At 41.1% G+C, this 569,643-nt stretch overlaps 8 protein-coding genes and 3 non-coding genes across 20 annotated transcripts; 6 read left to right on the top strand and 5 right to left on the bottom strand.

The window, feature by feature from the left end:
• Nucleotides 1-22,968: 22,968 nt before the first annotated feature.
• Nucleotides 22,969-67,457, bottom strand: MSH2 (mutS homolog 2). 3 transcript variants are annotated; one of them, XM_062489362.1, is made up of 16 exons: nt 67,238-67,457; nt 65,050-65,204; nt 64,378-64,656; nt 63,913-64,059; nt 62,751-62,900; nt 60,430-60,563; nt 43,299-43,498; nt 38,192-38,301; nt 36,065-36,188; nt 34,890-35,040; nt 32,547-32,644; nt 31,281-31,526; nt 29,614-29,818; nt 28,972-29,219; nt 25,421-25,593; nt 22,969-23,375 (listed from the first exon to the last, which is right to left on the bottom strand). In XM_062489362.1, the coding sequence occupies exons 1-16, from the start codon at nt 67,455-67,457 to the stop codon at nt 23,205-23,207; spliced, it is 2,811 nt and encodes a 936-aa protein (XP_062345346.1). In that variant the 3' UTR covers nt 22,969-23,204. The 3 variants fall into 3 exon arrangements, with proteins under 3 accessions (XP_062345346.1, XP_062345347.1, XP_062345348.1); XM_062489363.1 differs by lacking the exon at nt 62,751-62,900; XM_062489364.1 differs by lacking the exons at nt 22,969-23,375; nt 25,421-25,593; nt 28,972-29,219; nt 29,614-29,818; nt 32,547-32,644 and having other exon boundaries at nt 31,496-31,526.
• Nucleotides 67,458-74,381: 6,924 nt separating this feature from the next.
• On the bottom strand, nt 74,382-79,100 carry EPCAM (epithelial cell adhesion molecule). Its single transcript, XM_062489361.1, has 9 exons — nt 79,034-79,100; nt 78,647-78,751; nt 77,821-78,061; nt 77,480-77,545; nt 76,332-76,395; nt 75,876-75,977; nt 75,511-75,708; nt 75,075-75,116; nt 74,382-74,423 (listed from the first exon to the last, which is right to left on the bottom strand). Exons 1-9 carry the CDS (start codon nt 79,098-79,100, stop codon nt 74,382-74,384), a joined length of 927 nt encoding a protein of 308 aa, XP_062345345.1.
• Nucleotides 79,101-90,993: 11,893 nt separating this feature from the next.
• Nucleotides 90,994-96,983, top strand: SPDYA (speedy/RINGO cell cycle regulator family member A). Its single transcript, XM_062489360.1, has 6 exons — nt 90,994-91,222; nt 92,234-92,292; nt 92,545-92,630; nt 94,227-94,398; nt 95,259-95,547; nt 96,895-96,983. The coding sequence occupies exons 1-6, from the start codon at nt 90,994-90,996 to the stop codon at nt 96,981-96,983; spliced, it is 924 nt and encodes a 307-aa protein (XP_062345344.1).
• Nucleotides 96,984-97,201: 218 nt separating this feature from the next.
• Nucleotides 97,202-103,527, bottom strand: TRMT61B (tRNA methyltransferase 61B). 4 transcript variants are annotated; one of them, XM_062489356.1, is made up of 7 exons: nt 102,974-103,527; nt 102,782-102,884; nt 100,098-100,288; nt 98,807-98,898; nt 98,167-98,402; nt 97,467-97,547; nt 97,202-97,287 (listed from the first exon to the last, which is right to left on the bottom strand). In XM_062489356.1, the coding sequence occupies exons 1-7, from the start codon at nt 103,520-103,522 to the stop codon at nt 97,244-97,246; spliced, it is 1,296 nt and encodes a 431-aa protein (XP_062345340.1). In that variant the 5' UTR covers nt 103,523-103,527; the 3' UTR covers nt 97,202-97,243. The 4 variants fall into 4 exon arrangements, with proteins under 4 accessions (XP_062345340.1, XP_062345339.1, XP_062345343.1 ...); XM_062489359.1 differs by lacking the exon at nt 97,202-97,287 and having other exon boundaries at nt 97,508-97,605; XM_062489355.1 differs by lacking the exon at nt 97,202-97,287 and having other exon boundaries at nt 97,494-98,402.
• A 185-nt stretch (nt 103,528-103,712) lies between these two features.
• Nucleotides 103,713-127,904, top strand: WDR43 (WD repeat domain 43). Of its 5 annotated transcripts, XM_062490503.1 has the most exons (19): nt 106,633-106,652; nt 107,574-108,049; nt 108,192-108,326; nt 110,759-110,880; nt 114,721-114,841; nt 116,000-116,139; nt 116,587-116,689; nt 117,735-117,799; nt 118,166-118,337; nt 118,847-118,933; nt 120,698-120,829; nt 121,290-121,427; nt 122,256-122,342; nt 123,589-123,620; nt 124,444-124,507; nt 125,403-125,516; nt 125,959-126,028; nt 126,658-126,713; nt 126,810-127,904. In XM_062490503.1, exons 2-19 carry the CDS (start codon nt 107,990-107,992, stop codon nt 126,927-126,929), a joined length of 1,818 nt encoding a protein of 605 aa, XP_062346487.1. In that variant the 5' UTR covers nt 106,633-106,652; nt 107,574-107,989; the 3' UTR covers nt 126,930-127,904. The 5 variants fall into 5 exon arrangements, with proteins under 5 accessions (XP_062346486.1, XP_062346487.1, XP_062346488.1 ...); XM_062490502.1 differs by lacking the exons at nt 106,633-106,652; nt 107,574-108,049 and adding an exon at nt 103,713-103,907; XM_062490504.1 differs by lacking the exons at nt 106,633-106,652; nt 118,847-118,933 and having other exon boundaries at nt 107,164-108,049.
• On the top strand, nt 111,274-111,351 carry LOC134042844 (small nucleolar RNA SNORD53/SNORD92). The gene has a single exon (XR_009933109.1). It is a non-coding gene; the product is annotated as a small nucleolar RNA SNORD53/SNORD92 (small nucleolar RNA).
• Nucleotides 116,208-116,291, top strand: LOC134042843 (small nucleolar RNA SNORD53/SNORD92). The gene has a single exon (XR_009933108.1). It is a non-coding gene; the product is annotated as a small nucleolar RNA SNORD53/SNORD92 (small nucleolar RNA).
• On the top strand, nt 119,712-119,790 carry LOC134042842 (small nucleolar RNA SNORD53/SNORD92). Its single transcript, XR_009933107.1, has one exon. It is a non-coding gene; the product is annotated as a small nucleolar RNA SNORD53/SNORD92 (small nucleolar RNA).
• A 25,866-nt stretch (nt 127,905-153,770) lies between the features above and the next one.
• PCARE (photoreceptor cilium actin regulator) lies at nt 153,771-161,727 on the bottom strand. Its single transcript, XM_062489354.1, has 2 exons — nt 157,988-161,727; nt 153,771-153,900 (listed from the first exon to the last, which is right to left on the bottom strand). The coding sequence occupies exons 1-2, from the start codon at nt 161,725-161,727 to the stop codon at nt 153,771-153,773; spliced, it is 3,870 nt and encodes a 1,289-aa protein (XP_062345338.1).
• Nucleotides 161,728-172,308: 10,581 nt separating this feature from the next.
• Nucleotides 172,309-200,862, top strand: CLIP4 (CAP-Gly domain containing linker protein family member 4). The gene is made up of 16 exons (XM_062489353.1): nt 172,309-172,370; nt 172,935-173,081; nt 175,996-176,135; nt 176,978-177,071; nt 177,938-178,099; nt 181,160-181,278; nt 183,524-183,760; nt 186,985-187,120; nt 187,839-187,979; nt 190,553-190,636; nt 192,955-193,095; nt 193,501-193,629; nt 195,817-195,940; nt 196,707-196,771; nt 197,407-197,479; nt 198,941-200,862. Exons 2-16 carry the CDS (start codon nt 172,949-172,951, stop codon nt 199,260-199,262), a joined length of 2,100 nt encoding a protein of 699 aa, XP_062345337.1. The 5' UTR covers nt 172,309-172,370; nt 172,935-172,948; the 3' UTR covers nt 199,263-200,862.
• A 6,556-nt stretch (nt 200,863-207,418) lies between these two features.
• On the bottom strand, nt 207,419-514,358 carry ALK (ALK receptor tyrosine kinase). The gene is made up of 29 exons (XM_062490501.1): nt 514,259-514,358; nt 431,998-432,117; nt 420,555-420,719; nt 372,809-373,010; nt 310,711-310,838; nt 284,493-284,624; nt 277,003-277,134; nt 275,967-276,067; nt 265,814-265,983; nt 252,340-252,434; nt 250,786-250,929; nt 238,781-238,943; nt 234,435-234,585; nt 232,004-232,135; nt 231,021-231,165; nt 230,077-230,259; nt 228,513-228,611; nt 227,672-227,824; nt 226,373-226,471; nt 224,475-224,661; nt 222,207-222,297; nt 221,222-221,286; nt 220,199-220,328; nt 214,374-214,471; nt 213,215-213,307; nt 211,434-211,535; nt 210,109-210,243; nt 209,440-209,530; nt 207,419-208,123 (listed from the first exon to the last, which is right to left on the bottom strand). The coding sequence occupies exons 1-29, from the start codon at nt 514,356-514,358 to the stop codon at nt 207,419-207,421; spliced, it is 4,311 nt and encodes a 1,436-aa protein (XP_062346485.1).
• Between the last annotated feature and the right edge of the window lie 55,285 nt (nt 514,359-569,643).

Here is a 569,643-nt window from a genome sequence, read left to right as displayed (position 1 = left end):
TCCTCTTTTATTGTGCATGGTCCGACTCAGATTCACCAGGGTAACTTCCTCCATTCATGAATTAACCCCTAAACGTGCACCAGTTGCACCAAGTGCAATTCCTCCTGGTATTTCATTTTCACAGACAAAGCAGATACCAGCAATACCTGGACACAGACTGAAGCACAAGAAATCAGAAGGAAACAGGAGGAACAGAGTGAGAAAGTGAAAGCACACTGCACTAGATTGCACTTTCTTTTCAGGTAACTTGGGAGTTGTATTACATCCTTGAAATGGGTTGGTTTTTTTCAAATTTAATTATGGATAGCCTCCAAAGAATACAGTTGACTTAGGTTTTAAAAGTTCAGCTTCCCTGATACATCCTCCTCTGCACCACCCTGTAGAACAGCAGAAGTAACTCTTCACTGACACAGACCAAGCCATCCTGCTGCCTGCTGAGCCTACAGGCAGCACAGACCTGAGCTCAGACCCTGTCCCCCAGATTGGTCTTTTGCTGCCTGAGCCAAGGGAAGAGCATTCAGGAGCAGCAGAAAGCTGCAGGAATTAGGACTTCTCTGTGAGCTGGCCCCTAGTGAGAACAGCAGTGGCATGGGTGTGAGCTGCTTGGACAAAGGAGATACCACTTTTGCCTGGCAGTAATACCTTGCAGATAAAAATTAAAACTTAGGTGAAAACTAATGAGCTACAATGACCAAACTCAGGTGACATCTTCTCTTAACCCCAGAGGTCAGCACAGAACAGTCACAGGGAATAATTCCTTGTGAGACCTGTGGCATTTGGCAAATCACTACATTGACCTCTCAGGGTCTGTCTTCCCTGTGTGTGTCTTGGACAACGTTTGGAGTCACACCAAGATGTCATCTGGTTTTCATTGGTTTCTTCCCATCTGCAAACACAGTTCTCATTTTGAAAGCGTTGAAATGGCTTTTGGTTTCCTTGCAGTGCAGAGGATGTCCATCAGACCTCGTGGATGTTCAGAGCAATCTCCATGACCTCCACCACAGATGGCAGTGTCTGAGGGACAAGGCTGTGCTTTGGCACCCTGCAGAAGCAGCATTGCACAGCAATGCATACAAAGGTTCCTTAGGCAGTTACCAGCTCTGATTGCAACCAGAATTACTGGTGGAAGACAGGAGCCCCACTGGGATTCTCTGGTGGAGAGCTCTCTGGGAGTGCCCTGTGCTGTGCTCAGGTTATCCAGAAATGGCCCTGTTGGTGTAGTGCTGCTGTCCCAGCACAGCATCAGCCCTGGCCCTCAGTCTTTTCTCCTCCCCAGGTTTCTGGGTGAAAATTTGAGTATACTATGACCATTTACCCATATTTCAGTCATGCCTTGCTGCTGAAAGATTTTAGCAGCAGTGGAGGTCATTTAGCCAGGCTTAGTAGAAACCTGATTGCCTGTGTGGGATGAATTTATGACTATATGGAAATTAGCTGTAGCAATGAGACCATTCTCACATTTTAGTATTTTTCTAGCCTTTAACTTGAAAAATATTCAGTGGCAAATCATTGCAGTGAATGTTCAGAGCTAATCTCAACAAAATCGTACTTTGCTGATTGATAGCCTAGCAAATCTGTGGGTATGGCTGCTGCTCTAATTGGATTACTAATGTGCCTTTCCAAACCAACACGTCTGCAGTGTTACATTTAAATAATACAATAAATGCTGTGTTGCATAATAAATTCAATTAGGAAAAATTACTACTTGACTCACACAAAATAACTAATGAAGGGTGCGTTGCACATTGTACAACAAATACGCAATTTTTGGGGGGGATATGTCCATATTTGAGCTCAAATTATGCTTTCATGAGTGCTAGGGAAGGAGGAGGAGAACATTGTGGAAAATAAAGGAAATTATGGAAAATTCCACTGATGTTTGACACAGAGGCTATGCATGTTAGCACATACACAGTAAGTGGTTGTTATGCATTATAAATGCATTGTGTAGCAATGGCACCAAGGAAGGACTACTTCTGTTTACATGGCCACAGTCTGAATACATCTTCCAATAAAGGCACACACCTTTTTTCTTTCTCTCTTTGTTTGCTAAATGGGTGACATCCACCCTCTAATTAAAATATCTCTTTAAACCTTCAAAAAGGAAATGCAATTGCCCTGCATTTTGCATAGGCAAAAAGAGGTTTAAGGTCAAATCCAAACGTTCAACTCTTAAGGATCCAGAGTGGTGTAGTTCAGCTTTGAAGTGGGGCTGCAGATGTGCAGCCTTCAAATATATTGTGTTTCATCCTCCCATGGGGGAAAAAAAAAAAAAAAGAAAAAGAAAAAAAAAGAAAGTAAGTACAGATACAGTTTATTGCAGATTACCCAAAAATGTCTGGTGATTTAGTGTGAGGGGGAAAAAAATACAGCAAGTGTGCTGTTATAGAGGAATGAAAAGCGTGGGGAAAGGGAGAATCCTAGAAGTGTTCTCCAACAAATCCATCAGAAAACCAAAGACTTGCTTTGCATTCGCTCGTGCATTTATTCCTCGTCACACAACGCTGTGACACTGTCAACCCCCAAGGAGCTCCTGTGGCCTCGTGGACTCAGCTACCTCGTCTGGATCGTGGAGAGAGGTATTTTGTGAGACACGGGGGGGAAAGGCACCACACACAGTCACCATCTTCATTCAGTGCTGATTTTGGGAAATCAATTGCCCAGCTTTTACTGGGAAAGCAGCAATCCTGCACCCTTGCAGTGATGACAAGTATTTTGGGTGAATCACAGGTGCAGATTCCCATGCCTCCAAGTCCTCCTAGTCCCAGGGCCATGTCGTGCCCAGGTGTGTCCCAGCCAGCTCCCAAGCCCAGACTTGGCATGAGGATTTAGCTGGGTTTGAAAGTGTGTAATATCCCAACATCCCATCATCAACATCCCAAGTGTTTTCAGGATCAGACCTTTAGCAGGTGATGCTTTTTCAAACCTAAGGAACACAAAGATGTCCCTATATTCCTTTTGTACTTTGCAGGCTGTAAGAATACTTTTAAAAAGCCAGTGAGTCAATGCAAAATTAGTGCTTTTTAAATAACGTACTTACACAATGTGAAAAAATTACTAGTATTTCTGACAATGTGCAAATCAAACACCAGGTTTTCTCAATGGGTATAATTTCCTATTCCATGAAAGTAAAATTATGTACAGGAAATTTTTGCTCACAGTAACATCCAGGGGCTGCACAGGCAGTGCAAGAATTCAGTTCTGGTTTTATTGTAAAACCTCAGTATCTGAAAGCACAAAATCTAGAAATGGTTTGGGGATTGTTTGGGGGGGTGGGGTTTGTGTGTGTAAACATCGTTTATTTACAATAATAAAAATGTTATAGTTCTACATATATAAATCCATTTTTAGCTCACTATAATACTACTTTGTTGGATACACCCAGCAAAAATATTCATTCCAAATTTCCAGCCAATTAAATTACTCAAGTTTTGAGATAACCTGTTGAAAAGTATTCCTGTTTATTTTGTTTCTTTTTGAAAGGGCACAGCTTGGTAGATACCTTTAGCCAAGCTGGCATTGCTATCTCGTACTGTAAACCTCAAAATTTTACTTCTGCAGCTAATTCCCCCAGTTCTGGTATTTGCTTATTTCTGCATTGAATTCTAGAAGGAACGACCAGCTCTGTGCTGTTTTCTGGTTGGTATCACTTTATTTTTTGCATTGATTGCATATAGCTGAAATATTAACACCAGCAAATGTTCCCAGACACACCAAAATTAGTCAATTTCCTGAATGTTTTTCTTCTTAAAATTATTTTGTAAAATCTAAGATCTGATTGTAAATTACATCATGGTTGGAACTAGCAAACTGAATATTTTTTCTACCAACAGAATTGCTTGACATTAATTCTGTGAAGAATGCTAATTGATTCCATTTCGTGTAAAATGACCTGCCTATTTCATTTGCCCATTTTATCTAATTTCTTTCAAATTCTAAAAGTCAGAAGTATGTACGTTCCATTTGGAAAATGCCTTATTCTGTACATTTGTTCCTATGAATAGAGCTTGTGAAGGGATTGAAACCGAGCCTGCCTGATTGCTGCAAACAGAATTGCATGTATAAATCTTCCAAACCTGAGTATTTGTACCTGTTTGGCCATTGCAAACCAAGGGCATGCTAATACAATTCCAATTCAAGCAAAGAAACATAAATCACAAGGCTCAACTGGCTGCTGACCACTTTTATCAAAAAGGCCACACAGCTACAAGGTCAAAGGTGATGGATGGACTCTTGATACACAACGATGTTATTTTGGAGGTTGGTTTGGTGGCTGGGAGTTGGCACTGGGGTGGTTAAAGCAGCTTGGCTGGGTGGATCCAGGCACTTCCCTTTGCTGAGCCTCAGGAGGTGTTTGCCAGTACCAAAAAAGAAAAAAAGATAATGGACATAGCATCGAGCCTCTTTTGAGAAGCACAGCAAGGTGCTGTAGCCTGTGCTAGGCAGTTTCTGGCCACCTTTGAACCCTTGATGGTTCCTGAAACTGGAATTTTTGGGACACAGGTGCAGCTGTTGACACAGTTTACTCTTTGCAGCGCCTCTTGCACTGGCGAAGCAGCGATCCTACTGTGATCCTTCTCATAAAATGGATAAGAGAGATTTGTTTAGGCTTTCCATAGGATGACAGCATATATAAATATTACAAGATGAATCAATTAATGAGTCTGGCTATATTTGCTAAGAGATCTTTGTCAGGAAAAACAAGAAAAATCTTCTTACCAGCACAGTGAATCAACAATAGTAAATGGTGTTCTGAACAGAAAGGAAGGTGCTAAAATAGACATTTGGACCCCAAAGCTCAGGCATGTGTCACATAATTCTCATTCTTTTCCAATGCTCAATGCACCTGGATCTTTTTGGGAAAAACCTTGATTTCTGCCAGCACCAGGGCATGCAAGGCTTTTATTTTCTTTATCTGTAAGAAAGCAAAATGTATCTGAGGACATGGCTTGGTCTTCACAGCATTCAGGGGTAGACTTGCCTCTATCCCTGAATTTAAGCATGTCCGTGGACCATGAATACTGCTCCCAGCAGAAAATGGACAAAATGGCCCTGCCTTGGGGTGTCTGTGGTTTTTGGAGAGTAGTTGAATGTCACAGCAAACCACAGCTGTCTCCTCCAGCCAAGCCCCCACCAGGTTGGGATCCATCCCACTGCCAGCCCCTGGTCTGCGGCCAGGGATTGTACTGCCAGGAGAGTGGTGCAAATCATCAGCAATGTGCTCTTATCCCTGCCTTCTTAATGGGCTAAAACCAGTGGAAAACAGAAAGATAATTTTCTATTTTAATGATCACAAGGGTGTTGCCCATTATTCACAGCCTACACACAAGATATTATCACTTTCAATTTTCCTGCACTGATCATTCAGTCCATTTGGCAGCTGACCTTCAAGTGGTCATGGCTTTTCCAAAAAAATTGAGAGGAAAAAAACCCGAAACAGAAAACTCAAACACCCATTATCAGCATTTCAGGCAAGCAAAATAGTAGGAGTGAGGCGATAAGGATCTCACATGCAAAAGCTGTGAGCAGAGCTGCTTCTGTTTGCAGCAGCTAGGTGTTTTCTTGGCAGTGGGAGAAGTTTGGGCTCAGGAGAGCATCAGCTGGATGTTTGGGGTGCTGCTGGACATTGCCCTGCAAACAGCTGCAGCACCAAAATGGCATTTCTGGAACAAACTTCTGCAGCTGTTTCTATGCTGTTAGGGACATTTCACATCCCTGGTACTGAAATCAGAGGATGGCAGCAAGAGTTACACAAGCAATTTACTGTCATTAGTACATATGGGTATTAGCCAGGGACATTTTTAACTACCAGGAGAAATTTCAGGTGAGTGTTGGTCAGAAAAAAAAAAGACGTTCTGCCACCCAGAAACAGCTGCAGCAGGTCCCAGTGCCTCACATCGCTCAACACCCTCCCAAAGAGTCAAAGAGAGACACAGAGACTACTTAAATAAGCCAAAAGAGATTAGAGGGTCTAAGAAGCAAGTGTTCCTGTGGCTTGAATCTGGAGTAATTGCAGGTAGTAAATAGCCTAATTAAATAGATGTAATGACTTAAATGCCTGCAGAAGTCAAAAAGAGATGCATGTATTTTTCCATCACAATTTTGGTTGTGTTAACCAAATTAAGAGGTGAAATGAAGAAACATAATTTCCTGACAATTGTCGATTGGAACACATTGATTTTTACTCTCTTTCAGATAATGCTTCCTTGCAAAACATTAAACTGGAATAAATTTCAAGACTGAAATATGTTTAAACAAGTGGCAGTTTTTAAAATGCTTTATTTCTGGGTTGATAGGAGCTTAGCCTCCAACTCATACCATAATCGTGAGTGCTCTTAATGAATCAATCCCACTTTTGATATCAGCTCAGGATTTTCCCACTCTAAGATCTTTGAATGAAGAGAACTAAAAGCCATATACAAAGCCTATGAAACACGGATCACGTTTCTACTGGTTCGTTATATACAGTTTGCAAACAACAATGGGTATTCTGGGCTTGGTATTTTGGGCTTCATTCACAGAACATGGTTATGGATCCAGGAGGCAGAGACAGCTGGGGTTCAGCTGCTTTTCAGAGTGGTGCAGAGGCATTGGCAGAGGATTTGTAGAGCTGGTGGTTAAGGAGACTGTCGAAGAACCCACTGGTGGTGTCCAGGGAACATTCCTGTGTGTTTTTAATGCCATGAAACATGATCCATAAGTATGAATTCTCTACATATGAGAGGATGTCAAATTCCAGGTGACATTTGGAATGTTGCAATTAAGCTACTACAAGGACTTTTAAAATAAACAGGAGAAAGAATGTTGTCTGGGATGTATGTGCAAGTACTCTTGTCTTTTCTTCTGAGCATGGGGAGTGGAGGTGAGGCAGAAGCACCTCCTGGGTGAGAGACCCCCTTGGAAATGTATGGAGGCCTCAGAGCCATATGTGGAGACCCCACAACTCCCCAGATGCTGGGTAAACTGTGTATGGTCGAGCAGAAGCAGGTGGGATAACAACTGGTGGGATGTCCTTCCCATGTACCCGATGATCATCTCTTAAATTCTGCAGATGAGTGATCCTTTGCAGTAAAATAGGGAGCAGATGGAAACTGTTTGCTCTGTAAACAGTTACAAGGAACTCCCCATATATCCCCTCTCCACAACTTCCATTCAAATCAATAGAAGCCATCTGTCCAAGGTATTAAGATAAGTCTTGGAAATTTTGATATTGACTAGAAAGGTACTTAAAAGATCAATCACACTGCAAACAGAGAAATGTCCCTGCCTCCACCAAATGTGGAAGCTTGCTAAACTCTCTAGATATCGTGGACCCAGAGGGCAAGACTTTCTGATTTATAAACCCAGGCAAAGCTCCTGTTGCTGTCCCCATCTCCTCAGCTGAATAAAACAAGCCCCAGCAAGAGCTGGTGCTGGGCATAGGCTGTGGATGGCACCTGCTGCTGCGGTGTCCAGCCAGACACAAAACCTGTGAGGGCTGGTGTGGCAGCCCCTGCCTGCCAAAACACACACTACTCATTTTACTGGCAGAAAGGATAAGGGTGGAAGAGTTGCAGCCAGCAAAAGTTATTCTGGGCCCAGCAGTGAAGGGGACAAGGAAATTTTTTTGCTGTTTAGCACTCACTTAATTGATGTTGGGTGTCCCCAGGGTTGCTATGCTGGGAGTCCAATTCCACTGGGATTTATTCAGGGTCTCCCATGCTCCCAGAAGTTAAGATTTTCAGACTGTTTCAAATTCTTCACAATTCCAGCCATAAAATGCTCCATCATAGAGTGTGGTGGGGAAATCCTACTAATCTGGTAGATACTAATAATTACAGAAAATCAGAAAATACCTTACTTTGTTTTCAATAATTACCCTTTTTATACTGCTATATCTTGCTGTTACTGTTCAAGTGCCTTCCTGATTTGCAAATATATCCCATCTACCTTAGCTCACTTTCTAATGGGAAAAAAATTCACTGAGCTCTGCTCTCCAAGAAGGCAACAAAGCAAATGAGTGGAAGAGAAAACCCACCTGGATGAGCAGTACCAGCAGCTCCTGCAGCTGCTCCTGTGTTCTCCCAAGTGGCTTGTCCTGGTGTAGGCAGAAGGCCCCTGTGAAAGCATCTGGTCTTGGTTCATACCAGGACATGGAAGAAGGCAGCGAGTCCAGTGGGAGATGATTTCCCTTGTTTCTGCTGCTGGTGGGAAGCTCATCCATGCTGCCCTCGGGTTGGCTTGCTCAGACATTTGGTGACCTCCCTAGGCGTGGATACAGGGCTGCCAGTATCCAGCCATGACATGCATCTGTCTCCAGGCCCCCAAAGCCCTCTCCAGAGGCAGGAATGTAAAAATGGCTCTTAATCAAATTTATTACATCAGGATCCAGCCCTCACATAAGGGCAGCATTTACATTTACATTACTGGGATGATGAGGCTGCCTCGAGTTCCCAAATGTGTCGCTGGGATTTTATCCCATGCTCGTACCAGTACCAGTTTGGTGTCCAGGCTGCCTGCTGCCATGTCACTGCTGTGCCACACTGGCTTCCCTCCTTTCTAGCATCCCCCACACTGGGCACATGTGCAATTCTGACACTCCCATCCTGTTCCCAGCTCGCTGAGACATGGAAGAAGACACAGCCTTAATTTTGAGACAAGTGAATGTGACAGGCAGAGCCCTGCATAGGGCTGGTGTTTAAGGGATGAGGCAATTGCAGGTGATTCAGTAGACCTTGTGCACTGAGATTTGGGGGTTTATTGTGTATTGGGATTTTCAGTGGTTCCAGACACCAAGCTGCAACTTTATCAGGTTGAGAGGACTGCTGTTGGTTTTTCCTGGGACTGGATTTCATTGTCCTTCCATCTCCAGTGGGCATCTGATCACACACACCCAGAAACACTGACACCTTCAGGGTGCTGGAATGGATCCAGAGAATGAAGCTGGTGAAGGGTCTAGAGGGTAAATCCCATGAGGAGTGACTGGGGGAGCTGAGGGTGTTTAGCCTGGATAAGAGGAAGCTCGGGGTGATCTTATCACTCTCTACAACTCCCTGGAAGGAGGTTGTGGCCAGGTGTGGGTTGATCTCCCAGCCTCAAGCTGTGCTGGGGAGGTTCATGTTGGACATAGGGAAGAATTTCTTCATGGAAGGGTTTGTCAGACACTGGAATGGGCTGCCCAGGGAGGTGCTGGAGTCACCATCCCTGGAGGAGTTCAAGGCACTCAGTGCCATGGCCAAGTTGACATGGTAGTGTTTGGTCAAAGGTTGGACTGGATGATCTCAGAGGTCTTTACCAACCTGGCTGATTCTGAGATTCCCTCTACACCCTATCCAAAAATTACATTTTGTGCAACTGTTGCATTTATACAGGAAAATTATATAAAGGTTAAAATCCACCTTACCCTAGTCATGTAACCAGTTATTTTGGTGGAAATGACACTATTTGAATGAGTGTTCCAAAAAAGGTTTCACCTGAAATACCCTTGAAATGTACTGTACAAGTTGTTAAAGCCCTCACCATGCCCACTGTTTTTCTCTTCACTTTTATCCACTTTAATTGATCTCTTACCCTATTTATTCCTCTGCCTGCTTCCAAGTCCTCTGTCTCCTTCCAACTGCTTTATTCTCCCAAACTAATACAAGAGCTGTGTGTGACCCTGTGACCTGCTGAAATCAGTGCCAAAACCTCCATGGTTGAGCTGATCGCCACACCAGCACTAAAAATGAATCACACCCTTGCATTTGCACTAAATGTCCTCGTTCCCCTTCACACCCCAAGTGATTCCTTCAAAGGACAAAATTCTGTCACTGAGGGTAATTAAAAACAGTTCATATCCTGCTAGGATTACAGGTATAAAAAGCTGCGTGCCAGGGAATCAAGGCGTTTGCTGTTTTTGGAGGAAACTAACTCCCACAAGAAATATATAACTTAATTTTGCTGTCAGATGTTCCCACAGACTCCTCTTGAAAGTCAACCAAAGCTGTATATATGTGCCTGAAGTCAGTTTTTAAAAAGAAATCACATTTATATTTAGATTGTCACCCTCTAGTCATTCAAAACGGTTCATGTGGGAAGTTTATAATGCTATGATCAAACCCTTTCTTTTGGAATTTATTGACATTTGAGTGTCACAGATCTTCTGCATGAAAACTGATCATCTTTAACACACACATCATGTTGACACTAAGAGAGCTGGACCTGAGTGATCCACCCCTGGAACAGTGGCAAACAACTGGGAACACTTTTCCTTTGGGCATATTGGCAGAACTGGGAGAAGGAGCCCCCTTCCCTCACCCCAACAGCTGCAGGTGGATGCCTGTTGGGCAAAGTTTTATGTCCATATGTCCATTACCACCTAAATATCAATCAGTTGGCAAAATACTGCATGTATGGCTCCCTTAGCCAAGGAAACTATTCTGACCTTGTCATGCTCCTGGTGTTCCAGAGAAAGGAATAAAAGAATTCTTGGTGGGGAGGATCCAGTGCAGCCATAGCTGGTGTGCCTGGGTTTGCTGTGCTAAGAGTAGCCATCTGATGGCACCTCTCTGCTTTCAGAATGGTTTGGTCTTCTGCCATGCATTAAACCAAGGGCAGGCCTGTGCACTGGAGGCACGTGGATACTGACAGATGAGTTTTGTGCTGTTCCTCAGATCTTCTGTCTCCCAAAAGAGATAAATCCTCCATCCTCGCTGAGCTGTGGGCCAGTGGCCATCCCTGCTCCTTCCTCGGAAAATGATATGGGGCAAGTGACTCCCAGTCTCTGCTCTTTTAGTAGGAAACATGGGAATTTGAGTGTCTTTCAAGTAAGGCATTTCTGCTAACCTGTAATGTCCAGGGAAGGAAAACTATTCAGCCTGACACACTACTGCAACTTAATGACATGGAAAAAATAAGTGGTAAAATCAATGGAGGGACCAAACCAGAAGGATTCCTCTGGGGTAAGATGAAGGAGTACCTTTGCTTTATCCAAGTGCTTCAGGCTCTCCCCAGCTCTCCCCAGCTCCTGCCTGGTCAGATAGGGTCAGAATTCTTCTGCACTCCTGGCCAGAGCTGTGTGCATGCCAGGAGCTGCAACAGCCCATGTCTCATTACATTAACTGCATTTGCAATGCAAAATCAAACCAATTCATCTGTACTGGGCAGGGAGAGAAACACTCATCCCTGAAATTTCTCAAATCAGGTAAAAACCATCGGTAGTGGGAAAGGAAAAAGCCAATATGGACAAGATTATTCATACCCATATAATCATGTTGACTATCTCTCATCTTCAAAAATGTAGGTATAATTAAGCAACCTCTCATGAGCATAGTGTGTGCTAGTACTGAAGAAGTGAAATATTCCTATGTAGATCTAATAGCTGATGGTAAATGTTAGCACATCCTTGAGATCTGCGAGATCATTAAAGCAGAAATTTCCTCATATTAAAAATGATTATAGGCAGTTACAGGCTGTATCCACAGCCCTTTAGAGAAAAAGAAATGAAACATCGAGGATAATTTTTTAGTCATTGTTTCCATCTGAAGTGCAATTACCTTTTTTCTAGCCCCTCAGAGCATTTTCAATAATGAGAAGCCTGTGGGTGAATCAGATACTCCATCTTGGCTCCCTTCTGTTGCTGGTGATTTCCAAGCATCTCATGACCAGCTGTAAGCTTCTCCACAAGCCTCTGAATGAGACATTTTTGGCATCCTCATTTCATATACATTATTTGACAGTCTCGTGAGTCTTTTCCAACCTGAATGATTCTGTGAGTCTATACATAGAAAGATACCAGAGTCAAGGACTTGTCCACCACAACATGGGAGACCTGTGAAAGAATTAACAGCAAATCCTTGAGGCCCAGACCAGTGTTGTGGGCAGCACATTTTTCTCCTGAAGATGATCAGAGTCCTGACCCTACAAATCTTGAGCACCTTGTCTCCAGCAGAAACACGGAGTATTCAGCAGTTTCTGAATTTTTCACCAGACCAACTCCCTTGTGCACACAAAGTTGGTAAAAGTGGACACCAGACCACTGAGAGTATTATTATTAAAGGCATTTGAAAGAGCTGAAAGCAGATGTTGCCACATAAAAAGCTGGTGGGGGACAAATCCTCCCATCGCGCAGGTATCAGATTTAGGAAGCAGGAATCGGAAAGCAGCTCAGCTCAGTGGGATTGTAACAAAACATCCATTTATCAAAGTAGTCTAAAAAAAGCATAGCTCTGGGTTTTGAAACTGCCAGTGAAAAGACAGCTGCATCTCAGCAATTTTTAAAGCTGTTCTAAAAATGACTTCATTTTTGCTTTGTACCCAGGCACTGAAAAGTCAACAAGCTAACTTTTTATGGTATCATATCCCAACCTAAATGCATTTTGATCCACACGGCAATGCTGTAAAAAAATTATATCAAAAGTGCACATGAAAACAATTGTGAGGGATTGTTCACTCTTTTTGATTGGTTTCACCTACAAAGAGCAGAGACTACAGAGAAACCCAAGACAGGGTCTGCTGGAAAGTCCCCAGAAATATTACAGCTCTTTCTTGCTAGAGCACATCATTTTATTTTCCAAAGCAAATGGAAACATAACCAGTGCAAAATCCCGCTTCATGTCATGGGTGCTATTGCTTGCTTTTCCACAGATGTGGTGAAGATGGGTACAGCCAGCACATACCATCACAGAGGGCTCATAGACCCTCTGAGCATCTCCACAGCAGAAAATACAACTTAACCCAGGCAGAGGCAGCAGCCAGTGCAAGCAGGGATAACTCCCTGTGCACTGCCATGCGTGGGATCAGGTGCCCAAAGCCCTAAACCCAAATATGGGGAGACCTGGGTGGCTTTGGGGCAATTTGGGCTTCATTTGGGGGCTGTCCAGCAGCCATCTCAGCAGATGCTTCTCCCAGGGCTATTCCTGCACAACTGAGAGGGATGGAGACACCATGGGGGTCTCAGCACATCAGCTGGGGTGTTTTAGCCATTTCTCACCTTCCTGCCTCTCATTTGGTCAGACTTGGTCTCATTTGGTCAGGATCCCAGGTCTGAGCAGGGGAATGGGTGCCACCATTGTTCCCATGTCTCCTTGGCAAGGCGGCTCTTGGGCACCTGCATCAGCTGCAGTGCCACAGGTCCCCAGGCATGGCAACAGCTGTGCTGACAGTGTGACACCCAGCTCTCTTGTCAGCCTGGGGCAGCATCCATCCTATTTGCAAGCAGAGGATGGTTTGGCACTGGGGTCCGTAGAAGTGCTCCTGGATGCCCTTCAAGCAAATAAATACATAACAACTCCAGCAGAGAAGATTCAAAGGCCATTTTTAAAGGAATATCATTTTATTAAAAGGTTTTAAAGAAATTGTCTTTGCCCAACAGAAGCAGAGGAAGGCTAGTGGGTTGGCAGGAGCCTGGTGTTCAGGGTGACACTGCTGCTCACAGGAGGACTTTCAGAGAATCATAGAATTACAGAATCATTAAGGCTGGGAGATTTGCAAGGCCTGTAAGATCACTGAGTTCAATCATTAACCCAGCACTGCCAAGCCCACCACTAAACCATGTTCCTGAGTGCCACATCCACATAATTTTTAAATACCTTCAGGGATAGTGGCTCCACCACTTCCCTGGGCAGCCTGTTCCAGTAGTTGACAACCTTTTCCATTAAAAATAATTCCTTCATATCCAATCTAACAATTTTCTCTCATCCTGTTTATCTGGCACATTTCCTCTCTGCCCATCAGCCCTTTGGCTCAGCAGTGGCACCATTCCCACATCTTCCACTCCTGATGAAAATGTGGTGCTGACATGGAGGGCCTGCACAATCTGCCAGGAGAGAAACAACCCCCATAAAGAAAATAATTCCACGACACTGCTGGTACCCACAGACGCCCAGGGCTGAGGGGTAGGTTTCTCAGGGCAAGAGATGATCTTGATATGCTCAAGTCAGCACCAGTAGCACCCCATATAGACAGGAGGGGATGCATTCACTGTATCATTCAACACTGTCAGTCATGTCTGCTCTACAATCTCTTAAAACTTCAGAAACTGCATCTGGGTGTTATTAGCATCACTCCCATACCCTCCAGTATTTTTCTAGCACCCCGTTAGTGTTTAATACTCCATCCTGGCAGCTCTGGGAGTCTGGGAGCATCACCCTTCAGAGAGCTTGTTCCTGCTTGGTTCAGTGCTTTCTTGTACAGGCAGGAAATTTGTTGTGGATGGTATTAAGCACGGTGGATGCAAGGTGGATGTTGAGACCATGAGGAGAGCTCTGAGTAGGCAATATTTGCCTTGTGAGTGGTGTGGTGTTCAGTTCAAACTGCAAAGGTTTTCTCTGGCATGATGAGGTACCACAAGCTGTGGAGACACTCCAGGGAGAGAGAAGTGACAGGTCTTCACATGGATTTTCTTCTCCTGCTGCTGAACAAATTTAGTCATTCAAATCCCAGTATATTATCACCAGACGTTTCTATCTGGACAGGCTATAGAGTTGCAAGCCACTAAAAATATGGGTTAGAATAAATGCTTCTGTCCCCAGAGAGGGGCTGAGTGGAGAGGCAAGGGTGACACCCAAATGGTTTTACTTCGGGTCCTGCTTCAGGGGGGAAGCAAAGAGTCTGTCTCCTTTCAGGACATCATGAGGATCCCTATCCATGTGCTTTTCCACTCTGAACTGCACAAAGACCAATACCTTTCTATATAGTTTTTCCAGCAACCATTTTTGGCCACTCAGTCCATTTTAAGACAGGAACTGCTGACTTTCAGGGTACATTGAAGCTGAGAACTGATTTCTGCTAGGCTGGTTTCTAGCAGCTCCCTCTGAAACTGCTACAAGCAGAGCCCAAGCCAGGGTTTTTTCCACAGCTCACACTCTGACATAGAGACTCACACCCTACCCATCATAGCTTTGTCCACTCTCATGCATGTTTTTAACATGGCCTGACAGAGGGTGCAGGACAGTGGGAAAAAGCATCTCCAGAAAGGTGACTTTTCAGCAGACACAAGACAACCTGATGGCATCACGCTTTCTGCCATCCAAATCCTGGAGCTGCTCTGCCTGCACACATCCAGGAGCACCAATCTTTGCAGCCACTTTCCTCCTCAGCTGGAATTGAAAGACTTTGCTTGTGTACACATTTTTAAAAATAATTCCCTTTTAAAAGAAGAAATGGGACTATTTTCCGAGTGCAAACAGCTTTTGTTGGTTTGTTTGTGTGTCTTTTTTAGAGCAGCATGTGAAGGACACCCAAAAATTACAGCGTCTCCCACCTGCCCCACACTTCAACCTTCAGGTTCAGGACCCCATTCAGTTTCAAAAGGGTCAGGGATTTTTTTACTACCTTAGGAAGTGAGAGTTGAAATACCACACACAGATTCATGGTGACCTCATCCTGTTCTATTCAAATTAGTGGAAATTTTGTCACTAACACATAGAAGAGAAAAATCAAGTGGTCTGTGGTACGTGAAGTAAAATTCCTGTGGTTCATACCACTTCAGTTTAAGCTCATGCTCCTCATGGCTGGGCTCCTCCTCTCCTCCCTGTTTGTCTATCCAAATCCACAGCACTAAAACCAGAGGAATTCACACCGAGCATCTGCACTGTGCTGGCTACAGTGCAAAGCAGGGCTGTGTTTGGGGATAAACTGCAGGAGAGGCAGAGAGGAGCATCCCTCCTTCAACAACCAAAGGTGTCTAGCACCATCCTAAAGGTGTACAAGGCACTTGACCACTACAGACATGGGAAGGTTTCCCAAAACCCTCCTGACTGATGGTTATGGAGGTTTCTTCGTGTTCCCTGTGAAATGCATTATTGGCTGCCTGCTCCCTATGGACCAGATGCATTGCAATCTTTCCTAGACTGAATTTCCCCATTTGGAAAAAGACTGTACTTGGGCAGGCCTCATAAAGGGACTGGCTCAAAGCAGGCACAGCAGCTCAGGATTTCATAGCAGACATCCCTCCCATGCTACTGAGTCCTCCTGGAAGGGCCAAAGAGCAAGTTTTCAGGCATTATCTGCAAATGTCAGATTACTGCCCTGGTTACCATACTTCCCCAAAAAACTCCTTGTTCACATTAAACACCTTCAAGAAGCCTGATGCCTTGCATGATACCCTTTGATAAGGGTAATAGCAAAAAAAAATCCCAAGTGTATGTGTGAGGGTATGTGGGAGGTACAGCAAAGCCTTGGATGGTTTGATTTCCTCTCACATGCACAGGATAAATAAGCATCTAGTCACTGATAGAGATCAGTTCTCATTCTTAAAAAAAAAAAAAAACAATAAAACTGAACTTTGAAAGCTGATGAGTATCTTACCCATTAGTATTACAAAGTTTTCCAGTAAGAAAATTACACTTTTTTCTAGAAACTACACTCCAGAGAGAAATTAAACCATTGAGAACTACTGAGAGCACAACAGCATTAGCGCGGATTCATGGGCCAAATCAACAACCATCTAATCTCAGGGTAAAAAAAAAGCATTTACTTCATGCAGCTTCTCTGATTCACACTGAATGAGCACATCTCTTACAAGAGAGATTACAGAGTTAATCCTGTGTGTCTCTACAGCAGAAAGATAAACAGCACTTCAGTTTCTCATAACCTGTGTTGTATCATATTACATCATGCTTGAAATCCAGCCACAGCAGCACAGAAAGAGGGGCTTCTGCAAGGTTTCCCTTTCAGAAATTGATTTTCTTCCCAGAGTCAAAAAAAAGTCCCCCTCCCCCCCCCCCCAAAAAAAAAAAAAAAAAAAAAAAAAAACCACCAAAGAAAAAGAAAAAAAAAAAAAGCCATTAAATGGCTGCTGTAGAGAAAAATTTACATCAGATGACCAGGACTATGATAATATGATTCAGGTCTGTTAGAGCCAGGTTAGCTCTGCTCCAGGACTGTGTCATTGCACTGCAAGGACAGGTCCAAGCTGGGGTCTCACAGGAGCTTCCCCCATAGAATATCAAATATTTTAAGCAGGCCACCCAGCCATGCAAGTGCTTCATAGTGCTGGTGGTTCACTGCCTGCTCAGCAAGTGCTCTTCATTTCCTGGCCCAACCTCATATGGATAGTTTTGGTCTCAGATTAATTTCTTTAAGTTAAAGGCAGCAATATTCACCTTCCAGAACACTTCTGGAGAAAGGCCAGCCTGTGCTGGGGGCCAGGGCTCCTACAGCAACCTGGGTGCCCCTAAACTGGACCAAAGGAGACCATGCTGTGGTCTCTGCACCATCAGAGCTACCCCAGGTGGCTGCTCCCAGCTGGTACAGTCACTCTTGTCTGCTCAGGCTTTTGTGCCAGAATGGAGAAGCACATCTTTTAAACCCTAAGGGCTACTTGAGTTTCACTGGGGATGTACATCCACAGAGAGAGGGAGCATCTCACAGGGCTCACATGCACCCTCCTGATTTCATGCCAGCCTTGGCCACTACAGTACACATCCTTCAGCAGGCACAAAGTAAACAGGCTTCTTTTTTTTACCTTTTAATGTCATTTACTGCCACCAAGGTGAAAGTGAATTGCTACAGTGCATCCTGGTGTCCCTGAATTGAATGATAAATGCCATAGCAGGATGCAGATATGAAAGATGACGTCCTGCAAGCTGAAAGGGAGTGTGAGCTTGAAAAATCTATTCTTGTCCAAGGTGAAAAGAGTCAGTAGATACAGAAACCAAAACTCCTATGCTGCCCTCCCAGGTCATAGCAAAAAAAGACTGCACCCAGAGCATCTGCACTAAAATGAGCATCAGAATAATCTTGCTGGTAATTTGGGTGTTGAACATCAATATGAAGCTTAGTTTTTATTTTACCCTCTTCATTAGCATATGAAAGCATAAGGAAACTACTTGCCATTATGTTGAAAACCAAGAAAGGGACACTCAGACCAGCAACAACCTCCAGCAGAAAGACATGAGGAAGAATTACTGCAAATATCCAGGCAGAAGGGAATTGTTTCTGCACGGCATTTCCCCAATCACCTAAACCCATGAGGCTTCCACCATGGTAACACATGCTGTCATTCCTTGCAAGGCTTGGGACCACGTTCTGACAGCTACATTTCTGATCCTTTGTAGAGTATTTTTTGTTGAACCACAGGCCCTGGGGAAGTGGTGCAGCACATGGCATGGTTTGCTGGCTCTCTCTGTCCCCCTACAGTGCCACTCTGGCTGCACCTTCAGAGGGAGAGCAAGTCCCCAGGCAGCTCTGGATGGGGTCAGGCGGGTGCAGAGAAGTTTAAAAGCTTGGACTGCCTGCTGTCAGAGGCATCTGGGAGCAGCCACACAAGGGAAACCAGCAGGCATGCTGAAAAGACTGACAGTCTCTGGTCTGAATCCCACAGTGATGGGTGATTTCCTGAAGTTTTGTGCGCAAAAGGGGCAGGACAGAAGACACTTCAAAACCTAAGTATGAAAAAAAAATCATGTTTGTCAGGATATAAAGCAGCATCATCAGGCAGGCACAGACACTTTTAGGAGTGCTGCCCAGCTTCCTGCCTCCCCCACCGTGCAGTCCAGTGAGCTGGAGATGGGACCACACTGCCAGAGTGATGTGCAGCAGCCCTCCCTGTGCAGGTCTGCTCTTTGCCATGGCAGCTGGGCCCATTGCCAGTCCACAGCAACTCACAGGGGAACCAGTGCCTAGTTTTTGGAGAAAAAGCAAGCATACTGAAGCCACCCCCTGTGCAAGCGCATCGCCCTGACGAGCAATGGCTTTGCAGCAGGACGGGTGGATAAGCAAGGAAAATGTTCTTATAGGCACAGGCTATTTATTCTCAGCTCTTCCCTGGCTCTTGTTGTTTAGCACAGCTGTTTTCAGTTTCCCAACTGTCCCCACAAAGACAGAACTATTATTACATCCTTAAGGAAACTGCCACAGAAATCCAGCAGCTCAAACTACGTGCCAAGGCACCTTTTCCCCACAAAGGCAGAAAAGCAAAAACGTTTTCTCACCTCTAAGAAAGCACTACTCGCTGCAGCTGCAGGAGCAAACACAACCTGTCATCTGCTTTACACAACTGTTTCCCTCAGCTACAGGCACTGCTGCTGGGTCAGGTGACAGGGGACACCAAGTCAGGAGGGTAAGTCCCAGCTGCCACAAAAAGGACCAGAAATTGTCACTTCCCTCTTTAACAGCAGAGGTTGGTCCATCTCAATTTGACTGGCAAAGCAGCAAAAAGTGCAGGGATGTATCTACCCCTGTCCTACCCTATGCAAATAAAAAGCTCTGCTGGCAGTTGAGACACACATACATAAAAGAAGCACTGCAAGATGCTCCCCTGCGTACAGGAACAGTGCAGGAGCTTGGCAGGAATAGAGAGGAAAGGCAACAGGCTGGGAAAGGCAGCTGCAAGGCTGGGAGAGGAACAGGAATATCTGAGAGACAACAGCTAACAGGGCTTTTTCAGCAAACAGCATCAAGAGCCAAGTTATACTTGCAAGGGTTGCAGCCATCTCAGGAAGATGACAGCACCTCTCCCCTGTATTTTAAGGCTTCAGGCTCCTGAGGCCCCCTTTTTTTTCTTCCCAGGTCAGCAAGAGTCAAAGAATTCAATGCCCACCTCACACTACTTCAGATGCAGAGCAGCAAATGCTATCCCTTAAATTTTCAAATAAATGTGCCCCACAGCAGAATAGCAAGACCAATTGTCTCACTGCTTCGAAGCCAAAGAAACTGCTCAGCCTGTGCAGTGATTGGGTGTTCCAAAACTCATTAAATTAATTCCATGAAAAACAGTTTAAACCATTATCACAATCTCCCACCAAACCAGGCAAAACTGCTCACACAATCCCAGACTTCAGCAATGAGCTCTCCCTCAGGCTTCCCTGTATCTGGAGAAGTTGGACCACGAGCACTCCCAGTCACTCACAGAGCAGTTGTCAGCCCAGAACAGCTACATGCACTAAGAGCTAATGCAAAGTTGTTATGTCTGCAAAGCCAGGACACCGAGGGGCTGGTTGTCACCAGCAGGGATCCGAAGCTCTCCAAGGATTAAAAGTCTCATCAAGGCAGTGTCAGTGCAGCTGCCAGTGGGCAAGGACTCACCTCAGTCCTGTTCTGCCATTTCTGATTCCAAAACCACCTCAGCTCCAGCAGAGGAAAGAGACACAGAGCCACTTGGTGACTGCATTATTATTTGAGATGAACAGGCACAGCTTCAAGTCCAGATCTGGCAGGCAGCGTTCCCTGGATTTGTGAGCTTGATCCTGACTGGAGCCTTTGATCACAACCCAAGAGGTAAACCCAACACTTTCTCATCAGGCTTGCTTCCATGTGCTCCTGATCAGAAGGGAAGTGAAATCATCAAAGGAAAATTAATTCCTCAGTGTTTGCTCATGTCCCCTCTTTTGTTTTACCGTATCTTATGCAGTTTTCCTCATCAAGGGCCTTCTGGATGAACAGTAACAGCTGAGACAAAAAAGATCACTTGCCTGCAGCAGTTAGTTTCCTACCTACCTACCTGCCCCATAGGTACATTTCTGAACAAAAAGCTAAATTGGAACTAGCAAAAATAGCCACCCCGCCTGCTCACATGAAATCACAGTACCTGTAACCCAGTTTGCAAGCAGCGCTGACATATGGAGACTTAACCCTACCTGATCTTCTCTTGCCTATATCCAGCAGCAGAGGGAGGGGGAAGTGCAGTGTAGAGAGAAAAACAGTTCAAAAGATTAGTTTTAAAATCTTGTTAACTTGCACGCTTCTTCCTTGTGAGTGTTGAAGGGCATGAGAAAAACTGAATCTTCTTGGTTGCAGATAACATGGGATACTGTCTGAAGCACACAGAAAGCACTGCCCAAAGCTGGTCCATCACTCCTCAGTAACACACAAGCACCTTTCACTCTCAGACAGGCAAATCTGGCCACAAAGGAACACCTCTATCAGCCTCCAACTGCAATATAAAAATAAAAGCAGCCTGTCCTCAGCACACTGCAGACACAAAGCATTGACGCACCACACCAGAAAGGAGAGAGGGGACACAAAGAACATAAAGAGGACTGAGGGAAGCACAGAAGTGGCCCCTCTTGCTGGTGGCAGCTCACTGAGGAACTCCTTGAATAAGCAGACACTTAAAATGCATACACGGTCAAAGGGAAAATAGAGAAATTCCTGGAAGAGATGACCTCTCATGGTTTTATGCCTGTTCTCTTGGTTAGATGGACACATTGAACAAGGGACATCTTTGCTCAGACTACAGGGATCTGAGCACACACAGGAACAGACTGTCAGTACCAGCTATTCCAGCCCCACAGGAACTGCTGCCCATTTCCAGCAATACCTAAAGCAGTTTGAGCCAACATTTTTGGATACTTTGATGGTTAAAACAATCAAAATTACAAAAACATACATTGCTACTTTATGCAACAGATTTTTTTCATTCACGCGCTTTTCCAACCATGCATCAACTGTGCTGTTTATAAATGCAAATGTTTTGTCTTTGTAAGCAGAATGCATTTTAAAGGCCAGAAAGGTGTTATGCAGCACCCCAACCTCTCAAGTAAGCCTTTAAGGCTTCTGTTAAGCAGCTCTAGTATGTCCCAGTCCTGGTCTAAGCATTATCCAGCAGCAAACTGAACATCACAGCTCTTTTACGACTACCTAAATGTTTAAATGCAGACCTCTGCAATGCATTAATCCCTGACACAGGGCTATAGCACAGCTTTAACAGCAGCACAGTTGTCCCCAGCACACACCCCTGATGCAACCTCTGAACACAGCAAGAGTTTGCCAATAACATCTGCAGCATGATTTTATTTCTATCATCTCCTGTGAGAAACACCTTTTCCCATTAGTCTTTCAACATTGACAGTTTTAAATATAGGTAGTATTCTTCAATTACAATTTAAAACACTAAATTTCAAGGAGAAAATAAACTTGTACCAGCATGCTTTCAAATTGTCTCAACGAGAGAAACACATCAGATAAAAATCAATCTATTCTTACTTTGCAGACAGCCTTCACTAATCATGGCCAGCTCAGATGTTCCAGTTAAAATATAACTTCACCCCAGCCTCTGCTTACATTACAAAACCACAACTCAGGCAGGAAGAGTGTAGAATATTTGACTCAAGCATTACCATTCACAAAGCAAACAAAAAAAAATCCCTTGCACCTACCCACTTCACCCCCCCTCCCCTCCGAGCCCTGTGCAGGTACACATGCAAAAACATTCTGACAAACCACAGAAATATCTGGTTAGAAAAGACCGAAGACTATGGAGTCCAATCATTTACCCAGCACAGCCAAGGCCACCACTGCACCGTGTTCCCTGAGTGCCACATCTACAAGTATTGCCAACACCTCCAGGGTGGTGATTCTGAAACTTCTCTGGGTGACTCGTTCCATGGTTCGACAACCCTTTTGGTGAAGAAATTTTTCCTAATACCCAATCTAAAACTCCTCTGTTGCAATTTGAGGCTGTTTCTTCTTGTCCTATCACTTGTTATTTGGAAGAAGAGACCAATCCCCACCTGGCTACACCCTCCTTCCAGGGAGCTGAAGAGAGTGATAAGGTCTCCTCTAAACCTCCTTTGGTCCAGGCTGGGAGCCTGGACCCAGCTCCCTCAGCTGCTCCTCAGACTTGTGCCCCAGAGCCTTCCCCAGCTCCACTGCCCTTCTCTGGAGACTCTCCAGCACCTCAATGCCTTTCCTATAGTGAGGTCCCCAGAACTGGACACAGCACTTGAGGTGTGGCCTCACCAGTGCCAAGTACATAGGGACAATCACAGCCCTGGATCTGCTGGCCCCACAGGCTAATACAGACCAGGATACCATTTGCCTTCTTTGGCTAACTGGACACACTTAGATGTTTCTTTTTCTAGTGGAGCACTAACACAGCATTACTAAATCTTCAGTGAATTAATTAATGTAATTGCATCACACAAAAAAGTATCATGGTCTAGGACAAAGATTCACTGTACACACCGCTGCTTTCCAAAGCTCTGGAACTGTCTGACACCTCAACTATTAGACTTTCTAGCACACTTCTAGTTAAGTATTACACATTTTGTTTGTGCAGTCAGTAACTCTCAATATAAAAAAACATTTTATTGGAAACTTCTAAAAGGATAAAACGATCCCAACTAAAGCAGGAAACTGACACATAATGTGCTCAGAATTTTTTACAAAATAATTACAATCCAAGAAAAAATGCCTACATAAATCAGTACAAGTATAATAAAGTATAAAAGCTACAAGACAAGAAAATTATAGTTCTTTCGATACAAAATATGCCTCAAGACTGTATCCTGTTCTTGTGCATTTCACAATGCAACTTTCGTTCGAGAAATTATTTCATTCACAAAACTGTTGTTCTTTGCCAGAACATCATTTCTCAGCTGTTTCAACTTGACTTTGATGTCTTCTTCTGACATATCTGTCAGGGGCAATGCTTTCACTTGACAAAGAAAATCCTGAATTATCTTTTCACCTTCCTGAAATGGAGAGAAGGAAAAGTAAACAGAAAAGATGTTTAGATTGCAAGCAGGAATTTTCCAAATTCCCTACAGATACAAAATATTGTTCATCAGCAGAAACTCGGTGCAGGCAAAAATCATGGTTATTTTTGTCCTTGCTATCAAGTTCTGAACACCAGAACAAACCACTTATGCCAGTACCAGAAGTTCATTTTCAATGCATGAGCAAAAAGCACCAGTTGATCAGCATAAATACAGTATTTAACATTATGATCTCCTGTAAGTTTCACATTTAATTCCAGTGTGCAGCCACATGAGGTGAGGACTGCTAGCAGTAACAGCACCACAATGGTCGTATTACCCAAACTAGTTACTTTTAGAAGGGACTGTCAATCAAAAGCAATATTTCAATATGCAAAAAGAAAGGACAAATTGTAACCAAGCAACTGCAGACTGGCCGTCACCAAGGAGAACAGATGATAATTAAGCTTTATGCATATGCTTTTACACAAACAGGCGAAGTGGAGCTTCTAAACAATCTGACTTAAATAGCAAGAACAAACATTGCAATGAAAAGTATTCAGAATCCCTGTATTGGAAACAATTGGCCCAGAATGCAGAAGTTGTCTAGTCCTCTGCACTGTAGAATTCCACTGAAAAGTTTACTTAGTTTTCCTCTTATCCTTTAAGACTTTTAAGAGTAGTTTTCAGTGCAGAAGTTTCCAAAAAGCAATAGCACCCTTTTCCCTCTACACATGATGTTAAGAAAGGCAGACAAATTTTCTGGGTGAGACATCTAAAGCTCTGCCTTTCTATTGCCTGAAGGGTTTATGGAATATTATGTATTACTGAAACACCCAAGAATAAAACATGATGCTGTATTTGTCATATGTCTTTGCTGTGTCAATTTAATTTACACCTACTTAGTACCATGCAGCCAGGTCCAACTAATCTAAAAATTCCTTCCACATGATACCTGACAGGAAAGGTAATAGTGGGGCAACTGAGGTAGCTGGAGGTTAAAGCCCTCTGGCAGTAAAAAGCAGAACAAACCAGAGATTGTTCATCTAAAGCATCAGGTCTGATTCCTGAGCCAGGAACAACAAATGCAGTTGACCTCTGAAACTGAAAATAAAGTATCAGGTAACAGCCTTTGTCTAGAGCAAAGGCTTTTAAAATGTAGGAAGTATTTTGGATGTGGACTAACATTTCAAGGCCTCTGAACACTGGAGTAGTACTGAGGTTGCCAGAAGGCAATGCATGTGGTACAAGGCTGACTGGTACTGACGTGTACACTGGTACATGTGGAGTTTCAGGCTGACTGCTGGGACACAGAACTAAGCTCTGGAAGCAGGTTTGTATGCACGCAGCAAGGAAGACCCAGCTACTGACAAAAACCAACACAAGCCACAAAGCAGCAGCATGTGGATTTCCCAGGAGACTGCCAAAGATGCCACTGTCAGGACTCTTAAATCCAGCAACAAGACAACACAGGACGTTCTGTAAAAGCTTCCTGCAGCCATTGTTTTCCTTCACACTGCCTGCTAATGAAGCTTCTTTAAAGCAAGCTTGTTTTATGACACCTGTAAATCAGACATTCCAGGTACCTGACTGCTGTGTTCTTTGATATGACCAGCTTCTGAGATGTGACAGTTCTGATGGGGCATGGAAGGGCACAAAGGCTGGGTATTGGTATCACCTTTTCTCTGGTGTGAACAGATCAGATCACACTGGGCTCTAAGAACTCAATACCAATAAACACTCAAATAAGGGGGAGCAAAACCAGGTGTGACCCAACTGCAGAGCCAAGAATATCCTACACAAGCTGTATCTTAAATCTATGTTTTTAGATAAAATTCTTGCCTACATTAACTTGAAATTCGCCTAAATAAAACCCACTCCCCTGAACATCTCTTCAGCTCCTAATGAACATCGTAGCCAAGCCATTTCATTATGGAAAAATACATTACAGCATAATTATCTTCATGCTTTGGGGAAATCGGAATCCTTAAATGATTTTGCTTCAGCTATTCAAATTTTTAGAATTATTTCTGATAGCAAACCTCTCTTTCTCTGTATAATTTCTTGGCTGGTGGTTCTCCTTCAGATTCCTTGGACCTGCCAATGTTTTGAAACTCTTCCAGCTCCAAAGCTTTCTCTCTTGCACTTTCTATCACATGTTTTGGGAAAGCTGCCAACTCTGCTACATGTATTCCAAAACTCTGGTCACAAACACCTGGATGCAGAGAAAAAAACCCAACAGTTAAGAATTCTCAGAGGATAATATGGCTACACACAGATTATATGGACATGCTTGTAATATTTGTCTGTTCTGAAGAATTAAGTATGTGACATTATTTGGTTCTCCTCAGCACTTTCTGATTTACCTTTTCTTCTAAAAATGATAACACAATAAAAAATATACTCTTATTTAATTAAGGTGCATTAGAGCAGTAATTGCAGAGGTCCAAAGTGCTTCAAGAAGAAATGAAAACTCTTCAGGCAGTGAGAACTTCCCTCTAGAATGAATTTGTACAATGATTTTTATTAAAGTATTTTGGCACAGTCTGTAGAATATAATAATTTGCATGTTTTTAATAGGTATCTCTGACATTTACTCTGTATCTATATAAATACATATATGTGTGTGTATAGATAAGTATTAAAAATGTTGTAGTCTCAATCATCCTTCTCTTCCTTTGCATCTCTACCACATAATTCCTCAGTCTCCAGTAGTCATCTTTAATTCTATCAAAATCTTTCAACTCTAACTTCACACTCACTTTAATCAATACACTGTTTATAATGTGTTTGAGAAAAGTCCTCATAATTGCTCAGAATACATAAATCATACACAGTCACATTAAACAATGTTCACTTCAGTATCAAAAGCCCTTTGATATAATCTATCAACTCTTATTTGTTTACATTATCATAATTCCATTTTGTCCTCCCACAGATATTACTACATCATTTTAATTGTGGTCTCCAGCAAGGAGTTCAGAATTAATTAATTATACTTGCAAAATGACAGTTGTTTTTTGTTTTTTTTTTTAATTACTCATCTATTAAATAGCGGGTAACCAAAGAATAGGTGAAGAAAAACTTAGCATTTAGACTTTTTCTAATTTATTAACCCTGTAATCTCTCAGGTTCATTAGAGGAAATTAACACATTTAGGCATAAATGAGTCTTCTTGATTTTGCATTAAAAAGACACCTCCCCAGACCCAGATATAACTCAGTTCTCAGCTCAGAGAATCCTGAGCAGAAGCCTGGAGAACAGTACTTCATGTGTCTCCTCTTCTGGTGATTTTGTCACTCTTGAGGCATGAAGACATGGTTGAAAACACTGCATAAAAGTTCCTAGCCAAGCTTTTCAGGTTTAGTTATACATTTCAAATGACACTGAGCTGCCTATACACACATCCTTGATGGAGCAATATAACAATTCCAAAAGGGAAAGGGCACAACACTAAATGCAAAAACTTAAATGGAAGATGAATACCTGATTGGAGACCAGATATTTAAAGATGAAAATTCCATAGTGTTGGATCTCCTCTGACAGAGGTTTAAGCAGATAGATAAAAAATATTGTGCCTCCATGCTCAATAGCACTTCCAAGAAAACGGATGGAACGAAAAAAGACATTGCATGTACAAAGAAAAGATGTGTATGACTAAAAATGGCAAAATTGATTGAAGAAAAATATTAAACTGGGCTTCTATCGTGAATGGCTGAAAAAAATATGGGCTTTAAAAACAAAAGGAGTGGGTTGAAGAAAGAGAACTCGCCCAACTGTCTGGGGAATATTCGGGGGGTTTATTGTATGAGCAGCTGTTCCAAGGGATGTAGAAGGTAAAAGGTTTTGATATAGTATATATTGATTCCCTCCTCAACAAACATGATCAAAATAAGGCACCTAAAGATGGCTTGTTTGCAGATTCTGTACATCACCATCTCCTGCTGCACCAAAACCACTTGGTTTCCATGTACACTTGCAGCAGTTTATGACTATTTTTCTTCAGTTCCAATGTCACACTAAATCACCTTTTAAGCACCAACTTGAGCAACGCATTCAGAGGAACCTTCACTTTGTGGAAGGAGCTCAACATGTGCTGGAAAAGATGGGAAACAGCAGACTAGGAAAGAACAACAGACATCCCCTCTCCACTGGGACTGGCTGGGAACCAGGGCCACAGCAATTTGGAATAACATTCAAGCAAAAACTGGGCATTCCCTAGGAAAGTGCTCCCACAGAACCCATTTCTAAGGAATAAAGATCCCAAAAGACACAGAGTTTAAAGGTACGGGGCTGTGACAGAGCTAATCCACCCAGTTTTGAGTAGACTCCCAGCAAAGCCAGAAGAGAGCAGTACTTCTGCTCCTGCTGTGATTCCTCTTGCTCAGAGCAGTCTCCCAAGCTTTACGGAAAAGTACCCAAAACCTAACTGCAAGATTATAGCCCGAGGGGAACACAAAATCAGAAGTGGTCACACATGTAATCTAATGGCAAGAAATGAAGAAATTCCATGGATTTAAAACCAGAACAGATGAGTAAGAAACAGGCAATTAGTAATGTCACAGGAGTAAAACCAGCAAGGTATTAGATCCAGGATAGCCAGAGTGGTCTACAGTAGCCCTTTTTCTACCCATTCAAGAGCTCTCTTACTCATTCTTTTGTTGCGGAACTCAGAAGAGTTAAATTAAGAGGTATACAGAGCAAGAAGGAATACTCTGCCCACATTTTAAATCAAAATCTCAGCCCAGAAGCTGCCAACCAGACTGAAATGCTCTAGTGAGAACAATCCAAAGTCACTGTAGAATTCAGAACTAAATTAGAATGCCATAAATGGGCACACCTTGCCAGCCACGGTTTTAGCAACAAATACAGGCTCCTACCGAAGGAAGCAAAAACAAATGATGGAGGATATAGAAAAGCAGGAGGAATAGATGAAATTCATGGCTAATTAAAAATTGTTTAATTTAATAATGAAAGGAATAACTGGATCCACTGAAAGACTTTAAATACACCTAACTGATCTTATACTAACAAAACAGTTGTTTCACTGTGCTGCCATTTGCTAAAAATTACCAATATGATTTTTCTTACACCAAAGTACTGGATAAATTAGGCAATGTGTAAGTTTTATTACAATGAAATAGACATTATTAAAAACTGCCAGCACATAAAAGGTGCACTTATTTCTTTTAAAAGAACAGTTCAAGAAATGTAAGTCTCTTCCACCAGAGCAGGTTTAAATGGCTGCTTTAGGAAAACAGAAAACAACCTTCTGGAACTCTTCTCTCTGTCTTTAATAAATAAAAAATAGAGCAACTCAAAAACATCAACTTAACTTGAGTGGCCCAAAATAGCCTAGAAAGCTTGAGAAATAATCAACATCATCTACTGTGTTCACACATGGACAGAGCTGCTCTCACATACACTATGTTCAGAGAAGAATATACATATGTGTATATATATATATATATATATAAAAAATAAACCCCCCAAGCCTGAAGCATGACATGAATTTGGGGGGGGGGGGGGGGAGATTTTTTTCCATGAAGATTTTTCTCTCTCAAGGCAAAATGAAGTTGAGACACAGTCTTACCTTCCTTGACACGATAAAGCATTGTCAGTGTGTCATCACTGGTCAGAGCAGTGACATGGAGGTTATTTACTGTTGGCACTTGTTCAGCAAGAGCTGTGAGTTCATGGAAGTGTGTAGCAAACATGGCAAACCCACAGATTTTGCTGGCAATGTATTCTGAGATAGCCCACGCTAAGCCAAAACCATCGTAGGTAGAAGTTCCTCTTCCCAGCTCATCGATGATTATCAGGGAGTTTTCAGTTGCTGTCCTAAAAACACAAGAACATTTGTTATGAATTGTTCATGCTGCTTGATGGCAGCATGAACTCTGGATATTGGAGTAACACAAGTTATGCTGTGGATGCAGAGCATGGAAGAGGCAAAAGACCCTTTGTGTTTACAAATACAGAGCACATACAGCATCACACAGATCATTCCAAATTAGATTCCTTGTCCCACTTAGACTTTGGCCTCTTGGTAGCAACCCTGTACTGACCACTGGAATAAACAGAATACTTCAAGAACTTATGTACCAGCTAGAAATAACTTGAGAGTCTCCACTAAGATTCCCCACAAAAGAAAAATCTTAAATGCATCTCCCTCACAGTGCCTCCTTCTCCACCAACCCCAAACAACACAATTAAACAAAAGTGCAAGACTTGCCTAAGGATTGAAGCAGTTTCCAGCATTTCAGCCATGAAAGTAGACACTCCTTTCAGCTGGCTGTCTCCTGCTCCCACCCGAGCCAGGATACAATCCACAATGGTTATTTCTGCAGACTCACACGGCACAAAACACCCAATTTGGGCCATGAGAACAATCACGCCTGTCTGTCGGATGTATGTTGATTTTCCCCCCATGTTAGGGCCTAAAGAAGAATTTGTCCGAAAATTACTTTTAAAAGCATCACCTTTTCACAACACAGCAGTTATTTTAAAGGAGAACAGGCTCTAAATTAAAACAAAGAGGGTTTAAACTTATTACTCTCTTGCTTGTTTGTCTTACTGAATGCTCCTCTTTCAAAAGAAATGTGATTACAGAACATTAAGGACTTTCATAAATTTTGGGACTTTTTTCAAAAGTATAAGCAGTCATCTAAAATGTGGTGATACCTAAAACTAATAAGCTTTAAATTAAAAATAATCAGTATTTATTTCTGCTTAACAATTGCCATAATTTGTTTTCACCTCAAACAACTATAAAAAAAGTCTCTGTAAAAATGAAACAGCTTAGTTGCAGACTGGGAACAACCCAATGGGTGACTCAGAATCAGCAAACCCAGATATTAAGCAGTTAATTGTAACTGAAACACAAATGAAAAAAAAAGTATTATCCAGAAAACTGATCATTAAAACCAATTTTACGCTTTCGCTAACCAGAAAAAGAAGCATATTACCATGCATTTATTCAGATTTTCACTTTTTCTTTTTGATTATGTTAGAAGCACTCATTAATCATTCTCTAATTCCAGATCTTTGCTACTCAGAACGTATGTTACGGACATCTGGATGGAAATTAAGATTCAATTAAATCTATAAACACTAAAAATGTTTTCGTGTGTAGTAAAATTATCTTAATTACACCAGAGAAAAGGGTAAAAAAATGGTACAGTCATTGAAACATGTTTTGCATGCAAAATCAACTTTAATACTCTACAAAGAAAACACTAACAAAGAGGCTGCTTAAAATCATGCCTACAAAAATGTGGCTACAGTACAACTGATGCCTAGAGGAATTTTCCGAATCACTTTAGCAGAGTCAGGCTTTCCAGCTCCTGAGGTTGCCTGGCTCGTGGAGTTACATTCACTAAGACCTTACTTTAAGGAAGGACTCATTTCTTATTTTCTACTGTCCTAGCAGCCTCTCTTTTCTTCACAAATGACTCTGTAAATTAGTGATCACCTTCTCCAAACAGTGCACTACAACTAAAATCACAATAACCAATTATATTACTATTAGTTTGGATGATGAGAAATATGCCTGTATGTACAGAAATATGTAGAATATTCACAGTCAAAGGTAACATTTCATGTGAACATTATGGACACTTTTTTAAAAAAATATAATCAATAACAGCAGTAAGTAATAGCTTACAAGTACCCTTCCCTCTTTTCCAGAATTAAATCTGGAAAGATGAGAATTCAGAAATATGAGTAACTCAGTAGCTACTCACCCTCGATGAGAGAAATTGTTTTGACAGAATTTTATTATGTTGCTGATTTGTTTCGCTTCTTGTTGTTTTTTGTTTTTTTTTAAAGACATCATTATTGGAAATACTCGAGACATTTATAAAGTAAATAACAAACAAGAAAGAGAAAAGAAATATTTACCAGTAATAATGTGGAACATCTGCTTGCCCTTCTCAAATGTAATGTCATTGGGGATGAAGGCCACCTCATCCTGCACTTCGATGCAGGGATGCCTGGCACCTTTCAGGACAATCCTGCCTTGTCCCTTCTCCAGAATGACAGGCCGGACGTAAGGCACCGGGGCTCCATTTGACACGTGGGCAAAGCTGACAATGGCATCCAGCTGAGCTATCACATCATTCATGGTCTGAATGGGCTCTGCATAACCTGGGTTACATTCATGAGATACAAATTCACTGCCATTAGCTATTCTGCTGAAAGCCTGAAGCCTATACTGAGTCCATCAAGTTAATTCATCTGTAGTAACAATTTTCTTCAAGAGTAAAGTCACCTCCTGGGAGAGTCTAGGATGCAATCCTGAAGTTTCCATGCCTTGAATACCAAGGACACTTCCTCAGACTAGGAAAAGGAGGAGGTGAGGCAATTTTGATTATTTTCCCTCATGTGGAAATCCAGCATGTTTCTTTCCTGAATAATACGCTGCATTCTGATGCTCATGCAAGCAAAAACACCAGAGACAACACAGCACAGATAGATCAGACACAGCAGCCATCTATGTTTGTGTGAATGATGGGAGGGAGAGGTCTGTCAGATACAGTGCCTGTGACACCAGGCTACATGGCCCAACATCTCCAGTACCAGCTCTTTAAGTTTTGGTTTTCTTCAGTGAAAGGGATGAGGGACTGGAGTCTACAGTCCTAATTCCCCAGTGTCTCTTCTGCTTTTGGTGAAGGATAGTAAAGAATACCCTGTAAACAGGCAGTCTTGGAGCAAAATATATGGAATTAACTTAGGAAACCAAGAATTGTTATTGCCATATAAGTAATGCCTGCTTGATCTTATATCGCGTATCAATGCTTTTAGACCTCAGGTCCCACTCCTTCAGCTCTCTGCTGTCCTTGACCTCTTCTGCAGTTTGGGTGAAGATGCCCAGAGTCAGGGAGGTAGGTAAAGGATAGACATAGCCTTTATGGCCTTATTTTTATTCCAATTATGGGATCAGCATTTCCACACACCTCATCACTGCACATCTGCAGCAATGCCAGGAAAGGGTCTGGGGAGAGAAGACAATATTTCAAACTTTCAACAGCTGTCTGAAAGCCACACCTCACTTTTCACACTAATTTTTTGGGCAATACTACAGTTGGTCTCTGTAAAAGACCCTCAAAGAAACAGCAAGTCCTCCCAGCACTCCAGACTGTGACACATCAACAGTGGCATATTCACCTGAAGCAATATTAATGATTTCCTTAACAATTGCATCTTGAGCCTCTTCATACTCTTCCCTGTTCCTTATATATTCATCATTGATGGCGCTCAGTTTGCTGTGAACAAAACAAGAGTATTTAGAAGCTGTGATGTTCTGCCTTCACCTACAATGCCAAACTTTTGGCCTCCTCATCTGAGTCAATACCAAGTGTCCCCAACTGTTTTAAGAGCAAGCTTCAGCACAAAGACCACAAAGCAACTGACCTACAATTCATCCACACCAAGACAGCCTCAAAATTAATTCCAAGGTTAAGATCACCCGTAAGGGCCAAACCAGAAATTCTAGCATCAACACATGACTCTCCAAAACATCTGTGTTTGTTATAGAGCTGCTATGTGATAAGGACTAGCTCTTAAAACTGAATTTCTGGCTATTCTGCTACATTTTGCTGCTAAGCAACCGTGTAATTAGCCCAGAGTAATACAACAGACTTATCAGATCTGAAGGCATTAACTTCTTTCATTTAGTAAAAACCTAAGTTAATTACCATCACTATGAACACGTTCTGGTCTTCAAACAAAGGTAAGCTGAAATAAACTCAAACTCAAGAGTTTAAACAAGTTTTTATTCTTAAGCTTGTCTCCTGAACAAAGAACAAGAGTCTGCAAGACTGAATATGAAACACACCCAAGTAGTGTGCCCACACCATAGGCAGAAGTCAGTCTTGTGCTTCTAGTACCACCTACAGAAATAACTATAACTTAACTAAGCACAGAGAAGTCTTTTTTATTAGTGATGCATTGGCTGCTTCACTAAGGGAAACTAACAGATGACACAGTGCAGGTTCTAAGTACATCATCTCAGTTACAGAAAAGCCTAACTTCATCATACATTTAGATTCACAACATATTTAGAACCAGAAAAAGATGTTTAACATTTCAGGGAAGTTTTTAAAAAATATCCTCAGTAAATTTTAAAACAAACTGCAAATACAGTTTACACTTTGTTCATTTAAGTAAATTGGTGCAAAATACACCAACATATTGGCTGGTGTGAACCAATATGCTTGCCCTCCTTTTCAAAGATAAGGATTTATAACTATGGAAGTGAGTGATTAACAGAATCCATCACCATCACACCCAGTGGACAAGAAGTTGAACACAAGCCAGCAGTGTGCCCCTGAGGCAGAGAAGGCCAAGCCCATGCTGGCTGCACTAGCTAGAGTGGACCCACAGCATGCTGAAGGAAGTCATTCTTCCCCTCTATTCAGCACTCCCTGAGATGACATCTCTGGTTCTGGGTTTTGTCTTCCCAACACTGAACCTGGAGCAGATGGTCACCAGAAAGAGTTGGGAGCACATGGCACACAAGGACAAGGCTGAGAGAATCTGAGTCAGCCTGGAAGGAAGAGGAAACACTCTCCTTGGAGGTGCAAAGCAAAAGAATGAGATCCCAAGTTTCTGCTAGGAAAGTTCTCATTAGAGCTGATTAGAAAAGTTTTCATAAATAGTAATTCAGCACTGGAACTTGTACCCCACAAGGCTGTGAAGGATACTTAGAGGATGGGCACTTGGACAAAGCCTTGGGCTGCTCCCTCTAAGCTTGAGACAGGATCTAATTTCCAAGGTGCATCTGCTTTGAGTGAGGAAAAAGAAGTAGCCTTCAACCTAAGTTATTACCCAGTTCTGCATATGCAACTTTCTACTTCATTTGCTCTGTGTAAAAACACTGAAGGACAGAGAAGTATCTGATGACTGATGCAACCCTTGCTCCTGCTAAAATGCTCTAAAAGAACTAAAATCCAAAAAAAAAATTACAGACTTTTCAGCTGATCTGTGTCAGAACTGCTGTCCAGACAAGGACACACTGAAACAGCCTCAATGCAACTAGCCTGAAGACCTAAATTTTTTAACAGCTCAAGCAAAAGAGCCATAGAATTGAAGTTCAATATACAGGAATAACAGAAATTAGATAGGATTTGGAACAAAGGGGGGAAAAAAAAGGTAATCACCAAGAAAATTCTGCATGTCACATTTGGTGATTATAAACATAAATAGCTCCTTCCCTATTGCAGCTTGTGTCTGTATAAACACTCACAGTAAAAGCAATTATGATACTTGCTGCAGCTAAAACAGAGAAATTAGCCCAAGTCACAGGACCAAAAATAGATACCAGTTGGCAGCATAAATGGGGAATGCAGCTTTTAACAAACTCTATGCCAGTCCTGTTCAATATTTCAATCTGTGAGCCAATTAAAAAGGTGAAAATTTGTAGGGAATCCAGTTTATCAGCATAATTATAAAGGCACAATTCTATTACTTTCAGAACAGACTTAAAAAATTATCAGTATCATCTCATACCTGTTAGTAAATTTCACACCATTCTTCTGTGTATCAATGATTCCATATTTCGAATTGTTACGGAGAGCTTTTTCCTCCTTACAAGTTACCCTGAAGTGATGTCCAAACTGCGAATTTGTCTCCAGTTTGATACTTTTGCCAGCTTCCAGACCTTTCAGATGAAAAGAAAGAAAAAGAAACCAGCTGTATTATCACAAATTCTGCAGCCTGTGCTACTCCTGCTCACTAACCCTCAACTCCCATGATCTAACTGGATAGACTTGAGTAGACTTATTTCATTCTGTACAGATATGAGAAATACCCAGACAAAACACAAATATATGGATTCATTCTCTTCTTTTACTTTAAGATGCTCTCAACTGCATATTCTAATCAGGCTCACAATTACTGTATTGCTATGAATTCTCCAGGAAGATGAAAAACACAAAAGACACTCTGCATTGCTGCTGTTAGCTCAGCACCTGTACTCTTGTGACCCTTCTACTAACACACAGTTCTGTCACAAGATTTCTCATTCCATCCCTACACAATCTTGGTTTTCCTTCTTCTCATCCAAGGTATCATCTTTATGCTTAAAAAAAAAAAAAATCGAGACAAAAAAAGCAAGCTCTTAAAGGTGTAACCCAAAATAAGTATAGTGTTGCCAATTTTCCTTGCTATATTTGCATTACAAGTTGGTGGCTTTTTCTTAAAGTTGCTCTTTCAATGCCTGATTCATCAGCTGCACATGGAATTTTATGCATAGGATAATCAACCCTTCAGATGTCTCATTTGCTTACAAATTATATTTTGCAAGGAACATCAAGAGAAAACTGAATGGACACTCAGGATAATGCACAGAGGGGGGGAAAGTCTCAGTGCAGGTCCTCAAAGAATGTAAAACAGAATTAGATTTAGCCAAGAGCTTGATGAGTTACAGTTCTGCAAAATGGATTCTGCAACATATGAGATAATTTCTGAAATATTTTGGAATGCTGGTAAAAAAAAATAATAAAGGCCAAGTTACAAACCAAAAAGCCCTGTTTTCAACAGCTTGTACTGTGACAATCAAAGTCCCTCCAACTCAGTAATAAAATGATGCAAACATCCTTTAACTCCTCTATACCAGTTTTCATCACCTGATTGCAAAACATTTTGCAAAGGAGACATGAACCAAAGGCAGTTCTAAACCCTACCTAGTTCTTTGGCTGCATTCTTTAATAAGGATTGCATTTTTTCTTCCAGTTCATTCATCTTCTCTCTTAATTCTGTTAAATTAGGATCAAAAGAAGCCTTGACAAGAAATTCATGATTCTCCACCTAGTGAAAAATAACAAGAAAAAATTTATATGAATATAGGCAATTTAAAAAAAATCATCTCCCTGATCGCACACAGTGAAATTAATTTACTTAATAATTCACTCAATTTTTATATATATGTTGTCATGCAATGTTGTTTGACAGTTGGTGTCTAATTCAACTGCAAAACAAATACATCTCCAATACTTGTTTTCTCAAATAATATACTTCATACAAGTAAAATATACCAATTTAACAGACTCCTTTCTCCTGAAATGGAGATGTCTGCACATTTATTTGCAAACAAATAACTGAGCAGTAGGCAGGGCAAAAAGGGAAGTGAGAGGTAATTAAACTGTCATGTAATCTGTTTGTTCCCCTGGATTTAGGTAGCTAATCAAAACAGAGTGCAAAAGCATGGTGTGTTTCAAAAAAAGAAGCCTTTGGAAACTGAAGTATTTGAAACAGTAATTTCTGCCCCAAAAGAGACTCTAGAGATTTAGGAAGGAACCTACACAGTGTCACTGAAAATCCTACCAATTTCAACCCAGCTCTTGAGTTGAAAAGCAGATATGGTTCCTTCTAAGCTTAACATTTTCAGAGGCAAGGATGAAGCATGTTGTATTTAATCTTTTTTTCTCCCTCTTCCCTGTGCTTACACTGCCAGGTGGCTATGTACCAAAACACCACCAAACTTTGAAGCTGCCCTGACTTGAGGAGGAGGTTGGAGTAGCTGGTTTTTCAAAGGCCCCTTATGATTCTGTGATAAATAGGAATGGAAGTGACAGTTTCTCAACTTTTATTACAGCTAGGTAAATGAATAACCATATCCCACGCTTTTTGAACTTACATGTTTCTTTTTATATTAGAATGGATTATTGACATAATTCAGTTGCTATGACGACCTATCCTTCAATTGCACTCAGAATAGAACTGCGTATTTTATTTGAACTCCCTCAAAATCCAAGAGGAATTTCAAGTCAAAGTTCAAACTCTAGTATTCATAGGGACAAGGTTCATTCTCCTGGTAAAACCAGTGTTGGCTTATCTATAGGCATTTTCCAGTACCTTGAAGGCAGGGAAAAAACCAAATCCAACACGCCAGATTCTATGGGATTTGACTAAAAATAACTGACTTGTTTTTCTGTTTAGAAGGAGAACAAAACATTTTTGAAGTAGAACCTGAAAAGAAATTTGAAGAGCTGGACTCTGAAGGGTGAAGGCTTAAACAGCTGTTAGTTTTAAAGAAAACAGTCCCAGGGCACACAAACTGCATCAACAGATGGTCTGTAACTGGTACAAAGCTATAAATTTCTTCATTACCATACATCACAAATTACAGCAACATGTCAATCAAACAAGTCTTTCCATAAACAGTAAAATGCAGTTGATGGATGCACAACACAATACAAAGAAAGAAAACAGTACTCCTGACTTTGGAGAAAAGTATGCATGTTCAAAATTTTAAATCCACCGCAGTTTTCACAAGTTCCACAAACTGCCCTTACTAAGACATCTGGCACATGTTTAGGTAGTTCTCTTATTTCTACAGTCAGCTGAAACCTTCACTTAGGATAGTCCTAATGCCTGGTTATTAAAAACAAACAAACAAACAAACAACAACAAAAAAGAAACTGAAATACTCCCCAGGTAATAAACACACCCTGGCTACACTCTAGATTTGAGATGCATCGTTGTAACTTTAAAAATACAAAGAAATAGAGAAATGACAGAATTACTTCTCCATTTTTAATACTGATAAGATCTTCAAAAAATAGTTTCAGGTCCACAGCATCAACACACTCAAAGCATTTTCTCACTGGCTAGATAATTTGAGATAGCAGGTGAATGTTCTGTTGAGTACCCTGATATACTAGTAACAGTCTTCATATATTTCACAGCTAAATTATCACCACCTAATTAATATAAATGATCAATTAAATGTAGTGCATATAGAGCAGATTGCAAAGCTCAGTAAGAGACTTTAATTGCTGTGTAAACCCCGCCCACACAATAATTAATACCTTTTCCATGTCCAATGTTGTTTCTATCATCTCCAAAAACTTTGAGAAGTCAGAGGAGATATCAGTAAGAGGTGTTATAAATACAGCCAACAACAACATCTGGTGAGCTCCTGTTATGAACAAAGAAGAAAAATTATCATTCACAAAGCCCCACAAATTTACCAGAATTCACTTGTCTTGGATAAATAACTGTTTAGCTGGTTAATTTTTACCAAGATGGGTTATGACTATTTCACTGAAAAACATGTACCTTTTTCTAAAATTGGCATTATCTCATCTGCATTCTGATTAAGCTTGTACCTATTCTGTCATCTTTGTTCATAACTCAGGGTATTAATTACCTTCCAGTATGAGTAAAACTATAAACAGTATAAAAGCAAACCTGCTATCTGAATGTTACCAATTATTGCACATGAAAAGTTGACATGCCTTCTGCAAAAAATGTAGGTCTTATCATCCACACTCACAGTTTTTAATTCTTCTTAATAAAATATTACCTAATACCAGGAATATTTGGTAATTACAATATGGACATACCAACTGAAGTGTATGTTATCTTCTTTTATTTTCCACAGAAAAAGACCACATATTATAACCAGACCTTTACAGTCACTTCTTTCCATTAGATAGGAAGGCACCAAAATTAACAGAGATACTCTGCAGCACCAAGTCAAACTGCACAGAACATGTATTGGCTGGAACACCAAAAAGCATTGAACAGCAAGAGCAGTTATACAGATATTGCCAAAAATCTTTGTGAAAGAAGTATTTTCTTCAGGTACACATAAGCTACAAATAAGCACCTATATCCAGCAGCCAGCTGTGGAAACATTCTGTCAGTAAATGCATGTTTACATCTTTGCAGCCACTTCAAGTTATGATTTAACCACAGAAAGATTAGCATTATAGACTATATGATTTACAAAAAATGGCTCAAAATGAATCCAATAGTATGAGCTTATACTCACTGAATTATGTACAGAATTATGTTTCTTGCCTCTAATGTTTACAGGCAAGGCTTTGCATACTAACAGAGAAATACAGAATTAAGCTCTGGCTATTCCAGAGCCTCTCAGTTTCTTACCAGGCTAAGAAAAAGTCCTAGTCTTTCCTAAGAAAAAGTGACATAGATATTTATAGAAAAATTGCCACAGAAATTGATAGAAGTCACACAGTGAGGACACAATTACCCAAGTGAATCTCTCCTCTCTCAACATTGTAGTTGAAGAAGGAAGAAAAAGTTTAGTTTGATGCCTTTTTCTCCTGTGCCTTTTTGCTTCCCCAACCCCACAGCCTTTTAAAGTAAAAGCTCTAAACTGACTAATATCTATTAATAGAGAAAAAAATTACATATTGTTGAAAGATTACTGAACTTGCAAAAATGGAGTTTTCTGCCTACTAAAAAATCTTCAAAACCAAGAGATATAGAAAAAAGGTTGTTTTCAAGTCCAAATTTCTTGCTTGGTCTCTTAGTATCTTGGTTCCCTGCTCTAAGAAGTCACATCTAAACCAACCTATAAAATAAAAGTGGTCAATGAAGAAGGAAGAGACTGAAGAGCAGAAAAGGTTTCATGTCCATTCTCAGACTGGGTTTAGCAGTTCCCAGAGCTGCAGCTAATGGAATACAAGGCACACACAATGAAACGATCTTCAGTATTCTTGAATCAATGAAAAATTGTTGTGCTTGGACTTAAAGTAACAATTTTAATTTCTTTTTTTGAAAGGACTAAGTAGGGAAATATGATGCCGTTTCATTATTTAAGCTTGAAGGGTACATCTCAGACAGCATAGGAAGATGCCATAAAAGTTAGAATCCATTGATTTATTAAGTAAATAAAATATGAATGTCAGGTCAAACTAATACACTGCAAAATCTATTTGCACTTTTAATCCAACTTTAAACTCAGTATGCAGCACTTGAAGGAGGTAAAACAGTGGAGTCAGCAAATAATGAGGATTTACAAAAGTTATATGCATATATTTTTCTTAAAACACTTGGCATTACAAGAATATGAGCAAGAAACATCACTGAAAATTCTAAATCAAATTCCAACATGTCTTGCACCTGTATTCATAAACCCATAGAAAAAATACATAGTAAAAAAAAAAAAAAACCTCTTTTGCACCTACTCAACATTATTAGGATGGGAACTAACCACTGAGAGAAAGACTAACAGAGCTATGTACTATCAAAAGAGATGCATATTGATCACAAAGCCCATCTATGGCCCAGTGCAATTTTTAATTTAAACCGTAATTTACTTTCTGAAGCACAGACAAGTGTTTATTACACATGTTAAAGACTTGACTATTAATATGGTTTAAAAATGTTTCCTGGCAATTAAAATAAAACATTAATCTTCAGACTTGAAAGACACAGTTAGTTTGGCAGCAAAATGACACTGCTCTATCCAAGCAAAACAGAAAATCCAGATGACTAAGTGCACCAGTCATTTTGATAGTGCAATGGAAAGTGCAATACAAGGAAAAGAATAATAGAAACTGGGATAAAATATAGTATAGGTTTACTACAGGCAGATAATTTCCATATAGTGCAACATTTCAGTCTGAAATACTGAATGCCTTAGGAAAGGGGACTCTGCAGACCTAATCTGGGCTGTTCTAAAGCATTCAGCATGGTGTCACAGGAGGTGCCAAGGAGCAAGATCTAGGATTTATAGCATGACCAGAGTGCAGATAAAGAAGACATCACCCTCTTGCAAAAGATGAACAGGCTGAAAGGATATCAGTTCCTCCAGGGCTCACAGAAGCATTAATCTTTTTAAGATGTGCGAATTCATATTAATGCACTAAAGAAAGCTGCTTATAAATGTCACTAAAATATACAATATGGAAGATATCAGTAGATTATTGGAATAAGATAAGTCAGAGAAAGAGCAACACCTTGAAAACCCGGCTAATAGAAATGAAGTAAAATGTAACACTGAGTAAGACAACATGTTTATAAATAAATGTGTTTCCACTATGAGTAAGGGAATAATCAGCTGGATATGACAAAGAATGGGAAACAGCCAAGTTTGATCACAACACAGCTGTAACACACCAGTGCAACAGTCTGGGAAAGAACAGGACTGAAACAAGCAGTAAGGGGTATTCAAATCACTGCATACAGTATAGTAAAAATACACCTGAAACCCAGCACACAATTCTTGTATCCTGCATATCTACAGACTTAAAAGAGCGTCTGTTTGAGATGGCAAGGGAAGATGCTTCAGCAGCTTCTTCAAGACAGAAATCTTGTAAGCACCCAAATTTTATGCCCCAGCAGTCTGAGTAATGAACAACTGCTCCCTTTTGCCAGCTGGAGCAAAATGATTTGATGACTCAGTCCTTTCCCATCTTATGGCTAAACCAGAAAAAAAGCCATCTTCACTCATCACCCCCCTCATCAGGTTTCACCATCCATAAAAACAAGGATTAAAAAAAAATAATGCTTCATACTGAGGGAAAGGCAGACACAGCTGATGACTTTGTGGTTGTTCTATATCCCCATAGGTGCTCTATATCCCCACAGCCATTCACAGGCAAGGGAGTTCTGAAACTGGCACATACTCAGAGTTGTCAAAAATCTTCCTTTCCATCCCTTGATGAGCTAAAACATTCTGTACAGTCAGAAACAGAAAAATTACCAGATCCAGTCTGAATCACTCATGTACATTGAAAATTACCAGACCATTCGTGTATTTTGAACAGGTGGTACAAGCACAAAGAAAAAGAAAAATAACACGCCAACTATTTTAAACTATCTTTAATATACTGCTGGTGATTGCCCTACTAAGTCCAACTGATTCATGTGTAGAACAGGAAGAACCTTTTGCAGTCTATTAACTTTTCCATATGGTGAGCTTAGCAGTTTGCCTTACACAGCTTGCTCTTCGAAAAGTCTAAAAATGGCATTGTTTTCCTAACCCAATGGTATGACAGAGCAACTCTGTTGATCCAAATGGCAACAAATATAAAAAGAAGTAAAGACAGGAAGCCAGCATTCTGAACTAACACCCCAGTATAGGATGGGAATCCAAGAGCCCCATGCCAAGGCTAAAAGTAGCAGAGTCTGTTTGGAAAAGCCAAATGGACATGACTGAGGCACCTAAAGAGTAGCACAGCTCTTTAAGAACAAAAACGAGCAAAAGAGTTACATCTATCAGTTCCTTCAGAGTTTCAGATCTTAACTGCTCTTGAAAATAATGCAGACAGTAAAAAAAAAAACTGACTTAAGATGAATAATGTAGAAGTTTCATTACTTGAAGCTGTAATACAGCTACAGCTGTAGTTCAAGAAAATGCAAGACGTTGGGTAGCTTTATTTTCTACTCAAATAGAGGAAAGAATTTTTTGTAACCATACCATTTCAAACAACATTTGTTTTTAAGGCTTTGGTCCTTGCTTTACACAAAGGGAATTTCTAACAAACTTATGGGCTTCTACAAAAATGAGCTTTCTGGTAGGTTAGAGCTGCTAATGCTAAACTGAATCACCCCCTTGTTGTGCTGATTTTATTCTGCATTTTCTTGGTAACACACAGAAAAGGAAAAAAAATAGCAGCTTTTGTACTTTCTAGACTTGCTTATCACAGCATTGTGCTCCCTACTAATGAGGACTGGAAGAAATCCTGCCATGTTCTTGTATCAAATACAGGAGCATGCTGATTAAAAAAACCAAACCATCTAAGTTATACTACTAAAACTGGGGGGATTCTGTGTTTAATTACAACCCGAAGTGGATGATAACACTATTTTATGAATGATATCTTGTTTGCAAGATCACATCACGTGCACGGCTGGTCAGGAATTCCTAGAGACAAGTCTCTGTGTAAGATTCCCACACCATCACCCAACAGTTCAAGCATCCCAGCTACAAACTAATTGGAACACTAATTTTCCTGCAAAGATTTGGCTATGAATATTTTTAAGTATCTGACTGGCATTTTGGAATTTCAGGTCATTTAAAATTCAAATGTGTTTAAGCTTTATTCCTGCAACAAAAGCACACAGGAAGAAAGTAATCTTAGGAAATCTAAGCTCTATTTCTTTGCATCACCAGTATACTACAAGACACTGAGAATAGATGGGGGTAGCATTACTTACCTTCATGCTTTTCTAGTGCTTGTACAACATTAGGCAGTTGATTGATAGCCTGGTACATTCGGTAACAGTCTTGTAAGTTTGCTGCTTGTCTCTGAAATTTCTTTGCCAACCGGTTGAGGTCTGGAAAGCGACGTAACAGATCTTCTTGAAGGCACTGGCGTAACTCTGGATCCATTACAAAAGCTTCAACCAAATTCAATCTACATAAGGAATTCATAACCATGATTAGCATGACATGATCTGTAATTCTTTTATGTCCCCAGTTATCTGAAAGTTTCTATCTGTACCTTCTCTATGGCTGTATCCACTGGCTAACTCCCCTAATAAAAAAACCCAAATGAAAATAGGAGAACACAGGAGCTGAGAAAGCAAGGAGAATTAACCTATGTCAAGCTTCTGTAGTTTTGAACAGTCAGGGTTTCTAATGAACAGCATTGGAGTGCAATCGTTCCAAGTGCAAATACCAACATCTATCCTGTAGGTAAAGCTGACTCAGAATTGAGTTTGAGATTAATCCTTTCCCCACACTATCAAAAAAAGTCTTCAAGAAGTCTATGGAAGAATAGGTATTAGGCAGGAAAAAAACCCCACTGTTGGCAGAGTTTAGCTCCCTGTGGTCAAGGCCAACACGGACACTGCATCTGTGCAAGCCTGGACCTCAGGATGGGAATCCTCGCGGTTGGAAGGCACCTCTGCGCACTGACTGCTCCAACCTCTGCTCAGAGCAGGATCACAGCTAAAGCCAGCTGCCCAGCATGGTGTCCAGGCACATTCTGGGCATCCCCAAGGATGACCAGCCCTAGTGACTGACCTCCATAGGGACTTCACGTCCCTGAGCCTGGCAGCTGAGTGAGTTTTCAGTCTACCACACTGTACTGATCTAGTCCTTACTTTGTGAGATGTAACAGGAGACAGTGACAGCTCGAGTCACAATGAGCATTTATATATACAAAAAAACATTTCCTTCTCTTCCCTTATCCAACAGCCTAGTCTATTTATTGTACAAGGTTATTGGGTTAGCCAGCCATAATTTTCCCTCTGTAAATCAGTGCCAAGTACTTTCAAACTACTGTTTGCCTCGTGGATGGCACTGGGGGACTGCACTTTTATCAATGAGGGTACTGTCTGCCAGCCTTCTCACCACTGACTCCCAGCTTGCCTTCCCTTGCTGTTGCTCCCTGACGTTTTGGTTTGGTATTTTGTTGGGGTTTTTTTCTGCTTTTTTTTTTTTCTTTAATTTTAGGCATGGGTGTAAATAAATAAATAAATAAATAAATATTCTTTAAGTGCTGAAAGCAAGAATAAATATCAAAAAAATGACAGAGCAGTAAACTGTATTTCTCCACTGGAATGTGAACAAATTTTCACTCATTTGTATAAGTTTCTGCAATTTGTTTCAGGTTTTTGCATCAGGTAATATTGCCATCTCTACACATTTGGCACTTGCAGTTGAAAAAAGAAGTTGGATATTGTTAATTTTGGAATGCTGGGGAGGTCAGTGTTTTTTGATCACACTTTCAGAATACCAAAGAAGAGCTCTGCCTCCTTCAGAGACCTCCACATATTACATACTGTGTTGATTTCTGGTTAGTAATATCTATCAATATCTTTGCTTCAGCAGAGAAGTTAATTTATCTACAGATATGCAAGCAAAGAAAGGACATCTTTCACCACATTATTCCTGCTGGTTTGCTTACTGGCAGAAAAATGCATTTCTTTCAATTACAGTAACATCTGCATTTGCAAACTGCACTGGAAATGACAATTTTTTTGTCATTCTGACAGCAGTAATCTCTACATTACACACTGCAGTGGTCCGCAGAGTGCCAGACACTGGCAACAGTACACAGGGGTTACCATAGTCCAGATAATTAGCAAAGACAGTCAGGAAACAAAGGCATTGGCAAAGCAACACAAGAGGTAGAGGGCCCTGGACCAGTAGTGGTACATTTCTATATAGAAAATATTCCAAAGGAATGTCCTTCTGTTTCAAATAGTATTCTACCCCCACACTCCAGTGAATCTTCTGCATTATACAAAAAAAACCAAACAAACAAACAAAAAAAAAATCAACTAAATAGATGAGAGAAGGATCCTACCTCTCTACACTTATCCATTCAGCTACAGCCTTAAGACATAAATTTGGAGACTGACATTACTGACACATAAGGCTGCTTTAGTTCCAAAAGAAACATTAAAGTTTCAGCATGCACACAGAGCTTGTCAGAAGTAGACAGGAATATCCTGAAGATATCTACTGCGAGAACACAGAACAAGATTTGTATAAGAAACATAATAAAAGCCAAGCAATTTTTCATTCTGATCCCTGTTGGTGTTTCTGAGCACGATTTCTAACTTTCAGACTTCTGTCAAATGGTTTGGAGGAGCATAAAGAATTACATGAGCTTGTCACAGCAGATACATTGCCATATTTATTACAAATCCCTTCAAATCACCGAGCAGACCTCACTTAGGACTCGCATCACAAACTGTTCTCTCAGAAGTGCCAGCAGCAACCTGGCTTTTAAAGACCAGATATTGTTTAAATATTAAGGAAAAAAGGCAATAAAAACTGAACCAAATGAAAGACACCTGATACAACTGCTTAACAGCCTAAAGATGACCTCACTAACCTTCCTTCTCCCCCCTTCTCCCCTAAAGGATTAGAGAAAGGACCAACATGAACCTCCCCACAAGAACCAAGCAACTCAGTCAATCTTAGTCCTGTAATATGAAAACAATTCCTTTGGCAAAAACAAAACAGGATTTACTGTAAACTTCTCCATTTAGCATACCCATGTATTCCTACTGTCACCTTCCTTGTTCTTTAGCAGTTATAGTCATGGCAAACACACAAGAAGTTGTATTATCCTGATGTTACGTCCTCTCACTTCCCAGGTATTATGCAAGATTTGTAAACTTATTATTTCTCCATTATCAAAATACCACCACATCATCAGCCTGTAAAGAGGAACTAGTTACAAATACCTTCAAGTTTTATTAAGAGGAAAACTGCATTAACTTCTTGTTTAAAACCACCTTAGTTCACTTAAAAAAATCCCAGTATTTCTTCAATTAAAAAAAGCACCAAGAAGAAAGCAAGACACATTTAGAATGCTTATCCATTATCAAAGTGAATTTTAATCCAGAAAAATACTATTCCTGCCTGCAGCAGGAAAGAAGAGTTTTCTGGGTTTATCCAACCTGCTTAAACTACTGACTACTCCATGATTCCAACTTCTAAATTTCAAGTATAAAAAAACACTCTTTTTTTCTTGTTTTGATGACGAATTTCACACATGCAAGAATGTGCAAAATTCAAGTTCACCATCAACATCAGATCCTATCTTGCCCTCTCCTGGCTTATGTTTAAAGTCAGAGAACTTAGATTTTCTTCCAAGAGGTCCTTAGAAAATCAGTAATCCTAGCATATGGATATATGCACAGAATAACTTCTGAAAACTTACTAAATTTTGCACAGCTGCTGTAAGTCATTCAAGAACATCTCAAGCATGGCTTCTGTAGTCTTGAGCTTATCTTTACCAGGATCTAGATTTTTTTTTTTTCCCCGCTTGTGCCTTTTGCACAAACAAACCCTTCACTTTCATCCCACTACTCCCTCAGCTTGTTCTACAGCCTCTTGGATAAGACCTGTCAAAGGTGTTTCAAAAGCTCTAATTTATTTTTTTCCACTCCTCTTTTGTCCACAATAACAAGTTCAAAGAGTTCTCAGATCAGCACAAGCAATTTTTCTCTGCCAATGCCATGATAATTAGACTAACATTTCATGACCTTCCTGGTACTGTTCTATCTTCCCCCCTACATTCGCCAACCACAAAAGATACATCTGACAGGTTTGTGTTCATGCCACATTTTGCATAACAATTTCCCATTGGTAAGAATACATACAAGATTGCTGAATAGAAAGGCAATGCAACCATAAGCCATGAATAACGCTCACAAGTAATAATGAAATCAAATGACAGGTTGTTGTTCTTTATATAAAGTTCAGCTGAGAGAAAAAAAAAGGAAATATGAAAAGAAACAAATTTTAAAAATCCAAGAAACTAATTAAACAACAGATGACAACACTAGATAACTCGTTTCTGCCACACAGCCAAAAGGAAAGGAAAATAGGGCAAAAATTTCCACCACAGATCTGAGGGCAGCACAGTCAAGATAACAGAAACAATTATAAGTAGTAGTAAAACCACACTAGACCAAAAAGGAAATCCCTGTTTCAAGACAGTTATTTAAACTTGCAAATAAAACCACAATAACAGCAAACAAGACTACAGCTAATGTAACTGAAAATCAACACAAGCTCTTTTCTTGAATTTGGAAACAGTAACCACCTTTTATTCTTGCTATGCATAACCACGGCTGTTTACTAGCTTTGAATTCTGTGCACTAACAAGAATCATTAGGCTTAGCATGCTCTGGGAGACAGAGAGGAAAAAACCAAACCCACTCATCTCCAAGTTTCTGCTGGATACTCTGGAATCCAACTCAAAACATTCCATCTTTTCCCCAGTTTTACTGTTAATAGGAGGCATATTTTGAACCAACTACTCACAAAAGGCCAACGTACCACACATGGAGAAAAAGACAAGAAAAGTCTGCTCTCCATCTATGTCACCCACTTTCCCAAGCCTCGACACACTGCTTCCATTCCATTGATGTCTGCAGCACATTTGACATCAGAAGAGATTGCTTCTTCCCTTGCCACACCTATGCATTTTTCATCACCATTTTAAGGTGCCTCAACACAGATGGTGTCAGGAGGGTTTAATCATATTTCTAGTTTTTTACACAGCTAAATATCAAAGTTTAAGATAATAGGAAAACATTAACCATGCCAGATTTGTATACAGTTTCTATGAAAAAATAAAATAATAGAATATTTATAATGCCTGAGAAGGATTTGCCAGCACCACTAAAATAGTCCCAAAAATCCAAACAAAAAAACAAACGAAAAACCCCCAGCAACAGCAACCAAAAAGCACTAAAAAAAACCCAGTGTGCAATAAGATTAGTTATAAAACACTAAGGTTTTTATCTCTCCTCCACCAACATCCTACAAAATCCTGGACAGCTCTGCACCTCTCTGTGAATATAGGAAAGAAAACACTTTCCTCAAGCACCTCTGCTCAGAAAAAGGACTCTGAGGGCTTTTTAATCATTTCATGGAACTGGGATCCATATACAAACAAATATATGCTTAATAATGAGCTATATATATTTAGGTATTACTTCAGGATAGTGACTAACTTCCAATTACTCAGAGGTGTTTTCAGAAAAAAAAACTGTATTAACTAAAAATTCTACACAACCCAAGGAAACAAGTGTCAACGCTGAAATAAATTACCAATTCACTCTCTCACAGGAGAAGTTGACTTAAGAAGACTTTAAAGTTTGCAACTCCCCTTGACTATCTAACAGAGGAGTCTTGTGAAGAGCATACATTTGTATTCCCTGCCTGCTAAAGGATTTCTTTGACTTCAGATTAAGATCAACTTTCCTGTCCAACTGTTCTACTTGATTATGCAGGAGTTTAATCAAGAAATACCACTCACAAAAGCAGCATGTTCAGGACTGCTTTAAAATATACTGAGACTTTCATCTCAGCACAAGTTTCAGAATATACACAGCTGTATCAGTTTAATTCCATGTTTTCTTTATACAAAGGAAAGTGAAAAAATACCTCACATACCACTGTTTTGTTTCCCACAGGTTTCTTTCAAATTCAGATCTCCTCTTAATCCAGTGTAGACAAAGCAAATCCTCCCTGGACATACTTAACCTAGACACATAAAATGATACCCACCACCTTACCTGTCCTAATTGGGTTGTCTTTTTCACACAAGGCACGTGGTATTTTAATACCCTGGGGGAAGCCCAGACTACAGCAAGTTGCTGCTGCTGATAAATACTGGCTTTCTTTTTTCCAACCAGAAATAGGCAAGGCACTGTCCTAAGATCCCTTGATAAACTTCTGGTGACCAAGTTGTTCCCTAGACAATCATCTCTCTCACAAAAATCAGCCACAATCCAGTTTGCTACCTCAGGTAAGCAGTAGAGACCTTAAATTTGCAGAGCTCTCTTCATGCCAAAGGACTTCAGTGTGCTTTACAGCCTTTGAAGACAGGCTAAGACAGCCTTAGGCAGACACCTAAGATTGGCACATGGGAGCCTAAATACAAAAACCTGAAGCCTGACACTGAGAATTACTTTAGTAATTCAACACACAGTAGCATAAAAATCACACTGACCATCCCAGGTCATTTTGCCTCAGACAATCAGAGCCCTTGCATGCATTTACACAAATAACATCCACAGTTTCTCAGACAAGCACAAAGAAATAACAATGCAAAATAGCTAGGCAACCCACGCACGCTTTTGGAAGTGCTTAGTTATGCAAAGACTTTTTTAATGAAACTAGAGTGATCTTTGCAAACAATTAGAAATAAATGTAACACAAACCCTGAGAAATAAAGAACCAGCAACTTCAGAGAGACTAATACCATCAGAAGCTATTTTATTTTAGTCATACAGCATAGGCTTAGGATCACTGATCTCAATCCCTGCTCAACTCATATTGGAGCCTTTGCACAGCCAGAAGTTGCTCTGGCTTCTGGCAGACTCTCCAGCTGATGGCAACATTTACCCAAGCCACAGGAATAGCCTTGGAAAGGGCTCACCACAAGCACCAGTTCTTCCAGTACTTTGAAGACACTCAAGAATTTGAATCCAGATTTTTGATTCACCAAGAACTCAGAATGTTGGTTTCTGGCTGAGTTGTACACACACCTCTCCAGCACTTCTTACATATGAGACAGAATATCCCAATCAAGGTGTCAAAACCTTGCTGCTGTTTTAAGGAAATTGTACTAATTTGGCCATACAATGTCATTCAGGGTCCAAAATCTGGTGTTTGAGTATCACAAGCTGTTCACCTGAGCAAGCTCTTCTCCAGCTCTCCCAGACTGACATGGATGCACAAGGGTCTATAATTCAGAAGTGGACAACCCAGGCAATCCCAAACTGCCCAGATGAGAGGCTTGTGCCCAGGTAGACAAGACTCCTTCCTACTCTCTACCAAAAAAAAGAGTAGCCTGCACCTTCAAAGGGATTCCCCTCCATGCTAAATGGCTCAAGATCTCTTTCCCACCCACCCTTCCCCAAACAGTGCAACCTTGTCATTGTTTCCTCCTGCCATTCACAAAGTTGGTTTTGTTTCCTCAGTTAATGTGCAGCGAATGTTTCTGTATTATAAAATTACTTCACAGCTTCCCTCCCTGAAAACAACTGCCATGATCTAAGCACCCCCAAAAAGCTAAACTAAAAGACAGTTGCTCACAAATCAAAACTTTGAAGACAACAATGAAGAAATACAACAGTGAATATTCTTCCTCGATTCAGCATTTGAAGTGCATTACTGTTTTACATGAGGCATGTGAAATTACAGGCTTTTAACAAATGAGAAGATATTTTATAATACAGAAGATTAACAGAAACAGCAAACCAGGAACAAAGAGCCCCAGAGGGATGTACTTCACAGTTCACCTGTAACATCTGTGTTCATACAATGACAATGCTGTCACCCCAGTAAGATTACAGCATTCCCTGGTTCTGATCATCTCCCTAGCTTCTTAAAAGATTTTGCAATCATTCACAGTTCTAGACCCAGACAGAGTTTCAAAACTTCCCCTCAGCCAAAACAGTTGGAAAGCTGTCCTGCTCTTTGCAGAGACAAGCCACGAAGCATGGAGGAACAACACCTGGCAGTCTGGGAAACTGGTGCCCCAGCTTGACACTGAGGGTGATGCTCCCAGTTTCAGCCCCCTCCTTAAACACACACACCTTCATTTGCTGTGGCTGTTTGCTTTTCACCTCTGGCTCCCCTGAACCACCTCACCCTGCCAGCTGTGGACAAGCCCAGCTGTGTCCTGATGATGGCCTACACTGGCTAGGGAATTTTGCCCTCAAGCCCCAGTCCCAGCAACACTTCCAAGCTGGCAGAAAGAAGCACTGCCACCACAAGAAGCGTGAAGTAGGGCTGCTACCCACTGCTCTTCTACCTGCCATACCCTGTCCCTCAAGTTTTAAATGAACTAAACCTAGGGATCTGCAGGTTCATATCTGAAACCCTCAGAATGTATTTAGCTCTAACAGCTGACAGTCATCCCATCATAACAGTACAGCTCTTTGGAACCCACTGCTATTGTCTTTTAATCTTAAATGTAACTTGAAGAGACCATGAATACCCTGTTTTTCACAGCCCTGTTGAAGTATAATCCCTTGTAATACAGAGTGCCATGCTTGAAGAGCAGCTTTAGACCCCAGGAGAGCCACAGAAATCAAACTGCACACACTTTCCAGAGCTCTGGGTACAGAGTGTGCTATTAAGCAGCTGAACAGATCAGACTTCCTGCTGTTAAACCTGTAATACTAAGTAACGTAAGAGAAAGCCAAATTCAAATACCAGACTCGTGCCTTTTCTAGTTTTCCTTATCAGTCCCTAAATCATCCTGCCATGGTAACAATAATAGATATTTCTAACTTCAGGACAGTCCATTAACAGGTAAATTTGGTAATTCAAATAAATACAGTCTTCCAAATAAACAGAGTTCACACTCCTCTATATATATATCAGTTGTATAACATAAAATTAATATGGATCAGAGAAGCAACAGACTCTCTACCACCCAACATGAATTTCTGAATATACTATTTGAATATACTATTACGTCAAAGGCTAGAGAGCAAATTAAAGCCCTGGGATTCTATCAAGGGTATCAGGCACAAAATTACCTTTTTTTAAATAAAAATCAAGCAAGTATTTGAAAGCTGTATGTATTGACTATGAGGAAAGGTAATGAGATCAGAATAAAAACCAAAACAGGATTATCAGGAAAAGCAGTTAAAATAACACTGTTTTTTTTCCTCCCAAGATACTTATCCAAGTCTGATGTTACCAATAATTCATTATTTTTGCACAAGTGCTTATGAACTTTCTGACCTCAGCAGATCAAGCAAAGTAAAGAAGGAAACAATTCTTCAGCAGAAAAATGAAATATTTGGTCTTAATTCTTGTCAGCAAAGTACCACTTGATGCAATTAAGACTTTGCTCCTGAAGCAGACTGCTGTAACAGCAATATTTTTAGACCTTGAGGGAAGGGATTGCCTGGCATCATGCTGAAGAACATGCAAATAAAGCAGCACCACACCAGCAGAGTTCTGCATGGCTTCCTCTAGCCAGAACTAAAGAGGAAGTGCAGGACTGTGAGGCAGGCACAGAAACTCCCTAACACAAAAAGAGAAGAAAAGGAACCATCTCCCTTCCCACGGCCAGGAGCTGCAGGCTGTGAGCTGTGCTTCACAGGAGTACAGAGGGGGACCTGCAGGAGCATTTCTACAGGCAGGACGTGACCAGAGCTTGCCAGGGCTCCCCGTTTGTCTCCAGGTAAGACTAAGGCCACCTCTGCCCTGCAGCAGGGACACAGAGACATCTCCCTCTCCCCACCTCCTGCTGAGGGCTCACCTCACAGCTGGGACTACAAAACTCAGCTCCTGAAAATATCAGAACATTTAAAACAAGAAATATTGCTCCTGTCTAGATTCTAGAGAAACCTTCATACACCTGTTCATCCAAACTATACCTACACAGACACCCCAATCACAGTTCAAACAAGAACCAGATGTCTTTTATTTCCCATTCCTCAGCCTGGGTATATTATGTACAGTAACAGTCCCTAACCAAATGATAGACAAGGAAAATAAACCATTACTTTCTTTTCCCAAAGGCTGTATTTCCCAAATAAGAACAAAGTACTTTTCAATTATTACCAAGAACTGCCACTCAAACTAGCTTTATGTAACAGCACTATTTAGATTTGATTCCCCTCTCCTCCTCTTTCACAGTAAAGGAATAACAAAATTATTATCCTTAATGAATTAAACAGCTCCACAGAAGAGAAAGTGGCATAAAAAGGAGAAATTCTCACCTTATAATAACACATTACTCCACAGAATGATAAACAGTGTTCCCAACTTTTAAACATGCATGTTTATGGAAGAAAACAAAAAAAAGTATCTACCAGCAAGGCTGAATTTTGAATATTCAACACAGCAAACCCTTTCTCACCTGAAACCCAATCACAATCTTGCTGGACTAAGCAGTCTCTTACCCTCAAGGGACTGTACAGACAAAAATGTGATATGAGGACAGCTCATAAAACAAGAAGTATCTCCCAAAATCTTTGTCAGAGACATATTTTATCTTGTCTTCCCAATGTTTATTTCCATGCATATAGTCTTTTTCATAAAATTTTCATCATCTGTTTTCTGTAGGAGCTAAATATATTCAAATAGCATCTTCACAGCAAATTTGTCAGGAAAGCAGCAGGTTTATTGAACAACAGTAGTGCACAGCTCCATTTCACAGATTAACTCTTCCAATCCAAGGACAGGCAGATATCCATTCTATCCTCCTGCAGCAAGTTTGACAATCTAACTCACAACATATATCAACTGGTGTAATCCCTAAAACAGTCAAAGTATCAACAGAAAGCAAATCCAAGTCAGATAATTAAATCTGAACAAATCCTGGCTTCTGGTACTTGCTGACCTGCATTTAGGATGATCATCACAATAGCAGCTCAGAGACCAGCTGCAGAGGAGCAAAAGGATTAATTTTTTATTACAATTTTCCTCACTTTTTCATGGACTAGTGTTCATCAGATGAACAAGCCAAATCAAACTGATCTTTAGCTATGGGACCCAAAAAAAAAAAAAAAATAGGAGATATGGAGCGCCCCTTTTGGCAACTGCTGAGTTTTTCTGGATTATTTGCTATCCAACATGACACCCTTGATTGTTTAAGCAAGATAAACTCCCCACCAAAAGATGAATGAATAAGCTATAGGAACACCAATGCCAATTACAAGGGAACAGGTGGCAGTCCACAGTTCCACAGTCAGGGAAGCATGAATGAACTTTCTGATTTAAAGTGGTTGCAAACAGTGTGAGCCATCCATGAAACAGCTCAGGGCCACAGGCTGTTGCATGGTGCACAAGAGTCAAAAACAAATGAAAAACTTTCACATTAAATCATGATGACCAAAGAAACCCTACATACAGAACAGATAATGCGAGCAAGTGTCAAGGACATGAAGGCAAAACCATCCTAATTTGCATAAAGACAAGAACAACACAGGATTCAAGGCATTTATTTAAAACAACAACTGCCCATCTTTTAAGAATTGTTAATAAACCTCCACTTCTTATATCGTAACAAAGAACAATGAAGAGGATGGATCAAGAACTCACCAAATACTACTCAGTTATATTACCCCACACAAGTGAAACTGCTCCACCCAAAACCTTCCAGAGAAACCCAAGATGGAAAGCAGCAGAGGCTGTTTCTCAGCTTAATGCCTTAAACCATGCAGGTTTTCTGCCTGTCTTGCTTTATTAATTAAATATGGCATTTTGGGATCCAGTGATAAAACTCTATTACTGCATGGTCTTCAAAGACTAGAGTCAACTGAGGAAAGGTAATTTCATTATTATTTTTTGTGCTTTATTCCCTACAAGTTTCCATACATTATTAAAATTAAGAGGTTACATTTATTACACCACTCCATCATTAATACCCTTTTAAATTGCTAACCTGTGCATTTCTTTAATCTTGTGCAAACTAAGAGCATACTGAACAACTTCTATTTCTTAGCAGTCGAAAAACAAATATTTCTTCATCTGCATTAATTCCGTATGGAAGAAACTCAAAACAGTATGTCAACAAAACATTAAAGACTCTTACAAATCCTCATACATGGTAAATGAAATTAAATTACAAGTCAAGACAAAATTTTCTTGCCAAGTGCTTCCACTGCAGTGTCCTAACATGCCACCTAATGTTTTTGGACATAAATTAAACAAAGCAGAAACAATGTGGTGACTGTTCTTTCACAGAGAATACACCATATTCCTGTATCCAGTGTTCAAAACGGTGACTACCAAGGACACTGTTACAAACCTGAGAGCTTTGTACCTCTGCATAGTTAAGTCTCCATACAGTCCTGAATACTAAAACTTAGATTCTAAGCAAAATTTAACTATGGCAGTAAGTGCCGTCCACCTCATTTTGGCAGGATGAGAACCAGAGAACAGTATGGCAGCTACAGATTCACATCTCCCCTAAATAAATAGCAGCTTCATCGTGTCTTACAAGTCTGAAAACTAATCTGACATTTCAATCAAATCTTTTCCATCGAGCCTCAAAATCCAGACACAAAAGAAATGACTGAAAGCTTAATCTATTAGTTTTACACCAAGTGAGGACTTGTCAGGAAGAAGTGGGTGAGCTGGAAGTATCAGCTAGGAGATACTATGACTACCTGCTCCAGTGCTGCACCACTCAATGCCACCTATAATTTACAGATTTGCAGCACTGATTGCTGATCCCTGACCCAGAAGACAAATGATCTGGATAACGTGCAGAATACAAACACCAACATTGTCTTTCCCACACCTGAAGGTGTCATGAAAGAAGTCTTTTTTTCAGCTCTTCAGACAAGAAAATTAAAATAAATATCTTGCAACGCAACAGTCTAAACCTTTCAATAGGTTTTGAGTGCCTGGAATTTTGATGGCAATTCCTTCCTAGAGACATGGCCTGTGTGACATGTGCTTGACTAGCAGAGTTCTTGTTAAATGTCTCTAGACAGCACTCAATGTCAACCTCAGTTTTACAAGGAAATCCAAATGAAAATAGAGGTAAATTAGTAGTTTTGAAAACAGTAAACATAGGGAAGAGGCTTCAAGCTCCAAACATTTCTCTGGGGAACGTAGTGATGGTAACTTTAGGAATGACAAAGGTGACGTTTTTCTAACATTTCTAGAGGCTTACTGGAAGCCCACATCATTTTCATGTCACTGGAATGACAACTTTTTCCATGGGAAATATTTATTACATCATGATCTCCATGACAATAAGAAATCACTTTTCTGTCTTCAAATCTGTTCAGATTCAATCTGTATTTCAGAAGCTACCCTAGAGGTATTAGGAGCACCCCCAGTGCCTAAAATGCATTTTGAAGAGCCCATTTAGACAAACCTCCAAGCTGGTCTTATCTTCCCCTCCCTTAATGAGGGCACTGGCCACCACACACTCCTAATTCAGCTGCCTGGAATCAGACTGTGGCTGTGGAGAGGTCCTGCCTGACCTATACTCAGAGAAGCACTGAAGGTCTGCAGAATGACAAAACCAACAAAGCCTATCTGCAGTGCTTTGCAGGGACAGCTGCAGGTTAGAAAAGAACACAAAAGCAGTGAAAACTTACTGCAGAACAATTCACACTGGAACTTCAGGCCTCTGGTTACAGCCCTTCCTCAAAACAAGGCTAAATTCAGACAAACACTGAGCAAGAACAGAGATCCCTCCACCTCTCTGAGCACACATTCCAGCTTCTGAACCATCCTCATGCCTCACCCAACATGCCCCAAGAGAGACAGGGCCTTTGCTTATGTTTCTTCTTCTTAGGGTTGGGTTTTCTTTATTTTTTAAACATACTGTTACTTTAATAATCACGACGCATGAATATGTTCTACAAACTTGGAAGTTTTACACTTCAAGCCATTTATTTACCTCGAGCTTCCCAAAACTGTTACTTCCTCACTCTGCCAGACACAGGATTTGTTTCTACAATGTGGCCTCCATGCACCATGATATTTAGAAACACAGGAGGAAAGCCAAAAATAGGCTTGGATCAAAGGAAGTGATGTTTGAGTACAGCCTTTAATTCTTCTGAGACCCCTGCATCTCTTCCACCATGGGACACAGGCACGTAAGAGGATCAACCACAGTATACATAAAGGACTAAAAAGGTGAGCTGGAATCTTTTATTTATGGTGTGTATAAATGTCAGACAGTGTTTATCCCAAATACAGAAAAAAAATTAAATATATTCAGTATGAACTCTCTTCTCAGGACATAACAGAACAAGCACTATTTTATACTACGCCATATTTCTCAGACTTCCCAGCACCTGAAGAATAAACATGACAACATATTGAAGCTGCCTGCTGTATTGCAGTCAATTTGGTTATGCAATTAATATTTGAATTTGCACATGCTGGTAGCTCTGCGACTACATTTTAATTTCAAATATGCTGACTGTGAGACAAGGAGCAAGAACCTAATGTGCTTGCTTTCTGAACATACCACACTGGAGAAATAAGGCTGTACTGTGTATACTTATGACTGATAATTACTTTTTTAATCAAGAAATCCAGCCACATACTGGCAGAACCCCAAGTCTTACAAGGCAGGCAGCTATCAGAAGCCTCTGTTTTCTCAGATTTCATCAGGAGCTGCTCCTGTCAGTACTAATATAATTTTATCTGAAGCACATGCATCATGTACTTTAATTTGTGCTGCTACTGTATCAATAGTTAATATGGACTGCTGATGCAACTCTCTGTTCCGTTTATCCATACAGCTTAACAACATGCTGCAGATCACAAACTACTGAAAGAAGTGGATTCCTTTATCTCCAAAAGATGACTTGCACCATCTGCAGGTCTTAGCAGAGGGTTACAACAGTCTAACAAGGAAAAAAAAGAAAAGTAAAACTTTCAGATACTAATTTTATGGTACTGGGACAACAGTTAAGTCAAATACCTCCTGCATAAGCAAAACAAGAGGCTTCCTTCAAAACAGCCACTGAACATCAGTCCAGCTTGGGCAGTTCTGCTTGGCTTGAGGAGTTTTGCACTGATCCGTGCTAAATGGGGTCCTTCAGCTAATGGGGCACAGCTCAAGCTAAGAAACAATCAGTAGCTCCCCTTAAAAACAAAGGGGACAGATGTAAAGGAACAACAGTCCAGGTATTTCCTTCTAAAGTCACCTTATGTTCTAAACTGTGGTTTGCAAGCCTTAAAACAGCCACAGTATACTGTAAAGTCTTCAGAAAGCAACTTGGCGACTGCCTATCTTTCAAAAGATATTTGAATCTGTCAGTACATCTCACCAGCCCCACTAACAGCTTCTCTTATCATACTTGTTCTGTGAGATTAGAAAAAGAACAGTCCTACACCCTTTGAAAAGCATGAAGTTTGGGAGGATTAAGCTTACAAGTAAATTACATTGCTTTTTATCTCAGAGAATTTAATTCATCCAAGTAGTAGTGAAAGCAAGATGCATTCAGACAGAACACAGCAGAATAAAGTGAAAAGGTGTCTCCATGGTATTTCAGTGCCCATTAGTCGAGGTTAAAGCAAAGTACTTCTAACAAATTGCAGCTCCAAGAACTCTGCAGCTGGGCAAGATACAGGAAGTTATCAGTGGGCTTCTTCCAAATCCATAACACTTGGACATACGGACCTTTACAAGCTTCACTAAGATATTAACTCCATTTAATTACTCCCCTCCTCCTTTAAATATATCTTTTCCTATATACAGCCAACATTAGCCACACAGAATCGCAACACAAAACACAGAAGTGATAGTTACCCTACAAAACAGGTCAAGTTACATTTTCTGCCTACAGCTCAACCCCAGTTTTGTAAAGAAAACACTGCCTCTTCCAAACTTGGAAGCTTTCTGTACAGCAATAAGCAAACATGTCACACAGAAGTTAGAATTTCTAATGTTTACTTTGACATAAAAAAATTACAAGATGGGAGTTCTAACTTCCAAGATGATAAAAACAACACAATCATAAAATTAAATTTGGCTCAAATCCTAGGATCCAAAACTGACAGATAGAGATGATCGAGGGTACTTAGTCAAGAACTAACAATGAAAGCCTTTGTAGCACATGCAAGAGTAAGATACAGCGTTCAATAAACCTGGGAACAAACTTTTCAGTGTCGTATTAACAACATTTCTAAGTAGGCTCTGATCAAGTTACTACACACTATTCTGCAAATGATTAGGAAAAGTAGAAAAGCTTGTTGAAGAGAAACAGAATAATTCTGTCTCCAGAAATCGAGAGAGAAAACTATTATCCTGGTTTTGGCTGGGATAGAGTTTATTTTTTCTCAGTAGCTGTGTTTTGGATTTTGTCTCTCCTCCCCATTCCATTAGGGAGGTGAGCAGGCAGTTCTGTGCTTAGCTGCCAGCTGGACTTAAACCACAACAACTACTCTTTGCATAACTTATTTAAATATCAGCATGTCCAAGCCAAGATTTCTTTTTTTGGTAGGTAGTAGGGATCTGTGCCCAACAGCATAAAGACACACCTGCAATGCCTGACCTGAAATATGAGCCTCAGAGAATCTATCAAAATTAAATTCAATTTTCCACCCTCTTTAGCTTTGTCAAGATACACTTTAATAGACATTTTGTAATGCATTAACCTGCTGATTGCCACAGTTGCATAGAATTTTTAGATCATAAGAATACAGCTATATTTAGAAGTGGTTTAAAAAAATGTGTAACTTTTATTTGCATGGTGAACAAACAAACACAGTAGGAAAACAGCCTTTGCAGTTTTCCTTTCTGAAGGACTGAGAATTATCTGTACGTTCTCAGCACAGATTTACCAGATTCTCTAAGGCTTCTTATCAACTGATACTGTTATCTGCTGGCAGGGCAGCCACACAGTGACAGAGGGGAGGATCAAAGGGCAAGAAAGAAAAAGCTCCCACAATATCTAGGCATGATTAGACTGACCTACTGCAACCAAAAGTAGCTTTCTTCTGGGAACAGGAAGATGTCACATCTGCTTAATTGTTTGGGTTTTTTATTGAAGTTATTTTTTAAAACTGGTGAACATCAAAATACTATTATACAGACTGAGCATTTGTATATGAATGACAGTCAGTAAGTGGCTGCTGTGCTGCCTTTGCCTGTAGCACAGCATCATTAAGATCATCTAAACACAATGTACCTCCTCTTTAAAATGTGTAACTGTAAAAAGCACTTAATTTAACAGTAACCTGTCAATTTGCATCTCAAGGAAAAATATATTCTGCTCTAACTGCAATGCACTACAGGGTAGCACGCAAAAGACTACAACTACTACTATTTCTTGGTTGCAGTATTCTGTGCTTAGAAGGAAAGGGCCTTATATAAAATAGTTACTAACATGTTTAAGTCTATTAAACACATAATATTGTTACCTTTCCTCAATTCTGGTCTTGTCCATAAGTGGTTGTTTGATCCACTGATTAACAAGTCTTTGTCCTTGAGGGGTTCTGCATTTATTCAGTAAACCAGCTAGAGATTGTGCAGTATTTGCATTTTCCACAGAACTCTGAAAAGAATGAAAAAAAAAAAAATCGATGAAGGAAAGAAAAATAAGAAAAAAAAATAGTTTGTGAAGTTTACTTACACCCACTAAATGACACACAACTATTTAGGAAGAGAACATGTTTTTTTTTTCTATTAAACTTGGCACCCACCAAAAATGGTAAATGAAAGAATGAAGTATTAAAATACACTCTGGTCCCTGGAACATGGCAAGCAAGGAATAGGTTTGTAAATTTTGGAACCAATCCTGACTGAACAGCAAAGTTAAAAGAGTACCTAGTCATGGGGCAGTTTGCACTTTGAGTAGCAAAAGTGGAAATACACCTACATATTTGCTAGTTTGCTCTTCTTACAGTCAAAAAATAGGGGTCCTGTCCTCACCAAAAAAAAAAACCCCAAACAAACAAACAAAACCAAAAACACAGGAAGAAACAGAACTAGAGTTTAAGTGGTTTAGTTTGAGAACTTTGGGGCCTTCTGGGGAGGGAACAAGACAACAGAATCAGGCAATGGAGAAGAACAGTTACTTGAATTCTCTCAAGCTACCCCAGATCATCTCTTAAGTTATATAAACACCTCTAAACTTAGCTCTGTTCAAATTATAGTTCATTACCTATAACTCAGGTTTAGTATTAGATGACTCCAGACAGTCTGTTGGGCATTTTTGTTGCAGTCTGATTTGTTTTTTGCACAAACTGCTACGAAGCAAAACTTTTGGTTAATATTAAACAAACAAGCTTGTTTCAACTCTTGACTTTGAAATTAAAATCTCAACCCTCTCTACATAAGAAATTAAAACAGCATGAAAGCATTCAACTACAGCAGGTCTGGATGCTCCTGTATGCAGAACTAGAATCACAAGAGGAAATCAATGCCATGAGAAGGTATACTGACACATTCAGCCCCTGGAACATCTAGTACCTGAAGTGTAATGGGCCTATTTTCAGTGTTCTGGACAGTATTACATACTAAAAACTTGTGAATGTAGCAAAGTGTCACAGAATACATACATGTATTATACACAAATTACCTACTTCAGCACATCCAATGTTTAAGGTACAATACATTCCATTTAATCAACTGCATCTGCTGCACCGTATGAACTTTACTTACACGCTTCACAGAGCAACTCAAATTACAAAACAGTTTGACTTTGCTTTATTGCTGTATAAAAACCTCTACAAACACATCCCACCACATAGGCAGCTTCCTGCTACATGGAAAATCCTTTGTTCCAAGGCTCACAACAGCCCCTGAAGACAGACACAGCAGCGTATTTCCTATCACAAAACACGTAACACCTGCAAGGACTTGTGAATGAAGGTAGCTAAAACAGAACTTCCTAGAACACCCTCCATAAAGCTTGAGAAGAAATGCAATTTTTTCTTCATTCCCTAGAGAGATGCACAGCAGCAGGAAATAAAAAAAAATTAAAACTTAGAACATGTCTTCAGGGCTAACCAGCTCAGATGCTGAATATATGCTCTGTTTACCTGCAGAAATTCCTCCAAAGTAAACAGGGTCATAACCTGTGATTTCTTCCTATAAATCTAAAATGCATGCAGATTAGATCCTAGCAAAGATCATTAAGCAGGGCTTGCTAATGTGAAAACAGAGGAGAACAGCTGATACAACACACTTTGAGTCCACATTTTCCTCTAACTACAAAAATGGGCAAAGCAGAAAAACAGACTTGGCAGGAGATATGAAGGTGTCTGTAAACCTGTCTGGATTTGAAGAAAATGTGTGCAAAAAGGTAAAATTGATATCAAAACATGACAGCATGACATGGTGTATTCAGAATGTTCTCAAGTACTATCCTGTTCACTGCCAGCCCTCCCTTCCTGACACCACTGGCACTGCTCCTGCCATCTGTTACACGGTCCACTAACACCATCTAACTCAGGTTTGTATTCTTTTCCCAGTACAGCACTACTGTGGTCACTTCCTACCTCCTTGATGATCTTCCCTCCTGTTCTACATTTAAAATAAACTAACAAGAAACAAAAACTACAAAGGTGGTAAGAGTATCTCAATGTTTAGAACACACACTGCAGGGGAGTACCTGAGAATGAAGCTAAAATGTAGAAGTTGCCATTAATCAGGATCTGGGCAGTCAGGCTCATTGTCAAGCAGCTAAGTAATTAAGCATATTGTAAACCAGTTACTAACTCAAGTATGTATTTCTTACCTGGAAAAGGTTGAGGGCTTGAACAGCTGCATTGTCTAGAACCATGTATTGACTAAGATCAAAAGCAGTCAGTTCAAATTGTCCAAAATTAGACTCGTCTGACAGCAACTCTAAAAACTTGATAACGGCTGACAAAGACGAAACAGCAACCTGAAGTTTTTTTTTTAGAAAAAAACACATCACAGTCTAGTTAGAAACACTCCTGAATCCAAGAGGGTTTGATAAAAGCTCCTAGAAAATTATACCTGGGGAAGACTTTTAAGCCATGTAAATTCTGGCAGGGCTATGAGAGATTCATCCTGTTTGACAAGATTTCATTTCCATAGGGGCATTCTATTGTACTGCAGCATCTTTCTAGGCAGGTGCAAGAACAACACACAAGCCATCTGCATAAACTGATAAACAAAATGTGAAACTGCACACCTTGCCAGCTTTCCAAAGCTGTTATCAGGATGTTTCCAGCTCAGGAACACAAACAAGTTATACTGCATATAAATGAGATATGCTGGATCATCTCAGGACATGGTTTCAGGGTTAGTTTTCAGCCAGAACAAGCATCTGATCTGACTCACTGCATGGCATTGCTAGGTGCCAACACAAAAGAGAGGCAGCAGCACGACGGACTTGTTCAGCTGCAACACACTTCAAACAACTCTCATCTGTTATGAAATGACACATTAAGGGAGGCTAATTCTGAACCTTACACCTGCAGTGAGCATCAGCAGTGAAGGGCATTTTAAAACTTGTTTATCTCAACAAACTGCCTCTTGTTTGCAGCCAAGAACAAACATGCAGGCACTAAATCATATACTTAAGCCATAACACAACACAAAAATATTATCATAAACATTAGTCTGTTTTCAAATACCAATTTTCCTGTCATGCAAAATAACCAGGGTATTGTACTTCAATCCTTAGGCTAGATAGATTATGAACAGGAGGCACCTCTTCTGCAGACTATCTGCTTAACAGGGCTTCTGCTTCAAAGAGAAAAGTGAATGGTTTTCTCCATTTCTTTCAGGATCCCTGGTACTCAGCTCTGACACAGACCCAAGCTGAGCAGAACTGCTGAACGCTTCAGTAAGAATGTAGAGATCAGCACACATCAGGTGTACACACCACTCCACTTTTTAGAAAGAGAGGCACACTGAACATTGCTCACCTGCTTTTCCATCTCTGGCAGTGTTGCACTATTCAGCTGCTCTTCTTTTTTTGATTTCAACAAGCGATTGAGATCCTGAACAATATCTTTTGTTGTGAAATCTGCCTTCTTCCTGTCTGTAATCAGGATTCCTCCCCTCTGAATGACCTGTTGTTCATAAACACACAGAGTTATCAATTAATTTCAATATTTAAGGGACAGACGTTCACCACACAGAAGCAAAACCTGAAGTGGTATTTATTTACTGCTAGGGTGCAAGCAGAGGAATGACAGAAAAGATTTTAGAACTTCTGTTGATTAAAGGATAAATAAATGAACAATTAATATATTTTCAAATAAATCAAAACTTTTTTGAATTAAGGTATTGGTCCTTGGTTTTTCCACAAATCAGAGCCTGGCTGAAAAAAAAAAAAAAAAACTGAGCTTTTTAGAGGTTTTGTCTGTCAGCTACAGTGCTTCCCTTACTTGTCTCAGTTTTCCCATCTCTCCTGCAGTGTCTCCTCCTGGCAGCACACACTCCTTTGGGCCCAGCTGAACCAGTAGAGCTTCAAGATTTGAGAACTGATCGTTATCTGGGAACTCACAAACACTCAATTTTCTCAGTGTAGTGTCCACATAGCCCACTCCTACCACTCTCTGTCCATCAGCAGCAGACAGCTTAACCCCCACAACCCCGATGGCTGTGGACATATCATTGTTGGCAAAGAGAACTTCCTCAAACTGGGCAAGATTTCCTGGAGAACCCTATCAGAAAAAGAAAAATAATTTTTAAAAGGAGTGTACACACACACTTTCTTTATTTCTTTCTAAAAAACAACTGATAAAACTAAGTACTGAACAGTCCATTCATATAAAAATACAGCTATTTTTTTAACCATTTGAATTTTACGTTTCACCTACACAGAGGAAAGCACTTCAGGTTTATTTCCCAACTTATGGCAAAGACACAGAGCAAGCTCTTTTAGTCTTAGAGCACTAGAAAATACAGTGATATGTGTAACAGCTATATAACCAACATATAACAATCAGGTGTGATTCTTCATCATCAGTCCCTTAAAATCCCAGAACTTCAAGCAGGAAAAAAACAAGGGGTTTTTCTTTCATCTCACAGCTATAAAGAAAGGTTGAAAATTGTACCTTGTAAGCCAAATACCAGTCGTTTTCTTTGACAGATTTGCTCCCTGCTTTGTTCTTGTAAACTTCAACTCTGTAATGACGAACCAGAAGCAGGTCCCTCACAAAAGATTCAAAGTTCATTTTACTAAGCACAACACTCTCAAGCTTCTGAGTTCCTAAAAAAAAAAAATAATTATGAGATACCTGAATTTGTTCATAAAGCTTATTTTCTGTAATCAAAACCCCCAAGAACAGCCTTCAGAAGACATTGTCTTAGTATCAAAGAAGCAAATACGTAGAATCCATGAAACAACACAAATCCACAACATTCAACTGGCTAATACTAATGAAGAAAGCATACTCCCTCCCCAAATAAAAACAATGTAAAATTCCTAATTTCAATTAAACAGTATGTTAATATATACAAAGGAGTATGTTCCTCTCACCCTGCCCCTCCCACAATATTCTTGACTTGGTTTACTAACTAATATTTCACACATTTTGATCTAAAGAGCGTTAGAAGTCTGCTACAGGTTCTGCTGCTGGACAACATCTTTCCTGGATAAGCAGCTTCTGTTGACAGAAAAGACTGCCATTCACACTCACACAACACATGTGCCAAGACATTTCCCTTTTATCATAATTTGTCCAGTAAAAACAACATATCAACGAAAAACAAATTAAATTTACATCAAAACCTAACTTAGAAAGCACCTAATTGACAAATTTCTTGCTTCTGCTCCTGCATGTGCAAGCAGATGATGCAGCTGAACAAATTTAATTCCAAGTAGCTGCCCAGAGGAGCAACATCACTTTCACCTCCCCATCTCCACCAGCAGCCTACACACAGAGCAAGGTGATTCCACTACTGAGCAAACTAGGAGTTCAGGCAAGTACATTAAGCTTTCTGCCAGGTTGGGAAGTGGAACTAAATCAGACTGGTGTCAAGACATCTAACACTGGAGTTAAAGGACACACCAAATTAGCAATAGCAACCAGGAATATCATATCCCTCTTTTAGCAGAATGCCCTAATCACATTTGAGGCTCTTTCTCCTTTTACATGAAAGATGTTAAACAGCAAACTTCCACTTCCATAGGAACTTACAGGTGTATTTTAAACAGAATTATTGCATTTTCTTTCCTCAAACATGTAGTGAGATTTTTCTAAACAGGTAAAAAACCCTAATTCTACATAATTATATTCACTTTCCCAGTGTAGAACAGTTGCAACAAAACACAATTTTTTCTTATTTTTTTCAGTTGAGACAATACAGTACACTAGCAGAGGGTGGGGAGCAGCTGAAGTTCATGCGTACTTTGAAATCATCCTGAAAGCAACAAGTGCAGTTTCATGCTTATAGTTGGATATGTTAGATCACACTTTAGAGGGTTTAAAATTGGAGCTGGTAGTTACATGATTACACCTGCAAAATAACTTCTAAATTGAATACAACAATAATACTGACATGTTTCCAGTCAGGAAGAAACATCCAGCTTTATGAAGAGCTGGGATTTTTATTCTATTTTTTTTTACATGAGCTCATTGCTCACAATAGAAAGTGAAAAGCATGAGAATGTATTGCTCTTTTTAATGCTGTCGTTCACACAAAAAAAAATCATTCAAAGAAGTTTACTTTTTTTAAAATCGGAGCCAATAACTCAGCAACTTCGTGTTGTTCCTCGAGATTAAGGCTAATACAAGATAATTTATCTTGATGCTCTTAGACCCACCATCAGCAAGCCTTATACCAAGCGATTAACGAAAAGCAGCACGAGGTGGGACGGAAAAGAAAATCTTACGAAACACACAGAAACACTTCAAAGTAAAGAACTTCGTTCAGCGATTCCCGGCCTCGACGAACCAGGGCGGGCACGGACACCTCTGAGCATCTCCCTCCCTTCCCTCCTCCATCCGCGCCGGGAGCCGCAGCACCGCCCTGCCCGGCCCCAGCCACCCACGATACACCACCCCGAGGCCGATCCCTGTGGCACCCGCAGGCCTCGGCCTCGGCAACGCGGCTGCCAGGGCCTCCCAGGGGGTTCCAGGGCCTACCCGGGGCATCCAGGGACAGCCCACACCACCGCCACCTCCCTCCTCCGTTCGCCCCCGGTCACTCGAGGCCGGCCGCAGCCACGCCTTGGGCAAGCGGCCACCCTCGCTCGCCCGCCCGCCCGCCGCCGTCCCTCAGCGCCGCGCCCCCACCCACCCGGTGCCCCCGCCAGCTGGCGGATGACGGCGCGGGTGCGGAAGAGCTCGCGGGCGGCCAGCCGCGCGTCCGCGCCGTGCACCGTGTAGTAGTCGCCGCGCTCGAAGAAGCGCACGGTTGTGTCGGGCTTCTCGGGCAGCGAGAGTACGGCGCGCACGAAGCCCGCCTCGGCCCCCGCGCCCTCGGGCCACACGGCGTCCCGCGGCGGCTCCACCGCCATCTTGAGCCGCCGCTGCCGCCGCCTCCCGCCGAGCACGCCGCGCGCGCGCCAGCGCGCCAGCAGCGGCGGCCAATCGCCGCGCGGTCCGCGCCTTACGTCACGGCCGCTCCGCCCAGCTCAGTCGCTGCAGGGCCCGCTCGCGCGCCGAGGCCGCCCCGCCCCTGAGCCTCCCGCCTTGCGGGAGCGCGCCGCCGCCATGGCAACGCCCTGCCGCGCGGCCCGGCCTGCGCGCCGCCTTCGTCTCGGGACTGCGGGATCCCTTTGGTTGGAAAACAGATCGGAGATCATCGAGTCCGACCTGCGACCGGACGCCGCCGTGTCGACCAGACCGTGGCGCTGAGTGCCACGCGGAGCCTTTCCTTCACCACCTGCAGGGACGGTGACTCCGTCACCACCTCCCTGGGCAGAATTCCTCCCACTGGCCAAGCTAGTGCTGGACAGCCGGTGTGGCCCTGGCGGCTGTGCCGCGGTGGTCACTGCCTTTACTCCGTGAGGAGAAGGGTGTCCCGTATGGGCTGCCGGGAGGCGAGTGCTGGAGCACGTCCCGGGAGCGGGAATGTCACCCGGGTCAGTCCCAGTGCCGGGGGCTCTGGGTGATGGGCTCTCCTGTGCTTACAGCAGGAATGGTGTCCAGAGACCACGTGTGCTCCCTCCAGCAAAGAGAGAGAGCAGCTCTTGCCCTGCTTCCAGAGGCATCGCTTCTTCCAGGCAGCACAAGGAACAAGGCAAATAGCCCAAAAAATCCAAGGCTTGACCCCCATTTACATACAGGGATTACCGAGCCCAGGAACAGAAAGGACAAGGACTGGCCTGTGGCACTCAGAGGTATCCCGAGCCCTGGCTACAAGGTGGTCCTCGTGCCCAGAGTACTTTAGATTTTTTGATTTTTCATGGTCTTTTCTTTGTACTGTCCTAAGCATTTTTCTTTTTTGTTTTGTTTGCCTGTTTTATCTTGTACTGTAAAGGTACAAAGGAGTAGAAACAGTGTAGGTCAAAAACTTTATTTTGGTGATTATTGTCTTAAGAATAATGAGAAATGCCATATTTCATCAGCTAAGTCAAGTCTTCTTGGAAACTTCTCTTGCACTACTTTTCATCTTTCCAATCAGAAACCATTTTACTCCAATTCCCAAATTCTTCTATCCCAATCCAGCTGCCTGCACACCTATCAACAAAACACATCTTCTATTTTACATGCCTCAGTATTTCTTGCATAAATGTTATGTTCTGGTTTGTGTACCTTGTACAGAACATCCCCTTGTTTGCCCACCATTGCTTTCTCTCTCATTTCTTCCCTATGTTAGTCAGCTTCTTGAAAGTCATCTCCCATGTGTCCTTCCATCCCCCCTCCCTCCCATCTGTTTCCAGATAAGGAATGCTTTTGGGACCTCTGTTCCTAGATTTTTCTCACCTGGCTTCTCTCATCTTTGCAATTGGTGAATCAATGTGCTCATCTTTAATATTTCTTGGTGTCAATCTTTTCCAAAAGGCCCGCAGATGCCCACTTAAGAACTACTTCAGGTTTTCACACTAAACTAACTTTTTACTGGGCCACCCTGGTCTGAAGATGTTGCCATGTGCTGCCTGTTCCACCCCAGGGAATGTTTTGGTGTCCCCTCCTCTGCCCCATTCCTGCCTGGTGTCACTTTTGGCTTCCCATCCACACTTCAGCCTTCCCCTCCTAAACCCCAGTGCTGTACCCCCAAGGGAACACAGCTTTTCTAGCAAAGGCCTTCAAAGCCTTTCTGTAAATGTATTTGCTGAAGGATCACCTGTGGTTCTTGTGATGAAGTCCAATCTGCCTTAAATTGACTTAAAAAGGAAGTAGGCAGGCAGGTCCCTAGAGCTTTGACTGCTTTGTGGTACCCTGAAATCTTCGTCTTATCTCCATAACAGTTTTAAGAATGACACTGCTCTGGCAAGCCAACTGTATTTCTTTTCAGTATGAATAAGTGTACTTTTCCTAACCTTCTTTACAGAGGCAGCCAAACTATCTGGTCTGATACTTTCCTCCACCAAAAGTACTTGCTTGCAGCAATACTCACATAGTAAATTCAACATAAACAGCTGAATTCAGCTGTCATTTAGCAAGTACATTACCTTGGGAATGTATTCACTGTGTCACCTCGCCAAGCATCAATAATACCAGGTCAGCCCAGAACACACATTTTGAATACCTGGGAGAGCTTGTCTGTGTACACGCTGATGGTTAGAGATAAGGCAGGAGACAGGACAGGGAGAAAAGGTGTGTCCCATATACACACCTGGAGACAGGATGGGCTCCATGGACCTCATTGTCATCTTCAGAAGTGGTAAAATAATGTCTGCTAATGTCTGAGTGTTTCAGCGTTTCCCTCTCTCTGCCCTGAGCTGGCTGCACCCCCTGGTCCAGCACTTTGCTCAAGGCAGCTCCGCAGGCTCCCATTCGCAGCGAGCCTCCCCCCAAACTGGCCGCTAATGCCCTGAGCGTGGTGACCACAGCCCGTGAACAAGATTTTGTGTCGTGGCATCCCTTGCACAGAGCAGCTCAGCGCTGATCGCCTTCCCTTGGAGCCTCTGCCATTTCCCGTATCCCACTGTTCTATCCGGGCAGCTCCAGCAGGGACCGGCTGATGCGCACAGGTCGGCTTTGAGTGGGGACCATTTCCCTGTCGTCGGGCCGGCTTCTTTCACTGTGCTGTAACACAACACTCCCTGTTTTTCCCCGGCCTACCAGCAACGACTGGAATTGTTATGGCCATGGCAGGTGGAAAACTGCTGTTATCTAGACCTTAGTTAATTTTTATTTTTTTTTTGCCTTAATCTTAGGTGTAAGAAATGTATAGAGAAAAGTTATAGTGAGTTTTCAGTTAGGAACATCGATGTCCTTTAACCACTTTGCAGGAGAAAAAAAGAGAAAAAATTAAATTCTTTTTCGCCAGTGGTTAATTAGAAGACAGTTGTGATCAGTTGCAGCTCTAATGCTTTTGATCTGGTGGGGATATCACCAGAAAATCTGGTATCAGACTGATGGGTATCTGTGTGTGCACACGCGTTGTGCAGCAGAGGCTTAATATTAACAGGATAAGAATATTTAGATAATGTAACTTTGAAAACAGAAAATATGACTGTTGCCTTGCAGAGAACCTTTTAACTTTCTTTTGTTTATTTTTTCACTAACATTTGGCACAGCCATGCTCTACTTGGCAGGCAAGTGTAAGAATTCTGCAGTGCATTTAGAGGATAGTAGAGAAAAAAACCCACACCCCTTACCTGTGTGAGGTTTTCACACACTACAAACTAGTCAGTGTTTCCTCTATCATCACACACCGCTTCTTTTTTGTGCATGTCTGAATATACAAGGTACCCTTGAGTGTGCCTGACTGCCTGCATGCCCTGAGATGGACTTTTAACAGATTGCAGCCTCTCCTGGGAACTGCTAGTATTCCCTAACTAGCACTTGTAAAGTTGGAGCAGCAGAGCTGCTTGCATTTTTAGCTTCGTTTTAGAATAGAAATAGAAATTTAGTTTTAGAATATTTTTCTGGCTATTTCATGTCATCCAAAGTCACTGCATTCTGGTGATCAAAGCCCAGCAGGTGAGGATATAAATAAACATTGTTCACAAACAGTGTTATTTCTCTCACCAAACTACTCTGACTGTTCAGGAGGGTAATGGGTACAGTACTGTCAACAGACCCCACAGATGCAACACTGACCTTTCATTTTCTAGCTGTGGAAACTGTGCTTTGGCATTACTTAGGTCTTGGAAGAAAGTTGTGTAGACTCTAAAGTCATGTTTCCTCAAATATATTGTTAGCATGCCCTCTTCTAAAAAGTCTGTAATTCTCTTTACATAAACATATATTTAATTTTACTTAATAATAGTAATATATATTTACTAGTGTAATAATTAATGAGGAAGTAATCGATTTGCGCTTGCCTATGCAAACACTATTTTCCAATGTTGTACATAGGGACAAAGATAGGTATTATTGCTAGGGTTTCCTGTAGTTTGTGTCTATCCTTCTCTGTAACACAAAAATCTAATTTATCCAGTCTTAATACATTTTCAATCTGCCCTTCAAATGCTTTCTAATTGACATTATCTGAAAAGATAGAGGAAACATGGTATCTCAAATTCCTGTAGATATTTAGATTTTAAAAATATGATTCTTCACGTAAGGAAGTTAATGAATAAGGTGAATGGAAGCATCAAAATATTAACCTAGTTAAAAATTGATGCAGTGACTACTAGTCCTTTATTAAGTTCTATTAGTCTGTTTCTTTTACAGATAACTCTCTTTTTAGCTCTGCTGAATGTTTTTCCAATAGCATTAAAAGTAGTATCCAAGTATCAAAATAGTGACCATTTAATATTTTGCTATTTAATACCATATTATTTTTCAGTAGCAATCATTTTTTGCCATATTGCTCTCTATATGAGAACTATCACATGCATATGTGGAGAGTTGACACAATCTGATAATGGCTTTTATTTTTTCTTTAAATTTCATCACATTAGTTTCGTCTCAATATGAAGATCCATAAAACACAGTAAGCTGCAGGATACCAATATACTAATTTCCCCCTCATCTTTTTCCATTTCCTTACAAATACATACTTTAATGCAGCTGAACAAGTGCAGTGTTTAATAAATAAAACAACACAGGCCAATATATCAATGCAACTATTTATGACAGGAAACTAATGAAAAAACTATTGCTGATCACCATTTTGAGAGCTGAGCTGTGCCATGTTAGTACCATAGTAACTGAATTTAGAAACAGCATCTTCCTTACAGTTGTGGATTTTGTTAAACTGTGGGGTTTTTTTAAGAATTTCTGTAAACTTTCTGGTTTTCTAATCCCCTGACTAGTTTCAGGCAAATTTGACAAGGAAGAAGACCATAATAAAGCACTAAGCTTCATATCCAACACAAAAGGCTCCACTGGGAAAAAACAAAAAACAACAAACAACAACAACAACAACAAAAAAGGAAACCTGTCTGAATGCTTCCCTGTAGTGTGGGAAAAGCAGAGAGATGATGTTCAAACAAACCAATTGGGACAAGGTCCAGGCCACACAGCAGATACATACCAGCCTGTCCAGTCAAGTCTGCACATGTGCAGCTCCAGCCCAGCCACAGCACACAACACCTCTTTCCATCCCACAGGCCAGAAACATGCTGTGAAATGGGGAGGGAAGGAGGAGGAGAGAAAACAACAGCATTAGAATACTGGGGAGAAGAGACAAATGGCAAGAATACCATATTGCAGATGTTTAAGGAAGCAGAGGAGATCGAGACTGAAGCACTGGGGAAGACAATAATACACACAACACAGCACAAGACCACCTTACTGAAAACTTGGCTTTATTTGGTTAACAGCTTACAGAATTGTACAAAATTCATCACACCTCGGCAGATTGCCCACATACCTAGGGAGAAAGGGAATGGCACAGGTCAGCACAGGGAGAGTCTACCCTGCAGATTCTATCACTGACAAAGCTGCCTGAAAAGGCTGCAAAACATTCCAGTAACTTCTCTACTTCAGGATTTTTGTGCAATATCTAAACACAGCAATGCACACAGGTGAAGTACCACCCTGTTGAAGGGCAGAAGGGATACTGGTGAACTGTGACAGTGATGATACCATGACCACAGTTCAGCAACTGCCCTGTGATATCTAGCAAGCACGTTGATGGGCCATGCTTCACATTTAATTTCATGAACTGTACATAGGATATCCTCTCAGTAGTTTATCCTACTGTTCCTGTTTTAGCCAGGGTGGGTCAAAACACACACCACTTTAGTAACAAGGTTTGTCATTCAGTTCCTTATCTTGCATCTCATCATTTCTTTGGCAACAGGAGTTACAGCACTTCCTTTATAAATCAGACACACTGGAGGGATTGCTAGCCAACATCCATTGCACAGGTTACTGACAACCAAAGGAAGCTCTTGTGTACTGCAAGGCTGAGAGCCTGTGTAAGCCTGGTCAGCATCTATGGCAGAGAATAACAGCAGAAATAGCTCCTTGCCTTGCAACAGCTTTGCCACAGGCAAAATCACAGTAATGGGGTAAATTGCTCTCCCCCAGCTCCACCAGTAGAAGCCAAGCCTGCACATCCCCCTCAACCATGCATCAGAGATGTTCTAGGTTGGAGGTTTATTTTAAATACTTCAATAGCATTGGAAAGATCAGTCATTTCAGGAATGCATAGACTGCATTCTCAGGCTGTTGGCTTTTTTATTCGACAATCTGTATATAATCATTTCACTCTTGTTGCATACTTTTCACAGCTTTAAGAAAAAATATCATGCTATTGAGATACTAGATGGCTACTAAAAACTGCTAATTGGAGTTCTAGAATGTTTTCAACTACGCTGAGGTTCTTTTTTTTAAGGAATCAAACAACAAATTTGCAAGCATGATAACTTACTGATTATTATTTCACCATGGACGAATTGGAAGCCTGTTTCAAAGTTTTATTAGTTCAAGTCATAAAAAAGTTACAGCAACTTCAAATATGTACAAACTGCCATAAAAACGTTGTATTCAGTTATACAGGAGAATCTCATTATAACATGGCTACAAAAGCATTACTTTCAACAGAACTCCCATAAGGGTAAAATAACCATTTTAGGCATGTATGCTCCAAAACCCTAGTAACAGCAGTTGTCAACTTGTTTCATCATCATAAAAAAATAAAATCAGGGAGCAATAGTTAAGTATTACTTGAGTAAGATGATGCATTTAACTCTCAACAAATAATAAAAGTATAGTTGAATAGTTACCAGTCTTGGTTGTTAAAGAGTTTTAACAATCATTAAATGAACACAATTGCCTCCCTTTCAGGGGGAAACTTTTAAAAGTTAAGATTCAGCCTCCAATTTTTTTTGTCCTCTTCTTGCTTGAATGTGGCTTGTCTTCAGTTGATTTAGTTAAGCATTCAGTCCTCTATGCATTTCATTCATTTCCTTCACCTGGAGAGGAGGAGGTAGAGGGAGATCAACATCTGTACTACTTCTAAATTTTAAAACTCCATAAATCACTAGAACTTAACAGCCCAGATTTTCATTAGCAAATCTATTTGATGCAACACTAACAGAACCAACCATGACACCACCAGACTTGGAAAAAAAAAGCCCACTACTTAGGGTACATGCAGGAAGCAGACAATACTATTTAGCTACAACATTGTTTGGATTCCTTCACAAAAGGCTCCACACTCTGCGTGAAGCACCATTTGCTATTCCATTGGAAAGTAGCTCTTCAATGGCAACTGCAAGATCCATGCAAATACCTCAGTAAAGGTATTTGTTCATCACAGAACAAGACTATCAGCACATCCTGTGGATTGCACAGCCCTTGGCTATACATATGTAAAACAAAATTTGCAGTGAAACAGAACCCTGCCCCCTCAGCCCTGGGAAAAGCAGCAGATCATCAGTTGCCTTTGAAACTAGTGCAGAATTACAGAGGTGAAAACTAGCTACAGAATTCCAATACTTTCAGTCTCCTTAAACAGATCTGAAGCACCCAAAGCAAGCTTTTAACCTACAGCAAACTTAGGAGTTTCTGGGTTCCTAGTCAACCTCCTCCCCACACATGCACCACAAAGAGAAATTAATTACCTCAGCTTTGACGTACTTCCCTTTCCTCCTCCTTGTGAGGACCTGTAAGAGACAGGTGCAATATTTTTTAAGTCTTGACACACAAGTAACTAATCTGGTTTTGACTTTAAAAACACAAAACTTGAAGCTTGTCCGTTCCCCATCCTTCCAAAGTGAGGTATGTACAAACAAGGTTGTTTGTCACACTCAACTACTTTAAACCAGGAAGCACTTTGTTCACCTCTGTGAATTGTTCCCAGTACTTGTTTTCCGGGTGACACCCTTCAGCTGTAACCTGAAACAGTGACAGCATGCTCATCACCTATTTCCCACCTCCAAGTCTGAAGAAGCAAGCCAATTTACAAAGGAAGACTTTCCATCAGAGTCCACATATGTATGCTGTTACTTCCCACATTATACCAGCACCATTCTGCTTGGCAGCTTTGTTAGAACTTACCAGAACAACAATTGCAGCCACTATTGCTATTAGTACCACTACAATGACAGCAATAAGACCGGGAGTCAGGGATTTCATGGAAAACTCTGGTGCTATTTCATCAACGTAGTAGACCACTGTCTCCTCAAGCTTCACTGGTTCGTTGTCAATGCTGACATTTAGCCCAGCATTATTATAAAAGATGGATTGACCTTTCACCTAAACAGATAGGAAAAGAGAGACTTGCTAGTTCACATTGTAGTAGGCATTTATCTTGTCACAAGAATAATTCACCTTGCTTTATTAGCCAGTACACAGCCAGACTCCCGAGTGCAGTGCAAGACACACACCTAGCCTCTGGCAGACTTTACCCGTGACACACTTACATCTTTTTCAAAGTAGTAGGCCACATCAGCTATATCCACATCTCCAGATAATTTGTCTGAGGAATTTTGCTTCAAATCAATAGTAATGTAAGGTTTTTCATACTGCAGAAAATAAAAAATATAGTATGGTATTTAGAAGGAGGTACTTTAAATCCAGCTATCAAATATTCACCAAAACATTATGATCCAGTTTGTGAACTTGCATCCTGGATCAAGTTTATGGTTCTTGAACTCAAGCCAACTGCTTACAGTAGGATTCAAATTCCACTTTTTAAGTGAAGCAAAGAAGTTATCTACAGACTAAGGAGAGCAGAGTAGCTTCTCAGCATTTCTGATCAGCTATCTGCCAACTGCTCACTAGCTTTAGAGCTTCTACTAGAATTCCTGCTGCATTGCATTAGTCAAATACAACAAAATGATGTTCTGATACTTCACTAAACTTTATGTGCCTCTTACCAGGACACTGGCTATATGTCGGCCATTCAGCTGATAACGACTGGTAATGGTATCCGTGAAAAACCTGCAAGAATATAAAAGCCATGGCTATAAAAATAGTATTATTTCACATAAAGCATTTGAGAAGTAGAGAAGAAAGGTGTAATTGTTTTCTTCTGCAGTCTATGTGGTGAGTGGACCTCATCTAGCAGCTAAACCTAGTCTCTCACTCACTCCCCCCTAGCATGATTGGGAAAAGAATTGCAAGGGCAAAAACAAAGAAAAAAACAATAACCCTCATCAGTTGAAATAAGACAGTCTGGGAAGTGAAAGGGCTGGGTGGGGGAAATATAAAACCTCAAGTGATGTAATTGCAATCAGTCATCACTGACAGATCAATGTCCAGCCAACCTCTGAGCAATAGCTATTTGGCAAAAAAAACTTACCCCCAGATTTACTGCTGAACATGACATTATACATTATACAATACACACTGTCTGTTTGGTCAGTTCAGGTCAGCCCTAGCCCCTTCCCAACCTATTCGGTGGGGCAGCAGAGTCTGAGAAGACCTTGACATTATGTAAGCACTGCTCCACAGCAGCTGAAACACTGGTGGATTTACCAATGCCTTCTTGGTCACTGGTCTAAAAATGCAGCACCACACCAACTGCTACCAAGAAAATTAACTCTGCCCCAACCAAACCCAGTGCACTCACTTCATACTGGAGTACTAGAACTTAATTAATTCCTAACAGTGAAGATGCACTTACTATAAAATAAACACCAGTGCTAGATAAAAGGGCTTTACCAGTTTGAAGAGCTCAGAGGAAGAGCTAGAGGGCAGCAGCTTTTGTTCTGGAAAGGAAGTGATCTAATAACTACAAGTAGTCCTCCTGCCATTTTTGTCAGTTTACTTTCCATTTCTTTTAGCATATTGATTTGAGGGGGGAAAAAACCTAGCAATCCATTTTAAATAGAAGGGAATCTCTAGCAGTTAATTTGTTTCCACTACAAATTAAAGCAATTCTGGGAAGGATCAGCAGCTCACTTCTAAGGCGTATTACAAATGAGTTCACAGGTCTGACAATGCTTTTAGCAACAGTTTAGAAATACACTAGATATCTAGCAGGACATGCATACACTACCATGACATTACTATCATCACTTACTTCTTTAAAGATTCAGCATTCAGAGGAGCATCTCTCTCAGCGTGTTTCATTTCAATAATGATCCACCTGAAGTACAATGAATATTCCTGAAGCACAGGCATATAAGACATACCAAAACAAACTAACCCCAGGCTATAAAAAAGAACAATGAGACAAAACCAAGGCAACCAAAGTCTATTCCAAACCCATTCAATGGCTCCTTGTTTACGAAGAAAAAAAACCCAGCAGTAACTAAGTGTTGATTGCTCCATCTTCATTCGTCCCCAGTGCATCATTCACACAAGGCAGAGCCTCAGACAGGAATGTTTTCATGTCACAGCACACCCTTTTGAAAGACTTACATCGTTCTGACTAATTTATTGCACTTCAAGTCTGCATCATGTTTGTCAGTTCTTCTAACTCCAGCTGTATTCACACACCAACAGGTGCTTCCATTGCACTGCTTTGCCTTGAAATCACCGCTGTTTTCACACTCAGGATCATAGAGGCCATCCGTATCTTCAAATGCATCTTTTGGTTTCTCACGACGACCCGATTTTGAGCCCATCACTTCTGCTTTCATTAGCAGGCATTTTGAAGTCACTAAAAATAACCAGAAAGTCACGTTAAGCAGCATCAGACCACGCATGTCCAAAACAGACCTCTGAGTCCGTACAAACAAAAGGTTACATCAGCAGCAACTAGATTCGAAGCCATTACACGGAAGAACAGACGTCTAATATGTAGGTGGTGCATAAAATCAATACAACTGGGGTATATCAGCCTCCCGAGGCAAAGGCCTAACAGGTCCAGCCTTAGGACTTACAGCTTCCATTTCTCACAGCTAGAGGCTTGCTCACAGCTTATCTGAGCTTGAACCCAGAGTGAGGTCTTGTCACAAGGCTCTTTCCTCTTTAGATTTGCAGAAAAAGCGAGGATATGTGCGAGCAAGGAAGCTAAACATCTTCAAGAAATTCTTGCCACTGGAGAACAAATATTGAGTAGACACGAGCCTACAGCAGTACAAGCAGAGAAACCCTGAACGCTTGTTTTCCAACACCGGTTGACCTGGAAGACCAGGAAGAATTTCTTCCTTGCCTCCATTATTTGCCGGGAACTCAAATTCTCACATACTGCCCGGCGCTCTGCTTTTCCGCGCCACCCACACGGCCCTGCCTTTTTACTCACGGGTGGTGCAGTCCACGGTGACACCGGAGCCGATGGCCTGGCAGCGGCATTGGCCATTTTCCACCCTGCAGTTGCTAACGCGCTTGTTCTTCTCGCAGATGCACGCTGCAAGAGAAGCGCGGCCGTGAGCCGGGCGCGCCGGGGCAGCTCAGGCCAGCGAGCCGGGCAGGACGGACAAAGCCGCTCCTCGCCGGCCGGGCGGGGAGTGCCCGCACCCCCCGCTTCCCCCCCGGCCCCCTGCCCGCCCTCCCTTCCCGGGCAGCGCCGGGGCTCCCCCCGGGGGCGCTACTGGAGCCGGGGCCTCCTACGCCCTCCGCCACCCCGGCGGGAGAATGGTGTCGCCGCTCAGTGGAGCGGAGGGGAGCCCGGAGCGGGACGGACACTCACAGTTCTGAGCAGAGGCGACGGCGCAGAGCAGCAGCAACAGGAGCGCAGCCCCGCAGAGCGGCTTCATGGCTGGGGCGGGTGGCGGGAAGGCGCTGGGGGGCGCGGGCACAGAGGGACACCGGTGCGTGCGCGGCAGCGGCGGCGGAGCGGTGTGAGCCGCCCGACAGGTTCCGCAGGTGCTGGTGGGTGAGCCGCGCCCTCCCGGCTCCGGTTACACCTGGGACGCGCGGGGGGAGCGGCGGTGGCGGCGGCTCCTCCCCCGGGCCCGCCGGGTGCGCTCTTAAACCACTGCCGCGCCCGCCTCCCCCCGCACCTAGGCGAAACTGGATGGGGCAGGGTGGGACCCGCGCCCGGTCCGGCCCCGACAGTGCCTGTCCTGTGGAATGGGGAGGGGGAGCGGCCGTGCGAGGGGCGTTCTGGGGCGCGGCCGTGCCCGCTTTTTTACCGGGGCTGTGAAACCACCCCGCCTGTAAAACCACCCCGCCTGGGCGGCGGGCCGGGGAGCCGGGGGACAGCCACCCCCGCTGTCGAGGGGAAAGTGTTAGTCATCAGCGGGAGCTCCCGGGCGTGTTTGCCCTGTGACACACGGGCAGAAGGAGCGGAGCTCCCGTCCCTCCCGGCTCCGGGCTTCCCGTGCCTGCCGCTGACCTTCGGAGCACCGGGGCAGCCCTGCGGTCTTTGCCCTGGTCTGGTGGCCCCGGGCTCTTCCCTCGGGACAGACGGGGGGTGTTCCCACTCCCCTCTTGGCGAGCTGGGAGCAAGTAGGGAATACTCGCACTTTATAGTGAGCTTTGTTCGCATACGGGGGTGCCGTGTGAACTACTCCGCGCTTGACATAAATTCTGATAATTCCTCAGGAAATTTGAAAAGTAAACGCTTTTCTGTGTAGAATGAACGCTTTCATAAGGATCTTTACTGATTATGCGTTGTAGCTTTGTTTTCGGTTTTGGTTTCTTTCTAGAATACATAGTAGGTGTCTCTACCTGAATGGTTGCTCTGAAGATACGCTCCTGGTGCTGCAGTTTCCTCATTTCTTCGCTCAGGAAAATGTAGTTCTGAGTGCTTTGTCTCTGAGCAGCGCAGCTCTGTGGGAACCTACAAAATGGGAGGTAGTGCCAGAGCTCCCTCAGCTTTCTGAGGAGGAAACACGGGAAAGCCGGGTGCGGGTTTTAAGATGGCTTTTCAAAGTGTAAAAGCAATGCCAAAATGGAAGACAAAAGATAGGTATGTTGCACCAGCAATGCTTTGTGAACCTTGAGTTTATTTATTCAGTTAAAAAATACGCCTAGATCTTTCCAAAAGATAGCACCCTAGAAAAACAAGTTATTTTAGGATAAGGATAAAACCAGAATAACGTTCTGCCCAAAAACTTGAAGCTTCTTCCTCTAGCCAGTTTAGTGTACAATAAAAACATGTCTCTGCTTTTGCCCACGTAGACATCAGTAAGTGAAACTGTATGAAAATGTTGCATGTTTGAAGTGTAACTGCTGGTGACCTACCTTAGTGTCTGTGTGCAACTGTGTTTGTGTTGTACTTGATTTTGTACCTTGTTTTTGTCTTCAGTGCCCTGCTGCTGTCTCAGATGGGTCCACGTTAAAGGACTGCTCTATGGATTTGTTCCTGGTACGGCCTGAATCAGGGTTTTGCAGTATTTATCTCGATCCTTTTTTTGTGGTTGTGCGTGCTTTCTGATTGATAAGTATTCTTCTGCTGATTCTTCTGCTGCACTTATCAAAGATTCAGCAGGAAAGCTTGGCCTAGCAATATGAAAACTTGGGAAGACTAAAGTCTCAGATACGGACTTCTTGCATTGCTTTCATTGAGTGATAGCATTTTCCAGATGAGTACGATCAATAAACTCAGAAATGCCTGCCTTAATATAAACCTCTTATTCCATGGTTAAGTACTGGTTTGTTTGAGAGTGATAAGAGCTGTCTTGTCATTATCAAATTGCCTAGCTGACCTATGTAAGTCTTGATAATAAGGATCAATAAATTTTATGATAGGATTTTGCCTTTGTTTTATTTGTTTTTTTAATACGTAAATGTCGAAGAACAGAACAGCCTGGGTACAGCTAGTTCTCTTTCTTCTCCTGATCCTTGTTATGTGTAGGTAGACCTCTGTGCCTAGTTTCACAAATCCAAGCAGTCTTGAATTCTTGGAGTGATGACTGCTGAAAAGTTGCCCTGCTTCTTTCTACGACCACCTTCAAATACCACATGGGTATCTTTATTGTAAAAAAAATAGCTATAACCTTTAGTATCTAGTGGCTGAATGGTCTTAGGGTATTTGTGTGGACTAGAGCCTCTCACAGTGTATTTTGGCACTCTTGTGTTGTGACAGGTAGCAAAATGTGAGTTTAGCACCTGTAGAAAGTACTACGGTAACTCTGCTACAAACATAGGCTGTATATGCTTCTTTCTGTAGTTTAGCATTTAATTTGGCTCCAGTTTGCAGGGGCTAATAAGGACCTTGCTAACTGTGGTCTCGCCAGATTTCTAAATGTGAAGAAATTATTGTTTAGATGTTGCTTGGTATTTTTGAAGGAGAGTTGCTCTACATGAGGTCATTCACTAGCAAGGTAATGGAAATGAAGGACCATTCACAGCAGAGTTAATCTTATCCTCTTTCCAGGTTATTTTGAAGGCAGCTTGTCAATAGAAACGAAGTCAGTGGAGCAGACACAAGGCTGAACAGGTACAAGGGCCTGAGTGTTGAAGTTTATTACACAGGTACCTTGGTGTCTGGGGGATTGGGAGGCAGTGTCATTTTTGTACCTTTTGTGGTCTTTGTACCTCTTTGTGCTGAAATACATGACCATATTCAATGGCTATTCTATATTAACTTTTCTCAGGACACAGCTCTAAAGGTAAGGCCTTGCATACTGGTTATAAACAGGATGATTTTATCACCTGTTGGAGATACCTGCTCTTATCAAATAGCTGACTGCTGATTAGGCAGTGCAGTATAGGCTAGTTGTGGTTTACTCTTATTTAAGCATAATTACAGCTCAGACAAATTATAATTTAAATGCTACGAGCACATTACTGGCTCTACTATATAGTAAAAAGAAATAAGCTTTGGTCACCAAACTCTGCATACACAAAGTATGTACACTTACATTATGAAAACTCATGTGATCTGTATTTTTCTACTTTTGCTCTGTAATTTACATCCGATCCAGATCTGTTTGGAGGATAAAGTATTAGTTTACTAAAATACTCAAGAGGCACTGATTCTGGGGGGAGATTTTCTATTGACTTGAGCGAATTGTGAATCAGATGCAAGGACACAAATCCAGTTCTTTCTGAAGCCAGTAAGAATTAGTGTGATACCTGGATATGATGTGAGGTAATTTTACAGTCTTCACTAGAAATCAGGTAAGTGGGCTTTGTGAAACTCCCCAGGCACAGAAAAGCCACAGAAGCTGCTTTCAGGGAAAGTCTCAAAGATGTGTGAGTCACTTCTGAAGTATCAGGAAACGATGCAAGGTGGGGCTGTGACATGCACTGTGGTCAGCAGATCAGAAAGATGAGAGGAGGGAGCGTGATCAATGCCACTGGGGTGTTTGGCAATCTCGGTCTAATTGAGATTCTTCGGAGCCTGCAAGCCTGATTGCTTTTGGGTGTACCCTCCTAAAGATAACCAGAGTCTCATCCCTAGAAAATAGGTCGTGTATGATACCAAATTGTGAAGCGTAGTCCTATTAGTTTTTTTCTAACAAAATTAATGGCTTTTGAAAATTCATTAGTTGTAACTGGTTAAGGCTGACATAAAAACAATCAGAAACACTGATGCTCAAAAGTGCCAACAGTTTGGACAGCAGGTATTGCTACGTATATCATTATATTATAGACTTACTCAGGAACTTTTTATTAGGACAGCTTGAGAATGTTTCCTTTAATTTTTTTACAAGCTTCATCTGCATAGAATGAAAACTTGAAAGAACTGTAGTAAGAGGACAATATTGAGAAATTATGTACAGTACCTTGTCCATTATGTTTCAGAAGATTCCATGTTGTCACAAATCGACACATGCTGCTGCTCAAAGGACTGTAATAAAACTGGTGCTTCTGTGTATTTTATTTTTCCTGCCTGCTTGAAAACTACCAGAAAACAGGTAAGTCTTGTTACACCGATTTCAATAAGGAGAACATTTGGAGTCCTGGAGAACTTAAATGTCTTGGCCGTATTGAGGTGGTCAAATATAGAGCCAATAAGGAAATAAATGAGCAGTCATGCCTTTCTGCTAGACTAACTGCTGTAAGAAACACTGTAAAAAAACAGGAAAAACAAAGCTATTTTACATGTTTGGGTCTTTTTGGTCTGTTTCTAGATCATGACTTGTTTTTTTTTTTTAAATAATAACACAATGTTTGTGCATTTTGACAAAACTGTCATGCACACTAAAGACAGAAATTAGTTCAGAGGCAGTGGCAACCCACACTAAGCTGTCTTTGGCTTCAGAAGCCCACAGCTTGGGTCTCTACCAGGTTGGAGACCTTTGAAAGTAAGAGTAGCTACTAAGAAGTACATGGCTGTTGGTTCCAAGGTCCATAAAACTAGACAGGGTGTATCCACAGGAGAGAAATGCTCATGCAATTAATGCATGTTCTATTTTTGTCTTTGAGGATTATAGAAACCAACCTGTCTGATACGTTGTGGCATCCTCACCTCTCTGCCATGGCTTAGTCTTAACTCCAGAGGGTGGGGCCAGTAACAGGTTTGTCACCCCCATCTCTATGTACCTGAAAATGCATCTCCATGGCTCTCACACTGACAGCATTTTTAGAACATCTGCTGTCAGCATTCAAAGCTGACCAAATAAAAGCAAAAATAAACAGCATTAGATGTAAAAACTGTAATAACTCCTCATCCAGACTACTGCTCAGCAGTGAGGCAAACCTTCTAATTTCATACTGTGACCAATCCCTCGAGTTTGTAGCGTTTGGAAAGGGCTCAGAGGAAAACACGAGATCATAAGTCGTAGTAAAAGCAGCCCTGTTTACATTAAAATTGTTTCTGTTTTAGCATTTAAGATAGTTTATCCCTCCCCCCACCCCACTTTTAGCCATTCTCTGTGAAAGAGGATACAGATGGGACTTTGTCAAAACACTTGTTGAAAACTGTTTGAGAGCCCTAAGTAGTTTTTAGCAGGCTTGATTGCATGACAACCTCTCTGGGCTGTACGCAGATGGTTAGACAGAGTCGTGCTGTCTCTTAGTGTGGTGTTATCAGAAGGCACATTAGTACTTCTGCCATAAAACCTGCCATTGAATTTGCTTGTGCTGGACTTGTGCAGGTTGCTACGGGGCTAGTGAGCAGTGTGGATTTACAGTTTGTAACCCGCAGTAGTACAAAGCCATGGACACAGCTGTACCTGGCAGTGAGCAGAAGCCATATATTCCTCAACGAAAACAGGGTCACAGCATGCACACAGCATGCAGTTTCCAGGGAGCAGTTAACATGCTGTAAATCCCCACCCACTCTTGCCTCACTCTAATTTGTGTGCACAGTCATACCCCAAGCGAAGGTGAATAAATACACCCATGAGCTGGGCAGAGAATCTCATCCCATGAACACTGACACAAAGGACAGCAGAGAATGGGGTTAAAAGAGCTGGGTCTGCCATTAGCGTTTTGCTTTTTTTGTCCCTCGCTGAAATATTTTTTTTTTTTTTTTTTTGTGTTGTGACTACTTTCATGGTTCATGAGTTTCCCTTATTTTTTCCAGTTAGCAATAGCTGTTACCAAAGTTCATCTGTTTCTCTTTGTACTTTAATTTACAGCCCTTGTACTAGTCATTTTATTGCTTCAAAGGCTGAGTGAGAGAACTTTTACAACTTGTGATTACTGAACTTGGTAAAACAGGAAAGCTTTTTGACCTGTTGTGGAGTAATTATAGACCCCATTGCTTGTTGGGAAGGGCATTCAATGTTTAACAAATGGTGGCAATTCTAAGTTAACTGTGTGGAGCCTGGATCATTGGATGTGAGTTAAAAAAAGTAAATCCTGGACTTTTTCCAGGTCACATTTTAACTTGTCTGGTTTTAGTCTCTAAAGGGTTGTCCTTGAAGTTCTGCCTTCCCACTACTGAACTTGATGCTGCTCCTTTCCTAGCAGTACAAGAGCATGGGTGCCAAATGATTTGCATGTGAAAACAATTTCCCCTTCCTTCCCCTTTTGATTAATCCTTTCATGGGGTGGGTCTTTTGAATGCCATGCCATGCAAATATGGCTCTTGACAACAGAAAAATTGTCCTGTCTTAATTACCACTATTGTTTTATATTATAGGGGCTGTGGTCATGGACAAAGACTCAATTGTGTTCAACAGTATAAAAACAGAGAATAAATAGATACTGTGTTTAAAAGAGTTTGTGACCTAAATTATGTGACCAGTAAACTTTGAAACTGGAAAACAAGATGAGAAAGATTCGGTGAAATTTACACATTTTGTCCAATTATAAAATCATAAGCCAGCTAGCTGAAAGTTTGAAGGCTCCCACCTATACTCAAACAGCTATTATTTAGGAAACTTGCCTTCAGGAAAAGAATTAGGATGTTATTTTGAAAAAGAAACAATGTTTTTCTACTTTTGGTGTCCATAGATAATGAGCTAGATTTCCTGGATAATAGGTTCCTTGGATGTTTTGTAGTTTAGTGTATAATGTGTACATAAACATTACATCGGTGATGCAAAGCATTTGTGTCATTTGCCAGATGGAACAAATCACTTTTTAGCTAATGCCATTTTATGAAAATTATTTCTTAAGTCAAATTCTTGAAACTTTCTGTGTTCAGCTACATTTTCACTTGGAAGATTTTTGAAGTCTGGTGTTTGTTAGTGCTTTCTGAGAGGAAAGAGGAGTAAAGAAAAAGGGGAAATTCCCATTTTCCAGTGTGAATGTAGGCAATCCCATCCCTCTGCGCATGCACAGCGCATGGGCAGGGCCCTGGGCACAGTTGCACACACCTGCTCCTTGCTCCTGCACCTGCCTCTCAGGAAACCTGCTGCTCTTGGCATCTGGAAGAAATGGCTCCAGGGCCATGGAGGTAGAGAGGAGTCCTGTTTATTAGGGCTCTTGGCACAATTCAGCATGAAGAAATGGCATGGACACAACTGGGTAACAAATATAGCCGTGGTTATTAAATACTTGCAAATCCAAAATGCAGTCTTCAGTGGCTAAAAGAGACTTAGAATATGGTAGATGATGTCATAAGATTCAAAAAACACTTAAAGGAAAACACTGTATATAAGCTCCTTTCCCTTTAATATAAAATATGCGCAGCTAGTTTTGAGTTACTGATGCTGAGAGATCATTCATGTTTCGTGACATGATGGTGAAGACCTAATGTGGTCTATCTGATCTATTTATTTTTACAGAGAAATTGGAACTCTGCAGATAAGACTTTGTTTCATTTGCAATCAGCACACAGGTGCCAACCCTTAAAAATAAAACTTAAAGGCTTCCCCTGTCTGCTTTGAATTAGTTAAGTTCATACAGGATATATCAGTCTATTTACAGTAGGAATGAACAAGTTCAAACTTATGTCCTAGGTATTTTACAGAGCTTTGTTGCTGCAGAGTGCTTGGCTGTTTTGAAGTATGCAGGAGCAGCGTGTTTAAACATGCACTGTGTTTGCTGGCAGCCTCCCCTTTCCTTTACCATTTGCTCCATTAGTCTAGTCACTGCACTTCTTGTTCACTGCATAATTTCCAAATAATTTTTTCCTTCCAACGCCTCAATTTCTCAGTACCTGAGAATAACTACAGCTGCTCTGCAATTTAAATATTAGAAAACACTGCTGTATGCACAGATGTTCTTTTCAAGTAAACAAAGCTGGAAACAATTTTCCTGCCCATTCATCCATCAGTGACATACGCTTAAGTGGCACTGCACCATTTTTAGTTTTAATCATACTGTAACATTTGTCAAAAGCAAGGATTAAATGCAAGGCACGTTTGCAGTATCAAACTAGCAAACTGTGTTCAGCCTGTTATGCTTAGTCCTAGTCCGGGCACCATGATGCCCTAATAATTTGTTTCACACAACTCACCTAATTCTTACTCTCTCTCTTCCCACATATTAAACAGGTTTCTAGGGACAGATGTGGTTTCAGGTGGTTCGTATGTTCCTCTTTAACTTTGGTTTACTCCTGTGACTTGCTACACCCTTTAGTCTGAAAGAATTAACCTCATGTCCAAAGCTTGTTTTTTAGATGTATGTTTCAGTTTCACTAGGGGTCTTTAGGAAGGGAGCTCTCAATCCATGAGCTTTTCCTTTAGAATGTATTCAACTGAGAGCCCAGGCTCCCCCAGCATGATCAACAGTCGTCTCTACAGGGAGGAGAGAGGTTTTTTTCCTATTTCACGCTCTGCAGGAAGCAGGAAAAGTCTCTAACTGAACAATACGTATTTTATTGGGGATAATGATATGCATTTACAAGAATCAGTGGTGGTTCTTCATGACTTTCTTTAAAAAGAAATACCAGGTGTTTTACCTGTGGTACTTTATCTTTCCTAGGAAAAAAAAAATCACTCGAAAGGATATCAGGGACCATAATATATATTGTAATAATATCATAAATATATATTGTAATAATATATTATAATATAATATTATATTATATATAATATAAAATATCAAAATCTGAAAAATATGTATATGCTAAATGTAATTTATAAAAATACTATCCTTGTGTTTTTCTTCAGTGATGGTTTTTAATCTATCTCTAAACAACTCATTCACTGAAAAATTTTAAGTCCTCTTTTTCGTTTAAGGGAATCAAACTGCTCTGCAGCTGCCTTTTTGCACCAAATTCTGAATAGCAATATAACTATATATCTCATATAATTGAGTTCCAGTGTATATATGGATTTCCCCAGTCCAATAAGATTTTTCCAGAATCACAGGTCTTTCAAGCTCAGGTCTTAGTAATTTTATTAATATAAATCTTATGTAAAATAATAAAATATATACACATATTTACATAAAATGATTTATAAATGTGTATATTAAAGATGTAATTTCAAACGGTGATTACATATAGAGACAAAGAGTGTCTAAACTGATTTAATGACCACCGCCAGGATGGTTAGGAAAAAGGTACAACATGAAACCCCGTGTATTATGCTGGACAAATGCTGCACGGTCTCGGTTCAAATCGCTGGTAGTGAAACAGCGCTCCCTGATGTCCAGCAAGCGACTTCCCGGTTCAAAAGCTCCATTCTTCCCGATATTCTTGGATTAATTGTTCAGCAACCTTCGGAAAATCGTTGTTAATAAAAACCAAAGTTGGGAACCGGTTAATTCCACTATCTCATGCACAGAACTTAGAGTCAGGTAAAGTTACTGGGTTCAGGCATCAGCCTTTCCATGTTGATATTTTTCCATAATGCTTTCATGTTGAATCCTTGAGTCATCCCTGTCTCAGTCCTACCTCAGGCTGCAGAGAGAAAGGAGGAGTTCGAGACATCTTCACAGCTCTCTCTCACAAGTCCAGTTTCCTCCAGAGCCTGATCCAGTGTTGTCCAAGGGGTCTGAATCAGAGCAGACACCTCAGTTCTGGCAGGTTGGGGACAGTACATGGGTGGAAGAGCCACAATACCTGTTCAATAACTTGATTGTGACAGATTTTTGAGTGGAAAAAGAAGCTTGTTTTTTTTTTTTTTTTAATATTTTGTTGCAGAACCACCAGCCCAAAAATTATTTTAGAAGTGGGAGATGTACTGTAAGCTCTGTGTGGATAAAGATTGACATTGTAAGTCACTTTTCATGGATGTAAAGGTATAAAGAATAAGGAAGTAGGCATGTTGCAATTATCATTGCAGCTTCAGGTTTTGCAGTAAGTTAAAAAAAAAAAAGATTTTTTTCCTGGTCCTAAAGATTTAGATGGTTATGTGGAAGTTTCTGTAACTTGTCTTTCCTCTGTTTTTCACAGTTATCAAATGAACAGTAGTTAACTGAGGAGTACTTCGAGTTCCTTAGATGAAAATTGATATGCAGAAACAGAGAACAATTAATGCAGGGTAACTCACTGTGAATGTGTCCAAGAAGAGAGAACCCCAAAGGAACAGACTTTTGCCATGCCAATATATTTCCTGTTATCTCCACCTTGCTGTCAAGTTCTCTGATTTCAACCTGTTTCATACTGATATGTTGTTATTTTGTAAATTTATTACTTGTTATGTTTATCTCTCTCCCTGATCAGAAACTTGGCATGATCTTTCCCTGAATATCCCAGAGCATGTAAATAATGTAGCAAATAATTACTAGAAGATGAGGAAGGCATAAAGAGGCCTCTCTTCTCATTACCGTAACAAATGAGGCCAGTTACACTTTAATTGGCCTGCACAGAGAGAAACAATGAAAATAGATGTCTTGCTGTCTTCCTAGAATAAATCTTTAGCTCTTCTAAGAAAAGGCATCAGTAAGATTTCACACTGAATCTTAGCAGCAAAGGAATTTTTTTCATTCTTGTTACGTTTCAGTAGGCTTCCTCAGACTAATTGCACACTAGTACCTGCATCAATTGCCTCTGTAGAAAGGTAGCAGCAGGGTATCCTGTACCTGTCTTTAATTATCTTTAGAGTCAGGTATCCCTTCTCCTTCCTATGTCTCCTGGGAAGACAGTTATCATCCTGGAGAAAGGTTTTAGTCACAGAACGATTTGTGTATGAAAGGACCTTAAAGATCATCGCATTCCAAAGGGCTGGGTGGAACATCCCCCAGGCTGCTCAGAGCCCCATCCAACCTGGCCTTGAACACCGTCAGGGATGGGGCATCCACAGCTTCTCTGGGCAACCTGTGCCGTGTCACCACTCTCACAGTAAGGAACTTCTGCCTAACATCTAATCCAAGCTTATTGCCAAATAGGATCCATTCCCCCTTATTTTGTCTAGGGAGGACGGACGGACGGTTGGTTTTTCAGCGCTGTCGGGCTGAGCGCCCCAAGCCGGGCCGGGCGCGGGCCCAGGGAGGCGAGGCGAGCACGAGGCGGCGCCGCCAAGCCAGGCACCCCCCGTTGGCTCCCATTGGCTGCCGCGCGCTGGGCGGTAACAGGAGGGGCGGGAGGAGAGCGCATCCCACCGCCCGATTGGCTGGAGCGGCTGCCCCGCGCACGCTGATTGGCTGCGAGAGACGCCACTCGGGGAGCGGAGGCGTGAGGCGCGGAGGCCCTGAGGGAGGCGGCGAGGGGCGGTCAGGGGCGGCTCTGGCGCACGGAGCCGAAGCCGCCGGCTCGCCTCAGGGCCCTGCCGTGTTCGTGCGGCGGCCGCCCCAGAGCTGGGGAGCGACGCAGGTTGCGGTGAGCCGGCCTCCAACAGCCCCCTGCCGAGAGACCTACTGGAAATACATTTAATCCCGGCAAAAAATACCCTTCCTCACTTTCCATTTGATCGCCCATTAAATTTTGCTGTTACAAACACCACGGGTACGTTTCCTTGGCTGTGCCTTCAGGGTATGTCCAACTTGAGGGATCAGTTTAATTCCCAAAGGCAATTAGGAACTCAAGACTTGATCTTAATGTTACATGGCTCGCAGTTCTGCTGCGCTAATTCTATTAATATTCTTTTTTTAAAAAAAGACAATCACAAATTGGAGGAATAGTTTTTTGGTAGAACTGTGTGGAGCTACAAGGACTTGACAAACAGCAACTTTTCCTGGAAATGCTCTTTTCCCATTTTCCAAAGTCGACTGTAAAAAGTAAAATTGAAGGCTCCTTCTACTGGGGAAAAAGAAAGCTTTATAAAATACGAACTAAATTAAGTCTATGTGGCTGTCTTAGGGCACAAGACTTAGACAGATAATCAGTACTGATAAAATTAATTTTCCATCATCTGACAGACAAGCTCTACTGAAACATTTCATGAGAACAAAATAACTGTACTAGTGCTGAAACTGACTGTTTTTGTAGTTAATTTGTTCTTATTTTTTTAACAGGAACCTTTGCTTAAGGAAATGAAACACAATCTGGTGTGTCAGACACCTCCCACTGTCACTGTTCATGTAAAATCGAGTGCATCCAGATCACATCAGCAAAAAAAACTTACTAGATTAAAGCGACCTGCTTTTAAATGCCATCAAGAAAATTGTGAAAAAGGGGTTCCTAGTCAGAAATATAAATGTCCCAAGGGACCATGTCTGGTTATTCAGCGTCAGGAAATGACGGCTTTCTTTAAATTATTTGGTAGGTTAATAATGTGAGATATGAATGATTTGACTGAATAGAACGTTTTCCAAGCTCAGTAATTTTAAAAGTGTTTTTTATATCAACACTAATGGCAATTCTTAATCAAAATGTTTTGTTGTTGTATTTTGCTATATAAATACTTAATGCTTAAGTTAAAAGTACAAGGGCTACCAAACTGATGAAAAGTATCTTTTTAAAATTACAAATGAAACCAAGGTGGTTTACTGCTTTTTATTTTATAATTTTCCTTCCTCTTTTCTCTTATATTTCAACAAATACACGTAAAACAACGTGCATCTTGTTTTACTCAAGGCCTAGAAAAAAAAGACTCCTTGTCTCTTAAATGTGTTATTTACTGTGGGAATAAACTCCTGGGGGAGAAGTTGATGTAAGGAGTTGGAGCACTTCTTCTTTAGTCATGTCTCTTTCATATAAAGTTTTGTATTTATTTAATTTAGCAAAGACTCTAAGTAATAGTGGAAGATAACAGCTGATTTTTATTTGACCCTTAAATACAGCAGTGAATGAGAGAGAGTTTGTGGCAATTACGGTACATGGTCATGGACAATGAAGCACTGACCAAAAATAAGCAAGTATTGCCCTATAAAGGCTGCCAGGTAATCAAGGTGCAGGATCTCAGCAGTCTGTAGTTCTCTGAAATAATGGTGTGCTATCACCTGGAAGCATGTAATGCAGGAAGAAATTATGCAAACAGAAAAAATACGTGGTTTTTTTTTTTTTCCCACTTTTACCTGCTGTTACTGAGAATGGATGAAATGCAGTCAACAGATTTTCCACCTTACCTTTCTGGTAGAGGTTGTTTTCTTTTGTCATGTAAGCTTTTTTCACACCTGACCTCTCCTCTTGCCTCAGTTTCTCTGTTCCCTACTAGTGGGTCTAGCTTATTTTCTTTTATTTGGTTTAATGAAAGACCACCTGTTATATTATAATACCTTCTAACATAAACAGTTTTGGTGTTTGAAATGCTACAGCTTTCTCTTGTTACAGATGATGATCTCATCCAAGACTTCCTTTGGATGGATTGTTGCTGTGAAATTGCAGACAAGGTAAATGTATTTCCTTCTTAGATAATAAACATATATTGAGTAAGAAATCTGCCCTTAATTACCTGATACTTTAATGCAAATACAGAATATAATCTTTTTCTAATGGCTTCAAATGGAAGTTTCAAGAAACTTAATTCATGCTTTCCTCTTTCTTAAAAATGATGAAAAGATCTTGGTGCAAGATGTGTGAAACAATTTAGGAAATACTACACCTAATAACATATTGATACTTAATTTTACATTTTAAAACAGTATCTCTTGGCAATGACTTTCGTTTATTTCAAGAGAGCTAACTTCACACCAAGGGAGCATACCAGAATCAATTTCTTTGTGGCTCTGTAAGTACTTTAAAATTATCTGGTTTCATTAGGATGAACTATGCATTATTTCTTTATGACACTGATAGTTATAATATGTGATGAGACTTCCTTGAGGCAGTATATAAACAACCTGATCTAAGGGGTGACATCTCTAGGGGATGGCAGGGGAGATGGAACAAGGTAGTCCTTAAAGCCCCTTCCAACCCAAACCATTCTGTGGTTCTATGATAATCTCTACATACTGTACATAAATAGTGCCAATTTACCATTCTTCCTGTGACGGAACAAGCCTGAGTAGCAGACAGGGGTTGTTTGCATTGGTGTAGTGATACACACAGTGGCATTTTGCCTACCAAACTGAATCTGGGAGCTTTTTAAAGCAGTACAAGAAATATATGCAGGACAATACACAGCAACATATATATGGCTCACAGGTGCTCATATAAAACCCTATTTCATATCTTTGCTACTAGCCTTTAAAGCATTTGTATCAAAACATTTCACCATGACAGGCATCTCAGGAGTAACTTGTTATTAAAGTTTCTGTCAATATGATTTAAGCCAACTGTAAAAAAAAAAAACATTACTAGAGAACTTGTGATAACTTTTTTGAACAGTTGTAAAATGCCTATACTTTGAAACAGTGGTAGAATGAGCAATCCATCTTTACCAGGCTTACATAACCCTCTGTATCCGGCTACACCTACAGAGGGTTCTGCATTTTTTTCACAGGGTCTTGGTGCTCAGGTCATCTTTTTTGGTAACATCACTTCTCAGATGTTCTGATTTGCACACTAGTGCAGGGGCAAAGGTGGCTGTTCCTTCTACTGTCACTGGTACTGTGGGTGACATTCACAGAGAACAGAGGAGAGAGCCCTCTGACTCCACAAAGCCAGGCCAGAGCAGTGAAAGGATTAAAAGGGGACAAAGGGTACAGTGAGACTAGAGAGAATACTGGGGTCAGGAGCAAGTGGGAGAACTGGGGAGGAGACTAAAAGTCCTAATTTTTTCAAGTGTGATATACAGGAGTTTAGTATCAGGTAGATCCAGAGGAAGTAAACATTTTACTGTTGTCTGAGAAGACAATCCAAAACTAAAAGTAACAGATGTGAACAAAGGGAAGAACAGAGACATTAAAAAAAATCATCTAAGTTTTTCATTTACAACTGAAGTCAAACCTGTATTTCATTGTTTGCTCCTAATTTAATACGAGCATCGTAATTTTCCAAGAATAGCTAAAATCTATAAACAGTTTAAAGTTTAAGATCTCACTGGATAGTTTTAAGCCTTATTTAAAGAATTTAAATAATCAGAAACTTCATTTTAGTTCAAGGGTTTCTTGCCAGCTTGGAGAAGGATGTCAGGATATGCTAGTTCTTGCTTATCTACTAATTTAGGAAACTCTAGGGTAAAACAGTTTTTATAAAATCTTGGAGTTTTTTTACCCAAAGGATGCATATGGAACTAATTAAGAAAATACTGTCTTCCAGAGAGAAGGCTGTATCTTTTTAGTGTTTTCCCCTATGTCTCTTATTTTATATAAGAAATCATTCTAATATAGTGGTCTAAGATTGAATAATATTTACAAGCATAAACGTATATATATATTTGAAGGTATCTGGCAAACACAGTTGAAGAAGACAATGAAGAAGCAAAGTATGACATTTTCCCATGGGCTTTGGGCAAAGCCTGGAGAAAGCTCTTCCCTGACTTCTTAAAGTTAAGAGATCAACTGTGGAGTAGAATTGACTACAGGGCTATTGTAAGCAGACGCTGCTGTGAAGAGGTAGGGAGGGAGATTTCATGTTGTAGATGCTGAAATCACACCACCACCAGCTAGCAATTTAGCTCTGTACAGTTCCTCCCCTAAAGTAAGCAGACAATCCATAGAGAAGAACAGATGCTGCTAAAATGTAATGGTCCATTTATTCTCCGTGATATTTTTTCCTTCTCCATTTAAAATACATTGTTTAAAACTGTGTTTTTAAAGTAAACTAGAATATTTTATATTGCACTACTGTTAAAAGTGAAGTTTCTACTGGCTAGAATCTGCTTCATGCAAATGTTTTTTATTTAAATTCTTTGTTTCACTTCATCCACTTTAGAAATAATTTTGTGTGCTTTACAATTTGTAAGAAAAAATATATTCCTCACTTTTCAGATGAAGTGTGTATCTGGAAAAACCCTTGTCATGCTCTAAGTACATAATGTTTACTTCCAGGTCGTGGAAAAGAAAATCTCATTTACTCTAGAGGCCCATTTCTGGGGATGGGGTTAGATGCTATGGTAGAGCACAAGGAACAAGGCGAGTGCAGGATGCTTTTCCTTGCAAACCCTCCCAGCTTCCCACTGTTGTTATTTCAGTGATGATGAACACTGCCAGTTGATGTTTAGGAGCTGGCCTAAGACACTGTCTTGTGTCCAACATCCCAAACATGAGGTGGTGTTTGATACCTGACTGGTATTGGGATTATTTACTCCTGCCTAAGGGAGCAAACTTTCCAGCGGGACAGTATGAGACAGATAAGAGAGGATGCCCATTTCAGCTACATTAATTCCCTGCCATACACTAATGGGATCTCTTGTTTTCAGCCATATGTTGTCCCATTACTTTTACTCTTCCTGATCCCACGGCTGTTCCCACAGGTGATGGCTATTGCTCCAACACACTACATCTGGCAGCGAGAGCGCTCTGTGCACCACAGTGGAGCTCTGAGGAATTATGACCAAGTGCAGCTGCCCCGAGGACCCAGTGCTACTCCTACAGACTGCCAGCTCTGTGGTAAGAAAGGCAGATTTGTACGACTCGGATTATCATCTTCCTCCTCATCTACTGACACTTTGGAGATAATAGAATTACACTCATCCCAGAAATCGAAGGACACCTTTTCAACTGAAAAAATGCTCATCAACTCTCCTTCTTATAAAGCCCAAGGTATGGTTTAATATTGTGAATAATGTTCCATTAGTTTAGGCAACTGGGGCTCTATTTGCCCTTCAAAGTACTGCAGGGACTGCTCTGTCCCTCCCTGTTCCACCTTGGCAGAACTGTGCTTTTGCCCTCACAGATTAATTTTCATTTTCACATATTGTATCTTGACTCCCTGGAAATACCAACTGCTTTATATTGAGTCTCTTCATATTACTTTCATCTACTACAGTAGATTTTGGGTGCATTTCAGTCAACTTAGGCATTTGTTACTATTCTTGCATTACAAATGAAATTGAGATTACTCTTTTAAACGCCTATGATTGGCTGGAACAATAAAAATACTGGTGTGTGTAAAGTGAGTTAAAGTGCTCTTGCTGAGTGCATGTTTTCAGAAACAGCAGGATGCTCAGTTGTGGTATGGGTCTGGACATAGGTTAAATCGCAATTCCCATTTTCCTCTAAGTGTCTCATTTGTTGATAATTGATACAAGACTGTTTTAATACTGGGGTATGAGTAGAAAACAAGAGCTTATTGTGAGAATTGTTTATGTAATTGAATCTCTGCCTATTACTCTACTCACAAAAGCATCCTCAGCCTTTGCATTAAGGGCCTCCATTACATACAGCATTTGTGGGGCAAACCCAGTATTAGATTTATTATTAAAAGTAAAACACACTTGAGATGTAAACTTCCTTGGGCATCTGGATAAGGCCTCAGCTCTGCAAAGATACTCTCCTGTACTTAACCAGTGCAGAGTTCTTAGTATACTTATTTGCATATATTCTCACTAATATCCAAATTTTTACTATTACATTAAGATTGTTTTTGACAACTTTAGTACAAATGTGATTCTCAAGAGATCCCTCGGCTTTGAAAAATTTGGCATCTGAATATTTCCTGAGATACAAAGCAAGTCAGGTGTTTACAAAACATAACTTAAATTTTTAATTTAATAATTTAATTTAGTCCCACTTCCTCAGGTGAGACACAAAATAACTTAAGTCTGTTTTTACTTGAGTGCTCTTGCTTCTCATCTCTGACAAGGGTCAGAGAAAACTGTGTTTCCTCCAAGCATTTGAGAATACTTTATATGAAGCGAGGTTCACAAATAACCAGGCAGCTTGTAGTACGAGTGCTGGAAGGGAACCAAAGCTGTGCCTGCCAACAACTGTTTTGGTTTTGAAATAAGCACAGCTTAATCAAGTGAACACATTCAGTGAATTTCAGCATCTCTTAAAGTTATGTTTCAAGCTATAGTCACCAGTTGGAAACCAGTAAAGTATTCATTTTGAAGAGCAACCTTTGATCTTCTTTCCTTACTAAATTTTTTTTCTCCTTATTTCTGGTAGACTGTCAGAGCCCATCCAGGAAAAGGCAACCCTGTAGCATCCTGGATCAAGACAAGTCCATGGACTGGTTTACAAGCAATGGAGAATAAAATGCACCTGATAAGACAGATACTGTGATTTGCAGAACAATCTGGGCTGCATCACACCACCAGACTTGATGATTCACTTTAATTTCTTCCCTTTACATAGTGGGACAACAGTTGATGTTTCAAAATTAAGGTGAGGTAGGAATCAGAGAAGTTGTTACTTATAAGTTACATAATTTGTAAAATGTAGCATCTACTTTGTTATGTTTTATTTTATTCTGATACAATATACAATTTTTTTAGCAGTTAAGGAGGCAGCAGCATCAAGAAAGCAGCGGTCCAAACTTTCTCAGCTTGATAAGGAATGCTAAATAAAAAATAGAAGTTACTACTTTAGTATTTCAATATACAATGATTATTTTATTATTATAAGTTTTATGGTTTCATGATATAGGAACATATCAAACACTAGTACAAAAAAAAAAAAGTCAGTTTCTTTGAAATAAAAATACCTCTAAACATTTAAATTTTTTCCAAGTGTCTCACCTGAATGAGCTTCCTGCCAGTGGGATGGTCGGGCAATGTAAGGCACTGAGCGGTTTGTTTCAGCAGCATCACTGAGTGATTCTGTGAGAAGGACATTGTTTTTCACTTTGTTCCCAGAAGTTTAAGACCTACATGCAGACTAGAGTAGACAGTGTGCATGTAATATTTTTCCCTGACGTGTTTTCTTTTTTTTGTGTTCACTTATCAGTATATTCAGAATGCTTTGCACTGTGCAGATCTATACTGTAATTTATTTACATCTGTCATATATATATATATACACACACATGCGCATTTTTATATTTATATGTATAGCAGCATTTTTGGATTTGCCAGAACAGCATAATTTTAAAACAGAGCACACTGGCCACCGTTTCTCCTAAGGAATTTTTAAGTCCATCAGGGTCCTCATGGGATGAGTATCAAGAACTGAATTTTCTTAAAACACCAAAAATTTGAAAACAGCGGTAGAAGGGCAGTCATTCTTTACTGCAAATGAAAATATATTTTCTATTTAACCCAGATTTTTAATAGGATACTTAAATAACAAATAATAGTCTTTTTTTTTTTTAAACCTGACAGGGTCTAGGCTGTCCAAAACCTTGCCTGTTCTCAGCTGACCTAAGAAAACCCTGCCTCTTCCTATACTGGATTATCAAAGTGCAGTGATAGGGTATCTCATCAACAGTGAAGTTCTTACCATTGTAGTTGCTTTCTTTGAGAACTGCTTGATCCTGAATATGGATTTCTTCATATTCATTTTGAGGTGGTTCTTCAATATTTTCTTGAGTTTCCACCACTTGGCTTGATTTCCAACGCTTGAGTTTAGCGGGGAGCACTGACCAGCTTCTGTGAGTTACCTCAATTATCCTTTCACACAAAAAAGGAAGCTTGCAGCTCCGTATTCTGTCTAAAAGGTCAATAACCTGTGTGATGCTTTTGAAGAAATGCAAAGGATAAAGTAGTATTTTGAAAACTCAAATCACAAAATCTCAGTTCTGCCGACTATGGCATATTCTTTACCTTTGGGGTTACACAAGTCCTTCAGTTTTAGGGTAAAGGAGCAACCTGGCTATTGCATTGCAGAACAGTGCATTTATTTTGAGGATGCCATCAAGCCCAAACTTCACTGATGAGAATAAGAACATTCCCCAGGTAGATGCCAAAGGATTTGGCCAAGTGTAATTTATACTGAGTACAACTCCCAAAGAAAGTTACATCAGGAAAAAACCCAACTCTGTCAACCACTTCATTAATGCTGGATATGTATTTCAGAAGACACTTGGTTTTGTCCCAGGGCCAGTAATGCCTGAAGAAAAGTGCCAGAAATAAATACTTACTTTGCTAAGTACACAGCACACACCCCACTTTGTTTCAGGCTTGGGTGTACAACAGGCAGAGCACACTGAGGGCTCAGCATATCCAGAACTACCTGCACGAGAAAGAAATTTTAATGTTTACTGCAAAAACAAATGTACATCTATCAATGTAACATACAACAAAGCTGAGGGGAAGAAAAGCTTATGGAAAATAGATGCATACAACAGCAGTATGTAATCATCAACCAGTGTTATTACTGCCTCTCAAAACCTGAGGTGCTTACACAAAAACACACAAAATTAAAGTCTTCTCTACTTCCAAATGAATTCCTTTTAAAATAGCAAGTAGCATTTGACCAACTAAGTAAGCCTCCTATTAATTAAATCCTGTAATCCTGACAGTAATAAAAACTTTAAGAATACTACGTTTACTAACACATTTGAATACCTATTTCTCAAATGTGAATGGCAAAAAAAAAAAGATTGTTCAAATGCATAAAAAGAGTGCATTATGGTCATAACGTCTAACTTGCTGTCAGTTTCAAGATTAAAAAAAAAGTCTGTCTTTGGCAATTTATCCATCTTCTTCTAGGAAAGTATTCAGACTGTAGAACAATGGCATATGCAATATCTGATCCTTCCTGCAGGACTGCTACTTTAAACATATCTTGAAATGGTATTTTTATCCTGAGTGTTATATCTCTTTACTTGCACCATTTAAAAAAATTGCTATTTATTTAAAGCATTTAGTAAGGAAGTAGTTGTAAGTAGTTTGTCCGCCTTACAGGGAAGAGTAGTTAACATCAAGCTATTTTCCCCCATGACTCCTTTTTAGAAAATCTGGATATAAAGAAGCAGGACAGGAGAGCAAACCATAGTCTACTCTAAATTGCAATTTAGTTGCATTGTGCATTCTATATAGCTGATAGCAAAGTGGTCACATAGTTACCTTTTTAATAAGGTTAGGAATTCTTCTGAAATGTTAATGCTTGAAATATGTATCTCATAAAAATAACAGTTTCTCAAAAATACAAAAAAGAAAGTGAGTTGGTCTTTGTTTACAAGACAGCAGTAATTAATTGTAATATTTTTACAGTACAGCTTTATCACTCTTTCAGCCTGTAACTGAAAACCTTGAAAACATTTGTATCTGACAAATAATTACAATATTTCTTTCACTGATGAGGAACTGCATTGTTATTTCTCGTGTTACACCAGATATGGGAATCCTGTTGTGAATTGAGCACTAGAGGTTTTCATTTATGGAGAACAAGACACGTGTCAAATGGGAGAGTTGCTTGGATTCACTCACTGCATCAAGTGTTACAGATTTCATATCTGCAGCAGCTGTTGAAATGTCTTTAAGAATGAACTCCACATTATCTGGCCACTTGTCCATGTGTCCTATTTCCCATGCAGAACGCCACTGCCTGTAATTCTTCTTAGCTAAATTGTGATGGTCATCTCTGATTTCATAACTCAGAACACGTCCTTTGGGCCCAACTGAAAACAAAGAGAAGACACTCCACTCACCACTTTACACTGCTGTTATAAAGACTTGGGGAAAAAAAACCCCAACAAAACAAAAGCAAAAACCATAGTCTGTAACATAAGTATACCTAGTACACCTTTCTATCTCCACTTTAGGAAATTATCACATATGCAACAATGACAATCTATGTTTTCTTTACATTTAAAACAAACATACAGAAAAAGTGCTGTGTTAGTTCTTCCACAGACAGAAATCCATCAATGCACAGATGAAATAAATTGTAGTTATAGCACTACAGACTGCTCCTGAGATGTTCTCTTGAAGTCACTCCTGCAGCAAAAGACAAGTTGAGCATCTGTAGCCCCCACTAGACCCTTGAGTGTGAGCAACCAGAGGTAGCAGCTGAGAACGTTGCACCAGCACTCACAGTTCACAGGCTAAGGAAGCCTGCTCACTGATCTCAGCCCCCCAGACAAGTTTTCCAGTGTAGTCTTTGATTTACCCAGCTTTGTGTAATTTTCCTGTTACTGTCTGCAACAGCAATAAATTATTAAGTCTAAATTTACTATTCTGAAATTTACCACAAGTCAAATTTACAATGTTTCTCATAAAAGAAACATTTCCAGGCTGTGCAGGCAGACAGCAGTGCACCAATGTATTACTCCAACTCCTCAAGCCCATCCCATGGCTCACTTCTCTCTCCTTACTACTTGGGAATGGGTACAGGCAACTTTCAGGAAGCAGCAGCTCCCTGGGTCAGTTCTGTGCCTTTCTAAGCCACTTCAGTTTGAAGTCAGCAGGCTCCTTCCCTCACCTATGTGATCCCACTGCAAATCCATTCAGACAATTGAGTAAAAGGGATGGATTTCCTGACAACTGCTCCTTGATCCAGCTCACCCTGCATAAGAAGCCAGAGCCAACTTGTTGGAAAAGGAAGGTTTCAGCATACTGCCTTTGATCACCTGAAGCAGTTGTAGAGTCCCAGTGCCAACTCCTTGTTACTTCAGATTCTTGGTTTAGAAACATCAGAAAAATAAAATTCTTCACAGTGGGGGGGAGGGGGGGGGGTGTCAGTCTTACCCTCAACTCATTCAAAGTAATTCCTACTTTTTGAAAATGCTTTATTTAAAATAAAACCAGGGTGAAATAGGCAAAACTTCATTACTGTGAAACTATAGCATGTCAAGTTCGCATACATTCTATTTTCCAGTTCTCAGAGATCTTAAAGTCATGGCAAATACCTCTCTTTTAACTTTATCCTGTTTCATGTCAGTAGTTTCTGGGAGTGATTAAAGAAAGAATGGAAAAGAAAATGTAATATTAATAACAATTAAGTAATGAATGAAATCTGTTAAATCAACAGGAATTTTGGAAAGTAAATAATTCCATGGACATTGGTAAGGTGTCCACTAGATTTGAATTCCAGCATTTACCCACACAGCAGTTGTTTTCCTTGTTGGGTATCACTGGTGTGTATTTAATGGTAGCAAAAGCAGCCACTATTAGGAAACAGCAAATCAAATATATTTATTTCTGCGTCAGTACCAAAGTGTGTTCAGATGTGACTAAAACTTGCTGCATTTCATGTCAATTTAAATTCAATAAATTTGAAAATAGCAATGCAATTTCGTATCTTTTTGCCACTCCTCAAAATAGAGCTGATCTGGCTCACAACAACTGCACTCTTCCCCTGGATAGTGTTAACAGCCTGGTAATGCCAATGATTTTGCCAAGTTGGCCCATTTACAGCTAAATTACTGTGATTAGAAAAAAATCTGTTGGACAAGACTGAAAAATGAGAGGAATAATTGGCAAGTTCAGGTATGCTTGTATGAAATGGCCACAGTAGGCTGAATAACAAAGGCAGAAAAATCAGTTTCTGCATTTAGCATGAGCTAGCTTTTGCTGTAGCCAGTAGCAGGTAATCCATCTCTTTGGTGTGAGGTCTGCCTGTAGGACAAGATGGGGAAAGCTAACGACTCTTACTTTCCCTCCCTCTAAATGGAAAGAGAAGCGCTAATGTTTTGTCAGCTTCTAGCTCCTATAGCAGCAATATTCACATTGAGGATAATCCCATGCTAGCTTCAAGATCCCAATGGAACTAAAAATCCCCAAACACTAGTTTATTCCATAAAGATGATCAAAAGAAACCAAGCAATAGGAGTAGGAGGCAGCAGTGCAACTGTAGACCTTGAAATCTGGGCCCAACATATCAAGACCAGCTGCAATTGAGTGATCTTGAGGCATGGTGAAACTCAGCTTTCTGCGAGGTCTTTGGTAACCATTTACACTATGGCCCTCTAAGCACAGTCACAATGGTTTGCAGTCCCTGTGTTGATATAATTTTCCTTCAAGTCAACAAACGATACATGAACACTTGAACCACAAGTTTTATGAACTGAGTAGTAAGGACCATGAGAACCGTAAGTATTTGGTCAAAGAAACCCCAGCAAGCTGTGATAAGTTAATAAATAATACAGCGTTATCTAAAGCCAGGTTCTCACCTGCTCTTGACAGAAACAAGCTCATAGCACCGGACCCACTGCCCGTTTCCAACACGGTGTCTCCCGGGTGGATATCCATCATCATTAACATAGCACTTATATCCTGCGAGCGAGAAAAACACGGAACGTTACCATCCGCGGAAAACTAAAGGTAAGATTCAGCCAGCGACCCCCCAAGCCACCAGCCGGTACCTTGGGATAGGCGATGGTGGGTCCCCGCGACATGAGCAGCACGTATTCGTCCAGCGAGGGTCGCCGCAGAAGCAGCCGCGCCCCCCCCGACGCACGCAGCACCTGCCCGGGCAGCTGCCCGATAATGTCGCGGTGGGGCAGGACACCACCGGGGCTGCTCAGTACCGCCTCCACCGCCAGCCGGCACATCAGCTTCAGCATCGTGTTGTGCTTCCTCCGCACCTCCGCCAGCGCCAGCTCCCCGGCGCGGAAAGGGCCGGAACGCGGACTCGCCGCCTCAGCCAGCGCTTGACGAGATTCGGCCACCTCTTCCTCCTCCTTCTCATGGGGAGCCTGAATCGGTGGCGCTGCCGCGCACCGCGCCACCGCCGCCGCTTCCTCGGGCGGCAGCAGCCGCCTCACCCGCTCCAGCGGCGACAGTGAAGTCTTCCATGCCCGCCTCCGAGGCTTCCCGTCAGCAGGAAAAGAAGAAGAAGAAGAAGAAGAAGAGGAAGAGGAGGAGGAGGAGGAGGACGCGGCTGCTCGCCGCAGTGCGCGCCAAGCCCTCATGGAGCGGCCGGAGGCGGGGAAAGGGGGCGCGGCTCGCGCTCGCAACTGTCGACCCGCGCGCCTGCGCCGCACGTCCCGATGACGCCATACGGCGTCATCGGGGCGTGCGGCGCAGGCGCGCGGGGCGAGCACGCGGGCGGTGCATGCGCTGCGCGGGGCGGGCCGGGCAGAGCCGAGGGGAGCGCGCGCCATGGCGGCTCCTCCGTGCGCCTTTTCCCCCCGCGGGTCCCGCTTGTTCGCCTCGTCCGGGCCCGATGGGCGGCTACGCGTGTGGGATACGGCCGGCAGCCGCCTGCAACACGAATACGTGCCCTCCGCCCACCTCAGCGCAGCTTGTACATGCCTGGCCTGGGCCCCGGCGGAGGCGCGGCAGACCCCCAGCAAGGTGCGTGAGGAAGAAGAGCAGGGAGGCGGTTGGGTGGGGTTGGGGGGGGGGGGTACGCTTGAGGGACGGGATGGGGATGGCGGCGACCCGCGCAGCCCTGACGCGTGGCCGCGGCCCGCTCGGCTTCACCCCGCCCTCTCGGCGCCATGTGGCCGGGCGGGCCGGGGAGCGGGGTGAGGGTCCCGTGGGCTCCGCGGCGTTCGGGCGCCGTTCCGTCCCGTCTCCCTGTGGGCCCCAGGGCTTGGGGTATGTCCACGTGTGTCGCACCCCGGGATGGGGGGGCGCGGGGGGAGCCGCTCCCCCTCCCAGCATCGCGCTGCTCGAGGTAAATTTCACGTGTCGGTGGGGGAGGCGGCTCTGGAGGTCTTGTTATATGGTGTTTTTCGAAACAAAAATTCGGCAGAAACGCTGACTTTTGAAAATAATTTGTCTCTCGTATTATCTGCGTGGAAGAAGCCTTCCTTGAAGGAGCGAGGTATGTTACTTAATGGCAAGTCTCTGCCATGCTGCGGAGCAGGTTAGCTGCTGTGCACGCACTCAGTTCACTTTCCAGTAAAGGCAGTATCTCTCCACGCTCCCTTACTCTTGGAAGTACTCCCATGCAAGCTGCTACAATGTCTGTGATTCATCTTTCTGAGTCCAGGAATCGTGCAGGAAGGTGTCTAGTAGTTTTATTCTCAGCATGCATCAGGAGTGCTTGGATGTTCTCCACCTTGGATCAAGTTTTAGTTAACGTCACCTCAGGTGAACACCGAACCTCTGAAAATATCTGGAGTGTATCCTCTTTATGCTGAAGTAATTATTTAGCTAGAACATACAGTCTCCTGAGGAGAAACGAATGCAAAACCTGGATAAAGTATGTGAAACCCCCCCCTTTTATCATAAGAAGTAAGAGGTGTTTTTTAAAGTGTGTTTTGGTACATCAGCAGTTCAGTGTATTTGAAGTGCTGTTAAGGCTGTTTTATAATGCTTAAAACACAGGTTATCAACCCAAAGGAGCGCAACATTGTTTTGCTCAGATGAGCAGCTTAGTTCCTGAACTTTGAAAACTCCCAGGACATACGAAGAATGAAGTAGAAAGAGTCCGTTTTAGATGGCCTGAACCTATTCCTTTGTCATGTAACTTTGAAGTAAAAAGGATCCATTCGTTAATTGCAAAACTGTATAGGTTCTTTGCTCTTAAATTCACTGAAACTGGCATGTGAAAATGGGGCTAATGTGGCCTGCGTGAAATAAAACTCAAGTCGATGCACTGCGCTACTGTGGTGCCATAAGTCAAGCACGGGAAGTTCCTGAGGGGCTTTTAAAACTTTTTTTAAAATAATCTTTTCTAGCGACACGCTCTTAAGCCCCACAGGTCTTTGAATTTCCTGGTTTAAGGTTATATGAAAACAACCTTAGCTACCTCTCAGTGCTGCCAGTAGTTTGACTTCTGTCCCCTGCTTGGAATCTAGTCCATTTTAAAGCAGAGCTGAGAAACATACTGTTTCTTGGAATAATTGTGTTGTAAAACCTTTAAAAGTCATTGTTTTTTTCCTTAGACTGAGTTGTAACACCAAAACTGGGATAGTTATGTCAAAAACATTTTCTTAAATGTGTTTTTTCTGGTGATATTTCTTTTTTTTTTTTTTTTTTTTTTGTTCTTGGAGAGTTGACATCTGCCTAGGCAGTTCTAGTATCTGGTGTTCAGGGGTAGAACTGTGCCAATAGGTAGCTGTAAATGGTGTTTGGCCAAATTACACTTAAACTCAGTATGTTTTGGACTGCTGCCATGTTAATGGAGGCCATGTGTTACAGGGGAATATTAGAAAGCATGTTTTGTACTGCAGGCTCTAGAATTGCTGATGCAGGGGTGGCTTTACTGGGATGCTCCCTGCCCACATGCTTCCAGTGTCAGTGCTTCCCGTGTGCAGTGTTCATCATCTCCTGCTCCATGGGGTGTTTTGGGCAAGAGCAGACCTCCAACATGCAAAACAGCTTCTTCCACTTTCTTCCTAAAGAACTGCAACTGCTCTGTCACCATTAAGTGTTAAGACCTTTAGAATTCTCCCCATTTCAGTGTTCGAAGTGCTTTATTTCACGTGTGAGCAGAGTTCTGTTTAGAAAGTGTTAGTGGCTTATAAAGTCAAGGAAGAACACTTTGGGAAAATGTATGCATAGTTCCTTTTCATGTAACTCCTTTTAACCATCTCTATGAATTAAAACATGATGCTTTTTCAGGCAAAGTTGAAGGATTTCTAAGTAAGCTTGAATTTCCATAAATCTTAAAAAGAAATCAAACGACAAGGAAACTGATACTTGTCCTGTCTCTGACAACAGGGTGCTCTTCTGTTTAAGATCCTGATCAATAAGTGAATCCCCCATGGATGTTAAGTGCAGTTGCCATTCTGCCATAATCTAATGTAGGGTAGGGAAGTTTGATTTTTAAAAAAAGTTCTTAGAGAGTTTTTTTCAAATCGTCTCGAACATTAACAGGTGTCTGAATTTTCCACTGGAATTTCTTCAAGCATTCTTAACTTTCTGATGAAGTGCTTCACTCATATTACTGATAAGGGGTGATCAATAAAGAAATGCATATCAAAAAAAAGACTGGAGAAACTTTCACTGTCCCTTGCTTTCTCTTGATCCTGGAAATAACTGCGTACCTGTGGGAGTTCTCTTGTGCCTTTGAGTTGTTCCAAGGAAATCTTCCATAGAAAACTGAAATGGAGGGTAAAAAAAATTTATTTGAAAGATTTATTCAGGGTAAGAAAATAAAGTCTGTTATTAAGTTTGGTTTTTCTTTGCAGCAGAGGCATGTGACGTAATCAGCAAAACTAAAAGAGATTGAAAAGTACAAGAAAACACATGAGTTGTACTTGCGTCTCCACTCTGTGGCCTTTGTCTTTGCATGTCAAACAGCAGTTTCAATTAATTGCCATTAATTTTTCAGCATCTGTTTTTTAAATATTTTATAAATGCCTTCTCTTTTTAAGAAAGATAAAGCCTAAACAAATGCTTGCAAAAAACCCTAATTATAGTATCTTAAGAGTCTACTTTTAATGTAAAAGTAAATGCAGTTTTGTATTTCTTGGCCTAAATGAAAACACTTTTCTTTGCAGATGGTGTTAGCTCTGTTAAATACAGAAAGATTAGAAAATCCTGCTTCAAAGAACCAAAATATTTATCCTTCCCTATCAAACTTCTGTATCTTAGTTGTGGTGAAAACTGCCACATCCTGATTGTCATATTTTGGGATCTGAGTGGAAGTTATGCGTTCACTATGTCATGTCTGTTGTAAAACAGAATACCTACAGCACATGGAACTTGAGCAGAGCTGGTTGCTCACATTTTCAGTCTCCTTGGGCTTCTTCAGGCTGCTTGTCAGTGCAAATGGAGCTGTTGTGAGGAAGCAATATCATGTGTGTAATTTTTAAATTGGAGAGAATGCTTTGCTGTGATGTAACAAATGTAAGGAGACTTACCAAGGTCCAATTTAAGAACTAATTGGTGGCATTAGGAATTTTTTTTCTTTTCATGTCCTAGAACAGTTTTTTTAAATTTTCTTTTTTTATTTGTGTGTGTCCAGTTAGTGATAACCCAGTGAGAATGAATATGATGACTTCTTCTGCCCTATTTTAGTTTCACATGTTTAAGAGCCAGTTTTATTCCTTCTCTCCTTCCCAGTGATCTGCATTCTCAAGTTCTTGGTTAAAGGAGACAAAGTGAAATCCTTCCTTGAGGTGGCCGATAGCACTTGCAGAGCAAAAGAGTGAAGACTTACGAATTGCCTGATGGTATGAGGACCTCTGGTGCAGACAACAGGACTTGGGCAGAGTACTTTCCTTTGAGTCCCAGTCACTTACCTCTGTGGAATAAGGCTGCACTTTATTTTTAAGAAGCATTATGAATGCTTCAGATTTGCAAGACTCTTTTGATTATCTATTGAGAAAAAATAAACTGGTCATGATCAAGCGTTTCCATTTTGTGGATGAAGCATTCTGAATGTGTTAATCTTTACTTCTGCTTCTGGGACACAAAATTTGTGAAAAACTTCAGTGTGTTTTTTTTTCCCACATGCATATGGTTGGAGTGATAGCAAAATGGCCTCCACCAGGTGTTTCCAGGTGACTCACAGCAAGTTTGTTACCCTGTGTATGGAGGTACAAGATGAGTTTTTAGGATTGTGTACACTTGTGTGTTCGTGTCCTGGCAGTGTTTTGCTGCCTGGCTGGGTCTCAAACTTCTATTTCATTAGCTAGTCAGACGGATTTATTTCACGGTTTCTCTCTTTTTGTTTTCTAGGATGGCCCCCAGAGGAAAAAACGGAAGTCTGAAGTTGGAGAAGTGGACAAGCAGTTAGATATCCTGGCTATTGGTACAGCAGTTGGTAGCATTTTGTTGTACAGCACAGTAAAAGGAGAATTACAGAGCAAACTAGTAAGTAATGCACTCTTCATCCCATGCTACCAAACACTGATGGTTTCAGTCAGTTTAGGCTGAAAAATCTTGGTTTCTAAGTTAGTTCTATGTCTTAATGCTGTCCATGGATTTGCTACTTTACATGAAAAATAACAGCAATGGTGGAATTGCTCACTGGAGAGTAAAATCCTCAGTGGGACTGTCATGCCCTCAGTTCCTGCATGGCATTGTAGGACGGAAGGTCAGGGAACTCATCAACACTTGGGAAGATGTCACTGATGGACTCTTCTGTAAATTTACCTCCCTTGTGGAAGCTTTTGAGCTCCCTCAGCATATGATCTTTTTTGAATGATACACAGTGACTTTAATTTTGCCTTTCCAAGCTCCCAAGCACTTCCATTTTAGTTGTGGGTTACATAACAAGCAAAACAAATCCATGTGAATACTTGGGCAATACTTTTGCTTCTAAACTCGAAGTTATAGGTGCAGTGATAAACATGCATGACTTTAGAGAAAGCAGTAATTTCTGACAATTGTGATGCGTGCAAGTGACAGTAACTAATGAATATCAACTCTGTTATATGGAAAAACTGTTTGAAAAGTGTAGTTTGTTTATTTGAAAGTGTTTGTTTGAAAACGCTCTCTTTCCATAGAAAACAACAGTTTCTGTGAGTACGTTGTTTTTTTTTACATATAGGTTGAACTAAAAGATTATTCCTGTTAAAATAAGAGATGTTACTTTTAGCTGTCTTCACTGAACAGAATATCTTGCTGCAGTGTAGTTTGTCTTGCTCAAAGCTCATGTGCAGAAATATCTTTGGGAGTAATATGAGAAGGTTGTTACAATCCAAATAGTGAAATAGACTCCATTAAATATTTTTACAAATAATTCAAGGTTATATTTGGAGCTGCAGAGATTTTGGTTGTTAGAGAAGGAATGCTGCTTAAAGAGTCATCTGGTCTGATGGTAGTCTGCTCCTGAATGCTGATAGAAAGGGAAGGCTACTCACCTCTGAGTGCCCTTAAGAAAGGAGGCACTTAGATGACTTCAGCAAGATACCTGTGGCTATTCTTTCCTTTGAGCAGATTTCATAGTTAGCCTTGTTTTGACTATGTGTATAAAAATAGCAGACAGGACTTTTTAACTCTGAAGTGCTAGAAAAAAAATCATCAAAACAAAGAATATCCTCACTTGGAAGGGATGAAAGGATCATCAAAGCCCAGCTCCTCTCCAGTGGCATCCCACCCTGAAACTGAAGGGACCATCCAGATGTGCAGATGCTTGTGGTCAAAAAGGAATGATGAAAGGTACAGGCTCCACAAAATGTACAAAGTTGTATCAGTAGATTATACACTTGACATGGAAATTGGTGTCTTGTAATTTAAATGCACAGCAGTGGATTTTGAATAAGGGGTGGAGCAACAGAGAAGAGAGAGAGAAAGAAAGGAATGAAGAAAGAAAAGTCACCAGTCCTGGCTCCAGCATCAAACCAACTGATGGGGTGTCCAGTGTCCTGGTGCATCCATCACTCAAGCTTTGTGGGAGCACCTTTTTATAAATAAGTTCTGCCCACCTTGGAGCAAAGTTACTCACTTTCTATGTGAATTAGTTACCATGTGCAGTTTTTTCTAGACCTCTCTGGAAATGGGCTGGAGGAGTTTGTTGGGGGATCTTTGGTGGTCTTGATCCACCCCCTACTGGGGGTGCCTTTTGTCAAAAGTCCAGGCCCACTTCTTGAGTCTTTCCTGCACTTGTCCTGATCACCAGGACCCAGAACAAGGGTGGACCAGGAAAGTTATGTCCTACCTTCACATGGCCTCCTCTTCCAGGCACGTCCTGTTCTTTCTCACAGTGTGTTCTTACCAACAGTCCTTGTTTGATTCCATGGCTGTCTGGCTATCAGTGTTTGAGACATACACAGTGGACTAGCTTCTAGGCTTCTACGCGGCCCTGCACAAGACAGCCCCAGGAATCACACCATGTGCCTGAGGGCATGGTCCAAACGCTTCTTGAACTCTGGCAGGCTTGGGGCTGTGACCACTTTCTTGGGGAGCCTGTGCCCTGTGGATGAAGAACTTTTTCATAATATCCACCCTAACTCCCCTGCTCCCAACACAACTTCTTGCCGTTTGCTTTGGTTCTGTCACTGTCCACCAGAGAGAAGAGATCAGTGCCTGCCCCTCTGCTTCCCTGCGTGAGGAAGCTGTAGACAGCATCTCCTCTTCTCTAGGCTGTGTAACACAAGCCAAAATACTTACATGTGTGTACTAAAATATTAAATATGTTTATATAACTGCCATGTATGTTCTTTAAAATCAAATACGCTCTTCAAGATGCCAACGACTGAAATTTAGTTCTCAGAAGAGGTTCTTGTTCACATTGCTGGTGTGGGGAAGACTCTGTCATCCAGACTGCTCCAGTGAGTTGACCCTCTGTTATTTTTTTGTAGGATGGTGGTCACGACAGTAGAGTAAACTGTGTGAGATGGCATCAAGACAGCTGCTGCTTGTATAGCTGTTCAGATGATAAACACATCGTGGAATGGAACACACAGACCTGCAAAGTAAAGTGGTAAGAAGTGCTGCTTTTCACTTGAGTTTTTTTACAGTTGCTTTTGTGTGTTTTCTCCCTTGCAGGTTTTGGAAATGCTGCACTCTGCTTTCCGGGCTTTGTGCCCACAAAGTGACTGTTGGCTGTTAATTTTTCTGAGGTCCAAAGTGTTTTTTATTAAGGGTTGAAAACATAATTGTCATAGTTGGGTATCTTCTTCTGTGTTTTGGAAAGGCTAGATGAAACTGCTCTGAGAGGGCTTTGGATCCCTCCATGGTAACTTTTAGTGAGCCTGAAAGACTAAAAGTTCCACTAAATGCTGAAAAAATCTAAATTCTATAAAAAAATGTTTGATACTGGAAGATCTCATTCCAGTAAAACCTGCTGCATGCACCCAGCTTTGCTCAAAGGGCTGTGCTGTGATGATAACCCACTTGGTTTCGCTTGCTGCCGATGTGCAGTGGGGACACTTCCACTTGGCTGTCTGAGCGGGCTGCTACTGTTAAAAGTACTGTTGAGCAAAATTGAGCTTAGTGCAGAGTAACAAAATGTCTGGTGCAGGCATTTATTTTCTTTTGTAATAAAGTCAATTTGTTTTTAAACTTTAAAGAAGAAATCAAGATTTCTATTAACAATCCTGGTTACCTTTCTTCATTAAAAACCTACTGTGTGATGGCCCATTGATCCTTCTCTTGATGTTGTGATCTTCTCTTTTTTTGTGACATTTCCTACTGTTGGTTATTACTGCAATGCTCTTGGTTTTATTAAGGTTGGCATGAGCACTGCAAGCAGCCCATCATCAATAGCCTCTTTGGTATCCCTAGGAAAGAGATGCATCCTTAGGTTGTATTATGTTGAGACCCTCTGTAAAGTGGCAGAAGATGGCTGTAAAACCTCCCTCTAGCCTTCTCTATTAGAATTGAACACACCCAGTTCCTTCATCTTTCCCTCTTCCATTACGTGCTCTAGTCCCTAAGGTGCCTTCTTGGCCCTCTGCTGGATTTACTCCACCACATCCGTGCCTTCATTGTCCTGTCCCGCTGAATGCAGTGCTCAGGTGCAGTCTCAAGAGCTGCACAGAGGAGTCCCTTTCCTTGACCTGCTGACAGCACTCCAGCTAACGCAGATCATACACAGCTGACCTCATTGCCACAAGGATTCCCTGCTTGCTCGTGCTCAGCTTAGCTGTGAGGACTGCAACTCTCTTGTCTGCAAAGCTACTTTCTGCCTATTTGTCTCTGACTTGTACTGAAATTTCTCAGTCTCACCTGTAGGACTTCACATTTTCCTCTTCAGCTTTGAGATTCTGTCAGCCTGTTTCTTCTCAGGCTTGCTGAGATGCCCCGAGTAGCAGCCCTGTCCTCTGGGATATCAACTGCACTCCCTAATTTAGGATTGAGAGTGAAGTTATGTGTGCATTTTGTCCTGTTTTGAGATCATTAATGAAGATCAGAACAAGGGGCAGTTATGGAGGATATTAAGCAGTACTGGGATGTCCTTAGAGGGAGTAACACCAGTGACTGGCCACCAGGTGGACTTCATTCCAGTGACCACAACTGTTTGAACTCAGTGATAGAGCCAGGTCTTACTCTCCTCAGAGACCATCCATTCAGGCTATATGTCTCCAATTTGGCAGTGAGGATACTATGTGAGGCCTTGTCAAAAGCACTGCTCAAGTCAACTTAAATGTGTTTCTCCTCATCTGCCAAGCAGTTGTCTCATTAAAGCAATCAGGTTGGTTAGACACGATTTGCTATTTGTAATTCTATACTGGATGTGCCCAGAAACTTTTTTTTGACCTTTCAGTGCCTAGAAGTAGTTTCCAGGTGGGTTTGTTGTATAGCCTTCTATCTTGATTCCTAGATTATTCTTCTGTGCATTTATGTTCTGTCTCTTTCTGAAGGTCCTTGTCTTGCAAGGCATCCCACTGTTGTTCTGTGAGCCCAGTGAGATCAAAGCTGTGAAGCTGCTCATGGACATCTCATTCACCCTGTTTATATCCCATAGCATGTGTGTTCATGTACAGGTACTAGAGATGGGTCCCAGCCATGCTGCTTTCTCAGGAAAAGTGAGAGTTTTTACTGTCATAGGTCTTGAATGTTTCCCTCTGCTGCTGTCCCATGCCAGGAACCATGGAGTGGGAGGACTGTGGTTATGAAATGTAATTTGAAGCATTGTGTTCTTTCACTTTAAAGATGGCAACAGGAAATCATTCCCAGAGTGTATAGATAGGAAGTTACATGAGCAATGTGACATCATGGTTTTTGCCTGAAAATTTTCTGCGGTAATGTTACAAGTCATAACTAAGGTAACTCAATTTGGAAAGAGTAGAAGAAATTAGTTCTCTTAAAGTTTTACCTACCAGAAGGAGCAAATTATCCACAATAATTGCTCACACCCAATGTACACATGAGAGTGCATTCCTTAACATCTGTCAGGACCTGGAAATTAATATTTGTGTAACCCACAGAGAAATCAGGATGGTTGCTCCTGGGGAGGAGAAGTGGTATTAAATTTTTAAAATTTGATTTGCAGGCTTCTAGGAATATTCCTATAGATGTATGGTCTGCTAGAAAGGGACTTGAAACTGTGTGGCTTTACTTTTGACTTTCTTAACTACTGTAGGAGTACTCCACAGAGCTGCTTCAGGAGGTGTGTGCAGCACACATGAAACCTTTGGCAGAGGGACAAGCTGTTGGGAAAGAGAGAGCCTCTGAAGGGGCAAGACAAGGTGTTGTAGAGAGGTAGACTGAAACATTCTGGATGACTTCTTGTCTCTCTATAGCTTTTTCATGTCCTGAATACCCTTGACTACTTAGAGGCAGTCTGGACATATGCTTTGAGATCCTATTTAAAACCCTTTCCTGTAAAAAATTATAAAAAGAGTATCCAAAGTGAAAACCAAGGTATTTTTTTCTGTGCTTTATATTCTGAAGTCCAGTTTAGACTTGTATTTTTAGTACATTTAAAAATACATTCTTGGTTTACATTAATAAATGGTTTAAATTTTTAGTTATGACCTTGTCTTTGGAAGACAATACAAAATCTTGTACTCTCTGCAAGATGCAATATTGTTTTTCAGGTTTGTGGTCTACTATTTTCAACTTCTATCAAAAGTGGTACAGTAAATTATCATCTTTTAGAAACAGAAGAGGTATTGCTTGGGCATGTGAAAGTTATTTGGAAGTATTTCCAGAAAGGCCCCTTACAATCAGAACATGGTGTGTTGCAGGTTACTTCCTCTCTGTAAAGGATTTGTGTTAATGCTTTCCTTGCAGTTTTGTCCTGTGAGAAACACAAATATTTCTTTAAAACACATTCATGCTTTTCATGACAGCATCTTTATTTCTTTTTTTTTCTTTTTTTTTTTTTAAGTAGTGTTTTGAACCATAGACCATTAAGGTGAAGTTTATTATTGTCAGTGACAGTTAGAGACTTGGGAGGAGGGCCAGTAAGTGAATAGTTACTTAGAAACTCTGAATTTTAGCGTTGAGAAGGCCTTTTTGAACGGGTTGGTGAATAGAGAAGTCTTGAAAATGGTATGGCTCATCTTTGCCTATTTTCAGAAGTAGAAAACTTTGAAAGGAATTCAGAGCAGAATAAGCAAGTATTAAAAAATAAGTATAATTCAGTGTTGAATAGCTTCATATTTTTGAGTTGTGGTGTTTTTTTTGTAAACTAATTTGAAGGTGAAGTGCAGAAGCAGAGTCGCTTTGACCTCTTGATTACTTTAATCACTGGTTTTTAAATTTTGTCTTAAATTTTCCATCATGGTGGCTTTGAGATTATCCTAACGAATACTGTTTTTTCTATTTCTCCATCTTTCTCCTTTTGTACAAAAACTCTCCATCCAAATTCTAGTAAGTGGAAAGGTGACAATAGCAGTGTCACCTGTCTATGCATCAGTCCAGATGGAAAAATGCTGCTGTCAGCTGGTAGAACTATAAAACTGTGGGACTTGGAGACCAAAGAAGTCTACAGAGTAAGTACTTCTGTACCTCTGTTAAACTAGGTGCAAAAAAATGCCCTTCTTGATTAGTGTTACTACCTATCTAGTGTTTCCTGATCAGGCATCTAAAACATTTCACTGTATGGGAGGATACAATTGGTAGTTTCACAATTGCTTGGATGTTTTTGCTGTGATGGTACCCTAAACTGTGGTTTCCACTTGCTGGGAATTGAATGAGGCCATTAAATTTTTGCTTCTGAGCTTGCTGCCAGCATCCTTTCTCAAGGTTGTAGGATAAAGATGGATGCTGTTCTTTTTAACTGGGTCCCTGTCTGATACCCTTCTGTCAGGAGAACTCAGTTCACCACCGTATCAGTTACTGCTGGCATGGGTTTTAACATGAGTCCCTCCACAAAGCCTTCGAGTTTCCTTGCTAAACTTCATGTAACTGGTGGCATTATCAGTTTTGCTGTTGAAACAGTTGGAAGGCATAGGAGCAACTCCTTATTGTTCCCTGAGCAGGGCTCAGACATTGAGCAAATGGCCATGCTTTAGCTGATCCGTGAATGCTGCCGTGTTCTCTTGCCTGCTAGCAGACAGGACAGGGATAGTCTCTGAATCTCCTGTCAGGTGAGTGTGTACACATGTGCTGTTACTGTGGGCTTGCTGGCACATGGCAGCTACCTTGTATGTCTGCATTCCATAATGACCAGAACCACTCTTTGCAATAGTAGATTGAAGAACCAATTTTTGTGGGGCTCTTGGGGTGGTGTGTTGCCCAGATTTAGTGTCAGCACACATATGTCCATTGCTGAAGTTCAGAATGAAACTGAATCTAGTTCCATTGGAAAGGTTGAAGTGTAAAACTGGGGGGGCAGAGGGGAGTGCTTTGTGACAGTAACAACAGTACAGGTGGATGTGATTTCTTTTGCATGGATTTAGTCCCAGTGAATTTACCTTTGATTCCCCATTTAAGTTTTATAATATTGATAAATATCTGGCAGGTCAGAAAAAGCTTTCTTGACATACAGAAAAGCAAGGAAACTGATCACTAGTTAAAAACCACTGAGCTGTCCTTGTTGACTTAGTAATGCTCAAATCTTTCCTAATGTTCTTTGTTAACTAATGTTTTGATTTTTGCCGTATGACTGCTTACAACAATCATGGAAAGATCCTGTTTTTTTCTCTCAGCATTTCACAGGCCATGCTACATCAGTGTCATCATTAATGTTTACCACAGTGAAACCTATGAATGAAAGTAAACCCTTTGATGGAATTACAGGACTTTATTTCTTGTCTGGAGCTATACACGACCGATTATTGAGTGTGTGGTATGTAAGCTTTTTGTAATTTGTGACTGTGATTCAACAAGGTAAAGCAGCAGGGGCACTCTGGAAAAATGCAGTGATGATCTCTTTAATGGTGGTTTCGACTCACTGATTGTTGAGTGAAGACGAGATTTTCCTTGGCTGTGTCTGAGCATGCTTCCAGTTGCCATTTGTATCACTAGTGTGTCCCAGAACATACTGTGCAATAAACTTCCTTGTCCCTTGCACTTATTGTAAGGTTTATTCTAAGTTTTCTTGCTCAGTTTCACTTGAGAGTTACTTTGCTCTTGGAAGTTAGAACATTTTCTAAGCTAAACATGGAAATGTCAACATGGTGCTTTTGGATATGGTAGATACCACCACATTCACAAGTGATTTATAAATGCTTGTCTGGTGCAGAGGATGCTGTTTGTGCTGTGGTAAATTATGTGTACTTTTTGTGTCTTCCAGGCAGATCAGATCAGATAGGAAAGAAAAGAATGCTGTGATGTCTTTCACAGTAACAGATGAACCAACTTTTGTTGACCTGACTGTATCAGAAGTCAAAGAGGAGGTAGGGGCAATAGTTTGTAAACAAATACGTTCAACAATTTTAACTTACCACATCAGTTGCCTTTTAAAGGTATGAAGAAAGAGGTTTTGTATATATTGGGTTCTGTTATGAAGAGATGAGATCTTACACCCATGAAATAGCATTTAGGATATTTATTGCAGGTGCATTTATAAACCTGGTAGTTTGAAATACTCCTTTTCAAAGCTAGAAAGTGCAAATTCAATGGTTTTTTTCAGAGATGTCTTTTGTGATGGTGGAAATGTCAGTTGTTTCCTGTTTAGACAAATTAGTAATCAAAATGGTTGTTAGAACTTGGCAGCAAAGAAAAATACAAAAGAAATTATTTCTAAAAATCTGGTGTGGGTGTGGTCCTATCTTTTTCTGATTTCAAGTGTTTTTGGCAGTGTAGCTGCATTTGGAATTAACTAGCCTTGAATGAATTAAAGTGGCAGTGTACATTTGCCAAGTCTCTCAGTTTTAACAAGCACAAGTCTTTCAAAGTAGTAGCCTTGTGAAAAATGTGTGAATGTGAAACATTTCACAAACTGTTCCCATAATTATTTAAAACATTCTTCTCCTACTGCCTTTAAATTCCTTATCTCAGAGCAGTATTTCATGCTATATTTTTTTAGTATTTCCAGTTCCCTCTTCCTGCATGTATTGGACAGTATTCTGTAATGACTAAATGACCCCTGTCATTTAGTTTCTCACATGAGTCATGTCAGTTTCTTTCCTCTAAACATATTCACAATGTCAGCACCTTTGCAGAGCTGTGCCTCCAGACATGTGTCTGCTACTGTGCAAATTGTTTAACTCGGGATGTATTACTAGTGATAAAATACATTAGTGAGTTATCTTATTAATCTTCCAATACTTGTACTGCATGTTCCTTGTATGTCTTTCATCTTCCTTTCAGATTTAGTGTGATATTCTTAAATACTGGAAAAATTCGAATTGTAGCCATACAACTGTCTGTTGATGTCCTAAACTTCCAGGAGGGTTTTTCTTTGATCTAACGAAACTCTCTTGCTGTGCATTCTTTCAGCCTGTGAAGTTAGCAGTTGTGTGCAGAGATGGGCAGTTGCATTTATTTGAACATATCTTGAATGGGTAAGTTAGGATTCATCTTGAGGGTGTCTTTGGGAAAGGTTTGGGGTTACTGCAAGGCAAAGCTCAGTTTTGTTGTGCTGCTGCCTTTAAGTTCTTGTATACGTTCATCAGCCAAGTTCCAGCTGCTTCTTTGTGTTGGGTTACTGGACACATTTTTGAGGAACTCACTTGTTGGGGACTGTGTTGCACTTTGGTGTTATGTGTGGCTTTAACACAGATTTTGTGTGTCTGTGCCTCATCTTAGCCATCCGTAAAAGGTGTAAAATGGCTCAGTTTGCTGAGCACCTGCTAATGAAAGATGCTTTTACGTGCAAGATACTGAAGTGTTCAAACTAAACATCTTGGAATTTCTTAATTTTTTTCCAGGTATTGCAAAAAGCCCTTAACACCAAGCTCTACTATTCAGATAGCAACACCTGGGAATGATGGGGACTCAACACCGAAACCAGTCCCTATTCTAGCAGCTGCATTTTGCAAAGACAAACAATCTCTGCTGCTGGTGTATGGAAACACCTTACAGCCCATCATAGAGAAAGTGGTATGTAAAACTTAACAGAGAGGGTTTGGAATCTGTAATATGGATTGCATGCTGCTTTCAGTTGGAGAAGTTTTTGGCTTTGTTATTTTTATTTTTCCTGTTTTGAAATGATAACGCAAAACATATCCCTTGCCCTTGTTTTGGGAGCTCAAACTGTTGCTCCAGAGCTCTTTGGAAAGGCAATTTGTATTCTTCCGTTTTTTCAGTTGAGTACAGGTTGATGTCATTGCTGACTGTTTTTTGCCATTTCAACTGTTGCTGAAACTTGTTGCTCAATTTAGGCCCTTGATACAGGTTTTAATACAGTTCTAGTTTTCCTGTGTAAATGTTCTTGGAGAGTATAGAGATCTGGTAACTAAAGGCAGATACGCAAAGGAGCTGCTAGTCTAGAGTGAAAAAAAGTTTATTCTAGTTTATACCATTGGAATTTGTTCTCATCTTTTAGTAGCATAATGAATGACTGGTGTGAGTGTCAGATATATTAACTGGTTTTGTTCCTGTCCTCCTAGTCTTTGAATACCACTGAATCCCACATATGTTTGGTACGGGACATCCAGAAAGTGTTGTCACTTAAAACAGATGCTGCTGTAACAAAGGTGAGCTTTGCATGAAATGTGATTTTGTTGTTTCTCTTGTTCTACTTCAGAAACAAAGTAGGTAGCATTCACCGCTCTCTTAAAATGAGATTAGATTTCTGGATGGACCTGTTCAGAGCTGCAGAGGTAGCTACAGATGTCCATTGCACTCAGGCAGGTGTGGGTAAGGAGATCTCCATGGCTGCTGTGTGTCCTGGCATGTGTGAGAGCACACAGTGGCCCTCCTGTAACTCAGCAGGTCTGCTTGAGAGACAGGACTGATTGGTGGGGTTTTTCTGCCTAAGATCAGTCCTTCCCTTTGAGTCTGTTGGTTTGTACAATCTCTCTGACCCTGGTGATTTGGGGTGAAGGTGGGATGACTTTGTTTGAGAGTCTAAATAAAGTGTAGTGGAACCTCAAGCGGCAAATCCTTTTTGCTGTTTCTTGATGTGGCCTTCCTTTGTTACTGCTCACAGGGACCTGGGAATGTGAGCTTGGCACTTGCATGGCAGCAGTGTCCACTGAGGCCACTTGGCACTGTGTTCTCTCATTCAGGATCCTCTGGATGTTTGGAGACAGGCTGTAAAGTTCTTAATCACTGTGTGTATTCAAGGCATTGAAGATTTGAAATGCTTGGACTATCAGTGAAGTGAGCAGACAGTGCTGTTTTTCTGACCCTTCAGTTATCTCCCAGATCTGGTGCTCTATCAGCCAGGCAATGTTTTGTGCTGATGCCTCAGTCCTGGAGCTGGTGGCTAGCAGGGCTGAACTGCAGGGGCAGGTGTAGGGCCTGTGTGGCATGCAGTGATGATACCCATCTTGGTTTCGCTTTTTCCTGAATTCCAGTGAAGACGCATTTCTCTTGGCTGTCTGAGCATGCCGTGTGGGAGAAGGTCAGTGATGAGTGTGGTGAGCTAAGGGAATAGTATTTTATCACCACTGGTGTTCTGTGACAAAATTCTTGATGCAGAAAATCAACCTTTTGGAAATTGGAAGTTGCTTTGCTCAGTGTAGTCGATTATACTTTTATCACTTCAGAGGTACTTCCAAAAAAAAAAAAGCCTGGGTAGAAGTGCTATGGTTTAAAGGAGTGGAAGTAGCAGAAAATTCATTTTTGATATTCTGGAATTGGCATGCTGCCTTACATTTTCTGGGAGTCAGGGGAACATTTGATTGTTAAATACAAAATCCCATCTTCTTTGTATTCATTGAAGAGGATACCTTAGCTTGTTTTGTATAAACTAAGCTGTCTCTTTTTGTCACTGTGGTCACAGCCTAACTCAGGCAACTTGAGTTCTGTGTCTGAGTAATCCCTAGAAGAAAAGAGTTGGGATTGAAGGGAATGGTGACTACTTGTTGCTGTTATGTTGTGTTGCATTTCTTGGTCAGTTACTGCCTTCCAGTGGATGCCGAATTAATCTGCATGTGGTTTATGGTGCTGACTGTTACCACTGGTACTATCTATTGCCAGCAAACATCCAAATATTTGTTGTTGGATACAAACAGTTCTGCGAATGTTACAGCAAAAGCTTGTAAGAAGAGTGGTTCACAGGTGATTCCAAAAAGACCATTGCTTTAGTTAATTATGAAAATTAGCTTGTTTTTTGAGGTAATTAATTCTCCTAAATATGCTGGATTTGCCTAATATTTATGTCAAGAAAATGGGTTGTGTCAGGCTGGTTTTTTACCATATGTGTGAGTCTCAGAATAGAAACCATATTTTAAATTGGAAGAAAGCTCAAGATGCTAGCAATTCATGCAAATGTGGTTATCTCTGTGTTCTAGGTGAAGACACCTGTTGTGAACTCGGACACCAAAGTTCTAGTGCCTGGCATTCCAGGACATAGTACAGCTGTCAAAACTCCAGCCTTGGGAAAGGAGAAAAAGAAAAACAAGAGGAAACCAGGAGAGACAGAGGTAAAGCGCTTCTTCTTTCAAACTCGGCAAGAATGGCAAAACTAGAATTATAAATCATTGCTATACCTTCTTCAGGTGAACTTGAATTTGTTTTGTTTGCTGTGGAAGAAAGGTTAATGATACCATCTTTCTGTATGAAAGAGATGTCCCCCTGCTCAAAACAATTCCTTCATTCAAGCCCTCTGTGCCTTACCTGTGGTTTTGCCAGGTTGTTTCAGAACTTTGTCACATGCTTGTTGCTGCCTATGTCAAGATAGATAATTAGTGCTTTTCAGCCAAAAGTTGATCTGCTTTTGTTTTCTAATTCTGTCTTCTGTCAGTGTATTTAAAATGAATACACGAAGTTTGTGTTCTTTTCCAGCAGAATTAGCGGGAATGCTCTAAGTTAGGTACTTCGCTTTCAGCTGATATTGGTGAGAAACCACACTGATGCAGCACTGCCCTTATTTCCCCTCTGCAGGAGAGCATTGAGGAGCGCCTTGGGGCACTGGATATTGATGTGAGCAAAGTCAAAACTCCAGGTGGCCTTCCCCAAACAGACAGCTTTGCCGTGCTGCTGGTTCAGGGCTTGGAAAGCAACGATGCAGAAATCTTAAATGTAAGTCCTGCAAGCTCAGTGTGTGCTGTTAAACCTGTTCAGTGAGACTGGTGGGAAGCCTTGCTGAAAGTTGGGAAGGCTGAACAGTTCAGAACCTGTTGTTTCTCCCAGCTGCTTTTTGCTGATTTGCTGCTCAAGGCAGTGCTATTATGACTTACAGCAGTGGTGTTACTTTTCTGTTGTTACCTGCCTTGCTTTCTGAGTCAGTCCCTGAACTTTGAGGCACTTAGTTTATGATGAATTTATGTCACAGTTCAAATGTTTTATAAGTGATGCTACCAAAGAAGCAGTGTTCCCTTTAGCTGGGACTGGAGCATAATCTGTGCTTAGTCTCCCGAGGATACATTTTTTAAGCAGGTACTGTTTGAAGAATGATTTGATGACAAGTTTCACTTGAAAAGCCTATCCTTGCATTTGGACATACTAGTACTAGAGGTGGGGAACTTTTAAGAATTTGATGCTGAATAGAAATTTCTTGTCACAGATGCTGGTGAAAGGCATTAATTTACAGAAGTCAAACAGAATATCAAGGGAGATTTTCATGTGCCTGTAATGCATAATTTCTAACTTGAGGCAGGTGGGACAGAGGCAATGCAAGATTATCTTAGATGGGTTTATTGAGTGTCTTTACTTTGTTAATTGTACCTGACTTGGAAAATGAAACTTCTTTTCATAGCAAATCTTTTGCTCATTATCCTCAGCATACAAAAGTAGTGGAGTAGGAAGAGATTTACAGCCAGGAATTTTTTATTTTGCTGATTGCTCATACAACATGATTGCTCATGTTAAAGCTGAATTATTCTCTGATCACATTTTTCATCTTTACAGAAAGTGCTTAACACAAGAAAAGAAAATATAGTAAAGAACACAGTAGCCAGAATGCCTATACATGCTGTCATTCCATTGCTGCATGAGGTAAGAGAGCTTGTACTTCTTGTACTGTCATACGGGCCACACGTGATTTTCCTTCTAGCTACTAAAGTCCAGGATATATCTCTTTATTTTTGAAAGTAGTTTGGTGCTGTAAGAGGACTGACTTATTTCTTAATTTATCCCTGATACACTTTTTATCTTCTCTGGCTGAAGCTTAACCAAAGAACCAAGTGTCACTGTCAAAGCTAGGAAGTGCATTAGATCATGAATTACTGTCTTAAATGATGATGTGGGAGAAGGAAGGGAAAGGATTAAGCAAAAGCTAGTTTACTCCATGGCAAATAATCATTGCATCTTCTTTTCAGCTACTAACATGGACAATGGTTTGAAGCATCATAAAGTCCATTTGCTGTACTTAAACTTTGAACATCATTTAGCTGTAATTTTAAAAGGGATTTGGCTTCTGAACTGCTTATTCAGTTAGATTAAATAAATTTTTTCATTTGGACAGAAATACTTTAATGAGTAGCCTTGACTGGACATGACTGTTTTAAACCAAACATTGGTTAGTAGCTCTTGTTCTGTGAATGATGTTCTATTATATAAGTTAATAAAATTAATATAATTAATATAATCAATTTCTTTTGTATTTTAGTGTGCTGACCACAAATAAGATTAAATTTTTTTATGGTACTAATCTTAAATGAATTTTGCAGATGGCCTGGTGCTGAATGTTTGCTCTTACAGCACCTCCTCATGCTTAAGTTAATGAGATGCTGTGTTTCTTCCCTGGGGTCTTTGTTGGGGAATCTAAGTGCAAGTGTTTAGCTCTGTAATCTCAGTGGATGGTCAGACCTTTGTGTAACTGTCTTCTCCCAAGCTTGAGATTTGTTGTGTGAAATGGCCTTTACCTGATACTCTCTTCACTTGTTTCCCCAACTTGTCCACCCTGTAACAACTGCTCTACTAAGCAGATAAACAGGGATGAAAAAGGTTTTCTCTTATTCCTGTCAGGTTTAAGCTTCAGTGGATATTCTGCATGTTAAGATTTCCAGCTTTCTTGTAGTACTGAAACCTAACCTCTGCAAGTTACCGCCCTGTACATAGGGTGGTAGAGCCAGCAGTGTAATTTTCTGGAGCCTGGCAGTGGTTAATCCCAGTCAACCTCAAATGCCTAGAGAACTTTCTGCCCCAGTACTGGGGCTGTCAAATGATCTCATGTTGGGGTTTTAAGTTTGTTATGTTTGTTACCTCTTGCTGACGGGTTTTTTTTTTTTTGTGCTTTTAGCTTACAAAGAGATTGCAGGGCAACCCATACAGGTAAGAGACAACTCTGCTACAGTTCAATTCACCTAAAACTTTTTACATGTGTGTGTTATGGTCCCTCCTGTCATGTAGATTATATATTTCCAAAATAATTGCAATTAAACTGCAGCATCTGGAGGTAAATACTTACCTCAATGAGAGTGAAAAGAGGAACTTAAAATACCTAAAGCAGTGCTTTGTCAGGGTGGCTGAAGTGAAATTGGAAAGGGAAAAGGATACCTGAAATGAGCGTGTAAACCTGAGAATATAACTGAAGGCCCCAAATGTTTACATTATGGACCTGATGAATAAATAAAATAACTCTCAGGTGTAGAGATTGTTGAATTATCAAATGTACTTAGACATCTCTTAATGTGGTGTTTTATAACAGAACCAGCTTCCCCCCTTCATCTTGTTATGTTGCCATAAGGGGACAGTTTTGTTGAGATGGGCTGTGCTGAGTTGTGGGGGGGGTTAGGTTGGTTTGGGTTTGAGTTTGAGTTTGTTTTCTAAATATAAATTCCCTCATTGTAGGTGGAGAAGAAAGTATCATTCTTTGATCTTTTATTCACTGAGACTATCCATAAAATATTTCAGAAGCACAGACCTGTGAGCTTGCCTAGTTTAGTCCCTCACTGAAATACCTCTTCCTTTCCTAACAAATAACTTGCATACCTCATGTGGATAGCCAAACTTTTCCATCTGTAGAGAGTATTTATCTTGCTCTCTAACTAGAGAGGAACACTTTATATAGAACTATTTAGCATCTGGAATGTGAAATGGGTGTCTTTTTCAGCCAGTATCTCTTGGATATAATTAATTAATTTCTCTTTTCCAGTGCCTCACTAATGGTTCGATGGCTGAAGTCTGTCTTTACCCTACATGCATCCTACCTTTCCACAGTAAGTATTTTTCATTCATGCCAATGCACTTAAGTAAAACTGCATTTAAATGCTTAAACAAACAATTTTCTTTCTTCAGGAAACTGCCTCCTGCTCTCTGCATATGGCAATGCCCAAATCAATGTATAGAGTGCTATGCTTACATCACTTTTGTTGAACCTACTGGACATTGCTGATAAAATTTTGTTTCAGTCATTCCTGACATAATTATAGCTATCCCAAAGTCAACCCAAAATAAGTTGTCACACCTGTGAAAGGGAACAAAATTACAGCCAAAGAGTAATCTAGCCTCTGTCGCTAGATCTTACAGAACTAACTTTTCCTTGTTCTTGTAATGCTCATATTGAGACTGTCTTGGGCATGGCCAGATTTATAGGGTAAGGGTGTGCCGAAGTTGGCAGGGTGGGAAGTAATCCTGCATCTTCTGGATTGGAGTCCAGCCTTGCCTTGCAAGTGATGGATACAGCACTCTTGCTGGGTTAAGAAAAAGATGTTTGGGCAGCATCACTCCTGCCATTTGTTACAGGATTGCTGAGCAGCAGAACTTGCATGCGTTGCTGAGGCTGCATTCAGACACTGGTCTATGTTCAGTTCCCACTTACACAGCTTTCTGAACAATGCTTCACCCCTGCGTGTGGCAGAGGCTGGAAAGGAAAAGGAGTCCAAGAATGGCCGTGCATTAAGAGTAGATGATACTTCTAAACATGGCTAAGTGCTAATTGATCAGGCTGCAGGTGGTTCCTGAGACCCCTTAGCTCTCCCTTTTGTCTGGAATAATGTAAGCAAGTGCTGCTTGCTCCAAACATACAGAAGTAGTTTAAAAAAAACAAACAATAAACATTTGGGATGTGTTTCTTAACAGTTTCATTTTTTTTCATCCATCTCTTCTCCCAAGTTGCCAGACCTTATTCCTCAGCTGGGAATGTTATACCAATTGATGGAGAGCAGAGTAAAAACTTTGCAAAAGCTTTCCCGTCTGCATGGAAGACTCTTCATTCTTGTCACCCAGGTGAGCTTCAACTACATAACATGGGATGTGCAGGGATGCTGTTTGCAGACTTCGCTTCCTGTTGGGATTGCATCTGATGCTATCTGTCCTGGGCACTTTAATGCAGCTGCTGTTCAGGGACAGTGATAATGCTCAGAGCAGGCCATTAATTGACTGTCCTGCCAGTCCCTGCTCACTGGGACTGTTTTGTCCTGCCAGATGGATCTGTTCACCCATAGAGTTTTAAAGAGAAATAAATAGGAGGCACTGAGCCACTTTGGAGCAGATGCCTCCCTGATTCTACTTTGTCATTTGTACTTATTTGGCTGTTAAACCAGCACTGTAAGTGAATTAATGTGTGCTGCCCTTAATGTAGATTTCATTTACATTGTTAGGAGTTCTGTTGTCTTTTAAAGTCAAAATATATTATTTAATCTAAGGCTAATCTGCAAATTCCATTCAGGTTGCAGCATCACAAAGAGTTCAGGATGTACCCGAGGTTAATCAGACTGCAAAGCTGGTCTATGAGGATGGTAAGTGTTGTATGCTAAGTGTAGTTCAGCTCCTGAATTCACATGACAGCCTACACTTGGTGGCTGTTCATCATGCTCCTGTGCTTATATACCAGTGTACAGTCAGCAGTTAGAGGGGTTCTGTCAGATGTCCGTGTCAGGAAAATCAGTGGGTAATGATGTAGACATCTTGTAGTTAAGTTACTCCTTCCTTGCCTTCCTTTAATCTCCTTTAATTCCCTCCCAGCCTTGCTTCACAAATGAAGAAATCAGTGAATTAGAAGTTCAGTCTGCTGCTTTAACTTATCTGGCAACCTAAAATTTCTAGTGTTACCTGCCCTTGTGCCAAGGTAGATACAGTGAAGGCACTGCTATGTTGAGTCAGCAGGACATCAGTGTAGGGGATGTCCATGTGTGTGAGTGCGTATTTCCAGTTTGGCTTTTTTCCTACAGCATCTTCACCTTCTGTGTTGGTAATGGAAGTGACCTGGTCTTAACTGATGTTGGTTACCTCATCTCCTGGTAGAATCTGTTTTGGTATGGAAATAGCACAGTTTGAAGACTTGGCAGCACATGGGACTGGACTTTGTTTGCACAATGACATTTTAAAGCCTGTTCCCCCAGACTAAGAGGTTGTTTTCTCTTTGCAGACTCCTCGGAGGAAGAAGGCTCAGATGATGAGATGATTGCAGATAAAGACTCTGATGTAAGTGGAGTTAGACCAGATCTTCTCTGATTTGCTTGTAGCAGAAATAGTGTGACTGACAAAGGATCAAACGTTTATGTTTTATTTTTCCCCCAGGAAAACTGGGATGAAGATGAAGAAAAAGAGGAGCAATCTGATGAACAAGACATGACTGTTGAAAAGGAAATCAATGGTGATTCTGATTTGGAACCAGAAAACGAAAGTGAAGAAGAATAACAGCACGAAAGAGTAATTTTAGCGGTTTGAGCAAGTGGACCACCAAGCTCTTTGATTCTGGATCCTGTTGCTGAAAGATGCTGTATTTGCATATCAGGAGTGCAGAGCACTGCACAGCCTGTGTGCAGAGGCACCTGTGGGGCACTGCATTTCTGAATCCAGAATGTTTAACCGTGCCAGCCTTCTCTCGCCCTCCTTCCCTGCGCTTACTTAGACAAACATTTCCTCCACCTCCTGGTCAGATTATGCCTGTCATGTGGACATGCATTTGTATCTCAAGTGAAATAAATCTGCCACCGCTGTTTGTGTGGGAAACTTTGTTCAGCTTTACATTGAATTTGTTTCAAATATTCAAGGATCAAAGACAACTGGTCTATACCTTATTTCCATGTTTCAGTTAGCAATAGCAAGTGGGCATCCTTCTGATTTTTTTTTTAAAAAGAAACAGAAAAAAGAAAAAAAAATATTTTTGTGATATTTAAATTCTGTCCTGAAATTCTTTTCTTCCCTCCTTTCATTGGCTTAGCCATACTTTGGCAATATGTAAATGCCAACCTGACTTAAAAGTGGGTTTTTCCTTTTTTTTTAACAAATTTGAACTCAAGATTTTTATATGTACAAATCAATGACTTTTCTTGTGCTTTAAAAGGACATTAGAACTATCACTGGCTCCTAATTTTGTTTTAATGGAGGCTGTATATGAATTTAATGCTAACCCAGAGGACAGACCATGTTGAGTCGGGTGGGGAGAGGGGAGTGACAAAGGGAAGGGAGAAGGTGAATGCTTGTGAATACATAGCACAGAGCTATACTTTTCTTATGGATTTTTAATCTCTCAGTGGCAGAACAAGGACAGTTACTTGCTCAGCTAATGGAAGCTGAAGTGGTGCAAACACGTTTTTAAGAGCAAAACAAGGTAAAGGTTTGAGCCATTCACCACTATAATGTACAATAATATATTTGTCTATAAATGGAGCTGTTGCAACAAATACCACCCTCTTTGTAAAGTGAATAAATATACATCTCTTTTACCAAATACCTGTCCTGTGGTGTTTGTTGAGAGAGACCTTAGGTAGCTTCAGGTGCTGGTTAAAGATGAAATGCTGCTTGTAGAAGGCAGATTTCTAGTGAAGGAGGAAGGCAGCCTAAAAGGCTGTGATGTTCTGCAAAGCATCTGTTACTACAGACTTCTTGTCTCCCTTGTATCCATTGATTTGTCCACAGCTTGGCTTGCAGTACTGCCTGGAAGTAGGGCATTGTGTCATGGACAAAGGTGGAAGAGATGTTCTTGGGTGTGGAGAGCTGGAGGTAGAAGGGCAGCAGGTGGAGGCTTTCACAGTCTTCAGAGTGTTTTAACTGATAGTAAATCATAGCCTTACTACTGTATAAAGCTGGGCTTCATTTGTTTTCAGTTCTGACATGCTATGAAAGTAAGTGGCAACACTGGAACATTGTCTGTGCTCAAGCCACCAAACGAGGCTGAACTGCTGTGTCAGTTTTTAAGGCAATCCTGCTGTCACTGTGTGTGGGTAGGCTTTGGGTTGGGCAAAAGAGGGGTGTGAATTGAGGGGTGTTCTCTTTGGGTGAGTGCTGCTCTGCTGAGCTTTTGAGGTGAGGAGTAACGCAAGGAGCTCAGTCTTGAAAGGTCCTCTGTGTGTCTGCATCCCAGCCCTTCCAGAAGTTGAAGCAAAAGCGCTGGATTGGGATGAAAGAGCAGGTAGAGTATCCTGTTTGCACTGTTCAGGTGTGGGGAATGGTGGCATCAGGAACTTGCCACCACTGCCCCGTGTTACCTGTAAGGTTAGCACAGCCTGTATCCATCATTCCTATGCAACAGAAACTTCCAGGACTGGGGCTGGGAGAGAACCTGGCAGCAGGAAGAGCAGGGAGATGGATCTGAAGAGCATTTTGTTCATTCTCGGTTCTCACAGACACTTAGATTCTGTGAATCTGTTTCAGCGACAGTCAATTGGTAGCAGGGGGTGAGTTCTGGTCTTTTGGTTTGGGGTTAGGACAGCCAGCTCACCCTGTCCTCAGCCCTCAAGTAGCTGCTCTGTGTGACACTGGCTGTGGCAGCTGCAAACAATTGGGCTCCTTGGTAAAAAATTCCCCTCACTTGAGAGCTGCCAACTGTCAATGCTGTGCACTTTCTAATCCTTAAAACTATCTGCAAAACCAAGGTCTCAGCCAATCAAGGACTAAACTGTGTGTCCTTTGTCTAGAGAGGCTGGAAATGGGATAGGTCCTCCCTTCTAATCTAATCCTGTAGTTTGGGAGCAATGAAGAAAATGAGGAGGACAGACCCAGCTGCTCATTTAGAGCAGTGGAGGTTGGATGAGAATTTGTGAGAAGTCCAGTGTAAACCTCTGCAGTTAAGCAGCCAAGAAATCAATGGGATGGAAACCCTCAGGTGTAACTTCTGGTTTTATTTGCCCAGCTATTATCGTGTCTCATTTATAGGTGTGTTTAATGTCTGTCCAGGCACCACTGCAAGGCCTCTGAGATTTTTTTATGCTGTGTTTCATGTGGTGGCCTTCCCAGTTATAGAAGTAGATAAACTGACTGTGCTAAGGAGCAATGCCAGAGATAGCCAGCGGGTGCCAGACCAGCTCCACAAAATTCCTTGTGTCACCGGGCAGCAGGAACAACCTGTGACTCGCCTTTGAGGATGGCGTAAACGTATCATTACGAAATGCACCCTGCTGTAAGGTGGGGTGGTGCACGTTCTTGCCTCTTGTTATGTTCCTGCTTCCAAAGGGACTTAGTACCCCACCAGCACTTGGGCAGAGAAGTGTTTGTTACCTCTCTTCCTAAGTATTTCAGTGTTCTGTGTGAGTCTTGCAAGTTTCATAGGGAAATAAGAGCTGCCTGTGTGGGTTGTGCACCTGCATCTGTTAAATGCAGTGCAGTGTCATAGTTATGGATGTTTTGCTTCTGGCCTCCCTCTGTGCTATGGGAAGTGATTTATTTGTGTTAAAAAAAAAAAAACAACAAAAAAACCACATTTTTGGGTTCATCCTCTAAATGACTTTTGCTAATGGCTTCTCTGTCCTAAAAAAGTATCTCAATGACCTTGGTTAAGTAGAAACAAACAAAAGCAAAACATGTTGTTCGAGTGGCGGAGGATGACACAGAAAGGGAGAAAACAAGGAAAGGTTTAGGATGCACAACTAGTTCTTAGAGAATTCCTGATTCCTGGCAACATCAGCACGTAGACACTTGAGAAATGCACCCAAAAACTATGGAGATGGCACACAGCCTGATAGCCAAGTTCTCATTTGGTCTGTCCTGCGATGAAGCGTTTGCTTGGTATTTACCCTTTGCATGGAAGAGAACTGCTTGGTGATAAGGAAAACTTATTTTCTGTGCAGTCTTGCCCTTTGTTCCTTTTGCTTCTGCATAAACCAAGATTAAGTCTCCTAGAAACTGATCTGTGGCCTTTGGGGTGTTGGTTCCCTGCTCCCTGGAAGGTGAGGACTGGAGAGAGAAGCTTAGTGCAGACTGTTTCCTTGAAGGAAAGCTGGCATCAGCAGCACTCTTCATGTCCATATCAATGAAAGTATGGAAAATCTTCCTGCTCACAATTGGGTGAGACCATTTATGACCCTCCCCAAAAAGGTGGTGTAGAGCTAAGCCAAATTTGAATGATCTCACACAGACTGTCTGGTACAGAAATAGATGACCCTTTGAGCTGCTTCAGATTGGAAGTTCCTGTCATCAGACCAAGTTCCTGCCTCGGTGAATCTGGCTTTCTGGAAAGGGGGTCTGACAGTGAAGGTTGGTAGACTCTGCTTTTGCTGGAGTTGCAGTGTGATTTCTGTAATGCAAAATATGCCATGGTGCGAACTCTGGAATTGCAGGAGCGTGGGCAGTTGTAGTGGTGGTTTTGTCTGACTGGGTGCCAGAACATGGAAGTTGGAAGGAGCTTGGGTCCTCTCCAAACCTCTGGTTCTCTGAAGCCTATGCTGTGTTCAGGCTCCTCAAAGCAAGGTGTACAAATTGAGTTTGTAGCTACAATTAAAGATTTGGGAAAGGGGAACATTTCATGAAGGAAGCTAATAGGATGAAGGGAGGGCTGTTCTGGAAAATACAAACTCTGGTGGATGCTTCAAGCTAAACTGCCTTTAAATAAAAGGAGTTTCAAAGTGACAGTTCTTGTTCTACAGTTCCCTGCTCCCAGTGAAATATGCCTATGGGAAAGATTTTCCCTCTGAAAATCAATTACTCTCCAAGGTAATTCCACAGAAGATTCCCTTTGGAAGGCACTGAAACCTGTGCTTGCTTGTTGCTTCAGGAGGGATCTGATAAGTATTTTGGCTTCCAAGGGCAGCTGCACCCCCTTTTCCAGTTTCATAAATTCTGACTTGGTTTGCACTCTTCTCATTCAAGATGGTTTTTTAACGTGTAGAATTGCTGTTCATCTGCTTAGCACCCAGCGTACTTGTGAGTGCACAGGAGGAATTGAGCACACATCATTGGATCTTCCAAAGGTGCCTGCTGGAAGGATGATAAGCCAGCCTGACGCATGGTGTGCTGAGCTTGTAAAAGATGGGAATAATTAGCATTTGCATTTCTATAAAATTAATGCCAGAATAAAACAGCACTAGGTGGCACCAAGGTCCTTTTTGGTGCTTCCAGAATGTTGTCAGTAGGAAACACCAGTGTGCATGCTGGTAGGCCAATGAATGTCCTCTGGTGTCATGGGCAAAGACAGCCTTGTCTCCTCACCATGGGTCAGACCCACAGCCCTCGCTGCTCTTTGAGGGTTTGAAAGACAGGTGTCTGCTAAGGCAAGAACTTCTCTTGAAATGGAAAAATGTAAACCCCCACCCTCCAAATTATTACAGTTTTGAAATTAAGGAGCTCTCAGGCAAAGATATGGGAATAGGAATAACAATAATAGGAATAACAATAACAATAAGAATAATTTTCTTTACTAGGAAAATTAAAATAAAAATGCAGTAATACAAAACAACAAAACATTGACAGGGTCAATATACGACCTGACACCCCGTCAGTCAGTCAGGGTGTTGGTAGCAGTCCCATTAAATGGTGGCTGCAGCCCTCCTGGAGTGACAGATGTGGTTCTGTTGGAGCAGTGGTCCTGTAGAAGGGTGCAGTTTTCCTCCGAAGGTCTAGTGATAGTGTGGAAGACTCTGGTTTCCTATGGAATCCAGTGGAAAAAGGCTGCCTTGGTGTTCCAGATCTCAGGTTTTATCTAGGTAGGAAATGCTTGGCTCCTCCCCCAGCTGGAGCATCTCCCAATGGGATGATGTGATTTTATCAGTCATGCAGTGGGACTCAATGGCCCATTAACAGAAGATATTTCCCTTCTGGGAGAAGGGTGGAAGGATGGATTGTGGAAAAGATAAAGAACACTGTCCCACCTGGTTTTAATAGATGGTGATAGAATACATACTTTTGGTCACATCCTGTACTGCAACACAAGACAGAGGGTCATCTTCTTTTAGTCCCACTGTCTTTAGGAGAAGTGTATCTTCGTGTTGATGTAAGATGGCTCTTAGCTCAGAAGTGGGGTATTTTGCTCTCCTGGAAACTTTATGTTTAAATGAGACTTCAATTCAACTTAGAAATGGTATATTTGTGGAAGGACAAAATGCATTTTGAGCAGACTAATAGTTTAATGCACAGAAAAGGGAGAGGGTGAAATGAATAATGAGGGGAAAACTGAAGAAACCTTGAAGGGTTTCATCAAGGCAGATTTTTCTTCTTGTCTTTCAGTCTGCAGCTCCAAGGCATTGATTGCTTTGTAAAATGGTGGAGGACATGCAGAGGGCACAAAACTGCTGTAGTATTCCTCCTCCATCCATGTCTGGAACCTGTTCCCAGGCCTTGATGGTCCATCACATGGACAAGCCTCAGCATGTGCTCCTTTGAAAATGACCTTTGGCCCTTTGTCTCACCCTCTATTGGTCTGTGTTCTCTGTGGAAAAGGATGCTGTAATATTCTGGAAATACTGGAATAGCAGGGAAAAAAAGACAAACCTTCATGATCCCTTTTTAAGTAAGGCAAAGAGAGCATTTCTGGAGTACAAATGCACTCAGGGACCGTGAAGGATGTCATCTAATCCTTGTGAGAAGACATCTGTGGAAATGGGAGATAAATAAGGGCACTCTGTGTTTCGCAACTTGTTTGCACAGTGTGTTTCTCTGGCACAGGAAGCTTTGCAGGTGTGAGCAGAGAATCTCATCTTTCATTGAGTCATTTTTTTAGGTGTGCTTTTAGTTTTCATGGCTTCTAAAAACACTTCCCAAGAGAACCAAGCTCTTACTCCTCTCAGTGTAATTTTACTTCTCAGACCTGCTGTTGGTTATCACCTCTCACTTGCCACAGTCAAATAAACAGAGCTGTTAAAAAAAAACCAAAAACCAACAGCATTTAATGCTGTTTTGTATGTTAGTGCTCTGTTATCTTAGCAACAGAGAAAGTTTGGAGGGTTTCACCTGCTCCAGTCTGAGCTCTAGTATCCTGCACTGTGGAGGCCCTGGGGCCTGCCAGAGAAACAGCAGTCACCACACTCTGGAAGGAGGGACACTGAAGTTGTTGAAAATACACTAGGGCACAGTGACAAAAGGTTTCTCCCCACAGTCCTTCGCAATTTTATGTTAATGTACCCCAGTTCTGGTTTCCCCATTGGCCCCTTCTGCCCTTATATGGTCCTTTCCTAGAATGTTCTCCCTTTCCCTGATCCCCATTGGCCCCATTTTGCTGCATTGTTCCACCCCTGTTACCCTATTGGTTTCCCCAGTCTCTTACCCCACCTCTGCACCACGTTCCCCTGTTCCCGTTGGCCCCTGATGCCCTGCTCCACCCCTCTTTTCCCATACATAACCCGGACCCTTCCTCACTCCACGTCTTTTGTCCCTGGACCCCTTCGGTGTGTGGCTGCAATAAATCCCATTAGAGTCCCACACAAAAGACCCTTCCTGTCTTTCATTCACTGACCTTCTTCTGCCATCAGCAGCGTGCTTGTGTGTGTGAGTGTTTTTGTGTGCCAGTTTGCTTGCCTGATCCCTGCCTGCTGGGGATGCTTCAGGAAGGTAGCAGCAGCTGGACATTGCTGTGTGCTGCTACACTGCATTTCTGTACTCTCAAGGGTTTAAAGGCTAATTTCATGGGGAACAATTCCAGCTCGCTATGTGAAGAGTGGAAAAGCTGACAGAGTGGGTGGGAGCTGTGTGTTTGCAAGAAATATGTGTTCAGTAGAGATGCTGGGGAAACAAAACTGAGCCACTGTGCACATTCAGCTCTGACGTGTGCCTCGAGGGAAGAACTTGAGTGCAGCCCTGTTCTTTCCTTTTAGAAATATCAATTCAGCTGCAAGCAATGAGAAGCATTAGAATGGCTGCAGGTCTCTTCCTGTGCTTTCCAGACCCTGCCAAAGGTGGCCTCCAGGAGCTATCCTAGTGTTTTATGCTGGTGCCTCTTGCCTTTGTATTTGAGCTATCTTGTAGAAACCGGCATGGGCTCTGTGAAGTCTGGTGCCCCATGTTTCTCTTGGAGCTTACATGGAGATGTTCCATTGTTCATCTCCCCTTGTCAACCCAGTGGAGCAATATCACCCATGGTGGTTGACCCAGGCCAGCTACAAGCTGCCCACCCAGCTGCTCTATTGCTCCTCCTCCTTCTCAATGGGACAGTAGGGGAGGGAGATGGAAAAAAGCTCATGGGCTGAGGTAAAGACAGGGACTTCACATCCCAATTCCCATTGGAACTGTGGCAGGACTGGCCTTGACTACCATGGACCTTTCCTTACAGAGGCCCTGCTTTACCACCCATCTCTGCCTGTGGAGGGTGGACCTGGTTGTGGAGCTGTGACTTCCTGCTACCAACACTGTGCATGAAGCCTGAGCACATATTTATTTATAAAGCAGTTCCTGGGGATGTGGCTGAGGGGGGCTGTGCAAGCTGGGGTTCTGGTACAGTCTGCTGCTGTAATGACCATGGTAGCCCCTCCTATTCCTGTATTATTTATCACCCCAGGGCCTTTGAGAGCTTTGCTCAAAGGCTCAAAGCCTTTGAGAGTTTTGCAAAGCTTCCCAATCATCATTTGTATTTTCAGGTGGAGATAATGCCCTGTCTGAAACTAAGGATCAAATCTGTGATCTGCAGAGGTTCTGAACATTTTTTCTGTCCTTAAGATTTATATTTCCCTAGGGGCCAGGCAATGAATTGGCTGCAAAGCTAGCCTAGCTTCTGCAGACTTCCACTTTTCATGCCCTTCTTTGGCTTTATTTGCTTTTGGACAGTGGAAGTGAATGTAGTTGGAAAACATGGTGTTTTCTGTCAGGTCACTGAGCCAAACCATCACAGCGTTTCACCAGCCAGCTCCAATGTGTTGCATCTGGAGGCTCTTTTGTTGTCTTCCTCCCTGTAAGCACTACAGTTTGCTGAGGAGACAGACTACTATTACTCCTTTACCTCTTTGTGGCCTCCAGCTCACCCAAGGCAGATGCTGCCAGCTGGCTGGTACTGACTGGAAAACCAGCATTTTGTCCTGCACTGGGTCCTCTGGGCACCATGATGTGAAGCTCTGAGCATCAGGGCAGATGCACAACTGCTCTGCAGGCATCAGCCCATGAACACCTAGGCTCTCTAGGGACTTCAGTGCCTGTGGATTTAGGGGATACCTTGTAGGTTGGGTGAATAGAGGCTTTAAATGGGTCAGGGATGCCTGAATGGTGGACCTGGGTCCTGAAAAAGACAGAGAACTGATGTAAAGAGCAGGGAAACTGCTGAGCTGTGGGAACTGTTATATTTTAAGGTTCTTAAAGCAATAAGAACAGTAATGGTACTTGAGTGGAATAAATAGAAGAGTAATAAAATGGACGATTAAATTAGTCACTTTAGAGGATGTGCTCGTGCTTTTGCATGTCAGCCCTGTACCTCATGCTCCCAAGGCTTGTTATTCATCATGAAACATATCAAAACTCACAGCCTGTGTTACATTTGAATGAAATGGCTTCAGATCATTGAGAATTCTGCTGTCAGAAGAAGACAAAACCCTTTGGATGCTCACTTGCATGTCGTCCTGGATTTCTGCAGCCCTTTGTGAAAAGCTGCTGTAGGGCAGAGTGTTTGGAGTTGGCTTGGGGCTTTATGAAATGTGTAGAACAGTATGCAGGGCTCTCCTAGCAGGAAACTGCTGGCCAGCAATCATATTTTAGTAGTACCCTGCGATAGCTTCACACAGCAACATCCCCAAGGCTGCTGAGGGGAAGGCACACAGGAAGACGATCCTCATATTTCTGAGGGAAATTCCTTGACACCAAACCAACCCGAGTCATCTAAGAGCTGACCTGAGGTTTTGAGACACGGGCCAAAGGGGGACCTTTCAATGTGTTTGGTCAAGGCTGGGCCATGCTCAAGGCAAAGGTGTGTCAGTGCTCTTGGCTCCTTCTCTCCTCATTGTGTCTGGCATGCACAGGAGCCCACAGCTCCTGCAGAAAGAAACCATCCCAGCACTTCGTGGAACCAAATTTATGTCCAGTCCTCACACAGAGCTGGGGTGTGCAGCACTCCATGTCACTGGAGTGAAGAACTGCTCCAGCCCTCTTGGAAGGAGCTGAGGAGCTTTGTCCTTCAGATCAGCTCCTTCCCAGCTCTTGATTTGCTGCCCTGGGTAAGCTGCTGCTTGTGCCAACACTTGTTTCACAGCTGAGAGCCCAGCTCTGCTGGCGAGCAGCCACTGCAGGAGCTTTTGCTAGTGACACTGAACCTTTCAGATCTTCCTGAGCAAAGCTCAGGGCAGAACTTGTCAAAAGAGCATTGCCGGGGTGATGCTTTTAACAGAAAATCGTTCCTCTGTGCTCCTTGCCTCGCACAGTAAATATTTGAGGAAGCAAGTGTGCTGCTCCAGAAATTCCTCAAATCAGTCAGTTTGCCCATAACAGAACAGGATTTGGGATGTGTAATCTCACTAAAATTCATTGTACAGAAAACTACAGGAGCACTTCTCATGAGTTGTGTGTCTAACCTAAGTGACCTTGCCCCCAAGACCTTAGAAAAGTGGGGAGAGATGGAATCAGTAGCACATGGATCTGCATTGTGATCCACCCACAGGCCTGAGGTTTCTGTTTTGATTTACTGGGAGCTAATGGTCCTAAGACGCCAGGAATTCCAGAGGATTTATTTCAGTTGGATGAAAGCAGCAGAAGGGTGACAAGTTCAGTTGCTGTCTACTGAAACATCACCAGGGCCTGGAGCTGTTCAAGTGCAGCTGCTCATGGTTTTCTCTCTTCAGAAGTCATTTTGTAACACCTTTTTGCACTCAGCAGTGAATGAATGCCACTGGCCTCCTCTGTGCCAAGATTGGCCCCAGCTCATTTTCCATGTTCCAACCAGAACTCCAAGGCAGAAGGTGAATCCTGCACATCCAGGGCTCTCCCAGGCTGCAGGCACATTGCTTTTCCACGGTTATTCCATCTGCTGTGGTTTTTCTGCAAGTGAGAAAGGGGTGGTTCTACATAGCTTTACTTCTGGTATTTTCCATATCACTGAGCTGGCCTCCATGAGGTTCTGTGTGCTGAATTTAGGCAACTAGGCCTTTGGACACCATGAAGGGAGGTGCCATAAGCAATGCCCTTCCTGGTGACGCTGTATAGCAGGCTAGTTTGGAGGTAGAACTGCTTGGGAGAGGAAGAAACTAAAGGCATGTGGGAGCTGCCTTTGTGTTACAGGTAAGGCAATGGCAGAGGCAGCTTCAGGATACACTAATTTCTGGTATTTGACTTTCACTTAGCATTTTTAATATCTTAGGTGATGGGGCATGGTCATCTTCATTTAGGAGGTGATCTTAAGCAGCCAAGAATTGCCAACTGACACATTCCCTAGCTATTATTCCTCTGAAGTGAGACCTAGGCAGATATATCTGACTCCCTGCTTTCCGTACTGGTCCCACTCCCAGTGGGTCCCACAGAGAGCTCTGGCTGGAATGCAGGGGAATGGCAGAGTTTATCATCTTTGGGGAAGGGGCAGGCAATGCAGGAGGACTCTAAGGATGTTGTGAGGTTATGCAGGGGCAACCTTAGAAGGGACAAAGCCCAAGTTTAATCTGGCGACTGCAGTGAAGTCATAGAATCCCAGAATGATTTAGATTGGAAAGGATTTGAAAGATCCTATACTTCCAAACTGTTGGCTGTGGCAGAGACACCTTCCCCTTGACCAGGTAGCTCAGGGTCCCACCCAATCTGGCCTTGAATGCTTCCAGGCTTGGGACACCCACAGCTTCTCTGGGAACCCTGTTCCCAGTGCCTCACCAGCCTCACAGGAAAGAATTTCTTCCTAGAAACCTGCAAAAGAGAATAAAAAATATTTCTGTAAATATATCAGCAATGAAAGAGCTAAGGAGAATCTCTGCCTTTTATTGGATGGTGGGGGAAACAGAACAAAGGACGAGGAAAAGGCTGAAGTACTTAATGCCTTCTGTGTACCAGTCTTTAAAAGTAAGATCAATTGTCCTTTAGGTACCCATCTCTGTGAGCTGGAAGACAAGGTGAAGAGAGCAGAATGAAGTGCCCCTAATCCAAGGGGAAATGCTTAGTGACTTGCTATGCCACTTAGACACAAGAAAGTCTATGGGTCTGGATGGGATCCACTCAGGAGTGCTGAAGGAGCTGGTGGATTTGCTCATCAAGCCACTTTCAATCATTGCTCATCAGTCCTAGTTAAACGGGGAGGTCCCAGGTGACTGGAAGATAGCAAATGGGACACCCGTCAACAAGAAGGGTCAGAAGGAGGATCTGAAGAAAACTACAGGCCTGTCAGTCTGAACCTGGCACCAGGGAAGGTTGTGGAGCAGATCACCTTGAGTGCCATCCCACAGCACATGCAGGGCAACTTGGATATCGGAGCCGGCCCACATGAGTTTATGAAAAGCAGGTCCTGCTTGGCCAAGCTGATCTCCCATGACTTTCCCAGTGGATGAGGGAAAGGCTGAGCACATTGCCTACCTAAACTTTAGTAAAGCCTTTGACAGCATTTCCCACAGCATTCTCTTGGAGGAACTGGCTGCTCTTGGCTTGGATACGTGCACTCTTCCCTGTGTAAAAAAATGTCAGGATGGCCTGGCTCAGGAAGTGGTGGAACTCAAGGGAATTAAATTCAGCTGGTGCCTGGTCACAAGAGGTGTTCCCCAAGGCTCAGCACTGGGGCCAATCATGTTTTATATCTTTATCAGTGATGTGGAGAAGGGGATCAAGGGCACCTCAGCCAGTTTACAGACAACACCAACCTGAGTGGGAGTGTTGATCTGCTGGGGGGTAGGAAGTTTCTGCAGAGAGATCTCGACAGGTTGGATCATGGGCTGAGGCCACTTGTATGAGGTTCTACAAGGTGAAGTGCCCTGTCCTGCACTTCCCCTTGGAGGTTACAGGCTGGGGGCAGAGTGGCTGGAAAGCCACCAAGCAGAAAAGGACTGCAGGTGCTGGTTGGCAGTGGCTGAACATGAGCCAGCGTGTGCCCAGGTGGCGGCCAATAGCATCCTGTCCAGGGATATGATTTAGAGGTGGCCTTGGCAGTGATAGTGGTCACAAGATTTCAGGGGGACTCTCTGGTCTGACAGGTGTTTTCCAGTGGAAACAGTTCTGCAATTCTAAACCTCCATTCCTTGTTTTCAAGGATGCAGTCCCAAATAGACCCACATTTGTGTTTTTAATGAATTTAGCATCTACCTTTCCTTGAAAGTAACAGGAATCAGACTTTAAATGCTCTCAAAACACTTTTATTCCTTGATCTTAAGCTGTGTGTTTGAATTGAGGTACTTTTGCCAAGAAAGGTTGGCTCAGGGGATAAATGCAGGCAATTTAGCTACAATGGCACTTGTTTAATCTCCTTTTCTGCTTCCTTTCCCCATGGGAGGCAGATTTGGGAGTATTTGTCTTGTCCTTTGAGTTCTGGCTCAGACTTGTTCATGAATGTGTTGTAAAATCTTACCTACCCTTTTCTACTGAAAAAAATCTTGTTGACTGGTGGGAGTTGCTAGAGACAAGGCTTACAAACCAGTCCCCAGTATGATTAGCCCAGTGTCCCTGTTTAAATCCAGGTATGTTTGTATTAAAAAGGAGCAAACTATTCTAACTCCCCTGCCCTCCTTCTTTTATTTTTAATTTTTAAAAAAAATTTATTTTTATTTAGCTCTTGGGGCAAGTCCTGCATGCCATTCTAAGTCTTTTTTATCAAATGTGTGAAGTGATGTTGCTGCTGTAGCAGCAGCCTGAGTTCAGTGGGCACAACTCCAGAGCACTGAGTCTCACTGCAGTGGGCACGGAGCGAGACTTGCCTCTGCTGCCATTGCCATCCAGCCGTGGGGAGAGCAGCTGCTGGGGCTTCCTCCATTCTGCCAACAGCAGTCTGCCTCCAACATATGGACTGTATGGCCATGATTTTGACAGAATGTGGAAAATGCTTCCTTTGAACATATTTTTATGTTGTCTGACATCTCTGACAGGAGCAGTTTGGAAGGCTGGACGCCCTGTGGGCAGCGCCAAGGCAGGGATGGCTGGCTGTCACTGGCACTGGCAGTGTCACTTTTCCAGGCAGGCTCCTGATACAGCTGTGGGGGAAGACACCAGCAGCTGGATCAGGCCCAGCTAGCAGCAGCAGCAGCAGATTGAGGAGACCTTCATCTGCAAAGAGCCCCTCACCACCTTTGCTCCCGCCATGGCAGCACAAGTTGATTCCACTGCAGGCGAAGGGCTGCAGCAGACTGGAAACTCCTTCAGCCAGGACTTGCTGCAATCTCATTCCTGCAGCTGTGCCTGGGGCATGTTGACTGCAGTGTGCGTGTCCATGCCCAGCAATGCTGCTGGGCTCAGGGAGGCAGAGTGTGTACAAAAGCTGCATTCAAAGTGCTGATGGCGAGCCCCTGGAGCCGAGGGCAAGTGCAGCAACTCTTCACTCCGTGCAAGTGAGAGACCAGCCTTGGAACCTGTCCCTGAGAATGGGGACCTACTCTTGAGTACAGTTCTGAATTTTCAGGGACAGTCAAAATGAGAATTGTTTTGAGGCAGGTGTTGCAATGCTGGGTTTGGATGCGTCTGCAGGAAAGAAAGCAGGAATGAAGCCCAGCCACAAGGAAGGAGAACCTTTGCATGGCCTAATTACACCCTACAGATTCACTGATCAGATACACTGATATTGGCCCACTGAATACTGGGGGTATCTAATGCAGAGTGCAAAGCTTCTTTGAACAGATAGGAGAGGTGAGACTTGAAGAAATAATTTTGCTGATGCAGAAAAAGGGATCAGATCCTCTGGTCCCTGGGCTCAGGGTTAGCTCTGCCAAATCCTGAGCATGGCCCCTTTGGAATGACTCCTTTATTGCTGATATGCAGCAGAAATACTGAATGCACCTGGGGAGAAGTATTGCTTAGTAATTTAGGTGGCATTTTTGCTGGATAAATTCTGGATTAAAAATGAGCTATATCATTAAACGTTATCAGTTGCTTTTTTATTACTGATCTCAATTTTCTATGGAGAAAAAATAATGCAGATTTAAGAAAGGTATTCTCTTTTTACTGCTTGGCTGCCACATGGTTTTATCCTCTGTGAAGCCATGTAAAGAATGATTAGTTCTCTTAACAGCTCTGTTGGAGAGTATTTCACAATGATCTGGCCCATGCCATTTACATTAAGGAAATTTTGAATTGTTAGGAACTTCCAAGATCAGAAATATTTTGAGGCAGATCATGTTTATGTTGGGTTTGGATGTCTCTGCAGCAAAGAAAGCAGGGAATAAACCCCAGCAACAACTAAGCAGGGCAAAAGTGGAATGTTTGGACAGCTAATTTGCTCCCTGCAGATACAGGCTCCCAGAATACTTGGGACATCTAATGGGAGTGCAAAGCTTCTTTTACTTCTAACATGTGGTGCCATTGTTCATGTGCCAGCGCTCCCTTTGTTGTGAAGAGAAACAAAACAAAACAAACAAAAAAGTCCCCAAAGTGCAAAACCCAACCTGGAACTGGGGCTTTAAAGGTTGTGGTTATACAGACACAGCGACAGGAGACGCGGCTGGCTCTGCCTGTCTGTGCTGACTGCTGGAGACTGGAGTCACCCCACCTTGTTCTAGGGCTGGGGACCGAGCTCCTATCTCTGTCTACTCCAAGAGAGATCCCAAATCCAACATCAGATTCTTCTGTGAGACAGAAGCACGAGTTCAAACATGGACATTACTGGGAAAGACCACTGAAGGAAAAGGTGAGGGTGGAAAGGAGCTGAAAGGCCTGAGGCAAATGGAACCAGTCCCACCAGATTTCAGGGGAAACTGGTCCATGGTGGTCAGTTCTGGCTCCCTGTCAGAACTGGTGGCTCACAGCTACAGGTGATCCTGCAAGGACACCCCTGGCATCACAACATTCTGTCATGAGTTTACTCTGCTTCCTCCTTTTTGACAGTAGCCAAATCATTCACACTTTCAGCCAAGACAGGGACTGTGGCCACAGCCGACCACAAATTGGACATGGTCATGAGGTGCAAGTCCTGGTTCTTTCTTTGCCATCAGTGTTGGGTTTCACTACAGATAAGTTTCTTGTTCTTTGCTTGCTGATCAGGTGTAACCCTGAGTGTTGCGGTGTTTTTGTTCCTAATGGTTTGTTCTGTTATCCCCTATAGTAATGGTTTAGTCCAAGGTGTAGCCCTGCCCCCACCTGTCAATCCTGCCCCAGCCCTACCCTTTGTTCCCGAACATTCCTGGTTCCTCCTCCCTTCAGTTTTCAATCCTACCCTGTACCAACCCCTTTTTCTAGAAAGTTCCCAGTCCCTCGATACCCCATTGGTCTGTTTGGGTCGTTCCCCTCCCCTGCTTCCCTCATTGATTTAAGCATTGTTAACCCCACCTTATGCTCCTCCCCAGCTCCATTGTTATTGGTTCCTGACCCTAAGCCCCACCCTCATTCCTATCCCTTTAAACACCTTACCCAGCCTGCAGGCAAGGTGCTTGCCTTTGGTCTGCTGTTCAGTTAGTTGATGCTCAATTTGCCAAGTAGGGCTTGTCTCATTTGCTTTCCATGTTGATCTGCAGCAGCCGACTGGGACTCCAGGGCCCCTTGTTGGGGTGCACACGGGGCAGCACGGTGCAACACCTGAGGATGCTGTTATGGTGTGATACAAACACCAGCAAGGCCTGCCTGATTGCTGAGAGGTCTTTGTGGTTGCAGAAATAGCATTCACAGCTGTGTTGGTCTTTACTGGCTATTCACAGGAAGCCAGCTTCAAGAATAAATCTTTGGTTTTTTTCCCCTCTTATCATCAGAGCCATCCACCTTTTTCTTCCAACTTGGTAACTCAATACTGTTCAGAGGAATTAAATGCATGCTTGTTCCATAAAAAATAAAAACAAAACAATCTTCCGATTAAGTAAAAAGCTGTATGAGGGCCTCACCCATTAGATGGGTTAATTGTAAAAGTGAGATTCCTGAACATCCTCTGTTGGGGTTGAACAAGCCAAAAGCTTTTGACTGAGGCCTTGGGAACAACCACCCTAATAATGGTAAACAATCTTTTAGTTGTGAGAAGAAACTCACCCACATTACTCCCTGGGAGTTCATACGTCAATGTTTCTAGTAAGTTCTCTGTTTCCCCAGTTGTCTTTGGTTCATGTTTGGTGCATTAATTTTAGCATTCCTAATCGGTGCTTCCCATTGGCTCCTGACGCTCAGACTCTGCCCTCAACCTACCTTATATAAGTTACTATTTCACCTTGGCCCTGGCCCTTGCTGGTGCACCCTACATTCTACTGTTTGTTGTTTTCTCCTTATTAAATTCATCTGGTTGCTGAATTGTGCCCATCTCTCATTTTATCTGGCTGCCAAAGGGGACTTTTGCCGTGACATCACAAGGCAACACCTGGATGTACTATCCGGGCTCTGGGCTGTTACAATCCTCCACTCCCAAGGACTCTCCTCCCTTGCCTGGCTGCAAAGATGGTGTGTGGAACCATGGAGGTCTGGGCTCCCAGGAGGCAGCTGAGCAGAGCTGTCCCCAGGGTCACTGCCAGAGAGGAGGACAAGAGAAGGAGCAGCATGGCTCAGCCTCACAAACAGTTAAGGCTGGAGCTGGGCCACTCCCTGGCAGGAGGAAGGGTCTTGTGCCAGCCTGCAGAGCCTGTGCACATTGCCAGGGAACAGTTCTGCCCTGCAGTTGCCCCCTGCCATGAGCTGTGCTGCTCCCAGTGCCCTGTGGAGCTCTAGGGCTGCTCAGCTGTGAGGAGAGAGAGGAGCAGGAGCCTGCATGTGCAGCTGAACCATTCCTGGAAAGCACAGGGCTCTGGGCTGCCTGCTCTTCAGGTGGCTGCTGGCAGGAGCATGTTTCTCTGTGCAGCTATTTAGAAGTTTCCAGGAAGTCTGTATCATGAAATAATAGGCTTCAGATGCTCTAAGTTTGCAATGTGGTCTCTGTTATGTTTTACACCTCCACTTTGCAGACCTTAGTGTTAGTTCTTAGTTTCCAAGAAGTTTTCTCTGGCATCTTCCTCTATGGTCCTTCCCTCCAAGCCCTTGCCTCCCATCCAGAAGAGCTCTCTTTCTCCTAAGACAAACAAGACATGCAGTGGAGAGCAGGAGAATGGGAAAGATGACACAGGCTATGAAGACAGCAGTAGAAACAATCAGGAGCTGAGTTCAGAGTGAAAAGAATGTAAGGTAATGAGACAAAGATAAGTCCTCTGTGGCAGATTTTCAGTTTATGTCCTGTAGGCAGAGCTCTGAGACCTCCTGTGTGAGCGCAGGGAAGCAGCTGAGCAAAGGAAGAGCTCAGCTGGACACTGCACTTCAGGTCGTCTTTGCAATAGGTGTGTAGTGCAGACTTCATGACCTCAGCATGTATCAATAGCAGGAGAGGTTTTTCAATAATTTCTGGGCTCTGTTGTGGTTCCTCCTCTGTCTTGTAGCTGAGAAAACATGAATAAGGAGTCAGAGCAGGTAAAGTTTGGGGCAAGCAATCCTTCTAAAGTTAGCAACCTCTGGCTATCTATGAACCATGTCTATGTCCTGGTGGTGTTTTCTGTCAGCTGTGTCTGGTAGGGAAGGAAAAAGGAGTTTGCTGGAACAGGCAGTCCTGCCATGTCAATGGCAGGTTGTTTCAGCTTTTGAGTTGTACAGCCATGGCCTTCTGCACAGTTGTCTTGATGCTGTTTTTTTTTCTAGAGTTCATCAGCTTCTGGGCAGCTGTGTGCCCTGGCATGGCTTTATCCAGAGGGAAGGGATGGGAGGTGGCCATGGGGAGAGCAAGCCAGAGCCAGGCCACACAATTGCCTTTGCAGCAGGGCCAACACCTGCAGTTGCTTTGGGATTGCCTTGGGGTGCAGGAAGAGGCAGATGAACAACAGCTTTGGTAAACAGAAGGTCCAATCAAAGGCTTGTGTCCTTGATTCCAGCCTTGCTGAGAAAGGGCCCATTGTATCCCTGACAGCAACTGAGCCTTTCAGTGGAGTTTGAACAGGTCCTGATTTGGCTCTTTAGCTCTGCCAGAAATGATGGGACACTTAAGGAATGGTGTGCATCTGCCCCTGCTGCCTCCATGCCTCTTCTTGGCCATGGCATGAGGGCCCTGGAGCAACTTGGGCAGGCAGATCTTGCAGAGAGCAGCAGGGCAGGGAGCTCTGCTCAGCTTCCTGGATGCCAGTGAGCCTGAGATGATGGATGTGTGGGAGCTGGAGAACTGTAGAAGGGAAGGGCAGCAGCAGCAGAAATTAGGAGCTTGAGAAAAGCAGGTTTTGTCACCCTGCAGAATGGTATTGTTGGGACTTGGCTGCAGATCTGCACTGGCTGTGAGGTACCTAATGGTCAGGAAGAGCCTAGTGATCTAAACCCATTCCCACACCATCCAAGAGGCCAGTGGAGGCAGGGGTGCCCCAGAACCTCTTGATGCCAAACATGTGGATTCCAGCTGGGAATGTAGCCACACTGGAAGAGAAGTGATAATGGGGAGAGAGATGGCAAATGTGTGACATGGTCTCTCCCTCACCGCTTCCCTTTCCATTCGTCATCCAACCTGCCACATCAGTTTGACTTCTCTTTTCCTGAAAAGGTCTACCATAGAGCATGGCTAAACATCTTCATCCACGAATGGGGGCAAGGCTGGATGCTTGATCTGAGCACTGTGTTCCACTCTTTTCAGACTTCCTTGCTGTCAGCCACTGAAGGGGATATGAAGAAGGGGTCATTGGGACTGCCTTTGATCCCCCCTATAGGCAAGGCACTCAGTGCCCCTGTTGGCAGTTCTTCAGGCTCTCCGCAAAGCTCTCTGCAGCTGGATGTCCAGGAATCCCAGGAGATGAGGTAATCCAAGGTGTCTGCTGCTCCAGGGTGCTGTTCACCTCCCTCTTCCCATCTTGTGAGGAACTTCTCAACAGTCAGCTCTTCCATGTGTTTAGGCAAACCTCTGTATATTCACCATTTTGCCCATCTATGATGATCCAGGTCAATGTCTAACCCAACACGATCTGTCCAAGAGCAGAGATGGTGGTGGTGAAGAGGAGGCAGGGGTTAGAAACACCTCAGGACCAGTCCTCTGCTGGGTTTGGTTCTTGATTCCCTCTGTAATGTTTGTGGTGTCATTTGGGAATTGTATTGCATAGCTCTGGATCCTGCAGATCTTTGAATACTGTGATCCTTGACTGTCAACTTTAGCACCCATGAGAATATGTTTGGGCAAATATTGCCTGCTACAGAGGTGTCTGCAGATTCAGGTACTGCCTCTGTAAACATTAGGAGTAATTTATCTGTTTCTTGGCCTCTGCTGTGAAATGAGATCCCAGATAATTTTGGGTTATAGATGTATAATCCAATACTTGTTCAGTATTTACATCTGGGCTTAAGGTCAAGGAGGGCATGGTGCTAGAGAAGAGTTATAGGGCTGTACTTGATGGAAGATACTGGCTTGGTTATGTGTGAGAAAATGTAGCTGTCAAGCTTATCCGAGTGATTAAAATAAAGAAGGAGTCTCAGAAGTATCATTCCAATAGAAACACTTCTGTAGGGCTTTTAAAGTGCAGTCTGAATAGCCTTGCCTATCAGTTGAGTTGAAAAAAGCCTTTTTCTTCTTGAAAGTCCAAGGAGGTGGAATATCCTTCTCAGGACATAGCAGTGCTCTGACCCCATGCAGCACAAGACTGGCACCAGTGTAAGGCACGAGCAGGCAAAGTCAAGCTTTGGCAGCAGTAGCAAAGTAGCTGCCCTCCATACAGACTCGTGTCTCATCTTAGCAGCTCTTGCTGCTTCAGAGAGTCTGTAGGAGCCTCTTGGCTCCAAAGGGAGCGGCAGCAGAATTGGGGAGTTATGATGCAACTTCAATGAATGACTGCTGTGTTTCAGCTGGAGCTTGGCCAGCTCTGTCTGATGGCAGCAACTGAAAGCTTAAGGACAATTTTTCAGCTTTGCACCTTGTTGGGATGATGGGTTGCATTTCCTCCTTCATCAGAGTGACCATTCAAAGAAGGATTGCCTCCTTCCATGCTACACCTCTTCCCTCCCTTCTCTTTCTCCCTCCTCATATGTTCTTTTGTCTTCCATTTTCTCAAGGCCAAGATCCAGCAGCAGAAGCAAAGAGCAGAACTCTGAACATGCAGGTAGGTACAGGGCATGTGTGCCCTAAAGAGACCACTGGAATCTTGACTCAGAGGTGACATTTGGAAAGTTTGTTTAAAAACCAGTATTTTAAAAAATCTTCAAATTCTTTATAATTTCTTGATGGGCTCAGTGGACTCTCCCAGAGCCCAGTCACTGGGATTGTGCTCCGGTGATGCTCTGAAAATTCCTCCAATGTGAAATGGCGGGTGGCAGGAGCTAGAGTGGCATCTTGGGGCCCTGGAAATGCAGTGCAGGAAAAGGAAACATTCCTCTCCATCCTGCACATGCTTTTTATCTCCCTGGATCCTTTCTACTGTCACAATTAGTAGAGAAAATGAAGGCCTTTAACATTAAATGAGAAATGTTCCCACTCCTTCCTCCTGCTTTTGAAGAAGACCTTTCCTTGGGGCAGTTCCTGATCTGGACCCTTTGAGATCTGAAGGAGATTTCACGGCCAGTGCCTGACGTTGCACTGGGAGAAATAGGGGAACCTCCTCTGACAGAAAGTCCTTGTGAATTTTCTACTTAAGGAGAAGGAGACATCAAAATGCATGCATCCTATGCAGGATCTGAGTTTGTCATCCTCTGACAGCACAAGCCCAGAGCCACCCATGGCAGGTTCACAAGGACAAATCTCTTGCCTGACTCTCTCTGCCTGTGTCAGTGTTGCAGGCTGAGGCTGGGGGGAGGAGATGCCTTCTGCCTTCTCCCCCTATTCCTGCCTTGCCTGATCCCTGACAAGTAGAATTGTGCCAGACAAAATACGGTCTCTGGTGCATCTGTGTCAGCCAATGCCTTCAAGTTGAAAGTGTTAATGACACTGTTGTTGTTCCTTTGCCACCTCTGGGCCTGTAATGATAGGAGAGGTGAGACTTAAACAATTTTGCTGATGCAAAAAAGGGGATCAGATCCTCTGGTCCCTGGGCTCAGGGTTAGTTCTGCCAAATCCTGGGCATGGCCCCTTTGGAATGACTCCTTAATTGCTGATATGCAGCAGGAATGCTTAATGCAGCTGGGGAGAAGTATTGCTCAGTAATTTAGGTGGCATTTTTGCTGGATAAATTCTGGATTAAAAATGAGCTATATCATTAAACCTTATCGGTTGCTTTTTTATTACTGAACTCACTGTTCTATGGGGAAAAAAAATGCAGATTTAAGAAAGGTATTCTCTTTTTACTGCTTGGCTGCCACATGGTTTTATCATCTGTGAATTAAGGTAAAGAACAATTAGTTCTCTGAGTTCTAAGAGCTCTGTTGGAGAGTATTTCACAATGATCTGGCCCATGCCATTTCCATTAAGGAATTTTTGAATTGTGAGGAGCAGCCAAAATCAGAAATTTTGTTTTGAGGCTGTTTTGAGGCAGTTCATGTTTATGTTGGGTTTGGATGTCTCTGCATGCATGAATGCAGGAAGTGAACCTCTGTAACAATGAAGTAGAGCAAAAGCAGAACTTTGGGATGGCCATTTTGTTCCCTACAAATACTGGGAACATCTAATGGGGAGGGCAAAGCTTCTGGTACTTCTAACATGTGGTGCCATTTTTTGTGTCCCAGCATCTCCTTTTTTGTGAAGAGAAGTAAAATACAAACCAACCCAGAAATGAGTGGCAGTAACAAGAAACAAAGGCCTTTAAAAGTAGCTTTTGAAAACAATTACTTCCTAGGTGTGATTGGCAAATTCTGGAGACCACTGTGGGTTGCCAACTGTTTGGAAGGAAAGGCATCCCAAAGTAGTGGATGGGTAACAAGCAAAACATAAGCAAAGCAGTGGTACCTCTCTCTCTCCTGGCTTGCAGACCTGACTGGCTAGTCCACCAAGACATTTTCCCTGGGCACATCCTGTGCTCTCTTACCCACAAGGTCCTTACCTCCCATCCAGAAGAGCCCTTTCTTCTGAGATCAGGAAGAAGCTGCTGCCTGTCTGAAGATGTTTGAAGAATAGGATTTATGTGTTAGGCTTCATAGTTACAGGTGAACGTATCTTCTGATACTTAGATGTAGTTTTGAAGAAATGTCTTTTGAGTGTATCTTTTAAATTTTGATCATATTTTTGAATTGTATGTATTTTATTTTGTTTACATGAAATGAAATGAAATGAATTTAAATAAACCAAGCGGAGAATTCGAGACCAGAACCTGCTAGCCTAGAGGTTATCAGAGTGCAGTTCACTTGATGTGCCAGTGTCTCACCATATCTTTCCTCACTGGGCCTCTCCTCTTTCTCTTTTGCCATGTTTTCTTCACATAATTTCTGCTTCTCTTTGTGACTTGGCCTTACAGTGGTGTCACCTATTGACGTGTTTGGGGGACGATGGACCCAAAAGATCCTGTACAGTCTAAAATTTTCTACCAAGATGTGTTCTGTGCTCACAAAAGGCCTGAGCTAAGAAACAAAGAGATGTGTGCCCAAATCCCAAAGCTTTGCTCCTTTGCAGTCTCACATGGATCTGACTCAGAGGTGTCTTCAATTTCATAGATTAGAAGAGGATATGGGAAAAGATGCACTGCTTTGGAAAGGTCATCTGTATTTATCCAGGACAGCAGTCCAACAGTGTGGTTTGCAACTTGTTTGCATAAAGATGGGTGGACTGTGAGGTCGGTAACATTTGCAAATGGTTCCTCCAATCTGTACTTCAGCCTGGCATCCATTCAGCCCAGGAGGATGGGATCATTTGTTACCATGGACCAGTGCTTGCCAGTGTAATGAATTCCTGCATAGCTGGAACAAGCAATTCTGGATTCAGCTCCAGCTCTTTCTGGGCTGCTTGATCACTGACAGTGCTACCTTTCCAGGAATTATTTAGCAGTTTCCTTTCATAGTAATTTGAAACTTTTTAAACTACACATTTCAATTTAAACCTCCCCAGCACAATTTCAGGCCATTTCCTCGGGTCCTGTCACTGTCACCACACAGAAGAGATCAGTGCCTGCCTCTCTGCTTCTCCTCACCAGGAAGCTGTAACTGCAGTGAGCTCTCCTCTCAGCCTCCTCCAGGCTATCTGAGGTAGTTCTTGAAGTTAGAAAAAATAAATTGGAGTGTGTGTGGTTACCTTAGTATTCTGGTCATCTTCATATGCCAGGGGAATGAAATGACAACCCCCTTAAAGGTCTGAGATTCGAGCAGTGTCACTGGAAACACCAGGGCAGCTGCCACCTTTTTAAAGGTCTGCAGATAAAGTGCAGCACAGAGCTGTTGGCTGCTCTTTTCACAGCTATGAAGAAACACTGGCTGCAAATCTGATCCTGCGTGCTCAATGCCTCTGCAATCTGATTCCACTGCAGCGAGTGCACGCTGTTTTTAACCCTTAAGACCAAGCCAGTGCCTCCCGAGTTAGCTGCGATTTCACACGGCAACTCTACTGAAATGACTGCAAGACTGCCAGGTGGCTCAGGCTTAAATCAGGGCAGGGGAAGGGTGGGAGCACAGCTGACCTATGCTCTGGTCTGTCAGTGCCCAGCCTAAAAAAAGACGTATTTGCTGAATGGAAATGCAATCTGAGTTAACTGATGCACCAGCAAAGCACAAAGCAAGACAAGCTTGTGCTGGGATGGGGGAAGAGGAAGCAAATGGACTTTTTATAGTTCAGGGCACTAGTTAGTACACTAAGGAATGTATCAATAGTATAACATTGGGCTAAGATTGAAACTGGCTGCATACAGAATATGGGAGAACAAACTCATACCTTGCATATAAAACCTCTGTTTTATTTACATCAGTAAAAAATACACGTTAAAATCAAGCCTGGTCTTAAAAAAACAACTGTGTTCCAGAAATGTTGTATTTGTGGAAAACTGAACTGTTGACCAAAAAAACTGTTAAAAAATTAATATTTTTTTAAAAAAAGTGGTGGCACAAACTATAATTTCCTGCATACTAGAGTTACTCTATATTTCATGCTAACAATACAAATCAAAGGTAAACACATTTTTTGCAAGAGTCCTGTACATTACTGGACTGAAGAGAGTCTCTTAACTAGATGTCATCATGAGTTCCCATTATGAACTTGCAGATCACTCCCCCAGAAGGTGTGTCTTGTGTACAATGAGCAGTTTGCTGCAGCATCCTTTGGGCAGCATCAGAATCCTTCAGCAGCTACAGCCTTTAGGTGGGACTGTGTTTGCAAGGAGCCTCCTGATGACCAGTCAGAGCCCAGAGGAATGAAGTGCTAGGATGCCAGCTCATGTACATCTTCATCTTCAAGGGAACCTGTTTTTGGGCAAAGATGCTTTGGCTGACTGCATGTCCAGAGAGCACACGTGGGAGGACGTTTCCAATTTGACTGCTGAAGCAAAGTGTTGCCCCATGTGCTGCTGTAGAAACATCTGCTGCTTGAGGGATGTAAAGAAATACTTTCTCTTGTTTCCCATCAGTTGTGCTGGGAAGTTTCAGCATGAAGCCATAAAGAGATGAACTGATTGTAGTAGCTGAGGAGAAGCTGTCCTCCCACTCTGCTCTGTTTTCCCCTGAAAAGCTACATTTAGGCACTCAAAGTGCCAGTTTCTTACCGTCATGTTTCTGGTTTACTTCTGTTCTGGAGGGTTAATGGCAGCAGAACAAACCAACCCAAAATGCATGCAAAAATACATTTGTATTCTTACCCAGGAAGGGAGAGAACTGCACTTCTGATGAGGGTGAGGACTAACTTGCAGAGTTTACACTGCTGGCGAGCTTTGCAGTATCTCCCTGGTGATTTTCCAGCTTGAGAGGGGATGGTGCATCTGCCTATATGACTGCACAGTGGGTTGGTTGATGTCTGTATATGGGTATGGCTGCTTGGCCTCTTTAAGCTCACAAACCCCTGACCATCCACAGTATCTATTCACTGCAAGTTGCTTCTCCATATTCAAACCCACACTTTCTTTCAACATAATAATTAAGGTTTCTTTGTGTCTGTGGTGCAAAATGGCACTGTACTTGGTGAAAGATGCTTGTGGTAAAGGCACAGGACTAAAACCTAAAACTCAGGAGTTCAGTATCCAGTACTTTATATATATATATATATATATTTATATATGTATATTCAGGATCTTGTACTGGAGAAGGTGAAGCTCCATTTCCCCATCTTGAAGGTGGGCAGGAAGGGTAAAAATGCTGTGTGGAGGAACTGTAGGAAAAATTTTAACTATTCCTAACACGGTATGATACAAATGGCGTTTTTTTTTTTTTAAACGGATCTTATTCTGTACTGAAGTTGTAGATGAAAACATGTCAAATGAAATTAAAACTACATTGATTAGAAGATGCACCATAAGCATGATAACATATTAGTTAGATAAGGAAGATCCAGTAATTTTTGAGACTATATTCCAGTGAATACTGTAGAAACTTAGGATTAATTGACTGTAAATAACTTGTGGTTTTATTAACAAGAATCTGTCTAGACTATCCAGAGAAATTACAATAAATACCCTTAAACTGCATAAATCAGAAAAAAAAATAAACTTTTTCAGGGAGAACAGGATTCTCTATGGTGGCATTTTTTTTTTTTTTTTTACAAAAGACCAAAAACAAACACAAACAAAACCTCTGAATGTGTCCTTAGATGCCTTGTGATTTATAAGGTTGTTTGATCAGGCTATTGCAAAACTAATCAGGATTAAGACTGGAAACTAGAGGTGATAAGATTATCTGGTAATCAAAGGTGATTTAGAAGATCAAAGGATTTTTTGAGGGAGTAAGATCCCTATTTTTTTCCTTTAAAAGGGGTTGCTTTGTTTTAACTTGTATATGACATTATTCTCTCCTGCATGTTGATAGACACCTAGGGCAAAAATGTGGCTTTGCTGAAGCCATGGATGTTTAACTGCAGTAACATTCAGTTGGATCAGGGTTTTACCTCCCTCCTGGAAAAGTCCCTTTTTACACAGACTGTGATGCCTACTGAATAAATAACATGCTGAATAACAATAATTTGTATTAGTTTTTTAAACTCTTCTGTCTAAACTGGCAAAAAAGGACTTGGCTATAGGTCCTGTCTTCATCAACCAAATTTGCCTCAGACTCACCCAGCTACAGAGTGTTTCTTTTGCTTCATGTGGATCGCTGAGCTAAACCATGAAATGAAAGGAGAAGCTGCTGGCTGGTATTTCATCCGAGTGTTGAGCCCAGTTTGGAGTTTTTGATGCAATGCCATCATACAGTTTCCTCGCAAGAGAAGATGAAGCCGTATTTTGGAGGCTTTGGTAAGGATGTTTATTCCCTCTGGGCTCTCTGGCCTTGCTTATGCCTCTGCCTCTGGGGGTGCTTCTGCTGTCAGTCCCTCTGCAGCCCTTGGCCCACGACGTAGAGCTCGGGGTGGGAAGCAGATCTGTTGGACTCTTTGGCTTCAGGAACGCCAGAGCTGTTCCAAGAGTCACCTGCTTTTCTTGGGCTCTTCTCCAAGCTGCAGAAGGAAAGATGCTTAAGAGGCTAATGAATCATGACTTTTTAAAACAGCAGTGATTAGACCACATTATCCCACAAAGCAGAAATGCTGCACGATAGCCGGTCATTCTCCGTCTCCTCCTGAACATGCTCCTTATGTGCACCATCCAGATTTTACTCTTGTCGTGCCAAATGCACTGTACTCTTCCCTCCCAGACCTCTTGTGGGAAGAAAACATTTTGTATGTTTTACAACCCAGTGTGAGACTGGGTTTCCCTGCAGAGAGGGGCAGATTTGAGTGAAAAGCCTTGTTTCAGACTGCTGAAGGAAAGGAAGGGTCTTACCTCCAATGTGCACCTGCTTAGCCTGGTTACAGTAATTTCTGAGCACTCCAGCATGACCATGGGAGGGGAATTCTGGTATTACAAATCAGCTACTCTCACTCTGGTGACAGGAGCACTAAGACACAGAAAGTGTAAATTATGTTCTCGAGGTTGCTCTGGCACTCCCTAGGGGTACAGGGACTTCATCTAGTCACGGGTATCTTACACCCTCTGCCTTCCTGTGCTGAAGTGTGTGAAGTGTGCCCTCTGTTGCTGCAGCTAATTCATGGTTTAGCTCAACATGGGGAAATATTTCAGAGCTATCTGGGAATCATTACTGTATTTTAAGTATATAAACTACTTAACTGAATGAGCTTTCAACTACAGACAAGCTGTTATGTTCCTACTCTTAACTGCTAGGACTATGATGATTTGAACTGCTACATGAAGAGATTTGTGATGCATGTCCAGTCATGAAACTAATCCAGATTCAAATATCCCCCAGCTACAGAAGGGCTCATTTGGGCTACTTGCTTTGAGCCTGATTCACTCAACCCAATCCATTCTCAAGTTCTCCTTGAACAGTATGTTAAAGACAATAGCATTTTATCTTCTCTCTCTGCTCTATCACTTGGGAGAGGAGTATTCTCAATGAAATACTATTTTGTTAAGGTCCATACGCAGAAACTGTGTTACAGATTAACAAAATTTCTATGAACAGAGCAACTGTACATGTTGTGCCTTACTGAGATGCCAATAATTGCTGATTGCTGTCAAATGACCAAACTTAGAAACCAGCCAAGTTATCTCAGTCTATCCAACCACAGGCTGTTCAAGTAGGAACCGGTTGAACTGACTTGAGAACTGAAGTTCTTGTCAGGTACCCTAAGACTAAATGCAAAAGCTCCAGTTCCAGTCCTAGTTAGGGCTACTAATGTTTCAAGTCCTTACAACACGGGATGGGCAGAAGACATGCTTGGAAAAAGAGTGAGTTTTCCTTCTAGGAGAGCAACGAGTGTGTAGGAGACACACGGACAACGTGACACAGCACACACACAGCACACAGCCCAATGCTGACATTTAATGACCATCAATGCCAGCTTGCAAAATAAGATGGCAGTTGCCTCTTTTTTGTGTGTGTGTTTCTGCTAAAAGGCTGTGTGTGGGAGAGGGAACTCAGTTGCCTCTTTTTGCTTGTACAAGCTCTGCCACATGGTCTTTGGCAACCTGCTTCTCAGCAAATGGGTAATTTAATTTGGTATGGGAAAAGTGGGGGGATATATCTCTTATATCCTTGAGTTTGTGAGCATGGGAGACACTGGATAACTCACTGCTCTTCATTGTTTTACCTATAAAAGATTGATGGTATCTCAGGTTTGACTCTATGTCCTCTCCCTTCTACTAATGAAGCTGCTAATAACAGAGAAAAAATAACACAGGAAAGCACCACACAGACTAAAAAAGTCATTGTTATATTTGGAAAGAAGAGGTAAAGCAAGAGAAGGAATGAAGGAAAGGAGACTGACAGCTGTGTGGTAATGGTTTGTGAATTTGAGACCAGATGCAAACATTGCTAGAATGCGGAGGTTTAGGTTTGGGTTTAGGTTTAGTTTTAGACACTTTTAGATTTTCCTCAGTCAGCTGGATGAATTATAAAGCAAAGAAAGCCCTGGCTGTTTAATGAACTTGGAGGAGAATGATGGATCAGACTGTGGTGCTCTTGTCTATTAAGGCACCTGCTAAAAGAGCAGGGCTCAGCATCTGCACAGGGTGATGTGGTGCTCACAGCTGTGGCAACCACCCCAGTCCTGGGCAGGAGGAGAGGACCTACAGTGATCTGAAGACCTTGCAGAACTTTTTCCCTGTGTTCATTCTTAAAATGGTCCTTCTCTGCCCATTGGCTCATTGGCTGTGATAATTCATTTTAGGCCATTCAATGTAAGGTCCATAAAATTTACTCCAGGCACCTTATTTTTGGTGTAAGAAAACACAGAGCTGTGTACTGGATCTTAAATCAGTGTGTGTGGTAATTAATGGCCTAAATTTCCCTTTTGTTGATATAAATTTGGCATAACTGACTAGTACTGCTGTTGATATTCATTGGGATGAGTGATAAGCTGAATTTGACCCACGATATATATTTTGTTCTTCCAAAATACTTGTAGGTCATAACACTAGGATATATGACTTTTTTCATGAAAGGGATGATTTTATTTATAGTGAGGTTTTTTTATATTGCTCACTATACTCTGACAGGCTGTGATAGAAAGATAATGCACCCCACTGAAGTATACATTAGTGAGAAATTTATAATGGACTGGTATTAAAATCCATCCATAAAACTGCAGGGGTTTTTGTCTTGCAAGATTTTACATAAAACCTCTTTTGAAAACATTTATTTCTGCTTGCAGGCACCAGAGTAGACAAAGCTACAGTACATAAAAACAACAGAAAACCTAGCAACACTGTACAGGAATTTTAGGAAATATTCAATCAGACTACAATGCAACATTAGAATATGCAGTATTATTACAGTGTTTTTTACATGTTTTGTTCAGCACATTCCTCTACTGCCAGCATGGGATACTCAGTCCTCATTCTGTCATTGGAGTGGGAATGCCTGGACATCTGTCTTCAATGCCTATGATTGTCCCTGTGCTCACAGTGCCCTGAGTGCTTGTGCACCTGCCAGTGCAGTTTCATCCTGTTGGGGTTGATCTTGCAATCCCTATCCCTCCTCAAGGGAATGAGTCGTGTGACTGCAGCTCTTCTGGGGCAAGCGCAAAAATACTGCTTGTGTGTGGAAAGGTTACCAGAGAAGCTTAAAGCTTAATTGACTTACACATCCTAAGATGTCGAGAAACTAGAATAACAACGCTGTCCTTCCAGGCTGTTACACATCCTTGAGTATTCCCAAATACTCACTTCTATTTCCTGGCTGGTTTTATGATTTTTTTTTTCTTAGGTGATGCACAAAGTTTAATGCTAAGCCCATTGTTTTAATAAAAGGCCACCACTTTTAGCAAACATGGAACTGATGTGTTGATATTTTGATTTATTTTTCAGAGCAATGTATCTCCAGTACCCATGGGATGCTTTTCCACTTGGAAAACTGGGCTTGGGCTGTAAACCCAGAAGACTTGACATCAGTACCTAGGTCTGAAATTGTGCACAAGAAGCTCAAAATTCTAGGCTGTAATTATGACCACACAGATCCTTGCCTATATATTATCTGTCTCTCATTCTTGCCAGCTGACTTGAAACATTCCCACACGGCTTTCACATGAAGAGTTTATATTGCATTAGAAGCTGATGATAGAAAAACACCCCTCCTCTTGGCTCAAGCCTATCTTCTCATAAATATTTATGTTTATAACCCGAGGGCTACTTCAGAGCTTTTAAGAATTGAATGTGGATGCCCTTACCCCCCACACAAAGAAGGGGAGTTCTGTGCCATGAAACCAGCACTGAATTTTCCCCAAGGTGCCTGTCACAGCTTATGTGTGTAAGGGTAAGGCTTGAGCAAGCCATGCAAAGTTAACTTTTCATTCAGACTGGGAATCTACTGAAATCTGAGGCAAGAAATTAGAACAGATTATTTGAGTTGGAAGGGACTGACCATGATCATACAGTGCTGTCTTTGCCCAGCCATCTCTTCTGCACATGAACAGGACACCTTTCTGGGAAACCCCTTAAACATTAAATTCCCATCAGAAGTTTAGAAAGCCAGCACGGTGCTATACGTCTGCTTTTCTGAACAGGAGCATTCATGAAGTTCCTTACCTTGCTTGGTTAAGTGCGGGTTCACTGCCAGCTGTTAGAGGAGCTGGAAGATGAGGCTGGACCCCTGGTCGGCGGTCAGAGAAACTTCTCCTTACGAATGGCTGAGGATTAGTGGTGCTCAGGGACAGCTTCCTGGTCCGGCCTCCGGGCTGCTGGAACAGCAGGCTGCTCTTTGGGGAATGTGATGCAGCTTCAAGCTGGCTAGTCACCTCTGCAGTGCATTTGCTGGGTACCACTGGAGGTTTGGCTTCGAATAAGGAAGAGGTGGCTGGGCAAAATATGGAATGGACATTGCTGCCCCTCTTAGAGGAGGAGAGCTGGTGGTCATCCCCAGCATCCAGCCCAGCTCTTGGCCCCTTGTAGGAGCGAGATGGGGAGGCTGGTGGGGATGGGGTGGTGGGGAATGGAGCGGGGGAGCCTGCCAGCCGCTGTGCTGTTGGTGAGCTTTGCTTGTGCCCCACGGGAGGGCTGAGTGGTTTTCGCTGCGGTGGTGGAGAGGGAAGCTTCTTCTGCAAAGGTGGGCTGGGCATCCTGGGGCTAGAAGGAGGACTGGGTTTCCTCTGCATGGTGGGTGAGCTTGGTTGAGCGTTGCTAAAAGCCTGCAGAGAATGCCTGTGATGTGCTGGGGGGCTGAAAAGCAGTTTCTCAGTTGATGAAGAAGGAGAAGTTCTCGTTGGGGAGACCCTCCTGGTGAACAGTGAGGCTTTCTCACTGCTCCGGAGCGGATCGGGAGAGCCGTGCTTCTGGCACGGCACTGAAGGTGCAGGTGGATTGGGGCCCTTGCTCTCTGAGCTGTTGCTGTGTGGGTTTGAAACCTCACTAGGATTTCGAAGAGGAATAATCTTATGGGTTTGCTTGTATAAATCAGCAGCCTCTTTCCTTTGGGTTGCTAATATCTCCTCTTGGCTAGGGATGTGCACATTGGTAGGGTTCAGCTCCAGAGAGTACCTGTGCAGTTTCTCATCCCCTGACCTCGTATTCCTTAGACCTTTATTCGTTACCGCACTGGGGCCACTGATATTTTTACTTGGTAGTAAGTCGATGGACTGAAGGGAGGCTTTCATTTTTGGGGAAATTTGTGATCTCTTAGCAGCATGCAGTTCTGGTTTGGTGGTCTTTTTGGCATCTTCTGAAGAGTTTCCTTCTATACTTCCAGTTTCTTCAGGCTCGGATAAATTTTCGGAAGAAGTGTCCATTAACATTTCAGGTGGTGGTGGTGGCAGGTTCTCAGTGTCTTCATCGGTCTCTTCCTTTGTGTCCTTCTTGCTTAATTCTGCAGGTGGTGCAGGAAGAAAGGTATTTGGAAAGCTAGAAGAAACATCACTGGTGTTTGTGTCTTCTACTGGTGAAATACGATGCTTAAGATTGAAAGGTGCCAGGCCTCTCTGAAAGGAAGTGGTGGGTGGGATGACTGGAAGTCCAAATTTTCTGATGCACTTTATTGGTCCTAAGTTTCTTAAAGGTGTGGGTTTTGCAAGATCACCAGTAGGACTGAAGGTTTCAATCAGCTTTCTGACGGACTGCCGGGAGGTACAGCCGCTGCCACTCAACATTTGTGCTCCAGGAGGCCCGTTTTCTTTGCCTCCTGGTGTCTCCTGGGTAGGCACAGTAGCTCTTACAGGATTCCTGACTCTCTTTTCATTCAGTGGAAGGACAGGATTTTGATCAGATGTGAACAAAGGGACTTTATCCTGGTTAGGCAGGATGCTGAAATTTTTTGCAAGGCCTGCCTTCAGCTTGCGGGAGGACCTAGATGTAATTTGCTCATCCTGCAAATAAGGTGCTGTTCTTGATTTCCAAAGCTCCTGGTTGTTAGCTATATCCTTTCCACACAACATTTCCAGCCTTTTGCTGAGCTCCTTTTGAGTCCTCTGAAGCTCTAGGAGAGTCGGGTCCTCTGCCTGGCTTCTGAGGGATTCCTCTGACCTGGACCGTCGTTGTTTCCCAAACTTTCTCTGTCTGCCTGTTGCTGTACTGGGCCTTTTTGCTAGGACTGCTCTTCCACTCTCATCCTCTATCCATTCTTTACGCCTGGATTTAGCTGGGACAAACTTGATTTTTTCACTAATGGCGTCTTTCATCTTCAAAATTATTTCTTCTGTGTCTGTGTTCTCTGTCCTTTTGATGGACTGCCTTTGAACGTTATCAGTGATGAGTGCAGGTGAAGACAGAGACCTCGGCAGAACATCCTTCCCCATTTCTGATAAACTTGTGTTGTCATCATCCTCCCCCAGTGTGCTCTCTTCTTCACCATCGTCATCATCCTCATCCTCATCAGAAGGAAAATCTGTTGATTCACAGATTTTGAAATGTTCACCTTCCTGAGTAGAATCAGACTGCAAGGAGTTGTAGGATCGGCTTTTGCTCAAGTTTGCATATTGGGCCATGGTAGAAGTGCCTTCTGCTACTCCACCCTGACAAGAAGTTGCTTCCCTCCTTTGCACAGATGAACGAAACATGTCTTTAAAATGCCTTTGAAGAGCACAGCCATGGGATGCAGCTGTGCCCACTGATGCTGTCCCACCATTCACACGCTCCGCTGTTCCAGCATGTTTTCGGGATGGATGTTCGTGTGCACAGGAGTCGCTTGGCTGTCCTCCATGCTGACTGAGAGCACTGAACTCTTTGAGGGATTCATTGTCCACACCAATGCCACTGTCCTCAGAACAGAGAGTCCTGTCATCACCATGGGACTGAGAGGGCCCCACAGTTGAGGCTTCGAGCAGCTTTACTGTCCGTAGCAGGTGCTCATCAAAGCTTTGCTTTGCTTTCAGTTTGCCTTCCAAGTTGCTTGCAGCAGACTGCAGGTAGCTGCACGTCTCCTGCAGGGCGTTGGACGTGAGGGAGGCCAGCATCCCACTCACCAACTGCATTTTGTTGACCGTGTACTGCAGTAGCTGCTGCAGAAGATCTGGATGCTCCTTCAAATTGTCCTTTTCTGCTGGCCATGCCAGATTCCCACCTACATCTTTGAGAAGACTCTCCCCATCATTGGCAATTTCTTCCAAGAGCTGGTTGATTTCATCAAAGCGAAGCACAAGGAAGCTGATCATCTGCTGTAGAAAAAGCTGAGTTTGGGTGGCCTGGTTGGCCATGTGCAGAATAGCTTCATACTTGGAGAGGTTGGGATGTAAGTAGGCATATGCACTCTGGTGAGCCTTGACGAGCAGTTCTGGGAAGTCTACCTTCTTCTCTGTCTCACACGGGGCCAGAATGGACCTTTCTTTACTTTTGTTGTGTTGACCTTGCTTTGCCAGCTTATGGATTTTTTTCTTCTTTCCTTTCTTTGGGATTTGCTTTGAGTTGCTTTCATTCTTGTCATCCCAGACAAAAACTGATGCTTCTGATTCGCAGGAGGTTTGCTTTCTGATCTCTATGGACTCAGTGATGTGTTTTTGAGACTCAATCAGTTCAGACATAACAACTTCAGCATCTGTGGCTATCCTCTCAATTTTCTTATCTTCCCTGGAAATCTGGGAATCTGAGCAAGCCTTGGAAGATAACTGCAAATTATCATTTTTGTCCAGCTCTGACAGTCTATCCTCCTCCTCTTCTTCCACACAGTCCTGCCTCTGAATCCCACATTCGTCAATATTGTAGCAAGATGAACCTTTAACCAGCAGAGGTATTCCTTTATCTTTTGAATCAATTGGCAAAACACTTTTGGGTTTATTCAAAGCCTTAAGACCACTTCTTGCAGCAGTACTGGTAGTCTCACTGCGAGAAGGTGTGCAGCCCATCTCTGTCTTTGTTTTTGGTCAAAAATCCAGAAGAACTAGGGAAAACACAAGTTAAAATAAAACTCACTGTGTCATCCTGAGCTGCAGACTGGCCTGTTTCTCAGGAGTTTTCCATCATGAGCCCAGTTTTGTTGTCAGTTTCCTTTATTATTTGCCATAAAATCCCATGTGCTTATTGCATAGGATCTGCTCTTGAAGTTGTGCCCTGTTCCATTGTATGTTCCCACTTGGGTTTTCTTCTTTGATTCAAAAAAAGGAGTGTGAGAGCTCGGCTGGATTTAGAGCTAATGGATTAAGAGCACTTGTGTACCTCACTTCTGCCTTGACAGATGTCCTCTGCAAATAAGATTTTAAGCTCATTAGGGTAAGCAGACTTCAGCCAGTCAGCACCAGTGTTGTATTTATAAAGGCAGATATTTTTTCCCTGTGTATTGGGGGGCAGAAGGACTTGGTACCTGTCCCTGCTTTTTTCCCTTGTTGCAAAATCATAACATACCATTGAATGCAGAGATCCAAAGGAAGAGGCTGGATTTTGAAGCCTTTCTGAAGGGAAACTATTTGAACACGGCATGTAAGCATCATTAGATACTCCTTAACTAAGAGAAGGGTGACCTTGACCACGGATGTACCCGCTGGAGAGTAAAAGACAGGAAATCAAATGGGTCAGAAATGCCTGTTAAGACTTCTGCCTTGAGAGTCTTCAGAATTTTCTCCTGCTTGCAAGTGACAAGCTGTTTACTTTTTCCTTCTATGACTTCCAAACAAGATTTTAGGGCTTTTTGTCCTCCTCTCAGATGATCATTCTTGAAAATTATTTTTTTTCTCCTAAGTTGTTTCCCAGCCTGAAAATCCTAACTTCACAACAACAGTATTTGAATTAAGTAATTCAGTGAAAGAAGTTTTGCTTATCTTGTTAAGACAGCATCTGAATCTAGTGGATCCAAGCTGTTTATTTTCAAATTAAAATTAAAAATTAAATGAAAATTCATTTTTTTTTCCTTTGTCTGAGTGTCTTGGGATAAAATTTGAACTCACAAAAGTGACTTGCTTATCTTTATTTCTTTTCCATTGCCAGGGCTTAGCTTTCTTAAATGCAAGGCTTCATGGGCTAAAACTCTTAAGAAAGAAAAAAAAAATTTAAAAATATATAGTTCCATATCTGGAAAAGGGAAGGGAAGGGAAGGGAAGGGAAGGGAAGGGAAGGGAAGGGAAGGGAAGGGAAGGGAAGGGAAGGGAAGGGAAGGGAAGGGAAGGGAAAACCTGTTGTTTGAATCACTTCAAAGGTCAGGATGGTATAATACTACTCTGAAAGAGAAACTAGGGAAGCCAAAGTAGGAATTGGGTGAGGCTGAAGATACTTGTCTTTTCTGGGTACTTATTTGTGAAGGGTGGCATGTGGATGAGGGACATAACAGCAACCACCCCCAGCTTCTCTCTTCACTACTCAGACTGGCCTAAATGGATTTGTTTTTTTTAATTTCCAGGCACAGCTTTTTATACTGAAGTTGGCCCTTCCTCAGTGTTGCAGGGGTTACAGACAACAGTGGCCAGCTTGAAGGCTGACTAGAAGTCTACAGCTTCTCTCTAGCAATTTCCACCTGCATGGTCATGTGTATCCTGCCCAGTTCCCAAAAATCCTTACATGCTGCTAAGCCTATGAAACATTCTTAGACTTTAAGTAACTGCTTACATGATTGATTCCTCAGAGCTGGACTGCAGTCTGTGTGGGAAGTTGTTATTCTCTGTAGCCCTATTGTTCAAATCTTTTTATCTTTTCAGCAGAGGCAGCAAAATTACCTGGTTTTACAGGGAAGAAGGCACTATAGTGATTCCTAGGAATATTTTTAAAATGCTATGTTCTTTCTCCAAAGTAATTTTTCAGGAATACATACATTGCACTTAATATACATGATGATGTAAGTAATTTCACACAAGGGTTTTCTGGGAAGCATCAGGCAATCACCTCCTGACTCTGCTTCTGGCCAGTCATTTAGCTCAGGCTTTGGCTGCTTCTGTGCCTGACCACAATGTGTTTTCTACAGAACCATCCTAACTCTTTCTGTATTCCCTGTTGGGCATGTGTCTAAAGTGTTCCAAGGGGAGAAGTGGAGCAGATTTACGCAGCTGCTTCATCCTGGTGATGCTAATGGTCAAGATGCTGTAGCCCTCCACAGTTAGTCTAGGAAAATGCAGGAGAACAAGCAAATGGCCTTCATGTCCCTTTTCTGCTTTACAGTGTGACTTGAGAGACATCTCTATGTAGCTGCTTAATATTTGTGCTATGGAATCTCTGGTGTCTTTTTTTTTTTTTTTTTTTTCCAAAAAGCAGCTCCAACAGCTCCATTGTTCACACTGGGAGTTTTGACAATTAACTCTTTGTGAGTTAGTGGTTGTATTTAGGAAGCTGTTTTTCTTCCCTTTGCCTTCAATCAGTCATGTTACTTTTGTTTGAATTTTTTTTCTGCTTATTTTCACACCATGCATTAACATGTTACAGGAAATAAAGTTATGGTTTAAAATGCAAAATCCTGGTTTATGATATGAATTATGCAGTCATTTATTATTTTAAAAATTAATAGTAAACCAATACACATTATTTATTACTAAATCAAGATCTAGGCTCATAGAAAATGTGTTTTAACAAGGAATCTGTTTTATCCTAGCTTTAATTGGTGTCTGTATGTATCTGCAATATGACTATTTAATGTTGCCCCGGATTTATTAGCTTCTGTGAGATCATTGATGTGTCTGTTTCCAAACACTAGTGTAATTGCATTTTTCTTATCAATACTCTTATTACCAAGTAGGTATATATTCCTTTGTACTTCTGAGCCACTTCAGAAAAATCCCAATGCTTTACCTCATGAAAAATTATATGGAAAGTACTTTATCTCATGATCATACAACAAAAGAGAGGATAAAGTAGGTAATGCACATAAATGATTATGCCAAGTCTTATAAATCTCAGGTTTTTATTTGTGGAAAAGAGCTCACTGAGGAATTATGGAGAACTTGAGTGATAACAACAATTTTAAAGAGCTATTTTGCTCGCAAATAAATGCCCTTTTTCTTTTTTTGTGTGAGCAAATTGAATATAACCAGGGAGCTGTTCATATTGTTGGCCTAGACAGCACTAAGTAAATAAGAATTAGTCTCCTTTTATTTCAGCTTCTCCTGCAGAGCTGACACTAGTTTGGGATATAGAGCAGGTTCTCTCTTTTCTGTGATCACTAGCAGAGATGCATATGAAGCTTTGTTTTGTTTCCCCTGTGGAAACAATGGTAAAGAATAGGAGCATCATGATTTAAAGGAAATGTAGTTGCAAAGAATTGAATAGAACCTGTGAGTCTATACAGAGCCTTTACTAGTGGTGGTGATGCAAGTGAAAGACAAAATTCTCAGAATTGGCTGTCTTTTTAATTTTTTAAAAAATTCTAACTTTGAAGTAAAGTGGTTCAGTCTGATTGCATGAGGCAATAAATATGACCCCCATGCTTTCAAAAATCTGTTTTGCAAAAACATCTGGACTTTTTAAACAGCAGAAGGACAATTAAAAAGAAAAAAGTAATTGAAAGCAACTAGAAAGCAGCTAGTTTCCCCCTAAAAATTTTTCCCCGAGAAAAAATATTTATTAAGGAATTAATGAAGGAAGAAATACAAATAGAAAACTAAAGAGAGTGATTTTGGGGGGTTTGCCTACACAAGGCTGTTGGTACACTCAGGTGACCCAAAGAGATTAAGAACAATTGTATGACAAGTGTCAGCAGTAGTTTTGTGAGCTATATTTACATTTGTCTGTTATTTTTGGAAAGTGTGTGCTGGTCAGTTAGTGACAGTTTCTCTTTGCAAGGCACTCCATCGGCATTTTAGGTGCTTGCTATCTGCCCCAACCAACACATTCACTGCTGGTTTCAATGGGTAAGACAGTGACTGTCAAAAGACAAGAGTTAGGATACAGAACCATGTGAAACAGCATGAAGTCTTAAGCATAGATTTCCAGAGTTATGTAAATCTAGAAAATTAAAAGGAGAGGGTTCCCCTAGCCTTGGCAACAGTTACATCAGCTCACATGAGTGAAAGCAGGTTTGTGGTTGTGGAGCAATTTCAAGGCAAGCAAGTTCCTTTCAGGTGAGGGGCTGGCAATTTAACTGGCGGGCAAGGGCTTCAGCACTTTCTAATGGAAGGTGGTAGTATTAATTTTGGATCTAGAAGTGAGGTCCAGGAAATTGTGTTCCTGAAAATTATCCCAAGATGCTACAGAAAAGAGTGCAGCTATTTAGCCTTATGCCTTTTCCAATTCCCAAAGGTTCCCTTACCTAAAGCATCTCAGGCTTTCCCTGAAAACTGAGGTAAACACAGGATTCTTCCTGGCTTTCCCCCAGAGAGTGTCTCTAACCACAGTGTGTGTGCACACTCACTGTAAGAACCTCCCTGCTGCCCTAAGCCTTGCTCCAGAGTGGCTCTACTTGAAGCTGCAGTGCCTTCCTAAGCCATTTAAATTACTGCTTTCCTCCGGTACGTAAACCTGTGGAGATGCACGAGTTAGTAATGCTCTATTTCTGCCCAAAGAAGAAACAAGAAATGAAATAATATTTTAGTTGAAGCATGCTTGTTGCTCACAAGCTTTGTTTCCCCATCTTCCTCCCAAGGTGGTCAGAGCTGGTGCAGCCCACTGTTTTGAGTTCTCCAGGTGTTCAGCAGCCTTGCTGCCCATGGCAGCACCAAATGAGTCAGACAGGATAGGCTGGACAGGTTTTTATTTTCACTCACATCCTGGCTTGTAGGAGTGGCTAAAAAAGACAATGTGCTAAAGTACAGAAAATGGTTTAAATATATATTCTTTTAAAATTTCCATTGCAGGGCCCAGAGGTGGAAGTCCATGTAGGCAGGGGTTTTACCAGGCAATGACATCCAGTCTCCTCTGCAGCTGCAGCACTCAGGACTCTGAGCTAAGATATTTGGGGTTCTGCCATTGCTGGCCTGATCAGAAGGATGTTCTAGAACCTGAGATGCTTTGTTAGGTCCTTGCTTTCATTTTGTAGTATAAAAAAAAGTCACACAGAGTTTTGTCCTCATATTCAACACCATCTTTGAATTCACACCCCATTTTCTGTGGTTTATGGCAACTATATCCTCTGTCTCAGCTTTCATTCTGCTGCATCAAACAAGCTGTGCTCTGGTAACCTCCTAAAATAGACTGTTCTTTTCCTTGGCTGTGCTGACAAACCCTCTTTAGACACACTGGATTAGCTGCTGCTCACTGAAGAAGGGTGCTCACACCAATATGTCATTCCTCAAGGAGATGGCCAGACCTGCTGGCACAAACACTTTCCTTCCCTGCCACAACTCTCCAGTTACAAATCCTAAGATGTTTTAGTGCTATTGCTTCCTACTGGTAATGATGCTCCTTGTGTAGCTGTCGTGCACTGTTTGGTTCCTCAGTCATTTCCATACAATGATCCCGTAAATGGTCCCGCTTATATCAGTTCATTCCTTTCCAACAGCAATTATTTCCTTTTTGCTTTTTTTACCTTATCGGTTTGCTGGTTTTTTTTTCCTCTAAAAAGAAAAAAAAATTAAAGGAAAATATGAAACAAAGGTTAGTTCCAAGGATAATGTCCTAGAATGTCATCAGTAACCTCCCTAAGTTCAGTACTTTGCATTCAACTCAACACTGTTTCCCCCTGTGCTTGTGCTTTACCTTTGCTGAAGTCCCCCTTAATTCTAGTCTTCTCCAGAACTGCTAATAATTTCCATTCCAGGCTCTTCACTGAAGTTTGTTATTCGGTATTAGCAATAAAACATTTCCTTTGCCCAGAGCACCAAGCATCTCAAACAAGGCAAACACTGACTGCCAGTACAAAGCTCACATTTGATCTTGCTTACATGACTGTCTTTATAAAAAGAGTTTGAACCTAAGCCTTGAGGTCAAAGCAGCAGGCCTGCATTTTCCTGGAACATTTTTTCTTTGTGTTTTTCAAGGTATGGAACATTCTAAGAAGTGGAAGAATTTCCTAGCTTTTATTGTAGCCATCTGGTATCCTGTTTACTCTCACAACTACAATTCAATTATCTCCTTTCAGTTTTAGAGTCTCTGGGAGCTGAGAGAATTTGCAACTCTTGACCTTTCCAGCACTTCACTTGAGGAAATTTCCACTTGCCATTCTTATTATTTGTTCTGCCCCACCCCTTTTAATATAATCACTGGAAAAACAATACCAAAAAACCTGACTGTAAACATCAGTTATGTTTATTTAATAGTGACACACGTAGAGCATAAAAATATAGCAGAACTTGTCTTATCCAGGTCAAAATTCCCTTCGTGCAGCCTGGGCTGAAGTACGAAGCTGGCATTACCACCGTAGGCGTTTCCCAACAGTGCCAGTCTTTGGATTTAGATCATTAGATTTTACAGCGTGGGACGAGCACCCTTTGAAAATCATTCTTGGGAACTTCTTCCTTTTGTTCCTCCACCTGCCCGCTGAGACAACCAGGGAGTCCGGATGCCTGAGCCGAGTGCTGAACCGTGCCAGTGGTGCTGCGTGGTCTCCAACCCGTGTCACCTCCCGTCTGTCCCACCTCCAACCCGTGTCACATCCAACCTGTCCAATCTCCCGCCTGTCCCACCTCCGGCCCGTGCCACTCCAGCCCGTCCCACCTCCAGCCCGTCCCACTTCATCCCGTGTCACCTCCATCCCGTGTCAACTCCATTCCCGTGCCACTCCATCCCGTCCCACCTCCAGCCTGTCCCACTCCAGCCCGTGTCACCTCCAGCCCGTGTCACCTCCATCCTGTCCCACTCCATCCTGTCCCACTCCATCCCGTCTCATCTCCCGCCATCCCCGCCCGGTTCCCCCGCCGCGGGGGCGTGGTCTGAGCGGCGGGGCGGGGCACGCCGTCCGCCCATTGGCCGGAGGGCAGGAAGGGGCGTGGCCTACCATCCATGGGCGGGGCCTGGGCCTCGCTCGGCTGCCGGGGCTGCGGGCGTGCGGCCCGGGCTGCGCTCGGCAGAGACCAGGTAGGGCTGGCGCTTCCCGGCGCTTCCCGTCCCTTCCCGTCCCCCCTCGGCGCGTGGTGGGGAGCGGGGTGGCGGTGCAGGGTCCTCCGCAGCGGGCGGGCCGCGGGCCGGCCTGGCTCCCCCCGTCCGGCTGCGGCACACGGGGCGGGGGAGGCGCGGCCCGGGGCAGGGTCTCCGCGTGTCCCTCCCTGCTCCGGGGGTCCGCTCTGGTGGCGCCCCGTGAGAGCGGGACTTGCCCGTGTGTAGGGCAGGTGGCCGGGGGAGCTCCGAGCGAGCAGAGGCAGCCTGGAGAGTGCGGGGCCTGAGCTCCCTGGGAGCCGCCGCTTGTCAAAGCGCCTGTCCAGCCGAGGTCACAAAGGTGCGGGTCTGGAGCGTCTTTCTGATGGGGAGAGACTGCGGGAGCTGGGCCTGTGTAGTCCGGAGAAGAGAAGGCAGGCGGGAACGTCCCATTAATGTATATAAATAGGCAAATCTCGAAGGCAGGTGCCGAGGGGACGGTGCCAGGCTCTTTTTAGTGGTGCCCAGTGACAGGACAAGGAGCAATGGCTGTAAACTACAACTCAAGAAGTTCCACCTCAGCACGAGGAAGAATTTCACATTGAAGATGGCAGAGCACTGGCACAGCTGCCCAGGGAGGTTAAGGACTCTCCCTCCCTGGTGACATTCAAACCCCCCCTGGACATGCTCCTGTGTCACCTGCTCCAGGTGACCCTGCCTTGGCAGGGGGCTGGACTGGTGATCGCCAGAGGTCTCTTTCAACCTCGACAGTTCAGTGAATCTGTGAAAACGCTGCCATGTTGCAAGAGGGTCCTGCACACCACCCAAAATCTTGGGTTTACTGTGTGTGTATGGCATATTTACCACTCGTATAAATGTTCTGAGGTGGGCAGGTGGTGTATATGCAAGAAACTTGTTCTCTGAACTTAATATTTCTTGAGCACATCTAAGCACATGATAAGGAGTGATTATACATAGTTGTTGTCAAAAATAGCATCACATTTGTGACAGGTTCAGCTATCAAAGCCCAGAACAGCTACATGTATGCTGTAAATTGAAGTGCTTTAGCATTTATTAGTTCTTACAGCACTTGCAGGAAAGCTTTGTGCTTTAACACAAATTACAAACTAAAGTACATAAAAACGTTGAATCCTCTATTATGGAACTTTTTTTACATGTATATGCAGAGCTACCATGCATTCCTGTGTAATGTGTGGATATCAAGAAACCTGTAGTTGCTCTTCAGTTTTGTCAGCAAAAGGGTGTGTGCATCTGATGATACTTTGAAGTTTTTTTCCCTGATATTTTTTTCTTTCGTTTTCAGATATAATTCAGTTGGAGGAGCACATGGCTGGCAAATAGTAAGTATGATACTCTCTGCTGTTCAAAACTATGCTTAGTGGCAGTTTGACAGTGCTGTGAACAGAAAAATTCTGTCTTTTCTTTCATGTAATTTCTCTGATAGTTTCTGCTCTTAATTCTTTTACTAATACAGGGAAGTCACTGCTCTTTTGGAAGGCCTCCCATACCATTGCACCAGGACTTTCCAGCTGGATCTTGGTGGAAAGTGTGTCTTGGGTATTGTTAACATCTTGGGCAGTTTTGGTTTTGGTTGCAGCAGAAATCATTATGAGAATGTCGTGGGGATGCCTTTTCACTTCCTTTGGAATAGTTTTCAGCCTTTCCCTTTGCCTTTCCAGCTGTGTGTGGGGAGTTACCTGGCTGGGAAGCTCTTACACCTGAGCTGGCAGCCTCTGGAAGTGGCTGTGGGTACAGAACGTGTCGTCTTGACATTGTGTGGTTCAGTGCTGTGTCGTGACATGTGCCACATTTCTAGAGTCAGATGAAAACCGGTGGTGTGAGGGCCTGCACACTTCCATTGGAGGTGTTGGCACTCCTGTGGACATGTAAATTCATTCTTTATGGAGTTGGGTCAGCATCTACATTGTAGCCCTTGGGTCTTGGGCCACCTACCTGGCAGCGTGGGTTGTTTCCCTGGCTGCTTTGCTTTGGCAGAGTACAGATGGTTTTCTTGTCTCTGGCCCTGCAGAATAACAGATGCCCTGGCTGCTTGCACAGGTTATGTTCTGTTTGGTCTGCTTTCCTGTGTGCCATAAACACTCTCTTGTATTAATTTTGAAATGTCTCTGTTGATTTCAAGTTCCAACAACTTATATTGTCCTACTTGACACAATCTCACTTCTTCCTCTTGCCATCTGTTCAATCAGGTCTGGCTTCTTTTCACTGTATTTCTTTTGTTCCCTCATATAGGGCTGTGCAAAAAGCTTTTAGTTTCTTTTGTGTCTTTTTGCAGCTTAAGAGGCTCAGCTAATACATCTTTTATACTCATGCATATTACTTGTTCCTTTGTGCATTTTGTGAGAGCTCTGAGGTACTGCCTGTGAGAAACTTGTGGATTCATGTATCTTACAAAGCTTTGTTTTGTTTTGCTATAGCCTCTGAAGAAATATGAGATTGTAGCAGATTTATTTCACTGTTTCCCTTCAAAAGCAATTTAATTAGATATTTGCAGCTTCAGGGACTTTCTAGTCCTTCACACAAGAAAGCTGTTGGCATCATCTTTATGACAGCTTTTAAGCCATTGACATGTAATCTCTTAAATTTTCCTGACTGTAGCAAAATATTAACTGAAATAATCAGAGATATTTTTGGCCTTGTTGAATCAAAGAGCACATAAGCCAATGCAATTTGATAATGCTGTGGTAAAAAATAGTCCTGTCCTTCCAGTGGCCTCCTCTTTGATCTTCATGCCAGAACATGAATTTGTACAGCTGTATAAGACCTAGGAAATAAACTAGTTGGGAGAAAAAAGAGCATTTTTCACGTGGACCTTTATTTCCAACTTGAGCACAAGGAGAACTGTGTATGATGGGCTTTATAAATAATACATTTATAAGTAAATATTATTTATAAATAAATAATAAAAATTAAAGGAGGCTTTAATTTATTTACTTCAAGATTAACATCTGTAATCCACTGCTAAAATGCCTTTTCTATTAGCACATAGATTGAGAGGTCCCAAGCAGTGTCAGATTTATTTTGACTAAATTTACTCGCAGCTTGTTGTGTGTTAGGTGCAAAAACCAAAATAAGTCTTCTTATTTTTTTCATATTTACTTTAAAAATTAAATGCAATAATAACAAACATTCCTAGAAGTTCCATGGCCTCTTTCTGTCAAGCAGACTGGCTAAACAAATTCCTGAGAAAAAAGCACTGTATAGCAATCTCCACAATAAGAATGTAGGTTGTTTAGTAGAAATGTTGCTTTTACCCCAAGTGTTTAGCAAGGATCATTCAAGATGCAAAATTTCAATTTTTCAACTGTGAGATGTAGCCTCTGATGGTGCAGTCATGTCTGTTTCTATTAAGAATAATTATTTTTTTGTTACTTGTTAATGGATTTGCCTGATAAAATATCTTACAAGTGGTAGCCAGCTTTCTTCTGATCTTAACCTGTGACCCATAGCTAGGATATAACTTGGGCTGGTTGTTAGATTTTGTCACTATAACTCTACAACCATTTAGTCCTTATTCTCTTTCCTAGATTGCTGTAAGACCTGGGAAGTTGACTGGAAACAACACGAGGGTGAAGGTTACAGCGCTGTGGTAAGTGTGCTATTTTAAAACATCAAGGAAAGGAGCAGGGAAAGGAGCTGATATGGAATCCTGAGTCCAGAAGTGAGTCACTCGGTGATGAATTGTCTGCAGCTGTGTGTGGGAAGATGAAAGAGCTGGGAATTTAAAAAAGGGAGGCAGCAGTAGCTGGTAGCATGTTCTTGCTCATGGTAAAGGGTGGGAATGTGCATGCAGTGTATGAGGACAGGTACTTTGATGCTTCACGTTTTCATGAAGCTGTGAAACACTAATCCATTTATCCTCAGTGTCTGTTTGCTACTTAGAGCATTAATAATTTCTTTACTGCTCAGTTGGGAAAACGTGGAGAAATATGACGCTTTCCATTACTTACGTGCAAATTCAGTGGTGGAAATTAAACCTAGAAGTTGGCTAACCTTGACACCATACTCTGTGAGCTTTGTTAATTTATTAGTTTATAAGAATGTAATGGCAGTAGTAGTTTGTTAGCAAGATCTTAGTCTCATTGCATCTTATATCTTACTGTAATAGAGCTAATGAGGTTATTTGCTGCTTTCCCCCCCCTCCCCCCAAAAGTGGCTTTCTAGAAGATGACCATAGAAGATCTCCCAGAACCTTCCTTCGAAGGAGATTCCTTTGTTGAAAGAGAGCGGTTCTTATTCCCAAACTCTGAATCATCTGTTACTTTTTCTGTTGCTGCAGCACCAATGCCTTCAGACTGTGGTATGTACTTCAAACAGGAAATGAATTTTTAAATTAGTAGAGAATAAATTTGAATTATAAATTTTAAGAAAAGCTTATTGACTCTTAATTATTTCTTTCCAGAAAAAGTTTTCTTCTTATTAAATAGATTCTCTGTTAAATGAAATGAAAGATGAAGACCCCCATGCTTTTTCCATTTTTCTTATTGCTTACACTATAAATTACATCTTTTCCTTTGTACACTTCTGTTCATGTGTTGTCACGTTTGTAGTTCTTTCATATCTCAGTATAGAATTGGATATTGTGTTGAGATGTAAAACTGGAGTAAATAAGGGAAGTTAATCTACACCACATTTAAAACCCTTAGAGTTACACTTGTGCTTTAGTATGTTAATTACATATTAGAAGAGGATATTTCTGTTGGAAGTATACAGTGCTGTAAAGTGAGTGGTAGAAAATTATACCAAGTATAATTCTGATCAGCTGTCAGAATAATGTTTGTCTTCAGTAACTGTCTTCACATGTATAAATTATAATAAAATTACTAAGAGTATATAATGTCACTATGTAGGTAAGGAGCTTCACTGATGGCTGCAATTATAATGCCTTTGAATGTTGCAGAAGATATCTATGTGCCTTAAAAATACCTATATACCATCGATGTGCCTTAAAAAATTACTCCTTCCACCTCTGTGTTTCCCATGCCTTGATTAGAGCAGTCAGCTGTATTTAGGAAAAATAAATACATGTAATGTGTCTTTGATAGACTCAGAAATCCTGAGACCCATTTTATAAGTTAGTTCAGGTGGAGAATGTATTCCATATGTTACATTTCAGTACATGAATATGTGTTTTTACATGCTTTAGCTCTGTTCTCATCACTCTCCTAGTCTACTCTAAGTACTGCCATGATTTATTCCATTCTGCTTTCTTATCCCTTAGATAGTTTTCATTTGCCTTCTTTAAACATGGTTTTATTGTAGTATTTTCTAATAACCCTATGATCTCAGTGCTGTCTGGTCTACCTGGTTTCTGCCTACTCATTAAATAATAAAAAAAATCCTTTTATAGGAGATTGCCATCACATGTGTAACAGTAATGTTGCTGAATCTGGGGAAGGAGGTTAAACCACGACAGAGAGAGATTCTTGGTCTTTACATCCCGTGCATTTATTTTTCCTTAATGCAGTTGAGCACTGTAATTAATACTTGGGAAAGATAGAGGGGGAGAAAGCAGTATTTTAAAGTATCTAGATGCCCTTGCCATCCTTTCACAGGATTCATTGCTTTAACAGATTTTCTGTAGTATTGCTTTGGTTGCAAAGACTACAGCTGATCCCCTGTTAAGCACTTCAGGTGGTTGTTATTAATACTTGATACAGTCTCAGATTTTTACCCTACCATGCTGATTGTAAGAGTTGATTTCTGGTAGATAATTGGATCAGGTTTGTGGCTAGAAATCTTCCTGGTAGAGTAAAAACTGTGAATATTGCACAAGATCATGAATCTTGTTGCCAAGTTTACCTCACAGCTTTCAGGTATAGATCAGCTGTGGTTTATGTGGGAGGTAAATATTAGTGGATAAATCAGTAAATGTGTGTTGATGCATGGGATGTAGGGAAGAAGCACGCTTCATGTGGTGCCTGGAGATAAAGGGTTTGGATTTTTTTAATATGTGAGGTGAAAATAAAAATTCATGCTAAATATCAGTGAAGTTGTCCTCCTTTTCCATTATTGTTGAATCAAGGAAATGCAGTTTGAGGAACTCTAAATAGCTGGGAAGCAAACTCTGTATGTTCTTTTATCTGTTAATGCAGTCTAGAAATCAGGTATGCTGTTTTTGGGGAAAGGTTGGGATGATTCACCCAGGGGTGGTTTGTGCCATGTCACACACCCCGATGGGTGATGGTGTGTGGTGCTGAACCTGTCTGTCCTGTCTGAGAGCTGTGAGTGTTGTAGGTTTGTCCGAAACCTCTTTCAAAGGCAACTCCCCAATAGCTGCAGCAGGGATTAAAAGTTCACTGTTTGCCATGACTCATTTGCTGATGGCAGTAGACTCTGCTTCCATTCCCTCTCCTCATAGCCATTGCTATCCAGCTTATTTCATATAATTTTCCAGGGTTGGAAGAAATTCCATTAATTTAAAATAGAGGATGTGTGTAGACACACACACACACACACACACACACACACACGAATAATGTAATATATACTTTTATAAAAAGGTGTTTTATACACTTACAGTTTGGGTTGCCTGAAAGAACATGAGGCTTAAAATCTTTAAAAGTGGTGTGTTTTTATTTTCTGGTCTTGATTTGGTGCCTTAATTTTTGAAGGTGTCTCTTTCCTGCAGCTCCCACCAGCTGGGATTGATGCATCCATGAAATATCTGAAAATAGCGGAGGTCACAGAATGCTTTCCTGATTAGAATGTGTGCTTACATTTTAGTAAGTTCTATGTAAATTGTGATGGAAGAAGTAGGAAAATACATGTTTTGTAGCATATGGAGAAATTATCTATGCATTTGATCCTTGAGAGATCAATAGGCTTGTCTGTGCTTGGGAGCAGCTTGGAACCTGCAGCCTTTGGCTGGCTTGAACAACAGTAAGCCCTTATTAACAGGATCACCATACATCTCTGTTACTCCTTGCCTAAACTTAAAATCACTCCTGCAGTACCATTGTATTGGTTGCTGATTCAAAGCTTTTTCAGAAGTATAAGCAAGACATAAGTACTAAAGGAAAAATAAAGCAGATGTTAGAGAAAATTTTCCAAATTAATTCAGCATTCTGATTTTTCCAGTGTGAGTAGTGAATAGTGAATGAGTAGTGGAGTGACTCTCTCTTCTCTCTGCTATTCTTTGCCTCTGACTTTGAAAAACTAGATGCATCTTAAATGTCAAGATTTTATATAAGGACTTTTTTCTTTTTTAACAGAGTTTTCCTTCTTTGATCCCAATGATGCAGCATGCCAAGAAATACTCTTTGACCCCAAAACATCAGTTTCTGAATTGTTTGCTATCTTGAGGCAGTGGGTTCCACAGGTCCAGCAGAATATTGATATTATTGGGAATGAGGTGAGATACAAGTTAAGATCATTGAGTGCTCTCAATGTTAAATACTCTGTTGACAGTGAATGAAACCAGTTCCTTCAGAAGCAGAATTAATCATAAATACAGGTACAGTTTCTGCTTTTTCACAAGTAGTGATTGATCATACCTTGTATTCCATATGTTGTCAGCTTTTATTTGGAAAAAGAAATATGATGGATAAAATTCAGTACATTTGCATAGATAGTATAAACAATATTTCTCTCAAGGCAGTTGCGTTGAGACACTTCACCTTGTGTTTGTTTCCCACTTAGCAGTCATCCCAAACTCCAATATATGAAGTTACTGTTGAGGCCTGACCATAAGGGAACTGTTCCTAGGCACAAAATGTGTTTCTAGTATTTCCATCCATCTTCCTTATTTTTCTTCTGGATTACAGGTTTTTCTGGACGTGTGGGGGAGCGCAGTGAAGATTAACCCTACCATATTATAGCTGGGGGCTTAGTTTTGGGTGTGTGTGGGAGTGGGGTGGGTAGTTGTTGAGACATCAAAGAACGAGGGGAGAGCTTCATAAATCATTTTCCCATGCAGTTAACTGCTTAAATTTTCAACATGTGAAGTATATGTTAGAAGGAGCAATATAAGGAACCTTTTAAATCTCTAAATAATAAAGGTTAATTATAATGCTATTTATTACATTTGTGTATGTTGCTCAGTTCTGCAGTTAAGAGTCTTTTCTGGCAGGCTTCTTTGTTGCTAGCCCTTGCAATGCATCCAGGAGTCAATATATCTGAAATAACTAAGGAAATAGTAGTGATGTCAGAGATAGGCCTGAGCTAAACTGTGCCTGTTTTCCACTTGCCTGTCAGATCATTAAAAGGGGTTGCAATGTGAATGACAGAGATGGACTGACTGATATGACTCTCCTGCATTACACTTGCAAATCAGGGGCTCATGGCATTGGTGAGTAAAATAATAAGTCATTATAGATGTAAAAACCTAATTGACTTACATAAACTAATCCCACTGAGTGTTACAGATTTGTTCTTTGCAGTAGATTCTTTTGTTAGTGCTTGGTTTTCTCTCTTGTAGTGCCCATGAGCAAGGAAGGTGCAGAACTGCAGCTGTAGCCATTGGCTGCAAGCTGAGTTAGTGGCATAGCTATTACACACAGTAGTATCAGCTTAAACAGGAGCTTTATGTAGCAAAGACAGTTTCAGACTGAGGTGCAAGATGAAAGTTTGATCTATTTTTGCTGTAGTTTTCTTACAACAGAACATTAAGGCAACTAAATGGCTGTTCTTTCTGTTTTGTTTCTTTCACCCTGTTCAGAAGAGAACAGTAAACTTCATTTGCATTATTATGGTTATAAATACTGGAAATGAGAGCACATTTAATTCTGTTTGAACACCCCTATTAACTTTTCTGTGTTGTGTTACTTTTTTGTTGACCTGACCCCCTTCTCTGAGTTTGAGAGAAGTTTGACATAGGTTGTCTTCCCTGGTGTTGGCAGAACCTTTAACAAACTTCAGCATTGTGATGTGCAATTCTTTTTCTTCTATCAGATACTGAAACTCCTAGGTTTGATGGCTGACACAGTACTTAGATTAGAGAAAAACAGATAGTGGTATTATACACTAGAAATTTCAGCCCTTTGTGATAGAGGACAAAGATTTCTGTATCCTAATCCTGAAAAGAAATGCATAGTAATAGTTCTGCTGTGAGTTTGAAGGGCTTCGTGTACATTTTGTGTTGCACATAAATATGTATGTTTTTTCAGGTCAAATAAATAAATCACTAATTCATAATTCATGAAAATTACCCTGCAGGTGATGTTGAAACTGCTGTAAAATTTGCAACACAGCTCATTGATTTGGGTGCTGACAGCAGCTTACGCAGCCGCTGGACAAATATGAATGCCTTGCATTATGCTGCCTACTTTGATGTTCCAGAGCTGATTAGTGTTATTTTGAAAAATGCAAAGCCGAAAGGTAGGCACTGTGACCTTTGTTTCATGTAGTTGTCCATCTTTTGTAGACCCTAAGCTGATGTATAATGTGGATATATAGTTAAGTGTGGTGTTCATTTATCCATTATGCATTAATAATTTCTTATTCTTTTATTCAGCCTCATTGGTTCATTTTTCTCTTAGCCTATTTTTAGTGGTTTACTGTACTGTTTCCATTGCTGATTTTTAAACTTGAGCCTTGTACAAGACAATAGAAGTTTCAAATACACTGGAAAGCAAACAGGTTAATCTTAAGTTATTGAGAACTAAGAGAATGTTGTTTGCAGGAAACCAAAGATGTAACTATTCCAGTAAAATCTTGTGTTTTTAAGGTTGCTTAACGTATGCTGGAAATGCGGGGAGAAGGTTAAAGTAGTGGGGATTTGGCAATTGCACGTAGGAAATCTGTGACTGAGGCAATTTTGACATGCTCATTTTTCCCATTTTTCAGCTATGTAGAGGGTCCTGCTTAAGGGACAATTTGACTTCAGTGTTTGGCATAAATAGATAACACCTTTTGGAATGATACTGTCAAGGATTGGTAATTGAAGCCGTATTTATACTGACACAAAGGGAATACAGAAATGGTTCTGAACCAGAGCTGTTTGTTTCTAATTTGGTCAGGATAGCAAAACCAGTAAGCAACTTTATCACTAAAATTGTACAATTTTTCTATCTAGGGACTCTTGTCTTAACAGTTCTAAAAGCTAGGCTTTTAGAGTACCCAGGGCTTGCTTACCAGATCTTCAGTCTCCATGGAAGTGATTGTTAAGCAGGGCTGTTACTGGGGTGACTTGCTTAGGAGGTGACAAGTGTGGGTTGGTAATAAAAGACAAAATCAGACTTCACAGTAGTGAGCTCCACACTTCAATAGCCTGGTCTCCACTGTTGGCAACAGCAGTTTAGGTCTCCTTCCAGACCGTTTTTGCATTTGGTGTTCTCTTCCTCTGCAGTTCCTACAGAAGGGGTGGCACTTTGCTCAGATTTCCTGGGAAACCAGTCCAGTTAAATGTCTCGGTAGTTGGCAATTCTTGGATAATCAGCTGATGTTTTTTATCTCAGGAAATATATAAAATTATTTGCCCTGTGACATGGAAACAGTGGATAAGCTGAATCAGTAGAATAATTTTAGCTCCGTACTTCATCAGGCAGTTTGCAGAGAAGGAAGAACATACATGGAAGGTGAACATACTTTGGATGGATCCATACTGAACTGGTTAAAAAATGGTTGTTAATATATTAATAACTTTTCAAGACAGTGGTGTGCTGACTCTGAGACACCCATTGTGAAGCACAGGTGTTTCCTCTTGATTTACTGCAAAACTACTTTCTTTATGATGCTCTGTTGTTAAATTTTTCATACAGATTTACTCCTCAGTTGTTACAGGAGAGAGCTTGTTTGATCTTGGATTTTTAGAGGTTTTAAATACAAAAATTGTATATTATTTTCCTCTAGATAGTTTGGGAGGAGTTTCCAGGTGGCATTTTATTTCTGTCACCTCTACTGTGTCTGTTTAGGTCAAAGCTGTACACATGAAGTTTGCAAGTCTGAGGAAGTCACAGAGTCTAACTCAAAAAAACAAACTACGCATCAGTTGTTTTTCAAAACAGGAACAAATGCAACTGTTGCTGGCTCAGTAGCTGAAGCTACTAACCAGTATTTCACCAAATTGGTTTGTATGTGTGCTGAAAATATTTGGCTGTATTCCATAGAAGTTTCAATGGCTTTATACAGCTCCTCAGCTTCTAGCTGGTTTTTAACTGGTAATCTTCTGACCTTTGATGTATAAAGGGTGCATCTGCAGTAGCTCTCATTATGACTTGAGGCATGTGAAAGCAGTCTTTTTTTCAGGTTTGTGTTCAATCAGTGCAATTGCAAAACTGTTAAATTCTGATTGCAAGTTTGTTACCTTTGATCTTTATAGAATTGAATAAATTTTGTTAGTATGTATGAACTTGTCTTTACAGACATAAATAACTGTATCTTCTATATATGTTGATTTTTTTTTTTTTTGTTCATTTAGTGCAACTATATAAGGATGTTGATGCAGTTAGGATATACTTTATTATTGTGAGAGGGATTGTGAGAGAGGCTAGTGTTTTTTGGGATGGAGGCTGAAACTGGAAAATACGAGGAGACTCTTCAGCCCTGAGTTGGAAAGTTTTATGTTCCTCACTGGTATTTCAAGTTGAAACATGATTGCTAATACTTGTGGTCTTTTGGCTTGTGTATTAAATCAGCTGGCACTTTTAATTAACAGTCCTATACCTAATTGACTCAAAATGACATCTCTCTTGTATAATTTAAGAGAGGAGCCTCAGAACTAAACAGACATTTAAACTCCAACCTTCTAGAACAGTAATAACTTGATAGCAGATTGAAAGATATATTGGGAATGACTGATAGAAATAAATATTGTGTTAAATCACTTCCAGTCAAATGCAGTGCTCTATTTTCCGAACTATCAGTGTGAGACCCTTCAGAGTGCAGTTCTTTGAAAACAAAGAAATTATAGCAATCACCAGCTCTGATTTCATTCTTGGCTATTACTAATTAAATCAATGTAAAGCAGATGTATAGATGTATAATCAGTTTTCCCTTGCCGTACTGCCTGCTCAAAAAGAACAGCTGGTTGAAGATGCATCTCATTTTCATGTTTGATGCCTAGAAGCACTAAAATATAAATGTTTCTGAAACATTAAAACGTGAATTTACTTGCAAACCTGAAGTTACTCAGTTGTTAATCTTGGCAAAGTAGATTGGGCATCCTGAATAGCAGCAACTTTTCAGTTAAGCCATCACTATTAAAAAATGAGTGAAAGTACATGCTCATCTTCTAGGTTGGTTCATGGTGTGAATACAGATGCAAGTAAGGTTGATATTCCATGTAGAATTACTTATCATATGCATTTGGTACATAAATAATGGTGTGTCTGTAAATGCTAACATAAATTGTAAAAATCAATGTCCTTGCAAGGAATCTGTAGGAGAAAATGTTCATGTAACAGACTTGCATACCTCACATGTGATGTTTAATTGCAGATGTGGATGCCACCTGTAGTGATTTTGATTTTGGAACAGCTTTGCATATTGCTGCATTTAACCTATGCACAGGAGCTGTCAAGTGTTTACTGGAACATGGAGCAAATCCTGCCTTTAGGGTAAGGAGTTAGGTTGTGGATTGACAGAAGGTGAAAAAGGTACCTGGAAAAACAGAACAGTCTGTCCAGGATTTTGATTAGCTAAAAGTGTGCTACATGGAGTGAGAGTGCCTCAGGAAAAGATATTTGCAACTCAGAGAGAATGATTTTGTATGCTTTGTCCTACTTGCATGTTGAAGTTTGTATTTTTGTGTCATGGTCTAGTTCATTAGCTCAAGTAACTTTCAAGAGGTTTTTCTATTTGTTGTTTGAGCTTTCATTTATTATTACTCATGGGTGTCTTGCAACAGCTGAGTCCCCATGGCAGTGGGACATCTTTTCAGAAGTGGAGGAGTGCAGTCTTTGCCTTCCAGAAATGCAATGTTGTGCTTAGCAGTGAGCCTGGTGTTAGCATGAGTAACTGAGAATGCACAAGCATCACCTGCTCTGCTTGGTAACCTAACAATAGGCATAGGTTATAGTGCAAAGGGTTGCTGTATGTGTCTAGCCACAGTCTTGGATTTTGGTTGAGTTTTGTGTTTGATTTGGGTGTTTGATGTTTTGTGTGGGGTTTTTTGTTGTTTTTTTTTTTTTTTTTTGTGGGGGTGTGGGGTGGGGGGAGGGCTTGGAAAGTTTTCTTATTTTAGCAAAACCAGTATCTCAGTTCTCCATTTTTAAATGCAGGGGGTTATTTTAAATGAGAAACCGTAGTTGTTTTAAGGGTACTCAAAAGTCATTATTTTATGTAGCACTGTTGGTGTGAAATCTTCTGGAACATTATTGTCCATGATATTCAGTCTAGATCTCTTAAAGATGTGTTTCTTCTTTGTCTCTTCATTCAGTGTGCACGAATGTGTCTCAAGTTCTTTGGCAGCTCTATGTTTAAGAGTCTGTGGTCACAGGGAACTCTGCTTTGTATCTGCATAAGCATTCAGAGCTGGCAGAGGTGGCTGTGCCCTTGAGAAGGGAAATCCTGAGCTTCCACTTTGCCTTCTTGCCACTGCTCTGCCCCTGCTTTGTGTTGGCACAGAGGTTGCAGGGCACCTGGTGGGCTGAAATGTGGGACTTACATGACCAAAATAATCTTTGATGTCATGACTACAAACTCAAATTCCCCACTCAACTTCAACCGAACTGTATCCTGTTTTTAAGGTAGTGTGGTTTTTGCTTAGAGTGATTGGAGATTTTTAAGGGATGGTGGGTACTGAATTGCTCAACCCTGCAATAAAGTTTTGACTAGAGACTGTGTGCGGAGTTTGATCATTTGGGAGCAGCAGTGTAAATTCTGAGTAAGGATTATACCTTTCTAGCTTTGAGATGGATTGAGAGGGAGCTCAGGAAACATTGAACTTGTAGTCTGTTTGAAGGGACCAAAACAAATTCAATCTTACTCTGCATCATTCTTCTGGTAATGTCCGAGTCCAGGGGCTCAGCTGAGACAGATTTGGAAGACTGCAATGATTATCATTCTGCAAATGTTGTGAAAATGGGCTGACAGCCAAAGCTACACACCAATGGCTTTGCTGAAGAGAGTAGGTAGGACTGGGCCTGGAGTGGCCTGAAGGTACCTGCTGTCTGGGCAGCTGGCCTGGAGTTGAGGTTAACTCCAGGGGAGCTGGTACTCCAACAACTTGTCCTATCATGTAGGACATGCAGGGAATCATGATCATGGCTCTCTGGGAATGGGACATGTCTGGAAAGGACTCTGTCCTTAACCCATCTCTTGTATGATAGTCTGTGTCTAGATAAAAGCTGAACAGATTTATTTAGGTACTCATGTGAACCATCACATTTGCATATTATATACCTGCAACATACATAATTAAATTCCTTCTTATATTTGGAATAAGCCTTTACAAGGAGCAAGGTATATGCTGGGTAAAGATAGATTCTTTGGGAGGAGTTGGCAGTTTGGTATTGGCATTACAGACCAGAAGTCTGTCTTGCTTTCCTAACTCTATGTTCAGGTACACAGATATACACAAGTGTTTTGTTTCAGGTGTACTGAGTCCTAATAATGTTCTTAAATTTGATAATGTTGGTTGCTTTTTGGTTTCAAAAGTGAGATGCTGTATACATACTAGCTGATCCATCTAAGGATGTTTTGGCATCCTTATTTGAAAATGTGGATTTTTTCATAGTTGTTTGTATTCTAGGAAAAATATCTAATAAAAACGATTAAACACTTCATAAAACACTGTGGTTTCACCTTATCAGGTTTATCTTGTAACAACATTAAATTCTATGCTATGTTATGTTTCTACAGAATGACAAAGGGCAGATTCCAGCAGATGTGGTTCCTGATCCAGTAGATATGCCACTGGAAATGGCAGATGCAGCAGCCAGTGCAAAGGAAATCAAGCAGATCCTGCTGGATGCAGTGCCTCTCTCGTGTGACATCTCTAAAGCCATGATTCCAACCTATGACCATGTCACAGGCAGGGCCATGCTTTTATCACTTGGCCTAAAACTGGGAGATCGTGTTGTTATTGCAGGACAGAAGGTATGGCCACCAACCTGGTACTACACTCATAATTCCTGGAGAGTCCATTTATTGACCGCTTTGGAGATGTAGCTCAATTTGAGGGTCTGAAATGCTTTCTGGAAGGTGTGATCTCTGAATGGCAGCAAGGAACTGGTTACGGAAATTAATAAGCTGAAGAGTTGTGTGATAAAGTCATTATTATGAAAAGCAGTTTTGACAGGCATAGGCTGCATTTTGTGTCTTTAAATGGATTTAACAGTCTACTGTAGCACATCAGCATGGCTCAGCTTTTATTAATGTTTTTGGTGTCACATCGAAGTGATGGTAAAATTCACAAATTACTTTGTGAGTTGCCTGGCTTTGTTAGGAATGTGCATTTGTGACGTACTCCTGATAGTTTCCAGAAGGCAGGGGAAAAAACCCTTCAGTTCTGCTTAGGCTACAGTAACCCAGTTTCACTGGTGCAATGCAGTTAAAATCTTTGAAGCAGTGCTGTGCCAACAGGGTTGTTACATGGTTCTGTGGAAGTATAAGGATGTAGCTAATAGAGGTCCAGCTCAAATGTGAATAGCTTTTTAGAACTACCTTTCTAAAAATATATTTGAAAACTGTAACATTAATATCACATTCAGTATTCAGACTTTTTATTTGCTCTGATAGCAAGGGATATAAGTGCTAGAAGTCTTTTAAAGAAGTACTTTTTTTCCTGGCAAATACTGAAAGCATTTGTGAGCAAAAATTTATATTTGAATAGCTTTCACTTTAATAGCTTTCCTAATATAACTTCAGATTTTTAACTGTCACAACTGAAATGTTCTAAAGTGATCTCCAGCAGGAGTGTGAAGCAGCTTCCATTGTGTATTTTAATTTGATGTATTTTTGAAATTGGGTTAGGGAAAGCGAAGGAATCACTAGCTATACGTGTGAAGGTGTTTTAATTGAAGTATGTGCAGAAGGCCACTTTTTCTTTAAAGACAGAAGTTGCTTTATCAGAAATCACAGTGGCAGCAAGGGGAGATAATGTAAGTGCAAGTTAATGGAGGCTTTAGAGCAAGAAAGTGATGAAATTGGTGCTCTTGTGTATCTTTCCTCTAAGGCCCACAAAATGATTTGTGTTGTAATGTGCTCACTGTGCATGGATAGAGCTGCCTGGGTTTGATTATTTTTATTGTTCTAATTGATTATGCTGTTGCAGTGTTTTTTAAGAAATTGTTACAATCTGTTTTTGTGCTGCCAAAGGTCAGCAGGGCTTTGCAGCTAGCTTGTTTTTCTTGAAGGGAGCCAAATTTGTTCTAGAGCAGGTGGGAAGAAGGAATGTGATTGTGCTGTTCGAACTGCATTTCCACAGCAGTTTTCCTCCCTTCCTTCCTTTGTGTGTGAGGAGCTGTGTGCAATACTCCCACATTGCTTCCCACCCCTTTTCTCCATTTGCTTGAATGGAGAAGTTGTTCTCAGCCCTGCCTTCCCCTCCCCCTCGATACTCCTAAATTCCTGCAGGGTGGAGCAAAAGTGAGAACAGGATGATGAAAATTGTGCCCTGTTTTTAGCCTTGTCCTGCATCAGCTCTCATTCTGGAATATGGAAGCTGGGACGAGGGCACTTGGAACAGCAGCATTTTTTGGAGCTATATTTACAGGTTCCTATTGTCTTTCTTGCTTCTGCAGTCTCCTAATATGTCAGCTTTAAAGAAGCTTGAGAACCTAGCACAGTAGATGCCAGAGGGAGAATGGATTCCTCTCTTAACTCCTACTGCTGTCATTGCAGTTGTAGGAAGCTCTGTAAGCAGGTGTTTATGTGTATGTGACTGGGGCCCCACAGCTCCACCAGCTCCTGCTCTGCTAGACTGAGTGTCCATTTGGATCACATCTGATGAAATGGGAGTGCAGGGAGACCAGCAGCTGGGAGAAAACTGCTCCTGCTCTGTCTCATGTGAGAGAGAGCCCCTGGTTGTTGCTTGCACAGGTCCTAGGGTTAAATTGGAGGCACAGTTTGGCCACCTCACACCCGTGGTTTAAGATGCTGGCTGATCTCTTCTCTCTGCTCAGTAAATGGTAAAAATGCCCTTTGGCTGGTGCCTGGAAAGTAAGGGGAGGAATTGTAGGAATCTGTGGTGCTGCTTGGCTGAACTTGCCCTGGCTGAATTTGATCCCTGTGTTGGTAGCTAAAAGGTCTCAGTCTAGATTAGTGTGACATACCTGCCTATAACAATCAAGTATAAAAGAGATCTTCAGCATAAGAGAAGAGGCTCTGAGTCGTGTTTATTTCTTTGCAGACATTAGGAAAGAGTAGCTGGAAGGTTTTATAGTAAAAGAAAAAAAAAACAAACTGTTTCTATCTGTTTACTGTCTGAGAGTTGGATTAAACAGTAGAGATGTAGTGTAAAATGAGCTAGTATTAAGGTCACACGAGATGAGGAAAGATCAAAGTTTATTACTAAAACTAATTTAAAAATTAAATATAAAAAGGAATTTAAATCAATGTTAAATTCATCTCTTGTAGTTATTCCTCCCCTGTTTGGATGAAGTGTGTGAGCTTCTAATGTGTATTTGTGGAGAGTGAGGTCAACCAGCAAGACTGGTCTTTCTTGATAGTCTTCATATGTTTATCTGCTTAGGATTCATAGTATATATTGAAGCAACAGCAAATGTCTAAAACATTTGATGGCTTTTAAAATTTTATTTAATCATAAGGAGGAAATGGAAGACTTATGAATCTTTTTCAAAGGAAAAATTACTTATGCTCTGATGTTTACTCTTGAACCTTTGCTATGCAGATAAAAATATATATAATTGTATGTATGTATTTATGCACACACAGTAATTTGTCTAATCAAATATTTCTATGGAGCCTCCAATTCAGGAAGATACCTAGCCCTGATTCTGGAATTCTTGTTTAATAAAGAGTGAAAGTAAAACCTCTCATTGGGCATGTGCTCCTGTACTTTGCTGACCTAGAGCTGTGTTTACAGTGGTTCTCACTGTCTAATTCTTATCTGTTGTGACATCTGTCCATAACCATGGCTGCTGTTTAATGCAAGATGTACACAGAAGGACTAAGACCTTTTGGGAAAGGTATTGAGTGGTGTTGAACGGTGGGAATGTGAATAAATGAGGGAAATTATGTTTGCATTTTGGGGATGAAAAGCTTGGAGATGACTTGCTGTCTCTTTTATAACCAGTATTATTTTCTCATGAACAACACTTGTTAACAAACCCATTCTGTGTTGATGCTGTTTCTCTTAGGTTGGCACCTTAAGATTTTGTGGCACAACCGAATTTGCCAGTGGCCAGTGGGCTGGTGTAGAGCTGGATGAACCAGAAGGAAAGAACAATGGAAGTGTTGGAAAAGTCCAGTACTTCAAGTGTGCACCAAAACGCGGTATAGCCTTTATTTTCTTTTTTCTTTAATTTTTAAATCCCCCAAATTTTAAAGAGTGCTGGAAGATATAAACAATTTTGGAGGATAAAAACAGTAGCAGATTCTGTTGTTTTACTTTGTAGTGCTTTGTTTGATTTATTGGTTCTTTAACTGTTCCTGAAGTTTTGGCTGCAACTATTTGCAAAATGACTGAAACAACCAACCAGTCAAAGTTTTTGGTTATTTCCTTGAAACTCTGAGATTTCCTGGTCTTCCATCTATACTGTTGAAACTACTTGTTTGTAGTGTAACAATAATAGCCATGTTTCTTTACCTGTTTCGTCTTGCTTAGTAAGACATTCATGCTTATAGTTTTCTAACTTTGTTCTTCAGGTATTTTAATTCAGGTGCCGTGGACACACAGGACATTACCAAGGTGTTGTGTTTGTAGCAGTGGAGGCTGAATGTTACTGTTAGGGCAAAAAGGAGATCCTAATTGATAGTCTTACTGACTGTTTCCAACTTACTCTGTTCAAGTTGCTTGATAAGGATTTTGGTTTCACCGTCCACTGTTCACTTGTCCTTCCTACCCTGCAAGTGCTTTGTCAGCATAGCAAGTGATGATGGTGGCTAAAAAAAAAAAAACCTGAATTAATTGATGTGAGAGAGAGTAGCTGCAAATTTTATTACTGTACCATTACCCATGGTTCTTTGTTGGGACATACAATTTTCTCTCCAGGTATCTTTGCACCCCTTTCCAAAATAAGCAAGGCTTCTGACCATAAAAAAAGCTCCATACGAAGCTCTTCCGTGCAGTCTTCACCTTTGGTCAAATCCAAGAAAGTAGATGTGACACACATAACTTCCAAAGTGAATTCTGGTGAGTATTTTCTTGCCTGTTGACACAGGATGGAGAATGAGTAAATCTTGGTGTTAAAATCCTTGTTTGGAATTAGTTCATAACCTGGGATGAGGTGATAAGGTATTCATTAACTCCATGTTGTCATGGTTGGAAGTTCACTGAGTGCTGCAAGTGGTACTGGGAGGATGTTGTGTGTAGCTGTGGAGTGATTACAGTGATCTGATGTACTGTGACAGTTTCTACTCTTTACACACTCTATACAGAAAACCACAACATTTATTCTTGAGCCATTAAAGTAATTTCTAATTGGCTGTGATACCAGTTAAGTGTCTCAACTTAATGAGGTTCCATTTACTAAGATACTCCTGGAGAATTCACAAAGAATGAAAATCTTGTAAATAACATATTTACCTTTATGCCTAGAAATTGAAGATATTAATTTTCTGGCAACGTGATAAAGGAACTATTTAACTCATTATATTTTATCTGCTAATTAAATTATCTGAGTAACCAAATTACAAAGGTTGTCCTTGTAATAAGGCCTCAGTCCACTGATAGGAGTGATGGGCTCAATGTCTGGCTCTTGTTTAGTTTCTTAGTAATTTGCTCAAATTCCTTAATCCTTCTGTGTAAATTCCCTCCCTGTGGAGTGAATGATCCATGTTTGCTGACTGTTCAGGTTCCAAGTTGTTGGGAGAACAGGCTCATCCCTGCTGTGTGCAGTGCTGGCCGTGCATAATCTGTCCCCCCATGTTTGGCTGCTTATGTAATAATGCCAGTAAATATTTCATCAGCATTTCTTCTACCTTTTGAGCCCTGTTTAGGTGACTCACACTGAGGCAGCAGAGCTTAAGGAATGGAAGATAACACACGTTCTCACAGAATTTACCCAAGCACCCAAAAACACTGCACACTTTACCTGTAATATGCAGGGTGTAGAAACGATGCAGCAGGCTGGTGCCAGGAAAAGATGCATTTTGACTGCTTTTTGGATGACTTATGTAACTTTTCTCTGCATAGATTGAGGGAGGAATAAGTTTTAAGTGTCTGTATCTACAATTAGCACAAGATTCAAGCTATTTATAAGCCGGCATCTTGCGTAAAAAGCTTCTTGGGATAAGCAGTTTGTTAGGAGTATTGCTCAGGAGTAGATCCAAGCTGACTTCTTCTGTTAAATATTTTCCAGTGTTTGATTCACTTTGCTCTAAGCTCTGTAACCCATGAAGCTATAATGTGAGGGACTTTTCCTTTGTCATAGCTTTGTTCCAGACAGTTAAGTCATCACTCACCTTTTCTTGTCCCAAAGGTGCAGCTGTGTCTTTGTGAAATTTAAGCATCTTATACCTTGCTTTAAGGTAGAGATCAGAGTGAGTTAAGCGTTGTTTACCCAAGAGGACTTACATCCATTGGATGTGAGTGTATGGAAGCTGCTTTGTGCAGGGAGTCCTTGCACAGAATTCCATTGATATTAATGTGCCTGGCTGATTGGCTGGCAGGATTCGGGGAAAGACAAAGCTGCAGAGGCAGAACTTGGGTTTGCAGTGTTTGTATATCATCAGGTTGCATTTCTTCCCTTTAAACTTCCTCCCTGGAATACACTGGTTTGTAATAATTCATGAAAAATTAATATGCTTTTTGTAGATAAGGTTATAAGCTGCAAAGTAAAATATACTTAGAATAATGGATGGGGGTTTTGAAATTTTATTTGGTTCTATTGGATTTGAATAATCCATCAGATTGATGAGAAAAAATCTTTTTCGAGGTTCTAGGAAAAGGATTACTGAGATAAAATTAAGAAATGTGTTCTCAGTCATAAACAAATAGGTTTTTGATCTGATGCCTTAATGGCCATAAAATTTTGGGAAATAGACTACATTTGCAAACCAGTTCAATTCCTGTGGCTAAATGAAGCTGAGAGATGTAGTTAAATAAAACAGATGTGATTTTTCTTTCATGACAGGGAGGTGATATACCATAGATAAGCTTGTTCTTCATTGAGTTAGGGTAGGAAACTGTCAGAAATGCAAAATGACTGTTTGCAAAACTATAAGGTGAGAGGATGAGTTCCTACACATATCACAGCATTGCTGCCATGAGAGTTAAGTTCTTAAAAATCACACTGGCATGCTTACATCATTATTTGTAGTTTGAATGAAAATGTGATCTGAAATCTCTCTCAAAACCTTGATGTGTAATCTTTAAAGCAGAAATTGTGACATTAATACTGGTGAGTAGTAGACCTTAAGTACTATTAAAGTGAATGTTGATAGATATGACTTTGAAATATTTAAATAAAACTCCTTCAGTGTAAAAATTGGTATTTTTATACACCATTTGTTTATTGTTTGGCAAGAGTTTGGACTGCTTTAATGTGTTAAGGGGTTTAATATCTGTGCTTATCCATCAAAACAATTCTGCAGTTCTCCTTTTACCCATTTATCAAGTGTCTAAGAAATCATACAGTTTTACCCATTTTCCCATGCATCCAGTAATCTGCAAATCTGTCAAATTGTTCTTGTACATGACTTTCTTGTAAAGTTATTGTTACTTGTTAGGATGTGTATATTAAATTGTATCTATTCTTTTTATAGGCCTAAATAGGGCAAAAAGAGACAGCGCTTCTGAAAACAACTTTCTGATTGGTAACAGAGGAAAAACTGTACCTGCAAAAGATGGTAATGAAATAATATTTTTTTTTTAGCATCGTAAGAAAAAATCTATGTATGGTAGAGTCAGTATTATTGCTGCCTACCTCTGCCAAAGCCCTGTATCTGCACTATAGAAAAAAGTTGCCATGCTTGTTTAATTCAAGTCCCAAGCAGGTTGTAGGTATTTCGTTTTCTAGGAACAAAGTAATTTATATGGATGTTTGGCTGGTGTTCTATGTTGGTTTGGTAACCACTTCTGTCCAAATGCTTGGGCAGGAACATAGAACAGCCCTTAAAGCTGGCTCTTAGTAAATGATCTTGCAGAGGATCTGCAGAATTAACCAGCTGAAGTTTGAGGGAGACCTTTTGCCCTGTATTGTTGCTGCCTAGATTTTAATATTCTGTTGGCATTTTTTTTCTCTCCTCTGTGTGTTCATGCTTCTGTAATAAAGTGTTACCATCTAACAGTGCTTAACAGTGTTAGTGTTGTATCATGGCAGACTCACAATAACAGGCTTCAAATATAAAAAATGAAACTAGCTTTCAGAGAGTGCCTTCTGCATGTGAATTATTCTCTGCAATTACCTAGTTTCACAATTGGATAGCAACTTCTACTGCAGCAGTTGTTGCTGAACTTGAAACACAAAGGGACCTCACTTTCAGCTGTCTTTAACAAACCCTTAAAGTTGTCTCCTTCGAGGTTTTGTCTACAAAATCATAGTATAAGCATTGGTAAAAGCAAACATCTTCATGGCCTCCTTTGGACTTGCTCCAGCAGGTCTGTGATTCAAAGCATCTTTTTATATCTTCTGTGAGTGAACAGTTGTGAATGCAGAGAGAATTCAGAAAAGACAACAACTAGATTTATGAAACATGACTTAGGAGTAAAGACTTCGTTTGTGATGGTGTGTTTAAAAAGACAGGAGATGAAAACTGGAAGCTTTGGAATTTAAGGAATAGTATAACCATGCCTGTGTAGTGGGGGTAAAAAAACGTGGATCTAAACCAGTGGTGACTGAGGTTTTATACTGGAGGGGGGGGAACCCTGTAACACTAGAGATAATTACATGGTGAAATACACTACTGAGGAAGTCTTGAGATCTCCCTGATGGGAGGTTTCTAGGAACAGGCCAAATACTCACCTGTTAGGAATGTTATAACAAATAATTGTTTTTCCTGAAGGAAATGGAATCAATTATATGACCTGCTGAAGTAATTTCTGCTTTTCCTTCTCTCACCCTGTGATTTCCCACAAAATGAAGTATCTTGATGACAGGTTTAGTTGGAGCCATTTTTGTTGCATCTCTGTAAAAATGGTGGTCTGACCTCCAGTGAATCCATCCCTGGACTGGCTTCCCAATGACTTGTAGTGTGTTTGCAAATGCACATGTGTGTTTATGCCTCGGACATGGAGCCTGTTCAGTCACTGTTTAGTCAGTAGTTTGCATTTTCTTCATTGTAGCATAGCTGCAGTGAGTATCTCAAAGACTTCAGATTTCTGTCCTCAGCTTTTGTTTGGACCCACTGCCTTTGCTTTTCCTCGGTTCTTTACTGTTTTGGAAAATTGGAGAATTAAATTACATTGAACAAACTAAATCTGCGTCTATATGAAGCTGTTTGCAAAACCAAATGGATTAAGCTTCTCAAAAGTCTGTGAAATGTGATAAGCATTAGTATCTTAATTTTTCACATTGATGAGGCATAGATATGTGTTGCTGTACCCCACCTCATTTTGGGCAGAAGGGCTTCAGAAAGGCGAGAAGAGCCTTGAATAGGAAGCAGGAAAGATGTACATAAGTCTTACTGGACAGTTTAGACTTCAGGGTTTGCAAATGGAGATGTGTGATTTATTTCCCATTCTTGTTTTATGGTGCAGATTTTAATATTAATACAGTATGTAATGGAATATAGTAGGCTTTAATCCAGACAATAATTCACTCACATAATACCACATAATTCCTTCCATTTGTCATCACATCTTTAGTAGGCTAGATGCTGAAAGGCTGGTGGTATGATCTCTTATTACTAAAGCTCATGTGTTTTAATAAATATGCTTGGGAGTGTTTAGATGAACTTTCATAGAATAATAAAGATAGGCTTTTGGAGACCTCTTCTGGCACTCAGCTGTCAGCTTCTTCCCAAGGCAGGGTCACGTGCACCTGTGTCATTCCTGACAGGTGTTTGTGCAAATGCTGTATAACAAGGTCTAACTTTGGCTCTTCACTTTGTATTCTGCCCTCCAAGGAGAGCAGATAACTTCCATATTAGAGAAGCTTTCCTTTCTGCTTAATCTGTCCTTTTCCAAAATACAATCCCTGAAGGACAACTTTCATTTATGTCTTTAGGTTTTCCTGAGTACAGCAGCTCTTCTTCTTCTACTGCCTCCTTGGAAGGCAAACGGAATTACTCCAAGAAGAGGAACTCAACGAGCAGCAGTAAAAAAGCCCTGACTAGAGTGTCTTCTGCCTCATCTAAGATGAGTGCTGGTATGGTCTGTTGTGTATTTTCACAGGGGGGAGTTCAATGCTGCATTAAGTACTTAGGTAGAACTACTTGTGTTGTTTCAGAATCCGATACAGCTTGAGAAAGAGACTTGTGAAGTAGTTTAACCATAGATCTAAGTTTGGCAAGTTCTAGAATGACTTTTGTAACATCTTCAAGATGCAAAGTGTTTTTATAGTTGGTCACTGTACCTTTTCAGAGCAGAGAAAAGGCTGTAGTCCAGTTTTTATGCTGGCACAAAACAAGTTTTTGTCTAAGCAAAATTTGTGTTGCTATATGTTGAAGGTACACTGGGTTAGAGATAAATGTTCACTAATCAGTTGGCTTGCTATTGAAAACTTCCTTAAAGTTTTAATCTCATTAATTTCAGATCTTGTTCTTTTGACCAGGGCTGTATAGTTCCCCAACCACGAGGAAAAATGCTCTTGATGGAGAAATCCAGGTTGGGGACAGAGTACTAGTGGTGGGACAGAGAACAGGCACTGTTAGATTTTGTGGGACAACAAAATTTGCACCAGGTATGTGCAATGCTGTTGTGTGTACGTTGTCAAATCAGTATGGAATGGCTTACGTGTGAGCACGTGAATGGAAATCCATCTTTTCCCCGCGCTCCTTCCAAAGGAATTCTTAATTTAAATTGGTTTGTTTCCAAGTTCTTTCTCTCTCTCCCCCTCCCCCTGTCCTGTGTTTCACTGAATATTTTTTACTTTAATACAACTGTCAGGAAAAAATAATGGTTTAAAAAGTGACTTTTACTTGTCTACTATCACGACTTAAGTAGGAGAGATACTTTGATGGTGAAATTATAGGTATTACAGAATCACAGAATATTTTGGGTTGTAAGGGAGTAACCCACAGAGTCCAACTTCTTAACAAAGCTTTCTGTAAATCCTCAGTTGAGTCTCCACAGGGGTATATAGTTTATTGAGATCACATGCATTTACTCCTCACTTTTTGTATTAAGGCTTTTTGACACAGCTTGTGTCTGGCAACAGTGGCACTCGTATGTCATGTCCCAGTCTCATTTCTTAACTTATTGGCATCTTTAAGAGGATAATTGTGAACATTAAAATTTTAACTAAAAAACCTTTAGATCACAAGATCAATAAAGTTGCAAATATCTCAAAAAGCCCCAACCCCTACCACTGTTTTCTTATCCTTCTTCCTTTCTGCTTCTCCCTTCCCCTTGCTGAAAGCATTTTGCAGTGAAGTCAAGTGCTGTCAAAGGCAGCCAGGTGTTCTGCATTGTGGAAATTACTTTCCCAGTCCAATACTGTAACCAAATTTATCTTCTCTGTGGCCTTATCTATAATCTTACCACAAGAGTAATGCAGAAGCACTTGGTAAGTGTTGGTGTGAGTACCTGGTTTAGGTGAGGGCTGTGTGATTGGTAGGTGATTGGCAATACTCTGTCGTGACACTGGGTGGCATCAGCATGTAAAAAAACCCCATCAGGATGCAAGGTCATGGTACAGGCTCTGTACTTGCTTCATCCCTACCCAGTTCCCAGTTTCAGTGTAGGCAGCCCTTGCTCAGGCACCCTTTGTGTTGTTGCTGACAAAGTGATCAGGGAGAAAAGGGCTGTTTCCCACATGCACTAACACCTGTGAAATCAGAAAGCTGTTTGACAGTGTTAAGTCTCTTTCCTCTCTGCTTTAAATCAGGAACAATCTTTTGGAGGAAAGCATGCCATTGTAAGAAGTGAGGATGGAAAGATGACAAATCATCCCCATTTGCTAACCCAGTGATTTATAGAAAATGCAACAGATGCATGTTTAAGTATTTCAGTTCTAATGTGTATCAAAGCTCTGGAAGTTACCCAAGGTTCATTCCTTTTGCTGCAGTGCAGATCTTTATTTAATTCTAAAAATAGGAAGGGAAGAACTTCTGATACACTGAGCCCTTCTAATTCATAAGATGTCATTCTTGAGTTTCTTGAGCTGATAATTAGAATTTTAGTTTCATCCAGTGTCTTAATACCAAGTGACTTGAATTAAATTCTGAATCTTCTGGGGATGGATTGCATATGGACTACTAATGGAATGTGAAATTTAGCACCTTTATGTAATTAGCTCACATTTATCACAGGTTATGAATGATCAAGCTCATTAACATCTTGCTGCCTATTCAGTGTTCTGTACGAGATTAATTGATGGCCAGTTCCAATTCTTGCACCTTTCTCATGATATCATACACCCAACCTTGCAATTTGTGTTAATTACAACTTTCCAGATGGAAAGAATGAATTAATACCAAAACTTTAACTGTTGATAATCTCAGATGAGGCATAAACCATGTGATCAGAGGACTGAAGAGGGAAATGTGACATAGCAGTGCTGCTCCTTGCTGTCTCCTTGTTGTCCAGTAACCAGTTATGCTCAGTAACATTCTGTTTGACTTCAGTGTGTCTGTGTATACACTTACACATATATATTCCTCAAATGTTTTACCTTTTTTGTATTAATTAAACGTCAATTTTATTGAAAGCAGATAAAAATGCTGAGATAATTAGATTTATTAGGGTATAATTTTTGCTTCATTGCATATTTTGTAATATTAATATTTACTATTAGCATATTGATATTTTCTGACTAGAAACTGTTTCCCTTGACATGGGTGAATGCCAACTATGCCAGTGGTCTAGATGAAGAAAAATCTATAGTGTTTTTTTCAAAATGCCTTGATTTTACTGTTCTGCAATATAGGGTTCTGGTGTGGAATTGAATTGGATAAGCCCCATGGGAAGAATGATGGCTCTGTGGGAGGAGTGCAGTACTTCAGTTGTCTTCCTAGATATGGCATATTTGCACCCCCATCTCGTGTACAGAGGTGAGCACTGAAGCTCTTGTCATGTTTGGATTGCCAAAGGATTTCTTAATACATTTCCAATGTGAAGCAAATTTTTGAACACATACAGAAGATACAGATGTTTTCTTCTGCAAATGGAAGTTTGTAACCTACATTAAAACCTGGTGGGTTTAGATCAGCTTTTTGAAAGCAGAGTGTAAAACTGGAAATGCATCTCTCCCTGTTTCTCTTGCAGCTACCTCAAGTATTTTGATTCCAGAGCCTCTGATAGTCTGTGTTCATTAAACCTTACTTTCATGACCCAATCCTCATGTGTTCTGCTAAATTCAGTTATCAAAGGAAATTGCCCTTGGACATGACTGTAAATGCACTTTTTATCCCAGCTAACTGCAGAGTATCCAAAGCATGCACCACTTGCTTGTAGTCTCTTCCTTAGGTTCCAGGAAGAGCATCCAAGGAGTTCTGTACTTTTTCCTCCTCTATTTGCATGTAGTTACCCTGCCAGAAATGTTCATGTTTTTATTTCTCTGAATAAGCCAGCTCAGGCAAACTGTTAGGAACTTGCCTCAGAATCATACGTGCTGTCTCAATGAGTGAGGGGCAAGTAACTCAAATACACTGACTTGCTCCAGGCACTTCTTGGATAGCAGCCTGAGTGCAGCAGGAATGTTGGTGTCTCTTGGGGGCAGATGGAGAAGGAAAGAATCAAAACCTCATCAATACTGGACAAGAAGCGAGTAGGTTTGTTCAGAGTTGAGTTGAAATTTATTGTGTTATTGCTTTTCAGACTAACGGGTTCTCTGGATTCTCTCACAGAGACTTCGTGGAGTAAAGTAACTCACACTTTTCCAGGTAGGAGTGTGAGACACTGGGATTTGGGTGAGGCAGCCCCTGCAGACCCTGCTCTGCAGCCAGAACCATCTGTACAAAGCCAACTTCTCCAAAAGCGCAAGAGATTTTCAGGGACCCCGAATGCCAGCCAGTAGTCTGGCTGCTCCCTTCCTAAAAATGTAGCCTGTAGAAGGAACTGTGAAGTACTATATTGTTCTTAACAGTCTACTGGCAGGAAGAATTGCATCAGTTACGATTGTTGGCAGTCTTCCCTTATTGCTAATACTGCATTCTAATCAGAGAGAAAGGGAAATGGAACCTGCTTCGTAATACAAATTGAGATTGATGAAGAGATCAGCAGGGAACATCCCTATGAAGTTATTAAAACTTATGTGAGGTACTTGAAGTAGTTGGTTTTCTTCTCCTCTACTTAAGCTTTTTGTGGAAAGACCTTCACATTACCCTTGTTTGGTTTGTTTAATTTAATTTCTGTTCACTCTAAGAAGCCAAACATAGGCATATATGTTCCTGAGAAGTTTCATCCTTTGATTTCCAAATTAGAGGGGAGAATGTGCAGCTAATGTAGTGGAAGCAGTATAAAAAAGGTGTTATTTTCCTCAAGAAGTCCTACACCTCTTCTTAATCTTTCCACTCAGGTTTTAGACGCAGTCTAAGCACCACTTCTGCATCTTCTCAAAAGGAGATAAACAGAAGAAATGCCTTTGTTAGGTGAGTGTTATGAGTTTCAAGTGCTCGGGGTGAGCTGGCTGTTAGCTTTGCTCGAAGAACTATGTGCTCAAAATGCATATAGGATATCTAGACCTTTACATGTTCATTTTTTTCTTTCCAAAATGGACCAGGAGTACACTGGTTTTCCATATGCATGCAGGAGTACAGTCCTAGAATTCAGGCTGACGTTAAAGTTGTTTTCCAAACGTTCATTGCTGCATATTCTGCAAATTCTTGTATTTTCACACAGCTAGGTGAAGTTCAGAGGCTCTTGGTAAAGGACTTCTTTTTTTTTTCTGGTGACTCTGACTGATAATTGTATGTTAAAAGTTGTTTTGGTTAAACTGTTTCAAACTCCACATAAAATGTTTCGTCTGGCTTAATTTACCAGTATTATCATCTGCTGTAAATACTGTAGATCCTAGCATCAGGTGAAGGAAATTGCTTTTCCAGTATTTCAGACTGCTGCGTGTAGCAACCTGTTACTGTTATTTCATGGTTTGTTAGTGACATGAGATTGAACCCAGTTTTTCTAAAAAGGGATTTGAGGATGTGTTTTTTTTCCCCCCCGTTGCACTTCCTTGAATTACACATTTGCCGTGGATGTTTTATAATGAAAAAAAGACAAGACTCTTTTGGTTCTTTTTCTTATTATTTTTCTTGTTCTTGTACTTGTTCTTTTTCTTGTTCTTTTCCTCTTTTTTTTCCCCCCGTTGCCTTTTTTTTCCCCCCGTTGCCTTTTTTTTCCCCCCCGTTGCCTTTTTTTTCCCCCCCGTTGCCTTTTTTTTCCCCCCCGTTGCCTTTTTTTTCCCCCCGTTGCCTTTTTTTTCCCCCCGTTGCCTTTTTTTTCCCCCCGTTGCCTTTTTTTTCCCCCCGTTGCCTTTTTTTTCCCCCCGTTGCCTTTTTTTTGTCCCCCTTTGTCTTTTTTTTTGTCCCCCTTTGTCTTTTTTTTTGTCCCCCTTTGTCTTTTTATCCGTCCCCCTTTGTCTTTTTTTCCGTCCCCCTTTGTCTTTTTTTCCGTCCCCCTTTGTCTTTTTTTCCGTCCCCCTTTGCCTTTTTTTCCGTCCCCCTTTGCCTTTTTGTTTTTTTTGTCCCCCTTTGCCTTTTTGTTTTTTTTGTCCCCCTTTGCCTTTTTGTTTTTTTTGTCCCCCTTTGCCTTTTTGGTTTTTTTGTCCCCCTTTGCCTTTTTGTTTTTTTTGTCCCCCTTTGCCTTTTTGTTTTTTTTGTCCCCCTTTGCCTTTTTGTTTTTTTTGTCCCCCTTTGCCTTTTTGGTTTTTTTGTCCCCCTTTGCCTTTTTGGTTTTTTTGTCCCCCTTTGCCTTTTTGGTTTTTTTGTCCCCCTTTGCCTTTTTGGTTTTTTTGTCCCCCTTTGCCTTTTTGGTTTTTTTGTCCCCCTTTGCCTTTTTGGTTTTTTTGTCCCCCTTTGCCTTTTTGGTTTTTTTGTCCCCCTTTGCCCCACTAGATCCAAGAGCTCTGTGTTGCGGCGCAGCTGGAGCAGCAGCGCTGCAGCTCCCTCCGAGGGGCCCGTGAAGCTGCACGAAGGCTCCCAGGTTCTCCTGACCAGCTCCAATGAAATGGGCACCATCAGGTACATCGGTCCCACAGACTTTGCCCCAGGGATCTGGCTGGGGCTGGAGCTCCGCAGTGCCAAGGGAAAGAACGATGGCTCCGTGGGGGAAAAGCGCTACTTCACCTGCAAGCTGAACCACGGCGTCCTGGTGCGACCCAGCAGGGTCACCTACCGTGGGATCAACGGCACAAAGCTGGTGGATGACATTTGCTGAGCCACAGTGTGCTCACAAGGGTATTGTAAAGCACATAACAACCCCTCCTAGAATGCAAACTTATTTTGGAATCTTTATATCCCCATTTGCGTTTTACATATAGAAGTATATATGTATGTGTGTGTATATAATATATATATTTTATATTAAAAATATATATATATAAAATAGAGAGATAAATAAGTGTTCAGTCATGTTATGAAGTAAAACCACTGTTGAGTTTTATTTCTTGCTTTAATGATCCTTGCCTGGAAGGTTATTAAAGCATCTTGGGTTTAAGATGCTGCATCATTTGAAAGCCATTCCAGTTGGAGAACAGAGTGTCTGCAGTGTTCTCTAAAGTTCCTGTGTGGTTCATGCACTATTTAGAGGGTTTTTCTCCATGTAGTAATGAACTGGAAATGTTTGTGCATTGCCTGCTTTTGACACTGGAGGTGGTTGATGGGTGACATTAGCCTGGTTCCTGGGCACTTTGTCAATTCCAATACCAGCTGCTAGCAATAAGAAAGGAGGAAAAAAAAAAGCCAACACTTCCCCCCCCCCCCCTCCCTTTTTCAAACAGTTGTGGAGTATTTTTGCATTTTATCGTTCATATCTCTCTTCCTTCCCCCTCCTCTTCTCTTCCTCTCCATAATGCAAAAGGGCTGATAAATACAAGGATTTGCCCCTCTCCTAGTGAAGAGCAGCAATTAACTAAAAAGCCTTTAAAAAAGCACAAATACACTGCATGTCAGTCTGTGCAGTAACAAGCACTTTTTGTTCTGCATTCGTAGAAGGAGCTACATACAAGATGCACTCTTTAAAGTAATGCACTTTGCACTCTCCTGCAGAGCGTTCCCTCATTTTTAGAGACTGTTGTGTTGTTTTGGGGTGCTGCAGGCATTGAGCATCACAGTTGTAAAATGCAAATAAATGCAGAGTGGAATATGTAATACCCTTATCATAAATTAAGTCTATATAAATACAGCGAGGTAATTCCTGCCAATGGTATGGAACAGATACAGGGTTTTCAAGCAAGCTGTTGCTGTTATTTGATTAGTTTGTGATACATGTTCCTTTTTGTTTGCTTTGGAATGGTTTCCAGAATAAATTTTTTTGTGAGATCTTATGATGAATTAAGGATAATTTTAGGTACAGCACTGTAATGGGCCTTTATGTGACATCATTTGTGTACCAGCCTTTTAGAACAGCTAATCTTTTGTCCGTATTTTAAACATAGAATATATTTTAATTTCTCAGCATATGTAAACATTATCTTAACTGGATGGGTTTGTGTTCCAGAAGAGTCATTTTGCTCTTAAATGATTTGCTTGCTCTTGCCTGCTTGAAGAAGTGACACTGTAAATCATAATATCCTATTTTTTAGACAAAATCCTGCTGCTGTAACCTTCTTTTAAATGTTGTAGCTATTTTTCCTGATCTGTGTTTAAAATAATGCACATTGTATTCTAACTCATGGGAATTTTTAATTGAATATAAAAGCTGTAAATGTTGAATGTAAAAAAAAAAGAAGTTACGCTTTATATTTAGAGATGCAGATATTCAGTGATGTACTGAACTTTACTTTGTCTAATATCTGTTTCCTGCTGGAATTAATAAAATGAAGCAAAAAGAATTTTTTAGTAGAGCAGAAAGAAATGTACATTCTGTAAAGACCCAAGGAAAATTCTTACTTCTGTTCTTCTGTACAAATTAAGTGCATGGGGTTCAGTGTGGAACAGCAGCTGCCAACTGGGAATCAGAAGCTTTTCTCTCCTGGCTGTTCAGCACAGAACTGCCAGTTCCAAACAAAGCCTTTGCACAGCACTTTGTCACAGCCTGGTGCTCCTGGGTGAGCAGTGGAGTTTAGGTGAGGAGACACTCATTATCAGGAATGCTCTTTTTCCTGCCTGACTAGATGGAATGGGTGGAACTGCTTTATCTCAGGGGCAGCTGGAGCTCTCCAGGAGGTAGATACGGAAAGAAGTGTGTGGGTAAGGCAGCAAGCCAGGGCAGCTTGTTAGAGTCACACCACTTCTGTGTGGTCTGTCTTGTACAGATGATTCAGTGGGAGCTTGTTTTTCCTGCAGGGGTGCCAGGCTGCACCTTCCACAGCTCTGCAGCTGGAAGCAGGGTCTTGGCCTGTGCCTCACTGGAGCTGCCTGATGGGTACAGGAGAGGGCACAGATATCATCTGGCACTGGTGTGTTGTGCTCTACCTTCCATTTCAGCTTAGAGGAGCAAATCTCACAAGGATGGAGCTGTTTCAGTAACTTGGAATCTTCTGCCATGAAGCGAGAAGCACTGTAAATTTATGTTGTCTGAAACAGAAATAAATCAGCCCATTGCAGAAAGGATTACTGATGGCTCTCTTCAAGGTGATGATGGGAAGGGATTTGTGCTTCCCTAAATCCAAGGTAAGTTGCCATAATCCTTTACTCTCATCCATGCAGGAGGATACTGTGTCATAAAATGTTCTGAAAATAAGTGGCAGTGAAGTTTGAAATTGGGCTCTGTGCAGAGAACTGTACTATCACAGCCCCTGTCTGATTAGAAAAAAAAGCCAAATGGTCCTCAAAGTCCTGAGAAACTACATAAGTAAAACATCTGTAGTTTATAAATAAATAAACAGGTGGTTCCCAGCAACTCTGTGCAGACTCTGAGGCCAGTCTTTGTCCCACAGCATGTCTCAGGTCCCAGTAAAGAAAATGTCCTTCCTCAGTACTCTTAGCAATTAAATCTTTCAAGAACACTGGCTGGAAAGGAGAGAGACCACAGGTGCATGTGACAGGAAGATGAGAATTTTCTTGAAGTGTCTGAGGATGGGGAATTAATTTTAGGGAGTTCAGCTCAGCTGGACTCAGTGACTGTTTTTCAGCTGGTGACAGTAGCAGTTTTCTGGGCAGGGAGCCTGCACTTTCAGAGTGCTGCTGGTCAGCAACATCTGAGGCACACAGAACCAAGGCTGGCTGTGTAGATCTGCAAGACGTAGCATAGCTCCTCTGACACGTGAACTCTGTGACCTGTGAGAGGGCAAATCCAGCATTTCTGTCATGGCTTTTTCAGAGTTCAGAGTTTGCAAAAGCCTTATCAGGGACCAGGTGGAAATTGAAACTGTCCATGAAAGCCACATAGCAGAGCACCCACCTTTATCCTTTTCCCTGCCTGGCTGCAGACTGACAGCTCTGGAAGAAAGGGGAATTAGAGCAGAAATTCCAGCCAGTGCCAGATCCAAACCAGGCTGTGGTGGCCGGCCAGTGACCAGCCCTGTTCCTGGAAGAGCATAGGATAGCTCCTTTTTCAGTTAAGACAAGGAAGAAGACAAAGGAGGGAGGGGAGAGGTGCCTACTGGAAAAGTCTTGTTAACCAAGCCACAGCACTATTCTGCAGTAGAATGAGCCTGTGAAAGTTTATAATAAGTCAGTCCGAATTTCAAGGAGCACTTCTTGAGAATGCAGCTGCCTGGGCTATAGGAGTGATAGGGGATGGGATAAAAAGTGAGTGTTTAAGGGCAGGAAGTACCTCTTCCTAGAATTGTCACAAGGGTCAATACTGTCATTTTCAATACTAAAATGTATTAAAATACAGCTTATAGGTAGACCTACCCTCAGTCCAGACTCAAAGGCTGTCTTAGGTATATACATTTAGGAAAACACCCAAATGCTATCTTCAGCCATACCCTTTGTTCTCTTTTTCTACTGGTCAGTTTGTGTGGGTAAAAGCCAACCTTCCTTGTGACAGAGGGAAGGGTACCTGCCCCTGTAAGAAACTTGGTGTGTAATGTTGGCACTACAAAGAAGTCTGGAACAGCTGCTGTGAGCCTAAAAGGTGGCTCGGGGTACCACCAAACCTGCTCCTTAGGGTGTTCATCACCTTAATACTTCCACAACTTTGCCAATAAAAAATGGATGTCTAGAGACCTCCTTCTGATGTTGATCCAATCATTGCACAGCCCAACACGGAGAAATCCAGCTACTGTCACTTTATTTGTCTTCATGCCTTGTGGTTCACTACACTTGTTTACAATACAAATACACTATTCAATACAAAATACTCAATGACCATATATTAATATTTTTCTTCATAGTATCCCTGAAGTGCACAGGCCCTTCCTTTATAAACAATGTTGCATAAATGGCTGTACATGAGATGGACACTCCTATAATGAAGCTCGGTACTAAAAGAAGCCAGATGTGGACGCTTGGGACATTTCCCTTTGATGGGTTTACCTCTGGGACAGACGAATGGCAATGTCTTTGCTGCTGTGGAAGGCTGCTTTATGCTATTCCCGTGTCAAGGTTCTCATCCCCCAGAAGCCAGGCGTAGTACCAAGAGCAGACATGAAAAGTGGCACCAGTCATTTCCTGTTCCAGCCCTCGTGTGCCATGCCGCAGCTGCTCCCACAGAGCCTGTGCAGGGAATCTGGAGCACCCACGGTCTGGCACCGCTGTCCGAGACCCACTTGGCCAAATTAACTCAGCTCTGGGGCTTCCCACCTGTGGTCCCTGCACCTCCTCTCGCTGTGGCCAAGCCCCTCTCCCACCCCACTCCCTCACTGCGCCTCGGGGGAGCAGAACCACCCTCGCTCCTGCCCTCGCTTCATTCCCAGGAACATGGTGAAGAAACAAGGTTCAGTGGCACAAAGGGAAGATGATGGGACAACTGGAAAGGTAGAGACAGGCATTCAAACCCAGTTTACCTCCAGCAGCTCACAGAATCAGAAACTACTTATCTTCTATAGGAAACCAGGTAACATCCACATGGAAATAAGACATTTTCAGAGCATAAGTGGGGTAGCACAGGATTTTCCCCAGTTGTGCTTTACATCTTGTAGATCATACTGCTTCCCACTTTTCCACTGTAGAATGAGGAAGACATAAATCAGAACATCATCACTACCAACACAAAAGATTAACTGTCTTAAAACAAGTTCTGTATAAATATACAGTGTGTCAATAAATTATAATTTAAAAAATAAGTTATAGACAAAAATAGTAAGAGAGTTAAAATAACTTGAATCTGTTTTTCTCCTAGCATGGAGGGGTTTGATAGAGGAATTTGGGGTTTACAGACTGCTTTGGTCTGGTGAGCCCATGGTGACTTAAATCCCTTCTGGTCCCTGCAGCTCTGCGTACTGAACAGGTGAATCGTCCTAGACACAGAAATTAAAATTTCTGGTTCATGCTCATGGCAGCTGCAGCCTGAACACAAGTAACAGAGCACGCTTTCTTTGGTCCAAGCAATTAATAGTAGTATTTGTTTTCTAAGAAAGAGGACAGGCAAATGTTTCAGCTCTTGTTTCTATGTGAGAAGATTTGATTAGCACCAATATTTACAGAACGGTTTTTGCAGCCTGGGGTACTGTGCCTGGATAGCATACAGGGATACCAAACTAAATGCATGCTGTGGAAGAGGTCAGTAACAGTATGGTTTTAACATTAAAAAATAAGCCCATACTGGATTTCTGGATTCCAAGAGTTTAGAGAGAGGGATTAAAAAAAAAACAAAACCAACCAATAGTAAAAAAAAACCCCAAAACTCCAACCAACCAAGAAAATCCAAACCATTAAAGAACCCACAACAAAGCATTTTGCACTGGAGACACTAGAGAGAAGCTCACTTAAAAGCAGCTGCCAGTGCTGAACAGTATTTGTCTCAATGCACTGTACTCATCAGACTGGAAAATTTCAGTGGAAATTCACCGTTTTCCCTCATCAGAATTATCTCTTGACATATTCCATAGGTAAGAAGCAGGAACATGTTTAAGTCCTTTTTTACATCTTCCATTCTGTAAGAGTACTTCAGTAGAAATTCTATGATAAAAATAACAGCACAGCACAAGCCCAGAGCAGTAACCACATTCTCTGCCTTTCACACCTACAGACTTAAAATCATCTCTTGCTGCTTGTGCTTTTTAAATTTCTTTAAAAATGCCACCTTTAACATCATAACCTGGCAGCTTATCTGCATTTGTGCAGCATTGAAGCTGCTGCCCCAGATCCAAGAATGAATGATTTCAGCTAGTCAAAGATCATTAACTTAGCAACTTTTTTTCTTGTGCATTCTGTTGAAAACACTCATCAGTAAACAGGTCAGCTTCTGCCCTCAGTAACTTTGTAAGGCAGCAAAAACTCAGGAGTGTGCTCCTTTGCAAATAAAAGCTAAAGAAAACAATGAGGAACTTCAGCTGTTCTGAGAAAGATGGAATACTTAAATGAAAATTGCTACTATATGTGAATAATGTACTAGTATAATAAATTGTTCAGATAGTGCTTGCCTCCTGAATTAATCAGCTTTCTTGAGACTTGAGAAACTACCCCACTGAGTTTACTGAGCTAGAGAGACTGGTATGACACTAATACAGTCCTAAGCTAGACAGAATCCCTCCCCAGTGGCTATTTTTCAGCAAGGGCTGTGAGCCTAATAACCTTGGAGGTGACAAATACCCTCTTAGCTGAACCCAAAGAAGCCTGTAAGTGTAACCCTTGGTATTCCCCCTAACCCATGCAGCGGCAGTGGGATGGATTTCTAACAGATGAACACAAAATTCAGAGCAGCCCCTGACCCAAGCTTTCCAACACATTTGGCTCTGGTCTAAAAAAAAAAAAAGGATTTAATTCTGTGTATCATCAGAGATTACATCAGAAAGGCATCTTAGGAAAGTACACTAGTGCTCCCCCTCCAATGTGTTTTTACAAGGCGGGGTGGCCCAAATCATGTCCTCCAATTTCAATCTGCCCATTCCCAAGTTTAGGATATATAGGGATTCTGGTTTGTTCCCTTATGAAGACAGGAAGCTTACCTCAACGTTTGGATCCAGGGCCAGACTCAGGGTCACTTCACTGAAACGAAGAGTCTCAGACTGAAGAACACCTTCCCACTCCTTTGCTGATGCTCCAGTACTCCCATTTCTATGGAAATAAGCACCCCTTTTTTGGATAGCGTTCATGCTAAAACAGCTCCTCCCAACCCTAAGCTGAAGTTACTAATGCACATCTTTACACATGAATTATTTCCTACATCTATGTTTTGACAATACACTTAACTGGAATACTTTTCATGCACGGGGTGTACAAAGTGAGTCAATGGAGTGTTTGTCCTTAAACCTCTATCATACACGTATTTTGTCAAAGGAAAGAGGGCTCTAAACCCTTCAATACAGACAGTAGCTGGCTTCCAGACAGTGGCACAGTGTAGTCTTCTGCCTTTATGGTGTTGTTCGTAGAGGGTGTGTCAAAGTCTATTTCAAACCTTAGAGGTATGCAGGTGGATATCCATTTTCAGGGCATGGTGAAAGTCTCTCTCATAATCATAGTCCTTTAAAGCTTCACCTTGATTCCACTTGACACTCACATGTTCCTGATGAAGGACATTCCTACTTTTGTAGGACAGAAGGAATTTTAAAGGGCTTTACTTGGTTCTGGTGCTTAAGCATAGGTGAACAAAAACAAACCAAAGAAAACCCCAGCCAAACAATGCCTATCCCCTGATTGCCTCATATCACCTATACCCATCCTCTGCTTCCTCTCCTCTCCCCTTCAAATGATGCAGTGTGACCAGGGTTTTTCCACTGCCCTGCCAGCACCTCCACAACACTGTGCATTCAAGGACTTTCGACGAGTGGATCGTAGCTGGAACAAGATTTGAGAATGTGCCATCTAGTCACCACTCAGCGCTGTCGTATTGGTTTTTTGTTTGTTTGGATAAAGGACGCTCTTCCCAAACTCACTACAAGCTCTGCCAGCAGCTGGAGACCTTCAAGTCTTCCACAGCAACGACAAGTTTGGCACAGAAAAGCCCAGACATGAAACACTCATGGCAGTGAGCTGCGGCTTGACACAGAAGCAGAGGACGCACAACTGGGAAAAGCTCACAGGAAGGGCATGACGACAACCATGCAGATGAGTTGATGCAACAGCAGCTGGGCCTTGCAGTTAACAACAGTTCCCTGCATCCTCCCTCCCCCTTGTTCCTTTGACTCTACTGGGGCTCTGGTGGTTTGAAGCCTCTCGGGTTAGTAGAAATTACAGCATCAAGGGTGGCACTTTTGGAGCAAGTTTGCACAAAATAGGAGGTGATGCTGTCCGATGCCTTGCTCGTGGTGTGTTGGGTAACAGGACATCTCTTCAAGGCTCAGGGGCCACAGGGGGGAAAAGTCAAGAGAGGGTCGAGGGCTCTCAGGGCCCCTGCTGGGTTATGTGGCTCTTGTTTCTAAGGACAGGGTCCTCGTAACTGCTAGCACAAGGTGGTGTGGAGTTTTCCAAGGGTAAGCCCTGCTGTTGGTATCCATAGTTGACATTCCCACAGGGGAAGTGGCGCAGCCTAAAGAGAGGCACTTCTTTAACACTTGCAGTTAGGGAAGATGGCTCTAAGAGCAGGGAAGAGCCTGGCAGCCTGCTAGTCACAATGTTGGGCCCCACAGTACAGTTTCCTTCCTGTCCCAAATTCTCCCTCTCGGGCCTCTCCTTCTCCAGCAGAGAACTGTTTTTGCTGGCCTGCCTCTCCGCAAACCAGGAACCGTAGGTTGGATTCCAGAGATTGGTGGGCTTGTTTCTGGAGCCCCGGCTTTTGTGAAGCTCGGAAGGGGGATTGGACTGGGCATAGGCCATGTTGATGTGTCCCCCCCCTGTGGCTGATGGCACCTTCCCTGGCACTGGCTGTTCCAAGGCTCCCACTTTCCCTAGAGATTTTCCGGCAGTGACGGCTGACGGCAGGGGTGGTGGAGATGGCAGGGTTTGCTTATCATCCTTTCTGTCTTGGTGTGTTGATACCAGGAGAGGAGGAATTCCTTCTGGATCGTCAGGACGCATCGCCACCTTCTCCTCCTCCTCAGCCGATGGGCCGTATTCTACCGGCAAGGCAGTGTTGATGACATCGGGATCCTGACAAGGGAACAACGGGAATTTCTCAAAGTCTGCAGCCATCACGGATTGAATGGCACATCTAGCAGCTGCCATGCTATGATCTCAACGCATCCCACCACCCACAGCCCACATTCCATGAGGAGGGGATGCAGACAAAGTACAGTTAGGTGTGAGATGCAACAGGATATCCTTAAAATCCAACTCTTTAAAAGAAAGTAACCCTTAAACTCACCATAGAGCAGCAGAGGCACAAAACCAATGAAAAGCACTTTTTATGTCCAGCAAAATTTCCTGTGGGAATGCTTTTTGGAATCTATATCATCTCAGAGTTCATAACATTCTCAGATAATATTGAGAAAGTTGAAGCCATGTAAGTATTGCCTCCACACAACAAGGGAGGAATGGGAATGCAGAATGAAGACAATACTGGCTGACCCCTTGAAGCCCGAATCCATAGGGACTGCAGTTCTGAGATATTTAAGCAGTTTTGAAAATTAAACTGAGAGAAAATGTGGTGATCCTGGCAACCTTTACTTATTGCTATATGCCATGGCAAGGTACAGATAGCAGAAAAAATTGCCTCCCAATCCCAGGATCCAAACACACATAAAAAACAGATCAAGCTTCCCAAATAGCAAGGGAAAGTAAACTGACTGAAGTGAACAACAGCGAGATCATACAAGGAGCCTGTGCTGATGTAGGCAGGAGAACATTTTCCAAACTGCTCTACTCCTCACAAGCTAAACCAGTGGTAAAAAAAAAAAAGTAAATCAGATTTTGGTCTGGAAAGTCAGCCACATCTTTTCACTGTTGCCCAGCCTAAGAATCCCCACCTCTTTAGCCTGGCCACCCCCACCTGCCTTCTCCAGGGCTGTCAGATTAAAACATTGCCAACAGCTGCTGAAACCACCTGCAAAGGGTGCTCTGAGCTGGGACCATTTCTGTTCAGTGCTGACTGTGCTTTAAGGGTAAACACTGGGATGGAGTGGCTGGAATGAGGCATGTGGAAGCAGTGCAGGTGCTGGCTTGTATTTGCTCTTTTGCTTGTTGGAATCTGCACCTCTATAAGCAGAAGCAGAGCTACAGGTGTGCTCTTTGTAAAGCTGTGTAAGCCTGTGACAGCCTGTGCTTTTCAGCAGCAAAAGAAAAGAAGGATCAAGCACCTGATGAGGTAAACATCCCAGCAAAAGGTCCCAGGCTGACATCAGTCTCCCTGGATTGCTGACTGCAGTAGTGCAGTGCTGCCTCCTCATCTTGTGTCCTGGCTTGTCTAGACAGCTCCTCAAGAAGAACCCTCTCCACCCCTCTCATCTGAGGTGAATAAACACTGATACCTGAGTGCAGTACTCAATTCTCTCCAGGATTATGGCGAAGTTCGGCCGGTCTTCAGGCTGGTGCTGCCAACACTGGGTCATAATGCGGTAGCTGGAAGGGCAGAACAGGAGACATTCATGAATGGCAGATCCCATGGGATGTGATATCTACTCATGGCAGCTTAGGAATCACAGACATTCATCACCATTCTTGCTTCTAACAAATGAGAGTTCTCTGCCTTCCCTGGAGTTGGACAACTGATGCACTGGTAACCACTGGAATGTGACCACCAGTGGGGTGAAATCCAGAGTCTTCCAGAGAAATTACTCATCCACCTGAAAGCCCCTGGACAATACACTAAAGGTAGGCAGAGCTACAGATAAAGGAGCCCAGTTTTCCCTCCCTGTGAACAGTCTGATGCATTGAAGTTTCACAGCTAACCTAAGACAGAGAAATATTGTGTCATCTTTGACCAGACAAGCAGTGGCCAGGACTTCTCAAATGGGCCCTGAATTATTCTCCAAAACAACAGAAAAATTAAATATTAGAGAAATCACTGGCACTAAAGTTTAATAAAACAGATTAGTCATGAGTAGGTCAATCTTAAAAGTCATTAACTTTTGAGTAGGAAAAAAACATTTGAAACAGAAACTTAATTGCACGAATATATCGAAGTTATAGTCTCATACACAGGGCCAGGGCAGTTTTTAGGTGGATCCATCCTTCCTCCATTGGTGACAAACTCCAGAACCTCCTGGTTGCTTTTGCTGGGGTAGGGCATGTATCCCAGAGAGAATATCTCCCACAGCAATACGCCAAAGGACCTGAGGACAGAAGCAAAGGAAAATGAAGTGAGGGATACTGGAATGACCATCACCAGTGGGCAATGACCTTAGGTTCAGTATCATCAGCATTGCTCTTTGCAACCTTTGATGAGGCAGCTGGTGGGAATCCTGCAGCAGGGTCCAGACATAAATAAGCTGCACAGTTGTAACAGTGAACTTTAGAACTTTTAACAAATCCCAGGAGCTGACTGTTAGGTGAGTGAAGCCTATGATGTAGGTAGGTAAATATGGTTCCTTTGCCCTTGTACTCAGCACTGCTCGGCTGGAGGCAAGAAGTAAAGTCAGGTTATCCTTTTCTGAGACACTGACCACTGCTGGAGACAGGAGTTATGGCAAACTTTTCCTTTGGAATAGCTACCCTGCATGAAATATCATGCTAGTGAATCCCCACTGATGCTCTGAGGCCCACAGGCCCCACCTGTGACTTAGAGTACAATAAAAACCTTCCCTAGCCATCACAGCCCTGGGCCTGGGTTCTGTGACCTGCAAAGCCCTGGGGACAGTGGCTGGGACAGGACCCCCTCCAAAGCATTCACCTGGTCAATGTCCTGGAAACCACAACCTCGTTGGTTAAAACTGTAGAGAGATGTGCAGCGATGGGAAACTCCTCTGCTTGGTGCTGAGACAGGCAGAGCTCAGCTGTACAAAAGTTTGGACCCCACCCCTCTGCTGGGGCTTGCTCAGGAGCTGTGTCCTGGCCATTAGTCCTTTCCCACTTCACACACTCCCTGAGGTCTTGCCTCCTGCTCATCCAGTTTTCCTCCCTACCTCTAGCCACCCAAGAGCTCCAAGTGCTGCTCTAGGCCAGGAGAAAGGCAAATCCACAATGTATGACACCCTTCCCCCTGACTGGCAGGATGGATCATGTCTGCAGCCTCCCATGCTGCTTTACTCAGTGTGGGACTAATGCTTTCCTCCCTGGAGCAGCACCTGCATCTGCTTTGATCTCCCTTCCCTGCCCACTCGCCTGCCCTGCATCACCCACCTCTGCACAGGTCTGACCTTTCAGATCACTTGTCTCCTCAAACACTGCTGGCTCTGAAAGACCCAGCTTGTCTTTTTAGTATGTGGGAAGTGAACAAAAATGTGTGTTTTATTACAAAATATTCACAGTTTACAAAAGGGGTTACAACACAAACAGACCGGACTGTGGAGGAAAGGATGCGCACCATGTGTCTGTTTTTGATGTAAATATCCCTTCCATGAAAGCCTCAGGAGGCATCCATTTGACAGGCAACATTGCACACCCACCCTTACGATAGTAGCTGGCTCTGCAAAGAACAAACAAAACAAGAGTCAGCCAAGAATTCAGAAAATGCCATTAACATGGTATTTTTGTAATTACAAATATTAAAATTATGAGCCAGAGGAGAGACTAATTTAGGTGGAACAATCTAAGTGCTGAAATGACCTATTTCTTCTCATGAAAGTAGTGGAAAAGAGCAAACCATGGAAGCGCTGTTTAATCTACATCACTTCAGGCCTGATCTGGTAAACCAGTTATCCTCATCCTCCTAGTGAACAAACTCCTTTGTTACTAACAAAGTAACTTGTGCTGGCAGAGCCTCCTCCTGCCCTCTTCAACTACAACAAGATCTCCTCACCTCATCTCACACATGGTCATCTTGGGCATACCCAGCAAGAAAAAAACAAACCTATCCCATATATATCCAGTCTAAAGCACTGTCAGTAAAATCCAAACCCCTTTGCAGGAACAAGGAGTTTGTTGAGGAGGATGCCAAGCCATTAGAGCTGGGACAGTAGAACAAAAATGTTCCTGAGACAGGAGTTAGAGCAGTCCTTTAGAGTCACTGTCATTTAAAATAAAACCTGCAAGGCCCAATTCCCATCCTGGCAGTTGCAGGAGGCTGCTCATGCAAGCTGGTTTCAGTCCTCTAACCACACAGCCTGAGCATCCAAAGGATATTCCTGGACAAAGAAACATATGCAGGCTTCAAAGCACCTTTGAAAGCTCAGCACCAAAGTGTTCATCTTGGCAGTCAGTTCTGCTGATTGTGTGAGGGTGACAGATGCTACCTTGTCCCAGCAGAGCCCCATCTGACAGTGGGGCAGCATAGGGACTCTTTGTGGAGGGAAAAAACCCAAGCAGCTCTGATACACTTGGCTTTTGGAAAGCTAGCACTCTGTTTGCATCACCTCAGGCTGTGATAATACTGTCAGAACTCAAGCTAAGCAGAGCCAAGCCTGGCTTAGTAAGTGCACAGGAGAATCCCCAAGCAAGAAAAAAAGAAGGCAAAGCACTGGAATAAATTGTACGGGTGACTGAGCACAAGGCATTCCTTTTTCCAAGTCAGGGCAAATCAATTCCTCAGCACAGCAGGATATGGAGCTGCACTTCTAGAAGTGCTCTATGGAAGATGAGACATCAGACTGCAGCCCTGACTGCTTATGGTCATTAAAGAATTTCTGGCACTTCTTGCAAGAGCAGAGGTAGTTAACCCTGTGTTCTGGCTGAATTCCAGTTTGGGTGATTACATTTTCCTGACCTTCTTCTGCACCTTCCTCCTTTAGCTGCAGTAAATTGAGGAGATTTACTGATGACACCAAACCGAAGGTGCAGGGGTAGCATCAAGGAGAGAGATTAAACTCAGAATGATTTGGGATCACAAAACAAAAGGGTACATCAGTGCCATTCAGTGTGGAGAATGTAAAGAAAGGAAACTGAGGACAGAGTCTAAGAGGGAGGAAAAACACCTTCCATGTTCATTAAACTTCACTGCCCAGGAGAAAACTGTCAGTAGTGGGAAAAGTCTCCAGGACAGTTTAAATCAAACACCAGGAAGGCATCAGCTGGGATTCACCAGGCTGGGATCTCTCCACTCTTGCCTCACGACAGTTACACAGAGAAGCACAAGAGCCTGTACAACCACTGCTCCTCCCTAATTTCAGTGACCTCCCATTGCAGATACCCTGAGCTTGGCTCTGCTACCTGTATATATCCCGGGCCATTCCAAAGTCTCCAATCTTAGCCACTCTCCCAGGCCCTCGACAGGTAAGGAGGCAGTTCCTGGCAGCAATATCCCTAAAAGGAAAGGGAAGAAAATAAGGAGAAGAACTACTTAACCATTTAACAGTTCTGCAAGTAAAAAAAAAACCCAAAAACAAAGTACCTCCTTTCCTGAGCTGCAGAGAACCTAGAACATCCAGTAAAGTCAGTGTTTACAGATAACTGCAGTGTCCCCAATTCCAATCTATCCCCACAGCAGGAAGTGTTTTGTTCTTTAACATTTTCCTTTAAATCTTCACATAACATCTTCCAGTTGAAAGGGTGGGCCTCCTGTGAGCCTCCCTTTACCCCGGGAGGTATTTTTATGTCTCTAAGGAGTGCAATAAGAGGAACTGATTTCAGCAGTCTACTAGTCCCAACATCAAGCTGTCTGGGGAATGATCCACTGATCTTTTCCTACTGTGCTTGCTCAAGTGTTGTCAAAAGGCTGTTGTACTGCCAGAGACAGGTAGAATGCCAATGTGCAGGTGCTGCTCTGAATACTGAAGCTGTGACCCTGAATCTGTGTATGCAGGTACAGCTCCAAGCTCTACCTCTGCTGGGCTGAGGTAAACCTTGAGGTCTGAATAACACAATGGCGCAACTTGTGGGTGACTCTCAGAACTGCAAACTGCCCACTCTCATCTCTACTCAAAGGCACATTTTAGATGCTTGCCAAACACCCTGTTTTGCAGGAGCAATGGTCACCTGATGTTGCCCTTCTGGCTGTGCTTGTACAGGTGCTCTTCAAGAGGGAGAAGAAAAGGCTTCCAAAATGAGCATACAGGGACTAAATAAAATTCATGACAGGGAGAGCTTTAAAGACTTCTCTCACAAGATTGTGTCCATTTGCAGAGTATCCAAATAGGCTGCACAAGTGCAGGCCCTGAGACAGGGCTCAGGATGTTTGGCAAAACTGCAGACCTTTGCCAGCCTGATTTATAGCAGCTCCTCTCCTTACTGCTTCTATGATTCTGATTTTTTCTACCTTGTTTAAAGGTATCCAGCCACTAGAGTGCAGCAGGACATAAACATAAGGAGCAGGGCATTACTAGCTGGTGCTGGCCTGTCTGCAAGTCCTGCCCAGGCTGTGTTCACCTACCTGTGAATGAAGTGGTTCTCCTCCAGGTACTGACACCCACAAGCAATGTCACGGGCCACGTGGAGCAAGTCCAGCATGGAAAGGGAGGAGGGCTGATTCTGCCAAAAGACAAGGGACACACAAGGGTTAAAAGCAGAAACATGGTGTGAGTGGTCATTGATACAGCTCTGGGAGCCCTCCAGCAAGTGACATACCTCTGATGTTAGTACACAAAGGGATTAGGAAAATGCACAAGAGAGAGCTCATACCCATGAACTATGAAAGGACGTGCAGACACAGTGTTCTACAGATCCCAGAATCAGAAGAGACAGAATCAGCTGCATCTGACTATCCAGCTCCATTGGGATGCCCCTGTAAAAATTTCCCCCAGTTCTTATGGCAGATTCTTCTGAATTTCCAGCACGATTTTTGAGGTCTGTAGCCTGACCTGCTCTACACTGAGTTTCTTTGTATTATTGCCAGCTCCTCTCTAAAGTCACCTTGAACCACAGGAATGACATTTTGTATAATGGCATGAGTCACATTTGCTCTTTCCCTCCTCCACATCTGTGTAGGTTTTATCTTGCCCCTTAGAGCACTGACAGTTTTGTGTAGCCCATGGCTATGGAAGGCAAAGGCTGCCAACTCCTTGCTCCTGCCCCTCTGCTGAAGTCCACAGCACTTGCCAGGAGGAGCCAGATGCTCCAGTGGAAAGGGCAGGATTTGCACCAGAGCTTCTCAGCCCCTGAAGCCAAACCATCAGCTGCTGCCTTGAGGTGTGAATCAGTGATCTCTGTGGTCAGTCCTGTGGGGGAGGAGGAGGGAGCTGCTGCAGTGGAGTGATGAGAAACAACTGGGTGGCAGTGACTGCTCATGCCACAACAACCATTTCATAGCTAGGTGTTTATCAGCCTTAATTATTGGACCAAACAAGCTTATCACACTCCTCAGCTCTCTCTTAGGATACCATCCAGTCAGCCTAGTCCCCAAAAGGCACACCTGCCCTTAAGGCTCTCACACCAGTGCACAAATCAGTACAATTTCTCCAGTGACAGGGACTGCTGGCTCTCCAACCCATCTGTTGTAATGAAATGCGTCTCCAGATGGATGCAATGCTGTGCTGGCCATCCCACCTGATCTAAACCAGTGCAAACTGGGACAAGAAATAAATCCAGGCTCTGCAGAAGCCAGTAGCTAAACACTGGCTAGTAAAACAAAAACAAAACGAAAAACAAGAAAAACAAAAAAAACCAAAAAAAACCCCAAAAAACCCAACCAAACAAAAAACTCTCCCAAACCCTAAACAAACAAAAAACCCCACAAAAACAAAACAAAACCCAAGAACAAACACCCCCCCCGGAATAAAAAAAAAAAAAAGAAAAACAACTGAATGACCTCTGAAGGTATTAGAAAAAAACTGGCCTCTATATTTGACTGAAAAATGGTGCATCTCTGTGTGAACAAAGCCTGTTTTGTTCAATGCAGGGCCATAAACCAAAATGTGATATTGTTCCACCTGCCTAAATTTTATTATTTACACAGTATAGTTCATTGCATATATATACATACTTCACTGATTTTTAAAACACTGGACTGCATGTCCCCTTAAACTTTCCTCTTTACAGAATAACTACTTTCTGCAAACATAAAGCAGCTCTTTCCCTGACATTTTGTGGGGAAGGGGGAATAATCTCTTTTACCTCTGTATGCTAAAGTGACTCACCAGCTACACAAGATGGCTACAGTAAGAAAGAATGCATGTCTTCTTTTTTCCTTGCAGGGTATAACCAAGGGGAAATTAATATCTCAATCTCCCCATTCCCTGCTCTTTCAAGCAAGGGTCAGAAACCTGAAGTGAAAACTGAGTAAAAAGCCCAATTTTTTACTCTACAATAGATTTCAGACTCAAGCTATACTGCAAAACAGTCAGTACACTGAAGCCACAAGCTGATTTGAGCTGTATACCTTTTCTTCCTTTTTTGTTTTTGTTTTTGTTTTTTGTTTTTTGCTTTCTTTTAACTCCTTGGGTGAATTCCTTCCACCTTTTATTTGGCTAAATATAATCCTAAAACAGATGTGACTGCCCAGCCAAGGACAATTTAGCCATGTAATTTGTTTGAAAAATGGAGGTTTGGGATTCATTTTGTAAGGGGGCAGCCTTGAGACAAACCAAAGGATTTGCTTTACAGCTTTTGCTCCCCAGATGAATGGATGATGCCAGCTGCAATGCTCTGCCTCTCAGGGCAGCGGGCATGCTGGAAGCACTGGTGTGACATCTCCCAGGTGAGACTGAATCTTGCTAAAGGTGAAGGAAATTCTGTGTATTGTTCAGTGTAATCACTACTCTGTGCAACGGGCTGTACAGCACAAAGGAGGGGAATCATTTAGCCATATATGATTTCTCTCCCAGAGCTGGGCTTTGATTGCTGTGCTGTGTGTGAGAAAGATCAGCACTGAACCTCCCAGAATGGACAATTCTGCAACGCTCACACTAAGGCTCTGATTCCAGGTGTCTGAAATCTACTGGGTTGCCTCTCTGCAGGTGAGGGGGAAGAGGTCATCCTGTGATAGATGTGAAACTCTATTAGAAGTGGAAGAGAGAAAGCCTTCAGGGCTGTCAGTCATGGACTCATGGGGAATTATGAATCTGCACCTTATGGAATGGACCTAGCTGGCATAAATCGACATATTCCAAAAGAATCCCTGATCTTGTATCAGTGATGTTGGATGGAGATACTATCATTCTTGCTTAGAGAATTACATTATGTTACATGTTGGCTGAACTGAAACTTCATTTTTTACTTGAAGAACACAGATGAACAACATGTAGCAGTGTTGGCAGCATCTCCATCTCTCATTAAGTTGGATCCTGTGTTCTGATACCTCCTGCAGTTGCTTTAGCTTTCTATTTCATGTCCCTTGTAATGCCTTAAGTGCCCCCTTCCCTTCACCTTCTCCTTCACCATTCCCTCTGCTCCCTTTCCTGTTTTTCAGTGTCCAAGTGCATGGCAGCATGCTGCATGTGACTTGCTCCAAGACACACAGGTCATAGATGGCCAGTGGGAACTGGTCTCTCCAGCATGGTGCTTTCTTCTTCCATAAGCCTTAGAATTAGTGCCAAGTCTTTCACACCTCTATTAAGTCTATCCAAAACTAGCAAATTAATTTGATCTTTGGCAAGGCAGTGCAAAGAGCAACTGGGGGATGAAGGGAGAGACTGAACATATAAATCTCTTTTTTGTAATTAGGCTGAAATCAAAAGTAGGTAGGAAAGACAAGGTAGTAAAATAAATTTGCTGAAAAATACAGAAGTGGAAAGAAAATAAGGAGAAAGGCAGTAATTCATATGGTGCTTACTGTAGAGTAAGGAGTGCACCCAGTCAGTCAGATAGGACTTGCGCGTTCAAGTAGTTCCTTCTGGATGCAAAGCTCATCAAAGCCTCGTCACTCTACACTCTCCCTTGTCTTTCCCTTCCTTTAATGACCCTGAAAAGCTAGACATCCAGCCTGCCATGCCTACCTTCTGCCTGTCTTCCCTGAATGAGCAATAGGAGGAACAAAGCAGCTCAGGGTTCATTAAGAGCAGTGCAAAGATACATCCACTAGCACTGAGCCATGGACCTTATGTACAGAGACTCTGTCACACCTTGAGTGTGTGCAGAGGGTAAATGCACTTCCAGGGCCAGGTCCCATACTTCACAGAGCACAGTGCCCTGCACACATCTCATTTCTCATCAGTCATAGTCTCCTTGCCTCACAGTTTGTGAGCCAGCAGTCAAAAACGTACCAGAGGCTGATTTCTCAGTGCTCACAGGTGCCATTGGCCCCTCAGAAGCTGCCCCAGCAGCCAGATAATGGATTACCCTGTCATTCTTGCCAGACAGACACCACATGGGATGGTTGCAGAAGCAGGGCAAGGCAAGGGGAAAGAATGTATTAGAATGGAGCACAATCATGCGGATCTGTGTCTGCACAGAGTCAGGCTGTCCGCATTCACCCAGTTGTTAAAGAGGGAATGGAAACTGCTTTTCTGAACCAATTCCAGCTTGCAACTACCCATCTGCATTTGAAACTCAGCTTTCCCAAAGTTTGGAAGACATGGGACAAAGCAGAAAACAGGCATCAATCCAAGGTCTGCTTCACTCCTGGGAGCAAGTTAAATGCAGAAACCAGGGAGAATCTTCAGGCTGATGGGAACTGGCCTTGTGCCTGGTAGTTGTTATGGTCAGTCTCAGGTAACCTCAGATGGGTCAGGAAAGACAAGGAAAGAAGAGGAATGGAAGGAGCAACTGTGAAGGCAGAAAGAGAAACACTATGGAAGCAATGGAGTGAACCATCAGCCTCTTCTGACATGGGTTTTCACAGGGGTTGCACACAGCTGCTGCTGACAGGAACAGAAGTTGTGGTAAGGAAGAACTCATGACTGAGGTAGGGCCAAATAGAAAAAAGCTCCTCAGATCAGAAGGCTCTCATGACTTCATTCTGTCAAGATTAGGGGCTGTTTCATCTACAAAAGCAGCTGGCTCCTTTTACTGCAAGTAGGTAAAAATTCCTGCTGTGCAGGACTAGTGTTCTTGGTAGTTCCTCAAAAGATCTGTACCATCACTGAGCTGGCTTCTCGAATTTAAGCAGCCAAACCCCATCCTGTTTCTCCTGCCTCTTCACACATCTTGCACAGCCTGGCCTGGCACTTTGGAGCAAAGCACTTACTTGGCAGCATATCTTGCCCAAGCCATTTTACATTACACTGGGTGAGAGTGGAGATCATGTTGCAGACCGTGAATTTCCCCTTTCACCTACCACCAAGTTCAGCCCATTTGTAGGAGCATCTCTAGGTGCTTCAGAAAAACAACCTGTATTTAGAAAGTCTGCTTGCTCCAATTTCAGACTTTCCTTTCTGGGTGTTTCGCCTCCTTATCCATGAAGGAGCCACTTTATTGCAACCTATTCAAGACTGCAGTGCTTCTGAGTCTCACAGACCATTTTATATGTCTTAAAACCACACTGCATGGAAAAAACAAAAAAAACCTGATCTGTTTCCAGACGCCTCAAGGAAGAATCTTATTGATATCTGTTAGAGCGAATTTGTGTCTCTCTTGTACTGATAAAATGCAGCATTTTGTCCTCTGTCGAACATAGAGACAAAGGATGAAGCTGGGCCTTGGTCTTAAATTTCAGCAATATCTGTGTGACTTTCTGACCCAGGGATTCAGAGAAAACTTTATTCTTCTGAAGAAATGAATTCTCTCTAGCAGTGATAATTTATTTCTACCACATTTCTAGCTGACTGTCTCTTCCTATTGATGCTGATTTCAGTGGGAAAAATCTTTAAAACTCTGGACTAAAGATATTTTCTATTAGGTTGACAGCTCCAGTCCGGACTGTCTCCTTTCCTATGCCAAATTTGAACTGACAGATATCCACAGAAATGTATCTGATCAGCAGTTTGAATAACGGATTTATATATTTATAATAAATATAATAAATATATATATATTTAATATTACTAGCTCAACATTTCCCCCAGCCTGCCCCCAACTGGTGAGAGGAAGGTAAGAGTTGTATTTAACATTTATTTTTTTAGACTTTGCTTTTGTTCTTCCTTTAGGTAGTATCTGCAATGTTATCTAGCAAAGTCCAGGGATGAGACACCTCTGCACAGCTCCAGCAGCATCTGTTCCCTATCCTCCTGTCTCCTGCCTCCACAGTGGTCTTACAGCAACAGAAATTGTGTGACCATCTAAAAGGCTGGGAAATAGTATCTGTATAGATCAGCTCTTTTATAGCTAAGTGTTTGCCTTGTGGCAGCAGCTCTCTAAATAAAATGCAATTTACTCTTTCCTTACCGGTCTAGGCCGTGTCTCCCTTAGGAAGGATTTCAGGTCTCCTCCAGCCATGAGCTCCAGCAGGATGAAGCGGGGCAAGGCCTGCAAGCTCACCCCGATACAGCGCACGATGTTCTGGTGGTTGAACTTGCTGTGGAGACAGGGACACCCAGTTGTGGAGCAACTTTGACCCAGAATGACAGTAGCAGAAAGCATTCAAAACTTTTTGCTTCAGAATTTTTTTTATTTTGGTTCCCCCCCCCCAACCCAAACCAGAAAGTAACAAATCTCAAAGGTAGGGCAACTGGATAAAGTTAAAGCACTACCCCTGCATTCTGTGTCTGTCTGGATACTGCAGGGACAGACAGAGGTGCGGAAGCAGTGGCTTTTGGCTGCTCTTCCTCTCCATATTTTCTGCATTCTTTTTGGGCTACAGCAAGACTTGTGGGGCACAGGAAGCAGAACATGTCTGATAACAGAGAAAAGTCTACTTTTAATTTTCCCTGTCCAGGAGGCAAAAGTTGGGCTAGGGCAATGTTGTTCTAAGTAACACACTGACATGGGGATCTGCTTGTGGGGGATGTTTCTTCAGGTCTAGTCTCAAATACTTCCTTATTTCCCCACCTCTCAACTGTGATGGGAAAGTAGTTCTATGGATTCTGGGATTCAGACACTGACACATGACATGACAGCAGCATAAAGTCAATGTCATTTGTTAGTTTTGAGTACTAAAACCCAAATTCCTATGATATGTTCTCCTCTCAAGAAAAATAAAAAATATCTTATAAATTCTAAAATTTGGGCTTTAAACTTTTCACTTTTGGTTATGGAAACCAATGTGGATCCTTTTGAAAATACAGCCTTTAATGATTTGGTGCCTCTTTCATTTGTAAGAAGAACAGAAAAGGATGGTAATGCATATTCTCTTTGTGCTAAAACTATTGTACAGATGTGCTGAGAGGACACCACCTATGAAGAACCTTTTTTCTTTATTTTGTTGGGATTTGCATGCCTACAAATGGTGTTCATGTGATTCATACACACCTAATAATGAGAGCTTCCATGAGGAAGTCAAGCTCATCTTGCTCTGAACACACTTCTGGCAATGTCTGGGAAAAAATGAAGAGGTTAACAAGGAGAAGATACTTCAACTTACAGGTTAGAACACCTGGCATTAACACTGTTGGAAGCATTCCTTCTTTCTCAAAAGAAACCTCACTCTAAGACAACCATTAGAGCATTGCTAAGCTACACTGAGAAGCCTGTTGAAAGGTAAACATCAGAACTCCTGGCCCATCAATGCCACTGTCATTCTCCTCCCAGCAAAGGAAATAGCCCAGAGTGCACAGAGAAGTGTTCAACATATGGGACTCTGCTGTATAGAGGATGAGGAATGAAATCACAGTTCCTGAGCTCTCTGCAGTTCAATGATCCTATCTTCCAGCAAGACTGGGATCTACAACCAGCAGCAGAACAGTGTTGCTATGTAATCTCTAAGAGAAAACAAGTCAGCTAGACTGCTGAAGGCCTGGAGAACTCTACCAGGGTCTCTTAGGATTTAGCTTCACATCCAATGCATATCCATGCTGTAAGGAAGTGGTGAGATCCCTGGAAAACCAGCCATCTCCTACTCACAAGGACTTGGATGTATGTACCAGCAGCTTTTGGCCCTGTGAAGAATTTTGGCCTCTGACTCATAAGGCTTTGGACAGATTATCAACCTGGTGTAGCATGGGGAGGATGGACAGAGGATGGATTTAGTTCTTATTCCTGCAGTCTACTGCCATGGTGGGAAATCTTTGCCTATTTACTATTCACAGACCACTTTTAGTAGTCTCACATACCCATATACTACAAGCTGTACCATTGCTGTGATGGATTAAAGTGTTGCACCAGAGCAGCAACATTTCTAGCCATGTCCTTCAGGACTCACAGCAACGCTTCATTCATCTTCATTGTTATAATGCATTGGGACTCTGGGGTGAAAGGTGCATGAAACCATCATGATAACTCATACACTGTCACTTACTTTCACAGCCACCTGCAAGGGAGTGGGGTCGCTGGGGATCCCTGTCACCTGACCTTCATATACCTCACCAAAGGCTCCGTGGCCCAAACCCCTGGACAGACCAGAGAAGACAAGAAGGTTTTACTGCAGAGAACACACATTATAACACTGTGGACACAGCTCACAGAACCGGCTCACAATTTTCATGGCAGTGTAACAGGGAGAACTGGATATTGACAATATGCAGGGGACCAGACCTTGGTGAGATCTTTCATGGACATACATTTTATTTAATTGGAAGGGAAAGCAGTCCATGGAAGTGAACATTCCCCAGTGAAATCTAGCTGCTGGCATTGCAGCACACAGCAGAGAGCACTCATCTATGGCTTTGGTATCAGTGCTCAGTGGTGGGTGCTCCAAAATAGATCAATAAAGACAGGACTTTAGTCTTGGCATTTACACACCCTAAACACATTAACAGTTCTCTTGATATTTCTGCATCACCATTAAACAAAACATAGAGCAATAAACTATGAATCACAATGATTCTCAAAAGACCTGAATTCTAAACCAAATAACTTTTCCTGATTTATTGTGTGATTCTGGGCAAGTACCTTAGCCAGGAAATGGTGATGACAGTGCTTTGTAAAGCACTCAGCTCTAGGAATTTGTGCTGAGAATTGTTTCTGGCAGTGATAACATTATGAAACTTACAGTTTTATTTTGAATAACATTACAAGAAAAAGAGAAAGGAATAAGAGTAATCGTACAATAGATCCCATCCCATGTCCTTGTGATACAAATTTTGCATACCTGTCTATTCAGTCCTCACTCTCTTAACGTTAAGTCAACTGGTACAACAATAGCTATTTCACATCAGTGGCCTGTCACAATGACAGTGAAATGTGGCAGAGGATGAGGCTGTACCCCAAATCCTGAGTCACTCTTAACCCTGCATGGGCTGCACATTGGGCAGTAGTATTTCCAGCCTCTAAGAGGCATTCCTGCATCTCAGTCTGGGGAAAAGGCTCTCAATAAAGCTATCTGCTACAGCATACATTCTTCTGTTAGAGCCAGGTCTGGGCTGAGAGCTGCACTGATTCTGTTCTCTGCTGTATCAGTGGACTGCTTTTGCATGGGCAGTTGCCCTCCCATCCAGATGAACAAGGAGGAAGAGTCTGCTCTGCTGTTCCATAAGCTCTGTCTGTAGTTTTGCCAGGATAGAACCAGTCTGGGCAGTGAAACCACGTTGACTGTTGCCTGTGACTCAACCACTCTGTGTAATAACATTTTGTAGGTATCAACTTGAGACACCATTCTTGGCTCTACCTCACCAACCTATTACAAACTGAGGGGATAAACCAGATCTTTACAGCTCACCCTCCTTCCAAAAAGTCCACTTTCCCTTCCCTTGTCAATTCCCAGCTTTATCACCTGCTATCTGCCTGCCACACTTCAAAAATCCTTTCAAAGTCCAAGTGACAAAGGAAGCAGCAGCACAGGGTACACTGGAAACCTCCAGGTGCAGTCCAGCAAGATGTTCAGGTAAGGGGGAATGAGATAAGAGCAAAACACTGCAGACTGCATAGACTACTCTGAGCCCCATTTTTTTCAGCACCTTAAGCTCCCCAGTTTTCCAAGGACTCCTGCTTCCACTTTTTATTTGTGTAACACTGTATGGTACCAGGGTACAGTCACACTCACAAATACCCTGCAGTAGAACGAAGTGTGCAAGAAATCAGTTTTCAAGTTTTTCTTAGGAGACACTTCTAAGTTTTCCAGAAGTTCTCATCTAGATGTGATTATCTTGCTGGCTTTATATCCATGACTTTTTAATACTGTCTGGCATTTTCAAATCCATTGCTTTCCTTGCTATTACACTTAAGGATGTCATTGTCTTTACCAAAGATTTGATTTACCATCAAAGATTTAAAAGAGCCTCCTACAAGCTTCAGCTATCCCAGAATTTCATCAGCTCATGGCGACAGGCCATTCACTGCATAGCCTGCAAAAGATGTAACTGAATTACTGGTGATGACTATTCAGTTCTCCTCACAATCCCAGGAGATGAACACTGCACCTGTAGAAGGTCAAGGTGAATGCCAAAATCTAGTCCCATCCACACAAGCCTAACTACTGCAGCTTTACATTTTATGAAAAGGGGTTTAAACCTAAAAGTGAGCAAGAATTTGTAAGTGCCTGCACAAAGCTGTGTATTCACACCTCTTAGGAGAGCCAGGATATGTGGGCGTACAGTGTTAAGGATGGGGAAGGCAAAGATGAAATTACCGGACAAGGGAGATGTTTTTTCGAGGCACCTCTTTAAGGTCACTAATGGATGTGGTCTTTCCTGCAAAGCAGTAGTTGGGGTTGTAGTCTGTCATGATGGTGGAGGTACGCAGCTTGCTCAGTTTATATTCTGGGCTCTGCAGCTCCATCTGCATGGCTTGTAGCTCCTGGTGCTTGCGGCGGTACACTAAATGTGGAGAACACAGTTAACCACATACAGAGACTGGATTTGCCACAACGCTTCTCACTGGGATTCACTGTGGTGTGGCCACACTTCAGAAAATCAAACCAGCCAGTGACACTGGCATATTTCTGTATATCAAATAATTACAGACAGAAAATGGGATCTGAAGATATCCAGGAACCTTTGACTTACACATCTTATGAAGAAAGAGGCTTGCTTGCTCATGGACTATCTGGCAAAAGTGAAATTAATTTCACTTGGAGAGATCTCAGACTTCACAGTTCTGATGTTTTTGTTCTGCTCTACTTAGTTTAACCAGACCTTCCAAATAGAAGTCCAGTTTGAAACTTGAAGGGGTATAACCAACTTTCCTAAATCACACAGAAATGATGAAAGTCTGAAATGAATTATTGCATGATATTGTTCAAAAGAGCCTAAGCTCTTTCCTTAGAAGAACCCATTGTACACAAAAAAATAGCCATTTTTTCAAAATTTCCTCTGTTTCTAAACAACAGAGTAGGACTACATTTTAAGTCAGTTTATGGTAGTGTTATATTCCTTGCATCGCTTCACTGATACTTCTGCAACACCATTAAAAACCACACCTTGAAAGAAGACATCCAGAGGATATTCCTTGAAATAGTAACTGATATTACAGGATTTTTTCCAAAAGAAGATGACAATCACGAGCAGGTTAAATCGCTATTGATTTCTATGGGAGCTGGACTGAGCCCAGAGACTGTGACGGTAATAGTTATTGCATCTTCTCCAGCAGATGTTGCTCAGGGGAAAAATTTAAGGGGTAAACATGCACTTGCAAAGGCAGATGGATGTAATGACCTATCCACAAACCCTTTCTGTCCTCCATTTTCCTCCTCATTGCCTTTGCTTTGATTTTTTTTAAATCGTTGCCCTTTCCTGAGATGGAAATGATAGGTTCATTGGATGGAAAGAAGATTACTCTTCCACCCCTGAGAAGTATTTAGTCATTGTAAAAAGGTACTGTCAGGACAGAAATCATAGATGTAGGACCATGTGTGTGTAACTGATAACTCCTGAAATTCTTAAAACTGAAACAGCTGTGCAAATCTAATTTCCTGCTCTAGGTTCATCCCTCTCCTCCCCCAAACCATACATAGGGTGTGGACAAAGAAAGGTTGCAAAGCCGTGGTTTGAATCCCTGACTGCTTTTCGTTGATTCAAATCTATTCTGCTTGCACCAAAAGCAGGTGAGCAATTGTTTGAAACAAGAACACAAAAAGGTGAAAAATACCTTTCAGAATTTCAAATATGCCAAGAATACCCACATCCTACTAAGTAGCAGTTTGTAAAAGGGGAACCTATGTGAGAGTTTAAGCTTAAATGTAATACATTAGGAGGTGCAATCTGTACATAGGCACAAAACTAAAGAAGCTTTTAGGCATTAAACAGCACCAGATCTCACAAAACTGGAAGCAGCTGTGTTCTGGCAGCTTCCCAGTGCAACACAAACAATAATGTTTCTTTTGAGATGCAGTCAGTAACTGAAGCCCCCTCACATTGGTCATTGTGGTTAGAAACAACTACAGAAATCTGAAGTTAAGATGTGTGTGGGAAGGTGTCATTACATACAGCAGTAGCTGAAAACCTGAATCTTTTTGCCTCTCAGGGCCCTATTATCCCTGGCTCAGATCCAGTCCTCATATGAAAATATCTTTTGCAGAGAAACACTCACCTATCATGATTCCTGAAAAAGCCAAAATTAAAGCAGCCACCAATGCTGAAGTCACTACAGACAAGACCAAGGAGAAAGGGAGACGAACCACTGGCTCAGCTGCAACAGAAAGGAGAAGAAGGAATTCATGATGGAAATTATCTTCCAGGGGCCACTTTTTTGCAATCAAATTTTTTTCCGCTCTTCCTTCCATTTACTCATCTGCTGCTCAAAAAGTGTAGGAGCAACCTCTGGCACAACCAGTTAGCAGGATCTATGACTTCTCATACCTCATTGTTTCACTTTCCTCAATTAATATCAAGCCATTAAAACAGATGGTTCACTATCAATGAATTAACATGTGAACTCCCTGGGTGTGAAAACAAGAGCATAAAAATCAGGGGCAGGAGGTGGGGGGCTGGAAAGAACATTACATTGTCAGGGTTAAAGTGCTGCTATCCATGCCAAATCACAGCAAAAGCAGGAGGAGGACTGCAATATATCATCTCCTAAATGCATGTAATCCAGGCAGAAAAACCTGATAACTGTGCTGAAGTTGCACCCTCATGTGGGATCATGCTATTAAGGTTTACTTCACATTGACAAAATGACCATACTTTTTACCCATCTTACAAGGCAGGAGTGGTAAAAACACAACAATTTTCCCGTGCCAGTGATAAAGCTGAAAGCAGGATCCCAAACCCCTGGGGTGACCTGCTCTAACTGCTGCACAAGAATATGAAGCAAACCTATTAATGGAGCTTTGAGCACCTGGTTTTGAAATAAAGGCAAGTACAAGCACTATATGTAGTTTTTCTCAGAGAAATCTTGCACAGAATTTCTCACAGTTTCTGAACTTTTACCTTAAATGTCCAAATCCACAGGAATCATATTTTCCTTCACCTCACACCTTTTTTTTTTTTGTTTGTTTGTTTGTTCTTTAGAGAACTGGTCTGGAATTTAAGTTCAGCTGGAAAATTCTTTCAGCAAGCAAACTTTTAGGATTTCAGAGCAGACTCTGAACACCAGCACAAGCAGGCACAAAATTTGACTCTTCTCAGATCTGCCTGGAATACCAAACACACATTGTAGAGCAAAGCAGCACTGCTCCTCAGTGCCCCAGTCCTCAGCGTTGATGAGGCTGTATCCTGGCAAAATAGCACTGCAGCATACACCAGCAAGAAAGGAAAGAAGGTAACATTCAACCACAGCCAGGTTTAAGAAAGATTTGACAGTACTTTCAGGATGTTTTACAGTCCAAAGCTTTTGGCCATGCATTTTCTGTCCCACATGTTAGCAGTACCCCCCACACCTACTTACCTGTGCAAGACACACCATCCTCAGCCAACTCTGTGCCTGGCTCACAAAAGCAAATGACTTTTTGAGTCTCAAGATCAACATGGCACTCGTCCATCTCACAGTGACTGCAATTAAGGTGCAGCCTAATTTCCACCTCTCCGTGCCCCTCTGTCACTAGGGAGTGGATGAAGAAGCTGAGTTAATTACTGTAAAGACCATTCTCATAATTGCCTTGGGCTCACCCTTTTCTTTCCCAGCCTTTACTCCCTTCAGGAGCAATCACTGCAATATCAAAACTTTCTGTCTGAATCTACCAGGCCAGATTGCATCTGTATTTGAAAATACTACTAGCTGTTCTAAAGCAAACATTCTTGGGTTTTTTTAACAAGTAGATTTTTGTTTGTTGTTTTCTGAACATATTGCAAACATATTAAAGACACTGACTTCTTGGAAAACGCGGGTTGCAGTGGCAGTATTTATCACTCCCATGCACTGCTGGGCAGCACTTGGATATTTTACCAAGGGATGCTCTAAGGAACTTGCTTGTTAGTGAATAGTCAGGTGTTTTGTCTGTTTCTTTCCTAAAGTATTTGAGCTATGAGGTTCTGTTATCACTCTCCTTGTCCAAAATTATTCTGTAGGCTGGTAGACTGTACTGCTGGGAGTGTTTCTTAATAGGCTTGATTTTTCCTCTCCCTGTTTTTTTCCTGCTACTTCTATCTATTCTCTGTTGCACATTATATACTTTCTGCCGCCTCATGCTCATGACACTGAGCTGTACCCCAAAAGGTGTTAAGCAGTCCTGCATTTCATTTTTAAAATGAAATAAGCCCACGAGAAGACTTCTGACCAATATGAATACCTTTAAGTGCTGGAGTGTATAAAGTACCAATGGGATTAATAAAGGACACACCATCCTCCCCATCCATCTCTGGGTCATTGTCCACAGCAGCATTGCCACCTATGTCAAACCAGAAGTTACCTTAACAGACTAAGGCTCATGAAACAATAAAACACAGATAAACATGGCAACATGCATGAATTCAGCATATTTAGGGAGGCATCCAAATGAAAAAAAGAGAAAAGAGAAAGCATTTAATATATAGGGAACATTTAGCAAGTTGTGACATGAACTACTGGACTTTACCTCTAGAATTTCAATTAAATAACAAGCTTGTGACAATCAATTAATTAGCCCTGTTTAGGTAGCCTGTTGCAAACTAAGGCACAAAATTAATCTTTAACCATTTGGATAATGCTGTGAAACATACAAGCCCTTCTTAAAATTTATGTAGCCAAGAGACTGGAAAGCACCAGTACTCCAGGGCTGTTAGTACCCTTGCTGATCAAGGTATGTACAGCAGAGGGAATGAATAAGCTGATATCCTTCCTCTCCTTTGCACCCTAAAAGCAGGGTGGTCCACCAGAAGTGGGGACTGAAGGAATTTATGAGTTGCTCATTTGCACTTGAGCATATAGAATATACCAGAAGCAAAGTATGGGCAATACATAACAAATATTAGAAACACAGTATAGGCCACATATTTTGTACTTCAAACATGCAACGATTTCCCCACCCCACCCAAAAATAGCTTTTTCCCTTTAATTGTCTTCAGTGAAATAAAAAAACCAAAATAACATGATGTGAGTTATTCTGTTGGAAGAAGAAGCATTATGCAGCAACATTGGTACAAAACATGTACTTAATAATTTAAACTCATTACTTCCTCTCAAGATTTCCAGTCTACCACATACTTAATTTAAGCTGTGGAGAACCAGGGTTAAAGAGTCCACCACAGTGCAGATGGCTGCAGAAACTATGTGGTCCAGGAGACTATGAGTTAGTAGAGATCTTGAATCTGGTCCACACCAGTTGTAATCAACATAATGCCATCTGAGCTGCCCTGAGACACAGAGGCTCATGAAATTAGCCCCTTGTTGATTGAAGTCATATTAAGTGGGGTGCTGGCTGGCAGCCTGAGCCTCTACCCCCAGAGACCACCTATGCAGGACCAAGGCTGACCCACAGCAGGGCAGGGGAGAAACTGTGTCTTTCCCCTGGCATAAAGCCTGGCTGCCAGTCTCCAGGACCTGAGTCCTCCAAACACAGGCAACAGGAGCACACAGCTGTGGCTCCCCCTTCTCCAGCACGGTTGCCCCAACATGAAAGGCTTAGGAATCACAGCAGGGTCTTAATGTCACATTTTTCAGAGCAGAAAGCCAGGGTTGCAGCTGAAGGGCTGGCATCTGGCTCTTTGCTCAAAGATTGAATGCTGTAAGTTCATCTAGTGCTAAAAAGGCAACACACAGACATACTAGTACATAACAGTCAAATATGCTAGCTACAGGAGAGTTATCATCAGCATTTTGCTGATCATTAGCACTAAAGGAGGGGAAGGGACACCTTGAACACGAAGCCACTTTACCTATATATCCTCCGCCTCCTCCACCTGAGGAGCACCCCCCTCCACCCCCTCCGAAACCCCCTCTTGTCTCCCACCCCCACTTCTTCATGGCCTGGGGGCAGGATCTTCCTCCAGTAGCACCTTCCAGCAAGGATTTTCCTGACCACAGGAAGGAAGTGTTATCATTCCAGCCACCTCCACCACCTGCAGTTGAGAGAAAAGGCACAGCTAGGGGTTACTTTTTGCGTAATAAACACTGCAGGGATCTGCAGGACAAGCATCCATTCAAGTCATCACCTGCACCTCTTTTCACCTACCATACAAGGACGAGTATTTTCTACAGAAAATGTAAAAAGATAACTCTACATACTCTCCAACTGCTTATTGCTGGTTTACAGATCCTTCCCCTTCTCTTTGACTAAAACACTTTTGAAAACAACCAATGTCAGTTCTAAAGTAGAACAAACTGAGTTTATTGAATGGGATATGAAAACATGTCCCACTCCTGCTCTCCACATAAGATACTTACCAGTGACTCACTTTCAACTCTGCTGGTTGCTCAGTCTAAGATCTCTTAACAGAGACTTCTAGACATGGTGCAATTATGCTCATTCTGCATAAGCCAGAGAAACTCTGAGTATGTCCACACAGCAAAAAACAGTGCAGGGAGCAGGACAGCCACATTGGCACTGCAAACTTCCGCATCAAAAATCAATCAACTTTGTTTATGAGAAGTACTACACTATTTTGGGAGAATGTTGCCATTACTTTGGCTATACCATCTTGGGTACCCTTATTCATGCCAAGCATCCAACAGTGTGGGTACCTTCTATTTGCATCTGTTATAATCCTCTGTTCCCCCTGAACTGTATTTTCAGTTTTGCCTCACTTTCTTGTGAGGACGAGGAATCTGGAAGCGCCACATATTCACAAAGGTTTTCTTAAAAGGAATAAACTTTCCTTACCTGCAGCTCCTGAATTTCCATTCAACCCTGGAATAGAGGAATCATTCTCCAGTCTTTCTGGATGAAATGTGTCCGTTTTGGCCCTGTAGGCCCTGCCACCACCCCCTGCTGCAATTATCAAGGGGACCGGCTCTCCGTTCTCCATCTTAACAAATTCAGAAATAAAGGCAATGTTCAAACTTAGTCAGACATATAAATGGAAGTTCAGCCACATGATAGTTACTGCATGTAACCATCGTTACTAAGCAGGCATCTAGGGCTGCTCAGAACTGCCATTGCATGATTTACACACCCACACCCAGAAATTTCATTAATAGAAAATTAAAGAATAATCCTACCAAGTTCTGCTACAGGAAACAGCAGTGTCAGTAGCTCTATGAATTGTATCTACCATGGTGATGGCTCTTAGAAAGCCTGTAATGTCCCATGTGATGACTCATCAAATGAAACAGCCAAGAAGCATGGCTCTGCACAGTGTCTCCTCTGGCAAAGGACTGCCTGAAACCAGTGTTTGGAATGAGTACTGTCTCAGCTAGCACAGGACAGGGAACATCAGTGGTCTGCAGCTACAGGACTGCCAACAGAAAACATTCAGGCTATCCTCAACTTTCCTTGTCACGCCAAATGTGTAGCTGAAGTCTCACATTCTACAATGACAGAATTGAATGAAGTCCTGCAGAATTTGCCCTTTGCTGTAGAACTCTTCCTCAGCATCTCAGTTTTTATTGAAAAAAAACTAACCCAGTTCTACCCATTATGTTTGCAAAGGATACTCCAAGCCACTGAAGCAAGTGTGGCCATATTGCAAAGCAGTTCAAAGAAATGTGAAGGGCCAACCCAGATCCCTAAATCTTTCAAGTGGAAATTAAGGATACCCGGAGGTCACTCTGTGGACCCTCTCCCTGAGGTGTATAAAGGATTTTTCAGAGGCAGGTGGCAGGATGTGCTGATGCTGAAGGTGCATGGGGACTGTGTTTCCATACCTTAAATATGTAAGTGGCACCGCCCCCGCCTCCACCTCCTCCTGCCCATTCATTGACACTTCTGTTCACACGAATCTCTTCTTCGATCACGTTGTTCTCTCCGATGCAGACTTTCTGAATAACATCATTAGTCTGCAAACAGAAGACCAAGTCTGAATTCAGGTAAGAAACATCCATGCCCTTGTAGTCACAGAGGCTTTGTAAATCCTTCACCGTCCCGCAGCAAGAAATTGTCCTCCAGTGAAGCTACATGGCCAGAACCAAGTGAATGCTCTTCTAGAAGAATCTGGATTTTTGCCTCAACCTTCACTAGAAGAATTTGTTGCCAGTTTAAATTTAATTATTTTGAAGCAAGCTCAGTGCTGATACCTATTATCATGTAAAATGACATGTCATGTTTTACATGAGATTATAATGTAAAACAGCTCCATAAAATGCAGCAGAATTCGCTGCAAATATTTCCCATCATTAACAGTCATAAGTGGAGGAAGGGAGCAACTCAGCAAGGATGTGTTGTGTCCCATGTCACTCAACACCCAAATGGTAGAGACAGAGAAAACCCAAGTTTGTTTACCTCATTTCCAGTCCTCCATTGTTTGGGGCCAAGTTGCCAATGTGCTGTTGATTTTAGCAGCAATTTTACTGCAACTACCAGTACCTACCAAAACAGCAGCAATCCCACCTTTTGACTGCAATGCTTCCCTGATGTTAATGAAAATACCTCACTAAAAATCTTCCGCATTTCCTACTTAGCATTTTTTCCTTCCATCAATTATCAATGAACATAGTGAGCTTTCTGTATTAGGCAAATCCCTGAATTCACTAACTGATTTCAATCACAACATTAAACCACCATTTATACCTACCTCAGGACTATGACCTAAGCATTTTTTTTTGGTTTAAAACTGGAGCACTAGAGTGCATGACAAGGACTCTTCTGTGAACATTTTCAAGTTGCTAACTTTGTTTCTAACATATTTTATTTTACAGGTTTTGTTTCAGTAACACTATATTACATTGCACATATATTGCACACTGAACCTACTAAACCAACAACACTTTTAGGGGAAAATGCACAAACATTTGTTATAGTAGGATTGACCTTCTGCTTCCTTCTACTTTCATGTATGTGTTTTCTTTTGGAAGAAGACCTTATAAAACCACGCCGAAATTCCAAATTATTCTGATGACCACAAAACATCTTCTCAGTTGTGCCAGAGAATGAGCAGCATTCATTCTGTGTGTGCCTTGCCTAAAGAACTAAGTCCTCCTTTCCCTGTTTTTTCCCCTCTCCTTAATTGATTTGGAGTTAGGTGGAAATGATTAATAAAATGACAAAGTCAATGACCCAAAGGAACTACTAGATTACAAAAAAATATAATCCTTCATGGCAAAGACATAACTGATTACAATCCAATCTAGTAAAAGTCCCCTCTACGAGTCAATGCAATCTCTTTGACTCAATGAAAGAATTACATTAGCCCTCAATAAATTCTCACTAAGATTACAGTGGCCTGCAATTTAATGAGTCCATATATTACCCTCAGCTGGAATGTCCTAGTTAAAGACGTTGGATGGACGTTTGAGCTAGGCCATTTCTCATTTAAAAAAGGCTTTATATTAATGGTTTGTTTGTAGATATGTGTAATTCTAGTTTTAACATTATTTACTTCAGCAGCCAGCCTTGAGAACCCCTCTTACTTGTCTATATCCTTCAACCTTTCCCTGCTCTAACAGACTGCTATGCTTTCATCTCTTGGATGCCAGCCATTTACAGCTGAGAAATACACATCATTTAAATGTCCAGCTCAAACCTATAGAAGAAATTTCATCAGATAATGCTTACTTTGCTCCATGAGAGCATCCTATTCCCACATCCTCCAAACAATTAATAAACTACTGTGCATGCAAATAGTGCTCATCTTTCTGTCCAGACATTTGCAGCAAGGGTTGATTAGTAACAGAAAAATCAGGACTAACCCAACAACGATTGATCTGTCTTTCCTATTCCCATATGGAGAATAACCAAGCAGGCCTTGTGACGGGTGTCTCTAGAAGTGGAGAGTGCGTGATAATGGTAGGGCTGTTCTAATAGTGGAACAAGGGCCAAACCCTTCAAAATCAGCTTGAAGAGTGATCTCCTGAGGAATGGAAGGCAGGGTTGTCTTTTGTCTCCAAGTCCCCACACAAGTGCCCTGAGTCAGGAATCTGTTGTGTAATACCAACACCTGTTTTGTAATGAGCCCCAAATATTGAAAAGAAGAGAGCAGAGGGACATGGTGCTTCATGTTCTCATGGTCTCCAAGTAAAACTATATCTGTTCTTGACTCCTATAGCCCCAAACTCTTTGAGGACATTTTTTTGTGTGAAAAAACAAAACTCCAAGGATTGCTAGAAGGGATGAAGGCAATAAAGAAGGGCAATCACTTACACTAGGACAAGCATCTTCTCCTTGCTGTCCCACCAAGATATACAGTGTGTCGTCCTTCTGGAGGTCAAAAATTCCAAGCACAGACACTCCGTGGGACCGCACCATGGTGTTCTTCCCTCCTTTCCCACCTGCAGCTCCATAGCCTGAGATGCTGCAGAAAAAAACAAAACAAGAGGCTGCCACCTGAGTTGTCCAAGGCAGGTGGAAAGAAGCACAAACCACTTCTGAGCATTAAGCATTTTGTAACCCCGAACATGGTGTCACAAGGCTGAGCTCTGAAGACTGACATTCCAAATAAATCTAAACCCACAGCCTGAAGACTGTTTTTCTGCTTTGTTTGAATCTGTGAGCTTGCGTACCTACAAAACAGATTCTTTCACATTGATTATTGGGCAAACACTGCTAAGAACAGAGTGAGCAAGTCCCTATAGTTTACAGCTTTAATATATGAAACACATCTTGTTTCCCAGAAGGCACATCCTTGAGAAGTTTGCAGCAAGGAAGAGAAAGAACAGAAGGAGAAGAACTGGTAAAAATAAGACATATGGCTAAAGAGAACATTAAGCATGAGATTGACAGAGGGAGATTTTGAGAAAGCAGACAGCGTAACTGGTCCTGGTAGCATGGACCAGATGGAAAACAGCTCTCTTATTCCCAGGACCAGAGAAAACAGAAAGAAAAGTAGATGGAGATGACACTACCTTCAGTAAACAAGGAAGGCAAAAGTTCCCTGGTCAAACTCACGGTGATCAGGAACACCTCATTGTGGAGTGGGCAGGTTACACAAAGGCTGTTGCAGTCTCAGTTGGGATTTTTATTTTATACAGTCAAGATTCAGAGGTACTTACTGTTGCTGGTATACCTAAAGATGTGTCTGTAACACTGTATTTCTCAGCTCTTCCCTCTCCCTTTCTAACAATGATCATACTTAAAGCAGCTTTTAGCAAAGGACTTCAAAGCACTTTTAAAAGATCGTGATAAAACACACATTTCTGCTGCAACAAAACAGAGTTACTCAACTTTCTGAGCAGTTGAATGACAGTACAACAACTCAGTTTAGATCTGAAATATGCAGGTAATTCTCCACTGATGTTAGTAGCTTTCCATTGATTTCTGTGAGAGCAAAATTCCACCTGGAGCACGTAACCAGAGACTGCAGGACTCAGAACTCAAAAATGGCTCTCAGCTTCCTACCAGGCACAGCTTAGGTGCTCTGCTTTAACACCTCCTTTCTTCCAGCACCTGGCTTCTCTCTGCCCAGCATAGTCCTGCCTGCAAACAGGCAGTGTCTCATAAAGAATATTAGATCCTGGCAACGTGACATGATTATGTTCATGCCTCTGCTGATAACCAAAGCGATCAGTCCTCAGTTAGGCTGTACCAGAGCCAGCAGAAAAAGTGATGGACATAGCACTGGGCCACCCTGAACAGATGCTGCATGAATCTGAAGACTGAGTTGATTTGCTGTAGAATTTTGCAATGGCTAATGAGGTGCACTACCAGGCACAGCAAGCTGGCAGGACTAATTGGCTGCCAGTAGGGGCCATACTTTTCCATGTAAGAACAGATTTTGCATACAAGCAGTGATATCGGAATGTTCAGGAAACCCAGGCTGGCCTCATTCAAAAGCTGAAGACAAATAAAACCCAGTATATTCAGGTGACAGTCATTCCCTGGTCAAAATGAGTGTCACTATTTAAACAGTTATCTTGGCTTCAAACTTTAAGAGGATCCCATTCATTAGGACCACTTTTATTTTACAGGAATAAGGAAGCCTTTTAACCATATTGGCCCCTGAAGGAAGGTTCAGCCCATCCAGAACAAGAACACAGAGTACCTTCCACTGCCTTCCCTCTTTTCTTTTACTATGATACTTGTGGGATCTGAAAAAGAAGCCCACATCTTCAGGAAGGGTCAGGATGTGCAGAGCGCAAATCAGGCTGCACAAACCAGGGCTGGAGAAAAACACGCACCCTAACAACCAGGTTATGGGAAACACTTGAGCTAGTCTTGAGAGTGAGAAAATGCTGTGCCTAGGTTGGCTGACTCAGAATGACACTTTTTTGCACACCACTGGCTGTGTTCTTGTGCCACCTTACAGGAAGGAACCATAGAGTAGAGAGGACAGTAGAAGTGACCACAAATGGGGCACTCAGCAAAATGGACCTAAACCTCTTCCTTTAAAGATGGAAAGAAGTCAGATAAAGGATGGTAACGTGTAATTTATTACAGTCCACTTCTCTCATACTTAATCATAAGACCTAGATGACCAGACCTTCTGAATGCTTAGAAGGAAATCTGAAACCAAAAAAAATTCTTTTATTATGTTTAACTTCATTGTTACACAATGTGAAGTCCAATGGGAGTGAACCAGAGCATGTAAAATTCCAGTTTTCTAATGCTGGCATTAGAGTGTGTGGCAGCCTACTCAGACCTTCACAGATGGTGGGGTTTTATGGGTGTGGTTGGTTTGTGTTGGCAGAGTTTTGTGCAAAACTGATATGCCGGTATTTTAATAATGCATATTCTGCCCCATGTTCACAAAGTCACTATCCTTCTTGAGCAATTACCAGGGGTGTACATTACACAGTGTAAAACAGTGATATGGCAGAACATCAGCTTTCTTGAGAGCCCAGCAACCAGCAGAAGAGTTTTCTCCCTGAATCAGGTGTTTCAGCAGTGCCCAACAGGGAAACTTACAGGACCCACATTGCAGCAGGACCTCAGGGCAGAGCTAAACACAGGCAGTAAGTCCAGACTTTGGGAAGCCTTGGAATTGATATTGCAACTTGACATTTTCCTAGGGCTATGCTAGGCTGGTGGACTCTGCTTCCCCTTCAGCAGACCAGAATCAGGAAGATGTCAAGTTAATTTAAGCCCAAAATTGCCTCCTGCTTTCCCCAGGCTGTGAATTGTCTACTATAGCCTTAAGAAGTGCAGAAGAGAATGTCATTCCCTTATATATATGTTATGCATGACATTATACATCTATTATCTATACAGAACCTAAAAGTCTGTTAGGTCATTTGCAGGAATTAAATAGACAGGTCACCCCTGCAAGGCCCAGGGTTTGTATTGTGCAGCAAAAAAACAACTTAAAGCTGCACAGGAATTCTGGCTCTTCTTGGACTCTGATATTAAAGAAATGACAGTGCTGTAAAGCTTTTGGGCTGTTCTGCCTGTTCATTTTTGGGCTGTACTTTATAACCATATTTACTGGATGCTGGTTCTGAAAAATTCTATTTGCCTCAGGCAACTCCTTGTTGATAGCTGGGTAAAATATGCTTTCTGCATTACCATCAATCCTTGTAGGAATAGGCACTCAGGCAGAACTTGTGCCTAGCCTAGCCAGTTTCTCAAAACTGCTTTGCCCTAGACCTCTATTAGAGATTGACATCTTAGCCTTAACATTAACATTCTTATTCAGTATAAAGGGAAAAGAAAAAAATTTGGGATCAGAAAACTGTAACTGAAATTTGTCCAAAGCCTTCAATGGAATATTTTGCTTTGAAATCCAAGATACCATCATTGTTTTCAATATGCAAGGCTGCATAAAAAACCACCACTAGACAGTCACTGGTTCAAACTGAGAGTTCTGCTTACAAAATGATGCATGTAATGGCTTCACGTTACCATTCAGATACAGTGAACTACACTTCGATTGTACTTCTTTCCCCAGCAAGAGCCGAAAGCAAAAATGATTGGTAAAAATCTGATTAAGTAGCATTGAACCATATCTGATCATCTCTCTTTGAAAATAACTCCACGTGGGGATTTAAGTGTTAGAACCCTCAGTATCACAGAGCCTACAATTTAGGTGGCTGGCTTCCAAAATCAATTCTACTGTGGTAAGCCAGGCTTACAAGCTCAACTTGCTGTGTCTAGATTCAAAAAAGTGAAGACGCTGAGCAAGAGGTTGATGTAAGCTGTCCTGTAAGAAATTCTGACAGGAATTGTGCCTTCCACACCAAGTGAAGGGTGGGAAAAACTCTTTCTGGTCCCAGAGCTCAATGAATGACAAATGGGAAATGCATTCCTCTTAGTCTGGGGATATCAAAATGCTTCATTTTCAGCTACTGATAGAACTCTCCCAACCTGTAACTATTTAGGCTAAAGATTTGCTTTCCTCAGAAAGTTTCTTCTCTTTCACCAGAAAAGTTGCATTTTCCAATGAGCAAATCTGAGATGGGAGAGACTAGAAATCAAAGGCTCAGTGATATGTAAAACCCTGGTAGATGTGGCCTAACTCCTGAACGTAATACTTCAAAAATGCCTAGTGTGTGTATCTGCAGCTTGGACAGTTTTGAACACAGATCCCTCATGACAGTCAGAGACAGTTCCCTTACCTGTATGTGTTGGTTGCTGGTACTCTCCAGATCTGAATGCCTTGGAGAATCCCTTCAGCTCCCACCACCACTCTGAGCTTGGAGTTCCTGTAGGCGTCATTGCACTGGCTCTGTGTGGGGCCATAGGGTCCACTGGCACCACAGGTTGTGAACAACCACTGATCTGAAAGGAGGACATGTGCAAAGCATGACCCCAACATCCAAACACCGACTAGTTCTTCTGCTCTTTAGCTGCTCTGCTTCTTGGACCAAGAGCAGAATTTGCCCTGAGATTTTAACCCAAAAAAATAACCACAGAATTATTTTAAAAGTCTCATCATTCTGTGTATCTCAGTATTTGACAGCTTTTCATCAACATCTCCAGAAATCTATCACAACAATAAACACAGTATTATTTTTCCTAAGGCTCAAAAGGGCAAAGAGTACAGAGCAGAGAAAAATCCAACAGAGTCCTCCCAGTTTCAGGCTCTGCTCTCTGGTCTGTAAGTGCTCATTCATAATCTCAAGGCTGGTGCATTCTAGCCTTTTGAGTTTCTAGAGACATTTGCTTATTGAATTTATTTTAAATGTAACTGTTAATTAGATAAAAACCTGTGGATACAACACCATCACAGTAATTAAAACATAACAATAGATTAATTGCATATTGAATAATTGTTTGCTCACAGGAGACTCAAATTAAGCTTCAGAAAGCAAAACACCTAACTGAGGTGTGTAAAACAAGCATCCAGCTCTGCATTGTCTAGGCCAGATCTGTGGGTGTAAATCAACGCTTCCCTATTACAGACATTTCCCTAAACTGGAAGTACTAATCCTGTACAAACAGATTTCTAGAACAAGGCTTTGCTAATTTGTGTCTCAAAAATATCTAATTTTTAAAATTTAAATACATGATGGTGACAATTACATCCTTTCCCGTAAAGATTCATTTTAGGAGTATTGTAGTCCCAAGACCACAATATTTTTGTAAAACCCACCTTGTCCTATTTTCTACTATATCAGGAAATACTTAATATACAGTCAAAACTAAGATCTAGATGGTAAATAAGCAGACAAAGCATTTTTTTGTGAACATGACAGGATTTATCAAACATACTTATGAATAATCTAATATACACAATCTAATAAACTCCATTAGGTAGTTTATTGCCATTGAAGATAAAAGATTTGGAATCCATCTGAAGTTTTTTCTACAAATTATGTTGGTCCAGTCAGCCTTCCATATGGCTTCCTCACAGGGCACCATTTCTCCACCAGCTTCCACAAAAGCAACGCCACACATGCAGATTCCTTCGGTGGTGATACTAATTAGTTCAGACAGGGCATTAATTGGACTCAGTGACCAGGAGTTGGACTCAATGATCCTTGCAGATCCCTTCCAGCTTAGGATGTTCTATAATTAGCTTGACCTGCTTTTTGTAATTCAGAGCTGTGGTCTAAGATGATGTGGTCTAGAAATGATGGTCTGCCTGTATCTGGATGAGCAAGGCCAAAAGTTCTACCATTACTGTTACTGGAGAGGTTCACTCCAGAAAGACAAGAAAACAGATTATCTTGGCCAGAAAAAAAAAAGGCTGAATTACCTTATCACAAACTAATCCTGAAGATGAGCTAATTCCTTTCTTACAAAACAATTTCAGTGAATGAAATGGATGAAATAATCTGACAGAACTTCAAGAAATAAAGTGACTGGTATTTCTGAAAAAACATTGGTAATACAATGTTGTGCAAAGATACCACTCTGTAAGAAAATTTCCCAATCTAAGTACTGCTGAGAGAATAATCCCATTTTACTGAAAAATCTGCACCATCCCTCCTCAAAACTCCCCTGCAAGGATCCTCTGCAGATTTTGTCACTGTTACTTGTTTCATTTATGTACTAATTGGACTTATTTCTCCTATCCTTCTGCCGTGGGTGACAACATGAAATTTTAAAATTATTAGGCAGCAAATGGAAGAATTTCCCTCTCCTCCTTTGCTTCTCATGTACCCCCACAAAAACTCCCGAAACAACAGCTAGGAGGGTAAAGGCACCTAAGGAAGAAAGGTCTAGAAGTTACTACAGCAAAATGCTTCAGTAGTTCTGAACAGTCTGGCACCAGAAGTTACTTGAGTTTATCCTTGCAAAACCCACCCCAAACCCAAAGGAAAATCTTACACTAACTGGAAGATGAGAGACTCATTCTGTCAGCTATCACAGTGATTTAACATTGCAATACCCCAGTGGGCTTAGCCACCTGCACAGAAACATATGTTTAGTAAAGCAGGCAGGTAAGTGGAACAATAAGAAACCACTTGGATATCTTCAGTGAAATATCAAACATGTTCCCAAAGGTAGATGCAGGTGACCTTCAAGGGGACAATAAGCCCAAAACATGACAGAATCAAAATGGAACATTGGAAGTGATAAAACCTAGGACAAACCACAGCATGTGCAGACTGCTGCTGTGGTTAAGCTTTACATTTCTGATTTAGCCCCTTGAAAAAATACTCGTTCCTTAGATATCTGCCTACCTGACCTTGGAAAAATTATCTCTAGATGATTCCACATGTAATACACAGCACAGCTGAAACTGGCTGCTCTAGGCTCCCACTGGGTTCTAGGGACTGGGGATCAGTGAACTACATCTTATTCCAAAATGCTTTGAAATGGCCCTCTAGTTCCTTAAAAGCCCTGTTGGGAACAGAAGGAGAATGTCCTTATGCTGTAGACCGTATGCCTTCAGACTCTGAACTGAAGCAACCAGAACAGCTTTTGTATTTTGTGCCTTTAGGGCATACTAGAGGGGACTCACTTCCAGTGCAGAAGCAGTATCAGAGTAAAGGCAAACATTGCTGTCAATTTGAGATTAGCCAATCTGCACTAAGATTTTAGAATCTGTTTTTTCAGAGCTTGAGAGGATGGGGAATGTAAATCCACAGATGTGTAATGCCAGGGAGTACAACGTAAGGAACTTGGAGATGACTGAGCACAGGAAGTGGTATCTTGGATTTCTAAAGTGGTCCTGTTGTAATGGATACAGTGCTGTATACAGGGTTGTCTGCAAAGCCTCCCAGGTTCTGCAGCAGCTGCAGCCAGTACTAGCAAGAATATTTATCTGTTTTATTCAGTAGATGGTAGACAAAAATATGTGTTTCAGGACTAGCAGAGCTGGGTAGTGATCTTTGCCCAAAACATGGCCCAGGTAACGTCCATGGAGAGACTGAACCTGATTTAAACCAGCAGGGATTTTAGTAAAACCTACAGCCAGGTGTTGCATGATCTCATTTGCCATTGCTGCACTGATGTGAAAACAGCCCTACTCCTGTTTACAAATACTGGAAGCCAGTCCAACATGGAACAGCTTTGTCACTGAATTAAATGGGACATAATAAGACACAGGAAGAAGCTCCCCCTCATTTCAAGATAATTAGGACAGATGGATCTTAGTTACAATTCTGGATACAGACTAAAACCCCTTCCCTCTCCCCCTCCACTCTTACACATTTCACAAAGCCAACCCTCAGTGTGCAGATATAACAGCAGCCCAAGATCTGAAACCACTGACCCAGTAGCAAAACAGAGTGCTGCCTGCCTTAATAACCCACCGCCACTTTTTTAAAAGTTAGGATTTCACTCCCTGCAAAGTATTGATTTTCTCTTGATTCTAGAAATGACTGCAGCATGTCTTAATGAGCTTGGAGAGAGCATTTTTACAGGTTGCTGCATGCCACAGCAGTTTACAGTAATTCAGTTTGAAGCATTATTTTGATCTCCAAAGACTAAAGCAGCAGCACTGAATTGAAAATCCTTAAGTAGCTCGGTGAGAAGCATAGATTTTTTTCCATCTGTGAATAACTGTGGTCTGTTGCATAGTGCACAGCACATCCCTCCTTCCTTCTGCAGTATGTGGCAGGATAACACTGCCAAGTACCTCACACACCAAGGAAGAACAGTAGGACTCTCCAGGCTAATCATCCCCCAAAAACTAGCAGATTGTGTAATTCTGCCCAAGTTCACACAAGCTGAATATGCCCAGTGCCCAGGAACAGCTGAGCATTCTCATGAAGAAAAACAACAGATAGTTGAATGTACGGTCCCTATATATTCTGCCACTGGTAGCTGCAAGCTGCTACTGAGGTTTAAAAACTGGAAATCTCTGTTTGAGGTGGGGGAGAGGGAGAAAAAAAGAAGTGGAGATCACAGTGAGATTCAGATTGGGGTACTACATTTCAGTGAATAATTTATACTTCAGTTCAATTTGATAGAATCCTCCTTTTAAAAGAAACATAGCAGAGGAAACATTAAGTTTCTGTCTATTCACCCACTCACCTGCCTTTATGCTCCTTGGTAAGCTTCCCAACACATTGGCAAGGTCCCAGAAGCACATTTTGAAAAAATATCTTTTTGGCTCTATTAAAACAATTGAAAAAAGATTTCTTCCTTCATAACTTTTCTTTCCATGATGAATTCACTGATTGATATATTTACAGATGCAGTCGCTCATCCTTCTGCACAGCAGAAATTCTAGGTTTTACACAGTTTGTCTAGGTACATGAAATGCACAGCAACCAAGGTGCTGGGTTTCAGCCACAGCAAAAGGGGAGTGACGTCCTGCTCTTGGAAAACAAAATTATCAAAATCCCATAAGACTTAAAATGACTAATTTGTTTGAAGCTCTGATACTACTTGCAGCCTGAGGCAATGCTGCTGCAGGCACTGTTGCAAATAACAACCAGCAACATTGAAGAGAAAACCGTGGAGCATGGTCTAAGGCACATTTGTATTTCTAACATAGAAAGTGATTTCATTGGCACATGTACAGCACACAAACTCCATGCCACAAAACAGACAGAGGCATTTTGGCTATACCTCAAGGGCCTAAACGTACTAACTGGCATTTGTCAAATCAAGCTGGTTTGAACCTAGTTTAAGCTCATTGCTGACTGAAACTTGAGTGATTTGAGCAAATTGCCAACCAAGCACCATGGTACTTGGCTTATTTTGGAACCTAGAGTAACATGTTAGTGAAATGCATTAGTGCTTTAAAACAATGCATAGTCAGTTTGTGTAACTTGCTATGACTACCTCTGTTCAGACCAAAAGGCTATTCCTACCTCCAGTGGAGTAAAAATCCACATTAATAAGGGCTATAAATTCTCATGTTTCAGAGGTATAAGAACCCCAGTGGCTTAACTTCTGCATGCAAATAATTCTTCCTCATAGAGTTCATTTTACCTCTTCTTCTCAGGCAGATGTCATCAAGCTTGAACAAGTGGGATGTTTGCTTCATCTGTTTCTAAAAACTTCCATACGCTTCCCTTGTCTGGCAATATTTGGCCAATATGGGAAATCAGAGGCTTACAGGAAACTGCCCAACATAATCTTCATTAACATTTGGCTGCTACTGGCACTATGGGTAGTGTGGAGGGCTGTAGATTTTATTCAGTGCATGAGCAATCTCAGTTATGCAATACCAATAATTCCAGAGTTGGCTCATGCAGGATGCCTGTAGGCAAAATACACTTCAAGCATATATAAGAAACATGCTCAGTGAGGTAAGGATTTCAATTTTGCTTTGGGTTCTGCCATTTAACAGTGTTTTGTGAGCAGTAATTGGAGATAATTACCTTTACCAGGATTGAATTTGCCAGAGATTTATGGGGCAGGGGGTTGAAAGATGATGGTAAATGGCAGAACTAGGTTGTGCTCACAATCACAGTCCCATACCTGTTAAGTGTGTCTACAAAATAGTATTAAGGGGATATAAAATGATCATAGGAATTAGCGAGACTTGCCATGGCTAGACTAATAGAGATTGGCTTTTCCACTCTTTCTGGAGTTACTATTTCTGTCTTTATTTTCTAAATAAGGGCAGCAGTGGAAGACCTGGATACACCTTTCAGTTGAACAGGACAAGTATCTGCAGTGATAACAAACGTATGCCAGATCAATCCTGAGTATCATTTCAAAGAAATACTCAAAAGCTTGATTCACGCTGTCTTGGATTGTAATGCAGGATGTAACCAGAAGTATGTATTCTATCACCATCTGTTAAACCAGGAGGGGCAGTCATCTTTATATATTCCACAACCCATCCTTCCTTCAAGGAAACATCTTCTGTTAATGGGCCATTGAGTCCCACTGCATGACTGATAAAATCCCATCATCCCATCGGGAGATGCTCCAGCCAGGGGGAGGAGCCAAGCATTTCCTACCTAGATAAAACCTGAGATTTGGAACACCAAGGCAGCCTTTTCCCACCGGATCTCCAAAGGAAAACCAGACCATTCCACATCATCACTGGACCTTTGGAGAAAAACTGCACCCTTCTACAGGAGCACTGCTCCAACAGAACCACATCTGTCACTCCAGGAGGGCTGCAGCCACCATTTAATGGGACTGCTACCAACACCCTGACTGACTGACGGGGTGGCAGGTTGTATTCTAACTCTGGCAATGTTTTGGGTTTGTTCTTTGTAATAATGTATTTCTATTTTGATTTTCCTAGTAAAGAACTGTTATTCCTATTCCCAAATCTTTACCTGAGAGCTCCTTAATTTCAAAATTACAATAATTTGGAGGGAGGGGGTTTACATTTTCCATTTCAAGAGAGGCTTTTGCCTTCCTTAGCAGACACCCATCTTTCAAACCAAGACACATGCTTTAGATTTTTCTTAAGTATTTATAAATTGAGAACACTATCAGGGCATTCTTGTAGGAGACTCTGGTCAGCGTAAGCAGGTACGAGCACTACTGACTTTGGAGAGCAATGAGAAGGCCTTGTTTCTTGCCACCTTCTGAAACCAGGCACAAACAAAGCAGCATGAAGAAAACAAATTTATTTCCCCTTTTATGTTTCACAAAGAGTCTTCCATAAAGGGGGTTAAGTGATACATGCTACCAACTTTTTTTCGTAATTACAAAGGATGGTAGAAATGCACATTAGATAACAACAACCAAGTTGGGTGGAGGTGAAAAAATTATTTAAAAGCATTTTCTGAGATTTACAGCAGTTTCTGTACAATTTAAACTGCAATTCTTAAGAGTGAGCAGCTTTGAAATGCAGGTCTGAAACCTGTGAATTGCCCTGATTATTTCAAGTGCATTATTAACTCTAGAGAGCAATTATGCCAATTCAACTTTTCTAGGTTGTATCTGGTTGCATGCTGATTTTCAGTATTGCACCGTTGCTATTTTTAATCCTACAGAGAAAGCAAGTGCAATAAAGAAATTCATACCTACATATTGTGAGATCCCACTGTTGTGTCCAAACATTTCCATCATGGTTCAGAATGTTACTTTTGTTGGGGGAGGGCACTGAGCTGTTATTCACTGTGTTAATTGATGCATAATACAAAAATACAATTCTGCAGATACCTTTATTGCATTATACCAATAGTTCAGTTAGTATAATTGCATACAAAGAGCAACCAAATGTAATTTTCTTTTACTTAATACTTGCTCTGCTGTCCCTTTCAGCTCCTTCATCTGATTAACTAATGTGACTGAGAGTTCTTCCGAGAAAACAGCCATGGAAGTACTCAAAACAGGACTCTCCCTGATCTTCACACAAAATCTGTCCAACCACTAAATGCTGTAAGGAGGAGACTGGAGGAAAACAGTAACCCAGTCTGGGTGAGAAAATGATTTGATGGCAAATGATTCCATGCAAGAAACCAGGGCTGCACAATGGCTGGTGAATATACAGAGCAGAAGGGACAAAACAGTGCAAGATTTGAAGGGCAAAAAGGTTAATATTTTTGTAATGTGTGCCCTGACACAAATAAGTTGTCAGTGGGACAGAAGAGTAGCTGAAACATTGAAAGAGAAGCTGTCCTCATGGTATTTAAAGCCTATTCAGAAGCACCAGAAATCTTTAATTAAAGCTTGATTGCTCTGTGTCTTGTTATCTCCTTTCGCCTACTGAGAATCCTATTTTGTCTCCTTCAGCTTCTGTGATAGTAATTTGTTTACCTCGAGTTCCTCATTATTGCTCACTGTATCTTTATATGCCCGAATTTCCCATATTCTAGCCTTGTGTATAAAAGAAAATTGCATTGGTTTGATATAAATTGACTTTTTAATTGGTAGTTGAATGATAGTATGGTTTGAGAAGCTTTCAGTTTTACTTAAACTAATACCTAACCAATTTAAAACCAAAGCCAAAGTAAGCCTGGGTTTACAACAGAATAAACAGCACTCAGCCTTTTGTACAGATTTAACCATCTCAATGAAAAATCCTGATTCCATTAAAGCAGTTTCAATCTTCTGGTACATGCAGGTCTTGTTATAGCTATTTTTCCAGGCTGCTTCTAGAATCAAGTTTCACCTGCAACCTTTCAGCAAGAAACCAGTATTCCAGCAAATAGCACATCATTAGTTAATTGAAAAGGAAAGCATCTGCACTGCCCTGTGAACATCTGTCTAATGGCCACCTTGCACTGCAAGTAACTGTGATTTGAAAACCACAAGAATTTTTGTGTGCTTGTCCTGGTCATCAAGAAACTTGAGAGTAACAGCACCACATTAATTGTAGGCATTTGAGGTCTTATTCTAGCCAGTGTGTGTTCATTATCCCAGGTGTGACACACTACAGTGGGTAATGCATTTCTGGAAGCTTTAGGATATTTGACAGTGTGGCCTGAGAACAGAGAGGAGAGGGGGACTGGTGGTGCCAACCATCACTTCTACTGAAAATGGATTTCCAAGCACAGGCAAAAGCAGGCGTATGTAAGAGGCTGTGCTCAGATACAAAGGAGCAAGTGGAGAGCCCATGCCCTTGAAAGCAACTGAGATTCTTTGGATTTAACGTTGTGTAAATAACGATGCGATGGCTGAACTGGCCTGGGGACTTAGGGAGGACATTTTATTATCCTGTTGTCTCATCAGCTTTAGGAACACAGTTCTTTGTTTTAGTAAGATTTCTTAAGAAGGAAACTCTATAGTATGTGATCCATCACACAAGTCAAAGATCCTATTAACTGTAATTACTTTTAGCTGAGCTCATATTGGTCTTCAGGGTGGTTCTGATGCTGTTGGTTCACTCACACAACAGTAAATATGTGCCCATCAAAGGAAAGGCCTTGAACAGACTCAGCCCGAGGTTTCTTAAATGCATTATGGGATGCAGAAAGAAACAAGATTAAAGCAGGGTAAAATACATAGCCTAGGGACCAAACAAGCATCTGCAGTGTTTTCTGACAGCAACCAGGGCTCAGGAATACAAAGGAAAAAGGGGATTTGGTGCTGCAGAGACCCTCAGAAATGCAATGACTTTCACTGCCACTCAGCTTCTCTGTTTCTGCCCTGTCTACTCTGAGGGCACAAGGGGAGAAAATTGCTGTAGGAGTAATTTCAAACCCCAAGGGCTAGAGACAATTTTAGACAGAATATGAACAAGACCAAGGATAAAGCCCAGAAAATAGGCAAGCTGTTTTAGATTGGAATTGCCTTGAATTTTCACCCCAAGGTCATCACAAATTATTTTAATTGCTCTAAGTACCTCAGTGACCTTGTCTTCTACCCTCATGCAATCTGATTCCCTTTATTTCTACTATCCAAGCCTTTCTCTAAATAGAATTCCTCAGATAGGACAGAGAGCAGAAGAGCTAAATGATGTCAAGTCTAATGAGTAGTAGGAAATAACGGAATTCTCAAAAAAATTTACAGCCACATGATTTCTAGCCCACACAAATTTTACATTAAGTTTACATTTAAAATCTAATGGCTTTTTTTTGTTGCTAAAACAGTAGGTACCCTGGAAGGAAATGTATAGCTGCCTTAAAAAAACTACATCCCCATCTACAGAAAGTCAGCCAGAAATCCATAATCTACACCTGCCTACAGATCCTACCATGAGATCACTGACCCAAGGGCAATACTGAGAGCACTGAAAACTCCACTTACAGGCAGGAAATAGAGATACAGATATTGAAGGGAGGACTTCAAAGGATCTTCAAAGAGAACATATAAAGATACTTTTGTAAATTATACCTTTGTGACAGCCCAAGCTCACACACAACATCTGTAACAGAGCTAAACCCAATCTTTATAGCTGAACTGCAGCTTCACTCAGCCCAGCATCCTCTCATACGGGCTCATTGCCTCTGTCTTGCTCTCTTAAGGCTCCTGAAAATGCTTCTGCACTTTTCTTGCTGTGGGATGCGCAAGACATAAAATATCAGTAAACTCCATGTGATGGCAACTCAGCTGACCCTGCAGGTATTCCCTCAGCCTCTGCTGCCAGAGCTCACTTCACAAGAGAGCTCAGGCAGTGGCAGCCGCCCTGCTGTGCCAGCACAGAGTGGGATCCTGGATCCAGCTTTTCAGGGAGGCTTTGAAGGCTGTGTGGGGCTTTTGGTGACACTGACCAGACTGCTGTCAGCATCACAGCTACACCATTAGTTCGTGCACCTCAGCAGAACACTGCAGGTAGCAAAGTGGAATACAGCCTAGAAAAGAATAGATGCAAAGAACTCTTCTTAGGAGGAAGAGTGGGAGAGAAGGAGGCAAGCAGGAACAAATCCCTAGGCTTACTGACAGAGCAAAGGAGGCATATATCAACCCTGCTCTCTAAGTTAAGATGGGTGGTATTTCAAATTGACAGGTAAGTAGCTGGCCCTAAGTGAGGAGAAACAGCTGGACACAGTGCTGAGGGTTTCAGTTGTAAGAAACACTTGTCTCTCCTGTCGCTACCCCTCTCTTCCATGGTCAGCCTTGCTGCCACTGGTAGGCTGGAGGTTGTGGCTGCTTGAACCAGTTCAGAAAGAGAGGCTGGCAAGGAGGAGGGAAGGAAGCTGATTCAACTGGAAATGCATCTTTAAGGCCCAAAACAGATATTGTGAATATGTGGGAAAGCCTGGGGAGGAGAGGAGAGGAGAGGAGAGGAGAGGAGAGGAGAGGAGAGGAGAGGAGAGGAGAGGAGAGGAGAGGAGAGGAGAGGAGAGGAGAGGAGAGGAGAGGAGAGGAGAGGAGAGGAGAGGAGAGGAGAGGAGAGGAGAGGAGAGGAGAGGAGAGGAGAGGAGAGGAGAGGAGAGGAGAGGAGAGGAGAGGAGAGGAGAGGAGAGGAGAGGAGAGGAGAGGAGAGGAGAGGAGAGGAGAGGAGAGGAGAGGAGGGGAGGGGAGGGGAGGGGAGAGGAGGGGAGGGGAGGGGAGGGGAGGGGAGAGGAGGGGAGAGGAGGGGAGGGGAGGGGAGGGGAGGGGAGGGGAGGGGAGGGGAGAGGAGGGGAGGGGAGGGGAGAGGAGAGGAGAGGAGGGGAGAGGAGAGGAGAGGAGAGGAGAGGAGAGGAGAGGAGAGGAGAGGAGAGGAGAGGAGAGGAGAGGAGAGGAGAGGAGAGGAGAGGAGAGGAGAGGAGAGGAGAGGAGAGGAGAGGAGAGGAGAGGAGAGGAGAGGAGAGGAGAGGAGAGGAGAGGAGAGGAGAGGAGAGGAGAGGAGGAAACATTTGGGAGACAGCAATGGAAAGTGAACTTTTGCATCTATTTGTCCCACACCATTACAGTTAGGCTGGAAAGACAAGCTGAAGGGCAGGGGAGAATGAAGTAACATCAACATACAAGACTGACATTTCTAACTAAGTCCAGTGTTGAACTGTTTCAAATGGACAATGAGTATTTATTGAAAAAGTGAGGATATGTTAGTTCAAACCACGTCTGTATTAAATAGAGTTGGGTGTTCAGTTTAAGAAATGGTAAACTCAGTCAATTTGGACATTTCACTTTGATTCCTGCCAGTTTTTAGATGACCATGACACCAAACACATCTTACAGTTTAAACCCATGTTTTACTTCAAGTGGCCCCTTCTGGTTCTTTCACCAGCTTTCAGTCTGTTTAAATTAAATCCAAGTTACAGTTAGCAGTTACAGGTAATTTCTTTCTAGAGCATATTTTATTTTATTTTTAAGGGACTTGGAGAAAGCTCTAAACAAAGGCTTTGGGAGAAAAAATGCATTTAGCCACATTTGAATGAAATCTGTGCTAGTTAAAAATGTCTCCTATCTGATGGCGCTTTGACTCGACAGTTACCTGCTGGATCAGAAGAGGGAGCACTGATGAGCTGGAGATTTCCCAGGAGCTTTTGTTCCCATCCAAACTTCTTCTGGCCACCTCTAATGGTGAGCAAATTGCTTGAGTCTGGAGGGGTACCTCGAGGTGTCTTCTCTCCACTGACTAAAAAACAAGAAATCACTGATTGGTTTATGGCTGAGTGGGACTGATGCAAAACTGAAATCCAAACTGAAATCCAATCCAAAACTGTAATCCAAAACTGAAGCTAAAATAAGGGCTGCAGACTTCCGTGCTGAGAATAAGAGCTTTCAGTCACAGGATATAACATTATTAAAATAAATGGGTAGATTTACTTTCCACTGTTGTTACAGAACTGAGATAAAAGGAAAAAAAACAGGAATCGGTGGTGGGCAAAACATTAAGTCAATGAAGACACAAAGCAGAAATACAGAATACAATCTCTGTTATAATTAATTTTTTTTAGCCAGTAAAAATATGAGGAATTTTCTTTAGTTCTATCCTAATTTTAAGATCTCTCTGAATACTGGAACTTGAGGTATGTTGTACTTATGCACAGAAACCAAAAGGTATTACTGCATAAATGGAGAGACTCATGCCCCAGGCAACACAAATTAACATAACACAAAGCAGATGAAACATTCTGACTGCAGAAGTGGTTTAGAGGTTTTCAGTCTGAATAGGGCTACAGAGGTCACAACTTCAAGCATTGGAGAAGAAAGGACACACTCAAGTTCTGTTGCTCAGCCCAAGGCAGAAGTTTAATTTGTTCAGAGCAGCAATTCTCCAGCCTTCATGTAAGTTGTTGGTATGAGGTCTGTACAGAGTGACAGATCGTTGAATACATTTACAAATTAAGCAATTCACTATGCATGAGATTATGAAAGATGAATCAGACACAAAGGTTTAATAAAAGTCTACATGTGGCATCAAAGGTATGGACTGGGCATAATCTAGAGGCCAGTCAGCCACAAAGCCAGGATCAGAATCCAAATTTTTCCCCAGAGCAGTAGAGTGCGAAAATTCTAGTTTCTGATCCAGACTTAAATGCATGGATCCAGACTTAAATGCATGTCAGTCTAAATAAAATAACCTTGTTCTAATTTAACTGGAGTACTGTGCCCAATGTTATTGCAAAGTTAGTGTCAATCACAGGATGCCTGTCTTTTCCCAGCCAGTGTCCAACTGTCATTCATTTTGATCACTGTCACACAGCAAACCAGGTCATGTGGAAATCTATAATCACAGACTGGCTTCTGCATCAGCCTGGCTGGATAGGTCATGGTTTTGCCTCAGCTGGAAGCTGATGTCCCACACCCTCTGTCTCACTACCCACTTATGCCAAACTGGGAACCCCCCTCCCTGCTCAGCTCCACCAGTAAGGGGTGCACCTGAACGGGGTCCTCTGCCTAAGCACAGTGATTTCTGACACAGACATTTACCTTTCAAGAGTCTTTTGAATATAATGGCACCCAGCCCATTCCCCCCAGTTTCCAAATTTCAATTACATGGGAAATAAAAGACAAGTCACTTGCAGATAAAAGGAAAACTTACTTGTTAAATAACAGTCCAGACTAAGGGAGACATTGTCAAAAGCAATAATGGCATCAGAGCCTTCTTCCCATGAAGCAGTGATCTGAAACCAAAACCTGCACAGTTTGGAAAAAATGGGATTAAATTCCACTAAAGAAGATGACATTCAAAGCTATTCACAATTAAAGCAGTTTTTGAACTGGTTTTATTAAATTTTTGGTGGAGAAAACTTTTCACATATAAAAATACTAAATTGATAGAGAAAATATCCTCATTTCTAACAAGGAAAGGTGATCTGAGGAGGGGAGCTATAATAATACAGGTAGAGATAATAAGAGAATACAGCCCCTCTTCCCTCCAGACAAACATCTTGAAGGAAGCAGAAGTGTGTGTATGCATGTTGTCAAAAAAAAAAAGGTTCCCTGGATTCTGGCACAAATATAAAACCAACCAACCAAACAGACCTCTAAGTGGTTTTATTCTCACAAGTGATTTACAAAAAGTGTTAAGAAAAATAAGTAGGCAAGGCTCCTGAAGTAATTTGGAGTTCCTAAAAGGAAGTGGCAATCAAAGGCTGAAACCATTTTAGAAAGTATTTCGTGCTGATGTGCTCTGTAGGAAGCAAAGGATATCTAACAGCCCTGGCAGTCACAAAAGAGAGGAACTGATACTGGGTAGTCCACAGGAAGAGCAGAACTCATCATCTTCTTAAAGAAGGAGAGGAGGTTTGCCTTAAACTGCTTCCTGATTTAAGGAAAGATGGCTTTTGCCAGGAAGTTATGACACTCTTCTATTTCCAAAAGAAAGATCACTGTAAATTCACCCTTAGTGATATCACACATCAGCAGGAAGAGCAAAAATTACCCATAACCAAATACTTCAAATCTGACAGTATATTGTCCATGCATTAATTTTGTGTACTCATGGATTTAGTTTTTCTCTTAGCTTAGCAAATTCATGTTCTCTCAATGCATATCTGCCACATAAAATCATAATACTCTGCTTAGGAAAGAGAACAATTTCTGAAAGCAGCCAACCATAGCCCAGCAGTCAGATACAATGCTCAGAGGTTGCATCAGGACTATAAAAACATGAAACGATCACATGATGTAGAACAAGCTGCAAGTGAGTACAAAATATTATTTGAACCTAATTCTCTGTTGTATCTTGATGTTTTACACCAGCAGAAGTTAAACCATTTGTGGGTCTCTTTAATGCAGATCTATTGCTGGTGCTTTCTGCTCTATCTTTTAGAGATAAATGTTCAGTCATAATGTGAATTCTTGCAGGTGTTTCAGTTTAGACAAGAAAATTATGACAGAACAAGGCATTTTAGAGGAGCAGCCATATTTATATAAATGCCTTTAGAAGTCCTGTCTCTTCCTTGCAGCAAGGATCTAAACACCAGCAGATTTTTTTTCTTCTCACAGATTCTAGTCCTTTCTGCATGGCACTGGGTTTAAAATATTTTCTTTTAGTTTTGCTTATGTTACTAGCATCCTTACATTAATCTTGGTGATTCCTACTTTTTAAAAAATAATACCTCTCCTATACCAGCAAGCCAACCTCAAAACCAAAATTCCAATGAAGTTGCCCTGGTCGTGTGCATATTTACTGTGAGGCAGCATATTCCCGTGTTTTGAATGTGGATTTTGACTGAGCCTCCTGACTCTCCTGTCAGCAAACGTAACCAACTTCCACATTGATCTCAAACAAAGGGCAGCTTTCCAGAGGCAACAGTGAGGTTTGGCAAAAGCTAAAACAGACCCCAGGGATATTTGTGACTTTGAGAATATGTTGATTGGAGTCTCATCATCTTCTGCAACTGGTGCTCTTGCTAAACTGCAGCTGTGGACAGTCAGAAAAGCTGATACAACCAAGGCAAAAACTCAAACCAGAAAAAACTCCTGTCAGCCTCCAAAAGGTGTGAAGGGTTTGGAACAGACCACAGTCCATTCACAACAGAAAATATTTATATAGTTACTATGCTCATCCTTCATTTCTGGGAAACAATAGCAATGATGTTCCAACACTGAAATTTCTCACTCCTTGGAGATACACATTGCACATATGGAGAGACTTCTCTAAAACTGACTTTTTATGTTCTAAAGACATGAACAACTGCCATGAAAGATCAGGTGACTGACAGGAATAATAGTGGATATGGAGAAGGAAGAGTATCCCTACCATCAAAGGAAACTCCAAATTGCAAGTCAATTTTCCCTGTTAAATGATTCATCTTTATCAGCTCAAAAGGTGGCAGCTCCATCCATAGAAGTCTGAGTATCACAAAAGCATATTTTTAGCCTTCCCAAATCCATAAAAAGTGCAACTGCAGTCTGATGCTGCCAGCAGTCTTACAGTTCTTAATTGGGATACCTGAAACCCCTTGTGGGTATGTCTAGGAAGAGAACAGCAGGAAACATAAAATCCTTGGATATTAAATTGGCTTCTGACTGAATTGACTGCCCTCCCCCTGCCTCCCTCCCTCATTTGCTCTACAGCTGACATCCCACAACACTTCAAATGAAATTACAAGCTCTAGCATAAACATAAGCTGTTCAGTTTGAGACATGCTATACAAGAGTTAAACAAAAGCTGTTGGACAGGCACAGTGGGCTCTGATCTACTTTTTCCTCCAAGTCACAGTGCCAGCAGCAGAGATGATTGAAGTGTGTGTATGAAACAGGTCCTAAAGCATAACAGGTCACATTCTGGTGCATTATAGAGAATCAGCACCTACCTCAGGCTGCAAAATATAGCCTGTAGCTCAGCAGAAATTTCTCCTTCCCTGTTGTGTGCTGCTGAAATGCCCAGGAAAAGGTAGGGTGGAACCTGGTTCAGCTGCACATCTTTCAGATAGCTCTGTGTGAAAATCAGTGCCCTGCACACAGTGACCATTGGTGCTGCACTGAAGGGACCAAGAGTGGTGCATTTGAGTCTCAGCCTATTTCCTCAGGGTGCACACTAAATGCCACTTGGAAGCAAGAACGCTTTGATGTAAGGTGTTAAACTGAGGCTGCAAAATTAATTACAAAGGCAAATAAGCAATTCCTCTCCGTCAGCTTTTCCCTCCAGTACTGCAGATTTTAGCTCGGGGAGCACAAGAAACTTCTGTAAAGACTACGATGCACCTTCATTCTGCCTCTGGGCAATGAAGCAGTTCTAAAAATATCTTCAGGCAATTTCCTTGGCAGAATCTAAGGTTCATGTCCCAAAGTGTTATGCTTTGATGCACTTTTCATGTTGTGCCTCTTCAGTCAATAAGGGGCTGTTCTTATGAGAATTATCAAATATTCAGCTCCTAAGACCTTGAAGGCATGATACAAACCAGGATTTCTGTTGTTGAAGGGAATGCCATGTAACATGCCATACCAGAATACAGTAGGTTGCTTTTTACTTTTATTTACAGTTCATTCAAGTTAAGAGACAGCCTTGCTGATTTCACCTGCAGGAACACTGGGACCAGAACTCTTGGGAATTTTCCACAAGTTCACCAGGGATGAAAAAAAAGGCAGAAATGCCTCCAAAATACAAAAAAAAATCTGTGAATACTAAACACTATTAGGACCACCAGTGCTGCTTTGGTTGCCTATTAATCTTATTTTTTGCTAACTCGAAAGCTGTTTCAGTACGAACCTTCTCTTGAGACCAGCATTTTTGCAACAAATAGTTCATCATTTTATCTTCCCTAGTTTAATGTCACTATTAATTTAGAAATACGAAGTCTTTCAAATTCCAGTGAAACAAGATCATCAGTTAACCAACATTTCAATCATTAGCTTTGGTGGCTTTAGCTTAATGGACTAATTAAGGGGAATTTAATCAAAACTCAAGATGGAAATGTCACACATCAGTGAGATGGAGAAAACCCCACAGACAAGCTCATTCCCTTGCTCAGCCTCTTTTTCTTTCCCCTTTCCATTTGATCTCTGAAATAAATGAAATAATTTCCTCTGACTTTGGTGGGAGCTGATACTGAAGCAGCAGCAGCAGCAGCACGTGTTACTGCAGTGACTCAAAACAAGGCTGGAGGTGACAATGTCTCACTGGTGTTGGTGTACACATTAAAGAGTGATAATGCTCAGTGCACATCCAGTATCTCCACTGGCCTCAGCACAGCACATATACTGGTCCACAGCCATGCACAGACACCCACTGCAAACACAGATGCTGCAGTGAATGGCCAGGAAAGAATATTCTTGAAGGCAATTATACAGGAGCAGCCAAATTACTGCTGGCAAGTTTGTCACGACTTTGTTGCTTAATAAATCCCAGCAACTTCTTCACAAGGAAGCCAGATTGTCATCAGATAAATCTGTATTTGTTAGCTAGATTTCTTCATAGGAATGAAAGTATGCAACGATGAAACACTTTATTGACATGGATATTATAAAAATTATGACTTGAGGACTGGTGGAAATTACTTCTTAACTGTCTCCTTTTGCCCTACTCAACCTGGAGCACAGCTGGAAAGAAGATTCCTTAGATGTATGACAACTGGGAAGTACAAGTTATACCCTGAAGAGCTGACTGCTAGCTGAGCTGTGAAAGCAAACACATAAAGGCCTTTTTAAAATAAATTCTCTTTGAGGTAAATAGGAAATGCTGCACCAGGGGGACACCCTCCCCCCCTTGTTTCAATCTACTCTCTGGGGAACATCAGTTTCTCTGTTTGAAGGATAAAAATTTTACATAAATTCAAAAACCACTCACGGGTGACCACTGCTCAAATATTTCAGTCACAGATAAGAAATGGCACAAAATGAGCTTCTTTTGGTTTGTCTGTTTGGCAGCATCTGTGAAATATCAATCCAGATGAACAGTTCTTTGAAAGCGCATTTTAACTCAGTTAAATCTGATCAAAACAGGACAACATCAAAGCTGTAACCTTTCCCATTCCTCAGGTTTTTGCAATTTTGGGTTTTATTTTAGTGTGGTCAGTATTTGAGCTTCATCACAACACTGTAGGTTTTCTGTTCAGTTTGTTATTTTTGATTACTTATTTTTTTTTCTTGATTCTAATGGAAGACTGGTTCTTCCCAAAATATTTGAGACTTAGTAGAGAGGGAAATGCAGAACTAAAAGTGTGAAGATATATTTATAGCTATGTTGGTATAGCCTCCATAAGGACAAACTCTTTTGCTTGCATCATCTATCCCTATTTCGTTGCACAGAAATACTAGGTTTTGCATGTATCTTCTTCTGATGAACAGGAAATAAAAAACCCATTCTCATTGCATTGAAGACCTCTGCAAGCTGATTTTGTGCAAATTCTGCAGCTCCCTCCCTTCAGTAACTACTCTGAATTTCACCTAAATATCGTTCCCTGGCTCATACAGACAGTTCAGGTTTTCATTATCCAGACTCAGGCAGCTGTCTTCATGCCATTATTTTAGAAACTTCATAATAATTATTTTTTTTTCTTTTTATCATAAAAGACAGGGATTATTAACCAAGATTGAACGTTAATCTCCTCTGCACTCAATCCCCCATGCAGTGACACGAACACAGTGTGTCTGTACGTACAGATCTCATTTCATAACTGGTAATGTTTTGCCTCTGATGAAAGTGATTCCTCTCTCTACCTAGCTAAAATAATTACAGCTGAACCTGCTTGAGACTGAGGTATTCACAGAATGGAGAAATTTCAGGTCACTAACCCTTATTACATTCAGGTTCCCATTATCTTCTCTGTTACAAATGATGCATTGTTAGCTCACTTCACAAAGGAATACTTAGTATTTGGGATAAAAGACACATTTAGATGAAATAAAATTATTTGTGGAAATATAAGCATGTTAACAAAACTCAGTTCCAGTGGCAGAATTGCAATGCAGGAAGTTACTTAATAGCTAGTAATAAAGATTGAGATTCAAAAGTGTTATTAAAGACAACCATGCATGTACAAAATCTGTCACAGGTACTCTGCATACACTGTCACCATAGCTAGTAATAAAGATTGAGATTCAAAAGTGTTATTAAAGACAACCATGCATGTACAAAATCTGTCACAGGTACTCTGCATACACTGTCACCAAAACCTCCTTTTCAGATGCACAGAACAACATTTTCTGAATAACTCTTTCAAAAGGACAGTTGCAGATAGACATAATTAATGCTAGAGAGCAGAAGAGCAGTGATCTGGTTGTTAAGGTCTCACTGCTTTTAATAAAGTAATGTGTGGCCATCCCAGGGCAACACAGCCTAGGCTTGTTGAGTGGATGTAAGACAGACTGAAGAGATCTGGGTGCAGATGTGACCAGTTAACATATACATGGTAATGTGTAGGCAGACATATGAGTAGCTTGTATGGAGGATCCCTGTTTCTTCTTTGAGAATGGGGAAAAAATTAGGAATAACATGAGATAAACAGGCACCTGGGTCAAAAATATTGCCAAGAACCTTCCTTTTCCTTTACTTTCTAAATGGGTAACCTGACACTTAGAAACTTTATATATATAAATTCTGAAAGGAATGAGAGGGAAAGACAGAGCAATGCAAGAAAAAATATTGGACAAAAAGAATGCTTAGCCACAGCTGGTGGAGGTACAGGTGTATGAGATGAGACAATTCCTTCTTACTGCTGCAACGAGTAAGAGGGTCCCCAGGTGCTGTGGCTTCCATTGAGACCAGAGCCACTGAAGGAGCCAGACAGAACAGACAATCTCACTCCCATGGACTGAAAGGGAATCCCATATGGATATGGAAACCAAAACCTAATGTAGCAGTTTTGGTTTGCTAATTTGAGTTTCCCAGCCAATGCACCAATTATGTAGTGGGTTTAGTGCTGGCCAGACACCAGTGCACCCACTAGAAATTATTTACTAATTTCCTGCTGTGAGATATGGATTAGGAGGAAGAGGGCAAAACAGGCTCAAAACTTTAAAGGGTATAAAGAAAAACTTTATCAACAAAATTAAAAGAAAAATAAGAAAATCAGAATAAACCTTCAGAACACTTCTCCCTACATACTCTCTTTTCCTTCCCCCTGACAACATAAAGAGACAAAACCTGGAACTTTTGGTCAGTTTACCACCTCTAAAATAAGCTAGTCTACTTCAGGAGAGAAGTCCCTCTTACCATGTCATGGAGACTTCTTTACAAGAAACAGTTCTCTCATGGCTTTTAAATTCCATGAATAGCAGCCACCTGGAAATCTGTAATTGTGAAGTCCCTCCCATCTTTTGCATCCTTCCCACAGCTGTATTTATGGACCATGTCAACTTAATGGGGTACTATTTTAAGGATGAGCTGTTCCAGCACAAAAAACTAATGTTCTTTTCATTCATTTCTGGGAACAGAGGTTTTCTTATTTTATTCCTGGGGCAAAGTTTCTCATCTCCCTCTGTTCAAATTTCTCATTGGATCATAGCAACATTTACTTGCTTCAATACTGGTGCCTTGGCTTACAGTTGGCTTAGAATGCTACATCCTCCCAATGCATTTTCATTGAGTTCCAGGGAAAAAAACAAAGTCTTAAGTATCCAGTATATCTTCACCATAGCTTCACAAAAAAGAATTTCGGCCTAAGACTAAGGCATCTCCTCAATCCCGTCCCATCTAGAATTTGATTCCTTCTTCAATGACCTTAAGAGTCCCATGTTGTTGTCTCTACATGTCCTTACCCTTTCTTTTTTTCTGATTTGGGAGATGCTTGGTGATCATAGGTTTGCTTGTTCTCAAGCTCTACCAATTGAAACAATTTTTATAGAGTTTACAGTGTTGGAAAGTTGATCTCATCCAGGCTCTGAATCAGAGGAATTGCTTGCCGTGCCTCTTGATGCTCCTCACGGGGTATCTGCTGATACCGTGTGAGCCGTGCAGGCTGCAAACTCTATTCAGAGCTTTTCTTCATGTGGAGTGCCAAAAACAAGAAAAGCTGCTGCTGCTGTTTTTGTCCTTCTGTCTGCAGCATGGCTGCTAAAAGTGGCCAAAAAAAGAAGTTAATTAAGAGCCATGCCAAGGCAGCCATGGCTACGCGGTGCTGTCTCCGGCCGTGCCAATTTTTGGCTGCGCAGTCTTGGCCACGTGGCTGCTCCTGGTCCGAGATGGTGGCAGTCACTCCCGGCTCTGGTCCTTGCTGCATGGTTGCTCCTGGTGCTGATATGGCCTCCAGCCAACATGGCTTGGTGGTGCTGCCGCTGGAAAAAGGGGACTGGCGGGCTCTGCTGGGAAAGGGAGCCTGGCCATGCTGGGAAGGAGGCCCAGCCGCCCTGCTGGGGCGGAGCTCGGTGGGCTCCCAGGGAAGGGCTCAGTCCCCCCCTAAAGGGGCCTGGCCACCCCACCAAGACGGGAGACCTGGCGGTTTCCTGGGCAGGGGCCAGCGTTGCAACAGAGCCCCGGCCCAGCCCTCAGTTGCCTGTTCAAGGCCAGAACCCAAGAGAATTTTCCTGGGATTTGTTGGTCTTTAAATGTGCTTTTCCACAGAGGTGTAACCAGATCTTTTGAGTGATCCAACCAGGTTTCAATCTTCCAAACTAGGCAGCTGATTGCTTCTGCCTGGTCCCCACAGTTCCGCAGGTAGCGGACTCCCTCCCCAACCAAAAACCGAACCAAAAACCAAACCTACAGTAAACCATGACACCTAATGAGAGCCAGTGTAGCCTGTAAAAACCCAGCAAGTCAGCAAAACTGGAATAGGTAATGAAGCCAGTTAAAACAAAATAGAAAGTGCAGTTATTGGGAGGTGAATTCTGACTTGTTGCAACAGAATATCACCCTCTGAGGTAACTGCTGTCTGTAGGCCTTTCTGCTTTCTTCCTCAAGAAGCTCTCATCCTTACCCAGCCTTCTAGGTAAGTCACTTAACTGATCCCTTCCAACATAATAAAATTCTCAGTCTGTGTTCAGGAGAAGGTCATCAGCAAGAAAATAATTTTGAAGCTCTCTGAGCACTATGGGACCAAGAGAAAATTAGTTTTTCACTTTCTGAACATGCTTCCCTGCTCGAAGGACATGGCCTGGCCTTGCTATCAGTGACAAGGAAATGGTACTGCTATTCATGACTGAAAATTTAATTTCTAGGGACCTCAAGTCAACTCCTCTTATTCCTTCCTCCATCTGGCCACTACAAATAAAGACTGGCTAAAAATTTATATGTTGTAATGCAAAAAAATTGAACTTGAGAAGAAAGGAAACCAAATAAACCTTTCTAACCAGTAAACACCTGTAAATTCCTTTTATATTTCTGCACAGTCTTCTTCTGTCATAAGACTGCACTGAGGTGGGACAGGTTACTATTAATATTAGCCATTTTTACCACATTTCTGTTATAGAGGATACAGTGAAATATTTTGAAAGAAAAGGACAGGGTACGTAGAGAATATAGGCCTTAAAAATCCAGAGCTGGGCTGGGATGGCTCACATGAAATCTACTTCCAGGCAACTTCAATCAGATGGTATAGGGTCCCAGACAAGTTTTAGTCTACATGCTGCTCCACATGGCTGGCCTCAGCTTTAAGGGTGCAAAATTCAAGAGATTTAGAATTTGTTTCTTACAGCTTTAATTTTCCAGTCAGGCTTCAGCCTATTAGAGTTAATCCTTTTCCACCTCTCACACTGTGTAGCAAACAGTTGTTAAGTGTTGGTAATAATGAGCATCAGCCTACAGCAAGCTCCAGAGAATCACTTAGTTACACGTGATTGTATTTTATCTGTGTGCTGTACCTTGACCACACTGTTTAAATAACAGAATGTCTAATTATTAGCTACACAAATCACTCATCTTCAATTACATCAGACTTCTGTTTGCTCTTGCTGTCACATTCCAGCAACATTATCATTACTAAAATTTAAATTCACATGTACTAACTAAAAGCAAATATAAAAAAAAAGAAAAAATATGCCCAAACTGCCAACTACAACATAGTTTTCAAGACTGTTTCCTCCTTGCATTTCTGTGAAGTTAAAAAAGAACAATCCTTGACAGGCTGTCTTAGGTTGCAGTACAGGATGTGACCAAAAGTATGTATTCTATCACCATCTGTTAAACCAGGTGGGGCAGTCATCTTTATATATTCCACGACCCATCCTTCCTCCAGGAAGATATCTTCTGTTAATGGGCCATTGAGTCCCACTGCATGACTGATAAAATCCCATCATCCCATTGGGAGATGCTCCAGCCAGGGGGAGGAGCCAAGCATTTCCTACCTAGATAAAACCTGAGATTTGGAACACCAAAGCAGCCTTTTCCCACCGGATCTCCAAAGGAAAACCAGACCATTTCACATCATCACTGGACCTTTGGAGAAAAACTGCACCTTTCTACATGAGCCCTGCTCCAACAGAACCACATCTGTCACTCCAGGAGGACTGCAGCCACCATTTAATGGGACTGCTACTGACACCCTGACTGACTGACGGGGTGGCAAGTTGTATTCTGACTCTGGCAATGTTTTGGGTTTGCTCTTCGTAATAATGTATTTCTATTTTAATTTTCCTATAAAAGAACTGTTATTCTTATTTCCCAAATCTTTGCCTGAGAGCTCCTTAATTTCAAAATTATAATTTGGAGGGAGGGAGTTTACATTCTGCATTTCAAAGAGAGGCTCCTGTCTTTCTTAGCAAACACCTGTCTTTCAAACCAAGACACAGGCTTATCATTTTTCACTGGAAAACAAATAGCAATTTTCCATTAAGTAAAACAATCTTACAGTAAGGTGGTTCTCTACTCTCAATCCAACTTCTGTACTATTGCACTAATGTGCAAATTCCAGTAATTAACAATAACCATTTCTCTATCTTTCACTACTCTGTGCAGATTATTTGATATGTGGTTAATGCATCATTTAGAAAGGGGTAAGCAGGTCTACAGGGGATAACAAATCACAGCAAGGATTGTTCATTGATGTTGAGTATATCTCACTGGCAATTGAAAATGCAGCACCTCTGGATGTGCTGCCTTTTGCCGCTGGTAGGCAAAACCTGTTCATCCAATTTAAGGAGCTCTTTCCCACAGCTGGCTTCTCTAATTGTAGCTGCTTTGATTACATATCCTTGCCCAGGGCCTTGGCCCTTCCTCGCCCATGTACAAAGGATACTGAGCATTTGCAATTGGGTTACAACTCTGTTGATCAACACAACACATGAGCTCTCAGGACTGTTCTGCTGACATTTTCCAGAACAAAAGTGGTTAGATAACTTTGGGGAGATGTAAACTGCCAGAACTTCAGATTCTTTCAAGTCCATGCGGAAGAGGTAAGACCTCACACAGGGTGAAATTGCAACTGCTTGTGTCCAAGGTTGCCCAAGTTAACACAGAGCTAGAAATCTACCATCTCTCAGTCACAATTTAACTTGTCTTACTCCTCCCTCTTTTCTGTTATTGCCAATTCACCTGAAATGTTCTAGCTGTGATTTTCTGCCAAAGTATAATTTCTCCCAACAGCCTGAGGGATATCAAACATTTAAGAAATGTCTGTTTCTAAAGATAGAGCTGATCTAATTTCTTGGAAGTCTTCCTAATGATTCTTTGAAGTCCTGTAAGCCAAACATGGAAATTATGGCTAAGCAGCTTTTAAACAAGCATGCTTTTGAGCAGTTTTAGAGCACATTATCTTGTTATTAATAACACTTTCCATTCTGTTTCCCAGTCACAATGGAATGTGCTTTAATTTTGTGTGAAACTGGTATACTGGTGTGTTTTACTCAAGAGCTTTATTTCTGTGAGGTAATTTAAACTTTCAGTTCCTCCTGTAGGAATATCTGCAATATCATGGTTCTATCACAGACCCTCACAGCTTCTGACACAAGAACCAATTAGAAAAAGACATGGCAAGCTTTCAGCAGCACCGGCACTGTGTTCACATCAATTAACTACTTCTTACAGTTCAATAAAACTGTCATTTATCTCAGTTTATACACTGGAGTCTCACCAGTACCATTTTGGTGTATACTTCCATAGAATTCCTTCCTAATCTGTACAGGAGTCCAGATTTCCTAACAAACAGGTTTTGAGATGGTAAGAAAGATGCTTACAGTATTTCCAAGTCTCATGGGAGACTTTTTTCTTCCCAGGAAGGATTGGTTTCAATTAAATCAATCTTAGAAGAAAAAAATCATTAACATAGTGCAGTTTCTGGGAATAAATAACGACAAAAACTTTTCAAGAGATGCCAAAACTTCAAAGTTTTCCTTGCTTATGTCATAACCTCCAACAAACTCCCTTCCTTCGGGGAACCCATTTGTCTTTCTCTGTAAGCAAGGGGGAAGAAAACATGTCAGCACCTGATACATAATAGTCAGCACTGTGTTATCAGCTGAATCCATGATTTCTCATGAACCACTACTAACCCGACTCCTAAGATCAAAGTGTTCTCTGCCTGACTGTGCAACCAGAGAGAATTTAAAGGAAAGCAATAGTACAAGGGTACAGAATAATTCAGGTACAAAACATTCCCCTGGCAACATTAGGAAATAAATCACATAAATAATAATGGCAAAGTATACCATTCTTCAAAGGAAACACAGCTGAGGGGAATGAAGCAACCAGGTATTTTTACAAATAGTGCTTCACCAGTGACTGCACAATAAGCTTAATGCTGGCACTTTTAAAATCTTTGACGCACACATATTAATTATACATTCAGGACCAAAGCACTGGCAGTGTCCTTGTATTTGCAGCCTATGTGCATCCCCAAGTGCCAGGAAGATAAAAGACATATTCATATAATATTTGTTCAAAGTCCTTAGAAGGCAAACTACCCCTTAATGAAATCCATTATTTTTAGGTCACAGATTTCCAAAAAGACAAGGGACACCAGTGCTTGTGACACAGATAGCAGATGCATCTTGCAGCCTACAGCCAGGGCAGCAGGAGGTGAAGTATGTCTGTGCCTTCTCTAGAAACATCACACGTTAAAAGTAAACAATGAACAAGAGTATTCCTTTAAAGATAACTGGCAAGATACAGCTAAAAAACCACTCTAAGTATGCATATAATACCAGATAAACCTTCTATGCTTAAAGCCAGAATAGAGCCATGACTACCATATCTCTTTAGCAAGGTGAACTTCTGCTACAGCTAACACAAAGATGTTCAGATGGATCCTTGTCTGATTTTGCAGCAGGCTCTTTTCCCACCTCTTCATCCTCAGATCTAGACACATTGAACGCTAGGGGCTTTGATACCCAGAAAAAATCAGCTATGGAGTTCACCTCCAACTCCAGCAAACCATGAGAGAGCACCAAACATGCGACATAGAAAGGTAAGCAAAGAGAGTGGTTCTGAGTCAATGAAAAGGAGACACAGAAGTACCTTGCTGTAGACTATCCATGGAATCAGTTTTTGAACCAAAACTTTCACTTGAGAGTTGCAAAACTGTGCGCTTTTCCCAGAATACTCAAATTATTATCCTTGTCTGCTTCTAACAGAGGACAAAGCACTTCTACCCAAGGGAGAGGCTTCCAGGAGCAATGCTGGCCATTTTCATTGCCAGGTAGCTAGTGCTGACAGGATTGATCATCATGCAGGACAATGAGGAGAAGACTCATACCTGTCTAGTATCTCTGGGAGAGGTAAGATCATCCACTGCCATATTCCCAAACCTTCGCTGTTCTCTGAATGCCAGAACGTCCAGCTCTGCTCCTTTCCTGTCTTGTTCTCGACCAGCACCAGGGATACATTTCCCAGCAAGACACCATGGATGAGCCATGACATTCGTAGCTAGAAGAAATAGAACATATGAGATTAAACACCACAAACATTATCCAAAAGTTAACAAAGTTCTCAATTCTTCTTTCCTTGCTTTCCAATCACCAAAAAGTTGATTCTCCCATCCTCATACTCATGTCATCCCTTTAGGAAACTCCACAGATATGGAAGCTTGTAATATTTAGTATATGCTATTAAACATTGAAACTACCGTTTAAAAATTTTATTTGTAAAGTTGAGTCTAAACAGTCTGTTTTAGCTTTCACGTATGTGGCTAATTTGACAGGGATATGATTATGCCCCTATTTTGAGCAGTACAAAGACTACACCCCCCTAAGATGCCACCTAAGAGATTCAAGTTAATACTAACAACTTATTCAGTAATAAACTTTTATATTCCAGCAGCAGTAGCAGCAAAAAACACAGAGAGAAGACTGCAATAAACAGGCATCACTAGTAATCACATACTCATCCCCCAGATACTCTTTTCAAAAACCAGTTTTTACATCCCATCCAAGTTTCTATAGATTTTTCAGTTAAAGTTCAGTAATAATTTGGTGGGTTTTTATTAATTAAAATACTTCATGGAACCATTTTTAAAAAACATTTTTGTAATGATAATGTAATTGAATCATTTTATATGCATTTATCCCCGTATGTAAAATTATTTCATGCACTTTTCTCATTTTATGACTTTCTCTTTCTCATTGTATAAAGGAGAAACAATTCCTTCCACATCAGGCTAATTTCACAATCCATAGTATATGAACACAGTCTTCTTATTTTCTTGTGAAAAAGAAGAGGAACTAGCCCTTTGTTGATTAAGAACATAAGTAAAATACCTATATATATTATATTCAGGAGCTGGGTTTCATCTCAATAATCAGTAGATGTGAGAATGCTGAAGGAATGAGTTTGCTACAGCTACATTAACAATGGATGTTTTGGACACAAGAAAGTGTCCAGCACAGTATCTAGTATCCATATATTTTAAATAAAGACACTCTAGTTTTTAGCACTTCAAAGCCACCACCAAAGTCAGGAGGCTCGGAATTAAGTTTGTATTTTACAAAGGAACACCTGATAACATTAATTCCTTGCTTTGATAGCACAGAACATCCATATCAATTTCCTAGCATAAAACAAAACTGCTAAATTTTACTTGCTGTTCCTATGTCATGGTGTAGAGTTTGTTCTGGCAGCCAAATCAGATGTAGAGATCAAAATGACAGAAGTGTTGCTATTATTCCTAGTTTATGATCACAATTTTGGAGAGGGTGGAACAAAATTCTGGATATCCATTGTATTAATTATCAGTACTGAATTTCACTAAACATAATGGTTCATCTGCCTGTCTCCAAAGCTACAAAGAAAGAAGTGACTTTATGCTGCAAAACTGTGACAGAGACTGAATAATCCAGATAGGGCTCTTTTCTCTCTCCAGTTCAAAAATCACTGGACTCGCCTGGAATACATTGTACTGTGTGACCCAAGGACTGATGAATGTGCAAACAGATACGCCAGTCTGTGTCTGTGAAACCATTTTGTTGAATTATTTTGGCCGTACATTGAAAATTGATGTGTAAGATTTTAAGTGGTTCAGCACACAGGTGCCCACAGTGCTTCTGGGGACAAGCTGGTCAAGTCTGGACACTGGTCAAGTCTACCTTCCAGCTCATCTGGAAAGGATTCATGGAATCCCATGGCTATTTCCACAGTGTCACATAGTGGAAAACACAGCATCAAGTGTAAGCATTTTCACCTCCCAGATACCAGAGAGAAAAAGCAGAGTCAAACAGGATGGCCAGGAACTATTTCAGATTCACAACATGACGGCAGCCATGGAGGCAAGTGAGGAGGGCTGAGTTCATACCCAACAACCAGAACCAACACTTGTGAGAGAGGCTGTTGACAAATATTCATGGTATAGAAGGCTAATGCCATCAAACTTGGTGTCTGCATGGCTGCTCCTAACAGGTGACCGTCAAGATGAAAGAATTTGTTGGGTATTCTATATTTTCAAATGCCTACAAAGTGAGGTATTTTTTTTTAGTGTGACTTTAAAGTAAAAATTTATATCTTTCAGACCCAGTAAAGTAATCTCCCTTGAGAAAACTGATCAGGATTTAACTATTTGTTTTACTAAGTTTGGAATGCCAGTGGACATTTAAAAGCCTCCACCTACACCAGGGAAAGGTAACACCTCTTACTGAGAGTCCACTTTTAGGACCCAAGTGCCTACTCCCTGTGCAACATACTACGTGACATTTTTAGTACAGGTGAGTTGGCACAATTTCACTGTGCCATTTTGGTAGCTTAAAATTTGAGAGGTAAAGCTCCCACTAGGCAGAAGCTTTCAGGCCTCTGTCTCTTCTGGAGACATGCCAGAAGGTAAGAGGCAACATCTACGTGGTCAGAAGTGAGGGAAGAGCAAGCCTTTGATAGATGTTAACGTAACATTAGAGCAAAAGCTGAAGCAATTGATGAATTGGAATGAATGCCTTTGCACACATGTCAGCTGTTTGAAGGAAAGAAGTAGCTGGCAATAGATGTGGGAGATCAGCTCATTGGCAAAGTGCAATATGCAAACTCTAATGAACTGGCTCTGAGTGAATTGACTGGCACTGTGTCCAAATGGGCATTTTTGGCTGTGATTTCCATGGTTTTTAAGCTTCACAGCAGGGCAGTCCAGGTCTTTTCACACCTGCTGAAGTGAACCAGAGCAGATGATGAGCTGGATTCCATAGTAAAGACTTCTGAATGGGTCTGGCATTCATCCTGTAGAATACAGCATCAATGATGGCAGATGGCACTACATACACAGTGCACCCTGCAAGCAGAGCAGTGGCACATTTGGAAAAATCTAAATCTGGGCTGTTGGTGGAATACCCCAACATTATGCATCAAACATCTCCTTCTGTGTTAAACTAGCAGCAAAATATTCAGAAGCTAGAAACATCACTGAGAAATTAATTAAGCATATAAGGTAGGCAGTGGCTCAATGGCACCCTGCTTTCTGGCTTTAGAACCCACCAGAGCTGGTGATCAGCTGTTCATATGCAAACCCACTGACTCAGTAAATGAAATGGTCTCAACCAGTCTGGTGAAAATTAACAGGAGGGAGAGCCCATGGTAAATATACAGCATATTGAGGCAAAACTCAGGTCAGATGGCTACATGCACTACACTGCAAACACCATCTGGAAGTGTGAGTTCTGAGAATCCCCTTAGCCTCTGAGATGGTGGAAATTCTGAACTGACAAACAGGAGACTCAATTCATCCCAGAAAGAAAAATACTTAAAAAATAATCCTTATCAATATCAACAACGCTTGGCAGGTGAAGAAAAACAAGGAAGGTAGATTTTCCAGCACAAGCTGCATAATTTCATGACCACTTGAGAACTGAGACTTCCATTTTACTTCCTTATGCAAAAAAAGAGAAATAAAACACCAAGAACCTTCTGAGTGAAGTTCGAACTTGCTGACACCTGTGAATCTACTTTAATGGCTAGAAACATTCCTGCATAAACTATCTCCAAGATGCCTGACTGAGGACCAGTGACACACACTTGCAGTAGCATAAATACAACATTCTGTGGTGACACCCTGGAGATCTGCTGTTTCTTTTCCCCTGCTTTCTGCAAGGCAGCAATGCTTGACTATTAGCATCATGTTCCTACCTGGCAGGAATAGATACTTGGCCATCTTTAATGCAAGTGAAAAAAGAAACTGGAAAATAAAAACACACTTCAAACAGGGCTTGGAGTAGAGTATTTTTAAGAAGACAGAGAAGAGTTTACAGGCATTTTGCTCCCAAGGAACTGTTGTGGTTGGATCTCACTGGTGGCTTTCTGACCAGCAACACTTCAACTCTAGACCACAGGTTTTCATCTTGTGAGACAGCAGATTACTTACTTCTGATGCCCTCAAGACCTTGCTCCCTCCCTCCATGATTCTTGCTCAAAGGAATTGCTCAAAATTTGCCTGACAAGGAACAGTGGATTCTTGAAATGCAGACATTTATTCTCCTGAAAAACATTACTGTTTTCTTGGGTCTTCTTCACTGGAGGGGAAACAGTAGAAATTGTTTTCAGCTGTGAATGCACTGACCCAGTAAATGTAACTCAGGTATTAAAGAAGCTTGGAAAACATCTCATTGTTGAGAAGAAACCGAAGCTGCAAGATGGAATATGATTTGCACAGAATTAGGCAATAGCTGCAGACACCTTTTCCAAGTCTCAGTAAGCTTTGTACATGAATATGAGCTACCTTTGATATGTGAAGTTTATCATACTGATGATTTTTTTTCTTACTAGAAATGAGAAATGGTTGCACACAACAGTACAAGCAAACACATCTATTACTACTGTTCAGCAATTCAGACTTGGACTCATGAATAATAAAGAGGATCAAAAGGTCTTGTTCCTGGTTTTTGGCTAGATCTACAACAATGCATGATCAGACTCTCTTGCAGTCTGCAGACACTTCTGCTTCAGATGAGGACTCAGGTGTGCAAACAAAAACCTTTTGTAAATTATGGAATTATAATTAACTGATCTGATTATGTAGCTTTAAAATACCTAGGCAGGCAAGAGAAGCTAATGTTTTATATGAACAGATTCTGCCACTATTTATTCTCACATTATTTCTTACTTTATTTCAGAAAACAAAGAGAAAAATAAAAGCAACAACAACAAAAGAGAAAGCGTTCAGAATTTTGCTGTCAGAGTTCTGTGGAATGACCAGCATTCAAGAGATTTCAGATGCTATAGATCCTTTGATCCAATGACACAAAAGCCAGGTGAGAAAGGGAGCAAGAGAAGACAGATGACAGTGAATAAGCTGTACAGATTTTAAAACCAGTATTTTAAAATAAAGAAGTGTGCTAAGAATATTCTGCCAAATAAAGCTCATGAAAGGCTGAGCTAGAGGCATATCTATGTTGCATTTTTCATGCTCGTAAATTTTCAGTGTCAATGTTATTACCATGTACACTGCTAAGTTATTTAAAGCTCAAGGAGTAGAGAAGAAAAGGAGACACACTCTGCAGGTGTAAGCATGGGGCTCAGAATGCACTCAAGGAATGATTTATATTGTTGACTTAGATACCTTGAAAAAATGCTACACTTCTGCATAGAAAAGAGAACTGAATTAATAAACAGAGAGGATGAAAACATCTTTATATCTGTAAACCTGACTGAGAAGGCAAACTTCAACTATACTATTCTACATCTACATGTTATATTTATTTTCAAGAGAGTGTACACTTACATTCAAAAATAATTTATTTTTAAAGAAATCTGGCCCAGTTTAGTACTAACTTACATAACATAATGGTGGCTTTCAAGAACCAGCTAGTTGAAATGTCAAAATAGCATCAGAAAAATATTTTCATTATTTTAAACACAGACAAAAGCACAAAGCATGCTTACTGTCACAGGAATTTGTTTGTATTGTTTTCCAGCACAACTATACCCTTTAAATTTGACCCAGGTCCTACCAGGAAAATGAAATAATCTTTTTCCTAATCACAAAGCAGCCCCTCTTGCAGAGCTACCTTACTCTATGGAGGAGCATGCAATAACATTTAAGGCTAATTTCAAATTCACCCCCATGCAGGCAACAGCAGCTCTGCTGTTTCTCTCCTCCATGACAGCCCACACCAAAGCTGCATGCTCGGCTTTTATTTATCAGGCACGGCACTGAGATTCTGTCACGGATTCCCTTGAGCTGAGCAAAGCACAGCCTTTCTAAAAATCATTCTCCAGACGGCTCATGTTTCTGGAGTGACTTCCAAGCAGAAGGAGTAGTAACAACCCACGACAAAATGAAATATTGCAGGATAGATGCAAGACTACAGTCCAGGCAGGTATAACTGTACCAGCCTCTTGCATGTCTTTATGAGAGAAACCCACACACTTGGGGAAGAAACAAGCATGTTTCTTATGATCTAAAGGTACCACAACATCCTGGAAGCCCTGAGGATGCAGACATCAGGGAACACTTCTAAAAATGGAAGGAAAAGCAAATCAGCACATGTGACTGCACCTTAGAGCAATAATGCTGGAATAATGCTGGACTGAGGGAGATGAGATTACCTTGTTTCCTAGACATGGGGGGCCAGAACTGAATCTCCAGCTTCCACACAAAGGTGAGTAATCTCTGGGCACCTGCAGCTCTTTCTGTCAGCTCTCTGACTTCTTTGTGAAATACTGAGAAGTAGGTGGCCATGATAGTTTGGAAACTGTGCACACCTAGGGGCTATCAACTGTGGAAAGCAATTAGTTTTGCAATGGGTGGTATCTGAGATGACAGCATTTCCTTGGATTTAATTGCAATGTGATTTCCTAGATTCCCAAACACCAGTACATCTTATAATGACATGTATATGCATTTCTTCTTCAAAATGAGGAAATACTTATCCATCCCAAGTTCCCCTTTTCCCTGTCAACCTTGAACATGCCAGTTGATTCCCACTCAGAGGAGGGGAATCTCAGTGTGGCAGAAGGGGCAAATAATGCCCTGCTTTATTGCTTAAGCTCTAAAAACTCTGCCTTTAAATCAGGCCACTGTTTGGCTTAATTCTTTGCACTTCACGTGCATTCCTATGCTCAATTACACGTGCTTTGCTTCCACGGAACTTTTACATGTGGGTTAAAAGGTTTTCACTCTTGATTACTGTGACTGTTTGGTTCCAGAAGCATTTCCTGAGCTTTTTGTTGCATCTCCCCTCTCTGGCTACTTCAGGGCAATGGAGTACCACTTCACAGACTATGTGAATCACTTCCTGCATTCACTCAAGATTTAGTAGAAGTGCCTGCCACAGTTTCCCTCTTCCATACAGAGTAGGTTTTAAACACAGGCTTAAAGAGGTCAACAAGCAAAGGGCTCTACTGAAAGTGTAACATGAAAAAGATAGCAAAGGCTGTCTGGACTGCAAACAAGAGAGACTCTTTGAAGCCAGGATACTCCAGCCAAGATTTAATAAAACAACAAAAGGAAAGAGAAAAACTAACTGAACCAAGAATAAAGGTCAGCATCCCAAACTGACTGCTCTGACCTGCCAAAAGCACTGAAGAACAAAGAAAATGAAAATATAAGGCTCAAAACAAACAGGAGTGAAGTGCAATAAAAGCTATACACAAAGTGCAAGGCACATTAGGGCCAATCCCAAAAGTGTGGGAAAGTACAGGCTGTTTATTACAGTATCTCCTGTGTGCATTTTTATCCTTTTCCCATCTTCTGATGCATGCAGGGCAGTGCAGAGTTCCCTTCCTGAGTTAACAAGGAGCCTCCCACAGGGCATGGAAAGGGCAGGCAGCCCTGCATGCTCCTGGTGACTGAGCTCAGACTGCAGAGAACACAAAGACGGAGTGTCACACTAGTCCTGCACTCAGTGACAGTTCATCTGCCAAGCTCATCCATGCTGTGGTGTCTCCAAGTTCTAACACCAACACCACTGCATACAGCTGCCCAGAACCTCAGCAGGAATGTCTTTGGACCAGGATGGTCAGTCCCCTCCTTTTCCATTAGGCCACAGTGCAAGATAAAACAGCCAGGCTCATGGAGGAAAAACAAGCCTGAAGCATTAGAAACTCCTTGTGGTTGGCACCCACTGTGGACTATTTCCTTATCAGCTTTGAGTTCTGGTTTCATGGACATCCTGCCCAAACCCTAGTATGCTCCAGCCTGGTAAACAGCACTGCTGACAGGTAATGTGCCTCATGCTGAGACTGAAGTGATTAATTCCTGTGAACAGCTCAGGCTAAAAATCATGGTGTCAGCTTCTGCTGTGGTGGGTGTGATGGGTGTGATGGGTCGAACATCAGTGGATAAAAGAAATTTAGGGGATAAAAGGAAAAAATAATTTGGTTGAACAGCAGATGCCCCATAGCTTCCATGTAGCAGGGGAGAAGAGAGAGGAGTCAAAATGATCAAGCTGGGGATGTTTGCTGACCTCCTTGTTGCTCTCAGGAGAGTGAGCAGTTATCTAAAGGATCATGACAGCTGGATCAAATACAACAGGAAGGGCAGATTTATGGTTGGATCTGATGGTGGAAGAATAAATGGGTCCAATTCACACACACACTTGCTGAAATCCCTTTGTAGTGTGAATTTTGAGTATTTTCTGTGGGATTTTAGCTGTCAGAGAATCTGTCCCAGTTGTGACATGCCAGGTAAAGCTGTCAGCACTGACAGGTAAAAGAAAACTCGTGTTTTAGTGCTTGAACTTGAGCCAGTTCAATCAAGAAGTGGTTGAGGGTGAATAAATACTGGACAGCATTATAGTATTTTCATGACCCCTTTTCTGACTGTAGTTTCACTATTAGGAAGTTTGTTGGCACCTGTTGGAGGAATAAGTGTGTTAGGGAGGCATATCTCCTTTCTCCTCTTCTGTTGTGTTGAGAAGTGGAATTAAATTATTCTATTCACAGACAGATTGTTCCAGTAAAATAGAATTTGAAGCCACCAGGGACCCAGGGAGAAGAGAAGCTTTTACACTATATGAAAAGGCAAGAGACAAAACCCTTGCCAAAACTCCTTCACTCTTTATTACCGACAGCTGCAATGCTGGATGCGTCCGGATGCCTTTTAAGTGCCAAGGGGAGTGACGGAGGTGGGATGGCATGTGAGCAGATGAAATACATGGCAGCTTCTCCCCCGGTGGCAAGTTTAATTATTTGCAGTGTTGTATACACAAGAAAAAAATACACAGATATTGAGAAATCATTCACTGTGATTCCTGTGTCAGGTGGATTATGGAAAACACTCGCTCTTGCTGGTCCATGGCAGAACAAGGTCTTAAAATATTCAGAACCTGCATATGCCTTTGTCACAGATGGGAGGAAAAACAAGGTAGAATATATTTCAAAGACAGAGAACATGAATATCAAGAGAGCAAAACCAGAGGCGCTTTGCTGTATGAACTGAGATACCCAACAGAAGTGAAGCAAAACAAACTTTAAGGTAAAGAAACACCTTCTTCTGTGTAGTTTCATTCCAGAGAATTTTCTAACACATCCCTTCTTTTCCTTTCTGCATTTTAAGATCACTGGAACAGATTCTTTTGTCTGTTCAGTGCTCAACCAACAAACAGCTGCACTTTGTTAGTATCAGTTTTCCTAAATCCCTCTGCTCCAGGATACAGAAGCTTATGTGAGATTTCTGAATGACTGTGAGGATGTGAAATGCTTTAACTCACTAGCCATGGTTCAAAGTCATAAGTCAGAAATAAATCTTATCAGTGAATCTACAATCTGTGAAGCTACAGAATAAGAAAATGCAGACAGGTCTTCTTTCTGAAGGTGCACTTAAAGGGTTAAATACAACTGACTCAGAAATTAAACCATGAGCAAGGTTGTCTGGCAAACCTTGATGTACTTGCTTAAGCTGATGTCTTGTGACCGTTAATACATTTTCTGCTTGAATATGAACCTGGCTCCATTCTGGATGATTTTCTCTCTGTTGCTTCTCTGAGTGCTGCTAACTTCAGCACTGCTATGAATGAAGCTACACAAGGACTGGTAGGTTTGAAGTGCAGCAAGCATGAAGATCTGCCAGCCCTAATCCCAGCTGTGCTAGAGAAAGCATGTACTGCCTTTTCTGAATGGCTCAGGGGCAGTCCTGAAGCCTATTGTGCCTTGGATGTTGCAAATGTAATGCTTGCTCACACAGTAAGATTCTTCCTCACTGTGTTTATGTAACGCTGGCTGCTCCTTTCTTACAGCATACACATCTAATTATGAAGATTGTAGTACATCATGTAATGCAATGAGGACAGTATATGATAGGATTTTTCAATTTCAGTGGCATTCAAGCAGATATCCGTATCTTTCCCCTGCACAGTGGTCATAAATAAGTATATTTTATAGAAAATAAAATCAGAGATAGTGGTTGCCTTGCTACTGACCTAGTAGCTATATCTGAAAATGTGAGTCAAACACACAATAAAAGCTCTGTAAATTACACAAGAAAAGAAAACATTATGACTTGCCTCACAGGGGGAGTTCCTCAAAGGAGCTGGAAATGCCATGCTGGTCATGACAGTCTTTGCAACTGCTGGTGCCTTGCTGGTGTTAAGGAGGAGTGCACAACCTGGATGAAAGAGAAGGAAGAAGGTCAAACTGCAGCACTCACCTTTTGGTTTCAGGATTTGTGAAACCTGTCCCAAGCCTACGTTACCTGGCTCCTACCATGGCAGAATTCCAGGAAAAAGAAGGCTTTTTCCATTTCTTAGGGATGTAGCTTAGCTTACCTAACAAACATACTCATTAACCATACTTAAGGAGTCTGTCTACCTTCCCTCCAACTGCTACCTTGTGTTGCTTCATGACTTCAAATTCATCCTATTTGCAAGGCAAATAATAAAATGTATCTTTTATGAAAAAACAAATCAGAAGAAAAGAATTTCTCTTGACCAAAACCAAATAAAAATGCAGCTATAGCTCTTTGCTACTTGAATAATTTGCTGTAAACAAGAAGAACGAGGGCAGTATTGGGTTTTCTCTCAGCAGCTTAAGCCTTCAACTGTTCATAAGAGAAGGATTAGAAATGACTGGCATTTAGGTAGGAGAACCAAGTACATAGAAATTGTACATAAAAGTGCAACTCAAGGGATCATGAAGCAAAGAGAAGAAAAATTAGGATGTGAACAGGAGAGAAAGCAGAACTACAAAAAAATAGAGAAAATAAATAGGAAAATAAAAAAGAAAACCACAGATCAGTATGGTAGAGAGTCAGGCAGATGAACATTTGGTATGAAGGTTTTTAGATCTGTATGTGGTGTCAGTGGTGGAGACTGAGGAACCACTTTGTACCCTCAAGACAAAAAGGGAGAAGGACAGTCTTTTGCTCAAGGCACTCAGAGTGGAAAGATGGCATTTAAAGAGTAGAAAGTTGTGATTTGTTTCACTGGAGGCTGAATATGTGAGTACACAGGAAAAGTTACCTTGTGTTTCATTCCCTCTTCTCACCACATGTGTATCATTTTTGCTGTTTATGCTTTACACTTACTGTTTACTCTCACACACCTTCTATGGAAGGGAAACGGTTGTGTTCTGGCCTTCCAATCCGCCATGGAGAAGGATGGGACACAGAGGAGCCTGGCATCCAGCCACAATCTTCTTCTTCAAATGAACAGTAAAAGCCAGAGGGAAGCTTTCCTGCAAGAGGAAAAGACACACAGACAGAAGAAGCCAGGTGAGCTGAGGAGGCTGTTCCTGGGCTCACACAGGAGCTGCAGTGACTATTCCAACCCGGTTTGCCCAGGGTATATGGGCACTCCCAGCTCCTCAGTCCTTTTATGTGGAATCACATGCGTGCCTGACCATGGGGAGGGAGGAGCCGGGGGAAACAACCTCCAGACTGTGACTAAGTGACTCCCCACATACTTAGACAAACCCGAGTGAGAGGGTAACATCTCACTACACATCAGGGATATCCTGAATTCCTGGGCTCTCAACTCAGCAGGTATCAGCTTGCTCAATGTTACATCTTGGAGATGACTTTCCTAAGCACTGCTTCTGCAACCCCAGAGGGAAATCTTGCAGAGGGATAAATTCCCTACAAGATTCCCTCCCTTACAGTCCAGGTTTCTACTTAGCCCAGCTCAGCAACATGATCTCTTCTCTCTGTGAGCACTGATGTAGCCTCAGGTAAAGCACTGAATCCTTTTGTGCCTTGGTTTTTTCACCTGTGAGTCTCTTCCATGAGATGAATGGCTTTAAAGAAGATAGTTTATTTTATTCCATACTTTCAGGTTTTGAAGCCTGCTCATTCTGTCACTGGCTTAGGATTTCAGTTTCCAGCTCCAAACAATAGACCTCTGTTAGCATATTGCCTTGAAATTTGCCAGTTTTAAAGCAATAAGTCATCTCATTCAAAGCAGAAGGTAATCTCATGCCTTCCATTTACTTCTTTACCTACAACTACAAGTTCCTCTTACAAAGGGTGCAAAGGATTGTTCCTTTTGCTCCAAGAAAGGAGAATGATATATGAACTCTGTTTAAAATTGCAAGATAAAAGTGAAATTTCATGTGCATACACATATCCAGGATTTTTTCTTTTTACTTTTAGCTGCTTGATAAAATCAGAATAAAAACTACTTACAAGCAGTAGGATAGACCACAAACTTCTAAAGCAAGAGAGTCTTCTGGTCAAGTGATAGCAGTAATTTCATTAGCTCCTCTATGAGAAGAGGAGGCTCTTGAACATATAATTCGTTGTGATTATTAATTTATTTCCCCCCTGAAATTATGCATCTATAAAGTGGCTGTCAGACAATGAGGCACCAGTATTCAAGCTCCAGATCATTCAAAATGTTTAAGCACCAGCAGATCCCCCTGGTTGAGATTTTAGACCAGTAAAATACCTGCTCACAGGGCCCCATTTTTGACTAACACCACTCAAAAGGCAATTGACTGTCATTGGCACAAGCATGTGTCCCTTGGTGTACTCAGAGAAAACAACTATGGAGTACCACAACTGCAGCATCTAGACCAAAAACATTTGATTTTCTGGGACCCTGAATCACAACTCACTTGTCAGAGGAAAGTGAAACAAATCCTCTATCTGTAGCTTTTTAGTAGGGCTAGTTTTGGACCTGAAACCTGACATCGAGGCAAGAGCCACATTTTAGTAGTATTTTGTGCAAGCATCTAAACCTGTCATGAAAAAATCAAAACCTCTACTGAAGTTAGGGCTTTTTCAAGTTTTTCCTTTTAAAAGCCTCTAAATTCATTCAGTCTGGTCTTTAAATGTGAAGCTGTTAAGCAGAGAGTTACTTCCCTGTGTTTCCCCCCTTCTGCAGAACTTGATTATATTTCATTGCACAGCCTGAGGCTGGGATACAAAGAAAATGACAAATTATAATGTGCCCTGAATTCCCACTGAAACAGCTTGGCTCAGTATCCAACGGAATTCATGTCATGGCCATTTGCTCTCTAGGATGTAAACAAGTCAGAGCAGCAGGAGGAGTCATCTAAGTAGAAATCCCTGCCTGAAGGCCAGAAAAAGTTCACTGTCGATGAACAAGTAAGGGCATAAATAAGAAGCTATTACTCTCACAGAATATTTCATTCCCTTTTCCAAAATTAATGTTTTATGAGTTTTCAGATGTCTCACATCCTGGATGCTTTTTCTTTGCCACTCTTTCTTACTTTGAATGTGTACAGCACCTGTGATTCCATGTGCTGGTACTTAACAGAGACCTCTCTGGCTACCACTTCTCTCCAACTTGTGCTTCTCCATTTCATGTGTTTGTGACTGAAATTCACATTAGCACAGACATTGCACTGATGAGGGGAAGCTGGTCTGACTTTATTGGAAAATCAAGGAAATGAGGGGGCAGGGGTTACTTCTACTGAAGCCTGCCATTTTGGATATTAATACCAGTGACAGACCCCTCAGAAGAGTTAAGTCTTAGTAAGATTAAGATACAACTTGTGGATTCAAGACAGGGAGCAGAGTACTCCAGTGAAACTGAAACACTCTGAGAAGGAGTCTCTCCTTTTATGTGGGTGAGGAAGTAGGGAAAAGGTGTCGGATGTTAAACTTATTCTTAAGCAAATACTTTCAAGCCTTCAGAATTAAATGCCTTTCAAGAAAAATTTAAGTAAGTTATTTTTCTTCAACTCAGATTTTTCATCCATTAATAGAAAGAGAATCAGTAACTGATACAAGTTATGAAGCAGATGGAGTCATCTCTTGCTCTAAAACTAGGTGTAAGTCAACCAGATACTACAGTTTAAACTTTTGGGTGAAATTCCAAACTGGTATTATAAAGAACAAAGGCATTAAGTCTACTCTGTATGTACGGACCTTTACCAAGTTTGGGAGGAAATCTCAGAAGCCAAACAGATCAGCTACTCAGTTTAAAGATTCACATGAATTTTAAACATGAGCTTGTTTCAATGATTGCTTCTATGCTAGCAAAGTTGGTCAGCCAACTTCAAGCAGAAATGAAGCATAAAAAGAGAAAATACTTTTCAACAGTCAGCAGAGCTATCCTTTAATGGCAGCTGGCTTGGCTGAGCTCAAAACTGCCAGAGGTTAGAATTTGTTTCTATAAGTACAGCTTCTGATAAAGAAAGAAGCAGAAGGATTAGTGCATACAAGACAGGAACCTTAAGAGCATAGCAAGGCACGGCAACAGGTTGCTACTGCATCATTTTGCTTTCAGGAAGACTCTTCAGGGCTGTATCTGGAAAAAAACAAATCCCATGTTTTCTTCACACATTTTTGCCTGGAAAGCAAACTGGCCCCTATAGAACTGATTATCAATGCTTCTTTGGTCAGTCATACATGTTATTAGAAAACCAAACTTTATAGGTTCCTATCCTAGCTGTCATCTGCTCTTTTGACTGATGTGTGCATGCAGTCCTCCAACCACATAGCACAGTCTGAGTCCCTCCTTTCAGGAATCAGACATTTGTCTTCCTTATCTCACCTGCTAAGGTGTTTATCATCCTTAAATATTCAATGAAGCAGAGTGAAAATTACCCTATAACCCAGTGATTATGATATTTATTTGAAAGATAAAGAGGACATTACTTCCTGTTCCAGCTAAAAGTCATAAAATGTTCAAGTGCAACCTCAGGAGAGACTTGGGTAACCATTGGCTTCTGAACTAGACCAGAACTCCAGACCACAAGCTTGGAAACTCTCTATGGAAATAGAAAATAGGGGTTCAAATTCTCAGACAAACCAGTCCTGGGTTAATTGTATTGAATCCTGTAAATTCTGGGTCTCTAGATAATAAATGTACTACTGGTACCTCCATTATTTAAAATGTTACAGTTTTAAAAATATATCCATTACTTACCTAACATGCTTGGACTGATTAACCAATATTTTCCAAGGATGATGATTTTTTTGGTGTGAATTTGTCACAGAAAGTAAAATAGTTTTGGACTAGCCAGAATTATATGGATCCCTTTTAAGTAAAGTTTTAACTTTTGCTTTAACTCACTTGCTGCCCTACAATGAAAGATTACTAAACCAAAATCTCAGATATTGCTAACTAAAAAGAGAAGTAAAAAACTGCTAAAACAAATTCACCCTTTCTGTAAAACAGAGCCCTGCCCATCTGTGTTAGTAGATAATTTGAGTTTTCATGTCTATCTTGTACCACACAAAGTATATTACATGTGATTACTACAATAAGAGAAAGTATGTTGGGGTTCTTTGCAGTAAGATTTATCCATACATTAAGTGATTTGGCAAACTATTTATATAGAATTTGTTGCTTGGCATTAATAGATAAATTTGCTGAAGCCTAAGGAATAAGCTGTGAACTTTCATGAGATACGCTGAACTTTCCCCTCTGTCAAATAAGAGAAGACCCCAGAGCTGGTTCAAGACAGAAGATAAGGAATTCATTAACAGAAGCTGTAACCTTAGAAATAAGAAACATCCTACCTAGAGGCAAGCAAGGGACACAATGAAGAATGGGAAGAACTCTCAGAGCTTCATATGGGAGACAACTGGTCCAAACAGCCACATGAAGGCTGGGGAATTCAGATTGTTTGAGTATAATCAACCAGGACTTTGTTGAAGGTGCCTCTTTGGAGGCAGCCAGCTCCAGCTATTACACCATTTTAAAAAACATATTTTTATAGAGGAGTCATCTTTCAATTTATGAATTCAGCAGAAAACCAGAGACAAAGCCTGCCATGGCAGCTGGCACGTGCAGTTTGTGTATCTGGAAAGACATGAATTTACTAGCAGAGACACACTACCAGTGCTATCTGAAATATTAATGTGTGTCTGCAATGAATGTTCTGCAAAGTAATTTCTAGCTTGGCACTTCCATCAGGCTGGTGAATCTGTATGTCTGATCCCGAGTCAACACACACACGCAGTTCGGCACCTCATCCCACATCTGCCTCTTTGAAGCTGTCATGTACTCCTGCAAGGATATCTGATTGTGACTCAAACAGCAACACTTTTTTCTCTAGGGGTCATCTCTCTCTGATTTTACAATCTCTACACAGACTAATTGGTTGCAAAGCAGAACAAGCACCATGATGTTTCCTTGGCCATTAAATTGCTGTTAGCAAACAGCAGGCTGTAGAGAGATCCTTTTCAGCTAAAACAGGAACAAAAATCAAATTTTTAGGAAAAAAATTTAAAATCATAATAAAACCAATCAGTAACTGTAAAGCTAAAAGACTGTGAAAGGCAAAAAACTCCAGCACCTCCTTGAAGCTCAAAGATAGAAGCCTTTGATAATGGCATTTTTAAAACCTCTTGCCTCAGTTTTGAGCATAGCTCATCTTTTGCTGACAGCTCTTTTGTCTAAGCAGAACCATTTGGGAAACCCTTTTCTCTCCTTGATAAATCTGAATCACTTTTTACCACACTTGCAAAAAGCTGATGAAAATATCCATGTTGCTCAGGAGTAAAATGACAACTAAAATGCTGAAAGATGACATATGTTTTGTGTTAGGCTGCCATGCAGATATATCTGACACCTCAAACATTAGATCACTTCTCTGTTTTGTCTAAGAAACCTTATGCCAACAATATTCAGCACCGTAAAGAAGCAAAAGCAGAAGGATGAGCCATAGAACTGAGCAGGCTTGTAGGTGGGTAAGCAGGCATATCCACAGCCTGGGCTCTTGCTCAGGCAAGCCATGCTTTTTTGTGCCTTGAGTGGGAGATAGTGTTTTTGGATCTTTTGGCTGGAAGTAAGGACTCTCATTTCCAGTATCTATGGGTGAATGCAAGCCATGTGATCTCCTCAATCTGGGAGGGATGCTCTGCTAAACAGCTGGCTAAATATTTTCCGCTTTTTACATTTTCACATCGATATTCTCAGTACACTCCTCTGCCAATCCAGCTGCAAGTGCCATATTGTCTCGTGGAAACAGCTATAGATGAGTGGAGGGAGAAAAGACAACCAAACCAAGCACTGTGGATAACATATGCCAGGGAGGCATTGGCTGCTTTTCCACTGGGCTCACCATAGGGTGGCAGCAAGGGGCAAAAGCAGAGCCACCCTCCTGATCTGTGAATATGAACAAACCCACCACAGGTGCACCCATTGTCTGAAAATAACAGGCAAGCATGCTCCTCTAGGCCTGCTCCATTCCACGGGGGTATTTAGTTTGCATCCATGATTGGTACAAATCCACCTTGTGACCTCCGTTCTTCCCCCTGGTATAGACAGGATTACCCCTACAAGGAAGAGCCATTTAAGGCACACGGGCACCAAAGTGTGTCTGAACATACAGTTGAGGGTAAATGATGTTTCTCTACTTCCAGTGAAATGAAAATGCATTCAACCCTTTTTTAATTATAGAGCAGAACACTACAGAAACACCATTATGAGGTTTTAGAGTTCTATTTTAAAGCTCTTAGATGGAAATAAGGTTTCAATATTACTAATATGAAGCATTACTGGTTCTAAGAAGCTGCAAGTCCACAGTGCTGACACTGTTCCTGTGAATTTAATGTCTACTGAGTGTGTCATTAAAGAATATAATTTCAAATTGTAACAATGTCTAAAATGATGGAGAAGCATGTAATTTCAAGCTTTTAACTAGTTTCCTAGATGTTCCCAGGTCAAACCACTGTTCTCCACACCAATAAAGTCTGTAACTTTATTTCTTTATTAGCAGAAAAGAAGTGAAATCTGCTGTATATCATTCATGTTAAGTTCTTGCTAGAAACAGCAAACATGCTTTTTACATACCAAATCAACACCTTTCGATTGTAACAGCCCACAGGCTAGATCAGCTCTGGCACAAACACTTTGAATAATGAACTCTCAATATTAATTTTTCTTGATATATTTGCCCTGTTGACAACCATACAGCTGACAACCCACCACTCCTAACTGTTTGTAGGTTGGCAGATGGGAGGATGCTGGAGGTAGAATGTACAGAGGTATAGAAAAAGTGATAAGACACCTTCAAGATAGTTAAAGGAAGGTCCTAATGTGTCTCAGTTCCACAGCACATTTTAGAAAGTACTCAGGCACAGCAAGTTCTGAGAAAACTCAGGCTGCTATCTATCTTCTGCTGCATGTTATTGGACTACTGACTCCCGAAGAGATGGTAGAAAACCAGAGGAATTACAAAGACACAGGAGTTGGTCAAAGGCAAGCTACTCTCTCTACTCATTTTTCATCTTAGAAGTTTTCTCCTTCCTCTCCCCCTCTGCCACATGCTGCACTACATTTTGATTAAAGTTTCTAACCAACTACACATTTCATAATTCTTTAAGACATCTAGCTATTCAGGCTGTATTTCCTTTGCATTTTTGATCAGGACACTGGAAGTGATGAAGCACCAAGAGCATGTTAAGAAGCTGCTGCAGAGCTGATGTAGGCGAGCCCAGAAATATCAAACAGTGCACTCCAGGCAGACGCCCAGGGAAATGGTATCTGCTATAGGGGATACAGGTCTTTTGATAGCACCAAATGAATCTGTTAGTGCTGAAGTCTAAGACATTGAAGTTCAAACCAATCAATGCTTCTGGAAAAAGATGGTACAATCTGGGGTTAGGATTTACTCACTGCACATATCTCCCTCATCTTCTCCCTCAGCGCAGTCCTGGATGAAGTCACATGCCTGCCCCAGTCTGATCACTGTTCCATTCCAGCAGCTGAAGGAACCCTCCAGAGCCATTTTTGAGAGAGAAGCAGATCCTAGAGAAAAAAAAAACAAACAACAACACAACAAAAACATTTCAGATAACCAGATTGCCTTCCTTTCAACCAACAGGTCATAGAATCCTGCATAACACTGAAGGGATGAACACTTTGCAAAATCTCAATTCAATACTTGCTTGATAATTTTTTTGACCTATTTAATCTTGTCAAATGTCCACCTAATAGAGAATTACAGTTCCCCAGGCCTTTCTGGTGCTATAATATGGAAGGCAGCTTTGACCTCTGGAGGGCTTAAATCCTGCAGCCTGCTCTGGTACTTTTCAAGAACAACACAATACACATGAAGATTTTTAATTGTGTGTGAATTTACTGTTGCACTGACAGTCCTGAAGGCTGATATCCTCTCTGTTTAGCTCAGGAGTAACATGGCTACAGGATTTAGAAAGAGCACAAGCTTTTTTCATGCTCTCCTGCATTACATTTGTTTTGGGTGTATTGTGTTATATTCTCTGCAGGAGAGAAAACAGTTTAATCTTTTCTTGTAATTTTCTTTCTCTTCTATGCCTACTCCTACTCCTGTATCCTGCACTCCTTTGAGTCAGGGAGCCCAAAGCAGACTACATCTACCAAGAGACAGAAGTCAACAGTTCATTTTACCTGTGCTAAGCAGCAAAAGACATCCAGCAATGTGCAAAGGAGACATCTCTTATGAAATGAGGTCACCAAACATTACAATTAGAGGTCAGTATCATCCACTCAGAAATAATCCTGAGTAATTTTCCCCAAGAGCCATCCTTTTCAGGAGGCACTTGATTCCCTTGACAGCAGAGAAGTCAGATATCAAGTAGCCTGATAGGTGTAACTTTCCTTACTGTAGGAATTATCTCATTCCAAGTCCCTTGTGATGTTATTTAGGACAAGGCCTTTTTTTTATTTATTTTTTTTTAAAGAGGCTCATGCTCTAGATCAGACACCTGAAGGAGGCAGGAATTAGTTCATCCTGAACTCAGTGAGTATGGAGGAGTCTGAGCTTAAGAAATGCCAGAGTTCCTTCCACAAAAACCTGAGTGTGGGTGCAGTTCACTGACACCTTCCTGAATCTGCCAAGACATGCTTCCAGTCACTGCTGGAAGACAAGCCTGGAAGAACAAAGATCTATGCTGTGAATACCCCATTGCAGCAATAACTGCCCTGTTTCATATTAACTGGGTAAATGCTCAGATTAAACCAAAGCCTCTGGGCAGAGAGAGCCACTGTTGGCCTAATTCATCCATGCTCAATAAACGTTGCAGCTACATTGTGTTCTCTGGTACTACAGGGAGTTGGAAATCACTGGTGATTCAATTAGATGTGCACTTGATATTTTTATTTATATTGCCTGCCAAAACTAAAAATTAATGAAGCATGTAGGAAAACAACCACTCTTCCAGCTTATTTTATGGTGCAAATCATTCCGGTGTAGGGGGAATACATGCCACTCTTTATTCATAAATGACAATGGATCCTGAAAAGGGTGCTCTGTGTTATTGTGAGGTCAATTTTTTTCCCTTCCTTAGAGCAATTCTGGCTTGCCACTTACAAACTGGACAACACCCTTGTATTCCAGTCCAGGTCAAGGTATGACTACAGAGGAGAAGCTTTGAAGGAAAAATAGACCAAGTAACTTGGAAATGGCTGCTGACAATTTCTGTGGGCTCCTTGGTGAGGGTTTATGGCAGTGAGATGGTATCTCCCTTGGCTTTGCTGAACTTCTTACAAAAAATGCACCCTCAGAGACACGGCTGAGAGCCTTCCCTATGTGAGGTGCAAAGCTCTTCACATGCCACAAGCCAGACACTTGGATCTCAGGTCAGTGTGCAAATGGTCACTACAAAGCTGTAAGAAGGGACTCTGGTAACTCAATAGATGATCCCTTCTCCTAGGGGCATGCAATGAGCCTGAATAGCACCCAGTTGTTGGAAGTACCACCTGAAGAAAAGTTAGGAGACATGTCCCAGAGCACTTCCATGATTTAGCAACATCATGACACTCTTAAGTTCTTAAGATCCTTAAGTTCTACTGAAATTCAGAATTACTCTTGTCTCTCTGAATTACCCCACAGATGGTTTTGAACCCAATGTTTAGTACCAGCTTTCATATCCCACTCAGCTTATCTGCAATCTTTTCAGCAATGTCCATATTTTACTTCAGCATCTGCTGAAGTAAAGCTTCAGAAGCTGCTGTGAGATACACAGAGATTCAGAGGAATGGTTATTGTAGGCAATGGTGTTGTTCTGTTTACTCAATTAATTATAACTTTCTAAAGGCACTCACTTTTCCAAGCACACAACTGCATTAACACTAATTATAATGGAACCAAGGCATCCAAGAGAACTGACTTGTCTTCCCAGGTGTTTTTTGTTGCAGTCTAGGGGCACAAATCTCCTGAAGCCAACTGACTGTAGTATTTGAAATATGTCAATTGCAACTGGGAATCGGGCAATTCCAGGAGCTATTCCTCCAAAACAAAGCAGCAGATTTGCATGCTCATTCATCTCTGGGGAGACGGGGTCTGTATTAGCTCAGATTTGCATTAGACCAATATATATGTGCTCCTTGTATAGGTTAGAGAACACAAATAGCAAAGCCTGGGGAATGGCTGGGCTCTGTTAACAGTGCATGATTTATTCCCATCTTGTTTGCTTGCTTACTGTGAGCACAAAGGCAAAATGAATTGGAGAAAGGAGATGATTAACTAGTAAAACAAATAGATAACAAAAAAAAGCCCAAATACAAATAGTCCTTTTAATGGACCACTTAATGCAGATGTTTGCATCCGAGCTCAAGGAAACTCAAATTTTAATTAAAATACTTTGCAAGAAAAACAGACATTTGATCTTTTCAGTTCCCAGACCCAATTACTCTTGGCAAAGTGAACCAGAATGACCTGGATTGCTGAGTGAAGTGGCCTCAAGTCACACACAGAAGATGTGTTAGGAAAGGAAAATGAACGGTATCAAATAAGTATCAGAGTAAAATTTGTGGGCGACATCCTTTATATTTACAGCAGTGTTTATGTAGCCAGTGGCATCCATAAATTACAGCAGTAATTAAGCTGTACCATGGCTGGCTTGGAGGCTTATAAATCATTATTTAAACAGCAGCATTAAATAAATGGCATTTCAGGCTCTAAATTGAAAGTAGAAACAACTCCTTGGAAAACAAGTGCTTACTTTGTACTGCACAGGTCCTGCTTCTCAACACAGGTCAGCCCTGGCAGTGTTCAAATCCAGTACCAGACCCAGGACACAAATGACAGCCTGGGATCTTTACTGCCCATGCTTTTGGACTTGGTTTCCATATATCAGGATGGAAAGTGGAAAATCATGTGGCTTAGCTTATGCAGGATCAACAACTTACTGCTTGCACTATGGGACCCAATGGGATGTATTTCAATTCTTAACAGATTTTCTCTGACTTGGTTTTCCTCTTCTCTCCTTCCCTGTCCCTTGACCAGCAGAGAAATCACGATGTGCTGGCAAGTGAGTCTGTCTCTGAGGAAGATCACTGCAAAATGGGAAACTTTACCTTCCTGCCACCATACTTGGCCAGGTGGGATGAAAGAAATTCTTACAGGCATCCACAAAAATATGTCTTATCTGGCAAACTGGCTATGCTGATAATTATCACGCAGGGTTTAATGAAGCCGAACATAGTTATACCTTCACATACTACATCCAACCTCTCAGACCATAATTTTTAATTCTACCAAAAGCTTTTGGGACAAACAGTTGGGTGAAGCCTCCTGCTGAGCACACATTAAAACAGAAGATATTAATAGGACAGTACTTTGCTACTGTTTAAAGATTTTCTCATTTGTCCTCTGCAAAAATTCCAATGACCTGGGATAAATGAACAGCCTTGTCACATTTTACCAGCAAGCAGCTTCTCTCTGGGCTATCCTTGAGGAGCCCTGCCTGTTCTACAGAGTTGAGTTTATTTCAGCAGTTCTCAAGGCAAGACCCTATAAGCTCACAATGTGAAAAATTTCCATTTTAAATTGCATATCTGTAGCAAAAAAACCTACCCATGGAAGTCCACCATGTTTATCTAACCATATGCATTACCTCTCAAAACAGAGAACATTTCCTACTGTTTGATTACATGTCTTAAAAATGTTTCACGATGGGCTAGTGCTGCAGCTTAATATGCCTCCACTAAATGTCACTAAAAATCTGGGATTGTACAACCTTGTTGATGATGTGTGTCTGTCACAAGCATTTATCATTAACTTCTCCATTACACCTGGCCCTCCTTTGGTTTGAGTTCAAAGCTTTAACTCGGATATTTATAAAAACATTACTTGGGTGATTGAAAGGTTGTGTGAAAACAGAAAAGCTGCTGTCTTGCTATAAGTGGACAGTGAGAATTTGGGGGAGTTTCTGATTATTGATTTTTCCAATGACTTGCCATTTCTGATGGTTACACATTTCCTCACTCTTTATCTTCAGTCCTCCAGCAATACAGACATTCAAAGGCTGCTGGCTTGCTTTGTGCTGAGGATAGCCATATTCCAGGACAAAGTAAATTTGCTATTGACACAAGTCACTAATACATGCTTTCACCATTACAGAAGTTGGAAGGTATGAAATAAAGGAGGAAAGAAATTGAGAGAAGTGAAAGATAAGTTCATGTTTGAGGGGAGCGAAGCCATCACTGGCAAATGGCCTCTGAACTCCATGTGATACAGGGCAGATCACATAAATCAGAACATTCACAGCAAGCTACACTGCTCTCATTTTCCAGCCACCCACCCCAGGACACCTGCAAGGAACCCATGTAATTGCAGCTGCAAATGAGACAAGTGAGAGAAATACTTGGAAAACACACTGTCCTCAAAAATGTTTTCAAAAAAAAAAAAAAACCCAAGAAAAAAAGAAAAAACAAAAAGGCTGGATTCCATGTTTCTTACACTAGGCAGTCAGAATTGGTGAACTTTCTGACTTTAATATTTGTAACAGCATTGTTACTGTTACTGTCATTGCCTAGGGATGCACTTGTAGGAATAAGTGTTCTCTTTTTTATTGGACTGCCTGCTACAGGCAGAAAAAACAGCCTGTGTTTGAAAATGCCTAAAAGCTCACCCATTTCTCCAGTTACATAAACTGTCTTTAATCTTCTTACTTCACTTCCTAAACACAAATGGGAATAAACTAATCACAAGAACTCTGTGATGTTAATTTCATAAAAATGTGTAAGGAGCTGAGATGCTACGATAACAGGCAAGAAAAAACCTGTAAGGAAATTATTTACTCTGTCTTCACAGTGCAGCTTGAATAATTTACAGTATAAAATGAACACACCTTTGATGAAGGCAGGACGTAGGGCAGCAAATAATTTCCCTTTGAGAGAGCATCCTGTGCCCTGGACACTAAGGGTGCAGCATTCCCACAGCAAGCTACTACAAGGGAAAACTTGCTCATTACAGCAATGTAGAGACAGAATTTTCATCTCAAAGACAATGTCAACATTTCAAAATATATCTAACCAGGAAATAAAAAATACCCGAAGTTCTCATGGAACAAAAGATTCAAATCAATTCTAGGTTAGAAAACTGACTTTAGAGATTTCAACACACAAGTAATATTGTAATAAATCCCAGAAATTTGAAAACACTTGAATTAAAAATAAAATGTTGGACGGAAAACTCAAGAGGAAACTTACTGGTTTGGAACACACTCATGCCAATAATTCATCCAGCTCAGTTCTAATGTGCTTTCCCTCTCTGCTGCTTCAAAATAGGGATGCTGTGTTTAATATACAAATTTTAAACATCTGCTCCTTCAGCATTGCCAGCAGGATTGCTTACACAGAAGAGAGCTCTCAGCACACCTGAGGAGCTGGCACTTGCTCACTGCCACATTTCAGTAGCAAGAACTCTCTCCAGACTTGTGCAGCATTCAGATCATCCAGGCCCTCTCTGTTCTCTCAGAAATGTTTTTGACCATGTCTAGTTGCTTTTCCTACCTTTGACTGAATGAATCTCCAGCACTTGTGTTGGTGTGATGTATCTTCCCTAAATCTGAAGAGAAAAATAGCTTCCATAAAAAATTATAATGAAATAAGAATGTGGAAAGTGAAAGTTAGATGGATTTCACACTTTCTCAATTTTCATTTTGGAAAGTTCACTGAGGGTCTTCATAATTCCTGACACAACACAAAAATCTTTGAGTGCAGTAAATGACATAATGATGTTTTCCCCTATTAATCTTGCACAAAATCTAGCTGCTTCTTTTGTTTGTTTGTTGTTTTATTTTTTTTTTTCGCTAGGGCTCATGGTAAAATGTTTATTTTTCTGGTGATTTGTTACCAGTCAATAAGCAGCTCCAACTGCACATCCAAAAATTAACAGTAAAAAAGTAAACAGCAGCAGTGAATTTTATAAGGAAAGAACGATTTTCCATCATACAGCGATACCTACATATTCTGTGGCAGCTATTAAATTGAAAAGGGCCAAAAGACACAGAGAATACTTACTGTAGGAAATACTGTGAATACATGTTCATTGGACCTTTTATAAATTTCATCTACACAGTAGAACTTTAAGGCTTTCATCCATAAATATTCTGACTTAGAATAATCCAGTAGGATGGAGTAATTTTGTTAAAATCCCAAATCTCATTTCTTTGGTTGCTTTTCATTGCCCTCGTTTCAATACCAGGCTGCATTTGCTGTTCATTTCCCTTTTCTCTCAGATACAATTGCATCTTTCTAGGTACCACTGCATCTATCTTTGTGAGACCAAAAAAATACCAACAAAAAACCCTCTCCCCTAGGTTTCATGTTTCTCCTAAAACAAGTGAATACTATACATTTGTAGCATTAAGCAACTGTTAAAAGAATGAAATCAAAAATTCCCCACAAAAACAAAGCTGAAAAGCCCTTTTCTGTGACTTCCAGTGAATTTTTCAAAATTCATACCTTGTAGAGGGAAAATAAAAAAGGTTCAACTTCTATTATTAACTCTGCTATTCACATCAGATTTTTCTGGGTCTGAATGGGTTTGGAGAACAGCTTTTATCAGGGAGCAATTTTTTCCATGGGAAACACCAGCAGACTGATTGCTGGCTCACTGAAAGATGGATGCTGCTTGCCACATGTGGCAGGCACTGACAAAATCCTGAGGTGGTTAAGATCTCTAAGCTTATTTACAGACAACAGGAACAGATTTATCACAGGTCCTACCTCAGCATCAGACACGGAACTGAATGTGAAATAAAACAAGGCTGCTGAAGAAAAGACACAAAAATTGTGTTTCCAAACCTCATGTGTGCCTCTTGGGGAAACTGTAAGAGCTGATTAGATAGGAAATACATGCAATTTTCCACCTTTTGCTTCTTAGGAGGCTTAGTTCAAATCCATTTTCAATTATTAAAGTAAGTGTTATCTTTGCCTCTTCCAGTTCTGCAGCTCCAAGCACAACCAATACTGCCACTATACAGAGTAGATGTTTTTCAATTCTTGGTTGTTCAAAACAGCACAGCAAGAAAACCACAAACATCAATAACATTTTAAAGATGAGGAAACTGAGGTACTTGTCAACCAATTTCAATCATGTAAATGAGCCTGTAAATTGCCCAAACCAGACAATCTCTCTGACTCCTGCTGCTTCCTGTACCAGTTGGACTGAAGATGCCCAGATTCAAGGAAAAAGAAGAGACTGGAGAATATTTTCATGGCTCATCAAGAGCTAATTCCACACAGGTCAGACATAACCTCTCTCTCAACCCTGCAACAGCAGCATCTCAGCAAGTTCTCTTTTAGCACTGCCAATCCAGTTAACAAGAGAGGTATATTCATCTGCCTGGTCATGAAAAGCACAAATGAGACTTAACTGTAGTCAAACAGCATTTTAGATAGGAATGAGATTTTTCATTACTTAAATGCAATTCTCTTTCTGTAACTGTTTTAAGCAGTCTCTCTGCTTTAGCTGTCAGCAGTATTAAGGGTTTTGGCCTTACTACAGGTGGGTTGCTGGGGGTGGTGGGTGGAATATGACAAATCAGCACAGCCCTGAGCATGCACACGTGGTCCCTCTCAGCAGAGTGCAGGGACTCATCCTCATCCCATAGCCAGTCCTTACTGTGCAGTGCAGTGGCCCCACAGTGGAAGAGCAATTGTTGTTCAGGTAGAAGCAGAAGCCTGTTTGAGGAAGTAAATTTCCTGTTGTGCCCCTTTCCACTGTGCCAACTTCTGCAGTTGTGTGAAGGCAACAAGTTGCCATCAGGCAGCCGATTCCCAGTTTGTTTGAAAAGTGAGCAACAATACCTCAAACCCACAGACAGTGAGCAAAATGAACTTGCACATGAATGCTTGCTGTGAGGGAGAGCAGTAGCTACACACAACAGATTTGCCACTGGGAGGGATTACATGTACATGGATGCTTCCAGTTTTCAGTGCTGGGGAACCAAAAGGAAACTCTCAGTGTCACCCTATCTCCACACACTGCTGAACACCAGGAAGTTATGGATGCAGTGACTCATGGGTGACTCTTCCAGCTGGATGCACCAACAACTTCCAACATCTCAGTGCTCAGAAGCCAGTCCAGAGGGATGGAGGGCCAGCACAGTTCTGTGTGCTTGTGTTCCAGGCTGTGCTTCAAGGCCTTGCTACGCTTGAATGACGTTATCCTAGGAGCAAAGCTGCTGAAGGTCAATGGCCCACAGCATTCAAAAAACCCTGGAGAAGGACTCCTTCCTGGAGTCCACATCTCTCTGCCCAAGGACTTCTATTAATGATTGAGCATGCACACACAAAACTTATGAAAATTTGGAATGCGTATTGAAAAAAATAGATGCCAGTGAATAACAAAGTGATTAGCTCTGTGTAAGCCAAGGTACGTACTGAAGTTATCAGGGAAAAATGGAAGAAGGGATAATGTTACAGTTCCACTATTACCACTCTGGTTTCAGGCAGACTCTATTGTGGCATGCTGAAAGACTCTTTGATTAATGCTTTCCATGTGAGATCACTTTCCCAAAGTATATGGACATGCAGAGAGAGTTGGCCAGTATCAGTACAGAGAATAACCACGCCCTGAGGCTGAGGTGCATGTGAGCTGCCAGCCACAGTAGAACGGTTAGACTAATGTTGGAATAGTTAAATAATATTAAAATGGCTTTTGAACTTATTCTAAATACAGTGATAGGAATTTTAGCAAACAGTTGCTACGAGTAAAGACAGATCAAGGAGACAAACCATGTCTTCTCCCTCTCTCTCTGACTCTAGGTTTTCTCTAAGACCTTTACCCATCCATGAATAGATTGTGCAATCAACTCTCAGGAGATTTTATACAATTACTCAGAATGAGCAATTCTCTTAGCAGTTCTCATCTTCAAATTTAGCACCATAAAGAGTATGTCTACTTAAAATACCCCTTTATATCCTCTTTGTCAATAAGTTTTCAGTTCAGTGCAAGCTCCCCTTCAAGATTTTCCCAGCTCATTTTCTCCACATTTTGCTAACATACTCAGTTGGCCATTAATTAATCACTTAATTACTATCAGCAGTAGTATTAAATTCTCACAAACTTGCTACTTTTGTTACTATGTAAAATGCTCCTCCCAGCTGGGTAGGTTTCGCAAAGCATAACACCTTGTTGACATTGGATAAATCTATTTATAAAATGCAAATGTACCTTTTCCTGGCAGGCAAATCCTTTATAACTGCTCAACGATTCATTATAGGAAATAAAGAATTAGGAAGACACACAACTCTTAATCAAGTGCTAGCAAACATAAACATTTTGATAAAAAACAAGTGATAAAAAGATAGTATGAAATGGTAGCCCCACTGCAAAGTAAATGGGGTTTGTCTGGTCTTGTGGCAGGCAGGGATAGCAGAATACCCTCGAATAACCAGCCATAAATGCACAATATTCCAAATGACTGGCAATCAAAAAATATTTATGTGTACAAGGAACCAATAAAAGAGAAATACAAGCCAATTTACCAGCTACAGGGAGGGATGAAATTATGTATAAGCTCCACCAAACATCTACTGGATCATGGTGCAGTTTCAAAGAAGGTATTGGCAAAACCCACCACCAGTTTAGGAGAGGGTTACAGTAAGCAAGCTGTACTGGACAGGACTCACTTGACAGTACAAAGTGCACAAACACACTGAATAAGAAAAAGGAAGAGCCACCAAACTGTCTTTCGGCCATAAACTAGACTAGGGGACACCTAGAAGCAACATTACACATGTTTACATTTGATCTTGAAGTATCAATTTGAAAGACCAAGAAATCATTGACATTAATTTTTGTACACATTTCATGAGGAATTCTCTTTGTCAGTGGCTGTCTGGACAAGGGCAGCCATCTTAGAGGACAGACACTCTTCCTGTTTCTTACTCTGCCCCATTGGTCACTGTATTTGTACTTCCATTCACCTTAAGCTGCTCATGGTCCTCTCTGTGCTATAGCAAAATTATACTGAGTGCAAAGGCTTTATATGCCCAGTATATATTTTTTACAAAGAGAATAGTTAAAGTACCTGACTTCCAGGTCTCCCAGGGCTTTAACTTAATGGGATGTGGATGCAGTTCACCAGCCATAAAGAATGTCACTGGCTTACATCACCGCAGTATCTCAAAGCCAGGAAGGCAACCCATAGGACACAGAGAATCTTCCTATAGAAAATTTACTGAAATATCAGCAACAAAATCAACTGCCCTACTCCTTACTCCAGGAAAAATTCCTTGCCTCCTTTTCCAGGATCTCTTGAGAGACAGCAGTAGGACTCTTAAGCAGCTGCAGTTACAGCAAAGGCTCTCAGTCTCAACTTCACTTGGACCATGCCCTTCCTTCCCATCCCACAGGTCATTACTGCTGCTTTTTAGTGAGCAGTATAATTTTAAACAGTCTGTCAATGAAGTATCACAAAGATGATAAAAGTGCCTTGCCCTAGCATCTAATGTGGATAAAATCAATGATCCAAGGTCCCCTGGGTGGTGACAGAGAGTCAGAAAGCTCAGATGCCTCTGGGCCCACGGCAGCAGCTGCATCCTCTGCTCAGGAGAGCAGTAGGGCAGCTAAGGGAACTGAGACCTGGCAAAGACAGGGTGCCAAATCCAAGTTATTGGTCATCCAGGGTATTCTTGGAAATAAAAAGCCTGGTATCTTTTCCCCAGTATTCAATGGAACAAAGAAAGAATTAAATAATCAAGGACTGAGCACAAAATAGCCCAAACACAGCAGCCAAGCATCATTTCTTGGGGTCCTTCAAACCAGACTCCATCTGTGTGAGCAGAGGGGTCTTGCACTGCTAGCAAATCACCTCCAGAAATGCTGCCTATCAAATCAGGAATCTGATGGTCAGGATCTCCAAAATGGTTCTTTCTGCTGTGACCTTGGATAAGTATCTTATTGCTCTGACAGAAAAAAAAAACCCTAAAAATAACATTTTGTGGGGAATATATGGCCTTGCTACTTTTTAGAATAGTGTAATTTTTTTCACAGAAAAAAGAAATCTCATTTTTAAGAGCTATCTAAAATGAAAATATCCCCTGTAGAGGAAAATGTTTGCTCAGCAGTACTTCAAAAGACTTTATTTGACCTGAAATAAAACATTGGTTAGCTTCAGGAAACTTGCTATTGTTCAAAATTTTTTTTTTCAGTTCATATACTTAATGCTTTCTTTATGCCTTTTAACATATTTTCCAATTAAAAAAAACTACTAAAGTCCAGGGAAAAGGTGTGAAAATTTGGTTTCTCCCATTAATTTTTTGTTTTGTTTTGTCAAAACATATATTAAGTTTGCACTTTGAATACCTTTGTCCCACCAGGTTGCTTTTTTAACAAGCTAGAATAAAAATGAACATGCTACTTGCCCTGTGCAACACCACAGAAGCTCTCAAGTGGAAGGCAATACTGAGTGTGTCACCAAATGCTAATCACAAGCACAGAGGGTGACAGAGTCATTGTGTGAGATATGACCCTCACTTTTAGAATTTCAAAGGTTTATTAAACCTTAACAAGAATACAACAAAAGACTGAGAAATGAGAAAGAGCAGTGCTGGGAGCACGGGAATAAACTACCCTGTGCTCACCCACAAAACGGGTGCTCTGACTTTTATGCCCCTAGGCCCCTCCAAAGTCTTGTTAGTTAACTTCTTCTCTGCTGTCCTTTGGTGGAGACCACTTTCTCACACCTTGACTGAAGGTCAGGTGTAGAACCAAGCTGGCCCTCCCCAAATGCCCCAACCACCCCAGCTATCGCATGACAACAATACAAGGGGGATGGGAAGAGGACTAGGGGAGGATTTACAATAACATATACATCCACAAAACCTATCCTAACACACACAATATCCATCCTTTAATTGTGAGAGCCAATCATCACAGTACTCATCTATAACAACTGCCACAAGCTAATGCAGCATCTGTCTAAGAAAGCTCTGAGTCATTTCAGCTCCATCCTGTGCCCTGAAATCTCACTCAGAGCACCAAAGAGACAACCTTTTACCATGTTAGCACTGACAGGGCTGACGACATTCTCTCCATTTGGCACACATCAAATCATGCAAATATTAGCAAAACTCAGGTCTATCTGAGGGGACCTCAGATGTGGAAAGTAGCAAAAAAACCTGCCAGGAGGCCTGCACAGTCTCATGTGGGCACTGTAGAGTTATTATACTGCTATTTCCATCTCAGTAAGAAGCAGCACGGAAAACAGTTAAAGTAAACTCAACATTAAAAATTTCACTGACAATTAAGATGACAGATTAAACTGATCTACATGCAATCTGCAAACTGATCTGGCATTCACTGATTAATGCAGTAAATTAGATACTAACATCTCTCATGCAATGTTATAAATCACTACCTTCATTCAGCAATGCATATTTGGTGTCAAACAATTTCTGATGCTGGCTAAGTTATTAAATTTTCTGTAGATGAAGCACTGAATATCTGTTAGAGTTTTAGGATTATGAAAAGGCACTTTCAATTTCTGATCAAAGTTAGTTGATACTATTAGAACTGCTCTGATTTCCAAAATTCAAATGGAAATTGTTTTTCATTGTAGTGGAAAAGAGCAGAAGAAACCTAAACAGCACCAAGCCTGGACCCAAACATCTTTTAAGTGGACACCCATATTTGAAGGTAGAAACATGCTTTACAAACATAATTTATTTCTCAAAAATGGTGCTTTCATGACACACCCTTCTCTGAGTCTTACAGATACGTGTAAAAATATGTAAAAAATTCAGAGCTCCTTCTTAAAGAAATTGCAGCAGGAAATGCCCCAGAAGGGCTCTGAGATCTGAGTATGTGGCCCAATTACTATAAACAAGGCAGAGTCTGTTACTTATGCTTTTCTTTGGATGTTGCTCACTGTGAGTCAACAGACCCCAAGTACTTTCAACTACACTGTCCCAAATTCACAAGGTGAGGGTATCCCCCTCCACAAATTCCTGGCAGTGCAAGGCTCCAGCCTTAGCAACAACACTTCAGCTCAGAGCTGTCAGCACTAATGAGTTAATGCAGTCCGTGGTGAGATTGTGGAGTTTTTTTAGTTGTGGTACAGGTAAGTCCCTCAGGTTACAGGTAGGCATCCTTCCCCAGCTGCATTGGCAGGAGAGGTTATTGCCTCCATCTGTTCAGCACTGCTCTCCCTCCTGATCCGCTGATCAAGCAGCATGTGCAAGTACTCCCTAATTTATTTCAGGCAAAGTCAGACAGGTGACACCAGTACAACAATTCTTACCTACTCAAGGATTTTATGTGACCCTCTCTCATCTCCAAGTGACAGCTGCTCTCTGGGCTGCGTTGAAGCATCTCCCAGACTCATGTGACCTGCTGAAAGGCTGTTCTCTAGTCCTTTTTAAAAACCATCATTCTAATATGTGAAATAATTCTGATACATGACAATTTTCTTACTAGCTCATGCAAAGAACTTTGTGGAAGAGAAGTATTTTTAAAAGAGGGCATACTGTGGAACATCAGGCTGCTAACTCCCATCACCTTTGCAGCTTTGGGAAAACTCAAACACAGCTTGGTCTTTATCTAGATATTCAGATCAAGTCTGCTTCTAATCCAAAGGGAATGGGAAAAAAGAAACTGCAAGCATGGTCAAGCTCTGAGAAAATTATGCCTCTGTTTAGGACTGTACAAGAGGGACCACTCTTTAAATCAAAGATGGAAATAAAGGGATTGGGTTATGTACAGGAAATTATTAAAGCTTTTTTTAGAATAGTATTTAATATTACTAAAGCAGAATGGTCATGTAACAGAAAGCCCCAAAGAATACCATACTTGGTACAATTTTCTCTTCAGTAAAAAAATTTGGTTTAAATTTTTCTGGTAAGAAAAAAACATTGATTACATTAATATAATGGAACAGAAATTCCCTAACATGCACCTTAACAGTGCATTATGCCTAAGAAGTCCTGTCAGTTGAAATTTAGTCTAAAACTCAATGATCACCAGGAACTGGATCTGAAATGACTTACTCCTGAATGTAACAGGATATCCTTTCAGAAGCAGGCTGAATTGAGGTTCAAGACAAATGCTGCATATAATACAGATCTTAACATAATTTAGAAGCAATGTTGTTTAAGGCTGTATTAAGGTATTGAGTTACTGCTTCTGCTTAAACAGAAGTGACAGAGTCATTCACAAGGGTAATAAAAATAAACAAAATAATGCAATAGAAGGAATTGCACCTCCTGGTAAGGAAGTAAGTGAAAAATTAATGTGAATCTTCTATTACCACTCTTTGGAAAGCAGCATGGGATCCAATCTCCAATTGCAACTCAATTTAAGTAGATTTTTCAAAAAGCCTTATTAAAAGGGGTCTTGAATCATGATCTACAGGACTCTATTAGAAGGCTCCGGGTTGTAGCTCTGCTGCTACCAGCAACCACTTTACTGTTCACAAACCACTTCTGTATCTGAATGTTCTTCTCTGTGAAAGAACTGTGTGCATTGTGTTTTTGGAAATATGCTTTCTTTTCTTGACCCATTCATAAAATATCTAGAGAGGCTGAGAAACACAAGGTTGATTTCTGATTTACAATTCACAGGGGCTTCCTAGTGCAGAGAAGCTTCTAGGTCTGACTGGAAGCACTCTTTAAAAGCAGCACAAATGAAGCTTGTTTTGGTAATGCTGGTTTTGTAAAGTATGCCTGGATAGCACCATTAATCTTGCACACAACAGTCATTTAATTTTTTTCAGGGTTTATTCTAACAGACTCTGAATAAACTCCTGCAAAATAATTAAAATGATTGATCTGGCATGGTAACCAGTTAGTGTTGAGAATGTTCAATAGAGAATCTGTTTGTTAAAGATTCCTTGCCTGACCCTATTCATTCACAAGTGAGGAATTGGAGGGCAGACTTTATAGATTACAGGTGTTAAAGCACCCACTAGCTTTAAAAGGATACTGCTGTTAGAAATCCCAGACAACAATTCTTCAACCAAAGCATTGTCCCCTTTCTGACACTCTGATGATGCGATGATGTTAAAGGTGGAATGAATTGCCCTCTGAAGTGCCTCTTTTTCTCTTTGTTGACTACAGAGGGACCCTAGAGACCAACTTTGACATGATGCCTAACTTTCAGATAGTTGAAGTCACAAAAGATGAATACCATCTTGTCTAACTTCATACAACAAAGCACCTGAATGTCTGAACTAAATCTTGCCTAGGGAGATTGAATCTTGTGATATTGTGAATTAGATGGTTGGTTTATTATACAGATTTTATTCCCTGACAGTTCAGTTGAGGTCGAGACTGAGAATTGCAAACTGAATTAGCTTTTTCTCCTATCCACAGAAAAGATTTTCTGGCCTTTGTTCAAACACTGAAAAAAATCAAGCAACATCAGCAGAATGTAGAGGTGATGAAAAAAGGTCACCTATATGCTATTAAGATAAAGAAATAGGGAGAAAGGGACAAGTCCATTTCTTGGCTACATAAACTGGAAAATAAACTGTCTTCATTTTATCTGAGACTACTGTTTTGAGATGGTATAGCAATATGAATAAATGGAAACCATAATAAACTTCTCTGCAGTCCTTACAGAACAGTATCATGGTGGACTTGCACTGTAGGAAGAGTTATTTTGCATGACTGATTAATGGTGGCATCTGCCTCGTCATGACACTTTAGTTTCATTTCTACAATCACCCTAATCGACCAGGAAAGGAAGGCACTGATTACTTGAAAATCAAAAAAAGTAATATGAACCAAGGAGAAATGTTCTGAGAAAGACAACTGTAATGCATTATTGCTGGTGCCTGGTACTGCTAGGAACAGAAGCAGCAAGAAGAAGCACATTTACTGTCATTTGAGGGGAGCTACATGAAGCCACAAATTATTCCCCATTCTATGAATCAACAATTAACATGAAGACTACATGCTACAATATAAACTTGTAATGGAATAAAAATTGCCTTAAAGGTTTTGTGATTAGATTAGGCAGGCAGGAATGTTTTATGACTAAAGGGAAAGAGGAGAAGTAGGCTTGTCCAAATGAGAGGAATTGCCTGATTTCACTTGGGAACAGAGAAATCTAGAGGTGCTTCAAAGATGAAGTTAGAAAGAAACAGAAGATAAACACCATAAACATGGAAGCCATGGCAAAGCACTCATTGCAAACATGAGCAGTGCAAACATTTCTTGGAATAGAACTTTTCCAACATAGAACAGAAAAGGTTATTCCCATTTCTCAGTTGTCTTATCATTTGTTAAGCAAAACCAAAATTGATATAATTGCAAATGCTTTGTCAGCTTCAGCCTCCTTTATCTGCAGTGAAAGAACTGTAACTTAAATGTAACTCCTCTCTTGGCTGCGAAGAGATGAGCAACTATGAAGAAACTGAAGTGCAAATCAGCAACGTTTCTATCAAACCTCTTGTTAGGCTCCTCCTTTTTCAAAAGCTCTGATAACCATTTAGGAGCAGATCTTCAGCTGATGCAAACAGTTGAGGCTCCAACAATTACTGGGATGATTCATAATGCACTTTAGCAATTTCACTGGCATAAACTCACAAGTACCTGCATAGTTACTCACTCCTTTTGCCTTGGGAAATAGCCCCCAGTCAAGAAATACTTCCTTTACTTGAGTAAGCCACTTGGCAATTTTTGTAGACATGTGAGTCATTTTGCTACTGTTTTGTTACTGATGTGTACAACAAGAGTACACAAGAGGGCTGAGTTAACACTGTTGCCAAAATTTTGCACTTAATGTTTCTGGTCTTCTAGCAATTGCTTTCTTTTTTGTTATGGTTTAATGAACTGATGTTCATGAACATGTCCACATACACTGTCATTCCATGAGGTGCTTAAAGACACAACAGTGTCTTTCTGTCTTTTTAGAAACCAATAGCAATGCTGATAATATTACAGAAATATTGATTTTTAATTTTTTTTTTTAACTGCACAACCTGATGCTGGATTTATGCAGTTGTTGCTTACAGCTCTAAATAATGTTTTAAAAATCCAGTCTACCATTTGGTCTTAAGTGCAAGGAATATTCTGTAGTCTCCATGAAATCATTTACTCTGGATTGTGGTGCACCCAATTCCACCAAAATAACATAGATCCCAGTATGGCACAACCCATCATCTCACAGAACCAGACAGATTGCTTCTCAACCCTCAAAGTTTTTAGGTATCCAAAGAGCTGCATTGTTCATCTGTATTCACATCAAATGGAAGATCTACCACTGATGATATTTTTGGAAGATGATAAGTGTTTCTTACAGAGTTGACTAAATTATATTTCCTTGTAGATCTGAAAAACATTTCCAAACCTCTGCTATGCTTACAAATTCACTGATACTCCATCAATCGTGTTCCATGAACAGTACACTTCAGTCTGCAATTGGACCCAGGATCCAGCTGACTCATTTAATTGCTTGCAACCTCCCAGTTATATTACTCCAGCAGCAGTAATTTTAAAAAGGGAGGGAGGGGAAAGGGTATGTTCTTAAAATTTCTTTCTGTAATAAAAACTGACTGCAATTTAAGATCTTGCCATCCATGTGTGACTTCTGGATCAATAAGCCTTGCTAGCAGGGCTTTCAAAGGCTCAATTCATAAAAGCCCTGTACACCTCATTTATGGAGGCACTGGTAAAGCTGCCTCCCTTCTCATCCTCATGATGGAAGGCATGCCTCAGTGCCAGGTAGTAATGATGGCATTTTTGAGAACTCCTAGGGGGCTAAGGAGTGTGGTTCCCATTAATTTGTGCTCCGAAGTCACTTGGCAGCTTTTAAACATTCCTCTTTCTCCCCATATTTTTCACAACTTCAGAGTAAAAGAATTGCAACATACAGGCTTAATGATACTGACTGAGACCCTGATGGGCAGCCACTGGCTGTTAGTTTCCAAATACAGCAAAAAGGACTTTCACTTGTAGAAAGGGCACACACTGCTTTTTGGAAAACTTTCAGAAAACCCCCTTTACAGGTTCTTAAGCTTTTCAGGGGACAAGAACCCCAATGCAGTACTTTTTATTCAATTGTCATTTCTATTTATGGATTGTGGATTTGATTTGGAATTGCAAGGTCGAGGCTTTTTGGTTTCAGTTTTTCTATTGCAGACTGTCACTGTATCCATCAGTGTTGGCACCAAGATGCCTCACCTCTCCCATGCTGGACACGGTGCAGGATTGTAAAGAGATGTCCGTGGGTGGATTTAGCAATTGGTTTGCTGACAAAGCTGAGTGCAGTAGACCTTGCAGAAACAGAACAGCAGGACAAAGCAAGCGGGGCTTCTGAGCCAGAAAGGGGAAGGCTTTGGACAAAAAGAGGGAAGAGCTGGACAGTGTCTTATAGCATGACTGGGGCAGATTTACAGTGAGACCTCTCAGACACAGAAACCAAGCTGGACTTGAACATTTCAGAGGATAAGCCCTGAGGTACAGAAGTGCCCTTAGCCAAAATCTAAAGGACTTTACCCTGAGAAGAAAGAGGAAGAATTACACCTTTTTTTCAATCTTGTATGCATTGCACTACTACAGAGAAGTGGTAACCACCTCAGTAGCCACCATTTGTACATGTGACAGTTAAGCAGGCTTTTAAAATAATAAGATTCTTGCTGTTGGCATTATTTCATTTTCAAGCACAGAGTATCTTCTTTCCTTATTGTACCATCTTTTCCTCATTCTTGGTCTTCATCTTGCAAAACCTATTTTACTTATTAATGCCTCTGAGGCTCCAGTGAGATGTGCCACAAAAAGGGACTTATTTCCATTGGAACATCCTACATATTTATCTTTGCTTTTGATAATTTTAAATGTTAATGGATTAATTATTGTGCATTTCATTAAATTTTGTCAATTCACTGCATTTCCCTCACTTGGTTTCTTTGCAGGTTCAACAGATGATCCACCTAGTTAGTTCAGTCTGTTTGACTGAGTGACTATCTGATTAAGCTTGATTGCTCTAGTTAATTAATTGGATTGTAAATGTTTCTTCCAATCACTTTATAACTAGTCAAACCTTTTAATCATTTCCACAATCTAGACCAATTATTCCTGCCTGATAGCCTGTTGTTTGCTTCCAGCATTAGTGCTTTGTCACCATCTCTCCGTCTCTCTATTATCTGAGGAGATCATACAAGAAAGATGGACAGATGCTTTTCACAGGAGCATGTAGTGACGGGACAAGAGCGAATGGCTTCAAACCAGGAGAGGTCTAGTAGGAAGTGTCCCTCTCCATGGCAGGGGGGTTGGAATTAGATGATTTTTAAGGTCCCTTCCACCCAAACCATTCTGGGATTCTATGTTTTCCTGCGTTTGCTGACTCAGTCTGACTCATTTCCTTTCTGCTCCATTATCTGCCTCTTCTGTTCTGGCTTTCTAAGCTTCTCCACTGTCTCTCAGTTCTTCACAAAGACCACTGCAATTCTTCACAAACATGAATCGAGTTGCATAGTCAGGTCTTAACAACTCCAAACACCAGCCCTATTTGAACCAACAAAACTTTTCTACAGCTAACAAGGAACTTCATGGATATAAAACAAAACTCAGAGCAAAACTACTCCTGACTCTTTCTTTGGCAGAATCAAAGATCTCCACACCCTCTGTTACAGGCTAGCAGTGTTTTGGGGTTTATTATAGAGAGAAAAAGGGAGAGTGAGACTGTCATCTACTTACACAGTAGAGTCAGATTGCATAAATCTTTGAATCTGGAGTAATACCGGCTTAAAATCGTTGGGTCATCATGTAAATCATCATTGTCCTTCCCATTTCTCAAGTGATAATAGCAAATCCTATGATTGTTTTAATAAATCCAAGCAGTTAAAACATCACAAGAAGTAAGTGGCAGCAATTAATAGTAATAAAAATAAGTTCAATTTGGGGAAAGCAGATTACAGAGTTCATTTTCTTTCACGGAATCAATGGCTCCCCTGTTGAAATAAGCCTTAATTAAAGGAGAAGGTCAGGATAAAAATCATATACAGCATTAAAAAGATAATGTATTGGCCAATTCTTCAAGGTGTTAAAAAGTACTTAAGACCCACAACTGCCTACATTTGCAATGTCTCCTGAACAGCTCCTAGTACTTCTTATGAGCAGGTCCTTCTCTTCAGACTATTAAGGCTTTGGATTTTAAAGGCGGAGATTTCTCAATTCTGTTTCTTAAGCCAAGTCACCCAACCTTTTCTGAGTCAGAGAGGATGAACCTGCTCACTCTGGTAAGGGACACTTATTTGGAGCTGCTGTGGCAGATTGAAGCCTTTCCACCTTCTGCATGAAAACATCTATTTCCAAGATTAATTTTAAGTGCATTATAAAACATTTCTTTTCACCTCCCTCCTCCATATCTTACAACCCCAAATATATGGCCAGTTGATTACTTAATAAAACAATAGGACATTCCGTCCCATTTGTCACCAAACTGGCATGGCAGACCTATGAAACCCAAATTCACAGTTTTCTTTCCCCACTGCTGCTCCTTTGATGAGCACATGAAGGTTCTAAATAGATTAAATTATTCAACATAACCACCACTGTCTAAATCTGGCTCTTCAAGAAGTAGGTGTTCACAGCCAGTAACAGAAATGCATAATCACTAATTCATTACTGAAGGAAGCTACTCTACCACTAATTGAGTTACTGTGCCTTTTCTGGAAGCAATATTAAAATTAAATTTGCTTAATTTTTTTTTTATTTCTAGCATTACAGTAACTTCATTTTTTTAAAGATGAAAGTAAAAACAAAGATAAGCCCCATAATAAATTCAATAAATTTATTTTACTTAAATTGGCACCAGCCACAAGTGAAATAACTTTCACTTTAGAATGACTTTAAAGTAATTTAGCTTCACTACAGTCACCACCCTCATCTGCAAAGCAATATTTTCACCAAAATAAGGTCCCTACAGGATTAAAACACAAGCAGGTTGGAGATAGTTTTTGACACACAAGCTGAAGTCAGAATAATCAGTCATAGCTCATGAGGGAGCAGAGGTGAATGGGGAAGTAGGTGATTACCAAAGTATTTGGAAGCAAATATTCTTAAAATAGTAAGGCTTTTCCAAATGTCTACTTAGTGAAATTAGACTCACAGGAAAAAACAGACCACTGGAACTATATAAATAGCATAGGCCACTCAATGAAAAATACAGCCAATCTGCCTAATTTTGATTTTTAAATGAAGAAACATAATACCAACATACTGAATAATCCTGCTGATTTCAGTTAGCTCTGCACCTTTTCTCTGGCTTGGTAAGGTTCTTAAACATGGCATTAACGTCAAAGGAAATGATCCAGCTTCTTTTACACAAAAACTACCTGGATAGGCCAAGTAATACTGTGTTAATGCTAAACCTCAGATAGAGACAGCTAGTTCTGAAATTATGGCTAATTTTCTTTTTTTAAATCATGTTTATTTTTCAGTTTTATAACAATAACAAAATATGGACTGCTCATTGTTCTGTTCACTGGTTCCCTAGAATTTCTGGACAGAGGTGGATCTCCAGACCACATAGGATGACATGGTTGATTCTACTAAAGGTTCATACCTTATCTCCTCCATTCCATAAATACAACTAATCAAATATTGAAACAAGCTCATGTCACAATTAATCTACTGGTTTAATAAAACTTCTGTAAATATCATGCAATTCCACCTGATTGAAAATTACTTAAATGTTACACAATATTTTTTCAATTAATTGTTAACATCTAAATGATCTATGTGCCATGTGGGGATTCAATTTGAAATGTATATTTAATTATTTTTACCGTGAGAAGATGCAGTTGCTGGAGCAACTCACAAGGGATGTGGTGGAGTCCCCATCACTGGAAATTCTCAAGATGCAGCTGGTCAGGGTCCTAGATAATCTCACCTAGACTCCCTTTCACACAAAAGGTTGTGCTAGATTCTATTTTGAGGTTCCTTCCAACATACCCTGCTCTGTGATTCTCTCACATACACTGATAAAAGCTCAGTTTTCTGTTGGGAAGAGGTTAACTTCTCTATGCAACTTTCCAGTAGGAAGCATCAAGAACTTATTTTGAAAAGGGGCTCACTGGTATTTCATTAAGTTCAGCTAACCACAACATCCTGTCATCAAATTAATTTATAAGACAAACTGCAAAAAGAGAGCACGTGGGAAGACTGAAATGATACATACCCAGGTTTTGTCCAAATGCACAGAAACATCATTTTAGTAATGATTCAGATGCATAAGCAATCCAATCTGGAGAAAGTCTTTATTGATTTTCTGCAGCTGATTCATAAATCTGTTGCTAGAATATTTATCAAGTGGAATCATGAAAAAGTCTATCTGGAAGCTGGTCATATTTCTTCAGATGTGTTTTAAGTCTGTATTTTTACTCTTCCTTTGCTACCTCTTCTTTCAGAAAAATCCCCTCCTGACCTTCAAAATTTTTCCTTTCCTTAGAGGTCCTGTGCTTTAGATCAAGGATTTTGCCTTTTGTACAACCTTATCTCCAAATTTCAGAAATCAGCATACATATTGCAGTCTTCAGATCATTACAGAACTAACTGCCTACCAGCTCTGAAGGTAATGTGTGTTTCTGTGTACTTTCAGTATCTATTGAAAAAAGGCTATTGCTGAGTGGACAGAAGCATTAACTTAATCAACAGCACACGGTCTCTTCCCTCTCCAAAATAAATGGTTTTTATGTTGCTTACTGAGCTTGAAAACTTGAAAGCTAAGTGCTTCCTCTTGGGCAGGCTGAGTGTCTGAAATAACTGCTTTTAACAGCCCTGGAGCATCATTAAACCTTTAAAACATTTCAGAAGCATTTGGTCTCCACACCCTTTAGGTGAAAATTTACTTAGAATTGGTAAATCAAACGTTGCTAAGTAAAACAATGTCTTGTCATTTACTTGTGCCTACTAATAAATACTTTAATTAAGACTTTTGGAAATAAGTTAGCAAATTAATTAATTTACAACTGTAATAAAAAATCAGTAAGAAACCCATTAAATATCATAAATAAGTCAATACATTACTTAGGAAATGAACTCTATTTTTATTACTAGAAATTACCATCAACTATAAAATGCCACTGTACCAATTACTTCAGTTGTATAAGTAACAAACTTCTTAACTGTTGTTATTAAATTAATATATTACTTCTCTGCAATTTGTATTTTTTTTCTTTGGCTACTGCCAAACCACTTATTTAAGTAGTAAGTTGTAAGGAAGAGAATTAGGCAATCAATAGCTTAGGTTTTACACACTGACAAACACAATTTGCTTCACATTTTAGTCAGTAATTGAAAGTCAATTGGTTGTAGCAGTCCAGGCAATGCTACCTGTTAGTTGTCCTGAGACAAAACATACAGAATACAAGCAGTCTTTGTATTGACTGTAGGGGCTCTCTGATCAGATTCAAATCCTAAGGCTGAGAAAAAACAGTAAGAGCTTTCCTTCCATTATGGGAATTGGGAAATGTGACAATTAACTAGAATTGTTTAATCTTGAATTTTTTAAAAATTTAGAATTTTATCAGCATCAGAATCTACTGAAGTTCTTAATTTTAATTTCCCACTCAATCCCATATAAACAGTTATTTTTTCAGTTCAGAAGAAATATCTTTTTTCTATGAGAAATCTTTTCTCTGATTAAGGAACTAAAAAAAACCAGATTCACCAACATGCAAAAGCAAATTCCAACCCCAAACTTTGACCTTCTTCAAGCCCTTGTTGCTTTTCCACCCAGAGGATGGCTGGGCACTGGAACATGCTCCCCAGGGCAGTGTCACAGCACCAAGGCTGACAGAGTTCAAGAAGGGTTTGGACAATGTTCTCAGTCACATGTTGTGACTCTTGGGGTGATCTGTGCAGGGCTGGGATTTGGACTCAATGATCCTCATGGTCACCTTCCAACTCAGCATATTCTGTCATTCTGTGATTCTTTCTATATCTGTGCCTATTGGAAACGGCAGCCTAACTTACTAAGATTGTATGTGCACTTTAATTTATTTTAAAATTGTGTTTATGGTCTTCAAAAGGCTTAGAAAAATCAGGCTGAAAGCATGCTTCTATTTCTCAGATGTTTCTTTCTCAAATTCACACGTTTTATGTGCTTTGGTGGCATTAAGGCATCCAAGTAGCTAAGCTGCCCAAAGGCTTCTAACAGCTGCAGAAAAATTAGATTTCGATTAATCTTTTCTTATTGCTTTTCCTATTTTCTCCAAGCTTAAGGTGTCATCCTCAGCTGCTCATCACCACCTCTTTCCTCGTAAAAGTACACTGCCACATCTTCAGCTGCGCACAAAAGGCTTAGTGACCTAAACCAACTTAAAATCAGAGAACAAGTGGCTTTGTCCTCTGGTGGTATTGTTCTTACACTGTGTCCTATAAGCGGGGCAGAGGAGTAGCTGTTTGCTACAAATCTGCAGGCAAAATGGGAGATTTGTTCCTTCTTTTGCTCAGATTGTATTTAAATCGTCTCAGTACTTGACATCTGTCATCTGCACAGCAGTGCTTGGTATTGGTAAGAACTCACAGCCCGGCACCTCGGGCTCGCCCTTGAGGGCTCCCAAGAGAGCAGTTCCTGTGCCCACAATCTGTTGCACTGAATTCCCAAAGCACTGTGGATGACTTGTGTCCTTACACCAGCAGCAGAACAAGCATCTACTGTCTGAACATGCCTTTGCTTCCAGCACAATGCCAGGTTGCTCCTTGTTGGAGTTTAGAGAGCACCTTTATGTACAAACAGTGCAATAAATCCTTTAATACAACTGGCCTCTGTGGAGAGCAAGGTAAATGACCAAAATAATGTATGTTCTACAGCACATTTCCCTGTCCTAGAGAGGTTGAAAAGAAGGACATGCAGCTCAACTCAGCACTGCTCCGAATAAATAAAATGGACAAAAAGTAATGTGTTAAGAACTATAAGTAGTAATATTCTTCACTGACATGCCACCTAAAGATTTCAGTATGATTCACAGAGTCCATAAAACTGGTAGAACTAATATGCAGCTGCTTCTGGCACAGAGCACTGAATTTACATACTTGGATTGATTACATAGCTTGTATTTAAAAAAGTAACCCCCATTTAGGTTGCCCATTATTAAAATTCCACACATTACATGAAGCTATTAGGGGCTGCTCAGCAATAACTGCTTTGGAACATTGCCAAAGAAAGACATACTTTATTAGAATCAAGATTTCCACAGTTGTTTAAAAAACAACCCTGAAATTTGTAACCATGAACATTAAAAAAGATAGCTTGCAAGATGTCTATCTAGGAACCCTTCATCTGTTCTACTTGCTGCTGTAGAAAAGTGAAGTTGTCAGGATATACATCTGGAAAGCCAGGATGAATATTGATTCTCTTCTCCCAAAATTAAATTTTCATAGCTATTCTTTCCAAATGAAAAAAAAAAAATAAACTAAAACAAAACAAAGAAAAACCAACCCAAACCAAAACAACAAAATTGTTTTTAACTTCTTGAAGGGAAGTTTTAAGGCAATATTTTAAAAAGATCATTCCCTGAGAGGGACCCTACTTATTTTTTTTAAAACTTAAATTTTTTATTTGACAAGAACTTTTCCTTCTGTGGTGTCTGCAGCAGTCAGAACTCGTGCTTCTCTCCAAAAAGGCATCAAAGTACTATGAGCTGGAAACAATAAAATACTCTGTTACCTGAACTGCAGTTCTTCATGGCGAAGGAATCCACGGCTGCCACGCTATTGTTCCCATTAGGAATATACTCCAGTGAGATCCGAAATGGTTTCTCCAGGTGTCCAACTCTCCTTTGAAGCAACACCCATCTGGTCTCATCATACAGCAAGAGGAAAGAACAAAGAAGAAGAGCTGTAAGGAGGGCTGCTTTACAAGAACCAAATCCCCCAAAGGAGCAGCTCCACTTATGGCTGGTCACACTGTGCCTCCTGCCCCAGTCCTCACTTCCCTCACAGTGCCCATGGTCAGGACCTTTCCCTCCCATGGATTTTGCAAAAGCAAGATTTTAAGCACCAACGTTTCCACCTAGCTAAGATGTGTAAACCCAACTGAAGAGTAGCTTATTTCTCTCTTCTGTCACACTTCTGTGCCCCTAGATGTCTGCCTGCTGTTTAAAGGAAGCTTAACTCTCTGTGCAAAGCAAGTTATGAAATCTGTAGCACACATGCACACCCCCTTTAAATATAATTCCAGAGTTTTACCAAAAGCTCTCTTAGCTACTCAGGAAATAAGGCAGTCTCCAGGGCTGTACAATAACTGCAATTCCCAGCACTGCATCACTGGCTGAGGTAGCACACTTTACTTCTTAAGCAGTAGGCTGGAACATCTATCTGTGCATGAATTGCCACATCTAAAACATGCCATTTCTCCTCCTCCACTTCCTGTCCCTCTTTTCCTACTTACCTCCCTCCCAAATGACAAAAATTCCCAGCAAGTAAATCAAGGAAGTGAATTAGCAGCCCTGGAGATTAACATCCACACTCCAAGAGTGCTTCTACTAAGTCTGCTTGTTGTCAAGAGTAAATGAGATCAAAAAGCCTGTATAAGCTTAATTTATTCCCTGAGATGCTAGAAGACATCAACGCCTGGCTGTCTTTAATGTCCTCCTCCCCTCTGATCGGCTGACTTACCTGAAATAACTTCCAGCTAGAGAGCACAAGAACTATTCCTAGATCCCTGATTCCAATTCTGTATCCCACAAGACATGTCTAAAGGTAGATAGTAAAAATACAAGTATCTGTCTTTTTGCCAATATACTGGAATTCTGCGAGGAAAACGTTAAGGAATTAAATACTTGTACAATAACATGGTCTGGCCCATCTCCCTTTTCATCCTTGGGCCCAGGCTGCTAGTAAAACCACTTAACACCATTTGTGAAGGGCTGCTTCCCAAGAAGCATGTATTACCTCAGCAGTGATATGGATCCCATCCCCCGTTTCACACCAGTTTATCAGGGCCTGTTCTCTAACCATAAACATGATCAGAGACAAGAGATTCTGTAAAGTCACTCAGCCACTACTCATTTATTTTTTCACATTTCTGTTACAGGAAGAATTCAGTGCCAAGGAAAAAGTCTCTTTGTAGCATACTGTAAGTGGCCAGCTGGAGTTCAACATACAGGGCTTAACAAAGGCTATTAGGAAATGCAGCTCCAGCTGAAACTTTTGAAAGATGAGAACAAAAACTTATTGTGTTTCCTTAAGTTGTTTTTACACACCAATATTAAGCATTTTAGGGGAAGACTAACTATTTCTAGTTGTCAGAATTTTTTCATTGCCCTTTGACAAAACCCCACATTTTTTATTGATCTTACAAAAAAATTTCCTTGTCAAGTACCCTTATTGCCTCCCTGTATATATGTTTGTGCTTGTCCATGAGCTGTGAAAAAGAACACAATTTTGTGGGGGGAGGGGGGGAAGGAAACCCTCTGGAACAGATCTGAGCACTAGAATATACAGATAAACACAGTTTATCTGGCATCCATTACAAGAATCTCTTTCTTCAGAAGCATGCCAAAATGTGGCTGTTATGAAGTTAAAATGCCCTTCTGAAAGGAAATATAACAACATGTGTGTATGACATTTGCACCAATGGACCATCATTTGTGCCAGCTATGAGCATGCCCCACTGAACTAAACAAAATTCCCAGCAGGCAAGGAAGCTGCCAACAGGTATGTGAAGGACCTAAAGAAAAGTCCTAAGCAAGGGCTGCAAAAGGACCCTGCTGGCAGCTCAGAAAAGCAAACACAGTTTTCTAATGATTTACTAGGCATCCTCCTCCCCCTTTTCCATTGAGAAGAGTGAAAACAGACTGCTGAATTTCATTTTTTGTTTACAGTTATTTTCATTTCCACATCTCATCTTCCACTGTCTGGGCTCTAGGCTCCCACTCGAGAGTAGGATGTTGGCATCCTCGCTCTTTTTCTGTCCCACTCCCCCAAGAGATAAATCTGCTTTTGCTGAAATTAAATAGAATAAAGCATTGAGAGTATTTTAAATGCCTAGCTTCTGTGCCAGTTATTTTTTCTGATGTCATCTCAACTTAGGTATATTATAAGGATTAGAAGATACGAATTTCCCTACGAATAGAGGCAAAACCAACCCTAGATTAATTTTGATTATGAAATACAAAAGCATCTGTATGCCATGAAAATTGTTTTCCTCAGCTTCAGAAGACTGATGGATTTTAATTCCAAGTACGCAGTGGCTCTCAACAATGATTTCCATTTCTGTGCTACAGCTAACCCTCTGGATAAATGTGCCAGGAGTTTTAGGAATTGCTTTTTTGAGTTACTGGTGCAATAACTTTAGTTTGAGATTCTCAGGCCTCTCATAGTTTACCACAGAAACTTTATTAACTCCCAGAGCTGTTGCTGAGCAGGTGTTTTATATCACCACAATGCAAGGCTGGAAAAGGCAGACTCACTCAAGCCCAGATTCATTATAAAGTATATTCATACTTTGTACCTGTGGTACAAATTCTTACAATAGGTAGGAATTTGCCTGAGATTCAAAGATTCATGTGAAAAGAAATATCAAATATCAGCCTCTCTGGAGAAAAAGATGACATTAACTGGTGGAATTATCTGGGATACTAAAAATAGCTCCAGGGTCAGCAGAGGCACCTGTGGGCAAATTTGGATAGGAATCAGTTCTGCCATTATTCTGTGGCAGATCTGGGACTCTGATCTCCAGACCTTCTCTACAACACACTGTATTACACAGACCCATAATCATTTGCTTATCCTGTACTATATATAGGCTGCCTGGCAGCAGCATCAGCAAGATCTACTTCAGCATAACCAATATGTATTAGATATTAATTAGTGGTAGCTTTATTATATTTCTATCAGTGGCCTACATGTTATGGATCTAATTTTGGAAAGCATTTTAGCAAGGTAACAGAAAGTTACTTCAGTCATCTTTTGGAATAGATGGGGAAACACCATGTGTGGAACCTCCTCATACCGAAGTCATACTTGACCAGCCAGACAGGTTTCTGTGCTGAGATGATAGGCTGGCTGGAGGAGGAGAGCAGTGGATGTTTCTCATCTTGACTTTGATAAGGTTTCCAGCACAGACTGCATGGGCAGTGAGGTGGACTGGCTTAGAGGATTATCATCAGTGTACTAAGCCCAGCTGTAAGCCAGTTACTAGGGTGACTCACCTCTGTTTTTTAGTGTTTTCTGTCTTCATTAATGACCTGGATGATTGGACGGGCTACACTGCCAACAAGCTTCCATTAAGACTAGGAGAAACAATTGATACCCAGGACAGTTAGGCTGCCACTGAGAGAGGTCTTGACAGGCTGGAAATTTAGGTCAACAGTCACCTCTTGAAGTTAAAGAAAAAGGAATGCAGAGCACTGCCTCTGCAGAGGAACAACCTCAGGCACAGGTCAGAGAGTGGTTTTGAAGAAGACAACCTGTGGGTCCTGGTGTACAAAATACTGAGCCTAAGCTAGAAATGTGTCCCCAATGACAAGGCCAATAGTTTCCTGGACTGCACTGGGAACCACAGATCAAAGGGGCAGTTCTTCCTCACTATTCAGCACTGGAGAGACACTTCTGCAGGACTGGGTCCAGTGCAGCACTTTCCAGAATGAGACAGACGTGAGTTACAGAAGCAAGTCCAGCAAACAGCCACAGAGATGATTTAGGGACTGGAGTATCTGACCTACAAGAGGAGGCTGAGGCAATTGGGACCGCTCAGCTTGGAGAAGAGGAGGCTCAGGAAGGATCTTATCAGTGTTAATATGTTACGGATGAGTGAAAAGGCGACAGATTTGGCCAGGGGTATCCAATGAAAGGACAACAGGCAAGCACAAGACAATTTTCTTGGACTGAAAGACCAGAAATTCCATTAAAATACAAGAGAAAGCTTACTTGCTTTAAGGGTGACTGAACACTGGAACAAGTTGCCCAGAAATCTTAGGGAGTATCTATTTCCAGATATTTGAAATGGGAGTGGATATATCTCTGGGTAGCCTGCTTTAGCTCACCCTACATCAAGAAAGGAAGTTGGACTACTCAGTCTCAGGGTTTCCTTCCAACCTCAGCCATTCTGCATCTGTGAAACATAGGACCCAGAAGCAAACAACATCAGGTAACAGATTACTCCTGTTATCCTCTGCATGACCTCCAAGCACTCTACAGAGTGATGAATCAGCCCAGTAAGCTGACAACTGCAAGGACAAAGGCATCACTTATTGTACCCAGAGCTATCATCAGATAGCCTTCAACATTATGGCCTATTTCTACCACAACAGTGGCCATAATAACCATGATGATCTCTCTGGATAGTGCCTCAAGCAATAAAAAATTCTGCAGTTTAACATTTTAATTTAAACCCTCATGCTGCAAAACAACACACTATGTTGTATTGTTTAGGCACTGCTCAGTGTCTTACAAGTCAGATTCATCAGGTCTTTCTCTGAAGCCTCAGTGAGACAGAAATTGGCTCAGATATCTAGAATCTGCAATATACATCAGTTTAGACAGAAACTAATAACACTGCGATCTTCAATGACAGAGTAACCCAGAATCCAAGATACAAATATTTTCAGACTTTTGAGAAGTACAGACCTGGATACGTCACCTAGAAAGAATTAGTTGCTTAAAGAAAGCCTGGGCAACACCCAGAGTTTCTCTCAAAAAGCCCTTCTACAAAATAGAAAATGTTGCTGACAGAACCCGAGCCCAGCTTTACAGAGGAGAGCAAGAGCTAAACTTTCAAATGGCTTTTTCATACTCAGTTCTTAATGTGAAGGTGTGCTGGAGACAACCTTTGACCTCTCCCAGCCCTGCAAGGGCGAGGTGCTAGATCCCAAACATGCCAAAGTACTTCTCTGTAACCTGCCTTTGCTTAAGGCCCCCATCCCTGACTCAGTTGGCCAGGCTCCAGGTTTCAGAAGCCACAATCCGGTTGTCATGGAAACTTAAGAGAGGTAGTTTAGACACTCTGGTTGTTCATGCAGCGTGTAGCTTCAGAAGGAACACTTTCCTGATTAATTCTAATCGATACCCTAATGCTTTGGATGCCATTTTGCATGCTTCTCTGGATAATGCCAGCACTGATTAATTGCAAGTGCAAGTCAGGATGATCTCTTAGAGGCAGTGCATTAAAAAAAAAATAAAAAGTTCTAGAACGCTGAAGTAAAGTCTCAAACTAGAATACTTGCAATCCTTCATTTGTCTGCCTTCATGGCTAAATGATTTTGAATCCAATTAACACTCACATACTCTTTCATCCTGTTAAAGAGGGGTTTCAAAATGCTTGATTGCAGCAAGCTTTGGGACTACGGTTTTGACATCCCATGCACAGCAATCATCCTTGTGATCATTCCCCAGACTTCCAACTAATTCTGGAAGGTAGAATTAATTTCTGTGCTGTCAGCCAGCCTGCCACCTGTGCTGCCACCTGTGTCACCACCTATGTGTGCTGTGCAGTTTGCACTGGCCCAAAGGCAGAAGTTAAGTTTCATCCAGAATACTGTCCTAGCTTTGACAGATCCACTGTTTTCTCACTTTCAGAGAAAATTTGAAAGCAAGTCTTCAACTTACAAGAAAATTATGGAAATCATTAGGAAAAAGCCCCAAAGAACCAGTGCTTAAATCCTAGTAAATCAGTCAGGGCTAACTGCACTTGAACTGTGTTGTGGGAAATGAAGAGCTGCATGGGCCCTCCAAGGGTCATGAATCAGCTCATGTGCTACCAGCAACAATTAAAAGCAGTTTGAGGGAACACAAGAACTTCCAACAATCTCCTCTCCTTGAGAAAAAAGTTCTGTAAATTCAAACTGTATTTTGCTCTCTCATCTCCACTTTCCCTGAACAAAAATTGTGGAATTTAACAGACTCCTCACAGCTAAATTGAGTGACAGTGTGATTTTATTTCTTCAGGTCCAGGCCCTCATCTAAAATACTCCTGTTGCTACCAGCACTTATCGTGGTATGGCTGTGAGGAAAATTCATTGTGTCTTGGCAAGGGCTTAGATTTTTATCTCTTTGATAAAAGGTTCTGGAAACTTTTTGGAATTACAAAATTATATAGAAATAATTGCAGCTGTGTCAGAGAATTTCACATCAAAATCCGCCTGCAGCAGCGAAAATATTAGAAGCTGATTTTTGAGAATGAAACCTTGTTAAGGGTGGAATTAAAATTAGCACTAGGAGTCCAAAAGAGAATTTTTTTCTCTTTAATGGATAAATAGGGGAGAGAATATAACTTTTTTCATCCTGCATGCCCCTGAATAATTATGCAGAAGTTTATAATATGCTTTAATCTTGCCTCCTTACTGCTTCAGACTTTTACTTGCTCCAACAATTTATAGGCACTGCAAACAAAGAAGAACCAGATTAAACCTTTTCAGGTTCCAGCCAAGAGAAAAGTAAAAAAATGTTTTCAAGAGGATGCCAAGAAAATTTATAGAGACAGAAGATTAAAAATAAAATCACCTATAGGAGTTTGGGTAAACTCTTTTTTCATTAATTCAATCAATGCAATATATTGTCTTGTAATTCTTTTCAATTATCAACTTTAAAGTAATTTCAGTTTACTGATCTTAAAATTACTTAAACAACACCAGATCCAGAATTTGAAGTGTGATGATATAGTCTTGAAAAATGGCAACAAATAAAATTTGCATTATTAAAATAATGCAAGAGATGATTTAACATTAAAGGAGGAAATTCTTGTTGTGCAACACAAAGTTTGCAATGTTAATTCCTCTGCTCATTGATAACTTCATAAGAACAAGAAAAATGGGAAAACTTTACTTTTTATGAGAAAGAAAAATGGCATTCCTTTTCCTCTATTGATTTAATGCCGACTGTCTTTCTACCCTTTTCTTTGGCCTTTTGTATAAGCAAGACATAAATGCAACTGGTAGGTTAAATACAGTTGAGACCTTTGTCATTGTCATTGGATAGGACCTTTAACATCCCTGTGAGTGGTTCCAACAATGCTTCCCCACCTTTTCCTCAAAATGCCTTTAGAAGATGCTTCATGAATGTTTTGCCATGAAAAAACCCCAAAACAAAACAAAAAAAAAATTGAAATTATTTTCTCTCCTGTTAGTCTTTTAGTGACTTTAAGATGAACTAACTCCTCCCAAGAAAATGTGCTGTAACTGCGCTTGGTTTGACCGGTAAGTCAGGCATTGAGTAATTACCTTGCCTAGAACAGGAGACCAACAAGATTTTGACTCCAAAATGCAATTGTGTCCCCTCATGTGTGCTGGGAAGGAGGTTAAATCTACCCTCTTTCCAGAATTGCAGTGCTGGGCTCCTTTGTACAGCTGTTCTACTGAGAATTGTACAGCTGGGAAGATATTGCAATATGGAAGAATCTGCTTTAGGCTTCAGTGAAACACAAGTTGCCCATGAAGGATATTTTTTTAATGTTCTACTTATTCCTGGCCAACAATGGAAGTTTGTAATTAAGCCACTACAGTTTCATTGGCAGTAGACTCTTCTCCTGTGCAGAGAGCATGCTACACAACCAAAGCACATGGGAAAACACTCTACATGGGAAAAATTATTAAAATGGCAGAAGATAAAACCTGCAGAAAAATTATCAGTCATTTTTAACCCCCACAGAGTTAAAATATTATTTTTAATCACTTTCCTGAATGTCTCTTAGAAAAATCACTGTTATGAAGATTTTGCCTTCCTAACCTGTTTCAAGAAAATTCCTTGCTCTGAAAATGGGAAGACTTACATTTGAGCAATCTGAAGAACTGAAAAGGTAACTGACTGATGAACTGCACACTCACAATTAAATCTTATTCTTGTGATTACAAATGAGAAACTTTTAATGGGATTTAATACTGACTCTGCCCTGGAACAAAGAGCAGAGGAGCTGCAGAGAGATTCGAAGTCAGACAATGAATTTATGCTGTACGGTGGAAGCAAAGCTCTTTCCAAGAAAGTAATCAACCTTCCCTTGGAAGGTAACCCACTAAATAAATGGCAGGTTTATTATTAATATTTTCAAAAAGTCTGTGGAATGAGTAATCCAGGTTTTCACAGGACAATTTTTATTACTGACCATTCCAAAATGTAAACTTAGTGCTCCAGACATGGTGAGAAACTAATTGAATAAAAACTCTACTGGACAAGAGTGGTTGAGACATGAGAAAACACTGTTGGTGTTTTAAATGACAGAACCAATTATTTTAATTAGCTACTTCATCACATCCAATAAACAGTTCTGAGGTTTTTTTGTGTGAGCTTCCCATGGAGATGACATGGTTAATCACCCCAGTAAGAGACTGCTGCAACTGCAAGTACAGTAGAGCTCAACAACTTGATCAGAGGAATGTGTTCCTCTGGCCCCCAACTTTCCCTTACATTCCTCAGTAAAACCAATCATGATGGAACTTTCTTCTGCCTCTTGAGCAGTACGTAGTTGGAGGCACTCCCTTGATGCTAAAATTAGTTATCCAAGATGTAGCACAAAAACTGATGTGAAAAGAATAGCCCAGCAGACTTTTCTGCTTGTCTGGTGCACAACGGCTCTTTAGTGTCACCTCCTCTTGTAGCCCTCTCCCTATCCACATATCAACTTGATTACACCTACTTTAACAAAATTAACACTGCCAAAAAATGAAATTTCATCGTATGAAACCAAGTTGCAATAACTGTTGGCAATATGTAAACCCAGGCAATCCCAGGAACACTGAGCATTCATGCAAACCATGGTATCTTTAGGTGGTTATACAGATCTCACAGCACTTTAGCAAAGAAATCAAACACCTCATTTTTCAGGTGGGTGAAAAGAAGGCACAGCAAGGTTATGTGATTCATTTAGTCAGTAGCTAGATAGAACTAGGATGAGAGATAAAAGTTTCTGGTTCTTATTCCTTCATCCTAATCCACTGCATCATGCTGCTTCTGATGAGGGTAATTAAATTTCATGCTTCAGGGAGTAACTTAATTGTCTTTGAGGATCAGAAGGAAACTCCATCCTTTCAACACAATGTACAACATTGCTCAGGTGTGCCAAGGAGTAGTTTTCATTTTTTTAAATTGAAATATTGAAAGTAAAACAATCTAATCCTAATTACAGCCAAATACATTCAAGACTTCAGAAAGACTATTCTTCAAAAGGAAGAGTAGTGGCAAAATACTCTGAAATTATTTAGTTCTCAACAGCTGTGTCTGAGAGACCAATTAAACCCGTTTTTTTACCTCCACACTCAGCAATGGCTTTTCATGGCAGGTAAAGGGAAGCAGAAATATTCTATTTGCTCACCACCTATCTGGTGGAAATAAAGCCATGAAAAATTATAGGTTCAAAGTTAGGTTCAAAGAGTGAGTGAGAGAGAAGATTTCACTTAAGAGAACAGCTGTGCTTAACTGTGTATCTTTTATGGGTATGTTGCAATTATCTAGCAGCTGTAATCAGCTAGACTTGAAATCAATAGATACCAATACAGCTAAAGAAAGATTAAAGACTAGATGAAGGATTTACAGAACATCTACTCCAGGCATTCCCGCCCCTACAAGACACTCTAAGAAGCTCCTAAATCCCATTTCATCAGGTCAAAACCCATAAAAAGCTGTCTGGTTAGAAAGAAAAAATAGCCTGACTGAGTATTAGAGAGTCCCAGAAACAAAAAAGGCTGGCAGATAAGCCTCAGCAAATAGCATCTTTCCCATAACTTCAGCTGTTTCCAGTCTTTGCCTGCAGCACAGAGGTAGCACATGATTACACTAGGCAGAGCATGTGCCATACGAGATGCAAAATAGATAAGTAAATAAGAATAAAACACGGTGCAGAACAAAGAGAAGTGAAATGCTTCCCATATAACTACCATACAGAGGATATCTGTTCACAAGCAATGTGAGGGGTAACATGAAAGGAAATCACAGGTGTGAAAATAAAAGATGTATTTTTGGATGAAAAACTTCCTCTTCCGATTTAATTTACTTCCTTCAAACACAGCCATTTAAAGGAAATTATTCTTTTGGAGAGATGTGTATTGGGAAATATGAGGCTTGGAATGCAGAAAGGTTTTGTCCATTACTGCTTATGTAGCAGGTAGCATAAGAGCTACCCTGCTGGGGAAGGGGTCTTTGAATTGTATGACTCAATTTTCAATGGAGAAGAAAGTTAAAATAAAAAAAAAGAGAGAGTGAAAAGAGCAGTCACTTTGTCAGTGTCCTCAAAGCCAAGGAAGTTGGGAGGCCAGTGTCTGTGCTTCAGAGCAAATGACACTTCAGAAGTCAGATCATACCACTTAACAAGTGAAATGTCAACTTGAAAGAGACAGAAATGCCACCAAAGTGAGGTTTGCACAGCTTTCAACATGGCAGCAGTCACAGAAACGTTCAGCACTGACAACAATGTCTGCTCCATCCTACCACATTTGCAACATATACACTAGTAACATCTGCTGAGTAGGTCCAAGAACACTACCAACAATCAAATTTAGTTTTTTCCACACATGTTGAGACTGTTTCTGTCCCACTGATCTAAATCTCCTGTATTTAGTATTAGGTATTTCTGAAAGAGAATCAGAGCAAGCCACACAGAACATCCAGAAGGGAAGTCAGGAGTAGCCAACTACCTCTGTCACAGCCTGCAGATATGAGTTTAAGACACTGTCTGGTTTTTCAGCTTCCCAGAACCTGGAGAATGTAGATATTTTATTTAGCTCAGCATTCATACTCATAACACACTCATGCCTGTTAGTCTCAACATTTGGCACACACATTTCTTTTGAGCATAAATAAGAAAAATCATGACAAGAAACATGCACAGAAAACAGACTCCACAAGATGTTCCAGTATATTATACTGGCTCCTCAAAATCAAATGAAAAGGTTCCTAAACCAAAAAGCTCATGATGAAATTGAAGGTGTTTTTGAACAGTGATTTTAAAGGCACACAAAAACATGATGACTGTCTTTAGCATTTACTGATAAAGAAAATACCCAGGCCTTTTCATGCATTCCCAAAACAGCAATTTGGGAATGACAGTGCTGTCCATCTCAGTATTGCATTAAGTTGTTTTTCAAATTCAAGTAGTCCTTTTTTCTAACAACATCAGTAATTGTAATTCAATAATATTTTCTGGGATAGCTCTTGTCTTTAGACACCTTTCTCGGAAGAAGACCATGCACTGCAGCATGCTGGAAAGCTCAGAAGCACAGAAATATGAGCTTAGCCTCAAAGAGCAAGTCTCACAAGCTCACTTGTATTGGACAAAGGCTGGAAAGAAATCCATTCCACAATTCCCTCACAGGGCAAAAATGAGGGAAAAGGTCCTTGCCATGATATTTCAGTGTGACTTTAGAAACACTGTGACATTTCTATGAACATCAGTATAAAAAGGTATACTTGGTACCTGAGGGTACTGTAAGGCTTGATTAAGTTAATACCCAGCTCAGTGAAAAAGGCTAAACAAATCCAGGCACTATTCCTACCCTCTGACTTAAACCCTGTTTTCAATATAACATGTAAATTAAACTCTGAACAAGGATGAGCTTTTCTACATGAATCTGCAAAAATCTTTGAGCACTTAAGACAAATAAGGCTGCAGGTATGCAAAATATCCACATACAAGGATACATACTGTCAGGTCACCTACAGGTAGCAAAAACAAGGGAACAACACCAAGACTGCATTTCTTGACATTAATTATCTGTTTCATACCACATCGAGAGGTTTTTGTCAATATACTCTTTCCTAGAACTATTTCCTTGGTGTTCTTCCTCTCCTGAGCAGAATACAACCATAATCCAAGTTCTGTAGGCTGATATGAAATACAGTAAAATTTCCACTCTTTCTTTCCTTTCTCACTGCTTTTCTACATGGGTTGCCTACTTCAAAGTAGGATTTTGCCTTTTTCATCAAAATTTAGTTTTACTGACTCTCAAAGTCTCACAACAACCTCTAATTTTCCCTAACAGGCATAGCCACAAAGCTCTCTGGCTCCATACCTGCCAAGAACAATCAGTACTGTTCGATTAAAACCAAGCTATGGACCACAGCGGCCCCTACCTCTGCCTACCTCTAAGATTTTATGTTTTACGAGTTTCAGCTTGTTCTTGGGTGAATCAGCTCCAGAGGAATTAAAAAGTTCAAATCCAAATGCTCCTGCACCCTTTTTGCTTGGGTAAATTGCCTCAGGATGTACTGAATTCTGGTCACAAGGAAGTTAAAGTTGCCTCAGTACATAGGATGTACTGAGCAGTGGGCTGAAGGAAGATGAAATTATGCTAAAGCTGCATCACAGCAGTCAAGTAATTGTGTTTTAGTCTATAACTCCATTTCTACCACAGCCCTATTGATTATATACATGTTGGCCACTGTCAGATTCATACCAACTTTGTCATTAGCCCACACTGGGATGACTTTCTGCTAATAAGTGGAATTCATCTGACATGATGACTAAACTCTCCTTTTCCAGACAGGAATTCAGAATAGAGCTGAATGCAAGGGTAAGGAAAAACAGTGGGTAAAGGAAGGCATATAAAGAAAGGCCATGGGTATACTACGGGCTTCTATTGGTTGCATGAAGTTTTAAACATTAACAAGGACTTCAGCAGCAACTTACCTTGATCACTGCTGCCCCAAGGCAAGAGAGAAAGGAGGGGCTGCGGAGGAACCCCTGGCCTGGGGTGAATTAGTGCCAGGCCCTCCCCATGCTCTGCTCGTTTACAGCACAATTCCAAGAGGCATTTCTCTGTATGAGCTAATTTAAAAGTCAGTTCAGAACGTAAAAACAATGGCCTTTTGGCCTAGTAATATTTTGCATTCACTATCAGTTTAAGTCACTGAGAATAATAGAGAATTAGAATGTCTGGTATGGTAGGTGAAGTGAGCAGCCTTCTTGTCACCTCCTCCCATTTTCTTCCCTCTTTGAAAACTGAGACAGCACACTAAGAGCTGTGGCAAATGAGACAGCACACCAAAAGCTGTGGCAAATGCTTTTCAGTAGTTCTACCTAGCAAGTGGCTGTGTTTGAGATTCATATCTACAGAAAAGGCCCAGAACATGCCACAGATCCATCAACATTTTAGAAGGTGAATGAATAAAGTACTTAGAAAGCCAAGCAGCTGTTTCAATTATAGCATTAGCAGCCCAAGCCCTAAGCACTCAGTGCTCCTGGAAGCCCAAGGGTGGGTAGGGAACAGAGCCCTCTCTACAGATTATAATTAAAAGACCAAGGCAAATTGCACATTCAGAACAAACAGGCAGCAAATGCTTTGGTTACAGTTGGTCATTTTCTGTTTCAGCCTTCCAGACTTTTTGTTTTAAATTATTTTTGCTTTGCAAATGTGAACAAACCCCTTTCAGAGTATGTCAAGTACAAGTAACTCCAAGAATCCCATCCTGCTGTTTTTAAGTTTTGCAGTTTCTACTGCAAGGGGGAAAAAATTTGGGCATCTCCTTTCCTCTTCTACTTTCACAGGGACAAGTTTACATCCTGAGGCCCTTAGCGGCTGCAAAATATTCATTTCCAAGCAGTTAATGTCCCATGTAAATCCTCACCCCACTGCAATAAAAGAAATGGTGAATCTATATTTTATATTTCATGCCTGCTTATTCAAACTCTTGTAAATTCAAGAACTTGCCTTGTAACTTTTTTAGTTAGACATCTAAGCTGTCAGACAGCAATGATTATACAGAAGATAACAGAATTGGCTCAAAAGCACTCACAGAGATTCTTCCTTGGAGAATTTCTGTTCAACTACACACCACTGAGTGGACAAACAAAGTGAATTCAATTTTACTAAACTCTGACTAAACAAAAAAGTCAGGTTTATTCCTCTGACCATCCTGACATATATGAGCATAATACAGTTACTTCTGGAAGAAGACCTGCCAGTGTTACTGTTGCATAAAGTAATATCCTGAGCTTGAATACAAAGTGTAAGACACACTGAAATCCTCAATACACTGCTAAATAAAGCTTCAAGAAGCCCACTTATTATGAAAGGGGTGAAGCAAAGGTGCAAGACACAGGAGTACACAAGACTCTGCTAAAGGCTCCCAGAAACTAGAGCCTGAAGTCAAAGCAATGAATGTGGCAAGCTGCTGAGAGCAGCAACCCTCTTTCCAGGATGGATGGATGGGCTCAAGACCCCACTCTGCCAGAATCCCTGAACTCTGTTTTCATAAACATTCCACTTCAGGTAACTCAGACATGAATTGTGCCTATAGAAGAGTGATTGCTCAACCCTACAGGAGAAATACTTCCAGATACTTTGATAAGTGTGGGTTAGATGAATAACATAGATAATGGCCAGTATGGACTAGAGCAACTGACATAAAAGGATAGGCTGGGACAGCTGGGATTGTTTAGCTTGGAGAAGGCTCTTATCATTATGTACTAATACCCTGGTAAGCCTGTGCCTTGAGCAAAGGGGGCTGGAACAAATGATTTCCATAGGTGCCCTTCAACCTCAGCCATTCTGGGATCCTGCACAGGTAGAAGATATTCCACTGGCTAAAGATCTTTGTCTTCACTATTGATTTATTTCACAAAGCATGCTGAATTACTGGTGCTCCTGGATCAGTGCTACTGGAGGGTCAATCCACATCTTCAAGGTAGCCACATCTTCAAGTTTTCCTTTTCAGCTACAGAGTCAGAGCTTCACTTGAATGAACTTAACGTGCACTGAAACAGGATATGTGAATAAGAAAATGCATATTATTATCAGCTTATTGAAGTAATCTGTGTTTCGTTCCTGTTAATGGAGGGCTTGAAAATGCAAAGAGCTTGAAGAACATCAAGAGCTATTAATGAAGCCTCTGTCAAATGTTTCAGTCCTTTTTCCCCTCTGAAACCAATCTCAGCATGAAAGAACCATTTTCCTGTAAAATGTGCAAAAGTTAGTCACAATTCTCTACCAATAGAATAGGAAGGAAGAAAGGAGAAAAGGTTATTTCTTCTTGTTACTTTGTGCTAGCAAAGGGCAACATTAAAAACTCTGAAATGTATACATGTCTTTGTAAATAGGACACTAGAGAACATAGGCTGTTCATATCCAGTCTAGAAAACTCATCTCTTGGCAAGTGAGTCAAAGAGCAGGAGCCAGGAAAAAGGATAGAGGGGGACAGGGAAAAAGAAGAGCTTTAGTAAGCAAGGAATGAGGCGAAGTACAGAATGTGGATAAGAGAAAGTCAGCCAAAATGTATGCAACAGGACTAGCTGTTTCAGACACAGAACCACAGAATAAACTGAGTTGGAAGGGACCCACCAGGTTCAAGTCCAGCTCCTGGCCTTGCACAGAACACCCCAAGAATTACACCACGTACCTGACAGCATTGTCCAAATGCTTCTTGAACTCTGTCAGGCTTGGTGCTGTCAGCACTGCCCTGGGGAGCCTGTTCCGGTGCTCAAACACCCTCTGGGTGAAAAGCCTTTTCCTAATATCCAACCTAAACTTTCCCTGACAGAAATTCAGGCCATTCCCTCAGGTCCTGTCACTGTCACTACAGAGAAGAGGTCAGTGCCTGCCCTTTCTCTTTGCTTCACAAGGAAGTTGTCACTGCAGTGAGGTCTCTCCTCAGTCTCCTCCAGGCTGAACAGACCAAGTGGCCTCATACAGCTTCCCCTCAGGGCCCTTCATCTTTGTGGCTGGACACTCTGCAATAGTCTAATGTCTTCTTATATCGTGGTGCCCCAAAACTGCACACAGGTCTCAAGATGAGGCCACATCAGTGCAGAGCAGAGCGGGACAATCCCCCCCTTGGCCAGCTGGCACAGTGCCCCAGAGGCAGCCAGGACTATGACCACATTCTCACTGCAGCTGTAGTTTGTGGTTTACATGAGATGGGAAAACAGGCGCCCTTCGAACTCTCCTGTTCAACCGTCTGAAACAACAGCCTAGTGCGAGGCAAACAAACCAGTATACTTAAATACTTAAATGCCAGCATGGATTGACTCTTTCACTAGGTAAACTCCTGCCTCAGCCCTGTTGTGTTTTCCTTTTCCTCCAGCCCTCGGGATGTCAGGGTGCAGTCATAAGCCAAAAGCAAAGAAACACTCTGTGTGCTATTCGACATTCTCTAAAGGACATCATGCAATCCGTGAAATGTTTCAGAAAGCAAGCTTTTTTTTTGTTTGTTTGTTTTTTTCAGAAAAAAAGAATGGAGTGATTTTTTCTAGGGTGGTAAACTGAGCTGCACAAATTACAGTCCAGAGGAAACCTTAGCTGTTGTTCTTTTCCCAGTGTAATCTTTATGAATAATCGTGTACTTACAAACCTCACAGAACTATCTGGTAATATCAGAAAGAACATATAACTGAAACTTAAAGGTGTGAATCAGAAAGCCTATCTAAAAATGCCTGAGGAAAGAAAAATACTATAAAAGAGTTTTAATAGAGACTTTCAACATAATTTACAGGGAAATGAGGAGATGAATATGAGGACTCGTGTGAAAGGAAAAGAAGAAAGAATGGGGACAAGGTGAAGACTGCTGATTAAAGACAGGGCACAGTCTCCTGAAATAAGCAATCTCTGTACAAATGGGTGAGACTAGTGAACTCCAGTACATTTACAGAGAGGAAAAAAAAAATTCCATTACAGCAGAGAGACCAGAAAGGCACAGACTAATGCCCCAGCTCTTACAATCTTACTGATTTTTCCCCGTCTTATGTTCCTAACTTCAAGTCATATGTGTTACTCAGGCAAAAGCTGATGGTGATCAAAAGCTATTAGAAGCAAACAGCCTTTTAGGTTCAAAGAGTTCAGCAAAGCCTTATGCCCCTCTTCTTTTTCTTTTTTTTTTTTTTTCTTCTGAAACTGTCAAGTCTCTAGATTATCATCCCGGATATCTCAGAGGTTATCACCTCTGAAGACAAACTGAAATTTAATGTTGGACTATTGCTTCAGTAGCATCTCTAAATTCCACTGGAAAACATCTGCCAAATATATATTTTAAAATCCCTCTATATTTATGCAAATAACTTAAAAATTTATATGAATTCAATAATCACTCAACTCTAAACTTATCCTAAAGAAAAAATTATGTCAACATGAGTATTATGCATTAAAAATGAAGCCAAAGTGTCAACAGAAAGGTATGTAGGGGCCAGGGCAGCTGGAGTGAAAAGAAGTCAGCTGAGGCACAGAGACAAGGAAACCTTCTAGGGGCAGGAACATGAGACAGACACAGATCTAATTGCAATAGACAAGGATGCTCTACGCATATTTACTTGATGCCTGCTGAAGTACAAAAGCTGATGATTCATATTTTCACCCTTTAGCTATTCCTTTCCCATTTCAGGGTAAAGGAATAATTTCAGGCTATCTTGAACATTCTGCTTGGAGTCTGTGCAGACTGTGAAGTCTAAACCATTTTCTTGGTACTAAAATTCTTCCTGTAGTTTGTGGTTTAAACATACTGGCAGGAAGACCTTGCAGGAAGACATCTCTGAATAAATGGGACACCTAGTCTCCAAAGAGGCTAGCTCCACTTAATGCATTTAAACCAGCTAAAAACATACCAGAAGGATACTAAATGTCGGCAGCCTTTGGAATTATGCGTGAGGAGTAATGAAAATGGGGAGGACCATGCTCCTGATCAGATCTAGGGTTGCCACCAGCTATGTTCTATTGCACCAGGCACCCTGAGTGGAGTAATGAGAAACTCAGCAACTATTGGTAGAAGTTTCCCATCAAGGTTCAGATTCCTATCTAAATTATTCTTTTTCATCTGAACAGATTTACCTACCCTTAGCTCTCATGCAAAGACATTTTCTTGACAGGGCCTTTCAGTGCCATGACACGCTTTTCTCTTAAGTTGTTTTTCCTATGCACATTTTCTTCATCTCTCTTCGCTTGCATGAAACAGAGGTCTGGAGCTGAATAATTTATATTCCACAGAGTTGTGGGAATAATCCATGACAGCAACAGGTGGCCTGAACAGCACTTTGAGATGTTCTTTCAGCCAAGGCTGCTAAAAAAGTGTGCGCAAGCTGACATTGTACAGCAGCTGTGTCCTGCCTGTGCTAGACACGACAACTTGAAACATTCAGCAAAAACTGCCAGCAGTTTTTCACACACATTTGAGAATTTTCCTTTAACAAACCTCCCCCTCAACCCACTAGGGAATCCACTGACCAATTACTGGGGAAAGGATTCCAAGAGTATTACTCAACTTCACAGTCTGGTGTGAAATTAGAGATGAATTCACCATTACCAAAACAATTCTATCTTTCAATCAATCACATTAAAAGTCTCAGCTGCAGATACATTCTTCTTTTCAGGGGAGAGACCAAGGAGACCAAGGAGAGTCAGGCTGAAACTCTTCTGGCAGCACAGATGTCACTTTAAAGACAGAGTCTGAATGGAAGAAGGGATTCTTATCTTCCAAAGCATGTAAGAAACACATGAAAATAATACTGGGACACCAAAAAAAGATGTAATAAACAGAATAATTTTCCACCAGAACTTCTCTATTTAAAACTCTGTCACTGCATATAGGAGAATGAGAAGCAGGTATATTCAGTAAAAGGAAAATATTAAAAGAAAATCAAAATTGCATGTCAAGAACAGTTATTCAGACTCCTGACACATGAGGATTCCTGGGTTCCAAAAAATTATATTAAGGAGCAAAAAAGAAGCCTTGAATCTCATCTTTGGAACACACAATCAAAATTAAAATATGTAAAATGATACATCAGTGGACATTCAGCGTTATTTAGATAGTTCCTTTGGATCCTTTAGGACTCAAATGAGATCTAGTAATTATTTTTTTTTTTGTACTGAAAGCAACAGATGACTAATATAGGTATGTTCCTACAAAAAGCTTCCAAATAATTTCCCAGAAAAAAACTTACAAACAGTCAAATCATGACACTGGCATAAACTGGTTTACATCTGGATTCCAGTAAATCAGAAATATCATTAGATGAGTATACTGTATTGCATTATAAGCAATATTAGTTTCTATTAATATTGTTATGGCAAGAGTTCCTATCCAATGTTGAATTTTACAAATCACTTTCTTACAGCAACACCATGATGTGGTCTTTGAAAATTTTATGTTGCTGGTAGCTTTGTGATGCAATTTATTCATAGATGAATTTTGGCCAGCAAGCAGACTTTGCTCTCTTTGATTTTTCCAGCACCACTTCTCAAGGGAAAACAAACCGCTTCCTGAGGCAAGGACACTTGTACTCTGATCAAAGTACTGTGAAAAGATAATTTCAACATATTGTTTGAGCCTGCCTCTGCTCAAGAACCCATGCTGTAGGATAAAAAGCAATTTTCTGAGCATAAATTCAGGCTTCAGATCACCGACTTCTCCTTTAACAAAAAAACTAATGTGGAAAGCCTCAGTATCATTTGCTAACTTGCCAAAATGGTACTCATTGTACTTAAAATGTGCAAGTCTTGACACCACCTCATATACACACACAAAAATATTTCAGTAACTCAAGACTAAATGTCTGTGTCCTATCCTTCTGGTGACTCAATCAGTGAATGATGGAAATGTTAAATTGTTTAAACTATTAAAGACTGCAAAAAGTGACAGAACAAAAGATTGAAAAATATTTAATTTGCATTTATCACAAAATCATTTTGAAGATTAAGACAGTACATTGTCTCTCTCCAGTCAAATACATGCAACAAGCCAATGATACTGATTTCACAGCTACATCAAAAGACCTCTAAAATGATCTCCAAAACGAGGAGAAAGAAAAAGAGTCTGAAAAGAATTAATTTCTAGTAAGAGCACAGTAATACGTCAACGCTCTAACCAAGTCAGAGGCTCATGAGTAGAAGCCTTGGTAGAGACACTGTGAGACCTGACTCAAATGAACTATTTGGAGGAATTGAGGAAAGTCTGCAGGCCTCCATTCTCTCACAGTCCATTACTGTCAGAAAGCAGGAACTAGCACTGCTAGTCCTCACATTTTCATCAGCCAGTCTGTTCCAATTTAAAAACCTATTCAAACTCATGGTCCTCTTTAAATAGTTTTTTTGTTTGGTTGGTTTTTTTGGGGTTTTTTTTGTTGCTGTTGTTTTCTGAAAGAAGAACATAATTTGCAAAGTTTCACTTTGAGAAAGCTTTATGTGTAAGCTGTGGTACAATATTCTCAGCCCATCGTGGTCACCTTCACCTTTGCTGTGTTAGACTGATAAGCCTTCCTCTGTTATCTTCAGAGCAATTGTGGACTAGAGGCAGAACTTCAAGTGTTTGCTCACTGCCTGTCAGCCTGACCTACCCACGACCTTTACAGCAACTTTTTATTAAGAAGCAGCAAACAATGCTGCTATCCAGCATCTCTTTATTCCTTGGCCTATCCGCCAGCACTGCAAACAAAACCACCAAGTATGGTCAGGTGTCAGGGAGATTGCTGAGATCTGGGCACCAAACACAGGCTTCTCAAAAGCAGGCACTGAGAAGTGACTGAACTTCACTCCAGGCAAAATCGGGGATGAACGCACACCTGCTTCACTGGGACAACAGTCAGACAAACATTCCTACCACCTGGGTGTGCTAAGAGTTATGCCAAGTTCACCAACTCATTTCAAAATAAACTGGAGAGACTTCAATCAAAAATAATTTTTTATCCGTCCAACAAATGACCAAGTGTTCAAAATATTTCAGTTTTCTTCACACAAAGAATACATTATTTCAATTTTCTATTTAACTTCTGCTTTTTCTAACCTAGTTCTTCAGAGGACAGCCCACCAGCTGATCCAAAAACACCCATGATCAACCAACACAAGCCATTAACTGCAGTACTTCATATATCTATATGGCACTCAAGCATCCACCCACACACAAAAAAATCAGCATTGGTCATAGCCTTGACACATAAATCCCTCAAAGATCATTTGCAAACTATGCCTTCTAATAGCAGCATCTTGGAGCTCTTTAAGAAATTTAAGAATCAGACTTTTCCAGCTCAGAGTAGAAAGCCCTTGTGCCCTGAAGTACCACACATGATATTATACAACATGGCTGAAACAGCAAAGTGCTCACAGGACATTAATTAGCTCTAATTGAGCTGGTGTCCCAACCTGTGCCTGACACCACTGTGCACTTTCTTTTAAACCTTTTCTGTGAGAAAGCCATTGCAGGTAATCCAGAGCCAGTCCTGTAAACATCTCTCTCCATCAGGTTCCCTTATAATTAAATACCAGAGAGGGCATCTTCTGGGCATGTTTCCCCCCTATACAAGTCTGTGTTCAAAAAGCCTCCCACTCTTAATCAGCACTGATTACCAATCTCTCTGGCAGCAATTGGTGTTTCATGCTGCAACTTCACAGCTCTGGGAGTCATACAAAGTTGCAGCAGAGGACATGAACTCTAATAATCCTGGCATAATCCTGTTGTCTGATGCACATGGATCCACCCCGACACCACAACAGTTAGTTAATGCTCACAGTAGTATAATTTGACAGAATGAAGCAAATGTTGTCACTTTACAAAACATTAGACCATGTCTTTCTGTAACACATCTTGCTTAAAACCTCAGGGCAGTGAACTAAAACCAGAAATGTGACGCTTCCAGTGTCAAACTCAGTTAGTGAGTGAACGTGCTGGCAAGCACAGCCCTCAAAGCCATCGATCGGGTGATGCCTCTCTGCTCTTTTCAAGTTTTGATTACTTCATGAAATTTTTACATCTTTTCTGCCCTCAGAATAAACAGCATATGTTGAAGAATTCTTTAAAATAATCTTTCCTTCAAGGGAAATAGTTTTCCCCCTAGTAAAAATGTATTGTTACCTTCAGTTACACTGTGAAACAGGAAAAAAAAAAGTACTGAAAAATTCAATGTAGAAGATGTGATTTTAAGGGCAAGATCTCTCACAGTACAGCAAGAACATAACACAATAAAATAAAAGTGGTTGCTACTGGATTTTTAGATTTTTGGAGCAAGAGGATGGGACTGAATGCTTACCTTCTTCTCCCAATTCTGCCAGCAGCCATAAAGCCAAATGCTCAGCTGGTATTTTATGTTCTAAGAAGGAGGCTGGAGAAATATGCAATACAAATTAAATGCCTAAGGGAGGTTACCCTGGAAGAGAATATCTTAGTTTATAAGTAAATCTTTAAATTAATTCCATTAAGAGATGCCTTTCTACTGACTGTGAATGTAATAGCTCAGTGTCAGGGAGAACTGGAAATAAAAACAACAATTACAGATAGCTCTAATTCAGCATTCTGCTTTTTGAGTGACTGTGAACATGAATCAATGCTCTTACTGAGGAGGGGAAAGTTGGAAACAGTTTTGTCCATATTCCTTTCAACACAGACGTGAAATTACACTAATTTTTAGCCCAAAATTAGTCTATTATCAACACATCCAGGCTGCTTGACATCCCAAAGGTGCTGATAGTAAGGGTTTTTCAAAAAACTTGCCTTGCCCAAAACTCTGCTGGTGAATGCCAAGAGCAGGCTGGCTAAATAGATGTTGCACTTGAGTTGAAACCCTCTTTTTTCTGTTTAGAAGGTCAAATCAAAATCCCACCTCAACCATCAGCATAATGTAACTCCAAAATGCACTTGTCTGTGGTACATGCCTCTATATAACAAAATATGTGCAAGGACAAAGCAAGCAAGAGGGTGAGACAGAACCTGTTGATTGGGAAATTCACCTGGAATTCCCCAGTCCCTGGCTCAGCCAGCATTCATTATTGGTTACTCTGAGCTTGTTCTGAGACACACAGCATTGGCTCCGAGAACTCCAAAATGCAAGCTAAGTTTTAACCCATCAAACCACACAGATTGGTAACTCATGAAAATGCTGCTGGTTGCCAGAAGCAATTTTCTTTTATTTCTGTCTCTCTCTTCTTCAGAGTTTTCCTGCTCTTCTCTTTCCCCAGTGCTGATGGTGTGATGAAGAAGAGAAGTGGATCAACACTTTGGAGCAATCAGGCAATAAAATTGTCTTCCACATTTGTTACTTTTTATTAAAATATGATTATGGCTTTGCCTTTGTCATGCTCTTCATCCAACAGCCAAAAAAGGTTGAAAGCAAAGGTTTGGTCACTGACTCCTCTCTCTGTGAGGAACAGAGAAAATACAAAATATTTTTATTCAAGGATTTTGTTTTGTTTCTTTCATCTCTCACGCCTGTCTTTTATTACAAAAAGATCAGACCTTTCCCTGTACTGGTAGACTCATTAGGTGGTAGGTTATCACTCCAGAAAAGCCATAGCCTTTCTGTACAAGCAGCCCTGAGGGAATATTAAGACAGCAAGACACAACACTTGCTTTCAATTGCTGAGAAACAAGGTTTAGAAAAGGATCGCTTCACAAAAATAGTCATGTTATTCATCCAGAGGCTGAAGAAGCTGCAGCTGTGTGAACTACAATAAGGAGACTCCTCCAGACCAAATGATAAAGAAAAATTTAGTTTTATGAGAAATACAATCCTATCCCTTCTTTTATAAAGTGTCAGGAGGGAAGGGTGGGAAAATGAAATTCCCCTTTCAAACAGTGAATATAGGCAGCACATTTTCTGCACTCATCACCTTTGAAAAGCTGAGCTAATTCAATGCCTTCCATGATCCCTGGGTACTGCTGAGGGGATGCAATGAAGGCAGAGAAGCCCCAAGAGACCAGGAGGGAGTTGTCAACATGGCAGTGACAAAAAGCCTGATGCCAAACTGCTCTCCGGAAGGGAGACCCCAGCAGCACCATGAGCTGTAGGCAGGCACAGGGTGGCTCTGGGAAGGCAGAGCAGCTCTCAGGAGAGCTTTGGATTCTCTTCACACCACTTACCCCTGTAGCATCTCCAAATTTGCGTGGCACAGAGATGATATCCAGTGCTCACCCTCCTCGCTTTTTGGATCCAGTTCAAGTTCTGTAGCTCTGAAGAGGACCAACCCAAGAGCACAGACCACATATTTTGTCAGTTAATTGTTCTCTTCTCATGTCCTTTCCTCAAGTTCAAGATCACTGTGCAGATGTGGGTGAAATGAGGAAACATTAAGGATAGGGGCTGTGAAGCAGTGATGATTTCAACCTTCTTCTGAGCTTTTACAACACAGAGCAACACTCATTATTTCAGCATTTACTCCAGTTTGTATAATTTCCTTGCTGTTCTTGCCATTCTCTCCTGAAAATTGTGCAGCACAATTTTAATCATACGTTCTTCTGGAGTTCACACAATGTGCCTTGAACAAGCCTGCAGTGAAAGCCCTAACATTTCTCTACATGTAATGTGAGACCAAGGAGGTCTAGCCTACTTTGTAAGATTTTGTAAAGTATAAAGGGGAAACGATCTTATTCATTCTCCTTCTGAACTTTTCAACTCTTGAGACAATGATTCTACATCCAGCCTAAACAGAAGAGAAATATTTCAGCTGTTTTGATTGCAGAACCATGTTGTCTGGGAAACACGGGCTTAGAGAAGGTATAGATCAGTCTCTCTTAGGACATCATTAAACTCCTTTTGCATGACAGACTTGACTACCAGGAAAGAATAGTTTCCACAGGCAGCACAGGGACATTCCGAAACTGATCTAAACACAAAGAAAGCCCAGAGGCTGTCAAACCAATTGTGATTTATACCACCACTTGATCTTCACCACATGTTAGCAAAAAAAAGAACAAAAATAAAAACTGCTGGACCCTCGGATTCTTTGGTATCATCAGGAAGTTGCCAATGAAACAAACATTACCAACTGACAAGACAAGTTAAGACAAAAAGAAGAATACAAGAAATATAGGATAGGGGATTGCTATATTTGTATATCAGAGTAATCTGTCCTCTACCACAGATGACACCTTCATCAATTCCTCTTTGTACACACAAACAACAAATTCATCCCCAGTTATATATAGTGAGGGACTCCACTGAGCTGGACTGCGCCATCTCTGATACCAGCCTTTTCCTGCTGATAGAAATAATTTGTTCTTGCTCAGAGCAACAGAATTCTGGGAAGGTGCTGAGAGTTGTTTCACCCCACCAAGAGTTCTGAAAGGATCAGGACATACAGGCCACAAGATAAGACTTAGATCAGCATTTGGGTGGTCAGAATCATCACTCATTTCTGAAAACCAAGGCACTATTTGTTAATGCTGATCTACTTCAAACTTTTTAGAACTCTCCATTTCTTTGTTTGTCTAGAAAACCTGTAGATGACAGAATACGGATAAGGCAGAACTTCCAACTGTACAAATTAGCTCAAAATAATATAGGATCAGCATGCATGCACCAGGGGTAAAAGGGACGTGCAAATTTCCTCAGCAGCCCTTAGACAAAGCAGGGTTTGGGATTTTAGTGCCAAAGTGCTGGAAAATCCTGCTTTGGAAGTGCGCAACTGAATAGCAGCAGCACAGAATTTAAAACTTGAGAAAAAATACAGACACCTCCAAAATTAGTCAATTTTGCAGTCCCAAATATATAGGGAGATATTTAATCTAATCTAAACTTCAGACTAATCTAATCTAATTTAATATATTCTATTCTAATCTAACTCTAAATATAACATGTCTTCTGTTTCTATTGTTGAAATCTTAATCATTGTATAAAGGCTTCTAGTTTGGTCTTACCATGCATTAAGCATGACAGATTCTGTGTTCAATCATGCTAACATTAAAAAAAAGGCCCACAACCATAACAATTTCAGTCTGGGTTTAGAGCTGTTTAACAACATGGAGAGCAACGACAGAACAGCTGTACTTAAAAATATAGCACCCCCAAACTGAAAAATCCCACTATGGAAATAAAATAAAATATTATTAACATGATTTTTTCTTCCTGACATTTAAAAAGAGACTTATGTTTTTCCATACTTAAGAAAGCTAAGATCTTGGAAACAAAAATTGCTTGATGCTAAGTAGTTTGGGTGGGTGTTTTGCCTATGCAGAAGCTCTAGCATTTAGCATATAAATAGAAACTCCTTGCACACTCTAGGAAAATCAGGAATCACCTCAGAGAAAAATCTCATGTAGTTCTGAATATCTTGTCTTTCAGGATATTTAATAACTTTCCTCTCTTTCAAGACATTTAATGACTTTCACACTTAACGTTTAAACCAGAATGATCACAATCAGGCCAGTGCATATTTTCATAAGAACAAAGAATTAACTACTCACCATACCAGCAGTCAATTTCATGAGAAGGAAAAGGTAAGTAACTATTTTCGTGACATCAAATCATGAGTTACAATGCTGAAATTGGAGTGGAACAGCTCACATATGTGATCTCAATCAGTCAATTAAAAAAATTAAAGGAAAATGATAGAGAAATAAGATGTGTCCCTGAGGCTTCCTCAAGTCCTGTCTATTGAAGTGCTGCTCAAATGAACTTTACAATACAGCTGGCCAAGATCTTCATAAGAAATAATTTATCTTCAAGAAATGCTGTTCTGTTTAAGCAAGAGATTTTCCTATGAACATTAGTGTTCAGTTGGAAAATTTAGATTCCAGATAAATCTATTCTGAAGAAGGAATTCCCTTTCTCCTCCACACCAAAAAACCCAATAAAAGAAAAAAAGCAAACAAACAAAAAAACCCAACAACAAGAAACCCCCGTCCAAAAAAAAAACAAACAAAAAACAACCAACCAACCAACCAAACAAAAAAACCCAAAAAACCCAACTGACCAGATAAACCAAAAAACCAAACCGAATCAAAACAAACACAGTAAAATGAAACTATGGAATAACAAAGTTGCTGGATATGACATGGCATTTCTGCAATGCCTGCATTTACCAGAATCTATTAATAAAAATCTTACAGTATTTATGAGTACAGACACTATTTTCCAACAACCTCCTAAACTTCAATTTTTTTGAATTTTGGGGACAAATTCTCCTCCAGTCTCAGTTTTTTCCATGATAACTAGTTGTCTCCAGCCACAAAAAATTTCACAAGTTAATTATTTTTTCATGCAGTCATACCTCAAGCTTATCTACTTCTGCACAAAAAAAGATTTTAAATTCGCTCCTTTCTGCCAGGTATGCTTTTAAAATTTTCTCTTTAAATGCTGCTAAATGCTTTGGGCTACAGAATGAGACCCCAGATTTATAAAGATGCTCTGTATTAGTCTAAACACAAACTTCAGGTAGTAAAAAAAACTATCCAGGTTTTTTGAAAGCTTCCACAAACTTTTTTATTTTTTCTGTCAAAACCCAGCATTTCATAAAACCTCACATTACCAAATTTTCTGAGCAGCTCTAATGAAAACTACAACTTTTAGCTCCAGAATATGTTTATGTCTTCCTCTGGAAATGGTGCACTAAGACGAAACCTCCACAGAGACGCTTTTCTTTCAGCCAACGAAGTTTAAGAGGATTTTATGTTCTTCTGATCATTCAGGTACGTATGAGGCAGAGGTTGCCTTCAGATCTTGTGAGCCAAAGCCTGTCTCCTGCAAAACAGAACTGACCCACCAGTAGGATATGGCTTAACCATGGCACAGCTCACAAAGGCAGGCCAGGCTCACCTCGGGAGGGCCTTGAACTGCTGGAACACAAAGCGGTGATAGCTCTGCCCTCATTTTCGTGAGTGACAGCTCTGGAAAATGCTGCTGCAGTGGTCAGGGAAGCACTGCCCAGCAGAGTTGAGGCATGCAGCGACTCCCAGGTGCTGGACTAAGCTCCATCAGGTTCACAGTCTTGCTTTCACCCTGGCAAAGCCCTCCTCAGCTTCTTAAAGGCTGGACATGTTCACAAACCTTGCTCATGGGCTATTTCTGTGTGCATTGGGTACTCCCTATTGCTTTCTTTAGGAGTGGTCGAGCCACGAGTGACCAAACCTTCACTGGTGTGCTGAGGATTCTGTCCATTCTTTGAGAAGTTTGGAGAAATGGCACTTGGTGCAAAGGTTGGGCATTTGGCTACAGAACGCCCTCAATTCAGGAGAGCATCAAAGGCAATGATCTGCCCATGGAGTTCTCTGTAGAGGCCCACCTGCACCAAGAGCCTATAACTGGCATACCAGATGCTTTTGCATTCCTTCATAACAGGCTAAGGAGCACACAAAAGACAGAACTTGAGATATATCTGCAGCTAATTAAGAAACAAATTCAGAGGGGGGGAAACACCTGGAAAGGATAGAGAAAGAAATGTATAAAACATGCTTCAAATTAAAAGTCGCTACATACATGAAATGAGAAAGTGGAGATCCGTTTTTTTGTCTGACCTGTTCTTTTGTTGCATTTTCAAGGTTACCATTAATCAATTTTCATTAGACCAGCAACGTTGCCAACTGCGTTGATGTTCTAATAACCATTGCATAAACCAAGAGAATTAATCTGAGATATGCAGAACTTGGGTTCATCAATGCAAACCCAGGGAGACTTCAGTTAATTGTATACATGATTTGTATATTTATACTCAGAGTACTTGGGAACAAAAGATGTCATATGCTTTTTTTCCTCCCTTGATGTACTGACACCGCAGGTAATTCTGAACGTTTCATAGAAACAAAAAAAATCTCAGTCACTTCATACTTTTGTTTGTATGTATTTGTGTGCACAGAGGGTCTTCCTGATGCAAGAGAAAAGGTGATGAACTTTCCACACAAAATATAACAACATCAGTGGCACAAAGAGCTTTGCACAATTTTCCATAGTTGATGATTAGTTGATTCAAGAGACGGTGAGTTGGAAAATTAATCTTTTTCAAATTTATAATATGAACATAAACAAGAGCAAGTACTTTACTAAGCTGTTCTACAGATTTGGAAATAATCATCAGTTCAGTATCAGGATTTTATAATCTATTTCATGCCAGGATAAGCACAAGTGGATTTTGTTGCTGTTTTCCTTTCCTCTTGCCAGGGGTAAAAAAAAAAGACAGCTTTTTACTTGCCACAGCTGACTAGAATTCAAGCATCAGAGTTTAATTCCTGAGCATCTTCTCTATTAGTAAGAATGAAGAAGTGGAGGGGTGACCAAGCTCTCAGGTGGGACCTCTGCAGGTTATTTGAACATTTGATACAAATTCAAGTGACAAATCCTGAAGAAATAAACTTATTTCCAAGAACTGCTAGCCCTATTCCAAAGCATCACAAGCAAACCCCTAATTCCTTCAACTAAGCTAACTCTATTGATGTGGAAAAGTAATAAAATAACAGCTCGTACAAATAGAGAAGCAGCAAATAGCTTGATTAACCTCAATTCCTACTGCTTTTCCTTTTAAACAACAGGTAGTGTCCAAATATCTACACAAACTTTCAGAAGAAAGTCAAGACAAAACAGAAGCCACCACCACCCAGTGTAACCTGTTCCTTACTGACCATTTCCAAACGATGGTCAGGGAGGAACTCATGGTCAAACTGCACAGCATTTTGAGAAAATATCTTCAATAAAACAATTCACACAACTTAGAACTTGCTACATCTTGATCTCCAAAGCATATCCCATAACACCAGTAGCTTCAAATACATCACTGCTTCAAAGTTTAAAGCAAAGACTTCTGAGAAGTGTGTAAATGTGTGCATGTATTTCTGCTTGTAAAATGGAGATGGAAATTTCTGGAGGAACTCTTTCAAATCCTAGCTCAGAGTTCTTCAATTCCTGATCACAGAAAACACCAAAATAAAACTTTGCTTTCTCTAAAAAGATATCAGCTACAAACCCTGGATTTCTGCAAAATTTGAGTTTGCACTCAAGTTTCTTACATCTGACCTGACCCTATTTGGCCCCCTTCAGCCATGACAGGTCACAGTTACAATCAGTGTACCACGAGGTACATTACCAGACATGAATATTGCCTGAGGAGAAGTAACTGTGTAAGTTACTGATCATCTTTCATGATCAGCTGGCAAGAACAAATCCAATTCTAGCAGGGTTCAGGGAAAAAAAGGGCATAAAGGACCCCTGAACAACCAGGATTCCAACACTTCCATCTGACAGTGACAGCAGCAGCCTCTGTACATCCTCACTTCCCAAAGCTCTGGGGAACCACATCTCCAGAAATCTTTCCACCTGCTTCTTTCCCCTTCCTGAATTAAATTGCAAAGAGTAAATAAAAAATACAGCACACAGAACATTTTGATGCCCCTCAGTGAATCTACTGGTCATTTTAAGGTTGTACTAAGATATTCTAAATCAAAGTCTTTGCTCCAGGCTCTGCACATCTTCAGTCAATACGGCTTTTTAGGACACTTTACACAAGGACAAAGCCCAGAAATATACAGCAGAAGTACAACTTTTAACCAGATTCAGATTATTTGTCTATAAAAAAAGACATGTTTCAGCAGTACGAAATGAATTTGAAATAATAAATATTGTGCCTGGATTTTGGCAGTTAAACTAAAAAAAATAAAGCTAAAATTTGCTCAGAAGAAAGTCAGACCCTTTTCCTGAAAAAACTTAAGATGTTATTAAATGCTGACAGAGAAAAAAATTCAATTGACTTGTAAAGGCAATTGCAATAGTAAACCAAACAATGACTGCTATTAGACAGTTTTACATGTTCCACACCTTGTTTATTTCTAATTCAAAGGGGGGGAAAAAAAGAAAAAAAGAAAAAAAAAGTCTAAGAAACAAGCTCGCTTGGGATAAAATATTCTATTTGTGGGAGAGCTAAATAAGTGCTATTTTTGAGAGAATATGATGCATCTGTATAAGGAAGTGAAATGACGATGCTGAATCTTGGTCAACCTCACTGGGAGCAGAGGGTACATAATACTCAGCAGGAACAACCCTCAGTTTATATCACTTAGAATCCAGTTAACAATAAATTAGGCTTGACCAAAACCATAATATAGCATTTCCTGTAAATGAGATTTTAAAATGTTTACTCTGTAATCTCCAAGGAGCCACTAAAAATCACTGCTGTTGCAGGCCCTGCTAAAACCTGGTCCAGTTCAGTAAACTATATTATTCTGTGTATGGGGAGAACTACAGCACTTTGAAAGTAATCTTTGCCTTGGGGGTAATTAAATACATATTGTACCTTAAAGTTACAGCACCAGGAAGCTTTATTATATTGAGCTACTTTAATTAGAAAGCATTTTACATATTTCTTAGCCTCAGTTTGTTGCCTTAAACATGCTGGTGAAAAATGTTAGGATGGCTAAAATTCCTATTTTTTTACTTTGCTTAAGGCACTATTTATAAACATTACAATGAATCAGGCCATTGGAGCCAGAACTTCTCACTTATAGACTGGGGACTAGTTTCTACTTAGACTCTTCAAAGCAAGCCCTCTAATCCCTGTGTTTTTGCTACATTCTAAATACTCAGTCACTGCATGCCAGAGACACACTAGCAACAACACAGAAGGAAACAAAACACAGCTAATTAAGCTCCCTCCCAACAGGCCACCGTGCAAAACTCTTTCATGACTATGCAACCCAACAATTTGGATTAGATGGATCTTTTTAGAAATCTGTATGTTTCAGCATTATTAATGGAATATAGTAATATTAAATGAAACGACAGAAAGGTAAAGACCTCTGGGGTATGCATATAAAAAAAGGAATATGAAAGTGTGGAGGAATCAACTTCCTCCCTCACAAGTGAGCACAGATCATAGCAGTTCATAGCCCTCCTCTCCAAGCTAGGTTCTCTCTTCACATTAACATAGCTTGATTCACATCACCTCGCTTTCATCCTCTTTTTACAGAAAATATCTATTAAAGAACAGAATCAAAGTCTATTTTTGGAATGCTTATCATAGAAGCCACTTGGGACTCTTGACCATAAGCAAGCAGTGCAAAGAAGCTGTTGAAATGACATTTTAAATTAGGTACCCATTTGGCTTTATGTCCTGGGATATATACAAAATATTACCTATAAAAGTAGCAGAATGTAGTGCAGCTAAGGACAGGAGTGTCCATCAGAGCCCAGGGAAGCAGCCCCAGGCTGACAGGGCATGGTTACAGCAAGAAAGAAGGGCAGAGAAATTATATGCTGCCCATTCCACTGCTAGGCTGACCATAAATATGTTGAGACCCATTTTGAGACCACCAAGGCTAGGCACCCCAGACAGCTGTGCTCATTCCTCTGCCCTACTGTTGTGCATTCCTAAATCACAAAGATAGCTGCTCTGAATTAAATACAGCCAGTGAATTTTAGGAGGCTGAAAAGGACGATAGATTGCAATTTATATGCTGCGCGATACCTTCAGTTTAATTGGACATGTGTACTTGATGTTTCTTTCAAATCAGCTCTAACTGTAGATGGATTCAAATGGCCAGCCATCTGATCAGAATGCAAATTAAAATACAATGAAAGAATGTGAGATGTTCACATTGATTTTGCAGATTTGACCCATTAAAGGGGAATTCAGAGCTGTTCAATATCCTTATACTGATGTGTTCAAGGGGTTGGATCCAAGATTTTGAAACCTGATCACTACCTCCAGCAATTTCTGAAGAAAAAAAAATTGCTATTGAAGAGAAAACTAAGTAGAAAACATGGATAAAGATAAGCAGAGATTTATGAACGAAGAACCAGCTTAAAAAAACCCAAAAAAACAGTCAGATCTGGTGTTGTCATTCAGGCCTGTAGAGCTGTAGGAAATTGCCTCTGCTCTTTGTGCCTTGGTTTCTGGTGTTTTTGGAGGGATGGAAATCCCAACACTCCATGTTAGTTTTAAATCACACACTATTTGTGCTTATAACCAGAGTCAGCAGATTTTTAGATATATTGCTCAGGCATTACAGCCTGAACCAGGCTGCATTGTGAGACAGGAGATACTACACTAAATGAAAAAGCAAAGGTTCTACTGATGCTGTAGCCTACTACTATATTAAAGCCACTAAGCAAAGAATACTTTTATATCAGAATGATGTATTTCATGTATCACATAAAGTACCACATCTCCTTAACTGCAGATGTCTACAGCGAATTTTTTTCTCCTTGTAATTAGATGTTCAGTTATTTCTAAAGTTAAAATTAAATACAGAAAATGTAAAACACTGTAAAGCCAGAAACGATAAACTGTATAAGTGCTGCAAAGTGCAGAGATTAAGAGAACAAGCCTAACTTTGCTTTCCTCTGCTGTCAATAGAAAACAAGTTTAACTCAGTCTTGATCAAAGAATAAAGACATTTGTCATGCCTTAAAAAAAACAAATCCAACCAAACAAAAAACCCCAGAGCATCAAAAAAGGCTGAATCTCACTGAGAGGCTATTTGCTTTTCAACATTGCCTTGAACTTTGAACCATGTAAATGGATGGACAGCTGGAAAACAAAATGCAAGTTTTCCTTAAATTTGTAATCCCTTGTACAGACCACAAAACAACTGTAAACCTCAGTTTATCACTGAAACATTTGAACTAGTAGTATTTCTATTGCTACAGCACCTTCAAGAAACAGCACTGTACTAAGACACTCGTCATCCTCCCTCATTATCCCAGACTTCTAGGATCGAGGTGGAGTAGGATCACCACTTCCATGAGGTTTATATGCATGTACCTGCCTCAGGCACTAGCACTCTGTTAAAACATCTCATTAGGTGTTTGCAGATGTGGCCAGGTGTCAGCAGCAGCAGGGATGAAACGCTGGGCTGTGCTGTGGCAGTGACATGTGGCACAGGGTGTGAGCATCACGGTGCGTGTGCTCCAAGAGGAGCAGCCAGCCCAGCAGTGAGGGGGTACAAACACTGCTTTGCTGATCATCTAATGTGTTTGGTTCTCCAGCAGAAAAGCACAAACAACTGAGTGGGCACTAAGTACAAATGGTTTCTGTTACAAGGAGGAAATACTGTGCTTGATCCCACGGTCCATTTCAGCCAGGCTCATTTGCACCCAAAACACACCCCTTGGGCTGTGAGCAAGACAGATGCTCGAATGTGAAAATGAGCAACTACTGATTGACACTTTCTGTACACAGCTACTTACTAATAATTTAGAAAAGTGGATGTAATAGGTGTGTAGTCATCGACATCTCCAAAGTGCTCTGCCTCACCATGAATTCATTACAAGTCTTCCCATATTTGACGTCTTTCTCAATGTCAAATAACTAGTTATCTTTAAAAGTTTCTGGTCATCATCAGCATTGGGGGAAAAACATTTAAAAATGTGAGGTAAGGTTTTAAAAGCTTGAGGTATATTAACAGCACTTGCCAGTAGTATTCATTTAAAGCCAGATGCACAGTTTACGAACATGAAGGACTGGAAATATGACTAATAAAAGTAATATTTTATACAAAAGGTACACTTCATAAAGCTCATGGCCTACTTAAGGCTACTAGGTACACAAAATAAGGAATATGAGTAAATAATCATATACAAAAACCCAAACTAGAGCCTTACGCTCCCATTAACAATTATAAATTAACAGGTATTTTAAGGCAATCTGATTATTAACCTCCAACACAAGAAGGCATTAGTTACAGATGGGGTAACTCCTGCCCATCCTTATTCCAGAGCTGCAAATTGAAATGTGCTAGTGAAGCATGTGAAATCTAATATACTTCTTTAAAAAACAGTGTGAGAATTCACTTTGCTTTCATTTAATGTCCCAAATCTGATCACTTCTGTAATGACATGAAATAGAAAAACAAAATTCTGCCACCAACCCTAAAAAGATGTCTGCGGAAGGAGTCAATGAAAAGGGCACTGATTTACAGCCCTAGAGCACCTGTAGTAAAAGCATTTCCCCAAGGCTCTTTAGGAAAAAGCATGACTAAATCAAGGCAGGCCCTCTCTGAGTCACGGCCGGTGCCGCCAGTCCTGCCTGTGGGGACAAGGAGGTCACTGATATTCTGGCATTTACCCAGCAGAGTTTGGTATATTCAATATGGCAACCTTTGACTTACTTTTGAAGGTAATTGAGGTTGGATAAAACATTTATCCTGTAAACATCTCCCTTCAGATGGCAAGTTGTTCAGGCAATTCTCCTCAAATATGCTTTTGTGATGGCAATCCACACATATGAATCTCAATTCAATTGCACACCATGGGATCATGCTGGATGAAGAATACCAGGATTCCAAAGCGCAGTGAGGGAAAAACATTTATCCCCAGAAGATCAAGCTGTTGAGGATTTGATAAAACATGATTCCTTCTCCTTCACAATGACATGCTGACCCTGTGGGTATTTTCTCAGTTTCCATCCTCACAGATCACTCTTATTGATAGAATCACAATATATGGGGCAGGAGGGAACATAAATTCAGAGCCAGCAGCACTGGTATCACACTGAAGCTGATCAATAAGAGCATGGAGCTTCTGGCATTTTTGTTTTGTTTTCTTGGGGGTTTTTATTTTCAAAAAATCAAGCCACTCTCTCACTGACACAGCACAGAAGGCAGGGAAACAATATCTTTCCTTTCCTGCAGCAGGTTTGTTTCTGGAATTGGATAGTCTGGGTAATTCCCAGTCAAGACGTGGCACAAATCCAGTGCAATAACTCCCATGAGAATCCTGCCCCAGACCTGTTCCCTCAGGGAACAAGCACACCTACAATTCAGAGGTGGCTTGTCACAGGACACGTGGCTCCATCTGCTCTGGGCCACAGCAGCATCATGTGCGAACTCCTCCTTGCTGCCACCAGCCCTCCTTGTGCAGAGTTCTGCCCCCTCAGCTGGGTGTCCTAGGGAGATTGGTGCTGTGCCACCCACAGCATCCAGCCCCAGAGCAGTGGCAGCCCTGGCACGGCCAGTGGAGGACTTGGACCATCTGTCTGTCTGCTTGGAGCACACCGAGGTCAGCACTAATGCACAGCACCAGGAAGGCACTTGGAAGGGCACAGGAGGAGTAGGAAGTGTAAGAATGAAAGTCAGCGTTGGCACCAACTTTTCCAGCTAATTTCTACCTTCCGCTACTAATTGCTTTCATTTCACATGCAGGTCGATTTGTGCAGGGCTGGGTCACTCTGACTTTGCTGGCAGGAGCCCTGATCTTGCTGTGTGCCCTGATGTTCCACACGACAGTAAAGGACGTGTGTAAGAGACAGAGGGCTCACTGAGTGCAACACCAGAGTGCTGGGGCAGAAGTCTGGTATCAATGCAAACAGGTCTGGAATGTGAGGTTCATTTCTGGGCATGATTACACTGTCCTCATTTCTTTGAGAACACTCATATTTCACAAATGCCATCTCTCAAATGCATTCAGTGGATTAGGAGAAGAGCATATTATTGTTAATTATGTTAGCCTGAAAATAAAATCAGACTTAAATTTCTGCATCTTCTATTTAATCAAAGTGTACAAACAGCAATAAAAGTGTCCTGCTCATTAAACTGAGAAGTCCTCATTTCAGAGCTACTAATGCCTAAGTATATTTTGAATTATTTTAGCAAGATAGAATTGTACTGCGTAATTGGAAAAATGAAACTTAGTATTTTTATACCTAAAGTAGTAATAAATAAGCCTTCATAAGCTTGTGCACTGCTCTGGAAGTGCAGTATGTGTTTTTCTGCTTGCGTATCACCTGAGTGCTAGGTGTGCCAGATCCCCCCAGCTCTGCCTCTATCACACAGCCCCTGCACAACTTGTGAATGACAGAAAAAATCAGAAATGTTTAAATACAGTAAATAATTGTAACAGAATGAATAACTGAAAAGAGATCAATCCTTCCTGACCTCTGCAAGATATGAAATTCCCTGCGTTTCTTCTCTTCCCAGGTATTAGATGAACCCAAATTCAAAGATCTCACAGAAGAGGGGAAATTCACTTTTGAATATTGATTTGCTAAGGATAATGACCAAATACAAGCTGCCTAAGCTGCAATGTGTGTAGCTTCAGACCTGACCTTAACTCTTCTGAAAGTCCACAGGAATTCTGATTCTGAAAAACATAAATATGAGGCCCATCAGGAGTATACAACATTTAGTAGAACACAACTGGGGACAAGAAACAGAGCTTTAGCTGAAATGAAGAGATGAAAACCAGAGATGAGGGTTCCATTTGCAGAAAATACAATCAAAAAAATGTTGGTTAGAAGTCATTGAGTCTATCTGACTGTAAGCTGATGTGCACCAGGCCCTTTCCAGGGATGGGACTGGGGTTGATGAGATCCAAAGGACTCCATTTTCTTGCCTTTCCAAAAAATGGATACAACTCTTGCTATTTTTAGTCATCAGAAATTTTCCAGCCTCCTTTCCAGTCACCATACATTTGTCACAAACATATACCAACCCCACAAACACAGTAGCCTACTTTTTCAGGCCCCTTGGGCACATCCAGGACATGGACTTGATCATATTTACCTCTGTAAAGATTCCTTGACTTGTTGCTGCTCTGATACTAGCTTCACTTCTTCTTCCCAAGCTATAAGACTATGCAAACAGATCTCAGATCAGGCTTTGTTCAGGAAGACTCAAGTTAGAAAGAACATCCTTTACTTTTTGCTTTTCCTATTCATAATGGACAAACATTTCTGCTGAATTTTCTTGTTCTAGTGGAGTACCTTCTTGTTAGCTTTGATGTTTGCTACCCATTCATCTCCAGGTGGGTTTTGATATGGTTTAGCAAGAATTACTTAGGTTAGTGTTTTCACAAATGCCCAGTATTTTGGGTTTATAATTTTACGTGAAGAACTGACACAAGCTTAGGATATAACTTGGGGGATCTCTGTGAGGAGCTTAAACCCTTGGAACAGGAAATGGATAGTGAGGTTAGCTTGTGTAAGTGATCTGAAAATCCCCTGTGGCATTGCTAGCTGGCCAACCAAAAAGTCAGTAAGACACAGCAGATCCAAAACACAGCTTAAAGCACCGCAAGAGAATGACTTCTGTGAAACAAAGAAAGTCCTAACTAGCCTTATTTCAAAACTACATGAGTGCTTGATCATTTCCAAAAGACACAGCAGCCAAATGCTTATACTTTGGATGGTCCAACATCCAAATCCTCTTTAACAAGGTCCTGATGGATCTCCAGGCTAAGGAAATCAAGACAAAGCCTTGCTTAGGATCATCCAGTAGCTCAATAGCTGAGCTGGACACAGCTCTTTGTTCTCTTTGCTGCTTAGTTAATGACACTGGAATTCATTGTTTGTATGCACAGTGGAGGGCACAATATATTATTACAAGAAGAGGAATTGCTAAGAAAGCAAGTGGAGAAATATTTGCACACTAAGGACATTCTGTAAAGAGAGAACACATATTCTGTAGCTCTTCATGGAGACACAGTCAGCAAAAACCACTCCAAAATAAAAAGCAATTGGGACCCTAGAGTGACATAAATCTGTGGTGTAGCATGTACACATCTAATATTACAAACAATCTCAAGACTAAGGATTAAGGTCCCAGTCAGTCAGTCAGTCAGTCAGAACATGCTAACAAGCAGCAAGAGCTACTTGAATTTAAGTCAGTGTGTTAAATGGATCTCAGGAGGGGCCTATGAGCCACATCCTCTTGCAGGGGGAGCTCACATGAGAATCTGAAAGTCAGTGGCATCAGCACTGTGACAAAAGTTGTATGGCACAGAGAGGGTAACACATATGGAGAGATCAGATCATTGTCAATCAAGCAGCAACTGGGGAGAGAGGTGGCAGCAGTGCATACAGAAATGCTCTAGTGAGTCATGTTGGGAGAAAGAAAGCAGATTAAGCTGTTAACTCACTTGCACTTACTCACTACTCATAAAATCAGCACACAGCTATAATAGTTGTCACAAACAATTGTCAAAGTGTTCTTCCACAGTAATGGTGATTATTCATACTTCCAAGCAACACAAGCTGCAAAGCAAGTAATGCTAATGAACAAGCTGTCAGGTGTAACACATGGCATTCAAACTACCTGGTCAGAAAAGGCACCTAATGCTAAAATTATTAAGGAGGATTTGTTAACAAGACATTATTGGGAATCCTGTAAGCAACTTGACATGACCTCGCAATGTTCACTTGCAGCCCAGAATCCGCCTGTATCCTGGGCTGTGCCAAAAGCAGCATGGCCAGCTGGGCAAGGGTGGGGGGGATCCTGCCCCTCTACTCTGTCCTTGTGAAACCCCACCTGGAATGCTACACCCAGCTCTGGGACCCCAACATGAGAAGGACATGGACCTGTTAAAATGAGTCCAGAGGAGGTCACTAAGATGATCAAGGGGCTGGAGCACCTCTCCTGTGAGAAAAGGCAGAGAGAATTGGGAGTGTTTAGCCTGAAGGAGAAGGCTATGGGGAGACTTTATAGCACCTTCCAGTGCCTGGAGGGGACTGCAAGAAAACTTATGAAGGTATGGAGTGATAGAACAAGGGGAATGGCTTTAGACTGACAGAAGGTTGATTTACATTACATATCAGGAGGAAATTCTTTTGTGTAAAGGTGGTGTGACACTGGCACAAGTTGCCTGGAGAACCTGTGGATGCCCCATCCCTCAAAGTATTCAAGCCCAGGTTGGATGGGGCTTGGAGCAACCTGGTCTACAGGAAGGCATCCCTGCCCATGGCAGTGAAGTTAGAACTAGATAGTCTATGAAGTCTCTTCCAAACACAAACTGTGCTATGATTCTGTGATTCTTTGACTATTTCTCACTAAAGGTATTTCCATCTGAAAATGAAAATGTAATGGAAAAAAATTGGAGAGAAATATACCATTCTTAGTTATAGTGCTATTTCAAAAAAAGTTTGAATTTAATGTTGGAATTTCTGCTTCAGCTGGAAATTCTGTTTCCCCAGAAAGAGGGATCAATACTCACCTCACCCCAAACACCACTACAAGGGAAAAATACTAGTGAGGAGCCAGACAGAATAATGATGATAGTCATAGGGGAGCGAGTGGTCCAAGCTGTGGGTCTACTATGTGCAGCAGGATATATTCCAGGCTGTTCTGCAGGACAGAAGAGAGTGGCCTGACAAGTAAACACACACACCCCCCCCTTGAAAAGATATTGGCTTTCTTTCATAAACATAAAACAACTAAAGTTAAAAAAAAAGAATTAATGACAAAAAAACTTCCTAACATGTTCTTTTATCAACCTATTCTTTCAAAGCCTAAAGCAACTATAGAAAATACTATATGAAAAAAAACAAAAGGATAAAATCTAAGATGTAGAAAAGCAGATAATTCAGCATCAACATAAAGTTTTTTGAAAAGCCTATTCCATTCCTGGAAACTGAATGTTAGCCCAAGAAAGGTCTGATCTAGCCTGTGTTCTTAATAGTTCTCAAAGCCAAAGGTCAGCTTTTACATTTGAGTCAACTATCATGTTTGGTTACCTCTCCAAGTCCACATGGAAAAACAGGGCAAGCCATATTACACATGAACACAATCCCCCCACCTGTACGCTTGGATCCATCACAAGATGCTAGCAGCCTGCAGAGTGTGATACAAAAGGCTGAATGCCCTGCAAGCTGCTGTGTGCATTTCTGATGGAATGCCATGGGGGAGATCTGTAAACTGTCCTCTAGAAACGACAAAGGAAATGGTAAAAAGGAAGGACACCTAATTTAGAAGATCCCAAGTGAACACAACTCCACTGATTCAGTCAGAAGCAAGGAATGAATGAATTTTCAAAGACCACTTGAGACCTAAAGAAACTGTATGTAACTTAAGGATGCAAAAGTTGTCAACACCAGCACTCTGTGCTGTGAAGACTCAACTTATGCTGAAGTATCACACTGAACTAGACAGTGGATAATGGTGTGTGAAGAGCTAAAGAATAAAAAGAGAACTCAGCAGATTCCAAATGTCTTTCTTTGCAACTGTGCCTCTGCACCACTGGTACTGCTTATCTTTCCAGAACAGGGCTTTCCTGACACTTGTCCTACTCAAGGAAACCTGGTTTGATCTCACACTTATATTAACAATTTCTGAGAGAGATTAATGTTGATAGCTGTAATAATAAGTAGAGATTTGAGTTAATCTTAGAATCTTTATAGTAGAAGATTCTACTCTCAGAATGTTTGGGATTGGGCTCTTACAATTTAGATACTAATTTATTTTGTTATTCTGAGAGGGGAGAAAAAAAGACTCCTTGTGATAAGAGAAGGAAGAGTACAATATGGAACAACAGGGACACAGGGCTGTGCAGTAGTCTGCAGTCTGACCTCACCCTCCCTTATGCTGTAAAATTGTCAGACTTAATATCTGACAAATACATTCTTCTGATACAAGGCAACAGCAAAGGTTATGAACGGTGCAAGGCCAGGCACATTCCACCCAGTGGGTCAAGTGAACCTTTCCAACTAATAAAACATATTCCATCCAGGTTACATACTGGATAGTGCTGGCAACTAGTGCTAGGCTTGGCAAGAGCTCACCACTAGCACCACCACTGATAGTTGGTTGACAGGATAACACTCACTGTAGCAAGAGAGATAAATGATAGTAATAATGAGATATGAAGTTGTCACAGGTGTGTCTTCCAGCCTCTTCTAGACTGTATGAAGGCAGAAAACACCTCCAGCCTCAATGGTGGTATAGAGTACTACACTTCCTCTACAGGAGTGGAAAATTTTGCAATCTCTCCAAATGTCAAGCTTTTCCCAACATGCACAATTTAGAGCAGGTTTAATTTCACACAGAAAAATGTCTCTGTTACTATATTGAATGGATTCTGGGAGGCATTTTAAGATATCTTACCTGCTCTGGGCCACAGTCTAACCTGGACACTGAATTGATTCCATCTATTACTCTATTTTATAAGGCTAAAGCCATGAAAATCCCTTACTAAAATTTTGCTTTTAGCACTTAGAGAGCTAAGGGATGGGATCCCTTATGATCCAATTATGTGATAGAGAAACAGCGCTCACAGAGAAACAACAACAACAAAAAGCCAACCCCAATAAAAGGGATCAGTATAACCAGTGTGATGACAAAAATTCTTCCAGGTTCAGAGAAAGTATTCAGCAGGACATAGGCTCAAAAATTAAGAATTCTAACAACACACAACTGTGTGTCACAACAGTGACACAAGATGCAGGGCTCTGAATACAGAGCTGTGATGAGTCTCTTAACACTTCTTCTAATCATCTTCTGGGGGAAAACAGAAAAGATGTCATAAAAAACTTATTATTTGATAAAGTCTAGCAGATTTTTACTTGAAAGGTGTTGCTGAAGGGCAAAGCATTAAATTATATATGGCTAAACCCATGTCATGTATTATTAGCATAACTTCTTTGTTCCTCTAGCAGTTCATCTTTCTGCCTTAGGGAACTGCTCACATTCTCTACCCCAGTATTCAAGATAAAGTCTGTTAGCAGTCAGCATTCAGAGTACTTAAAATCAACATTTATAGCCACAATTTACTTGTCTGACTGTTGCTGCTTGAAACTGATGTGTTGAAATTTACTTTCTGAAATGTACTTTCTGAAATGAAAGAAGATACAAATTGCAAGGGAGATCTGGGCACAGTTTCCCTTTTTTAAAATAAAAAAAGGGGGTGGGGAGTGACATTTACTTGCTGAGATGCTTCCACATATTTCTTCCACCAAACTTATGTGCAACTCGTTGCATATATTAAAACAGAAATATGTAAATACTCCATAGATGCAGCCCCTGACTAGAAATATTTCAAAGCATATTAGAAACACAAATCACATCTAAATCATGGCTGTATTCCTGGCTGCTGATTTAGGATATGACTAAAAGGCCGGTAAACTCTATGGAGATATATATTCCTGATCAAGAGGGCTTGAAATGGGCTCTGAAAAATCTTGATGTTATTTTGTTGAAGACACACACCATAAGATAACAATTTATCTAAACATTAAGACCCTCATGCTTCACTTTCTGCTATGACCACCTGATGACACTCTTCCAGTTGGCAGCTCTCTGTTTTACACACATGGCTGAATCCAGCATTATGGCACCCATTACTTGACAGGTTTTCATTTACGTAAGAAAGCAATAAGGATGTTTTCTGAAGGCATTTGATCTTTTAAATTCAGTTTGGTTTGATTCAGAATGTAGCTGCTCCATGTGTGTTTCCTGCAAATATCATTATAGATATTTACTACTAAAAGTGGTCATGGAAGAGAAATATTAAGATACAACACAGGGTTCATAACAAGCCCACTTTCATCTCTCTTGTTTCTAAGGAGTAATGAACACCACAGGAAAAACGTAACTTGTAAACACTAGAAATAAAGAAGAAAATAAGGAAGGAAATACAAAAACCTTTTATATTATCTTCTGAGTCGAGCTGTTTGATTTCTAGTCAGCTGGACACTGATAAGCACCTGTGTAACATCATGTAAATTACATATTGGCCAGTCATGTTTCCTCTACAAAATTACATAGTTTTGTCACAGTATGTCTTCAGTGCAGTGTTAATTAAGACGTCCTCATCCACACCTGAGCTGCAAGATTAACCTGCCTCAAATGGGCAACTTCATGGCAAATCAAAACTTCAGTTACTCATTCTGCAACAGTGCCTCCCTCTCATCTCCCAGAACTTTTCAGGCTTGTATCCTGACAGCATGCAGGACTGCAAGTAAATTGCGTTGCTCAGATCCTCTGCCATGCACTTGTAACGAGGAAAGCAGCTCACTGTCATTCTGAGTACAGAGGCAGGGTATCTGTGGGATACCCAAAGGGTATCTGTGGGTGCAATCTCAGTGGAAGAAAAAGGAAAATAAACTACTTTCATTTAATTATAAAGCCTTTCACTGGTTTGCTAGAACCATTTCTGGCTAGTGATACAGTACTTCACAAATCCCTTTCAACAAGAAGCATTTTGAAAATACACTCATGAGGCTATGCTATAATATCACTAAGAAGTTAATGATACTGTTAGCATGAATTTAGCGTTTTGCTGATTTATAAAGCGTGAAGCAGGTGTGCTCCTCGCTCTTGTGAGTTGCACAGGTGCAGGGTGGGGCTTCCTCCGCTGGTGAGCAGTGGGCTGGTTAAAAGAGGGCCCGAGGGCACGCAGCTAACAACAGGAGCGAGCGGGCAAACAGGGGCGTGGCACAGCTCTGAGGGCGTGGCACAGCTCTGAGGGCGTGGCACAGCTCTGAGGGCGTGGCACAGCTCTGAGGGCGTGGCAGGGTAGTTTGTGCTGTAGTTCAGGCAGGGCTTGGACAGGAGCGCTCTTTGCTGGGTTAAGAACTGGCTGGATGGCCGGGAACAGAGAGTGGTGGTGAATGGTGCTGCATCCAGCTGGGGATCAGTCACCAGTGGTGCTCCCCGGGGATCTGTGCTGGGGCCAGTCCTGTTCTATATTTTTCTTGATGACATGGATGAGGGTATTGAGTACTTCATCAGTAAATTTGCAGATGACACTAAGCTGGGAGCATGTTGGAAGGTTGGATCTGTTGGAAGGTAGGAGGGCTCTGCAGAGAGACCTGGAATGGTTGGATGGATAAGCAGAGTCTAGTGGGATGAAGTTTAGTAAGTCCAAGTGTCAAGTCCTGCATTTTGTCCCCAACAACCCCCTGCAGTGCTATAGTCTGGGGACAGTATGGCAGGACAGTGCCCAGGCAGAAAGGGACCTGGGGGTGCTGGTCAACAGTGACTGAACATGAGCCAGCAGTGTGCCCTGGTGACCAAGAAAGCCAATGGCATCCTGGCCTGAATCAGGAATAGTGTGGCCAGCAGGAGCAGAGAGGCCATTCTTCCCCTGTACTTGGCCAGACCTTGAGTGCTGTGTCCAGTTCTGTCCCCTCAGTCTGGGAAGGACATTGAGATACTTGAACACATCCAGAAGAGGCAACAAGGCTGGTGAGGGACTTGGAACACAAACCCTCTGAGGAATTAGCTGAGGGAGCTGGGGTTGTTCAGCCTGGAAAAAGGAGGCTTGTAGTCGGGGGGTGGGGGGAAGGGGGGTTGGTCTCTTCCTTCAGGCAGCACTAACAGAAGAAGAGGACACAGTCTCAAGCTGTGCCAAGGGAGATAAAGGTTGGAAATTAGGAAGAAGTTTTTAATGGAAAGAATAAAGTATTGGAATGCTTTCTCTGGGGAGGTGGTAGAGTCACCATCCCTGGATGTATTTTAAAAAAGACTGGATGTGGCACGTGGTGCCATGGTCCAGTTGAGGTGTTAGGGCATGGCTTGGACTTGATGATCTTGGAGGTCTCTTCCAACCTAGTTATTCTGCGATTCTGTAATATAAATGCATTGCTGCTATGGATTAGACATCTTGCTGTCTTGATGCAGCATCATTAAGGCACAAATATGAGCAGTAAATGAGATTAAAAATGCAAGCTTTATGCAATGCTTCTCTGGGGCCTTCTCCAAGGCAGCTGCATCCCACCGTGCCAGGCCACAACAAAGGTGAGCAGGTCTCCAGAAAGCAGTAATTATAACAGTAGAATGAAATCAATGTTTTCTGCATACTTTGGTTTCCTTCTCTTGGTTTCTGCTAACACCAACCTGGCTATTCTCTAAGTTCAGAGTGATTTGTCAAAGTATACTGGTGTTACTCTCACCCCATTTAATCTCAGACCAGTTTCACTGCAAACTGAAGAACTATAAAATAAAACAACACTTCTTCCTCCTGCTTTTTACATAAGCTAATGCAGAAATTGGAAATAGGACCCAATTCCCCCTAGATTCAGTCTTCTGAGGCTTAATAGGGCAAACAAAGAACTGTCTGGAACAACTATTGTCTTTAACACTTTCCAATTTACATACCCAGAAAATAATGTACCAATAAAAATATCTTTTCTCTCCCTCACTTTTACACATATTTGAAATCAAACTTCAAAGGGCAAGTATGTATCAATCACTTCATTCACAAATCAGAAAATGGAAGCTGAACTATACAGTCAGAGCCAACAACACACAACTCAGAGAGAAGGGTTAGAGGATGTTTCCTGGCACCATAAAGGGTAGAAGAGGTAGGAACATTCTTCCTCTAGAAAGGAGGATGAAGGAGAAGAAAAATCAGCATTCTAACAACTAGCTTTCTGCTGGCAACATGTTAATACAGAAACCCTCAGTCATGTTTGAAAATTTCTTCCGAATTGCTGTGAAGACAATGGTAACCTCCTGTGCAACGTCATACAGTGAATTAGAAAGAAAGCAGGTAATGAAGATGACCAGCTTTCCAAACACACACCCTCCTAAGTGGAGAGAGGGGTGTGCTTGAAACAAAGCATTTAATTAAATAAAAAATTTCAGGCATGGCAGAAAACCCACCATTTCACAAAATACTGTTATTTGTTAATATTCAGCCTTGCAACATGATGTCTTTACATTCAACATGGGAGATGACTCCTTACTAGATACATCCAAAAAGTCTCATTCTCACACTGCAATACTTCTGCCTAGGCACAGTGAAAGTGAAGAGACTCACATATTCACTCACTGCCAGGGGTACCCTGAACTACATGTTTAAGTCCATCAAACATCCCAGGTACAAGAAATTCATTATTCTGTTAAAGCATTAACTTAGGCCAGAACTGACATAGCTAGATGCATAAAATCTTAATTCTGCTTACAGAAGAAACACTGTCTTCCTCCCCTTGCCCTGTAATACACACAGTTTTCATTTGAAATAATAGCTGAATATGCAATAATAATCTGTAATGTGAAATACTGTTAATGTGCTTCCTCAGAGAGTTCCTGTTCCAGAACATGGCAGAAACTATTTTTATTGCTCAAGTTTTCATTACAGAGATGCCACAGGACATACATCTTTGGTCTACCATGTACAGCATGTGACAAGCTAATGACAAGGTTCTTTTTCTGCCCACCCCCTCACCCCCTCTTTTTTTTTTTTTTTTTTTTTTTTTTAACAATCACCAGTGAACTAATATTTAGACAGATTTACTTTGGAGCAAATAGTAAATGACTGGAAAGTTGTTACAATTTCTCATTCTCATTCTGATTAATGAGCTGGAGGAACACTCTTTCCCTTCCCTTCTCCATCTGTGGTAGAAAACATACTGAGCTTATGCATCAAATAATTTTATACCTGCATTCCCTAAAAGATGAATGAGACTGGCATAACATTGATGGCTTTTCCAAGAGGGAATAAGGATCTACAAAGCCACCCTTCAGCAGTCATTCCAGGATTAATATACTGTATCACACTCAGCAAGTCTCTCTCACATACACACAAACTACCTACACAAGCAATACCCAGCACATCCAATACCAAAAATCCCTCATTCTTCATAAAGTCAAGTAAAAAGAGAAAGAAAAAAAGTAAGTTTTTAGGGAGTGGGAGACAAAAGGCTAGTTCATGCATATGGTATAACGCATAGAAGAGGGAGAGACAACAAGGAAGAAACCCAGGAATACCATATTCAGAAAAGAGCAAACATCAGACAGAGCTCAGTAAGAACTGAGAGTGGCACAGAATCAAGACTAAGAGGCTTCTGGGCCACACAAGCTGTGAACACTATTTTTTGTGTGGTTTGATGTCTCTCATTTTCAGTAACGCAAGACTTTCAAATAAACAGGATGATCCAAACCTTTGGTATCACTGACAACTTTTCTTCCTTCCAAAAACAACCTGTGGATCTTCAAGTCAAAATAGCTATTATGGTCAAAAAGGGTAACTGTAAAAATAAGACAGTCAATATAGGCTATGTCTTTGCCCCTCAAGAACATCCTGAACATTCCAATAGGATGTTAAAAATAAATTTCAGAGGTAAAAAGGCATCAAAATCACTTTTACACCTAACTGCTGAAAAAACCCACTAGTCTAAACTACTCTCATTGGGATTGTCATGGGCAAGGAACAGAAAATAAAATACTTTCTGATGGATAACTGAGGAAAAGCTGAGTAAAGAATGACATTAACCTGCAGAATTTATTACCATGGCTTGCTGTGCCAGTTCTGAACAGTTACACTACAATGAATGCTGTCTGTAAAACAAACTCCATTATCAGTCAGCAGATAATAGCTGAGCATGATCATGGTGTAAATTATTACAGAAGACTACAAGCAGAAGTGATTAAGAAAAAGTCAATACTGAGAGAAACAGTTATATCTGTTCTAGAAAAAAAACCCAAGTGGATAAAAGGCAACAAATTTCAGATTTGAAATTTAGCATTGTGACAGACAGCTTGTTTTCCACTCAATAATTAATTAACTTGTTCTACACCAGGGGGATTTTTCTTCACAAAGTAACTTTACTCTTCAGTCTGAGAAAACACGGGACCCTTCGGCTCTGCTATTACACTTCATTAAGTTCTATATGCTCAAACAATTTGTAAAGTAGGAGCATATTTTTGTCATCTCTAAAGCAAACAAAAATAAAGATATTCATTTATCAGCATGCTTTACTTTGCTTTACATACGTGACTTGCAATATTTGTCTGAGTAGATTCATCATTCAACTGCACTCTGCACTCTCTTATGAAGCCATGCTGCTGTACAGCACTCATAGAAAGACACTCTAGTGCTATGATTCCTTGTGTAAGGAGTTTTCTCAGCAGCATTCTAATGATGTTCTGTGAGTCATGTCACTTCCATGACATGCCACAGAGCGGCTGGAGATGTGTTGTCTCATAGGAATAAAGAACAGTCCCTGTGGAAAAGGACAAACCTTGCTGTGTGTGAACTCAGGCAGAAAAATGAAAGCCACTGTAATCCTGAACAGAGAGTTAAGAAGGCATTTGGGATCAGTCCAAGAAACCAATATGGGAAAAGCACTATTTTTTCATGGAAAAAATTATTCTGATTTCATGGATTCCTGATTTCATGGATGACATTCTCTGAATAAAAGAAATAATACAATTGTCATAAATTATTTCTGTTTTTTCAGCTGGACACAATGTGCTTCATGTCCACTTTTATCTCCTTCATGAAATCTCAAACTCTGCTATATATTAGGGCTTTCAATCTTTTGAAATAGCAGTTTTGTTCCTAAGTCAAGTCCTGCTACAAAAGAAGGGGAGAGCTTGTTTCACTGCTTGCAAGATCTCTTTCAGAATCTAGGAATGCAGAATTTGTATCATGTTCTGGAGCTAAAATGTTGTCTATCTGTTGCAGTTAAGCCTGTGACTCTGTCAGAAATGGAAAACTAATAAGACATTTACTCACTTAAGGGAAAAAAAAGAAAAAAACCCAAGCGTAAAACATACTCTTCAAGTTGATGTTGGAGGCAAATAACTCAGCTACAAAAAGCCATCAGGATTTTGCAATTTTAATTTTTCTGCTCATTGAAGCTTTCTACATTCAGGCAATTAAAACCAGGCATCAAAGGCACGTGAAATTGGGATGGGGTAGTGGTTAATTTGTGGAAAAAAATGTTCACAGTTTAGTTAGACAGATGCAAATCAGGCATCCATATCTCAGGAATGGGAAGTATTAATGCACTAAGGAGAGCTGTGAGAAGCACAGGGATGAGAAGATGGAAAGAGTACATGCAGTGCCTGTCCCATGGAGGATAGAAATGTATCTGCAAAGTGCTGCTCATGATGAGGACTCAGGGACAGATGCAGAGCTAGAATAGTCCTAGCCTATGCACAATTATTTATTTCTCTTAACTTTGCCCCTTAAATGTTTCTGCATTGCAAGAAATGCAAAATCTAGATTTTGTGCTCATGCTGAAATTCGGAATTTCAGAATTCCAAAAGTTCAGTAGTTCAGTGTATCAATGCCCATTCTCCCAACAGTGTTGGGCCACTCAGATGAGGCAGAGGAGATACACATTAAGATCTCCACTGGAATCAATTCCTTTGACTCTAAAAACCCAGACATCAACATTATCTCTCTCCATCAAAACCTGCACTCTTCTAGTAAAAAATACCATAAATGCAATGCCACTCAGTCACACATCTATTGAATACCAAACTCACTAATGATCTGCTAGAACACCTATTTAATGCTTGACTGTGTCCACCTGTATAGTGCCACCTCCTTCAGCTGGGTCTCAGAGTTATTGAGTCCTTCAGACCACTTGATGAAAGCATTGCTGGAGAGCTAAAGAAGCCCTTGCTTTATTTATATGGCCAGTGCTGTGAAAATTCACCTCACTGAGGCCAGTTTGCAAGCTCTAAGAAGCTGATGGTTGTGCCTTCTTGGCAGAGATTTTCCTACACAAGCAGCAGCAGCTGAATTACACAAGGGAAAGTGTCCAGTGCACACCCTAGGCTGCAACAGGCAGTACCAGAGCCGGACACACAAAATCAGCTGCTCAGTGCCTCCCTGTGCTGGTTTGGGCTGGGGTAGAGTTAATTTTCTTCACAATTAAACCATGATACTCCCCCAGTTTTTGGACCCAGAATTTGTGATGAACAAATGTATCCAAATCAAAGACAAATAGGACAGGAGCAAGAGAGGGAGTGAAGATTAAATGAGAGAGAAAATGACACCTGTTGAGGGTTTGGAAACCCATTTAGAGGAAGAGCCTGGAATACAAAACTAGAAGGGAAAAGTGTTGAAACAGAGGGAACAGGGGAGAAGTGATCCCTGGAAATATCAAGAGTAGATAAAAGAACTGATGGGAAGACAGAAATTCTGTCAGCCAATACCACACCAATCTCTCAATTTTTTTAATTATTAAGGGAAGAGATCAGTAAAATTCTATAGGATATTTTAGGATATTTCCCCCCTTTCATAATAGAATAATTGTGGAAGGGAATAAGTAAAAAGAAAGCAAGATGTTATTGAAAAAAAATATTATCTTGATAGTGGTCTGATTGTTGATAAACACTGAAGTTGATAGTATCTCTCATTGTCTGAGAGCAGCTGTTTTACTGACAGCTGCAACTGCCTTGATACCAGCAATCAAAATGCCCCATCTAAAACAGAAACTAAGAGCAGTCAATGCCCTTTCAAAGAGACTATATAGATGTCCCAGCCTTGACCTGGAGAAATTGCCTAAAGGAATGAAAGGAACCCAAGTTCCCAGACAACAGGTCTTATAAAAAAGGGAAATCAACTTTTGTAAGATGTCTCTAACAAATGCAACTCTTAACAGCTCATCTGGCATGAAATAATAACCAACTGCCATCATCATAATTTTGATATGGATCTGAGACGTCAAAAGCCTTAGCCCAAACCACAGCCTTCTGAAAGACAGGCATTTAGAGAAGAAAGGGACAGAGATAAAAAAAAAAACCCAGTTGCTAGATTTGAGAACACATTTAAGCTAAGACAATATCCAGACAGATCATCTCATGGTTTTATTTCCTGGTGTGGCTAGGCACTCTTAGGATGTTTAACATCCTAAAGATAATCAGGTCGTCCATTGCACCTAATGTAGTGACAACAATTGTCTAACTAAAATTATCTTAACATCTCTGAGCTAGCACACTTCACAGAGAAACTTCTACACTTTGGAATATTCTACTGCTGAAGAAAATCAGATTATTTGCTTCCTTATTAAGAAGTCTTTCAATGCAGATATTTTGATAAAATCTCCCCCTTAGTGTAATTTTTTTCTGTTATAAAGTCATCATAATAACTGGTCTGAATACAAGAGGCTGTTGATTTTGTCTCATTTGTTCTACTGCTTATATTCCTTGCTAGGTAAAGCAGAGTCATAAAAACTTCATTGCCTTGTGAAAAATTTAAACTTGTGCCAATCTTCTGCAATCTTATCCTCATGTGAAGTTCACAAAGGATAACAGACGTGCTGCTGGTTCAAATCCCAGCTTGGAATATTTTTGCCTTGTCCAAAGGAACTTTACTGTGCATTTTTGTGGCCTCAATCCATCAGCAGGAATGGCACACCAAGCCAGGGATGATCAGGAAAAGCTCCAACTACCTTCAGCAGACAAACTTCACTGCTGCTATTCCCAATAGATAATCATACTTAGTCAGCTTGATCCAAGACACAACAAATACCATGAGGTTATGGATTGATGTTTATAAAAAAGCTGGCAACTGTTCTTGTATGACTCAGAGAACTCAATGTCTATAAAGTAAAACACATGAACATGACCCTTTGAGAAATGAAAAAAAAAAAAAAGGAAATGTCTGGCATTTCTAAATGTGGTGGGAACGACTGTTCATTTCTCCAGACAAGACACCAAAATGCTACTGTGCAAGCCATGAATGTTCATGGCTTCCCTACACTGAAGAACAATCAGCCCAGTGTCGGGAAAGCATTCTACAAAAGTGTACAAGTGAAGAAATAACTTGATTCAAGCACTATTTAAAATAGATGTGACAAGGCTGTCTGAAACCTGTGCCTTTGGTGTTGGTGCCAACCTCAAACCCCATGTTTTTGCTAGAGTAGCTGCTGACAGTAATGGTTTACCCTGCTAGTACAAAAAAGAGCAGTTGAAAAAGTATATCATTAAAGGAATATAATTTCTACTGTACTAGATGTGTGCTATAGAAAGCAATAAAATTCAAAACAAAACAAAGGTAGCTATTTGACAGAAAAATGTTTTCAGGCAGGAGCAATACTATTTAACAAATACAGTACATGAGTTTTAAATTTAAAGCTCTGCAAAGTGCTTCACAGTGGTGTCATACAGCTCAGCCCCCATGATATCCCTGTGGAAAGTCATGCAGTGCTTTCCTCAATCACTGAAAATAATTTCAAGCTGCTGCCTCTGCCACTACAGCACACATCAGAATCTAAATAATTTCTAAGCCTTCATTCAATTTTCCATGTGGGAATTTATTGAGAATTAGCTTCTTAATTCCTGTTGAATAAGCCTTTGATTTTTTTTTAATATGCAGAAGCAAATTGTAAGTTAGAGGTCAAGTTTATCAGAGCTCTCTTTTTTTTTTTCTTGTGTGGAAAACACACAATTTACCAGCACTTGAGAAAAATAGGCAACATTTTTGGTGAGCAGCAATGCAGACAGAGCTCTTTAAAGTGAGAGAGCAAAGCTGCCCCACAAAACTTGAACCCTGCAAGCCATGGCACACCTCTGAGAATTTCAGGGAGAATAATCAAGAACCTGACTTAGAACGCAGAATCTACCGCATGCCCACTACAGGAATGCTTTTAGCAGGTGGATGGGTCAAGGACACGAGTTTAAAGTCTTGCAAAGTTATCAGCACCTAGTTAATTTCCCCCTGAAATTGAAAGCAGGAATATTACCTTGTAAATCTTCTACAGTACTTCCTACAGCAGGGTAGATTTGCCTTGGATATGAAGGAGATTCTGAAGCATTAGCAGGGAAAACCCCAAGGAAATTGAACACAATGACAAAACCATGCTCCAAAATGGGACAGCTGCTGAGGAGGTTACACAGAACTCAGAAGGATTTAAAGGTCAAAAGTAAGTAGGAGATACATAAACCAATTATACCAGAGACTTGTTATAGAGCTTGGCCAAGAGCAGAATGACGGAGAGCTCAGCTGGAGAGGAGTGAAAAAATAACTAGAAACAAGGCTGGCAATATTAATTGCCTAGTGTCTGGAAACAAATGTTGAAAGCATTTGGTTATGGGCAAAGATACTTGGACACAGCAAAGGATCCTAAAGAGACAATTACAATTTCATACAGCAGAAAAGACACCTAAACAAAGAAAAATATGACAAAATGAAGTGTTTGTGCAGGCTTGAGAAGATGAGGCTGGGTGGTGTGTGGATGTGTGGCAGGTGGTTTGCTTGCCTAGGTTTTATCAAAACTCAATTCATCCTGACATGTCCAAACTGATAGGAACCCTAGCAGGGACTAACATCAACATAAGGTTGTGAAGATTAGTTTAGGATGACTTTTTAAAATTGAAGTAGAAGCCTTTGTGTAGAGAAGAAAACACAAGCTCTATAAAACAAGGAAACAAGAATGACAGAATGGGGGGCAAAAAGCCAACCCATACTTTGGAAAGTGAGAATAGCATAACAACCAGAGAAGAGGAACCTGAAAATAATTCAGAAGGACACAAGGTACAAAAGTTTAAGATGACAAATCTTTGTTCCCAGGATTTGGACAGTATAAAAGTTGGATTAGGTTGCTCAGAGTGCTCTGAAGAAATTGCTTTAGGCCTGTGAGAAATTATTTATATTAAGGAGTCTTTGGTTTCAAGGAACAAATATCCAAATGAGGCTGAACTCTCTTAGTATGGTCAATTTGGCATCATTTCTACAGAATCAGATGTACCAGACTCTGAGGTTTCTTGCATAAAAGTAGCTCCCAGGGCCGAAGGTCACCAAGAGGCCCTGTGATTATTTGGGAAGCCACAAGGATCCTCATGCTAAGACGTACTGGGAATCCAGCTCCCCACCCCAGTCCTCCTACACTACAGTGTGTTCAGCACTATGTTCAAAACAGCAGAAAAAACTATTCCACTTGGCAAACAGTGAACCTTTACCCTGAACAATACACTTCTTTTATTTTTTTCTTTCTTTTTTTTTTTTTTTTACATTCTCTACATAGTAAGTAATGTGCTTCAGTAGTAAGTTGTCTTGGGTTGCAGTGCAGGATGTAACCAAAATGTATTCTATCACCACCTATTGAAACCAAGCGTGGAAGTGCTCTTTATCTTGGGATGGGGGGAGGTGGGATATCTTCTGCTAATGGGCCATCTGTGAAACCACGTGAGGCAGTGCTCTTTACCTTTTCCACAACCCATCCTTCCTCCAGGAAGATATCTTCTGTTAATGGGCCATTGAGTCCCACTGCATGACTGATAAAATTACATCATCCCATTGGGAGATGCTCCACCTAGGGGGAGGAGCCAAGCATTTCCTACCTAGATAAAAACTGAGATCTGGAACACCAAGGCAGCCTTGTTCCACTGGATTCCATAGGAAAACCAGAGTCTTCCACACCATCTCTGGACCTTTGGAGGAAAACTGCACCCTTCTACAGGAGCACTGCTCCAACAGAACCACATTTGTCACTCCAGGAGGGCTGCAGCCACCATTTAATGGGACTGCTACCAACACCCTGACTGACTGACGGGGTGTCAAGTTGTATTCTAACTCTGTCAGTGTTTTGTTGTACTACTGCATTTTATTTTCATTTTCCTATTAAGCTGTAATTTGTTTGGGTTCTTACATTTACACATACTAGTAAAGAACTGTTATTCCTATTCCCATATCTTTGCCTGAGAGCCCCTTTATATAAAAATTATAATAATTTGGAGGGAGGGGGTTTACATGTGCCATTTCAAGGGAGGCTTCTGCCTTCCTTAGTAGACATGTGTCTTTCAAACCAAGACATAAGCAAAATTTTTATGTTTGACACATGCATCTCATTTTCTACTGCATTTCAACTTTAAAATTATGTCCCCTGTCCTGTTTCATTGTTGCAATTAGAGGGATACTACACAACTTTGGTCTTCCCATTTGCATGAATATGGCAAACATTAATAAAAGGCAGCACTACCAGCTAGTATCTGTCTGATAACTTATATTACAAGAAAAGAAAGACAACCTTCCCCCCACATTGCCCCAAAATGATTTTCCATCAGTTTGATTAGGACTGTGATTGGCTGCTAAAAAAGTAATTGCAATTATTCACTACCGAACTAAGCTGGTTGGCTTTGGTAGGTCCAAGAGGTCATAGGATATTGTTCTTTCACAATATGATCTGCCACAATAGTGAATGGCATTCAAAATCTAGTTTCTGTTAATATTAATATACCTTTAATTGTAATAAATAGTTTGCTTCCATATAGATGAAAAGAAATAAGGTGCTACAGCCCAATCTCAACTGACAACACAGCAAACCCTTTCTGAAGCCCATTGAATGCATTGCTTTGTTGTCTTAGGGCTATGTGGAAAAATAAGGCATGCTCTAAAGCAAAGAAAATCTTCAAAAAGGACCCATGTTTATATCAAGTAATAATAGAGTGCTTCACCAGCAGCATAGCCACCAAGACTTTTAAAACAGAGGTGTACAGACATTTACTTCACCCTAGTGTGAAAGTGACAACTTGAGCCACATAATCTTGCACCCAAGTGGAATGGGAAAATGGTCTACAAATGTGCAGACATTTGTATACCATTTTCATACTATTGACTAAATCTTTGCAGTGCTGTATTTTACCTTACAGATCCTGAACAATTTTAATTTAAATCTGCCCAGCAGTATGAGGATCAAGAAGATCAAGTACTGCAGCCTGCACTTTGACCAGAACAATGGCCTTCAGCACTGCAGGCTGGGGCCAGAGTAGCTGGAAAATTGCCCAGCCAAAAACAACCTGGGGGTGCTGGTTGGCAGTGCTGAACACAAGGTGAAGTGTGCCCAGGTGGCCAGGGACATCTGGCCTGATCCTGCTGATCCTGGCCTGGATCAGCAAGAGTGTAGCAGCAGGACCAGGGCAGTATTGTCCTCCTGTAGTTGACACTGGTGAGGCCACACCTCAGATCCTGTGTCCATCTCTGGGCCCCTCACTACAGGAAACACATGGAGGTGCTAGAGTGTGTCCAGAGGAGGACAATGGAGCTGGGAAAGAGTCTGGAGCACAAGTCCTATGAGGATCAGCTGGAGGTGTTTTGCCTGGAGAAAAGGAGGCTTAAGGGAGACCTTATGACTCTTACCACTCCCTGAAAGGTGGTTTAAGCCAGGTGGCAATCAATCTCTTCTCCCATGCATCCAGTGATGGGATGAGAGGACACAGTCTCAAGCTGCACCAGGAGGCACTAAGGTTGAACGTTATGAGGAATTCCTTCATAGAAAGGATGACAAGACATTGGAATGGGCTGTCCAGGGAGGTGGTAGAGTCACCATCTCTGGAGGTGTTTAGGAAAACACTGGACATGGAATTTGGCACTATGGTTTTGTTGATACACATGGTGGTGTTTGGACATAGGTTGGACTCCATGATCTCAGAGATCTTTTCCAGCCTAATTGATTCTGTGATGCTTCACAAACTGAAAACTAAATAGCAATTAACTCCTCAAGGTGCAATGACCGAGAGAGTTAAAGCTTTCATCAGGTCTAGACTTGAGGTACTGGAAGAACCAAAGGTTTATTAGGTGGAGAAGACAAACTTTTTTCCAAATGAAACATTTGCTATCAAAGATGTCAAACTGATTCTTCCTAGGTACCGAGTATAGTATTTTTGAAAAGGGAAGGGAGAAAAGCAACACCAATTTTGTCTTTGCTTTTCTTTGCCTTTTTTCCCTTCCTTTGCACTTTCATTTCACGGATTGGAAGAGACTAAAAGTTGGCTAGTGGGTAATAGCACAGAAAAAGTGTAAGTACTAATTTTCTGTCTAGGACAATTCAAGTTATCTCTCTAAAATGAAGGCTTAGTGGTGCCTGGCCATCAGGGTGAGAGAGCTTCATTCCTAACAACTCCATAAATCCAAATTATTGTCCTGGATTACCTGAATTTCTCAAATGCATAGTTTGAACTGAATCACTTAAATTCCTGATTTAGAATACTCTGAGAGTAAAAACGTCCTGTAAATATTTTAATACTGAAAAATAGGTTTGAATGCCCCAAATACACACTAAGACTTTGGTCTTGATTTTTTTCATGCCTTAGCCCAGGCATTTGCAAAATAAAGGCTTGAATTTAGTGAAGTTTTCAAGGAAAAGGGGAAAACAAACAAACATCCTCCATCCTCCCCAGAAAAATATAAAACAAACAAAAACATCCTTTTATTAGTTCCCTGGTCTCTGAGACAGGCTACTGAAGCTACTGGTATGAAAGAAAGAAAAAGAACAAGACTAGTACAAGAAATAACCTTCAGATTTCAAGCCCCAAGGTCAAATGTGACAGATGCTACTGAATCCTTCATATATTTTCCTTGACATCTATCAATGCAATCAATCTTAAGTGAAGTTGTAGATGCCAGAAAGGGAATAGCCTATCATGATTTGCAGCAACCTTCAGAACCAGGTGAACTTTCTCTGTCGGAAGTGCTCTGTGCACCAGTATTCATATACCTACTGAAGTACTGGTTATGTGATGTTATTTGTGTTTTATGACTTCCTTTCTCATACGTGCATGTTCACATTTCATGTTCTATTTAAGAAACACCTTCAACTTCACATATTTACACAAAAGTCTTCAGATCAATCTCAAGCTTGGTGATGAGGGAAGTCTACAATAAGACCACATTGAAATTAGGTGTCATTTGCTACACTCTTATTAAAAGTTTGGTTTGCTATATATTATATAATACTGCAGCTCACCATTAATAGTGCAGTAGAGGTGTAAAGTAATAAGGATAATTAAATTGAACCATGATAATTTTGTTCTTGCCCAATTCTAATTTCTCCAAAATACACAAATTAAAAAATGAAAATCAATCCTTTATTGCAAACTCTAACCTTGTGACAAGATTGATTTCCTTTGTGTTTTCTCCACTCTACTAAGCACACTTACAATCTTACTTGCTTTATAATTATAAATTTAACACATGGGGAAAAAAAAGATGAGAGGTGAAATTAAATCACTGGCCACAGTGACAGTCTAACAAGCACCCAGAAGTCAACATTCAAACCATGGCAGCAATTCTGCTTTGCTAAATTATCAATATGCAACATAAACATACTTGATGTCTCCTCACCTACAGAAACAGAAAGTGGGAACCCCATTAAACAGCAAGAAAGGATTGTATACAGCACCATGGGAGCAGAAAAACATCAAAAGACAGTATCCACATCTGGTGTCATTTGAGATAAATCAGAGAGTGCTGTGTGCCATGGCAGGAATTATAACAACTCATTTGCCATTACAAAGGATCAATAGCAGTGTACTGGTTCTCTCTCTGTATCATCTGTGGGTGCTTATAAAAACCAATAGAATTGCAAGAGATGTCAGAAGAGACTAACCACATCAAAAATGTCCACAGACTCAGAGTAGCTAGAAATACTTCCATGCAACAAATCCAACTCTAACTAGAACACGGCGATGTGCTGTTGCCTACAGAGAAGTCCTACTGTTTATTTAGGAGTTAAGTTAGGAAGGTCTAACCAATGGTATTCCAAAACCCACAGGTTAAATTGAAGTAAGAACTTTCTCCTCTTTAAAAAGTTTTTAAAGTATACAATTCTGCTGAACTGATAAACAATGACACAGTTAACTAAGTAGCAAGCATTCTTGTAAATATTGTATATAAAAGTTATGACTGTATTTGGCAGAGTTTTTGTGTACCACAAAACAAGTATCCCTTTATCAGCGTCTGGTGTTCATCACTCAGGAACCATTCCCCGCCACCACTTCTGGCATTCTGTTCCTGGTGTGTATTCCATCTGCCCCATCCTATTGCAGTGTGATGCATCTTAGCTTAGCCACCTTTCTTCCTGCATGCAATACATCAGCTGCAGTGAAATATGTCTGGTAAGAAAATAAAACAAACAGGTGTCTCCCACACAAGGATTTCTGTAATGCCTCTGGCTCATTATGGAACTCGTACAACTCCAGTCCACAGGCTGTATCTGTTTTTTTCTACAGAATGAGACCAGAGGAGCAAACAGAACATCCATAGGTCTGCTTTGAGTCTTTATGCATAATCACACTTGGTAGTTTACACACAAAGACAACACAGATGAACTCTGGTAACAAATAAATATTTGGGTGCCATGCTGTCTTTACCCAATACAGTTTTTACATATATTCTACTAAAAATCAGCCTGAAGTGCTGTCAACCAAAACCTTGGCTTGCCTGGTTTCAGCCTGAATGAAATAGCAATACCTGACAGCATCTTCTTTTTCTCTTGTAAATTTAGGGGAACCGGGAAGACCTTGTAGGATCTTAATATATGTAATTCAGTTTATACAATTTATTTTTAATTAAAGAAGTTATTAGTGCTGTGCATAATTAAAGATATGAGAAAATCCACCCTGGAATTAAATTATTGCTTTATCACCCTTCAGATACATTTTTTTCAATAAAACATATTCTTCCTTTTAGGAACTTGATTTCAAGCAATGGCACGGACTCAATACTGAACAATACACAGTCACTGGCAGCTACACACACTTTACACCTCTTGTTTGAAAAGTAATATATAAAGCATATAGAATCAAAGAAGTGTCAGCTGTGAAACTTTAAAGTGGTTTTATTTCTAGCACAGACTCATCTCTGAGGAATTCAATTACTTTGTGCCTAGAGCTAAAACCCTCACAAAATTTTAGAAATTATTTGGTTATAGCATGGTCAAAGAACTCATTATAAAAGAACACAATTGTTTGCAATTTCCAAGACAAAATAAAATATTGAACAGAACAGATTTCCACTGTAGGATTGCTAATTCATTTAAGAACTCCATTGAATTATTCTTGACTTTCAATCAGCTATACTGGATTACTATTTAAAAGGAAAAACTAAAAAAAAAAAAAAAAGATGCAAAGATGCTTTAAAAGGTGAGATTTACATGTTTTATTATCAGAGCTGGAATAGCTAATATTATCCCTCCAAAGGAGGGTCACTCAAATTTTGGAATGAAGATTCAGGGCAAATAGTGACAAATTGCTACCTTCTCATCCGTGGCTGTGAGAAGCTATTTAACCACCCCCATGTGACATTTATGTGGGCACAGTAGCAGGGTTTTTCTGCATGGCTGAGCTGAGAGAAGAGTTACTGCCTCTTGCAGGGAAGGGACAGGACCAAAAGAGGAGGGGAAAGTGAACCAGCTGGTTGCTCCAACTGGAGTTTTCCAGCACACAGAGTACCAAGGAGTCAGACATACAAACCCATGGAAGCCACAGGCACATTCATACCCCTCCACACACCACAGAGATGCTGTTGGGGAGCAAGCTGCACTTCTAGCAAGCATATGGGACGGTCAAGCTACAACCAAAGCCACCTTCTGTAAAAGCACAAATCCTCTTTACTGTGGTGATGATCTCCATCTGCAACACACAGCTGAGTCCTCCATGTTATCTCCAGAAGGCAAAGGTAGGAATTTGTTACTGTACTTAAAGCAGTCTTTCCCTTCCCTTCAAGGCTCCTTACATTTGGCACTTGCCTGTGCTCCTGGTGAGTTCTGCCCACCCACAGATCCAAGACACAGCTCCTCCATGCAACAGACGAGAGCATTTTGCACACAGCGATATTCCCTGTGAGTGCCAAGGAGCAGTGGCAGTGCCAACACAGGAGGCACTTTGCACAAAGCATGTTTATTAGCTGTGACACAGAACACAGCATTTGCAAAGAGCTAAGGAAGAAGACAGCTGCTGTGGCTCCTCTAATTACTTCTCCCCAGACATCAACAGCAATTTACAATTTGGATGATGTTGCTGGAACTAAGTATGATCTAGATCCACACACAAGCTCTCCTCCTCAGTTTTATAGGCCATGTGTTATATGAGAATTACAACTATTCAAACTGTTTCTATGAGTTAGGTTATCTCCTGCAAGGCTTTTTATTGCACATTCTCCTTTTGCTACTGGAAGATACAGAATTTGCTGTAGACAGTAATCAGATAATCACATCTTGTTATGAGCACAAGCCAGCAGGATTTGCTATTAGAAACTCTCTAATCTATCACATCAAAACAAAGAATATTTGAGATGTTTGGTAAAAACTATGCTTCTTAACACATTTCACTACAAAGGAAAGAAATAAAAATTTTAAATAGTCAGTATATAGAACAGGTAGAACATTAGCCTCACATATATTCTAATTAAATTTTGAGTTACTCTACTCCTACAGCATCTTGAAATATTTACAGTGTTCATCTCCTGCTGTTTTGCTGCTAACAAAAATTTAAAAGAATACACAGAAGTCTGACAAATTAAAACATCATCAAGATTAATTGCACAAAGAGGATAAAACATTTCAAACAGTTGCACCCTTGAAAGATCAAAAGCTTTCCCTGCCAGTAGTTCTGAAGAGCTTTATGGACAAAAAAGCCAGAATGAAGACAAAACTGCAAATGTATGCAGGCACATGAAACTGCAAAGACTCAGCAGATATTCTAAGCCCAATAGTATATGTGGGTTAAGAAGTAGTAAAAAAGCAATCACACAGAGAGAATTAGGCAGAAAAGCTTTAACCCAAGGATGAGTATCCATGCTCTATCTGTACCTGCAAGCACTGAGAATAAATGTGGAGTTGACTTAGAGACTCAATTACCTTGATCTGGAAATTTGCTAACACTTTGTATAATAAAATAAGCACCCATCTCCACCTTCTACAATACTTTAGACCCACACAAGACCAGCATCTCCTCAGTGGGGTGTCCTGCTCCCCTCAGATGTGCAGCATGCATTTTGTGGCTCTGTTGCCACACAACTGAGTGATTTCTGTCTATGCAAGCTGGCAGTCAAACGAGGTGATGAGACTTACCCATGTTTCTCTGGACTCTCCTCTGATAGGATTTCACTGCTGCTCTCATCAATGGGATGGACACGAGCAATATATTCTCCACTTTGCTGGTAAAACTTGTACACAGCCACTTGAACTACACACTGATCACTGTTGCTTCTCAGCCAAGGGCTCAGGATGGTGGGGGTTGGCCTCTCTGATGCATTGAGAAACAGAAAAGAACCTGGAACAGAGGATACAACAAGAAAGCTTTAAAAATTAGAAAAACACCAAGGCCTCCTAGATTTCAGATGAATACTGTCAAGTTTTATGTCTCAGCTTATTCTGCAGCCCTTCCATACATTTCAAAGATTATATTTGTCAATCAGTTTGGAATGTCTGCCCATTTTGCATTTAAGCTATCATGATTAAAGCAACACTTCAACTTAGCTCTGAATGGTCCAAAACAAATATTATATTTAGATTTAACTCCCAGAAGAAAAAAGCCCACACAGGTGATTAAGGAGTTTTAGGTTTAGATTCTTGTCTGTAACCACTCAGGTCTAGTTCAGATCCAAATATATTAGCATTGGTTCAGTTGGATCCTGACTTGACAGTTCTGGTATATACATATTTATTTATAATACTTTATACTGTATCTAGTCCTCTCACCCAAATAAAGAACACAAATTCAATAGCTTTTCTTATGCTCTTCTATAAACAGAAGACTGCAGCGGTTTTAAGTCTAATATTAGAGACAGGATAAAGGTCTGATACAGTTTCATTTCTTCAGCAATTCATTCTAATGTATTAATTTTGTATGCAGCTAATCCACATTAAACATTTCATTATTATCCACTACATTGACTCCCTCAGCCTAATTCTATTTCAATACAATCTGAGGCTTATCCAGTGGGACAGAGGTAATGTATTTTTATCCCATTGCTGCTCATTTCAGGTGAGTCAAATGACTCCCTTTTGGCAGCTGACTAATTTATCAATTTGTCCACAGAACAAGCACACTGGGGCCTGTAGCTGGCAAATGAAAGGGACCAACCCTTGAAGCAAGGAAAAGTATGATATTCCACAAATTCTAGCAAGACTGGTCAGGTAATGGAATCTCGTTGTCTTGATTACCTGGAGCGTCCATTAATACAGCCTGTCTGTTAATACTGAAAACATGCAAGTCTGATGAAGAGCTTAATTTCATTGAGAGAGAAATTGAGGCTCAACAGGACTCTAATTGAAACTTATTTTTAAATGTGCGTGAATTTTAACCAGAGCAGAAGCTTGTTTTTGAAAATGCCAAGGTTGTAGCTTCAGAGAAATGATCTACATCCCTGGGCATGGCTCATGTGATATCCACGGTGTCTAAGAAATATTGTTGAGGAGCTACAAATGAATCCTTCTTGTTTTCATCTCAGTGTGTAAGCTCTGGACCAGATGGTGCAAAAAAGCCACTCTGAGCTCCTGTAGCAGTTCACCTCCTTCCACAAGGCATCTGATGAATTGTCCTTATTTGATTATTGTAATTTCTCTCCACTGAACTGAGAGTCAAGAACTCGGATTTTAATAGCTCACTGTCAGATGCTGGTTTAGAACATGGGAATCACAGTTGTGTTCACAGATGTCCCCTTTGAAAAAGTCTGATTTGGCAAATCATCTCAGGTCACACCTGGGCACAGGGCACTGTGGGCAATAATGCAAAAGGGCAATAATGGAAGGGCTACAAATGGAAACTGGATTCCCACCAAGCACTATTTCCCTCACATAAATGCATTTATCATAAACAGCATTTTTGACATATTTGTCAAAAACTGTTCTTGACATTTACAACACATTAATGACATCTAAAACTAGAAAACATCTGTACTGAAAGAAACATGTAGAAATACATAAAGTACAGCCTGCTCAGATGTCAAGATTTTCAAACAGACGAGTGAAATGTAGTCAGCTTTTTTTCTTAAAAACAAGATTCCTGTATCTGAATAATAGTCTTTAATACAGTTGCTAATGGAATTGTTTGATGAGTTTAAACAAACAGTTTTTGTCATTTTTTTTTGTTGGTCAGTAAAAAAGAAAAAAACCCAACAAAACAAAATCCAGCTACATGTATCATCCTTCCCTGTCTCTCCCTTTTGTTGCAAACAAAAGAGAATTAGAACAGTAAATCTTGTGGCTTTAATTTTACCATCCCCATAAGAACAATGAAATCTCTGACATGAAAGGAGCAAAGAGATTTCTGCTGGTGGCAGAAAGACACTAAGTGTTGCAATAATTGTTGATGGTAACTTGCCAGGTGCAAGAGCCATTTGCACATCTTACTGCCTTGCAGCAGGGAGTCAGATTTTAAAAATAACAAACAAAGGCAGCTCTCATTCATTCCTTCTTTTCTTGCAGTGATTCTAAATCAAGGGAGCTGCCAAGGATAGTTCCTCTTATGCCCTGACTTGAGGTCAGGTTTGAAACATCAGTGAAGTCCAGTAGTAGACCAGGGTGGCTGCTACAGCAAATTTGTGAGACAGCCACGAATCTCCTTTGTTCTGACTTTTTTATTTCTACTCCCTGTCTGCAGGGCTCATACTGTGCAGTTGCAGCTTATTACTCATCACATGGCCAGTTGTACCTACTGATTGATTTTGCTGAAAGGAGTACAATTTTGCCATGATGGGATCACCCCCGTGCACTCTCTCAGGATGCTGTTCCCAGGAGGAACAGCCCCACACCAGCTGCTGTGAAGTGATGTCTAGGAAATCATTACAGAGGACACATCTCCAAAATGGATTACACTGTGTTGGCATCACTACCAACACAAACTTGTCAGAAATGTCCTTGCAGTGCATACATTTGTGGAGATCACCTATCTGGGCAAATACTATGAGAGATTGCATTTTTAAATTTACATGTTTGTTTTATTTTAAAAGAGGACAGAATAAAGACAACTTTGTTCTTGCTTTTGAAAGCTCAGCTACCTCATGGGTGACTTCCTTGTCTGCAGCAGTGTTCCTTTTTGCTCTTACTGCTCTTTTAGTTTATAAGTGCCAAGCAAGGAACTATCCAAGCATCATTTAGCTCTGGTGTTATGGGAACAGTTTCCAAAGTTGAAATGGGGGTACTTGCTTTAACACCACAGACATTTTCTTATACAGCAGAATTTGAAGATTCTGGGATTAAGCCATGGTACCCACAAAGGAATAATTACTGTGTCTAATATGATAAATTATACATTTTGAACACAAATCCCTATGCTTCTCCATTCCCTCAAAAGCACAATCTCCAGGCACTGCTTGACACTGTTTCCTGTGATGCTCTCCCACAGGATCAGAGTGATCACCATTTCCAGGATCAGCATACAGACTGCTACTTAGAGCTAAGGGATCACCTGGAGATCAATTACACATCCATGCCAAGGCATATAAGAATGTTCTATTTCACAGAAAGATACTTTCTCAGAAAAACCAGAAGCTACCTTGCACTTCTATTTCCCCACAGTGGGAATCCGCGTGGCATATTTTGAGATCATTCTGTAGAATCTAAGACTCTAAGGTTCCAGCTAGATTTTCCTTACACTTTTTTTTCTCCTATTGGCTTGCAGCTCTTAATAAGACTCGTGGGATCGCACTGGGTGAACAGCTAGAGAAAGCACTGTAGCTTCTACCAAACTTCTGCTGCTATTTAGATGCCAGGGGACATAAGCTGAGATCAAAGGTCCCATCATGGTTCATGCTTGCAGTGTCACATTCTGCTGCTCAGGATTCTGAAGGGTCTGTTACTTATCACAAAGATCTCCACCAATGAGTCATTGCAGGAGTCTTTTGCAACAGGTTTTTGATTGGACCCTGACTGCACAATGCAATGCTGATATTGAAGACATGAAGTTAAAATGATGAAATTGTAACTATATATACACCCATAGACCCAGGCACTTAGCACTTCTGGGGTCCTGAGCTCATTCATCATCACCACACAGAACTTGAGGTTTGCAGAGGGAACAGCAGTCAATATCCTTCCCCTTATACACCCATGTTTGCATTATATAACAGAAAACCTACTAGCTGATACTGCTCTGTCATGTTCTAGAAAGTGCTGGTCTAAATGCAAATACTTTATTTTTCATATTCCCTCTAAACACTCACATACTGTGTGACAAACCTACCCATAATATTTAGCTTCTAATGATAATTTTCCCCTGCCTTTTAAATAGCTGCAGTCATAAGGAAATAGTGTTACTCATCCTCATATGTTGTGTCTGATAACATCTCTGACAAATTGTTTGTCACTTCAGACAAACACACATGAAAATATATTCATGCTTTAAGTGCAGTAGATTATTGCAGTTGACATAAAAGGAATATTACAAGACAAATTAATATATTGTGCACGAAAAATTGCTGTTGATCCTTTGGAAACTTGTTTACAACATTTTAACATTCATGTCACACAAAGGGAAGGATGGTTTATCAGCTTAGTAGCAAGATGTTTTTGAGATGAAGAAGACAGGTTCAAGTTCTACTGCTCAGGACTAATAAGGTAACAGATTTTTTATAAACAAGAAAACTGATATTAAAGTACTATGCACACACAGACACACTATGAACAAAGCACCTGTCCAAAAAAGTTTTCAAATGAAGAAATACAAACTGGTAAGCCTACAACTTAAATCCACATCAGCGACAAAGCCCAATCCTACAACATCCTTATCTGATATGGATGCACAACAAACAACCTGAGAAACTCATGCCGGTGAATGCTGAGGCAACCCTGAGATGGTCTCAACACAGAGCCATTCCTTTGGCCCTAGGAGCTGGGTAAACTTGGAATCCTATTGCAAGCCCTTTGAAAAGCTGACCATCTGACAGCTACCCAGTGGCTTTGAATGCACCTTCCTAACTGCTTGTATTCTAAATCCTCCCTGGTCAATCTTGGGGAAACGCATGGACTGACCCAGGTCCGAGGTTCTTCTGCTCAACAGTCTCATGATGCTCAACGACTTCAGTGCAACAGCACTGCATCCTTGGACCTTTCTGAGCCAGCAGCCCAGGAAAGATGGGTGCAGCCCAAAAAGACAGCAGCCTGAGATGACACATTGAGAAACAGGGGTCCTCAGCAAAGTTTTCACCACAGAAAATAGCAACTTGTAGCTGAGGTCTAGGATTTCTGGCATGTCATGGGGCTGACCTACTAAAGAGCAGCTCTGGAGAGAAGACCAGGGAGTCCTGGTGGGTGAGAAGTTGACTGTGAGCCAGCAGTGTGTCCTTGCAGCCAGGAGGGCCAATGGGATCCTGGAACACATCGGGAAGAGTGTGGCCAGCAGGACAATCAAGCTGCTCCTGCCCCTCTACTTGGCCCTAATGAGGCCTTATCTGGAGTTCTGTGTCCAGTTCTGGGCTCTTTAGTACAAGACAGACACGGAGCTGCTGGAGAGGTTCCAAGAGAGGCCATGAAGATGATGAGGGGTTTCTCTCTCTTGTGAGATGAGACTGCAGGATCTGGGCCTGCTTAGAGTGGAGAAGAGAATACTGAGAGGGGATCTCAACAGTGCATGCAAATATCTTAAAGTGCCAAGTGGATGATACCAGGCTCTCTTCAGTGGTTCTCAGTGACAGGATTAAGAGCACTGCCCATAAACTACAACACAAGAGCTTCCACCTCAGCGTGAGAAAGAATTTCTTTACACTGAGGGTGGCAGAGCACTGGCACAGCTACCCAAGGAGGTTAAGCACTCTCCCTCCCTGGAGATATTCAAACCCCACCTGGACACATTTCTGTATCACCTGCTCCAGGTGATCCTACCCTGGCAGAGGGGTTGGAATGGATGCTCTCCTGAGGTCTTTTCCAACCCTTACAATTCTGTAATTCTGTGAAAAACAAGACTCAAAATACAGGTAGGCTGACTTAATCTGATCATGCTTATAAAGCAGCAATTTAACAATCTGCAAAACTGATAGATTGTTATTCTGAACATAACTCCATCTTCCTACTAAAAAGATTTTATTACCTTTCATATACAAGTTCAATACTATACCAGATTAAATTAGAACTGTAAAAACTATTAACAGTCAACGTCTGCTGGGGACTGTACAGTAGGAAAAAAATATTTAAATCAAGTTTTATAGTCTTTAGAGATGCTGACTGGAGAGAACATTTCCACTAGTATCACAAAACATCCCACGGAGCTGGTCTTTGCATTCTTCATTTCACACTTGACTTTCAAATTAACTATTCAAGCAAAACTCTTGTAGCAGTATTTGGCAAAAGCCGTGAAAGAACTGGGCACCACCTGAGTGACAACATTAAAGAAAAGATTATGTTATACTTTTTTGGGGCTTATATACACAGATTTTCTAATTGCCTCATCAAGGCTTCAAAATGTGCTGAATGTGAAGGATGTGAATGGTCTCCAGTGCTGAGCACAATGTGACTGCATAAGCACCAGAAGATTTGCAACCTGCTATACTTGCATCTGACTTAAAATTCATGAAGGTAACAGCCTTTGAATTATTACAAAATTTTGAGCTGAACAATTCTTAACAATCTAATTATGGTAATTGGATGATATCTTACCTCTTTGGGAGTCGATTAGAGTTCCTGCCATTAGCTGAAACAGAACGGGGATTTAACTTCTAATACCGAGAAGGAGTGTGAGCATGTTTCTCTGGATGATGCAAGAGCAATTCACAAGCACTAATGAATTCATACTAACTCTGGTGGGCATGTAATACATTTTACAAATGGACAACTTAGGGCAAACAGCATGCAGCCAAGATTGGGATCAGAGCTGAGATCTGCAAGTCAAAACTCTTTAAAAACTACCTTCTATTTCAAGTATTTTTAATTTCCTAAGTATAAAGGGAAGGTAAATAATCCATCAAAGCAAAATAAAGTAAAATTTTGTCCTGTTACTAAGGCACCAAGCAAATTTGATTTGCCCCATATGATTTCCCTTAAATTCAACGGCTTCACTCATATGAAACCTTGTCCCTCAAACAACTAGTGTTCACTGTCACCCTTGGGAACTGCAGCAGTGTTATAGAAATGTGACTTGAAGTTAGGAAAGACAGGAGTCCTTCATTTTCTCACACTCCAGTCCCGGAAATTTTCTTTATTATTTTAACTATTCTCTTGGAGGCAACCTTGAAGCCTTACACACAGAGGGAGGACTCTCCTAGCAGTGACCTTCACACAATTCTTTCACAGACTTCCCCTGTCACTTCCCTATGCTCAGGCGCCAGTGCGTGAGCTGAAGTCCAAATGAACACCCTTTAAAAATTTATTACTATTTATCAGTTTAAATTCCAATAATCCCTAGCATCGTCATATGGAAAAGATGGATATCATCACAGTACTCTTTAGACAGACAACAATAAAAGATGTTTTTCTGACAAAGCAGTTTAGATCCAGTTTTTCAAAAGGAAAGTCAGATGGAAGAAAAAGAAAACAATTAAAAGCTCCAGGTATTGCCTTCTGTAACAGGAGCTAGAGCCAGATGCTGTTACAGCCCAATTCCTAAATGACTCAGCAATGTTTGCTCCCAGCTAAAAAAGCACTGAACTGAAAAAAAACAGTTAGTTAATTAAAAACTTAAAATTCAATGCTGAAATTAAAATCTTTCCTAGAGAATGACAGAAGAGCCTTTAAATAATTCAGCCTTGCACAGCTGATTAACCAACATGCATCTTCTCTTTTACTGCTGACAGAGGCGAACAGCAAGTTGCTTATGAGATGCCTGTTCTGAGACTAGAGGATGGGAGAATTTTCTGTCATCGTGAGCAAGACAGACCTAAAGGGAAAGCTAAGAGAAAGCTGGTCCTGTCAGTAAAAACAGAGAGGCAGAATGCCTGTTCAGGAGCTCAGTGTGTGCAGTAGTTAAGGGGAGGGTGTGAAAGGAAGCCTAGTGCTGTGCTTCTAGTTGCTGTTTTCCCCTTGAGTGTGCTTATTCGATTACACTCAGGAGGCTGGAAGCTTAAAAATTAAGAAGTTCAGCAATACTGTGATGCACAAGTACCTCAATAGAAATGTGCCTGGAACAGAATTGCAGCCACTCACAGTTCAGTTATGTCAGAGACCACATTAAACAAGTAGTTAGTGCAGCAAGTTAGTCCTTTGAAGAACTAGAAACCTACAAGAGAAGGGACCTAATTAAATCTCTGATGTATCACTACTCCTTTTATATTCTCTGTCAAGATTAAACTCATCACACAGAAGCTGCCATTATGTCAGCTTTAAGCGCACAAGAGTCATAACTCATACCATTGGAGAACCATGACATTGGTCCACAGATAACATAAAAAAGATAAACCATGACAAGATGATGCGTTTTAATGACTCATGCATTTCAATTTGTTGTTGTCATCATCTTCTCCACATACATGCATGTACATCCATGCACACAGTGCCAGGAGTCCATTAGCTGGCCAGCTGTCACCACAAGTAGTGGGAAATGTGATAATCCTATCCAGAGCTTGTTAAATGCCTCATAGCATAAAGCATCTGTCACCAAATCCCTGCCCATCCTAAGGTTCAGCCATCCTTCATCTCTAGTCCACACCACTTTCATCCCCCTGCCTGTCAGTAACTCAGGTATCACTTCTGCATTCCAGTTTTGTTTGAAAGACCCCTTTTCACTCGTCCTTTATCCCTAGAGCTTCCTCATACTTTCTGCACTTTCCTAAGACATCACTGCAAGGATGAAAAAGGAGGAAAGTGCCTTGGCACACCAGTTAGAGGATGGAAAGAAATGCAGATGGCAGACACCTTTTGAGGACTCTGTTCTACTGTGAAAGCTGTCCTGGCTGCCGGCTTTCCTTATGCTCACTCAAAAACTCCACTTGACATTCACATGTCAAGCAAGCTTCACCCACATACCAGTTGTCAATGAGCAGACAAGTGAGGAGACAATGACCTTTCCCCTAGGTCTGACAAGTTTCTTTTCCCTGGGCCTTGGATAGTTTCTGTGTTCTCCAACAACGCAGTTAAACTTCACACTTAGATAGCGTTCTGCAAAACATTGCAGAAACATTAAATTATTGAACCTCGGGATGCTAAAAATCCATTTTCCAAATTGGAAAAGACAATACAAAAGTGAGGGGCTTGTCTCATAATGTGGTAAAATCAGACATCACACAGAATTAATAGTCTAAACTGATCAATTGCCAACAATACTATTTATGACGGCAACACTTATTTGAAAGAGCTAGTTTCATCTGCTTCTTGCTGTTAACTCTTTAATTGAAACTCTACCTAATCTGCCTTTCCTGTAAAATAATACAGATTCTCCTTTCTATTCTAGAGACAGTGGCACAGGTGAAGGAGGGACTATGGTTCACATGAAGGCTACATGTCCTGGTGGGATGAGATCTCAGTAGACTGGATTCCAGCTGTCTGTTCTCAGTTCTGGACTCTCAAAGATCTTCCAGCACAAAGAAGAAAACAGCCTGTCCACTGCTGCCACTGTTATAAAATGAGATCACTGAACCTCAGGAACGGGAAGGTCCATCCATGGGTCTCCATCCAATGTCCTGCCCTGAGCAAAACCATCACTGACACCAGATGAGGGCATTCACAAATTTGTTCAGCCAAGTCTCAAAAGCCTCCAGGGATGGAGATTTGACAGCTTCTCTGAGCAACCTGTTCCAGCACTGCACTCTCCTCCTGGTGAATCTGTGAAATCCAGGACCTCCCAAATGGGAAGCTGTTGTCACCACCTATTGTATCCTCTGCTATGGTGGAAAAGTATTTGGCTTTGCCTTCTCTGTATCTCTCTGCTGGTGGTTGTGGCCACCTCCAGCTCACCTCTCAGACACCTCTCCCCAGCCTGAGCAAGCCCAGCTCCCTCCAGCTCTCTGGAGCCAAGACCAGACACAGCAATCCAGGTGTGGCCTCATTACCACTGACCAGTCCAGAATAAGGAATTTCTCACAGCTGGATGTCTTCCTTTTATCTTATTTTGGATGGCTGCCTACCCTGTCTGTTATGGGTTGGGTCCTCCACAACCTGCAGGTCCTCTTCAGCAGGACTACTCAAGACCACCACTTCCCAGCCTGGAGAATGGGATAATGCACCAGCAAATCCTGGTGCAAGAGCAGTGCTTATTACTTCGGATGGCTCCACAAGGCTCATTCCTCAAGTTTATCAAGGCCCCTCAGGAGCAAAGTTTTGCCATTCACTGCATCAGCAAATTCCCCTCTCCTTTCAGCTGAGGGTCATCTACAAATTTGACCAGTGTTTAATTTTCTAGGTCATGGCTGAGAATACTGAGCACTACCAGACCCAGTTCTGACTCTCCTAGTCCTTGCTGCCCTTTTCTTGAACCCATGCTGTTACATGCTAAAGTCTGGGCATTGTCTTGGCCTGTAAAGGCAAAGAAATTCACTGAAATTCATGTTGCCAGTATAATTTGTTGATAAAATTGCTTTAACATGTACCAAGGAAGAGTAGTGGATTATTTAAAATATTTTATTCCCCCACAGGGCCTAAGAGACTCATTAAAGGCCAGACCTCTTTACAGAGAGTACCTTAGAGAGTCACTGCACCAGGGTCCAGGAGAATGAGGGAAAAGACAACTGGCAGCTACAAAGAGAGACAGTGACAGCAGCACACATGGAAACAAAGAGAAGCTTCAGTCATGTCAACAGTGACCATTGAAGCACACATAGCCCAAAATATTTTTGCTACTACACGAAACCATAATTTCTGTGCCTTGCCTCCTCAGTTGGCTTTTCTTACTGTGATTACACTGAGATTCACTTGAAAATTGCATTACTGTGGAGGAAGAGCCATTTTTTCTTTTCTTGTTCTGCAAACTGCCTATCATACTTTTGGGCTCTGAATACTGTGAACTGACTGAAATAATAAGGACACTACTTTTTCCAGCAGTGAAAGAGATGGGAAAAGTTTCCACTCTTCATGCAAGCAAATACCCATGGGGCTTCAATGTGGGTTTCACATGAGTACAAATTGTCGAAGTTCAAGCTCTCGATGCACATTATGGATGAAAGACTGTACAGCTCTTTTGCTCTAAAAACAAAAAGCACGGCCACAGGGGATCTGCCCACTGAACGCAGCATGTCAATCATCTCACATGTTGCAATCCTACTTTCAGCATGACTTATAAATCAATTCTTTGTCTTGAGAGAGAAATGTTTATCTCAAAAAAACAACAAATTTTGACAGTACAAAGCCTAATTATAATGGAGGAATGTTACATGAAATTTAACTAAACAGGACTAACCATGATACATCATATGAGTAGTATTCTTCCAAAAATAATACTTAAATGTCTCTGAAATGTCACCACAGCCCTAACTAAGCATTTATGCCTCAAAAAACAAACTGCCATATAGATTGTCAGGGGAAAGGTGAGTTGAGGTGCATTTGCAAAGATGTACAAAGCACTTCCAGCCAACTACATTCACTTTTCAGCCTTACTGAAATCATCTAATGAGAAAAAAAATCAAGTAGTCAGACTTATCATTCTGTTGGCATTCTGAACAAATTACCTTTAGCTCATTGACATTCTAATTTTCTAGAAAGAGGCATAGTTATGCTAGAAAGGTTATGACTTGTGTATTTGTCTTGGTTACAATTATTCTATGCTCTTTTCACTTCCATAAGATATAGCATAAATGATAAATCCCATTTTATTTGGTTTTTGTTAGCTGCAGAATGAAAAAACTACTGTCTTATTAGAAGACTATCTCTCTACTCTAGCTTTAGCCTGGAGATAACAGAATAAGGAATGAATAGCAGGGTGAATTGGAAATGGACTGTGATTTTACACAGCCCAAAATGACACTCCAGAGTTTAGAAGCTGTCTCTGCCCGACAGAGAGATGCAGCTGATGGTTTCAGTGAGTCCCCACCACAAAGCCATTACCACTATCAGCACCATAGTGAGACATCTCAGTGGTAAGCTGGTGTAAATGAAACTTCTGTGGTTCCTGTACTGCAGACATGCAGTGGATTTTGACCTCAGTGCTGTCTCGTTCTATCTGTGCTAAGCCCAAAGTGCCTCCCAGGGCTTATCCCCATAAAGCAAAACCCCAGTGAATGTTACTTCTGAATAACACATGCAGGATATACAGAAGTTATTCAGGAGCCCAAAGAGATCTGGCAAATGAATGGGGACAGCTTGCTTTAACACAACTATACTCGCCCTTTACTTTCCACTCTGGTGACAGAAGACTTTCCTGCTAGTGAAGAATGAGTGAAAACACTTCATTTCACAAACTGATGCATTATGGTAACTGGTGCAGTATTTTATGCAACATGGTACAGATAAAATTCAAAAGTAAGCTGAGCAAATTTAAGGTACTTCTGGGAAACCATCCAAGTTGTCCTTAAATTCACAGTGGTCATTGGTGTTCTACAGGACAGCGAGGAATGATGCTTAGGCCTTAGTTTTAATAAGGCTGTTTTTTAAAAGCCCATACTGTAAAACACCATATTAATAAGAGAGGAGAGACCTTACCTGTTATTTCACTTTTACACAATTCACACAATTTGCCTACATTTTGCATTTCACCTGCAGGTCACTTTTCTTTTCATGATTGTACTGCCTCTTTTTCCTAATTGGAGGCATTAGCACAAGGCTGCCAAATCTTGTGGCAAGGGATGTTATTTAAAATCAGACAAGATTCAGCTTTCTTGGACTTCAAACAAAACCTTATGACCACCTGTCAATTGATCCAAGGTTCAACAGACCCATGTTTTTTTGAAAGCATCACTTCTGGCCTTAAATCTGTCTGGCAGCCTTCTTTTAAGGGTGGAAAATAAACTCCCCTAGGAATAAGCTAGTGTAGGCAGAAGACATGTAAGCTGTAATACAACAGTGAAGAGCACAGAATTCTCCTATTTCCAGTGAAGTCCAGCCACATAGGATTTACCACTATGGCTTTTCAATAACCTGAGTCCTACACAGAGTGAATGTGCTACAGACTTTTATGAAGTGGTTGGCAGTGACTCCATAAAGGTTACAGAAGATACCCAAGCTTCACTGAATAATGCTCCCTCCCTCTTTGCCTTTTAGACGAAAATAAATATTGCAAGGTTATATGCAGCAGAAACACACTGCTGACAGCACGTCACTACGGAGGCTCTAATAAGCCCATAGGTGTTTGTCATATCTGACAGCACGCACTCTCACAGTTCCTGCAGCCAGCATTTTTCATCCCAACTGGCAAGGTTTTAATGGCTTTTCTATTAAACTGGTTGGGTTTGGGTTTTTTTTTTTAAAAGGGAAAACAACATGTCTTTGCCATTCATTACAAACATGGAACTGATCCTGAAGGGAACATGGCAGAGATTGTAGACTGAGAAAGCTTTCAAACCATTTCCATCTTTGAAGATGAGCTATCAGGGTATTTAATTTAGTTGAGTCTCACTAAGGCTGTAGCCCTTGTTCTAGATATGGTTGATAGGTTTTTTCCCTTTAGGAGAAATGTGTAAAAGGAAGGAAACAAAACTGCTGAAACAAAAAATTCATTCTTTTGGTGGCATTCAACACTACTGAATTTTACTGAATTTAACTATTCAGAGGAATTATGTTTTTCCCAATAATGTAATCATACACTTACCAACATGACTCTCACATTGGGACGAAAAACACAGCTGTCACTTTCAACTTTTGGCATTTGGGTAGGAAAATTAACTGATTTGGACCTCAGAACAGAAGGAGATGGAGACAAGAAGAAAGCTGGTGAGGTGCGTGAAACCAGCATCCTCTCTCCAAAGCTAAAATTCAGCTTCAACTAAAATTAGATGTGGAATCTTTGAATTTTTGTCATTTGAGATACTTGATGTTCAAAACCCTGCCAGGACCTAAACAGCCTGATATAAAAGCCAAAAATAACAGGTCTGACTTACAGTGACCATCTCTTGCTATCCTTTATACACTGGTCCCTTCCAAACATGTCAGTGAGTTTTCACAGTTTTTCAATTTGCATAGAAAATAGAACTGAAGTCAGTATGAGCACTTATTTAAACTTAGGAAGTTTAAATAAGACCTACTAATCCTACCAGTTCTTTTTGCAGTGGCCCTTACCTGGGATCCCTTTCTAGCACTGTTTCTAAGACAGAGGCTTTCACATGCAATGGATACTCCAAGGATGGTTGCTGATGTCGAGTTTGAATGGTAACTAAAGTTTCATTACTGTCTGTATAGTAAGTCTGAGAGGCATTATTTGAAAAAACAACGTGGTACATTTGACTGATTTTGCAACAAAACTAACGCAAATCCACAAATGTTTAAAGGGCGACTCAGAAACAAATTAATGGAATCATAGAGTGGTTTGGGTTTGAAGGGACCTTCAAGATTATCCAGTTCCAATCCACCTGCCATGGGCAGAGACATGTTCCAGTAGACCAGGGTGCTCAAAATCCCAATCAACCTGGACTTGAAGACTTCCAGGAATGGGGCACACACAGCTTCTCTGGGCAACCTGTGCCAGTGCCTCACCACCCTCACAGGGAAGAACTTCTTCCTACTAAATAATCTCCATCTGCTCTCTGTCTATTTAAAACCATTACCACTCATCCTGCCACTACCTTAGCTGAAAAAGTCTCTCTCCATCTGTTCTGTAGGCTCCCTTTAAGAACTGGGAGGCCACTGTAATGTCTCCCAGAGCCTAATCATGAATAATGTTGTACATATGCTTTTCTCTTTTAAAATCCTGCATAAGCTCTACCACTTTTGAAGGTTTCAAATACAAATTGCAGAATGCTTCTAAATGGAAGATTGACTTCATCTGGAAATGGCAGACAACTAGAGCTTGGTAACCATTTTAGATCACTGCACAGCCCACAAAGCCAATAAAATGCTATTTTGGGGAAATAGTAACCTGGTACAACCAGATGGAAATCAGATACTACCTTGTATTAAGGTAAAAGCATCTACTTTATAGTAAATGAAGTGTAGAAGACCCAAACCACACCAAATAGGGTGGTGAAAAATGATATATGAAGCCATAAAAAAACAACCTCCTTGGTCCTATACAATTTAGTCTGCAATCCTTGAAAAGAGAGCAATAGCCAGAAAACACAACTCGATGCTATTGCTTGAAATATTAAACTGTGTTCAAGGGTTTGATAACAGCCAGCTATTTGCAGATTTTAACACCTTGTGTGGGGAACATGAAGACTGATCAAGGATCATGGTTCATAAATAATTGGAACATAAACCATTTCAAAATATAGCAGCTTTAAAAGAACCAAAATATTTCATATTTTCTAGGAGGGTTACGTAGTGGGGAAAGCTAGTACCACCTACACCATAGCATACAGAATAATCTTGGCTTCCTACAAATAGCGACAATGTGTTCCTCGGCCTCTAGACTTCCAGCAGGGCTATCAATTTATGACAGAGGTCTTCTGGCACATGGATACCTACTCAGTCAGAAACAGAGTTGCAGCTGCCATTTATTTCATTCATGAAGATCACCCTAAAACCTTCAGAGCTGGTTAACGTTGGCCTTAATAAATCAGATACTTTTAATGTAGTACTCTTCCTCCCTAGCCAGCTGCTTCAAAAAAAAAAAAAATCAAATAATATCTGCCTTTCCATTTTGTCAGTGATGTACCCTCTCATGGGTGCTGACACTGCCTTCAATTTTGCAGTTATTATTTCAGATAGATTAGAAAGATCTGTCCTGCTGTAGCACTCAGCATATCAGGTGAGACTTAGGATGACCTCAACTATAAGAGAGCTGTCATTTTTTGGGGAAATGTTCTAATGTCTGTCATGGCTCCTTAGTATGATGGTCAAGTTGAAACTAAAACCTTTATATAATGAGAAAACAAAGACACTTCTAGCCTAAGATTTATTCTTCTATGGCTAGAAAATTACCTACTTCAGTCATGAATAAAATCAATCTTTATCTTCTATAAGCAAAGGAACTATTCCACACTTTCTCTCTCCCTCTTTCAGCATTCACAAAGTACCAAGCCTAGTGACTACATCACTCCTTGTATGCACATGGCAGGTACTGCAAGGAGAAAACAAGAAAATCCCATATAGAGAACGTGTGTGTGTACTGGTTCTGAGTGCTTCTCCTGTTCCTTGTAAAGGTAGTTTCTAAATATATATATCCATAAAGTTAATCATCCTAATACATAAGAGGATATATAGTTTGAAAGAAGAAATCTGTGTTTTTTCAAGAAAGCAAATAATATTTTCCAGTCAGTTCTGCTTACACCTCACCATGCATGGAACACTCATGGTGACAGGCGATTGCTTTGTGCTGCCTCGATAACAAGCCAATTACAAAGTATCTGAAAAATATGGCCTCCTATAAAATTGCACTGTAGTTAATGAAGCGCAGATACTGTTCCTAAAATGGAAAGAAAACCAAAAAAACAAAACTCAACAATCCGGAAACCTGCCTATTAGATGTAGTAATAATCTGGCCATGAAATGATAAAGGTTTGACAACCCATAAATTGCAAGCATTCAGTTTGGCTGTTGGGAAATTGCTTGCATACAAGTCACCTCAAATCCAATAACCTTTCCTGAAAGTTTGATTATAAGTGAGATTATAACTCTATTATATTAATCACTGCAGAAGAAGCAGACAAAAACCTCCATACCAGACAACACCCTAATTGAGAACAGTAAGAAAGATGAATAACATATGGTGGTTCACATAGGTGCCACGGCACTGTAATTGCTAAATTTAATTAAAGGGAAAAGAAGTTGAGGATTCTGCTACTGCTTTGATTTGCATATTACAGTTTAAAAAAGAAAGCCTCTCAAAAACTAGACTGTACTGAAATCAATTCTACAACAATAACAGCAAAAAAGGCAAAACGTTTTTGGATATAAATGCCAATATGAATTTGCAGTGAATATGCATCCACAACAAGAGAAATGTTCATAAAAAAACATAATAAATATTTTGTGCTTCTGTAGCACTTTTCATCTGAGCCTTAAAATGTGATTCATAACAGATTAATTCTCGTGTAAGCAAATGTCACATAGGGATTTAATTTACTTGCCCAGAAAGGCAGCACATTTTAAGAAAAGGCCAGCAAGCTTTTAATGGTATCAGGTAACCCTATGAAATGGGATAACAAATGAAGAAGCTCTTATCCAACCAAGTCACATCTAAAGAGAAGAACATAGCCCTGTCTCAAGACCTGAGCTGGTGTCCACAACTCTTTTACCAGAATACACCTGCTTCTTAAGACAAAAGAAACAAGACTCTTTTGCACTGTCATAAAAGTTAGGTTACAAATCTTCAGAAAGGGGGAATGCCCTTGCACCTCATTGAATCATGTCCTCATTATGGCAAATACCTCGTACACTGTCTTCCAGACTAACACATTTCCCTCTGGGGAGAAAGATGGAAATGAAATAAAATGCTACTGCACTGATCATTCAGAAAGTTCTACTGGGAATGCTCAGAGCTGATCTTCAGAAATAGAACCACCTGCAAAATCAATGGAATTGCTGAACAGACATGGAAGTGTCTGGCACGAAGACATGAATGTGTAACCTCTCTGAGGACTTTGCACAGCTGAATAACAAAGGTAATTCGAAAGCAGCAATGAGACGATGCAAGACAAATACCGATGGAACAAGGCAGGACCATAATCACAAAAATTTACGCTTATTCTAAGCAGAAGAACAAGACACTAAAGTTTTGTTTGTTGGTGGGCATGTTTCTCAAAATATTGATTTCAGTGTTTTGTTAAGCTAAATTTTTAAAAGCCTAAACAAAAGAATGCCTTAAAATGAATTAGGATTAAGCAGACCACAATCATTAGCAGGCTAGACAGCAATATGCTTCTAGGGCATTGTGCTACTTCCAGCCAAACCTCATTATCCTTCTGAACCCTAGTTAGAGAATAAATGGATTGACCTATTTATTTCATGTCTAAATTTTATTAGAGGATTAACTTATTTATTTAGCATTCAGCAGTGGCAGTAACAAAGGTATTTGTATTCTGTGAACTGGTCTAGAAGAGGTAAAGGGGATGGCTGAATGAACTTTGCTGATGGAACTGGATGGGTGAATTCCTGCAATCAGTGTCAGTTCCTGTATGGATCTGTCTCTGCTCAAGTGACAAGCACCCAGCAGCTTTCTTAATGGCTTTACACACTCATTCTTAAATCACTGATATTTAATTTGCATTTTTCTTATTTCCAGTTTTAGCATTTTTCTACCTGTGCACACAATTTTTTCTTTAGCTACTTACTTCTCTGCTTGAGCAAGTCTAGCTGATACTAATTGTCTCTACCAGCATCTAAATCCTGCTTGCCACCATGATCCCCCAATTTCCTCCTTCTCTCCCTTCTTTGGGATTCATCCATGAAATCAAAGATGAATCAGATACCAGACATACACGCTGTCATCAGATTAAATTTATTGCAGCTGCATGTTACATTGCTTGCAATGAGGGAAACCGAAGGGGAAAAAAAACCCGAAAAAATAAAGAAAAAAAGCAAAAACATCATGAAATATCAGACAACTGCCCAAATTTATCTCTGGGACCAAGCTATGCTACAAGCCTAAAAAATGCATAATAAAGGGTGTACAAGCCAAGGCCATAAATCAAACAAGATTTGGCTACCAGTATAGGAAACTCAGCAGCAAACACAACCTCTGAGGAAATACAGCTACCATACAAGTTCAGGTTTCTGCATCCAGCACTTTGTGATCCTTTGTGAAACTTTTCTTTTTGCCCCCATATTTCATTTGTAAAAATCAGAACTAGGCTTTCTTTAAAAACTTTATAAGACAAAAAAAAACAGTGAAAGGAAATCAGAAGTAGTTACTGACAAAAAAAAAAATTCAATTCTATTATAAAAATATATAAATACTTGGCCTCATCCAAAGGGCACTGAAATTTTCCATTTCAGCATCTGGGGTTTGCAGTCTTCTCATTAGGTTCAGGAAACTTTGAGATAACCTTTTTCATTTAATCTTCTACAATAGAAGTGTTTTTGTAAATGACCTTACCTTTACCAGAAATGCAGATCCTGTAAACCACTAGACTACAAATAATATGAACCATGAAATATCCCTCTGATGTACCATCAGATCAGGCAAGTTTGTTCTCTTCTATTTTACATACAGATGGTCTTTGTAGAAAACCTTATCAAGACATTTCTAAGGTGCACATTGCCATAACCAAATAACATAGGAATAGTTTATTAATTCAGCCATGAATAATCTGCAAACAGATGGAAAGTTCTACAAACACTTTTTTTCTCCCCTGGAAATTATTTGAAGTGTTCTTTGTGTGCAATATAGATCACTCTTCAACTGCTTAGGAAGTATGTATTTTAGAGAAGTCATTCTTAATTCACTGTTTGAACTTTACGTTTACACTGAAATGCAAACACACCCTCTGACTGGATGAGCATAAAGCCTTAAGAGATAACACTCCTTCCTAGGACTGATTGCAGTGCTTCTATGCTAACCAAGAAAATATAAAAGATGCAGCTCACTCCTAAGAAGTGTCAAACAGGAGGAGACAATTAAACCACAATACAAATAAGCAATTTAAAATGCAACTATTTAGATGAGCAAGCAGCATACTTAAAACAGTGGTTTTAAAAGCATTCAATTCTACATTCTTCAGGTAAGACACTTCTCATTGCATCATGGCCATCTTATTACTGGAGAGTGGTCCCATGAGTCAGCTATGAACTACAAGTTTTTGTTACTCTCACAGTTCCTTGGGCATGGTAGCAGGGTGGGGACTGGTGCATTTCTCTCTTGCATCAAAGGAAAAGACAGCGTTTTTGGAAACTGTAGTCCTATATTTTTTGGGGAAGAGATTGGAATAAATGGACTATTCACAGCCAATTTCCCAGCTCGAAGTATGAAAAATCAGTGATTTTCTTAGAAAAATGATATAGGTAAAAATTATAGAATGTGTCCCAACATATTACCTTGCTACCATAGTGTGAATCTGCTCTAAGGACTGATTGATAGGGTAGCTCAGAATCTTTGGTTTCACTGCTGAAACCACCAACAGGTATGGCCAATTAGTGCCAGCTCCCGTGGACAGTGCTTTGATGGAAAAGACAAAGTTCTCCAACACACTTCCCACTGACCATCAAGAGCCCTGCAGAAAGCCATGACTTCCAGCACCTGGTGACTGGCTGAATTTGAACGAAGTCTGAAAAGGTCCCACACCCATTACTGATCTCCTCTCTCAGTGGTACTGCTGATTGCTATGAAGAGAGAGAGCTGTTCCTACCAGCCTGTTGTTCCTAGCACACCTGTGCTGGACGAGGAGCAAAGAGCACTTCTCCAAGCACTTCCTTTTGTTTCAAGTTCCCCATTTGGGATGTGATGGAGGTGTCAAACAGAAGCCTTGGCCCATTGCATAAATTAGATTTTGCATAAGTAGCTAATGTCAGCCTTGGGGGAAGGGAGGAGATTAAGTGTTCATTTCCAGAGACCAGCACATGGTTTGTGCTTCAAAAGCATTTGAAAGAATATAAATCAAGACAGAATATGAACTGGCAGAGCTAATTCACTGCCTCACTGTTTCGTTTCAGTTGCATCTTTCTCAATCTCCTCAGCCAGGTAACATGGCCTTTCATTGAAAGTACCACAACAAATCAAATAAGTGAGTGCTGGGAAGCAAAGAAGGGAGGAGGAAAGGTAAAATTTATTAATGCCTAAAAGGGAAGGTGACTCATAAGAGAGAGGTATTAGCAAAGTGACAGTATGAGACGAAGAGGGAGCGCTTTGAACTCATTCTAATGATCTAATGACTAATATAATCCATTAAGAAAAGCAAGGGCAAGATCTTTTTCACTGATTAACGTTGTACCTTATCCACGTTTTTAATAAAAAATTGTAATCTATACTGCTCCTCAGCTATCTGCATATTTAATTAAAATGCTGAAAGCTTTCAGAAAGCATTTCTTTCATTCCATCAGATGAAATAGTGAAGCATCCTACCCTTCACCATGGATCTGGAACAAGTAGAATAAAGCAAGAAGGAAGGAGAAGAAGGTAGAACTGTATCATAATTAATACAAGAACATCTGTTGGCTTAGCAACATACCTTTAAAGTATGGTGTGTAAAACCCCAAGACAAATACTACAAGAATTTAACACTAATATTTTATGAAGCAGATGTTTTCACAAAGCCAGAAATAGTATAAAATAACCAAAAAATATTAAAATTATGCTCTTAGACTTCAATGATGTTTAAATGAATGTAATCTACTTTTAGGGGAATACACGACCCTCTTACAAACAATCACAATATGTTAAAAACCCCACTAGGCAAACAAAACTCCATGCTCACCATTTACTCTAAAACAGTATATAAATCATTAGTGCCCTCAAACTGAAATTAAAGAGCAGACTCACTTGATGTTTACCCAAGTATTCTGCAGTCACTTAAAAGTGAGTTTCTGCTATCAGAAGACACACGCCAGTGTGAGAGCAACTAAGGTTCTGCTGAGCACTGAAGAAATACCTTTCCTGCTCAGACTGACCCACTGCAGTCATGCATTTTAAAAGCACAATACATTATTAAAATAAATTCAACTTAAATAAGCAGCTGAGCTATTTCTGGTTCAAAACAGCAGACAGAGGCCCAGATCACAGTTCACCTGGTGGCAGCTGAACTGCTTGATCACAGTCTTGCCTACTTTGAAAATGGAAGCCTCTTGCCAACACAGTGTTCAGCTGACTGACTCAAACGGTGGCAGGCCAAAAGCCCTGTTCAGACACACCCCATCCTTTGGATTCTTGGCCGCTGGAAAACAAACATACTAAGTGCTGATGCGGGAGACAACTGTAGCAGATGCAATCATTGGGGTTTTTAAAGGTAACAAAACAGGTATAAGGGGTACAAAAAAGTGCTTGCTAATTGTTTACAACTTTTCAGCAGTCGCTGCTTATTATTCACAGATGTTTTATTTGTACATGCAGACCACACTTGTGACTTTGCACGACTTTGAGCAAATAACTGTTCATTGAACACTTGCCCTTTTTGTCCCTTTTGAACATAATTGACCTAATCTGGGGTAACACTGGCATATTCTGAAAGACATGGCTAATGGAGTTATCTAAAATATTAGAGGTTATATGTTTGATAACTCTTAGAATAACAGATAATTTCAAAGGGAAACTCAGCATTAAACCAGTATTTTTAAAGAATTAAAGAGGCGATCCTGACGTTCTGAACACCAGAGAATCAACAAGGAGCAAGTTAAATGGCTTCAGAGTTGAGAAATTAGTCTTACAACATGATAGAGAGGAGCTGAGTATTAAGAAAATATTTTTACAAGGAGTGAGCCTTGCTATATAATATACACTGAGACTACAATAGGCAACAAAGACTTCATTTGTCATAAAGGTAGGGTAACCATAAGTAAAAGGCCAAATCACTGATAAATAGAAAGGATAGTACAGGCAACATATACCAAAACAAAGCTCAGCGTCAAATGACATGCAGGAAGAAAATCATGGCACTAGTGGCTGTATGAAGACACTTGTTTTGGCAGTGACACAGAAAAGGTTGCAGTCATAACATCAGATAGTCAGCTGAACTTGGGACTGCAGCCAGGCTCTGCCACCAGCTGTGGTGGGAGGCCCAGCCTGTGCTGCTCTGACATCACAACTGAGCTGGACTTTGAGCACAGGCAGAAGTTTCAGGGAGCTGGTACCTGGCTACAGCTCTCAGTACCAGTGGCATGGGTTTGAGTCGGGCTGTGAAAGGGAGCAGAGCCTGGAAGAAGTTTGATTACAATCATGTAGGCCTTTTATACAGAGTCTTGGCCTTAGCATCTTCTAAAGCAATTCTTTCATATGGTAAATAATAAACATTTCCAGCCAAGTAATGAATTAATTTTCAGGATAACTATTGTGTAAAGGATAAACTGAACATGATCTTTCTGACTTCAAAATCCTTTTCCTATATTTCAGTCTCTTGAGATTCCCATATAAATTACAAGGCAATCTACTGCCTTTATCAGTAACTTGATTTTTCTATCCTCACTCTTCAAACAACTGAAACAATGAAAAACTTTGACAAAGTTTAGTGTGCCTCACACACTGCTACTCAACACAGCAAGCAAAGCAAATAGTAGCCATCTCTCATCAAGGTTTATTTTTTATAAATAACTTGCTGGAATCAATACAAAGATTACTAGATCAATTTCTATCCACTACTAGGTAAGATGATCTAATGATCTCCCTTGTCCTTAAAATCTATTAACTAATTTGTTTTCCACAGCTGACCAAACATGACTCCAAGAACAGCCTTCACAGTCTACCACTCTGCACAAGGAATGGGCAGGGAAGCCACCCTAATAGGGAAGTGCTGCCCAGCTGCTGCTGCACATGATGGGATTAATTTAGTTTTATCCTATTCACCATTTTTAACTACTTGTAACATTCTTAAGAATTTGGTACAATAAATCAAATGCCAAGACAGTCATGTCACTCAAAAGCTTTTCACAAGTTTAAAAGAACTGCCTGCAAATGCAATCTCTCTGGGGGCTGACTTGAACATTGCTCCTACTGCAACTCTCAGGCTTTATGGACATCCTAGCCTAAGAAGGTGGGACTGGGAGACTACAAGGGCAAGTGATTTTTAAACCTGTATTTTGGGAAAGGAAAGAAAAATAACAAACAAAATCCCAAACAAACAAAAACAACACGCTCACCACCACTACCAAATAAAACCAACAAACAGCATTCACTCCTAAAAGAAACTCTGAAGAACATACTCCTCATTAAGAAAACCCTAACAATCATCCCAAAGGCCTTAAAACCACAGTACTGGTTTGATTTCTTTTTATGATCATATCTGTAGCAGCACACTATGGGAGAGAAGTCTCACAGCTCAGTTTTAAATAAAAACTCTGAGCAGTCCCACCAACACTGTGAAGCCTGGCTGGGTGCAGGCTGGCAACAGCTTGCCAGAGAATCCCCACTTCTGGGAAAAGAACACTCTGAAGCAATACTGCCCAGATTTATAAGAATCCAAGTCAGAGCAGTATGCTACCTCCAGACTGAAAAGAAACCATTAGAAAATGTGGAGAAAATAAAGGAACAATACAATTATTTCCCCCCAAAAAATTAATATTGCATGAGCTCTCTCCTTCTTACAGCAATGCTGATTAAAAGATTTTTGCTGTTTTTTCCAAGTTTAGTCTTGTAATGTCCCTACCATGCCAGCACATACATTCTTCTTTGAGGACAGTGAGCTTAATACAGAGTTCCAAATGTGACACAGTGATTTTCTGGGCAGGACTACAAATAGAACTGGGACTGTATCCTTCTGAATTATTAATAAAAATAAGTCTAATCATTCCCTTTAATAGCACTCCCTCAGTAAAGTACACAGAATCCTTTTGAGAAAAAAACACTTCTCTTTTGAAAAAGGATATGTTTCTAAAGTATTTTAATATAATTTCTCCCAGAAACTATCCAGTTATCTAAACTATCAAAGACTATTATAAATTTTTATTCAGTTGCAAATACAGTTCTACTCAAGAAGAGGTAATTGCCATTATAAGCATAAAAAAGGAACAATGTTGAATGCATTACAGAAAAAAGAGAATCAGTTGCAGAGACTGAGCAGGAGAGTGCTTGGTGGTGCTCACAATGACCCAGGATAGTCCAAAGTAGGACTGATCCTTCAATGAATCTATTCAAGCCAACTGAAACATGCAATCTTTTGGAAACCAGGATGCTTTCCATGCTTAAATGTTTCACTGAGAAGACCTCTCTATCAGGGATGGGAGTTCTAGTAAAAAAAAAAAAAAAAAGGGGTGGGGAGAAATGTTTTCCCCCCTCTGTTTTTTAATCACACATATCTCTTTAGTAAAGAAAGACTACAAGTCAATCCAAGCCCTGTGAAAGGTACCAGCCAATGGGATTTCAGTGACTGCTATGAAACTCTGTGTTGAGAAAAACATTTTTCTGTGAAACCCTGAGTGACATCTCTGCAAGGGAAATACAGGAATGTGGAATTAAACAAGCAAACAAAACCCCAATAATTTGGTCTGCAGGATGCAAATTGCATGGCCTAAACAAGATTCACCTCCATCAAAAATAAATCAATGTGACTCACAGTTTCTCTTGAATCTCCAACAAAGAATTTGCCAGGTTTCTGCCATTTTATATTGATTTCATATAAAATAATTTAGAAATTTTCTCTAGCATTTAAGTTTATACATCATACACAGAAGTTGCATGGTGGATTGTTTTAGGACATAACTAAGGACATGAAAGCTAAGAACAGTTACAAGCAGAACAGTTTCTGTTCTAAGTATAGACCCTAAGCCCTTTCAGTCATTCATACAAATTGTTTTTTACACTGATTTCCTGAAAAGACAATGTTTCAAACCCAGCCATTTTTTACTTCAGGTTTTAGAATCTAAGGGTCTCTGGGTCTCTTCACCCTAATTCCAAGCCATGACATATTGTTTTATTGAAAAACACCATACTTTCTAAGATATTTTAAGTACAAAAGGATAGTAGTCCAAGGCTGTGTGCCTAAACACGTGCATCTTAGTATGTATCCTAAAGCACACCAGTGAAGGTTCCCGGGAAAGAGCTGTGGTAAGAGTTCATTTGCAGTCACTCCCCCTCCTTTCATGCCACTGAAGGGAGAGGGCTTGCCCCATTTCCCATTTTCACTGCCCCGACCTTTGCAAATCCACAGCTCTTATGCTAAAGGCCATTTCCCCTGCAATAAATCTCTCTTTCACCACCACTACTCAGCCCCCTGACCATGTTGCTCCACACTGCAGCAGCAGATACAACAGTCCAAAGGTTGTGATTCCAACCGACCTCCTTCTCTGGCTCTCCAGGCTCCTCCTCTCCTTGAGCAACTCTAGAGAAATACAGTTTGGTCTCACAATAGAGTGAGGAAATCGGTTGCCACCTTCTCTGGTTTTTATCACTTATGAAATTTATTATTTAGACAAATCAACATGCATTTATGTTTTTAAACTAAATTTCAAGGAAAGCGAGAATACATTTTCCAGTCAATTGACTACTGTACCAAGAGCACAGTCTCTTTGCATATAAAGCTTTGCTCTTGTAGATTTTGGCTTTGTATCAACTTAGACTGTAAATTGCAAACTAATGAATTTGTATTGGCAGAGGAAAACATTTCTGCTTTTACGGACTACAGCATTTACTAGTAAATAAGATTACTAGGAACAATTCCCAGTTTCCCCAGCAACTTAGTTACTTGTCTCTTACAAGGCTCATTGTTGATTCATTCCTCTCTGTGGTCCCAGTGTAATGAGTCTAGTCCTAACCACCAGATAAAATTACAGCAATTGAATGCCAAGTTTTGTGAGTCCTGACATTCTGAAAAGACTATTACCCAAGTGCTGGGCACAGGAGTTGGTTTTACCTTGATGCTGCCAGAGCTATACTTTTCTGCTTTAGAACCACTCCTCAAAAATTTTTATGCCCTTTCAATCACTAAGATGAAAATAAGATAATCAGAACAAAAGAATTACTTATCTTGTCAGCCCTCCTGCCATCTTCCCATACTGTAAAGACATGGAGGAACCCTTAAGTTGTGAAGCCAGAATTACTGCACCAGTGGGAGCGTGTCTACAGCTATGCAGCAGCAGCCTTGCCATAGAGTTCCTTGTCCCTCCCCTCCCATCAGTGCCTTCCAAGTACATTTTGTTCAGGATAATGGGAAGACACTTGTTTAACTTCCTAAGAGCTCAGCTCCCCAAGGCAGTTTTTTAACTTGAAAACTCCTTACACTTGTCTCTGATCTTTCCCAACTACAAATAAGTTTTGTGTAGCAGTCAGAAACATACATTCAATTATAAAATTATATACCAGCTGCATAATCAGCATCACCTCCAAACCTACACTGTTGATAAAAAGTAATTAATGGCCTTTATCTGCATTCTTTGAAAGCTGGTGAATAAAGATGATCTAAGAGTAATATGATATTTTACCCAACAAGTGAATTAAGCCATACTACTTCAATAATAAACTTCTCAAGAACCACAGATTTGAAGTATATTCATACACATTAAATTATTATGATAACAACTTTTAGGAGATTTGCTAACTCTCATTCAAAAGGGAAGCACAAATCACTTTGCAAACTATGAAAGAGCACAACCAAAGCAGTGAAATTACTTGCTCAGATAAAAAAGTCCCATTTGTACCAAACATTCTAATTATAGTCTGGCAAGGTTTAAAGAAAACCCATAAATAAATAGCACACATCTACTACAGACAGATTTTTTACAGGCTGTTAAGTACATAACAGTGCCCAGGCATTTCAATCCCATGGAGATAAAGGAAAGTCAGGTTCTGAAAACTTCTGAAAAATTCAATAAATCCAGTATTCCTTTTTGTTCATTTGTTTTTAAGCCAAGAAGATAATTTTCTGTACGTTAAATTGATTAGTATTAACACTAGGATGAAATGAAGTGTAGCCATTTAAATGTATCAGTATGAAAACTGATAAAAGGAAAACCTTTAACAGAACACACTCTTAGCATCTGGTACTCATTGCAAAAAAGTATTGAAGGCAATTAAAGCTGGTATTTAAAAAAAGAACAAAGAAAAAGAAAATTTAAAACTAAAAGATCCCTCTTTTTATAAGATCAAACATGGACAAGGCTGGAAGTTGGTTTAGGTGCTTATTCCATAGAGTACTATGGAATTACAGTACTCCTTGCACCAGTCCCTTAAAGGGTATGATACAGTACAAGTGTCTGCAAAAATATATCAGACTTGCTGAAATTCTGTTTTTGTGGCCTGGGAGCTCTCACCTTAGTCTCAGACAAAATTAGAAATGTTACCATTGTCATTCCCAAATTATGTCCTCTCCAAGGGTTAGTTCACTGGAGTTCATCATTAACTACAACCTTTTAAAAATTAGTACCTGTAGGGAATTCTGGTTTGATTCCTAACAATTTACAGGGCCAGGTAAGTAATTTTACAAAGCTTCTCTAACAGATACAAAAACATATTCTTACAGTCACCAAAAGATAAAATCAGGTTTAGATTTTTTCAGTCTTTGATGAAATTCTGTAAGATGTGAGAAATTTCCTGGACTTAAGAAGTGCTGATCCCCAAATTTTCATGCACTTCTAGAGAAAAGCACAATTTCCTATCAAATAGAGCTAACATATTTCACGTTTGCATGTTCTTGTCCCAAGTTAAACACAGGAAAGGAAAATTAAATTGAATAGGACCATGTTATCACATTTCAGGACTTGCAGCCAGTTTTGACAGTGCAAACTGCATGATAACTATTAGTTTTTGGACATCCAGCTCAGTTTTGATGTCACATATAATATGGTTGGTTGACATGAACAAACACCAAAGATGTTAAAGGAAGTTACTGCTATTTTCTTTTGGTTAAAGAAAAGTTGAACTTGCCAGTATATCAGCTGTAACAGATTAAATTCTCTTTAGCTTTGTTATTTCCATTAATCTCATTAAGGTGATGAATGACATAGTAAGACTTGACTTACAGAGATCCCATGCAAGTTTCACAGCATTAAAACCAGTGAAGTGGAAGTTTTTGCACACAGGAACTCACAAACTACTTGTTCTAAGGAAAAAGTATTGCTCAAAACACACCAGAAGAAGACACATTACTCTTTTACAAAACACCGCACCATGTTTAACCATGAGGAGCTATTTCAGAATCTAAGCACCAAAAAAAAAAAAAACAAAAACAAAAAAACAACAAAAACGACAAAAAAAACAAACAAAAAAACCCCTCAGATTTGATTTAGCTGAAAATCTCTATGACATAGAAAGTAAAATGGAGTAACTGCATGAAGTCTGTGGGTGCCAGGTTCCTATGTTTGTCAACCCATTTTCAGGCACTAGCCTATCAAATGATGATGGCTGGCTATGTGAACTGTATTAGCAGGAGCAGAGCCCTTGATTTTACTTCTTCTTGTCTTCAAAAGGTCCTTTTCAGAAGTTTCTTTTAAGGAAAATATCTTTATGCATGCACAAAATTAATTTTATCAGACCAAAGGATGTTTATACAAGCCCATTTACATTTTTCAGTTGTCTTGATACAACTTTTAACAAGATTTTTTTTTAAAATACAGATTTATTTCATATAAATCAGTTACCATAATTTAATTATGTCCACAATGTTAAGAATAACTTGCAATTGTAAGATTTGCTCACTCAGGATAATTACTTCTGTCAACATTTTGAATTCTTTAAGGGACAAAAATACATTTGCTAGAATATTTCAATTTTTTGCGGCTGACATCTTTACAGGGATTAATTTTTTTTGAAGTGGATAGCCCTCAATAAAAGCTAATACATTCCAAAGAGAATTTGGATGGGTTTGTGCTCAAGCAGACATTCCAGCTCAAGAAAAATGCCATAACATGGAATAGTTTTTTCAGTCTGCCTGTCTCATAGCTCATGCCAGGCTGACATTGATGAGCTATGTGGCTTTCTGTCCTGTTTACTGCATGTTCATACATCACTTAACACTGTGAGGAGTAAATGTCTAATTACTTTGGTACTGTAGCATGAAAGAGCAATAAAAACTTCATCTTAAGTTATCACTTGAAAGTGACTCAAACTTCCTAGGCTGAAAGCACAGAACTACACATAGGACACTCAGCTACAAACACCATTAGAGCTGGCATGGGCTGCACAGGTTTTAACTGTGATGAAAGTATCACAGAAAAAAACCTTGCTAAGGAACTCTACCCAGCTAAAATTCAAATCATAGAACAACCCAGAGTGGGAGAGACCTCAGAAGATCATCTGGTCCAACCTTTCATAGAGGAGATTATCTAACCCCCTGTCCAGTCTCACCTTGAAAACACTCAGCAGTGGGGAAGTTCTTCCAGCCAATGATGGTTACCATAAAAAATATTATTTTGCTCTCATCTTTATGAAACTTTCCCCTGTGCAACTAGTTTCTGTTGTCCATTTTTCAAGTACTGGAATACTGCAGTGAGGTGTCCCCTGAACCTTCTTCTCTCCTGGGAGAAAAGACCTAACCCCTTCAGTCTTCCCTCATATGGTAGCTTCTCCAGCCCTTTGATCATCAATATTATGCTCTCTGTAAGGGAACCAGGTCTACATTTTTGCACGTGGGTATGCATTTCTAATTTCAGGGGAGGTCAGAAGTTCTTGTCCCTGAGAAGAGTACCATTAAAACCATATTAAAGCACTGATAACTCGATTCTGTTCTTTCTTTGACTTTGTTCACTACTCAGCAAAATGCCTTCTTGTTAATTATCGACTTCATCATCGAGGGACAGTTTAATCACAAGACTGTCTGCAGTTCAGGCTACCACAGCAGTACTAGCAGGGAATTTTGCACTGCACATAATTGGCCAGGTAATTAGAATACAAATCCTTAATTGCTCAGTTACTAAACGTAAACGGTGCAGCACGCAGTGCTTGACTGGCAGAGGACTTGGGAGAACCAAGGCAGCTGCCAAGTGCCAGCTTTTCCTCTTTCACAGCAGAGCACAGCAAACAGCACGGGTGGCATACTGAGCCCCTGTTCTCCTGTGGGGTGTGGGAAGGCCTTTCATTCTGAGGTGTAAAAAGAAATTCAACAAAGACACTATTTCAAGATATCCAAATCTACTTGAAAATAAAACCATAAACCCAGGACTTTTGAAAGGCAGAGGAAACCCAGCATCCTGCAAACAATGGCAGGTCAGAGCCCATACACTGAAACAGCACTGCTGCCCTAACTGTCAGCTCTCTGGTGTGGCACAGGCTGCTCTTGCAGGCTGGGAACTCAGTGCAGGATCTATATGGTCTGAGCTACAGAGATTTTCAGCTCATCATACTATAATTGGAGGGGTGCAGCATTAGCCTGCCCTAATACCTGTGTAATGGATAATTCAGAAGTTACCACTACAAGGTGTACACATAAAAATAACACCAGTTCTTCCATTTGTCCATGGACAACGTGAAGTGCTACATCAAAACTGTCTAGATTACCAGCCCTCTTCACTGGAAGGCTAAATCACAGCTCTGATATTTCATTAACTTTGTCTTATTTCCATGCTAAAAGCATCTGTGGCCTGTATTTATTTGTTCACATGTTCCTTGGTCAGCACTTCCTTCTCTTTCAGCTGGAATTCCAACACTTGCCGTTTTTTCTTCAAACGTATTTATAAACATAAGCATCTACTTCTCACATCAGTAGACTGAAAAGGGCTATTTTGTAATCTCACCTGCTGTGGCAAGACCCATTCTAGGAGCTGTTTTCTACACTTATTCCCATTTTACATTTGCTTTATCTCAAACAGAGCAAGACCAGTATGCAGCACTCTACATTAGGCTCTGTTACTGTTTTATGCAATGGCAATAGAATATTCTTCTCTCTTCCAGAAAAATCTTCACCAGTGTCATAGCTGACTGCGGTGGCAATTAGCAGACGGCTCTGAACTCTCCTACAGCTTCTACTTACAGCCAGTAATCCCTGCTTGGAACACAAATTCTTACTCTGCTCCACATACAAGATTTTTCATTTTCTGCTACAGTTACTGCCTCCAGGATTCCAGTCCTAAAGGCATCACATTCTTCCTTACTTTATTCCACTATTATATTAGCAATGCCTTTCAAACCCATGTGGTCACATTTATTCCACTGTTTCTGTGTTTCCTCCACTGTCTAGAGGCAATGACTCATAAATTCTTGTACTGGTTGGTCCAACAATCCTCTGCCTTTCTCACTGCTCTTCCTTCAGGAGTTTCTCTCTTCAGCTTGTGAGAAATCCACAGCAGCCCATACAGGCTTTCCAAAGGCAACTACAATTTGTTTGTATAGGAAGAAGATAAGACATCTCCAACCACAGAATAGAACTGATAAAAATTATTTGGTTTTTAAGAAAAGGAAGTTAATTTTAGGGCATTTGTTCATGTTCCTAAATTAAACCTTTCTTAAAGGAACAAAAATAACAGTGTGAAATTCTTAGCAGAGAAGCCCTTCATGAAAGCTGCTTTCTGGGTGAGAACAAAGGGAAGTTTTGCAAGAAGCAGCTAATTCAATTGCTTCTTGCCTTAGTGCCCTGGTTATGTTACACCTGCACAATATGATTCTCATTGAAGGAATAATCATGAGCCGGACAATCATTAGGCAAACTCAATAATGTTTATATTATTCAGATATAATCAGAACCTGCTTGTTCTTATCACTGTAAGGTGTTTGAAAAGCAGTGTTTATAGTAGGGGGCTTAGCACCCCTTTCTTCTATTGTGAGGCACAGAAGTTAAAATCCTGGACTCTTCATTTCTTTGTAAATTTGATTCAACATAACACACTTTCCTGCAGTCAAGGAAACCCAGCAGTAAATGCATCTTTGTATCATTATTTAACTAAGTGCAGTTCAAGAATGTTCTCATTAACTTGCAAGAGTGATGAAAATACACCTCTGTATTTTAAGACTCCTAAGACCCTTAGCTTCAGTCTTTCTACTTCATGGGAAAAAAAAAAAAGAGAGAGAGAAAAAAAAATTCCATTCTTATAGGAATCTAATCAACTCTGGAAATCCTTGATGATAATCTCAACCTCAAGGACAAATGACTAAGACATTCTTCCTACTTTTGAAGTATTTGGCCTGCATAAAAAACCCCTGTGATGTAAAAAATTGAACCTATTTCACTGGGTATTTTGTATTTGCAAAGTTACCATCTTTTTTTTTTTTTTTTTGCTATAACTAAGAAGTCATACCAGCAGGATAAAGTAACATAATTTACCGTTAATCCCCAGCCCTCCAGTCTTTACTGACTCTGGCATGTTCTATTAAACTTTGTGCCTCATTGTAATATGATTTCAATTCAGTGACTAAATGTATTTATTTTGAATTAAGACTCTCCACCAGACAAGGCAAATGCTAGTAAACCCATGGCCTGTATCATGGTCCTGAGTCAAGAGAAGGGGAAATAAAAAATAGAAGTTTAATCCAGAAATTAGTTAGGATTTACCTCTTTTCTGAAATCACTGCAGCAAGACCAGTCTTAATGCATTTAGCAACAATTAATTCTCAAAGCCAAAACAGCTGCACATTGCTGATGCTCTCCAGATGCAAGGTAAGGAATTAAATCATGGGATAATTCAATTGGAAAATTGCTTGTAATTATGGAGAATGCAGCGTCTGCTTGACTCCTCATGGTGATTGGTAGTTGCTTTAAGAATAGTGAGGTAGTCTGTGCAATGCATGGCAAATACAAATAAGTAGCTGTGTTATGAGAAATCTCATTTAGTTTCACAAAGATATGGTTTTAACATGGTTAAAACTGGATTTGCTGACATTAATGATAATCCATTTTCACTGTCCCATTACTGCCAACTGCCCACAGTCGCACCCAGAGCAGCAATATTCACTGACAGCACCTTCCCTCTGAAGGAACTCTGAGTACTTTGCAAGCACACACTACTCGAAACAAGGACCCAAATATGTTGGCGTGTCTCACCTCATTTAAAACACGTGCATGCAAACAACCTTGTTCTAACAGGTCATTTAAATCTCTGATGCCACAATGCTGACAACTGCTAGAAATGAAGAATGATGCTCCTTCACTTCAAATATTAAAATTCTCAGTATTAACAGAGGAGAAGGCCGCCTTAAGGTCTAGAGACCCTCTAGTACTGACAGCATGAAAAAACCTAAAGGAAACTGGTCTTTTGGACTGGCAGCTACCAGTGGAGAAGAAGAGCCATCTTGTCATCTCTAAACTGAGCACATGTATTCTGAAAATAACAGGATGATGCAGGGTTTTGCCATCTTTTGTAGAATAATTTTACCAGAATTGATCCTAATGAGCATTACAACATGTGACAGGGTCAGCTCACTGTTTTAAAGTTGCCAAACTGAAAGACAAAATGGCTGCTGTGTGTGATCACATTCCTACAGTCAGTGACTGAATGGGAAAAACACCTAGAAATAATGATTTTCTGTTTCATGGTTTAGCTATTAAAACACATAGCTCTCAGTGTATAAAACTCCAGTTATGGTACCAGTGGTTACTATGACATTGCATTATCCAGTGGTTACTACGACATTGCATTATCTCTGCTTTAGCTACTGAAATGTTTGCCTGATTTTTTCTTTACTTTTTACTTTAAAAAGCTTTAACAGAAAAACCATTAGGGAACAAGAGATCAATTATTTACAAGTTGCTTCACAAATCAATCATCCAGTATCAAAGCTAAAGTTGTTATTTTTAGCAGTATTAACTACACAATAATTAAAATTGATTACAAAGTCACAACCCCTCATTAAGTTGCTGTCAATTGAGGGGAAAATTCCTCAAAAGCAATTTTTTTCTTTAAAGTGATTGCAAAAAGATTCCCATCAATTAAAGAGACATCTGGTAATATGGAAAAGGTGATAAATTATCTAATTTTCTCAGTGCTAGTGCTTTGTAGACCAAAGGTAGAGCAGAAGAGAAATTTTTATGGTCTTCTCTTGTCCTGAAAAGGAGAACAAACAGCCTTATGTGGGGCCACATAGACCCAATCCTGCAGAGACAAGCCTTCTATCTAACAAAGACTTTAAGCGAATTCTGTAAGTATTCGGGCAGTCATAAGAAATAAAGAAGTTATTTGCATGTTTTATTGCAGCAAAAACCACCAGAAAATAAAAAAACCAAGCTAAAGAACTGCTATGCTTGCTCTCATACCTGCAGCAAGGCTTCCAGTGAGACAATGCACATTTGTATCACTTTGTGACAGTGTCAGGCTTTAAAAACTATCCCAGACTTTAGCCTTACAATAAGAAATTGGGAGCATCTTCAGGAATTTCACAAACAGGCTTATTAAAAATGTGGGCTAGCAAAATGCCACTTCCTGAAGTCTGTACCCCTTCATCCAGCAATCCAAATGATATCTTCAAAGGACAAAACATGATAACAATCAGAGGAAGGGAACAGAGCAGCCTTTTAGAAAACAGTTTTTAAGAAAAATCAGCAAAAAAATCCCTGGCAAAACACAACCCACACACAAATAAACAAGGTGCTTTGATTGCACTTGGGAGTGAAAGAGGCTAATCTGCAGTTCACTCAAGTTTCTGCAGTTTGTATTACCAATAGTTTTAGCAACAAGGAATTGTCCAATAACTCCATCTGATTTTTTAAAAGTTTAGCTTGCTAAACTTTTTGGTTAAAGTGTTTTAGTAGTATCCAATCAAGTAACCAACAAATCTGTTAATTTTTGTAAGTTGTTTAGGTCATTCCTGATGCAATGCCCATTACCAGCTTTCACTCAGGGTCAGTTTTGGTACCCTCAAAGAGTTAATGGATATAACATTGACTGAGGCACAGGTCAATCAATTCATTGCTGTAATGAAGTACATTTCACCTGCCCACTCTGAAATGTATCATTTAATACAGATAAAATTTAAAAAACCCTCAAAACATAGTAGAGAGTAGTTAAGTGCATTGTCTCTAATGTGTCTCTTTTCCATAGAGCCAAGTCCTGTCTCTTAATTCAGGGACACCCCAGCCAAACTCCTCCCTGCAAAAAAGTTCTCTCCCAAGGTAAGCAGTGTTTTACACCCAGGTGAGGTCCCTCAGCTGTTTGGAGCTCCGTTATTTCATTTACACTTTGTCACTCACTCTGTAATGACAGTACAGCTCAACAATCACTCAAGCACTGACACTACTCCAGCATATTCTTATGGCTGCCCTTACCTGTCCAGACAGACACCTTCCCCTGTAAATCAGTGGAAAGAAATGGACACACTCAGCTTCACACAACACTCATCTATTACACCAACATTCATCTAAGCACATAAGCAAATCCATGATACCAATATCATTGGAAGTATATTAGCTGTGACATAATTTTGCAAGGGTGTTTCTCCTCACTGTAAGGAAAAACTGAACACTGATTCCCAACATTTCAACACCCCTTAGTTATGGCAAAAGCACATTATACAACGGAACAGGAGGCATAGTGTTACTGGAAGCCAACATTTAGTTTCTAAATAGTCAGCATTTTAACTTCTAGTTCTTGAGTATTCATTAATTTTAAGGCAATTGGGAATAATACTGCTGAATCCAAGTGCATCAAATATTCCAGAAGTCTCCATATTCAGCTCAGCCTGACACATAACAAAAATCACTTCTTGGACAGCAAACATCTGCCATTAACCACCTGTTTTGCAAGGTGACCACAGAGAGAACTGCCTGAAGCAAGTCAAGCACCAACCCTGAAAAGGCCTGGAATACATTTTAATCATCCTTTGCTTCAAAGCCATTACAATTATCACTGGGGTTTTTTTTGAGTGCAACCAGGATCCAGATTTTCTGTCCTCTAATGAAGTGATCAAATCCTCCAAAGATAAAAACTCCTTCTACACCTTATTCACCTTTCTCTATTGACAGATAAGACGACCAGCTACATATGCTTCACTGGTAGTCATACTTAAATAAATGTCCTTAAAGAAACTTCCTATTAAAGACATTAATTATTGCTGTTCACTCAGCTGTTTCTCCCAATTGCAAATGGCCTGGCACATTTACTAAGGAGTTGATTCTAGAATCTATTCTTGCTTAACAGATACCTCTTTCCCTTGGTTAGTCATTGAGAAGGTCATTACTTTGGATGTAAGCCACAGTTTCTGAATTAAGTTATATAACATTTTGTAATACCTTTTCATATTCTTGATTTTTACCCTACTTAATGATAAATCAAAGATTAACTATGTTCCTCAGAAATCACAATTTGCTAATAATATGGTAAGACTGAATATATTGCCCTTAAGACACCTTGATAACTAAACCAATGACTACAAAATTAAACCAGATTTCCTTACTGTGCAATTGGGCACTGAGAGCACCAGAACAATCTTTTCCTCCCAATCTGAGAAAGATGTAAAAATTCCAAGCTGTGTGTCACAGCAAACTTTCACCTCTAATGAAGTAGCCTTGTTAATTTGTAGAATCAACTCAGGCAGGCCGTGCCCTATCAATACCTGGTAGTCTGTGGGAACGGAACTGGCTGGGATAGATAGTGGTTTAGCCTCAACAGCTTATGCAGGAGGCATCAACCTGAAACCACGGGGAACAGGAGACATTGGGTCAGGTTATGGCAAGAAGAGAATATCCATGGAAGCTGGTATGTTAATGGAGTTATTCTATAATAGGTCGTGTCTCAGTTGGTTTGGGACCTGTCACATAGAAGCTCTTGTTCGTGGTGGGACCCCTGCCCTCAGATACCCCCATATATTATTATGTTCAAAACACCCCCAGGTCTTTGGATGCTGCCCCTCAGATCATGCGGTTTCTACATTTGTTATTTTATCCATTAAAGTTTTTATTCTTCAGGCAACTCCATTGTTCCCATCCCTCTATTTCTGCCACGCTCCCCCTGGCTGGACCGGGCTCGGGGTCACAGCGAACTGCACTGTGAAGTAGTCTGAAGAGCTGTTATTTTTTAGAGCAATCAAATACAGAACAACCTCTGTCTCCTCCTCAAATTCTTTCACACTTTCAGGAAAAACACAGAGAGTGGAATTACACCTGCATGCTAATGTTGTTTTAATATGGACTTTTTGTTTCTTCCATGCTCTGAATAAACACCTTGAAAACAGAACATCCTTGAACCTTCTGCTCAAAATCAATACTGGAGCTCTGCAGCTTGGGTTTTTCTCTGATAAACAAACCTACTGCGACAGGTGAAAAGGAGTTGTGATCTAACCTTTATTATGCTATTTAAGTGCATTTCAAAGTTCTAAATTACTGCCAGAGATCTGTGGTACACAGAAAAATGCTTCCTTTCAGTGCCTGACCTTTCTACTTCCCCACTGGAGGCACACGAAAGCAGCAACATGTCCTCCACTAAAAGCAACACACAAGGTGAATTATTGTAGTTCAGTCCTTCATCAAGTTTATCCTTTTAACACAGGCAATGACAAGTAACAAATCTTCTGCTTCTGCTGTTTGAACATATTTTCAAATGTGGAGAAGTCTAGTCATCACCTTTTTTACTCATGTTTACATGAGATAATATAGAAAGACAGCCTCTCCCAGAAGAGTGGTTAGGTTTGCTCACAGACATAGAATAGGAAAGGAAAAAAAAAGAAAAAAAAGAAAAAAATAAGGCAGAACAATTGCTAAAAGCCCACTATTACATTTCTTAAATTCATAAGGAGATGCCATTTACAAGTAAGTGATCTTCGCTTCTCTCATCTCTGTTGTGACACTGAAGCATTCAGCTAACAATGCAGGCTTTCATTTGACCTTACAACTCATAGGAACCATTAATGTGAATTATAAATTACTTTTTTTAAAAAGCAGTATTTTAATTTTAACAAAAGATTGTGACTTGTATTTAACTTTTATAAAATCCTGTTTAGTTGGGGAAGGTAGAAGATGAAGGGCAAGCATTTCTAAATTGTCTGCATTTGACAGATGAGAAAGTCTGAGCTACTGAGACTAAAGGGACTCACAGAAAGTGATTTCCTTACCACGAACGAGACACACAATTGAATTTATTGCATAGAAAGGAAGTGCTGCTCAACACAGGAGCAGGGTCTAGGATTGCAGGTCCCAAATCAACAAGGAGATACTGCGGTATGTTCCCCAGCAGAGTTACAACATAACACAGAGGGCCATGTTCTATTGCTTCTTTCAGCTCACAGTCTCTGGCAAAGCCTGTCTGAAGAGTGAGAGAACATCTGGGGAAGTCCAGCCATCAGTTTTCTTCCCTCTCCTGCTCTCCCAGAATGGCCATTCTCATCTTCATGCATTATACCATCTGTTTGATCACTGTGCTCTCAAAACAAGCAAACAAAGAAAACAGATGAAACTTCAGGGATAGCTTCTAGCTCATAATTGAAAGGATGATTATTCATTAGAATCTAAGCAAGTTGCTTGGGGGGCCCCAAAACAGGCATTGCATGATATTATGAAATTTATTTTTTAAAGATAGAAAACAGAATTCTCATTTAGTGTCTTGTCTTGAACTCTGCAACCTTCTTTGGTTATTTTGAGTGGGATAAAATAAGCATGCTCACTTTAAGCTACTATGGGAGAAAACAACTAAGCTCAGATGCCTCACCCCTTCAAGGTAAAGGTAAATAAAACTGCTTCAGTGAGTTTTAATATTAACAATTTCTGTGAGATTTAACCTCTGAAGGCACAGCTAGGGGAGTATTTCTTGCAACACCTCTGAATTAGTAAATGTAATTGTGAGAAAAGTGAGACATTACAAAAGCATTGGTATCAACACATCCTTTACAGAATTACATCTAAACAACCTGAAATTAATCAGAAAATCAAGGACTGAAATATTAAAAATCAAGCCTCTCTTTACCCAAATTTACCAAAATGGTTAAACTGTACTTGGGTTTAGCTTCATCCACACCTGACTGAATCATGGTATTTTCTCTACCACAGTTCTAAATTAACAATTTCTTATCTCTGATTAATTAGCTGGAATTTGTTCTTTGCAAGAGTCACAGCAGTAAAACCTCTTAGCTTTTAAAATCCTGTGACTCTCTTTTAATGTATTCACCTAAGCACAGGTGTGCAAGATATGTACTGTAATAGAACATTGAGGAGAAGAATAACAGCAAAAATACTTTAGTTCTTGTCAATTTGATGATGCTTTTAACATAATCTCACAGAAGAGCTATGTAGAAAATCCCACACGATAACATCTATTTACTACCAGTGGAGCAAGCCAAATCCATGAAAAAAACACGGGGGACCAGCAGGCTCCAAGAGCTGTTGGGAGTGGTTAAAGTGCAAGGAACAAAGTTTCATGCAGCAGGGAACACAACTCACCTTAGGCTACTGATTTAATCACAGTCTGTGACAACGGGGAGAAATACTTCTCCCAACTCCTCAAAACCATCCAAAGTGACTTATTTAGTAGAGCATTCTCCGAGCCTCCTAGGTGAAGTGCTGGAGAAGCACAGGTTACTGTAGTATTTAGCAATGGATATAGTTAGACGATGCTTAGTAAGGATCACCAAAATGCAGCCAAGGGCCTGCCCAGCTCACGGGGTCTTGCTGACACTTCTTTACCATACACTGTATTTTTGTGTATACAGCCATATGTGTGAGCTGTCACTGGCATGGTAAGAAAAGAAACACAGAGAAAATAGAAGAAGCAGGTAGGCTAGAAAAAAAATCAAAACTACCAAACAACCTATTAATCCATTGAAGACTTTTTTTTGTGGAAGTGTGAGTTTTCCATAGTTAAGAAGTTCAATTTTAAAAACCCTCTGAACAACATGTGCATGGACATGCACAAGCATTTCACGATAAAGGACATTGTTCCTACACTACAGAGGGAAAAAAAAATTACGTATGTGTGTTAATCCAGTAATCTTTTCCTATAAAAAGGTCAAACACAGCCAAGAGCAGGACACACTTCCCTCCAGCTGTCCTTTTAATATACCTCTCATCTTGCCAAGGAGAAACTGTCATTAGGAGTGAGAAAGAGACCATTTTACAACCCATTTATTCTTCACTGTCTCTGCCTTTCTGGATATACTTGTTGGAGTACATTAGTCACAGGTATGCAGCAAGCCATTAGAGCATACTAACATCTGATGCACACTGAAATTAATTTTTCTTCTTCAGCTTGGGGAACAGACTGTTGGATGTTGCATACAAGTCTTCACTGAATTAAGGAGTGAAGAAACAAGATTTCTAAAATCAACAAACCCACGAGCTTCTCCATAGTCTGTAAAAATACATACCTATTCTATAAACAAACACACTGTCCTGCAGTGAGACAATCATTTGCCTCTTTAGAGCAGGCTCATTAAAGTGAAATAATTTTGCAACAGCAAAGCACGAGTGTAGTCCTAATAAGAAGAGCAAGCTGCAAAATGCTAGGAACACCTGGTCCATTTTTTGTACTGACACAGCATGAGATAGAATCTGATCCTTATAGAAAGGCTGCATTTTTCCTTCTCCACAGCCCAGTGGACCCTGGAAGCAAGTTTGGTTTGCATTTAGTGTCTTAATGTTGCATAAATTGCCATGGGTATGTGTTGTAACACTTGATATGTTTATGTTGCCAAATTGAGTCTCAAAATCTAAATCTCATCTAGAACAGCCAGACATATTCACTGTAAATATTTTTAATACTAAACCCCCTCTTTGTATACAAATAACTTGATAGTCACCCCTACAAATCCATAAATCTCTCATTTTCAGTTAGATGGATGAATAATTTTCAGTCTGTGTTACTTCCAGACCTCACTTAATTCTTCTACTGTTTCACTTGTGGTATGTAGCTGATCCTTCAACTGACACACAACAATTATTTCCACTGAGTCACTGACTAAATCTTAAAGAGGAAAGTAACAGGAAACTGAATCCCATTTGAACTAAATGAAAGTACAAAAGTCCAGATGTTCACAAATCTTCATGGGATATCTGCAGTTATCTGAAGGCATATAAATAATAAAACTAGGGTGGCACCATATCGTAGCAGTGATATTTTTAAGGACTGTTCAGCCATCTGGATTGAACCAGGATGATCCACATTCTTCTCCGGCATTAGAGAGAGGGATACAAAAAACATTCAGGTCTGCAAGTTTTTTGTCAAAATTTGTGACAGATTCAAAAACATTTATTCTTCAGATACAAATTCTCCTGAGAAAACAATTCTTGGTTTGTTGTTTCTTTTTCCAGGACTAATGTGTCAGGATCTCAAACTCCATGTATTGATTTACTAAATAAGAAATACCTCTGATAGCTTGTTCAAAAGACACATAAGCTGGATCAATTCTACAAGAAATTCTTCAAGGCATATCCTCAAACCAGTACAAGAATTAATGTAAAGTGAAAACTTTTGTCTGTTGTGTGTCAGCCCAGCTACTCTTCTTACTTTTTATTCTTTTCCCTGGTCAATAGCTATCTTTTTCTAAGATAATTTCTTCTTTTTTTCTTTTCTTTTTTTTTTCTTCATTTTTTTTGGTGGAATTTCAAGTGATACAAGTATTTTTTTCTGCTTGAGTTTTACACGAAGAATAACTTATCACCTACTTATTTCTTGCAAGCCCACACTGGTTTATACTCAACTGCTTTGTTAATAAACTGATAATCTGAAACAAAATATTATTTATTATCCTTTATTTTCTGCCTCATTCTTCTTTGTCTGAGGAATCATAAATTAAAGTCAACAGCCATTTTATAATCCTGCAGTTCATTATCTCCCATTTGCTAATATGCTCAGTGCCTTAGCCTTGCTCCATTTCTTTAGTAATAATTACAAAAATTAAAACCACATTAACAAAATATGCAGATACTTCTTGTTTTAGAACTTACATAAGGGCTTTTCAACTAATCAGTGGCTGGTTAGGGCCACTGTCCTCATTCATCTCCCAATTCCCCTGCCATACTTCATGAAAGTTTAATCTATATTTTCCGTTAAGAAGTTGTCTCAACTGGTGTTCATATTTGCAGAGGGTAGCTTATTACTTTTTTGATTTTTATTTCCAATGGTGGTCATATCTCCACAACTTCTCTTCATCTGAATTTTTTATCAAGCAGCTGCCTATTCTCCTGTTCCTGAAATCTTCAAATCACAGAAGTAGAAATTCATTTACTTGATCTAGAATCACAAGATTTAAAAGAGGAGCAGCCAACCCACTTGCATAACCATAGTCAGGAGCGGTCAAGACTCTAATCCTTCCCATTTAAAACTGCATTTATGGTTAGAAACAGATCACTCTGACATTTGATCAGACCTGGACTCAGTTGGCATGCAGTTGTTTTTGGTCCAGCTGCTACTGGTCCTCCCTCCTTAAATAGAAAGGATTAACTTTGTACTAGTGGTTCTCTCTCTTCCTTATAAGATTTGACTCAGAATGAAGCCCCAACTGTGGTCTCAGATCAGGGTCCACAATTGCTGCCTGCCAAAGTCCCTGAGCATCACAGCATTGCAGGAAGCTGAGCCAATAGGAGAGGTAAATTCTGAAAAGTCCCACTTGCTGATGACTCTTAAGCCATCCCTGATGGATGCCAAACTTAGTGCTGTACCCTAGAGGCCCCCATAATACAGAAAACTCTGTGTTTGACTGAATAGTTGAGAGGTACATAATTTATGGATGGTTTGACCCATTTCAGGTTTATCAGAGAGCCAAATGACTCTCTACCTTGAGCATGACAAAAACATACATCCACACAGCTGAAAGTGCAACTTCCTTGTCCTACAGATTCCTTCCTTCTAACCACAGACTGGGTTGTCTCACCTGCCTCCCTAGGAAATACTGCCACAGTTGCAAGATCTCCAGTTCCTCAGGCTTCATTACAATAGACTGCAGTGCATTTGCTGGTACAATATATTATGAAGGGTCATGAATAATTAAAAATTAATCACACTTGTCAAAATAAATAAATGCAGTCAGTGATGCAGAATGCTTGAATTTTTTATAGCATCTTTTTGCTTATTCATGAATTAAAAGAAGTCTAGTAATCCACAATGGATTGCCTACTCATTACAGCATGTACAAGCCCAATTCAGATCCCAGCAGTGGAGGTTTTCCTGTCAGTCTTTAGCACATCAGTGGAACTTTAACCTTAAATCTCTGACCCTGCAGAAAATTATTTAAGTTAGACTTGGAAATGTGAATAACTCCAGCAGATCTTCAGGGGCCTAGCTAGCAGACACCAGTGATTCTCTCAGTCAGTGGTCTGCTTACAAGATGGGGGGAACAGAGGAGAGTGAAGCATTTTAGCACAAATTTTAAAAAAAATCAAAACCTTTATAGCCTCCCAAACCTACATTTCTATAGGCAAACAGTCCCGCAGTTCTTCCTACCAACCACTCAATATTTTTGTGTGGTTTGATAGCATTCCCAAGGCTTTAGCAGAAAAGCAAATAATAGCAAATATTTAAATAGCAACTTTTCTCTGACACTCTGAATTGGTCTAAAACTGTTTATGCATTTCTACCATGTTTCAAAGGGAAGCTAAGCCCAGGCTGAGAGGTGAGTGAGGAACACACCACCACCCCAACCCTCTCAGACCAAAGACCCATTAACATGAAACATTTGGCTCTGAGAACAGACAGCTGGAAATAGAAAATGAATAACAATGTATGAACAGGGAAAGCAAACAGTTGTCCCTCACCACTCCTGGCCTTCAGGGACTGGTCACATGAGGACTTTCTGAACCACAAAAGACTCCATAGAGAATTTAGTAGCTGTAACTATTTTGCTTCCCTGCACATATCCTGTCAATTTGCACACCCACAGAAGGTTCCAGCAACAACAATACCCTAGAAAAAAAGTTCCAGTTTCACTGTTTGTTAAATACTGAGGGAGCTCCTTTTGTTTCGCCTGACATCTGATAATTTTGCTTGATGCTGTTCAATACTGCATTAGGAGAAATATCAAATATTCCTTCTGTACTCATCTTTTCAGTGCTTTACAAACCCTTGGGAGTTTATAAACCTTTATAAATATTTTATAAATTTCTGATATCTATACAACTCTGCATGTATTCCTTTAGATGCTTCTTGCAGGCAGGGTAGCCCTAGTCAATTTAAGTGTTCCTATAAGACAGCCATTACATACTTTATCATCTTTGTTTCTATTCTTTCAAAAACTTTCCCAGCTGTACTAAGAGTTTTGATGCATGGGATGTAGAACAGAAGACTGAGTTCTAAATACAGCTGCCCACACATTTATACCACAGCATACAGTACCTATTTTCCACTCCCTTCCCAGTAAGCCCCCAAATCACATTTATTTTGTGACTGCTACTGAGGTGATGCTTTCACTGCTCTATTCTTACCCTTAAATCAGCTTAAGTGACAGTAACCAGCTCAGAATCTGTCTGCATATATCCCAACCTCTGATTGTGTCTCCTACCACCTCAATTCAAATAACCTGCACTAAATTTCACCTGCCACTATTAGCTGGTTAAGCATACCTTTTCAATTCCTTGCAAACTAGACCTTCAATCTTTTACCCTGAATAATTTAATATCAAACTCTGCTACATCACCATCTATTCCTATCCAGAAGATCAATGATTTGTGTGACACTACATGCTGAACATGCCAAGTGAGAGGATTGCTCAGCTGTGACTGCAACCAGATGCTGAGACACCAGGAGTTAGCGCTTCCTCTTGGACGCTTAATTCATGCTGACTTCTGATTTCTTGATACTTGTGCTGTATCATGCTGCTGGGACATGAGCAAAAATACAAAATTCTTCTAATGTGTCTCTTTGGGAGATCTACCAATTATTTTCTACTTAACGCTTTACAGAAACTCATGTGTAGTCTAATGAATCATACCAGAGGCATTTGTCTCTATCAATGTCTTGCCATGACTTGATAACCAAGTGACAAGGATGAGCTAAACCATCCCAAAATCTAGTTAAGCTATCTGTTTATCTCTGTGCATTACTGTCTGCAAAGGAGATGAAATGAGATTGAGATAATTGCAAGTACAATTTGCAGGAAACAGTGGGGGTCGGAACTACTGTGCTTAATTATTTCAGATTGAAACAGACCACACAAGTATCTGTGCCAAACAGCTGTAATTAAAGTGATTTAAAATAGAGTGATGCTAGCTCCAAGTGTTGATTTTCAAATGAGTCTTTATACATGCAAGAGTTACAGTCATTGATGAGTTGCAGACCTACAGATCTACTGAGATAAAATTACCACTATGTCCAACATGCCTGGTAATTTAAAAAAACAAGCCCACACATATGCAAGCAAATACACCACGCAAAATAATCCACCCTAGTGCCCCACAAATCTAAATCCACTCAATCAATTTGACACTGGTTACCTGCCCCTCAGAACAGAAGAAAATAGCAGAACACAAGTTTCAGCCTAAACTGCCTATATTCCAGATAAGAACCCCCAACCTGTGGGCTTAGGAATAGAATTTCAACCCAATAGGCAATTGGAAATCATCAACCAATACCACCTTTGGTTTTGGGCTGCAAGGCCAGCCAACAGTCTCCCTTTCTTCCGCCTTGACAGATATATAACTGAGTTAGACAAAGGTATAACTTTACTGAAAAGGATCCAAAAGAATCATACATTAACAACATGTAGTACCATGGGGTCCTGGCCAGACTCCACCTGGAACAATACATTTACTTCTTTGTGGGTTTTTCCCCATTTTTTCCCCCACTCCAGGGAAATGGCAGCTCTTCCCAATTCAAAAGAAGGTTTTAGCTCCTAAATTTCAGGGGCAGCCAGCTTGCACTAGAATCTAAGAAAACCAAGAGCAAAGCAGAAATTCTGATTTATCTCAAACTTTCCCTGAACTGTACCTTCGTAGGAAGAAATTCAGTATGTGTGTGGATGTTCGTTCATGCAGAAATTAGAAGATATTTGCATGCAGCACACATGTAGTCCATCTGCTTTACACACGACACAGATCACACCAAAATGACTTGGTCTGCTGATGAATCAATGGGCCTTAAAAGTTAATTTATAATGGCTATCTGGGGAAAAGTACTATACCATTGGTATGGATGAGAAAATAGAACATGAATGAAAGCAGCACAGAAAATTTCCTCAATATCGGCCTGAACATAAGAACTTTCACAAACAGTCAGACTGCACCTCTGCAAAGTCAAATTCTGTCTCCACCGCTGGCGCCTAAGAGAAGAACCCTTTCACTTTCAGCCTTTGGTGTAAGAGGTTTCTTGACTCTAAACAGACTATTGAATTAAACATCCAGTGATGAATGTATTCTGCAAGAATTCATCTGATCTTTCTTTAAACTTATGCACGCTTCTGGCCCCAAAACATTAATTCATGTATTTTATTAGCACCATTTATTCAGGTACTACATGAAAAATGTCTCAGCTTGCTTGTTCTAAACCCAGAACCCACCAACTTCAAAGCTGCTTTCCAATGCTCTTCAATCTGCTTTTTAAAGACCTCTAACCCCTGCCATCGGAGATTGAATAGTGAATCTTTGTCTGTTTAGTTTTTCCTACTATGGGAACTGCTCCATATCCCTTGAAATTTATGTTGTCCTCCCTGACACCTATTTGCTTTCCTGGACAAAGTTTGTAGTTCCAACTTCCCCATTTTCATTTTTGTAGGTCCATTCTCATCAACACCACCTTCCAGAGAAAAGTTCCAGGCATCTGTCACTAGCAGCTGAAAGGATGTTAAGAATTTTTCTACTTTCCCAAGATTAGAAGAACACAAATATACCTAAAAATCTTTTCAGAACTAACAGTCTTCTTAATGAAATATGCTGCAGTTCACAGATATGATCATTAAGCAGGAAAAGGAATTCCAACAAACCAAATTTTTTTCCAAGAAAAGAAGTCTATTGCACTCTCATCTTTTGAGACCCTCCTAGCTCTATTTAGAGACACGATCTTTTTTCTTAAATTAAGAACAAAGCCCATCTTTGTTTTCTTACCAAACAGAGAACCTAAGCCCTGGACAAAAGGATATTGCCTAAAATGGTCTGCAAACACACAAGTGGTAAACAGGACCCAGAGCAAAGATAAGGCCAGACTCTTTCAAACATGGAATGACCTTAAACATGGGCACCATAGTACACTTTTTATCCAAATATCATCCAGGCCACAGGCCAGCCCAATTCAGATTTTTCACAAGACTGTATTTGATACTTTGCTTCCTAGATATATGATGGAGCTTGCCTTTAGGTGAAAGTAGATCTCTCCTGTACAGAACACCCCCCCTCCCCCTTTTGTTTGTCACTTTGTTTTCATCCATTATCTGTTGAAGCAAAGGGATTATAGCTGTCTTTAGCACTTCAGTTTGTTTGGGAAGGCTTTTGGGTTTTTCTGTTATGGTTTTGTAGGGAGTGGAAGCAAGGGTGTTTTTGTTTTAAAACTAACCACCACCGATGGCATTACACAGCTGTATTCATCTTACCTTTGGGTGTGCTTTCAGAGTGATCTCTCTCCAGCCTGTCTGGGAGGTTTAGCTGCGAAATTTCCTCTGCATTCAGTCTGACCCAGGCATTGTTGGGGGTTTCCTGATCTTTTGAGGTAAAGGAATACTCCAGCTCACAAGGAGATTCAAAGTTGCAGTCAAATACTAGAAAAAGAAAATGAACACGAAACATACCAGGTTAATTAAATCTGGTGTTTTCTGTGCTTGAAAGTAGGCATACATACATGTGCATGCACATTCATTTTATACTTCAGTGAGTTAGGGCTTGATTTTTTTCCAAAATGAGGTAAAAAGAAATAGGGAATTCCATAAACAGACAGGAAAAAACAGGCCTGAAATGGGCTGCACAGGGAGGTTCACTATGGAGACAGCAGCAAATCAAAAGGAATACCCAAGAGCCAGTAATTCCCCTTCAGGACAGGTCAAAGGGCAGCTCAAGCTAAACTGGGGAAAGGCATCATCTGGATTGAAAGGAAAATAGCTTAGTCAATGGATGAAATTGGACAGAAAGCCAATCTTTTCTGGGATGCTGCTCCAAATTCAACCAGGACCGTTAGAGTGCAAAGACTCCTAACAAGATTCACAACCATATTCCACCTCAGTGAGCACAGGTCTCTACAAAGAGAGATAGTCATTTACAAAGATGGTCTTTACAAAGATAGTCATCTATCCTGGGCATATGTAATGTGCTGGAAGTCATAGGGACTGTACCCCAGGAGGTGACATTCTGACACCTGGGGTTTGAAACTCTCTCTTGAGACAACACACACAGCAGAAATCAGACTTGATGCTGCACAGTTTCAGCCTCCAGGCAGCACAGCCAGCAAATGCCTCCAACAGAGATTTCTCTTTTTGAGATGTTTCTCGAGAGAAACCATTACCCTGCTGGTACAACTATGATTCACTTTGCAGTGTGCAGTTCACCATCACGCCACAGTTCAAGTTTCTTGACACAACATGCAGTGATAACCTGCAAGGATTTTACTTTTAATTGCCAAGATCATTAAATTTTCTGGAATGCCCAGTATGCATTTGCTTTTGTCACCACAGTCAGCACTCAACACAATATTCAGTAAGAGAAAAATTATTTTAGAACTACTTCAGTGTTTCTGAGCAGGCTAGATCCATTTGAAAAAGCCAAGGAAAAAAGAATACAGATGCTCCTTGGAGTATTCTGCACTTGTCTTTCTGTCTTGGCATACTATGCAGGTGAAACAAATAATCTGAATCGACATCAGTGAAATTAACTGATTTTTTTAAACTTCAATTACATTCTCTGTTGAACATCTAATTTCTTCTTTGTGGGCACAGATTTATGTAGTTCAGCCTATTCTCCTGGCGATAAAATATTTTCTAATCCGAAGGTTAATACTATTGCCCTCTTGTTATACTTTTCCCAGCTAATTTCCCTTTTTAACAGCAAGCTGGAAGGAACAGAGACTTTTTTGCAGTTTATATTTGATTTTCTTAACCAAGTGCTTTATCATCCACTCAGTGTTTTAAATACCTTACAACACCAGAGAAACCATGTAACATAAGGAGTTCATTTACACCACAAGCAGCAGTAAAAAGGATTACACACATTTCCTTGAATCCAAATGCACAAGCCTCTACTCTCTTCAGGCTTCTAAGTTATCAATATAAATTTCATGATACATGAAGCACACTTCAATTTAGGCAGCAGGAAACTGGATATATTCATGCAGTTTACTACTGCAGTATCATATCCAAGCCTCAGACCACTTATTTCTTGTCCCTTAGATGGTCTTAAAAAACCCCCCAAAAACTAAAACCAAACCCAAAAAGTAAAACCGAAACCAAACATTTTTTTACTCTATGAAGTGTTAGTAGTCTGTTGAACATTATACCTAAGCCCAGACAGACAAAAGAGCAACCAAACACTCAACTATAGTTTACAGAACATATATTATCTTTACTAGTCACCTAAGGGAGCACCTTGAGCAGTATGTGTTTTAAGGCATTGTCAAAAAAAATATGGAGGGGAGAAACACAGCTCATATAAGGATTTTTTTGATGGAACTCACTGGATGACAAATGGGAAAGCCCAGGCCAAGGACCACACATGGCAAGAACAATCATTTCAAATCAACTATTTCATTCTTTGTGCACTTCTCTTCCCAATCAATCTCATCTTTTCTTCGGCTTTCCAGCAGTTGCTGCTTGCTTCCTCTCCTCTCCTGCCCAGCTGCTGGGAACAGAAGCCTTTGTGCCCTCTAACCCTCTTGACCCAAGCGGAGAGGCCCTTCCTTCATGGATATCCACAAGGCGCTCACATTCTCCTCCTCCAGTCCCCCTGGCTGTCTCATTGTGGTGCCACAAGCACTCAATAGCCAGCTCTGCACCCCACTTTGGTCTCACTTTCCAGAATCTCCATCTCAAAAGAAAGCTATCAATCAGTTGTGGAGCCCTTAACACAACAGGCCTCTGACCTACAACTGGTACAATTCAATTGGGGTATGTGATTAAAGACCAGCCACTGGTCATAACCAGTGTTATGAGCCCTGCAGACAGCTAAAGCCTCTGCCCGAAGCAGGGAAAGTAAAGGAAGAAAAGGCAAGCAGCAATGCCATTCCCTTCCCTTGCAATGAATGGCCTACAGGGAGTGGGAACGATCTAATGTGCCTGCTGTGGTCACACTGAATGCCCTTCACGTCAGGGTGTTCCTTGGAAGAGAGGGAGACTATTTGGCTCAAGCATCTGACAGTTTCTGTGATTCAGTGGAAATACACTTGCAACTTGTACATGATTCAATAGCCCCCTCACATCATTAGAATATCAGTACTTTTTAGAAGTTCTTATTTAAATTAGTCCTGTACCAGACACAAATTTCAGTGTTATTTTCCTATTCAGTACAAAGAAATGCTATCTGATGCAACACAGAAAAAATCTGTGCAAACAGCATCCAGTCTTCCAAAGCTAACATTAACTTCCTGCCCTCAGGCTTTCCTTCTTTCACAATGTCCTTCACTATCGACAATGTAATATACCTCATAAAAAAAGAATTATATACAATACTTTTTTTTTTTTTTTTACTGAGAAGCTGATCTTGGTGTGTTAGCTATTACAAGACCACATAAGCCACACTTGCAAATACAAAACCCACATAATACTTGAATTGCTGCCACAAATCACCTGCCATTTTTTACACCTCTGCATTAAAAAAGCAATGTTTCTCTTTCCTTTTTCACTTTTGTCTTAACATTTAAAGGCTACACCAAGTTTATTGTTTGCCTGCCCAGTTAAGCACAGAAAGCAGTAGCCATGTGCTTTTGGAAGCTGGATAAAGGCCATTCTGCCTTTTTTTTTTTAAAAAACTAAACACTACAGGAAAGGCAATTGAAAGTAAAACAACTTCCAGTGGTTATTTTTTTAAAACCTATATAAATATAAGTTGGCTAGATACAGAGCTTTTGGACTTGAACACTGTCCTAGTCAGTAAGGTGGAGTGATTTTTTGTGACTGTTGATGATTTTCCAAAAGAGATGTCACAGAGATTCAAACAAAGTACATGCATTTATGTCAAAACTATATTGACACTGCAGATCCTAAATGCTCTACAGGACTTTAAGTTCCATACAGAAAAAGAATAGCAAGTCTCTTCTTAAATAGTAAATTAAAAAAACCCAAATCTGAACAAACAACTATTTGTCCAACAATCTCTTTTATCTGCAACTGCTGGGCATGAGAGAGCAAAACAGATAATTTAATTATTAGAATTCTTTCATCATCATTATGCCTTTAAGGAAGAAACAAAAGTGATGTTTACAATCAAAGTAAGATAATAACCTGTTTAAGAAAGGCTGTAGATATAATTCAGTTCAGCTTTTGGTATGCAAAAAGACACAGAATATTAACCACAGACTGAAAAGCCAATTAAGCTACCATTCAATTAAAAAAGACACTGGAATCTATGTATGTCTGATTATGTTTGTCTTGTGAGTGTTTCAATTTATTTATATTTTATCAACATACCTAACAAAAATAATTTGTGCACAGATAACTAAAATATCTGACAAGGACATCTGTTTCAATTAAACTGATTAGAGTTTTCTAATAAACAAATGCCTTAAAATAGTAGTATCAGTAATGCACCAAAACACAGTAATCAGTGGGAAGTATTATTTTACATTGCAGCAGGTCAAATGATGGATTATGCACTTTTGGGTCATCTTGGATCATTCGTATAACCACAAATCATGGAAACATACCTTATTTAGAACAAAAATAACCTAATATTGAGAGATAGATTTAAAAAAACCCCAAAACTGTTCTTGTTAAGAAACTACTCTGATAATCTTTTCTTCAGCTGTCCAACAAAAGACTAAATATATTTGGTCTAAACCACTTCTCCTTTCAACCACAAAAACCTTACCACCAGGTAGTTTCCTCTTAGACTATTCCTTTCTAGTTCTATACATGCCTGACTTTAAAAACTCCTTTTTGCTCCTGGTCTGCTGACTCTTACAAATCACTCCTCCTCAGTTACTTTCAGATGGGTACACCTTTGAAAGGGTGTGGTTCCTTTCTCACCACTCTGCCACAGCCAAAGGAGCAGAGAGAAGTTCTCTGTTCTCAGCAGGACCCGTTTAGTGAGGTACATCTTCACTGGCACCTCATCAGTTTGCATATGACTAATTTATACATCTACAGACAAATGCACAATGTAAAGGTCACTCACACCAATCAAGTCAGGGCCACAATCTCCCTCAAGAACTCTTTCAGCAGTAACAATCGCAGCAGCAATGTAGAAACAGATAAAATATTCTTGCAGAGGATGTCTTTTTGCAATACAAATATTGACAGATATTCCTTGTGGAGGAGACATAATTTAAATTGTGTAGTAGAGATCTGCTCTGCTGAGTGAGCTTTGAGACCTCCATCAATACCTACTAACCTCTATTTTACTCATGTTATAAGGCCTATAAGCTTTTAATTTATGACAGGGAAATGACAAATTGATTTTCCAGTTATTAATCCTAGTGACAGAGCCAGTTCCTAAAGCCTTCCCATTCCCTCTGAGTACAAAAGGGCACAGGGCATTCAATCTAAGGGTTTCAATTGCCTCATCAGGCCTTTCTGAATTTCTGTTCACCAAACCATGGTGCCCGTGTGGGGTGCCACAAAGAAGCCTGCAGCAATAAGTATTTCTCCCTGAAAACAGAACATAAATTGGAGACATTGTGGTCCCTGGCTGTCAGCTCACCCACTTGCTGAGCACCCAGGAGGACCCAAATAGAGGCCAGGTCCTTGGAAGGGAGCATTGCCCTACTGACACAAAGAAGAGGTGAAACTTCTTATAAATTCCTGGTGCTATATTTTACCTTTGCAACTGGAGTTACAGTAGCAGTTTAAAATAAGGGTATCTACCACAGGATGAAAGGGCACAGCAAAAAAAAGGAAAGGGAAAAGGTGTTGGCAGTCCCACAAATTCAAGAGCAAAAAACAATTGCAGGGCTTAACTGCCTTGCTCCTGCTGAGCAAGCAAGTCTGAAGAGACAATTTCACCTACTTCCTTCCATTGTCCAGCACCGAGAAAGGGCAAACTGCACATTTTAAGGGATGCTTATGTCACGTGTCTCCCTGACAGGCACTCTGGGTCCTACTACCCTTAGTAAATGCCTGTGCCAACAATCACTGCCCACTCCTTGGGCTGCTGCTCCAGGAGTTGATAAATGTGAGAGAAACAGCATGGCCTGACAGGGGACATGGGGGTGTGGGGAGGCATTGAGCAGCCCCACAGCATTGCTCTGTTCAGCACAGCTTTGGGGTCCATTCCATCTGATGAACCTCAGTCACCTGCAAGGGCAGCAGCGAGATCAGCTGGGCACCACGCCAGCTCCTCTCCCTGCCCTGAGACACAGCCCGTGTGCACCAGGGACCTCCTTTTAATTTCAAGCCGCTCAGCACAAGTTAGCTTATCGCACTCTGTGTTCTTCCTCTGCGCCAGCAGGTCTCTGAGCACGATGCCCTGACCTTGAAATTACTGACAGGGCTGCTGCTGTACCCTCACAGGGCTTCAAGGGCTCCTCAGAGCTCACTGCCTGCAAGGAAGAGTTCAGTGGGGCCAGTTTCTCCCCAGCACTCAGGAGTGGTGGCTGTTGGGCAGGGTCAAGGCTGGTAGCGCCAGCACTGCTCACTTTGATGCCCACTTTGAAGGAAAAACACTCAGGTTGCCTTTGGAAGGGGCTTTAAGGTTAGATTACATTCTGGAGAAAAAACTTTAGAGGAGCAACACCCCAGGGAATATCCCAGCAACATCCTGGGAAGGGTGCTTGGGCCTGGTTTCCAAGCACAGAGCAAGCTGCCTGCCTTCCTGTGGAGCCCAGAGCTCTCCTCATGCCAGATGCATTAAATTAATTCTCTGGGGAGTGAACCACGATGGATGGGCCACTGCTTAGAGAAAACAGCAATAATGCAGCTATTCATTTATTTGTTAAGAGAATCATAAAAATGACAGCATCTACTTTATATCCACCCAGCCCCTCAGTGTACACCAGGGACTGAATCACCAAAATCTCTGACAGCTGCTTTGTTCAGTGAAAATCAAACTACAAAGAAAGGGCCAGGACTCCTTCATCAATCAATTATAAGCACAGTCTTTCAAGACAGCTACAGAGAGAGGTGTGAGGAAGGGGTGTTGGGAGAACAACTAGCAACAGCTCTCGTTTTCATTCCTCCTGCTCCAAGAAGTGTCAGACCTCATTGTCCACACAAGAAATATTTGTCCACCAAGTCTCCCATGCTTACAGCAAAAAACAATACATGAAAGTGCATTTCAAATGCCAGTTCTGGCCAAATAAATAAATAAATAAATAAATAAAGAACTGACTAACAGCAGTTGTTAGAAAATATGCTCCAGTTGGCACAAAACAGTAGTTGGATGAACTGTCATATTTTGTCAATTCATACAAGGAACCCCTTGCATGAATTTCAAAAGATCTCTAGAGAAAATGAATACTTGAGAGATGTGGAAAGAAGACATTTGTTGTCTAACTGTGTTTTATTTTATTATTGAAAAATATTGAGCTGTCATAGACATATTATCTGCAGATGAAAGATGATATAAGGAAAAGAAAGTTAAAATTTCTCCCTAATAAGATTTTTTTTGTTTCTTCTTGCTTAACACAGCCTTTAGTTTAGCTAGGCAGATGCTGCGCTTCCTGACTTTCCTCCTTTTGGATTTCAGCACCACTGCACATAGCCAAAAAATCATCTAATTGTTAAACAAGAATTCCTGTGAATGTATACGGGGTCACAGCATCTGCTATTTTATATGGAGCAATTCTGTTAATGTGGTGTGAGTAACTGCTGTTAATTGAAGCCTTGCCCTATTCCATTCATAATGCTATTTCCAAACTATGTTTCAATACTTGTAAGATCGCAAAAAGGATGTGTTTGAATTAAGATGATACCTCACTTTCCCAGTATCTTTACTAAGAAAGCATTGATTCAGTTTTCCTCTGGAACGAAGTAGCATTCTCCTTGTCCCTCTCCTGACTTTATCTCACCTCTGAACAGGATCTTGCTGTAACAATCAGTTTGTATCCATACATCTCACTATGCCATGCTGAGCCAAGAATCACAACAGCTTTATCATTCTGAGGATGTCAGTAGATGATCTGTTGTAGAATTATCAAACAAGTAGTCATGGGATGCTAACTGTGACATGAATTCATCTGCCTGGTGCCCTCTTTCTCTCCGTCTTCCCTTCTGTTTGATGTTCAGACTCACTGAGTTTTGTGGCAGTTGTGTCTATGTGGTACCCAGCTGACATGAATGAAATGGCGCATATGACCTACCAGGGAAAAAAATTCATCATCTGACACCTTGCTGAGCAACTGCCATGCCACTGAGCATCAAACACACAGCAAGAATGACCCCAAATTATCCCACAGCAAAATTAGTCCAATGCTTGTTTATTTTTTTAGTCAGCAAACCAAATTCAGGAAATTAGGAACTCATCACAGACGACATTCCATTAGAAAGTGTTAAAAAAACCCCAACAACCCTGTCAAATTAGTTTTCTGAAGAATAGAGCTGAGCAAAATTATTAATAAGTTGTTAATAGAGGCCATCCTGTGGATTAGGCTTTTAGTACCTATTAAATCAAAGCAGTGAATAATTATGCATTCTTGTAGGTGTGTGTTCCTCCTCTGCTGAGCTCACCTTTTCTAGATGTTTTTAAGTGCAATAGTGACTAGGTAGCCAAATTTGCTCTCATTCTGTGTTTTAGTCCCAGTTGACTTTGCCATCCAAACACCACTATTTCCTAAACTTTAGAGGGAGCAAAAAAAAAAATCTGTAAACTATAGAACCTGAGAAAGGTACTTCAGTACTTTGCCCAGTGCTGATTCAGAGTGACCAAGGAGCTCAGCTGCTACTGGACAATGTGGCAAAGAGACACAAAGTCAGTACAGTAATATAAGAACAGTTAAAAAGAAAAAGTCAAGTCCAACAGTCCAGCATGGCAACCTTAGGCCTGTTATTCCAGTGGAATGTGTTCTTCCTTCAAAGGAGAGATTAGGTGGTTTGAATTGCATTTGATTTTTGCTCCAATCAATAGTACTTTCCACAGCTGCCACCACACCCTGCCAGGATCATGCTCTGGGTACAAGGTTGTTGGCTGACCCAATGAGATAGAGAGGATGGGGCAGAGAGGAATGTGTTAACTACATGAAGGTCTGGAGGGGCAGCTGTCATCTGGAACTCCTATTACACAAGCTTATAAGATTTTATGTAGGGGACAATTGATTTCTTATAGAATACCTGTACAGAAGAGAAAATTAACATTCAACCAGCCAGGACAAGAAATGAAATATGTGGCTGGGTGCAGTTAATCATGTAAGCCTCAGGACAGAGATCCATCAGATCTGCAAATGGGAGATTAATATGCTACCATAAGTCCACATATGCAGAATGCATTAAATTTTTTTCTAAGCACAGGAAACTGTCTGTTTCAGACAGTTTTTTTTCTTACCTCATGAGAAGAAAAGGATATAAAAAAATTGGAGATTTAAAGTCTCTTTCTGCCTTACAGGTTGAATTCCCAGATAATTTTTACTTCACATGCAATTTTTGCTCTTTATTTTCTGAAAGGCATGTGGATTTTGTATCTCTGAGATGACTGATGATTAATCAATGTTTGGATTGAGACAAATCTAAAAAAAATCTCTAGACAAAACAGAAAAAAAGTCATGTGAATGGACCACTCAAGTATCTTCTTGTGCCAGCAATTATCTTTCTGGATTTCTATATATGGTTTCAAAGATATCATCAGGCACTGTTCCTGCCAGAACTACCAGAGAGAGTCTGTCAGAATTTTTAATTCTGAGCAAAAGAGAAAAGAACTTAGTTTGGCAGAGGAAGAAGGACACCACGTATCAATTTACTCACTCTTTCAATCCGAGATTTCTCCAACAGTGGAACACAGATAAAGTGTAATTAAGACAACTAATACTGCCCCACTCCAGCAATGTCAGCCAGTTAATTAGATGGGTCCCATCAGATGATTAGACAAACAAAATTTTGATAGAAGTTTTATTGAGCACTCCATAATCAGTCACACTGGGAGCAGTAAGGAAAGCTGACAGAAGAAATCACTCTAGTAGTAAAAGGCTGCTGGGTTTTCTTTCTGGTTATGGTTTATTGTGTGATTTTGGATTAACCACTAATCAGAAGGCTGGGTCCTGGGACAAGAGTACTCGCCTGGAGCTTGAATGGTCTAACTTTGTCTTTTTCTTCACTCTGCTGAGTCTCTGCATGACCTCCACAGAGCCATGTAGATCCAGGGCCAGTAATCAGCCACTGAAAGGAACTGTCCACCCTATCATGGACAGAGCTGCTTTGAACAGAAATCCAGCTCCCAGGGAAGTTTACTAATAAATATGCCAGTGGCTATAAGCTGAAGGTATGAAGAGGAATAGAAGTTTTAAGAAGTATCCTCTTAGTCTTGGGCTATGCCTACAAGCTCTGCTGCACATACACACATCAGTCCTCTGTGGGCTGCAAATCTCAAGTGGCAGGAAGTGTCTGCACAGTGATGCTATTAGGTGTTCCAGCCTGAAATGTGTGCCTTCCAGGGCTACTACTCTTAAATTAAATTTAATTAAAGGCTACTGCCCTTTAATTTTTTGTAAGTGTTAAATTGCAAAGCTAGAAAAAGCAAATTATTCCTCCTTCTCCTCAAGATTCCCCAGAAATTTCAAGGTGCATGTCCTAAATTATACCTGCTGAGGCAGAAAGCAGTTTAGAGTTGTCCTGAGTGAATATTGTATTTTGTGTAACACCTCATCAAATTCCTGCCTTTCCTTGCAAAACAGATGGTTGGAACATGGTAGGATTTGGTCTTGTGCAATCAGCTAAAATCATCATAAATCATTTCTGCTGAGATGCAGTACATTTATCTCCATGTGATGCTGTCAGATGGAATCAGTGCTCTTAGGTTTTAAGAACAAAACCTTCCCTTAGAATAGTATTACTGCGGAACTGAAAGAGTTTAGGAGGAAGCAATAAAGGATAAATTAAAAATCATTCTTGCAACTTCTGAGAAAACCAAGTAAGGGAAAAAAGATTGTACTACTGTTGCTTCCAAAATGAAATTGGTGTGTCCTCATCACTCAAGCAGATACAACAGCTAGGAGCAGATATTGTATGCCAGTGGAAAGAATATATATTGCACACATAAAAGGCTGCAACATAAATTTGAAGAAATATGGGGCTCCTTCATATAGGTAGGTCAAACTTTTCCCTCAAGCAGATAATTACAGGCTTGGGGTGAGTAAATCTTATTAGCCTCTCAGCACCTTATCTCCCTGCATAGAGACTGGTAGTAGATATATAGTAGATATATTCTACTGCAGTCACTTTCTGGATTGCACATTAGATATTGCCTTGTGCAGTCCAGCCCTAACTATGGCCATCGTACTTCACAGTGGAATGGCCATGGCTAGGTCATACCAGAAAACAGATGAAAATACATTCCCAGATTTTGGAAGGGATGGGTATAAGAAGAGGAGATGGAAAGCAAAACATGAAGTACACAGCTCCTCTCTTTGGAATATTGCTGAATTTCAACATACCACTCAAATATTACAGTCTGGGCCCTTGTTTCTGAGGGAGCAGGGCAGGCTGGGGCAGCCTAGGTCACCAGGCACTTTCACAGAGTTGGCAACGACCTCAGGCTGGGCTGGGCTGAAATGGGACTCCTGGGCCCTTGGGCATAGTGGGGGAAGTCCCAGGGGCAGCTGATCAGAGGAACTAAGACTTACTAGTGCCCACAGATGCTGCCAGTATGGATATTTTACCATGAAACATTTGACTTGTATTTCTTTACTCCAGTATGACATCAAAACTTAGGCAGGGAGTTGCTGCTTCTTGAGGATAATATATTCATGCTACTCACTGTGTCGTCCTCTGTGGGAGAAGAAAGGGGATGTATCTCTCATGACCCAGGTCAAGTTCCAAGCAGAGTAACCAGGAGGAAAAGAAGGGCTCTTTGCTGTGTGATCCGAAGGGCTCAGACCTTTTATAAAAAGAAGGAAGCCAAGAAAGAAAAGCCCATTAGGTATGATGTAGCTGTTTGCATGCTACACATCAAGTGCAGAAAACTTAAGCAGCTTTATTGACCATATGCAATAAGCACCAATGTTCAACTACTTCTTGGTTGGTTCTTCCTTGCTGATATGTGCATGCACATGGACACAGAAGAATCGTTACTTTACAGTGGCAAATCATCTAGAAAACTTGTCAAGTTTCATCTCACACTAAGTTCTCTTTCACCTTTCAGTCCCCCAATTTGTTTTTTTGTTGTTGTTTTTTTGTTTGTTTTTTAAGTTCTTCTACCATAAGGAGATCTTGTACATGGAACAGGCAAACATGTACCCAACTTGTGTTCAACAGCCCAATGCATCTCAAAGATGCTTTTCATGATCCAAATACTACACTGACCCAGAACAGGCAAGTTCTGAACAAACCTTCACTAACTCTGCAAGACCATGATGACATTAGAGGTGTAAAGAGAAAAACAGTGTCTGAAAGAACACACAAGATCAATGAGCAAAGTGGAATTCTGAAAGCTTTGAAAGTACAAGTTTTCGCTATGAATGTTTAAGTTGGGTTTTCTGAAGATGTCAGGATCTTGGTCTCATTTTTTGGTATCCTCAGAAGAAAGGTAGGATTTAAAAATGTAGGAATACAGGCAGGAAAAACTTGTGTTTGAGAGATTTGCTTGATGGAAAAAAACACCAAACCTCTGGATTTCTGATTTCTCTAGAGAAGCCATAAAAAAAGGACACATTTAAGAGAACAATAGTAAACAAAGTAAATGACTGAAGTCTTGGGGAAAACGCTACTGTGATTTTGTAAAAAATTCTACTTTCTACTTCCACCGAAGAAAAAACTGGAAAATTTCAGAGGGACTTGTCAGAAGCCCGAACACCAGGTGTTAGTTGTGTCCTATCTTACTCTCATTGCAATCTCATTTTCAGCACACTCTTGTAACCACAAGACTGGTATAGCACAACAGAAAAGTAACCACTCTTATGTAAGAACTGCAACTCTTACTCCTTGCTTAGAGCAATAATCTTCAAGATAAAAATGGACTTCACGTTGTATTGTAAGACATTCTTGAGTGATAAAAAATTAATATCCCTAATGGCTCAATTAAACCTAGTCTCTATGCTAAGTTAAAGTGCCATAACTAAATACTCTCTATTATTGTCTAGAATGTGGCTACACAGAGTTGTGAAGGGAGGGAGCAAACCTGGTGTTCTGCCTGCAGCTGTCATTGATGAAGTGATAGGTAACCATGGAGTAATCTTTACATTGGCTTTTCCTCCCTAATATCAAGACACATCTTCCAGCAGCCACTGATAAAGCTGGTTGTGGAAAATAATGTCATGTTTCATTATAACAGTTATAATAGCTGCTAAAAGCAGATTTTTTTCCCCTGCAAATGTGCTTCATTTTGATGCTACTATAAAATAATAAATAAAAGAAGCATATTAATAAAAAATGAGACCCTGAAATAAGCTGGCTTTCAAAGCTGTGTGTGTTTTGCTTCATGTGAGCTGTCTGACCAATATCAATATCCCCGTTATATAACGTCTGTACCCAGTGACTCTCCAAAAAGAGGGAAAGATTTAATATCCTGATCCCAGATCATAGATCTCCCCCAGACAAGAACTCCGGGGCTCCTTTACCCCAAACAGACACAACTGCATGTAGATGTCACTCATTTAGTGCTACCAGAGAGCCAAGACTTTGGACTGCAATCCTTTGCAAACGTCACAAAAACCTTAAAAACGAACATGCTTCCCACCACTGTTCCCATAGCAAAATAATCAGAAAGTCACTGAAGTGTATTTCTCTCCCTAATGCATCAGTCACAGAACTTAAAATTCAATCTCTTCAACTACCCTGACCAGCCTTACCTGGGAATCACTACCACAGGAATCAGCACCACAGTAATCAGCTGCAGTACTCCAAATTCCCTAGCACTTCTCACATTACAAAAAATGCCTTTCCATGTTACATTCTTCAGAAATCCTGCCTACCAGCCCTCAGCTAAGTGGAAATGCTCCCTCTGGAACCAATATATGCAGTAAACTGAGATAAAAAAATAAGGCTGAACATCTGAGCAGAGAAGACAAGGCAGTCCAGGTACCTGAACCTCCTCTCAGCAGCAAGAGGTCAATAAGAGATAATACAAAAAATTGAAAGTTTTCCCTCTATTTTTAAAAAATGGAATGGATTCAGTTCAATTCATTTTAACCTTAGAACTATTTTATCCCATATTCTTTGGGGTTAATTTTGGAACTTCATCTCAAATGATTTGCTTAGGCTATTGGTCTGAACTTGAAGACAAGAAGATTGTATCAGAAGTTATGAATCTTTCCCAATTAAGTTATGTTCCATGAAAGATGCTGGGTAAAAGCTTTCTGTATAGCCAAGAGGCCACTCTTCACAGTGAGGAATGATTTGATTTAAGCATCAGCGTTAGGCTAGAAAAGGAGAGACCTTTCCTCTTCCACCTTCAGGGCATTTTATATCAAGAAAGGTAATAGAAGACCATTTCAGCTAAATAAATGCTTCTTGGGCAGCAAGGATAATGCAAACTTAGACCCCACTCCAGCCCTTTTACCAAATAAAGGGGTTTTCCCTTCTCCAAAATAATTCAATTTAATCCAAAAGGCACTGAGAAAATTTGTATCCTTCTTTTTAGATACGCTAACCTCTGATTCCAGTTATTTGTATCAGGGTACTCTGTCACTTGTCAAAAGTAACCCTAACCTTTAAAAAAAAATTAATGGATTGGCAACTGGAAACTGACAACTCCATTTTTAGTGGCCAGACGTATGGCAAGGTACAAGAGAGGTTTCTTTGATATTCCTGCCTGGAGACACATCCAGGACCAAATCCTGGCCCTAGGTGGTCCATCACAGCAAGAAACATGCACCTGAAGAGAACATTTGACATTTCTGTTTTTTAAACTTGTGCAAAGGTATTTCCTTAGGGGATGTATAATTCAGTCAGTTCACCAGGAGTTTTGAAAAAAAAAATAAAATAAAATGGCTCATGTGTGCTGAAATCAAGCCTTAAGGGTACAAATTCATTAAATAAAATATGTATGTATTATTTTAATGAAAAATACCTCTTTAATAGAGCAACCCTTCATGTTCATATAGAAATGGAACAACAAGGAGTGCTTTTTACGTGGGTCATTTTTAAACAGCATTTCCTCCCTTTTTTGTCTTCTCTGGAAGAAGGAATATGCTCAGCAATTAACATATGTAATTTTCTAAAGGTTCATGTAGTGCAGAAATGTAAACGAATTTTTGTCAAAAACACTCAAGCTTTCTTTAATCAAAAAATGCTCCACCGCGTAAGCAAATATTGTTTATTGCTCTCTTTGGATACTGCTTGATTACTCAGTTCTCTCACTGTGCTGAACTGTATTATTTGCAGTTTCTCAGTGGTAAATATGAGGTGACAGACCAGCATGTACCTGTCCTCTAGATTTCAGAGTTGCAACAGATGTGTAAGATAATAACTGAGATCAACATGTACTTTCAGGTACATCTACATCTGAAAAATATCTCAAAATCCCTCATGTTTGTTTGTGTGGAAATCAAAAGTCAACATTAGTAGTATTTGTAGCTCTAATTTATAACAGTGATCAATAGAGTAGTTCCTAGTAATTATTACAATAATGTGTTTAGAAACAGCTACCATTATGATCTGGACTTTTCAGTCTCTGGGAAAGCCTGACATTTCAGAAAAGTTTATTCCAGTTCTAAGAAAAATGTGGCAATTTTCCACAGAAAGGATATTACAACATCAAAATATGGATTTCCAGTCTCTGGGAAAGCCTGACATTTCAGAAAAGGTTACTCCAGTTTTAAGTAAAAGGTAGCAATTTTCCACAGAAGGGATAATATGCAGTTATCTTTCTACTATTAAGAAAAAGAAGGACTAAACTACTCAGAACCAAGGCAACTTCATTTGATTCAAACAAAAAATCTTACAGAGAACTGATTGTCCCGGGTAAGGAAACCTCTGCAGACTTCTGTGAACCAGAGGAAGGCCAAAGGCATCCTTGGGAAGAGGCAGATCAACACTGCAAGATCCTGAAGCCAAACACCTTGATCTTACAAAAGAGCTCTCAGGACCCTACCCTTAGGAAGCCTTGGCTGGCTGTGACTAGCAGGATGTTTGGGCTTGCCTCTGTTCAGCTGGAAGTGTAAACTCCAGAGGCCTTGATAAAGGACTGCTGAGCTCCTAGCTACACAGAAATTCTTGGCTTCTGTTTTTTGGAGGGTATCCTTCCGTCCCTAACTAGAAAAGATCTCCTGAGAATTCCTTCTCAAATTAAAAACTGATCCTCACAATCACAATAACAGTACTCACACCACTTAGAAGCTTTCGTCTTTCCCCTCTTCCCATCTACCAACATACCCAGTCACCCATGAAAGTGCAAAAAACACATTATATTGAGATGACCAAGCAACACCAAACCAAACAAACAGCCCAAGCAAATGCTTTGTGAATAATCCATACACTCAACCATGCTCATACAAATCATTGTCTAAATGAAATTTAGCAGTAAAATTCAAATTCTGTTTATGGTCCTGATGGAGAACAAGACAGAGCTCTTTGCATGAAGTTTCTTGCTGTGAGTAGTCGGTGAGCTTTTTTTACATCAATAGGTGGATGTACTCCAGGGGTTCTTTTAACTAACCTTTTCTACAGTACGAAAATGTTCACTGACAGTCTGTCAAGTTTATCTTTTTCAGCTGGAAAATATATTTAATAATACATTATGTTACAATGATTTTATGTCATATTGAAAGCCTGATGAGTAAAAATAAACTATAGTGTGTGTGTGTCACAAAAACTGTGCTGGATTACTACAGAGAGGGAATTTGCATTTAGTGGACTGTAGCAGAGCTGTGGGTAGTGAATTCAGTCTTCATGAGGCACAGGAGTGATACACAATGCTGACTGGCAGGTGCCTGATGAGTAAATCTGGGAATCGTGTATACTTCCAGTACATAAAGCACATGTCTTAACAAAACTGTATTAACTCAACCACTGGCTTATTCTTTTGACCCTGACTACTTTTATCTTCCTTTGTAAGCCTTGTTCAAAATTTTCTTTTAAAGCCTTTCTTTTGGCCATGTACTTCTTCCCATCTCCTTTTCAACTGGAATATTAACTTTTTATTGAAAAAACCCAAATGCATCATAACTGATTAATCAGCAAGTAGGTACTTCACAGCTCCATTCTTTTCCTACCAACAAGGCAGTTCCTCTTCCAAACATGACCCATAAACTTTTACTGATGCAAGGAGAGTCTGTGCTAAGTCTGGGAGATGTGGCCTGATTAGTGGACCTTAGATCTGGAGGAACACAAAACACCCAAACTGCAATTTGACCAAGACATTGCAATAGAGAAATATTAACTAGGTATAATGTGCTGCTGCTCATTAAAGGAAGATAAATAATCCATATTTTCCATGCAAAGAGCATTAAAATAAACCAATTAAGATGACCAAGCTTATAATAATTAATACAGTTTTAAAATGTACTGCCATCTAGAGCATACTACTGCATCTGAGATGCTCTGCAGCTGCTGAAGAGCTACCCAGCAAGACACCACCAAATAGCCATGATTCACTGATAAAGAACTCTGGGCCTCAATTACAGACCATTCTAGGAATGGCTTAACAATGTTACTCACCTGTGTGCGCAAGAAACCTTTAAAAAATCCAACTGCAGACTGAGTTTTGCTGCAATAATCTTTTGCAGCACGATTAATCACCTCTGTGGGCAATGCAGAGAAAACAAAGGACTGAGTATTAGTAATCGAACTGCTCTTAACTCTGGTTCAGAGCCTCAAAAGCTGAGGCTGCTGGCAGGGCTGTGTCAAGGCTTCTCTGGCTTGCCTAACCTGCAGCTTAGCTAAATAGGGAGGGAAAGCCCTGCAGCAGCAAAAGCTTCATGTGAAAACACATCTTCTGAATTTTGGATGCTTGTTCTCTGCATCAGCTTTTAGACATTTTAGGGTCACAACTGGTAAAGAAGTACTGGGGTCATGATTTTGTAGGGCTGTGGTATTTGAACACAAGGCAATGCTTGTCCTTGTATTTGGACTGATTCAAAGGCATCTGGATTACTGACCAGACATACAGTGAAAACCAAAAAGTATCATGTTTAACTGTTTCCTACAGCACAGACAGACCGCCAGACACTGCAAACAGTAGGAAAATGCCAGATAGAAATCTGCAGAATTAGTAACCTTTCTACTCAGGCATGCTAGGTTACTTCAGGTTGCAGATATCTGAATTTTTTCTGTATATGTGGAAATAAAGTGACCCTTCCTCTGTCATCTGGGGTATTTGTGTGCTGTAGCTTAGATAAACTTCCAAACGAACAACTGAGAGACAGAATTAATGTCTGGTACGTGCATCAACCATAGGGAGCTCGTTCATGGTCATTGGGATCCTGCTGCACTGGCCCCATCCTTTAAGTGTTCATCCAAAGGATTTTTGAGCAGTTGCTCATCAGTATGACTATTATTGCCATTTATATTACTATTATTGTCATATTGACTATTGTGTGTGTATGAACACACACACACACACACACACACACACACACACACACACTCACCCCAGACCATACCAAAATGATCACTATGCTGGTGTATCTGCTATACCAGTATGGTTCTCATCTTTCAGACCTGGGGTCCTGATCCCACACATTGCCAATATTCATCTCTTTGCATGTCTTGCATTACCCCTCTGCACTCTGTACTTCCCCCTACTCTGTATCCAGCTAATGTAACTTCTAGAACCATAGTGGCCAGACTTTCAAGCAAAAGAAATAACTGTTTTGACAGTGTTTTAATAATTCATTACACACATTGACTTCAAACCATTTAGTGCCTTCACCTTGTATTTCTGCATAGGAACACAGACACCCAGCTGGAGTCTCATCAGATCCACATACTTCCTATATAATTTTAAATTGTGGGATTAAAGAAATAGAAAGAAACAAACCCAGAAACAACCCCCTTCTCTTTATATATGTAAAGCCTTTTTTTGTGCTACATTGACTGCATTCTAAATCAGAACACACACACAAACTTACACCACTAAACAGTTATTGCTTTAACACAACAGCAGATATTTAGATATTCAGTGGGCCCACAGCCTCTGCAAACTTTAATACAAGCTCATATTTTTCTCAACATCTGCATTTTGAATCTGTGTCTCATGCTTTAAGATATATCATTCAGTGCTCACTTATTTTCATCTCTATATTTCTTGTCAGTGGAAAAAACACATGTAAAAATTCCTCAAACATTTAAATGCTGAGGAAATGAGTATTTTAAGGTTTTTCAGATCTGAATCTTTGGTCTGCAGGAAGGCTTTCACCCTCAGAGTAGGCAACGTGCATCATCTTTTAAAGACTTCTTTGGTCAGGATGGAAAAGGTAGCAATTCACTTGTCCTCCTACACTTTCATGCTGTGTCAGTAACTCTGGCTCTGGAGACACTCATAATGAAGTTTAGGGAACATTTATTTTTTCTTTCCTATACAGCATTTAAATGCTTCCATTCTCTGTCAAAGCCATCCACAGCCACACATGACCTGAGTGTTTACAACCCACTCTTTTACTGCACTACAGCACTGAGCTTGGACAGTGAGAAGAGAGGAAACACAGTTCAGTTTCACTCATCTGTTGCATATCAAGGGAAGAGAGAAAGAAAAAACAAACAAAAAAAGCAAACATACAAACAAACAAAAAAAACCCCACAACTTTTTGAAGGTGTGCACCATCCTTTTTCCTCAAAGAGCATGGGATTATGTCCAGAACAGCAGAACAGCAGTCTCTGGCATAAACCCACCTTAGATGCAAGCTGACTACATTTTGCTGCCTGGAACCATTCAATAATGCCAGCAGCAAACAGCAGCCAGTAAATAATGGTTATTTGGAAGAAAACAACAGCAGTGGCATAAGTCAACCTTATTTTTCCTTGTTATTATCATTATTACTATTATTGCTTCGGTGAAAGGAGGGGAATTCTATGCTTACTGCACAAGTACATGTGCAAGTTAATGTTTGTGTAAAGCTCAGCAATGGTTCTTCATATAGAAATACAAATCCAGGGTTTCTTTTTTTAATCCGACATCCCCACCCCTTCACATTTAAAATAGGCCACTAACAAAGGAAATAAAATACAGCAACATCAGTTAAAAACTGGGGATTTCCTGTACAATAGAGGCAGAAATCATGAAGTGATGCTTCCCATAGAAACTTCACCTCAGCTGTATCATGAAAACAGAGGGAACACCTGTAGAAAGGTCACTACAGCTGCAGAGGCCTTGTCCACTTTTAATACACGGATTAGTTCTGAAATCTTTGAATCCAAAGATGGCATTTTAAAAGCAGAAACATTTAAATTATGCCTACCATATCAAAACATAAAATGAATGCTTAGAGGAATCAGATGAAGCCCTACATGTGTACAACAGACACAAATTGTGAAGAAGTGACAGTTATGCATTTTCTCCCATTTGCATGGCCAAACCCGTTTATTTGCTGCATTAGGCAGTTCTGTCAAGCTATAGTGTTGCAGAGTTGCAACTAAACTGCAGGGTGTTTTGGTACCAGAGAAAATACAATATATTTGTTATTGGTAGGCAAGCTGCATTATTTCTAGAAATAGAAAAAGGGTGTGATGACTATTTCAATCTAAAACACAGCTGCCTTGGCAGGAACAATAAAAACTACTTCATATTCCCTTTACTGGGAAGGATGCCAATGTTCTTATATTGTCTATTTTCTCTGCAGCATTTAATTTTGCTTAAGGTAAGGGACAGCATCTCTGACTACAACTGCGGGGTATTTAGATGTGAAAGTACTGCTCAAGGAAGTTCTGTAAGTGCTGCCAAAATGAAGGCCATAAAGCATCTGAGCAAAGCATGAGAAACTCCTGTCTTCACTCACACAAGCATCTCTAAATTGACTATGAGTAAAGATTGTAAAAGGGAAATTGCTTGTCATTCTGCTCTTCAGATGCTGAATTAAAATAAGCAGTATCTGTGAAGATACCCTGACTTCTGTAGGATGTTTTGGGTTTCTTGGCACAATTTTGTTCTGTGTAGCTGCTTTCCAAAGATCTTAATGGTAACTGATCCTCAGCGTTCCTGAAAGAGAGGTGAGTGATGTGAAGCAGCTGATGCCACCAGCCACCAGTATCCCCTGCTGGATGGCACCAGAACAGAGCATTTATGTGATATAAAAGAAGGAGCTCCAGCTCAAGGAACCCCCCTCTGTGTATGGGGCAGGAAGGCCAAGGTTCTCTCTGCTGATGCAAATTATGCTCCTGTGAGCTCTACTCAGGCTTGTATTTGGCCTCTGGTATAAAGACAACTGTTCAAATACCCAACAAGACACAGTCTTGAGTGAGTAGGTGAGTAGGAAGAAGCAGGCTAGCATTATCTGCCTGTCACACAGAGAAAGAGATTTCTGGTGTCTCTTACACTCTTACATATTCCTACACGCTGCTACAGCCTTCCTTTGGAGGAAAAACTGATGAGATGGGTTAGGCTGAAAAGATGACCCATAAGGAGCCGTAAAAAAATTAGAAGACATGAGCTACACAGAAGAAAAAATGAACATATAAATTACATACCTCTTATGTGCAAGGATACTAAGAAACCATGGGATTAAATGACCTGCTCAAATTCACAGTGCAATTCAGTAGTAGAGTTTAGAAAAGAAAAAACTTTTATTGTTTCCTTCTTCCCAGAAGTTCCCACTTCTGGTGGTCCAGACCTATCTCTGTCAAATGACTTCACCTTATCCAGTGTGTGGATGTAGCTGTGAGCTACATAAAAATAAAAACAAAAATAAGGTAAATTTGTGTAACTGTGAGCTACAGAAAAATAAAACTAAATAGCTGTGCAGAAATATCTGGAAGGACAGGCAGATACTTTATGTGGATTTTTTTTTTCTCCCCAAGTTTATGTCTGTCTAAATCCTACCCTGCAACAGGAGAAATAGCTTTGCTTTTCTTCCCCCCAGAACCTTCACTGTTCAAATAAGAATTTCCCAAAGTGATTACCAAAAGGCCTGTAAGAGGAATGATTACAAATGGCTGAGTTAACTGCTACAGACAGCCTCATCAGTCATCATAAGGCGATCTCAGCACCAGGGTCATCAGGACAGGCAACTTGTCATGACAGATGACACCTCTTTGGGAAGACTTCCTCCCAAAATCTCTCGGGCTGAGGTGCTTGCAAATAGTGGTCCTTAAGCAATAATCAAGGAGGAGTCATCACTAGCTGCCCTCATGAGCTGCTTCCATGATGGGGCTTGTTGGTTTTTGGGTATTTTTAGTCTCTGAGTGTGGAATGTTTTATCTGTGTGCACATCTTGAAATCAAAGTATTTTTGGCAGTTGCTTTAGAGGTGAATTTAGAGAGAATGGTAAGAGAGACAAATTAAGAGACAAGAGTCCTGAAAAAGCTGAGGCAGCACTGTGAGCTTTCCACTACTTTTCCACTGCCAGCCTCAAATGCTGCAAAGCAATTTGTAATCTGTGCCTCATTTTCCAAATCTGGGAAAAAAATAGTATACGTTCTGTTGTACATCTGCTATGGACTGCTAAGCTGAATTTATTTGAGTTATACAGTGATGAACACCTTCTGTGATGAACACCACACTAACACACATTATAAATAAAGGAAAATTCGTCATCTCATATATACTGTTTTGTGAACTGGATCTCAATAGCTAATTCCATTCTCACCTCATCTTATCTGCAATGAGATCTAAGATAAATTTTGTAGTTTCTCCTTTTGCCTTTTTATTCTGCTACTAAAATGGAAGTAATGATGCTCACTGGGCTTGGAAATCTTTGAATAAAATGCAGTAAATATTTTTATGAAGAAATATTTAAACAAGGCTTTCAAAATGTAATTTCCCTAAAACTCTACTGTCCTGCTCCTCACACATACAGCTTTTACTATAGCTATGGTTAAAAGCTTGTGTAAGAAGCACAGTTGGCTTCTTAGGAGCACCTATCTCGGTCACAGTGAAGAGGCAAACTGTTGCAGTGAACCATTTGCTTGTGAAATCTGGCACTGGTTGGATGGTTGCAAATAGTTTGTGGGCCAAATGCAGTTGATGAATATTTACTGGGAACAGATTTCAGCCCTTGGGGTTTTCTGTTTGTTTGCTTTGTGTGGTACTTCAGTCATGCACCAGTTGGTCTTTCAAATGCCTGTGATACACAATAGGTGCTGGATCTGAACAACATTACAAATTTCTGCTTTGCAGGAAACTCCATGATTTCTTTTTGTTTCCGATCCATGTGTTGGAATGAACAAGAATAAAACTGAAGTTTCCTGAAAATAAAATGTTATATAGGAAAACAGCTGGGGAGCAAATGCTTCTGTGTAAAGGAATTAAAATTAAAGTGTTTCATGTCAATTTTACAGTAAAATATACCATAGTATAGTTGCAAATGAAGTAAATTATAGCACTGCTTCATCATAGTAAGGCAAAAATACTTCATTTTGATTTTCTCTCAGACTGAAAAAGACCTTGGCATTTTGTAGAAATTGACATATCCCCAGAGGAAGTCTAGTTTTCAAAATGATATTTCTTGATGGAAAATTTGCCATTAGAAAACAACTTAAGTAATTCTAATTCTTATGCATCTGACATGATAAAAGTTTGCTATTCCACTGCCAGAGCATCTCTCTGAGAGTCCCCTGATAGGGACCTTGAACTGGAAAAGCCACTCAGAAAAACACTCGTGAAGAGTCAACGAGGTCTTTTGGAAAAATCAGTAAAGAGCAAAACAGAATGAGCACAGCTATGGTAAACTCATAAGAAATTCAAATTTTTAAAAAATCTCTACTGGTAACAAACTTCATGCAGATTTTTATTTTTATTGACAGAGAGGGAACTGCATGTCAGATGCAGCATAACACACTGTGGGATTTACAGCAGTCAGAATCCCCAGCAGAATGATACACTGCTCGTTATATCCATACCCTGCTCTAATAACAGTGTCAGGCAGTTTCAGGATGGAAAACGCATTCTCCTTCCTTTGCAAAAAAACACTGGCCTTCCTGTTTACAAGCTGCCCACGCCTGCAGTCACAGTCACACCTTTGGCTGTCCTGCAGTGCAAACAGGTGATTCATCACTGAGGGCATTAAGCTGAACTGGCACTGTGGAGCTGAAGAGAGCCTCTCTGCAAGTTTGAATCCCGTTAGGGAGGTAAGGGCATCCAGACTTTTATAATTACTGGTTTCAAATTAGAAGTCTTTTGAAACAATCGGTTTTCCAAACTTCTTCCAAGGCCTGCCTAACATCCCTCTGTCAACGGCACTAAAAGTAAGCACAGAAACCATCAGGTGAAGATTTGGGGTATTTTAAAGTTCTTGTCATATGGCTTAGCAAGTAGAAATAAACAGGAGCTAGTATCACCTTAGCATCCCTCCAGAGCTTGCTACTGAATTGACTATGCATTAGCCAGGATTACAACTTGAGACATTTTGGGAAACTATAAAATTACATGAGGAATAAAACACTTGTATTAAGTCACTTGTTATTAAATTCTGTTGTAGAGAGTTACCCTGCCTTAAAAGATTTGCTGCATGTCACAACACTGTCTCAGAGCATCCTCCCCCCACTAATCTGTGAGCTGTGGAGGTGACTGTGTGGGCTCTAGACATGGACAGGGACTGTCCTGCATTGCACATGGCAAAAGGCACCTCAGGCTCAACCCACTCAGCTGATGTGTTAGAGTCACAAAGCTGTATTTATTTCTCTCTAAGCAAAGAAGTACTTTGGGAAGATAAGCAGCCTTCTTTCTTTCCCATTTACCAAAAGAAATCCAAGCAAAAAGAAAACCAGGGACAATGCTTTTCCCCCATGTTAACTTGATCTTGGGAAAGACCCTAGTTCAGCAGGGTGTCTTAAGTCTGTGAAGACAAATACTTAATAGAGAAAGACATAATCATCCTCCAGATGCATTCCAACATGCAGAGTGAGGATATGAATAATTCTTAATAGCGTCTGAATTATACAGAGGTGACCAGAAGATGCAGAAGAACAGAGCATGGTAAAGCATGGTAAGGGGATGTTCACCACCAGCTCACTAATTTCACTGCCTGGCCACAACTCTAATTCAGTTGGTCGTCAGGGTCTTTTTGTCTTGAGGACACTTGATCCACATATTTCAATACTGAGGCCTCTCATCCAGGTTCCCCTCAGTGCACATCTGTCACCCCCTAAAGCGTCCCTAAGCTGTTGTGTCTTCCTGCTCATTGATATCCTACAGCCAATCTGCTGGGCTGCTAGAAGCAGTCTTCAGGAATTCAGTATGTCTGCATCAGTTTTGCCTTATTTCTTCCCCTCCCCTCCTCTACTTGAGGAAAGCAGGATAGAACAGGCTCTTCTTCTGCCCTCTTTTTTTGTTTTATATCCCTGCTCCTGATCCATGACTGAGCTGAGGAGGCATAGGATGTATTGTGCCATTGAGAGGTATCTACTTTCTCTCTGGGAGTGAGTACCAGAGGTAGCACTGGATCTGAGGGGAGGTCTTCCCTGGTGTTTTACAGCCAGGAGTCTCTCACCAGGGCAAGTATTGTTCTGGAATACCTGAAGACCACTGAACAGACGGCAGGGTATAGGAGCAGCCTGATTCTCACAGTGAGGAACTGAGTATGTTCTCCTGTGGATGAAACCTGCTCCTGTTCAGCTCCTGTAGAGTTTTCTATTAGTAGTCACCATCTCAGATGCTTGTGGTCCCTGAGAACGCACAGTCTAATATTTAACAGGGAAATAGTGCTAACTTGTCCAGTTTGTCCTTATTACATTGCTAAAAATAGTAATTAACCTGTTTTTCTGCTCTTCGCTATCTCTGGAGTACACCTGCTTACACAGGGTTGATCAGAATCCAGCTCAATACTCATAGGAATTAGCATCATTATCTCCTTGTACAGACTGCCTGAGCTGCAAATTCACTTTCGTGGCTTTAGGTTTTAATCTGCCGGTACTTATTCTGCTTTCTGACCATCACATCCTGGGCTGCATGTGGGAACATCAAGAGCTTTCCCTCCTTCCTCTCTGTTCCCTGTTCTGAAATGCAGCCTGTCCTGCTTTCTCAGGGCACTGGCCTTTCTGTCTACAGCAGTACCCAATCTGCATTTTCATCATTACCAGCTAGAACTGGAAGCTTCCCACATTGCATCCACTAAAAGTGTATCTAAGTCAAACTCTCCTGGTTGTTGAAGTGTGCAGTATCAAAATCCAGCTCAGATTCCCAGCTGGGAGGGATCTGCATCACCTCACATTCAGAACTACACAGTATGATGCCAATCCTGTTGTAGTCTACAAAGGATTTATCCCAGACCTATCACCACTGATAGGTCAATCACAGTGCTGTGATCAAAATTCAAACTTTTAAGTCTGGTTTTCTTTTTGAAAACTTGACATCGCACAATCAGACCTGATATGGGATGAAATAAGGTAAGATTACTCAGAATTTCTTCATAACTTTGTAAGATAATATGGGTTTTTTTCACTTTCTTTTTCTCTTTTCAAGGCAATGTTACCTTTCCAGTAATATAAACTCATTAATAGAAGCTTTCCAGAAATATAAACTTCTTACCAGCGACAGAAACAGATCAGAATTCTGCAGGCACACACATTCACCTTTTTTTCTTCCACCCAGTTTTCCAGGTGTTGGAGGTCAGTATTCAACTGATTGCTTCCTTACCTAAATTGAATGACACCCCACCAGCTTTTTAATATAATCCTATCACACAGGAGTCAACTGTATAAAAATATTATAATGGAGTTTTATATTAATTCAGGAACATTACTCAGATGGACAATGAAAAATACAATCATTTCCTAACCTTCAAAGACATCCTGGGGTCACAACTGAGGCATTCTGTCCTTTTAGAATATACCCAGTAGCACCCCCTCTGTAAACTAAAATAATGGTCTCAGTAAAACTGGTGTAGTCACAGTGCTTTCAGTGGTCAGGGTAGGTTACTCACCAGAAGCTGGGTTAACAGCACCATTATTGACAGCACTCAGGTGCTGAGAGTCTCTGTGCTGTGCCAGATATTATTTTCAGGGGATATAATACAGGAAAGTGGAGATTACAGATTGCTCAAATCAGAAATGGTTCTGCAATGCTAACAGAAGTAAAAAGCAGTAAAAATCATGTTTGTCATCATGTTGTCACTAACAGATTTTATATGTGTGTCTGAATGTACACGGGGAGTTACTCTATTGATTGAATTAGGACCTTTTCTGGATAGTCATTCTCTAAACTAGAATAGCATTTTAAGATTGGCAGAGAATCACATTCATTTGGGGAGTTCATTAGGATGCTTTGGCATTTGCAACTTTAGTATGCTCTGGTCCTGCAGTAAGAGCTAAATATCCTACAACACCTGCCTGCATGGTTGGTTGGAAGTGGAAGCGAAAGCACAAACCCCAGTTTTGCAGGTTCAAAACTGAAGATTGTGCTAATAAAGCTCCCCTGCTCTGGCTAAAATCCTCTGTGTGGTTAAAGAATTACCTCTACCAGTATCTTACTAGTGGCTCAGCTCAAGGCAATACAGAACTAGCAAAAATCCTAAACCCAAGTGGGATACAACCTAATAACATCCTCTGGTCAGAGAAACAAAGTTTCCTCTGTCAATGTATTGATTTTTCCAGACTCTTTTTTTTTTTTTTTTTTTACAAAAAATATTCTTTGGAACTTAACTTCAAACTGAAATGGCAGTGGGTAGGGAGGAATGTGCTATTTTTCTACTATTCTGTTTGTATCTAAAGAAAGTTTTTATCTCCACGAATACATGATCTAATGGAGCTAGAGAAGTTTACTCACCAATGAACACAAAGACAGGAGAAGTTTGCAGGCCAGTCAATGTCCTTAAACAAGGAAAACTCTCCTTGTAAAACATTTCTGAAGTCTTGTTAATTCACCAAAACTAATGGAATTACATTCGAGAATGAACAGAAATCCTTGGTGCTTAGATATATTTTTTAATTTAAAATAAGTTTTGTTTTAAAATCAAGAATGTGGATGACAGTGAACCAAGGGGTGCAGCTGGTGTGCCAGAGGGCAGGGCTGCCATCCAGAGGGACAAGGCTAGGCCAAAGAAATGGGCCAGCAGGAATCTTGTGGTATCCAGCTGGGACAAATGTGAAGCCCCACACTGGAGTGATACAGGCTGGGCACTGCCCAGCTGGGCAGCAGTGCTGTTGAAATTCACTGTCGTCCCTGCTTTAAGCAGGAAGCTGGACTAGAGACCTTCCATGTTCCCTTCCAACACGAATTGCTCTAAGATTCTATGAAAATACATGTCGTGAGCCACAGCATATCAAGATGACTTAGAGGACTGACAAGTTTTCTTTTAAGAAAATTATGGCTTCTGATGGCTTGAGAGAAATGCTTTCCATCAGTGAAAACACAGAAGAAAATTCAGCTTGCATAAGTCCCAGCAGCTCAGCACCAAAAATTTTGCCTACAGATATATTTTCGGGCTTCCCTGGGTAGTTTGATGCACTCAACGGCTTCATTTTGCAGATGGAGGAGTAGATAGTCCATTTAAGTGACCTGCTCATGCTTGTACAGGTTCCATATCAGAGCCCAGAGCTAAAAGGCATGATTTGCTCTTATTTTTCACCACAAACTCACCTCCTAAGCATTTTGAAAACATTCTGAATGCTTTGTAGAGTACCTAGTACCTTTGTAAAACATCTATAATGTTTTAAAAACAACTTCTTGGTGCTTCCATGAAGAAAACAATGCTGGACAATTCACTACTGAGAACAGCAGAAACTCAAAGCTCAGTACTGAGTTCTAAAACAAAAAGTAAACAACATTTCCTTTTCTTTTTAATTTTTGTTTTTCATTCTCATTGTGTTCTAGGAAACTGGCCTAATAATGCCACGGTAATTCCATAAGTACAGCTTAATCTTAAACAATAACAACAAATGAGTTTCTTTTGATCTGTTCAAACACAGAGCATGTTTAACAAAAGTGCCAAGGGCTGCTGGTGTTAGAGGGATATTGGCAGAAGCTGTTTCCTCAGTTATAGAAAGGAGCAAAGGAGGCCATTTTTAGCATTTGCTGAGGCAGTTGCAGCAGATTAACTTTAGATCAATGAGTTGCTTGATTATTCTGCTTCACTCTTGAGTCTCTTTCAAGGCTTCTCTTTACCAACCAGAAAAATAAAGACACAAATTAAACCACTCTCCTAGTCTTTACGTTCACTCACAAAGAAGGGATTTTTCAACAGCAATTCCATGTCATCTGCAGCAAGGCATAGGTTCCAAAGTGTCCCTGGGTGTCACTAATTACTTAGTGATGCAGTGGGTACCCAGAAGCATTTTCACAGGGGTTTTGACAACTTTGGCTCCACTGGGTTGTGACTGTGCCCTAGTTGAGAAACAGGAAAAATAGTAGAAGACTCCTATTTCTGGTTACACAACTTCCTCCCAATTCTAAGCTACCCTTTACACTTGCTTTCCTCTTTCCCTTTCCCCCTATGCTACCCCATCTCTGGCTCATGAGTAATTTGGAGGAATTGCAAATGCATTTTCTGCTGGCCCTGCTTGTGCCCAGCAGAGCTTGGAAAAAGGCAGGCTGAGGAACTCAGACCATTAGCTGGCATAGTGAGAGCTGCACACTTGCGATCATGTTGAGGGGCACCAGCTTTTGCTTACAGCAAAATGTCTGCACAAAGATCCCTAAAATTGCCTTTCCAGAGCTCCTTAGCCCCGCTCCAGCCCTCCTGACTCTATGTTGCTGACTGATTCTGCTCAGATCCAGCTGCCTTTAGACTCAGTATTACCCCACCTGACATCTTCCAGGTAAGTGAAAGAGCTGCATCCTTCACATCCACAGTCCATAGGAGTCACCCTTGGTCATAGCCAGGATTGGATCAGCCTCTGAAACAGAAGGCTTCTAGGAAAGCCTTTCCTCTAAACACTGAACACAGCTAAGTCTCTGCCACTGTGAGACTGGCAAATCTATGCCCTCTGATTTTAGTGAAATTTTTAAACAAATAGTACTGTAGAAAAATTCCAGACTCCACTTGACTGTCTTAAAAAAAATTATAGGAATATTTTGAAATCTTATCTTCAATAAAATTGCATTTAAAACAACCTCCTGCAGAATATGACTTCTCATTCTTCAGTGAGTAGAAGAATAGTCTGAGTTTAGTATCATTATTTTTTGAAGAAGCTATGGCTGTTCCAGTGATGAGGTCTGCTTAGCAGACAATTACTCCTCTGCCTTTCTGTGGCAGTCTGCCTATGCCCAGAAGCAGAACTTAAACCATCTCCAGTTTGATTCTTTTTCAGCTTTGGTTTGTTGAATGTTTAAAACAAGATATACCATCCCTTTCTGGACTGACATCAGGCTCTTAATAAGAGTGCTCTGGGATTTCTCCCCATCTGGCAAAGTCCTCTGTCCTTTCAGTTGCACAAAGTAATGGAATTTGTAGCCATATAAATGCATTAGCGTTGGGCAATGTGATGAACAGGCTTGTGTATTTGTACTGCAAATGAGCATCATAATGTTTTGCTGCCTGCAAGTAAGGAGCCACTGTTACAGTCTTTGGCTCATCCCTGTACACAGATATCCACTACTCCTAAGGGTGTGAAAAATAGTTCACCAAACCGAGAGCCACAGTAAAGCAACCTGATTTTTTTGAAAGGTAATGAAAAAAATAATCCAACCCCAAATACAACAAATGTATCTTCTAATGTGAACTTAGAAATTAGTCAGGGTAAACTCATCTCTTCTTGGACAAACTTGCTTAAGGACCTGGGAACAAGACTCCTACACTTATCATACCCCAAATTCTGTCTTTTGCTTCTGTTTCTGCCTGAGGTGACCTTCTACAGATCATGTAACCATCTAAACCTTGTTTCTCTTTTGGCATTTTGTGTCATCATTTAAGCTCCTGAAAGTTAAAGAGGACATGCTAAAGCTACTTTTTCCTTATGCTACTTTATATGTGTATACACATAATGTCTTAATTTAGAAACTAGAATATAGCAGAATATTTAAAAATATATGAACATACAGAGAATAATCATATATTTACTATCATCAGATAAGTAATATTTTATAAGTGTATTAATAGACAAAAGCTGAAAGGCTATTAAGTAGAGATAGATGAACTGGAGCAGATGCAGCAACACTCAGCAACAAGCTGCTACTGCTTTAACCAAGCCCACATCATTTGTATTACAGCATATTCTTGATGTTTCTCCTCCACCTTCTCTTGAGCACCTCTCACTACTTGGACTTCAGACTAACAGGAATCTTGCACAGACCTGGATTCATATGGGAGCTATGCTTTTTTTTTTTTTTTCTGGCTGAAGTGTGGCTTTTTAGAGGAATCCAAACAGAGTTGGCTTTGTACATGCCACAGAGATTCCCTTGAGGCAGTGGATAGTACAGTGTTTTTGTTTCAGCATGTGACTAACATGGACTTAGCCCTCATATGCTTTACATCCACTGGGAACATTCCCCTTCTCATTGCTATTATTCAGGTGGCACTGACACAGAAAGGAATCACAGCCAGCTCCTCACCAGATTCCCAGAAGCAGTTATATGGGATTCCTCATACAAATATGGCTTAGGGGTAGCACTTGAACATTTTCTCCTGTCTTGTAATCACATTCATACAGCTAAGGTCTTCTGGAAAACTCCAGGTTTCTTAAAATCTCACTTGTTTGAGAAGATGAGCAGTAAAGATTTCCTTTAAGGAAAATGCAGCACAAACATTCAGGGGCATGTTAGCACATGAGACCAAGAAAACAAAACTGTTATATGGAGGTACTGTTTACCTTCCCAAAGTTGTTTTAGCTTGAACAAATACCATAAAGAAAGAAAAGCAATAAAACTGAAGTGTGTAGGTCAGAATACTCCAGCAGAAGTGTTGGATAGGAAAAGAATGAAGACATATAAAAATCAAAGGTTTATAGATTGTTCCCTTTTCTCAGGGATATTAGGAAACTAATTCAATTTTCTAGTTTCCAAGTGTAGTGATTAATTAGAAAAGAGGGATTTTCATGTGTTTTACCACTTCTTTAAACCACTTAGATGGTAGAAGAGAGCTAGAAACCTGAGAGGTTTCATATCTCTTAAACTGAAAAGATCCATTCAAGTATCTGGCTTTCTGGTGTTCTGCAGGAGATGTGAACTTGCTCTGCAAACCCACCCTGCCTTGCATGCCCCACCTCAGACAGGAAGGAACTGACACAGAGGGGCCATGCCAGGTGAATATTCCCTCTTTCAGCATGGCACAGCAGCTCTGCATGGGTACAGCTTTCCCATGGTCCTGTAACCATCAGCAGGTTAAGAACACCCATCTCCCCTGCCTGCAGAATATAATGGAGACCTGCTTTAGGGAACCTTGTACTTCCCACCATCACAGTCCCACAGTCACTCTTCTGTAAGCTGTTCAAAGTTCTGTTGGACATCAAGTCTGTCCACCAAAGGAACAAGACCTGACTTGTTTTCTTCCTAATAAATCTGCAATTTTCCTCAGGTTTCCTGAGCACATGTGTTCCTTCTACAGTTCCAGTTTTGGCTACAGCAGGTACAGTAGCATGCAGGCTCAATGCTCCCCAGTGCCCCAGAAGACTCAAAGCTATTGCCACCTTAACTAAAGGAATTGGTGTCCTTAGAATTGAGCTCATGTGCTGCCAAGGGCTGTCCTGGTGCCAGCTCTCCCTGAAAACCACGTTAGGTCAACTGAGCCCTCAACAAAAAGTATTAATAACAGATAAAGAAAGAGTTCTTGCACAATGGGTGGGCGGAGACACATGGGAACTCCCATCACTGCTGCTTCACTGGGTCATTCTATATACACACAAAAATAAAGAGAAACTAAAAATGAAGAGTAATTTCTGTCTGTGTGTTTAAGAGGTTTCCTCCCCCTCCCAAAGATTCCTACGAGAAAGAGAAGTAGGGAGGCTCAGCAAGTGTGTGTGTCAAAATTAGTGCTCTCCAACATTTTACTGGAAGCAGGACTGTGAGTTTTTTCCAAAAACTTTGAGTGGTAGGAAGAACATTTTCTGTAAACATAACAAATGGATTGACCTTGAAATCTTGATGATTTTAACCAGAAATCTCACTGATACTGAGAACTAAGTTTGATTTGAAAACAGAAAGGCAGTATGAACATTTAATATATGCAGTAGACAACACTTTGATTCTTGGTGGACTTACAGCTTTCCTGTTAATTCCACATACATGAAGTAGGCAAAAATAACCTAAGGAATTATCTTCTTTTCTTTCTTTCTTTCTTTTAAAGGTACAGTGAGCCCTCCAGGAAACACACACACACACACAAACAAAAAAAACCAAAAAAAACCCAAAACAAACAAAAAACAAACAAACAAACAAACAAAAAAAACCAACCAAACAAAAAGGTTTTATTCTGAGCACAGCTGCTCCAGTTTGTTCCAGAGCCTGACCAGCAGTGTCCTGAGCCTCAGAACTGATAGGTATTCAGGACAGAAGCCTAGAAGCCTCAGGAATGTGAGTAGTTGAACTTCTTTTCTGCTTACTAACAATTAAGATTTTCTTCTTTTTTCACTGTTAACCCAATCATGCTACTTCCCTCAGTCATGTTACTATGTATCGCCAACAAGTTATTTTCTCAATCCTTGAGAAATCTGGGGAAAAAATACATATTTGTATGTAATACATATGCACACATTTGCAATTCAGCTGACTGACTGTAGGTAAAAATCAATTATTCTTGGCATGCAATCAAAGTGTTAACTTTTTGGATTTTCCTTATAATACATTTTTTTCAAATCTTCACATTGTTTGCAATAGGAAAAAAATGGTTCTTAGACAAAGAGCCTTCATTTGAAGAGGATATTCAAGTTTAACATTTAAAAGTAAATTCTCCCTAGATAATGATTAGAACTTCCATTAAAACAAAAATTATTATTATCATTCTGTAACCCTTTGTAAACGGGTCCATTGTTCAAATAAACTGACCTCTGCAGCAATTGACTTTAACATTTCTCAAAAGCCTGACAGTCAATTATCTTCTGATCTCCCTTCAATGGGCCTTGTGGCTGGAATAACCAATCCATCACCTGGAAGGTGAGTATAATAGTGTCTCACCAGCATTTCTTCCCTATTTAGGACATGAACACACTGCTGTAGAGTAAGTGAAGGAATTCTGTCTATGTCCCACTGAAGCATCCCTAAAAAACAATGATGCATCAAGAAGCTGTTCCCCCTAGTGAATATCTCTGAATACACAATGTGAACCATGATGAAAAGTAATGGGTTGAACACAACTTCATCCACTGCTTGGGGAAACCATCAGAGTGGTACTGGACTGTGCCTCCACCAACTATCCCAACTCTGTTTATTCTGTAGGACATGGGTTTTGGTGTGCTGCAGGAAGATGCCATTCTCTTTCTCTCTCTCACTCGTCCTTCCAGTCAATCTGATCAACCCAGGGCCCTAGGATCTGCTGCTAGTAGGAGCTTGCAGTATGTTTAATACTTCCCTCTCTCTGGCTTCCAAAGCACAATCTGCCCTTCCCCATGCACCACTGTGAGTCCCATGTTCCCCATTCAGCCCATAAGGACATGAGCTCTCCTCCACCACTCCTCCTGGGCAAGGCAAAGAGAGCCTTCAGGACAGCACCACCACTGTCCCCTGGAGAGACATGCACATGGCTGGATGAATATTATCGATACCGGAATATTTTTGGAGCCTGAGATCCTGCCAGTGTTTGCTGCCCTGATTTATAACCACCACACTGTGATGACTTTAATAGGCCACCTTTGCCCAGTGCCAATTCAAAGTTCAAAAAGCTATTTACCATTAAATCTAGAACAGTGAGGGTTTTCTTTTCAGCAAACAAAAATTCTTCTGCAACTGAACCTCTGAACTTAAGGCTTAAAGGGTGGTATAATTTCTAATATCACAGACTATACAATGTGAAACAACAGAAATACTTGTTCGTTGATGACGAAGTAAAACTCAGCTGCATTCAGTATTGCTCACCCAAGAGAAATTACTCCTATCCCTGGCACACACATTGCTTCAGTAGAGACTATGCATCTTTACAGCACAGGCTTTCACAAACTACTCTCCCTAGAAATATATATCCCAGTGTAGCCTTTGTCCAGGCCTCTTGTGGAGGAAAATACAGACAGTATCTTGGAAGCTGGAGAGCAGCAAGGAAATCTAAAACCCCAGACTGATTGAAAAGACAGCCAAGAAAGCATGGAAAAGGAAGATGAAGAAGACCACCAGGCCAAGAAGCAGGAAAGCACATTGGGTGGTGAGTGAATCCTGCACTGCAATTCATAACTCCTCAGTGATTCCTTAGTCCCACTAAGGTTTAGAGAAGCCTTACAAGTAGCCCTGTATGAGCCAGCAGAAATTGCTGCAACCTTCACTACACAACTAACTTTGAGTTATTCCTATATGAGGGTGCTCCTGAGCGAGAGCAGCTCACATGTGAACACACACTCAGTGCTGTGCCCACACAGGGCAGCTCATAAATGATGCCAAGACCTGAAATTTCAAGCATATAAAAATAATCATTGCTAAGCAAAGGTAATTTCTGATGGACAGAAAAGTAAGATAAAGTGAATAAAAGATTATTACAGTAGAATGAAAGCATTTGAAGTTAATAAAAGAGTTAAGCTATAGATGAACTGCCTTGGATGTTTCATGGTACCTCTTCTTCTGACATTTAAAGCATGCTTAAGATTATTCTGAATGTCAAAAGTAAATATATACCAAGGACAACCACCATAGGACACATCAGCCATTTATCTGTTATTACTGAACTTAGTATGAGCAACAGAACACCTACAACTAATGTCCATAAAAGAAACCATAGTTCTTTGATCCTCAAAGAACCAGCCACCTAATTTTTCAGCTCTGTCTGGTCTACATAAGGGTCTGAAGCTTTTCAGTACTAGCTGAGGCCTCCTGGGTCTCCCTGGTCTGGGGGCAGCACTGGGCAGGGCTGGGACAGTGGCTCATTAGCTGGGTAGGTTCAGCAGTGTGACACAGTTTAGGATCGAGTCAACAGGACTATGCCCAAATTTACTGTTTGTTCTTTCATGTGCAAGATGGAGGGTGCTTACCTGCCTTTTGCCCTTTTTTACATGTCAGAATTTACATCTCTAACTGGTGATTAGATTTTATAATTCTGAGGAATCTCAACTCCAAGAAATTCAGTCCCCTTAGTGTCATTATATTTAGCAAAATAATATTATACCTCTTGCGAAGCTGAAGAAGTGCCCATCCTGGACCACAAGTCAGCCAATGCCAACAGGGGACATGCAAATTATGAAAGAGCCATTAGCTACTCCAGGGAAACATTATTGTCTTTTATCACTTCCACACAGCAAACCCTAAGCAAAATGGCCACATTAGCATGAATGTGGACAGCAGATTGTAACAGGGACAGAACTCTGAAAGTGTGCTGCACATATTTATTATAATGAGTGACCTGTTGTAAAACGTGGGGAAAGTGCATCTTCATTGACACAAGCTCTGTTTTCCAGATGGAGATATAACAGCAGGTTTAGATAAAAATGAGATCTGAGAAAAAGAGTACAAAGTAAGATTACTTTACTTAATGCTTCAGTAGATTATCACTACCAATTAGCAAGCTCCCACTTCATCTTGGCCATGTCCTCCATTACTAAAAGTTCCCACAGGAAGTAATTTTGTAAGAGAACCCCAGAAGGGAGAGGATCAGATAGCCAACTCCAGCAAGTGTGCATAATTTATTAGGATCCAAGAAGATGGTGCTGTGCAAAAACTGAAGCTTTCTGTACAGTCCAGCCACAAGGGAAGAGAATTACATTGGTCGCCACTACAAGCATTCCCTGCTTCTGTCATGACCTGACCTATCACCTCCAACCAAGATCAGCTCCTATGTTTCTCTATGTGTGGTCTGAAAACAAAGAGAAATGCATTCTCTGCCCCGGAAACTTTCTTTGTGCTCCAAACAAAGCCACAGGAGATGTGTGTTGGCAGGGAGAGGACTGGATCCTCCTGCACAGGTTTTTTGAAGACACTTGCCAAGCAAATAGCTAGGCTCAGCATAAAGGCATGAGTGTGGTGCTACATATATCAGCACCAAGGGTATGAGAACAAGGTTTTCATGACTTCTAATCTGTGAAAGCCTCTTGGAAGATTTTTGAGGAAACGAGGAAGCACAGGGTGCCAAGTAAGTCCTGCCTGAGAGAATTGCCTGGGACTTTACACTCAGGTTTTACCTGTGATTTCACATGCAACATTACATCTTTTCTTGCACTGGCTGGGTATGTGTTCCCTTCTACTAGAAACTAGTTTTTATTTTAGGACCTGAAAGTCATTGTTTCAATGGTAAAAATGGGAGATTAATTGCTGGAAATGTGCAAGAAAAAAAAAAAAAAGGTAAAGCCACCTGGTTGACAAAAGTAGGAAAAGCTTTTGCTCTAAAAAAGCTCAAAAAGAGAAAATCCTGTAACACACAGGTGATGTACATAAAGTTATTGTCAAACTGGTGCACACATTGTGTCATTTGTTTTTCATTGGCTGGCTGTGATCTGAACCTCACTTGTATCCTTCCTTCGGATATAGAAAGGAAATACTGCTTAAGTGCTTTGTGGCAGTTCTGCAGAAAGCAGACCTGGATGAGTTACAATTAGGCAGGAAAGAAGTTTATTTCTCATTCTTTATAAGTATTAAAAATTTGATTTTTCAATGCCTCTCTGGAAACTAAATAGGCCTTCAAGCAGGACCACCAGACAACTAAAAGGTGTTTTTTATTTGTATGTTTCTAATAGCATAAATAAAGAGTCTCTGGCAACCTACGACAGGGTGACAAATAGGCAACCATTGCGATTGTTATTAGCCCATCTGTGAATATCCACAGTGGAGTGCTTTGAGGAGAAAAAGCATGAAACAGAAGAGAAAAAAGTACCCTGTCATAATTTAGGTTCATAAACATAGAAAATATGAACACGTTTCATTGTAGTGTGTAGCCTCTAGTGCCAGGGGCCTTGGCTCATAATAATTTAAACAGCCAACAATATAAGATTTATGGAAATAATTTAGCACATCTTAAACAAGAAGTCTGGCTTACCCATCTCATATGTGTATAGAACTTACATTTGAAAAAAACAAAGCCAATAACAAAACCCAAAAATATTAAAAGGGTATTACTGGCTTAACTTAGGTCCCAGCTACACTGACTTGCCAATCTTCGTATGAATATTTTATAAGTATACAGCAGCATGCCTACAGATAATATTTTTCCAGGCCCAATTAGTAAAAACCACATGGAAAGACAAATAGACAGAGTTGTGAATAGAATTTTCAGTGACCCCTGAGTTATCACAAACCCAGATGACATTAAATGCCAACAAAGGAGTGAACAGCATAGTATGTGACTGTATCAGTGCTCAAGCTGATGCACAAGAAAGGGGAAGATAATGAGGGAACATGCATTTGGAAAATCTTGGAGACAGAAAGAATATGGTCTAGCTGTTGGAGTAGACCAGAGTTAGCTGTGGGTTTGGGTGCATTTGTTTATTTGTTTGTTTGTTCTTAAAGGGAAGAGGAAAGTAAAAATAAATTTTCAAAAATCCTTTTTTGCTCAGGAAAACAACATTTCCAAAATCTCAAATGCACACACTTGTCTGACATGAAATAACACCTGGAAACAAACTATGCCATGAGTTCAGTGACACAGCTTTAGATCTAATCTGAGCTCTTCCATAGTACTGGACACTACATTTCACCCACTTGTCCTTTTTTAAAGCCCCATCTCTTCTGTTTAAAACAGAATTTCAAGAGGAAGCATCCAGTTTTGACCTGGAGGGGAAGGATTTGTCATTACACTTTGTTTCAACACTTCATTACCCTTTCCCCTTGACAGAAATCTGTGTTTCATGTTGGGATTTGTCACTTTCCACACATAGGTCCTTTTCCTACCTCACTTTGCTGGATTAACATCCATAACTGGTGCCAGAAGGAGAAAAACAGGACATAAAGTCTCCCAAAGTGACACCTTGATCTTTTCCTAAAGGGGACAAGTGCTTCAATTCTCTCACACTGCAGCATTTCCATCAGCTATTAAATAACTTTTCAGGCTTTTCTTCATTATAGTACAGGTCAGGTGAAGGGAATGGATGACTAAATATGACCTTCAGGTGAGAGCATTCAACCAGGAAATGGGTTACTGAGATTCTGCTTCAAAGAATATTCAGCAGTTACACACAGAGCAAAATAGCCTCCAGACAAGAAGTTGAGAGAGAAAGAGAGAGGGGGAGGGTGACTGGCCAGCTGAGATTATCACAAAACTGGATTTAGAGGTCACTTGAATGTCTAATGCCTGGTATCTTCATCTGCTGCATCCCCAGTAAAAATTTTTTCGTTTTTGCATAAGCCGAACTTTTTATTTATGTTCTGCATTTGCTTTCAGTCCTTTCACTCTTACACCTCTCTGGAACCTCATTTTTGACCCGCCTGTGTGTATATAAAAAGCTTGAGTCTGGAGATCATTTGGATCCCTGCTATATTGTATGAGCCGAGGCCACACTTTTCAATAATGCATGAAGCTGCAGCATTTACTCCTGTGCTCAGAAATGCAAAAATGATGTCTTTTAAATGGCTTGCAATGTGACAGAGACAAGTGAAAAGCAAGTTCAGTAAATATCAGCCTATCTCGCAGAAGTTCACCTCTCTGTAAGGATTCAGATGTGAATAAAAAGTTACATCCAAGTCCCACTCATGTAAATTTAGGTTAGGTACTGTGCTCTGAATTACATCCAGGATTTTTTAACACAGTCAAATGTCCTTATACATACTACAAGAGCTCTTACCCAGAATTCATTTAATAAATTTGAGGTCTGACTAGACAGATGTAGTATGGGAGGATAACCTAGCATGTGGATTTACAATGCAATAACCATTCCAGAATTCCTGTTCACATCTTATCCAGCAGTACAATAGGTAATAGTCTACTCTTTCTCAGCATGCCTTGACATCAGATTTCTCACACTGATGCAATAAGTTGATGCCAAATAGAGGCAGAGTTAGTTCCAGGATGTCTGCCCTGGTTCTGGCCATGATAGGGTTAATTTTTTGCAGTAGTCAGGAGGGGGCATGGCTAGGACATGGAAGTTACTCTGCACTGCCTCACCTCCTTGCCAGGGGTGGGGAAAGGGTCTTTCTTCCAGGGAGAAGGAGTTCCTTCTGGTTGAGGAACAGTGGTTCGGATCCTGAGCCAGAGGGAGTGGTTGTGTGAAGGCAGTTCCAGGTCTGTGAGACGGTCAGAGAGGAGTGGCTGTGGTCAGGTCGAGCTCCTGTGAGTTTTTTTGCATGTGAATCACTCCCTCTTCCGTAGGCTTTTGTTATTAATATTGCTGTTACCGTTTGTTTTCTTATCTCATTGCTGTTTCCAGTAAATTCTTCTTAGCTCAACCCATGATCTTTGCCTTTTATGCCTTCAGTTCTTCTCTCCAGCTCAGTGCAGGGGGGCAGGGAGAGGGGAAGGGGAAGCATGCAACCTGCAGTGTGGTTTGGAGAGCCTAAATCGGAGAGCACTAAATTGGGGAGCACTAAATTGGGGAGTACCACTTCTGAACCTTAACATCACCGAAACACATCCACATGGACATGCCCTAAACATTAGTTTCAGAGGCAGGATATAGAACCCAGGGCACATCATACTGCCTCTCTAGAGGAGGGTCAGAGGAACTTGAGAACCTTCCACTCATCCATGCCAGAATGGTTTTTGTGGTTTTTGTAGCGAATGGAAAGGTCTGGTTTGTCAGTCCTGCTGTCTCTGGTTAAAGTCTCTTGAATGAACAGTGTACCTCATGCTAACGGCACGTGGTACACTAGGAACTAAAATCACTCCTAATAAAATGTATGATGACAGCCTAACTTTTGTAACAGAAAAAGCAGATGGGCTGGGAAACATGTAGCTAAGCTGAACTGCCTTTTATGATCAAGGAGTTTCCTGGGAATTTTGTTTAAGATTATTGCAAACAACAAAAGTTGTGGGTACCTTGGTTTCTTTAGGTAGGTATCCTTAGGGCTGACCCAAAGCCTTAAAACAGGAATTAAGTATCTCTGGTTAACTCTAAGATCAGGTCAGTTTTGCACATAAACAATTTTATTTTTCTGTGAAGAGGACAAATTTGCAAGTAAAATCAGCTGTCCAAGATTTTTTTTTTCCTGGACTTTCTAATATTGTTATTATTGAATAGCTGATTTTGTGATAAGGGCAGGCAGGGACAGAGAGATCACAGGACCAACCCAAAAACCATCCATGCCTTTTTTCTGGATGGCAAAAATACTCCAGAAGAAAGAATTTGTGTGAGATTTCAGCAATTCATTTTTATTAGTTTTGTGTAATCAACTGCACACTGGGCACACATTCAACCTCAGCTCTGCTTATAAAAGATATTTCTGCAGAAGCTTGAAGTACAGAAACTCACACCTAGCTTGAACTGTCATGTTTTCCTCAACCAAGATCTCTGATGAACACCTGGAGATTCTAACAGCAAGAAAGTGCTGGTTGTCCTATTGCTAAATAAATTCAGTTCACATTCATCATAATGAAAGTAATTTGATTTAATGCAGCATTAATGCAGACACAAAAGGTACAGAAGAATCTACTGTTGTTAAGTGATTCATTGATTTCCCACCAAGTTGTTAGCATTTTAACTTATTTAAATTGTTTGGTACGTGTTTAATTAACAAAGTAAATGTGCACGTTATGTTTTGCTCAACTCCTGCTGCTCACACAAGCAGTGTCAGGAATATGCCCTGTTTGCATTTGGCTCATCACAGCAACCTCTCTGGAGTAAAAGTCAAACACAGCTCTCAAAGTCAAGGGCTGAAAAGTCAGACACAATTCACACTCTCTTTACAAATGCTCTGGGGCCTAACCGTGCTGAGCACCCACCAATAAAAAAGAAAAACTGAACCGCTCTAAAGGATAGGACCCCAGAGATGAAATTTCCTTTTCAATGCCATGGCTTTGCAAAATGCTGCATACTCATCCCACATGAGATAATGACACACAGCCCCATTTCTTTAGCAGAGTTTATACCTGGCAGTGCTTCAATGCACATTGCTTAACAGAGCTCACCTAGCTACTGCTTGAATCTACTTCATATATAGGAGCACTAAGCTTGCTGTTCACCTTATCTTGCTCCTTCCTTGTGTCATTTGCAAAATTTGCAATTAGTTTGCAATTTCTCCAGATCTCCGATGCAAGGTTAGGTAGCAAGAAGTTTCTGGAAAGTCCTGTGTAATAACATTTCCTTTTTGCAATACTTTCTAACCTCAAAGTGCTAAATTTACTTAATATGGCCAATATTATGTAGTGTTTTGTCATATCATATTGGATAAAATAAAATATCTCAAATATGTCTTAAACTGTGCTGGATCAATACAGTAATTTTGTGACATTATAGAATCTATGACTAAGATTAACACTGAGTCTAGTGCAATGTCATTTGAGTCTGTTCAATTTGTATTTTCACAGTTTGGCAAGGCAAAGAAAAAGATCAAAGATAGGTGGACAAAGGGAAAATAAATATCTGTTTAGGGTCAGATAATGGGTATACCACAAAAAAAAGTGCCAGGTAAGGACATAATTTATAGGCTGCTGGAGAGGGCTCTCAGGCATGGTGTGAAGATGGACTGTGCTCTCCAGTCTGCCCAGCAAAAAAAGGGGAAGGCCCAGGGAATGTCACAGCCCAGCCACTGGGGCAGCTTCACATTTGCTCTCCATCTCAATCAATACACAATTACTTTATGATAAATTCAACTGCTTTAGGGGGAGGGAGGGAGGGAATGCTGAAATATGCCTAGCAGTCTGCCAGAGTGTGTCACTGACAAAAGTGTCCCAAATTAAGCATAGAACATGGGTTTACTAGATCAATGTCTCTGCTGATACCAAGGAGAGGCAAAGCTCCTTCTACATCTTGTGAATCTCAACAGCAAGATGCAGTGGGCCACCATTTTTCATTTTTATTTCATTTTTCATTCTATTAAACTGTTTACCAACATCCCTCCTCCTCCCCATCAACAACTTCAGTAGCTGAAAACCCATTTTTTGTCTAAGCAGCTGTTCTCTTCAATCAAACTAAGGCAGAGCACACACGCTCCTGCAGCAATTGACTTTTTTTAAACCCTGTTCACTTCATTGTTTGGTCTTCCAATTAAGTCCCTCAAATAAGTGTGGTGATACAACTATAGTGAGAGCCAGAAGGATGAAGGCAGGAATGAGTGGACATGGTGAAAAACTGCCTTTGCCACTAGAGACACCACAGAGTGAAGCCTTCATGCTTGGCAAAGTTGTCAGGAGACCACAAGGGGCTTTTTGTGACAATTGATTGTTTCAGGGCTTTTGTTTTCTACACCTTTTAAAATGTATATCTGCATTTAGCACAAAATTTGGGGAATGGCATCAATGTGGGTAAAGGAAACAGAAGATTAACAAGGCAGATTTGCACTTGTGAAAGAACCTTCAGTCAAACAGCAATTTTTATAATGATGAATGCTCAGTCTCTTCAGTTCTTTCTTAGTAGGACCATGAAACAAATTTACCATGATCTATTACAAAATCATCAGGCAAAGCTTCCACACAACCAAGGCAAATTTCAACATTGCTTTAGCAGGCAATTTCACCCACAGGTGAAAAATTCCTGGAACAGCTTAACCAATATTATGCAAAAAGTATGTTGTATTTACCAAACGCAAATTTTGAGTCTATTACCATAGCATCTAAGCAAACAAGATCAGAGCCTTGCAATTATAATAAGGATGAATTGGTTTTGTCTCCCTTCTGCAAGCCCTGGGTTTTACAATGGCCTTCAACAAAATAACATTTTAATTCAATGCCATTTTCATTTTAAATATAGAATAATCCTTTCTTTGCCATAAGAATGAAGGATCAGGACATACACTTTGCTTGTGCCTGGATACAACACTAAAGGCTATGTAATAAATCTTTATTTTCAGTCTCTGTAGCTGTGTTCAGTTTTTCTACTGTGTTGTCAGGATGTACCAAGGAGAAAAATAGCAATATTACTTGTTAATAGTAATATTACAGTGTAGTGTAGATGGAAAGTAGTTCTAGTGTTAAAAAAGGAACAGACTGTGATTTTGGTTTTGATTCTGGAGACATGACTGTTTTTATTAAATGATACCTGAGAGGTTTATTCAGGCCTGTGGAGATACTTGATTGAATTATGTTTTACTGGACTCAGAGTCCTGGGAAATTCAGTCACACCAGGATTTTTCTATCATGATCAAGAAGGCAGTGTCTGGTACTTGTGGAGTAGCAGCTACACACAGGCTGCTGAAAGCAGTGGTGATGACTGCATGCATGACTGAACTGTGGTGGAATCCTGCCACAGCAGCCACTCAGTGTGAGCCCTCCATCTTCCTTAATCTCCCTGTATGCACTTTCCTCTTCTGGATTCTACCATTCATATTTATTCAGCATTTTGGAATTGCTTTATTTTCATCCATCCTATGCAATTACTTGGAGGAACTTACTGTGCTGCTACCAAATTGAAAATAAAGCCAGGATATTGGACCACAGCCTGCATGATCCACCAGACACTGCAATTCAGAGAAAGCTCTGTTGGATCAGATTGAAAGACGAGGCAGAATCCGAACAGTAATAAAATGTTTCCAAGATGAGCCAGTTGGATTTGGAGGCATATAACCCACAGCACTGCTCACAACCTTTTCAAGTATCTCCATCTGCTGATCAGAGACAGAGAGCAGTTGCATGAGATGCTACTCAAAGTTAAATCACTCTTGTGCCATACTTAGGTGTGCACAGTGCTGTGCAGGTGCATGCTGCACATAGAATCAGGTCCACTGCATGTCATTGAGTAAATCTGATGTTTCATTATGCAATGCTCTTCATAGGTTTGACAAATAACATCTTAATTTCTGTCTCAGATTAAAAAAGCAAGAGTGATCTCTCTGTAAATATAAGCCTCTGGAATTGAAGGAGACTTGAGAGAAAGCAATACAAGGCTTTTCTCCTGTGTAAATCCTCTCCATTTTGCTATTTAGCTCCTACATCACCATGAATTACTAAATCTCAGCATGAGATAAAGAACAAGTAATTTTCACCATTGCACATGGAAGGAAAACCCAAGGTCCAACTGATAAGAAGGCTCAGAGCAGTAGCAGACAGGAGACTAAATGGAAAACCCTTGTCAAAGTAACACTTTCACCTTAGAATTAATGGAATGACATCCTGAAAGCATGATAGTCTTGGCCATCTCAGGCTGGCTATTAAAGAAAATCTGTTGGAGAACAAGTCACCAGAATGGGCATATATTCTCCACTTACCTGTAATGGCAGGTCAGAGATGTTCACAAGTGCTTCTCAAATGGGAAAAAAATGGGTTCTTCCAGAAGCTCTAAACCAGAAAGTTGCAATTTTTGTTCTAGTCACTATTTAAGACAGTGAGGCCTTCAAATGCACTCAATGAGGGAACCAAAGCACTATTTAGCAGTACAAAATGTTAGTCAGCATGAGGAGACCAACAAGACCTGTAAAATGCAGGGGAGTAGGATTGGCTCACCCACACAAATGCAGCAATAAAGCCAGAGAAGACGCATTTCTCTGAATTACAGTCAGCTAGCTCATCAGATAATCTGTAATACTGTCAGTTCGTAGAAAGATGGAATTTTTGGCCAAATAATTCTCTTTGCCTCAATGAGCTCATTGTTCATAGAAAACTTCTCAGTTACTTTAAAAAAAAATGAAAGCTGGCACAGGAGCAAGCTACTTGAATCCTGGATAGAGTAAAATATTCAAGTGGTTTAGAAGTGAGCAGAGAGCAGAATTTTAAAGAAGCTGATTATTGCTTCAGCAAGTTACATGCAAGTGAAAGTACATCACAAATGGGACAGGTCAGCCTTTTTGAAGGAAATGGATATTGCTTTTTAAAAGCATATCAAAGACCTCTTGCAGGCAGGCAGTATTTGTCTGGTGCAAGCTGTCTCTCTCTACAGGTACTCAGATCTCTTACAAGAAATGCCTGCAGGTTTTGCAGCCACACTAAGGGGAAGAATTCCAGAGTTAAGGAGGGCAGGACTGACTTTCTGGAAAAGAGACATGGGAGGTGTAAGCTGAGATTTCCTAGGAGAACCAAATCTCAGAGCCTCCTGCTGATTTTCTGGCTGATTAGAAACAATGCTCGTGGGACAAAATGCCCACTGATTTAAAAGAGCTGTTTGGGAAAGTGCCCACTGACACCTACATAGAAGTCAGGGTCTGCAGAAACAGTTATCTGAAGAGTTTCATCAACAGGTTACAAAACAAACAAACAAACAAACAAACAAAAAACAAAACAAAACTATTTCCATGTTGAATTGGTCCCTCTCCAAGGCCAACCTCCAGGCCTTACCAGCTGAATTCATGTTAGGTGATCAGCACCATGCTAAGACTAGCCCTTGTTTCTTACCAGGCAAAGTGGCTTAATGCTTTGTTGCCTCCAACTTTCTAAGACATTTAAAAAGAAAATAAGAGAAAAATGTGGGAAATGTCCTATCCCTTCCTATCCTCAGTGTGAAGGAATGACACAAATCTCTCTCCAGAAATGCTTTTTAGCATTGATACTCCAAATCTTGCTTTGAAATAGAAACATAAGCAATCAAATATTTGTTAAAAAAATTCTTTCTTTTCCAGTGACAGATGAGGAGCTACACAGAAGAAGAGATATTGAAATTTCACTTTCTTAGCATTTTATCTTTCATTCCTTTCAATGAAAAGGAACAAGGCAATCAAATATTCTCTGCAATTCTTGTAAACTCAGCATCTAACCAAGATACCAGCATGCAAACCAGGACTGACAGAAAAAAAAGTAAAACTCACTTGTCTTATTTCATTGGAAAAATAAATGATGAAGTAATACACAACATAGATGGTTAAAAGTAATTATACTTACATAGCACAGTGCTTAAAGACACCCATTTTTCCCCTCTAAAAAACCAGAAACTAGATTGTTACAACACTTGTACAGCTGATATTTGGTAATGTCTTTCGAGTGAGTATGAAAGAAGGCTTTTCTCATAAATATATTATTTTTATCTTGAGAGAATTCCATGCAAATGAAGTAAACAGACAAAGACAGGCAGATGAATGGGATGGGACCGTGATCATCCTGGTCTATGGAAGGTGTCCCTGCCTGTTGTGGGGGGTTTGGAACAAGATGATCTTTAAGGTTCCTTCCAACGTAGACCATTGTATAATTCTGTGATTCTATGAACAGAAGGTGAAAATATGAACCATTCACATTAGAGTTGGACTCAATGATCCTTGTGGGTCCCTCCCAACTGAGAATATTCTGTGATTCTGTGAGAAAATGAGGGACAGAGAGAGAGAAGGAGAGATGGGGATGGGGTGAAAGAGGAGAAATAAAGGAGGACACAAGGAGGGCTAAGCTAACCAGCTAGCTTCAGTAAAGTCAAAGAACCCTGAATTAAGTACTAAGCAGTACTAAGCAGTAATAGTAAGTGCATATGGGCATATGGATGTATCAATGAATGTTTGGAACAGAAATAGAAAGAACAAAATAGATCATATTTCAAGGAAGGAGAGAATTGGAGAATGAGGACAGAAGAGCCAGGAAGTAATATAGTATTTTTTCCCATTACTATAGAACCAAATCTAGAGGCTGTATATCAGCGAAGGAGGCAGTTAGAATATTGCAGAATGGATATAAAATCTGTAAAATATATGCAGCATTATTCAAAAAGTATTTTCAAGCAGAATAGTAACTGCATATCTCCTGGCTCTGGCTGTAATACCAGGGTTTAGACAAAGCATTCTGGGGAGCTGACCAAAAGGAAATGGAGAAATGCCCAGCATGTTTCAAGGACTAACAGGAATGTCATCAGCAAATAACAATAATAAAGGCCACGAGATGATGCCACAGTAAGGCTATTTACAATTGTTGTCACATGCTAGAAATGCCCAAATATGATGCAGTCTCATGGCTTTCCAAATTTTCCAGATCTGCTCTATGTAACAACTATAACCTCCTCTCATGCCTTCTATCCTCCACACTGTCATCTCTTCAGCTTTCCCAAAATTAGATTTCATTAAGAAAAAACAAACAAACAGAAATCAACTAAAATTAGAATAAAGAAGGTTTGGCCAAAGCAAGCTCCTTACCTTTGTGCTCCAGAGCTCATGCCTTACCTCAGGACTTCATCAAGAGTAGCATTATGCTCTGTCTCCCCTCAACTGCAGTCTCCAGAATGGCATTAATAACTTAACTTCAGGACTTATTTAGCACTTCCTTGCAGGACCAGCCCCAGTTAATAAAGCTGGTCCAAAGAAACATACATACTTAGTCCTGACCCTACAGGAGACAATATATTGCAAGTCTTATTTTCTTCCTCAACTAAGCCATACAGTGCAGTCAGCTTCTCCCGTGTTGATGAGTGCTTTAGTTTGCAAGTAGCTGTTCTGAGACTAGTGTGCAAAGTATTAATTTATCACCCTTCCAAGAGCTGCCATCAGGCCCTGCAGGTAACCTCTCAGAAAACAACCTCATAAGCACAAACTCCCTAAGAAGAAAACTTCTGTCAGCCAAAAACAACCAACACATTAGGGTATGAGCTCTACCTTTACCTTCTCACAGCTATTAAGGTTGTGCAATGAGCACTTGTATAATCTGCATACCACTGTGTCCCTCTGCCAGCCCACCTCAGAATAACTAAGAAATTAGTTACAGGGAAATGTTATGGAACCACACAGAGACAAAGCTGTATTTGATATTATGATGAGGTACTCAGGAAACCAGAGGACAACAGGAAAATGGTAATTCCACTGTGAGATTAAACATCTTTACCTTTACATCAATGCTGTGAAATGAATATACAACCAGAGGAGAAAATGTTCATTCAGAAAGAATAAAAGTAGTTTTTTGAAAACTGCAGATGCACTTGCACAAGGCACATAAACTGTGATTTTTAACCTAACAAAACTGTGCTTGGAGAAATGGTGTGATCATGTTCCCCAGTCTTGACAGTTCACCAATTTCAACATCACCAAAAATCAACATCTGTTTGATTCTTGGATAAACTGCTGTTTTCTCCTCACAAACCCATGGACAGGCCCTGGGCTCTTTCCAGTCTTATGTCATCAGCAGCTGCACCCAATAGCTTGTGCTTCCTACACAGGACAAAGCACTCATCAGAGAGCTCCCCACGGGACAAACAGAGCTTCCTGATAGCAGGTTCAATGCAACCACCTCCAGACGACAACTTCTGCATGGCATCTATGAACAAGTGCCTGGCATTGCCCTCCCTAAACCACCACATGAGGGAAATGGGTACAAATGAGCTCTTGGAGTGACTGGCAGGCACCTCCAGCACTGGTGCTAAGCCTTGCAGAGAAAAGCAAACCAACTGCAACCAACTTGAGAAATGGCAGAGCTGGCCAACAGTTTAGCAATGAGGGGAGGAGTCACGACAAAGATCAGTGAAATGCAATGTGCAGGGAAAGCTGCAGCACTAGTTACACAGCAGAGCTGTGTTCTCTGTGACTTTGGATAAGCCATGTCACGTGGTGCAAACAGCCAGGAAGTTGGCAGTGCATTTACTTAAAGCCTGGTGATTTGAGGGACTACTGCTGTGGGTATTAGTTTGGCACTCATTCTTCTGATGTGCTGAGAACAAGCAATCCCATTTCTCATGAAGGAAAAGAGGACCTACAGGAAAGACCACCTGCAGTGCCTGTTCGGAGCAAAGTGTCTTTGAATTCTATGTTTCATCATGCTGCTGATCCAAAATAAAAAAAGTGAGCTGGAGGAATGTCTGGTTGTGTGTTGCCTTTTGCCATTTACACACTCTTACACCTGGCTCAGCTTCAAGTAGAAAGGAAGAAGACAACTGCTTTGGCAATTTTAGCCCAGGCTGGCATTAAAAATCAACCTTAATGAGCTCTGGGTAAATATTTCAGCACATCAGCATTCATTAGTGAACTCCCGGCACAGTGTGTGGAATCTGCAGGTACCATAACAGCTACAGGCTAAGGCACACACAAACTGCTCTGGCTTCAAAGCAGCCCTCGGTATCCAACCACCACATGCTGCAAAGCCCACCTGAAGAGCACGGTACAAGGTAGTAACACAGGACTTCCCAAAGCACCAATGTAAGAGGAACACTCTTGACACTTCAAAGAACTCTACCATTTGAAATCACAAGTCTGTCCCATCATCCCTGGAAGATGGAATATGGCAAGTGACAAGAATATGACAGTTGCTTTTGTTCAGTCTATGTGACTTTCAAATTATGGCTGTCAACGGGATTCACTGCACAGCTTATGTGCAGACATAAGCTGGATGCATTGGCATAATAAGCGGCCAATCAATAACAGTGAAAGGACAGATTAATAAAAGTTGCTTCTGTCAGAGGACAAATTGAGGACATCAGAAAAGATGAAATTCTGTGAATACAATTGCTTCCTGAGAATAGTAACATTCAGCTCTCGTTCTGATTAGATGGAATTGGTTCAGATGAGCATCAAAAACTTCTGAATGCTTTTCTAAAACTGCTGAGGCTTGTCAAAAATACACTGCACCAATGCCAGAAAAAGACAATAAAGCAAAACACCAAAAACTCTCAAACCAATTCTGAAAGGATCCATGGGATTTTGCAGTCGTCCTTATCTGCCCCATTTGTGCCTTCCAAGTTTTCTTATCTGCTCAGTAAATTTGTATCACAGGGTACCTTCAAATTCTGAATAGGTTTGGATGAGTAAGCTGTACACTGTTTTGCCTCATGCAACTCTGAGAAAAATAGCCAGTCAGTCAAGCCCTGATTCTAAATTCTTTATTTTGGACAGAGATGATGATATATAGGATGGAAAAAACCCACAACTTGATTTTTATAAAAGCCGCGTGAGCTAGCCACATCAGCAGCTAGAAAAAATCATGTTCTGACTTGTAGTGCTGAACAAATTTGATGGATTAGTCACTTGCTGAGAACTGATATAGAGTACCAAATTACTGTATTGGACATTCCTCTGACCACAATAAATTACATTAAAATATATAAATGTCATCATTCAGAAGATACATCTCTGGCAATGTTCTTAAAGCAACATGACTCTGATGTGCCCAGCTGCCTCGGTATTTAGGCACATGCGTACATGTGAAGAAGAATACCATCTGAGTCTTGTCTGGGGCATTTCTTTATTCTATTGCCCTGGCAATCCATGTACTCCTCATGAAAACAAATAACATGTTAGTACTTGTCCTTTATCTTCTCAACACACAAAATGTCCCCAGGTAGAATTTAGAAAGCAAGAGCAGAAAAACTATGTTTTGTCTTTAGAGACAGAAGTTATATCCATGGAGAGATGGACACTAATATGGGAATACTACCTAAACAGTCATGCTATTCCAGATGTCAATGCCCTTCAACCAGGTGTCACTGAAATAATCAAGTACTTGTCACCCTATTCTTTCTATCTTCTCTCCACATGCCACAAAACTGGTGTGCTGAGTGAGCTAACAATTGCTAACAGGAGCACAGTACCTGGGAAAATAGTCAAAACAGTTTCTGACACTTCCAACCTCAGAATGTGAGAATTTGCCCGTGGCTTAAACACTGAATCTCCCTCCCTCACATAAAGAAAGATAACATTTCCTTCTTAGACAGTGAAACCTCATCGAATTTAGACCCAACAGCAATAGGTGGAAGGCAAAACAACATATATGCAGTATGTGGATACCATGCTGGAAGCCATATTTTTACACATCTTCTGAGGTCCGAGAGAGTTTCCATACCCAGGATTTGAAGGCACCATATCATGTCACATACAGAAGTGCGGAGCCAGTGCTGCAGAATGAAGGCCACAACAAGAAAATAGCCCAGAAACTGCCAGAAATACACTCCTGCCCCTCTCCAACTCTGAGCTAATGAAACTTCCTGCACTGTCCACTGCACCTTCAAGACCCAGGCACAGGACATGCATAATCCATAGAGTGAGAACAGCCACCAAACTTGAATTGAAGATGTAAGCATTTTTTAATATTGACTACTTTTCATTAAAGGATTTCAAATCACTTTAGCTAAAAAGATAGCTTTTACCACCAGTCACAGGTGGTAGGTGACTACCCTACAGGCAGAGGTGTTAGGCAAACTGCTCCATGTCTATCAGCCTGCAAATTGCAGATTTGGTGACATAGTGAATAGCCTTCATGCCATTTAGGATCATTTTGAATGACCTTTTTCTCTCCTAATTTGCCTTGTTTCTTCAGTATAATCTAGCTCTCCCCCAAAACCCAAGATTACTGCTATTGCCTGCTTCATGAATTACGCAGAACAAAGAAAAGCCACAAAGCTTTTAAAATTAAAATCAGAAGCACCAAGGTGTAGAATTGTGGTCCAGCCTTTCCACCATTCCTTCTTAAGTCTTTTCCTCATCCCTCTCTAAGCCTACATCATCATTGTTGCAAGCTTCTGGTTAGAACAATGAAAGCTTTTCTTCTGAAAAAACAAGGTTTTCAAGGAGTGAAAATTTTTAGTACTATTTTCCTAATGAAAGTGAATTGCTTTTTTTCACTGAGATTTTGTGTGAAAAACAGAAAACTATTTCCTGATACCTCTAAATTATGCCATTAGATACTACAGAGGCTGTTTTAGTCTTGAACTAAAACAAAACACAGAATTTTGTTTCTCTCCAGCAATCTCTCTTCTCAGAGTCTGCTCTATATTCATTACAGCCTTTTCTGGCCTGGTCTCTGCCACAAGGCACATGTAACTACAAGTCAGCCGCAATGATTTTTTTAAATAAATCTATTAAGTCAGTGATGGTACCATATGAGATATAGCACCTATATTTAGTAAAGAGTTGGTTGATCCAGACATCCAGACCTGTTAGCCTTACCCTGCCAGAATTCAAGACTGAACATGTTCTGAAGTGCAAATTATTTTGGTTGGAGATAGAGGGGAGGAATAGAAAAAGGGTTGAAAGATATCTTGGGTTTAGCAAAAGTTGGCGGATCCTACACAGGTGATTTGCTAAGGTAATTGGTTTTCTAAACAAGAGCAGTGCATTTTATTCCCCCTCCACAGCCAAAATATTCGAGGCAGCACCATGGAGGGAATCTATGAGACCTGGAAAAGCTGAAGGTCAGTGAGGGAGCTGAGAGAAAAACAAGGGAGTAGCTAAAAGCAAAGCAATGATAACCAGCTGTCCTGAAAGGGGACCTCAGCACAAGAGGTCTTCAGACCATTCCTGAAAATATTGCTGGATACAAATTCTGTAGCTGCTTTCCAGACTACACTGCAACAACTGTATATTAGAGAGCTGTAAGGAATGTTGGGGAAGCTACCTGCTCACAGAAAGGGACTATTTCTGTGTTATTCACAATGACAGCAGCTCACCCTTCTGGGAAGAGGAGGAGGAACATTGAGCCTCAAATGAAAAATTGGATACCTGGATAGACATACCAGACTACAGAGAGAGTGCCTATACTGACATACATTTAGTGATTGACAGTAACTATTGCCAATAATGATCAGCCAGAATGAAACATAAGACACATTTGAGCTGTCAGTCTGAGTACAGGTCTGCTCTAGGGCATTCCAGCAGCATGAGTTTGGCTTGGATCACATGTATGGCTGTTAGTGTGACAGAAAAATGGAAGAGGATCAAATATTAAATAGAAATACAGGGTGAAAAGGTAGAGGAGTGCTGTCTTTAATATATCTGGAGATAAATAGCAGGGAAAAACAGTCATTAAAGCCAAGCAGTGTTATTGGCATATGAGTAAACAAATACAAATCGATGCTCAGAAAGTACACCTGGAAACAAAAACAACACTTCTGAACAGCAGAGGAACAAGGTCCAGCAGTAACATTATGTGGTAGTAATTGGAAACAGGAAGGGAATCTTGGGTACTTTTAAAAGTGTTTTTTAAATTTAACTCTTTACAACTGAAACTGTGGGGAATCAAACACAATAATCCAGTATATAACATTCCTCCTACATTAGTTTTGTCATAATACTGCAAACTGGAGATCCTTCCTTGTCTTTTTACAGAGCATCTCTGCCATGAAAGCAAGATGATAGCTAGGGTCATGTGTTAGTAATGTTTCTTTTAGCCACTGAAGTAAATAATTGTAATCCCACCATTTCCAATCGGTTCTTGGAAGGTTCTGAAGCCCTTCAGTTCACATGAAGACCAATAGCATCCAGAGTAATTGATGCAAGGTTCTTCTACCAAGTACATCTTAGTACATCTTAGTACATCTCCCAGAGAAACACCATGTATTTAGCACACACCTGAAAAACACTGAACTCTGTAACAGACACTCTGCACATCTTTTCCTCATTTGTGGTCTTCTACAATGCATCTAGTATTGCTGTAAATGTACTTGGACCTGCACAGAACAGGATGCACAAGTAACCAAATACCAAACTAAGCAAAAGGAGGACAGTAGAGTTCATGGGTTGTCATTCCTGTCCATTGTGAACTAGGTGGAAGTGTATTTTGAGTTTTCTGCCAGATTGTGAAAGGGAAGAAGGAAAAGCTGGGGAAAATGCATTCAAGTATGTTAATGTCATTGTTACATGAGGCTAACCCTGGGCATGTGCTGTGACTTAACCCCAGCCAGCAGCCAAGCTCCACACAACCACTCTCCCACTCCCCCACCAGCAGGACTGGGGAGAGAGTTGGAAGGGTAAAAGGTGGAAGACTCGGGGGTTGAGACACAGAAAAACACAGAAAGCAAAAGCAAAAGCCACACAGACAAGCAAAACAAAATCAGAGATTAGTTCACTGCTTCCCCTGGGCAGGCAGCTGTTCAGCCATTTCCAGGAGAGCAGGGCCCCTTCACATGTAATGGTGACTTGGGAAGGAAAATGCCATCGCTCAAAATGTCCTCTCCTTCCTTATTCTCCCAGCTATATATACTGACATGACACTATATGGCTTGGAATACCCTCTTGTTCAGTTGGGGTCACCTGTATGTCTGTACTCCTGTATGTACAGATGTCTGTACTCCTGCCAACCTCAGTCTCCTCGCCAGTGTGACAGTACAAACAGGAGAAAAGGCCTTGGATCTGTGTAAGTCCTGCTCAGTAATAACAAAAACATCTCTATCATCATCACTGTGTTTAGCACAAATCCAAAACACAGCCCCATACCATCCACTGTGAAGAAAATTAACTTTACCCCAGCTAAATTCAGCACAGCCTGTATTGAAAATGTCATAAAACATCAATGGTCAAATATTGGGTTTTTAGCCTGGCATAAATTGGGATAAACTACTCTAATATGGCACAGAGATGAATCCCAGCAAGCAAAGACTACAGAAAAATGTCTGCACAGCCAGAGAGCCCCTAGCTCCTAGCAGCTCAGTAGTTCCTTAGTAAGGGAATGCAAACCAGAAACTGAGTGCTGCTGCTGCTGTAAGGGTCAGTCTTGCCTGCACTGAGGGTCACAGCAGCAGCTGAAAACTGTTGCCATTCAGGATCTGTTCAGGCACTCAGTGAAGGAAGGAGATGTCCTGGACACGTTGCTGTAAAGACGCAGATTCAGGGTATGTATTAGAAAATACCACATAGTGGGAGGAGACAGTACTTGTGGACAGGATGGCACGACGACAGACAGACAGATTCCAGCGCTGCCGCTGCTCCCGCTGTCACCAGAAGCCCATTTGAGGCCCTCTGACAAAGCTGGTGCACAGCTCTGAAGAAAGCAGTAGCCCTGAAGCGCCAGAAAAACATGTGCTGCAGTTTAAAAATTAGCCAGAGAAAGTGTGTGCTGTTTACTGAGAAAAGGGAAAATATCATACTATCCTTGAGGACCAAGGTTCAGTTCTCTGCCATCTGATGTATCCCTGGACTCTGTGAGTCCAGACAGACACATGGTACAGGCTGAAGTCTTCTAATCTTTATTAAGGTTTTGAAGATGGAAATACCAACCATTAGTTCCACATGGTTACTGCAAAGGTAAGTACCTGAAAAGATTGTGAAGTACCCAGATGTTACGATATTAATAACTTAGAGTGACAGAAGTGGCCTTCCTTTTGAACGTGTGCTTGATAATTGCTAGATAATGAAAATCTGAGGCCCACTTCATTTCTGAGAAAAGCAAGGTGAAAAAGGCAGATCTTTGAGATAATTGAAGCATACTAAACTACCTTAATTATCCATATTTCTCTTCAGTACCTTACATCCTCCCACAACCAACTCCTGCTTGCTCAGGCAGTTATCACTGCAGAAAATAAACAAGATCTCAGCCATACAGTCCCTACCTGTATTCCCTCACAGCTGCAATGAAACACAGGCTGAGGAAAGAGGAGAAATATTGAGATGAAGCAGAGAGTATCCATTAACCTCTCCAAAAAAGAACATCAAACACTAGGCTTTATGAGGCTGAGTAGGACATCTTAAGAATTAGTACTCCTTCCTGAAAAATGTAATTAGATTGTGATCAACAGCCCCAATGTATTTATTGAACAATGACTGAATTAGCCAGCGCTTCTCTAAAGAAAGATTTTTAACTTCTTGTTCACAGTTCCTTGAAAATAACATCTCAGCACTCAACAGAAATCAAAAAGGCAACTGCAGAAAATATTTTTTGTAAAAATGCAGGAAATATCATGATTTTACAATTCTGGTCCCATTTTCCCCTCTGAGATGCCTTCCTTTTCCCCTCATTCTCAACACAGACATGAAAGAATTAGAATCACAGAATGTGCTGAGTTGAAAGGGACCCACAAGGGCCATTGAGTTCAATTCCTGTCCCTGCACACAATATGCCACAAGTCACACCATGTAGCTGAGAGTGTTGCCCAAATGCTTCTTGAACTCGGGCTTGGAGCTGTGACCACTGCCCTGGGGAGCCTGTTTCAGTGAAACTAGGAAAATTTCAGGCAACAGTAGCCAAGGAAAATGATCAGGCAAATGGCACACCTGGAGAACTTCAACAGGCTAGAATTCACCATCCTGGAAAATAAATTACTGAAGTGGTTTATAATAAGGGAATATGAAATTATGACTTGCAGAGAATATATGATAATTATATTTTATAAGTCAAAACCTAAAAGTTCATAGTAATGTCATCCAAAAACTTTTAAACCACAATTGTTTCTCTAATGATGCAGTTACTAAATAGTGACACTCTGGTCCAAAAATTCTATGGAAGTACACAGAAAAGTTCCAAAGAAATAAGAAAAAAAAATTAGAAAAAAAGTCCATTAAAAGCTATTCAACAAGATGGTGCTGGTGGGACTTCCATGTCAAGAAATTCCTGTGCTATGAATTGCTGGAAATTTGGGCACAATAATAGCAAGGAAGGTAGCACTTTAAATATACTCTGTTCTTACACTCTTTATATATATATATATATATATGTATATATATATTTTTTTTTAACTTATGACCATTGGCAGTCACAGGTTCCTGGCCTGATGTGGTATAAACATTTAACTTTTGGCTGGTGTCATCTACTTTTAGAAGCTAGCAGGGACGATTATATTCACTTATTCCACAAAACCAATGAACGTTACAGAGCTATAACACCAAACCTCTGACTCAGTGTCCGATTTGTAGTACAGCTACTACATGGAGGATGTTGTTACAAGTCTGAAAATGATAGGAGTTGCTACTTACTTTGTGGATTGCTGCCTTAGCTGGTTACCATTCCAAGTCTTTAGCTCATTTCTGAATTTGTATTACTCAGATATTTGACCATTTTACTCCAGCCATACAACTTGTATCAGCAAGAACAACTGAAGAGTCTCCAGAATTATCTGTGCAATTAATAACATCAGAAAGTGCAGTGGCATTTATCCTAATGAAAGACCCCATTCACTCATGATCCTTTTTTTTTTTTTTTTTTTAAGTCACAATATGCACCTGTATAAATACTATTCTGCCAGGTGAATTTAAATATTAAGGGAATGCTGAAAATAAGAATAATGGAAGCCAGGGTATTTTTAAGGCTCTTGGCTGAGTTATCCCAGGAGGGAAAACAAAACATGACAACGCACCAAAGTGTGTTGGCTTATCTATCAGTTCATCTGGATGATAAGACTACACAATCTTTGCTGCTTGGTTTCATTTGTGCTTGTATGTCATGGTTTTAGCATTTCTAAGATCATTCAGGCTTACAGAAGCCTCATGCAATATTAAAATGTTTATGCAACTCCTCTCTGTGCTGTAAGCAGCAACAAGTTCTGAGTGTGCAGAGAACAAGAAAAATAGGTTCCACATCTCTGAAGAAAACCCTATTCCAATCAAACAGTGATCTCTCAGTCACATTATGATTAACCAGAACTGTAATTTTTACCTCAATTAGCACCATTTGCATTCCACCACTTCCTCTATTGACACGTGTTTTGGAATTTGTGGGCGCAGATGCATCAATAAACTAAAGACCATGCTTTTATTTCACAAAATTGTCTCTTCAAAATAATTTAGTTTCTACAAGTAAAGCAGTCAAGTTGTAAATCACGAAAAAAAGATTAAGATACCTAAAAAAAGCATGACTCTTTGATCTATGTGGCAATTTAGAGAACCACTTGCTGCTTAATGAGATGTAAGTGCTGTAAGCAGCAAGCTTCAGAGGATGTGGGGAACATCTCCCCTGCATTATACCTTGGCTTAGCAGCATGAATTGCTTCATGGCAAACTATCATAAGCAAAGTAAAAAAGGGAAATAAAAACTAGGAGGAAAAAGGCAGGAAAGAGTCCTGCTTTGTGTGAAGGGCCTCCGATGTTAAGGACCAGTTTGCTGGGATGCACAGCTGGAATGGGACTGTCTCAGACTCACAGAGGGCTGAAAAAGAGAACATGGGATAAGCAGAGCTCTACCCTTGTACCCTCTGGAGGTTTCATGCCAATGTCAGTACTCCTCACATATCCCCTTGGAGTCTTGAACCACAATTCAGATAGAAGCAGCAGCCCTTCATTCCATGCAATTTTCATCAGTGCATTACTTTTCTGGTCCTCTCTACTGCAGAAATGCTCCATTTATGCTGTGTGCAAAGCTCAAGCCTTGGTTCCCAGCTCACATCTGGCTTTCTGAGTTAGCTGCAGTTTTGGCCAGAGTAAAAAAGCCAAGCTTAGTCATAGGTTTGGGTTATGTGCACAAAGAACTGCATGACTCCATCTCCTCATCACTGATACCATTGAGCAGCATACTTTATCTACATGATAAATCTGGATTCTGATACCAGTCTGCGTGATAACCAAGAAATTCTTTACCTTCATTTCCATCAGCTCTTTTTATGATGTTTCCTCATTAATTGTAAAGTTAAGCATCTTACTATATGCTGTCTGTTAAAGACTTAGAACTCAGATGAAGCCAAACTGAAAAATTCATGATCTGCCCTTTGTTTGACCATCACTCAAACAGCTGCTCTCATGCTTGATTGGGAGCCTCCTCATGAGCACGGTGAGCTGTATATGTACTAGCAAAGGCCCTGCAGGAACCCCTGGCATGAACAGCAATTCTCAAAATGGCATTTTAACAAGGTGCCAGAAGACTGTTTAATCCCCTGCTACCACCTTCAGAGATAACCACATGGAGACTTCAATTGCTTTCTTTTTTACTATTTTTAAAATTACCTTTAAAAGGTTTTATTATTTAGAACAGCAGGGTTTGCATCCTTCACAAACAGTGTGGAAATCATGTGTTTGAAAACCCCCTAATTGATGTTCCTGTTACAAATAACACATTCAAACACGGTTTCTGAAGACCACCCAGTGCCATCTGAGCAGCCTTGTACCCAGTACTGTGCTGCCTGCTCTGAGCCAGCCCGTAACCTTACGAAAAGCCTGAGGTTTCCACACTGCACAGCTAAGCACAGCCTACACTAGCTTATTTTAACTCAGTCAGACACTTCCCAGCAATACACAGCCCAACATGCGCTGGTTGTTTGATCCAGTGATGAGTTCCATGTATCAACCAGCCAGGATTATTGATCCTTTTTAGCTTGTTTACTTTCAGAGATTCTCAAAAGTGATTCTTTTCTGAAAGAGTTTGAAGGCACTAAGTTTCACAAAAGGGGAGAAAATGAAAGGCTTGACAAGACTCTATGCAGCATTCATTCAGTCTAACAAAAGAGCTGCAGAAAACTAACACCTATAAATATCTAGCAGTGTTTCTCCCTTGTTTCTAGGCAGAGTATGAGTTCATTTAATATCACAGACAATTAAAAATCAGTCTAAATACACTCTTCTATTACCACCTCATCTGACTGCTCCAAACCCACATCAAAAACCACTGAACTGCTCCCTCCAGAAAGATTTGCTGTTTTCTCATTCGTTTTTTTTCCTGTTTTTCTCTGCCCTAACTCGCTCATCTCTTCTCTCTTCAGATTAATGTTATGTGAGGAATTGAATTCTCAGTTCTGCTGAGAGAACTGGGAGGGCGTGTGTATGGCAGGGAGGGAAAGTCACCATGGGAAAGAGGGTACAATGTTTTTACATCTGATATCCCTTGATCTGGTCCAAGACTACAGCTCATCTGAGACCTGCTTCCTAGGAAAGTGCCCTATAACCATGGAGTTGCAAAGCCCTATCAGGGGGACTGCCTTCTGTTTCTCCTGCTGGAGTTGTCCCTTTTTGTACTAAAGGTCTGAAGGTTTGTGTCTCATCCAGTGGAGAGAAGATGATGCAGTGACCTCCTGGAGATACACCTCACCTGGCACTGGAGTGCCAGCTCTCACTGAAACCAACATTCAAGACCTCTGCACAGATTGGAGCAGCATCTGACAGACATGCAGACAGTCCTGTCTCCCCCACTGAATGCAGTACTACTTGATGGCTTAGTTCTCTTCTGTGAGGAGGGAGTTGCATGTCCAAACTCCTTCAGGCAGATAAAGAAATTAAACCCCAACTTTCTACACCCTGGGTGACGCCTCTAACCAGTTCGTTAAATACACAAAAGAAAGCCACTGGCCATTTTAATAAATCTAACTCCTGATACATTTTTACTGCTCTAACTATTAAGTTAATATATCCAGAATGTGTAAGTAGTTCCAAGGAAAAATAGATTTCTTTCTTCATCAAAAAAAATTTTCTGCAGATGTGTAGCCAAGAACAATGAGGTATCATTTGACAGTGACTTATCCAGGGCAAGGATGAATGAACTGTTCTCTTTACCCAATGCTGAACAACAGTGGAGCTGGGACCTTGTATGGTCCTCAGGCAAAACGTTCAAGAATAGAATGGGCAATATTTACTTCATCAATTTACACCCAAACAACTAGAACATTATCAGATAAAACTCCCAATAAATGCAAAAGGCACTAGGAAGGTACAGTGACACCCTCCCAGTCCCTTTGAAGTGATGTGACCACAGTTCACATGGGGGAACTGCCCCAGTGGCTGGGACCTCTGTGAGCATCTCACTTGGAGATGCCTCAAAGAGCTTGAAAGGATGTGGCATGGTGCTGCACATATGGTCCCCAACATACCAGACAGCAATTTTGGGGTTCTCAGTCTTCAACTGAATTGCCTCAGCAGAATTTATGTGGAATGTAGGTACCTGGGAACCTTTGTGGATCTAATCCCAGAAAATTCTAAATTGTATTAGCATAAATTAATAATAATGTATGAGAGTTTATATTTCTAGATGGAAGGCATTTGTCATTCAGGTACTCCCTTCTGTCCTTCCTTCCTGTCTCATTAGAACTGCCCAAAGGATATCAAAGTTGTGGCATTTCAGTCAAGGTGTTCAAAATACCGCCTTGCAAATTCAAACTCATCTTGAAAATCAGAGGGAATAAAAAAGAAGACAAGAACAGTTTTCTCAATCAAACAAATTCAGTTCTATTTTAGTCCTTTTACGCTAAAACAAAATACATCAGAATGGTAAATATCTTGTCTGCTTTTTAAAAGCTAGAAAATCAAATATCTTCCACTGGTGAATTTGTCATGTTTGATTTGAAAAGCACTGATTTCTCTCTTGTGTGTTTCATTTCCAAATGAATATATACAATGTAAATGAATTTATATAATATATACAGCCTCCTTTCAAAGGGGACCATTTGTCAATGGAACATTAGCTGAGCTCTAAGCTGCTAGCACAACTGACAAAAATAGAGCAACTGCAAGATAAAACTATAGGCAGCTCATTGTGGATGCTGAGACCTGTTAATGGCATGTTAGGAATTTACAGAGGATATACTGAAACATTTTCAGGCACCATGGGACCAGAATATACACGTGTGTACGCAGCTAAAGCCTCTTCTTCAAAATGCTATTTACTTATTTGAATGCTTAAGAAAATTGTTTTAGTAGGGGCCAACTCCTCTCCTTAATTTTTTCCTGCCCTTCTACAAGAAGGAAAAGGCTGGAAAAAAAAAAAGTAGGAAGATTTAAGAACATTTTCCACTACCTCACATAAAACTGTAAGTCAAAATTCTATTTCAAACAAGTGGCTAAACCAGGTGTGATTCCAACCTGGTAACGTTGCTACAGCAGCTCACAACCACAACAGCTAAAGTAAGTCAATCTGCTGCTCACTGCTGCAGTCCAGCCCCTGCAGTGCACTAAACCCTCTGGGTCAGGCAAACTCACGGATTGTTGATATCCCTGGCTGAGAAGCACCACGGACAGTGTAGCTGAGCTGATGCCAACCCCACAGGGGAGTTCACTTCTCCAAATACTCACAGGCAAGCATTCAAGTTCATATGTTTTTGAAAGCTTGTGATTCTAAACCCGAGTATTGGACGCTGGGTCTGCTCTGTTTTACTTGCTCCTTTCCTCCCACCTCACACATGAAGAAGAGATGGCTTTTCCAGAAAAACTGAACAGTCCTATTGATTCCATAAGTGGAGGGTTGTTCTATGGTTTTGGTTTCATTTTTTTATAAAGAAAAGATAGCAAATACTGTAAGGCTTGCTGTAAAAATGCAGGAGTTGGCAAAAGTGCAGCTGTAATTATAAAGGGCTGTTATTCTCTTCTGTGTGAAGTTGAAGAATATTTATATATGGGTGGCATCCATCAGCTAGAAGCCAACAGAGAAATCACTCCAGCACCTATCAATGGACCAGAGCAGGGCCAGGCAGTGCAGGCAGCCCACCAGCCTCACTGGCAGTGATGCCAAAATAATTTTTGTTTTTATATATTCTTCATATATATTAATAGCTCTGCAGACTGTTATCATGTAGTTGCCTAACTTCAGTATTTTTCCTGTTAGGAGAAAAAGAAATCCCAAAGGCCTGTTCTCATCTTGCTTTTTATGGGAATTAAGGACAAGACACCTTCCCAAGACACTTTCCCATGTGATTGACATAAACAACTAGCAAGGAGGGCAGCTTCAGAAGGGGTTGAACCAAGAGGGGGAATTACTTCATTACCTGTGTTTCTAATTGGCAATTCTTGTCAATTATGCTAATTTGCTAAACTTTAAAAACTGTACTTGCCCCATGTCACGTGACCATCTTTCACATGTATTTCAGCGTGTTGTGCACATGGAGGAACCCTTTATTAAAAGGTAACCATATTTCATCCCCTAACTTTGTTTGGCTCTTGATTTTAGGGCTCAAAAGGCAACAGCAGCACCAGTGTCTAACAAGTTGGGGACATCATCCCAAGGCACCATCTCCAGCACTGACATGGTGATGGTCCAGCTTTGCTCATGAATGCTGATGCTGCAACAGCCCAGAACACAGCAGGTTTTAGCTGTGTTTAGCAGGTATGGATCACAAGAGTGAGATGGGAAGATCTAGTATTCACATAAATTATATTTGTAATTTGACACTGTAAGATTTTTTTGGGGTTTTTATGTTTTGCATACCATCCATGCAAATTTTCAAGAGTGCAATGTTTTCTTATGAAATAAAGGCAGTAATACCATGATTAAGCTGTTTCTCTATGTGATAAAAGCACGACAGCTATGACTCAAAGCTGAGATCTGTTTTAGTCAGTATTAGCTTTGGAGAGACTGTGCCATGGCTTAGCCATATACATAGATGCGTAGTTAGTTGGCACCTAGGACTTTAGGGCTTAGTTACAGAGAGCTTTGATTCTCTTTGAGCACACAAGAAGAGAAGGTACTACAGCACTTTCAGATTCCTAGAAAGTAGGATCTGAATTACAATGAGACGTTATCTATCTAAACAAGAGCACGTCTTAATATCCTAATTGTAGAGTCTCAGCAGTTGGATGAAATACGAGATATTGAGAACCACTGACCAAGCAATTTTAAAGGTTGATCTAACATTTTTTTGTATTCCTCAAGGGGGGAGAGAACAAGTACTTTACCTTTCTGAGGAATAATGAAGTAGGGATGAAAGTAGTGATCATGACTGACTAATACCTAATTGCTAAATAAATCTGTGTAGCTGTTGGATACCTGCATAAACAAATGCTCACTTCACTCCTATAAAGGCTTTCAATACACTGAGGAGTTCCTCTAACCTAGTTCTGATTACCTTTGGATGACAAATACAATCCTATGGAAACAGATCTCTAGGCTGATCTTGGTTTTGATTCCTTGGAGGAAATCTGCCACATTAATGTACTAACCTGTGTTATAAGTTCTGAAACTGTACCTGCTGGGCACTTCTGGTCAGCAGAAAATGGGACTGGTTTAGTGATAGCAATCCTCAGGGCTGAACTTCTGCTTAAAGATAATATTAAATGCCTCCTCTAACTATTTTGTTTTAAATTTAAATAATTTACATACTAGTGCGTATAACTGAGAAGAGCCCATTAATAATTTGTACCTAGACAAAAATAGACATGTATAAAGAAAAGCATCTTCTGAGCCAGTTTCCAACCACTCAGACTTCAGACTGAACAGTGCAACTGTCAAGTGAGACATCAGGGTAATCATGAGACAATGCTGAAGGAAACCTTACATTCAAGGTGAGGGGCAGCTCATGGGAGAGAAGAGGGGACAATTTGCTCCCTCGCGTTCCTTCTCTCCTCCTTTGCAAATATCTACCCATTCATTTCCTATGCCAGAAAGAAAATCAGAGCAAAGAAAAGGGGGAGGAAAAAAGAATATTATACTACTAGGAAAATACAGTCCTCAGAGGAATAGTAAATAATACCTGAAATAATTCCTTTAATTTTATTAAAAAACAAACTGTGACTGAGGGGACAATAAATTCAGCTACGCTGTTATTTAAACTCAGTACCTATACCTAAAGTAAGGGGGGAAAAATATAGAAATGAGAAAATAAATACACACCTTATGTCCAAACTATTTCATGTAGGTGAGTCCAGGCCTTGATCTGTCACAGAACTAAAAGTTGTTGCTGTTACCCCCAGCAGTCTCCCGAAGCTGTGCTGTTTGATTGTGTGAACGCTAATGCAAAGCAAAACAATGTCCAGGTGTGGGCCACGTGACATTTTGATCAGAAATTTTGTACACATTTGTACTAGGTTTCACCCACTGGATCACAGAGACAGAGATTCATGGAGATTCATTTTAATGTGCTAATGGTCTCATTACCTGCCCATTTCAACCAGGAATGATATACACTTATTTGGGCTTGGAATTTCAGACCAAATCCTTGATTAAGAGCCAACTCATAACCTTTAATTAATTAGCAGACATCCAAGCACAACATCCTTGAACTTTCAGGAGCATTAGTGTAAGAGATACAAGCAATTAGTTAGTGCATTTCAGAATCAGACAAGACAAGAGTGCATGAACAGAGAAAAAAAAACATTTTTCTGAAGAGATAACAAGATTTAATCCTGATGAAGGGAAAGGGAAAGGGAAAGGGAAAGGGAAAGGGAAAGGGAAAGGGAAAGGGAAAGGGAAAGGGAAAGGGAAAGGGAAAGGGAAAGCAAGGCAAGATGGAAATCAGTTGAAAATGTAGTAGTTATGATTTCATTAACATTTCCTTCTTAACATCCAAGGTGTTCCATGCCTTTTGAATTTTTGCTAAATAATCAAAACACTATTTTCTGAACTGCAGTGGACTTGGCAGTTCAGGTCAACTCCAAGAGACTCTCATCCAGATTTCCCCATAGTCACCTCTCAGCACAAGGTGCAGTAGAATCTCGCTGGAAAGTTTCATCATCCCACCTCCCCCACCAAATTCTGGCAGAACCACAGAACCCATGAGATCGGATGATAATGTGGTGGTACATTCAAGAGTATCGACAAGAAAGTCATCTTTACAAAGCCTCTCTAAGTAATCTGTGGTAAATCACTTAGCCATAGTCTACACAATTATATAACCCACCTACCTAATGGAACTGTAATGAGGATTAATTAATTTTTCAAGTGTTCTGAGATCCTTGAATTAAAGCAGTAGCTTTTTCTTGCTGTACTGCTTATTCCAGACCAGCTCAAAAGTGACCAATCATAGGATATGAACAAATCAAGTCCAAGAAGTACTCAAATCTCAGAAGGAAAATTAAACAATTCAACCTGGGAAAAGCTGGATTTCAGCCATATTTTAAACAATCTGAAATGAGAGAGAAAAATGACAGGTTTCATCCCCATTCTAGGCCACTTCTAGTGAAATTTTGTAACATCTGTTGATGCTAAATACTCCAGACTAGAAGAATCCATTTAAGGCTATTTTCTGCAAGCCCATACTATTCTCCAGGGTTACTGCTTCGATGTATTTAAGCCAAGCACTCATCACGCTATTTCATGCCCAGAATGGAAAGGAGGGTGAAGACCAAGATCTCACTGCTATTTGAGATATATAATGTCACTGAGCTGCTAGATTATGACATATTAAAATCCCATTTGCTATCCATGGCCTGCAATTAGTTCAACAGGAAACAGCAAATCTGTTTGAACTCAAATGTGATTGATGAAAATTTCTACAGTTTATAATCTGGGATGTTTTTGTGACACAGACCTGACTTCTAATTCTTTCCCTGCATGGCTTTTGGGAGCCCTAGTAATTTGTTTATGGGCATGGAAAAAGACCTCTTTCCCACTTTTCTCAAATTTTGGTTTTATGTATTGCTTTTCAGAAGTAGCTTTAATGTAAAATTGTAGAAGTATTTAAGAAAATTATTTGTTTAATTCACACTAAATATCTAACAGAATTTCAGTACACCCCTTTTTCTGGTGAGGTCCTAATCTAAATTTTTACTCATATGCAAATAAAAAGAAATTTATCTGTTGAGAAAAATGCTTAAGTTCCTCACATGACACCTAAACTTCCCAAAACAGTAGACTGGTGTGCTGGTTGCCATGCCAGTTTCAAATTAAACTCCAAACAAGCCACTCCTCTTCCCCTGCCCTGTCTGGTAAGGAAGGGACTAAAAGGAAGATCATGGGTTGATCTACTGAAAGCCCAGAGCAATGGAATTAGATGCGCACAGGAGTGATATTAATAGCAGAAGTATACAATAAAAGAGAAGGTGTTTTACCACAAAAAGGTATTCACCACCAGGGACAAAAGCAAGGTGGTAAATGTTCCCTGCAGGACATGTCCATGGGGTTTTCCCAGACAAAGTCAATGTGGACACTGTTCCTGCATGCAGCAGGATATGGGAACAAAGGCAATATGGCAGGGGAGCTTCCACAGATAATGTTTTCCTCCCCCCAGCCCAAAATAATAAAGAACAGGGAGAAAAAACCCTCCTGGAAGTTAGATTGTCTGAATTGGGGTCATGCTGCAGTCCCTCCAAGCTGTGCACATGCTTGTGCTGCTGCTTTGGACTCTCTGCCACCTGTGGATTCTGCCACTTTTCCTACTGCTCCACTGCACTCTCCTCAGCTCAGCTCAGCTGGATTCACTCTCTCTACCAGTCCATTCCCTGCCAGCAGCTTCCCCGCTGGTGCTGCTCTTTCAGCACTATGGTTGATGGTGTTTTCACTGCTGTCCCTTTCAGCAGCAAAGATTCATGGTTGTGCTCCAGAGAGAATGGGAGAAGGGATGACCAGTGGGGCAGCGGAGACACCAAGTCTGCAATGGTTGATGCTGACACCTTCCTAGAACAAGGCAAAATGGTCCAATTCCAAAAGGGCACCCTAGCTTTTCCCAGTGAAACCATGTGCCCAGTGATGATGTGGGTAGCATAGAGTAACAACCTGGTCACACCCACACAGTGCTGAACTCCACCCCTCTCTGTAACCAGGACAACGGGAAGAAAATAATGCCTTTGGAGAAGCTTACAAAAAGGAGAGTTGAATCACTCACTCAGGAGCACACATTCAAGCATCTGTATATGCTGCTTCTCTTTGCATGCACAGGGAGCCTGGGCTGCCCTTATGTCTTTTGTTGGCACAACTTCATTTGTCATTTTTGTAATAAATCATACTGAACCAAATTCTTCATGTCCCTTTAATCCCAGTTTTGGCTGAAATCACAGTGTAGATGTGCAAGCAGAAAGAAGGATATATGATCTGTAGAGGAGAGTGGGAGAGGCCAGTTTTCATTTCAACTATTTAGGGGTTTCTTTTCTTCATGTTGAAATGTTACATAGATATCTCTATGAACTTTTCCTTCATCTCGGGGAATTTTCTCAGCCATCCCCTGGCTAGCCATACACAATCTTCAACACCTTTCACTCTGTACTGCATAGAGGCAAATTTTTCCATAATTCTGTTTACCTTGACAAAAATCTCACTTCACTTCAAAAAAGTGAGCAAAAAAAGTGAGTGAACAAACACTTAAAAAACCTACCATTTTATAGCCATCAGGAACAGCTGGACACAGGGCCTTTTTTGACAGCTTACTTACAAGCATACCACAGGGCAGCTGCAGACTTGCAGGCCTTTCTTTAAGAAAATTACACAAGACCTGATCAGATTTTTTTTTCCTCAGCCTTCAAAAATAAACACCAAATTGTCACAAGATAAAGAAGACCTCAGTAGACAATTAAAGAACGCAACTTTCTACCAGTATGATTAGGTCTTTTCCACATGTAGAATGAGGGGCGTCATTCAGAAGCTGTTTAATAAAGAAGGCAGCGTACCCATTCCAGGGGCTGCATTTGTTCATCTTTTTCCAGAGGTAGAGGTGGTATTTGAGAAAACCTATTTCACCAAAGAAGGAGAAAAATAAATTATACAGAAACATTCATCGTCATTTGGAATGTGACAGAACTTTCAGGATGTCTAAATATATGTCAAATGAGAAAGATGCATCCCTTGTTCATGAATAAATAACATTTCAGAGTTCAGAAAAAAACCCAAAACATGGCCAGTTATGCAAGCCAGGCTAAATAAATAAACAAACTAAAACAAGGACACCCAAAAGGAAGTGTCTCCTATTGGGAGACAGACTTAGCCTTGACTTCAAGAAGATCTGTAAAAGTTTAACTTGAATGGCTGTTAATTCCAACCTCTGGAGCTTCAACCTATTTTAGGCCATGTAGATGTGCTTCAATTAAAAAAAATAAAGCCAATAGAGAACAGAGGCAAATATTTGGTTGCATTCTGTGCAGTATTTGTATCAAATACAAGCCACAATAGGATTTTGGGATGGTAATTTTATACATTATAATGTCCATATGCATATAAATACACATCCCTTAAGAATTTCTTTACTTCTGTTGATACTTTGGAAATTATTCATCTGATTAATGAATTATGCACTGAATTTATACATTAACGCCTAATACTTATGCCCAAATAATTTCTGGACTAATATATTATTTAAAACCATGTAGGAAGATTAGAAACTGGGTTAATTTACTAGTATCTAGCTTAAGGCTCTAATTTTCTTAAAGACAAATTCAGTACATGAACAGGCAATAGGATTGTGAGGACAGAAACTTTCAGACGTTCCAGTTATTAGAGCTGTTTAATAGATTATCTATATAAAATGGAGATTACAGCATAAGACAGACTTCAAATGGTAAACTAAGAATTGCATAGTAAAAGTGCCTGATAAGCAATTCATGAAGCTTTGACTTCCTCCAATGGATTAATGTTATGTGGAATAGAAAGAAGCAACATCCATGGCTGTAGTGACCCTTCAGATCTCTGCTCTTAGACACAACAGAAGCTGTCCATAGTCTCATGGCAAATGTGGTGTCAGATCTAGCTCAACAAAAATGGAGGGGAAAAACCAGCACTTTGTGCAAGAGTTCACCCTGACATGTGGGCATATACGTAAAAATCACTTCTGAGGAAACTGGTTGTCACTGCAGTTCAAAGCTGCAATTCTCAGAAAACTCTTTCAGATGGAAGCCTGGCTACTTTCTCAAAACCAGACTTTGATTGATTTTAATCTCATTACTTGCCGATGTCCTTAAAACAGATGGTTTTTTGCACTTTCACTTCATTCATTGAAAACACACGCACAAAACAAAGCAAATATTAGGGACTGATTAAATTCAAGCTGTTAAAGCAATTAACTCCATCTCAACTTTATTTTCCAAAAATAGATACAGATCAACAACTTTTGAAGATCTATCACTTGACGTGTGATGGAAAAATTTGGCATATAGTTTATATGAGTTTTTAATATTTTTCTTATATTGTTGAAGAAGCAATTCCTTTTAATCAATACATTGTTTGAAAATTGCTGCCAACCTTTTGGAAGACCAAAGGTAGCAAAACTGTTCCTAGTGTTTCATTTATATGTTGCAGGTAGAGAGATTTTGCTGTTGCTGACATTGCCCAGCAGCCCGTCTATAGCAACAGTAGCTCCATCTTTCCCAACTCAAAGATAGTACAGGGACTTGGCTATCAATTTCTTTAGAATTTAAGTTTTCCCATAATAAATATGCTTTGATTTTTTTTTCCTTTGAGAGAGAGAGAGAGAGGATAAGATGTCCTAGATGAAACACTACTCGAAAAGGGCTCTTGGCAGATGATCAGCATGGAGAAATCTCTTTTCTTATGCTTTAAAGGCTGAAAATTATAAGCAATCAAAGGATATTAAAAACGGAAAGTTTTGGGCAACATTTTCTATAGGCACTATGATCTTGGCTCCAATAATATTAGAGTGCTGCAAGATGCCTCTTCAAAACACTGCATCTAAATTAATCCTTTTAGTAGCTTTTACACCATTCCTTTTTTGGTACGTGATACGTTTTATACCACCCCACATACTAAAATGTAATATCAGCAGTTCCATGCTTGGTATTAATTCAGGACTTACTACTGTATTTCCACAATATGGATATGGCACTGGGCACTTACACAGAGCCTCAATTATTTCAACATATTGCCAGCTTTCAAGGCAAATGTCTTCCCTTGGACCCACTATTCAAAAACAGTCACACAGACCACCACCACCAGCTCTGAGGGGAGATAATCAACTTTAAAGTGAGGTCGATGAACCACTGAATAGATTTACTGATGATTGCTGCATGAGAGGAACTCTTCCCACCTCAGAGTTTCACATGATTGCACCACATCTTATATCTTTTTCAAACACATTCTGAAGTTCCACAAGCTCTGCATGCTGGGACACTGCAACACAAAAGGAGCAGGGAAAGGCTTATTTCAGCATTTGCTGTACAGCCAACCATAAATATTTTAAATTCAGCTGTCCCTAAGTGCGAAAAAGGTAGAGACTATGAAATAGAAATCAATGGTCATGCTTCATATACTACTTGATGTTTTACTTTTTCCAGGGCTTTGATTATAGAATGGAGCACAGAATGAGCAGATGTGCATCTCCTGCTTTATGCTACTTTTTCTGCTTTGCAGCCTTCCCTGTTTCTTGACCTCCTGCATTACATCCTAGGGGAAGGTAGATGAATTGCTGTAGGGAGGTGGGGCGGTCACCATGTTTCTTTTTTGCTACGTGCTTCTTGTGCTCCAGAAGAATAATTAAAGTCAGGACAAAACCTGCATGGTATGAGCTTAAGTCCAGACTAGATCCAGGATCATTACAAACAACTGACCTCTGATAGTGGCCAAGCGGAATACTCAGTATTTAACACAGGTCGAGTGAAAAGTATAACAGGCAATTTTTCCCCCAAGACCATCACACCACGGCTTGCAGTCTCCAGAGCAGCCTCAGCACAGTTCAGCAACTGTGTGAGCTAAGGGTGATTCAATTCCTTGCTGCTCCTACAAATAGTCCTATAAAAGCGAGAATGAGGTCTCAGATACAGGAGCTGCTCATACCACCACTTGTGTTACAGCTCTGCAAAACGAGTCCAGGATTTAGGAACTTAGAGTGCATCAGAGGATCTGTGCTGTGTGATCAATCATGTACTGAGAAAACTAAATGGCCAATATGAGCATTTTACAAACTTCCCAAGCAATGAAATATATTCCCTACTTTCTGGACTACTGTTTTTGAATCTGATGCATGCAGTCACCAGTGATCTGGAAATACAGTCATTTGTTAGAACTATATGCAGAGTTTTATTCAATTTAGAAAGAAAGGGGAATATGAGCAAAGGGGAGTGAAAGAATATTTTATTGAAAACAATGCTCCAGATGCATCCAGAACAGTCATCCGGGAGATATATAAAACCATTACATATGGAATAGAGTTTTTGTGTTTCTCCCAAAGAAAGTAAAAATACAATATAACTTATAATTAGTACAAACAAAAACGAGGTTAAATTCACAGTCATATATTGCCAGAATGATTCTAACAGGCTGAGTGGAAAAGCTTATGTAGGCAGAATTTCAGCTAGCAGAAAATATAAGATATTTATCTGAGCTAAAAGACAGCAAGAATGACAGAACTACTAAATTCACATGCAGGTTTCTAAAATTAATTTCTGTTTGTAGAATGAACTTCCAGATTACCAACATTGACTCTTACATGCTTCGGAGTCACATATTCCTGCCAAAAGATGTTGTTCTTATTCTCTTACAGAAAACAACTAATTTTTGTTGCTCCAAATATAATATTTTATTGTTTCACACTGATTAGGTGACTCTTTGACTGCAGGACCTTCGTGATGGAAACACTGAGCAGGGTGGGAGAGTGGGGGAGATGAACCACAAGATCATTTACATAAGTGCATTGCAATTATTTCTCTTTAATTATGCATGCAGCTGGCTCTATTTTAAGCCATGCCAGTGTGCTGTGCACACAAGCACTAAGGGTATCTGTCACTCCACTTGTCAGGCCTTTAGCATTCTCACCCACCTGCCTGCGAATCACCAGCAGCAGCCAAAGAGAAGCAGTCAGGCTTGTGGCCACCTGCCATTCATCAGCACTGTCAGGACACGGCTGCTGCCTCTTCACATTTCTCTCATGTCGAGACTTTCTTTGCACTGTGTTGAGAACACCAGGTCGATTTGCTCTTTTCTACCAAGTTTCTCTACGAACTTCTAATTCACCAGCAAACTAAGCTGCCTCATTTTTGGAAAAACAGTCGCACAAATGTAAACTGCCAGTTAAAAACAAGCTGAATTAGTGAAAAAGATAATCACAGTTGTGTTTATATTAATTAAATTAAATAATTAGATACCAAAACTCAGCTTGAATTTCCTCTAAGATGACACTGCTGCACTTTTTTTTCACTTCTTGGCAAAGATTCTAATTTTTGTACTAATGCTTTGTCCAGACACATATTGAGTTTGTCCAGACTTTCAGAGCATGGGAGAATCTTATCTTTGGTAGAAAATAATAATAATAATAATAATAATAATAATAATAATAATAATAATAATAATAATCCTGCTTTGCCATGCTATGTGGAGATGCTCAGGAAAATCAGGATCATTCCACAAATACAAGACACCACCTAGAAAACTCTGCGAACCACAGCACAAGGACATATCACAGCCATAAATACAAGCATGGTAAATCTGTTCTAATAAGCCCTGGATCTATCATCTCCACCAAACAGGAAAGAAACAAAAACTCAGATAGACATTCTCATTCCCACCTGGCAGCCCACCAAGTCACCCCTGTGCCACCACATATGTTCCCAGTGTCTTTACATAGATACTTGCATTATTCACTAAGTCCTGCCCACCACCGGTAGCTTCTTTGGGACAAAATATCTTGTAGAGACACTGCTTTCCTGGCCTCACTATGAAGAGCAGTCACAATGACTCAACATGAAACCATGGAGAATGCTTAATAGTCTAGAAGAGTTGGATATTTCAAATACCTAAATATAATTCAAATAATGATCTGTTTCTTAATGGGAAACTCTATAAACCATTTAGTGAGAAACCAGGGTCTTTTCACATAGAATTTCTCCCTATGGACTTGGGGGTTTTGGCATTTGCAGCACCGCCCATGCTATTTTGCCAGAAATACCCTGGTTTTGGGAGATGAACTTGCATGACAGTCTGATTCTTACTAACAGCAAGGCAGCACAAGTGGCAAAATGGGAGTTTTGTCCCTTCTTATCATGAAAGCTTATTTTAATTTCAAATATCGTTATTTGCATTTAAACTATGGTGTGCATGAACCTATGAACTCAACATCTAATTCGTACTAAAACTGATACACAGTCAAGACTGAATGCAGTAAAACACAATAGGTCCTCAGACAGCATTAAATTATCAGTATTGGCCCCAACCATGTAGTAGACATTAGATAGGATACTAAAACCAGCATTTTAGTTGGTATCACATATAAGAAAAGTGATTTCACCTAGTTTTGATTTTTTTCCTGGAATGCTGCTATGAAAGGTGTTCCACCTGCCTTTGGTATTCTACCCTATAGAGAAACATGAGGAAGAGAAAAATATTTGGGTTTATCACACAATAAATAGATAAAACCATGCATGCACCACGTAGAAAAATAATTCCTATGGTATTCACCAGTGAAAGTCATTCATTGACATAAGCAGACCTAAGGGGTTGCAGGAAAACAGTACACAGACTCATCAAACATCTTACTCTAACAGCTATTTTTGAAGCAAAGTATATAGGCTATTAGAGCTCAGTAGATTATGAAACCACGCAAAATTCACTCATTCATGGAGATAAGATTTATTGAATCACTATTCCCCTTGTTCTTTTAAGACATTTCATAATGACACTGACAGATGAAAGGCTTGCATGCCTGGCTCTATGTCCCAGAACACTGCCAATACTCCAAAATTTATCAAAATGACAATTCAAAGCTATTTTCCCCTAGTTATTAGAGAAGGGTCAGTTGGATTTTACACAGCTTATCTTAAATGATTGATGAAAGACACTGGAAAGATAGTCACTTATTGCCTTCCAGGTATGCAATACTGGAATGCTAGATACATCTCAGGATGCAAAACACACTTTATAAAAGTTATTGATAAAGCATGGGCCTCAGGGAAGCACCATTATTTTTTGCTAATAACAACAGACATATTCTATTCCTGTGAAATGTATGTGAATCTGAAAGCATGTTTGTGGAGGAAACATGAGAGGGGTTCGTTAGGGATGGAGGTTACACAAGTTGGAGCAGCATTCAATGTTACGCTGTTACAAAGAATTCAGGCTGTCAAAACACAATGATATACATCTTAATAGATAATATTTTCCCCTAAAGATCAGAAAACAATAGACTGGTTTGGTTGGAAGATCATCTAGTTCCAACTACTTCCACTGTCATGGGTGGGGATGTATTTCACTAGACCAGGTTGCTCAGAGCTTCATCCAACCTGACTTTGAACACTTCTAAAGATGGGGCATCCACAACTTCTCTGGGCAATCTGTTCCAACGCCTCACCACTTCTTCCTAATATCCAACCTAAACCTCCTCTTTTTTAGCTTGGAGCCATTCCTCCTTGTATTGTACATGCTCTTGTAAATAGTTTCTCTCCATCTTTCTTGTTATGGACTGGAAACATAAAAAGGACACTGTTTGAAAAGATTTTGGTCATATGCAATATAGAAGGTAATATCTGAAGCCACTGGAATCTTCTCTTCCAAACTCTCTGTACAATATCAAAAAAGGCCAAATCAGAAACTACTTCTTTTCCTGAGATTTTCTCTCTTTTCTTAATAGAGTCAAGACCCAAGTAGAACAAAGGCAGTTATGGTTAATCAATACCACTCCAGAAGAAAACAACCCAGCTCAAAAGAGGAAAAGCAGTGCTGGTACTTCCACACCCTGACTTGATAATTCCCCACTCTGATCCAAAGCAGCAAAGGTCTGCAACAGAGCTGGAAGCCACCTATGTTTGCATTCCCAACAATGCTAACACCATGCAGCTGAAAAGAAAGGGCAGTTTCTTAGGGTTTCTTAGGGTATTTGTTGGGAGGGTTTTGTTTGGGTTTTTTGTGGGGATTTTTGGTTTGCTAGTTCATTTTTAGTATACAGCAAGAGTAAATTTTGCAAAGAAATTAGCTATCTTCCTCAATTTCTTGAAGCTAAACCAAAGGCAGGACATTTCTTGTCTCTGAGAGTCTTTGTCACCTATACTCTTAGCAGATGTCTATTCAAAAAACCCACAAACTATTTTAGAATCAGCAGAAAGCCCTGAGGTTACTTCTACCTACTTTCCTGCAATACATAATCTTCAAAATTAATTTCATTTCTTCATGATAATTTTGTGATCTCTTTTGATGCTGAAAATGTTATTTTCTTTTCTTTCCTGAGAGGAACTGCATTTTTAATCAGGCTTCCCAGAAAGAGCTTTTGCTGATCTTAATGTGAAAAGAAATCTATGAAAAAAAAATATGCCTGGGAAATACTACTTCAGAATGACAGAGTTTATTTGACAGCACAGAAGATGAAAGGGCTTGGGTCCTTAAATTCTCTCTTCTCTACAGACCACAGAAGAGTGTTTGGAAAGCTGAACGGTGAAATACAGTTATGCCTGGAGACTACTTGGCATCTCCTGCACATCACAGGAACATCTGGAGAGATGTAATTAGAGCACAAGCAGCTGCAATGCCCCCACTTGCTAATCTGAATTGTTACACTGTCACCTTGTGCTCTCTCACTGACTGCTGCATCTACTGAGTGACCTGCATTTTATAAATCAATTCTCAACTGTGTTGCATTATCATAGAAATATTAGACAGCGGTAGGTTCACTGATCTGTTAATGGAGCGGGCAGGTGTCAGTGGGATGACCTGTTGTCTGTTGAGTGAGCCAAACACTCATCCTGTGTAACAAATAGACACCCAGGCCGTGCCCCAAAGCAGTTGGGAAACTCATGCATGACGGGATTCGACAATCTTGTCAAAAATCTGTCAGCTCCCTAATGAGAGGCACTGCTTTACTCTGCTGGTGTGTGTGGTAAGCAACCACATATGCAGGGTACCATAAATCTGAGCCTATATTCCAAGCAGATATACTTAGTTTGCTGGCATTCACAAAAAGATAGAACAATACAGCTAACATGTATCACAGGGTAACACAGTACTGTTCAAACTGCCCTAAAAAATCCTGGCCAAATTCTATTTGATCATGTCTGCAGTCACAGAATCACAGAATGGTTGAGGGTGGAGGGGAGTTCTGAACCTGTTTAGGAATTGCAAACACAAAACTTTTAGAAGTTTTTGGTGCGCCAAGAAGCTTCTCTGCAGCTGCAAATCAAACCACAATGGTACAGATGTTTGCATTTCACCTTTCTCATTCAGGTACCAAGGAAAGACATGATGTTCAGGCACCCTCTTACAGACAAAGTTTTGACAGGGGCATGAGGGCTGCAGTGACCTGGGGGAGCTCATTGCCACCCATTGTCACCCATGGCCAAGCACTGACCTGGCAGGCACTGGGCTGTGACTCACTGTTGGGTCTCACTGGGATGGCAGCACGCATTCATCAGCACTGACAAGTAAATCACACCAGACACCAAAAAGGGACAAGAAAAAAATAAAGTGAACTCCATGAAGTGTTCCAACATCAAATAAGAGGAGGTCAGAATCCCTCATCTTCCCAGCAGTAACAGAGATGGTTCCCAGTGACTCAGATTACAGCACAACCCATTCAGCACATCTCAGGAAGAAAGCCAAATTCACTTCTATTCCGTTTTTCCTTCAGCAACATCACGAGGCTCATCAGTGTCATTATTTTATTGAAAAACAAGAATCATGAAGAACCATGGAACTGCTACAAAACTTCACTTTGCACATCTCTGAACTCTAGCAATTTTTCATTTTCTTGGGAGTCAGTCTTACTTGTGTTGAACTCCTCAGCAATTCCAAAACTTTAAAAATAAAATAAAACTTTAAAATAAAATAAAAAGCTTTTAAAAACTGTATTTCTAAGGAAATAAACTAAGGAAGATGGTTAACAGGTGAAATCTTAGTTGTTTAATTCATTAGTGAGTATCTTCAGTTATTGAATAGCATAGGAATAAGCATGAATACTAGTGAGAAATGGAGTCCTTCACTACTGAGACATCAGTTTAAAAACGTAACACTTCATTTTATGGATGACTATAGCTGACTGTGAAACAGTGAAACTGCCCTTATCTCTCTCCACTTTAAAGGGTAAAGCTGCCGGCCACATTTCCCATTTAGCCAGCAAAAGAGTTGACAGGTCAGTATTTTATCACCTTTCAGTGGAACCTCCCTTAGGTTTGTCACAGACTTAGAGCGACTCAGAGGAGCTGCACACACTGCTTTTAAGAAGTGTCTTTATGAGAAGAGCTACTTGTTTAGAATGCAATATTTAAAAAAAGAACTTGGGAAGGAACCTGCAGAGGAAGTAACATCAAGGGAGAAGATCTGTGTATGATCAAGTCATGGCAATGTCAGTCACAGTAAGGCACAATTTCCACTGTAAACAGCCTTGTTGGAGGAAGATGCTGCTTTGGGAAATGATTCCTGTTTGTTGTAATACAGAATCATAACACAGAACCTAGCTTGCTCAGACAGGGAAAACAGAGAAGCCTATGGCAAAACCAAACAAAATTAATTTTTCTGGGAAATAAAGCTTATCTGGTCTCTGCATTTAAGGCATCTGAGATTCAGGTCATCAGAGCTGAACTCACCTCTCTGCTGTACTTGCTTCAGCTTCAGCTCTGATGCAGGAGCTTTTATCTGCAACATTTTACAAGAGGTGAATTGCAAAACAGAGCCTTCATGGAACTGCTGCTCCAGAAGTAAAGCACTTTCCCTGTCCTTGGGTATGGAACTGACAGGAACATCTGAAATCCCCTGTGTGTGACCCCAGCAATCTGTGCCAACAACAGATGCTACAGAGAGGCAAGAGATACCTGTGTTTTACCCAGAGAAAATAGAACTGCTTCCGGACCTTGCAGGACTCTGTTCTCAAGAGACACGATGATTGTTTCAGGATAATGGAAGTGCCCATGAGGGTCTGGAGAGAGGCTCTAGGAAAGCAGTGACCATGGCTGGGAGGTCAATGATAAGGCTTTAGACAGTACCATGTTCTCAAAGCCACTCTGAAAGCCAGACTTCCATTTCTAGGCTAGATACTTTCGTGGACCAGCTCAAAAATTGCCACATAAAACTTTTTTTATGGCAATCCCAAGACAGAATGCAAGTTTATACTAAGATGGCTCATAGTGCACCTAGGAGAAAAAAGTCTTGGTATTGCCATTAAATCAAAATTATAAATAAAACAGACATATCCCAGGATATTACTCCACAGAAACAATCAATGGGCCAGTTTAGAGACTAGGAAGGAAAAGTTCTGAATTATTCTACCTTGAACTAACACAGGAGATTAAAGACATTTGCATATTAGTTGTAAACTAGTTTGGATAAGAGTTTTCATTTAGGTACTTTGCCTGTTCTTCCTTCTGGTAATTCTGCTGATGTGACTTTAATACAATCTACTCTGACCTTCCTATTATTTTTCCTTCCCTTGAGCATTTTAATCTGAACCCTATTCTACCATCCTCAAGTACTTCTGGAGAAAGAGATGAGAGTGATGATAAAAGACATGTTAAGAGACAAGATCATAGTTCAGCCCTTTATCTTTGCAGATGGGCTTGACTATCACAGCTACGTTGAAAAAGATTTTAGAGGCAGGAACAAAGCATTTTTTATCCCTTCTGTAGTAAAAAATCACATTCTCCTTTCAGATGGACATCTCAATATCGTTGTCTTTTTCTTTTCAGAAAGAATATTACTTCATTTCCCCCTTTTCAATCCCTATTTTAAAAATAACTTATTTTCAAACTCTATAGTGACCAAAGTGTGTTTGAAATAATTTTAGTATCATATACTGAGAATTTTTTCATGGAACAGAAAGGGCAAATTCGTTAACCTTTTCAGTTTCAAGTCTGGGATACCATGCAAAAGTGCCTTACCGTGAAGGCATGACCACAGTAGCACAGGCAGAGTGAAAAAGGTAAAAGGTGCTCACCCTCAGTTTGGAGACCTGCCTGGTCTGTTCTACACAGTACCTCGGGGTAAATCAAACATAATTTCATTTTACTAAAGGTGAAGGACTTTAAACCATGTCTTCAAGGATGCAATGCTTAATGAACAGTCAACATTAACATTTTAAGAGGTGGCTATCTGAACTTCCCTTTTTTAGGCATATTCTGGTAAGCCTGACAAGCACCTTCCTCCTGTCACTGAATTCTGGAGAACTGTTTTCCCCTTTTCTTGCACTAGGATGCTCTCATGCCATGATTCCCCTTATTGGGTTGATGCTTCCCTTTTTTAATTCAACTCAAAAGCCAGACATATGATACCAAAGGTCAAAAAGTGGGCTACAGAAGGAAGTTTGATGTTTCATGGCTAACACACATGCTACAGTGCAACAGTTGTGCCCAAAAGTCCCTTCCACAAAACCATAAGAATTCAAGAGTTCTTAGTATCTCCCATGCTCATTTTACCTGTGTAAAGACAGCACGGACACTACTGTTCCAACCACTAAACCTAGCACCAAGGTCTTCTTTTGCATTTCCACCTAAACTAACTGCTGACAAAAATGCCAGGTTGAAAATAAGTTCTATTTTTTGTCTTCTGACACAAAACATGAGGTATGCTGTGTCTCCCAGTGCACTCACAGAAGATGGCCCAATAGCAAAGAACAGAAAAGGTGCTTCTTGCCCAGTCTGTCTGTACCTGAGAGCAGGACAGGGGAGCAGATGTACAATGGGGAGACATCATTGGCTTCAGTAGGCTTAGGATCAGCCCCTTACGCCTCCCATCAAACTCTAGTCCAAAGCCTTCAAGAAAACCTGAAAATTATGAGTGCTCAGAAGAGAAACCCCTGACTATACTACAGCCTAAAATCTGGGACATGTCTCCACTCAGTTTGATCACTCTTACGGGATGACAGTCATTGCTTTCTCCACAGGACACTATACTTCAAAGTAAAGTAATGTACTGCCTTCAGTTACACTAATGCAATCCCCTCTGATTTATTCCTTCCACCATTTCAGTCAACGTCCCAGCGAGTCATCTACTTACCAGCTGCACATCTGCTTGACAGCTTTAGGGATCTTTCTCAAGCAATAAGTCCTGAATGTCTTTCCAGGGTCTTATGCTTCAGCTCTTTACTGTTTAGAGGATATTGCTCTATTTATCCTCAGCCTCATAGTCCTCCTAATGTTTATCTACCAGCACTGCCATCTTTCAAGCCACTGTACTAACAGATAAGGCCTTCAGCTCCTGATTACTGGTCCAGTTATTATTTGCTGTTTGTCCTCTCTATTTAGATGTATTTTACATGTTTGCTGGCTTCATTTCCATCCACTATTATCCTTGTCAGAGACAAAGAATAACAGTTGCAGTCATAACAATGATCCTGCAGCCAGCTCCACTAACATTTTGCTAATTCTGCTCCCTGTTTATACTCCTTTAGTCATGATATTCTGAGTTAATAGCAGCTTTCAACTTACAATGGAAGGGATGGATGAGCTACACTTTCACCTGTTAGGTTTTTTTATTATTTGAGTATGGAGATATTTGTTTTCTTTTGAACTTGATATTTCTTCTAATAATAAGATAATTACTATCTAATTGAAAGCAGACAAGTTGGGGTTTTTTCCAGTTAGGTTTCACTTGTGTGATTCGTCTAAGGTCATTTCTCCACAGGAAAATGGTTGTAAAATAAACCCTGCTTGCACTTCTCAGAACAAAATTAAATGCTTAGTTTTCCTTGAATACCCCTATCCCCCTTGGTGCATCCTTTGGACATCCCTTGGATAATCTTTTCCCTTGGTGCAGCAGTGTACTCACTTGCAGGTGAAGTGGGAACTTACAGTGCACTTTTCTTGCAGCTCTTTGGTGTTCCCTGCCTAGGAAGGGGCTCTACAAAGGCACAGAGAGAACCTGACTGTCCAAATCCTCAAGACTCCATCTAGTGTGGCATTGTCTGTTTTCAAGCTGCAACTGTCTTTCATTTACACTAAAGGTCTCCCTTCCCATTAATCTTGTTGAGCAGCTCTCCTCTCCAAGCTCTGCTGCTCGCAATTTGTGATTCCTTATTGTTGAGCATCCATCACACGTAAAATCAGTTCTAAGCACCCCATTACTCACATATTTAGAGATGTCAAAGCAGGGCCTCCATGTATTTCCCAGAGCACTTTAGAATTCCCTTCTGCTTTCCCATCAAAAAGGCAAAAAGGACATAAGCAGACAGCATCTTATTTGAACTTACCAGGGATGTAGATTTCCTTATACAGAAAGTTATGAGGAGAAGCAAGGCAAAAATGGCAACTACATAATACAGCTACAGTTAATGATGCATGAACATCACAAAGCTAAGCTAAGCTCGGACCCACCCTTCAGGTGACTTTTTCAGTGCCAATACAACAGGAGAACTTTCCTTGAAGACCCCATATGGAAACTAAGGTGAATTTCCTTTCTCACATTATAATTTGTATTTAGAACACTGCGCATAGTATTAAAAGACCTAGAAACCAGCGTTTTCTTTAGCTCAGCCTGGTCTTCAGTTTGGTTAGGGACCATGTCCATTTATTGTTATGATGTGTACATACAACTATACCCTGATAAGATCAAGGAAACTGGGAAACTTCCAAGGGAAAAAAATCACTAATGTGAGGTGCCTAGAGAAGTTTTATATATTTAAGAGATTCCATTACTGGGACAAGCCTTAGAGAAAGCTGTTGAGCTTATGTCTAAAAACTTTGCATTCTCATACTCATTATTTAAAAGGGAAAGGATGATTAATTGGTCTCCAGGGTCTATCCAGTAATAGATTCCTTTCCCAGCATAGGATTGCTGCAGTTCATTCATGCACTCATTCATTCATTCATTCTGCAATTGTACAAACAGACTCGGTAAACAAAAACTCTTCACCAGCAAACTCCCACCGTGCCAGCAATATTAAGTGGTAAGAATATGAACACCCTGCAGAGAAGCAGAGGCAAACAGTTCATTGATGCTTCTCTTTCCTCTTATCAGTATAGCTGATCCTGCTTTACAACCAATGTAAAAAGATAGGTTACAGTGGTAATAAACCTCAATACATTAAGTCTCCTTACAGACTGGTTGCTGAAGGCTTAATATCAGTCATAATTATTATCCATAAAATGTTATTGAATCAGATCTTAAAAGTTAATGCTGCTTTGTTTCAAGAGATAAAGGACAGTAGGCTGGTAAGGGAAGGAAAGAAACAGAGCTTTTGATCAATCTTTGTGTGATTTAAAACTGTAATTGCAAAAGGGACTCAGCACTTCAAATATTATCCCAAATCCTATGAGCTGGCCTACGCAGAGCCCAGTGACAAGAGTGATTACTCAGAGGGTAATTTATCTTTGAACTTGATACCAGCACCCAGATGAAGGATGTAACTCTTTTCTTGAACTCCGGCCTGGTGAATGCTGCCCTTTTAAGATAGGTTGAAATGTGGAGTTAGTAGGTGAGGACTTTCATAAAGCCACAGCATCCTGTGTTCCATTTGAGGCCTTGCTGCTCGCAGCATCACCTTCATTCATGGGTGCTTGCCTTCACAGCCCTCACATTAATACAAGATGCAAAGCATGTGCCCTGACAGAAGGCATCAGGCCACCAGTCAGTGGAGCACAGAAGCTGCCCTAACATTTACAGCTAATAAGGAATGTTTTCCTCCCTATCCACAGAGAATCTGGATAGGCTGGATTGATGGGGCCAGACCAACTGTATGAGGGTCAGCAAGGTGAAGTGCCAGGTAACAACTCCTGGGTCACAACAACCCCCTGCAGTGCTATATTGCAGAAGTGCATCTGGAAAGCTGTCCAGAGGAAAAGGACCTGTTCCACAGGTGGCCAAGGCCAATGGCATCCGGGCCTGTATCAGCAAGAGTGTGGCCAGCAGGACTGGTTGCAGTGATTGTCCCCCTGTACTTGGCACTGGTAGGACTCCGCCTTAAGTGCTGTGTCCAGTTCTTGGCCCCTCACTATGGGAAACACACTGAGATGCTGGAGAGATTCCAAAGAAGGACAATGGAGCTGGGGAAGGGTCAGGGACGCAAGTCTAATGATGAGAAGCAGCTGAAGGAGCTAGGGGAACTCCGCCTGGAGAAGAGAAAGCTCAGGGGTGACCTTATCACTCTCTACTACCACCCAAAAGGAGGCCATAGCCAGGTAAGGATCAGTCTCTTCTCCAAGGTAACAACAGACAGATCAAGAGGAAATGGCCTTAAGTTATGATAGGGGATGTTTAGATTGGATATTCGGATTTTTTTTTTCACTGATAGGATCATCAAGCACTAGAACTGGCTGCCCAGGGAATGGTGGAATCACCATTCCTGAAAGTGTTCAAAAAAAGTATAGATGTAGCACTTAAGGACATGGTTTAGTGGTGGACTTGTCAGTCCTGGGTTAACAGTTGGACCTGGTGATCTTAGAGGTCTTTTCCAACGTACACAATTCTATGATTTTGTTCAGCTTTCAGCACTCACAATATCACTAATGCAGCTCTGCTTTACCCTTTTTGTAGTACAATATTCCAACAATCTGAAGCCACTATTCATCTCTACAAAACACCAGGAAGAAGAAAGGTTCAACATAACAGCTGGGAAGGAGCAAAGTGGACCAGCGTGTGTCCTCCCCTTCAAGAGCCACAGTGCTTCCCAACCAGAAAGAGACCTTGGCTCCCATTTAAAACAAGTCTCACCTCCTCCACTGTTACCTAGCACATACTAATCATGTTATGGACACCCCAGTGTCCTGCAAAGTGAGGACATATTTTTAAGGTGCACCACAGGCTGTAGATCTTTGAGAACAAAGAAGTGTGTTCTGACTTATGTGCCAATTCTCAGCCAGCCTCAAGTAGATTCACTCCCTGCCTCTGTAATGCACCTGTTTTGCAAAGCAACCATTAAATTTGGAAGCTTTATGGAATGCAACATTTTCCAAATCTAAAAAGTATGCCAAAGAAATCATGCAGAAGGGTCATAGGAAATACTTTCAGGGAGACCTATTCTAAATCATCTACACATAGATAAGACACCAAATTCCTTTCCTTAAAGATTTTATTAACCTTTTGCTGATGGAAGGAGATTACTGATTGAGAGCTAGATGAGGTCAGTGCAACAATTATATTTTGAAACCTCTTCAAACAAGTCTCTTGTACAATGTAAGAAAAAAGTTGACAAAATGAATTGTTACTTAAAGCGAGTCTTTTAGAAGAATAATTAATCTATAATAACTATTCTGGCCTCCTCTCCAGCCCTGAAAAGTAATCCTTTCTCATTAGTTTCAAGTTTAATTAGCATCAATAATGAAACAGCCAATGGAAATAACCACTGCATCACAGTCTGTAATGCTGACATACACTGCCCTACAAAGGGTAAGGCCATAGGGTGATGTCTGAAGATAGGGAGAGGCTCGGCAGATCACAGGTGATCCCAAAACTAAGAAGAAAACAGTATTGTAAAAAGTGTGGAATGTGACAAAACCAGATTTATTTAAAGAGGAGTTTCAAAAATACAGTATGGAGGAGAGGAGACTCAGATAGTTTTGCAAATAACTGCTGCAGTATTTCCAGCAAGCTAGTGAGCCTCTCAACTCCAACTTCTTGTTTTTTCTCGGCCTTTTGGCTGAAGCAAAGAGAGAGACTTCCCTGTATAGAATATATTTCTCATATATTCAATATGAGAAAATTCTATTCAGCACTTGCAGTCTAACACAATCAAATAATGCTTTTCCCATCCCTGGCTTCTATGATCTCTCTGTAAAATAGATATAATAATGCTCAGCATTGTCACTAGGATGGTAAGGCTCAAAGTAGTTTAAGAATCCAACATGAAAGAGGCTATAAAAAGCCCAGACACTCTGATACATCCAAGATAACTCATTACTCAATGGGCCAGTAGAAGTAGCAGGCCAATACCGATGTACAAGTTGCCATTAGAGGTCTGCTGCAACTTGCAGTAGAAGCATTACCACAGATTTCTAGTAAGTGAAATCACAGATACTCAGCTGCATGTCACAAGCACTACAGCGACTGTGTTCGGAAGAACCACACCAACTTTCAAAACTGGGCTGGAAAGAAAACTTCAGTAAACTCTTAGGAGTATGACATATGAAAAGTATCATTTCCAGTATGTCTACCAAGACTAGTATTTTCCTAACAGACATCAAGAAAGACATAGCACAAGAATCCACATGTGGACATCTCTCTCTGTACTCCCACTCTCACACTGCAGGATCCTGCTTTTTCACCCTGCACTCACCACCCAAATGTTCTCAGCTCTTCACCTTACAGACTCCTTCTCTCCCTTTGCCCAGCTTGTAACTCTTGAAGACAAGAGTCAAAGTTTTCTTTCATCACAAGGTTTTGTAAGATATGAGAGTTGCTTGTCAGTAAGGAAATGGGGAGAAGCTTGCAGAAAGACCATGCACCTCTTTCTTCACAGTATATTACTGCATGGAAATCCCAGTCCAAAATGGATTCAACATACTCCCTGGTTTGAGCAGGGAAAGGTAGTTCTTCTGCCTTGGTGTAAACATTGGAATACCAGTGGAAACTCATGAGATTTGTGAACTGAGCTGAAGAGTCGTAAAGTGATAAGCTGCAAAGGGGATGCCCGATATTTCTAGATCCATCTAGTTGAAATAGTATCTCCCTTTTGACATCTGTAATCCAGGAAGAATCAGGTCACTCACTAAAGTTTTAAACAATCTCAAATCCCTCATTCTGTGCAAGTAAGAAACCATAAAGGACAAACCTTCTCCGACTGCCTCCACAACAGTCTCCTTTCCCAGCCAGGACAAACAGTGCTTGGTTTGCTCAGCGGTCCCCATTAGCCAGCAGAAGCCAACACCTGCAGCTCCTCACTGCAAATGGAGACAGAGCCCAGCTGCAGCTGCCAAATGCACATGGGCAGCTGGCCACAGCCTATCCCATCCTCACTTTTTGCGAGTGTACAAATAATCTTGCTCAAATACTCACAAAGTATTCAAATTTTCAAATCTAAATTTGACTATTTGGCTTCAAGACAGGTGGTGTTTTAACAGACAAAGGCAGGGCTCAAAATTTTTCAAAATAAAAGAGAAACTGATTTTCTTGTAGCATCAACCAAAACTCTAAGTTTGCTATCACTAAAATGAAGGAAATAGCTGTCCTTTGACTATTAGCAGTGCAGAGATGGGAATAAATCAATATGGTATACTGGCTCTTGTAGCTTCTCCCTTTAAAAGTTGAGAGTTCAGACTGCACCTTACTGCCTTTATTCAGGTTCTTAGAAAGTAAAAGCATTATTAATCTAAAAAAAAAAAAAAAAAAAAGGCACCATCTACCAACAGAGTTGAAAAGCAGTCAAAACTACCCTTGCTCTGCAAAGGAAGTAACTGCCACAAAGGGAAGTATTTCGTGTCACAAAAGATATCAGTGGCAGAGCTGTGTACTGCAAGATAATTAAGTTGGAAGTCAAACTAGAACTCAGTTCTTGCAGCTGCCTGCTGAAGTTCTTAGGCCAAAGAAATGCCAGTTGTTAGAAACTTGTCTGAAGTTAGTTTGAAGCCAGCCACCAGCTGGTTCTGTCTACTGGATACACTTAGAACACTTCAACCATGTCACAGATCCTACTTGACTAACAAGGCAAAGTGATTCTCCTTCACTGCAACTGACAGAGTTCGTAGCTGCTGCATGTAGAGATATCTAAGTCCTACCTATGCTGTCCCAGGGAATTTCTGAGTAGCCATGTTAACTAAACAGGATAGTGACAACCATGAAGCAACTCAGCCATGTCAGTCATAAGTTAAAATACTCATGTAAATTAGAATTTAGTCTCAAAATGTGTTTCTTGCCTAAATATTTAAACACATAAATAACCTCCAGCCATTCCAGCTTGTCATTTTAAGCCTTCTGACATTTATTGTTCGCAAGAAAAGAAAGGTCAGACTTATCAGATCTGCATTTACGCTTCCATGACATTTTTCTCCAACCAAATCTTTCTGAATTAAAGAAGCAAGACAAATGTGGCACATTTCATAAAGGACCTTTCTCAGCCCAGCACTGCAGTCTCAGTAACCATGTTGCTCAGAAGTGGCTTACCAGGAAACAGATGCTGTTGCTTGGTGGATAAGAGAGATGTGAAAAGCAGGCAACCTGAACTGGTGTTTGCTGTTAAGCAAATCACTTGTGCCAAAAACACAGATCTCCTAGTCTCAGTACTCTAGTTCTGAGTAGCCCAAGAGGATGCTTTGGTGTGAAAACTAGACAGGAAATGTCCAGGCATAGAGTGGAATTTGCCGCCATTTGGGCAGCAATTTGGATTCTCAAGTCATTACTCCTACGGATGTATGCACACTGATGTATGCAAAAGGTGGAATCTTTTTTATTAAGACAAGGCTCACTTAGTTGAGAACTTCGTAAGTGCTAAATCCTGCCAGTCTCCCTTCAACTCTTCTACATCTTTTGGCTAATTCACAAACATTGTCACAAACAGACATTTAATTTCCTATCATGTAATGTTTAGGTGAGATGTGCAGTGAACCAAATGACCAGATTATTTCAGGATTCAATTCACTCAGACACTGCAAAACTGCCTTTGATTTTGAAGAATGCCTCTGCTTTTGTATAATAAAGCACTTAAGTTTCCCTGTGCACTTCTTAACTGTAGGCATTCAATCCCTGTTTTTAAGGACATGGAAATAAAAGCACAGCAAGTTTAGAGAAAGTGTATTTTTTCAATATGTCATAAATGTTCATTCAAACATAATAAATTGTTACTTGTGCCCCTTTTGGTGTTTGTTTATGGCTATTTTACTGAACATGCTTATGAATAAGAACATTCATAAGAACAATGAGCCTAAAAGTAAACAAAACTTGCAGAAAACAGACCTAGAGATCATAAAATACATTGTGCATAATCCAGGCTCCCGATGAGGATCAGCAACCCCACATAACTTTGAGAAAACAAAACCATGTGATCATATCACACTTTCTGTGAACCACTTAAAGACTGAGCATAATTTCCAACATTATCTGTCAAACAATTGGCAACAAATTTCCAAATCCTGGAAAAATGAATTTCCAAATCTCCTGTGAAAGCCTCATGGTTTTGCAAGCCAAATTATCGTGGTCAACATGGAAACAGTGGATGAGGCATCATGAGTCTAAAGAGACATAAGCTACGAGTTTTCTCAAGTTTCCTTAGTGCTGATGGAGTAGTAAAGTGTCTTGAACAGAAACAGGCAGAACAGCAGTAGGATTGAAGATCATACTGCCCACAAAACCAGCCAAGCCTCTTCACAAGACAGTTGGTTTCCTCTTCAAGAAGCATTTCCAGTTCAAGAGGAGACACTATGAATTGACTAAATCCACATTTCTGGAGAGCACCAGTGATTGGGGGTCTAGAGGGAAGTGCTACATACCTAACAGGGCAGGAAAGTCTGGGAAAGATGCTTCTAAGCACACTCATGATTCACTGATTCAGCAATTGGTAATCCACGTGCAGCCCACTGGTACCATTGACAACCCAAGGGCAGAACAGGAAAGCCTTGATTTGCACTAGTTCATGTCTAGAGTAAACTCAAGTGCAATTAATGCTATCCTTAAGCTTTGGATTGGCAAAGCTGGACAGACAGATGAGGCAAAGCACAAAACCCCAGCAAAGATCAAAGCCACTTGCACTACAGCAAAAACCCTTCAGAAACCTGATGGCAGGGCCTCAGTCTTATCCACCAAGTTCTGCCACTGCTTTATCAGAAGAGCAAGATCAGCTCTCAGGTGTGACACACAGCTGAGGGTGAGAGAAAACCAGAGAGCAACTGCAAAGTGACCAATAGCTTTTACCATTTTTGTGCTCACTATGACACAACTCTAAACACTATTCTTTGAAGGCAGCAAAACAAAACCAAAATATAATGAAAAATATCATTAAGAGGACTTGATTAAATGCTAGCACCTCTAAAATACACAGAAATAATCCTGTGGACTTCACCACAGTCAGATTTCAGCTTGGAGCTCTGATTTTCATTTACAAAATGTCCACTTTCAGAAACACATTTTTATCTAGTCTGAAGTTCTTTATAATCTTTAGGCAAAGGGCTCCTCCTGCAAATGAGTGCAGGTGTATAGAAGCAGTCCCCTAAAGATGTAAAGCCTAATTGCCTCAGCATTATAATAACATTGGTATGTAGTGAATGCAGTTAGTTTCAGGGAGAAACATGTGGCAAGTTAATAAAATTTTAGATGAAGGCCACAGTGCAGGAGTAATATTTCGCCTAGCCAGAGAATGAAAAGTTATGCATTACTATTTAAAAAGTATAATTGGAATGTTAAATCTATTTCATGAATGAAAGTACATTGACCTTTAGAGGGAAGAATGACTCATTTTCAACCCTGTATGCCCCTTCTTAACATACACTTCCCACCTTTGCATGTGTAAGTAGCAATTAGTTTTCATGGGACGTTATTTTATGGCTATTTCAGCTTATTAAATTTCCTGGGTAAACTCACAAGGAACCTATTCAGCAACATTTGTGGCTCAGGTGCCCTACAGTGAGAGAACTGGTTACCTGTGAAGATAACATGAAAAAAATCCAAACACCAGCGCAGGGTTAGAGTGGAAGGGCCCTTGGATTATTTCCCCCAAGAAAACTCGAGAACTTATCCATTTAACTGCTACAGAGACCCACCATGGTTCCACACTATATAGCAAATCCCGTAAGACCAGAAATAAAGCTGGCCTGAAAATCTCCTGACAGTAATGTTCACACTGGCTGTTCAGTTCCCCTTGGCAGTGTACTGGTGTTCATTAAATTCTTTTGAGAAAGGTTTCCTTGGAGGCACAGCAGCATTTCCAGTCAAAACCACAGACAATGAGAACAAAGTCAACAGTCAATGTGGTAGTTGAGAGGTTCACCTCAAATACAGGGGATCTGCAGCGCTGTACTCCTGTCCAAGCTTCTTTCTCCCTTCCTCTGCATTTCTTATTGTGTGTCTTTCATTCAGAAAAGATTCCTTTTTTTTTTTTCCTTGTCCCAGAGGAGTACTGGGAGAAGGCTAAGAAGGCAGTATTAAGTCTGAAAGCACTTCCAAGAGAGGAAAACTCTCTTGTACCAAATTTTGAAAAGTCCAAGCTGACACAGAAATGATAGATGGGCTGAGGACCACAGGTTCTCTAGATGGAAGAAGCTTCTTCTTGCAGGATGCTCTTTTCCCACAAGGATGAGTGGGAGAGAAATCTGGCATCAAGAATATTTGCATAAGAGCCCTGTAGAAATTCCTATGAACTTTATGGCTTGTCTGCTGAACAACAGCTGCCTGTAAGTACATCCTTTACTAATTGTTGAGTAACAGACTGAGACAAAGTGCTTTACACTTTACACAAACATGGCGTGAAGAAAGGAGAAGGTTCACTACAGTTAAATTTATCTTTGAGCCAGCAAATGAAAGTATAAGTTGAAGCAAATAAAGCATTATTTACAGGACTCTGTTGTCACCTCTAAGGTCAATGGGAATTCATCCCCTTGCCATTTTTTCTCACCCTAAAATATAATTCATTCTCCATTTACGTAAAGGATAATGTGGTGAAAATAATTTAGCAAGGTAATCATATATTTTTCTGGGAAGTACTACAACCCTGGACATCTCCAGCAGACAAGAGGAACAAAAAAGCCCAGTATGCCAACAAAAGCGAAGCAGCTTCCCATTGCTGATGGGAGGACTGTGTTGTTTGAAATCCATTTCCAATTAGCTTAAGCAAAAAAGAAAGGCTCAGTTGCCTTAGGAAGGGCTTTAGTTAAGCCCCATGCACATTAGCTGCAATGGTGTCAATAACTGCTGGAATCTGACAGGCTGGTGGATGCTGTTCGTGCTGTTATCACTGTGTCAGCACATCCTGCTGTCGGCAGGGCTACACAGCACAAATTTAAGGCTGGCAGTGACACATGGTGTTCACATAGGCAGCACCTTAGCAAAGCAGGAGGAATGGATTTCCTAATGTTGTTAAACAAACCCATGTTACAAAAGCAGGGCAAAGCCAGGAACAGTGTAACTATGCTAAGGTGCCGCTGCTGAAAAAACAGAGATGCAATTCAGAACCAGACCAGGATTTTTAGGGATTATGAACAGCTGCAAGGAGAAGTTACCACTTCAGTATAGGTAAAGTAGGTCCATATTCCTTCCCTCTGCTCCTCCTTTTCCTGCATCCTCTGTGATTGACTTTGCGTGACTGTGTTGCAGTAAGAACAGCAGAGCTTTCTCTCAAACATGAGAGAGGCATAGCTTCCTACCGATCTGGAAAAACATGCATTTCTCCTCAACAGTGAGACAAGAAAATAAAGCCTGTGACTTCTGCTAGCTTTGGTTAGAGCTCCATCTGCATTGTATTCACATCAGAGAACCTGTTCTTATGTATACCCTTCCCTCAGGCTAAAAACACACCTTCATCCTCTAAGAAGACAAATGCATGTCCTCCAGCTCCATCACTGCTCTAAGTACCTGAGTAAAGATGCCATTCAAAACTAAGGCTTCACTGCCCAAAAAGATCTGTAAATCGAAAGAACTGCTGATCAGAACAAATTCCATAAACAGAAAGAAAAGGAGACAGTAGGTTGTGTCCTTTAATTTTTAATTATTCTTTCTTTATGGCATTGTAGCAAGGCAAGACCTGCTGGAAGGTGGGGGGTGTTGGTCTCACCTAGCCACCTTGTGGTGAACAGCACCTCTGCGTTACCCCTGCCAGATCCAACACAGGAAGAGCTAACCTGGGTACCTCACTTCAGCCACAGCTGCAGGACTTACTGACACAGAGCTTACCCTGACAGTCGGCTTTGGTTTTCATTTTGGGCAGCAAGGAAGGAGCTGGGTTCCACTTGTAGTTCTTCAGATGGCTATCCCATCTTTTCAGATGAGCATCAAAAATCAGTTGCTCCAACTTTGTATTCAAACCTCAGCAGTGATTTCTCTCTCCTCTTGTGAATTTACTTCAGTGTATTCTGTGGTCCATTAAGTAGGTGGCTACTCAGGGACACACCATTGAATTCTACAAAGCTTCATAAAAAGTACCAGACTTAATTCATTGTGACAAATTATTGGGACCTGCAGTCCTCTAAGTATCATATTCTTCTAGTAAGAAAGGCTGAATCACAGTTTCTGTTAAAGATACAATGCACAGAGAGAACGGAAATTTCTCTTGATCACTGGCCCAAAACAGAGTCCTGATTTGAGATAAAGGAGCTGCCCCCAAACCGTGACTGCCAATCACCGCCCACCAGAACGAAATTTTAAGCCAGGTTCTATCTTTACACAAGTACCAGTGCTGCATGAGACTTCTCAGATGTACAACTTCTTATATTGTGGCTGATACAGTGCAGTTCATTAAGGATCCTTTGGGGTTTTAAAATGTCAAATAGCCCTTTTATGTTTAAAGAAGAGCAATAATATTAATATCAATAGCCAGTAACAGAGAGAGTAGCATTAACGTACAAAATCGGGAGCCAGACCCAGCTTTGGAGATTTTGTGCTGTTCTCTGGTCTGCTTGCACATAACCTTGAAAACACTTGAAGCACTTTGAGGAAACATCCCTTTTTAGGATGGTATTTTTTAAGTTTCAAAGAACCCGATCTTGCTGTCCTTCAGCTAATGACACTTTAACCTTTGGGTCCTGATTGCGGCTTTCTAGCACATAGGAATTGTCGGGCGTTTCATAAAAATCCCTCAGCACTTTCAAACCAGTCCTCCTGGCCCCACCAAAGCCCCTCAATATATTTCGCACCGGTAAAGCGCAGCCCTTACGGACAAGCCATGAGGGGAAGGCGCGACTGTTCGGGGAAGCCGCGCTTCCCTCATCCGCGGGGCTGTCAGTGACCGGGACGGCGCGGGGCGCTGGAAGCGTGTCCCGGCGGGGAGGGCGCGCCGGGACACGGCGGGGACTGCGCGGGAGTGGGCGAGGGGCGCTGCCCGGCGCGGTGCGCGGCATGCAACGCACGGCTCACCTGCCGCGGAGACGTGGAAGAGGAGGCGGGGGCGGGCGGCGCGGATGGCCGCCGACAACCCTCGCTCGCTGCCCAGGAGGGCGCCGCGGCGCTCGGGCATCAGCCGCACCCGCAGCCGCCCGTCGCCGGCGCGGAGCCACCAGGCGAAGAGCTCGGTGAGGTTGAACTCCAGGTGCGCCCCGCCGGAGCCCGGCGGCGGCTCGGCGGCGCAGCCGTCCCGCACGGTGCCCTCGCCCACCTCCAGCACCATCTGCTTGGCGCGCCGCAGCCGCCGCCCGGCCGCGGAGGGCCCGGCGGGGGCGGCGGGCGGCTCGGCCCGCGGCAGCGCCCCGCGGGCGGCGCGGAGCAGGGGCGCGCAGTCCAGGCGCAGGTGGCACCGCGCCGCGCCGCGCCCCGGCGGCCCCAGCACCAGCTCCCGCACGTAGGTGCGAAACAGCGAGGGCACGACGAAGTCCATCGCCAGACTCCTCCTCTGCAGCCGCGAGAGGCCTGGGGTGTCCCGCGGTCCCGCCGCCCCCGGGGCCAAGCTCAAGGCGAGGCAGGCGGCGGCCAGGAGGCGGGCGGGCAGCCTGCCCCCAGCCATGACCCGCGCGGAGCCGGCAGCGCCCCGTCCTGCGCCCGCGGAGCGGCGCCGGGGAGCGCGGTGCCGTGCGGAGGGAGCTCGGGGCCGCCGCCGGCCGGTCCGCCCGGAGCCGACGCTGCGCGGGCTTTGCCGGCTCCAACTACCCGCCACAACGCAGGCATTACCCAGCGAGCGCTGACGTCACGCCCGAGCGCGCCCCCCAGCAGCCAATGGCGTCCCCGTTAACCCTCATTATGCAAATACACGGGGGCGGGGCGGGCGGAGCGTTCATTGAGGAAAAAAATGGCCCGGCGGCCGCGGGAGCGGGGCGGGGGGTGCGCGGTCCCCAGGGACGGGGCTGGGACACGCGCGGACCCCGGGAACGGGGGCGGGCAGCGGCGGCTTGCTGTCCGCAGGGGGAGACCCGGGGCTCCGGCCGGAGCACGGCGGGAGCCGCACCTCCACATGGCCCGGAGGGGCTGGGGGTGGACACCGGACGCCGAGCCCGGCTGCCACCCCCGTGTGGTGCGGGGCTCCGTGGTCCCGTTCCCCTCCTCTTCTCTCTGTGCAGGCAATGATGGACAGACCTGTCCGCTTATTCTTCCTTGCTCTGCTTTCCTTTCCTTTTCTTCCTTCTCTTCCCTTTCCTTCTCTTTCTTCCCCTTCCCTCTCTCCTCCCTCTACATCTTTCCTTTCCTTTCCTTTCCTTTCCTTTCCTTTCCTTTCCTTTCCTTTCCTTTCCTTTCCTTTCCTTTCCTTTCCTTTCCTTTCCTTTCCTTTCCTTTCCTTTCCTTTCCTTTCCTTTCCTTTCCTTTCCTTTCCTTTCCTTTCCTTTCCTTTCCTTTCCTTTCCTTTCCTTTCCTTTCCTTTCCTTTCCTTTCCTTTCCTTTCCTTTCCTTTCCTTTCCTTTCCTTTCCTTTCCTTTCCTCCCTAAATGCTGACATCCATAAAATCGCCCTGCATGTCTTTCCTCTGTAGAGAAAGGAAAAAAAAAAAAGAAATATGAGAAGCGAGAAGTAGGGAGGGGGAGAAACCTTAAAGTCATTCTTAAAAACTGATCAAAATTCTTCCATTTCTCCATGAAAACAACAGCCTTAAGAAAGGTTCATGCAACAATTTCCCCTTTTTTACCCTTCATAAATACAATATAATTACTGTAATTACATTAGTGCTGTGCCTTAGGATAGCTAATCATAACTCATTCATATTTCTGGAAGTTGCCTATATGAATTAATGACTTATTATTATCTCTTTAGTTTGATACTTAATGCATGTATATTTTTGTAATTCAGGTACTGTATAACTATATAATCGTTAGAGTGCAATTATTCTGTCGTGCAGTTATTCTTGTGCTTATATCAAATTAATGTTAATATACAGATATTGTGGAGCAGAACCACAGTGTAATGCCTCCATAATTGCAATGCCACGGAGTGTAATTGCAGGCACAATGCTGGAAAAGGGAACCAAGATCTCTTCTCTACAGAAGCGTTGAGGAAGGAACTTCAGGGCAATTGCTGAAGGATTAGTTAGATAATAGAGTTAATACAAAAAAAGCCACTTCTGTGCTGTGTTTAGCCTCATAAAGGCAAGCTCATTCAAAGCCCACCCAAGAGGCTGGCATTTCTCTGTCTGCAAATGCTTTGGACATAGCCTTGCTTTTCCCCAGCTCTTCTTATTTCAGAGTCTGCTAGATCAACTTGCTCAACATGTGAAGCCTAATCCTTCACTTTTCAGTTTTAATGACTTCGGGTCTCAGTGTCGTCATGACCCACCAGTAGGGTGCCATTCCTGATTCTGGGACTGGGCAGAGATGCCATGGCATAAGTCCCAGCACCCTAGTGCTGGCTGCACCAGTGTCCATCCCAACACTGACACCAGGGCTCACGTGCCCAGGGGAATGTCAGGGAGGCCACCTGCAGCTCACTGCTTGCCTCTCCTCTGTGCAGCCCAGCACTTCCTGCACTCACAACTCTCCTTGGGTCTGGGACAGCTGTGGGTGCTGAGCAGCAGGATGGAGGCAGGGGCAGAGAAAGAAGAGGAAGAAGGGGAGCAGGAGGAAGGAAGTGATGAGGTTGGGACCTCCATCATCCTCATCTGTCCCACCGGCTTCTGCAGCACCACTTCTGGGCTAGTTGTGATGCTACACCCCATGGTAGGGTAGGAAAGGTTCCCAGCCATGCACACACCACCCTGGGAATGATCTCTGCCTCCCCTGGCAGGGAGTTGATTGGGGAATTTCCATGTCCTACATCTCCTGGTCACCTTTTTTAGGTCCTCAGCAGGGAAAGGTAAAAGCTGCTGTTCCGGCAGCTCAGTGGGAGCCATGGCTTGGGCAGCACCTCTGTCCTGCCCCCACCATGGGTCCTTGTCCTACCCCTGCGTCCCTTCCCACAGAGCAGGGCTGTGCAGGCACACCTGCCCTTGGGCTGGGGGAGGAGCAGGTGCTGGCACTGGTTCTCCTCTCTTTCTGCAGCTCCCAGGCACTGAAGGAGCTGTGGGTGAGAACGCTACAGGGGTAAGCTGGGAGATGCTCCAGGAGAAGCCAGACCAGGGAACACAGCTCCCCAGCTGGGCAGAGGTACCCCTGTGTTTGGGGGAGGTGTTGCGCAGAGCTGCTTAAGAAGACAGGAGAAGCAGCTGGGGGTTTATCCCTGTCCATTCCCACTGCACAGGACAAAGGAGCCCAAGTGACCTATCTGCCAAACATCTAACCCCTACAGAAGGAAGTGAGCTGCTGCCATGCAGTGTCTCTGCTCTGGGCTCTGTCCCTTAGCTCTGCTCCCCCAGCTGAGTAGCAGAGGCATCACTGTTCTTCTTCCACTCCTTGTCTTTTACCCAGTGGAGGAGGACATTGAGTGCCAGGAGTCTGGAGAGACTGGTTGAGGACCTGGCAAAGGTGAGGATGGCTGCCCTATGGCTGGGCTGAGGTGCCAGGGATGTGTTGGTAGTGGAGTGGTGTGGGAAAGAAGGGTCTGTGGTGCCTCTCAGCAAGCAGAGGAATTGGAGAGCCACCAGGAACACCAGCATGTCCTTGCTGCTGGCACTGGGAGAAATGCTGTTGTGCAGGACAGGGAGCCCAGGAGGGCAGAGGATCCCAGCTCTGCCACACTCAGACTGCTGAGGCTGGGTGGCAGCTCCCCAGTGCTCTTTCTGTTGTGGGGCTGCTCTGAGCAGAGCCTGGTTCTTGCAGGCTAATCCCAAGCAAGGGCCTCCAATGGCCCTGTCTGGCAATGGAGGACAACTTTGCTGTTCACCAGGTGAGTTTTGCAAGGAAAGGCAAGCTTGTGCTTTGGCTGAGCTGTGCTCACTTGTCCTATGAGTGTCACCATGCAGGTGTGGGACTCCAGGGGAAGACATCTACCACCCACCTGGACAAGCAAGGACACCCATTGGGTGGCAGCCACTGGGTACACTTCTGGGGGGACAGAGAACCTCCACTGCTGCCCAGGGCTTGGAGGAGGGCAGAGCAAGGGCTGGGACAGGCTGTCCCAGTGACACGCCAGCTTTTAGGAGTCTCCAAGCCAAAGCCACAGCTCCAGCTGCCAGCTCCCTGCCCATTCTGTCACTTTGCTCAGCACAGCAATGTCCACTGATGAACTTTTGGGATCTGTGCAGGTCTTCTGGTCCAACTCCCCTCCTTGGGCAGGCTCATCCAGTGCAAACTGCCCAGGACAGTTCATCCACTGGTAGCTATAGGAGTCCAAAAAGGTATTTCCTTCAAAGCAGGACATTTGTCTTCCTCCATCCTTCATATGTACCAATGAGCTGAAGTTGAATGGGTTCCTTTTTACACAGCAATGTTGTAACAGCTGGAGTGTAAAAGAGGCAAAGGAGACTTCTGCAAAGGTCTCTGAGTTCCTGCATTTTTTGTGAAAAGGGCAGGTTTTTAACTATCACTTCTTTAGTCATGGCATTGCTCAGAATTAGCAATTAAAGCAGTCACTCAGAATCGAAAGCTTTTCTTTCTCTTGGACCTGCCTTAATTCCAGCATCTTGGGGATTGAAAGCTGGTACAGCAGGCCTGCCAGAGACATTCCCACATCTTGGCTGGTGTGTAGCAAGGAGAATGTGTCTTCAGCCACCATGGTCATGTCCAGGAAAAACAGCCTGTGTTCCTGACCAGACCCTTGAAGGGAGAAAAGAGCAGCAATGCAGACACAGCATTTGCCCACAGCCCAGGGCAGCAGCTGCTCAAAGCAGCCCATTGTAACTGTCTGTGCTGCTGGGCTTGTGGGGGTTGTCAGGGCACACAGGATTCAACCTGAATTACCTCTATGAGCCACAGCTGTCAGGAACCTCAGTGCACAAGGACCCAGGAGCTGGTCCTGGATATCACTGACCCAGGACATGGAAAGCTTTCAACAGCTGTGCCTATCCAGGAATAGACTATGTTGTGTGCATTCATTTATCTTAAAAACTCCTAGAAAAATAGGCCTTCCCCTGAAAAAGACTTTTCTTGGGGAAGAGGCACCATGGAGGGTTTGAGAGGGAGGAGAACTTCACATAGTACAGGCAACCAAATGTACAACAAGTTTTTTCTTGATTGTTTGTTTGTTTTGGTGGTGGTTGTTGCTGTTGAATTAAAGAAGAGGGTGCAGGGAGGCCTGTGATGTTATAAATTCTCACCAGGCTGAACAAAGATACCAAGCCATGGGTCAGGGAACTCTTGTTCTTTACTGTGTAGTCATTCAACTCCAGCAGCCAGCCCACTATTGAGACTCAAAAGTGTTGACTAATGAGCCCTTAAATTTGTACAATACACTTCCATATGTGGTGGCTAACAAGCCTTTAATTTTGTACTCTACACTTCCATAAACTTTCAAGTCCTCAAAAGAAACTTCTCAAAGGGGTTGGCTCACAAGTCACAACACATTTCGACAATCTCCCCACTCCCACAACAAACAGTATGGAATAGAAAACGATAGCCATGCTTTGGCCAGGCAAAGCAAGGGAGAAGAGAAACAAAAGAAGAGAAGAGAGAACAGAGAATATCATCAGGTCATGTAGATGGTCCAGAACTGAGGCAAACAGTGAAAGAGAAAGAGAGGGGGGGAAAGAGAGTGAGGAGCTCTGACACACTTCCTTTTATAGTTAACCTGATGTAGGCCTCTTAACTAAACCAGATTTTTCTCACCCTTTCGTTCACACATGCACACCCAGCCCTTGGAACCCTCCTCCAGGGCAGGAGTCCCCAGGCAGAGCAGGAGGTTGGCTCAGTTCAGCACTGCCCCACCTCCACAGGACCCTCTCTTCTAATCACAGTTTTCCTGCCACAACAGTCAGAATGTTGTATTATGCCTAGTGCTTCACTAGTCCACAACTGGAAACAAACTGAAGTACATACACCTGCTGTAACACACAATCCATTGCAGAAGGATTTCAGATTGATCTGTATGCTTCTATTCTTTTGAGCTCAGATTACTTACTGGAAATAAATGCTAAGTGGACTGAATTAATCCTGTGCTCCTGTCTTTTCATCCCACTTCTTCTTCTACTCTAGTGGATATCTTATAAACGTGCACAACCCTGGACTGGGAACTACATCCTCAAATCTGCCCCTCTTCATCGTGTTCTTTTGGGCTCTCATACTCTCTGCGCTACTGTTTTATGCGCTACTGAAAATGTCTTTTATTGCAGATTATTGTATTCTGGCCGCAGAAAATGTACTAAAAATCTCAACAAACAGTTTCTTATGGGTTTTTTCCCTGCTTGCACAGATCAATCAGATTTCCATCAAATGAATCTGCTGCTGTGGGACTTCTAGAGGTTTCAGTTCTCAGTATTTTCCTCTGGGATTCAATCAATTTGAGCCTAATGCTTAGGCTCATTTCAGTGATTAGTAAGTCTCCTATTGAGTGTAACTGGGTAGACCCTGGGCACAGTTCAGATTTTCAGCTAATGTACAGAATAATTTGTTACAGATAATGTTGCAGAACAATTTAATTGATTCCTTTATGCTCACCATCTTGCTGAGATAGACCATGTCTTCTCAAATTTGCTCTTTATTTCAGAAATTATATGGGCACCTCATTGACCTCTAGCTTAACTAGGAAGTTAAAACTGGCCCCAAGTGATAAGTCAGGCTGGCATGACTGGAGTCTTTGCTCTCTGATCTTTTCTGAGAATTAGATAAAAAATGTGTGGTGGAACACTGCAGCCTTCTTCCACGCTCCTCTTTCATATTTCTGGGTGATATTGCCTGGAGTGGAATCAGCTATTCTAATCTTTTTAGCTCTTCCTTCTCTACGATATTTGCCCCCCAAAAAAGCTGTTGATCAGGAGAAGGTATTATTATGTGCCTGACTTCAGCACATGGGAATTTGTTTCTGGTCAGTGTCACCTGTACAGGCACTGTATGGACCCAAATGGCTCTGCCACCTGTAGAGGAGATGCTCCCTTCCGGACAATATGGGAAAAGCCCTGAGGTGCCTGGAGACAAGACAACGGGAAGGTGATCTTTGCTTGCATTTGGGTGATGATGCAGTCTTGCATGCCTAAGGCACACATGGCACACAATGAAATAATTTGCATGTGCTCAAATAAAAAAAGTAGGGTTCTGAGACAAGTGGCAGCTAACAGACTGTTATTTACAACTGCCAAAGAAATTAGGTAGTGCATCAAAGCATGTAGAGGTGTACTTTTCCCACTGTATTACTTTATTTCATTCCCACAAACCACAAGAAAGTTAGAGCTGAAAACTGAAATGAAGAGGTGTCTTTATTTAATAGTCTTTTAATGGCACAGGAACAGCTGTTAATACTTTGAAAGAGAAAAAGTGAAAATGTGAAAATGGACCCATTAATGCATGAAGAGAGGCAAAGAAATCAATGAGGGATCTCCAGTGGTTGAGTTGCTAGCCTGCTTTTTCATCTCCTTTTTTTAATTGGTCTTTAACAGGGAGAGTGGTATGGACAATTGGAAAGGAATAGAAGCCTGGCCAATACAGCTGCTAATGAAAGCCAGGTAAGGAAATACTTTGTTCAGCTCTGTGATAGGTTGGGATCAGCAGATGTGGACAATATGCTTCCCAAGTTTTTAATTTAGCTAATGAATTGACTCTGTCGCTGGCAATTAATTTTGAAAAGTAGAGGAAAACCAAGGCAGTCTCAAAGGATGTGGGGGGATTAAATACAGTGCTAACCTTTATTGTGGAGGGGAAAAGTCACATTGGTAGGTCTGCATTTCAGCATCAGCAAAAAAAGTGAAAGAGAACGAGTCAGACAGGAGACTTCTGTGGAAGCACAGTGGGGTGTGATAGGTGAGGGTATGACACCCATGGAAGGAACATTCTGCTGACAAAGGACTCACAAACCTCAAGAATTAAGATATTCACGCCAGGAAAAATGTATTACCTGTTTGGGATCTAATTTCTACTGTTTAGAGGTTGGAAAAGACCCAGTAAATTTCACATATCCACATTCTATCAAACCTTTGCCAGAAATATTACTGGGGTAATAGACCTGAGCAATACCACGCAGCCTCAAAATCAGTCAGAAGACTCTTGGAAATGGAGTACTGTGTGTGAAATATGGGTTTATAATAGACTGAGCAAGCATCAGAAATTGCTTTTCTCTAGCAGTTCTGCTTGTACTTAGCTGAGAATATAAACAGTCAGCTTCTTAGGCAATACTGCTTTGGGAAGACTTCACCACAGCCAAATGTGGAGATTTTGATTTGGACAGGCATATTAGAGTAGGAACAAAGCCAAGCTATCTACAAGGAGATTATGTGTAGAAGCAATGTTTTCAGCTAGATTTTGGAAAGAAATAGTGACTACTGAGTATCAACACTCCTGGAAGTGTAGAGGGACATAGATGCCATTTATGTTTTCCCTCTTCTGCTGAATTCCTACCACAGGTCTGGGTGTGATGTTAGATCCAAGGTGCTGTGGCAAGACCTCAAGGCGAAGTGTCTGTACACAATTATTTCAAAGAGACAACTGAGGATGGGGACTATTTCTAGATAAAATTTTCAGTGTGTAGATATGTCAGCTTGGAAGGAAGAATACAGAGGGAGCTGGCAACGGGTCTGGTGATTCACATTTTGTTTGGGACTGTACAGGAAGAGAGGAAACTTGAAGGAGAAGCAGCTTTAGTCTGTCCATGTAGTGCACTCTTGCTTCCTAAGCCTGCTGAGCTAAACTGCCTGACAGACACCTTAGGCCACCAGGATCCAGCTGCCAGCCCAGCCTGTACTCTGGCAGATCTTCCCTCACTAGGGTTAGGCTGAACTGCTGATCGATTAGCATCTGATCCATGAAAGGCATGATTGAATTCCTTACTCCCTCCATGCTGCTAACAATTCAGAGCTTGTAACTGAAGGGCCAGACCTGAAAGCCTGTAAATATCCACTGTACTGACTTCAATGAAGCTACTTTGAATTTACACTAATGAGGCAGAAAGTAGATTGTGGCTCTTGCTCATCACTTTGTAATCACTCTGGCTCCCTGAGACAAAGGCAGTGAATCAACAATGCTCATTATTTCATTTGCTGCTTTGCTTAAGCCACCTGCCCTTTCTTTAGCTATTGAGTGCTTCTAAAGTAGCCTTCCATTTGCCAAGATAAAGCATAATAGCCTCTTTTATTACCTTGGATTTTTGTCTTCCTCATCATGTCAATTAGTGTTTGCATTTTAACAGATATCCTGCCTGAAAGCATTCTATCCTCTAATGTCACAATTAGTGTTTCTTTCTGTTGGGCCAATTATAGGTGATAATGTTACTATTTGACAGTGTTTGTGTTCTAATTAAGTGCCTGATTGCAAATTTGGTTCTCAATTCCAGCCAAGCTGCTTCTTTTTCATAGGTTATTCCCTAGCCGCAGCTGTCTACAGATCCCTGGAATTATGCATGGAAAATAAAAACAGATGAGTCACCATTTGTATGAAGTATTTTCTAACTTTCCTCCAGATTCATCTTTCCTCTTTTGTTATTGAGTACCCTGAGCATTTTTTCTTGTTTGGTGAGAATCTTTATCAAGGACAGAGCATGCCACAGATAAAAGCAGAGTGGAGCTTTTGAATGACAAGTTTAATCCATCACTTAAAGCTCCTGCTTTCAAGTGTCAACCTTGAACCACTGATTGTTAATATCACCCAGCACCAGGGTGCATCAGTACAACTGTTTTGCCCATTAAGAAAAACAAACAAATCAACGCTGAGTGTCAGGTTATAAAATGGGAAACCCCATCCTATAAAGCAGGTTTGAGAACAAAAATGAAGATGAATTACTATGTTTATAATGGGGAAAATGCCATTCTCATTAATATACCTATATATATTATTTCATCTTATATTTAGCACTATGTAGAACAGCATGGGGACATTTGAGAGCATTGCTTGTCCTGTAATTCTGCTTGCCCCACCTTGCATAAAAGAAGGGATCTACTCCTAAATCTGCACCAGTTTGCAAGCCTTTGGATACTGGTGTGCACAAGAGAGCTTATAGAGTTCAAGTGTAAGAACAAAGCATGCTGGAAAACAGCACATTTGTGTAGAGTGTGTTGTGATTTTCATACCTTGTAGGATTCAACACATCACCAATGGAGTGTGAGTTTTTCACTGATCACCTGAATGAGCAATGCACAGGCACAAGTACAATCTTGCCTTGCTTCAGTGCCCTCAAGTGAATTGTGCTCACAAGAGGGAAGAGGCCAATTTTATGGCATTTGAAGTGATAGTTGAAATTTTAAAAGCAGTTAAGCTAGCTAAAACATCACTGTTTCACAGATACCAAAGGATCTTGCAACGGAATTCTGTATCTGGGAAGGAGTTTCACCTAAAGGACTCATCTGATCACATTAATTCAGAATAGCTATATTGTGAAATGGAAAACGTTCCAGCATCATGTAATGTCCCAGTGTGGTGCCTGGTCCTGTACTGAGTGACACAAATTGCAGTTCACAGAAACAGAGCCTCACTGGAAAGCTCTTGATGGGGCTTTGCTTTTGCACTGCCAAGAGCTCTCGCTGCTGCCCAGGTACTTATGAGACAGCTCTCAGCTGGGTCTTGCTTTCTCCCAAGGACATTTATCTGAACAGACTGCAGAACCAAAAAAGTTCTGGACACAGGATCCCTGTCTCTAGATCCTGCAGAGGAAGACTAACCTGTAGCTCAGTTTCAATGAGTTACCAGATCTGGTACTAAATTGCATTATAGCTTAGAGGATTTTCCCTGTTGGGTGCTCTGGATTTATGATACATTTCTTTAGGGTTTTAGTTGGCAAAAAAATACAGACATGCTTATGGAAATATTTAGGAGCACTATCTCCTTTTACTTTTAGTGCAAAGAAATAATAAAACACTCTGCACATTTCTCTGCCTCCCTTCCCTTGCTGTTCTCATAGGTTCTCAGGTGTTTGATATGCTCAGGAGTCCTCTTGAGGTCATGGCTTTTCCTCTGAAACACAGAACCTGTCTCACTTGTGTAGCTATATCCCTTCTCCCTTAGCTAGTCCCACTCTCAAGAAGAACATACTGCCTTCGTCCTTCCTGTCCAGATTTCATATGCCTGAAATTCTTTTGCATTTTGTACAGGTCGCTTTACTTTGCAGCTTTCAAGGCTTCTGCTGACTTTGAACCACCTGTGTGGGATTGTGAACAGTGGACTTTGTGTCCATGCTACATTGGAATGCATTTCACATAAATCCCAGGTATTTGTGCTTTTGCTGTTTCAGAGCATCAGCCAGACCACCTTCTTAGTACACAGATGTGCTCCCTCCAAAATTGCTGTGAATAAAGGCTTTCTGCTTTCTAGGCTCGTGCCTTGACACCTCAGTGGGGTTTGAAACAATTTTTGAATTCCTTATAGGCAGTAGGGCTTCTGTATCTCATTCTCTGGAAATGGAATAAGTTCACTGGAGGTCTTTGGATTATTATGTTAGGAACACAGGTCACATCTTAACTTATTGCAAATGGAGTGAAGGAGACCTTTTCTGAGAGGTGACCTTAAATTTAGCTGGTGTATACAACCGACCATTTCATTTGATGTTTGTTGTGTTATCACAGAAGCATGATTTTTCCCATTTCAAAGCAAAAAATACTCACAGTTATTTACTTTCTGTCTGTGAGGCTAATTTAATGTTGAGTCGAGCATTGTGAGAGAAATAATGAACAGTAAGTGCATATGCAAGAAACTTTAGGGAGTGGACTTCTCAGTCTGCTGATAAGGTGGCATTTAGGGCTGACAGCAGAATCAGCAAAGTGCTTAAAAATTAAGATGAACACACTGCACTTAGGAGTTGCTTTTCCTCATTAATTTTCAAATGTACTCCTTCCCCAGAACTCAGTAACTGCCCAAGAGAGGGTGACTGTAGGGTCTCCCTCAGCTGTTGCCAGGGAGCAAGGCATGGAAGTGTAAAGAATCCTTGAAGAATAAGTAGAAATATTGCCTTTCTGTATGCCAGATCTGTAAAATTTCCATTTGCCTTTGCTCTAAATTTTTTAGCTTGGATAAAAAGGGCAGTAATACTCAACTGCAGAAGATTTTCTTTTGTTTCTGAAAAATGTAGTGCTGTTGCAGGCACATTTGGAACATGATTGTGGTACTCGGTAGCAACTGCAGTGCCTAACTTCAAATGGGAAAGTGTTGGCTAGGGGCCTAATTTTTGCATGCAATGAACAAATATCTTTGCCATTAGCTTCAGTGAGATTGTTGCTCAGCATCTGTGAGGTGCTACTCTGTGCACCCAGATGTTGCTGATGTCAGCTTTAGAACCCTGCCCAACACAGGAGGGTTTTTAATAAAAAAAGTATGACCTCACAGTAAATATAGTATTTAATTTCATTGTAAATTCAGGAAAAAATCAAAGTTCTGTATATTGCAGAATGTAATGGAAACTGTCCTCAGGAGTCCTCTTCACATGCCTGCCAATTTTAGTGAAGCAGTTGGTTTCAGATAAATTAGATATATTATCTCCCAGAGGAGATAATAGGTTGAAGAAGCCAGAGATGTGTTTCACAGTTTCTCTTGGTGCAGTATGGCTATGAAACCCCACCGTGCTAATTTGGTATTGTTTCACAGTGCTCTGACATATATACAGGAGGAGCTGTGCTAGCAGGGTCACAGATCTCCAAGACAAAACTGAGGAAGTTCAGCAGCTCTCATGCTTGAAGTACTGGTGATTCTGAGAACTGAAAGAAGACCATGTGGTTCTGGAATAATATATGATAAAGGAACCCTGCCCTCATCTTCAGATTACTAATCCTTTCTTCTTGGTTAAAGTTTCCTCTGCTTGAGTGTCTACAAAAATGAGACTCATTGCCCGTGTACCACGTGAACCTGGGTTTACTGAGGTTTGAGAGGTCCTGAGATATATCTGCCAGGCACTATTATTTGCTTGAAGCAGCATTTTGTTAATATCTTGAAGGTCTTGGCTTACAAAAGCCCCTAAAATCATTCACTGAGACATGCAGACATATTTGTATTTGTTTCTTGTTTTCAAATAGACACAGATGCTAGAAGTTGAAAAACTGTGCATCCTTCCTCTGCAGTAATTCCTTGGAATTCAGTGATGCCCTCTGATCCTCTGTTCCTATGGAACTAAACTAAATGATAGGGCATAAAACAAATGCCAAATCTTTCAGGTAATGGAGAAAAAACCCATTTAATAGCGAACTGAGTCTTTTCAAGAAAGTACTGCAGCTTTGTATGATGATATTCTTAGTGATTAAAGAGGGTGTTTTATAAAAGCTGCATAATCAGGCTGGTATTCTGTCTGAAATGACCCTTTTAGTCATCTTTCTATTCCATGGGAAGCTTTAATACTAAGAAGCATAAACAAGCTAGGGTAAACCTTGAATTTACTCTTATTAATAGGTTTCAATCTGCTGCAATATCACCCTATGTCTCTCCAGGCAATTAAAGTTGTTTCTTGCTTTTAAAGGAGCTTTAATGGGTGCAGCCAATAGACCATCCATTATCATGAATGAACTCAGTTGCTATCTTAGTCACGATCAATATTTGCTTACACCAAGTTAGGAAAAATACTGAAAGCTTACGGAGTGGTAAAATGTCTGCTGATGTTAAGACAGCAGGGAAGCCTGAGAGCATTGAGAAATGTACCCTTAAATAAGTGCAGTTTGTCTTGATATTTCTGTAGTCATCTAGGAAATAAGTGCTGATGATCATCTTTTCTGACACATGGTATTGCAAATTTGCATCAAGGAGCTAAAGAATTACTAAATCTCTCAGTGGGGAAAGGTAAAAAATTAACTCGTTTCACTGTTATGATGAAGAATGAGTTCTAAGAAGCAAATTCACTACACAGTGCTCTGCAAATAAACCAAGCAGACAAACATTCATGTTCATACATGTGGCTAACCTAAGTGGGAAAGCCACTGGTAGTGTCTCTGGGCTGAGGCCACCCAGCTCTGTAAGAACTTAGCAGAGGAATATTGTGCCCCATTGGGGTGGCTTTGCTTACCCTGCAAAGCACAGGCAGCATGCTGGGGCCAGAAGGATGATAGTCTCAGAAGGGGCCAAGGAGCAAATTTCATCAAAACCACGTCAACAGCCTCCCACAGGAGTCAGCTTCATTATCCCATCTGATGACTTCATCACTCCAGAGAGGAGCTGTTTGGTGATTCCAGTGTTGGAAGGGGACTCCAGAGTTTCTGAACTCCATGTTACTTTTTCTCTGATTGAGTCACTTAACATTTCTGCTTCGGTTTCCTGTTTTAAAAACTGGCTTAATGGTCTGGGAATTGAAAGGCAGCTAGGAATAAGGAAACTGAAAGAGTAGGAGAATCTATCAAAAGAAGTTCCGGGCTTTAGGACATCCCTTTCCTTCTTTTTCCTTTCTCTTTTCCTTTTCCTTTCTCTTCTCCTTTTTCCTTTTTCCTTTTTCCTTTTTCCTTTTTCCTTTTTCCTTTTTCCTTTTTCCTTTTTCCTTTTTCCTTTTTCCTTTTCCTTCTTCAGGGCAGTCAGAATGTTATTTTGAGGATCTGGAAGATCCTTAATGGAAGAGTCTGAAAACCTCCAGGTTTTACTGTCTTAGATGATTAAGGTTGCCTTTGCTTTAGCAAAGCCATGAAAGGCTGACCTATATTTCAAAACAGGTTAGGATACAATTAATTTCTTTGGGCCCTACTTGGAAGATGTCCCAGAGTATCCACAGAGCCTGCCAAGCAAGCCATCAACTAAAGATTACAGATTTCTGATGGAGAGGTTTGTTTATGGTCTATTCCCTACATTGTGATAGAATCATTCTGGCCAGGTGAAAGAAAGGCAAGAACTTCCAATTAATCATTTACGCTTCACAAATGAATCGTTAAAGTAACAATGGGTCAGTCACTTATTCTTACTGAATCTTAATTATCTGTCTGGAAAATGAGCTGAGATCACTGCTGTACACATGGCATACAGTTGAGATAGTGTTGCAAGTACTAATTTGTATCATAGTCTGCAAAGATGTGAAAAGCTTAGCTGGATTCAAAGGGTGATAAAACTGGTGTCAGAAAAAGGCATCCAGGTCTATTAAGAAGAAAGTTGTGGCTTCCCCAAAACCCCTCAGATATCAGCTTTGGGATCAGATAAGTATGATCCCAGGAGATTGTTCTGCAGGTCCTCTGAGACTGACTGACAGCCCTGAGGATAAAGTGCACTGGCTAAACCAAAGCATCAAAAAGTGGTTTGATTTATTCAGACCTGAAACAAACAGGTAAACAAAAAGAACAGTTTTCCAGTATGAAATACTCCCTTATTCCCCTCTTCCATTTCCTCTCATCAATCATTTCAACCAAATAAAATGTTACATTGTTTTTAAGCTGGTTTTTTTTGTCCTTCTATTTCAAAACATAAGTGTAAATATTTTAGTGAAACATTCTCCTTAGGAAACAGCAAACAAACAATTTTAGCTTTCACAGCAAACAAACAATTTTAGCTTTCAGTCAGAAATGTCTGTTGCTAAAAAATCATTTATTAACATAGGTTCATAATCAGATTTTGACTGACCTAAATCTGCATTTTTCAAGAAGTACTATATTCAAACCCTGAATGGGCAGCTGCTCTCAAGCCTCTTGAGGAATGAGATCTATTCCCTCTTTTCCAAATATTTAGCATGAAGAAGAGGTCCAATTCTATGTCACCTATGCATCAAACTTGAGTACAACCATTGTGAGAAAGTTTATTTTCACAGGTCAATGCAAAGTCTGGCCATGCAGAATGCTCACACAGTTTATTAGAACTGCTGGGAACTTCTTGGATATTTCTTAACCATGTTCAGTATTGCACCACTTCAGTGCATCCCTTCCTGATTGCTTTATAATATTAATAACAACAATAACAACCAACCAAATACCCCCAAACAACAACAGCAACAGAAGGAAACCTGCTTCCCTACACAATTATTTCTCTTACTATCCCCAACAAATGATCACACACATTGCCAACATTTTTGCTTGTTTTAAAGCAATTTAATCTTGTGTTGCATTCTGCACTTGCTTTTCTCAGGCTCTAATCCAGAGAGGTGCAGAGCAAGCTCAGCTGCCTTATGAAGCTGAGACAAGGCCCTTGGAGATTAGGGCTTCTGAGACTGTTTTATTTCCATTCACTTCAGACTTACAAGTCTTTGTTTTTCATCTTTCGCTAAACTTGCTTTAATTAAAATGAAACAAGTCAGAAAATCCCACGTTTCTCCAAAGCAAGGTCCAAAATAGCCTTGTCTCTTTGTGTTTGCTTACTAGGTCCTCCTAGGAGTTAGGCTTCCAATTTAAGAGCACGTTCTATTCATATGAAGGGGGGAGAATGGAAATTTCCACTCAGAATTTTCCTTAGAATGCTTCTGTTGGGAACAGTTCTGCATAAAAGAACAAATTTGCCATGGAAGAAAGTGCAACTTTCATCTTCCTAATACACATATCCTTTGACATCCAAGCAAATCACGCAGAAATAATATGTTGCCAGCATTGAAAAAAATCTGTGCTTCTATCCCAGTGCCAGATGACAGGGAGCTGGGAGTGAGGCACAGTGGTGAGAAACCAGTCTGAATCTCAGGTGCATCAGGCCAGGTTTTGTTGGTGGACAGAGGGAAACACCAACCACACTGTTGGTAAGGCCTCGTTTCTGGTTCCACAGTTCCTGCCTCCTCTGTTCCAAGCAGACAAACTGAAGGTAGCAGAGGGGAAGAGAAGGATTCCTTTCCTCAGCAAGAGAAGATCTATCTTATAAAAAGAGAAAAAGAACTTGGTTTGTTTGGCTTAGTGAAACAAGACTGGAGATGGGAGAAAATTACTCTGTATAAATATATCAAGGAGTAAATATTAGGGAGGAAGGAGGATTATTTAACCTTAAGGATAATGCTGGAACAAGATCAAATGGATATAAATTGGTCATGAATAAATTTAGACTGGAAATTGGGAAAGTTTTCCAACCATCAGAAGAATGACATCCTGGAATAGCCTTTCAAATAGAATAGTGATGGGCAGAAACTTCAATTTAAACTTGTGATATGAGTCCTTGAATCACCGAGTGGGTTTGGAAAAAAAAAAGGTGTTGCTACATTATATGTTTACATAAAATTTATTCCATGCTCTGGAGCTTCTACTGATTACCTGTCAGGGACAGAAAGAATTTTTTCCACTTCATATGTAATTTTGATTGTAAGTGCTGTACTGGTTTTGGCAGGGATATAGTTAATTTTCTGCTTCATAGCTTATGAGTGCTGTTTTGGATTTAGGATGAGGATAATGTTGATAACACACTGATGTTTTAGTTGTTGCTAGGAAGGCTTACTCCAAAAATCAAGGACTTTACAGTTTCCCATGCTCTACCAGTGAGGAGAACAAGAAGCTGTGAGGGAGAACAGCCAGGACAGCTGACAAAAACTGGCCACAGGGATATTCCATAACACTAAATGTCATGCTCAGCATATGAACTGGGGGAAGTTGGTCAGGAGGGACCAATTGCTGCCAGGGGATGAGCTGGGCATCAGTCAGGGGGTGGTGAGCAAGTGTGTCACTTGTATCTCCTGGGTTTTATCTCTCTCTGTTTCTCCTTTCCATTATTATTATTTTCGTTGTTGTTATTGTTGGTGGTATTATTATAATGATTATTACTATTTTTTATTATTATGGGTTTTATGATGTTTTATTATTATGGGGATTTTTGTTTCAATTATTAAACTGCTCCTAACTCACAAGGTTTACTTTTTTTTCCAATTCCCCATCCTGTGGGGGACAGGTGGAGTGAGTGAGCAGCTGTGTGGTGCTCAGCTGCCTGCTGGAGTTAAACTATGACATGAGATTTTTTTTCCTTATTTGCCCTGAAGTATCAGGAGGAAGCAGAGGTAGATGCACAGACATTCTTCAAAGTATTAAAAGCTTCCAGATGGCTTTGATGATATAGTTGTCCACATACCTGGGTTTCTACTGATCTAATGTCAATGGGTAATTTTCTCCTAGTTCAGTTTTTACTCAGGGGCATAGACTTGTGCACCACCTAAGACCACCTGAGGATTTAATCTAATATATCCATATGCAAAATATTATTGACAAAGTCAATCTATTACTTCCTGCTTATAGATGATGGCTGCAGCTGAAAAAACTTTGATGACAGTCTAAGACTCCTGATAAGGCATGAAAAGTGTTCTATGTCAGGCAAGGGCTGGTAGAGTAAGACCAAGGAGTCACTTCACAGTGCTCAGGCTGACTGATTGAGATACAGGTCCTCCTCTAAGTCTTGACACTTTGAAACACAAAGGGTGATAAAATGATGTTGCTGTTGCTACAAGACTGCTTCTTCCCAATATACACTTTATCCTCTTTGTCTTATGGCCAAACATGTCATATTGTGTGGTGCCATTTCCTGTTCCTTGTATCCAAACCTGAATCAGAATCCTGAGGGTTTTTAGTATGGTGAGACATGGAAAGAATCAGTATTTTGTCAAGGCAGTAACCATCCTGTATCATCACTGCACAGTCAACCAGGCACTTCCTCTCTGAGATTGGCTGTGAAGTATGAAGTGCAAAGGAAGCCCACATCCATACCTTAGTGTCAGTTTTCCGAAGCATTTTCCTTTCCATACTTGCCAGCATTTTGTAAGGCTGCCAGCCTCATTTTCCAACTCAATACCATCATGCTGAAGCTTGTTGTAAGGCAGTTTTAAAATCAGCTTAGACAGAACTCAGTCCTACCTCTTCCTCTGGAAAAACTTTCAATCTTTCAGTTCATCTGGATACTACTGCCAGCCTCTCCTTCCATCTAACCTGCCTGACCTGTGTCAGGATCTGACATGAAAGACCATTTCCATCCCACAACCTGTCTGTGGCCTCCTACAGCTCATCACTGGTCATTTTCTTCCTGACCTGCTAATTATACAGGGCCAGCTGGCTCCCAGGTCCATACCAGGGCAGCATACTCTGGTGCAGTATTCCCTGTAGCCCATTAAGCCCATGAGAGTTGGAGTTGATGTCAGCATTTGCAATTAGGAATGATCTAAATAAATCTTTACTCTTTCATCTATATATCTAAAAAGAAAGTCTACTTGGTCTACAGATAGCATTGACCCTGAAGATTCTTCTAACCTCATTGTCTCCACTCCAGGCACATATCTTACTAAGTAAAGGTTAAAGGATTAAGTCTTTGAATTCTGTCCATCATGTAAAGTCCATCTCTCAACCACTTTACAGAAACCAGTAATGTAGCTTCTGAGATAAATAAGAGCAAGAAGACAGGAGTAAGGGGGAAGGGACGAGTTTTCACCTGAGACTTGGAATGAGATGGAAAGCCACCAAAGCAGAAAAATAGTGACAAGTCTGTTCCAGATGACAGGAGGCATAGAGGAGAAGTTGCTCATCTCACCTCTGGTCAGATTCCATGAAGGGGCAGAGAAAAGCACAACTTGATGAAACTAAATGTCATTACATGTAGGGGGAAAAAAAAAAAAAGGCTTCTCTGCACCAGATTCAGTGGCTACAGAGAAAGTCAAAGAGCTAAATAATAAGTCTAGATTTTGTAAGAGTTTGGTCAATATGGGATTATTAATAACTTGCAGGGAGTGTCAGGTAACTTGGAGGCGATCAGATTTCAAAGCTTCCTAGATAAGCCATAAACACATGCTAACCTTGAGATGTAAATGCTCAAATAAAATCCCACCACTAACTGGGAGCATTACAGGGGTGTGTTCCCATCTGCAAGAACCCAATAATGATCCCTGCTGGAGAACAGACACTTGCCACAGTGACCACTGCTTATACTGTTTCTCTGTGACCCTGGTGCTATTTATAATTGTCAGTTACACTGTTCCTCTTCACATGGGTATTCAAATCTGAATATTTCTTCCTTTATATAGTCAGGATAACAGCAAAGTGTTGTGCCTCCCTATCCACACTCCTGCAGGATTAATGAAGGTCAAAACTGGGATAACAAGCATTTACTTCATTCAGGTTTGCTATTATCTGATCAGTTCAATTAAGATGAGGCTGAAAAAAAGCATCTGGGGCTTTCAAAGCTCTCATCTCACAACAAGCCCATCTTTGTGCCCCATACATTTTATCTGCTTCCCTCCTGTTCTCAGAGAGCCCTGGGATTGCCCAAAATGTATTCAATATATTGAGACTTTCAGTTACTGCACAGACACACACACACAAACACACTGCCTTTCCTCACAGGAATCTTCGTGATGTTTCAGGTATTTAGTGGGTTGGAATAACCAGGAACAGCAAAAATTATGATAATTTCATTAAGAAATAAATAAGAATAATTTCTAGGATAGGATAGGGAAATTTCTTCTCTCATTTTTTGACCTGGTCATCTAAGCCATGATATGATATGATATGATATATGATATGATGATATGATTAGTTACAAAAACATTCTGTGCTCTCACATTCTCTGCTCACACCTTTTCATCTGCTTTTGGCTACTGCCAAGACCTGATGCAAGGCAGTCTTGCCTCATTTCTGCAGGATTCCTGGCTGAACGCTCCTGATATGCTCAGGCAGCACTGGGCTCAGCAGGAATGGCAGCAGAACAGTCACACACCAGCTGGTAAGGGCACTGCAGCACTGGTGACCAGCTTGGAATAAAAACACAGTAGTTAGAGTACTTATTCAGGATCTGAGGGAGGAGGGCTCATTAGCAATGTACCTAGATAGAAATTTGAGTTTGGGTAGTGAGCATGGACAAATTACCCCTGCCTCTGCTGAAGTCATCTCCAGTGCCACAAAAAATACAAAACTCATATGCCCTAAAAAGAGAAAGAGAGAAACACCAGGAGGATGGCTGGAAGAGTGCTGGGTGAGTCAGAGGTCAATGGACCAGGGAAACAGGACACAGCTGCTGGTGTGGAGTGGGTGTGAGGGCTGAGGGCCACAAGTATTCTGCAAACATCCTTCATTACCAGCTGGAAGCACAGGTAAGAAACATGGGAGGTTTCCTATTATGTGCTTAATTCAATTGCTATCTCTTTGCATCCAGGACTGGCAGGGCTAAAAGTTACAAATCACATTCTGGCTCACTCTAACTGGGCTGAACTCTAAGGAGTCTAACTCTTCACTAGAAAAGACAAAACCAATTACCAACAACCTTCTACTGAGGACAAAAAGACCAGCTTGCTAGTGAAGGTCTAAGAGGTGGCCATTCCATAGTAAGAGACACATCATCCCACTGTCCATTTAAATGTCTCATTTCATAGCCATATTTTTGTCCGTGAAGACTCAGAGTACAATATTTATTCCTACTGTCCAAAGTGTTGCCCCAAGGATTTTAATGGTTGCACTAATTTTATTCCACGATACGGAGATACCTTTTAAATGGGAAATGACAAATTACAGAGTCTAGAAATTATGTTCTACTGTGGTCTTCCCATTTGGCTTGGGAGCAAATATAAAGCCGATTCCAGAACTTAGATTTTGGAAGAGAGGGAAACTTTTATTATTTGCCACTCTAGTTAGGTTCCCTTTACTAGTTTGGCTTCCTTGCCCAGAAACAGGACAAAAATTCATCCATGGGAGAAAATTCCTCAATGCAAACTAACAAAACAACCATTAAAAGGGGTCTTGTTTTATGACATGCTCCATTGGAACTGCAGCATTCTGCCTATGTGGGCATATTTTCTAACACATTATGCAGAAACAAGTCAGGGAAGATGCTGAGGATTGTAATTTTCTAATTTAATTCTGCCATTTCCAGTAATGGAAAGCCATACTATGGCTATTTATCTTCATAACTGACAGATGCATTTCATTAAAACTTCCTTAAATAATTTCTCATGGCACTTGAAGGAGGAAAATAAGGAGTGAAAAGATAGCTGTTTTGTAAGCACACACACATCGAGGTTTTGAGAGATGTTAAACATGCAAATGGCCTATGACTGCATTAAAGAGGTCAAGTAAAAAGACATATATCTGGTGTTTTTTGCAATGTTGATGCCTGTTGAACTCATCATTAAGCGATCTACATTGATTATTGCTGGATGAAAATATGTTAATAATATCCCCATACATGGATATAATGAGTGCCACTTGGGAGAATCCCAAAGCTTGGTGTAATGCTGTGACAGGCAGATGCTTCCCTTCCAAATACTGCTGAAATGCTGCCCTGTAGGAGCAGGAGGCTGCAGCAGCTGCAGAGCAAGTGACTCTGCAGAATAATTTGGCCAAGAAGTGAAGAACTTTATATTCAGTTGAAACTGTATTTAAATAAGCAATGTTCCAGAGCAGGTGAATATTCATCTAATTTTCCTTCTGTGCCAGGCAACTGACAGTGGTGCAATAACATCTCTTTTGAAGAGATCTGCACCATGTACTGATGCACCTCTAAAGGGTGTTCTGTGTGAAGTTCTAGCCCAGGTCTTGGCATATAGATTTTGCATGGAAGTAATGAAAGCATCGCAGCAGGAGACCTGTGGGTGAGATTGTGTACCAATTTTCTGTTGTCCTCGTATTCTAAATAGCTCATGAAGCCTGGAGGCTTACAACATTTCCTAGTTGGTCATTAGGTCAGGGAAAATCACCAGTGCATCTGCATTTTCCTCACCCATTCAGTAAATCCATACAGAAGGGAATGGGATGGGGAGGTTTAGAGGTAGCACTGTCATCATCTGCTCCTCAGTTTCCTATTTAGAGAAACTTTTTAACTCAGGAGGTTGGCAAAGGGGACAGAGTGTCAAAGAGAGCCTTGCCCAAGCTCCTGCCTCACAAGCCTATCATTCAGTCTAGAAACTGCTGTCCAACAGTGCCAGCAAAAAGTCAGTGGTTGGGCAAGCTGTTAAGAAAGAATTCACCTCTAGATAAAGGAGAGAATTTCCATACACTGGTGTTATGGATGGATAAGTTTTCATGGTCTGTAACAATGCTGTTTCTACTCCAGGGTCTCCTTGTTAAGGCCCCGGAACTGTCAAGCAAGCTGAAGAGTGCCTGCAGCAACTGTTGCCATCCCCCCAGCACTCAGTAGGCCCCTGTCTATTTGGCTTCATCACCTTTCCCTCACTTTACGTTTACTCTCAGCAAATAAACCCAAGGGAATAAGCTATTCAGGAAATACTGCCCTCTCTTTGGTTCATGAATCTTGCAGTCCTGTCTCATTCTTACTCCAAACTACTGACTGAACATGCTCCATTTGCTGTTCTTGCCCAGTGGAGTTTGTTGACAAAGATGTCATGATGAGTAGTGGAGCAGTGTAAATCAGTATGGATTAGATAGGTGGTCTTCTTTCTACACTGACTGAAGAAATGCTAACTCTCTAGTGAAAAATAGCCACCTTCTTAACAGGAACATTAGCAAATGAGCCAAAGGTTGCTTCTTAGGTGCTTAGGCAATGTGATTTCCATAAGTAGAGTGATCTGGGTGCTTTTCATCTGAATGGCAAAGCCACCTGGTGCAGAGCAGCAGCACCCAGGGCTTGGTAGGAAAATCACACTTTGGGCCAGTGTCTGTCTCCTCCCTCCAGCCAACCTGCAACATGCTATGAGTGTCAGGGCACACACTGTCCAATATCCCATGTACTTCATCAGGAGTCCACCTCCTTTGAAAACCTTCTAAAGGTGTTTTATATCATGGTCATTCTCAAGTTGCCTGAACCAGTTAACCAGTCAGCACCAAGGCCTCTCAGATAAAGGCCCTCAACTAGCAGTACTAGTTCAGTGTGAAAACTGGAGCAAGCACACATAAAACCTTTCTTTCCTCTTCCTCCACTGCTCCTGAAGTCAGTCTTTATTTCCATATTATGGCAATAATGCCCCTTTCCTTGCTCTGTTGAGTCACTGTGGCTCTGGCTGGCCCTGGCTACAGGTGAGTGAGAATACCTATTTTGGCAGAGAGGGCCAGTGTAGAGGAAGTCACAGAGACTCGGCTCAGGGGAGCTTGGCTGGCAACAGGAGCTGATGTCAGCTCATTAATAAACCAGGCTTCAGAGTGGGGTGAGCTTTCTTACTCATGCTCTGGTGTTCAGAGCATGACTCAACTCATTCCCAACGCATGACACTCGAGGGCTGCATGGAAAGTCTTTAATCGGCAGCATTTTGGTTGGGCTGTTCCTGCCACTACCTCTTCCTTTCCCCTTGTGTTTCCATCCAGGTGATTAGTAAGGACTGATGTTCAGTGCTGCTGTAGAATGGCTCAATGGTTACCAAAAAAGCAGAAGTTCAAGGGATGAAGTAAAAATTTCCTTTGCACTTAATCACTGGCCCCACTTTGGAACTCATCAAACTTTGAGGAAGTAATTGAAGCTATTTGCACTTGTGGAAAATGAGAAAGACAAAACTACAGGAAATTGCTTGTTGTTTTGCTCTCAGTGTCACTGCTATGATTACTCTCTTTTGGATGAGATTCCTTTAGAAGAAGTGGCTTCCAGCTAAAGAATAAAGAGACCAGTCAGAATTTCTTTTGTTAGTTTGCTTTGAAAAATCCTTTTCATGCTTTCTCTGGTCCTTAAAGACAATCTTCGTGCATACAAGAAACACCCTCCTGGAAAACAAGGTGCTGTAAGGAGTGCCCAGTTGAACACTCTGCTCTGCCAACTTCACCTGTCAGATATTTAAAAGCGTGGAGGGTTAACTGGAGCTCTTAGTAGATCCAAGCCACACAAGAAAGAACATTTTTGGTCAGAAATTGTTCTTACATGTAAAAAGGTAACTTTGTAATAGAATTGACAGCTGTGCACTCTGGCTGAGTGTTTGGAACAGAGACTTCAGTAAGGTTAACCATCAGATGAGGCACATGCAGAAAATACAATAAATAGACCTGATTCTAAGAATCAGGTCCCTGACTGAAAGCACAGACTGGTCCATCCTCCTGCATGATGGATCCCCAAGGTGGCCTGTGATCCCTCTGAACACATCCACTGCCCATATTTCCTGGAGTGCTCCTTAGAAATCACTGTAGTAACAGTCTCTTCCAAGACCAAATTCCCTAACTGGAAACCACAACCAAGGAACTGTGAAGGGAATAGGGATTTCTGAGAACTGCTTCCATTTGACCAAGGCATGCCAAAAATTCAGTTTGGCATCTCTATCTTGATTTCTATATAATTGCTGTGAGTTGCCTCCCTCCTGACATACGGGTTTATGCAGCAGCACTTAAAATTGTGACCTGAAGAAACTCAGACTACTTTAGAAAACTCCATGTCTATAAAAACACCTCCTGGTAGCCCTTCTGAGGCCATGGCAGGGTCTGGCAACAATGAAATGTCTGGTAATACACTAGACCAGATCTTCACCTGACCTAAAACAGTGTGGTAACATCATTTTCAGGCCATTAGTAACTGGAAATTGACATGATTAGGAGTGCCATTCATGAGGAGAGAGTATCAATGTTGTATTTCTCTTTTTCTTGCCTTTTCCTTGGTTGTGGTATTATCACTGTCATGGACCAATGGCATTCCTTTGTCTCATCACAAGGATACAGAACTCGAGTCAATCTGGAGTACACAACACATGGACTTGTGACTGTATAACAGCTGTTGTTGTAACAGGTTAATACTGTCAGATAGAGTTTTTTGCTTTCCAAAACTGAGTTTTTACATCTTCAGAAAAGCAAGGGAACAACCAATGAAGAAAATAAATTATCCTTTTTTGGTTTTTTGGTTGCATATTTTAATGAGATTTAAATTCTTAATTCCACTGGAGCTGGCCCTAAACAAGTGAAGTACTCATCCAAATGCTATGGGGATAAGAGCTATGCAGCAACTGAAATATTTAATCAGAAGCTGATTATGCTTCACCTGTGGGACGGATCACCACCTCTAACATCAAAAAGAAAATAAGGGTAGCTGTGGTGGGTGACTCCCTTCTGAGGGGAACAGAGGGCCCCATGAGCTGACAGGACCCATTCCAAAGGGAGGTGTGCTGCCTCCCTGGGGCCCAGGTAAGGGACATCACTAAGAGATTTCCTGGGCTGATTCTGCCCACTGATTATTACCCACAGCTGATAGTCCAGGCTGGCAGTGATGAGATTAAAAAGAGGAGTGTTAGGGCAATTAAAAGGGACTTTAGGGCACTGGGTCAAGTATTGATAGGGCAGGGGCACAGGTAGTCTTCTCCTCAGTCCCTTTGATGGCTGAGAAAAACAATGAAAGGAATAGGAGAGCTCACATTGTTAACAAGTGGCTCAAGGGTTGGTGTCTTCAGCAGAATTTCAGGTTCTTTGATCACGGGGCAACTTTTATGGCATCTGGCTTGCTGGAACTGGATGGGCTCCATCTTTCTGTTGAGGGCAGAAGGATTTTAGCTTATGAATTGGCAGAACTTGTTGAGAGGGCTTTAAACTAGGTTTGAAGGGGGAATGGGACACAGTTGGGCTGTCTAGAAGCAGGCCTAAGGGCAGTAAGCCTGAGTTAGGGGTGAAATCAGTAGCCCAGCTGAGGTGCATGTATACCAATGCACACAGCATGGGTAATAAACAAGAAGAGCTGGAAGCCATGGTGCAACAGCAGAGCTATGATGTAGTCACCATCACAGAAATGTGGTGGGACAGCTCATATATCTGGAGCACTGCACTGGATCACTACAAGCTCTTCAGAAGAGATAGAAAAGGGAGAAGAGGTGGAGGGGTGGCCCTTTATATTAATGTGGCTCTTGATGCCATAGGTGTTGAAACTAATGATGATGGAGTTGATTGCCTGTGGGTAAGAATTAAGGGCAAGGCCAACAAGACTCATCCAACTGGGAGTCTGTTATCATCCACCCAACCAGGAAGAAGGGGTAGACAACTTATTCCATAAGCAGCTGGAGAATGTTTCAGGATCATCAGCCCTTGTTCCTGTAGGTGACTTTAACTTGCCAGACATCTGTTGCAGACTTAATACAGCAGAAAAAAAGGCAGTCCAGGAAGTTTTTGGAGTATGTCGAGGATAACTTTTTGTCACAGCTGGTGGGTAAGCGCACCAGGGGAGAGACTATGTTAGATCTGTTGTTTGCAAATAGAGGTGGGCTGGTGGGAGATGTGGTGGTTGGAGGACACTTGGGGCACAGTGATCAGGAAATTATAGAATTCTCAGTATTTGGTGACATTAGGAGGAACATCAATAAGACTTTTACACTGGGTTTCCAGAGGGCAGATTTTGGCCTATTTAGAAGACTTATTCAAAGAGTTCCTTGGGAAGCAGCCCTTAAAACAAAGGAGATCAGGAAAAGTGGATGTGCTTCAAAACAGAGGTTTTGAGGGCACAGGAGCAGACTGTCCCTGTGTGCTGAAAGACGAGTTGACAAAGCAAATATCCAGACTGGAGGGACAACAAGGTTTTGAAGGAATTCAGAAATAACAAGAGGCTGTGTCATCTTTGGAAGGAGGGTCAGGTGTCCCAGGAAGTATTTAAGAGGGCTGCTAGGGCATGTAGGAAAAAAATTAGGGAGGCCAAAGCTCAGTATGAACTTAAAATGGAGATTTCTGTAAAGGATAACAAAAGATGTTTCTACAAATATATTAATGGTAAAAGGAAGGATAAGACCAACCTTTGTTCTCTGTTGGATGAGGGAGGGAACTTGGTAACTGCAGATGAGGAGAAGGCAGAAGTGCTTAACGCCTTCTTTGCCTCAGTCTTCAGTGGGAAGAGGGCTTATCCTCAGGATAACTCTCCTCCTGGGTTGGCAGATGGTGTCAGGGAGCAGAATGCTCCCCTTGTTATCGAAGAGGAGGCAGTCAGAGAACTGCTGAGCTGCTTGGATATTCGTAAATCTATGGGACCAGATGGGATCCATCCCAGGGTGATGAGGGAGCTGGCAGATGAGTTAGCGAAGCCACTTTCTATCATTTACCAACAGTCCTGGCTCACTGGTGAGGTTCCAGATGACTGGAAGCTGGCCAATGTGGCACCCACTTATAAAAAGGGTGGGAAGGAGGATCCTAGTAATTATAGGCCAGTTAGCCTGAGCCCAGTACCAGGTAAGGTTATGGAACAGTTTATACTGAGTGCCATTACACAGAATTTACAGGATGGCCAGGGTATCAGACCCAGCCAGCATGGGTTTAGGAGGGGAAGGCTGTGTTTGACCAACCTGATCTCCTTTTATGAGCAGGAGACCCACCTGGTGGATGCAGGAAGGGCTGTGGATGTGTCTACCTGGACTTCAGCAAGGCCTTTGGCACTGTCACCCACAGCAAACTCCTGGAAAAGCTGGCAGCACAGGGCTTGGATAGGAGCGCTCTTTGCTGGGTTAAGAACTGGCTGGATGGCCGGGAACAGAGAGTGGTGGTGAATGGTGCTGCATCCAGCTGGGGATCAGTCACCAGTGGTGCTCCCCGGGGATCTGTGCTGGGGCCAGTCCTGTTCTATATTTTTCTTGATGACATGGATGAGGGTATTGAGTACTTCATCAGTAAATTTGCAGATGACACTAAGCTGGGAGCATGTGTCGATCTGTTGGAAGGTAGGAGGGCTCTGCAGAGAGACCTGGAACTGTTGGATGGATGGGCATAGTCCAATGGGATGAAGTTCAGTAAGTCCAAGTGTCAAGTCCTGCATTTTGGCCACATATCTTGGGGTGACTTTATGATGCTTGCATCCCCTATCATCTGTTCTGTTGGTGTTAAATATTGAGTTCTGCAGGTTTAAAACTAGTTCCAGGATTAAAGGGGGAGAAAAGAGGCACAGAGTTTGTTATCAGAGACTGCACTTGCTCCCCCACATCCTTCACACAGACTGAGTTGTCTGCAGTGGACAGCAGAAGAAAGCTCTCCTTTGCTTTTGGTTAGTTTTTCTGGCTAGCTAAGGCAAATAAGCTCCCTTAACTGTAGTGGTTTTTTTGGGTTTTTTTTTTCCTTTTTCTTAGAATTGTTCAAACCTGCTCTGGACTGAAAACCCAGAAGAGCACTGGGAGCTCACACCTCTGTCCCACCAGGCCTGGCCTGGGCTGTAGCATTTCCCAGCTCTGGAGGGACTGAGAACAGACTGAGTGAGATGGGCTGCAACCCACAAAAGGGACTCTGCTGAATGTGCCATCTCTTCGGACAAGTGAGAGGTTTTGCTGTTTAGTATTATTTATTTTTGTGCTGGAAAGTGCTTTGCCTGTTAAATAAAAAGTTTTTTTCACTTCTCTCCAAGGAAATATTTCCCCAAACCAGCTGGGGAAGGGACTGCTTAAATCTGTTTCCTAAAAAAAAAACATTCAGATGTTTCCTCCCAAATTTGCCCTAAACCAGGACACCACAACAACCCCCTGCAACATAATAGGCTGGGGACAGTATGGCAGGACAGTGCCCAGGCAGAAAGGGACCTGGGGGTGCTGGTCAACAGTGACTGAACATGAGCCAGCAGTGTGCCCTGGTGACCAAGAAAGCCAATGGCATCCTGGCCTGAATCAGGAATAGTGTGGCCAGCAGGAGCAGGGAGGCCATTCTTCCCCTGTACTTGGCCAGACCTTGAGTGCTGTGTCCAGTTCTGTCCCCTCAGTCTGGGAAGGACATTGAGATACTTGAACACATCCAGAAGAGGCAACAAGGCTGGTGAGGGACTTGGAACACAAACCCTGTGAGGAATTAGCTGAGGGAGCTGGGGTTGTTCAGCCTGGAAAAAAGGAGACTCAGGGGTGACCTTATCACTCTCTACAACTCCCTGAAAGGTAGCTGTAGTCAGGTGGGGGTTGGTCTCTTTCACCAGGCAGCAACTCACAGAACCTGAACTCCTCAAGCTGTGCAAAGGGAGATAAAGGTTGGAAATTAGGAAGAAGTTTTTCACAGAAAGAATAATAAAGTATTGGAATGCTTTCCCTGGGGAGGTGGTGGAGTCACCATCCCTGGATGTATTTTAAAAAAGACTGGATGTGGCACTTGGTGCCATGGTCTAGTTGAGGTGTTAGGGCATGGCTTGGACTTGATGATCTTGGATGTCTCTTTCAACCTAGTGATTCTGTGATTTAATTTTTTTTTAAATTTATGATACTATTTTTAGTACATGGGAAATAAATAAATAAATCCCTGTAATAATGCTGCAGTGGGTTCTGACATTTTCTGATTGTCAGGTGAACTGAGATTCACATGGATTTGTCAGAAATGCAAAGTACCTTGATAAACATGACACAAATGTAGGAGTTAAGTTTTGCTTTCATTCGTGCCATGCAGACTCTTGCTAGAAACTACTTTTGGACATTTGCTAGGGTATATAAGATCAAAATATTATACTGTGACTTCCCTTTTAAGGCATACCATTGCCTATGATGTTTTAAGGGCATCCATGAGGACATACATATAATGTATGTGATGATGATTATTATTATATATGTGGAAACAGCTCCTCTGAAATCTGGATGCACATCATTTAAATGGACAGCTCTGTTCCTGGGTTTTGTGTCTTTCTTCCTTTATCTATACTATTTCCTTTTAAGACATTAATTGCATGTAACTGATGTAGTTAATGCTTTTGTTTTCACCTCTGCAGGGCCCATTTTTAGAAGTCATCTTATCACTCTCTCATTCACTGTCCTTGCCCTCCCTCTTCCTTCTTCCTCTGTTTAATCAGACTCCATTCTTCCTCCAATTGCTCTGCACAACCTTGCATTCTGCACATTGACCTTTCATATGCTGCCGTTTGGATCACCAGCTCTAGCCATTACATTAGCAACACACAATTACACCCTCAAGGTAGACTCAAGTGCAGATCCTACCTCTACATAAATACTTTAATGAATGGAAAGGTGCTGATGTATGTTTGAAGTATGTTTTCAGCTCACGTACGACAGAAGGATTCTGCAGAAATGTGAAACCATGGGTAGTGATGGGAGCATTTCCCAAATGTTTCTGTTCTGCCACAGTGCCCTCTGTATGGTGCTGCTCTCTGAAGTGCCCAAGCGTTGTATTTTTTTTCTAGAGGTTATTGTCAAAGCCACACCCAAATGTCACAGCAGAGCTGTCACAAATAGTGAGCTCAGATGGACATCTCTTGCTTGAAATTTTGGTCTAAGAAATTTTAAAAAATTGTTCTTGATGGCTTAATTTGTCAATTTTGCTTTTGATAAAAATATCCATCCTGATATGCTGTAGTTTTGTGATATCTGTTGCTATTTGGGAGAGTGATGCAGCCATTAAAATGTTTTTTTCCTATTCTTTTTTTTTTTTCATTTAGAATTCAACATTCATTCTTCTATGAACATACTACATCAGAACTGAAGCAATTCTGGCCTCCCTCGCAACAAAAGAACAATATGACAATGAAAGATGCCAAATCTAGCAGGTGAAAGAATCTGCCCCATGGCTATGTGGGTAATGAAGATAGAGCTACATGGGTCATGATCTAATATCTTTGTTATAGTCTCACACTTGCCATAAATTGAGCAATATGTGAAGTGGTGGTTTTCAATCCATTCAAGGTACTATTTGTCCAGAATATCACAACTAAAATTTACTTTCATGCCACAGCTACTAGGAATGAACTTTGCCCCTTCAAGGAGGAATTTTGCTGTGAGAAGAGATGGGAACTGGACAAAACGTACAATGTGAGGCTATCCCACACCATCTCTGTGGAGAAAGTGGTATCAGTTTTCACAGTGTCTCTCAAAGGCCCTGATGGGCATGTGATACTGGCTGTACATTTGGCCTAGAGGAGAATCTCACCAGACATTCCAATATCAATTCAAATAGCCACAGTTCACCAAAATAACCATCAGGTATTATTTTACATAAAATCATTTAATATTGCTCTTATATTCTTCACTAATTTGACTTTGCAAATGGGACCTCCTCCAATTCACAGAAATCTTGCTTAAGCTTTGTTTACAAAAAAATTCTTTCTAAGATGGGTATGTGTAACAAAAATCTGTGGCATGAGTGGTCAGTGTGTTTAATTAGCCAGTTCAAAGCAAGTGAGGAAAAGAGACCACTTCTGAAAGATCCCAGGTGGAAAGCAAATTGTTTCCAGTGGAGCTGCTTCCCTCTAGCATATTCTAGGTTATGCCTGTATTTGATATGATAACCTCACTAAAATCCAAAGTGAAGTGATGGAATAAATAAGTGTGGTGAAAAGAAAGGGGATCCAGCCTCCTTATAGCAAGGCTTATTCAAAGCTTTTCACAGAAAAGTTTCTTCACTGAGAGTCTCCTGAAGAGGGGAGATGCTGGGTGGATCAATGGCTGCCTCAGTGGATCTTCGATCAGCTGGCAAACACATGCAGCCTCTGGCTGAGGCAGCTTTAAGACAGATGGACTTCAAATATGCAATGCCATTTTCCTGGGCTTGAATGGAGTAATGGCAGCAAAGCCTAAGCATGCTGACAACATGAGCTCTGTTGGGATAAACACAACTAAAACTCTGCAAGGATTTTGGAATTGGGAGAATATGGCATTTCTTTGCATATCATGTGCAGAAAGAGAGCTATTGCATAAACATTTGGAAGTTTAGGTCAATTTCATCATCCAAGAATTTAAGTCAAATTAATTCACCTCTTTTTTTCCTAATTAATTAGACAAACCTGGTTGTTGGACCAGCAGGACAATAAGACCATAGCTGAGGATTTCTAAGCAGTTTTATTCCATCGCTACCAGGGTTTGTCTTTTTTCCCTTGCTTGCAGGGTCACAGTGTCACACAGGCAGGGACACTGCTGCTGGTACACGATCTCCAGGACTCTCCTCCCTCCAGCCTGTGCTGTACTGCTCTAGGGCCATCTTCAATAGTCAAGCCACTAACCTGGGATGAGGAGCTCATTTACAGAAGAATGCAATGCCATGGCATAATTTAAGCCATTAGGGAAGTCTGAATGCATTTGGGACAATAATTTATGACTGGTGAAAAGGGAAAAAAAAGATAAAAGAGTGAGGAGGAAATTGCTAGTTTTGATTTTGACATTTTCTAATATAAATCCTTTTATTTTCCGTCCCAGTGAGATCTTTCAAGGCTAAATTCAGTCACACTTGCTTTTCAGAAGCTAAAACAAGCGAGTGTCCCTGTGACACAACTGAATTCAGTTCAAAGCTAAAGTGTCTTGGTCAGGTTTCCCTCTGGGTCAACTCAGATACAAATTTTCTTGCTTTACCCATGCTGCTGCAGAACAGAGAATAAACTGCCTGCACAGCTCAGCCATTACAATATGTTTCCACCTTTAGCCTGCTCAAGAAGCAGGTGCTGGTGGGAAGTACAGCATTCACAACCAGCACACATCCCCAGTGACACACTTTTAATGCAGAACATAAAAATATACAATAAAAATATTTTTGCAAAAGTTGAAGAATGGGCTGTGAGCTTTCACCAGATAATTCTGTTTTCAGTGGGATAAGCAATTTTTCATGTTTAAATTTTAATGCTAAATTTTAGCCTTATTAAAAGAACCAGTAGGTAACTACTGATAGTATACACGGATAAATTAGAGCAATAATTTAGTAATCTATCCCAAACCTATCCAGAAATTTATGAGCACTTGGCAAGGTGCAGATGGGCACCCTTACAACAGAGACTATAGTGAGGCTAGAGGATTCAGGATTAGAATTTTCCATGTCCTATGAAATTTTGTAACTCAGAGCCATTGTTGTTCAGTTGCAGTAAGAGGCATTCAGAGTGGTAGAAATACCCATCACCCCATGCACATCCCTCTTACATACTCTTCATGACTTGTTTAATCCGCTGTGCTCTGCTCCCACTTTTTTTTTTCTTTCACCTCCTGCAAACTGGCATCTCTTTGTCTGGTTCCACTCGTCATACTTCAGTATTTTAATCACAACAACCCTGTTCAGCATGACAGGCTGGGGGCAGAGTGGCTGGAAAACTGTCCAGCAGAAAAGGACCCGAGGGTGCTGGTTGACAGCAATGAACATAAGACAGCATGTGCCCAGGTGGCCAAGAAGACCAATGGTATCCTGGTCTGTATCAGCCAGTGTGGCCAGCAGGACCAGCAGTGATTGTCCTGCTGTATGTGGCACTTTTGAGGCCACACATTAAATCCTGTGTCAAGTTCTGCACCCCTCATTACAAGAAAGACATTGAGGTTCTGGACAGACTCCAGAGAAGGGCAGTGGAGCTGGGGAAGGCTCTGGGGCACAAGTCTAATGCTGAGCAGCTGAGGTACCTGGGGATATTTAACCTGGAAAAAAGGAGGCTCAGGGGGGACCTTGTGATTCTTTACAAGTCCCTGAAAGTAGCCAGGTGGGTGTCAGCCTCTTCTCCCAGGCAACCAGTGGAAATGGCCTCAAGTTGTACCAGGAGAGGATCCCTTTTGATATCAGGAAGAATTCTTCCACTGAAAGGGGGGTTAAACATTGGGAATGCTGCCTATGGAGGTTGTGCAGTCACCCACCACACTATCTTGTGAAAACCTGCTTACGTCACTTCCACAGGTGTGCACTTTCTGCCATATTTGGAGGTTAAGGCCTGGTTGGTTCCCTATGATTATATAAAATAGGATGCAGAGCAGTTAAATAAAACAACAAAACTAACTGAAAAGGCCATTCTTTTCTAAGTACAATGTTGTACCTTTCTGACTCATATTCTGGCTTCCTCCCATTGCCTTCCCCTCAAGAGGAAAAATCCATGCTGGATCCCAAGACCTGGGCATTGTCTGACATCTTCACATTAGGAAGCTCTAGCAGTGACAGCTCCTGTTCCCTGATGTTTGATGCCAGGCCTCCCACACGCATCAAAATACAGGAGGCTCAGAACCTTGAGGCCAGAATTTGTGAAGAAACACAAATGCCTGCTGAGAATGCAAGAAGATGTGAGTCAGCATGAGCAAGACCCAGATTACTGTGAACAACACCCCAGCTGAGCAATAGCAACTTAATCATAGTCAGAGAGTCAGTATTGTGCCCTCCCCAAAACAATAAACATCTCAATTTTCCAGGATCCATAAGAATATTGTGCCATTTAATAGTTTGCATTCTAGCTGCTAAAACATCACCATGCTTTTTGCTGTCTGTAGCCTCAAAAATTGGCATAATTTCTCAAAAGAAAGAGATAAACTTTTAACTTGTGATTTCAGTCAGCAAATATCCCATCACCTGCTTAACACGTCACTTCTAACTCTGAAATCTCATAGTTATCAATCATAGGCTGTATCTTGCTGAATAAATTGGAGAATTAAGGCAGCACCAGTGTTTTTCACACCCTGAACTTTTGATCAAAACAGCGTCAGGAGGAAACCTACACACAACCTCTGCTTCTACGACTCTTTGCTTGCTTGCCTCTGCACATTAGAGATGCAGAGCTCTTTGCACAGATCTAATTTAGATGTTTAGAACAGCTGTTCACTTCTCTAGCAAGAGTCATAGGTGCCTTTGCATGTGGCAGGAAGATGCAGAGTTCCTTGTATATAATAAAAAGAGTTGCCTTTGCTCTTCCAGTAACTCCATTTGAGATGTTATTAGACTTCATCTTATGTCAAAAAGAAACTCTGAAATGAAATGAAATGACCATAGAACCATATTCACACTGCTGAGGCACAGCAAAAGGAAGCTAAATTCACTATTGCAGCTGCCAGAGTGAATTTGTCTGTTTTTATTGGTATATGACTTAGCCTTAATATTTTTCTAAGACAGTTCTTGATAGTCTTATTGACAAATAAGTAACATTAATATCACTGAAGAGTTGGTCCCTTTCTTCCAACCACCCTAGTAAACCTATTCTGGGAATAAAGGGAGGCATAACAAATCAGAGCATCCAAATGTTCTTCTTCCAGATGGAATACTCCTAAACATTTTGCCCTGGATAGATTTTCTCATTAGTGAGAAAGCATTAATTAGGGAGAAGAATACAAAAGGTAGAAGTACTGAGTTCCTATCTTAGGTTGGACTATTGCCTATGGGGATCTTCAGAGCTCTTCCCACAGCCTCAGTTTCTTGTTGGAGCTCAAAATACAAAGGATTTTTTTTTTCCTATAGCACATACACAGTAAGGTCTTATCAAACTTTCAGTGAAGTACCTGGTGATTCTGGGATGAGAATATGAATGATTGTTCCCACTCCCAAAATAGTTTGGCACCAGAGGAAGAAATCTCCTGAAGCTTCTGGAATGAAATGGGAAAGAAAAAAAGAGGAAAGGAGAAGAATTGATCTGGCCTTATAAACCAGTTGCACAGATGTTCTCACATCTAACCTCACATTTATGTGATGTTGCACATAAGCAATATGAGGTTTTTCTGGTGAGCAGCACCTTTATTTATTGCTGCTGAATTAATTTTCCTTTAAGAAATAAAGTTCTTTAACTGTTGGTATTATTGGTCTGCTCTCTCCGTTTTCTTAGATCCTGTCACCACTTCTTTTTCCTGAAGTGATTCAGGGCACTGTGCTTTGGATCATAGGGCTGCAAAGTGTCATTTGGTGTCTTTTAACTGTAACCACCAACAACAAAGGCAGCTGGCTTTGCCACAACCACTGGACTTTGTAGATGTCTGAAAACAAGCCATAAGTGAAATATCTGTGACATTATGCATTTGTGATACCCTTGCGAATGGGAGCATTTCCTTTTCTGTAGGCTAAACCCTACTCCCTCCCCCAGGAGTTTGCCATCAGTCCAAGTTTGCAATTGCTCCCATCCTGAGGGGCTGTGTGCAAGCCAGGGATGTTTATTAGACGGAGTTAATTCCTTTCAGGCTCCTTCTATGCATGGCTGTGACAGAGGCGGGTGCTGTTTGCAAGTGTCAGTGGAGCATGACCTTGAGTTAATACAGAGTGATGAGAGAAAAGAAGATTCATTCAGCATCTGAACTCTATGCTGAGATTAGCCAGAAGTACAGAGCACATACAAATCACTGTTTTGTCAGCACAGCACTTGGCAGAGTTTTTAAATATTTCAGCTATTCTAAGCCATCCCCCTCAAGGCCAGGGCAACTAAAAAAAAGAGGAGGATTGAAATAGCATTTCTGACCCAAACATCATTGGTTTAGATGTGGAATTTGGAGCTGGGTGCTTAAAGCAATGCATGGCAGCCACAGCCCAGGTTTGATGTGAAAGGACTTGCAGTAACATTCACAGAGTTGCTTACGAAACTCAGAGAAGGAACCACAGGATATGTAGCTTTTCAGTGGTAGATGCCTGTCCAGCCTGGTGAGGAGAAACTTGTAGTTACAAGGATCTCCACATTCTGTATGTCTGCTTGTGCTAACTGCTCTAATTTCAGTTGCCTATGGCCATAAGGTGGTTTTCCAGATGCCATCTCTGCATCTGGTATTAGCCGAGCAGCCAGGGGCCACATAGGCCATGGTAGGTGACCTTTACTCTTACCCAAGCAGTTCTGTCCAGATCTGAGTCCGTCTGTCTGGGGGCACTGTCTGCATTAGTGTTCAGGGCATAGATCTTATCAGTACTTGACTAAAACAGTTAGAAGGTTGGGGAAAACACCTGGAGAGTAGCAGTGCTGGGGATTTTTGTGCGATTTCTTCCTAGCTGTATAGTCGGTCCTTTCTTAGAATTTAGAAAACAACAGAGCTGTTAGCAGAGGTATTGGAAGAAATACAGTTTCCCTCCCTCCTCTGAGGGAGTTCTGAGTTCTAGCAGTAACTATTACCAGAGGCAGGATTGAGAGAAGATATCAAATCTCTTTCTATCTGTGCTTCCTATTGTTGATTCTGACAACTACATCCATTTAGGGTTAGATTCTATCGTACATTGCTGCTTTGAAGCCAGCAGACAATAAATGCAGAATTTAGAGCATAATAACTCCAATACTTTCAGTGTAAAGAATCCTCTGTTCACTTCTCCTCACTGCCTGTCTCCCTCATGCATGGCTCTCTTGACTTCATATCCAACCCTGTGTACAAAAACCTTTGCATCATCTATTTCTCTTGCAGTCCTGACTGAAGGAGCTTCTCTCTATTTCCATTTCCATCTATTAGGCTTTTGAGTCCCTTAAAACAGTAAGACCAAAACTGGTCCTGTGTTTTCTCAAAGGTGATCAAGTCCTAAGAAAATGATTACTATTTTCTCTTCTTGCACTTCTTCGATCTCCTCTCTCACAGCTGCCCCAGGGAATCAGACATACAAAAACTCCACATGAGAGGCAGAAGACAGTAAATGCCTTCTTTTGTGAAGTCACCAATATCTATCCTGTGGCTGCTGCAGTCCATTAAACCTAACACATAGAGATTTTGGGGTTGCTTTCTGTTAATAAACTTCGGGGGTTTGTTGCTAACTGGCACCAGTAGCTCTTAAGAAAAAGACAGGTTTTGCTGAAGCCTATTGCTTTTTTAATAGAGTAATTTACAAGCAGATACAGTTTAGATTACCAAATTATTGGCAGAATTTAGTGCAACACCTGTTTTTTCCCTCAGTAACCCCCATTATTTGCTGACCCACCCCAGAGCTGACTGCAGCTGAAGTTGATACAAAAAGTACCCCAGCTGATATCGGCCAGTTTGTTACTTTCTATTTGCTTTTTCTTCTGTTCATCTGCTCTGTCCTCTCAAATGGTTTCTCTCTGCTTATCACACGGTCACTTACCACGTGAAGAAGTAACAAGAAGAGAAAGAAGAGGCAGATGAATTAACAGTTATGCAGAATTATGTATTACATATTTCTGTCATTATTTGTCAGGCCCTTGCTGGAACAATGTGCTTTTGTCACTATGTGCTGTTGTGGGCAGGGTCAGTGTCATCTGCTTGCAAGGATGTGCGTACAAGGAAGACTCATTCTTGCCTCTGAAAGGATGTGTTGGCCAAACTGCTAGTGAACAGCAGAGTTGAGTCAGCACTGCAGAATTGTAATTTAAAAAGAGAAAGAAAAAACAAAAGAAAAAGAAAAGGAAAAATAACACCAGCTATCATTTCCTAGAGCGCTGTGCAAGCTTACTGGAAGCCTCTTTATAGCCTTGCAAATGCTATGAGTGGTGTGCAGGCAGTTGCCACTAAATGGTGCAAATGGGAGAACTGCAGGAACTCACCATCTTTCCACAGCGCCAAGACAGGAAAATACCCAGAGCCTGTCACTCAGACATAGTAAATCAGACTTGCTCTGCCACCTCCTGGCCGTACCAGACACCTAATGGAATTTAATGTGTTTAACAGCCTACTGTGTATCTTACTCTCTTTCTGACCAGGGGCCTGACCTAAGGTTCACTGAGGTGACCAACTGTAACCTCAGCCTGGAAAGCATATGCAGAATGAATGGATAAAGCCTTTGGGACCATAAATATGGAACAAAGGCTTTGCCGTGACCTTCACACATATATTTTAAAGCACAGTGAAAACATTAGAATTCTTTCTATGCCTGCTTCCCATAAAAATGTGTTGTAGCAGAGTTTCTCACCTTACAGTGGTGGGGGGGATCACTGACTTTCAAGGTATCCCTGATGTTGCAATTGTCACGGAAGCAAACATTCAGGAATCTCTGCCTCTTCATTGCTCTGTGGAGAGGAAGTTCTGTAAGTATGCAAAGAAGGACTACACATTTGTTTGTTTTGTAATATGGGACTACATTATGGAAAAAAGGCTCTAGGTAATATTCTTATTTCCTTCCTAGCTTGCAATGTCTGGTAATATTTCCTAGTAATGTTGGTGTAGGGATGGGGATAGATACTGACTTTCATCTCTGTACAGAATTCTAGCTTTACTGCTCCATAAACTGCTCCAAGAGAATAATAATAATATGATGTTATGATTTATAAGCCAAGTATAATTTTTTACACTTTTAAACAGTTTCAAATTTGCTTTCACAGCTTCGTTTTATTTGAACTTCTATTCAATTGGAAAGTTATAGACAAGCTCAAGGAAGTTGTAGCCTAAGGACATATAACCTCTGGCAATATGAGTCCACTAGTAAAGAGGGAATGTGGGTTTCAAGCCCTTGCTGCTCCAAGTCTGCCCTTCAGTCATCAGTTTGCAGCCCCCCATTATGCCACATTAATTAAGGACTCTGATAACCCACCGAGGAAAACAGAAAGATTTTTCAGAAAACATAAACCCAGACAAAAGCAAGAGTGACTACATTTTGAAACCCACATCACCTTCACTCTGCAGCTGAGTAACATCAATTTCATCTGGTAGGAGTACAGTCTTTCCTTGATTTACATGTGTGTGAACAAGTGATGCATTTTTAATGAGATTTATTTTCATGACAGGAACCTCATCGATAATTTGCATTAAAGACAAGCTAAATGAGCTGTTCAAGAGTAGAACAAGCCTTCTCACATTTGTTTCCTTTAATTAACCCATATAGGATGTTAATTTTTGATTAAGTCCTGCCTTATACCATCTATGAGATCAAAATTGTCCTTCCATTAAATCTTTGATCACCCTATTTTCTTCATGTTAACCCTTTGGGGACATAACTCACAGAGAAAAATTAGAAGGGCATTTGTTTTAATGTTCTACCACAAAAATAAGATAACTTCTGTTTTGTCTCAAGTAAAATGCCAATTGTTAAAATTTCCAGCTGGACTGAAATTTGTATTTCCAGACAGGTTTACTTTAAGTACCTAGTCATTTACTGGAATTACCAAGTCACTTCCCATGTTAATTGAAAAGAAATGGTATTATGTGAAACCCTAGTGACCTCCAAATGGAACTGAAACCTATTAGGTCTGAAATACAGATCTCTACCACATGTGCTAATAAGTAATTGGTAGCAGTAGATGTCTGTTATCATCCATAGGGATCAGTTACATGAGGTAGAAACCCAATCAACAAATTTGAGGGATGTAGGATACATCCCTCATCACCAGATAATACTTGCCGACAAATAAACATGAAGGTTCTAGAAAGCCTTGTTTTGTTTCAGTGTTGGATGAGAAAGAACAGACATAAAAAGCTGTATGAATGCTGGTTCTGCTTACTCTCTTTCCTCACAACTCCTGCCTCACTATAATATTAAGTCCAAGTATCCAGCTTTTTCTCCTGCTGGCCCTGCTCCCCACTCCACACCCTGCAGTGCTCCACACTCCAAAGGAGAAGGTGCCAGCTCCAGGTTGCAGCATGGAGCTGCATGCAGGCAGATGAGCTGGCAGGAAGAAGCTGCACAGTGCTCACTGCAGATGTCACAGCCAGGAATTAAGCTGCCAAGAGAACAAGCTTCTTCTGAGGGTGTTCAAATTAAAATTAGTCAGAGTTTATGATTTGGCCACGATATGTTTTCCTGGAGACAGTGAAAGGGGGTTACTTGATACCAAAAATGCTTTTCTATGATGCCTGGAAAAACTAAGCATTCCAAGTCACAGTATTGTAAGACTTTTAATCAGGCCAACATAATTGCCATACAATTTTTATGTGTGATTGAACAACTTCAGATAAAATTTTACCAAGGGTGGCTGACATAATCTGCAGGAAAGGGTGCCTAGAAAGGCAGTGTTATAAAACATTTTAAATGCCACTGCAGTGTCAGCCTTCTATCACAGCACCAAAAAACCCAATCACATCTCATGGCAGTATTGGAAACACCCCTTATAATCATTCCCAGAGCAAGAAGCATGGCAGAGGCATCTTGAACCTCTTTCTTGACTCCAGGTGTCACACCAGAGAAAAATTAAGGAACAAAGTAGAATACACACCCACCTTACCCAACGGATTCAAAGTCCGTCAAAATCCTGGACACAGATTTAAAACTGGGAGTCTCTACTGTGAAGCTGCCAGCACAGCCCTGGCTTTGGTGTGGGTCAGCAAATGTTCTTCCAGATAACGTCTGTGCATGGTTTGGGGGCTAACTAAGGCTGCAGATTATTCCCAATAGGCAGTTTGGATGCAGATACCTTGTTTTGGAGGCTGCATGAGTTTAGCTGTGTCTTGACAGGAGTTTACAAGGTGTTCACTAACTTGTTTACTAGCAGTTTGCTTGCTACCTTACCAGTTTGTTTACAAGCAGAGAGAGGTTCGAACAGGCTCATAACCCCAAAGAATGACAGTGGTCACACAGAGAGATGGTGCACCTATAGCTTACTCCCCACTCACTTCCCCTTCCATTTATCATCAAAGAAATAGGCCACTGGTGCTCAGCTTGTTAAACTTGTCAAACCAGGCAGTCAAACTTCCTGTTGGGAGAGGAAGAGAGAGGAGACCAAAAAGATACCATATCAAGCACTTTTTGTCAGGAGACAAAGTCAAGGATCATTACTTGGAGGAGTTAATGAATGTTGTGAGAAATTGTACTTTCCCCCACTTCGTTCTTATGTCATCTTGGCAAAGTGCTAAGAACTATTTCTAGAGGAAGAGGTTATGGGTGCTGGCAGACAGGAGCACATATGATCACAAGCTTAAACTTGAAGAACATTATCTGCCAGATTAAAAAAAAAAAATAAAAAGAACTTTTGGAGCAAGTGAGGAAAGATCAAAAAGAACTAGCATGGCAAAGTAACAACCGCAAAGGCAAAAATTATAGAAGATGTTTTTAAATTGTGTGTAAGTGTCCAAGCATCATAAGAGGAGCAACAGTTAAAAATGGGAGAATTTTAAAATTACCCAGAGCAAAGTGAAAACAGAATATTAAGGAACATTTACAGATAGGTAGAGAATAAATTCTCTGAGGAGAGGAGTGGAAAAATTACTTAAATCAATGTCATCCAGAAATTAATTAAAATCAGTGAGTTCCAGTCCAGAGGGAAACTTTAAAGCTAGATTTTGGAAAGGAAATACTGTTCAGTCTGTCATCATTCCCTTAGAATCCAGTGATATAACTGGTGCTGAAACTCTGTAAACCTGTAAGGAGGAGCATAAACCCATCACTGATGATAATTTAAGGCATATGATTAACAAGGAAGGAAAAACAAAACTACCCCTCTGATGCCATCAGTCGCAAATCAGCCAGGCCTAACTCAAGGTCGCAAAACTTGAGAATCTGACAAGCTTTCAAAAATACACCAAAAGATTCTTCTGACAGATACTGCAGCCCTCTTCTGTTAGGAAAGTTTTAAGGCCTATTGCAGAAGCAATTGAATTGGGAATAGTTTAAAAAAAATAAAAATGAAGTGGCCAAGAAAGAGCAATGCTGTTCTGAGAATAGAAGCAAAAAGCAATGCATATTCCTGTATTTAGATTATTCAATTGAGATCTGTATGGGAGGTAACATAAGCCTGCAGCCAGCTCCAAGAGCTAAAAAATACTGTGTTGAAGTTTTGAAACACAAATCTTGAGGATTAATTATGCAAAAACTCTTACTAGGCAAGTTTTTGGGGAAACCTTAAAAATAAATTGTAAAGAACCACATGAAGCAGCACTGTGTAGAATAGTAATTGATATGCCAGGGGAAAGAAATGAAAGGAATGTGCTAACAATGTCATGTCTGACTACTGTGAAAGACTGAAGTTCTCCAGAGCATGAAGTGAGAGCTAACAGAGCACTCTAACCACCAGTACAGGCACCCATCCCTTCCTATAGCAAGAGAAGAGCTGGGCATTGCAGGCACAAGCTCCAGGCCTGGGAGAACACCCCTACCTACAGGAGAGAGAAGGGTCAGTTCCAGAGCATGTCTGGAGGTTTGAGCTCTCACAGCTACACAACACACATCAAAAAAAAAAAAAATGGGGCATGCTGCATACCAGATTTTGCTTAGCAATAACAATCAAGCCCTCTCTTCAGTCATCTTCAGCAAGTCTGGGTTAAATGGAAATGGATTCTCAGTAAAGACTTGCAAGTAGTGACTGACCAGCATCCTGACATTTGTTTGCTCAAAAGGAGCATTCTGCTTTTTTAATGCTTATAGCAATGTGGCTTCTTGTAATGAACAAGCAACCTCAGGCTCCTTTCTGCACCTTGATCCACTCAGAGGAGAATTAACAATTTACCTTTACAGTTACAATTAAAATTTACCTTTGCAACTGGAGCAGGTTACTGTGCTCAACAGGCTGATGAGATGTCTGCCATTTGGCCGTTACCAAAAACAAAAAACAAAAACAAACCCAGGAACAGAGTCCAGTGAGCCCCTTTTTTCTGCTTACATCTAATATTCTCTATGTGCTACCTGTCCCAAGCTTGAAGAAGCGTAGCCTGGTTTGCTCCCAGCAACAATATGAAAAACAGCCAGGACAGCAACATTGGCCCAGGTGCCTTCTGCACAGTAGAATCACAGAAACAAGAGAGCAACAAACAGCCCTGTCTTTGATCAATTGCTGTTGTGTGGTTTTGAAGATGGTCCCCTCAGACAGCGTGATGTGACAATTCTGGCAGGCTGCTCATGTGATCCAAGCCAGTACTTTGTCTGTATTAGAGAGGCACTACCCAAACTTGCCTCCAGAATTTCAGCCACACAGCCTCCCTGCAGTAGGGCATGAGTAAGGGACAGTAGGAGCACATACTGCACATAGAAGCAGGGAGCAGGAAACTTGGTTTCTTTATACTGCACGTGCCATTGATCTCAGGCACTAAAGGACCTGCTCTTTCTCCAGCACCTTGGGTTCACACGTGGGAAGCAGGGGAAATAGTGCTCTCATTCCTTTGAAGAACACTTTGACAGCAATGGGAACAAAGAGGACGTTGCTGTGGCTAAATAGATGCAAACCTCCTTCCCACGGCTGGATTGATGCAGCATAAAATACACAGTTGTAAACTCTGAAACCTCCTGAACTAGTGCTGTATAAGATTAGAGGCACCACCTTAACTCTGCTCCCTTGCATGTGTGCATCACAGCACATCTCCGATGACAATATTATATATGGCTTCAAAAATAATATAATATTAGGCAGTTTTGTTCCACAGCCTTATTTATTACTTCTGAGTCTGTTGTCTCTACTTAATCTTTTCTTGCCTGGAAGAACATCACTCCATCAGTGAATCAGCATCTCCAGAGAGAAAATGAAATGGAGACACGTTCATAATATACAGCAAATCACTCTTAACACTCATTTAATGTTCCACAGTGGATTAAGAATTATTGTCCTAGTATTTCAGCTTAGTCCAGATTTAGTGCCCCAGTGGAAGAATTAAAGACTAGATGAAACAGTGCCTGTAAAGCTATTTTCTAGAGCAATACAGGAGCATGTTACTATCACAGTCACTAAGGCAGGTATGTAAAAATCAAGGAGCTGTTACAAAATTATTCCCTTTTCGCAAAAGTTTGAGTAAGGGGAGAAAAATGCATTTGGATACCAAAAGAAATTACAGTGGTATTGGTGGAAAGCAAACAAAGGTAAGCTGGTTAAACAAAATTCTGTTACTGTGTACAGTCATAGACAGAAATACGACTCGTGCCTCCATTGTTCATGTATTGATTCAGATCATCCAGTTTGGTATTGCCTGGAATGGCTACAAAAGAGACTTTACAGCAGCTGACTCACAAGTCCTAAACCTTTACTCATGAAAGACTCCCCTGAGGGCTGAGGTCTGCAGTGAGGATCTAAATTTGAGAGGGATTTTCTCTAAAATTCCTACCTCTATCCAAGGAATATTCCTGCAGCTCCGTATCTGCCCACTGCTCTCCCTTTCCCTTCTCTGGCTCTGATGTGCTCCTGCAGGTTTGTGGTGACTAAGAGTTGTTGAACTGTGTGTGTTTTGATGGAATCTGAACTGTAAAACCCAGGAAAAAATAGTCCCTGTGAAGGTTCCTATGATCCTCGCTCTTCCTGCAATTTCAAATATCAGCTGTGCCACTATGAGCTCACACATCTGACTCACTGCTTCTAATCTATTTTCCTCAACTCAGTTTTGCTTTGGCAATATTGCCACCCCCACGTCTCTTGGTGACTGAACACTAAGCAAATTAAATCCTGATCTTTCACTTTGACTGCCTCCTTTGTTCTCTCAGTTTTTATAACTGAGATGCTGCCATATTCATTTTCCTTTAGGTGAAGTATCCAGACAGCTCTGATTGCTCACAGTACTCTTTTGTACATTAGGCTATAGCTAAACACACATGATTTTTCTACTGCAATGTTTCTAAGACTCAGGACAGATCATGCCCTTGACCACTCCATCTCTTGCCCGATGTTATGTCCTGTGTTTCTGACCTCCCTGAGACTGCAGCCAACCCAAAACACAGCTTCCAGATTGACCTCGTGCCCTGCATAATGATGGTTATCATTAACACTTATTTTTCCCTTCTCATCCTCAATTTCCCCTACAGCATTATTTTCTGCACAGTTCCACTTCCTGCAGTGCCTTTTTCAACCTGCTTGTCTGTTTCTGACATTTCTTTTACTTTCCTCCATTCTGACAGCACTGCTGACTCTGAGCACCAAGTACAACTTCTTTGTCACTCTGTCCTCCTTCTTTCTCTCATGCTGCCATGACATAAGTGACTTTTTTTGGACCTAGAAGATCAATGACTCTCCATGTGCCAATAGAGCTGTCTCTGTCCCAAGAGCAAATACACAATGTCACATATTACTCCATCTTTTTTCAAATCCCTCTTCAAAACCTATTTCCCTTTAAAATAGAGAGTGACATCACAAAACCATTATAACCAAAAACCAGAGTGCCATTGGGCTTGCTGATGGAACTACAGCCAGGCATTTCTTCTATGTACTGCTAAATAAAATCCATTCCATAACACAAAGGGAGATGTTAAATGGTATTACTGAGTATGGCATGAAATGCAGAGACTGAGAAGGAAACATCAAGGTTTTAAAATAATTCTAAACTCATCATTTCTTCACTGAATTATACAACATCTACATTGAACTGTACAGGTGAATTTACCACTTCTATCTTCATTCATCAGCCATTTTATGCACCCATTCCTGGGAACAATACATGGGTTTGCTGGTGCTGCTGGAATACATGACACATTTCCCACTGATCCTGTGCAAGTCAAGCATTGGCACAGGCTTACATGCTGCAGCATCTCAGTTCTCTAACCTGTTTCTATAGATTAGCTCTTTACTAATGTAGTCATTTCATTTCTTGTCAGTTCATCCATTTCTCTCCATTTGTTACTATAAACAGATATGAGGTATTAACCTTAAACATTCAGGAGATGATGATGATGATGATGATGATGATGATGATGATGATGATGACTCTGATGATGATGACTCTGTCTCCTTCTAGTTGGGCTTGCAGGAAAATGAAGGGAATGCAGTTTACTTATGACACTTATGTGGAGTTTCTTTCCAGAGTTCCAGGAACACTCAAGGCTCAAAATGTCTTCTGCGACCACATCAGGAGCTTTCTGGTGAGTTAATTCCTGATATTAGGAGGTGTGCCCTCCCTTTGAAGGTCTCTCATGCTGCTGCTCAGTGCAACTCATGCTATTTGGTCATGGGGCTGCCCTTGTCCAGAACATGGGCTCCTGAGTGCCTTTATAGAAAGTGTAAACAGCTGGGCCTGGGGACAAAAATGAACAGGATGCTTGTGCTACTATACAAGCTAAACTCAATCATCCATCCTTTCTGCTCTTCATTTGCCATGTTTGCCCATGCCTCATGACAGTCCAGGGAAATGGAGGGACATCCTTCCCTGTCGAGGAGGTAGATAATGCTGCCAGTGTGAAAGAATGAAGTGGACTCTTATGAGCTGTCTGGCCCCTGTTTTCCACCCTCAGTGTTCTGTGATTCATCTAATTAAGGTACACAGCCTGCAAAACAAGAGGAAATTTGGAACTTCTACTCATTAGCTGGGCATGAATGGGATTTTTTTTTCCCTCTTGACTGCCTCCATTTTATCTGCCGCAGCTCTTCATGACTCAGACTCCAGAAGGGCTCATGATTGTGTGGGTTGCCTCTGGCAAAGGCAAGGAGCTTGAAAGCAAGTGTCTGTCTGTCTGACTTTTACTTGTCTCTGAAAACAAACACTGAAAAGCCTACTTCCTGAGCGACTGACCCAGCTGCTGTGTCTTCCCTGTTTGTTGGGGTACAAAATGATTAATCTCCTACACAGTTCAGTACTTAAAACATATGTGAAGGGGACACAAGGGCTTTCATATTAAGCAGGGACAAAAAAACACTTGTTTTACTCTTAATGAAGAAATTATTTCCTTAAGAACAAAAAGCTCCTCACAGCCAGTGCTTATAAATTGCTTAATTGGAAATACACATAACAGTCCTATGAGGATTATCAGAGTGCTTCTAGCAGGAATTAGAGTCAGGAAAGAAAAGTTATTTTAGAGGTACTAATAAAACAAGAGGTTGTGAAGGCTTCTGGGATATATACAGATGTTTTATTTTAGGCTTTGCATATAAAGCTGATTTTTAACCAATTTGTTATTGGTTTGCAAGCTCTGCTGATTAGCCTTGAAGCAGAGAGGAGTGAAAATAAAGGAACATACCCCCACATGAGAGAATGATAGCTCCAAAAAGACAGACTGGGCTTTTTTTAGCTGAGACTTCAGGCTATTGGGCCTGAACCACTGTCTAGGTATTTGACATTTCATAAATGTGCCAGAAACAGAGCTAAAGACATCTCTGGCTGTACCTTTCCTTGTTTCCCGATAGGTATCAGCCCCCTCAGTAATTCTTTGCTTTCTGCAAGAGATGTCCTGTGCACAGGCAGGTTCCTTGCCTGGCTGCAGTGCACGTGCTTCCCTCCTCAGTCACCCTTCTCTTGGGAAAGTGAGAAATGGTGGCTCTCACAGCTCCACCACCACTGAGTCCTCTGTCTGATGAGCTTTTCTGCACAGGAGCAATGATCCAACAGGGCTGCATCACATCCCTGGATTTTATGTACGTTGCTAAACACAGATATGGAGCCTCTCAGCTGCCCACGGCCAACTAAGTCACCACAGCTTCTCCTTTCTCCTGGAGGCAGCAGAGAGGATGAATAATGTCCGCCTGCTCATCTCTGCCCAGCGACCCCACATGCCCTGTGTGGAAAAAATTGTTTCTGTTTGTAGCTCTTTGTCTAGAGCCCAGCTCCAGGGTCAACTTCCATGGCACCTGAGGCCTTTCCATCGGTGAATAAACCCCAAACCTTTCTTTGGTGGCTGACAATAAAGGCACCTGCACCACCTTCCTGCAGCTGGTTTTGCATATTTGGGTTTGGTTTGGACACTGCACTGTAGGATCACCAGCCAGGAATGGGCAAGGGGCAGCCAACAGCACCAGGGGCACCTCACAATCCTGGGGTCCCCTCATGATGGCAGGTTCTTCTCACAGCCCTGGAGTCACCTTGTCATCCACAAAAATGGGATTTGTGGGCAACAAGCTATTTGTGGGCAACACCTGAGAGACATATGATTATCTCAGAGTTGCACAAGCCTGGATGCTCAGTGGTATTCCACAAATCAAGCACACCAACTATCAAAACCTTTTGCTATTTATACATTTTAGCAAACAAAGGAATTTGTGTTCATTGGCTACAAGTTACATGCTTTTCTTGTTAATTAGAATTCTGTCTTCTGCCAAATAATGATTCTCTCGCTTCTCCTGCTAATTAGCCCCATGCTCAGTCTTTCTCTTCTTTTGGGTCAGTGGGTTTCTTGGATCCATGAGCTGGTGAGATGCTGGTCACCATCTCCCCGTGCCAGAATTACCTTTTACCCAACTGGAGCTGGTTCAGCACAGTTGCTGAGCTGTCTTTATTAGTTTCTTCCTTGTCTTTGGGGTCCTGCCAAATGTCCTTGTGGCCCATAAATTCTGCATTCTTTGTGTCCGCTATCAGCAATGCATCCTTCTCCCCCAGCTTTGTTAACCTCCCCCGAGGTCGGAGATCACCTCGAGCCCTAAACCTTAACGAGGTAACTCCACCGACAAGCAATTCGTCACACTAACACCTGCACATCCCTCAGGCATCGCTCGTTAGCTGCCGCTTCTAAAACCTCCCTTCCTGCAGATCAGGCTGGAAAGCATACGAAGATCAGACACCAGAGAACGTCCTTTCTGAAGGAAAATTTTGCGTATTCCGCGTTTTGCAGCCCCCTCGGGGCCCGGGTTCCCCTCAGGGTCCGGGCTCCCTCACGGCGGCAGCTGAAGGGATGTGGCGCCACCTGGCGGCCGTCGGCGCAGGCCCGGCCTGTGCCCGCGCAGGAACCGCCGGGGAGGAAAGTTAAGAAAAGTCGTCAAAAAATAAAAAAAACAAACCCAAAGCGAGGCAACGGGACCGTGCGGAAATGATCACCGGTAGCGCCCGCAGACGTGGAAAGAGCTGGTTTTACTTCTCCGTAGCTCAGGTAGCTGTTACAAATGAGAAACAAAGAGTCTCGGTATTTAGCAAAATTGAGATTGCTTTATTTGATGTAGACGGAGCAAGCAGCGCTGGGAAACGTGAGGGGTCACTGCTCACCCCACGCTCCATCCAACCTGGGTTTCCAGCCTCTTCTTATACTACGGTGTCTCACTGTAATCAAAACTTTTTGGGTTTTTTTTGCTGTCATAATTTTGCCAGGTAAGCAGTGGTGGTCGAATAAACTTCTGTAAAGTCTCTGGGGGACAGTCAGTCGCATAGATAACCATCTGGTCTTCGTAGATAAAAAAACAGCAAAAATCGGGAAGTCTGGTCTTTGTAGATTGGCAGCACTGATAAAACAAAGGCAGGAAATCTGATTTTGCAAAATCTATCAGACAGTCTAATTTTGCAAACTGGTAGTAGATACAACTTATTTAGAAAACATAATGTTCATAACAGGGGGATTTAAAATAGAATGATTTAATCATATCTTTTCCTCTATCTAGTGTCCATGCTTCACTTCAGACCTTTATATTCTGGTTTATACAAACCCCAATACTTTTATGATTAACACGAATGTTTTATCAATGTTTTATCACAGCCAACAAGCCAGGACACACCTCGGAGATGGGAAGGCTGCTGCTAACTCCTTTTTATTCCCTGCCCAGCCGAGTTTCCTTATTTTATGAGTTACCATCTTTATTTCCTCTTCTAATAAACGGTGGTATTTAAGTTCAAAAGCCACACAAGGGGCTTATGTTACTGATGCTGAGGAGAGGAAGAAGAAAAGGTGTCCCTTTGGAAGACAGATCTGCTTCAAAGTTGTGGTGATTTGAGGACTGACTGTCAAAACTCAGGGAGCCATGCGGTGAAGGCGACAATAGCTGAGCAAAACTGGCTTTTCAGGCAATACTGAAGGAATGAAAGAAGAAGAAGAAAAAAAACCACTTAAGGCATTTGAAATGTAAAACTTAAACATGGGGCTTTCTTTTTAAAATACATTACTTTTTTTTTTTCTCTCTTCCTTTTAGCTGGTGAGGGCATATTCATTAGCAGCTCTGCCAGGTCGAACAAATTTGATTGAGGATGATACAAAGGTCCACAGTAGTTACTAAAAACTAGAGCTGAAGTTGCCTGATTAAAGTCTGACCTGATCCTAAAGGCAAAGAGTCACCTGCCTGAATCTTAGAAGTGTTGCACTTACAGGCTAAACCTGTCAGGCTGGTGCCAGTAAGGAACTAGGATGTTAGTCATGGACTCCTGCCTGGCTGAGGCAGGGGCTTTTCACTCTAAAAATAAGTAAGACTCATGAAGGGCCACTCACATCAGCTATGGTGCTTGCACATGCATTCATGCTGTATGCTGTGAATCCTGTGCAGTAATTTCACAGCTTGAAATTTGTGTGTTCATCCCGTCCTGCAATGGGGGCAAAGGCCCAGGCCATGATGGAGGGGGCTCCCTGGATCTAAGTATCTGCAAATGGGGAATAAGAAAGGGCATGGGCAGGTCTAGGTTTGGACTTTGCCATTTTAGTGATGTTTTTTGATTGAGGAGATGAAGATCATGTGTGTCAGGGCAGAACTGAGACATTTTGAAACCTGGATCATGTTTTCCAGAGAACACAAAACACCAATCTGCTGCTACAATCTGTTAATTCTGCAAAAGAAGAGCGGGGTGATTTTGTGGGAAAGCTATTCTCACCCTCCCTGATCCCAAATTTGGGTTACTTGCTATACCTTACTCTTTCCTGAAGCTCACCAGATCTGAGTGAGCCTAAGTATATGAATTTCTGAGTGTTTAGGGAACACACCTCTGAGCAGAAACCTAATTTAGGCACAGCCCTTTCTTCCTATCATTTTGGCTTTCCTTTCATGAAACCCCAAACGATACAAGGAATGTAATTTTATCTCTGTCTGTCACCATGCTGGGCTCTGCAGGCTGGTAGAGAAGTAAACCAAAGCCTGTAGCTATCAGCAAAGCTCAGTTCTACCCATGGGAGGAGTCCATTAAAAGAAAAAAAATAAACAAAAAACATTTGATCAAGCAATCACCTATATCTGTGAGAAGTTTAGTGTCTGCAAATCTATGCATCACAGCTGAAAATAGTATCTCACTACGATCTGTGAACTCAGAATAAGAGTCTGCTTACAGTGTCACTCCCTAACACCTTCTAGGCAGAAGAACAGAGATTTTTGTCCTATAGTTGCTCAGTTTCAGCTTTGGTCAAAGCCTCAAAATTAGAAGACACTTTTAAAGCAATACCATTTGGAATTCCCCTGCAGTCTCAAGGCAATGTGTTTTACAGAATCACAGAATGGAAGAATATTCTGATTTGGAAGGGACCCACAAGAATCATTGAGTCCAAGTCCTGGTCCTGCACAGAGCAGCCCAAAGAATCACACCATGGGCTGTACATCTGTAAGCAAACTTTGCACAATCCATAAAAATCTTCAGGTCCTTCTAATGGACAAAGCATTTTAATTCTGCCATCTCCTGTCAGAACAGATTTTACTGCAAAGTTTACCTTCATAAAAATTGAATTGCTTGTAAATTACTTAACTCACTCAAAAGGACAGAGGATAAAGGAGAGATCTGGTGATCATAATGTACTTTGATTCTCAAAAACCTGTGAGCAAGGTTCCACACCAAAGATTAATAAAGAAATGAAGCTCTCATGAGATCACAGGAGCTATTTTATGCAGTGAAAACTGTTTACAGAATAGTAAAGGGTGAGAAAGAGTCAGCAGTGGGGTGTCCTGGAGATTGGTGTGGGAACCAGTTTTTAATATATAACCTGTGGTTGGAGAAGGGAGTGAGTAGTGATAGCTCTGTGTTCACAGTGCTGGAGTTTTCAAAGTATCCAAACACCACACAGAGGCACCTAAGGACCCACTAAATCAAGTAGGAAGAAGTGGCAGGTGGGCTTGGGTGCAGATAAATGTGAACTGCTGCCATAGGAAGTCATGGATGTGGCTGTATCAATGGGCTTAGAAAAGAACTAGACAAATTTGGGACACTAGGTCAAAAGATGAATACTCTGAAGGACTAGGCAAGGGTATAGCCTCCAATATCCCCAATCCAACAGCTGTTTCACACAACTGAGGGAATTAAGTAGAGAATGTATTGCTGAAAGTAGCCAGGCAAAGGTGCTCTGCTTACCTGGCTTCTCCCATTGCCAATGCTGGAGACATGGCATGATGCCGGGAGCACCCAGCACTGTGGGCTTTATGTTCCTATTTGACAAAAATTCTGGTACAAGAAAATCTGAACAAAGACCTTCAGCTATCAAAAGAAATGTTTTTTTTAAATAATATTCTTATTATTTTTCAGTGGTTTAACACTGTTAAAAATAAAAAGCCAAGTACTATATTATCAAAATGTTACTATTCTTTAAGAACTATCTTGATAGACCTGGATCAGTTTTCTTCCTTGTAAGACTGGTTTTGATATTTTGAATTTTCATTTCGAATTAAAACTGAAGTGCATTTTGCAATATTGTTGTTTTTGCTGAAATAGAAACATCAATTCCCAGTCAGTTCTAGTGATTGTTTCCTTTTCTAATGCTTTTCAGCCTGTTCTTTATCATCCTGACATTCTCTGCAACCCTGAAGGCAAGCTCCATGAGAAAGTAACAGGGAGGGGTTTCTGTGTTTCTCATAGCTTGTACTGTGGTTTGGGATTCTCCAGACTATTTTCCCTATTTCAGTTCAGCTGTGGGATGTACTTCCCACAAGGCATCTAGCCATACTGCCTGTCCCAACCCTTTTCTTCCCTTCCTTCCTCCCAAGTTTTCTTGTGTGAGTCTGACAACTCTGTGATAATCATTCCTCCTCCTCACTGTTCTCCACAGGGATCTGCGTGGGTGGGCAGATTTTGGTGTACAGAGCACAGCTTTCTTAGCTCTATGAGCTCAAGAAAATCGACAGAAGTCTTCCCACCAGCAATAAACTTCTCCTTCACAGGAGATCCATAGCAAAATACACACACATTTTACTAGAGCTGGAGCTGGTGCTGATTTTCCAGATCAAGCACTGCTTAGGAGTCACCCCTGGAGAAATCTGGCTTCTTGGCTTCAGAGCAGCTTCCAAAGAGCTGGAGACAAAGGCAGGCATCTTGGGAGCTGGAGCCTGGTGAGAGTGGTGGTGCAGAAGGCAGAGCATGCTCCCCCAGGGCATTGCTGCTGTGCTGGCCAGGCAGACACAGTACAGTGTGGGACATGCCAAACCTGTCAGCTGCTTTTGGGGTGACTCACTTAGGGAGGTGCACCCAGCAACTGAGGTGTGGGCAGGATTTTGCTCAATACATCATCTACTTGTGACAGTGTTTCCCCCCCACACAAGGGAATATACCCTTTAAATTTTTCTATTTAAATCCCTGTCTTGCTGCCTGCTGGTGTGTGGGCTCCAACTAACTACAGTTGTAAAAAACCCGATACCTACATGAGACTGGTTCTGAGGCATGTGTCAGCCTGGGGCTCCCTAATGGTCAGCCCCACCAGAGCTGCCAGGGCACGAGAGAAACTGAATCAAATTCCCTTTCTCAAACACAGGAAACATGGAAGCAAATAAGCCAGAAAACTACATCTTTGGGGACCACATTCTTGCTCTGAAGTAGTTAGGGATAAATCTCCTGCTATGAAGGCAAGGACATAGTCTTGATCTTCTTTAAGTGGGATCAGTGAAAATTCTTTCCACAATCTTCCATGAAACCAGTAACTTCCTATGCAAGCACAGGCTCAAAGGAGTTATCCTTTGGTTATAGCTTGCATGTACTAGTGTGCCTTGAGGAGATCTGTGGGTACAGCTGGAGCTGGAGTCTACACCCCATGATTATTATAATCATCCTCATCATCCAAACCAGTTACCCATCACCTGAAACACTTTGGGTAGCTGTTTTTATCAGAGCAGAGGAGAATCTGGATGATTCAGGTTTTGGCACAGAATCTGGTGGATCCTTACCCCATGGAAAGAACAGAGGGTGAGAGGTGCACATCTGCCTGAAGACCTTCAGCTGAGCCTACAGGAGAGGTTGGTGCTGGAAGCCTTGCTAGGGAATCTTCCTGCACAGAGAAGTACCTGAGGAAGGGAAGGAGCTGGTTGATGGCACACAAACCAGAGAAGGAAAGCAGGCCACCAGCACTCATGTTCATGTGAAATAGCTGCATAAGCTGAACTCAAACCTAAAAAATTAAAATCTCTGAAACCTACCACCATTCAACCCCTGTTGAGCCCCTCCTTCTGATTTATCACCACCTTTCAGCAGATCTGTGGAGTGTGGGTTCACCTCATCTCTTGGGGTCATCCTCTGACAGCACAGTCAGCTACTGTAAGCCTGTGGAGGGAAATATTATTCTCCTCAGATCATGTTTTCTGAGATAATGGCTCAGCAATCAGAATTAAACCATCAAACAATAAGAAGAGCCCAAGCAAAAGCAACAGATACTCATGGGTGGTTTTGACCAATTGGCTAATAAAAGACACATCAATTTTATATTGCAATTTTATTATATCAATACAATCAGA

This window comes from Cinclus cinclus, chromosome 3 (genome assembly GCF_963662255.1).
Source record: "Cinclus cinclus chromosome 3, bCinCin1.1, whole genome shotgun sequence".
Classification (NCBI taxonomy): Eukaryota; Metazoa; Chordata; class Aves; order Passeriformes; family Cinclidae; genus Cinclus; species Cinclus cinclus.
This window is presented reverse-complemented; position numbering and strand designations above follow the sequence as displayed.

Coding starts and splice junctions, on each gene's coding strand:
- MSH2 (XM_062489362.1), bottom strand. CDS start 67,457: ATGGCGGTGGAGCCGCCGCGGGACGCCGTGTGGCCCGAGGGCGCGGGG. Junction 25,594..28,971: donor GCTTTATCGTGTCAAGGAAG/GTAAGACTGTGT, acceptor CTCTGCATCCAG/GTGTTTGTGACCAGAGTTTT. Junction 23,376..25,420: donor AATTATACAGAGAAAGAGAG/GTTTGCTATCAG, acceptor TCTCCATTTCAG/GAAGGTGAAAAGATAATTCA.
- EPCAM (XM_062489361.1), bottom strand. CDS start 79,100: ATGAAGCCGCTCTGCGGGGCTGCGCTCCTGTTGCTGCTGCTCTGCGCC. Junction 75,978..76,331: donor GACATATAGCCAGTGTCCTG/GTAAGAGGCACA, acceptor TATTTTCTGCAG/TATGAAAAACCTTACATTAC. Junction 75,117..75,510: donor TGGCTGCAATTGTTGTTCTG/GTAAGTTCTAAC, acceptor TGTCTCTTACAG/GTCCTCACAAGGAGGAGGAA.
- SPDYA (XM_062489360.1), top strand. CDS start 90,994: ATGAAACACAATCTGGTGTGTCAGACACCTCCCACTGTCACTGTTCAT. Junction 91,223..92,233: donor GGCTTTCTTTAAATTATTTG/GTAGGTTAATAA, acceptor CTCTTGTTACAG/ATGATGATCTCATCCAAGAC. Junction 92,293..92,544: donor GCTGTGAAATTGCAGACAAG/GTAAATGTATTT, acceptor ATTTTAAAACAG/TATCTCTTGGCAATGACTTT.
- TRMT61B (XM_062489355.1), bottom strand. CDS start 103,522: ATGAGGGCTTGGCGCGCACTGCGGCGAGCAGCCGCGTCCTCCTCCTCC. Junction 100,289..102,781: donor CTTGTTTCTGTCAAGAGCAG/GTGAGAACCTGG, acceptor CTTTGTTTTCAG/TTGGGCCCAAAGGACGTGTT. Junction 98,403..98,806: donor TGTGCTGTGTACTTAGCAAA/GTAAGTATTTAT, acceptor TTTCTTCAAAAG/CATCACACAGGTTATTGACC.
- WDR43 (XM_062490502.1), top strand. CDS start 103,713: ATGGCGGCTCCTCCGTGCGCCTTTTCCCCCCGCGGGTCCCGCTTGTTC. Junction 120,830..121,289: donor GGAAACCAGGAGAGACAGAG/GTAAAGCGCTTC, acceptor TCCCCTCTGCAG/GAGAGCATTGAGGAGCGCCT. Junction 125,517..125,958: donor TCTTCATTCTTGTCACCCAG/GTGAGCTTCAAC, acceptor AATTCCATTCAG/GTTGCAGCATCACAAAGAGT.
- PCARE (XM_062489354.1), bottom strand. CDS start 161,727: ATGGGCTGCACACCTTCTCGCAGTGAGACTACCAGTACTGCTGCAAGA. Junction 153,901..157,987: donor CCCGCACTTAACCAAGCAAG/GTAAGGAACTTC, acceptor TTCCTTCTGCAG/CTTGGAGAAGAGCCCAAGAA.
- CLIP4 (XM_062489353.1), top strand. CDS start 172,949: ATGACCATAGAAGATCTCCCAGAACCTTCCTTCGAAGGAGATTCCTTT. Junction 193,630..195,816: donor GACAACAAAATTTGCACCAG/GTATGTGCAATG, acceptor TCTGCAATATAG/GGTTCTGGTGTGGAATTGAA. Junction 196,772..197,406: donor AGTAACTCACACTTTTCCAG/GTAGGAGTGTGA, acceptor CTTTCCACTCAG/GTTTTAGACGCAGTCTAAGC.
- ALK (XM_062490501.1), bottom strand. CDS start 514,358: ATGCCCGAGCGCCGCGGCGCCCTCCTGGGCAGCGAGCGAGGGTTGTCG. Junction 252,435..265,813: donor CTCCCAGAGATACTAGACAG/GTATGAGTCTTC, acceptor CAAACTGTGCAG/GTTTTGGTTTCAGATCACTG. Junction 230,260..231,020: donor TGGAAATTCAGGAGCTGCAG/GTAAGGAAAGTT, acceptor TCTCAACTGCAG/GTGGTGGAGGTGGCTGGAAT.